A 564,576-nucleotide genomic window follows, 5' to 3' on the forward strand; every position below is an offset into this window, starting at 1 on the left:
TTACAGGTAATATTTGTTCATTTAAGAGGGGAGGGAAAGGTGTGGGGCCAGATTTTGGGGAGGGCCTGTTCAAAGCCTTGCAGTGCTGCAGTGACCTGTGAGGATGCGCCAGCCCCGAGGAAGCCGCCAGCCCAGGTGAAACCAGCCAGAAGTGACTTGTGCCGCGCTCCTCAGAGGGAAGATAAATGCCATCAGTCATCAGCTGTCACAGCTCGTGCCAGGCACATTTTTCTCTCCCTGGTGCTGAGCTGGAAGCACTCTGGAGGCAGCAGGGAAAGCAGGGGGAGGGCGAAGGGGAGCTGAGAATCCTGAACTCCTCCTGTCCCTTGGGTGGCTCTGTCAGTGCTGCTAGAAAAATGTGAGTAAAGCTGGGGGAAACGAGGCGTGGGAGCAGCCCAGGCAGCCAAAGCAGGGAGATAAATGGGTGCAATATAAAATAATAAAAACCCTCTCCAAAAGTTATCCCAGCAAGGTGGGGAGGAAGGAGTGTGCTGGAAAGGGTCAGGGCAAAGGGAGGGGATGTGGAGCTGCTTCTCAGCCAGCTCCCAGGTAGTTTAAAGCTAATGGTGAGGAACAATTCCTGCAAGTCAGTTAATTCCAGTCCCCAGAGGCAAGGAAATCATCTCAGTGCTGGGCTGGGCAGGAGCAGGCAGGGATGGGGATGTTCATCCCAAGAGGCAGGTGTGTTCCCTGGGAGCCAAATTCTGATTTGAGTGAGCCTCCCCTGCCCTGTTGGGAGATAAAATGATGGATCTCCTCTGCCCTGAAACCCTGGTTCTTGCTGCTCTGTGTGCCATGGGAGGGCCAGAGGAGGTGGTGCTCTGCTCAGCTCATTCAGACATTTCCTTGGGGATACCTGGCACCAAAACCTCTTCTGTGCATTTAACAGGACCTTGTCCAGTCTCTCCTGGAGCTCAGGCCACCTCTTGGCACCCTGCAGGAAGTGATTTCTCACTCCAGAATCCTCTGTGCCATGGGAAGTGGTGGAGTCACTATCCCTGGAAGAATTTAAAAGCTGAATGGATGTGGCCCTCACGGACATGGGCTGGTCCTGGAATTGGCAGTGCTGGGGGAATGGTTAGACTTGACCTTGGAGGGCTTTGCCAACCTAAATTACTCAGTAAAGAACCGTTTATCCTTTTCCAACAGCATCCCCAGGGCTCTGCCTGTCCTGGTATTTCTGCTCTCAGTTCACCCCAGGGAGAAAAGCACAAATCCTGCTGAATCCCGGAGGGCTTTGGGTCATGCCGGTAAAACTCCACCACCAAACTCTGCTGGGAACACATAATCCCTTGCTAAGTGAGCTGAGCTCCCCTCACCTCTGGAAAAGCACTCCTGAACTTGCTGTGACCCACAATGTCCTGGGGTAAACCCGGTTTTGGAAATCCTTCCCTGCCTCAGAACTCCTTCTTGGGCTCGTTCTGCTCAATGGCTGAACTGTGCAGTGTCACATTCACATTTTCTGGAAAAATCCCTTGGCCCAGGATTCTTCTCCTGGGAAGCTGAGAAGCCTCAGAGAAAAAGGAAAACAATAATTATCTCATTTGCTTCTCCTGTGTTTTGCTGCTTTGCAATGTGTCTGGAGATTGTTTGAACTGCGCAGAGTCACTGTCATATTTTCTGAAAAATCCCTTCACCCAGGATTTTTCTCCTGGGAAGCTGAGAGGCCTCAGAGAAAAAGGAAAACGACAATTATCTCATTTGCTTCTGTGTTTTGCTGCTTTGCAATGTGTCTGGAGATTGTATACCCAAAGGTGGTTGTTTCATTGGATTCTGGTGTGAATTATTTGGACTTATTGGCCAATCAGGGTCAAGTAGTGTTGGGACTCTTTCCAGAGTTTTCATTATTATCTTTTTAGCATTCTGTAAGTATCCTTTCTGTATTCTTTAGCATAGTTTAGTATAGCATTCTTTAATATAATATAGTATAATAAAATAATGAATTAGCCTTCTGAGAACATGGAGTCAGATCCATCATTCCTTCCTCCCACAAATACAATATCTGGCCTTGACCAAACAAGATGCCATGGGCATCTTCCACCATCCCAGGCTGCTCCAAGCCCTGTCCAACCCAGCCTTGGGCACTTCCAGGGATCCAGGAGCAGCCACAGCTTCTCTGGGCAACCCATCCTCATCCCCCTTGTTCATTTTTCCAATGCCTCAAGCAGAGAACAGGATTTCAGTCAGAATTTGTTGGTAAGCTGATGCTCTGCATGAGCAGGGGGTTTTATTTAAGGAAAGGAAACAAGTGCAAAGGTATGAAATGACCTGAGGATTTTGTCTGAGCGTGACGGGATGGGGCTCTGGTGGCACTGAAGAAAAGAGATAACAAGAGAAAACTTTGACTCTTCAAGATTAATCTTTGCAGAGATTAAATTGAAGCCTTCAGCTTTGAACCATCGATCGCATTTCGCTTCCCTGACAGTTTTGTGGAAGTACAAATTGCAGAGCTTGTGGACAGTACTTTTCAGTACTTTTTTTTTTTTTAGCCATCCAGCAATTGGCTCATTTATGGGTGAGGATCTCCCTAAAGCCAGGCAGAAGGCTGGGATCTGTTGGGATCCCAATGGAACTGGAGCATCTTTGGGGTCCATTCCAACCCAACCATGCGGTGATCCTATGAATTCCAGCCAGGGAAAGGCCACCAACCCATGTGGTGATCCTATGAACTCCAGCCAGGAAAAGCCCAGCAGTGGCACCCAGCCCACCCTTTCCTCCTCCAGGGGTCAGGTTTGAGGGCCAGAGCACTCCTCCTCTCACAGGAACCTGCTGGTGTTTATTTCCATTATATCATATATATATGATATATTTCATTATATGTATGGTATATTACCGATATACCATTATATTTCAATTAAACCCTTCCCCGGGAGCAGGAGACAATATCAAATGGGATCAACTCAGATTTAATAAACAAAAAAATAATAATTTTTAGCAGCTTAAAGCACCTGTTAGGCACAATCCATCCATTTCTGGGCAAAATCCATCCATTTCTGGGCACAATCCACCCACTTCTGCCTGATCCCTGGAGGCCAAAAATTGGTACAGGGTAATGGAGCAGCACGAGTGTGCAAGAGCCTCTGTAGCTGGTGGTGGCCAAGCTCTAGGAATATTTGGGAGGAGCAGGCTGGAAGGGATGTCTCTCCCTGGCTCAGGCCCAAGGGAAGGGGGTTTCAGAGATCACCTTTCTTTTTTCATTTCCATCATATTTGTCCAGAAGGGCTGGGCAGGCAGAGATGGACAAGATAAGGGAGCATTCAGTTAATTCCGCTTTAAACCCAATTCCATTTCCTTTCTAATTAGAGCAGCAGGCGTGTTTTAACAGCTGATTATCTCTCCTGGGCAGTTGTGTGTATTCTTCTTGGCTACCTTCTCAGTTTTTCCAGGCAAAGCTCTGCTGTGATTGTAACATAAATAAAAGGGCAGCAAGGCAGAGCACTTTGGAGAATGCTCTGCCAAGAATCAGGAGCAAGGTTTCCTTTTTCATTCCTGAGGGTGAAAAATGGAAGGTGCTCACCATAGGAAAACATAAACCCTCAGAAGCAGAGCAGAGACCTCAGCAAATTGTTATTACTAAGGACTGCCTGTAACAAAAAACCGCTCTGTGACAGACACTCAACCCTCACAGATGTTCCAGAACTGCTGGATCTCCAACCTGTGCATCCCACAGGGCCCAGAAGAGGCTCTGAGCACCAGCAGCTCCCCTCAAAGCCTCCTTTGGAGCTGGGAGCAGGACACAGGTGAGGGAATTCCAGCCCTGGGGTGGCTGAAGCCTGTTATTGTTTTATTATTATTATCATTATTTTTTTTATTTTAATTTTTTTTGGGGGGGGAAAACCCAGTGCAGAGCTGAGTTTATAATAATCTTATAAATATAACCTTATTTATAATAATAACATTATTATTACATAATATATATGATATAATTAATAAATAATAATAATAATAATAATAATAATAATAATAATAATAATAATAATAATAATAATAATAGTAGTAGTAATAATTTGTTTGGGAAAAAACCCAGTGCAGAGCTGAGTTTATAATAACCTTATATAGATATCATTATTTATAATAATATTATATTATATAATAATAATAATAATAATAATAATAATAATAATAATAATAATAATAATAATAATAATAATAATAATAATATTGGAAAAACCCAGTGCGGAGCTGGGTTATATAACTTTGTATATAATAACCTTATTTATAATAATAATTATATATTTATACATATAAACTTGTTTATATATATAACATTATTTATATATATAAAACCTTATTTATATATAACATGATGATGATGATGATAATGATTCTTCTTCTTACTATTATTATTATTATTATTATTATTATTATTATTATTATTATTATTATTATTATTATTATTATTATTATATTTTATTTTGTTTGGGAAAAAAAATTCCAATCCCTCCCCATCCTTGGGCTGCCTCCACCACCAGCAATGGGCTGGGAATCCCCAAAGTTCCTTTTTCCACCCTTCTTCCATGCTGGCAGCCAATTCCCAGATGTGAGACTGAGTTGGTTTTCCCTTTTCCATGAGCTCACCCTCGTTTCTCTTGGCACTGCCTCTCCCCCTGCCCAAGGGCACACTCCCAGGGGGTGTGTTTTAAAAGGAAAAGGGTTTTTGGCAAAAAAAAAAAAAATTAAAAAAAATAAAAAAGGGGGGGGATGTGCCACGGTTGCAGACACTTCACATTGCCAGGATGGCACTTTAAATATTGCCATCCTCTTCATCACGTCACAGTCACTGATTCCAGGTGAAATTCACGGACACCCATCCCACAATAAACACAAAGTCGCGCGGAGGGAAGAGCAGGAGAACCAAAAGCAGTGTAAACACCAGCACTCCTGACACCGTTTTTCATGTTTTGACTCCCTGAAGTCCTGTGCTGGTGCTTAAATTTCCTGTGCCCCATAAAAGCTCATTAAGCAGTTTCAGGGGTCATCTGGATGGCATTTTGCTGGCTCCAAATGGGATGAGACAGCTCCGAGTTAATAAGTCCGAAAGGACCGCTTATAAAATAAGATGTTGTCACAAGGAGTTGCTAAAATAGCAGGTGAGCTGGCCCATTTGGAGAGCTTAATGGCCCCAGGTTTTAAAAATATCTGTGCTCCATTTCCCCCGACAGATCAGGAGTCTGAGGCAGGTATGGATTTTCCTGCCTGGGTGCTGTAGAATTCCAGCTTTTCATCCCAGGGGAGCTCCCTGTCTGCTCAAAGCCCTCCCACTGCCTTTGCCACTCTGGTTTTGGGAATGGGAGCTGCAGGGATGGGCTGGGATCATCCCCATCCCCATCTGCTGGAATAAATCAGCCAAGGCTCCATTTTCCTCATGCAGAAATTCTTTATCACAAAGCTTGTAGGAAATATCAGAAGGCGCTGTGTTAAACCTAATTGGTCAGCAGTGCAGTGAGACTCAGTTCATTCATATTGTATATGTCTGTAAAATTTTCTCTCCCTAGAAATGTTCACATTTTTCCCTTTTTTGAGTTCCCATGGGACAAACCTCACTGGTTACACAGGTACATTTGTTTTACATCACCCCCAGAATGGATTGTTGTGTTAAACAAACCTCTCATTCTCAAAACAGCTTCACACGGAAAATTGTAAATTGCTTGTTAGCTGCACTTAGAAGAAATGACAGGCCAGCTTTGGCGATTTCAGCAGAGCAAGGCCTGATTTCATATTCTTTTATAAAACTCTTCTTCCTGTCTGTGACATCCATCCAAGAGGTGCTGCCCTGCTCCCTCTTCCCAGGGCTCAAACTCCTGGGGGATAACAAAGCTGCTCCCACCCAGGCCAATATTCTATTTCTTTTTACCTCATGCTATTTGCCAGAACTTCACGCCCAGCACGGAATTTTCCAACTGCCGAGTGAAATTTAGTCAGCAGAGCTTCCATTATTCCCAATTTATTCCTCCACCAGAGAGTTGTGCAGGATGAGGGGCTGGAGAAAGGAAAACACGGCCCAGCAGAAGCCAGCAAACCAAACCCAAGCAGAATTATGATCCACAATTTATCAACCATTACGTGCAGGGGGTTTCGAGTGTATTTATTGCGATCTGACTGCGAGCAGCTCAGAAATCAATTTGGTAAACGTGGAGGGGAAGGGCAGAATGATGGTTTTGTCATCCTTTCCCTGGTAAATAACCACAGACCCTCAGCTTCTGAAGGGTTTGCCATCAGGGAGAGCATTCAGCCCAGGGTGGGTGAAACAATGAAGTCTGAACTTCATGTTCAGACTCAGTGTTTATTATTTCTTATCAGTAAAACAGTCTCACTGCTGTGAGTTCTGCAGCTTTTCATTAGAAGGCACAAAATGGCCAACAATCTCTTGGTAAGAGGTCTTGTAAGACTGAACTATCCAATTAAGAACTGACACCTGGATTATTTTCCCTTTCAACCCAATAACTGATCCCAAAGAGCTGCAATGGGGACTTTTCAGCCCAATTACAAAATGCCACTCAAACCCATGGAGAAGAAGGAGGAAGAAGAAGCATGAAGAACAAACCCAGGATGACACCCTGTGCCCTCCATCTTGCTTCCATCCACAACACACTAAAAATCCCAAAACTTAAATTTCTCACACCTACACTGCTCTCCATAATCTATTTCTCAATTGTGTGGGTTCCAGTCTATCTTGAAGTCTGGGAAATTTTCTCCATGAACGAGGGTCAAAGTCAGTGCTGCCCTGGGGGTCAGTACTGGGTGGGAAGGGGGAATATTCCATATAAATCCAGGAAATGGGTGGGTGCAGACACCCTCCCCAGCGCCCACTCCTCACTCCCAGCTTTGCCAGGAGAGCTCTCCAGAGACACAGCAGAGGTGCCCGTGTGGAAAATCAGGGCATCTGCTCCCAAAGGTTGGATGGCACCAGCTTTTCCATTTCGGTGATATGCAACCATCTGCTGCGCTTCAAGAGGCAGGGTTTCTTCTCCTCCAATTTAGGAAAAAAGTATGAGATTAGATGAGAAGCAGAGGGGAGTTTTGCATCTCTTTAATAATGACCTTTTTCCAGGTTTTTTTTTTTCAGTCGCGCTGGGAAGAAAACTTCTATTTTAAAAGAGAAACTGGGTTTCTCATATGTTCCCATGATTCCTGATGCTGGCACTTTCAATTAATCACTGCAAAGAAGCCACCACGAAAATAGTGATACCAGAACTGAATATCCTCTGGGCAAATGCTGCAAACGCTGCCTGATGAGTTTTAAAAAATGATAAATAAAATCCTTCCTCTCCTTGGCACCTCTCCTCTGGCTCATCTTGTGCAAATCACCTCAGTGAGGAGAATTTCCCAGACTGTGGCTGAGGTTGGTCGGTGGGGCAGATCGAAGCAGCAAGTTCCCAGGTAATTATTTATGTGTGAACTCAGCACCAGGAGATTAAATCTGAGCCTGGGTCCCTTCTCCCTCAGAGCCACCAAGTTTAATCTTGTATTTGTTGGGAATGTCCTGATGAAGGCAGGAATGATGAATTTGACTCTATGTTTTTAGAAGGTTAATTTCTTACTTAATATTACTATATTACATCAAAGAATACTATACTATACTAAAGAATGCAGAAAGGATACTTACTTAATGTTAAAAAGATAATAATGAAAAACTTGTGACTCTTTCCAGAGTCCTGACACAGCTTGGCACTGATTGGTCAATAAGTCAAAACAATTCACATGAAACCAATGAAACAATCACCTGTTGGATAAACAATTTGCAACCACATTCCAAAGCAGCCAAACGAAGAAGAAGCAAATGAGATAATATTGTTTTCCTTTTTCTCTGAGGCCTCTCAGCTTCCCAGGAGAAAATCCTGGGCCAAGAGATTTTTCAGAAAATATGACAGTGACACACTGTAGGAAACTTAGAGGAAAAGAATTCAAACAATTATTATCTCTCTTTTTGTAGCCATTGCTTATAGATATGGTTTGCCAGAGTGTGTTATTGATAAACACCAATAGTGTGAGAGTGTGGTGTTTGCTATTTGGGTCCCCAGGACAAAGGAGAATTGATGAATCTGACTCCATGTTCTCAGAAGGGTTATGTTATGTTATGTTATGTTATGTTATGTTATGTTATGTTATGTTAATCATGCTACACTAAAACTATACTAAAACACAGAGAAAACATACAGACAGAAGGTTTAACAAGATACTAATTAAAAACCCATGACCCTTCCAGAGTCCAACACAGCTGCTGGTGATTGGCCAAAGAGTCAAAACAATTCACATGAAACCAATGAGACAATCACCTGTTGGACAAACAGTCTGCAAACACATTCCGAAGCAGCAAAACACAAGAGAAGCAAATGAGATTATATTGTTTTCCTTTTTCTCTGAGGCTTCTCAGCTTCCCAGGAGCAAAATCCTGGGCCAAGGGATTTTTTAGAAAACGTGACAGTGACACCCAGACATGGCCCAGCCCTTGGATGCAGCATTGTGCAAGGAAATCCCATCCTCCAGGAGCTTCTCTGCCCTCTCCAGGCTGCTCAGCTGCAGGGAGCCCACCTGCAGCAGCTGGGAGGGGGCTGATCTGCAGCGTTTTTTTGTGTTTTTTGCTTGTTTCTGGGTATTTTAGTCCAGTTCAATCAGCTCGCAGGCCTTGCTCCCCTTTCTGACCTTTCATTTCTTGTGCTGATTGTTTGCCATGAAAATTTGTGCCTGAGCCAGGGAGAGAGGCAGTGTGTGAGCCAGCTGGTACCTGAGCTGGGCAGAGCCCCGGGCTGATGCACAGATTATTTTGTGATGATTGGTTTTGATCCAGAGCCATGGAGACGTGAAGGTTTGGCCTTTGCCAGACAGGAGGTATCACTCCCCTTAAAAAAAACCCCACAGCACCAAATCCACAAACTCCACCAAAAAAACCAAATAAGCAATAATTCACGTCTCTGTTCCTGGGTCACGCTTGAAATTAATGAGTGGCTTTGCAAAAATTGGCCACTTTTCCTTTGATTAATACGGTTTGGACTCTTTCTTTGCCCATGGGTGCCCGAGCACAATCAGGTCATGCTTTCAAGCTCTCCCCCAGCCTGGAGAAGACAAGGTTTTGTTTTGCAATGAGATGTTCTGCTCATCCCATGACTTCTGAAGCAAATGCAGTGAGCAAGCTGTGATGAGACTGGTGTGGGTGGGACGTGGATCTCCATCTCTGAGAGGCATGAAACTCCACACCAGCATCCACAGGGATGTAGTGAAGTCATCCCAAAGCATTTCCTGCCTGATGCTGGAGCTAAAGGCCCAAAAAGTGGGAGGCAGCCCCAGGGAGGCTGAAGCAAGGCCCTGATGGGGAGGCAGGGAGGTGAAAGTGGCTCAGAACCCCCAGGTTTGTGTTATGCTGTGGAAGTGGCATTTCTATGAGACCCCACTGAAGAGGGGTGTTTGGGAGGCACCAGGCCAGGGAGGATTTCTTTGTGGGCAAAGGAATATTTATTAAGGGGAATTTGGAAGTTTTCCTTCCCTTGAGGGATGTGTGCATGTAAAAAGGAAAAGCCCCACAAAAGCTGCTGGGGTTTGAGCATCACAACCTTCTTGCCACCGACCTCAGGCCACTGTTCCCTCTCCAGCATTACCCAAATCTCAGCTTGGGATAGGTGCCACTGCTGGCCTTTCCCTTGGCTGGAATTCATAGGGTCACCAAACGGGTTGGGATGGAAGGGACCCTAAAGATGCTCCAGTTCCATTGGGATCCCAACAGATCTCAACATTCTGCCTGGCTTTAGGGAGATCCTTGCCCATAAATGAGCCAATTGCTGGATGGACAGAAAGTCTGGGGGGATTTGGATGCTGTGCTGGCCCCCCCTGCTCCTTCACCCATAGGATCTGTGTGTCTGGTGATGGTGACAGCAAAACAAGAGGGGGAGAAAAAGCAACCCTTGCATAGGAGGGGAAAATAATCCAGCCAAGGGGAAGGAAAAAACCAACCCAACTTGTCCTCTTACAGCATGAAACCCTCCTCCCCTGGACAGAAATAAAAGCCAGAGTGAAATGAAGGTAAATGCCAGAGGTTTAAGCACTGAGTGTGTTTTAAAGGTTACCTTTCAGGGGGTTGGAGAGAGAGCAGCAGAAGGGGAAGGAGCTGGAGCACTTCCCATTGCGAGGGCCACTCCAGCCCTTAATGGATTTTTATATCCCTGTCTGGTTTTGTGACATTATTAAAATTGCTTATTTTTCTTTTCTCTTTTTTATTTTTTCCCCTTTCTTCGTCTGGGGGAAGGGGTCAGGAAGGGGAGCAGGAGGAAAATGGCTGAACATCTGCATGGCTGATTTGGGGCAAAACCAAAGTTTTGGGCAGTTTTTGGGGAGGTGAGGGGGGAGCTGTGTCTAGGTGTGTGCACATGCTGGGACAGAAGGCACAGGGTTTAATTACAGGAGAGGGGAGGTGACATTTCCAGGGCTTACCTGGTGGGGATGGAGAAATGAAGATTTGTTGTCAGCCTGGCAGAGCTCCTTCCCTCATCCTCACCATCAGCTGAGATGGGAAGGGGTCTTAGGGTGAGGGAGATGCCACCATCCTGGAGCTCGTGGAGAGGAGGAAAGGAGGCCTGGGCTGATCTGCTGGGCAGCTTTGATGTGCCATTCACATTCTCTAAAAAATCCCTTCGCCCAGGGTTTTTCTCCTGGGAAGCTGAGAGGCCTCAGAGAAAAGGAAAACAATTCTTATCTCATTTGCTTCTCCTGTGTTGTGCTCATGTGGAATGTGTTTGGAGATTGTTTACCCACAGGTGATTGTTCCATTGGATTCTGCTGTGAGTTGCTTTTACTCAATGACCAATCAGGGCCAAGCTGTGCTGGGACTCTGGAGAGAGTCACGAGTTTTCATTATTATCTTCAGCCTTCTGTCTGTGTCCTTTCTGTATTCTTTAGTATAGTTTACTATAGCATTCTTTAATATAATATAATATCATAAAATAATAAATTAGCCTTCTGAGAACATGGAGTCAGGTTCATCAGGTTCATCCCTGGCCACTCCCTCCATGGAAAAAGCTCCAGCAGAACCCCCTCAGCTCTAATAAAATTAACTGAATCTTTAATCCAAAGTAGGGGTGATTTCTGTTTTTTTTTCTGATTTTTTGAGTTGTGTTTCTGGTTTATTTCGTTTTTTGGTTTTGTTTTCTGTCTTTTTATTTGTTTGTGGTTTTGGGTTTTAGTTTGTGGTTGGGGGGGTTTTCCCCCTTTGTTTGTTGGGTTTTTTCCCCCTTTCTTTGTTTGTTGGGTTTTTCCAGAGTTTTTTAAGAATTATTTCAAGTGATTTTTAAAAATTACTTATTATCTTGTTTCCTTTGCTCTGATTTAACCATAAGTCCCACCTTAAAAATACAGGGGAAAAGCAGCAAGACAAGCAGTTCTTGGGAATATATGGAGCTGACCCAGAAGTCGTGGAGCAACCAAGCAGTGACAGGAGGACTGGAAAGGTATCAGTCTTTTTTTTTGTTTTTGTTTTTTGGGTTTTTGTTTTTTGGGGTTTTGTTTTATTTATTTTTTTTCTGTCTGTTTGGGTTTCTGTTTGGTTTTTTGGGGTTTTTTTTGGCTTTTTTGTGTTTCTTTTTTTTTTGCATCCTCCCTTAAGGAAAGCACCAGCACCTTCTTGGGCTTGTTCATGGGGTGATGGCAAAGGAGGAAGGATGGGCTCTCACAAAGGGGAGAAAACCATTGGTTACCCCCTCCTGAGGTGATCTGCTGTGTGCCAGAGTGTATATTCAGGTTGGGGTTGATTTCTGGGCTTTCTCTACTTGAAAAGACTGTTTATTATTAGAAATCTACAGTTCTGATAGGAACAGTGGTGGATCTAAGACCTGATCGGTCTCAGAGTGGAAACCTCTCACACACAATTGGTGTTTATCAATAACACATTAATTAGCAGCAGAGGAGGGAGGTGGCTCAGAGGGAGTCACAGGGAGCATCCCTGTCCCAGAGCCTGGCCAAAGCTTGGCTTGGAGCAGCCTCTCACAGGTGTCCTTTAACCAGAGGGGACCTCTCTGAATGCCATCAGGTTTGGTGCTGAGCCCTGATTTAAAGGTAATTAAAATTAATTAGGCAGCCTGGCTCCATCAGGTTCCACAGGAGTGGTGGCTGCTCCAGGAGCTCAGGCTGAGAAGGGGTTTTTGAAATCCCTGAGGTGCCCAGAGCAGATGCAGGTTTCAGCCAAGGAGCAGGGCTGGTGATGGGCTGTTTTACTCACTGGGAATGTCCTGATGAAGGTGGAATGATGGATCTGACTCCATGTTCTCAGGAGGCTAATTTATTACTTTATAATACTATATGATATTAAAGAATGCTATATTATACTAAAGAATAGAGAAAGGATACTTACAGAATACTAAAAATCTAATAATGATAACTCCTGATTCTTTCCAGAGTCCTGACACAGCCTGACCCTGATTGGCCAAAGAGTCAAAACAACTCACAGCAGAATCCAATCGAACAATCACCTGTGGGTGAACAATCTCCAAACACATTCCACGTGAGCACAACACAGGAGAAGCAAAATGAGAGAAGAATTGTTTTCCTTTTCTCTGAGGCTTCTCAACTTCCCAGGAGAAAAACCCTGGGCAAAGGGATTTTTCCAGAGAATGTGAATGGCACAATAGGCACTAGAGACCCCTCAGCAACACCCACTGCCCCACAGTCACAAACCCCATTTCAAACCAGGCACCTCCAGCCCCCACAGGGATGTCAGGATCTCCAGAACCCCTCAGTGGCTCTTGCTCTGCTCACCTGCTCAGAATTCCAGCAGCTGCCACCCTCCTAGACTGCTCCCCTGTGCCCATCATGGGGTTGTGGGTGCAAACAGAGACCTCGAGCCCCATCTCAGTGTGTGAGGATGGAAATTAAAACATTAAACAGAGCTGGAGAGGCTCTTTGGACAAGGAGAGGGCAGGAGAGGCTCTGTCACCCTATTTTTTTAAGATTTTCTCAGCCTTCTGATGTTGACATTCTTGTAGTGAACTTTCTCACACGCTTCCTGTAAATAACTCATTGTTTTGCATTCCTTTATGGAGGAGGAGAAATTTGCTGGACTGTTGGTTTGCCCAGTGTCATTGGAGAGGCGGCACTGTCACCCTCCAATCCACTGCCACTTTCGGAAATCTATAAATGTTGGAGTCAGAAAACAAACTTCCCTTTTTTCCTTCACCTTGAGAACAGCGGTGTGCGCTTGTGGTTTTTTGTGCCCTATAGTGACAAAGCTCCTTGGACAAGGAGAGGCTGGAGAAGGTTTTTGGACAAGGAGAGGCTGGAGAAGCTCTTTGGACAAGGAGAGGCTGGAGAAGCTCCTTGGACAAGGAGAGGCTGGAGAAGCTCTTTGGACAAAGAAAAGGGGTGGAGAAGCTCCTTGGACAAGGAGAGGCTGGAGAAGCTCTTTGGACAAGGAGAGGCTGGAGAAGCTCCTTGGACAAGGAGAGGCTGGAGAAGCTCTTTGGACAAAGAAAAGGGCTGGAGAGGTTCCTTGGACAAGGAGAGGCTGGAGAAGCTCTTTGGACAAAGAAAAGGGCTGGAGAGGTGCCTTGGACAAGCACATGGAGGTTCAGGATGAGGGGGGATGATTCACATGGACAGAGGGCAGGGTTAGCTGGGGTCTTTGGGGTCTTCCCACTGAGGGTGGTGGGGAGCTGGCATTGAATCCCCACAGAAGCTGTGGCTGCCCCATCCCTGGAAGTGCTCCAGGCCAGGCTGGATGGCAGCTAGGGTGGTGGAAGGTGTCCCTGCCACGGGAACAAGCTCATCTTCAACAAGTTCATCCTTCCAGCCCATCCACGCCGCGATTCCACGGCCCGGAAGGAGACCAGGAAACGCACCTGGAGGCTCACCACAAACAGGAACGTGCTGGGATGTGTGGCTGGAGACCTCCACCTGTGACCTTCCCCTGTGGGTCCCTGCAGGTGAGGTGCAGGCTGTGCCACGTGTCACTCACCAAAGGATGTCCCCAGCGCTGGGCAGTGACACTCATTGTTAGCAGGGCCGGGCTGAATGGAGAAAAACAAGGGAGATGACACCCAGAGATCAGTAATTCCTCCCCCTCACTCATAACTCTGTCAGCCCTCTCAGCTGCACTGTCAAAATACGTTTGTCACAGAACAGTTCCTGCTCTTCTTTTATTTTCTGTGATTATTATTTTTTCCTTTCTTTCTGACGCTGGCTGAACTCATCCTTTTGGAACAAAACCCAATATTCATTTCCTCTCTGGGCAGTTGATTTTATTATTGGCTCACCTGCTCCAGCAGTTGAAAAGCTATAAGACTGGCTGGGTCTTCAAAATTAAATTCTGCTGGATTTTTTTATTTCTTTTTTTTTTTTTCCTTTTCCCCAGCCTCACGTATTCCATGACTGCACTGGCAGGGAAGTGGAAATGTATTTGGCAAAGGTGTTTTCTGTCTGGGATAGGGATGAGCAAAACAGGAAGCCTGGTTCACTCTAAATCAGCATCTTTGCAAAGGCTCAGCCTGTTCCAGATCTTGCTTGAGCCTTTCCCACCTTTTCCTGGGGATGAAGTGGGGCTGTGGGCAGCCACTGATGATGTTCTGTCGGGAAAAAATGAGGCTAAAAGAGGAAAATGTGGGATACTTTGAGGGTTTTTTGAGGGGAGGAGAGCTCCAGCTCACCTCCAGCTCAGCAGCTGGTGATCTCTTATGATTTAGCTTTCATATTTTTATTTTATATAAATAATTTTTATTTTGGGAAGAGTAATTTTAGATGATTGGCTTTACCACTGCGTGGTTAAAGTTGATGGGTTAAGAAATGTTCATAGTAGGAAAGAGTTGACTTCTGATTGAATTATAACATCTGTATTGTCTCACCCTCCACACGGGACTGAAAATGGAATAAAAGTTTTTAAATATCCAAAAAAACCAAAATCAAATTAATCCCTTTTTAACCTTAAAAATAAAACAACTAAAAACCATTTGTAAAATTTTTATTCCATTTTCAGTCTCACTTGAAGGCTGAATTTTCTCCAAATCTATTTCCCTTGTTGGGGGATTGTCCCCATTTTGGGGTGGGACCCAGGGGAACAGTCCCTTTTTTGGGGGATTGTCCCCATTTTGGGGTGGGACACAGGGGAACAGTCCCTTTTTTGGGGGATTGTCCCCATTGTGGGGTGGGACATGGGGGAACAGTCCCAGTTTGGGGGATTGTCCCTCTTTTGTGATGGGACACAGGGGAACAGAACCTTTTTGGGGATTACCCCATTCTGGGGTGGGACACAGGGGAACAGTCCCTATTTAATAATTTAATAAAATAGCTATATATTTAATTAACTATTTAAAAATTTTAATACATTATAAGTATTTCTTAACTTATTAATTTTTGTTATACTATATTATAAATATTTTTAAACTAATAATTTAAAATCACATCTCATAAATCTTGCTACAATATATTTTTCATAATTTTATTTCTCTAAAATATCTAATCTTGTTTATAAGGTTATTTTTTGCAACTTATTTCTAGTTCTATTCCTCTCTTAATGATATTTTATATTATTCTGTAGTATCTCTAAATCAATATTTCTTATTGTAAAATTTACATACATATATATACTTTTTATATATATATGTATATAAACATATATAAATACATACTAATATATAATATATAATATATAATATATAATATATAATATATAATATATAATATATAATATATAATATATAATATATAATATATAATATATAATGTATAATGTATAATGTATAATATATAATGTATAATATATAATATATAATGTATAATATATAATATATAATATATAATATATAATATATATAATATATGATACGTAATATGTAATATGTAATATATAATATATGATACGTAATGTATAATATACTATTATATAGATAATGATATATATTTATATATACAATATAATATATATATAAGTATAAAAACACATAAATATATAAAAACCTATATAAACATATATATAAATATTTGTTTTTATATATATAAAAGTATATTTACATATATACTTTATGTATAAGTATATACATATTCATATATACATGTATAAAAATTTATATATATATATAAAGTATATATATAAAGAGTATATATATATATATATACACACTTTATATATACATACAAATATACACTTCACATACAAATATTTACTAAATATAAATTTTCTATTAAATTAAAAAATTTTGTTAAATTCTTTACAAATCCATTTCCCCACAAACAAGGGGCCAAGAGCTGAGCTCATTGTTTCCCTGCAGGAAATGGATTTTGCCAAAAACTGGAATTTTTCTGTGCCCTCATGCCATGGAATCTCCATCCTGTCCTGCCTGGAAGTGCCAGCCACGAGGCAGAGCTGGGCTTTTTACTGGAAGGAATATTTTTAGCCTGGCAAGGTTGAAACAAATAAAATAAAGAAGAAGTTTATTCCTTTAGACAGTCGTGCCTTGGTCTGTCACAGCGAGCACAGGGATGGCACCAGCACCATCCCAGATGGATCCAGACCTGGGTCAGGGCTGGACACGTGTTGGGGCAGGAAAATCAATCACAGCTGAAAATGAGAGGAAGGGGAGGTGTGATAAAACCTGGTGGGTGTCAGATGAGCCCCCCTGAACCTGCCCTGAGAGATGTCCCAAATGCCAGGGACAGTGCACCCCTGGATGCTGCCCTGGGAAATGCTGAAGGGGGTGAGCTGAGGGTGCTGGTGATGCTGCCACTGCTCCCCAAAATTCCTCCCTGCGATGGGGAGGGCTCTAAGAGCCAAAATGAGGGATATGGGACTCCAGGGGCTCCCCAAAATGCAGTTTATTACATCCAAGGTGTTACAGCAGCCCAGGGTGCTGGGTGACAGAGCTGTGCCCACAGCTGTCAGCTCCAGCTGCAGGCAGGCCTGGACACCCTTTGGTTTTGGTTCCAATGCATCCTATACTTTTCTTTTGGTTCCAATGCATTATAGACTTTTCTTTTGGTTCCAATGCATTATATACTTTGCTGAGCATCTTAATACAGCAGAACCAATCTATACCTCAACTATTATCTACAGCCTATCATAACTACTATAATTACCATATTCATCTTACTGTTCTCCAATCACTACAAGTTAGTACATCACAGTTTAAGCTAGAAGTTGATTTTTTAGTTTTCTTGCAGTAGAAAATTCTGAGAGCTTTTTTCTACTTGCAACATTTGCTGCCTTGTTTGCCTGTGCTATCTTTCTGCTTGGTAAAAACATCTTCTTGTTTGGGGTGGGTTTATCCTTTGCTCTAAGCCATAAAAACCCCTTCTAACTAACACACCCTTCGCCTCCTTGGTTATCCAGTGAGACTGGTCAGCAATTCTTTTCTTCTATATCAAAACTTGCTTTCATTTCCATTCCTTCATCAGACTCTACATTTAAAAATCTTTCTGCTAAGCATACACATATCTGTGAGACTTTCTTGTCAAACTTTCATCCTTCCCAACTGTAGGTACGGGTGAGGAGGGCCATGCACCCACCCTTCCTCCAGGCTGGCATTTCCCTGTGACCCTCCTGGTAATCCAGGGGCAGGAGGATGAGGAGCAATCTGAGCTGTTATCTCAAGGTCAGCAGACACTAATTACCAGCTGCAATCAAGGAGAGGGCAGGACCAGCCTGGTTACTGGGACTTCAGATGGCTCCTGTGGTGAGCTGGCTCCCAAACCAGCTTGGAACCCAGAGGAGGGGGATAAATCCCAGTGGAGTGAGTGCAACACCTGGGTTTTAGGATGAGGAGGGTGCAGGAGGCCCCGGGGGATGTGGAGGATGGATGGATGTGTGGCTGGCTGGGAAAACCTCTCTGCCTGCACCTCTGCCCTGTCAGGGCACACAAAGTGGGTGCTGCCTTTGTGCTGGTCTGGTATCAAACCCCTGCTGAATAAAGACCCCCAGCCTCCCAAAATCAGCACTCCCAGCCTCCCAAAATCAGCACCTCCAACCTCCCAAAATCAGCACCCCCAGCCTCTCAAAATCAGCACTCCAAGCCTCCCAAAATCAGCACTCCAAACCACCCTACAGAGCCCTTGGCTGTGCTGCCCAAGCCAGGACAGGGACTGGAGATGGGGTGGAGGATGGATCTGAGACCCAGAGAGTGCTGGAGCAGGTGATTGTTTTATTCTTTTTGAGGAAGCAATTGCCATGTGGCACTGCCTGGCTTTACCTGAAGGGTGATTATTTTATTATTTTGGAGGAAGCAATTGCCGTGTGGCACTGCCTGGCTTTACCTGAAGGGTGATTATTTTAGCCTTTTGGGGACAGGAGGATGCAATTGCCATGTGGCACTGCCTGGCTTTACCTGAAAGGTGATTATTTTATTCTTTTGGGAGCAAGAGGAAGAAATTGCCATGTGGCACTGCCTGGCTTTACCTGAAAGGTGATTATTTCATCCTTTTGGGGGCAGGAGGATGCAATTGCCATGTGGCACTGCCTGGCTTTACCTGGAAGGTGATTATTTTATTATTTTGGAGGAAGCAATTGCCATGTGGCACTGCCTGGCTTTACCTGAAAGGTGATTATTTCATCCTTTTGGGGGCAGGAGGATGCAATTGCCATGTGGCACTGCCTGGCCTTACCTGGAGGGTGCAGCTGATGAATAGGAGTGTTTCACTTGCCTCGGGCTGAGCCACAGAAAGCTCAGGAGAGTTTTTTTCCTGAGCTGCTCCATTAACACAAACAGACAGCAACGGGAGCTGCTGACACCGGGGTTAATTAAATCCATCTCTCCATCAATTCTTATTCAGCCATTATCGATGGTCATTAGATCAGCGACAAAGTGACAAGCAAACAGTAATAGACTCATCTTAACCCTTGTGCTGCTGGACGGGGGGGGAGGCGGCTTCCCTGCTCAAATTCTGCTCTCCCTCAGTGCATCCCAGCTGTGTCTGCGTGTCCTCTCAGTGGCCAGGTCACATTCTTCCAGCAAGGAGGAGGAAGGGACACATTCTCCCTGTGTCCCTCTCTGTCCTTCTCCCACAGCTTCACGGCCCAAGAAGGGTTTGGGTTGGAATGGAATTCAGGGATCATCTTGTTCCATCTCCCTGCCATGGGCAGGGACACCTTCCCCTATCCCAGGCTGCTCCAAACCTCGCCTGGAACACTTCCAGGGATTCAGGGGTGGCCACAGCTGCTCAGGGCACCCTGTGCCAGGTTCCTGCACTGTTCCTCAGTGGGTGTGACATGGTGAGATGAAGGCTGAAAGCAGCAAGGTCCCACTGCCACGGCACAGAGAGAGGGTAGCATGCTCTGGGGCACCTGCACCTTAATGTTGGTCCCCCTGGTCACAAAATCCTTTTGGTTACATAACTCCCCTGGTCACAAAGCTGCCCCAAACTGCCAGGCAGAGCAATGGGCTGATGCCACCCTCAGCAGAGACCCACAGAGCTGCTGTGCACACCTGAGCAACCAAACAAACCATGGAATAAAGCCCCAGGGATAACTCCACCTGTGAAAGGACTGAGAAGAAGGAAGAGGGAATATTCAGCTCCCAGAAAAAGGGAATAATCAGCTTCCTCCTTGCAGAAGGCAGAGCTGCTCCCCCCTGCCCCATACCCATGTCCTGCAGGCCCTTCCAGCGCCACTCACACTTTTGCAGCCAGCCTGGTGGGGAAAAGCTGTGGCTGCTGCTGCTCTGCTCCCCGTCCCCCTCTGATTAACAGCTGAAATGAGAACTGAAGGCTGCCCAAGGGCTGCAATACATTTTCACGCTCCCGCCGCTGCAGCCAGCGTGGCAGTGTCCAGCTCCCTTCAAGGTCACCCACAACCTTCAAGTGACTTTCCAGTGCTTGTGTCCTGTGGTTTTAGCTCCTGGAGTGAAGAGATGGCAGTGCTGGCCCACGTGATGACGGGCTGTGAAATGTCAGCAGTAAAATAAACATGTAATTTTGTGCAGGTAAATAACACAAATAGGATTTTTATTTTTTTTTTTTGTCTGCTTGTAAATCATAGAATCGCTGAATGGGTTGGATTGGAAGGGACCTTAAAGATTATCTAATTCCAACACCCTCCCATGGGCAGGGGCACCTTCCACTATCCCAGGGTGCTGCAGAGCCCCATCCAAAATGGCCTTGGACATTTCCAGGTGATGCTTTGTGAAGGCTGGCCTGGAACAGAGACTAGATAGAGTTAAAGAATAAAGCAAGGATTTATTCAAAGGATCTCCTCCATGGATGCACCTTGGGCAGCACAAGAGCCCAGCTAGGGCTACACCCAAGAGGAACCAAAATGGGCACAAAAATGGACACCCCTGGTCATGGGGTCTCTCATTTTTATAAGTTTTGATCCATTTGCACCTTGCAGTTCATTGTCCATTTCCAGCTTTAGCCCAGGCAGTCCCACCCTGCTTGTTTTTCTCTCTCCAGCCCACACTGTTTGTGCTCCTGGGCTGAGATCTGGATCATTTGTCCTTGGTCCCCAGCTGGAGCAGGAATTGTTTTGTCTCCCAGCTCTGTGCACAGAGCTCACCATCCCCTCATGTGAAGCCCAGACCCACGCACTAAAGCAGCACAAAGGTGACAAATATAAAAGCTAAAACCTGATCTGAAAGGGGGAGTAACTGCCCTCCTCAGCACAGCTCCTGGTCCAGGAAAGTGCCTGTGTGTGGTGGGGATCCAGCTGGGATCCCCCTTCTCCAGCTGGGAAAGGGAAAAGTGGCTGGGTGGAGTAGGGACAAACACTGAGCAAAGCCTGAGCTTGTCCCCGCTCTGGGAAGGGACCTTCAACAGTTCAAACCTCACACACATCCCTCCCCAAAAGGGAAATAATTGCCATATTCATTTGTGGAGGGAAATAATTACTTCATTCATGACACAAAGTCAATTTTTGTCCTGAACCAGAGGGAGCCCTGCACTGACAGAGGGAATTTGAAGGAGAGCAAGAATCAGCCTGGCATTTGTATCCTCAATTAAAGGCGAGAAGGAGCCAGCGGTGAGCTGGGGGGATTTTTCTTTCCCCCTCTCCCTCTGTTTTTTTGCACATCAAATTAGATAACAGCTAAAACGTTCTGACTTCTCCAGCTCAGGCTGGGGGGAAAGGAAAGGTCTCCTTTAACTTTATCAGCTGTACTGAAATCAAAAGTTGACTGAGGCAGGAGCTCTTTCCCTCCCTCATTTTGGGGCAACTGCTGGGCAGAGAGGGGCAGCCTGTTGGTCCTTTAGTGGGGCCAGGAGAAGGGCATGTCTGCATGGGTTAATTGATGGCTACTAAATTATATGGGAAAAGAGGCAACTGCAGGTGCTTTTTTGTGTAAATATATGTGTTTTTCCCCATCTGCACCACCATGGTTGAAGGGGTGATCTGTGATAGAAAACTGTCAAAACATTGATGAATATTTCAGGAGGAGCCGCATGCATTGCACAGAGCTTTTCTTAAATCTTTAACCAAATCTTAAATTGTTGGGAGGGTTGTTTAGGAGTTCATTCAGCAGCAGTGGGAGCAGGGAGCCCGAGGGCGTCTGGGCTGTGATATCCTTGTGTGAGGCTCAGCACTTGCCTTGGGATGGGGATGACACCATAGGGAATGTCATGGAATCCTGTAACGGGTTTGGAATCGTGTAATGGATTTGGAATCGTGTCATGGGTTTGGAATCCTGTAATGGGTTTGGAATCATATAATGGCTCAGAAGGGCCCCTCACAGACCGTCCACTTCCAACCCAAATATCCTTGAGGCCCTGCACACAGCGAGCTTTCCCTGCCTCCAAAACCAAGCGCAGAATGTGGAGATCAGCCCTGGCTCCATCTTCCTCCCTGCATCCCTCAGAGCATTCCCAGCCTGTGTTTCTCCTGGGCACTGGCTAAATGCTCTTCCTGACCCTCACACACTTGAGCACAGCCCTCTGAGAAGGTTTGCAAAGCTCTTTTTTCCCCTCCACGTTGACTTTTCAGCACCTGGCTTCAGCAGGGAGCTTGTCCTTGTTGGAGGGATCTCAGCTGGAGCTTTGGGGCCAGGCTGGGAACAGCCAGCCCAATCCATGGGCATTTGCACCATGGGGAAAGCAGGGAGCAGCTCTCAGCCTGGTGAGTGGAAAAGTCCTGCTGGCTGGTAGCTATTCTGAGGGAAGGCATTAATTGAGGACCAGGGGGAAAACAATAAAGCCATGCCCGAAATAGAAGCTGTCAAAACGTCGTTGCTAGGAGTGAAGCCGAGCCCAATTTATGATATTTTCTTCCTGTTGCAGAGCTTCAAAGCAGCTGTAAGGGGGCCCAGGTTTGGGGTTTCTTTGCTCCCACCAAAGCCAAAGTTGCCAAAGCTGTCCCCTGTGCCCAGGGCTGGCGCCGGGCAGGCAGCACCAGCCGGGCACCATCGGGGCTGATGCTTTTCCCTGACATTTAGAAGATGCCTTCAGGGCCCTTTGCATTTGCTGCTCCAAAGATTTGCTTGTTTATTTTGGAAATTAGCAGCCCTCGAGCTTTTTGATTGAGAAAACCTCTAAGAAAAAGGGAGTTTTTTCACATGGAGGGAGGATCGCCTGCAGGACGGAGGATTTGCTTCCACGATAGGGAGAGAGAAGAGGGATTTTTAAGGAGTAGTTTTGATGCTTCACGTACAAAACGAATGGGTGTGTGATTCTGGGAGCAGGACCTCCTGGTGAATCAATCCTGGAATACCAACCTGGGATGGGACCTGGGGAGGACCAGCATCCCAACAGGACTGACTTCTCCCAGCAGCCCCAAGTGGGAGCAGGGTGATTTATGCTTCTCCCACCCCACCTTGCCTCTCCATAAACAGCATTTCAGCTGAAGAAGATGAACACCTCACTGGATGAGCACTAGTAAGGGGACGAAAGGGGGGAAAAAGCCTGCTCTGCCTCCTGGGCTGGGCACGTGTGGTGGCCTGTGAGGGCTGTTGGCGTCAGAGCCCTCCCTGCAGAATCCTTTTGGGTTCTTCCCATGCCATGATTTCCAAGGACCCCTCAGGAAAGCATTCTCCTTCCACCAACATAATCTCACAGCACTTGCCATCTTTTTTTCTCCCCCATGCAGAAAGCTGCAAACCGAGACCCCGAGGCGCACGTGAGGCGCCAAGACAACTCTGGGATCTCTCTTTTAAAGCTATATTTTCCATTTTGCAGTGTTCAAACACCATCTGCTGTTTTGCACGGCGGTGCTTTCACAGGAGGGGAGCGTTTTTAGGTGTAAATTGTTCTTTAAAGTACATATTGACAGTGCTGGAGGCTGAAGAGGCTGGAAAAACCCAACGGGAAGTACCACGGCCCTGGGCTGTAATGGCCACTCTCACTGTGGGGCACTTCATGGTTTGATGGGATAGTGGGAAGGGATGGTTTTCTGTGAGGCACAGGGTGCCCAGAGCAGCTGTGGCTGCCCCTGGATCCCTGGAAGTGCCCAAGGTTGAGTTGGACAGGGCTTGGAGCAGCCTGGGACAGTGGAAGGTGTCCCTGCCCATGGATAGGGGGGTTGGAATGACTCCTTAAAGTCCCTTGTGACCCAAACCTGGTAGGATTCTATGAATCAAGGCCAGCATGACCCCAAAAAGACCCGTTGGGTTTATAATAATGAACTGATAATGCTGCCTGTGATGTGTAACTTTTGGGAGACCCGGGTTATTCAGAGCAACAAGGCTTCATTTCAGAAGGATGCTCCTGATAAAAACAAGGATAATGAGCCCACCCCTCAGCTAATCCTCTGTCTCTCTTTCAAGGCAAGTAAAGCAACAGCAAATAACTGGTGGAGGAACAGTCCCTGATCTGCAGCACTTCAGCCAAATATAGTTCCAACAATTGCAGTGTCCCCTGCTCCGGTGTCCCTGGGACGGAATGGCTGCAGCCCTGCACTGTCCCAGCACTAATTACCTGTCTCATTGCCAGCTATCACCTTATTTATTTCAGGAGCTGTAATTTATGTCGGGCCAAGTGGCCCAATTAGAGCAAGGTCAGGGAGTGGCTCCTGTGGAAAGGTGAGAGCCAGAGCCAGGCAGTGCAGCAGCCTCTGGCCCAGCCTTTCCAGGAGGATCCCAAATCCCTGCATGGCCCAGGCCTGGGCACGCTCCCCAGCCAAGCACAGGGAAGCAAACTTTGATTTTCACACGGGATCTCGATTTTTTTCTCCCATTTCTCTATTTCATCTTCACTTTTTTTTATTTTTTTATTTTTTTCCTCCTGCTGTTCCAGGTTCTTGCTGGCAACAGCAGCAGTTGTGTTTTGACGAGTTAATAAACATCTCCCCCAGGAGCGAGGCAGCTCCAGCATGCTCTGCTCCGCCCGTGTTTCACGTCTTGACTAACAGAGTTTGCCGAGCAAGAGGTGTTTTTCTAATCTGAGCACTCACGTTTCCCACCTCTCCCCGGAGCTGCTGCGCTTCCCTGCTGCTGCTGCCATGCTGCTGTTATCTCCTGGAGGGCATCCCGTGGCTGCAGCCCGCCCTCTCCTTTCTGCCACCCCCAATCCCACGTTATCACTTGGATCCCTGGCCTTGGAGCCGTTTATCAGCCCCGGGAGTTGAGATAACAGGGGTCATCTTGCTCTGGGACCTGTGTGCTCCCATGGCACTGGATTGCCTTCGTCACCAAAACCACCACGAGCTGCTGCTGGGCTCTGCAGGGCTGGCACACCTTGTCCTGCTCCTCCCAAGCACCTCCATCACTCCTCCACCCATAACCTATGGGTTGTGGCAGCCTAGCAGACCAAAATCCAAGATTTCATCATCATTTTCAGACCAGCATGTGAGGAAGGGCGGGGGAACCTGAAGAGGGACGTTGCTCCACATCCTGCTGTTACTGGGCTGCCCCTCAGGGCTGCATCCAGCTGGAGGTGGCTGCTGCCTTCGTGCCTTTTGGCAAGAGGAATCGAGTCCTTGGACGTGGCATGAGGCAGCCCTGGGAAGGTGGAGCGAGACCCATGGAGCCGAATTGCCAGTTCTGACTTGTAGAACATTATTGCTGCTGAATTATGGATGGTTATTGCACCTCCTGGACGATAAATTATTGAGCTGACATGCTGGATGGAGAGTGAGGAGCAGGGGCCCTGCTCATGGCAGGCGGGTCTGGAATGTGATGTCCTCACCAGGAGTGGAGGATGTGTAGTCCCCCTGTCCTTCCTGAGCAAGAGGAAGCTGTTTCCACAGCTTAGCCCTGCTCACCCTGTCTCACCCAGCCAACTGTGAGGGCAGCCCCAGCCACAAATCCCTGGTGAGGGATCCTGAACAATCCCTGTACTGGGACATGGACAGAAACTCCAGGCTCCCCTCTCTGCCTATCCTGCAGCATCATCACGGGCACTTCTGAGCCAATAACCTCTCCTTGCCCTCAGGGGGACGTGGGGCATGGTTTATTCAGCTGATTAGGTGCTATTTATCTCCCAGGCTGTGCTGGTCCAGCAATCCTGGCAAGGTCTGCTGAGCCCTTGTCCGACACGTGCTGCCGGCAGCCTTGGGCTTTAGGGACTCCCTGAGGTGGCTGTTCCATCATGTTTAACAGACCTTGACAGACCCGTGTGCCCCGTGAGTTTGCCTAAATGCTTTCTGGGGGCCACTTAGGCTGCAGGTCTCCATAGCACCCTGTGGCAACGAGTTCCATAATTTAATCGTGGGTGGCGTGGAAAAAGCGCCGTCTTTTGTTTGTCCCTAAATCTGCTGCCTGATAACTTGATTTGGACACTCCTAGTTCCTCTCTTGGAAGAAATGGGGAATTATCACTGCCTCTGCACCTGCTCCACAGCACTGCTGCTTTTATACCGTTCTGCTGTGGCTTTTCTTTCCCTCTCTCCCTTATTCATCCCTCCTGGCAATTTCAAACTCTCCTGCCAGCTCTGCTTCACACAGAGGATGGAGATGGGAAGATCCCTGCTCTGCTTTGTGGCTGTGCTGGTCTCCCTCTTCTCTTCCAGATGCTCAGGAGGCGCCACTGACAGCAGTCGAGGTGCTGGCAGCTCCCTCTGGGGCAAACCCTGCTTTCAGTGGACACCCCCAAGGTGTGTCCTGGTGGTTTGGGGTGCTCGCTCCATCCCCTTGGCTCCCTGTGGACTTGTGGAGCTGATCCCTGTCGCCCTGCTGGTTCCCTGTGGGAGCTGTTCCCAGTCACCCTGCTGGCTCCCTGTGGATGCGTGGAGCTGTCCCCAGCCACCCAGCCCAGCCCCTGCCATGGGAAAGGTTCCTAACGTGGTTTATGTCCACCTTGGGAATCACCATCTCCTAACCAGCCTTTCCTGGCCCCAGAGGAGCAGCTTTCACCTCCACCCTCCTGCAGGACACAGATGCTGTGAAGCACCATCAAGGTGGAGGAGAGGGGTGACAGGAGGGTCCAGGAGGACACGGGGGGTTGGGTTTGTGTCTGCCCCTCCCCATGCCCAGCAGGATTTCCATCTCCTCTCAAGCTGAAGCCAAGGAGACTCTGGGGTGGGGGCAAAGCGAAGCGCTTTCCCTAATCGAATCACACGCCAGCGTCACTTGTAAAGCTCTGCAAAGCAGAAAGGACTTGGGAGCCACTGAACCACAAACTCCTGCTCCCTCCCCGGTGCCTCGTGGAGATCCTGCCTCTCCTCTCCATCTCGTGCCCATGAGCTCAGCCTGGGAGGGGGCCAGGACTCAGAGACCCCCCCTCGTTCCCCACACCAGGTATCCCATGGGCTGGAGGATTTGGGGATATGGAAATGGTGTCTCCACCATCTTGGGGTGTTCATCTTGGGGTGTTCTGCCCTCTCTGGTCATGTCCCTGACAGGGGATGCATGATGTCCTGCTAATCAAGGGGGTCTCCTCCATCCTAAGCTCCTGTGAAGGTGCTGCACCTTCTCCTGAGCCCCCAGGCACGGAATGTGCCTCCCTGTTTGGAGGTGAGGGGCAAGACAGTCCCTTGCCTTCACCTCCCTGCCCTGAGCTTCACCTGGGGAGCCCCAGTGTGGGCTGGGGGAGCCCATGGAGAGGGGGAAGGAAGGGAGGGTGCTGGCTGTTCCACCCTCAGGGAGCATGGGAGGAATTCAGCAGGGAATCACAGAATCATGGGATGGTTTGGGTTGGAAGGGACTCTAAGGATCACCTTGTTCCAAATGGGCAGGGACAGCTTCCACTGGACCAGGTGGCTCCATGCCCTGTCCAGCCTGGCCTTGGACACTTCCAGGAATGGGGCACAGCTTCTCTGGGCACCCTGTGCCACCCTCACAGGGAAGGATTTCTATCTTACATCTCTTCTACATCTCCCCTCTTTCAGTTTCAAATGCTGCCTCCCCTTGATCTGGCCCTGGCAAACTGAGGGGACACACTTAGGTGACCCAGGTGTCCCCCAGCAACAACCTGCCTGTCAAAATACACTGCTCCACCTGTTTTGCAGGAAAACCTGCTCTGTCCTCCTCCCACCCTTTTTCTGTCCTGTGTGGAGAAGTAAATTCCTTGTCCTTTCCAGGCAGCATCCAGGATTTCTCCATGGCAGGAACAGCATCCTTGCAGCAGGTCTGTCAGCAGGAATTTCTGCAGCCTCCTCTGGTGCTCCCAGAGCTCTCAGGTGAGGAAATCGTCGGCAGTAGGGGAAAAAAATGAAATGAACCACGGCTAACTCAGTGTTTACTTCGTGCCTGGTAACAACAAGCTGCCTGTTAAAATCCCCTCTTTACAAACAGCAGAGGGATTTCAGCCTGGCTGCATTCCCAGAGGAGGGAAGAGGATTTCCGTGGGGCAAGAGGAGACGTGGCAGGGTGAGCTGGTGGGGAGGCAGTGCCAGGGCATCGGGGCAGCAGCATCCCAGGGAAATCAGAGCTCTCTGCAAGGCTTTTCCATGCTAGGAAAGCCCTTCCCAGTGCCTTAACTCCATGCTATCAGCAGCTTTGCTGTGCATCCCCTCTTTTTCCCCTGAGTGCTGGTCTTCAGGCGCTCTCTCCTTCCTAATGCCTGATTAGGTAGGCAGGGCTGTTTGTCCCGATAGCACAGCTATGGATAATGCCATGCAAATTGCCTCCAAGACCTCTGAACCCCCAAATAAAATAGCACCTCTGGCTACCCCTGGCTGCAGCCTTTCCCGCTGACCACAGCTGCAAATAACGTCTGAGGGCTTGAAAGAACAAGCTCTTTTAAAAATAATAAATAAAAATTTTTGTCCTTCCCACTGATTGAAATTTTCTTTGTACTGTAAAGATGTCTTGATAAGTTGGTGCCAGCAAGCCCAGCCTCATCCCAGAGGTATTTAGTGAAGAGCAAGGTCTGAAAAGAATCCACAGAGGATGTTCCAGCCCACCCCAGGTCTGCTCTGCCTCCAGAGGAAGTTTGGGTGGGAAAAGGACCCACCCCTCCCATGACGGCGCGGTCAGGGCTGAAGGGCGCCGTGACCTTGCATCCCGAACAAGGGAGTCTTTGTCTCCCCTCCCGACGAAGCTTTGGGAGTTCCCTCTGTTTATTATTCATCTGATTGCCACCTTTTTTAACGCTTTCATGCACCCCCTTCCTCCTGCCTGTGCCTGAGACCCCAGTGTCCGGCCAGGTGAGCTCTCTGCTCAGGTGTGGGATGAGCGGGTCCTGCCGCACCCCTGAGCGGGAGCAGCGCCTCCCTTTGCCTGGAACCCTTTCCGTGTGCCATCCCCTTCCCCTTGAGCCCCTCCGGGCCGGAGCCCGCCCGGTGCAGCTCCTCACACCCCGCTCGGTGCTGGGAGCGGCCCTGCCGCGCCGGGAATCTGAGTGAGTGACACGTTCACGCCTGGCCATTAGAGGGAAAACCGGGGCTAGTGCGTAAACACCTGGGAGGAAAAACAGCCCTTTGCCTTAATGATAGTTTGTCATGTCATATTTTTCTCAAATGGCGCAACGGGGGTAAGTGAACCCTTCATTTGCATGGCTTTAATTCGTATTTTGAATACCAGACTGCCTTAAACGCTGCCCGGTTTAACCCACCCGCTTTCGCTCGTTTTCCACACTCTGCTTCACTTTGAAATTGCCCTCATCTGGCCTGATCCAGCTGGAAAACACCTTTTTGTCCTGCTTTATTTTCCCAGAGCTCTTACCCCCCCAGTGCCAGCACTGCTGGGTGTGCATCAGGTGCATCCCTTCTCCAGGCTTCACTCCCTCGACAGCAACTGGAAATGAGATTTTTAAATTTTTTTTTTCCTGCTCTTCAGCCTTTTCTGGCACGTCCCACTGCCCTGTAAATACCGGCTGAAGTGCAGCCGAGTGTGGGATGCTCGAGGTAGTACTCAAGGCAGCTGCACCACCACTGATGTGCTGGTAGCCTGAGTTCTTCGTGGTTTTTGGGGGTGCCTCTGGCTGAGGGGGAGGGTGGCAGAAGCAGCTTGGGCAGTGGCAGGTCTGATTTTTAAATATACTGTGAGAGGGAGTAGCATCCTTAACCAAAGATCGATCTTTCCTTGTGTAATTGAATTTGACACAATAATTGAATTTGACATGTACATAGAGCCAAGGATCTCTAATTCCTGAGGCTCAGACGATGCCTTGGAAAGGTGAGGAAACCACTGTTCCCATGCATCCACCAGCATCCAAGGATTATTTGGGGATGATCCCATAAATGTGCCTGGTATAGCTTTTTGAGTATCTTTTAGGGTGGCCAAACATCCACTGGCGCACCAACCAAACAGGTGGAAAATGGTTTCTTGGGGGTCGTGTTGGACAAACATAAGATATCCAAACCTGAAGCATTAGCTAAAGTCACCCAAACATTTCTTTTAGGTTGGCTAACTGGCAAGAGCTCGTGACAAGTCCACAAGGTTCTCCAAGGTGGATTTCCATTTTTGGGTGGCAGCTTGCATGCAACACCCTGATGGAGCAGCTTCTGCATCCCGCCAGGGTTTGCACTGCAAGGTGGGTTTCCATTTTTGGGTGGCAGCTTGCATGCAGCACCCCAGCTGAACAGCCCTGCATCCCGCCAGAGTTTGCACTGCAAGGTGGGTTTTTACTTTTGGGTGGCAGCTTGCATGCAGCACCCCAGCTGAACAGCCCTGCATGCCGCCAGGGTTTGCCCTGGCTCTGAAGGCTCGGGGCAGGCTGAGCCCTGGGATCCAGCCCGTGGCTGGAGCAGCTCGCCGAGCCCGTGGAGCTCCGGCGCCAAAGCCGCGGCCGCGGCTGCACCAGGCTGGCAGTGAGGCACAGGCTGTAATTACTGCCAGGGCGCCTTCCCCCGCTGCCCTAGCCCGAGGAGCTGAGCAGCTGCCAGCAATTAAAACTAGTTAGCAGTTCCCAGGATGTTTTAACCATTTCTAGGCGGCCGTGGAGCAGCTCTGGTTGGCACTCTGATGGTGCAGGCTGAGCATGTGCCTTTGCTGAGTTTGAGGGTCTCTCTCTCCCCCAAAAAAGCATTGCTGAGTCCTTTTGGCCTCCCTCCCTTCCTCCACTGAGCCAGGGTGGGGTTTAAATCCATTCTGAGGAGGGACTCAGTGGCTGGAAAATCGCAGCCCCACCAAAGCTGGCAAAGCTGGGAGGTTGTTTGCAATTCTTTACAAGGACGGAGGTTTGGGCATATCATGGAACGGTTTGGGTTGGAAGGGACCTTAAAGATCATTCAGTTGCAAACCCCTGCCATGGGCAGGGACACCTTCCACTATCCCGGGCTGCTCCAAGTCCTGTCCAGCCTGGCTTTGGACACATCCAGGGGAAGCCACAGTTTCTCTGGGCACCCTGTGCTGGGGCCTGCCCACCCTCACAGGGAAAAAATTCCTTCTCACATCTCCTCTAAACCTCTCCTCTTTCAGCTGAACACCATTCCTCTGTCCTTGTACTAGGTGCCCCAGTAAAAAGTCACTCTCTATCCTTTTTATTAGCCCCCCTTAAACCCCAAAGGCCACATATCAAGAAGCAGTTGCAGGATACTTCCCTGAGCGTGTGAATTTCATCTTTTATTACTCGTGTGCGTCTGCATCTGTTATTTTTATGCTCCTGCAGGTACATCCTGCAGCCTGGGTTTTAATGCCCATTTTTTGGGGAGGGGGGGAGGTGAGAAGAGGGGTACGAGAAGGGACTTTTGGAAGGGGTACGGAGAGGGACTTTTTAAAAGAGTGTGTGGTGAAAGACAAAGAGGGATGGCTTCAAACTGAAACAGGGCAGGGTTAGATGGGGGTATTGCAAAGGAACTCTTTGGTGTGAGGGAGGTAAGGCCCTGGCACAGGTTGCCCAGAGAAGCTTGCCCCATCCCTGGAAGTGCCCAAGGCCGGGTTGGACGGGGCTGGGAGGAAGGAGATGATCTGGCAGTGCCTTCCAACCCAGCCCGCTGCCGGCGCTGTGCCAGGAGCGCGGCAGGACGCTGCTCTCACGCAGAATTTACAGAATTTCCGCGGGGGGCTCGGGGGGGTCCCGGCTCGGCTGGCGTAGCGCGGCTCCCCCTGGTGCCCGCCGGCCCCGCTGCACGGCGGCTCCCACCCACCCATCCATCCACCCACGAATCCACCCATTCCCCGGGATGCCTGCGCCGGCCCCGCGCATCCCGGGCTGGGCCGGGCGGGGCGCGGCTGAGCCGGGGCTCCGCTGTCGGCAGAGCCCGCCCCGGGCCCGCCCCGGCCCGCCCCGGCCCGCCCCGCCCGGCGCCGGGCAGCCCGGCAGTGTGGCGAGGCGGGCGGGCAGCGCTCCGCTCCCGGTGCCGCCGCCGATCCCGCCGCCGCCGCCGCCGCCATGCCGCCGCCCTCCCTCCTCCTCCTCCTCCTCTCCTTCTTCCTCCCCGCGCTGCTGCTCCGCCGGGCGCTGGCCGCCGCAGGTAAGGGAGGGCACAACTTTGGGGGGCTCTGCGGTGGGCGCCATCCCCCCTAAAAAGTTCGCTGCGGTTGAGGCGCCCGGCTTTAGGACGCCGAGTTGGTGTTTTTATTTCTTTAATGTAAAGGTGGCGGGGGGATGCTCCAGGGGAGGATGATGCTGGCAGGGGGATGCTCCGGTCCGCGGGGGATGATGCGCTGGGTGGCAGCGCTCCCTGCTTCTCGGGGATGCTCCGCGGGGGATGCGGGGCTGGCAGCGCAACCCGCTCCGGGGGGATGCTCCGCGGGGATACGGGGCTGCTGGCAGCGCAACCCGCTCCGGGGGGATGCTCCGCGGGGATACGGGGCTGCTGGCAGCGCTCCCCGCTCCGGGGGGATGCTCCGCGGGGATACGGGGCTGGCAGCGCTCCCCTCTCCGATGCTCCGCGGGGATACGGGGCTGCTGGCAGCGCTCCCCGCTCCGGGGGGATGCTCCGCGGGGATACGGGGCTGCTGGCAGCGCTCCCCGCTCCGGGGGAGATGCTCCGGGCGATGCGAGCTGCCAGCGCCGCTCCCTGCCCGCCTCACCGTGCCGCTTCCTTATATTTCTCTCTGTCTCTGTGTATATATATATATATATATTTATTTTTCTTGGCAGAAGCAAAACAAACCCAGCCCTGTTTTGTAGTAGCGCCGGCTGTGATTTCCCCGGCAGGTCAAATAAGTAACTATTCAGCCTGGATTTTTTTTATTTTTTTTTTTTACCGATTATTATTATTGTTAAATCTGCATTTTTATAAGCTAAGCGACTGATGGCCGGGCAGCCGAGTGGTCTTTTCCCCATGGCTGTTCAAAGTTTCCTGTGCGCAGCCCAATCTTGTGATTGAGATGCGCTTAAATCCAGCCCTTCCGTTAGCAATCCCTGCCACAGACGAGAAACAGAGGCACGTCTCTCCTGCTGCCCTCTCTCGTTAGGACTCCTGCCATCAAACTCAGCCTTTCCTCCGTATTTTCCCCCCCTACATCCACTCCGCAACTCCTGGACATCCTCGGCACTTTGTCCTTTGTCATCCTCCGGCGGTGGCAGAGCACAGCCGCCCGCGTTTACTCTCCGCGTGTAAAAAGGTGTGCTCGAGTGCAGAGCTCGGAAGGGCAGCCCTGTAAAGTTTGATGGTTTTTCTGGAGGCTGGCAGAGCCCGTGAGCGTGTCGGGCAAGGTCGTTATCCCGCCGGGAATTCGGGATCTGTCGCTGCCCGCAGCTCCCGGCTGCGAGGGTTTGAGGACGCGTCGCGAAGCACAGATCGCTCTTGTTAAGGAGTTGAAAGCGTCTCCTGACGAGCTGATTTTCTAGGAAAATGAACCAAGCCTTCTTTTCTGAAGCGTAATTAAGGTGACGAGGAATTTTTCAGGGAGGGAGTCTAATTAGATTAATATTTTTTCCGCCTCCGCCGCACAAAGATCCAGTGTGTTTCGGCAAATGGGGAACAGGAACGGCACTATTGACTTCTCCAGGGGCCCGGACCTTGCTGCAGCAGCGTCCTCCTGCCAGAAGGAACTCTCTGCCTCGGTGGCAAGGGAGAGGTTTGAGAGCTGGCAGCGGTGCCGTGGGGATGGGCAGCGAGGGACCCGGGGGCTCTGCACAGCACCGGGGTTTTGGGAAGCCTGGATTAGCCGGGCTGGATTAACCAGGCTGCTGTTGCTCAGGGTTTAGCCAAGCTTCCCGTGGATGCTGAGGGGAACTGGGGGGATATCACTGTGTTCGTGCCTGGCTCTGTCCTCTGTGCGAGCCAAGTTCATGCAGGGGTTGAAATAAAACTGGGCAGGAGGGAGGGAGAGAGGGAGGGAGGGAATGGAGAAGGAAAAAAACAAGTTAAACCTGACCCACCTGGCTCAGTTTGAGTCTGGGGAGCTCTCTCAAGGCACCGTGCTGCTAATCTGGCATATGTACGTGTGTGTATAATAAAGTTTTTAGCTGGAGAGCTATAATTAGTGTTTCTCCAGGAGAGTTGTGTAGTGGTGGCATGTGATGGTGCAGAGGAGGGAGCTTAGATGGGTGCTCAGCCCTGGTGATCATCCACTCCCTTCCCCATCCCTGCCTGGCTTTTAGGGAGAGGCAGAATTGTTTTTACCCAGAATTGTTTTCACCCAGAATTGTTTTCACCCAGAAAACAATTTTCTCTTTCAATAACAAAGAATGCACATGTTGTTTGTGCCGGGTTTTGCAGTGTGGGGGTAGAAGTGTGGTTTTGGATGGGAGTTTGAAAGCCAGAAAGCATCTGGTCCACTCATCCATCCCCAGGAGCGCTGCTGGGTGAGAGAACCCAGCTCCCAGCGTGTCCCTGATCCTGGGGCTTTGCCTGCCAGGCTGCTCTGCAGGCTTCATCCTGCTCCTGTGGGTAGGAAAACAATTTGGGGTGAGGATTTGGAGCTTGCTTGAGGGTCTTTCCCGAGGCTGTGGGAGAGCAGCTGAAATCCAGAGGGTGACCCTGGAGGTGGGGACTCAGCTGACAAAGGTGTTTTTGGACAGCTGTCATCCTGCTGAAGGAGCATCCTTCCATCCTTCTGCCCTGCCAGCAGCAGGAGAACACCCAGGGCAGGGGGTGGAGGGGGGACAGCAGCACTGCTGTCCCCCAGCAGCATGGGGACATGGGTGGCAGGAGGCTGCCTGCCTGCTGCTGCCAGCCTGAGCAGATGGCTGGGCAAAAAATAATGCTCCTGGACCTGTTGCCTATCAAATCCTGCCCTTTGGAGGTGGAGGCTTGAGGACAGGGGTGTGTGGAAGGATCTGCTTGGGGTTTTTTATCTCCTGCTCCTTCAGCGGCTTTGTAGTGGAGCCCTCTCTCTCTTCTTTAGAAGCCGGTGCTCTCTGTGTGTGATAGCAGCAGAGGGAAATACTGGAACAACAGCAACAAAAAAGGAGAGAAACGGAAAAAGACTGCTTTGGAGGGGGCAGAATCACTTGGAAATGGTAGTTGTAGGGGGCAGGGAGGAAATCCAGCTTGCATTTACTCTGCTTAGAAAGCAAAAGCTGACCCTGTAAGGAGCTTGGAGGGTTCAGCTGTGTCCTTCATCTCTGTAGGGTCCCCTGGGTCCCTGGGGTGCTGTAGATGCTGATTCCCTTTCCATCCCTGTCCTAGTCCAACAGGAATTATAGATATATAAATATATAAAAACCAGATCTGTATTTTGGGTCAGTTAAGTGAGCCAAATGCTGCAAGGCGCTCTGCTTCCCTTCCATTTCCAGCAGTGGCATCCCCATGGCTTTCTCCCTCCCATTGGGATAATCCTGGCAGCCCTGTGGTGTTTTGGAAGAGTCCTGAGCTGGGCAAAGCCAGGCTGGCTGGCCAGTGCCAGGCCAGGAATGCTGTGAGGTGAGGACAGGGGGCTGTGTGGAGTCTGAGGAGTTCATTACAGCAGATGTTGGTACCCATAAAGCCACAGGTTCCTGCTGTTTCCTATTCATTTGTATCTTCCCAGCTTTAGCGATGCCAATGTGAGTGAAAACATTTCCTGGGAGGGCTGGGGGGCAGATAAATCATCAGCCCCTTCCCTCTGCCCCATTCCTGCCATCCCACCCGAGGGAAGGAGGGATTAACAGGGGTGCAAGGGATGCCTGAGCCTGCAGTGGCTGCCATCAGCTCCTCTGTGGCAGTTGGAGGCCCACCGGCTCCAGTTTTGGTTTTCCATAATCTGCAGAGCTGTAATTTGCTGTAATCAGTTGTATTGTGCAAGCCACCCCTGCCTGTGAGTCAGAGCACGGTGGCACCGAGCTGACACAGCCCTGGCCCTTGGGATGCTGGGCTCTGTGCAGGGCATCTGGGTCTGCTGAACACTTCCAGGAGGCATCGATCTCCTTAAAATATCCCTCCTGGAAGTGTTCAAGGCCAGGTGGGATTGGGTCCTTGTCCAGTGCAAGGTGTCCCTGTCTGTGGCAGTGGGGCTGAAATGAGATGAACTTTAAGGTCCTTCCAACCCAAACCAGTCTGTGACTCCCTTCTGTTCACCCTGGGCTGAGGGGAGCCTGGGTGATCCTTCCCTGGCTCTGCCAGAGCTTAATGAAGCATTGTGTGAGCTGTATCTCCCAAAAACAGAGCCTTTGTGGTGAACCAGCAGCTTCTGAGTGATGTCTCCCCTCACACTAGGCCAGAGCAAATCCTGTGTGACCTGCACCGGCGCTGGGAATTCACCCTGGGCTGAGGGGAGCCTGGGTGATCCCTCATCTTGGGCTGAAGGGAGCCTGGGCAATTCTTCCCTGGCTCTGCTAGAGCTTAAGGAAATGTAATGTGAGGTGTGTATCCAAAAAGCAGAGCCCTTGTGGTTTCCCAGAATCAGTGAACCAGCAGCTTCTGAGTGATGGCTCCCCTCACACTAGGCCAGAGCAAATCCTGTGTGACCTGCACTGGGGCTGGGAATTCACCTTGGGCTGAGGGGGGCCTGGGTGATCCTTCCCTGGCTCTGCCAGAGCTTAATGAAACGTTGTGTGAGCTGTGTATCCAAAAAGCAGAGCCTTTGCGGTGAACCAGCAACTTCCAAGTGATGTCTGCCCTCACATTAGGCCGGAGCAAATCCTGTGTGACCTGCACTGGGGCTGCACTAGGGCTGGGAATGAACAGCTCTGGCTTGGGAGAGGCAGAGAAATCCCAGAAAAAAAGCCCAGAAAGCTGCTCTGATGTCTGGTTTCACACCAAGTAAGAATTTGGCCATCAGTCCCCAGCAGAGAGGGGCTGAAATATAAGAAGAGAAGACACCGAGGCCTCCAAGGATGCTCCAGCCCTGCAGGCAAAGGAAGGAGGCCTGGCACAGCCCATGGGAAGGTGGGAAGCAGAGCTCACACACCAGACAAACACATTTTATTCCTCTCAGGCTGTAGGACACCCTGCCTCTGCTGAGCATGGTGGTGAGGTCCCTCCCCAGGACCTGTTTCAGTGGCAGCCCGGAGGCCTGGCTGGCTGAGCCCCCTCAGGAACCCTCCATGACTTCTCCCTCTCCATCCCTGCAGGCCTGGCTGCATTTTTACTCAGTAAAAATCTCAGTTCGGGAGTGTGGGCTTGCTGTGTTCTTCTCCCTGCACAGAGGGTGATGCTGTTCCTCAGGGTCCCAGCTGGGGTAAATAAATAAAGCATTTCTGCCCTCGGACGGGGCAGCCCAGAGCAAAGCATCCCCAAGGCTGCTGCACCAGGAATCATTTTTGAAGCCTCCTGGTTTTTCGGAGGCCTGACTCACGGCACAGGAATGCGCTGGGCTGGCAGCCCCAGACCTGCTCCTGAGCCAGGGGAAGAGCTGCTGCTGCTGCCGCTGCCGTCTCCTCCTCCTCCTCCTCCGGAGCCCGTTCCCCATCCCAAACCGCTGGGCTGGGCTGGTAGCAACCACGTGTTTGCTGAGCTTGGATTTTTAGGGGATTTTTTTTTTCCATCCCTCTCCTATTTGCCTTTTTTTTTTTTTTTTTTTTTTTTTAAAGGGGCTCAACCTCTTTTTAAAAAATTTTTAAAATTTTTATTGGGCTCAGCACCTCTGCTGAGGGAAAGGCAGAGATCAAACGGCAGCCAGGCTGGGAAAAGCTGGGTGAAGCCACGCTGGAAAACGAGGAAAGGGAAGGGAAGCAGGAATTATTTAGCACGGGGCTTGCTCCAGCGTGTCCTGCACTCTGCCTTTAATCTCCTGCGAGTCCCTCCCTGCCTCAGCCCGGGTCTCCTCTGCTCCCTCCTGCCTGGGCTGGCTTCTTCCACTCTTAGGGAGGCTGATCCCCGTTCCAGAGGGCTCCCCCAGACCCACACAGGTGGGCTGTAGCTTGGTCAGGTGTGTAGTGAAACACCTGAGCTGGTGAGGAACACCTGGGCCTCTTCCTTGACTGGTGTAACTGGGGGGGTGTTGGAGCTGTAAGCTTTAAACCAAACTCCTGATGGCTGGGGGAGTGTCCTGGTCAAGGGACAGTGGTGACAAGTTTGTGTTTCTGCTGGCAGCCCAGTCTTCCTCTGTGGAGAAAGGGAAGAAGGATGAAAGCAAAGCAAGCCCCGTGTCACCACCATGCTCGGCAGAGGCAAGGTGTGCTACAGCCTGAGAGGAATAAAATGTGTTTGTGTGGTGTGTGAGCTCTGCTTCCCACCTTCCCATGGGCTTTGCCAGGCTCCTTCCCCTGCCTGCCTGGCTGGAGCATCCTTGGAGGCCTCAGTGTCCTCTCTTCTTATGTTTCAGGCCCTTTCTGCTGGGGATTGATGGCAAACTGTCACCTGTTTAGTGAAGCATCCCCTTTTCAGCTAATTCCTTGCTGCAATGAGGAGGAATCACCAGGTCCCAAGCCTTGGGAATGGCTGTGAAGCCACGTGGGGCACGAGCATGGGGATGGCAGTGCCACTGGAGGCCCAAAATTGGCCTGTGACCATGGCACTTGTGTTTATCCAAGTGAAATATAAATCAGGAGCTGCATCCCACTGCTTGGTCTGGGTGGATGTGGCTGACACAGTCCCCCAGCATTTAAAAATCAAATGGTTTTGAGCTATTTTTCCTGTTTGGCCTTGCTTGCTGTGTAAGTTCAAGGCAGTGCTGGTGTGTTGTGTTGTTTGTTGTTGCTTTTTATACTCTGGGAGGTGAAGGGCGTGAGTTGAGACACTCACTGCTTATATTATTACTGAAGAGTAGTAATATACAAGTGAGCTGAGCTCTTCTGTCCTGGAATTCAAGGTCTGGGCTGTCCCTTTCTCCAGGGAAGCAAGTCCCTTCAGGAAAGCAAGAAGACCTTATGGATTTGGGGAGCGTTTTGTGTGATACCTGTGCGCACACACACACACTACAGCACAGGTGCCCTCGCTTCTCTCCCCAAGTTATTCCCACATCTTTTGGGAATAGCAAAGGAGGAGGAAAAGGGCTGGTTTGTACCACGAGTGATCCCTTCCCAGCTGGAATCCCCAGGGCTGTGAGCACAGGCTGTCAGCCCAGTTGTGGCAGAGCCAGACACAAAAGTCACATCCCGGCACCTCTCCTGCTTCCGGGGGGTCCTGCCAGCGTGGTTTGCTTCAAGACCCCATGAATAACCTTTGCTCCCCTCCTTCACAAGCCTGCACCCAGTGCGAGAGCTGGGGGATTGTTTCCCTTTGAAAGAGCGTGGAAAATCTCATTTTGGGACGTTTAATGCCTATTAGATCCATCTGCCTCCCTCTTGAATGCAGGGAGAGCCCAGGACATCCAAGATGGGTGGGCTTGGGGGCTCTGTGGGGATGATGTTCAGGATCCCTGCAGGTGCAGGATGGTACAGAATGCTAGGAAGAGGTGTGGGGAGTGGAAAAAAGCTTCTGTGGAGGTACGGAAGTGCTCTTGGAGCTGATGTTGCTGCATGTGACATCATTTTTGGGTGCTTTGTCTTGTGCTAGGGATGAGGTGCAGCATGCCTTGATGTGTTGAGCCAAAGGCTGTGCAGGTAAAACGTGGGTGGGAGATGGGGAGTGCTCCTTCCTGGAAGGCACCCTGGTGCTCCTCACCAGGCATCCCTCCCTGTTGGAGCTGTATGGAGAGAGATGTGGTGGCTCTTCAGTGATAGGAGGTGAGAGCAAGGTTCTGTGCACCCAGACTTTGTCCTGCTGTTGCTTTGTGAGTCTTTCCTTTTATGGGGCTCCTGTCCTCCTCAGGAGCTGCCACTGCCATGGAAGTGACCCCTTTGCCACATGAACAGCATTTAAACGCCTCTACAGGTCCCATTTAGCCACTAAAATGGGGCAGTTTGGGCTGGATGTACTCCTGGGTGTACCTGCCCCTCCTGGGGTGGATGCAGGGTGGAGGGATGGGACACTGCCAGCCAAATCCAGGCTTCCCTGCCGGGTGCCTTGCAGAGGTGTGAGGCTATTAGAAGGGCTGTGTTGCACTGTGCAGCGTGGGAGTTCTCCTTAGGCAGGAGGTTGCAGAGCCCAGGAATTCCTCAGGACACATTCCTGGGAGGAGGGACACGCCTGGGATGCAGCAGTGTCCTCAGAGCTCTCCAGGCTGTGAGGTTCAGGGCACACATGAGGGCATCCACAGCAGTGGCTGAAGGCATGAGGTGAAGACTTGGTTTCACTGACCCTCCAGTGGACTCCCATGGTGTCTGGGAACTGTAATTCCTGCTGACTGCTAGCTGGAGGACTGGAGCAATCGGGATGGAGAATAATCCCATTGCTGACAAGGTGGTGTTCGGTCAAAGCTTGGACTCAGTGATCCTGAAGGTGTTTTTAAACTTCCATGATTCATACCAGGGCTGTGGAGGGTTTAGTGGAGATGGATGAAGCAAAGTTCTTCCACTGGGTTGATGGGCTGTTCTTCCCTCCCATCTTCAGAGGGTCTGGCTTCCCCTTTTGGGGTCTGTGAGCAGGGGCTGCTCTCCCCCATGGGCCGTCCCCATCCCACGCCATCACCCGGCTGCCTTATTGGCTCCATCTGTTTGGGTTGGCTTGGAGAACAGAAGGGAGGGTGTTTTCCAGCAGCCAGAACGTGGTTGCTATTTAAAACAACCAAAAAAAAAAAAAAAAAAAAAGAAAAGAAAGAGAGAGGAAAAAAAATTGCGGTCTGCTGCCTGCTTTTCGTTTCGTCCGTGGAGCCGAGCAAGCGTCCCCACCCTCACCTGGAGGGGCATCTCTGAGGGCTTTGCCGGGCCCTGCAAGCCAGGGCAGTAATTAGTGCTGGTCTCAGGGAGGATCCTGCAATGTGGCCGTGCTCTCTGCCCCGGGGCCGCTGCTGCCTTTGGGGTGGCCGCTGCCCAGGTGTGGGATCCAGCGCCTCCCTCCACCCCTGTTTATCCCAAACAAGGGGTGCAGCCTTTGCCTCCCTGCTGCCACGGCTGGTTTGGCAGTTGCTGGAGGGTGCTATGGTGTTCCTGCACTGGAATATTACTTTTGAAGGTTTTTCTTTCCCCCTTTGACAGATGTGAAATGTAGAGACAGGCTTAAAATGAAAGCATGGCTCCCAGAGTCCAATTACACAGCAATTAGAAGTAATCAGCGGTCTGGGTCGCTGAGCTGGAGAAGGGGTTCATAGAAGGGTTTTCTCTGCCACCTTATCTTGGAGAAGCTTAAATGTCCTGTCTCTTCTGCTGTCTGGGCCCTGGCTGGGGGGCATCTTCACAGAGTGGGTCAAACATTGCTGGAAATCTGAATTAGGCTGGGATTTAGCTGTTCCTAGAGCTCCCAGCTCCTGGCTGGGGCTGTGGCATCCCCACCCTGCTCCCTGGGCTCTCTCCCCCCTGAGTTCCATCCGTCTGTGTTTTGGGGCATTTAGTGACGTGGTGTCACTGCTGGGTGCATATTGTCATTCCTGGGGCCACTCTGGGCTGGAGAGAGGAAGAGGAGGTGGCACTTGGGGCTCCCCTGCCAGCTCCATCCAAGCACGTCCCCCAGGCCTGCAATTCCTGCCATCCTCCCCTGTCTTTAGGAGGAGGTGCTGACTCAGTTGTGGAAGCAGGCTTTCCTGCAGGATGTCTGATTCTCCTGCACATCATTTTGGCTGCTTTTCTGCAGCCAGAGCCTTGCAAGCGCCTCCTTCCGCGCTCCGGCGTCGGCGCTAACGGGATTTGTTACAGGAGAGGGGATTTGGCTGGGGAGCTGCTCGGGTGACTGGGATCCTGAGTGTGATGGAGTGAGGTGTGGGCTGCCAAGGGCTATAAAACTCTTTTCCTCCCCCTTTTCATTCCCTCTTTTTTTTTTTTCATGTGTGTCTCTGCTTTATGGTTTGCTACTGCTGAATGACTCGGTTTGGATTTAAGGACTTAGAGCCTCGTGGCTAATCCCTATCCTGGCTTGTGGATCCTTTGGATACCCCAATATATATAAAATACATATGATATATATGTGTGTGTATATATAAAACAAGGCATCAAGGCACTTATTTCATATTTCTAAAATTTATAAACCAAGATAAAAATGCTGGCTGTGCCCAAAGCTGGAAAAGCAAGATCCAAAAGCCGAGAAGAGGGTTGGGTTTTGCTTGGGCTGAGCAGTGACTAACCAGAGCTGAGCTTTTAAAACAAATGCTTGGGATAAACTGGTTATGCAAACCGGGGCGAATTGGGCAGGTTCCTTTGTAGTTTATAGCAAAACCCCGGGAGTGTGGGGCGTGTTGGGGCCGGTCCTGCCGGGGATGGAAAAACCCACACGCCGGCTTTGCCGATGGGGTCGCAGCCGACGGGGAGGGATCCTCAGGGATAGGGAGCAGGGAAAGCCACGGGTTCAGCTCTGTTCAGCTAAAACCTTGAGTAACACCGGTCCTAAACACAGAGCAGGTCAAAAATAGATGGCTTTTCTGCCTTTTTCAAGTGTGGTTTTTAATATCTGCTCAGAGGAATCCGTGCTGTGCTCGGCTCCGAGGAGCTTTGGGGCTTGCTGGTCCTGTGCTGCTGAAATTCACCAGTTCAGAGGATTTGGGGTTGTTTTTTTGCCTGGGACATGCAGGCGTGCCAGCAATGCTCTGCATGACTTGGGAAGGCTGTCAGGCTCACAGACCACAAGGCTTCTGGTTTCCATCACAGCCGCCGCTGTTTTGGCCAGGGGCATCCTTCCATCCATCCATCCATCCGTCCGTCCGTCCGTCCGTCCGTCCGTCCCACAGCCCTCCCAGGGCTCCTCTCCAGCGCGGTGCTTTGAGGATACTGGGAGCAAGAAGGGGCTACAAGGCCCCTTTGGGTGGATTTTTAACTCCACCCAGCCCCGTGGGCTGGGAGAAGGTGATGCCTGGCTTTTTGGAGAGGCAGGGTAATGCTCCATAAGAATCCCACTTGCTGCTTCCTGCTGGATCAGGCTTCTGGCTCAGCAAACACCAGCTTAGGCTGCCACAGTCATTTTGAGGGGGGAAAGCCTGCCTGCTGGATGGAGCAGAAAATTAGATGAAAACTGCCTAAGAGGAAAATAAAAGATGATTTTTTGTATGCAGGAAGGGGAAAAGAGGAGGTGAAGTTGCTGCTTAAGCCCTCTGAGCACTTCTGGACCTGTTCACCATTCCTGCATCCTAAAGGATGCTGTTTCTGGCTCATGCAGAGGGATGAGGTTGGATGTGGGGCCCTGTGAGAAATGGATTTGTAAAGAATTTTTAAAATTTGATAGAAAGCTTACACAGTCTTGTACATTTGTATGTAAGCATTGAGATAAAGTGTGTTGACTTAGGAAGGTTATGGAATAGAGATGATGTTGTTGAGCGAGGGATTGGATAAGAAATAAGTTTTAATAAGTTTTAAAAATGGCTTTGTAAAAATATGAAACTAAATACTAAATACTAAGCTAAAATATTAAACTGAATACTAAACCAGGACAAACAGATATTTTAGAGAATTAAAATTGTGAAAGATGTGTTGTAGTGGGATGATGTGGGGTAAAAATATAGGTGATTGGTGTTAGAAGTAACAGTGGTGTTAGAAGTAATAGTGGTGTGGTAAAATAAAATCTTAAATAAAATCTTTTAAAACACCTCTCAGCCGCCCCATCTCTGTAAAAGCTGGGAAAACCAACAGGACCCCAGTGGTCCCAGGCTGGCTGGGGAAGGAAAATGTTCCCTTGTCGAGCGAGTTCTTGCTGTGCTGCTCCCCCCTGCCTTTCCCTCTCCCCTGGCTGTGTTTTCCTCAGTATTTATGGCCTGGCTGGGAGGAAGGGGACGCTCCAGCCGGGCTGTTAATGACCCCTGCACGGAACAGCAAAGCCCACTTAGCAGTCTCGGCCGAGGGGTTTTAGTGCAGCCTCTCCCCTTCCCTCGGCGAGGGATGGACGGCAAGGGCTGCCAGCACCATTCCCTGCTCACAGAGAACAAGGGCTGGGGTTTGTGTGCCACGGGGAGGCGGGGGAAGGAGCCTGTGGAAAGTTTAGGGGGGAGAATTCAAACCATATGTTCCGCCCAGGGTCGAGTTGCAGAGCTGAAACCAGCAGGGAAGCCAAAGCAGCCGGAATCCTGCAGCTTGGCTGGGCTTTGCATCGCTGTAGGTGTGGGGGGGATCCAGCATGGCCTGCTCAAGGATGGTTTTATAAAATAAACCCTCCCTAAAAGATGATTTGGGTCCTAGTCCTGGCACTCTGCTGTTCTGTGTGTTTAGCACTGGGGTCTCCAGGGCTGTTTCCAGGCCTTGGGGTTCCTCTAAATAATGCTGGGAAGAAGCTTGTCTGGGTTGTCCTGAGTTCATGGCGTGTACAAGTTTGATGGGAAGTCGAAGGAAGACATTTCTGCCAGAAGGGGAGTGCCTGCAGCTCGTTGGAAAAGCAAGGGTGATGTGCCCTGCACCAAGACTGTCCTTGCGGTCTCTTTCCAGCTACACAGAGGAAAGTCAAAGTGGAAAAAGTTATGTGCAGGCAGCTTGTAGAGTCGTACAGGCATCAGACCTGAGCAATCTGAGCTGGGTGAAAGTGCTTTGAAAAAGAAACCCAGAAGCAGGAGAAGCACCGAGGTCTCTCAGTAAACTTTTTGAGCTGGGAGATCTCTTTTGTTCCCCAGACTAAAGGCATGGAGACAATATCTGATTCCCCAGCCGGCTCCACGGAGCTGTTTGCAACCTGTCAGCTTGGAAACCATCTGCTCACAGCCCGTGGGGACTGTGCTGTATGTGGGACACAGGGGGAGGGAGGCTCTGCCGTGACCCCCGTGGGATCCAGCCCCTCTGCACCACCTTGTCCCCTGCCCCAAGGGGAGCTCCTGTGCCTGAAACGCCAAAAATCCCCATGGATTTATCCTGGGCCTTGCTGGATTATTTTTTGTTGCTTGTTTGTTTGGGAAGGGGGGGAAGTTTCTTTTTTTAGCTTCATTTCCTAAAAAAAACCCCAGACTTTTTTTTTTTTTTCCTTATCTGCTGTGCTGTTTGCATGTCTGCATCCCTCTCCCTCTGACTCAGAAGAAGATGTCTCGTAATTAAGTGCCTGTCTGATTAGGAAATTAGCAATAAAGTTCTTATCTAGCCTGGTTGGCCAGTGAGAGGGATCTATTAATATCCCACTTAAAAAAAAAAAAACCAACCCCAAAACATCAACAGCATAACACTTGCCACCTACTATTGGGGAACACAAATGCCATGTGGGAGGGAGGATTTGGAGCAGCAGATCCATGGGAAACAGGCTTTGCTCTGCTGCTTGGGGGACCACGGTGTATGAGCAGAGATGGGGCACCTGGAAATTAATGAAGGATTGAGGAAAAGGCTGGAAAAACCTTAGGCAAGGTGAGGGAAGCGCTGAAGGCCACTCTCAGGGCATGGCAAGAGGCACTCGTTGGCAGGTGACCTTAATCTGAAGGAAATGATCCTTTGCTAATGATGTTTGAGATGGAAGGGGAAGCAGCAGAGGAGCATCCCACGCCTGGGTCAGCAGGGAGAGGCGGGGAGGCTTCCTTCCAGCTCTGCAAGAAATCACCTGGCATGTGGGATGAGGGGCACTGATGGCAACCGCGGGGCCCAGAGGTTGGAGGAGTTTGGGTTATCACAAGACTTGTGGGCCAGGATTATCCTGCAGCTTTGGCTTTCATGGTTTTGGGGAGCAGCAGTTCCTGGCCCCTCCGAAAATGGAGCACCAAGAGGAGGGATGGCGGGGGGAAGAGCATCCTCCACTGAGGTGGTTTCAGCTGCTCCTGCAGGTGCTCAGGGGGTCCCCAGGGTTTGGTCTGGCTGGTGTTTGTCCCTTGGGCAGTGCCGCAATAAACCTGGCTCTTGCCTCACTGGGTTTGGGACACTCCAGATGCCCAGGAGATGCTGCAATCCGAGAGGAGCTGAACCTGAGGGAGGATGGGTGATGAGAGGAGTCCTTGTCCTGTTGCAGACAATATTGCAGAGTCGCCTGGGTTTTAAAGCACGTTCTTTGCAGAGACAGGCTCTTGATGTAGTGCAGGAGAAGGCTTGGAAAAGCAGGAGGAGGTTCTCAAGGAGCTGGTGGAGATGAGAACCTGGAGCTAGGAAAGCTGAAGTGTGCTTTCTTCCAGCACCAGGATGTTTATTGCAGATAATTCAGAGAGATGGCATCTCTTTTGATTCAAAAAAAAAAAACAAAAAAAAAAAACAAAAAAAAACAACCCTATTTTGAGACTGCTGAGAAAGTGACTGCCCCTTGTGATTTTTCACAGCTGAGATCATTTCTGGCTGAGTGAATCCACTCTGGAGGTTTTAGGCTCGATGTGTATGGGTGAGCTCAGAATCTGAATTTTTATGGGGTGTGGGGTGGGGGTAAATCTCAATCACTTTGGATCAAAAGATGCATCAGTGAAGAGGACTTTCATCCACTTTTGGGGTGAACTGTGATCTGGAGCTGCTGTGCTGTGAGGGAAAACAAGAAACGAGTGTTTGCTGAGAGCACATTAGCAAAAGCTGGAAGGAATTACTCCTCTTTTCAGAAATAGGTAATGCACATCATTTTGGGAGACACTGAATTTCGCCAGTGCTTATTCAGGCCCAGATTCAGTCTGTTCCCTGGACTGCAGACTTTGGGAGAAGAAATGAAGTCCGAGGCAGAGCAGGCTGCCTGTGGGAGGGACTGAGGCTCAGAGCAGGCTTTAATTTCAGCGGTGCAGCAGTGTAATAGTGTTGTTTATAAGCTTCTCTTGCCACATGAAAGCAACGTGGCATTATCCTGCTTGGCCCTAAAAGCAGGGAAGCAGCCAGAAGAGGCCTGATTACAGAGCAGCAGCTCTTTCTTCCCATCACTACAAAAGAATAGACAATAGAAAGCAGGATCCAGTTTTAGCTGCAGTAATGCAATGCCCTCCTTCTGGTGGTCATGTCACATGCTGCCTGAGTAACTCCCAGCCTTGTTTTGCCTGGAAAACCAGCCTTGGAGCGAGGGAGGGAGGCAAGGAGGGAGGAAGCAGTGGCTTGGGCTGGGTGATGCTGGGATCGAGTACCCAGCTGTGGGTGGACCCTGTCTCTGGCCCCCTTTGGGACCTTCAGCATCTGTGGGGACAGCAGTGGAGCTGGTGGGCTGTTGGTTTTTGGGTTTTTGGGTGGTTTAACTGGAGCCTGGGGTGTGCTTGGGAGGCTGAGCCTGAGGCACTGGAATAGGAACTCACAAAATCAGTTTTGTGCTTGCTCGTTGCTCCTGCCATGGGCTTCCCATCCCCGTATGAGGGGGGCTAAGGCATCAAAAACATGGATTTAAATTCTTCTGCCCTCAAGGATAACAAACTTGATGGTTTTAATGCATTTTGGAAGCAGGATGGGGGATGCTTCCAGGTTATTTTGTGTTGCTTGGCTTCCCCAGGTTGGGTGATGTGTGTGGGATTTAGGAGGTGAGTGGGTGGTTGCTAAGGAGAAAGGGGACCCCTCTAAGGCCCGGTTGTCACCCCCAGCATTGCAGGATGTGTGGAGAAAATTCCAGTGCAGATAATTTTTTAAAGTAGCCACAGGTCACAGCTGGCTCACTTTGGGCTCTGGCATTCCCCAAAAAAGCTGGATGGGAAAGCAGTGCAGGGAAAAACCCACAGCAGAAACCTGACAGCTCTTTGTGTCCGGGACAAAGGGCTGGTTTGGAGTTACAGGGAAGAAAAGGAGCTGTGTTTGTGGAGGGAAAGGTGTTGTAAGATGGGTATTGGGACTGGGGGGAGCCAGATGAGGCCAGAATGAGAAAATACATTGTTGAGGATGATTGAGGATGCTGGCCCTGGGGAAATCTTTCACCAGCCTCCTGGTGCTGTGGATGCTGATTTTCCCACTCCTCTGCAGCTTTAAACATGCAGGACACAAACTGTCCCTGGGCACTGGAGTGGCAGGAGGTGAGTGCCCACTGCCAGCATCACAGGTGTGTGCTGGGGATGCCCCCAAGCCCCAGAGCGGCTCCTGCCCCCAGCCTTTGTGGGGTTTTAACCCCATTTCCCCTCCTGACTCAGTCTGCAGTTAGGGGCACCTTTTATTACACCTTTTTTATGCCCAAGACTAATGGTTCAGGCTGAATATGTTATCAGAGCAGTGTCTGATAAGTTTTCTGCCTCGAAGCCCTGGGGAAGTGCTTGTTCAGGGCCACTGCAATAGATTTTCCTCCTCTTTACCAGCTGCCTAAAAACGGTGTGATTTTTTTTTTTTTTTTAACTTGCTCCTTAACTGAGCATTATTACTTTAATCAGTGGGAAGAAAAATGCAGGGCCCAGCCAGTGTTGTCCATAAAGGCTTGCAATGCCTCTTTGTGCTTTCATAAACCCAGAAATGGCTGCTGATAGGGAAGAATGAATCCCTGATTGCTCAGATGGGCTCGGACCCTGTGAGGGAGGTGACAAGGGTGGAGCTGGTGGCTCGATCTTGGCCGTGGAGGTGATTGAGGGTGGCGGTGAAGAGGGTTTGATGTGGATGTGGAGCTGTGGAAGCACCGGGATGTTGTGGAGGGGGATGCAGAGGCCCCAGGTGAAGTCTGGAAGACAGGAGGAGGTCCCACATGGAGTGGGACGCTGAGCATCCATGGAAGCAGCCTCATGTGCATTAATCCAGGAGCTGCCTGCAGCTCCCCTTTCAAGCTGTAATTGCCAGAGCCGGGAGAGTCAATCCATATCTATTTAAAGCACTTCAATAAATAAAGATACTAAATAAAATCACAGTGGCCCTGCACTCTCTCTGAGCTTCTAGGATTTCCCTTTCCCCTCCCCACGTTTGCTTCTTGATGCATCCGGAGGTGAAGGAAGGGAAGGGATGGGAAGGCTCGGGAGTCTTGGCTTGTGTGGCTCACCCACACCTGTCAGCTGAGGGTCTGGAGCCAGACACCAACCTGGACAAATCAGGGAGATTGTGCCACCCAAATGTGGGATCATCACCCCAAATCAGGACCCAAATGAGGCACACATTTCCCCAGGGATGTTTTATTAAAGGCACTTTTCCATGCACAGCAGAGGAGTCCCAGTGGCCGCTGTTTTCTGTGGCAGGGAGGTGACAAGTGGGGAGCTGTCTTTGCAAGTCCTCTGTAATGCTAATGGAAGTGCAGGTTGGCTTTTTGCTGTTGTTGTTTGGGGTTTTTTTATTTCCCCCCTGCCCCTCCCTTGCCGAGGACTAACCAGGGAACACTTGTTGGAGGATAAAATTAAAAAGCCCGTGGTGGTTTATTTTGAGGGCAGTGTGTTTGCTTTCACTTCATGCTGGAGGGAATTGCTCTGCTGCTGTCAGCAAATAAATAAAATAAGAGCTTTGTTTTAAATTAGACTTTCTTCTGGTAGCTAATTAGGCGAGCTGATACCTGCAGTTGCATTACCTAGGCACCGACTGTACCCAGCATATTTGAGGCATATGGCTGCTGTCGGCAGCTTCTAAACTTCATTAGCCCCTCATTATGATTTTTTAAAATATCCCCTTAATTGGCTGCGAATTCCCTGAGGCTCTGATGGCATCAGGACTCCTTCCCTGAGAGGCTCAGGGATGAAGCTGGGGGATGCTGTCCAGCATGGGGCACACTGCGATGCTTCCCAGCCACCGAGGGCAAACTTTTGGGTTCCTAATTGTGAAAATGAACACTCCGAGCTGGTTTTGGGTGTTAAGAACATGCAGGCCTCGTGCAGTGGGGGGAGCTGAGGGAGCGCCAGGCTGGAGCCGCGGCTCCTGTCCCACCTGGAGGGAGCTTGGCTGTGTCTCTGCTCCCCTCCTCGCCGCTGCTGTGGGCTGGCTGGAAGTTCCTGTCGGTCCTGTTGGGGATGGGGATGAGCCCCGGGCAGCTGCAGAGCCGGGGGCTGAGCAGAGCCTGCCTTCCTCCTCCTCAGAGCTGAGCCTGCCGCCCTCATCCTCAGAGGAGCCTGCCTTCCTCCTCCTCAGAGCAAAGCCTGCCTTCCTCCTCCTCAGAGGACCCTGCCTTCCTCCTCCTCAGACCAAAGCCCGCCGCCCTCATCCTCAGAGCAAGAGCCTGCCTTCCTCCTCCTCAGAGCAGAGCCCGGGGCCCTCCTCGCCAGGGAGGAAGGCTCTGGGGTCTCCTCGCCAGGGAGGAAGGCTCTGGGGTCTCCTCGCTAGGGAGGAAGGCTCTGGGGTCTCCTCGCCAGAGAGGAAGGCTCTGGGGTCTCCTAGCCAGGGAGGAAGGCTCTGGGCTCCCATCCCACAGGAGGGACTGCGAGGGTGCCCAGGCTGAGCCCTGAGGGCTCGGGCTGGTTTGGGAGCGGCTCTCAGCTCTCACCCGGCATCTTTTGGGCTGAGATCATCAGGAGTCCATCCCTGAGGGGCTGCCCCTGGCCGGGATGAAGCTGAGCGTTGCTGTCCGGCATGGGGTACACGGTGCGGTGCTTCCCAGCCACCGAGGGCAAACTTTTGGGTGGCTAATTGTGAAATGAGCACTCCGAGCTCTTTTTGGGTGGAGAGGACGGGGCTGTCCCGGCTGTCGCCCCGCGTCCCCCCGGCTCCTGCCTGGGGCATTCCCAGCTGGGCTCCCGGCTCTGTGGGCTAATGAAGCAGAGTCATTATTATCCCCGAGGATAATTACCGGCCCTTGCGCAAGGCGGGGGCGCTTCCGACCCCTCGGGCCTTGCCGGGAGCCGGGGCTGGGCCCTGAGCCCCGCGCACCCCTCAGTGCCCCGGCCCTCCCTGGCTCTGCTCGCTGCGGGCAGGGGCCAGGGGAGGGGGCTCTTCCTCCCCCTCCTCCTCCTCCTCCTGCCCCCATGCCGCATTCCTGCTCGGGAGGAGATAAGGATCCAGTCTGGCGCCGGGGTTTCAATGCGCTCCCTGATTATCGGCAGGCGCCGGGCAGAGCCCCGGGCAGCGATAAGTGGGGAAGGGGAGTGGGGAGGGGGCTGCCCTGCTCTTCCAGCCCACTTAAAAGCCTTTTCCTTTACTTTCTTTCTTTCTTTTTTTTTGGTGTGGTTTTTTTTTTTTTTTTTGCTTGTGCACCCAGGGCTGCTGGGGCCTCACACGCTGCGCTTGTGTGGGGATGGAGGGGGACGAGGGAAAGACGTCCCAAACTCAGCAGCTGGGTTGTCCGAAGGGATTGTAAAGCTTAAAACCATGGGCAGGGACACCTTCCCCTATCCCAGGTGTCTCCAAGCCCTGTCCAGCCTGGCCTTGGACATTTCCAGGGCTCCGGGGGCAGCCACAGCTTCTCTGGGCACCCTGTGCCACGGCCTGCCCACCCTACAGGGAAGCATTTCTCCCTAATATCCAATCTAACCCTGGTCTCTGACAGTCTCCCATTGTCCTGTTCCTCCAGACCCTTGTCCAAAATCTCTCTCCAGCTCTCCTGGAGCCCCTTTAGACACTGGAAGGGGCTCTGAGCTCTCCCTGGAGCCTTCTCCTCTCCGTGTGACCCCCAGCTCTCCCAGCCCGGCTCCTTGCAGAGGTTCTCCAGCCCTTGGAGCATCTCCTTGGCCTCTTCTGGACTGGCTCCAGCAGCTACCAGTCCTCCTTGTGCTGGAGGCCCCAGAGCTGGACACAGCTCTGCAGCTTGGGAAAGCCACCAGAGGTCATTGAGTCTCAGCATTTGGGCACAAAGATGTCACCCCCAAGCACATGGGGATGCTTTCCTCCCCTGGGAGGGGGGGACATGTGTGTCCAACATCACCTGCTGCAGGCACTGTGTCCGTGGGACACTGCCTCTTCTCCTTCCAGATGTTGCATTGCACATCTGGGCCTCCCACGCTCCTCACCAGCCCCCTGCAGCTCTTCAGCCAAGGTCCCTTCTGGGCTTAGGGGCTCAGGGCAGGGTCTTTATCAGCTGGGTGAGCCCTCCACGGGACAAAAGCTCTTATCGTGTCGGTGTCAGGGCTGTGGCATCTCTGTCTGTGTGCAATTAAACCCCATGTGTCTCCTCTCTGCCAAGGAATCTGGAGGCCAGGGAAGAGCCTTATCTTCCTGATGGTGGCTGGAATGCTCTTGCAGCCCAAAGGCATTTGTCTGCTGTGCTAATGCTGGGGATAAAAAAAACCAAAAAAGCAAACTCAACAAACCCAGGGAGTTTTGCTCTCTCTTTTCACTCTTAAGCTTATAAATAACAGTGCAGCATCCTGGGGAAGGGTGGTGGGGTTTGGGGTTTTTTTTTCCTAAAGTTTTTTTCCTCCTCTAAGTGTAACTCTGGGCTGATATCCCAGGAATGTGATCCCTGGTGCTTGTAAAAACCCAGCTTCTGGCCTCCTCCTTCCTTCCCAGCATTAAAGAGCCAGGCCTTGGGGATGAACTGGTGGGATCTCACATCCACTGGGGTACTCCACAACACATGGGGCCTCTGGTTTCCGCTGTGAGCTCTCTGAAGCTTCCTGCATTAATATTTGATGCTTCTCCTCGGGGTGAACATTAACAAGAAGTGAGCACCACCAAAAAAAAAGGTGCTTTTTTTTTGGTTTTAGTGGAGGGGAGAGAGAAAGAAGGAGGGGAGAAAAGCTGAAATGCAATCGTTTTTTATGGCTTTCCGGAAGGGCTTGGATGTGGCTTGGACAGCATCGGGTCAGGAGCAGAAGGAGCAGATAGCCCCAGATCCTCCCTGCCTACTTGCATCTTTCCCTTTCAGGTCGTAAATATAAAACCACTACTTGAAAAACAAAAAGCTCGTTAAGCTGTCAGCGGGCTCCCTCTCGGAGGGTCGTAAATGTGTCTCTGAGCAGTGGCTTTTGTTCCTGTCATGGCTGGGCTCAGGAGCTGGGGCTGCAGGGAGGGAGGGAGGTCCGTGCCCATAGGGCTGCTGCTGTGGGGCTCTGACCCCACCGACATCCCACTGCCATCCCCTTAAGGCTCCCCATCTCTTCTTGGTCTTCCTTGTGGATCTCGAGGTACGAAGGTGCTCCAGTGGGGCAGGATTGTGTGAAAACCGCCAATCGCTTGTTTTTAAAATTTAAAAAGTTTAATAAAATGGTTATAAAAATAATAATATAATTAGAGTAATAATAATTTGGACAATTTGGATTAGGACAATAGGAGACAGCAGAAACAAAGAGCTACAGACAGTCCAGGTACCTCTTTCTGGGCAAAATGAGCCCGAAAAATGCCCCACGTTAACAGAGGATTAACCCTTAAAAGCAGCAGCCTGTTGCGTATTCCTACATCTCATCCATGATGCATAAATTCCATTCAAACACAGGATTCTGTCTGGGCAGTGTCAGCTTCTTCCTCTGAATCCTGACTGAGTCTTCAGGGCTGAGCGAGGTGGGAAGAACTCGATAACGGAGCAATAAATTCTCTTTCTCTGAAAGATTTGGGTGTCCTGTGGCTGCTATCTGGTGCAAGTCTTCTCTTAAAAAAAGTATCTTACATAGCATAGTTTCTATTTTAACATTATGTTATATCCTAAAACTATATGTAACACACTACTTAAGAGAATGAATACAGCATAACTTTCTAATATAACCCATATGATATTCATTCGAATATTTGCGAAAAGCCAATCAGAAAATACGCATTTTTCACAATTGGAAAGATGGGTGCTGCAAACAACTCGATGGGTGAGGGTCTTCAGGAGAAATGGGTGCTGATGTCTGCAGAATGGGGTTTATGTTTGTAGCTTCCAGAACCCAGGCAGTTTGAACTCCTGAGCCCATTGCCTTCTCCTGGGAGGTGCTCTGCACGGGGCAGCCAGGAGAGCTGGTTGCTGTTAGGACTGAACCAAACTCAGGTTGTTCCCATGGTGGGGTTTTCCCTTTGTCCCTAGATGTGCAAAACAGCTTTGGGGATCCCGATGTGGGGACAGAGAGGGAGGAGATGCAGGGCTGGCACCGATGTGACCCCACGAGCGCCAGGAGGCTGCTGGTGGGTGCAGGAGCGATCCGCCCTGGTGTGGGAAGGATACCAGCATTTTAGGGCCTGTTTTGCTTCCAGAGGGGGATTTTCCATGCTGAGAATAAGGACCCTCGTCCCTGTGATCTGGTTGTCATTTAGGGCCCCGGTGTTTCTCCTGCAAGCAGCCACTCCCGCATTAACATCTAATTAGCAGCAGCTTAAAAACCCCCACGCCTGAACTGCCTGAACCGGCAGGAGAAAGAAAAGGGTGAGGAATTAAAGATGCAAAAGACCTGTTAGATCATCTGGTCCTTCCTTTGGGATTGTTCCGGCGTGTTTTGTCCAGTCTTGTTCAAAAAGTCTCCAGGGCCATTACGGCTTCCCTCAGAGGGCTGTTTCATTGTGTACCGAGAGAAACCTTCATAAATGTAAAAGCTTTATACAATTGAGGTAAAAGAAACAGATTGAGTCATTGTATTGTTCTTTGTAATCAGCTTTGCTGTTCATTAATTTCCTCCCCAAAGCCTTATTTAGGCTGGGAATCTGAGAGAAAGAGCACGTGTGAGGGATGGTGGGAACAGGCTGCCTGGCTCTGGTGGGCTCCTGTGCATCACCCCGCTCTCCCTGACAGCCTGGATGTGTTCAGACACCTCCAGGAGCCCTGGCTGCCCCTGGGCTGGCCCAAATTCTGCTGCAGAGACGGGGATAGGTTCATCCTGCAGCGGGGTCTGGCTCTTCTGGGCAGCTCCTGATGCTGGAGCTTTCTCATGTAGCTGGTTTGAGGTGACAGCACACAACAAAGGCTACAGGTGGGCATCAGCTGGTGCAGAAATGAACAGAAAAGAGGAGGCACAACGCTCAGCCTTGTGCTGCAGTGGCTCAGGGCTTTGGGAGCCGTGCCCTTGGCTGCAGGCTGTGCAGTGACACGGCATGGGACACGCAGCATCCCTCTGTGTCCCTGACACATCAGATGCTTTTTGCTGGTGGCGTGTTCTGGGTGAGGCTTCTTTAATTAGGTCTCTCTATCCTTCCGTGTCCCAGTGTGTGTTTGCTTTTTTAACCTTGCCAGCCTGCTGGATAATTTTTTCCTTTAATGTGCCTTGCTTGTTTCCCTTTCCAAACAGTGTCCTTCCTCCTCTGGTATTTCAGGGGAAGGTGTCCCTGCCCTTGGCAGGGGGGTGGAATGAGATGATCTTTAACATCCCTTCCAAGCCAAACTGTTCTGTTATTATTTTCTTTCCTCCCTGTTTTTCTCCCATCCTCATCCCCAATGCTTCCCCAAATCCCTTGCATCGTGTCTGTGCTCTTCCAAGGGGAGGTGCTCCACGCTCAGGCCAGCTGCCAGCATGGCCCAAGTGATGTGTCCTTGTCCTTCCTGTCCTTGTGGGACACCTGGGCCACCAGCAGTGTCCTTGGAGGCCCTCAGCGGTCCCACGTGCAGTAAAAGAGCAGCAGTGCCAGATGTTGTGCAGCCAGCTGCTGCTGCTCCTTCTGCAGCGTGGTCCAGCCTTGGACCAGCTTTAATCCTCGCCATTGGAATGCCCCAAGTGCTGATCCTGGGCTCTGCCAGAGGGAATGGCAGAAGAGGAGTTTTGGGGAGAGTTGAGGGTTGTTTGTTGAGCTGGGGGGATCCCAGCCTGTCTGAGGAGCTGAGGGAAGCTGGCTTGCCAGGAGTTTGGTGCAGCAGTGAAGGATCAGTGGCATTGCTCCAGGTGGCTGTTTGCATTTCCTGCCTGGAAATGCAGCTGCAGTTGCACGGAGGAGACAGAAGTGGTTCCTGCTGTGATCCACATTGCTCCTGAGCGTCACTTCTCTTTCCACCACACCTTCCCTTGCTGTCTAAGGGCTCTGTGGGCTCTCTTGCAGCCCCCTTTCCTTCCCCCAGAGCACCCTGTTGGCCGTGGGCGGGTGCAGAGGGAAGCTGTGGGGAATTCCCAGTGAGGAGAGCCGGGGCTGATCCTGCCGAGCCAGCTCTCCTCGCTCACAGCCGTGCTGGAGCCTTCCCAAACATCAGCCCTGCAGCCTCGCCAGGCTCCCCAGCTCTGGGCATGGGGAGGAACCTTTCTCAGGGCTGGCCTGTGGTGCTCAGAGCCCTGGACCAAAGTGTCCTGAAATTCTCAGGGCATCCTTTATTGCCCAGAGCCTTTCTCAGGGCTGGCCTGTGGTGCTCAGAGCCCTGGAGCAGGGTGTCCTGCACTGCTCAGGCATCCTTTATGCTCAAAGCCCTATTGTAATACCATTTCTGACTCCTTTTTTAACCTGATTCAAGTACAAATACATTTCTTTCAAGTGTTTTCGCTTTCTTTTTTCTTTCTCAGGTGGTCTACACCGCTGTTTCACTCTCTGCATCTGCTTTAGCCCTTAACCCTATTCAAGGGATGTTCTGCAATGCTCAGGGGATGTCCTGAGATGCTCAGAGCCCTTTTTGGGAGGGAGCCCTGCAATATTCAGAGCCCTGGATCAGGGATCAATATTGATCAGCCCTGGATCAATATTCCTTGCACTGTTTAGGGCATCCTTAATTCTCAGAGCCGTTCTTGGAGGTTCCTGTGGTGCTCAGGGGATGCTCAGAGCCCTGGACCAGGGTGTCCTGCGCTGCTCAGGGTATCCTTTATGCTCAAAGCCCTGCTCAGGGGATGTTCTGCAATGCTCAGGGGGTGTCCTGCGATGCTCAAAGCCCTCTTTGGGAGGGAGCCCTGCAATATTCAGAGCCCTGGATCATCTTGCACTGTTCGGGGCACCCTTAATGCTCCGAGCCCTTCTCGGAGGTCCCTGTGGTGCTCAGGGGACGCCCAGAGCCCTGTGCCAGGGTGTCCTGTGCTGCTCGGGGTGTCCATTTCCCCGTTTGGAGCAGAGATTTTTGGGCCCTGCCCTGGCTGGGAGCTGTGGGAGCAGGTACCCGGAGCTGTGCCGGCGCAGCCGGGGCCAGATGTTTCCCAGATGTTACTCACTTCCTGTCTGGCCTCTCCGCATTTAGCTTTTTATGTACTTGTTTGTTTTGGACTACAAACAAAATAAAAAGGGTTTTTATAACCCTGTTCCCGTGGGGCTGTGAGTTCAGGATATAATCTGGAGTCTATTCACTATTGTCTCAGTCCCCCCTTGCCCTCAGTGCCGTCCCTGGGCACGCACAGCCTCACTCAGCCTCACGCTCTGCTTTTGTTAAAATCCTGTTTTTCCCACATGACGTCTTCCCTCCATGGACCATTTTGCCTCATGACCCCTTCCAGCTCCCAGGGAAGCACGGGGAATATCACTGGGCAGCTTGGGATGGGCGCTAGAGGAGGAAACACCACGTTTCTCAGCCCCAGCCTGTACTGTGTTGTTAGGAGGGCTCTGCAGAATACCTGTGGTGACACCCAGCATCCTGCTGGATTGCATTTGTGAGGAATTGTAACCACCTTGCCTGGCTGAGGGTGTTTGGAGAGTGAAACAGCCGTGTAGACCATCTGAAAAAGGAAAAAGAAAGTGAAAACATTTGAGATAATATGTTTGTACTTGAATCAGGTTTAAAAAGGAGTCAGGAATGGTATTACAAAATGGAATTAGGGGTTGGAGGGGGTGAAAAAAATTATCTAAAAGTATTGTTGTGGCATGCCAGGAAGTTCTGGTAATCACTGTGACAAAGCCATGGAGTTTTCCTCTCTGGAAAAGATGAGGATCAGAATCTGTTTGGTGGATGATGCTCTCTTCCTGTCCCCCTGGATCTGGGGGCATCCACTGTAACACCAGCCTGGCTCAAACAAAATGAACCTGGCAGCTTCCCATCCAAATGTGTGTGCTCAGCTCTTTCTGCTCTCCTCACACCTCATTTATTTTTTTTTTCTGCCTGTTGGGGTTAAGGCCCCTTTTCCTCTTTTCTTTCTCCTTCGCTCTTAATTGCCTGTTAAATAATTTAAATATTTAGGACTAAAGGGCTTCAATTATCCATTAATTTACATTAGTAATTTATATATCAGGCTGAATGGACACAGTGTTAGTGTAATGGGTCCCTGTGGGCTGGCAGCAAGGGGGCTGCAGTGCATTTTCCTGGAAGCATGGACGTTTCCTTACCCTCCCAGCCTGGATGTCAGGCGTGTGAGAGGCACCCCTGCTGTGGGGTCTGGGGTCCCATCTCCTTGGGATGGAGGTGTTTGGGTTCCAAAAGAGCATTTTTGGGTTTTTTCCCTGTGCGTGTAGGGAGCTGGGTGTGTTGTGTTTTGGTGGAAGCATGGAATGGTTGGGATTGGAAGGGACCTTCAAGGGATTTTCCAGCCCCCCTGCCACTGTCCCAGGGTGCTCCAAGCCCCATCCAAGTGGCCTGGGACACTTCCAGAGATGGGACAGCCTTGGAGCCCCGTGTCCCCTGGCCAGTGCCAGCTGGCTCTTCCCCCAGGACGGGGATGGGGCAGCATCTTTTTTCCTGTGTTCAGAAAATGTCTGGGGAGGATTTTGGGGTTTCCAAGTGCTTGTACACGTCTGGTTTGAGCCCAACCCAGCAATGGGCTAGCTGGCAGTCCTGGTGACAAGTCGTTGCCAGTGGCATTGCCAGTCCAAGCAGGAATCCTCAGGATCCATCCCTGATGGGCTCAGGAATCAGGGGCAGTGTGAAAAATGCCAGTCACTTGTTTTTAAAATTTTAAAAGTTTAGTAGTAATAAAATGGTTATAAAACTAGCAATATAATTAGAGTAATAATAGTTGGAACAATTGAGATTGGGACAATATGAGACAATAAAAACAGAGTTATTAACAGTCCGGGTACCTTTTCTGGGCAAAATAAGCCCAAAAAAGGAGCCACGTTAACAGAGGATTAACCCTTAATAGCAACAGCCTGTTGCATATTCATACACCTCATCCATGATGCATAAATTCCATTCAAACCCAGCATTCTGTCTGGTCAGTGTCAGCTTCTTCCTCTGAATCCTGACTGAGTCTTCATGGCTGAGCAAGGTGGGAAGAAGTTCATTTCTTCTGATAATGGAGCAATAAATTCTCTTTCTCTGAAAGATTTGGGTGTCCTGTGGATGCTACCTTCCTTAAAGTCCTTTCTTTAAAAAAAAGTACCTTACAGAGCATAGTTTCTATTTTAACATTCTGTTATAACCTAAAACTATATGTAACACGCTACTTAAGAGAATGAATACAGCATAACTTTCTAACACAGCACATATGACATTCATTTGAATATTTGCGAAAAGCCAATCAGAAAATACACATTTTTCACGGGCTGCAGGGCAGGGCAGGAGTAAATGGGAGCCGGGGCTGGCCCGGAGCAGAGGTCGCTCAATGACTCCCATTACCCGCAGCACAGCGCCCGTGGTTAAAGCAATTAGTGCCAATCGTTTATGGAAATGCAGCCGCTGCGGGACAGCCGGGGAAAAAGGACCGGGGCTGGTGGGCTCCGGGATTTTCCCCTCCTTTTTCCATGACGTTCCGTATGGGTGACCCTTTGCCCTTGCTCCCCCGAGAGTTTGTGGATCACCTGGAAGCCCAGGATGCTGTAGAGAGATGCCCAGGTCGCTGTGGTGGGATGCCCGGGATATTATTGTTTGCAACTATCAGTTATTGTTTACAGTTAGTTTCTGAAGCCTCTCAGCTTCTCAAGATAAAAATCTTAGCGAAAAGATTTTCACAAAATATTTCAGTGACACCCAGGATGCTGCACAGGGATGCCCAGTGTGGGGTGTCACTCACTCGGGGTCACTAAATGTGGGTGTGTTTGAGGATCCCCAGTATGAGGGAAGAGATGAGAATCTTGACTCTTATGTTTCAGAAGGCTGATTTATTATTTTATGATACATATTACATTAAAAGAAAATGATATATGAAAACTGTACTAAAAGAAAGAGAGAAAGGAAACATCAGAAAGCTAAAAAAGAGTGATAATAAAAAACTGCTGCAGAGGGATGCCCTGCAGTGTCTCTGCCCTCAGAGGTGCCCCTGAGCCCTGCAGGAGCCATTCCACTGCTGTGCCTGGCACGTCCTGCACCCACCAGAGCCATGCTCAGCGTGTTTGTCACAGAATTCAACATGCCAAACTTCACTTTACTTGGCAGCATTGCGTATTTTGAAGGTCAATTTTTACCAATGCCTTGGGGTCTCAGGGTGTTGGTGTCAATACCGGCAGAGGGAGAGGATGGTGTGGGAGGAAGTGTTGGCTTGTTGCAGCATCAGCAGGGATGCTTCCAGGGGAGTCCCACCCACAGAGGGTGGCACAGACCCCCAAAACTGGGGCATTTCCAGCCTGGTACCCGTGCTGAGACAAAAAGGATGCTTGTGGGAGTTTGGGCCACCCTGGAGTTTAGTTTGGAATGGGTGTGCCAGAGGACAAAAGGAGGAAAGAGAAGCTTGGTGGTGTGGGAGCATGGGCTCTGTCCAGAGAAGAAAAGGTGGAAATTCCCGGTGGTGAGAAAGGAAGAAACCTGTGGCGACACAGGGTCCCGTGGAATTGAAATGCCAGAGAGGGGAGGAGGGTGCCAAACAACACTAGGAAGCTCGTGAAGGCTCCCCACCTCCCTGGAAACGGAGCCTGAGGAGAAAAGGCTTTGTTTTTTGTGGGGTTTTCCTTCCGTGCTCCCCAGAAAAACCCCCAAACCTCATGGTTTTTATCAAAGCACAGCTTTTTTCCTCTGCGTTAAAGCCGGTGTGAGGTGCTGGGAGCCCAGCTGGTTGCGGGGTTTAGAGGGAAAGGAATAAAACTAATCAAGGTAATGGCTGAAATCCTTTTGCCACTGGCTGGACACCTCTCTTTGTGCCACAGAGGGGAAGCCACGATGGGCTTGAGGTACCTGCCCCCATCCCACCTGCTCCTGGCTTCAGGGATCAAATCCTAGCCCAGAAAAGGGGATGGGGAAGCCTTGTCATCTGAGCTAGTCTCACTGGTGCTTTGGGGGCTTATTCTTTAATAAGGATATTGCTGAAAGAGGGGGGAGAGAGAGAAAAATCTTAATATTTGACATTCAGCATCAGCAGGGATTATTTTTTTTTCCTTAAATCTTTTTCTATCCCTGTTTCTCCCCCTCCCCCCATTTTTTCTTTCTATTTTCCCCCGCAGTAAAACGAGAAGGGAAGGAAAGGGCAGAGAAAGGACAACAAAAAGCAAAATATTTCCAGCCTCCATTTGTGGTGACTGTTTTGTTGTTGTTGGGGCTTTTTTTTTTTTTTTTTTATCATGGCAACAAATCTGAAAGATTAAGGGCAACTTTAAAGACTGTTTAATAAAGGGACCTTAATCAGCCTCTCCTGTGATGTTCCTCCCCCAGATGAATTAATGGGGAATTAGAGGCACGGAGTGGACCTTTTCTCTAGTTGTTCTTTTTTGTGATTAAATAATAATATTAATAATAACATGATGATGCAAATGATGTCAGACCAGGGCAGCGTTGCTGGCAGTGCCTCCCTGGGCTGGGCTGAGGGCGGGAGGTGATGCTGGGCCGGCTCCGGTGGCACAGGGAGCCCCGGGAGCTGCAGCAGAGGGATGCTGCTCCCAGCCCACGCCTGCCACCGAGCGAGCTGCGGGAGAAGAGTGGGAAAAGCGTCGGGAAAAGTAGGGCAGCAGCTGGTGAGGGGCTGCAGGGAGAGAGAGGCTGGCTGGAGGCGGCGGGGAGCGTCCTTCCAGCCAGCCTTGGCTTCCCGCGAGGAGAGAGCGGGTGAGAGAAAGACAAAAAGGATGGGTGGAAAAAAAACCCTCCCAAAACCAAACACAACCCTCCCCCCCCAGCTCTCTGTTCCTTTTGTGCTGCTCTTCCCTCCTCTGCTGCCTCAACTTTTTGCTTTACCTCGTTCGGCTTCCTCGGGGTGGGACGTGCTCAGCCACCTCCTGGATTTTGGGACTGAAGTGCCACCACCCAGGAGTACCAAACCTCGTGGGCCACTTTGAGAAGGTCTGTCTGGGCTGTCCCCACCTCAGTGGGGTGCTCAGAGGGTGAAAGCTGCTCCCTCCAGCCCGTGGTCCTGTGGGATGTGCGTGCCCAGGGAGGGATGCCTGGTGGGCAGCAGAGCATCCCTCTCTTCCCAAGGAGCACTGGCAGGTTCACAGCCTTTCCCACTGCTGCTGCTGCTGCTGCTGCTGTTTTAAAGTCACTTTTTGTGCCCAAAGTCGCCTCCAGATTTGCACGTTCAGGAGAAAAAAGCAAACCCACCCATTGCAAAACAGCCTCCTGAAAGTTGCTCTCTCAAGGGGAACGCTGGGGAATTTACATTTTGAAATATGTATGCAATTTGGGTGAAGGGGAAATCGCTCTCTGTCTGCAAAAGCGTGGACTTTCTTTCTCCCAGAGTTAGCATTTTTCCAAACTGCAGTGCTCAGTTGAACGGGAGACTCTTTTTAAAATTATTTTTTTATTTCCTTCTCTGCGTTTTCCAAGGAGAGCTCGCAGCTTCCAGTTGAGTTTGCTGCAGTTTGAAGGATAATTAATAATTCTTTGGACTTTCTGGCGTTAACCAGGGCAACAAGTCCCTGTTTGTTCCGTGTTTTCTTCTCCCTTCTCTCTTTTCTTGTTGAAATGATTATTCTTTTCACAACAGGAGCCCAGCACATGCCGTACATGTGAATAAACAGCGCGTTACCGCCCTCTCCGCTGCTGGGGCTTTCCTTTCATGGGCCAAAGCAAATAAATAAAAAGTTCATATAATTATTATATCCATTAAAAACAACGTTGTAGCTCAGTAAACAGAACAAACCCGACAAGAGGACCGTGACAATGGAATTAAAATAGCACAAAGGGAAGTGTCTGTGCCCGTAACAAGAACCAGCGCTAGATGAAATTTGGAGATAGTTTTCCAACAAAACTGCTTCCCTGAAGGGAATGTATAAAACAGCACAAAAGAAGCCAGCACAATAGAGTGTAACAGGGATTTGCTGCATAATTCCTCCTCCTTTTCTTCTTCCTTTCTTTCTTTTTTTTTTGATTTGAATTCACTCTGTTTTCCGTGGGTATTTACGGGGATCCGCGCGGCTCACGGCGCCGCTAAAAGCAGAAATGAGGAACAATTTACACCAATCTGCCTGTGTCGTGTTGTAAATCCATTTAATGAAAAATGAAGAGATTTTTACCATAAGGGATCTCAGCTGTTTACACTTCTCAGGAGGCTTCTCCTTTGATTATCATAATCATAAAGATAAACAAAAGAGTAGTGGCTCCATAAATACTCCAGTGTAATGCATAACCAACAAGATAAATCTCTCTCTTTCCAGCTCCCAGGATGGGAGGTGCTGCCAGAGCCTGGGTGTTTCTCTCCTTGGGGGATTGGGGATGGTTGGAATTTGGGTTGGACTCTTAGCTGAGGCTGGCAGGAGCACAGGGATGCAGTGGTGGGATGCCAGGATGCTCAGTGGGATGTGTAGGGATGCTGTGGTAGGATGCCCATGATGCTGAGGTTGGATACCCTATGTGAGGTCACCCTGCCTTAGTTTACCTCTCAGGCTGCTTTGCCAAAACCCGACCTGAGGATTTAGCTAAAAAGTCGATATATTTTTATATTTATTTATATAAGTGAGGTAACTTTTGATCAACAAGGCTGTTACATGCAGGAATATCTGTGGGGCTGCCCAGCTCCTCCTGCCCACCCTTTTCTCAGCACAGACTTTGCTTTCTTTTTTCCTTTCCCTGTCCCCATCCAGTCCTGGTTTAATAGAGACATGCAGCCAGGGAGGCCAGCTGCAGGCTCTTCCTTTGGCTGGGAGAGCAGGAATCTGCTTCTTTTCTTTTCTTTCTTTCCAAGGGTGTAATTAGGGCTGGCTGGGTGCACCCCCTCATTACCCAGGCTGGGGAGGAATGCTCTCTAATTATCAAGTTTGCCTGTCGCCGGGCAGGAGGGACAGGAGGGACTTGTAAGCTGCTGGGAAATGCCTGTCTGTCCTGGGAAATGCCTGTCTGTCCGTCCCTCTCGGGCTGGGTGGGCTCTGGGATGGAGGGATGGGGCTGGATGGTGCCAGGTTTGCCACGAAGGGGCTGGAAGAGGGCAGCCAGTGGAGGAAAAGGAGCGAGTTGTCAGGCAGAGATGCTTGGGGGAAAGGTTAAGTGGTTCTTTCCAGGTTTAGTTGTTAATAAGAGTGGTGAGCACGGAGAAGCCAGATGCAGACTGCAGCTGCTTTTCCTGGCTGGTGGGAGCAGGAGGGGATGGGATGCAGCTTTTGGAGGGGCACACAGGTAGAACAACACCTTCTGCACACCCCTGGGCACAGCAGCACCCTGGGGGCTGGGTTTCTGTGCAGCCCCTGCAGAATTACCAAGCTTGGGGACACGAGGGTGGTTACCCCACAAGCACAGCATCCCTGTGACCATGCTCACAGGGGTCTGAGGATGAGGGAAGAGACGAGGATCTGACTCCATGTTTCAGAAGGCTGATTTATTATTTTATGATATATATTACATTAAAACTATACTAAAAGAATAGAAGAAAGGATTTCATCAGAAGGCCAGCTAAGAATAGAATAGCAAGGAATGATAACAAAGGTTTGTGGCTCAGGCTCTCTGTCTGAGCCAGCTGACTGTGATTGGCCATTAATTACAAACAACCACATGAGACCAATCCCAGATGCACCTGTTGCATTCCACAGCAGCAGATAACCATTGTTTGCATTTTGTTCCTGAGGCCTCTCAGCTTCTCAGGAGGAAGAATCCTAAGGAAAGGATTTTCCATAAAAGATGTCTGTGACACATCCTCCTGGGTTTTTCAGCTCAAATTCCAGCCTGGAGGTGGGGTAGACTCATGGGATGTTTTGGGTTGGAAGAGACCTTTAGGGATTGTGGGTTTCCAGCCCTCACCATGGGCAGGGACACCTTCCACCATCCCAGGCTGCTCCAAGCCCATCCAGCCTGGCCTGACACTTGCAGGGATCCAGGGGCAGCCACAGCTTCTCCAGGCAACCTGTTCCACCACCCTCACAAGGAAGAGCAACTTCCAGAAATTTCCTTCCTTTGACTTTGAACCGGATTGAACCCGGGTGCTGGGTGCCACAGGTTTTCCTGAAGGTTCCACACTCAGCTCTGTGGCTTGTGCTGGCAGCTTGGGGCTGTCCCCTCCCGGGAGGGAGAGGTTAATGAGCCACACTGAGTTAATGAGGCCGGGGCTTACATCAGCCAGCTGCAGCCCTGGGGACCTGTTACATTCCCTGCATCTCACACTCAGCACTTCCCAGCCTGTGCCTGAGCAGTCCCAGGCTGCTGCAGGCACAGGGCTTTGTGGGATCTGTGTGAGGAGGCAGCAGGGAGAGAGCTGGATGTGGGTGCCTTCAGATCTCCCTAAGCCGTGCTCAGTTCCAGCCTGCATCTTGGGTTGTCCTCTGTTGGAATTCAGCACATCCCTCTGGCTCTCCTGGAGTGCCAGGAGCCCTGCCGGGGGGCTCAGAGACCCTGGCACAGACACCTGTGACTTTGATTATGACCCATGGAGCAAATTACCAACCGTATATGAAGATCTGAAAGCCGTGACAAATTAAGTAGAATGATAGTGAATTTATCATAGGGTGGAAAAGTAGATTTTGGGGTTTTTGGTATGGGGGTTCAGGGGGCAAGGTGGAGGGATCTGGGTGTGTCCAGCCTTTCTCCTTCTTCTTCTTCTTCTTGGCCTCCATCTTCTGCTGTGATGGTGGCACTCACAGATTGGTTTAGAGTAGAAGCTCAGTGTCTAACATAGGTGACAGGTATTGGGAAGGTATGGTAAATAATGTACACGTAGTTTTTAGTATAAAAAGATAATACTGCCCTGAGGGCAGGCAGAGTGCCTGGACTGTCGTGCTGAGCAGACCTCGGCAGGGCAGGAGAAAGAATTTTACAGATAAGGAACAATAAACAACCTCGAGACCGAGAACTGAAGAGCTCTGACTCCTTCTGCAACTGCTGGGCTGGGAAAAGAGACTTTCTGAAATATCTCGGGGTCACTGTGAGCAGCCAGAGTGCTGAGAGCCCTCCTTTCTCCCTGCTGTGTCTCCAGTGGGATGTGACCCCTGAGAAGGGACTGTGGCTTGGTGTGGCACTGCTCCACCTCATGGAGACGTTGCCTTTGAAGGTGGCACCTGCTCCTGGCACCTCCTCAGAGATGGGGCTGAATGTTTGGGGCCCCCCGTGTGTGTGGGAGGCAGTGCAAGGGTGAGGAGGGGGTGCTTGGGGAAGAGAGGATGGTGTGTGGGGGAGGAGGATGCTCAGGGTGCTTTTAGGAGGGGAAGTTTGGGGGGGGTGTCACCACTTTGGGACAGAAAGCTGTCCCAGTGGCAGCCCATGGGAACAGAACAGGCCTGGACTGGTGATGGCAGCTCCCCCTGAGCTCAGGGATGGGCTGGGATGTGGCAGGGATGCCCTGAGTGAGGCAGGTGTTCTGGAATGGCAGGCAGCCATGCCATGGCTCCAGTGTCACAATGTGCTGGAGTTGAAATGGCAACAGCACTAATCTCTAAATGAGCCTGTTCTCATTCTCCCTGGAGGCAAGGGAGGGGGGATTTGGGGAGGGGGCAGCCCCCTCCAGCCTTCCAGACACCTCCTGGAGCCCAGCTGGTGGCTGGAGCATCCCCTCCATCCCTGTCTCAGGAGCCAGAGCCATTCCCATCCCTGCTGGAGGATTGGGAAGGCACATCACTCCTCCTGTGGCGCTGCAGATAAGCTGTCATGTATTTTTTCATCTCTCCAGCAGGATTTTAACCCACCTGGCAGGTTTAACTCTTCCCTGCCAGGCCTTCCCAGGAGCCCTGAGGCACTCAGGGATGTGGGGAGGCGGGGGCAGAAGGGGTTAAGCATCCACAGCCGCCGAGATTTAGCTGGAGAAACACAGGCATCCCAGCCTAATCCCTGCATCCTTCCATCCTTCCCTGCCTGCCTCGGACCGGCAGGAGGGAGGGGTGGCCCTGGGTGATGGGCAGCCACTAATGCTCCTGTAATCTTCCAAATATTTGGAGGGATAACAATTGCAGGAGAGAGGATTTTAACGCTTTCCTGGGGAGGTTTGCTTGGCCATTGCGGCAGGGGGAGTTGGTTCCCGGGCTTGCAATCCTCAGTGGCACATGGTTGGGGTGATGGAGGGGGTGTTAAGGCTGGATCCCACCCCGGTGCTGCTCCTTTTAGGGGGTCGAGGTGGGTTTGGGGTCGTGGTTCTTGACAAAGTTGCAAAGGCTGGCGGCAAACATCTGCAAATCACCCCCAGGGAACAGATGCTGCAGATAATCCAGCTCAGCCCCGGCAGATTAAAATGTGTGATGAGGGATGGGGAGAGGAAAAGAAGTGCCTGTTCCCCTCCTCCCTTTTCTTCTCCTTGCTCCTACTGCAGGCTTCAGGATTTGCTCCCGTGGGTTGAGCTGGGAGCTGCCCCCTCTTTTTTGTCTCTGCCTGCCCACAAAGAGCTCCAGGCACCCCAGAACACCGTGCCCCAAAGTCGTGTGAGATTGTGGGATGGTGACAGCCTGGGATTTCCAAAAAAAGCCCCCAGAAGAGATCTGGGAAGCAGGCACCCACCTCCAGCAGGAAGGAGGGAAGCCAGCAGATGGGAACCCCCTGCAGACGTCTGCCAGGGAGATGATTACAGGCAGCGGAGCGCACTCTCAAATATTTATTAGTTTGTCACTGCTGGGAGTTTTATTGCTGGTGTGATTGCAGGGCGGGAAATCCCGGCTGTGCAGGGCTCCTTTCCTGCTTTCCCATGCAAAAACATCTCTCCTGCCTGCTGCTCCTGCGGGTCACTGGGCCGCGGTGTCACCCGGGTGGCACCGGAGCCGCGGTGGCCTCTGCGGGCGCTGCAGTCGCACCGCTGGGAAAGTGCCTTTTTCTGGGGTTTGCACTTGTTGCTGGGCACTCAGGGCTCACGGCAGCAGCAGTTGTTCCGCACAAGCAGCGTGTTCCTCCCCCCGGTGTGGATTTTTGGGGGCCCCCATGAGTGCCGGCAGAGGCAGAGGTTTCCCATGCGGCGGGTGGCAGCGGGGATGAAAGGCTGCTGTGATGGCTTGTGATAAATGTGCCCAGCATGCTTCTCCTCCCTTTTCTCATCCACAGTCCCCCTTGTTACCATGCCTTAATTCTTCCCCAGCGTGTTTAAATAGCAGTGAGCGTTTCATGCTGCAGGAAAACGCCCTGCCCAGCTGCAAATGCTTTTTTCCCAGCTAATTTCTGAATGGAAAAGTCACCCTCCCCTTGATTTGCTCCCATCCATGAGTCTGGGGAATCTGTGGGCTTGGGGCTCCATGGCATGGCCCCAGTTGTGAGTCTGCCATGAAGAACCCATCATCCTTTCCTCCTGTTAGAGCTGTTTTTTTGGCCTCACATCTTTCTTGGCCAGAAACAAGAGATCCCTCAGCTGTCGTGAGTGTGCAGGATTTTAACCTTCCCAACATGCTCCTGGCTTAAAAGGTTCAGGTGTTTTGGGTTCAAACCTCAAACCCAGCAGGTTTTTGTAGCCACTAAAAGGAGATGTTGGATCTGGCTGGTGACACCATCCTGTTCCACCTTCATGCCCAAAGTCACTGTGCACAAGTGGAGAAGAACCTTAAAGACTCAACATATATTTGGGCAGAGCCCCTCTTGGAGCAGGGTCTGGATGGGATTTTTGGTACCACCAGGAGTGGTTTTTTCCCTGCTAATGTCCTGAATGGAAAAATCACCCTCCCCCTTGATTTGCTCCCATCCATGAGTCTGGGGAATCTGTGGGCTGGGGGCTCCGTGGCATGGCCCCAGTTGGGAGTCTGCCATGAAGAACCCATCATCTTTTCCTCCTGTCTCCTGTTAGAGCTGCTATTTTGGCCCCAGATCTTTCCTGGAGAGAAACAAAAGATCTCTCAGTTGTCGTGAGTTTGAAGGGTTTTAACCTTCCCAGCATGGTCCTGGCTTAAAAGGTTCAAGTGTTTTGGGTTCAAATCTCAAACCCAGCAGGTTTTTGTAGCCACTAAAGGGAGATGTTGGATCTGGCTGGTGACACCATCCTGTTCCACCTTCCAGTCTCTGTGCCCACCCCACCTTCTTCCCCAAAGTCATTGTGCCCACATGGAGAAGAACCTTAAAGACTCAGCATTAATTTGGGCAGAGCCCCTCTTGGAGCAGGGTCTGGATGGGACTTTTGGTGCCACCAGGAGTGCCTCAGCCCCAAGCATTGTTCTGGGGGCCCAGGTGGCTCCTCTGCAGCCTTCACCCTTCCCGTGCAGACGATCCCAGTGAGTCACAAATCTGGATTTCCATCCCCATCCGGCCGTGACTCATCCCCTCCCAGCTCCCTGCTCCTCTTGGATGACCTGAAGTCTTGTTCAGCATCACCAGAGTGGTGATGAGGTGGGAGAAAACATATCCTTGCTGCTGGCTGTTGGAGAAGGATCTCTCCTCCTGGCCTGTGGGTTTGGATCAGGGCCATGAGCACTTTGGGGTGTCACCTCCATAGGGGAAGATCCTCCCAAAAACTGGCTCTTGAGGATACCTGTGCCCATTGCCAGCTGCCAAGCCCAGGTCTGACTTTGCCACAGGGATGCAGGGAGCCTCATGTCAGGGAGGTTTGCACACAGGCCTGTGAGTGAAGTTTTGTTGGCTGCCTCTGCTGCCAGTTCGATTATCTCCTGCCAGCCCCCTTTGCCAGGGAATTTAGAGCCATGGCATCAAAGCAGTTTTTGAAATTAACCAAAAAAAACAACACACAAACAACAGAACAGCAACTCAGCGGATGAAAAATTGATTGGCAGATTAAAAAAGGGATGCTTTGCTGCTGTGACAGGTGAAAGGCTGCCCAGCAGGAGCAGTGGCCTGAGGTGCTCACAGGGATTTTGTTCCCAAGATTTTGTCAGAAGGGGGGTCACACACCTTGGCATTCCCTGTCTCCCTGCCTGCCACGGGGCCTGGGAAAATCACAGGTCTGCAAATGAGATGGGGAAGGAAATAACCGGCAGCAGAGAGGTGGGGAAGAGCCAGAGAGAGAGAGAAATTAGCCCAGAGTTTAATTCATTGTTTCCAAAAGAGCAGTTAATGGATTATGACAAATGTCCTACCGCTCTCCCTTAGTGCTGTGTTAAATGGAAATGGAAAGTCAATTTTCCTAAATGGATTTTAAACGACTGACCTCGTGCCTTTTTTTTTTTTTTCCCCTCACTGATTTTTGCTCAGGAGGAAGCCTGGTCATCTTGTTCTCTTGGTGCATCTGATTATGTTTTTTTTCTCTTCCTCCACCTCCTCCTCCTCACAGCTTGGGATTCTGATTCTCTCCGTGCAGCACCACTGCTTGCCAAGGGTGATGGAGGGAGTGGGCTCCTTTCTTCTCCCTGCCAGCTCTGGAGATGTTATCGTGGGGCTGGGGATATTTACTGTTCTCCTGCACGCTGCAGTGCCTGGAGTTGAGAATCACAGCTCTGGCTGGGGGAAGAGAGGAGGAGGAAAAGCTCATAACTCCTTTGAGTGTAAAGAAAAGCCTCGAGATGTGACCTGACTGCTAGTGAGATTCCCAGGAACAACAGGTTAAGCAGCAGCATCCCTGTGCACCTGTGTGGGGGTTTTTATTACTCCTGTGGTATTTGGGGTTGATCTTAATGGGCTGGGAACAGGTCTCCTGCAGATGATGCTCAGCTTCAGTCAGAGCATCTTCCAAGCTGCTGCTGGGAATGAGGCACCCTGGAGCTCCCACTCCTAAGGGATAACATTCCTTAGGCACAATAGCACAAGGTTTTTCTCGGCCTGGCCTGAGCAGACACGACCTCCAGTTGTTTTTGCATTTAGATGGCTTTTGAAAGCAAACAAGCAGGGATATGGAGCTCCCCAGGGCACAGCCCCACGTTTTCTGGGATACTGGGAATCCTGGTGGCACCTTTGGGTGATGTTCTCTGGAGGTGCCTGTGCTGGAAGCCATTGCTCCCCTGTTGGGTGATGCTGACATCCAGGTGCTGGCAGGGGGTGAGATCCCAAATGCAGCGCCAGTGAAGGTGTGGATGGCTCAGATTTGTGCTGGGAATATGGTCAGCATTCCCAGGACAAGCCCTGCCAGCATTTTGCTCGGAGCATGCCCATGCATTGCTCAGGGCTGTGAGGAGGAGGTGTGGGCTGGGGGACACCAGCCCCTTTGGAGCCTCTCTGTGTCCCTGTCTCCATCCATAGACCTGGGTTTGTTTTGCTTTTCCCTTGCAGTGTCCTCTAGTGAGATCACCCAGCTTTGGGCCGGGAGTGTGGATGGGGGCCCAGTGCCCAGGTGAAACAGGATTGATCCCGCAGCTCTGGGTTGCTTTCAGAATCACTGGGTTGGAAGAGACCTCCGAGACCGAGTCCAACCCAGCCCCAACCCCTCCACTAAACCATGGCACCCAGTGCCACATCCAGGCTTTGTTAAACACGTCCAGGGATGGTGACTCCACCCTGGGCAGACAATTCCAGTACTTTATCACCCTTTTATCAATTATCCCTAATATCCAACCTATATTTCCCTTGGTGCAGCTTGAGGCTGTGCCCTCCGGTTCTGCCAGCTGCTGCTGTGCCATTTTTGCTTTCCTGCCCCTCCTCGTGCGCTGTAGCCCCCCGTGTGTGTGCCGGGCAGGGAGGGAGCAGCGTGGAGGAGGACCCGGGGCGGCTGCTGAGCTCCGTGTGTGCCAACAGGGCTGGAGTACAGCGAAGTGCTGCCCGAGTCGTTCCCGTCGGCGCCGGCCGAGACGCTGCCGCACTTCCTGCGCGAGCCGCAGGACGCCTACATCGTCAAGAACAAGCCCGTGGAGCTCGTGTGCCGCGCCAACCCCGCCACGCAGATCTACTTCAAGTGCAACGGCGAGTGGGTCAACCAGAACGACCACGTCACCAAGGAGAGCCTGGACGAGGTCACCGGTGAGCAAAGCCACCCTCTGCCCTCCTTGTCCCGCTGCTTTCCGAGCTCTTTCCCCTCTTGGCACATCCATGTTTGTTGAATTTGCAGGTGACCCCAGTGAGAGGAGGAATGAGTGACTCTGACTCCATGTTCTGAGAAGGCTAATTGATCATTTTAAGATACTGTACTATATAAAAGAAATCCTCCAGGCAGGCCATTGGTGAAAGCACCATTCACAGACTTTCCCAGAAAAATCCTGGGAGGCTGTGGAGAAGCTGTGGTCTTGTATTTGCGGGATTCCCAGATGAATGTGACTCCATGTTCTTAGAAGGCTAATTTATTATTTTATGATACTCTAGCTTATAAAAAATACTATTCTAAATAATGCACAAAGGATATAGACAGAAGGCTACAAGGAATGATAATGAAAACTTGTGACTCTTTCCAGAGTTTTGACACAGCTGGATGGTGGCTGGTCATTAAGTCAAAGCAATTCACATGAAACCAACAAAACAATCACCAGTTGGTAAACAATGTCCAAACACATTCCACGTGTGAGCATAACACAGGAGAAGCAAATGAGATAAGAATTGTTTTCCTTTTTCTCTGAGGCTTTTCAGCTTCCCAGGAGAAAAATCCTGGGCCAAGGGATTTTTCAGAAAATATGACTGTGACATGAGAGGTTTTGACTTTAAAACAAATCAGGTCTTAGCTCCACCACTGTTCCTGTAAGAACTGTAGATTTCTAATAATAAAGAGTCTTTTCATGCCTTCTGGATAATAAAGTCAATACTAATCATGACCTGATTGGGAACCTACTACCACACCCCTTCCACAATCAGGCTTGGGGAAGTCACCCTGCCTGTTTTCACTCCTACCCTTGTGCAGGACTTGGGGTTCTTACAAGGGATTTTGAAGGCAGCATGTTTAAATCTGATTAAAAAGAAAAAAAAAAAAAGGGGCTGCTTTTGTACAAAATGCCTAATCAACATGTAGGAGTCATTGCCAGGAGGGGTGGCAAAGGCTGGCAGCTTATGCAGGTTCGCAGAGGGATTAAGTGTTTAATGGGTAATGAGAGCAATTGCAGGTAGGATTTGAAATGCCTGTTGATGGCAAATGAGCTCTTTTCTGCCTCAGAGGAGAAATCAGCCTCTGGCTGCCTGGAAAGGGGTTAGAAGGTGGTTTAGGCATTTTAGGGGGATGTTACTACATGGGGTTGGGCTCTGCAGAGCTGCTCAGTCCATGCCTTGAAACATCCTGGCATGAGAACAAGATATGTGGGGCTGGATATATCATGTAAAGAAGGATATTTGCTAAAATTGGGATGCTTTAGCTCAGCACCCACCTTTTCTGTGCCAGTTTTGGTACCTGGGGCTGCTCAGGAGTAGAGGAAAGCAGTTACATTTCCACTGTAAGATCTGCCCTCTGCTAATCCCTGCACATGTGGCATCCTGAGGGCTTTGAATCAAGGCAGCCTTTTGAACTGCAGTGGTGCTAGGCTTAGAGGAGAGACTTCACCAGCCTGGAGGAGCCACCAGTATTTTGACGGAATCTCCTCTTGTCCCTGTGTTTTTTCCCACCTTGCCCTTCCCTGGTGTCTCTTGCTCTCCACCCTGTAGCAGCCGTGAGCCGGTCTGTGCTGGGGTGCATCCCTGAGCCTGCTCTGGAAAGGGAAGATCCTTTCTTTCCTTTCCTCCTTTCCTCCTTTCCTCAAAAAGGCAGCTTTTTGAGCCTCTCCTCCTCAAGCTGCTTTAGCCATTCATGGGGTGTTTTTGCTCTAGAGGAAAAATATGATGCCCAGACAGGCTGTCCCTTTGCTTCTCTGGAGGCTGACAGGAGCAGGGGACACTGCTTCTCTTTTTTTTGGGTACATCTCCACCTCCCAGCTCTTGCAGAGGCCAGATTTGAAACCCTCGCCCCTGTGAGGCACAGTCAGTGCTGGTCAGTGACCGAGCAGCCTTTGCCAAGGGGTTTTTCATTTATTTATAACATCTGGCCACACTGGGTGCAGCCAAAGGTCTGTGTGCCCCACACGTGGCACTGGAGGATGCTCAGGGGAAGATCACAGAACCAGGACAAGGAGGGAGCAGTGGAGCTGCCCTGTCACCCTGCCAGCTTTCCAGCACTCACCACCAGGCACTCCCAGCTCTGGTGGCAACATCTGAGCAGTGTGGTCCAGCCCTGGGTGTGATTCCCCCCTTGTTAATTTTTCTAATTGTCTTTTCCTCTAAGTTTCCCACAGTGTGGCAGTCATATTTTCTGAAAAAAATCCCTTGGCCCAGGATTTTCTCCTGAGAAGCTGAGAAGCCTCAGAGAAAAGGGAAAACAAATTCTTATCTCATTTGCTTCTCCTGTGTTGTGCTCACATGTGGAATGTGTTTGGAGATTGTTTAATCCAACAGATGGCTGTTAGGACTCATTTCTCTGGAGCATCCTGTGGGATGCCTTAGTGATGTGCAGTGTGGAAAGAAACACCCTATTTCATAGACTTATGGAACGGTTTGGGTTGCAAGAGACCTGAAAGATGATCTAGTCCAACCCCCTGCCATGGGCAAGGACACTCTCCACTAGCCCAGGTCATTCCAAGCTCCATCCAGCCTGGCCTGGAGCACTCCCAGGGATGAGGCATCCACCTGTTGCTGTGGGAATTCACTTGCTTTGGTCCAGCATCTCCCTCTCAGCTTCCAGCCTGCTGTGCGCCTGCGGTCTGGGGAGGAAGCAGCACACACCAACCTCCTTCATCCAGGCTTCAAAGGTGGCGTTGCTGCTGTCAGGGAGTGAACCAGCAGTGCCTGCAGGTGATGTGGTGCATGCTAAAAGCTGCTGCTGTGGGCATCTCTGCCTGGCAGCTTCCCTAAGGAAAAGGGAGCTGGAACCAAAGTGGTTGAAGGTGGTAAAAAAATCTGCATTTGCAGCGCCTGACATTGTTGGGGAAAGCTGCTGGAAAGGGCACAGAGGAGAGCTGGGCACAAAGGCACGGGTTAACATGGCTAGTTTTTAACTGTCCTTGCTTAAAAGCTTGGAAAAAGGGACCTTTAAGAAGAAGAAGGGAAAAAAAAAAAAGGGAACTTTTAAGATGACGTGTCTTGAATGAGCCTGGCTCAGTAATGCTCTGACTGCGTCTGATCCAAAACATTTCATGCGGAAGAAAGCAAAAATAGGCCAAGTCAGAGAGGATCATTCAGCTGGCTGAGGAGGGCTGGGCGGGGAGGGCAGCTCTGTTTGGGTGCCTGGGAGCCCTTAGGAAGTGACTCCTGTGTGCCACAAGCTCTGGCTTCAATTTTGGGAACAGAAGTTGGGCATTTGCAGGATGCTTCCCACCTTTCCAGGGTGCTCATCCCTTCCCAAGATGGATTGGAGCCACATCTGCGTTCTGAATCCTTTTAAAATCCCAAAACTGCTTGGCCCAAAACCTTTGCTTTTGGGGTTTTCTTGTTGTGGTTCTTTCTTTTTCTTTTTTTTTTTTTTTTTTTTTTTGTTCCTCCTGAATAGTGACAAAATAAATTGTATTTCCTTGTCAGCTCTTCTGCAGGAAGGTGGCAGGGAGACAGTAATTGCTCCTCACAGCACTGGGAGTGTAACAAAATTACAGCTGGGGAGCGTGTGGCTCTCGATCACTGAAATTGAGGCCTTTTTAAAATAGAAACTGAAAAAAAAAAATATGGGCAGGTATTGCTTAAAATAAGGAAAAATAAAGCCCAAGTCCCTCCTGCCCTTGGTGGTGATCATTGGTGCTCCTGCAGTGCAGGGGAACATGTCCTGGTTGTGGTGGTGTCACCTTTGCCATGGCCAGGCTGATTTCTTCAAGGTTTTATTTGTCTTGTTATATTTGTATTTGTCTTGTTATATTTGTATTTGCCTTGTTATATTTGTATTTGGCACAGACAGGGGAGGTTTCTCCCCGCAACAAAGCATCCTTCAAACCCTGGTGGGTGGGAAGGGGTGCTTGGATGTTGGGATACTGGGAAGATGTGGGAGGGAGCTGGTGGAGGAGGGTGATGCCCTGAGAAATGGTGAAGAGATTCTGGTCCTGGGGGGAAAAAAGAGGCATTTCCACGTGATCCGTGGCCCTGGCTTCATCCCAAACCATCCTTCAGAGGTAACAGTCACCCTGGTTTGTGAGGTGCCAAGCCCAGAGGAGAAGGCTCCAACCCTCTGTCCTCCAGCTTTGCACACGATTGAGAGACACAATGCGCCGCTGTACAACTCTAGATTCTAGAGAAAATGTGGGAATTCCACTACTAATATCCACAACAGTGGATATTAGGTGCAAACTTCAGAAATTTAAAGGGCCTGATGTAAGAAACCTAGAAAAATCAGTGCATGAGGCATGGAGAGTAAATAGTGATAGAGAGGAAGCATATAAGCAGGATATGAAGAAATTTATGGCAGTAGTAAGGGCAGAGAAAGGAGTAGGAAGACAAAATTGGTGCAACCAGGGAGGTCCATCCGGACTGGGCAAAGATCAATGTGCATTGTGTACAGAGTTTGGGCACTGGAAAAATGAATGTCTCAAATGGAAGAGGGACAAGGGGAAGAAGGATGGTGTCAAAGAGGATTGAAGGGGACCGGGAGATCCTACCCCAGAGAATCCCCTGGTTATAACAATGGGACTGGGGGAAGAAGGAAAGAGGGTGAGATTTTTAGTTGATACACAATCAACATACTCAGTATTGAATAAAACCCTGGTGCCCATAGGAAAGTGTTGGAACTCAGCACATCCCTCTGGGTGTCCAGAGTTGCTGGGACCCCTGTCAGGGGGCTCAGAGACCCTGGCACACAGCCCAGAACGCCTGTGGGTTTGATTGTGACCCGTGGAGCAAATTACCAACCTGAAAGCCACAGAACTTTAAATAGCATAATAATAAGGTTATCACTAGGTGAAAAGGTAGATTTTGGGATTTTTAAAATAGGGGTTTTGGGGACAAGATGGAGGGACTTGGGCGTGTCCAGCCTTTCTTCTTCTTCTTCTCTACCTCCATCTTCTGCTGTGATGTTGGCACTTTGGGATTGGTTTAGAATAGAAGTCTAACATAGGTGATAGGTATTGGAAGTAATTGTAAACATGTTATACATAGTTAGTAGTATAAATAGATAACACCACCCGGGGGGCAGGCAGAGTGCCTCTGTCTGTCCTGCTGAATGGACCTCGGCTGGACAGGAGAAAAATTTTTATAGATAAGATACAACAAACAACTCTGAGACTGAAAACTGAAGAACTCCAACTCATTCTTTGAACACACGGGCCGAAACAGAGCCTTTTCACATATCTCAGGGCTGCAATAAACGGCAAACTCCCGAGAGGAAAGGATTATATTATGGTACAAGGAGCCACTGGCCAATCTGAAAAGGCTTATTTTTGTAAACCCCTTTGGGAAACAATGGGGCAATCACAAATTTTTTTATCTGCCCAATCCTCCAATGGCTCTTTTGGGAAGAGATTTATTAGAGCAACTGCAAGCGACTATTATCTTTAAGAATTGAGGGATTACTGTGGGGTGCTGCCTCAGTTTCCCCGCTCCTGGATGCCGTGTCTCTGTCCCCCTGCAGGGCTGCTGGTGCGGGAGGTGCAGATCGAGGTGTCCCGGCAGCAGGTGGAGGAGCTCTTTGGCCTGGAGGATTACTGGTGCCAGTGCGTGGCTTGGAGCTCGGCCGGCACCACCAAGAGCCGCCGGGCCTACGTCCGCATCGCCTGTAAGTGCTGCCCCAGGCCTCAGGGCTGGGCTTTGGTGTTCCTCACATCCTGGGCTGCTTTAGTGTGTAATTCTGGGCTTCTCATGAGGGGGTGGACACTGGTGCCAGTGCGTGGCCTGGAGCTCGGCTGGCACCACCAAGAGCCGCCGGGCCTACGTCCGCATCGCCTGTAAGTGCTGCCCCAGGCCTCAGGGCTGGGCTTTGGTGTTCCTCACATCCTGGACTGCTTTAGTGTGTAATTCTGGGCTTCTCATGAGGGGGTGGTGAGGTCTCTGCACAGAGCAGGGAGACAAAACAATTGCTGCTCTAGCTGGGCACCAAGGACAAATGATCCAAATCTCAGGCCCAAGAGCACAAACAATGTGGGTTGAAGAGAGAAAAACAAGAAGAATGGGACTTCATAGGCTAAAGATGTAATTGGACAATTAACTCCAATATGCAAATAGAGCAGAACTGATAAAAGTGACCCCCGTGCATTTTGTGGCCATTTTGGTTCATCTTGGCTTCAGCCCTGGCTGGGCTCTTGTGCTGCCCAAGGTAGATATACTGAGGCCTCCTGATAAATCCCTGCTTTATTCTTTAACTCCATTTAGTCTCTGTTCTAGGCCAGCCTTACAAGGCATCACTCCCATCTGCAAATGTCCTCCACTTTCTGATGAGCTTAGGAAGACCCATCCCTGCTGGATGACCCTGGTTTTCTCTCCCCACCCCATCTGTAGCTTTGTTTCTTGGAGTCACCATCCCCACCTGCGAGGCAGTGGCACTAGCTGGCACATTTACCAGGTCCAAACGCCCTTCTCCGCTTTCTGATGAGTTTGGGATGACCCATCCCTGCTGGCTGACCCTGATTTTTTGTCCCCACCCCAGCTGTACCTTTGTGAGAGTCACCATGCCCACTGGCCAGGGTGGTGGCACTAGCAGAGTTAACACTGCAGTGCCCAGCAGCGTGCTCAGCGCTTCCCAGGGTTTTATTATCCTTAATAACCCAATGTTTATTATCTTTAATAACCCAATGGATGGCACCTTGCACGCTCATTGCCTCCGTGTCCTCCCAGTCCCTGCTGTCACATGTCACTGCCCTGAGCTGCTCCTGGGGGTGTCAGCCTGATCAAAGGCCAGTTAGTCAGGCTGGGAACGCCTGAATTTGCTCAATTAGCAGATGAGATGGCAGAGCTACAGGGGACAGCCAGGCTTGCCCGGTCCCAAATGGATTTGGCTATTAGAGGGGTTATAATCCAACATGTTACCCAAAACAGAGTGATGGATCAGCTGTGCTGCTGAAGGGTTATGCTGGGAAAACCACAGACTCAGAGAACCATAGAATCACGGACAGTTTTGGGTTGGAAGGGAGCTTAAAACTGACCTCATTCCAGCCCCATGCCACGGGGAGGGACACCCTCCTCTAGACCAGCTTGCTCCAAACCCCCTCGAGCCTGGCCTTGAACACTTCCGTGGTGTTTTTCGGAGCAGAGGGTTCACACGTGGAGAGAGAGGTTGGGAGCTGTAGCAGAGGACTGCAGCACCATCTAGTGATGCTCCTGCTCCTTCCCAGGCTCTGGAGCAGGACGCTGCTGTGTCCCCCACATCCTGAGGGGCTCTGCTGGGAGGGATGAAGAAACAGTGGATAAGCTGAATTTAGCCCCAAAAGGAAAAGACAGGATGGGGTATAAGCTTGCATGCACATGAAGGAGAAAATGAAATGTATCATCCACCATGTGCTGCCCCAAATCCATCCCGGAAAACATGGTCCTTCAGCTCCTTCCTTCCAGGGCACGTTTTGCCCTGGCTGTCTCTGCCAGAGGGACTTCCTGACCTGAGGGTGCTTGGTGCTGAGGTGCTCACCAAAGTTTGGAGGCTGCCCTGTTCCTGCTGCAGGCTGATAACCCCTGGCTTCTCCTTCCCCTCCCAGACCTACGGAAGAACTTTGATCAGGAGCCTCTGGGCAAGGAGGTGCCACTGGAGCATGAGGTGCTGCTGCAGTGCCGCCCACCCGAGGGGGTCCCACAGGCTGAGGTGAGTGGCTCCTGAAGGTGGGGTGTCCCATCCCATCCCACCCCATCCATCCCACCCCATCCCATCCCACCCCATCCATCCCACCCCATCCCACCCCATCCATCCCACCCCATCCATCCCACCCCATCCCATCCCATCCCATCCCATCCCATCCCATCCCATCCCATCCCATCCCACCCCATCCCAGATGATGTCCTGTCATCTCTCATTCAGCAAAATGGTTTATTTTGGGCAGCACCCTCTCCCATGCTTCCTGAGGTGCCTCAGAGGGAAGATTTGACAAGGAGGCACCCAGGGAGTTGTCTTGATGGGAGCAGTCACCAGTGGGAGCGGAGGGCTGGGAAAATCAGTCCAAATGGGTTTTCCTGCCATGGTAGTGGAGCTTTCCTTGCCCACAGCTCCATCAGCTGCTGGGAGCTGTGTGTTGAAGGGAGCCACAGTGTCTCATCCTTGGCCAAAACACCAGTAACATGCCCCAGTCAGGCCTGGTTTGGCCCAGTTTTCAGGAGAAATAAACCTAGTCAGAGGCAAGATTGTCCACTCAGTGGTTAAAGTGCTGAGGACATCTTTGATCTTGGTCATGGCTTAATCCCCATCCCTTCCTTTCATGCCAGGTGGAGTGGCTGAGGAACGAGGACGTCATCGATCCCAGCCAGGACACCAATTTCCTGATCACCATTGATCACAACCTGATCATCAAGCAGGCCCGGCTGCTGGACACTGCCAACTACACCTGCATGGCCAAGAACATCGTGGCCAAGCGCCGCAGCACCACGGCTGCTGTCATCGTCTACGGTACCGGCCCGCGAGGGGACCGCTGGTGCTGGCTGTGCCCCCAAGCCAGGGGGGACTACGGGCACTTCTAGGAGTGCCAGGAGGGAATTAGTGCATGGTGATAACCAATATCTGCAAAACACGAGCCTCCAAAGGCTTCCAAGGCAGTAAGGAGAGGTTTGAGGTGGAGGGGTGGAGGTGTTTCCGAGCATTTTCAGCTGGGTAGGTGTGACCGTGCTCACAGGGGTCTGAGGATGAGGGAAGAGACGAGGATCTGACTCCATGTTTCAGAAGGCTGATTTAGTATTTTATCATCTATATTACATTAAAACTGCACCAAAAGAATAGAAGAAAGGATTCCATCAGAAGGCTAGCTAAGAATAGAATAGGAAGGAATGATAACAAAGGTTTGTGGCTCAGCTCTCTGTCCGAGCCAGCTGGGCTGTGATTGGCCATTAATTACATGGGCCAGTCAAAGATCTACCTGTTGCATTCCACAACAGCAGATGACCATTGTTTACATTTTGTTCTTGACTCCTGTCAGCTTCTCAGCAGGAAAAATTCTAAGGAAAGGATTTTTCATAAAAGTTGTCTGCGACAGGTGGGAGGGTGGATGGTGGTTGTATCCAGATGGATTGCTCAGACTCTCAAAGCAGCTGGAAAGCTGTATTTGGCTGAACTTTGCTATGAAATCAAAGATCTCCTCAGGGCCAGACACAAAAAATATTTGCCAAGTGGAAAAAGGACCAAAGCACTCTTGAGCATCTCGGGCACGGGGTGGTGACACAAGAGGGAACTTTGTGGTTTGCTGTTCACGAGGCTGAGCTGTAACAGGGGGTCACTGAAGGTACAAGAACTCAAGGCTTAGCTCCAGCCTGAGGCTTAGCTGATGGATTGGGCTCCAGAGCTGACTCTGCCCCTCTCCTCTGCAGTGAATGGTGGCTGGTCCACCTGGTCCGAGTGGTCTCCGTGCAACAACCGCTGTGGCCGGGGCTGGCAGAAGCGCACGCGGACCTGCACCAACCCCGCGCCCCTCAACGGCGGCTCCTTCTGCGATGGGCAGCCCTTCCAGAAAATCACCTGCACCACCCTCTGCCCAGGTGAGCAGGGCTCAGGAACGGCCATGCCCACGCTGCCTGTGCCCCAGGCTGTGGTTGGGATTGTTGGCATTGTTCAGCCTGGACCAGAGAAGGATCTGAGGTGACCTAATTGCAGCCTTCCAGTACCTCAAGGGAACCTACAAGAAACATGGAGGGAGTTTATTTACAGGGGCCTGGAGTGGCAGCACAACAGAGAAAGGCTTCACACTGACAGGATTCAGAATGGCTTCATAGGGGCAGGATTAGATGGGATATTGGGAAGAAATTCTTCCCTGTGAGGGTGGGGAGGCCGTGGCACAGATTGCCCAGAGAAGCTGTGGCTGCCCCTGGATCCTTGGGAGTGCCCAAGGCCAGGTTGAAGGGGGCTTGGAGCACCCTGGGATAGTGGAAGGTGTCCCTGCCAGGGCAGGGGGTTGGAACAAGCTGCTCTTTAGGGGCGCTCCCCAAAGTGGGAAGGTTTTGCTGACCCTGAAGTGGACAGCACGTGGACAGAGTGGAGCAAGTGGTCAGTGGTTCAATGGGGCTTGGAGCAGCCTGAGATGGTGGAAGGTGTCCCTGCCAATGGCAGGGGCTTGGAACAAGCTGGTTTTGAGGAGCACTGGGATAACAGTCCCCAAAGTGGGAAGGTTTTGCTGACCCTGCAGTGGACAGCACGTGGACGGAGTAGAGCAAGTGGTCAGTGGTTCAATGGGGCTTGGAGCAGCCTGAGATGGTGGAAGGTGTCCCTGCCAATGGCAGGGGCTTGGAACAAGCTGGTTTTGAGGAGCACTGGGATAGCACTCCCCAAAGTGGGAAGGTTTTGCTGACCCTGCTGTGTCTGTGCCCACAGTGGATGGTGCCTGGACAGAGTGGAGCAAGTGGTCGGCGTGCAGCACCGAGTGCACCCACTGGCGCAGCCGCGAGTGCGCGGCCCCCGCGCCCCGCAACGGCGGCAAGGACTGCAGCGGGGTGCTGCTGGACTCCAAGAACTGCACTGACGGCCTCTGCCTGCACAGTGAGTACCCAGGAGGGTGCCACAGGGGATGCCACTCTGCCTGTGGCGCTCTGACATTGGCCACGCTTGGTTGGCTGTGCCTCCAAGCTGATGGAGTAGCTGCTGCCACCTGAGTTTTAAGTGGTAACTGAAAACACCTTTAAAAAGGTGCTTTCAAGCATATTTTGCCCCTTCTAGAGTTATTTCTTACCTGGAGGAAGAGATATTGGGGATTTTGGGGGATCTGAATGTGCTGCTGGCATTGAGGCCCCTGTCCCGCCGCTGTAGGTTTGCGGTCTCTGCTGGAATAAAGCTGGTTGTGGGTAGGCAGGGCAACAGGAGGGGTTTCTCAGCCACACCATGAAAACACCTCCCCTGGCTCACTGCTGGGAGTTCTGGAGGCGTTTTTTTGAGAAATAAATCTGTAATGATAATGATGCTGCTACCTGTGAGTGGGCATGCTGCAGGCAGCCAATGCTGCCACCTGCTGCTGTGTGACACCACTGTCCCCTTTACTGCCTGGGCACGGGGATGTCCTTGTCACCATGCTTTTACCTGGGTTTTGGAATGCCCCAGGGAATGATGTTGATTTCCCACACCCCCCACCCTGGGCTGGCTTACCTCTCACTTTCTGTTTCATCTCATCCCCATCATCACCTTCACCTTTTTCTTTTCTAACTTTGTTTTTCCTAACAGATAAAAGAATTCTAAACGAGCCCAAAAGCCACCGTAAGTGCTCATTTCATGGCCATTCTTTTTTTTTGTTTTTGTTTGTTTGTTCCTGTGGTTTTGTTCTGTTGAATTCATGGTAGGGATTCCCTGGCAGCTGGGAGAGGAAAGGGTGGGAAGATGGAACAGCTAAAGCCCACTCTAAAACTCCTGTGGGTTGTCCTGTTAGGATGTGAGGGTTGCTCACAGCTTCATGAACCTGAGCTGCATAAACCCAGCATTTCTGAGACCCTTGGTGCTCAGGTGAAGTTTCCATGAGCTGTGGCCAGGTGTCCTCCAAAGATCTGAGGGCTTCACCTCCATCTCATTCTCTGGCATTGCTCTTGACTTCCTACTCTTAGAAAACACTTTCCATCCTCTTGCCAGCCTTTCCAGCAGGCCCAGGGAGCATCCTTCTACCCATGCCTGAGTCAGCGGTGGGACTGGGGAGCGATGGCGGGTCTTGACGCGCTTTCCTGCTGCCCCTTTTTTCACCTCCGTGTCTTTAATCCCCCTCAGTGCTGGAGGCCACGGGCGATGTGGCCCTGTACGCCGGGCTGGTGGTGGCCATTTTTGTCTTCATCGTGATCCTCATGGCCGTGGGGGTGGTGGTGTACCGGCGGAGACGCCGGGATTTCGACACGGACATCACCGACTCCTCGGCCGCGCTGACCGGGGGCTTCCACCCCGTCAACTTCAAGACATCCCGGCATGGTAAGAGCCATGGAGGTCCTCACCAGCCTTAGGGCCAGCAGAAACAAAGTCACAGGAGAGGGTGGATCCTCACTGGGCTCCCAGTCCTGTTTTCCCAAGGGAATATACTGACTTTTGAAGGCCGAAGTGGAAGTGGTCAGGTGTTGATGGTGGGAATCAGGGCAGCTTGGTCGGGTGCCCCATGGCAGGGGTTTGGAATGAGATGAGAAGGTCCCACCCAACCCAAACCATTCTGGGATGTCTCCTACTCAAGCAGTACTTCTCCATGCCCTTATTTCCACCTCTGTCTTCATCCTGTGTTTGGTGCAGCTGCAGACAAGCCCCAGCTGCTGTACCAGCTTGGTCTGGTGCCCCATGGCTGGGGTTTGGAATGAGATGGTTTTGAAGGTCCCATCCAACCCAAATGATTCTGGGATGTCTCCTACTCAAGCAGTACTTCTCCACACCCTTATTTCCACCTCTGTCTTCATCCCCCACCTGTGTTTGGTGTCCCTGCAGACAACCCCCAGCTGCTGCACCCGTCCATGCAGCCGGACCTGACGGCCAGCGCGGGCGTGTACCGCGGCCCCATGTACGCCCTGCAGGACTCCTCTGACAAGATCCCCATGACCAACTCCCCCCTGCTGGACCCCCTGCCCAGCCTCAAGATCAAGGTCTACAACTCCTCCACCGCCTCCTCCTCCTCGCCGGGGCTGCACGATGGCACAGACCTGCTGGGGGGGGTCCCTGCCACCGGCACCTACCCTGGGGACATGGCCAGGGACGGCCACTTTGCCAACGTGAGGAGCAAAGGCCTGGGCTCCCAGCACCTCCTCAGCCTGCCCCGGGAGCATGGCTACAGTGCCAGTGGCACATTTGGCTACCTGGGAGGAAGGCTCACCGTGCCAGGCACAGGTAAGCTGCTGGCTGGGATTGTGTGGCTGCTGTACCATCATCTTGTCCCTGTGTGAGCAACCCTTTGCTGTGGCTCAGGGAAGGAAGGCAGAAAGCCATTCCCAAGCCAGGCATCTCAGGCTGGAGGTTACAGCCTCCTTGGGCTTGCCTTGGTCTTTCCCTGCCATTTATCCAGGGCCAGCACCTTGCAAAAACCCCCAAAGATTAAGATTTTCCTTCCTAGTGAAGGAAAAGCTTTGGCCTGGCTCATGCCTGCAAGCATGGGACAGCCCAGAGAAGCTGTGCCCCTGGATCCCCAGAAGTGTGAAAGGCCAAGATGGACAAGGCTTGGAGCAGCCTGGCGTAGTGGAAGGTGTCCCTGCCCAAGGCCAGGGTGCTGGATGATCTCTAAGGTCCTTTCCAACCCAAAGCATTCCATGTTTCTGTGACATGGAGGTGTTCCTCTCCATGCTGCCCTGGCTCCCTGCTCTCCTTGTGCTCTCTGGCTGGGGTGGAGGGTGGTTTCTCGCTCACTGCCCGTGGCTGAGCCCCGTGTGTGCCATTGCAGGGGTGAGCCTGCTGGTGCCCCACGGGGCCATCCCCCAGGGGAAGTTCTACGAGATGTACCTGGTGCTCAACAAGGCTGAGACTGCGCTGTAAGTCACCCCGCTGGTCACCCACCCTCCTCGCTGGCCACCACGGAGTTCCCTGTCCAACTGTGTCCCTGTCCCTCCCCAGGCTGCCCTCTGAGGGCACACAGACCGTGCTGAGCCCTGCAGTGAGCTGTGGGCCCACGGGGCTGCTCCTGTGCCGCCCCGTGGTCCTGACCATTCCCCACTGCGCCGACGTCGCCTCCTCAGACTGGATCTACCAGCTGAAAACGCAGTCCCACCAGGGAAACTGGGAGGTAAGGGGGCAACCCAGGCTCTGCAGCCAGCAGAGACCTTGGAGGGCAGGCACAACCCCTTGGATGATGGGCTGACATCCCTCAGCATCCGTCAATCTTGGTGTCTCTGTGTGACCGTGTTCACAGGGGTCCGAGGATGAGGGAAGAGATGAGGCTCTGACTCCATGGTTCAGAAGGCTGATTTATTATTTTATGAAATATATTACATTAAAACTATACTAAAAGAATAGAAGAAAGGATTCCATCAGAAGGCTGGCTAAGAATAGAAAAAGAAAGAATGATAACAAAGGCTCTGTCTCGGACTCTCTGTCCGAGCCAGCTGACTGTGATTGGCCATTAATTACAAATATCTAACATGGGCTAATCAAAGATCTACCTGTTGCATTCCAATTCCACAGCAGCAGATAACCACTGTTTACATTTTGTTCCTGAGGCCTCCCAGCTTCTCAGTAGGAAAAATCTTAAGAAAAAGATTTTTCATAAAAGTTGTCTGCGACATCTCTGTAGGAAGTTGTGACCCTGGATGAGGAGACCCTCAACACTCCCTGCTACTGCCAGCTGGAAGCCAAGTCCTGCCACATTTTGCTGGACCAGCTTGGCACCTATGTCTTTGTGGGGGAGTCCTACTCCAGGTCAGCCATCAAGAGGCTGCAGCTGGCCATCTTTGCTCCCACTGTCTGCACCTCCCTGGAGTACAGCCTCAAGGTCTACTGCTTGGAGGACACGCCAGATGCTCTGAAGGTAAATATCCCCTTCCCAAAGCTGTTTGTGCTGGCAGCAGGATGCTGCCTGGTGCCTCTCAGGGTGGCCTGGCCCTGGGGAGCAGCCAACCTGATGCAACTGCCTGCAAAGTGACCACAGTGAAATAATGAGGTGTTTACTGCTTTGCCTGCCCTTCCTTGTCCTCTCTGAAGGAAACAGGGAGGGTGTTGTGTAGCTCCTCTGCTGGGACCCCTCCTGCAGGCATTACACGAGAGGTTTGGCTGCTGATGGCCAGGTTTTTATAGATCCTGCAGGGATCCATGTCTCTCCCTGCCCTGGAAGGGTTTTTGTGACCATGCTCACAGGGGTTCTTAGATGAGGGAAGAGACGAGGATCTGACTCCATGTTTCAGAAAGCTTGATTTATTATTTTATGACATATATTACATTAAAACTATACTAAAAGAATAGAAGAAAGGATTTCATCAGAAGGCTAGCTAAGAATAGAAAAAGAAAGAATGATAAAGGCTTGTGTCTCGGACAGACAGTCTGAGCCAGCTGACTGTAATTGGCCATTAATTAGAAACAACCACATGAGCCAATCACAGATGCACCTGTTGCATTCCACAGCAGCAGGTAATCATTGTTTACATTTTGTTCCTGAGGCCTCTGAGCTTCTCAGGAGGAAAAATCCTAAGGAGGGATTTTTCATAAAAGATGTCTGCAACAGGTTTTGTGGCATAGATAACATTGAGTGCATCACAGGAAGCTGGAGTTTGGATGCTTTGGCTGCCTGGACCCGCCAGTGCTGGGGCTGTTTGGTTCCCTGTGACTTGTCCAGTGCATCCTGTTGGGATTGATGTGGTGCCTCTAGGTGTGGATGCAGGCAGGGCTCTGGCTCCTGGCTTGCCCTTTTCTCCTAAAGGCTGTTGGTGTGATGAAGGAATGGTGTTAAAAGCAGATAGAGTGGCAGGTCAGGAGTGCCTGAGCCTTGTCTTCTCCAAGGAGTCATTTATGGCTGCTCACATTAGGAAATTCAAGTTTTAGGTGGGGCTGGTGTATGAGATGAGGTGGCAAGTTCTTTTGGGGTGGCAAAAGCTGTTCTCCATGCTGTCTCTTCTTGGCAACTCCTCTCCCCCATCCATCCTGGCTTTGGGCATGGAGCTGGGCGGAGGAGCAGCCCCTGCCCTTCTCGTGGCTCTCACCCTGCGTGTCGTGGTGCCCACAGGAGGTGCTGGAGCTGGAGAGGACCCTGGGAGGGTACCTGCTGGAGGAGCCCAAGCCCCTGCCCTTCAAGGACAGCTACCACAACCTGCGCCTCTCCATCCACGACATCCCGCACGCGCTGTGGAGGAGCAAGCTGCTGGCCAAGTACCAGGTGAGGGCCGGCCTGGGGCAGCTGGGCTGCCGCACTGGGAGCTCCATCTCAGCCAGGCACCGCGGGGCTCTGGGGCTGAGCTGTCCCCCAAAGGGTTAGAGGAGAAAGGGGACTGGTTTCCTGCTCTTTTTGGTGGGATGCTCTCTGTGAGGTCTGTCGCTGGCTGGGGTCTCTGTACAAATAAAAAACTGCTAGGAGTATGCCTTGAGCTGTTTGATTTCCCAGCATCAGCCTCATTACATGGTTATGACAATGGGAAGATGCCAGCAGCTCACATCCCCAGCAGCAGACCAAGAACTTAATGTTACAACTCACTTTATAAGTTTTTTGACCAATCACACAAAGCAAAAGCACATTGACAGTAGTTCTATCCAATCACCATAAACTCATGTATCTTTGGTTAAACAATGCTTGCTTATTTCAAATACAATACCTGCTTGTGAGCCTTAAAACACAGTGCACAGAGCTCCATTATTACACTTAGAACTTTCTAATAATACTAGAAAAGTATATCTAAAGACATTAGAAAGTTCTAGATATACTAGAAAAGTAGATTTAGCTAGATATACTCTTCTGCAGCTTAGGGAGTTATTCTAGACAAGAATATTGGCTATTCTAGACACCTTAATACACAGACCTTACTTTGTCCTTACTTTTCTACTTCTTATATAATTTTCTGCTGACCTCTCTCATGGCTGCTGCTTAGCTCCAATCACAGTTCTGCTTTCTCTGAGGCCTGCCTTCTGCAGCTTTCCCAAACCCCTCTGATTTTATGGATTCCCACAAGGTCCTGCTGTCCCAGCTCACCCCTCACGGGGTGGCTGGAGGAGGTGGGAGCTGCTGGAGCCCCGGCTGAGCCCGTGCTTTGTTGGCCCACAGGAAATCCCCTTCTACCACATCTGGAGCGGCAGCCAGCGAGCCCTGCACTGCACCTTCACCCTGGAGAGGTACAGCCAGGCCTCCACCGAGCTCACCTGCAAGATCTGCGTCCGGCAGGTGGAAGGGGAGGGGCAGATCTTCCAGCTCCACGTCACGCTGGGAGAGGTGAGCAGAGGGGAGGAGGCACCAGGGGACACGCTGGGACATTTGAGCAACATCTCACCCTGTCCTTCCTCTTGCAGCACGGCAGCTCCTCTGACACCCTCCGCTCCCACCACAGCGGCGCCACCACCACCTCCACCTCCACCACCCAGGTGGGACCCTACGCCTTCAAAATCCCCCTCTCCATCCGGCAGAAGATCTGCAACAGCCTGGATGCTCCCAACTCCAGGGGCAACGACTGGAGACTTCTCGCCCAGAAGCTCTCCATGGACCGGTGGGTGTCCCCAGGCTTTGCTGTCCCCAGCTGGGAGGCTTCACTCTGTGCTCCCTGCCAGCTGCAGACATCCAGAGGGGTTGTGTCCTGCTGTATAGGTCCATCCAGAAATGGGAACGTAGCTCTGCATAGTTATATCCATCTCTATCCTTGTGACATGATTTTAAATTTTAAAAGAGGTGAGGTTTAGATGAGATATTGGGAAGGAATTGTTCCCCTGAGGATGGTGAGGCCCTGGCACAGGGTGCCCAGAGAAGCTGTGGCTGCCCCATGCCTGGAAGTGTTCAAATCCAGGTTGGACAGGGCTTGGAGCACCCTGGAAAGGTTGGAACTAGATGATCTTGAAGGTCCCTTCCAAGCTAAACAATTCTGGCATCCATCTGTGCCACAGTCCTGCATCTCCTGTCACTTTGAATGGCCCTTGTTTCTCTGGGAAGATGGCCGTGCCATTCCCACCTGGTTTCACCCCAGGATCTAAGGGAGAAAGGGTCATTTCACCAAAGCAAAGCTTACATTGCTTTTGCATGAATGCCAGCTCTGTCTAAAAACTGCAGACAGTCTCTCCAGGGCTTTGGCATTCACGTTACAGCGTTTCCATCCAAGTCCATGTTCCAAACAGGTTCACTGTGGTGGTGTTCGCAGGGGTCTCAGGAAGAGGGAAGAGATGAGAATCTGACTCTATGTCTTAGAAGGCTCGATTTAGTATTTAATGATATATATTATATTAAAATTATACTAAAAGAATAGAAGAAAGGATTTCATCAGAAGGCTTGAACAGAAAGGTGAAGAATGGAATGTATAACAAAAGCTTGAGAGTCTGAGACAGGTGGACTGTGATTGGCTATTAATTAGAAACAACTATATAACTAATCAAAGATGCACCTGTTGCATTCCACAGCAGCAGATAACCATTGTTTACATTTTGTTCCTGAGGCCTCTCAGCTTCTCAGGAGGAAAAATCCTAAGGAAAGGATTTTCCATAAAACATGTCTGTGACAATCCAGCATCCTCCCTCCTGCCACCTCCAAAGGGGCACCCCAGCAGCCCAACCCTCTCCTGCTTCTCCCTTCCAGGTATCTGAACTACTTTGCCACCAAAGCCAGCCCCACGGGGGTGCTCCTGGACTTGTGGGAAGCCGAGCACCAGGACGACGGCGACCTCAACACCCTGGCCAGTGCCTTAGAGGAGATGGGCAAGAGCGAGATGCTGGTGGTCATGGCCACGGAGGGGGACTGCTGATGCTGCTCCCCACGCCTGGGGGCCAGGAGGATGAAGCAGGGGCTGAGGAAGGGTCCTCCCCCCGTGGCAGGGGGAGGCACATCCGTCCTGAGCGGGGAGGGCACCTCTCCTGCACCACTGTCAGCCTTAGAGACCCATCCTCAGCGTTTACAAGCAATCCAAGTGTTACACAGCATTCCTCCTCCTCCTCCTCCTCTGGCACGGGGAGGAATTAGGGCTTCTCGAGTCAATGGGATGGGGGCTTTCCTTTTCCTTCTTCTTTTTGGGTTCCCTTCCTCCTCCTCCTCCTTTAATAGCATTTCTGCGTGGAAGAGATGAATACAATCCAGGCTTAACTTCTGTCAAAGGCTTCAGGCAGCTTAACGAGGCAAATAGGAAAGAAAAAAAAAGGAAAAAAAAAAGAGTTTCTTAGGAAACGCAAATAATTTATTATCCAGATCTTTGGATGTGTCCTTTTTAAAAAAAATATAGAAAAAAGAAAAAAAAGACAGATTTATAAATCTCTTTTTTTTTTTGGTGTGTGAGAGCAAGAGCGTCGCTGTGGTCGGGGTGGCAGAGAGAGAGATTTCAATGGACACACTTTTGTAGGGAAAAGCGTGTGATCCGCGTTGAGGAAAACATGTTTACATGTCCTGGGACCCCCAGGGAGTCCAGAGGTTGAAGTGCCTCCCCACCCCTCTGCTGCAGGGCTGGCTCAGACCCTTCCCAAGGCTTTTGTCCTTGCAAACTCCCTTTTCCAGTGGGAATGACAGGTCCCACTCCACCTGCAAGGAGGGATGCTGCCCTGGGTTTGGGGTTCAGGGTGGGCAGAGTGCATCCAGATCTGGGTATTTTTAATGAATTCTTCCCTGGCATGGTTTGGGGGAGCTTTTTAGGATGGCTGCGCCTTCATTTACACAGGTTCAGTGCAAACCAAAGATTTCAGTCCTGCACCAAGCTCGGGACTCGAGGCTAAAGGGGGGGATGTAAACCCAGCAGGGTTTTGCAGTGGGCACCCCAAGCCTGGGCTGGGGCTCACAGGGAGGTGATAAACGGGTGTGGAGGGGTCAGGGGAGAGCAGGGGCTGGCAGGCTGGGATGTGGCCACTCCAAACTGCCTCCACTTCAGGTCCCCGCGCTCCTGCCTGGATTTTGATGCAGTATTCCAGCACGGATTCAGGGAGGGATGCTCTGGTATTCCCAAGCTGCCAACCAGGCTGAGCATTTTCACATGAGGGGTGCTCAGGTTTCCATCCCTCACTGCAGCTCCTGTCTTTCCCTGGAACAGGTTTTTTATAACAATGGGGAAGCTGTGGGGTGAGTGGGAAGTAAGCCAGTGGTGGGCAGGAACGAGGTTCCTCACTCAGATACGGTGTTTTGATGAAGGTAAAACATTTAGGTTGCCTGCAGGTAGAAATAGTTGCTCACTGAGTGCTGTATCTTAGAAATTTGTCTGTTAAAAAAATAAATAAAGATAGGAAGGGGGTGGTAAGCTCAGGATTAGGCTAGGTCACACTGCCAGGCTGTGGGTTCTCCGTCAGTGGAAGTATTAGGAGCATGACAGCATGACAGTGGAAGTATTAGCTGGGACAGGACAGCTTTCCTGTGGGCAGCTCCTGAGGCCCTGCTGGAAACCATTGAGCTGCTCCCTGCTTGTCTCAGGGCCCCTGGGGTTCACTTCTTGCTGGGTTTCAAGGCTGTGGGAGGGAAGGGATCTTTTCCCCTTGTGCTGGGTGGGAAAACTGCTGCTGGGAGAGCTCCTGTGCCACGTGAGAAGGGGTTTATCCATCCTTTGGGTTGCATTTGACCAATTCTGAGACCCTCTGAGCTAAGGAAGAAAAAGCAGATTTGGAGAGCAATAAACACTCAGTGGATCAATCCAGCTGCCCGTGGTCTCCAGGGCTCCTTCCTCAGCTCCACGGGGCTCTCTGAGGGATGAGAAGCTCCCTCGGGTCACCTGGGAATCCCTCTGGCTCCCATTCTCTGCTCCGCGGATCACTGTGCCGGGACGCGTGTGTGTCTGTCTGTCCGTCCTGCCCGTGGGTGCCTCTCTCCATCCCTCTCCATCTCTGACCCCCTTCCTTTGGGCAGGCAGCACGCCCTGGCTTGGCTGAAGTGCATCTTTGGGGAGCTGCTCCCCGTTCCTCTGAGCAGCAGCAGGAGCAGGGCAGGGGGACGCAGGGTTTGCCTCCATCTCCATCTCCGTGGGTGCCAGCTCCTCCACACCTCCCAGGGGCTCCTCCAGCCAAGGCATTCCCATGGTCTGGCAGTGTCCATCTCTTGCCCCAAAATGTGTTTTCCGTATTTATATGTCCAGGGGATGGGCCCGGTTGGCGTCTCCTCTAAACCCTCGTCTGTTTGTTCTGTAAACTAAAGAACTGTAAATAAAGTTTAGCATTCCTATTGTAACAAATTAATTTTTATGCAATAAATTATATTTCCTAGTCTAATAATAAAAAAAAAATAAAAACAAAAAAAAAGGAAACCATCTGCTTAATCTGCTTGTCACTCTGCTGTTCATCACTCACCATCCCTGCTGGGTTTGGCCTCTGCAGGGATTGGGGATCCCTCTCTTGTATTTGTGGGGCTCCCAGGTGAAGGAAGGAATGATGCATCTGACTCCATGTTCTTAGAAGGCTAATTTATTATTTTATGATACTATATTATATTAAAGAATACAGAGAGGATACAGACAGAAGGCTAAAAGAAGTCATGAATCTCATGACTCTTTCCAGAGTCTGACACAGCTTGGCCCCAATTGGTCATTAAGTCAAAACAATTCACCTGAAACCAATGAAACAATCACCTGTGGATAAACAATCTCCAAACACATTCCAAAGCAGCAAAACACAGGAGAAGCAAATGAGATAATTATTGTTTTCCTTTTTCTCTGAGGCTTCTCAGCTTCCCAGGAGAAGAATCCCGGTGAAATCCAGAAAATATGATAGTGACAGTGACATATCTGGTCAAAACATTCCCTGTTTGACGTTGCAACCAATAAAAATTAGTCCGTGACATGCCTACAGTTCACATATTGCATGTTTCATATCAATGGCATAATGAACATTTTCATTTTTGTGCTAAAAGCAATGCATGATTTGGGCTAATGTCTGTGTTTTAAGTAGTTCCATGCATTAAAACAAACATCAAAGATGCGCACACTGACCATCCACACTGGCTGGGGGTGAGAGAATGTTTATCTTGATGAAGGCCCAGCAAGGGAACGGAGCCAGGAGGGTTTGCAGGGATGCTCCAGGAGCCCCCTGTCCCTGCTGGGCTCACCCCATTGCCACCAGGAGATGGCATCGCTGTCCATGCTCCGGGCAGGAGCGGGAATTCTGCAAGCAGGGAGGAAAAATGGGGATGGAACTGCTGCCCTGCCAGCACAGCGATGGTAACGTAGCCACAGGAAAATGCCCAGCCCTGCCAGAGTGGCTTTCCTTGTAAAGGGTGTTACAGACAGCCCTGTTCCACCTGTCCCTGCCTTGGGACATCACACCAGGTTGGTCCAACTCGGCCCGATTCCCCCTTTCCTTCTCCTGTTGAAACTCCCAGTTTGCTGACTCCCCTTCCACTCCAACCCCCCAAATCCCTGCAGTGGCACATTGAACTTGGGCCCTGTGAAAAATGCGTATTTTATTATTTACTTTTCACAAACATTCAAATGAATATTATATGTGTTATGTTAGGAAGTTATTCTGTATTCATTTTCTTAAGTAGTGTGTTAAATAGAGTTTTCGTTTGTAACATAATGTTAAAATAGAAACTATGCTATGTGAGATACTTTTTTTTAAAAAGAGAGGAATGAGGTGGTCCCACTAAGATAGCAGCCACAGCCCACACAAATCTTTCAGAAAAAAATAATTTATTGCTCCATTATCGAGTTCTTCCCACCTTGCTCAGCCCTGAAGACTCAGTCAGGATCCAGAGGAAGAAGCTGACACTGCCCAGACAGAATCCTGTGTTTGAATGGAATTTATGCATCATGGATGAGGGGTATGAATATGCAACAGGCTGTTGCTTTTAAGGGTTAATCCTCTGTTAATGTGGCTCCTTTTTCGGGCTTATTTTGCCCAGAAAAGGTACCTGGACTGTCTATAACTCTTTGTTCTTATTGTCTCGTATTCTCTGAAATCCTAATTGTCCAAATTATTAACACTCTAATTATCTTGCTATTTTTATAACTATTTTATTGCAGGTAATTGGGACTGAGGGGGCGTGGCCGAGGGGCGTGGTCAGCCCTGAGGGGGCGTGGCCAGGCAGTGTCTCCCGCCTTTTTCATGCGGGGCGTGACCAAGCCCTATAGGGGCGTGGCCAATCATTCTGGGGGCGTGTCTCTGTGGCTGGTGGGCGTGGCCTTCCCTTCAAAGGCGGGGCGGGGCGGGCCGGAGCCCTGAGGCGGCGGAGGCGGCCGGGCCGGGCGGGACCCCCGTGAGTGTTGCGGTGTCGGGGCCGACCGGAGCGGGGCCGCGTGGGTAGAGCGGGAGGCTGTGGGGAGGGAGGGATGGAGCGGCGCTCCCCGCTGCCGAAATTCCCGATTTGTCCGCAAAATCCTCGGTTTCCGGCATTTCCGCCTCCCCTGCGGTGGGCTCTGAGGGTGCCGCTGCCCCGGGGTGGGGGGCTCTGAGGGTGCCGGTGCCCCGGGCCGGCTCCTGCGGCGTTTTCAGGTGTTCTTCCTGCGCCTGCTGATGATGCCGTGTGTCTCCGTGAGTCATTTGTCACGGCCGGCTGACGTCGAGCTGGGCTGGTGCTGGAGTGGTTTACGAGCGGTTTGCAAGTGCTTTCCGAAAGCCCGGCCGCGTTACTACGAGTTTGCGCCTTGCTCTGCCGAGCCCGACGGCGCTGCGGGTTCGGCAGCTGCCGCTGGGTGTTTTTTGGAGCGTGGCATGAGCTGAGCGAGGTTTCTCACTCCTGCAAGTCCGAGGGTGGACGGGTTAATTATTAATTATGGAATTACGGGCGGTGTGTGCTGAGTCTGTTTCCCCGTGGCTCCCCATCCGTGGCTCGCTCCTCCAGTGTCTGCCTGCCGAGGCCCTGGCAGGGAATGCCCAGAGCGGCTGTGGCTGCCCCTGGATCCCTGGGAGTGCCCAGGGATGTGTTGGGCAGGGCTTGGAGCAGCCTGGGACAGTGGAAGGGCCCTGGTGTGACAGTATCCGTGTCCCAGCCCCGGTGTGACCGTGTCCCCGTCGTGTTTCCCAGCCCTGGTGTGGCAGTATCCGTGTCCCAGCCCCGGTGTGACCGTGTCCCCGTCGTGTTTCCCAGCCCTGGTGTGACCATGTCCCAGCCCCGGTGTGACCGTGTCCCCGTCGTGTTTCCCAGCCCTGGTGTGACAGTATCCGTGTCCCAGCCCCGGTGTGACCGTGTCCCCGTCGTGTTTCCCAGCCCTGGTGTGACCATGTCCCAGCCCCGGTGTGACCGTGTCCCCGTCGTGTTTCCCAGCCCTGGTGTGACAGTATCCGTGTCCCAGCCCCGGTGTGACCGTGTCCCCGTCGTGTTTCCCAGCACGATGTTCCCGGCGGGCAGCAGCCCTGCGCCGGACCAGGAGCCCCTGCTGGAGGAGGCCGTGCGGAGCGGGTACAGCCTGCAGAAGCCCAGGGACCGCTGGCACGGCGCCTACCTGATATTCTTCCTCCTGGGCATCGGCTCCCTCCTGCCCTGGAATTTCTTCATCACGGCCAAGCACTACTGGAGGTACAAGCTGCAGAACTGCTCGGATGAGCCCGGCCCGGCGGGGCAGGCCGCCTCGGACCTGCGGGTGAGTGCTGCTTTGGAGGCAGAAAAACATCACCTGCCCTCCTTCCTAACAGGCTCGTTTTCCTCCTCTGTTTCCCCATAAGGTTAGTGAACATCCTCTAGGGTCTCCCCTGCCCCAGAGGGAAAAGTTTATTTGGTGTTTATTCACAAATAGCCACAGGGAAGATGCTTCAAGTCATCTTGTGATCATGCCTTTTACCTGTATTTGGAGTGGGTTGAAGTAAAGTGATGCTCCTTTCTGGTTTGGGGCTTTTGAGGCATGGTGGCAGCGTGTTTGGAGTTTAGGTGGGGTTAAACACTTCCATGATGACACTTTTCCCCCATCAGAGCTCTGTGTGGGAGGAAGATGTCAGGTTGGCTTTGGGGTTTATTTGAAGGGCTCAGCAGAAAGGGAGAAGAAGTGGGTATGTCCTGTGATGCCAAAAATGAAGGCATATCTCTGAAGGGTGGGAAAACCCAAGGAGGGAGAAGAGTTGCCATTGCAGATGGATCAAAGCCCAGCAAGCAGGAGAGAGGAGTGTGGAACCTGAGCTGGTCCAGGCATGGATTACATTTGCCACCCACCATTGTGCTGCTGCATTGGAAATGTGGTGCAGGGGCTCTGAAGCACTTGCCCAGTTCTCTGCTCACTGCTGGTGTGAGCCCATTTGTGGGAATGAATGACTATTTCCCTGGGATGTACTGTGAGCACACTTCTGCCTGGTGCAAAGCGTTAGAAAGTCACTTTTCCTGCCCAGAAGCAGAAGCAAATTAACTTTTTAAGCAAGTTTCCTCAGGATCCCCAGGATGGTTTGGAGGTTTGCTTTACGTAGGTGGCTAAACAAGCTGCAGTTTTAGCAGCCAGCTTTGTGTTTTGCTTTGTCTTTTCTCTCCTGATTCGTCGTGTGGCCGCAGAGCTTTGAGCCTCCCGCTTGGCTGAGCTGATGCCACAAGCACAGAGATTTAAGTCTCTGCCTATCTGGACCCTCTAGGAGTGATTATTAGATTTCCTGTTGCTTCCAGTGAAGCTCCTGATAGGGAAGAGGAGATGAACGTGCTTGTGAACTGATTAAAAATGATGCCAAGCTGTAAAAAATAATGAGCTGTGCAGAGAAAACCTGCCAAGTGCCTTCACCTGGTTGGATGCGATGAGGCCTCATCTCTGGAGCTGGATAAGTGCAGAAAATGAGAACCTGCTGTGATAGGGGTGGACACGTAGGTCATCCTCCTGTTTGTGGGCATCATTCCTGCAGCAGAAAAATGGGATTGAGCCCCTCGAGGGGAGAGGAGAGGGAGCAGCCACACTTTGATGGTGCACAGCACCATGGCAGCCCCTTCTTTCACCGTTTGCTTTTTTCCTTCTCTATTTGTGTCCCTGATGTCCTGAAACAGCCCAGGGCTATGGGAGGGCAAATCCCAGAATTGCCATTGCCCTGAGCAATTTGCAGCACTGCAAGGTGGACACCTACACCATAACTTGTGTCATATTCAGGATCTGAAATTCATGTCTTTGTTCCCCCTGCAATGTTCTTTACTTTATTTGGGTTTTGGTTTTTTTTCCTGGCAGGACTATTTTGAGAGTTACATCTCCATTGCCTCTACCATACCCTCAGTGCTGTGCCTGATTGGAAACTTCTTGCTTGTCAACAAGTAAGTGTTGCTCTGATTCCAAGTACCCAAGCCACACTTCTCCCTGGCTTTGCTCCTGTCTTCTTTCCAGCTTCCCAGCTCAGGGGGAAACCACAGGGCACCCTGAGCTCAGCCTCCCTGTGCAGCCAAAGTTCCCCTCCTTGAGGTGAAGTGGGAGAAGCACTTTGCTTTACAAGTGCCTGCAGTTGGCCTGAGTAAATAAATTCCTAATGAATTCCTTGGTTAATTGCTTGGAAACAAAAGGTTTTGCCTTTTAAAAATACCTTTATTGTCATCAGGGTTGGCAAAAGCCAGGCTCATCCAGGTAGGAGCAGCACCTTGCCCTGCCCTTACCAGCCCTTGAACTGGGATGAGAAATGGACCAGCTGCTCCTTGTTGAGGCTCCAGCCTCAAACAGCCTCCTGCTTTCATCTGTACCCTTCCTTGTCCCCCATCAAACTGCTGCGTGCTTGCAGGCGTGGCTTTGCATGGCTGACACCCAGATTCCAGCTCCCTCAGCTGCTCCCACCTCTCTTTATCCTCTTTGCCCTTCTGCCGGCACAGGAGCTGCCCCTGTCCCGTGTTTACCCTTCGCCCGTGGCTGGAGGCACAGCAGTGACTCCCTCCCTTGTGCCCAGGGTCGCTGCCAGCGTGCGGATCCTGTCGTCGCTGTTTGTCATGCTGGCTGTGTTCCTGGTGATCACCGTGCTGGTCAAGGTGGACACCTCCACCTGGACCACGCCTTTCTTCGCCCTCACCGTGGGCTGCGTGGCCGTGGTCAGCAGTGCCTCCACCGTCTTCTCCAGCAGCATCTTCGGCCTCAGCAGCTGCTTCCCCATGAGGAACCTGCAGGCCCTGCTCTCAGGTTGGCTGGTCCCGCTGGGATCGTGCTCCTGGACTTTCCCTGCTCGGCTCTGTGGTTTTCTCTCTGGGGGTTTTGTCATGTGGGGGTTTGGTTTAGAAGCTTAACTTTGCCCTAATGATAAAGGGAAGTTGCTGGAGGAGAAACTTGCTCGGTCACATGAGCTTTGGTTTCTGTAAACAGCCATAAAGTGACCCTGGAGTGCTGCTGGGTGCAGGGAGAAAGGAGGGAAGGAGGTGACATCCCCCTGCCCTGCCATTTCCAGCAGCTTTGCCTTGTCTGCTCCTTTCTGATCAGCGTTTCCATGAGTGATGAGGGGCAGCTTGGGAGCCGTGAGTGATGAGCTCCCTGGAGCATTGATAACATTATAAATGTGCTGTGGAATGCTTGACAAACCAAGAGGAGAAGCAGGGGGAAAAATCAGGATGGTGAAATTTTTCCTGGGGCCAAGACAGGAGTGTTTTTAATGAGTTTATTTCCGAGAAGGAAAGCACCACGTCCCTGAGGTGGCATTCCTGCCTCTGGTGCCTTGAATCCCATCTGGGGGAGTGCAGAAGGGAGGCTGATTGTGTGTGCTGGTGGGAAGCCAGGTTTAGGCTTTGGGAAGGTTTGGGCTGTTTGTGCAGGCCTGGGGAGCTGCAGGCCCCGAGCCTGTGTGTGCTGTGCTGCGTTGGAAGGGGTGCAGGAGATGCAGAGGAGCGTGTTTGTGCCCTAGCTGCGGGGCAGTGCTCCCGGGGGAGCCGTGCGTGTCCCAGGAGCAGTTTCTGGGGCGCCCCAGTTGCTGTGTGTCCCTCACCGTGCCCGCTCTGTTGGCACACGCAGGCCAGGCCATGGGCGGCACCGTCAGCGCCGTGGCCTCCGTGATGGACCTGGCAGCGGCGGCCGACGTCACCGACAGCGCCCTGGCCTACTTCCTCACCGCCGACATCTTCATCGTGCTCTGCATCGTGGTGTACCTGCTGCTGCCCCGGCTGGAGTACGCCAGGTGGGTGCCGGCCTGCCGGGGTGCACGGAGGGGTTGCGCTGGGTGGCTGGGGATCCGTGGGACGCTGGCCCTGCTGCTGTCCCTGCCCTGTCCCCGCCGCCGGCCGCGCTTCCCCTTTCACCCAAACCACAGGCCGAAACTGAGCCTCGGCCCAGGGCTGAGCGTCTGCCAGGCTTTCCCAGGGCCCCCCGTGCTGCCGCTCCCAAAATGTGTGGAGTCAGCAGAGAGCCCTCACCCAGGGCCGGCCAGCCAGGAGTGTCCCCACACCCTGTGTGCCACTGGTCTGGTTGGTGCCTGTAGCCCCCAAGGGCCTGCGTGCAGTGGGGTCCCCTCTGTGAACGCTGAGGGTGCAGAGAGATGGGGACAGGGGGTGCTGGGAGTGCAGGGGTCACCTCTCTGTGCGAGGTGGGAGCTGCAGGTGTGGTGGAGTGTGGTGTTTGCCAGGGTCCCCAGCATGAGATGAGAAATCTGGCCCCATGTGCTCAGAAGGCTGATTTATTATTTTATGTACTTATATTAAAGAATACTATACTAAACAAAAAGATACAGACAGAAGGCTTAACAAGAATGAATAATAAAAAGCTCCTGACTGAATCCTCAGTGTGACACAGCTGATGGTGGTTGGTCATTAGTTAACAGCAATTCACATGTTTGGATAAACAATCTCCAGGCCAGGGAACACAGCAGAAGCTGAGGCTCCTCATCTTCCCAGGAGAAGAAATCCAGGCAGTGGGATTTGTCAGAAAATGTGGCAGTGGAGTTGCTGGGTGCAGCAGGCATAGCTGTGTCTCAGCTGCATTCCCCCCTGCTCCCCTGTGTCTCCTCCTGCAGGTATTACCTGAGCAGCCAGAAGGAGAGCCCCTCGCTGGTCACTGTGCCCCCTGACGGCCCCGTGGAGCACCAGGCAGAGCCAGGAGGCACCGGGAGCTCCTCCTCCTCCCTCGCAAGGAGTGCTGGCATCCCCCCGCTCCGCCCCATCCTGCACAAGACCGCCCTCCTCGGCTTCTGCCTCTTCTACGTCTTCTTCATCTCCATCATCATCTTCCCTTCCCTCTCCTCCAACATCGAGTCAGTCAGCAAAGCCTCGGGCAGCCCCTGGAGCACCAAGTACTTCACACCCCTCACCTGTTTCCTGCTGTACAACTTTGCTGACTGGTGCGGCAGGCAGGTCACCGCCTGGATCCAGGTGCCAGGCCCCAAGAGCAAGCTGCTGCCTGCCCTGGTGCTCCTCAGAACCATCTTCCTCCCTCTCTTCATCCTCAGCAACTACCAGCCGCGGGCTCACGTCCGGACCGTGCTGTTCGACAGGGACATCTACCCCGTGCTGTTCACAGCCCTGCTGGGGCTCAGCAACGGCTACCTGGGCACCCTGGTCATGGTCTACGGCCCCAAGATCGTGCCCAGGGAGCTGGCCGAGGCAGCAGGGGTGCTCATGTCCTTCTACCTGGTGCTGGGGCTGGCCCTGGGCTCTGCCTGCGCTGTGCTCGTGGTGCACCTCGTGTAGAGGGGGCAGCCAGGGAGGGGGATGCCCTCAGCTCGTGGGGGTGCTGCTGTTGGGGGTTTGGGGCTTGGAGGCTGCCTGCCTGTCTGGGCAGGGGGTGGCTGCATCCAGGGGGGATGCAGAGGGAAAATCCCTTCTGGGAAGGGGCATCTCCTGTGCTTGGGAAGGTTCTGTCAGACACTGTCACTCCCAGCTGAATGGAGCAGGGACCAAAACAGCCTCATCCTGCCCAGGATGCTCAGGGACACCCTCCCTTACCCGTGTGCCAGTGGTTTTAAACTGAGCCCAGGGCTTCTGGGGCTGCTCTTGGTGCTGCACTCTTCAGCCCCTCAGGGGTTGGTGGTCTCAGGGAGGGCTCACCCCTCACTCAGCTGTGATGGTGGTGTTGAACTAAAAAGGATTTGAGCCCTGGAGCACCTGCTCACAGCTTAGGGAACAAATAGCAGCTGCCCCAGGGATTGGGGCACATTTTTGCACAGATTTCATACAATCATTGCACAAAAATAATTTTTGTATGTATATATAAGGGAAAATGCTCCACTTGGAGTTTTTCTTGCTTTAATTTTTCTGTATAAAATTGAACTGAGGGATCATCTACCTCCTAGCATGGTGCCACTAGTGCTGGGGACTATTCCCTGGGCAAGCTGAGAGGAACATTGTTCCTGCTGTGACTGTGGTGTGACCCCAAGGCAAGTGAAATGCTGAGTGAGCCTAACCTGAGGTTTTTAGGGTGTCTTCAGTCTGCGCTCTCTGTGAAAGCCAGGAGGAGGTAGGAGAGAGGCCCTGGTGTGAGGTTCACAGCAGAAATCTGCCTAATTCCTCTAGACAGGCACCATATGGCCTCCAGATGTTCTCAGAGGGGTGAGCTACTGTGACACCCAAAAATATGGCCCAGCCAAAGACAACTGGCTTTTAAAGCCATTTAAACTCCCATATGCCAGCGCAGCCGGACTCAATCCGATTGCTGTGTGTATTCTCTCAGATGGGCTGGGTTTATGCGCTGGGAGAGGAGAGGTGATCCGCAAGGGTGTGAAGGCAGAGCTTGGCGGTGCAGTGAGGCTCAGGGTGCTGGCTGTGCAAATGGGTTCCCTGGCTTAGGAGCAGGTGCTCCATCCCTGGGTGCTCTCTCAGCGCCTGCTGCGTGTGGGAGAGCAGCCGGATCCATGCTGGCCACTGCCCGAGGGCTGAGGCTGGGGTGCTGGGAGCCCCTCCTGGGGCCAGAGCTCCCATCCCCTCCCTGCTGCTGGAATTACGCAGCGCCTGGTCAAAAAGCCCAGCCCAGCCTGGTGCTGGCAGCCAGAAATTCCCTTTGCGCCCTTTGGTGAGCCTGTCTTCACCCTGTGCATTTCCCCCCAGTCCAAGGAATGATGACATTTGGCTTGGTGTTTTACTGCTTTGCATCTCTGCTCCTCTCTCCTTGTTACAGCCCAAATTCCTCTGCAGGGAGAGCTCAATTGTCTGGTACTGTTGCTAATAAAGAGAATTCCTGGTCCTGTGCAGCTCCTGGTGTCTGGAATGATTTCTCTTGGAGGTGCACTGATGCATGCAGTTCCAGCTTGCAGTTTTCCTTCTGGCCATCCCTCTCTCCCAGCTTGGATTGTGAACTCGAAATCCCTGACAAGGAGCCCTGAGATGACTGCTTGGAGAGCATTCCTGTGGCAGAGGGAGTGAGCAAAAAGGGGATTTATCCTCTGGTTTTGGTGGCGTGCAGCTGAGGAGGGTTAACAAGTGAGGAGGAAAGTCAGTGCAGATGCAAACTGGGTGAGAAGCAGGTCTGGGCATGGGATGCCGTGGTGAGCAGGTGGATGCTGCCAGGCCTCTGGGCCATGAGCTGTGGGTGATGCCCTGCAAAAGGAGAGGGATCACTTGCAGGGGAGTGATGGCAGTGCCTGGGAGGAGCCACGTTCCTGCTCAGCGTGGGCCGTGCCAAGGAGCTCCAGGTGAGGAAACCTTGAGGAGGGAAATGGTGCTGGAGGCTGGAGTGAGGCTGCATCTGGGAGAAAATAAAATCTGGGAGCTGCACCTCGTGCCTGGCTGGGTTGAGTTGTGTCCCTGCCCACGGCAGCAGGGCTTTGGTGCTAGGTGAGCATCCATTCCAACCCAGACTTACCCCCTGATCCTGGGATAAATTGGGATAAATGCATCTTTGACAACAAAAGCAGCCACGGAGCCCAGCTCCAAGGCTTGGAATGGCGCTCTAGCCAGGAGGAACACTGCAGGGATCCACACCTGTGCTGGTGTTTGAGGCTCCTCAGCATGAGGGAGGAGATGGCAATCTGACTCCATGTTTCAAAGGCTGATTTATTATTTTATTATATATTGAAAGAAAATTATATACTAAAGCTATACTAAAGAATAGAAGAAAGGATTTCATCAGAAGGTTAGAAAGGAACGAATAATAAAATCTTGTGACTGACCAGAGAGTCTGACACAGCTGGACCATGACTGGTCATTAATTAAAAACAATCCACAATGGAACCAATCAAAGCTGCACCTGTTGGTGAGCAACCTCCAAACCACATTGCAAGCAATCAGATAATTATTGTTTGCATTTCTTTTCTGAGGTTTCTCAGCTTCTCAGGAGAAAAATCCTGGTGAAAGGATGTTCACAGAACATGACAGTGGCACAAAAGCTGCCTTCCAGTGCTCCAGGAGCTTTGGGAGAGGCAGCTGAGCTCCAGAGACAGACCCCGGCTGGAGCCGAGCTGGCTCCTTGTGTCTCCCTCACCTGCCTAAAAATGCACTCCCAGATTTCGTTTCTGTGATCACCACTGTCCCCTCACCTGTAGCAAACAAATTTATGTGGATGCTGGGACTTTTAAGGTAAAAAGAAGGGAAGTTTAATTTTTCATTCCAACATTTATCGATTTTCAAAAATGCCAGTACGTTGGAGGATAGCAGTGCTGCTTCTCCAATGACACTGGACAAACCAACAGCTCGTCAAATGTTTCTTCTTCCAAAAAAGAATGTAATGCAATAATTATTTACAAAAATGTGCACAAGAGAATTTGTTACAATTTGTTATGCAGCTATAAGTGGCTTTCTCCAAAGCCTTGCCTGGGCTGTTCTCTGTCACCCTGCTTTTTAAGATTTTCTAAGCCTTCTGATGTTTACATTCTTGTAGCAAACTTTCTCACACACTTTCTGTAAATAACTTATTGTTTTGCATTCTTTTATGGAGGAGGATAAATTTGATGGACTGCTGGTTTGTCCAGTGTCATTGGAGATGTTGCAGACATCTTTTATGAAAAATCCTTTCCTTAGGATTTTTTCTCCTGAGAAGTTGAGAGGCCTCAGGAACAAAATGTAAACAATGGTTATGTGGAATGTAACAGGTGCATCTGCGATTGGTCTCATGTGGTTGTTTCTAATTAATGGCCAATCACAGTCAGCTGGCTCGGACTCTCTGTCTGTGATGCAAGCCTTTGTTATCATTCTTTCTTTTTTTAATCTTGGCTAGCCTTCTGATGGAATCCTTTCTTCTATTCTTTTAGTATAGTTGGGCGCTTGAGGCTGAGCTGGTCCTGCCCCTCCACCCTCAGGGGAAAAACACAAACCCTGCCTTTGAAACCTCGCCAGCCAGCTGCAGGCTTGCCCGGCTGCTGTTCTCCTTTTTCCCTGCTTTATGGAGTAATTTGTACTATATTTACACAGCAGTGATAAACAGTTTTTAAAATGGAAGCAAAGAAAAACGCTGCTGGATGAATTGTTACAAAAAAGCCCTGTTTGCCATTCCAGCAGGGGGAAAAAAAAAAGGGGGGATAAAAATCACCGTCCTAGGGACATGCTGTTCATCAGATCTGGGTATTTTTTCCCTTGATTTGTGTGCCTAATGTGAGCAGAAGAAGTCGCAGATGCATGCTGAATTCTGCAGGGAACATATGCATGCATTTAAATCATTTACAGCATTTACTGGTGCAATTGTAAAGCACATTATTTTTCTGCATTTGTAATTAGGCTCCAAACAGATGGTGAAGGACTGTAGCTCCTGATTAGACAGCCTTGTGCTCTGTTGGACGGCGCTGCGAGAACAAGCCGAGATGAGAAACTTTTCCTCCTCGTTCATCGCGCCAGGGCGGGGGAGTGCAGGAGCTCTGGGTGAGAATTCCTGCAGCATTCCTGGGCAGGAGTGGGAGCTGAGAAGGGGCTTTAAAGCAGGAGTGGCTCTGTCGGAGGAGTAACCCCACCTGCATGGCCTGGGGAGAGCTCTCCTCCTCTCCTGGGGGCAGCCTTGAACCTTCAGCAGCACCACGGGCTCCCCAATGGCTCCTCATGATGCCTCAATTGTTAGTTTTTGTATTTTTCAGATTCTGTGCTGCTCTACTGTGTGGGTCTGGGCTTCACATGAGGGGATGGTGAGCTCTGTGCTCAGAGCAGGGAGACAAAACAATTCCTGCTCCAGCTGGGCACCAAGGACAAATGATCCAAATCTCAGCCCAAGAGCACAAACACCGTGGGCTGGAGAGAGAAAAACAAGGATAGCACTTCATGGGCTGGGGCTATAATTGGACAATTAATTCCAATATTCAAATGGAGCAGAACTGATCAAAGTGGGAGACCCCATGCCCAGTCATCCATTTTGGGTTCATTTTGGGTTCGTTTTGTGGCCGTTTTGGTCCATCCTGGGTTCTTTTTGTGACCATTTTGGTTCATCCTGGGTGCAGCCCTGGCTGAGCTCTTGTGCTGCCCAAGGTGCATCCATGGAGGAGATCCTTTGAATAAATCCCTGCTTTATTCTGTAACTCTGTCTTGTTTCTGTTCTAGCTCAGCCTTCCCAAGGCATCACCAGCACTCGCCCTCCTTCCAGCCATCCAGGAGTCCCCCTTGCTCCCGTCACCCCTGTCCCCACCTCACACAGGGGACAATTTATCCCATTCTTCCTGCAGCTTCTTGTTTTCCTGGCCTGCCTCCTGAAATCACAAAGGTGAAATGGGTTAAATGGAAATCACCTGATCAAAATGGGTTAAATGGGAGACAACTGAGGAGCAGAGTGAGGCAGAAGAGGAGCGCGGTGTCAGTGTGAGACCCTGGGGGAGCAGCACAGGATTCCCTTGCCCAAAGTTCCTTTGTGTTTCCTTTGCTGGTCCCCCCCAGGCTGTGGAGAGGAGTGATCACCTTCTCTTGGGCTTTTATCTTGAATTTCACTGTGTTAGCAGCGAGGTTACTGCAGGTCTGAGGCCAGGGCTGGCAGCAGGGAGCTCATCTTGCTCCTGGCACAGCCCCCTGGTGATCCCTGACCCCAAACAGGGCCCAAGCAGCTCCAGGGGCACTGCAGGGAAGGTGGCTGCGAAAAACTCCAATCACTTGGGGGTTTTTAAATTTTAAAAGTTTAATAGTAATAAAAGGGTTATAAAAATAACAATATAATTAGAATAATAGTAATTTGGACAATTTGGGTTAGGACAATACAAGACAATAAAAACAAAGAGTTACAGACAGTCCAGGCACCTCTTTCTGGGCAAAATAAACCTGAAAAAGGAGCAACGTTAATAGAGGATTAACCCTTAAAATCAACAGCCTGTTGCATATTCATACACCTCATCCATGATGCATAAATTCCATTCAAACACAGGATTCTGTCTGGGCAGTGTCAGCTTCTTCCTCTGAATCCTGACTGAGTCTTCAGGGCTGAGCGAGGTGGGAAGAACTCGAAATGGATAATTCCTTTTTTTCTGAAAGATTTGGGTGTCCTGTGGCTGCTGTCTGGTGCGAGTCCTTTCTTTAAAAATAAAGTATCTTACCTGGGATGGTTTCTATTTTAACATTATGTTATAACCTAAAACTGTATTTAACACACTACTTAAAAAATTAATACAGCACAACTTTCTAACACAACACAGATAATATTCACTTGGATATTTGCAAAAAGCCAATCATAAAATACGCGTTTTTCACCGTGGCCCAGCCGAGGCTGCGCTGTGGGTTCTCCGTCCATGGATTCTCTGCGCCTGTAGATGGCACCTTTTCCTCTGCTGAGGAAGAAAGAATGAACCCAACGAGGGGAGGGAGCAATTTCGGAGGGGAAATGTGCTCCAGGTGTGCGGCGTGAGGAGACCCAGGGTGGTCCCACAGGTGTCCCCCCCTCACTGTTGATCCAAATCGCCTGGATCATCGCTGAACCCTCTCCAGGCTCAGTGAAAAGCGCTTCCAGCTGCTCCAAATGGGATTTTTTACCCCCATTATTAACCCAGTGTGGCCCTAACTGGCCCAGCCTGGGGGCTCTCGGTGCCCCTAAGAGGGGACAGCTCCTTCTGGCCCCACCTGGGACAATTCTGCAAGGTCTGGGCTGAAAAGGTGAGCCCAGTTTCTGCCCCTCCTGCCGTCTCCATGAGATCAATTTGAAACCCAGCACTTCTCTATTTCTAAATAAAAAAAAAAGCAGAACAAACCCAGCTGCTCTTTCTGTTCTTTTCTTCTCCAGAGAGAGAACTCCAGCGCTCCCTGAGCTTTGCTTGGCTTTCTCACCAACTTCCTTCACCCAGAAATTCCTAAAAAAACCAGCGTGATCCCAACATTGGCCCTAGAATCCTGTGTGAAATGGACCTGGAAATTAATTTCACACTGGAAAAGCCAGCTCAGTGTCAGCCGCAGCACAGGTGGCGGTGGAAAAGAAAACTCCAGGATGGCTCTAGAAATTAATTCTGTGGCTTGGAACCCAACCCACCCTGCACCTGGAATGCTGTGGGAGAGGGAGGGTGCCCCCCATTCCCCTGGGGCTTGGGGTCTGGGGGGACAAAATCCCCCCAAAAATGGGAGCGGGGGGCGTGGGCTGCTTGTTCCTGAGCACAAAACAGCCCTGCACGTTTACACAGGTCACATTTACTGAAAAATGAAAAGAAAAAAGGGTGGTGGTTTGGGAAAGCACTTCCAGGGACCCTTGTGGGAGACTCCTGTGTGAGGAAATGACCGATGGCACCACATTCCACGGGCTGCTCGACCCTGCAGACCCTGGAGGCCGTGGCAGAACATGCTTGATGGCAAGCAGAGCCAATTCAGTGCCCGAGCAGGGCAGGATTTTGCACATTTCTGTGCTTCACCTGCTTTCCGTGCGATATTTCATGTGTTTAGAGGCAAATGGAGATCCCAGCTCTCAGAGGCAGAGGGAGCTGGATGAGGGAATGCTCCGAGCCTGGGTGGGAAACGAGAGGGGGAGCAGCCCTGCAGAACAATTTCAAGGTTGAGTGAGTGGTGCCAGGAGGCTGCGAAAGGCTCTGCTGAGCTGCTCTGTGCTCACAGGCAGCGTGGACGAGGGATCTGCCTCCAAAATAACCAGGTTTGCCTGTGATGGGGCTGTGCAGAAGGGCTGGGACAGCAGGGAGGGTGTCCCAGCCCTGCAGCTTTGGGTTTGGTGCTAATTGAGATTAACACCACTCACAGAGCATCCCTTTCTTCTGCTGCCCTTTTCCCAGCCCTGAGCCTGTGGAAAGGCACAATTCCCTCAGGCTGGCTCTCAGGGCACCATGGATTGCTCCAGCTGGGGAACAGCAGCTCAGGGAGCTCTCTGAGCCTGCACACTGCCGTGCCTGATTGAAACCAGCCCTGACAGGGACGCGCAGAGCACAAGATACTGAATTCCTGCGGGGTTTGTGAGCCTGGGCACTGAAATCCCCCTCGATGGGAAAGGCTGCAGCCTGTTTTCCATTGGGAATGGGAGCCCAGGACAGGGGGAACTCAGCCTTGTAAAAAACATCCTCAGACCAGTCAGGATGTGAGCAGAAATCCATGGTGTGAAGCCAAGGCACAAGGACCTGCCACAGGAGAGGTGTGCACCTTTCAAAATAAAAATCCTGACCTGAATTCATCAGGAGAGGCCCTGAGTGAGACATCACCTGTGCAAAGTCACAGCAGCTGCAGGCACCCGGGCCTGAGGCACACCTGCAGCCGTGGTTCTGCTTTGGTTCCTCCCTTTTTTTGGGCTTTTTCCCTCGTCTTTAACTCGCTGGCTCTGTGGGGTGAGCATGGCGCGAGGATGGAGAGGGCAAGGAAGGGATGGAGAGGATGAAGCAAGGAAGGGATGGAGAGCCCAGGGGGGACAGGAACCCCCCAGATCAGGGTGCTCAGAGCCCCAGCCAGGTCACACCTGCACCCTTTGCACTCCTGCAGGAGCCTGACCCAGCCCAGGTGTGATGGGAGGGAATCACCTGCCAGCGCCTGAATTGGCTGCAGAGAGCTCACTGCATTCAGCTGTTTGCCAGAAACTGTGGGGTTTAACCCCAAAGCAGCCGTGCCAGGGCTGCCAAGTGCCTGCAGCTGGGCCAGCTTTGGTGCTCCTGGTCCTGCCCCAGCTTCGGGAGCACCAGGAGCAGAGCAGACCTGTGCCCAATTGCAGCCAATCAGCCCCAGAGCTGTGCTGATGGCATAATTAGAAGAATTAAGGCTTAATTACCCCCTCCTGCTGCTGCAAGGGGTATTTGCCTGCTTGTTCTGCAGGAGGTGAGTGCAGGGGAAGGGTCCCAGGCCATGGTAGGGGGGTGGAACGAGCTGATTTTCAATGTCCCATCCAATCCAAACCATTCTGCGATCCCCAGGCAAGGCTCTAGGACGGGCTTTAGCAGCACAAACTGTGCTTATTTAGCATTTTAACCCAAAATGGTTGTGACGGGGTGGTAAAGGTAAAGCTGCCAAAGCCCTGCCAGGAATGTGGATTCACCCCTGGGTGCGAGGCTCGGTGTCACTGCAGGTGCATTTTGTGGCTCTGTCCCTTCCAGGGCGGCAGGAAATGGGGTGAAACGGGGGCGTTTGGCCATTTTCCCCAAAACTGCCGGTGGGGAGGTCTCGGAATGGGGGGACACAGAAGGGCTTGGCGGGGATGGGCAGGTACAGGCTCCGGGGGAGCAGCGGCTGGGCTGGAACCTCCGTCCGTCCGTCCGTCCGTCCGTCCGTCCGTCTGTCCGTGCGTCTCTCCCGGCAGCCGTGCCCGGATCGCTTTCTCCGCGCTCATCCATCATTCATTTCCCCGCTCCGAGCCCTGCCAGCTGCTCCTGCGCACAGGTCAGAGAAACAACAAATATTTAACAACAACAACAACAAAAAAAACCCTTTAAAAAAAAAAACAACAGAGAGAAAACCCCAGCGCGAACGGAACGCGCCGAGGCGGCGGAGTTGAACTTTGCGCGCCCGGGATGAAGTTGGGCTTGGGCAGGCGGGGGCGAGCGGGGATTTTGGGGGGCTGGAGGGGTCGGGAGGGGGACAAGGAGGAGTTTCAGCGGTGCCGAGTTCCCGGTGCCGAATTGGCGGTACCTGGCGAGGGGCGCTGCGCCGCCCGCGTCAGTGCATCCCTCCCCTTCCTCCTCCTCCTCCTCCTCCTCCGCGGCTCACGCAGGGCGCAGGGGGGGCATGGGGGGTCGCCGCTGACAGCACCGGGCTCCGAGACAGCACCGCAGGTAATGCCCCGCCGCTCCTCCTCGGGGTTTGTCCACCCGGGCGGGATGCGGGGGATGCGGGCATCACCCCTGTGTGCGCATCACCCCTGCGCGGGCATCACCCCTTCCCTTCCCTTCCCTTCCCTTCCCTTCCCTTCCCTTCCCGGGGCGCTCCTTGCCGCGTTCCCCCTTCCCGAACCTCCCCGCCGTGCTTTAAACCAAAATAACCTCTCGTAGTGCTCCCATTGCTGTTATTTCGGGCGGGGGTCTCGCCCAGCGCCGCGGTCCCTGCGCCCAGCCCCGGCCGCTTTTCCCCGAAATGCCCGCTGTGACCGAGCGGCCGTGCCCGCTGCCCGGCGCCCAGCCCCGGCTCCCCGCCCGAGCTCGGCACCTGCCGGGAGAGCCGCAAAGTTTCCGGGACGAGCGGGGCTGGAACTTCGTCCCGGCCGTGGGATTCTCAAATCCCCTCCCAGCATCGCGCGGGGATGGGAGGCGAAGCCCTTCCGAGCGCCGAACTTGCCCTGAGCATTTGGAGAAAGCACTTTATTTTATTTTATTTTTCCCCCTCTGATTCTTTACTTGCTGCAACCCTCAAAACCTGCAGTCCTTCTTCTCTTTACATTCCACTCTCTCTCTTTATATTCTCGCCTTCCCCACATCGCCTTTCCCAGCCATCGGCTGGAGGAGAGGGATGCTGGAACGGGACGTTCCCCGCGCTGATGTGCGTTCTCTTTGTCGTTGGATTGCGGTTTTTCCCTTGCTTTTTTCCCTTCCCTTTTCCCTTTTTCCCCCTTTTCTTCCATTTTTTCCCCTTTTTTTCCCCTTGGCAGCGCTGGCTGCTCACACCGAGCCCGGGATCTCCCCGGAGCATCCTGCAGGAGCCCGGGATGCTCCGTGCATGTGGGATGGAGCTGCTGCACTGAAATGCTTTAAATTTAATTTTTTTCTTGGTTTTTTATTGGGGGGGGGGGGTGTGAGCCGGGGATGAAGCATTCCCGAGGGATTTGTGCAAATCCAGCTGGTTGTTTCGGCAGAGTGAGTTTTACCTTCGTGTCTCCTTCCCTGCTGTCCTGGGGAAGGAGGGGAGGAGAAAATCCCTGTGCAGTTCCATTTGCCTTCACCATCCCGTTCCCTCCCTCCCTCCGTCTCCAGCACAAAGCTTTCTTTTTTTTTCTGAAGGACTCGTGAAAAATACAATGTTTAAAGCGCGAGCTGTAAAACGTTATCTTTGTGGGAAACTGTAAAAATTGACGCTGCAGCACCAACAGCTCCATGAGCAACCCAAAACTTCCCTGCTTTCCCCACTGCGCCGTCCTGCCTCTTCCAGTCACACTTCTAATAATGCTGCAGGAAAAATAGGATAATTTTGGGGGGTTTTGTGGCCCAGCACTGACAAAATTCCTGCCTTTGTGCTGGTGTTATCTGACTCCGTTTCAGGGTGTAGAAATGGGGAAAAACTGGCAATTCCAATGGTTAAGACCCAAATTTTGCAGATGTCCTGAATCTTGCCAGGGGTTTGGGCAGGGTGGGCATTTATCCATGGGCTGGATGTTTCACTGTGGGCAGGAGGTGTTTGTCCATGGGCTTCCTCTAGTAAGGCTTTTAATATTGTTGCAGGAATAATAGGGTCATTCTGGGGTTTTTTGTGGCCCAGCACCTACAGCCTTTGTGCTGGTGTCATCTGCCTCCGTTTCAGGGTGTAGAAATGGGGAAAATGGGGAATTCCAATGGTTAAGACCCAAATCTTGCAGATATCCTGGATCCTAACAGGGGTTTGGTAAAGACCAGGGGCTGGGGTGGCATTTGTCCATGGGATTGTTGCTTCAGTGTGGGCAGGAGATGTTTGTTCATGGGCTTCCTACAGTAAAACTTCTAATATTGTTGCAAGAAAAATTGGGTCATTTTGGGGTTTTTGTGGGCCAGCACCTACAACCCTTGTGCTGGTGTTATCCGACTCCGTTTCAGGGTGTAGAAACTGGTAATTCCAATGGTATAGGAATTATTATGGAGTTTTTGTGGCCCAGCACCTACAAAATTCCCGCCTTTGTGCTGGTGTTGTTATCTGACTCCATTTCAGGGTGTAAGTTCTGCATCTGAAATGGAGAAAAAACTGGGAATTCCCATGGTTAGGACCCAAATCTTGCAGATGTCCTGGATCTTGGCAGGGATTTGGTAAAGACCAGGGGCTGGGCATTTATCCATGGGCTTGATGCTTCAGTGTGACAGGAGATGTTTGTTCATGGGTTTCCTCCAGTGAGGAAGGAGAAATTGGCAGGAGAAATAGAGTCATTTTGGGGGTTTTGTGGCCCAGCACCTACAAAATTCCTGCCTTTGTGCTGGTGTTGTTACCTGACTCCATTTCAGGGTGTAGAAATGGGCAGAAACCGGGAATTCCAATGGTTAGGACACAAATCTTGCAGATATCCTGGATCTTGCCAGGGGTTTGGGCAGGGTGGGCATTTATCCATGGGCTTGATGTTTCATCTGGGCAGGAGATGTTTGATCATGGGCTTCCTCCAGTAAAACTTCTAATATTGTTGCAAGAAAAATTGGGTCATTTTGGGGTTTTTGTGGCCCAGCACCTACAAAATTCCTGCCTTTGTGCTGGTGTTGTTACCTGACTGCATTTCAGGGTGTAGAAATGGGCAGAAACTGGGAATTCCAATGGTTAGGACACAAATCTTGCAGATATCCTGCATCTTAGCAGGGGTTTGGGCAGGGTGGGCATTTATCCATGGGCTTGATGTTTCAATGTGGGCAGGAGATGTTTGATCATGGGCTTCCTCCAGTCGGACTTCTAATAATGTGGCAGGAGAAATTGTGTCATTTTGGGGTTTTTGTGGCCCAGCACCTACAAAACTCCTGCCTGTCATCTGACTGATGAAATCCCACAGACGGAGCCCTGGGCTTTGCTGTGTTGATTCCCAGTTTTGGAGCAGCCCAGGAGCCTCTTGGCTCGGTCTCCCTGCCCCATCCCAGCCCTCCTCCTGGCTCAGGAGCTGCTGCTCCAGCTGAAGAGAGGTTTTGTGATGGAAAATGGTTGCTATGATGCCTGTGGTGACTAGCAACCAGTGCTGGAGGCTCCCTTGAGCCAGTGCTGCCCCACTTACAAGGGAAGAAATTGGGAATTCCTGCTTTTCTCTCCCCAAAAGTGAAGTTTCCCTCGCCATGGAGGGGTGGGTGGCAGTGCCTGATGCAGCAGGGAGTGGAGGCTCTCTTCCCAAAGCTCCCAGGGTGTTATTTTAGCATCCCATGGGTGCAGCAGTTGAGTTGGATGCATTATTTGGCTTTTCCTTGGAGATGCCACAGGTGTGGTGGAATGTTTGAGTGCTCCTTATGCAGAGCTGGGGGGGTTATTGGGACTGTCTTGTGTCAGGGGCTTGGAAACCCATGTCATTCCCAAACCCATGTCATTCCCAAACCCATGGCATTCCCAAACCCACGTCATTCTCCGTGTCATGGGACAACCTATGTCATTCATTCCCAAACCCCTGACATTTCCCATGTCATTCCCAAGCCCATGTTCTTTTCCATGGTGTTCCCCCAAGCCCATGTCATTTCCCATGTCATTCCCAAACCCACGGCATTCTCCATTTCATGGGAAAACCCATGGCATTCCCCAACCCATGTCATTTCCCATGTCATGGGACAACTCATGTCATTCATTCCCAAACCCATGGCATTCCCCATGTCATGGGACAACCCATGGCATTCCCCAAACATATGGCATTCCCCAAGTCATTCCCCAAACCCCTGTCATTCCCCCAACCTATGGCATTCCCCATTTCATGGGAAAACCCATGGCATTCCCCATGTCATTCCCAGTGCCATTTCCAAACCCATGTCATTCCCAAACCCATGGCATTCCCATGCCACTCATTCCCAAACCCATGGCATTCCCCATTGCATGGGAAAACTCATGTAATTCCCAAATCCATGTCATTCCCTTGTCATTTCCCAAACCCCTGGCATTCATTTCCAAACCCATGGCATTCTCAAACGCCTGTCATTCCCCATGTCATTCCCAAACCCATGGCATTTCCCATGTCATTCCCCATGGTATTTCCAAGCCCATGTCATTCCCCATGTCATGGGACAACCCATGTCATTATCCATGGCATTTCCCAAACCCATGTCAATCCCAATTTCATGGGAAAACCCATGTCATTTCCATGGCATTCCCAAAACCATGTCATTTCCAGACCCGTGTCATTCCTGGTGTCATTCCCAAACCCATGTCATTCCCCATTTCATGGGAAAACCCATGTTATTCCCAAACGCCCATCATTCCCCATGTCATTTCCAACCCCATGTCATTTCCTCTGTCATTCCTCATGTCATTTCCCAAAGCCATGCCATTCCCAAGCCCATGGAACTCCCCAAACCTCTGTCATTTCCCACTCCATGCCATTCCCCATGCCGTTTCCCAAAGCCATGCCATTCCCAACCCAGCCCAGCCTTCCTGCAAGGACTGGGCAGTTCAAAGCTGGCATTTCCTCCTGGGCCTGGGTTTTTGGTGAAACGATGGCTCAGTGTCATTCTGCAGCTAATCTTTGTTTCCTGTGGGAAAGCAAATGTCTGGAAGCACCAAGCGAAATACTTTAATACTTCCACTCCTGCCCTTGGTTTAAAATGGGAATAAACTGCTGGAAGTGAGGGAAACTTTTGGGTGTTAGGTAAGGAGCAGCCCCAGCTTTTTCCCTAGAGGAAGAAAGGTTTGGGTGCCCCAGCTGGGGAGTGCAGGGCTTTGTGGGGAGAAAACACTCCTGTCTCAAACCTCAGCTTTGGTTTTGGGGTGAAAAAAGGAGAAAAAGGGTTTTCCATGCTCATTTCTCCTGCAAACTCCCTCTCAGGTGGGTGGTGACAGGTGCCAGCAGCTGTGTCCCTTATTCCCTGTGGGAATCCATATTCCCCCTCCCCTGTGCAAGCCAATATCCTGGCCTGTATTTATTTAACAGGGAAATTTTATTTCCTTTCGCCACAGGGAATAGAAAGCAAAAAAAAATAAAAAAAAAATAAAAAAAAAGAAGGGGGCAAATTTTTTCACTGGGAACAAATCTCATTTTCAAGAGTCCTGACAAAATGAGCCATAAAATTACAATATTTCAAAGTGCTTTGTAATTCTAGCGTGGATGGCTCTTCATCATGGAATCTGAAAGCTCAGAAAATATAAAACTCATTAGATTAAAATAAACCACCTACCGCACGGGAGAAAAGCTTATTTATCAATATCAATTTACTTCTGATTACCCTGTTCTGCAATTTGTTATTTTTGGGAATTATGATTTGGGTATGGCTCACGCCAACACGGGGGTGGGAATAAAAAAAAAAAAAAAAATAAAAATCAGGATTAACTTGTAATTTATTTTTTTTTAAATTTTGAATTGTGCTTATTGTAAAACCCTGGCCAAGAGGCAATAATGAGGAGAAAAGGTGAATTTCTAGCAGTGCTGTTTTTGAGGAGCAGAGGGGAAGCAGGAGAGGCTGGTTTTTTGGTGTGAGGGGTGGTGCTAGCCATGTGCTTGGCCAAAGGGGATGCCAGGGGTGGTTTTTTGGGATGTGGGGTGGGTGGTGGTCCTTGCTGGGCCAGCTCCTGGCTGCTCTTCCAGGGTGGCCCCAGTGATGGAGGAAGCCTGGGATGTATTTTATGAAAAATCTTTTTGCTAGGATTTTTTTTTATCCTGAGAAGCTGAGAAGCCTCAGAATTAAAAATCCTAGCGAAAAGATTTTATGTGAAATATGTCCTTGACACAGCCGGGGACATCCCGGTGACACCTCAGGTATCTCCATCCCACCTCCCACATCCAATCCTCCGGGAGGGCACTGCTGTCCCTCTTTGGGACACTTCATTGCAGGAAAAGGGGAGTTTTTGGGGAGGCACCCCCAGTTCTCTCCTGTGGCACTTTGGGAGGTTTGATTTACGCTTCCATTCACGGAGCCAGCGGATGGAATCCCGAGGCTTGAGCAGCTTTGGAAATCATCATTCCTTTGGAAATTCTGAGGCTTGAGCTTTGAAGCCCTGGATTTGTTTGCACTGTGGTGTTCCCTCAGCTTCCCATCTCTGGAGGCTCTGTGAGCAGCTGCCAGCGGAGGGGAAACCTCTGGTTTAACATCAGAGCCTCGGCAGGCAGGAGGAGACAGCACCTGAGCTCCCAGGGACATTGTCATGCTGGGAACTGCACAGAGTGCTTCCTCCAAAGAGCCTCTTTCAGGCACAAGGTGCAATTTAATCTGCTCTTAGTCACAATTTTTTAAGTTCTCCTCAGAGACTCCTGGATCCCGTTCCTCAAATGTGCAATATTCGAGTGAGCCATCTCGAAGAACCAGTGAAGAGCTGCAATATTAATGAAGACAGAGAAAATCAAAATGACATTTCAGGCAATTACTGACATAATGAAGTGACTGACTTGGAATATCCAATATTTAGATTTATCATGGCACTCGAAAGGGGATGCTGTCAGCTGCTTTTATTCCTACATCACATAAATTGTTTCTCCACTGCCCTGGTGCTTCTTAAACACGGGCTGTGAAGCTGGGAAATCATGTTCACGCTCACTTGGGCTGATAGTGGTGCTGCTTGAGAAGAAAGTTAGTGCTTTCCTTTGGCATTCTGGCACTGCAGAAGGCACGGGAGCTCATTTCCATCTCATCCTCTTTGGCTGCAGCACCAAGAGCTTGGGCTCTGCATTCTGGGCTGGGTGCAGGGCTCTGGAACAAAAATGCTGAGGTTTCCTCCTCCCCAAAACCCATTGAAGCAGGGGGAAAATTGAGATGTTTGGTGTTTCTTCTTAATCACAAGAATCCATTCTGCTTTGCTTGGCCAAATGCGAGGATTTAAAGGGCTTGTCAGGATGCCTGGCTCTGGGGAAAGTGGCCATTTTTTCGTTTAGAAACAAACCCAAAATTGGACGTTTGGATGCTCTGCTGACACTGAGCATAAGTCAGCAGCTTATTGTGGGGAGGAGGTTTAAACTCTTCTGCCCTGGCTGTGTTTTCTGGGGTGATGGGCATGATTACACCTGAATGTTTTCTCAGGCTTGCGCTGAGATACCTGAAGGTGCACAAAACACACCACAGCACCGTTTTTCTTGTCTAGGCACGAGACCTCTTCATCCCAGAGAGACTCTCTGTAGCAAAATAGCAGGAGAAATTAGAATTTCAGGCCCTTTCTGCGGTGACAGAGTTGTTAGGAGCTGTCTCCTGTGACACATCCATCAGCAAAAATAAAATAGGTGTAGCTGTGGCTTTGGAGCTCCTTCAGGAGGGTTCCCCTGTGTGGTATTTTTGGGGTCTATATGTTGTATTTTTGGGGTCCCCAGATGAAGGAGGAATTGAGAATTTGACTTTAAGTGCTTAGAAGGCTAATTTATGATTTATATTTATTATTATTTGTTTTATTTATTATATGTACTTACATTAAATAATGTTATACTAAACATTACGTTTAGTCATTGGGCATTGTATTGCATTGGGTGCTGTATTTACAGCAAGAATTGCTAGGAGAAGAAAATTCATCTGTAGTATCAAGGTGGTAATGGTTACGTTGCCTTGGGTTACTGCTTTTGAGAGTATTTTCTAACTCTTTTTAATCACTAATGAATCATGCAATTTTATGATTTCTTTGGAGCATTTATAAGAGCTTAAATCAAAACTAAGGCAATTATTCCACTTCTGTCAATAATATCGCCAAACGCAGTCCTTATGGTAATCCCAAGAAAGACAGTTTACCAGATATCCCATTCTGGTGCTTGATTAAACGGTGCCCCAATGAAGGCAGGAATGATGAATCTGACTCCATGTTCTCAGAAGGCTGATTTATTATTTTATGATACTATATTATATTAAAGAATGCTAAACTAAACTATACTAAAGAATACAGAAAGGATATTTACAGAAAGTTAAAAAGATAATAATGAAAACTCGTGACTCTTTCCAGAGTCCCAGCACAGCTTGGCCGTGATTGGTCAAAGAGTGAAAACAATTCACAGAAACACAATGAAACAATCACCTGTTGGATAAACAATCTCCAAACACATTGCACATGAGCACAACACAGGAGAAGCAAATGAGATCAGGATTGTTTTCCTTTTTCTCCGAGGCTTATCAGCTTCCCAGGAGAAGAATCCTGGGTGAAGGGATTTTTCCAAAAAACATGGCAGTGACACTTGGGGGAGCAGAAAGGGAAGGATGGGGCCTGTCCAGCAGGTGAGCCCTGGTTTCCACGGCCAAGAGGACGTTGGAAGGAGAGCATTGATGTCCCTGTGGCACAGCCTGCACCCTGAGCCTGATGTAGGGACACCAGGTCACGTCTGTCTGTTCTGGGTTTGACGGTGCCTCTCTTGTTCGACAGGAGCCATGAAGCGCCCCGTGGCTGCTGCTGCTGCTGCTGCCCACCTCCTGCCTGCCCTGCTGCTCCTGGAGCTGGTCTCTCCAGGTACGTCTGGGTCTGCTGCTCCCTGCTTGGGGCTGGGTGTGCAGCGTGCAAAGGTGGAACTTGCTGTCTTTGTGGTGTGAAAAATGCCAATCGCTTGGTTTTTTAATTTTAAAAGTTTGATAGTAACTAAATGGTTGAAAAATAGTAATTAATTAGAGTGGTAACAATTTGGACAATTAGGATTTAGGACAATATGAGACAATAAAAACAAAGAGTTATGGACAGTCCAGGCACCTCTTTCTGGGCAAAATAAGCCTGAAAAAGGAGCCACATTAACAGAGGATAAAACCCTTAAAAGCAACAGCTTGTTGCATATTCCTACACCTCATCCATGATGCATAAATTCCATTCAAACACAGGATTCTGTCTGGGCAGTGTCAGCTTCTTCCTCTGAATCCTGACTGAGTCTTCAGGGCTGAGTGAGGTGGGAAGAAGTTAATTTCTTCTGATAACAGAGCAATAAATTCTCTTTCTCTGAGAGATCCGGGTGTCCTGTGACAGCTACCTGGTAGGAGTCCCTCACTCCCTTCTTAAAAAAATATCCCCCATACATAGTTACTATTTTAACATTTTGTTATAACCTAAAACTATATTTAACACACTACTTAAGAGAATTATTACAGCATAACTTTCTAACACAACACATACAATATTCATTTGAATATTTGCAAAAAGCCAGTCATAAAGTACACATTTTTCACAGTGGTCTCCTGGTGGATACATAACCAGAAGCTTGTTAGCTGTGTGGCAGCAGAATATCACTGGCAAGGCTCTCCCCCTGCTTTCAGCAGCAAAATGATGACTTGAACTGTGCTTAAATATGTGCTGGGGAGGGGGAAATAACTCCTGCCCAAGCTGCAAAAGCTCTTTTCTAATTCCAGCTGGGGGAAGGCAGGGTTTTGGGCCAGAAGAGCCTCCACAGGAAGTTTTCCCACTGATGCTCTGGGTCTTTCCTGGCACGGGGAGGGAGCTGGTGGGACAATGGCCTTTTGGTGTAGAAAATGTGCCTTTTGGGGCAGGTTTTGGCACATCACGGGATGCACAGGAGCTGTAAATGTGCAGCAAAGCCCCGTGAAATTTGGGATTGTTACATGACTTGCCTAACCCCCCTGGGTGCTGGTGTGGGGACAGGGTGCCTGTGTGGCTCCTGCTGATAAACAATAGCCAGAGTGTGTCCCTTTGATAGCGCCGTGCCCTTTGGAATAAAGGCTCTTTTTGCCCTCCTTTCCCCTGCTGAAGGCTGGAGATGGCTTGCCCAGATTGGCAGGCTGATGAGGCAGCCAGTGGATGACATTAGCTGTGAGTGACAGGCGCAGTCAATCTCCCTGCGGTGTCGGCTTGGATCAGGGAGAGCCTCACTGGAGCTGCAGCTCCTCTGCAAAGGGAACAAACAAGAGAAAAAGCCAGTCCTTTACCTCCCTGAGAGGTCGCTTGCCACTCTGTCCCGTTGGAAGTGGGGCCTGCCAGCCCAGCTCCCTCCTAGCAGTGACAAACTGCACGGGCTTTGCATGGAGCCAGGGATTTGGGGGCTCTGCAGCTCAGCAGAATTCCAGCTCTTCTCTCCCAAACCCTGCCCAGGGCTTGGGCTGCCATCTCTCTGATAAGGAAGTGTTGGGCCTGGGACAGGGATGAGGGATGGGTGCCCTGCTATCACTGGTCAGGGCTGTGCACAAATCACAAATCTCATTCCATGGTTATGACAATGGGAAGATGCCAACAGCTCACATCCCAGGCAGCAGACCAAGAACTCAATGTTACAACTTACTTTATAAGTTTTTTGGCCAATCACACAGAGCAGAAGCACATTGACAGAATTTATAGCTGTATATATTCTGTATTGACAGTAGTTCTATCCAATCACCATAAGCACGCGTACCTTTGGTTAAACAATGCTTGCTTATTTCAAGCACAATAATACCTGCTTTTAAGCCTTCAAACACAATGCACAGAGCTCCATTATTAAGCTTAGGACTTTCTAATATCTTGTTAGATAAACTTTTCTGTAGCTTAGAGAGTTATTATAGACAAGCGTTAATACACAGTTCTATTTGTGATTTTCTACAATTTACATAATTTTTCTGCTGACCAATCTCATGGCTGCTGCTTGGCTCTAATCACCGTTCTGCTGTCTCTGAGGCTGCCTTTTGCAGATTTCCCAAAACCCTCTGATTTTGTAGATTCTCCCACCCTGCCACACATCCTGGGCACTGCAGGTGACGGAGCAGCTCTTCTGGGGAATTTGGAGGCAACCCCAAAAAGGGAGGAGATGAGAATGTTGACTCCATGTTCTCAGAAGGCTGATGTACTATTTTATTAGATATATTATATTTAAAATGCTATACTAAAGAATAGAAGATAGGACTTCATCAGAAGGCTATCAAAGAAAGGAATGAATAATAAAACCTGTGCCTGCTCACAGCCTCCACACAGGTGGCAGTCATTGGTCATCAAGTAAAAACAATTCACATGCTGGGTAAACAGTTCTCCAGATCACATTCCAAAGCAGCAAAACATGGAGAAGCTGAAGCTGCCCAGGAGAAAAGACCCTAGCGAAAGGATTTTTCAGAAAATCTGTCTGTGGTACGACGCTCTTGCCAGAAGGTTTTCAGAGCTCCTGGTAAAGCCATGGGAAAGTGGAGGCTGGGTGGGTTTGGAGTGTTTGCAGGAAGTTTTGGGACAGGTTTTGGGACAGGTTCAGCTCTGGGGTGGCAGTGGGGTCCCCCTGCTCCTGCCTGCAGGAGATGGGCAGAGATCTCCACCTGTCAAGGCCTCCCTGGAGCCTCCTCCTCTCCAGTTTCCCATCCCAGAGGAGACCCAGCTCTCTCAGCTCTCCATGGCCTCCTCTGGCAATCTGAGAGGGAAATTCCAGCTGTATTCTGGGATTTGCAGCCCAAAGCAGGGTCCTGCCCCCAGACCCTCCCTCAGCAGCCCCCAGGGCCAGGTCTCCCTGTTCCCAGAGCACACAGATCCTGGAAGCCTCCCAGCACCTGCTGCAGCTGGAATTGGGAAGTGCAGCTTATTTTTAGCGTGCTGGTGATATTAAGGAATGTGTTTTGAGACAGAAATGTTTTGCAGAAGCGAGTCCTGTGTGCCAAGGGCTGCTGGGGGTGTTTCAGCTCGTTTTCCCCTCCCAGAGCCTCCTGGCCCCAGTGGCAGGCAGTGACAAGTGTGCTGCCAAGCCCCTGGAGATGCCCTCAGCTCCCAAATAACCCACTTTGTCAGGCTCCTTTCCATTTTCTTTCCAGGTGCTTAACTCCAGAGGCTGGGATTTAAATGTGCCTTTGCAACAGCGCTGCCTGCAGTGCTCTCCCATTTCTCAGGGTGTTTAACCAAGCTGGTGCCTCAGGAAAGAGGGCAGTGCTGAAAATCCCTGTCTCGTCACAGAGGGAGCCCTGGGGGAGCTCAGGCTGCTCCCCCATGTCTCCAGGAGCTGGTTTGGTGGGATGCACACCAGTGTTTGAGAGGTCTCAGGAGCATCTTGGCAGCTGGGCAGGCCGAGGGGCTGCTGAGGTTTGGTGCGTTCTACTTTCCTGGGATGCTGAGCACACCCCACCAAACCTTCCTGGGAAATCACCGAGCGCTTTCCTCTCCCTGCACCTCTCTCCCCGCCGCAGATTCCTCCTGGCTGCCTCTCTCCCTGCCTTTGTCACTCTCCTACGTGCTCTGCACTTGGCCTTGTCCCCTAATGAGGCTGCGGGCCAGGGGCAGGCCCGGAGAGGGAGTGGAGAGGAGCGAGCCCGGTGATTAGAGGTGAAAGGAGGCAATTAGAGGGAAAGGCAGCCCGGGGAAGGAGCACGGGGCTGTGCTGGGGTGCCTGACAAGGCGAAAGGCTCTCAGCTGTGGGAGCAAAGCAAAGCTACTAACTGTGGGCAAAAGCAGTAATTGATGCTCCCGGTCCCTGTGCTGTCGGCTTTCCCCCTCCCCTCTGCCTTTTGGAAAATACCAAATATCCAGAAAGGCTGGTGCAGGAAAGTGGCCCCCATGCCAGTGAGCATTCCCAAGCCCTTCCCAGCCTTGGGAAATGTTGTGGTGTGATGGAATAGCCTGTCTCAGCTATCCCGGTCCCTTCCCCAGGTATGCCAATCACCTCTCACTTCCCCTCCCTTGCCCCTTGCTGAGTGCTGTCTGTCAATCTTGGCATTCCAGAAAGGGCGTTGTGTGATTGGCAAAGTTCAAAAGATGCCTTACACCCCTTGAGGGGCATTGGACCATCCAGGTGTCATTTGCCCCCTGAGACTTCCCTGCTTATCTGGTTGGTGGCTCCCTACTCCTTCCCTGCTCCTCTCCCTGGGAATGGAGCTGTTGCTGCATTCAGAGGCCTGTGGGCCAGAATAAAGCTCTGGATCCAAACCCTCCATCAGAACCGACTCCTTTCCTTCACCATCGCCTTAAAGCTTCTCCACCAAGGGAAACATGAGGAGTGGCCCCTCTTAAGGAAGGAGGCTCCATCCTGACACCACCAGAGCTCCTGCAGGCCTGGCCTTGTCCCAAGGGCCCAGATACAACATCCAGCTGGCCAAAAGTGTCTGTGGGGTGAAACACCACACACCCAGCCAGCCCAAAGTGTCTGTGGGGTGAAACACCACACACCCAGCCAGCCAAAAGTGTCTCTGAGGTGAAACACCACACACCCAGCCAGCCCAAAGTGTCTGTGGGGTGAAACACCACACACCCAGCCAGCCCAAAGTGTCTGTGGGGTGAAAGACCACACATTGCACAGCCAAAAGTGTCTGTGGGGTGAAACACCACACACCCAGCCAGCCAAAAGTGTCTGTGGGGTGAAACACCACACACCCAGCCAGCCAAAAGTGTCTGTGGGGTGAAACACCACACACCCAGCCGGCCAAAAGTGTCTCTGAGGTGAAACCACCACAGCTGCCGCCCTGGGTCAAGCTGCAAAGCCCAGACGAGCCCAGGCACGTTCCATCTGGCTATATTGGTGTTTAATTACAATATAATGGCGCCCAATGTGGGGCAGCTCGATCCTGGGGATGGATCAGTCAGGGAAGAGACCCCTGAGGTGGCACCCTCACTTTTGCTGCAATATCCAGCTGGCCAAAGGTGTCTCTGAGGTGAAACCACCACAGCTGCCGCCCTTGGTCAAGCAGCAAGGCCCAGACCAGCCCAGGCACGTTCCATCCAGCAATATTGGTACTAAATTGGAAATAACTCCTTGTTTCTGTCCTCTTCCCAGGTCAGGGCAATCGCCTGCCCTACTTCATCAACTACTTCTTCGACACCTACCTGCTGATCAACGAGGACACACCTGTGGGTAAGTGGGATGGGTGCTGGCTGCCACCACACCTTGGAAAAGCATGGAAGAGGCATGTTTTTCTTTTGATGGACAGATGGAGCTTTTCTTTCCCTGCTTTCTTTAGCTGGGGATTGGTTTTCAGTAAATGCAGAAATCGACCCTGGCTCTCAGTCCATTAAACTTATGGTCTTCAATCAGGGCTCCTGACTGAACTTTAATGGGGGAGGAATTGATTGGGAGGCTGGGATGGAGCCTCTGGAGGTCCCTTTCCCACCTGCAGCCCAAGCAGCACCTTCCCAAGGGAAGGGCTCTGCACCCATATCCCCTTCAGGGTTGCACTCCTATTTTGTCAGAAAATAGGGAGATTTCCTCCAGCCTTCCTTCCTCCATGAGACATTATGCCAGTCAAGTCATTCTTGGAATTACATTGACAGTTGAATTTCTGTTTGTTTTTTTTTTTTTTAAACTTTGTGTTGCGCCGTGTGCATGTATATAATTGACTCTTAGAATATTGGCACCTTGAGATTTTGTTTCCGGAGGGAAATGTCAGCCTGGGAAGTGTTGACACACACAGTTGTTCCTGTGTTTCCTGCTGTTGGTAGGTGTTTTCTGAGTTAAGCTTTATTAACTTTTAAAAAAAAAAAAAAAGATAGCATCTGGAAACACCTTTCTGATATCCTGAGTGTGAGGAGCAGAACTGTGTGTGGTGCCTGTTTCCTGGGGAAAAAACAAAAATTGTATTTTTTGAGGTCTGTTTGAGCGCCCATGGCTGCCTGCAGCATCCCCTCCCTGCAAAGCAGCAGCTCCCTGCCTGCTGCCTGCCGTGCCAAAAGGGATCTTAAGCAACAATTAAGAGATCATTCCCCCTCTAATCACTTACAAGAGTAAATTAGTCTTGTCAGGAGCTATTAAGACAGAGAGCTCGGAATTCATTAGGCGAGATTGGGCCAAGGGAGCTGCTGGCGCTGCCGCCGGTCCAGGCTGATTAATTTCTCCCAAAACATCATCAATGCCCATCTGTTTCGTTTAGGTCTGGGGAGAGCAATTTTCAGGTGGACTGACCCTGTAGTCAGTTATTTCACCCAGAAGTAATGGGAACACGCACACACACACACGTACAGAGGGAGCTGGAGGTGGGAGCTCTGGGGAGGGAATTGTAGGAGAAGGAGGAGGATGAGGAGGAGGGAAGGGGATTGGTTGGGTTGTGGTGGCATAGGCAAGGCATGGAGAGTCCATTCCAGTTGCCAGCAGCTCTGTCACCCTGTGTTTTACTTGGAAAATGGGAGCACTGTCTGGATGAAACCCCTTGGGAGAAGAGTATGGACGAGAGAGGGACTGTCCATCTCCATCCTGCTGCTGTTTGCCCCAAGCAGAATCATCCCAAGGGCCATTTTGCATAATCCCAGACATTCCTAGAGCTGGGAAGGTGGCCCTGCTGCCACGGGGGTTTGCCAGCAGCTGGGTGTGCCATTCACATTCTCTGGAAAAATCTCTTCACCCAGGGTTTTTCTCTTAGGAAGCTGATAAGCCTCAGAGAAAAATGAAAACAACAATTATCTCATTTGCTTCTCCTGTGTTGTGCTCATGTGGAATGTGTTTGGAGATTGTTTACCCACAGGTGATTGTTTCATTGGATTCTGCTGCGAGTTGTTTTCACTCTTTGGCCAATCAGGGCCAAGCTGTGTCAGGACTCTGGAAAGAGTCACGAGTTTTCATTATTACCTTTTAGCCTTCTATAAGTATCTTTCCTGTATTCTTTAATATAGTATAGAATTCTTTAATACAATATAGTATAATAGAGTAATTAATTAACCTTTTGAGAACATGGAGTCTGATGCATCATTCCTGCCTTCATGACACAGGTGGTCCTGTGTCACTGTGATATTTTATGAAAATCCTTTCACTAGGATTTCTTCCTGAGAAGCTGAGAAGCCCCAGAAAAGAAATGTAAACAATAATTATCTGATGGCTGCAGAATGTGCTCTGGAGATGGTTTACCAACAGGTGCAGCTTTGATTGGTTCCATGTGAATTGTTTCTACTTGATGACCAATCATGGTCCAGCTGTGTCAGATTCTCTGAGTTGGTCACGAGATTTTATTATTCTTTTTTTTCTAGCCTTCTGATGAAATCCTTTCTTCTATTCTTTAGTATATCATTTTCTTTTAATATAATATATATCATAAAATAATAAATCAGCCTTCTGAAACATGGAGTCAAGATTCTCATCTCTTCCCTCGTCCTGGGGACCCTCAAGCTCCACCCCAGCCCTGCATTTGCAGTGGCTGGGAATGGGCAGGCAGCACTCCAGGCTCCTCCTGCTCAGGGTCCCTGCTGCTGCTGCTGCTGCCAAAGGAGCCTCTTCTTAGCATAATGTAATGACTGCAGTCTAATTGCCCAGCAAATGGATTTGCTGTGAGCAGGACAGGAGTGGGGAAATGAAGATGATCCATCATGTCAGCTCCGTAAGTAGCCTTATAACCACCCAGCCTGGACTCAGCCAGGTTCAAGCTCTGAAAGCTTTCATGCCTCGACGCCTCGCAAAATGTGTGACAAAAGAGGCCCTTCAGACGAGGGCAGTTCCACTTCCCTCCATCCTAGCGAGAACATTTTGGAATAATGTTGTCTTAGGAGAGTGGGAAACGCTTCACCCGCTGCACTGGAGGTGATAACATGCACGTGGCCCTGCCCTCAGGCCGTGCTGTGTCGGGGGCACGGTCACCCAGGTGGGGACAGCGTGTCCTGTTGGGTTTGTCAGGGCCCCAGGACAAGGGGAGAGGTGAGAATCTGACTCCATGTTCTCAGGAGGCTGATTTATTATTTTATGCTGTATTATGCTATATTATGCTATGCTATGCTATGCTATGCTATAATATACTGTAACTATAACTAAACTAGATATACTATAACTATATATAAAAACTATATTAAAACTATGCTAAAGAATACAGAGGACTATACTATATTAATAGATAGAATTATTTATATCATATCATATCATATCATATCATATCATATCATATCATAATTACATTACATTATATTATAATTACATTATATTATAATTACATTACATTACATTACACTACATTACATTACATTACATTACATTATGCTATACCATAACTATATACTATAATTATAACTAAACTATATATACCATAACTATATATAAAAGCTGTACTAAAACTATACTAAAGAATACAGAAAGGATACAGACAGAAGTCTTAACAGCAATGATAATGAAAATCTCGTGGCTGACTCCTCAGAGTCCAACACAGCTGATGGTGATTGGTCGTGAAGTAAAAAACAATTCACATGGAACCAATCTAACGTGCACCTGTTGACAAACACTTGCAATCCCAATCCTAACAAAATGAACTTACAAATCCTAACAAAAAGATTGGTTTCGCATGAAACCAATCAAACATGCACCTGTTGGTAAATGATCTCCCGCCACATTCCAAGGCAGCAAAACAGGGAGAAGCAAATGAGATAATATTTCCCTTCCCTTCCCTTCCTTTCCCTTCCCTTCCCTTCCTTTCCCTTCCCTTCCCTTCCCTTCCCTTCCCTTCCCTTCCCTTCCCTTCCCTTCCCTTCCCTTCCCTTCCCTTCCCTTCCCTTCCCTTCCCTTCCCTTCCCTTCCCTTCCCTTCCCTTCCCTTCCCTTCCCTTCCCTTCCCTTCCCTTCCCTTCCCTTCCCTTCCCTTCCCTTCCCTTCCCTTCCCTTCCCTTCCCTTCCCTTCCCTTCCCCTTTTTTCTTTATTTTTATTGGGATTGCAAGTGTTTGAGATGGTATTTTGCATTTAGATTTAGATATTTATTAGTTTTTTATTTACATCACAGTCTCACAAGCTGTGAGTTTACACTATTTTGCTAACAAGCTACAAAACAATTCCTTATCTATCTTTACAAGTTTTTTCTAAGGAAAAACCATTTAATTAAGAAATGACACTTAAATTATTTTTAGTTTAACACAATAACTAATCTCTTAAGCCAATAACTATGTCGTAATTCGGATCTTGTTTAATTACAAAATACTACTCAAGAACTGCTACTCAAAAAGCTACTACTCAAACTCACGAAGAAGGTGAAGAAGAAGAACTAGCTACCACCTTAAAATCTCAATCTTAGCTTTAGATATATTACTATATCCTAAAACTTTAAGTTTTCTACTACGCTTCTATTCAAACTACACACTTATAATTTCAGTTCTGTCAATTTTGGAAGCTTTCTCTACAGCCTCAGGTCAAATGCAGTGTTCTCTTGAGGGTCTTTGAGCACAGAAAATCTGAAATTCTCAGCATGCAGGGTTCCAGCAGCTGCCTCAGCACCAGGAATTGCCCTGGGAGCGCGGAGAAGCCCCAAGTCAGCAGGTGCCGGGTCAGGAGCAGTGACAAAAGCAGTGAGCAGTGCCATGCCCGGTGACCTGGGCTGTGCCTGCTGCTCCCTTTGCCTTCCCTCTGGCTCTCCCAGGAGCCCTGGGCTGTGCTCTCCATCCTGGGGTGCACCGTGCTCAGGGAGATGGATGGATGGATGGATGGATGGCTGACAGGGAATTTCATGGTTGCTCTGGGCAGCTTTTGCTGAGCTGGCAAACGCTGTGGTCAAGGATATTTCTGCGCTAAATTTGAATAGGCAGAGCTGAACCTTGCTCTTTGTAAGATCTACTTGAGGATGGGCTCTCCCTGTGCCCCTGCAGCCCAAGAGGAGGGGAGGACCACTGAGGAGGGGCTGCACTTTGGTGGCCACTAAAGGGTTTAGGTTGGTGTGTGACACCTCGTGCCTGCTGGGACACCATTACTTCACCATTATTTCACAATTATTTCACAAGAAAACCAAATAGGAGCGTGGTGTTCCACAGGCAGGGCGACTCCTCACGTGGATTTGAGGCAGCACATCCCTCTGATATTTGTGGATGATTTAATTTAATTCTCTGTCCTAGGCAAGGACTGGCCTGTGACCATGTTCACAGGGGTCTGAGGATGAGGGAAGAGACGAGGATCTGACTCCATGTTTCAGAAGGCTGATTTATTATTTTATGATATATATTACATTAAAACTATACTAAAAGAATAGAAGAAAGGATTTCATCAGAAAGTTGGCTAAGAATTGAATAGTAAAGAATGATAACAAAGGTTTGTGTGCCGGAGAGACAGTCCGAGCCAGCTGACTGTGATTGGCCATTAATTACAAACAACCACATGAGACCAATCACAGATGCACCTGTTGCATTCCACAGCAGCAGCAGGTAACCACTGTTTGCATTCTGTTCCTGAGGCCTCCCAGCTTCTCAGGAGGAAAAATCCTAAGGAAAGGGTTTTGCATAAAGGATGTCTGCGACACTGGCCCAGAAGGATTTTCATCTCCAGGCTTCCATGCTGCCCTCTGTGCCTGTCCCTTCCAAGGCAATCATCCCTTCCAACGCTGCTGCCTTCTGCACAGGGAGATGCTTTGGCACCCAGGACAGCTCCCTGGGCGTGCTGGGCCACTCAAGCTGCTGCTGGAGATAATGGTTATCAGCGTGGCACCGAGCAGGGGCTCAACCTGCCCGATCCCACAGCTGTGCCCAGGCTCCTCTAGATGCATCACTGGGAGGAAAAAAAGACAAAAAAAAAAGATGCTGGCGCTCTGATCCCTGCCTGCTTCTGGGCTGGTTAAATTGTCTCAGAGCTGGGAGATCCATTGTGAAAAACTCTAAATATTTGTTTTTAGAATTTTAAAAGTTTAACAGTAATAAAGTGGTTATAAAAATAGTAATATAATTAAAGTAATACAAATTTGGACAATTAGAATTCAGGACAATACAAGATAATGAAAACAAAGAGTTATGGATAGTTTGGGTAACTCTTTCGGGGCAAAATAAGCTTGAGAAAGGACCCATGTTAACAGAGCATTGATTCCTAAAAGCAACAGCCTGTTGTATATTCATATACTTCATATATGATGTATAAATTCTGTTCAAACAAAGGATTTTGTTTGGTCAGTGTAAATTTTTTATTTTTAGTCTTAACAGAGTCTTCAGGGCTGAGCGAGGCGGGAAGAATTTGACAAGAGAGCAAAAAATTCTTTTTCTCTGAAAGATTTAGGTGTCCTGAGGCTGCTATCTGGTGCGAGCCCTCTCTTAAAAAAATATCTTAGTATAGTTTCTATTTTAACATTATATAATAGTATAGTTTCTATTTTAACCTTATGTTATAACCTGAAACTGTATTTAAGACACTACTTAAGAAAATGAATTCAGCATAACTTTCAAACATAACACATATAATATTCATTTGAATATTTGTGAAAAGCCAATCATAAGATACACATTTTTCACATCCATGCATGGGGCCGGCTTTGAGTGGATGGCTGTGTCATCTGAGCAGGGCAGGGCCACCAGACCCTGGTGGCTCTTGGTCTGTGGCTGGTGACAGGACCTGGGCACCCGGTGTGTTGGCACTGACACGGGAGCTCTTCAGTGTTTGTCTATCCCCCAATGGCTGTTTGCTGCCTAAAACTGAATTTTCAGGGCTCTTGAGAGCTCTCCAGAGGAGCAGCCTCATTTTTAAGCATGCTGAGGACCCTAATGAGCAGCAATATTTGAGGAGAGCTCAAGGAGGGGATCTCAGCTCTCCCTTTATCTGTCATTTGAAGGCCCACTGATGAAATTACTTGTTGAGCTGTAGAAAGTACAGCATCTTTAGTGAAAACTTAAGGCTGGAAAATTAGTTATTCCCAACATCAGGGAACTTAAGGTTTAAAAAAAAAAAAAGCAAAAAAAAGCCCCCACTCCCACCCAAACCCTTAACCCTGCATCATTAAATTAATCACTTCATCAATCACTTAAACTTTCATATCTGCTTTGCTAATAGGCAGTAACATTAATGCTCGTGTTTGAGAAGGGGAAGAGGGAGAAGGAGGAAAGTATATTTGCAAAATGGACTCATTAACATGCCAGGCTAACCTTGCTCCCCATCAAACCACCCAGAGGTTTGATCTCAGCACCTTTTGAGCCCTGGCACGGGGGCCAAGCCCTTTCCAGGGAGAGGGAGGAAGATGTGGCAGCTGGGTAATGAGGGCTGGGGTGGTTTTTAATGTCTGGGATGGCTTTAGCAGCATTAATTATCTGTGCAGGGCAGGCTGTGCCCTGCTCCTTGTCACTCTGCAATGCCTGGGCTTGGATGCCAGCACTGCCCCAGCTCAGGAAAATCTTCCAGGCTCATTGGAGGCATTAACATGGGTGGCAAAACTGAGAAAGAGCAGTGAGTCAGGCTTAACAAAGGGGGAAAAACACAGGAGGGGGAAAAAAAAGCATGTATGTATGGATAAGTGTGTATATATTCAAGCTAGGAGACATATATATATATATATATATATTTATATATGCAATATATAATTTTATATTTATATATAATATATTTTTATATTTATATATATTTATAGATTTATAGATTTTTTATTTATTTATATAGTTTTATATGTATATTTTATATATATTTATATTATGTATATCTTTATATTATATATTTATATACATTATATATTTATATATTTATATATTTATATATGATATTTATTTTTATATATTTATATATATTTATATTTTTATATATATTATTTATTTATTCGTTTATTAGTTTATTTATTTATTTATTTATTTATTTATTTATTTATTTATTTATTTATTTATGTGTGTGTGTGTGTGTATGTGTGTGTGTGTGTGTGTATCTTTTTGGAGGTATCCTATTAGCTAAGGGTCGTGCCCTGTTCTGGAGGGAAAGACTTGCATTTTGCACACACTCATAATTTTATTTTTGGTGAGGGAGGTGAGCTGTGAAAAATCAGTGGGAAAAAAAGCCCTGGTTGCAAACAGTGGTGAACATGCTTGTGTGTTTTGCCAGATCTGGAACTGGATGTTTTTGGGTGGCGTGAGCTTAAAAAAGAAGGGATAAAACCCTAACCCTAACTCCTCTGCCCTCTGCTTCTAACGCTGGCACATGTGAGATCTCCGCAGTCTGGATCTGCCCCTGGGTCCCTGGCAGTGCCCGAGGCCAGGCTGGAGGGGCTTGGAGCAGCCTGGGACTGTGGAAGGTGTCCCTGTCCATGGCAGGGGGTGGAAAAAGACAATTTTGAAGCTCCCTTTCAACGCTTGAAGTTCCTTTTCCACGACACCCTCAACAACTCTTTTTATAGAATTTTCAGTCTAGTGAAGAAAACTTTCAGTGTCAGCTTCTTCCTCTGAATCCTGACAACATCTTCAGGGCTGAGCAAGGCAGGAAGAAGTTAGGGTTTTTTTGATAAATGAGTAATAAATTCTCCTTCTCTGAAAGATTTAGGTGTCCTGTGACTGCTGTCTCATTCCTCACTTTTTAAAAAAAGTATCCTACATAGCACAGTTTCTATTTTAACATTATGTTACAACCTAAAATTATATTTAACGCACTACTTAAGAAAATTAATACAGCATAACTTTCTAACAGAACACATATAATATTCATTTTAATATTTACCAAATGCCAGTCATAAAATATGCATTTTTCACAGGTGCATTGATGGCTTTTGAATTAACTGTAGCCATCAGGAGGGGGGAAAGGAAGCCTTGTTGGACAACTCTGGAAACATCTGCTCTGTTTGCAGCGCTGGTCAGGGCAGTGAAAAGAGCTCTGTGAGCTCCCTCTCTTAAAGATTTATTAATATTGCTGGGTACACGAGGGGGAAAGATTTCAACCACTTGACATTTAATGGTTAGTAACTCAATTTTATTCCATTCATCTGCATGGCTTTGTCAGGCGCCCGCTCTGGTATTGTATCACAGAGGTTGTCTTGCTGCCTGTGAGCAATTAGGAGGGTGATTTGGTACCTGGATCTGGAGAAACCTCTTTATTTTTCCTTTCTAATTGATTATTAGCTTCGAGGTGAGAGCTGGTGTCGTGGAACATAACATCCTTTCATAAACAGGGATGTGGTGGCTTTGCTCGCTCTGCTGTTTTGGTTTCAAGCAGTCAATTTGAAAAGAAGAGGATGGGGGGGGGAGAGGAAAAGATTTTGAAATGCAGAAAGTCCAAGGGAGATGAACAATTTGGGGTATGGAGAGAAACGAGGAGCATCCTCCCAGGCAGAGATTAATGGTTGTTACTAATGATTTTGGGAAGTAGAGGGGAAGGAATAAGATGTGGCAGAAGACTGTAAAATCAGCACCAGCCCTGCAGAAAAGCCTGACTCTGGAAATGCACCTTTTCCCACACGACAGCAGCATCAAATTAAACACGTCCTGCTGGAAAAAAGCAGCATTTCCCTGCCAAGGAGCTCTGCTGTGTGTGGTGAGGCAAGAAGTGAGGGGAACACAGAGAAAGCACCATCCTGCCTCCACATGTCTGCCAGCAGCTTTCCTAGGGGCATGAAGCGTGGGGAGAAAATAATAATAATAATAATAATAATAATAATAATAATAATAATAATAATAATAATAATAATAATAATAATAATATCAATAATATTAATAATATCAATAATAATAATAATAACTGCCTAATAATAAACTGTAATAATAATAAATTATTTTATTTTATTAATAATAAATAATAATTAAATAATAATTAAAAACCCCAAAAATAATAAAACCACCCCCCCAAAAAGCCCCCCCCAAATAAAACCCAACAAAAAGACCCCCAAAAAACCCCACACCCACAAATAAATCCCACAAAAAACCCCCACAAAACCCCAAAAAACAAACAAACAAACAAACAAACAAACAAACAACAAAAAAACCCCAAACAAAAAACAAAACAAAAACACACACAATAAACCCCCCAAAAAACCAAAAAAAACAAAAATGCCCAAAAAGAACAATCTCCCAGGATTTGCAAGTTGCTCTCTGCCGTGGAAAAACTGTGCTCCCATCAGGTGCAGAGTGAGGAGTGAGGGCTTGCAGAGAGCACCAGCCAGAAGTTGTTGCCTGCCTGCTTTCCCCTGAAAGAGGCAGAAATTGAGGCTCTGTATGGGGGGGGAAAAAATTAAATCCCCAGCTGGTTTCATCACACTGCAACAGGGTGATCTGATGGAGCCATGGACATTGGCAGCATCCTGGAAATTCACATAACAGTGGCAGGAGAGTGAATTTCATTGGGGCTGGAGTGCTCCCACAAGCAGATAAAGGTGGGAAAATGTCTCCTAGGAGAGAGGGGAGGCCTCCATGCATTTTAAACCAGGACCTTGATTTTGCATTCCAAGTTGTAAGTTGGGGTTGTGATTTTTTTTAATTTTTTATTTTGCTGGTCATTTCATCTCAAAAGCCAAAATCGCTGTGCTTGGCGTGGGCACAATTCCACCGTAAAATCAGCTGGAATCCGTTGGAATCCAGCTGGAAACAGCTGGAACCTGGAATCCAGTGGTGGCAATCCCCCCTGCAGCCCCCAGAAGCAGAAGCTCACCCCAGGACCAGCAAATTGTGGGTTTGCTCTTGGTGTATCCAGCGCCCAGCGCTGCTGTCCAGGGAGCTTTCACTGGGATGCTGCTCCCAGGGGTGGAAAATGCTCTCCAAAAGAAGATTTCCTGTCATGGATCTGCACACAGCCTCTTTTGAACAAGGTGCAGGGTCAGCATTTGGGGGTGACAGGTCCTTTGCCAGGCAGGGCTCATCCCTGCTTTCCATGAAACCGTGCGCCAGTGGCCCCAGGTGCTTGGATAATGGCATCCTTAATTGTGCTCTGAAGGAGATTAACTCCTTATCTGGCAGCCTGACATCTTTATTGTTATTAATGCGTGAATAACGCACTGTGCTGGGGGTTTTGTGCACCACTTTGGTAGCAAACATTTTCCTTTTGTGCTCGCTGGTGCCTGGTGCTCTGCCCCAAGGGTGGGGAATCCCAGAGGCCCAGGAATGCTGCCCCTGCTCCTTCCCTTATCAAATGGTCACTCCATTTCATTGCCCTGCAGCTCTTCCTCTTTATTTCTGCTGAGGGTGGAGGTGGTGGGGAGCAATTCCCCTGCTGGCTCTGCAGTTTGTTGGGATGTGGAGGACCTGGGGCCATCAGCCCGGTGGGGATTGGGATTTTGGGGTACAGGCAGGGATGGGGAGGCCTGGGACGCTGTGGGCACGGGTGCAGGTGCCCATGGGGCTGGGGGGGCTCTGGCAGGGGCTGCAGGTGTCCCTTGGAGCTGGTGGGGAAAGGGAAGGAGGGTGGGAGGCAGCTGCAATCTGTCGAGTCCACGAGAAGCAGCTTCCGTGCTGTAACTTGCTATTGAACAGGATAACAAGGTCAATAATGCCTTTGCCTGGGAGAGCTTCAGCCAGCACTTCTATCAAAACCAATATTAATTTTCACTAATTAGGAGCTGCAGCTAATGAGTGTCACAGCTAATTTCCCTCATCCATAACGAGGGAGAGGAGGGGGTCAGAGCCTGCAGATCTGCCTCCTCCCTGCTCCCCCTTTCCTCCTGGCCCAACATGTGTTTGTCACCTGGGTGTTGTGTGCCTGCAGGGACGTGGCAATGTGTGTGTGGAGCACAGGAATGCTTTGGGAAGGCAGGGAAGGGGAGATGCACTGTGCAGCAGGTGTTGGATGCTGCAGCGAGGGGAGGGAAAAAGAGCTTGGAAGGATGTGCAAGGGAGAGAAAAGGATGCCTGTTGTCCTGAAGGAGAAGTTGGAGTGTTTTCTCTTGAAACTTTAATTTCAGAATTTATTGTGCGTTTTGTTATCCCTGTTCCCTTCCAGACCTGTTACCCACTCAGATGGGCCTGGAAGGCACCAAATAGTGAAACAGTGAGTTTGTCACAATCCATAGTCTTGTGACTCACCCTAGAGGGTCTTTCTCTTGCCTTGGACCCTGGGACAAGCTGGACAGGTGTTGGAAATGTTTTTGGGGGGTGAATTTTAGTGTGCAGATACCTTTGGTGCTGTGCAGGTCCTTGTCCCACACAGGTCACAGGCAGGAGCATTGTCACAGACATATTTTATGAAAAAACACTTTTGTTAGGATTTTTTCTCCTGAGAAGCTGAGAAGCCTCAGAGGAACAGAAAAACAAGGATTATCTGCTGCTGTGGGATGCAACAGGTGCATCTGTGATTGGTCCATGTTGGTTGTTTCTAATTAATGGCCAATCACAGTCAGCTGGCTCGGACTCTCTGGCCAGTCACAAGATTTTCTTATCATTCCATTCCTTTCTTTTCCTTGCTAGCCTTCTGATGAAATCCTTCTAGTCTTTGAGTATAGTTTTAATATATAATTTTCTTTTAATATAATATATATCATAAAATAACAAATCAGCCTTCTGAACCACGGAGCCAAGACTCTCATCTCTTCCCTCGTCCTGGGACCCCTGTGAGCACCACCACAGAGCATTCCGTGGATGTTGCCAAGAGAAAGCAAACTCCTGATTTGGAATTATCCCTGTTTGGCTTGTAAACTCGATCTGATGGCTCAGACAAGGGGAGAAAGGGCACAGTGAACATGTGAAACATCTCCGAGACATCTTTATAGTCTGCGCTTTCCAAACAAGCCGGAGCCTCAGAATTATCCACAGGGATTATTGCCTTAAATAAGAATACTCCAGAGAAATCTGTGGGCTGCTGTCAGACAGCCCGTGGTTGGGGAAGGCTGGAATTGACTGAATAAATGATTCACTGGTTCTACTCACTGGTGCTGCCCTGAGTGTAAAGCCCAGGAGCCTTCCCTGTCGGGATTGATCCGTTCCGCGAGCAGCGCGCGCGCCGCCAGCCCGTCCTGATGTGCTGCTGCAAGAGAGCTTTTGCCTCCTCCGGGGCATCTTCCCCGACAGACACCCTCCTCTTTGGGGCGTCGGGGGCCTCGAGAACGGGCTTGGCAGAGGAGAGCCTCTCCTGGAAAGCAGCTGATCCCAGAGCATCCTTTTGGGGCATCCCAAGGTGTGGGCTCGTGGGCCTGGCTCTCATCCCTGCCCATGGTGGGCTGTGCCTCCAGGGTTGTTCTCCAGCTTCCCAGCTCATCCTGCTTTGGGCAGCTTTATTTGATTTTTTTGTCTTTTTATTGTGGGCCTAGAATTGCCATCCAGCCCACAGCAGCTCCTGCAAGGTGTTTTCCCTCTGCCTGCTCCAGGACTCGCTGCGCCCTTAAATGTCTGGAGTTGTTATTCCTCAGCAGCTCCTCCTGTGTCTGTCATCAGCCTCACTGGGGAGGGGAGAATATATAAAAATTAATAATTATTATTTATAATTTATTTATTATAGCATAAATATACATATTTATTATATATAATTATAAATATATTTATATTAATTATATATAATTATGTATATTTATTATATATAATTCTGAATAAATATATATTTATTATATATAATTCCAAATATATTTATATTTATTATATATCATTCTAAATAAATATATATTAATTATTTATAATTCTAAATAAATATATATTTATTATATATCATGCTAAATAAATATATTTATTATTTATAATTCTATTCATTATAGAATATATTATTATATAATAAATAATCATTTTATAATACATTATTATACGATAAATATATATAATATATAACAAATATGTATTATAAAATATATGAAGATTGTAGTTATATATTGTATAATACATTACTATACAATAAATACATATAAATAAATGTTTAAAAATATATAAAATATATACAAAATAGTATATATATTTCTATAGATAGTATATATATTTCTATATATAAATAGATATAAGCATATATATTATATAATGTAAAGATATATGATATTGTATTATATTTTTGGTATATATATATATAAAAATATAATATATATAAATATATATATACATATGAGTTTAGTTATAATATATTTATATAGTTATAGTTATAGTTATAGTTATAGTTATAGTTATAGTTATAGTTATAGTTGTAGTTATAATCTAAATAAACTCATCCCACAGCCATCTCAAAACCTGAAAGAGAAGCAGGGGTTTTGTATGAGAAATACCTGGGGTGATGGAGACCCCCAGGGTCTCTCTTTTCTCCTCTTTTTTTTTTTCTTATGGAAAGAGTCAAACTGGTTCTAAAGCAGATTCTTCATGAGTATCTCATATTGGTAAAGGTATTAAGTTGGTTATGAATTTCTTGCACTTTCACTCCTAGGAAAATCCTTTCCTTATTCCTTTTGCGTTCACTCTTGATTGATAAGGTTTATTATCACTCTTTAATAACCACAGATACAATCTCAGCCCAAATTTGAGGAATTTATGGGAGTTACTAGGCCAGGGAATCTGCATCCTGCCAAGAACAAGGGCTAGAATAAAGGACAACCTTTAAAAAAGGGTTAAAAAAAAAAAAAAAAAAAAAGAAGAATGGCTCTCTTTTAATGGGAAGGAGGAAAAAAAGGTGCATTTCTTGCTGATGGCAGCTCACAAAGCAACATTGCATGGAAGTGATTGTGGAATGAATTTATTTGGCGTTTTTTTTGGACTGGTGGAATGAATTTATTTGGGGTTGGGGTGGTGGAATGAATTTATTTGGGTTTTTTTTTTTTTTTTGAGGTTTTTAGCTGTGTCTCATCCCATGGGGATTGGCAGCCTCTGGGGCCTCTCATCTCTCAGCTGTGATGCACCAAGACTCCTTTAGGGAGATCCATAAAGTCCTTCGGTGGGGCCAAGGGACTGGAAATCAATTTTAGGTGGAAAGAGCAGGGAGGGTTTTCTTCATCCAAGAAATGGTTCAATAACACAGGAAAAGTTCAGCTCTACAAGAGGCTGGATTGGCACGGGAGCTGGAGCTGCTGCTCCAAAGGGGCTGGAAAAAAAATGTATGTGTGTGACATCTGTGCACATGTAGCAGGGAGATGCTGAATTTGGTGGTCAATGCCCATTTCTCCCCCAATCAAGTCTTCACTCTGAGCAATTGAAAGAAAAAAGCCTAAAACTGGGACTCACAGGCTCACTTTCCTCTTCATAAATTTCCACTTTTAGAACAGTCTGTGAAACCTCAGTGATTGCTTTCTTTTTGCTTTCAAACAAGCCAGCAGCTGGGACTGAGCGCGGAGTTCTGTGTTCAGTTTGGATTTTTAGATGTGATTTGCTTTTCCGTGTGACTGAAGGAGGTTTTTTTGAGCACTGGCTGATGTGGACACTGTGTAAGGAGGGGTGTGCAGGCTTTTTTTTTATTTTTAAATGTGATTTGCTTTTCCATATGACTCAGTAAGAATAAAACCCAATCTATTCTGTGAGAAAACAGTTTGCACCTATATTAATAAAAAGCCTATCCAGTGAGAAATAATGGGGAAAAAAAAAGTAAACTTTTGTGATGGTGTTCACAGGGGTTTTTGGTCGAGGGAAGAGATGAGGATCTGACTCCATGTTTCAGAAGGCTGATTTATTATTTTATTATATATATTATATTAAAACTATACAAAAAGAAAGGAAGAAAGGATTTTATCAGAAGGCTGGCTAAGAATAGAATAGGAAGGAATGATAGCAAAGGTTTGTGGCTCAGCTCTCTGTCCGAGCCAGCTGACTGTGACTGGCCATTAATTACAAACACCCAACATGAGCCAATCCCAGATGCACCTGTTGCATTCCACAGCAGCAGATAACCATTGTTTGCATTTTGTTCCTGAGGCCTCCCAGCTTCTCAGGAGGAAAAATCCTAAGGAAAGGATTTTCCATAAAAGATGTCTGTGACAAACGTTATCTAGAAAGAAAAAAATTTAATAAACACGCACACTGAGCACTGCCAATCAATAAACTGTCAGTAATTTGCTGACCTATTAAATTCAAACACAGGTACATTTTAATACCATATAAAAATAAACTGTGTATAATAAAGATTCAGCTACTCTACATGGAGAAACAAGCCTTTGTCCACCTCTATCACAGCACTGGAGCAGCTGTTGAGTGCTTTTTTGGGAAGCTGAGGCAGGCTGGATGCTGTGTGTTCGTGTGAGGATGTGTTTTTGTGCAGGTGCCTCCACAGCCCCTCGGAAGGCTCTTTCCAGAGGCAGACTCCATTCCATCAAAATGCAAAGGCATTCCCACCTGACCACGGTGACCATTTCTGTGGGGTGAGCTGCCAGTTGCCAGCACTCAGAGCGACAGTTGTAGGAGCAATTAGTGAGAAATCCTGGGCCTGAAATATGTTTTTAATAAACCATTCACTGGGTATATTCAAATAACAAATAGATTCCTGCAAAGCCGAGTCTATTTGCAGACGACTCGCAAATGAGAAAGGCTAAATTAATTGAATGCCCCAGCCACTGGGGATAATGGTCCAGCTGTAACAGAGCTCTCCAGATGTTTGTTTGCAGAAGAGTGTGCTTTCATAGGAGAAGAAAAAACACTCGTGGGTGTATTAACTCAGAAACAAGTTTACAGCTGTGCGCTCGCGCGCTCTGCCTCGCTCTGCCGCCAGCCGCTGTGCAGCTCTGCTCCAAGGCTTCCTCCCGCCATAAACAGCCTCTTTATTTCTCACTCATCGTCCTCTTGGCCGTGTTTAGACATCTGTGACGTGCGGAGTGAGGCAGCGGCGCTGTGAGAGCCTCCTGGGCTTCAGCAGGGATCAGCCCTGCCGTGCTCCAGGCTGTGAGTACGGCTGGACCGCGGCTGCTCACACCTCAGGCTGCTGGGCTTGGCTTCTCCCTGGCTTTGGGGTGGGTTTGCTGCACAGGACCAGAGACTGGGAGCTGTATGAGGCTGGTGGGAGCTCACAGGGATGAGTGGGAGAGCCTTGGTCACTGGGTTGGATTTAATTCCATCTAAAGACTGGAGCTTTGCCCCACTTGGCTTTATCAGCGCACTGGAGCCATCAGCTCTCCATCCATTTCCCTGGGCCTTGTTTCGTTCCTGTTTGGCTTCTCCCTGGTTTGGGGTGGGTTTGCTGCACAGGACCAGAGACTGGGAGCTGTGTGAGGCTGGTGGGAGCTCACAGGGATGAGTGGGAGAGCCTTGGGTTAGGTTTAATTCCATCCAAAGACTGGAGCTTTGCCTGGTTTCTCCCAGAGGAGCTTGGCTTTATCAGCACACTGGAGCCACCAGTGCAGCGCTCCCCATCCATTTCCCTTTGTTCATGTTTGGCTTTTCCCTGGTTTTGGGGTGGTTTCTGCACAGGACCAGAGACTGGGAGCTGTATGAGGCTGGTGGGAGCTCTCAGGGATGAGTGGGAGAGCCTTGGGCTAGGTTTAATTCCACCTAAACACTGGAGCTTTGGCTGACTTCTCTGGAAGGAGCTTGTCTTTATCAGCACACTGGGGCCATCAGCTCCCCATCCATTTCCCTGGGCCCTGTTTCGTTCCTGTTTGGCTTCTCCCTGGCTTTGGGGTGGGTTTGCTGCACAGGACCAGAGACTGGGAGCTGTGTGAGGCTGGTGGGAGCTCTCAGGGATGAGTGGGAGAGCCTTGGGCTAGGTTTAATTCCACCTAAACACTGGAGCTTTGCTGACTTCTCTGGACAGAGCTTGGCTTTATCAGCGCACTGGAGCCATCAGCTCCCCATCCATTTCCCTGGGCCCTGTTTTGTTCCTGCTGCTGAGCAGGCCAAGCTGGTAGTGGAGCCCTGTAGCTGAGGCGCTCCATTACTCACAGGGAGGGGACAATGGGACGTGGGGCTGCTCCTCAATGTCTCTGCACGTCGGCCTCATTAATAACCAGCGGCTCCTAAATAGCCTCATTCATCAACAGGCAATTTACTGCGTGCCCTGCCGGGGCTGCAGATAAGCTCCTGCCTCACACAGCACCTGCCAAGGGTCCCCCCACCTCCTCTGTGGCATTTCAGAGGGACAAAGAGGGGGGCATGGGAGGAAATTCTCTGTCTGAGATGTCACCAGGCCCAGGAGCCTGGAGGAGCTGGGTTGATGGGCTGCGGGTGTTTGTCATCTTTGAGGAGAGACTTCTGAGGTCCTCTTGGTTCTCTCAAAGGTTTTGTTGCTTTCATTGTGGCTGCCCCATCTCTGGAAGTGTCCAAGGCAAGGCTGGACAGGGCTTGGAGCAATTTGGGATTGTGGGAGGTGTCCCTGGAACAAAGTGGTCTGTAAGGTCCCTTGCAACTCAAATCCTGCCACGACTCCATGGTGTAAGGAGGAAGATGTAGGGGGATAGAATACAAGAAAATAAAGATAGTGTAGAGAGTAATCTCACCCCTAAGGAGTTGCAGCTGGGAGAATTATCCAAGATCAGGAGCAGGCCTGACTTTAGCAGGCCACAGCTGCAAACAGAGAGAAGAAGAGTCTATAAAAGAGTGGGGTGGGGTTGAGAAGGGAACTGGGGTCAGTTGGCTGCTTTGAGAAGAAAGAGCAGTGCTCTGAGAGCTGCCCATGAGACACACCAAGAAGGTTTGGAACTTTTGAGATAAGGAGACAACACCAAGAAGGCATGAAACTTTTGAGATAAGGAGACAACAGCATGGAACCCCTGCAATAGGATGACAACAGGAGGGGGAAATGTGACCTTTCCAAAACCGTCTGCCTTGTGTTTCTGATTCCTGCCCCGTTGCTCAAGCCCTGCTTTTGCTGCAGCCGTATCTTGGAGATCAGGAGGCACTAACTCAACCCTGGGGAGATAAATCCGGAAGGGATTTCGCTGCATCTCCATTATAACGAGGCAGAATTCATCACCCAGCGCATGTTGTGAAACCTCAGAGAGTTACGGTGACAGCCCAAGGCCGGCTCACTCGTGGAGCTGAGATCTGCAGACAAACCTGACCGCTGGCTCCATTTCCTCTGCCTTGGGGATGTTAGGGAAATCAATCCACCAGCACCACAGGTTTATGTCCAAAAACGAGACAGAGGAGTCCTTTTTTGGCTTTATTCGAATACAGGGAGAGGCCATGGGCATTTCCCTGGGATCTCTCAAATTTTTGGAGGACGTAGCCTCCTTTTTATCCCAATTTTCCGGCTGCATTTCCCTTCTCCCTTTCCCCACTGGCTGAGGCACTTGAGAGGTTCAGACTTCCCAAAACACCTGATCCCAAAGATTCCCCTCTAATGTACAACCCTCCCTTTTAATTTTTAATTCTGATGGAATTTAGGGGGTTTTCTTCCCCATTGTTTCTTTCACCTTTCAATGTCTTAATTTCATTGATCAGCAAACCTAAAGTTTATTTGTAAAAGCAAATCTCTTTTTCCATTTATCAATCAGTGGACCCCTTCCCATTGTTACTTTTCTCTCCCAGTGCTGGTTTTATCTCCCAGCAGGGCTAGTTTTATCTCCCCCAGCTTGCTTGTGAAGGCAAACCCACTATTCCTCTCAGGAACAGTGGATTTGGATGCTGGTACCCCATCCAGCTTTGGAGCCAAACACCCTGTGCTATTTGGGCTGAGCACGGCTGGATTTTTGTTCCCCCGAGCCATTCAGAGAGCAGAGCAGCTGGGCAGGAGCTGTAGCACGAGAGGAGGGTTTGCATTCCCCGTGAGAGTGAGAGCTTTGGGGATGGCTCAGCTTTTGTGAGGCGCAGATGAGATTTCAAACGAGACGTGAATGAACGCAAAGTGGAATTTGCTGACATGTTTGTTTTGTTGCTGGTTTTGGTTTTTTTGCCTCTCTCCCCCATTCACGTTGATCAGCTCCTCAGCTTGACGGGGCTGCTGGTGGAGTTCAGCAGAGGGGCTTTCAGCAGGGCCTGTTCCAATGGGAAAAGGGGTAATGGCTTCAGGATGTAAGAGAGGTGATTTAAATTAAGTTAAGCAAGGATTTTTTGACAGTAGGGCATCTCCATCCCTAGGTGAGGTTGGACAAGGCTCTGAGGAGCCTGCTCTGGTTGAAGATGTCCCCTGGCAGGAGGCTTGGGTCAGAAAGCCTTTAGAGGTCCCCAGGAGCCCCCAGCACCCTGCGAGCTCTCCATTAGCATTGCTGATGTGCCTGCCTTACAATTCCAGGGGTGTCTGACACCCCAGAGGTGTCCAGCAGTCCTTGGGCACCGCAACCTAATGAGCTTTATCTCCCACCTCATAGTAATTGCAGAGCAGCTTCTCTTCTCTAATTAACGCGGAGCTACGTTACCGCGCCTGGCTAAAATGCAAAACCCCGCGCGTGTCGCCTTACTCATAAATCATTTATTTACACCAAAGCAGCAAAGCACCTCATTAAATCCATTTCTGGGGTTCTGCTCTTCTCCCGTTTGCCCTGGTGTGGTGTTTTCTAGAAAGTGAGATGAGGCCAAGGAGAAGCACTGAGCTCAAGGGCTGCATCTGCTGGTCTCTGCCCTCCTGGTTCCTGTGCTCATGAACATTTAGGCCTTCTACCCAACTCCCTCCAAAAATGTTCATTTTTTTAAACTAACTTAGACTTTCTACCCAGCTCCCTCCAAAAACATTCATTTTTTAAACTAACTTTTGGAGGGAGTTGGGTAGAAGGTCTAGGTTAGTTTAAAAAATTAACATTTTTGGAGGGAGTTGGGTAGAAGGTCTAAGTTAGTTTTAAAAGTTTACATTTTTGGAGGGAATTGGGTAGAAGGTGTAGGTTAGTTTAAAAAATGAAGATTTTGGAGGGAGTTGGGTAGAAGGTCTAAGTTAGTTTAAAAAAATGAAGATTTTGGAGGGAGTTGGGTAGAAGGTCTAAACTAGTTTAAAAAAATGACAATTTTTGGGGGGGAATTGGGTAGAAGGTCTAAGTTCATTTAAAAAATGAACATTTAGATGTTCAACCCAGCTCCCTCCAAAAATGTTCATTTTTAAAGCTTACTTAGACCTTCTATCCAATTCCCTCCAAAAGTTAGTTTAAAAAATGAAGATTTTTGGAGGGAGTTGGGTAGAAGGTCTAAGCTAGTTTAAAAAATGGAGATTTTTGGAGGGAATTAGGTAGAAAGTCTAAGTTAGTTTTAAAAGTTAACATTTTTGGAGGGAATTGGATAGAAGGTCTAAATTAGTTTAAGAAAATGAAGATTTTTGGAGGGAGTTGGGTAGAAGATCTAGGTTAGTTTTAAAAATGAAGATTTTTGGAGGGAGTTGGGTAGAAGGTCAAAGTTAATTTTAAAAACGAACATTTAGACCTTCTACCCAACTCCCTCCAAAAATGTTCATTTTTAAAGCTAACTTAGACCTTCTACCCAATTTCCTCCAAAAGTTAGTTTAAAAAATGAAGATTTTTGGAGGGAATTGGATAGAAGGTCTAAGTTAGTTTGAAAAAATGAAGATTTTTGAAGGAGTTGAGAAGAAGACAGGAAGGAACAAAGGCAACGCCCCTTGTTCTTTCTGGGCTGTTCATGGCTCCAGAAGTTAATTAGAAAAGGATATTGTATGGATTTAGGGTTCCAACTTTGTGTCGGATGTGTTAATCAGAGCTGCATTAGCCAGGCTTTCCTGGATTCCTCTGATATTTAGGTTTTTTCCAGGATTCCACAGACATTTAGGGTTTTTCCAGGATTCCCCTGATATTTGGGTTTTTTTCCAGGCTTCCCCTGATATTTGGGTTTTTTTCCAGGATTCCCCCAATATTTAGGTTTTTTTCCAGGATTCCCTCGATATTTGGGGTTTTTCCAGGATTCCCCCAATATCTGGGTTTTTTCCAGGATTCCCTCGATATTTGGGGTTTTTCCAGGATTCCCCCAATATCTGGGTTTTTTCCAGGATTCCCCTGATATTAGGGTTTTTTTCCAGGATTCCCTTGATATTTGGGTTTTTTCCAGGATTCCATTGACATTTGGGATTTTTCCAGGATTCCCCTGATATTTGGGGGTTTTTCCAGGGTTCCCCTGATATTCAGGGTTTTTTCCAGGATTCCCCTGATATTCGGGGTTTTTTCCAGTATTCCCTGATATTTAGGGGTTTTCCAGGATTCCTCTGATATTTTGGGGTTTTTTTCCAGTATTCCTCTGATATTTGGGTTTTTTCCAGGATTCCCCCAATATCTGGGCTTTTTCCAGGATTCCCCTGATATTTGGGGTTTTTTCCAGGATTCCCCCAATATTTAGGTTTTTTTCCAGGATTCCCTCGATATTTGGGGTTTTTCCAGGATTCCCCCAATATCTGGGTTTTTTCCAGGATTCCCCTAATATTTGCATTTTTTTTTTCCAGGATTCCCTTGATATTTGGGTTTTTTTCCAGGATTCTCCTGATATTTGGGTTTTTTTCCAGGATTCCCCTGATATTTGGGTTTTTTCCAAGATTCCCCTGATATTTCGGTTTTTTTCCAGGATTCCCCTGATATTCAGGGTTTTTTCCACGATTCCCCCGATATTTGGGTTTTTTCCAGGATTCCCCTGATATTTGGGGTTTTTTCCAGATTCCCCCAATATTTGGGGTTTTTTCCAGTATTCCCCTGATATTTAGGGGTGTGAACAGGATCCCATCCAGGCTGGAGCTCCTCTCCTTCCCCCTCCTGTTGTGGGCATGAGGAGAGAAGGACAGATATCAATAAAAGTCAATGAGACTTTCTGATAGACCGGCTTCTGCAAGGGAACTTTTTTTTTTTTTTTTTTTTTTTAAAAAGGGGGCAAACAATGGATGGAGGAGAATTTGCATAAAACTCATTAGGAAAAAAGTACAAGTTTCATAAATCTTGTGATAAATTAATGCTATATGGTTCCGAACATGATGTATTAATTTCAGGATCAAACGAATGGGTCTGTGATCATTCTTGGTAATTATGAGGCAACCAGGCAGTTTGGAGAGGAAATTATTTTTAAGGGTTTTTTTTTTTTTTTTAAGAGCTGGAACCCTTTTTTCACCAGAAATACCTTAACAGACCCAAACCCCTCCTTTTACACGGAATTTTACTTCCTTAAATCTTGATTGGAGGCCAGGTGCTCCAATAGTGACAAACTCCCAAATGTCCCAAACGCAGGTTTGGAGATACCACAGTCTCACCCTGGTTTTTTAAGATTTTCTCAGCCTTCTGATATTTGCATTCTTGGACAACTTTCTCACACACTTTATATAAATAACTCATTGCTTTGCATTCTGTTATGGGAGAAGAGAAAATTGATGGGCTGCTGCTTTGTCCAGTGTCATTGGAGAGGTGGCACTGTCACCCTCCAATCCACTGTCACTTTTAGAAATCTATAAATGTTGGAGACAGAAAATAAAAAGTCCCTTTTTACCTTAGAAAAATCAACAAGCCCACGTTGTGCTGTTTCGTGTCTGTGATGGTGTCCACAGGGGTTCTTGGATGAGGGAAGAGACGAGGACCTGACTCCATGTTTCAGAAGGCTGATTTATTATTTTATCATATATATCATAGTAAAACTATACTAAAAGAATGGAAGAACAGATTTCATCAAAAAACAAGCTAAGAATAGAAAAGAAAGGAATGATAACACAGGTCTGTGGCTCAGGCTTCCTGAAGCTTCTCCTCTCCAGGCTGGGCAGCCCCATCTCCCTCAGCTTCTCCATGCCCTGCACAGACCCAGCACCAGCACGAAGCCACGCGTTTAAAAGTGAGTTTGGAGAGCCTGTGTGGTACCCGTGCTGCTTTCACACCTGCTCCAGGTGGGTTTGGAGAGCCTGTGTGGTACCTGTGCTGCTTTCACACCTGCTCCAGGTGGGTTTGGAGAGCCTGTGTGGTACCTGTGCTGCTTTCATACCTGCTCCAGGTGGGTTTGGAGAGCCTGTGTGGTACCCGTGCTGCTTTCACACCTGCTCCAGGTGGGTTTGGAGAGCCTGTGTGGTACCTGTGCTGCTTTCACACCTGCTCCAGGTGGGTTTGGAGAGCCTGTGTGGTACCCGTGCTGCTTTCACACCTGCTCCAGGTGGGTTTGGAGAGCCTGTGTGGTACCTGTGCTGCTTTCACACCTGCTCCAGGTGGGTTTGGAGAGCCTGTGTGGTACCTGTGCTGCTTTCACACCTGCTCCAGGTGGGTTTGGAGAGCCTGTGTGGTACCCGTGCTGCTTTCACACCTGCTCCAGGTGGGTTTGGAGAGCCTGTGTGGTACCTGTGCTGCTTTCACACCTGCTCCAGGTGGGTTTGGAGAGCCTGTGTGGTACCTGTGCTGCTTTCACACCTGCTCCAGGTGGGTTTGGAGAGCCTGTGTGGTACCCGTGCTGCTTTCACACCTGCTCCAGGTGGGTTTGGAGAGCCTGTGTGGTACCTGTGCTGCTTTCACACCTGCTCCAGGTGGGTTTGGAGAGCCTGTGTGGTACCCGTGCTGCTTTCACACCTGCTCCAGGTGGGTTTGGAGAGCCTGTGTGGTACCCGTGCTGCTTTCACACCTGCTCCAGGTGGGTTTGGAGAGCCTGTGTGGTACCTGTGCTGCTTTCATACCTGCTCAAGGTGGGTTTGGAGAGCCTGTGTGGTACCTGTGCTGCTTTCACACCGCCTAAAGGCTGCTGGAGGGCATTTACTCCATGTTAACCATGGACACAGATGTTGATTTTAATGGGGAGGATGGCAGCAGCCAGGGGCTGCATGCACAGCATCTGCCAGGAGAGCCTCTGGAGTGTTTTAATGATAATGTGCAGAGATTTCAGTGTGCCATTGATATTTTTGCGGTTTTCCTCCCCTCATTTGTGTTGTAGGGTTAACCAGAGTGATCAGTCCTGAGCAAACCAGAGGAGCCCTCTGTAAATGGGGATGCTCAGCTCTTCTGTGCTGTGCTCTGCCTGTCTTACACAGCTTTGAAAGCCCTTTTAAACAGCATTAAACACCTCTGAGAGCTGTGGGCAAGGCAGGCAGTGCCTCTCTCTGAGGTTTACCCACTGGCTGTCAGCTCTGCTCACGGATTCTGCCTCCGCTCTGAGTCCCCACTTAAACAACCAAACACGGCAGAGAAATTACAGGCTCTGTCTCAGACCATCTGAGGAGAAACTCTTCTGCTGTGCTTTTCGCTTCCCAGCTTGACAAACTCCCTCAGAAATGGTTTTGACTGCACAGATTTGTTTTCCCTCTTTCCTGTCACCTCTGTGTTTGGCTCCTTTCCCTGCCATACATGACAGCAGCTCGTGGTTCCTGCACCAGCTGGTCCAAGGCTTTTCCCTCACACTATTAGTGAAAAAATCTTTTTTTAAAATTTATTTATTGTGAAAGCCTTTCCTAAGAGGTGCTGGTGTCTGGCAGTGCAGGAATTGGAGAGGAGGAGCTGGTGCTCCCCACCAGCAGCTGGAAGGAGAAAGGTGTAACGCTGAGCTCACATTGAATTTTAGGAGTGGAAACTTCCCTGGCCAAGTCCCTTGGAAAGTTTTGGCTCAAGTGGTGGAGCCCTTTGTGGGAAGGAGGTCAGGGAGGATCTGTTGAGGCTGTGCTTGTGGAATGAGCTACCAGACACCTGCTTTGGGAGAGAGCCTTGGCGTCGGGGGATTTGCAGTTCTGGTTCAGCCAGGGAGTGCAGGAATGGAGGTGGAGGGACCCTGGGGAGACATGATCCTCAAAAAATAAATAAAAAAAAATCCAAAAATTTTTAAAGGTTTAATGAAACCTTATCAAAAATAATACAGAAGACTGAATAGAGAAAATATTACAGTGCTGGGAGCAGAGGATTTTCCCCACCATGTGCTGCTCATCCACACAATGGAGGTTCCACCTTTTAATCCTTTAGACCCTCCCAAAGTTCTGTCCAGTGATGGAATTTTACTTCCTTGAATTTATATAACTATAAATCCACAAAACTTAACATAAATACATAATATTTGCCTTTTAATTGTGAGGCTCAGCCGTGGCATTGCTCATCTGTCACACCTGGAGCCTGCAAGAGATGCGCTGAGCCCTGCTGGGCTTTGGTTGCTCTCCCACACTGGCATTGTCCCCTCCACGTCAGGGTTTTCTGTGCACACTCAGCTCTGGGCTTGTGCCCTGCAGGAAACTGAGGAAGCCTCATTCCAAACGTGGGAGCAGCTCCTGTGACCTCCTGCCTGAAACCAGATTTTACTTTACTTCCTTTTCTTTCCCTCTCATTGCTCAGAGGCTGCTGAGCAGCACAGAAATATTGGCACTTCATCTTTTCTTTTCAAAATCTTGGGGGAAGCATCTCCAGAAGAGCTTTCTATTCCTCCTTTTTAATTTTTTTTTTTTTTTTATATTTTCTGAGAGGTGAAAGGGAAAATGAATTAGAGGCAAAGGAAAGAGAGCAGGTGACAAATGAGAAGAACAGGGCTGGAATTTCAAGATCAAATCCATCAAATCCCCTGTGATGAGGGGCCAGCCTGCTGTGCTGAACTGGGCTGATTGGAGAGGCTGTGCTGGGGTGACTGGGGCAGGAAATGGGAATGGGGCTGGGCTGGCCCATCTCCCTCACAGGGAAAAAAAGGGAGCCCAAAAAAACATACTGTATTTGCAGGGAAGCCCCAGAAAAGGAAGGAATGGTGCATCTGACTCCATGTTCTCAGAAGGCTAATTAATTACTTTACTATAATATATTATACTATACTATATATACTATACAATTATTTTATTACATTATACTATACTATATATACTGTATTATATTATTATTTTATTATACTATACTATACTGTTTATACTATATTATATTATATTATATTATATTATATTATATTATATTATATTATATTATATTATATCAATCTAGATAGAGATATTATATCTATATATATAGATATATATTATGCATACCTATATATAGATCTATATATTATATAGATGTGATATATCTATATTCTATTATACTATTCTACAATACTAAAGAATAAAGATACTGTACTAAAGAATACAGAAAGGATACAGACAGAAGGCTAAAAAAATAATAATAAAACTCGTGACTCTTTCCAGAGTCCTGACACAGCTTGGCACTGATTGGCCAAAGAGTGAAAACAACTCACACTGAAATCCAATGGAGCAATCACCTGTGGGTAAACAATCTCCAAACACATTCCTCATGAGCACAACACAGGAGAAGCAAATGAGACAAGAATTGTTTTCCTTTTCTCTGAGGCTTCTCGCCTTCCCAGGAGAAAAACCCTGGGCGGAGGGATTTTTCCAGAGAATGTGAATGGCACAGAAATGTGTTGGAAGTTTTACTTTTGGAAGTTCAGTGTGGCGGTGCTGAAATGATTTTAAACTGATTTTCTGCTGGGTTAATGAGTTGCTGAGGGGTTGGTTCCCTGTGCCAGCTTGTGGCCTTGGTGGAGAAGCCAAAATGTGGTGGCTGTGCCCACAACAAATGACCCAGAGCTCACTGGGGGAGAAACTGGTTGTTAAAATCAGGATTAAATGTTAAAATCGGGGTTAAAATGCTTTTCATAGTAAAGCAGAGCTGATGCCTCAATTCTTGAGCCCAAAAGCCATTGCAGAAATTCCTATTAACCCCGCATGGCTATGAATCAGCTGTCTCAAAAGAGAAGCTTATTAGGCAATTAATTACAAACCTGCCCCTTGTCTGCCCTCCATGCCAGCCCAGCCCCTTCCTGCTGCCCTGGGTCAGCACCTGCATCTTTCCCTGGGGCTCTGCACTTTCCAGAACCTTCCGGGAGCTCTGGGATCCTTCCAGAGACTGGGTTCGAGTTTGCTTTTTATCCCTTTTCATCCTCCTCTGGAGAGCAGAACCAGCGGAGATGAATTGCTGGGGTGCAGGCCCTGTTCCCACTTTCCTCCTTGGCAAAGTGGAAGGGCAAGAAAAATGTAAGGGAAAAAAATGCAGATGTTCACAGCTGCAACTGCTGAGACCAGGGTTCCTCAATGGGATGCTAAAGTGCCCGCTAAAACAGCCAAACCTAAAAAAAAAATATATATAATAAAACCAGATCAGGAAGGAAACAACAGCAAAAAGGGAAAAAAAAAAAAAAAAGGCTCCTGAGGTCAATCAAAGTTCAACACTTGGAGAAAGAAGAAAATCTGTGTGTGTGCGAGGAAAGAGGGAGAAGTAGCTGTGATTGAGAGAAAGGAGGCACAGGGAGACAAGATAAATTCTGATTATCTGCTGGAATCAAGACACTTAAGTGCCCTGTCTGATTCCTGAGGGGAAACAAATGGAGCCCGTAGCTCTGTGCTGCAGGAAGACCATTTGTCCCTGTTCCCTCAGCCCTTGCTGGGGCTGCAGCACCACCCTGGGCAGGGATGGGAGCTGCTCTCCTTTGGGATGTGCTGCAAGTCCTGCCCAGCCTTCCTGGTGATGGGGGACAACAGGAGAAAATCAATCAATGCAATAAATTGGTGCTGAAGAAATCAATGGGAGGTGACCTGAACAAACTTTGGTCACCGTGGTGGTGGAAGTGGTGAAGCTTTAATACCACACTCCTGAAGTTAGGGGAAAAACTTGGAGCAAAGTGTTTGTGAAGTCTGGTTTCCCATTTCAGGCCTGGGATTCTTCTTGTCTCCTTTTTATTTGTTATTTTTTGATCTGTATTTTGTATATTTGCAATACTTTTTGTTTTCTGAACGAGGTGCTCTGAAGTAGGATGGTGATTTCTGCCTGGCTGGGAGATAAGGGGAAGGGATAAAGAGCTCTTAGGTTTTGGTGCCTCATTTTGTTTAAAATGGGGTTTTTCCCTGCTCACACTGCTTCTGAGCTGTCCCTGTCCAAGCTCGAATGAAGGTTGTTGTTTCTAACAAATCAAAGCACAGAGAAATTGAGGAATCTGTCAGATTTGTTCCTTTTGGAAAGGCCCTGCCCAGGCTTCCTGATGATGGGGGGAAAATAGGAGAAAATCAATAAATGCAATAAATTGGTGCTGAAGAAATCAATGGGAAGTGACCTGAACAAACTTTGGTCGCTGTGGTGGTGGAAGTGGTAAAGCTTTAATACCACACTCCTAAACCTAGGGGGGAAACTTGGAAAAAAACTTGGAGCAAAGCAATTGTGAAGTCTTATTTCAGGCCTGGGTGTCTTCTTGTCTCCTATTTATTTGTTGGTTTTGTATTTTATACATGCCCTGCCTCCTTCTCCAGCTTGTCCTGAATTTAGGAATTCAATTCCCTGGAAGTCGTTGCAGTGCAGAGAGAGAAGAGTTAAATATTAAATTATTGTTAATTTAGTTATTTATTTATTAGTACAACTGGGTTTGCAACTCACAGACCACAAATGCTATTAAAACTGGCACAAGGTTTTTTTTTCCCCCAGTGGTTCATTCTAGCTGCTCCTTTTAAAACAAAACCGCTGCTCCTCCTCCAAACAGGAATTTGGGTTCGGGCACTTGCTCACTGCTCACTATCACATTTTGTCCTCTCCGTGGATGTGCTCGAGATGGCCTGAGTCATCTCGCTCCTCTTAGTCATAGATGAGGCAGTTCAAGCTTTTAGAGCCTTTTTCTTTTAAAGGAAAGGCATTTCTGCTAACTCTTGGAATTTTTTGTCTTCCTCTTGAGTCCAGTCCTGAAGGTCCAAGCAGCTGTAGCTCTGCAGCCTTGGCAGAAGCAGCTTTTTAAAGCCTAAAATCCACTCCTGACTTCCCCAAGAGCCCCGTGGCTCTGCAGAAAGGGTGTGCAACCTCTCCTTGCATGCTTGGAATTAATAAATTTTTCCCAAAAGACTTCAAATTTCCAAGGGCTTCACCTGGCTGCTGGGTCCCCCCTGTTTTGTGTCACCTCAGCTCGTACCAACAGCAATTTTACATCCCACTGTGATGTCCCCAGTGAGGTTGGTGGCCTTGGGACCTGCCAGGCCAGCTCCTCACTCAAAATGTTCTTCACCAATGTCCTAGGGCACTAAATCTTTAATCACAAAGTCACTCAGGGCGAAGGCAAATGCCTCGCAGAAATCTATTATTTCTTCTTTATCTGCCAAAGTTGTACTCTCATCAAAGAATAAAATCAGGTTTGTTTGACAAGCTCTATTTTCCATAAAATCGTGTTGACTGGCATTAATTATGTTCCTATCATTTAATTCTTTATTAATGGAATCTCATATTGGCTTTTTCCATTATTTCAGCAGTGATTGATGTCTCACCAATGGATTGGGAATTGCCCAGCTCTCTCTGCTCTCCAAACCGTGCTGCTGCTTTTTGCCCTCTGCTCTGCTGGAGCTCCCCTCAGTATCCCAGAGGGATGAAATTGAAATTTGGGCATCTCTCCTCCTTGGCCAGGGGATCTGGGGGCATGGTGGCTCACACAGACTGTGCCCCCCATCCTCAAATCCACGTGGCCATGGAGGAATCTCATCCTCATCCCCTCGTCCTCAAATCCACGTGGCCAAGGAGAAATCTCATCTTCATCCTCATCCCCCCCATCCTCAAATCCATGTGGCCATGGAGGAATCTCATCCTCATCCCCTCGTCCTCAAATCCACCTGGCCAAGAAGAAATCTCATCTTCATCCTCATCCCCCCCATCCTCAAATCCATGTGGCCATGGAGGGATCTCATCCTCATCCCCTCCATCCTCAAATCCACGTGGCCAAGGAGAAATCTCATCCCTCCCATCCTCAAATCCACATGGCCAAGGAGAAAGCTCATCCTCATCCCCCCCATCCTCAAAGGGTTCCATCAGAAGGCTGGCTAAGAATAGAATAAAAAAGAATGATAACAAAGGTTTGTGTCTCAGACAGAGAGTCCGAGCCAGCTGACTGTGATTGGCCATTAATTAGAAACAACCTCATGAGACCAATCACAGATCCACCTGTTGCATTCCACAGCAGCCGATAACCAATGTTTACATTTTGTTCCTGAGGCTTCTCAGGGGGAAAAATCTTAAGAGAAAAGATTTTCCATAAAAGATGTCTGCGACCCCTGCCCTCCGGCCAGCTGTGCGTTTTCAGCGTTTCCTCTTCTCTGCCTGGTTTTGCTCACGGTTTCTCTCCTCTCTGTGTCTCCCAGGCTCCTCAGTGGCCCAGCTGCTGGCCAGGGACCTGGACAATGACCCCCTGGTCTATGGGGTGGTCGGGGAGGAGGCCAGCCGCTTCTTCGCCGTGGAGAGCCTCACCGGCGTGGTGTGGCTCAGGCAGCCCCTGGACAGAGAGGTAAAGTGGGCATGAACCACAGAAATGGTGGCTCTGCATCCTCTGTGAGAGCTGGGGTGGGCGCTGCTCCCTGCTGGAGGTGGGGATCTGGCTGTGATCTGTGCTTCTCCAGCTCGGTGGGGACGTGGGCAGTGAACAGCCTGCTCTGGTTTCACCTGACCTGGCGGTTTTCCTGGGTGCTAGAGTAACACCTGTGGGTCTGTCTTGGGTTTTGGTTGTCAATTACTGCCCCCAGATGTGCAGGGTGTCTCTGCTTCAGCCCACAAAACTGAAGAACAACTCAGAGCTATTCAGTTTTCAGTCTTGGAGTTGTTTATTAATTCTTATCCATAGAATCTATATCTCCGAGGTCTGCTCAGCAGGGCAGCCACAGGCACTCTCTGTGTTGTCCTTTTATACTACAAACTACCTATAACATATTTACACTTAATTCCCAATACCCATCACCTGTGTTAGACAGTGAGCTTCTGCTCTAAACCAATCCCAAAGTGCCAGCATCGCAGCAGAAAATGGAGAACAAGAAGAAGAAGGAGAAAGGCTGGACACGCCCAAGTTCCTCCATCTTGTCCCCAAAACCCCCGTACCAAAAATCCTAAAATCTACATTTTCACCCTGTGATCATTTTGTTATTACGCCATTCAAATCTGTGTGACTTTCAGGTCCTCATACACAGTTGGTAACTTGCTCCAGGGGTCACAATCAAACCCACAGGTGTTCTGGGCAGCATGCCAGGGTCTGTGAGCCCCCTGGCAGGGTCCTGGCAACTCTGGACACCCAGAGGGATGTAATGAGTTCCAACAGGTCTGGAAGTAAAGGAATTAATAGGTGCAGGTGGTCTACCAAGGAGCCAGGCTGCTCCCACAGCCAGGGAAATGTGCAGGCTTCCTCTTTAAATCTCTGTGCCAATTAAATCCTTTACTATTTAGAACAGCGTGTCAAGAGATGTGAGGTATCCCTGCTTATTCAATCTCATCAAGACTTTTCATCCTCTTGTGGATTCAGGCTGCTGGATGCTAAATTTGGCAGGATCCTTGCCTCAAAGCTGTTTCACCACCCCTATTTTCAATGGCAGCTTTGGTGTGCAAGGCTGGAATCCCATCCAGGTGCCTGCTTTGCTAAAACCTTGGCCCTTTCTGCTTTCCTGGAGCAAGGAGGAAGCGATAGCAGGAAGACTGGGAAAATACGATGTGATTTGGGCAACGTGCATAATTTCCCCTGTGTTTAGCGCTGCCTTGGCCAGCAGCAGCCTTGGGAAGATCAAACCCATTAACACACCTCTGGTGCTCCCAGTCAGAGCCAGGCAGGCGCTGGCGTGCAGAGGAGCAGGGATGCTCTCGGGCTGGGGCTGGGGGGAAGGCCAAACCCAATTTCACAGTGTTAGGAGCGAGACTTTGGGAAAACAAAGTGCTTTTCTTCACCCCTCTCCCCTCCGCCTCCCCGTGCCAGCAGCGGCCGGCCTGAGCCATAAATCCTCCCTCATCCCAAAGCCTCCTGCTTCCCCACATTTCCCATGCCAGCCTCAGGCCCAGGAGGGTGATTTTAGATTTTAGAGATTTTAGGTGTCTTGTGGGCAGGGAAGGAGCTGGGCAGAGCTTGGACGGGCACGGCTGATCCCTCAAGGTAGATGTGAGACAGTGAAGGCAGAATGGATGCGGGGAAGGTGTAAAGGATGTGCAAACAACAATTTATGGTGGAGGAAGCAGTCAGAGGGAAGGGATGGAGATGGGCACAAAGCTGGGAGCAGAAAACACTGGATGCACGTGCTTAAAAAGTCAGGGGGGGACAAAGCCACCGAGGAGAAGTGGTGGGAAGGGAGAGGTGAATTCTTGTCCTGTGGAGCAGAAAGAAGGGAAAAGGAGCCATAGCAAGGCAGATGATGCAGGGAAGGATGAGCTAGAGAAAAAGAGCAAATGTAGAGAGGCAAAATGAATTTTAAAAGATTTTTTTTTGTACTCCTATGAAGATTAGAAGGAAAACGGATTTCTAGAAAAACGGCAGACCCCGAGGCTAAAGAATTGTGTTAAAATAATTTGAGAGACAGCAGTTGGTACGTGGAAGCTTCCTCTGATTATTTTACTGAGTTTTTAAAATTTAAATGCTCAACAGGTCGTTCCTTATCTCCTGCTTTTCCTTTCTTCCCTGTTGCGCTGTCCCTGGTGCGTGAGGAGGGGGAAAAGAGAAAGCAGGGATGCAGCAGGCTGGGGTGGCACAGGCAGCAGAGTAAAACAAAAATCCATGGTCAAAGAGCCAAGGATTTCTAATTCTTGAGGATCAGATGCTGCCCTGAGAAGTTTTTTGGACCAAACGTTCCAATTCAACGAGGGATTGTTTCCACTGTCAATTCCACCTGGCCTACCATTGGATTGTTTTTTGGCCAAAGGCAACTCTTTCACTGGCACACCAACCAGGCAGGTTGAAAAAGGCTTTTCTGGTTCCGAGTTAGACAAACATATAATATCCAAGTCAGCTGCCTTGGCTAAGGTCACCCAAACATTTGTTTTCGGTTGTTCCACAGGCAATTCTGCACGACAAAAAACAACTAAAATCCACCAATACCAACATACAGCTTGCATTTGCTCCATCTTTTTCATGAGCTAACTTTTGGCAGAATCCTTACATTATATATAAATTTTAAAATTTTGTTCTCCGCAAAAACAATAACCTAGTGGGCAGGTGCCACGTAGATGTGGTGGCCCAATCTTTACATGATCCTTTGGTAAAATAGGAGCAAAATGATTGCTGGTGGGAAGAAAAGGGTCAGGAAGAGAAGGTCTGCCTCCACTGGCAATATCCCCCTGCCCTGATCCCAAAAGTTTGCTCTTTCCCACTTGTTGCTCACCCCAGCATCAGTGACTTGAATAGATCCCTGTTGCAAGGTGTTAATTTAGTTAAAGCAATAAGGAGCAGAGAGAATTGTGTGGGAATTTCATGGAATTTCAGCCAGTCCTCACTACACAGGCTTGTCCCAGGATTCCCAGCTGTGTGATGAGAAAGCAGCAGCAGGATTTAGAGGTCCTCACTGAGACTGAGTTGCATTGCCACGAGTCCTAAATCTAAATCTCGCTGTGTTTTAAGTGCCCAGCTTAAAACAGGGAGCTGATTCCTTAGCCCTGGGGGCATCTCCTGTGCCTGAGGAATTCAGATTCCCCAGCATTCTGTGCCCAGAGCAGGTAATGGCATTCCAGCACCTCTCCTCCTCTGGAAGGTCCTGGAAGCATTTTGCGTGTAATAACATTGGCTGAAAGTCCCCAGCCTGCCACCTGCAGATAAACACTACACCATCTTTAATTATAGCTTTTTTTTTTTTTTCCTTCTCTTTCTCTTTCAGACCAAGTCAGAATTCACAGTTGAATTTTCTGTCAGTGACAGCCAAGGGGTGAGTGTGACTTCTCATTTCATGGTCTGCGGCACGGGCGGAGGGGAGCAGGGGCTGTGGGTCACTCCTGCACCAGGGGAGAGGGCTCACGCCTGGCCCAAAGCCCAAAACCACAGCCACAAGCTGCTTTTTAGGCTCTAAATCCACACCTAAACAGCCTGCTGTTGTCCTCGGGCCCACAGGTGATCAAAGGGACAGTGAACATCCAGGTGGGAGACGTGAACGACAACGCGCCGCAGTTCCACAACCAGCCCTACAGCGTCCGCATCCCAGAGGTAGGAGCATCTCTGCCTGGCTTCTGCCTCTCCCCTCAGGGGCCACTCAGGCTCTGGTTGCCACCACAGAGCTGGCCACCAATGCTCAGGGCTGTCCCCTCGCCCTGGAGTCTCGTGAGGTTGCGGGAGGATGAAACTTCTGGAAGTCACTGCCTGAAAATGGGCAGGAGCAAAGTGTTTGGGGTGTTGGGGGAAGGACGTGGAAGGGGAGGTGTGGTGCTCTGGTGACATCTTCCCCATGGCAAATGGGAAGTTTGGAAATAGGTGTCAGTGAGGATCTGCGTCTTGTTCTCTCCTTGGAGCTGAGGGCATGCTCAACTCTCGTCACAGAGGTGACCTGAGGCAGGACAGAGTGTTTCTCCAAATACCTGAATTCTGGCAGAGTGCTGCCCAAAGGCTGGTCACTTCCCTCAAGAGCTCCTTAGCAGGACTGGTCCCATGTCGTCCTTGGGATAAAATAGGTGGGAAGGGGCTACAGGATAAAATAGGTGGGAAGGGGCCACAGGAGATCATCTGGCCCAAGCTCCTACTGATCCGGTGAGAATTTTCGTGTCAGGTTGGGTTGCTCAGGGCTTTATCCAGCCAAGTGTTGAAATATCCCCTAGAACTGAGTTTCCACGACCTTCTGCTGCTCTCTGTGCTGGCCACTGCAAGGGAGGTGACATCTGCTCATCCATCAGGGACAGCTTCTGCACCTGTGGCTTGACTTGGTTGGGAATTTACAGGTCTGGCGTGAATTTAGGCTTTAAGCTGTGGCTTCTGGTGCCAGGAGGAGAAGGTGAGGATGTTCCATTTTAAACAGGGGGTTTGTAGAGCATTTGGCAGTGGAGGAAACCTCTCTTTGCACCACAGTTCCAGGCAGTTTTTCCCAGACTCTTCCTCATGGCGTGGGTGAGGTCCAGTGCGCGTTGTGTGTGTGTGTGAAATGGAGCAGCTCTGGTAACTGAGAGGTGCAAAAGATTGTGTTACCAGGGTGTGTTTAATATTCCTGCTGCTGCTGACCTGCCGTGCTGGGCTGTGATCCCTCTGCTGCGAGGAGGATGAGGTTTCTTCATTAGAGCTGCTCGTGATGCTCGAGCCGGGAGCTGGAGTCTCATCTTTGCACCAAGTCACCTGAAACCTCCCCGTGAGAGAGAGTGACACCGGGTCAGAGGCATTGCTGCTGCTCTGCAGAGCACCAGGGCTGGGGAAATGACTTGGCAAAACCCCCACCAGGTGCCCCCTGTTGTATTTTCAGGGACCCCCGAAGAGGGAAGGAAATGATGAATCTGACTCCATGTTCTTAGAAGCCTATTATATTATATTATATTATATTATATTATATTATATTATATTATATTATATTATATTATACTATACTATACTAAAGAATATATATATAGTATATATATAGTATATATATATGGTATAGTATATACTATACTATACTATACTAAAGAATACATATATATATAGTATAGTATAGTATAGTATAGTATAGTATAGTATAGTATATACTATACTATACTATACTATACTATACTATACTATACTATACTATACTATACTAAAGAATACAGAAAGGATACAGACAGAAGGCCAAAAAGATAATAATAAAAACTCGTGACTCCTTCCAGAGTTTTCACAGCCTGACCATGACTGGTCATTAAGTCAAAAGCGATTCACATGAAACCAATCAAGCAATCACATGTTGGATAAGCAATGTCCAAGCCGCATTCCAAAGCAGCAAAACACAGGAGAAGCAAAAAAAAGAATTTATTGTTTTCATTTTTCTCTGAGGTTTCTCAGCTTCCCCTGGGAATCAGGGCTGTGTTAAGCACCAATTTTTTACATATCTGGAGTTTCTGTGCCACATCTCTTCTTGCTGATGGCTTCTGTCCTTGATGCCTGAGGTTTTAGCTTTTATATTTTTTCACATTCTGTGCCGCTTTAGTGTGTGGGTCTGGGCTTCACATGAGGGGATGGTGAGCTCTGTGCACAGAGCAGGGAGACAAAACAATTCCTGCTCCAGCTGGGCACCAAGGACAAATGATCCAAATCCCAGGCCCGAGCATAAACAAGGGTGAATTGAAAAGAGAAAAACAAGGATGGGGCTTCATGGGCAAAAGCTGTAATTGGACAATTAACTGCAAGATGCAAATGGACCAGAACTTATAAAAGTGAGAGATTTTTTGACTGGGTGTCCATTTTGTGACCATTTTGGTTCATCTTGGGTGCAGCCCTGGCTGGGCTATTGTGCTGCCCAAGGTGGATCCATTGAGGCCTCCTAATAAATCCCTACTTTATTCTGTAACTCTGTCCATTCTCTGTTCTAGGTCAGCCTTCACAAGGCATCATCCTAGCAGCCAATATTACAAAGCTTGAGTTTTCCCCATTTCCACAATTAACCCATGCCCAGCCTGGGGAGCAGGGAGGACAAAGGTCCTGGTTTGGAATCATGGAATCAGAGTCACAGAATGGTTTGGATTGCAAGGGACCTTAAAGCTCCTCTAGTTCAGCTCCTGCCATGGGCAGGGACACCTTCCACTGGCTGCTCCAGCCTGGCCTTGGGCACTTCCAGGGGTCCAGGGGCAGCCACAGCTCCTCTGGGCACCCTGTGCCTGCCCACCCTCACAGGGAAGCATTTCTTCCCAATATCTAATTAAGACCCCCTCTCTTGCAGTTAGTTGAAGGCCATTCCCCTGTGTCCTATCACTCCAGCCCTCATATGTACAAAATTAGGGCTGGCTGAGGAAAGAGAACTGCAGGCAGGTGATGTGGACAAAAAAATAAATTTAAAAAGAAGAGGCTGAGCCTTTGGGCCATATCCCATGCCGTGCAGGTGAGCTGTGGGTGTGCTGTGCAGGATTTCCAGCACTGCCTGGCTGTTTGGGGTGCAGCAAGCCTGGTGTTCCCCTCGTGCAGCCACCCAGCCCTTGGCCTTGGGAGCTGTGCTCTTCTGGAGGTTGGCCTAATCTAATTACAAGGCAGAGTGTGCCAGCTTCCAGTTTCTGCCCGTGATCTTTAACCAAGGGCACCGAGCAGAGGTAATGAGCCACCAACGCCTTGCTCCGCAGCATCCTGGAGGCACTCCTGTTCTACTGCCAGGGAGAGAGAGCCTTGCCTTGCCAGAGAGCAGGGGATGGGGTCTCACCACCTACAGAGGCCCCTCCAAGGGCTGCAGGTGTGGCAGGTGTCAGCAAGGAACTTTTTCTGAGTGTGGTGGTGCAGCTCTCAAGGAGGAGATGTGCACTTGGCTTTGAGCGCTGAGCACAAGTTTTCCTTGTTGCTCGCCCAGGACTACTCAGAGCTGGAGGTGGCGTGGCATGGAAAAGTGGCGGGGCACCCAGCCGTGGCGAGGAATGACAGGTCAGCCCATGCTGCAAACAGCTTGAGGGAGAGCAGCGAGGGCTCAGGTACCAAAATCCACCTCAGAGCCCAAACTGAAGGGCCTGTGGATAATGAATGAAGAGAGCTGGAGCTCGGAGAAAGAGGAGAGGCTGGTGTGGTTTTCAATAGACTGGCTCTGCGCAGATTTGGCAGCTAATGAGGGTTTTTCTCTTTTTAATTTTGAGATAAATGGATGTATCGATTTGCAGTTGTCGTAGCTAATGGAGCAGCGACCACAGGGCTATTTAAACCTCGCTGCTATTGTGTGCCACTTGGAAAGTCAAAAGAAGAGTGTGCATAAATAAATGGAACATGAAGTAAACTGACCTTTAAAAACAATACTGCCTCTAAATACCCATCCTGGTGCTTTACGTGCTCCGCTCGGTGTGCGAATGGGGATTTATCTGGGCATGGGCTGCAGGGCTGGGATGGAGAGGATGCGCCACAGCGGCTCGACTGCTGGAGTGGCACTGCTCCTGTGTGCTTGCTGCGTGCTGATCTCATGCTGGAATAGCTGCCAGGGGCCAGCAGAGGGATATGGGGATATTTGCTCCAGCCTAATCGTCCGTCCCGTCTGGGCAAGGGCTGCCCATGCTCTGCCGGCCCCAGCGCAGCCAGGCAGGGCAGGGCTGCACACAGATAGGGGAATCCTGCTACAACTGGCAACCTAATTCACCAAGCTGGCCTCGACAGAGCTCATTAAGTTCCCGTGTATTCATTTCAGGCTAATGGCTGTCATGCTGGCTGCTGTTTGATTTGCTGTAATGGACTTTTATGGCGTTCCAGTTTGCGAGGACGTGCGTGCCCGTGGCTGTGCCCCGTGGCGCTGCTGTAGTACATTAGTTAGCTGCTCGTGTGCTTGCTACTCTGACCTTCAGGGTTTGTTCTCCTCTTGCACTTCATCTCCTCGCACTTCATCTCCTGCTCACAGCCTCTACAGGGTTTGTTCTCCTCGCTCTTCATCTCCTGCTCACAGCCTCCTTTCCACCCCCCTCAGGTACCACGTTGCTGGGATCTCAGGGTTTTGGCTTTTAAACAAGGAGAGATCTGTTGCCAAGCCTGTGGCAGGCTGTTGTGGCCATGCCTCAGCTTGTGGCAAGCCCAATCTGTTTTATCTAATCTTTTTTCCGTTTGGCTGCATCTGTAGGGAACACGGAGTTCTTGGATTGTCGTGGTTCATTGCTTTTAGGTGAAGCAAGCAAGCAGAGTGGAGCCAGGCCCCTGTGCTGCCTGGTGTGATGGCGATGTTGGGGTGCACTGTTCCCCCTGGGTGCCTGCTGGGCTTTTTGTCCCAGTCCCATGCAGGAAACCTCCAGGGGTTTCCACACACCTTTGCCTTTAACTCCTGGGGCAGTGGTGGGGTCACCATGCCTGGAGAGGATGTGGCACCTGGGGACACGGTTGGTCAGTGGTGGCCTGGGCAGTGCTGGGGGAATGGTTGGACTCCATCCTAGAGGGCTTTTCCAGCCTAAATTGCACTAACATCAAGTCTAGTACCTCCTTGGGAAAAGCTGTTTTCTCCGGTGAGCCCCCAACATCCAGAGCTTGCTGATCAATTCAAGGCCTTCTCTTGGCCTTGGAGCCTCAGCAGCTGTGGCATGCTGGCAGAAAGGTCATTTAATTGTTGGTTTCTTCGCTGAACGTTCCCTCAGGAGGTTTCCATTGGAGTTTTCTCTCCTTCTGTGCTCTCCCCCACCTCATTCCTTGTGTTGTATTTGTAACAGACTGAGTGATTTATGAAGTGATGTGTGTTACATGTTGAGGTCACTGACCCCCATCCCTGGCAGCATTCAGGGACAGAGTTGGATGGGGCTCTGAGCAGCCTGGTCTAGTGGAAGGTGTCTGTGGCAGGGGGCTGGAGCTGGATGGATTTTAATGTACCTTCCAAGCCAAACCATTCCATGATCCTATGATCTTCCAGCAAAAAGCCTGGCACTGGGCCAGGGACTGCAATTCAGCACCTCAGTCATTCATGAAATCACAGCTGCACCACGAGAGAAGCACCTGTAACTCCACAAGGACGCAGGAATTAGGGCTCTGCTTTCAGATTTGTAACCACAGCCTGCTCTGCCTTGGGACTGTGCTCATCTCCTCCTGAATTCCAGCAGGCAGGGATGTGGGAAAGGAGTTTAAAAGTGGAAAGGGAAGTTTCTGCTCTGCACACAGCAGTGCTGAGGCAGCCACGGCCCAGCTTGCAGGTGTCTTATCTCCTGGGCTTAGCCCTGATTTGCCAATTTATTTTAATTGGGAGGCAGGCGGGCGCTCGCCATCAGCAGCAGTCCCTTCTGCTCGGGGAGCAGCCTTTGGGACTGAGCCTTCACAAGCTGCTGGCCACCATTTCCATCCCTAATATGGGGGTGTAGCTGAAATCGTGGCTTTTATGATGTCTTTTTCTCAATTGTGCAGAAAAGCGCTTAGCGGGGAAGGAGCAGAGGAAGGAGGGGAGCATCACTGCCCCGTCCCATGGCACAGCCTGGAGCCAGACCCTGCTCCACAGCGAGCAGGGGCAGGGAGGAGCACAGAAAGGCCCAAAAGCCCTTGCTGTAATTAAAATTATTATTTTGCTTTAAGGGTAATAATGTCGGTAATTACATCAGTTTCCCTGCCATCCTGCCCGAGTCTTTGGGGGCTCGTATAATTCTATTGCCATGGCTCAGGGCCTGGTGCTGTGCATGCAAACCAGCTGCCACGGGCTGAGCTCCCCCTCAGCTGCATTAGCCAGACCCTCGCATGCTCCCAGACACCTTCTGGGGCTTGCTTTCCTCCCCTCCTTTAAATAAAGAGCCTTTATAGTGGAGGTGATGATAACAGGGCTGATAAGGGAGATAGAGCACATTGCAAAAATGGTCTGTAATCATTGCTGGCTGCTTTCCTTCCTTGTTTCATTGCCTTTTTTTTTTTTTAATTCGCTCTTTGTTTTCCTTCTCTCCTTGTCCTTATGTTTCCATGCGGAGTTTAGAACGGAACAAATAATTTACAGTGAATAACTTCTCCCCCAAACCCAGTCATCCCTTCCTTCCGCTACCTTTGAGCGTGCAAAATTTGCAAGTGCCTTGAACTTCTCCTTGGCAAATTGGGTGCAGCTTTAAAAATTTATTTGTTCGTTGAGAGTTTTTTTTGGTTTTTAAAACTTCCTGGAAAGGCAGAAAGCAGTTTAGTGAGTTATTGAAGCTGTGCTCATTAAGCACTGTTGGACAGAAAAGCTGGGTCTCCTTCCTGGGTGCATCAGGCACTTCCATCTCCCCTCCATCCTGGCATCCCACTGGCGTGCCCAGTGCTGGGGATCTCTCACCTCCACAGCCTCTTGCACAAGTAGAAGTGGGGATTTGAGTGGTGTTGGCTGTAGCAAGAGGGTCTCTGTTGCACAGGTGAAGCGCTTCCCAGACATCCTCAGTTTTAATTGTCTTTATTTCCGCATGCAAGCAAAGCATAAATGGGCTGGGAAGTGCAGGCCCTGCCTTGGGCTCTCCTTCTGGCTTTGGGATGCTGGCAGTGTCTTCAGGCAGGAGCTTGGAAGCACAGCAGGCACCAGCTGTCATCTTCTCCCTGCTTTTTTCCACCAGGACTGGAGAAAAGAATTTCAATGAGACAGACTGCAGTGCATTGAGTAAAACACAGGGCTGGGGCTGAAGGGGTTTGCACAGCTGATGTTGTAGATGTCAGAATCCCAAGATGGTTTGGCTTGGAAGGGCTATTTAAAAGTAATTTCGTCCATCCCCCTGTCATGGGCAAGGACAATTCCCAATATCCCAGGTTGCTCCAAGCCCTGTCCAGCCTGGCCTTGAACGCTCCCAGGGATCCAGGGGCAGCCACAGCTTCTCTGAGCACCTCCTCAGCCTTGTTTTAAATAACTTTATCCTCTGAAGCTGTGCCCAGAGAGGTGCTCAGACCTGGAGCATCCTTCACTCTGAAGGTCACCTGCACGTTTTTGTTGTCACTGCTGTGACACCAGAGGGTCTTGAGTGATGTCCTAGCGAGAGAAAAAGTGTCCCCTGTCCCTTGTGTGGATTCACCAGTGAGCAGCAGACCCTGGTCCTTTAATGCACGTGACCAAGGAGTGAAATGAGAGATGCAACAGAAACTACTGGGGCGGAAAACTCCAAATGGCGTGGAAGTAATGTGTAAAGTGTCCTGGAGATAACAGTCATTTCCACCAGGCACAACTTGGGCTCTTTCTGGAAGGGGACTGCAGCAAACAGGGGGGGCAGCCTGAAAATTAGAAATAGTCATGTGGTTCTGGCCAGTGGAGTGCTGGGCAGGACGAGAGGGACAGGGGAACAAAGCAGATTTTGACCAGAAAGGGAAGGCAGTGTGGGGCAGCAGGTAATTTGGTGCCTCCATGGAGGAGCTGTCATGATGGGAAATTAGGAAATTATCTCGAGGGAGAGGAAGGGAAAGTGTACAGCAGCATCCTCTGAGTGAGGAGAGCACCGGCAAAGAGGGGTGAGGTAACTTGGGTAAATCATTTGTCATTCCTCGTGGGAGAACTGGGAAAAAGGAAAAACATCCTCACTCCCTGAGCTCCATCCTGTGGGTGCTGAGAGCATGGATCTGCTGATTTCAGAGCTCTGCTGGGTCTGCCCCAGCGTCAGGACAGTGTCTGAGCTCAGGGTGGCCAATGCCAGGAGCTGGTGGCTCCTCAGGACCCTGCTGGCAGCAGGTTCCTCAGGCCAGGCACATTCCTCTGGAGCACAGACAGTGGCTGGTGGTGCCACAGCACTTCCCCAGCCTGGCCTGGAAGGTCTCTTTTCCAGGGGACATTCCAGCCCAGCCCTGTCAGTGTAATTACACTTACACATCTGGGCAGCAGATGGCTTCAAGGTCTCTTCCCTGTCCGTGTGCTGCCGGGAGCAGAGGGGTGAGCAGGGGGTGAATGTGACCTGCTGGCAATTAGCTCTGTTTTATCTCCCTTTCCTCTGGTTACCATCTCCTCCCAGAAGCCTGGGATGGAACTGACCTCATGTTCCAGCCGGCCACAGCTGCATCCTCTCCCCTCACACCCCTGATTTGTCTGCCTCCCTCTCCATGCCTCACCTTTGCACTCACCAGCAGGACCCTGCCTGGGTGTAGGAGTGGTTTATAGGTGTGGTTTATAGCAATGGTTTATAGGAATGGTTTATAGGAACAATTTTTAGGAATCGTTTTTTAGGAATGGTTTTTAGGAATGGTTTTTGGGAATGGTTTTTAGGAATGATTTTCGGGAATGGTTTTGAATTTCTTCAGGTGGTGAGTGGCAACCGCTCCATGCCAGGTAGCAAAAACCCCATCACTGAAAATGTATTTAATGTTTTTTGCTCATGTGTTGGTTTATTCTCATTTTTTAGTCACAGCACCTAAATTAAGGGATGATTAAGGTCTTGCTGAAAGGTGCTGTGTGGGACACTCTGGAATTTTAGGGTCCGGGGTCTCCTCTTACATCCCTGTTTTGTTTACCTCCCTCTCCATGCCTCTCCTTTGGACTCACCAGCAGGACCCTGCCTGGATGTAGGAATGGTTTATAGGAATGGTTTATAAGAATGGTTTATAGGAATGGTTTATAGGAATGGTTTATAGGAACAATTTTTAGGATTGGTTTTTAGGAATGGTTTTAAACTTGTTCAGTTGGTGAGCGGCAACTCCTCCAAGCCAGGAAGCAGAAAACCCCATCACTGAAAATGTATTTAACATTTTTTAACTCACATAATCATGCAGTTTGTTGGTTTATACTCATTTTTCAGTCACAGCACCTAAGTTAAGGGATCATTAAGGTCTTGCTGTGTAAGGGACTCTGGAATTTTAGGGTCCAGGCCCTTTTCCCCCTGCAGTACCCAAGCTCAGCAGCAGTTCCATGAGGCGGGCACACATTAGCATCCTCACTCCGTGCAGCATGGGAATGTGAAGCTGCAGCTGGCACAAGAGGCTCTTTTTTTGATAAAAACACCCTTTTTAATTAAGATGGAAATATTTAGGGAAAATGGTGCCATTTTGACAGCAAAGCTGGGGAGAAATAGCATTTCAAAAGAACCATAAAAATCGCTCTTGCAATAGATTCATTCCAATTTCTTCTTGAGAATTGCATTTTGTGTTTTATTAGTTTGTAATGTGTCAGTGACAGTCATGTATAATAAGCTTTCTACTGCTGGTCAAACTTTGTGGTAAAATAATAGACTAAATCAGCCTCTCTATAAGTTTTTTAAATATTTATGTGTGAACTGAACTGTTTGTATCGGTTTCAAACTATTTTCATTACAAATGGAAGGAATTTGATCTAAGTAGAAGTTTCAATCAAAATTAGGGGCCATTACTTAATTTCAAACATTAATTGCTGTGGGAACTTAAAATGTGGGTGATTTATTTTGTTAGTGCAAATAATGGAGAGAGCAGGGAAAGTGAATAGAGGGTTCAAGGCAATTTTTGGTTCCAGGAGGAAAAAAAATGGGGAGCTTTTAGTTTTGGAGATTTGCTTTACGGAAGATGTGTGAAACATACTTATTTGCTTTCCTGAGACAGGATGCAAACCCAGTGGGGGAAAAAGGAGAGGTGGTCACAGCTGTCACTTTGTGTAGGATGATGGTTGCTTGTCCCTCTTTCTGCAGGGAATTGAGCTCATTCTGTGTGGTCAGGGGGGTGTGTTTGGCTGCAGCTCTGAGCTCAGGTGATGGTTACACCAACAACCCCCTTGTTTCCCAGACCTTGCCTTGGCTTCCGTCGTGGTGATGTTGCTTCCTTAGGCTTGTGCTGCAATTGTAAATCAAGCTGGAAGGAGGGGAGGGAGAAGAGGAGGTGTGAGTGAAGTCACCCCCTCCTGCCCAGCCTGTGTGTGATTAACCCCAGTCACCCACACGTGTTTGGAGGCACCTCCTGACCTGGAGCCCAGCTGCTTGTGCCACCAGCACTGCCTTCAAGCTGGTGCTTAAGGAGGAAAAAAGGGAGTTTGTACTGATAAGCTGTATGCTGGTATCCAAGGGATGCTTTTTTAGCAGTTCTCCGTTCATTACCATCAGTGGAAGATGATCTTTCCCTAATTAGTAAATCTTTATTTAAAGGTAAGCTGAGAGCATGGTTTTCTGAGCCGTGGAAAAAGAGAGATCTACCCCTGCTCCATCCCATAACCAGAGCTGGATGAAAACCCTGAGAGGGGAACAATTTTTACTGCCTGTGTGATTTATTTGACCCCAAATTGAAATGATCAATCTCCCTGAACCTGCTGCACCAGTGCTTGGAAAAGCACTTTATTAAAGGTGCAGCCAGATGTGTGTTTGCAGAACCCTCACTCAGCCCCCCATCTCAGGGCTGTGCTGCCCATGCCTGGCCTGTGAGGGGCTGACAGGGAGCTGGCAGGACAGGTGGATGGTTTGTTCTCCTGTTGGGAAGGAGTTTTGCAGAGGCTGTGCCTGCTGGTGTGAGCCCCACAAGGGTGGTGGCCCGGCAAGGCACACGGTTCTTGCAGCCAGCAGGGAAATTTCACCCCATCCTTGCAGCCAGCAGGGAAATGGGTGCTGGGGGGGGAAACCAGGAGCTGTGCAGGTGGGGACACCTCTGCCCTGTGGGACACAGCCATGGCATTGTCTCTGAGCACTCCTGGAAGGTCCTGCTGGGGCTGGGAGAAGCCTGGATCCTTCTCCAGGGACAGGGATCCCCACCAGCCTGGTGTCACAGAGCTTCCCTGCAAGGCTTTCCCGTGGTGACCTCTGTTCCAGGCCCTGTTCCAGGCCTTTTTCTGAGGGCCTGGAGCACAAGACCTGCCCTGTGTGGAGGGCAGTATTTTCAGCAGGTTTGTACCTCCAGAGCGTGTGTTCCATCGCCTATCCCTCATTGCGAGCAGTGACAGGAATCCCCACCAGCCTGGTGTCCCACCATGTCACAGACCTTCATGCAAGGCTTTCCCTTGGCCACCTCCTATCTGAGGGCCTGGAACACAACTCCTGCCCTGTGTGGGGGGCAGTATTTTCAGCAGGTTGGCACCTCCAGAGCGTGTGCTCCATCACCCATCCCTTGTCAGCAGCAGTGACAGGGATCCCCACCAGCCTGGTGTCACAGAGCTTCCCTGCAAGGCTTTCCCTTGGTGACCTCTGTTCCAGGCCCTGTTCCAGGCCTTTTCTTGAAGGCCTGGAACACAACTCCTGCCCTGTGTGTAGGGCAGTATTTTCAGCAGGTTTGCACCTCCAGAGCTCCATCACCCATCCCTTGTCACCAGCAGTGACAGGGATCCCCATCAGCCTGGTGTCACAGAGCTTCCCTGCAAGGCTTTCCCTTGGTGACCTCTGTTCCAGGCCCTGTTCCAGGCCTTTTCCTGAGGGCCTGGAGCACAACTCCTGCCCTGTGTGTGGGGCAGTATTTTCAGCAGGTTGGCACCTGCAGAGCGTGTGCTCCATCACCCATCCCTTGTCACCATCTCCGTGTCCCACCGCGCGCTCGCGTGTCACCCAGGCGGTGTCAGGAGGAGGTCAGCTCTCCTCTCGCAGCCACAAACCTGCTTCTCACCTGGCTGTGGGAAGCAGCGAGAGCTTCACCACCTCCTTCTCTTCTGGCAGCACCTCTGAAACGGTGTCTGCACTGTGCTGGCCCAGAGCTGACACCAAGGAGCCTGATCCTCACATATCTGGTGTTTTGGGCTTGGGAGAGGCAAGCAGAGGCTGGAGGAAGAGCGCAGAGGAGCCACACAAGCGGTAGATGGTGAGGAGAGGAGAAGGCAAGCTCAGGGAGAGCTTTGGGAAAGGCAGGACACGGGGAGAGGAGAGCAGAGCCTCACCTCCATTCTGCACGTTCGAGCTTGAGGCTGGGCTGCGGCAGGCAGGCTTTGTTTGGGAGGGGGGATCTGCTTAAAAAGCCTCAGTGGAGCGTTATGGAATCGGAATGTGAAGGGTAATTGAGCTGAAAGCCATTCTCCTCCCGCAGCCTGCGCGGCAGGAGCCGCTCCAGCACCCCCAGAGCCAGCCTGGAATCCTGCTGGAGCAGCAGGAGTGGGGCTGGGTCACTCAGCACCCAGCTAAAGCAGAGCTGCCCAGGGGAAACCACACCAGGGCTCGGAGTCCCTGTGGTCAAGATGACCCCGAGGTGCTGGAAAGTCTCTTTTCCCAGCCCCGAGGTCAAAGAAGGAGCCAGAACTCTTCTATTCTCATTCTCTAGATTGTTTATTTTCTGTTATCTGTAACATTCTTTTTTCTGACCTGCTGAAATCTGTCCAGCAGGTCGGGTTGAGGCACACTGACACTTCCAGGGCAGTGTTATCTTTTTATACTAAAAACCACCTATACATTATTTACAATAATTTTCCAATACATATCACCTATGTTAGACAGTCTGCTTCTACTCTAAACCAATCCAAAAGTGCCACCATCACCCACAAGACAGAAGTCAAGAAGAAGAAGAAAGAAGAAGGCACCCCCAAATCCCTCCATCTTGGCTTCTGAGCCGCCGTTCTAAAAATGTTAAAATTCTACTTTTCTACCTTGTGACAACCTAACTATCATTCTACTCAAACTCTCGTGGCTTGTAAATTTTCATATGAAGTTGGTAATTTTTTCCATGGGTTAAAATCAAAGGCAAAGGGATGTTGTTTGGTTTTGTGCCAAGGGGCTTGAACCCTCCAGGACAGCCAGAGGGATGTCCTGGGTTCTGACAACTAGGGAGAGATGCAGAGGAAGGTATTTCTTTTTTTACAGAGAGGTAAAGAGGTTTCTGAGCTGCAAATCCTTGGAAATTCTTTTTCACACCCAGTGTCCTTCTGTGGTCACACACCCTTGGCTGTCCCCTTTCCCCACCAAGCAGCCCCTGCTTTCTCCCTCTGGTGCCCAGTAAGAAAATGCCACCCACACCCACAGAGATGCCCCAGAGCACTTGGCTTGGCCCAATGGCTGATTCCAAACGGTCATTTGGAATAATCTGAAGGAGCAGATGAATAAAAACCTTGACAAAAAGAGGAGTGTGTCTGGTCAGAGTGGATGTAATCATTAAACACAAAAGGGAGGTTTCAGTCTCTGTCCCTTGTCTCTCCTGTCCTGGGAGTTTGTGGAAGGGGACAGGGGCTTGGAGAGCTGCTGGTGCAGCCCCAGTTAGAGAAACCCCTCCAGTTTGGACCCCAGCACATCAATGGTGTGAGATGCTGAGCCCAGTTGTGCACCCTGTCCTCTGTTATTGATTGCTGAACAGGCACAGTTAAGTGCCTCTCATTAATATTTGTTTTGGTCTTTTCCCTGAATTCTGATGAGTGCAGGAGATGCTGCTTATCTCTCTCCTGCAGGTTTTCTTTCTAGAGGATTCCTCTGGCTGGTGACAGACCTGGGCTCTGTAGCCCTCAGGATGAGGGATGGGTTGGTGGCTGCCACGAAATCTTGGGAACCCTGCAAAAAGCAAGCAAGGAAGCACAATTAACACAAAATTAAGATGTAAAAACGCTCTGCTCACGTTGTCCAGATGAAATATGGAATTCCAGGCTCAGCTATGTTTGTAAATGTCTTACAAGGGACTCTCTGGGCAAGTAGGTTGTGCTGGCTGAACTTTGAGATGGATGAGCAAGGAGGAATGATGGGATGGGGAGGAGGCAGACAGGGACTGCTGCTTATCCCTGCTCTGATCCTGAGGTTTCAGATTTGGGCGCAGAACCCAAGGATGTTCATAGTTTGGGTTGGAAGGGACCTTCAAGATCGTCTTGTTCATCTCCCCTGCCATGGCAAGGACACCTCCCACTATCCCAGGGTGCTCCCAGCCCCATCCAGCACACCATGGCCATGCGGGCATGAATTGCTGGGTTATGACCAGTTTTTCTCATCAACTCAGACATGAAAGAGGTTTCAGAGACTTGCTTAAATAGGGCAAAGCACTTTCCTTTCTGCCTTGTATAATGCCTTGTTTGTTAGGCTTGACTTAGCTGAGACTGGCCCACCCATAGCCATTGAAATGGTTCTGAGCAGCGGTTTCTGCCTGCTCAGGTTGTGCTCCCAGGCACTTCAGGTGCAGCTCCTGAAATGAAAGATTTCTGGTGTGCCCAAAGGCAGTGAAGAGAGCTGCTTTAATGTGGTTGCTCCTCCAGCTTTTCAGTGGAGAATTGGGTTCAGGCTCTGCTCTGAAGTGATATTAGAGTCCATGGAGCATGAGAAACTGCATTTGTTTGTGGGTTACAAATGAAGACCTGTCAAAAACCTTTTTAGGCAGCGACAGAAGTTTTCTTTTTCATGATACATTTAACTTTTGAAGGCTTTGCCTCCCGAGGAGTCTTAGCTCTTCTCTCTCTCCCTTTCTATGAGCTTGGAAAAAGTTGCTCTTCTCTTTTTTTGTCCTGCCTCCCCATCAGTTTGGTGGAGTGTTGGATCCTCAGGGGTGCTCCTGCTCCTGGAAAATGATATGGCCAGGAATGAAGGGGGTGGCAGCCCTGGGGGAGAGGGGGAATGGGACATGGAGCCCTCAGTGTGGGCAGAGGGCACAGGTTATTCCCATCAATTTGCTGCCGAGAGATGTTCTGCCAAGGATAAATGTGTTTATAGGATTTCTGTCCCTTTGTTGTAAGAAGCAGGACGCCATCCCTGGACACAGGAGGCTGCTGAAGGAGTGTCACATCAGCTCTTCATCACTGGTTTGGTGTTGCAGCCCCGTTCTGAGGTGCAGGTGGTGTGTGAAACACTGCTGCTCCTTGCTGTCTGCTGCAAATCAGCCTCTTAATTCAGTGCAGGCTCCTGACAGGCACTGGGAGGCTTATTTCAGACACCATCCCTGGTCTTGTGTGCTCCCAGATTCTTCCATCTGAGCATCTGGAACATCTGCCTGGCAGTGGGCTTGGAAATGTGATATGAGTGGACACGTAGAGAACAAAAAAGGGTTGTCAGAGCTGATGGCATGGTGGGGTTTTCTGCCTCCCTCCAAAAGCATTTGTGGGGAGGGTGAGCACTTGTCACAAGCAGGATTTTTGTGAGAGCTCAGGAATGTGAGTGTTGTGGTGTTGAGGTGAGAGAGGAGAATCTGATTCTAAGTTTTCAGAAGGCTGATATAATATAATATAATATAATATAATATAATATAATATAATATAATATAATATAATATAATATAATATAATTTATATTTATTATCTTTTTATTTATTATATTTTATTTATTATATTATATTCTAATCCTATACTAAACTATAGAGAAAGGAGCCATCAGAAGGCTACACAAGAATGATTAATAAAAACCTGTGACTCACCAGAGAGTCTGACACAGCTGGATTGGGATTGGTCACTTAGTAAAAACAATTCGCGCGCTGAATTGTTAAACAGTTGTCCAAATCACATTCCAAAGCAGCAAAACAAGGAGAAGCTGAAGCTTCCCAGGAGAAGAAAGCCTGGTGAAGGGGTTTTTCATAAAATGCCATAGTGACTGTGAGCTCTTCCCTGTCCATGCAGGAGGATGGGGGTGTCAGGAAATGGGCTTGATGCAGAGAGGTCTCCTCTGCCTCAGCTCCCTCTGCAGCAGCGTTGTGGGGAGGGCTCACAGGGATTTTCCTCCCATTTGTAGGCACAGGTGGTCTCATGGTGTCAGAAACCCAAAGAGGGTTTCTGTCTGTTTCTGAGGGGCTGAGGAGGAGGAGCAGGAGGGACAGGAGCAAGCAGAAGGAGCCGCGTGGCTTTTGTGAATTTAAATCTGTTTGCAAGGACCAAAGGGCCTCCCTTACAGAGAAGGAGGAGGAACCTGCTCCTGAGTGTTTGGGGGGATTGTAGCAATCTAGCGGGTTTTCCTTGGAGAGGAAGTGGTAGTGCTGACACATGGTGATGGCCTGGAGCTCCCAGACAGTGTGGGACAGGGAGGTTTTAATTAACTCATTCTTCTCACATCCAAAGCTCATTTCTTTCAGTTTACTTATCTGCTCTCCCTCCTCCATTTTCCTTGGGCAAGGGGTGCATCCCTTGGCTCTGGAGCTGGGGGAGCTGCTCCTCTGCCCACCCACCACCGTGGAGGGAGGGTTTAGCACACCCCAAGGCAGCACTTCTGCCCAGCTGCAGCTTGTGGAGGTGCAGGAAGGGTGGCCTGGTGTGCTCTGCTCTGGGCAGCGCAGAGGCAGCCCCAGCTCCTGGTTTCCATCCTCTGAGTACAGCTGCTCATGCCCAGCACCATGGAGCGGTCCCTGCTTCAAACACTGCCCCTTTCCCTGGTTTTTCCCCAAGTTCCTCTGATGCTGATTGCTGAATTACTAGCAGAGTAGCAGGAATATGCCAAGTTTCCAGCTTGGCATGTTCCTGCTGTGTGTCCCTTCCAGTGCTGTGCTCCGACAACGCTTGAGACCCTCAGGGGTCCTGTAGACCACAGACCTGTCCCCACTGCCTCAGAGCCTGCTCCTTGTAGGTCGTGTCACATTCTCTGCCCTAATAAGGAGTGGAAGACACCAAACATTTCCCCTGCATTCTTCCTTGCTGTTTTTTTCCAGCAGGGATTTCTCTCACCAGGCTCGTTGTGCTCCCAGATACATCCATCCAGAGCTGGCACACTGAAAGTGCTTTCATTTAGTACTTCTTTTATCAGGCTTGATTTTCTATTGCTTTTTCCCTTTGGGTGTGCTTGGGGGAATTTATTCTTTTTAACAGGTTTATTCCAGTGTCAGGTATTGGTTCTAAAAGGCTGGGGGGAGGTAGGAGAGGGGGGGCTTTGATTTGTTGCATGGAAAATGCATTTGGCTTCTGTTCCCTTCCTTGAACTGGGAGGGATGGAAAAGAGGAGGAAACTCAAACTTCTGCCTGTTTAGCAGCAGCTTTCTTATCCTGTGTGTCTGTGTCACACTCTCTTGTCTTCCTGTGTCACCAGAGGTTGGCTCCTGCAGGAACCTGATGCAGAGAAGGTGCCAGACTTCTCCTTGAGTGTTTGGAGTGGCACATCCCTAATCCTTGCAGGTGGCCCACAGTTTTCCACCTGCTCAGTGCTGGCTGATGTTACTATTCCTGGTGGAGCTGTGCTGGTGTTCTCGGTTGCAGCAGCACCTGTAGGAATGAGCACTTTCCCTTGTTGTGAAGGTGTGAAGACAGTGATTTTATTCACAGAAAATGCATGAGCTGGTTGAAGTCTCCCTGTTGAGAACCAGGGGAATGGGCACATGGAGACAGGATGATTTTATTATTTTATTGTATTTCTTTTCAGTGCTATTTTCCCTTTATTTTTCCATTATGTTCCACAAGTCTCAAGTTTCTCATAAGCAGAACTAGAAGCAGGGTTTTGGGTTGGTGATTTGGTTAAATCTCTGGGAGGGATTAAATTGAGAAATGCCCCCATACATCTCCCTTGCAGCTGAGGGCAAATTTAACCACTGATTCCAAAGCTTCCGAAAATGGCTTTGTGCGAAAATGAATTTTGGCCTTTCAAAGTTCAAACATTTATCCTGAGCCAGAAATATACACAGATTTGCTCTCTAATTTAATAAAGCCATCCAAATAATATGATTTCTCCCATAACCATCGTTTATGTTTCACAGCAAAATGATAATGAGAAAGTCATTAGAAGTAATAAACAAAACAAAACCCACACAGCAAATCCTTCACCGAGCCTGACGGATGGGAGCAAGAGCAGCATTTGAGTCTTAGGCCACGGAATGTGCAGCTGTTTTGAGGGAGATGTGCTCTTAAAACATTATTTTTATATGCTGCATTCTGATGGGGTTTGGCTGTGCTTGGGGTGGGTGCTGCACCCGTGCCAGGCTGGCATTGCTGCTCTCACCCCTCGGGGCTGGCTGCAATGGGTGATTAACAGGCACCTTTCTTCCCTCCCCTCCAAAACAATTCTCCTCCTTATCCCAGCTTTGCAAGGTGCTTTTGTTTAAATTTCCTGGTTAAGTCTTGAACAGAGCACAGGGAATGTGTTGAGAGTAAGAACTCCATCCAGGTACCAAAAGTGCTCTTTTTTAGCTTTTATTTGTTGCTGGCTGTGCACTTTGGGCTGCAGCCACAGCACTCACTTCTGGGTTATCCTCAGCCAGGTGAATTTTTATTTGACTTCAGTGTTTTGCTCCAGTGGGTGTCTAGATTGGATATTAGGAAAAAAATCTTCACTGAAAAGGTTGTCAGGTTCTGGAATAGCCTGCCCAGGGCAGTGCTGGAGTCACCATGGCAGGAGGGATTCACTGGTGTGGCTGGCAGGGGGCTCTGTGTACAAATCCCCAATGGGACGGGACTGCTGGGAACGGGCCTTGAGCTGTTTGATTTTCCAGCATCACCCTCATTCCATGGTTATGACAATGGGAAGATGCCAGCAGCTCACATCCCAGGTAGCAGACAAAGAACTCAATGTCACAACTCACTTTATAAGTTTTTTGACCAATCACACAAAGCAAAAGCACATTGACAGTAGTTCTATCCAATCACCATAAGCACACCTACCTTTGGTTTAACAATGCTTGCTTATTTCAAATACAACAACTGCTTGTGAGCCTTAAAACACAATGCACAGAGCTCCATTATTAATCTTAGAACTTTCTAATATCTTGCTAGATAAACTTTTCTGCAGCTTAGAGAGTTATTCTAGACAAGCGTTAATACACAGACCATTGTTCTATTTGTCCTTGCTTTTCTACTTTTTCCATAATTTTTCTGCTGACCTATCTCATGGCTGCTGCTTAGCTCTAATCACAATTCTGCTGTCTCTGGGGCCTGCCTTTCGCAGCTTTCCCAAAACCCCCTGATTTTATGGATTCCCACACACTGGCTGTGTGGATGTGGCACTTGGGGACGTGGGTGAGTGGTGGGCTTGGCAGTGCCCAAAATATCCACACTTGTTGCTGCTGGATGTTTATCCATTGCCTCTGATGCAGGCATTGGGGAAGGGACAGGATTTTGGTAACAGCTGTTACCTGGTGGTTTACTGGGGCTGTTGGGCTTCCTTACGGGTGTCATTAACTGTTTTCTCAATTAGAGGACTCCTTTTGTTGATTTTTGAGCTTTCAGAATCACAGCAAAGGTGTGTGGACCCAACACTCACCTTCCCATCACAGACAGGGTGGGATGCTGGAGGAGGTGAGATTTAATAGTGCAGAAAGCTCTGTAAGGTGACAGGAGCAGAGGGGAAGGAGCTTACCCCTGCTGCCTCAATTTCTCAGCTCTTGCTGTCCTCTGCCCCTATCCCTGGGCTTTTCCTTCCTTCCAGATGCCAGAGGAGCTCCAAGGGCTGCCTGTGCCACTCCTGGTGCCATGCCTTCTGAGTTTTTGAGCCTCCTTCCCTGGCCTGAGCCGAGTGCTAGCAAATAACTCCTCCAATTAAGCAAAAAAAAGCTTTTCATTCTTCTTACACTGAAGAGAAAATAAAAATCAATAAAAGAAATTCTGCAGGATGGAGGTTTTTGGAGAGCATGTCTTGCTCTTTTCCTGCTGCAAACCAGGGCATGTAGTACCTTTTTAACTTCCTTTGAAAAACAAATGGTACATCTGAGCTGTCCTTGGGCAAACCCTTGCCTGCTGACATTTCAAAAATTGCTCTTTAAGGTTCCCTCCTTCCTTGTGCTTCTGTCTCCTCCTAAAAGAAAATCCTATTTATGTTTTCACCTTTGAAAAAAAAGGGTTTAAATAAAAAAATAACTGTGCACAGGCTGGAGCTGCATGGGGGGCAGAGAGGAGAGAGCTCTTCTGCTTTTCCTTCCTTTTCCCCAGCCAGATATGCTGTGAGCAATTGCTTCTCCCCTGGGAAAACGAGACTCCCTGGCCTCCTGGCTGCTCTCATCCAGGAGGAACTTTTGTATTTAAACATGCTTAGCACTAAGCTGAACACGAATTCCCCCCAAGCAGCTTCCAAGCTGCCTTTTCAGCAGCCTGCTCCTGGCAGAGTGAGCTGCTGGGTGCGTGAAACCTGGGCAAAGCTGGAATGCCCAGAGGCATCCTTGTTCAAAACGAGCTCCCTGTTCATGTCCGGAGGGCAAATCTCCATCCGGAGGTGCCTGAGTTTGTTTTTTCCAAGAGGCTGAGCCTGAGGATGCTTTGGCAGGTGCATGCTTGACGTGGCAGGGAGAAGCAAAGCGATGCTGCTGTCCTGTGTTGTTGATTTGGCTGCTGGGATGCTGGGCTGTCCCTGGGGAGCAGGCTGGCTGCTGGGGGCAGCCAGCTCTCCTGGGGCTGACAGCTGAGGTCATTGGCCCTTGGGAGGGCTGGAGGAGATCCTGGGGGCTTCCCATGGAGTGAGAGCCTGAATGAGAGATGTGGGACTCCAAGTGCCTCTTCAAAATGCAGTTTATTGTGTACAAGATGTTACAGCAGCCATGGGTCCTGGGTGACAGAGCCACAGCTCCAGTGCAGACAGGCCCGGAGACCCTTTAATTTTGGTTACATTGCATTGTATACTTTTCTTTGCTGAGCATCTTAATACATAAGAACCAGTCTATACCATTACAATCACTTATAGCCTATCATAACCACTATCATTACCATGTTATGGTTAATACTATCCAAGCACATGAGTTAGTATGCTACAGTTTAAGATTAAAGTTGCTTTTTACTTTTCTTGCAGTGGAAAACTCTTAGACCTTTTTTCTATTTGTTTGCCTTTGGTATCTTTCTGTTTTTCCAAGACCTATTTGTGCTTGGTAAAAACATCTTTTTTGTTTGTGGTCAATGTATCCTTTGCTCTAGTCACAAAACCTCCTTGCAACTCAACTTAACCTTTGCTTTCTTAGTTGTCCACTAAGAATGGCTCAGCAATCCTCAATTTTACACATCTATTATTCTTCTATATCAAAACTTGCTTCCATCTCTATTTTGTTCTCAGGTTTCTACATTCAGAGAGCTTTCTGCCAAGCACACATATCTGGGAAACTTTTCTGTCAAACTTTCATCCTTCCCAACACCATGGCTCTATGGAGAGGTGTAAAACAGATTCACTCATCATTTTGGGGGGATGTTGATGGTTCTGTAGGATGGGCCTTGTGTGTGGCTGCAGCGTGGAGGGGTTGAGCAAAGCATGGAAATCGGGGTCCAAAAAGTGCTGGTGGAACATGATTGCAGGGAAATGACAGATGAGGTTTGTTAATGGCTGCAGAGGTGCTTTGGGTAGGTAGAATTGCAGCCCCATGTTTTTCCCTGCAGACTCTTTTTGCTGCCTTTCTGAAGGAAATGCTGAGGGAAATGAATTTGTAGAAATTCCTAAAGCTTGACAGAAAGTTCACATAGTCTGTATTTGTATGTAAACTTTGAGACAAGAAATGTTGACTTAGAAATGTTATAGAATAAGACAGACATTGTTGAGACAGAACTAAAACCAAAATGAACTTGTTGAAAATTCTTAAAGCTTGATAGGAGGCTCACATAGTATGTATTTGTATGTAAACTTTGAGACAAGAAATGTTGACTTAGAAATGTTGTAGAATAAGGCAGACACTGTTGAGATAGAACTAGAACCAAAATGAATTGGTAGAAAATTCTTAAATGCTAGAAGGTTCATATAGTACATATTTCTTTGAGACAAGAAATGTTGACTTAGAAATGTTATAGAATAAGATCTTGTTGAGAGAGAAATAGAACTAGAACCAAGTTTTAAAGGATGGTCTTGTAAATAAGACTGGATACCTTTGGAGAAATATAACCGTGCAAGATGCATTGTAGGAAGATAAATTTGCAGAGGCCCAAATGCCAGAGCCTGCTTTCCCTAAAATCCCTGTCAGGATGTTACCTGGCCCCTTCCAGGGGGCACCAGGGGAAGAGGAGAGCTCCCTTTTCCAAGAGGAAGGCCTCGGGAAGCTGGGGCATGATGGCACGGCCTTGTTTTGCTGCCAGACTTCCCCATCCCTCCCCGAGCATCCCCAGGCTGAAGGAGGCCCTGGCATCCTTCCGAAGGCAATTCTCATTCAGCCAGCAGTGGTTTGGAAATAGTCACTCATCAGGCACTTATGGATCTTTCAAGCACCTTTCTCTCCCTAATAATCCCACCTCTTGGGAGGTATTGATTCTCCTCTGTTGGCTGCCTCTTGGTATTCCACAGTCTGTGTGAGCCCGTGGAAATCGCTGCGCTGTCATTTTCACGCCGCAATTACCTGCTCCTGATTCCTTTCATCCCCAATGCCTTCCCTGAAATCTGAACTCGGCTTTGACAAACCACCCTGGAAGAAAGATGGGGTCAGGGTGTGGGAAGAAGGCTCACACAACAAAAACTCTGGGGAGTGATTGACTCAAAGGTACTCAGCTGGTTTTTGGGGGTGTTTTTTGGACAGCCACACAAGAGAGATGCTGTGGCTTCCCAGCCAGCAAATGTGACTCCATACCTTGCTGTTTTTCTTATGCCAATAAAATAGGAAATTCTTCACCTGGCTTCTGGGCAAAGGATCAGCCTGGAGAGATGAGGGCAGCTGTTTTCTAAGTCATCCTCAGTCCTCTGCTGGGGAATGGGCTCCTTCCAGTACCTGGAGGGGCTTTCGACAGGGGGAAGAGGGAATGGTTTCACTGCCATAGGGCAGGGCTAGATGGGATGGGATGTTGGGAAAAAATTGTTCCCTGTGAGGGTGGTGGGGCCCCAGCACAGGGTGCCCAGAGAAGCTGGGGCTGCCCCATCCCTGGACACCAAAGGGGTTTGGAGCAGCCTGGTCTAGTGGAAGTGTCCCTGCCCATTTCAGGGGCTTGGAATGAGATGGTCTTTAAGGTCCTCTCCAGCCCAAACCTTCGTGGGACTTCTCTCACCCTCCAGAAGGTTGCCCTTTGATTTGGGGTTATTGTCCACCCATCTGAGGACGGGCAGATTTGGGAATTTGTTTCAATCCCATTTTAGGTGATTTTTCTTTTCTTTCTGGGTGAACAGAGGTTGAAGGACAGGATGATTTGCAGCAGTGGGGTTTCCTCCAGCCCTGCCTGCTGTGGCACAGGAGCTGCATCCCCCCAGGAGTGGCACTGAGCCTGGCACCGAGCCTCACCTCCAAACTTGAAGGCATTTTGTTATTAAAGCAGCATGCCTGGGCAGTGAGGGCTCTCACTTGAACAGAATCCCCATTCTAGCAGAGAATAAATTAAAAAGCCAACTGGCCATGGCTGCCTGAGGAGCGCCAGGACCTGAGATAGGGCCAGAAGTCAGATAACAAACAGTGTCCAAAATTGCAGCGCCTGGTGCATGGCGTGAAATTAAAACCTTCCCTGCCTCCTCCTGCATGCTGTAACAAAACAGCTCCTGACACAGTCTGCCAGCACCAGGAGTGAAGAGGAGAATAATTAAATACCTGGGAGGTTTTGCATCTGAGGGAAGGGAAGGGATCAGGCTTTTGTGCCATGGACTTCAGCGGTTTGGAAGCTGGACTTAAGTTGGAAGGGTCAAAACCCCCCAAAAACGAACTGAGCACCTTTGAGACAATCACACCACAGGGAAACTCTCCCCAGAGGTTTTGTTGTGTGAGTCTTCTTCCCACACCCTGACCCCATCTTTTTTCCAGGGTGGTTTGTAAATGCAGAGTTCAGATCTCAGGGAAGGGATTGGGGATGGAAGGAGTCAGGAGTCAGGAGTAGGTGATTGCTGCATGAAAATGACAGCACAGCGATTTCCTCGAGCTCACACAGACTGTGGAATACCAATCTGGGCTGCCTTGCTACCCAGATGGGCAGGAATCTGCCTTTTCCCCCTATTTTGTTGGCTTTTCCTCAGAGTTTGGTGCCCCCACCTTCCCTGTGAGGCTCAGCCCTGGAATGTGCCTGTGTGGCACTGGCTGTTCTCTTTCCATCCCTCAGGAAGGACATTTCCCTGGAGTTACCACCCAGGAGTGATGAAGAGGGCAGCACTTTTTAATCAAAGTTACATTAGGTGAAGCTGATATTATTCACTCTGCTTTATTGCAGCTATTTTTACACGGGGGTTAGAAGTTAATACTACCCAGAGAGCCTGGTTTTTCGCTGGATTCTGGCAAGCTCCAAAATCCATCAGCACATCCAGGCAGGGCAGGAAAGAGCCCAGGCAAAAATAAATTCACTAGATTAACTGGGAGGAAAAAAAAAAAAAAAAAAAAACACAAAAAAACCCAGTTAAAAACCCAAACCTTTTATAAAAACCAGACCCTTCATAATTGAGGGTCTGGTCTGGAAGGGCAAAACCCAGGCAGGACCATCAGCTGCAATCAGCAGAAGGATGAGCTGCTCCAATCAGCACGGGAAGGGGAGCAGGAGCCTGGCAGGAGGGCTGGGAGGGAGGGAGAGATGCAGGGTTGGTTTTTGCCTGCCCTGGCAAATGATCCTGACTCTGTCCTGCTCCTCAGCCACACCACAGGTGATAAGGCTTGGTGTGCTCCTGATGGGGGATGTCAGCACTCAGGAAAAGGCTGGGACTGAAGACAGCGTCTCAAGGGGAATGGTTTCTGCAAGGAAGGTTTTGCCAGGGTTCTGTGGGTTTGGGTCTGTCTGGGTCTGGGATTTTTCCCTCCCAATTTCCTCTAATGCCATGTGAATTCCTTGGACCTGCCAAGGATGCGGGCAGAGCTGGGATCTCCTCTGCTGCTTGCAAGAAGAAAGCTGATTCAAAATGTGGTGAACTGGGGGAGGGAAGGATGGAGTCATCTCTCTGTTTTCTAGAAAAGGACAAAAGTGCAGGTTTTTTCTTTCTCGTTTGCTTTCTCTATCCTTCCCCTTTCCCACCTTGTTCTTGCTCTTTAACACAGGTGTCCCATGCTGGAAGGTGCTGTGTAAGCCTTTTCCTGCTGTATTATCCCTGCAGGAGATGTTGTGGTGAACTTTTAGGACCCCATTGCCTTGGATCTTGTGATGTTCCCAGTTAACATCACAATAACACCAGCCAAGCGCTATTGTCACAAAACACCAGGTCTTTTAAAAAACCACTTAAGATATTTTTAAAATCTGCTTGACATAACTGGTGTCACCAGTAGATTGCTTTGACCCTTCTTCTGGTGTGACTTCCCAGTGTGCTTGGCCAATTCTTTGGGCTGGATTGTAAAGGCTGGTTCCTTTGGCAACATGAGGAGAAATTAGAGGGAAAAATTGTTTGCCTCAACACAGAGGTTATGAGACCTCAGGCAGACACATGCCATTGCAGAAAAAAATGCTTTTTAGAAGTGTTTGCTGCCATCCTTCCCCAAACCATGGTTAGGGGGGAGTTTGAAGGAGAGGTCAGGTTTTCACAGGGGGTTATCAAGTTGATAACCAGTTGAGGACTGGCTTCACGCTGACAGAGAGCAGGTTTGCGATTGATATTAGGAAGAAATTCTTCCCTGTGCTTCTAAATCCCTGAGAAACACCCTGAGCAGGAGGTGAGGAGATTTTCAAGCTGCCAGGGCAGTGGGGACAGCGTGAGGTGCAGAGGGCAGGGCCCAGCTCTGTGAGGGACAGGCCCAGGGCTGCTCCCCTCAGGGTTAAATCCCAGCACAAACACCTGATTTCTAGTGACACTTACCGAAAGCACAGCTTATGGAGAAAACCACAAAATAAAAAATGGAGACAGTGTGGGGGGAAGAGGGCAGGGTCCAGGTCTGTGAGAGATGGGCCAACTCAGTGAGGGACTGGCCCAGGGGTTTAACCCCTGAGGGAAGCAGCCCTGGGCCTGTCCCTGGCTGAGACGGGCCCTGCTCTCTGCACCAAACACCTGATTTCTAGTGACACTTATCAAAAGCACAGCTTATGGAGAAGACCCACAAAATAAAAAATGGAGACAAAGTGAGGTGCAGAGGACAGGGCCTGGCTCAGTGAGGGACAGGCCCAGGGCTGCTCCCCTCAGGGGTTAAATCCCAGCACAAACACCTGATTTCTAGTGACACTTATCAAAAGCACAGCTTATGGAGAAGACCCACAAAATAAATCAGGTTGGACGTGGCTTAGATGCATCATCAAGTTAAAAATAACTTTTCCCCTTTCTCTCTTATTTCCTGAATGTCTCATCCCTGAGCACAACACAAGACACACAGAAACACCAGGAATCTTCACATGGTTTGGGAGGGAAGGCACCTTAAATCTCATCTAATTCCAACTCCTGCCATGGCTATGGATTCCTTCCACCATCCCAGGCTGCTCCAATCCCATCCAGCCTGGCTTTGGACACTTCCAGGGATCCAGGGGCAGCCACAGCTGCTCTGGGCACCTGTGCCAGGGCCTCACCTCCCTCTGGGTAAAAAAATCTTTCTCACATCTAAGCTAAATCTCTCCTCTTTCAGTTTGAAGATGATACTTTTTTAAAAGATGATACTTTTTAAAGATCACGCTTTTTGTCCACATTCGGGAAAAAACTCTCCTTAGGTTTGCTGGCTTCCCTGTCTTTATGAAGTGTCTGATTTGCTCAGCCCAGCTCCTACCTGGGTTTTCCTGCTGTCCAAGGCTGAGTCAGCCTCCAGATATTGTATTTTAAAAGGCTGTTCCCTGTGTGGAAAATGCCAGTCGCTTGTTTTTAAAATTTTAAAAGTTTAATAGTAATAAAATGGTTATAAAAATAGCAATATAATCAGAGTAATAATAATTTGGACAATTATGATTAGGACAACATGAGACAATAAAAACAAAGAGTTACAGACAGCTCGGGTACCTCTTTCTGGGCAAAAAAAGCCCGAAAAAGGAGCCACGTTAACAGAGGACTAACCCTTAAAAACAACAGCCTGTTGCATATTCATACACCTCATCCATGATGCATAAATTCCATTCAAACACAGGATTCTGTCTGGTCAGTGTCAGCTTCTTCCTCTGAATCCTGACAGAGTCTTCAGGGCTGAGCGAGGTGGGAAGAACTTGATAATGGAGCAATAAATTCTCTTTCTCTGAAAGATCCGGGTGTCCTGGGCTGCTGTCTCAGTGCGAGTCCTTTCTTTACAAAAAGTATCTCACATTGCATAGTTTCTATTTTAACATTATGTGATAACCTACAGCTGTATTTAACACACTACTTAAGAGAATGAATACAGCATAACTTTCTAACATAACACAGATAGTATTAATTTTAATATTTCAATAATAAAATATGCATTTTTCCACACCTGCACATCCCACTGTCCCTGGCTGTCTCTGCCCAGGGGCAGTGGGACACAGGGAATTGGGGTGTTGCCTGATGTGGGAGGGTGGTGCCTGTGCCTTGGCTGCGGCAGGAACGCTTCCTGCTGGAGTCTGCAGCCTCAGCACAGCCCAGCCCGATGAGGAGACCCCGGCTGAACCTGTATTGATCCCTTCTCTGTTAATGAAGCCATCCAGGGGAAGACATGGAAGTAGTTTTTGAATCAGCACAGCTGTATGGATTTTGTGTTCACTGCTGTTGAGGGTGGGTACCTGCTCTCAGGCTGCTGCAGAGCTTTCTTTTTGATGCACCTTTGGGACTTACAAATCCCAGATTTCAAAAGGAGTTACGGGGTTTTTTCTTTTGTTTTTTGAGGACACATTACTTTCTCCTCCCATGGTCAGAGGTGGGCTGCTCTGTGCTGAGAAAGGTGCTTTTAGCTTCTCTGCCAGAACAGCAGTAAAATAAATAAATAAGGTAGAAAAGCAGGCCTGGCTAAAATGGGAGCAAGGAAAGGTGATCCTCTTTCCAGGATTACACGTGCTAGATGAGAGGGTCTATTGAAGATTCAAGAGAAGGGGATAGTGAGAAGTGCTGGGATAAGAGGAGATAGCAAGAAGGCAGTGAAGTGACAAAACAAGTCCCAGTTCTTCCAGGCCAGCTTGGTGACCCTCCAAGGTGGCTCAGGACAGCTTGGGGAGGCATGGAGAGGGACATGTGGCTGGATAAGCATCCGTAGATTTCATCTATATATTTGCAGCATGTTGTATAAATGAAGGCAATACCTAATGACTCGTGGCTATTATTTGAAGTGTCCCACTGTTTTACAGATTTATTTGTCATTTCTTGTAGTAACACCGATGATAATGAATTCATTTGTATTAATGGGGGTGTCGTGGACTTCCGTTGATATCCCGCATTAATTAATGTACCATTAAAAGGAAGTGGCACCCAATTAATATCAAGTGGGAGCGGTGCTGCCGGTGTCCTGTCATTAGGGTTTCATTTGTAATGCATTGTTTGAATGCTCTGCCTTAATGGAAGTCATTTGCCATCCAGAGCATCACCCAGTGGGCTGCCATGGGGTGCCAGAAAGTGAAAGTTAGAGGCAACTGCAAAAAAAAAAAACAAAAAGGAAAAAGGATATTAAAAATATTTTAAAAAGCAGGATCTGTCGGGTTTATGGCATAGCCCTCAAGCAGGGATTGGAAAAAGGATTTCTTGTCTCACCCCACACTGAATGCTGGCTGGTAGTAGTGGTAAATCACTCTGGTGGTTTGACTTTGCTACTGAATGTTGATCTTGACGGGTGGGACGGTGGAAAATCCTCCTGGATTCTGTAATCCCCTTGCTTTTGCTTCCCTAACCAAAAGCAGCCACTGCAGGAGTGCAGACCTTGACTGTGGCCACCTGGATGCACCTGCTGCATGCCCACCATCTCCGGGAAGATGAGAGCCAAAGGGGTGCCGGGCCATCTGCCATGGATGCCCTTGCAGAGGGTTTGGAGACTGCTCCAAACGCCCTTTTCCAGCAGGAAAATCACACCAGCAGGAGAAACGAGATGCTGCTGAAGCCGGGGGCTCTCTGACTGACAGGTTTTCGCATTCTTGGCGCTTGTGCCTGACTTTCAAATGTCTCGTTAGACCATCTTGGCTTCCCATCTGCTGTCTCCAAAGCTGGGACTGACCTACCAGCAGCCAAGGAGGGAAGCACAGACTGCCTCCCGGCCCTTGCCCCGGCTCCTTGAAGGCTGGAGATGCAGAATGGCAGAGAAATGTGGCTTTTGTGATGAGATTTGGCTGTGGATGCTGGGTTAGTGAAGTAGTGATTGCATCACCACCCTTTTCTTCTGCTCCCTCCCACAGCAGTGGGAAGCTGCTGGATTTTGTGAGTTGGGTGATCTTTAAGGTCCTTCCCTACCAAACCCCCAAACCATTTTAGGATTCCATGATCCCTCACCTGGTCTTTCCCCTCCAGACCTGTGCTGCAGAAGCCACTGGTGCCACCAGGAGCCCCCAGCTCCTGGGGGTGCTGTGCCATGGATCACCCGCCGTGTTGGCAAGGGCAGGGATATATTTGGTGGGCAGCACGGGATCTCTGGGCTGGAAAAAGCAAGCAGGCTTATCCCACGGGATGCCAGAGCATCTTCTGTTTGTCCTGTGCCTCTGAGTGCCACTGTCCTGCCAGCATGGTGAGTTCCCCCATGGCTGGGTGGTTGTGATGTCCCTTCCTCCTACGTTGGGTTGGGCTGTGGCTGCCGTGAACGAGCGCTCTCAGTTATCCCGCAGCTAATTCCTCTCCAGCTCCTGTAAAGCATCCATCCATTCCAGCTGTGTTTATGGTGTTTTCAAAAGCTCCTCAATTGAATTATAGCTCTGCGGTGGCTGTTTGCCAGTGTCACCCGATAATGAGGGAGGTCACTTAATAGAGATAGCAACAAGAGGTACATATTAATGAGGGCTGATTGAAAGGTGGGGTGGATTTCCACCAAAAAGGAAAAAAAAATTGTAAAAAAGGGAAATTATCAGGTTTTAAAATCAAACTTAGAAATTGGAAATTGCCTGGCTCGGACGAGCAGTAATGCAATTAATAAATGTAATTAAAAGTGCCATTAAGAACGCAGGAATTGGGAGTCTGTGCACATCCGTGTGAGCGTTCTGAGCTGGCACACGAGCGAGGGACCCAGTCTGGCAGCCCGGGATGGAGCACGGGGACAGAACCCAAAACACGGGGCTGGCTTTTTCCTCTCGGCAGGGGCTGGCAGAGGGGCTGTGGCTCTGCTTCTGCAGCTGTTTCCTGCAGCAAGCCACACCTGGGCAGGGATAGGTGACTTAAATCAGCCCAGGATGAGCGAGACGGGGTCCCAGGTGTATCAGGAGCATAGCTGGAATCCGTGTCAGCTCTGTTGCACAGCACCCCTGCCCTCAGCAAGAGGCACCGAGCCCTCCTTGCCTGGAGCGCAGGGATGTGCGAGCCGGCCTTTAGCGAGCGCAAAGCTCCTTCCATCGGCCCCGCTGAGCGCTGGGAGGCAGGGAGAGGGAAAAGCGCCGCCAGCAGCGGCAGCAGGGAATGATTTAGGAGTAATAGGTTGACCCGAGTTGTAAGAGGAGCGCGGAGCAGCCGAGCCTCTCCTGGTGGGAGCGGGGGGAGCAGGAGTGGGGCTGGCCAGGGCTCGGGTTTCTGGGGTTGAGGTGACCCCCGAGGTATTAAAGAGTCTTTTTCCCAGCCCCGTGGCCAAAGAAGAAGTCGAGATTCCTCAGCTCTGCTTCTCAGGGTTTTTTATTTTCTCTCGTCTATAACATTCTTTCTCTGACCTGCTGAGGTCTGTCCAGCAGGTCGGGTTGTGGCACAGTGACTGCCCTTGGAGTGATGTTGGCTTTTTATACTAAGAACTACATATACTTTATTCACAATAATTTTCCAATACCTATCACCAATGTTAGACACTCTGTCTCTACTCTAAACCAATCCAGAAGTGTCACTATCCCAGCAGAAGGTGGAGGACAAGAAGGACAGGACAAACCCAGATTCCCCCATCTTGCCTCTTGGACCGCCATTCTAAAACCCCAAAATTCTACTTTTTCACTCTGTGACAAATCAGCTATCATTCCACTCAAACCCTTGTGGCTTGTAACTCCTCACACAAAGTTGGTAATTGTTTCCATGGGCTAAAATCAAAGGCACAGGTGTTTGTGACTCCGTGCCAAGGTCTCTGAGCCCCCTGCCAGGGTCTGGAATCACCCAGGGCAGCCAGAGCAATGTCCTGGGTCCCGTCAGCGAGGCTGTGCCAGGGAGGAATCAGAGCTGGTGCTGCTGGAGCCCCCGTGGGTGCCCCCCGGCCCGTTTGTGTCGCCTCATCTCACCGACCTTCCGCCAGCTGCTCGGCCAGATTGCTGCCGCTTCCCCACATTTATTTGCATGGCTGCAGCATGCATCGGCATCCTAATCATCCCCACCAGCCTCTCAAAGCCGGGTGACTTTGCCCTGGGAGGTCACATGGAGGTCCTCTACAGAATCACAGGATCACTGGGTTGGAAGAGACCTCCAAGATCATCGAGCCCAACGCAGCCCCAACACCTCAACTAAACCCTGACACTCAGCGCCACATCCAGGCTTTGTTAAACACACCCAGGGATGGTGACTCCACCGCCTCCCCCAGACCATTCCAGTTCTTTATCACTCTTCCAGTGAAATTTTTTTTCCTGATATCCAACCTATATTTCCCTTGGTGCGGCTTGAGTCTGTGTGCTCTGTTTCTGTCAGTGTTGCCTGGAGAAAGAGCCCAGCCCCACCTGAGCACAGCCACCTTTCAGGGAGCTGTAGAGAGTGGTAAGGTCACCTCTGAGTCTCCTTTTCTCCAGCCTAAACACCCCCAGTTGTCTCAGTGGTTCCTCACGTGTGTTCCAAACCCCTCTCCAGCCTCGTTGCCTCCTCTGGATGCACTCCAGCATCTCAATGTCTTTCCTAAGCTACATGGCCAGCCACTGGAGAGGGGTGGCTGGTGTGGTGGGATGAGCCCCAAATGCACCAAAAGAGGTGTTTCTGGTGCCCAGCATTCTTGTCAGAAGGTTGTTGGTGGTTTAAGCCCAGCCAGCAGCTCAAAGCCACGCAGTGCTCGCTCTGGGTGCTGGAAAAGGAATGTCTGGAGAATGAACTCCCAGATCTCCTCTGCTTCATCTCCCACCTTTGCTTCTCTCCCACTCTGACCCTGCTGTAAAAAGTCAGCTCTCCATATTCCCCCTCTCAGCCCTTTGCTCCTGATGTCGGGCCAGTTGGACATGACTGATGGATCCAAGCACATCTAGGCTGTTGGTGGCCCATGGCCCATGAAATGGCTTTGCTGTGGTGGGAAACTCTCCAAGGCCCTGTGCAATCTGCTCCAGAGGGACTTAATGCTGTGGGAGCAGGTGCCATGGGCCTCAGGAAAGAGGATGGAAGCTGGGTTTTCTGCGAACAGCCTTTTTGTTTAGTTAGTCCCGTGGGAAAGGAGAGCCTTTTCACAAGGATCACTTGAGTTGGGAAGGAGCTCTAAGATCACCAACTTGAGGCACTAACCCAGCACTGCCAGGTTACACAGCCATGTCCCCAGGTGCCACCACAGGCACACATCTTTTAAATCCCTCCACCACCTCCTTGGGCAGCCTGGGCCAGTGCTGGACAAACCTTTTGTGCTGGGCTTGCAGGGCCTGGTTTTTGGAAGAACTGACCCAAAACCCCTTACCCTGGCTCCCTGTGCTGTCAGTGGGAAAGAAAGGGTGTTTTCTAAGGACTTATTTTACTTTTATTATCCTCCTCTGATTTTCTTAATAATAAGCTCACTTTCTACTTCTAACTTGAGCCTGTTTTACCCCTGCAGTGTTTTCTTCCAGTCCTTAACTCATGAGCCCTTTGTTTAAATTTTTCTCTCCTCTGCCCAGCTTTGGCAGGGGAGGCTGAGTGAGTGACTTTCGTGGGTGCCTAGTGTTTGGCCAGTGTCAAACCACACCACCTTTCCATGAAGAAAACTTTCCTGCTATTCAATCTAAACCTCCCCTGGCACACCTGGAGAGGAACAATTTGTGGCAGACAAGAGGAGGTGGTGCCCTGACTTTTTCCAGGTGTCCCTCACTTTCAGCTGTGGCCTGGTTGGACACATCATGGAACAGTCTGGGTTGGAAGGGACCATAAATGGCACATAGTTCCAACTCCCTGCTATGGGTAGGGACACTCTCCACTACCCCAGGTTGCTCACATTGTGACCCCAGAGAGGGCATCTCCTCTGGATTGTCATCTACCTTGTATTGGCTGGAGCAGCATCCACCCAAATTTCATTACTGACGCACGTTATAATGTGGGTAACAATATAATGAATATTATAATATTAAAGATATTAAAGACTACCGGTGTGGCCAGAGAGTGAGGTGTAAATATTTTAAAAAATCCCTTTTTGGTAACCTGCTCTTCAGCCTCAATTGCCCTCCTGCAGAGGATGTTGCGTAAGGCTGTGGTGTCCCAGCTGTGGGGGTCAGCAGGGCACATCTGTGTCTGGTGACTCCTGCTGGGGTCACACGGGAGGTGACAGCCCAGGGCAGCTGTTTGTTCTGCTGCTTTGGGCTGGAAACACACCTTCCTGGGAGGATGGCAGAGCTGGGGGGCCCTGCAGCCCCACATTTCCCTTCGCAGAGAAAAGCGAGGCACAATTCTTCCCAAGAATATCTCTGGGTTTCACACTCTCTGAACATCAGAGAAAGGGAAAACACAATTCTATCCATTTGCTGTGCCTGTGTTTGTGTAAAAGGACATACAATATGGAGATTGTATCCCAAAGTGATGGTGTTTTGGTTCCTTGGCACGTCAGGGCCAAGTGTGTGTGTTGGGACTGTTGGATGACAGTCACGAGATTCAGTGCAGTGTGTGCAGGGTTGAGTGCTTGGCAGGTTCAGTTTTAAATGTATAGAACAATATAGTATAATAGAATAATTAATGTACAGAATAGTGTAGTATAGAATCATATAGTATAATAAAATGTAGATGTATAGAATAATATAGTATAATAAAGTAATTAATGTATAGTGTCGTATAGAATAATACAGTATAATAAAATGTAGATGTATAGAATAATATAGTATAATAAAGTAATTAATGTATAGTGTCGTATAGAATAATATAGTATAATAAAATGTAGATGTATAGAATAATAGAGTATAATAAAGTAATTAATTAGCCTTCTGCTCTCCATGGAGTCAGATGCATCATTCTCTCCCCTCACTGGGGCCATCACAGCACTGCTGTAGGGCCCAGCAATGGGACAAGAGGCACCAGGGAAAAATTGATGCACAGCAAGATCCCCCTGAGCGTGGGGAAGAACTGTCCTGGGCAGTCCCTGAGCACAGATTGCCCAGAGAGGGTGTGGAGTGTCCCTGTCTGGGGATATCCCAGAGCCCTGTGGACACAATCCTGTGCTGTGTGCTCTGGAATGTCCCTGCTAGAGCAGGAAGGTGGGAGCAGAACGCTGTAGCCAGACTCATTCTGTGATCCCGTGGTTATTATTTGTGCTTTCTCACATCTGCACTGCTCAGAGAGCAGGAAGGTCTTGGTCTCTCCTCTGCCTCCCCCGGGTGCAGCAACATCCTTCCATGTTTGAACAGGGATTTTAGGGGTTAGTTCCTTATTTTAACACAGACCTGTCCTTGCTGCTGAGGATCCCCTGGAACAGAGCAGCCTCTGTATGATTAAGGAGCTCTTGCATTACTGTTCAGTGTTTCTTATTGGGCCCCCCCAAACTTCTTCCAATATTTTTTTTTTTAACTTTTCTTATTTATTGCAAAATAAGGAAGGCACAAAGGGCCTCACCACTTAGCACCCCAGAGCCCTTTAATTCCTGCTGAGCTGCCAGGTGAAGGAGGGGGTGCTGGAGACAGGTCAGGAGCAGTCCCACCCCTGTTTGCCCTCCTCCTCCTCCCCACCAACAGGCTGCATCTGTCTGCATGTTTATTTTTAATCTCACATCTGCTGGCGTCGTAACAAAGATTTAATGACATGACACAGTTTTGTCACCAGTTCTTTTTTTCTCTAGTGAATGGAGCCTCCATTGCAGGCTGCTGCAGAGAGCTGAAAGCTTTAAAAAATGACAGAATTTGGCCACTCGTGTAGAAAGCTCACCTGTTTGCCACCAGCACCTGTAGGCTGTTGTCTGCCTGGATTAAAAAAAAAAAAAAAAAAAAAAAAAAAGATAGATTTTGTTATTTTTGCCTGTTGGTGAGATAAGCATAACCACAATTAATCTTTGTTAATGAAGAAAAACCATGTAGGATGTGCAGAAGAGCCCTATAAATGATGAAAAAGCAGGAACATGGTCCAGCACAGGGCTTTCCAAAGGCATCTCCCTGGCTGGTGTCCTCTGCTCGGTATTTACCATCAAACATAAGCCCCAGGCTCTTCTGTTTATCCAGATGTTTTGCTTCATTGTTTAGATGATGGGCCACAGCTTCTGAGAAATAAAGATGCCAGCTTCCTGCTGAGGAATATCTCGAGCCTGTTTGACCCAGAAATGGCAAGAGGATTTTAAAGACATACTTTTGATGCTTTTTTTTAAGGCAGATGGCCTAAAATTCCTCTGAGTCCTGACTGCCTGCCTGAGCATGAGCACTGATGAGACCTTTTTACCCTGCAGGACTGTTAACATGGGATGTCTGCACCCTACAGCTGGTTTTGCTGGTTTGGGGGATTTTTTTTTTTTTTTTTTTTTTTTTTTTTTTTTTTTTTTTTTTGCTTTTTGCTGGTTTGGGGGATTTTTTCCCCCTTTTTTTGCTTTTTTTTTTTTTTTTTGCTTTTTGCTGGTTTGGGGTATTTTTTATCCTTTTTTTTTTGCTTTTTTTTTTTTTTTTGCTTTTTGCTGGTTTGGGGAAATTTTTTTTCCTTTATTTTTTGCTTTTTGCTGGTTTGGGGAATTTTTTTTTTTTTTTCGTTTTGTTTTGCTTTTTTTTTTTTGCTTTTTGCTGGTTTGGGGGAATTTTTTTTTTTTTATTTATTTTTGAGCTGTGAAAAAATAAGATGCACTACCCAGAGCACTCCTTATGGGTCTGCATCCTCTCCCCTGTGTGCTGTTGGGAATAAGGGCACGTGTTTGGTAGTGAAATATTCTCACTGAGCTGTGCATTTTGGGCAGAATCAGTGATTTCCCGTAACACTCCTGCTATTGCCTGGAAGCCCTTCTGCTCCCCTCATGAATTCACTGGGGCTGTGCTTCGCTCATGATCCAGCCCTAGGGTCCCTCTCAGCCCCTCAGGTGATGTTGATGTCCATGACAGATTCCCAGGGCCAGATCTTTGTCCAGAGCTCATCCCCTGCTTGTACAGCTCCTGCTGTCCTGGCCAAGGAAGGGAGAAGCTGTAAAGCAAGGATAAAGCCATGGAAGCCACCCTGCAGTGTCTGCAGGGCCTGGAGCTGACAGCACCAAAGCTGGTGACCTCCGTGTCCCCTGAAAGCAGCTTCTCCTTTGCAAGGACGAGGAGATGAAGTCCCTTCAAAGCCTGCTTTGGGGCTATTGTGTGGAGTACAATGCAGGGGAAATCAAGCTCTCCTCTCTCCCGGGCAGCCCAGAGCAGCCCCCTAATCACGGGTGACCAGAGAGGATTTGCATGTTAAAAGCAGTGGCTGGGGGCACTTAAAAAGGAGAGGAAGCACATTCATCAAGGCCAGCTTGATCCTTATGAATATTGTTATTCCCAGGGCAATATAGCCCAGAGCCTTCAGTGCAGCCCTTGCTCTGCCTCTCCCTGTGAATGGTTAATTTGTGGGGCTGTGTGTTGTGACTTTGGTGCCCCAGCTGGTGGCTCTGGGAAGGAAGCTGAGTTGCTGGAGCACCTGGAGTCAGGTGGGGGAACCAGTAATAGGAGGGCTGTGGGATGATCTGAGATGATCCTGGTGGTGATGGCTTGGGGGAACCAAAAGAGAGGCTGGGGAGATGCTCTGCTCTTGTCTGGAAGGTGTTTTAGGAGTGCTCAGAAAGCAAACACCCACCACAGCCACCCATGAAGGGCTTCTTTGTCACTCCCAGCTGACAAAATCCTGGTTCCTGAGCAGATTGAATGCCCAAGCCAGGATTAAGGTGCTGAGTGTGGGGGCACAAAGTCAAGGGTTTACACGGCAGCAGGGCAGGGCTGGGTTAAGCTTCCAGAAAATGAACAGCTGTAAGGCAAAGGGCAGCAAAATTCCAGGACAGATGGGCTGGGGAGGATGTGGTGTCTCCATTGCTAGGAGGCTTTCAGGATGGGAGTGATTTAGGTGGAGCACAGGGGACAGGTTTCTCTTCTGAGGTCCCTTCCAGCTATATCTTTTATGCTTTTGTGACTGCTGATCACCAAAAAACTTGAAGGCGCTTTAAAAAATAATCCTCAGGCCGTGCCCTGTGAGGCTTTCTAGAGCAGCTTGATTTAGAGGAGGGGAAAAAAAAAAGGAAAGGAAATGGAAAACCTAAGTGGGAGCTGCAGCCTTGGCAGAAGCGGCGCTGGTGTAAGGCAAGTGGAATTTTGCTGGAGTCCAAGGTGAGCTTGGGTCCCTGCAATGCCACATGCCTGGATAGAAGGGCAGGGTCATGAGGGATGGGCATGGGATGAGTGTCCTGAGCCTGGATTCATCAGTGGGAGCTGCAGAGTGTGCCCTGGGCTCCCTGCTCTGTTGTACCAAATCCTGCCACCTGCCTTGGGGGCAAACGTCTGCTGGCCTGAGCCTTAACTGGGAAAATTTGGATTCTCTGGTTCTTTGCACTGAGGATTAAGCTGGTTAAATAAGATTCCTGAGTGTGGAGCCCTGATTTCCAATATTTTCTAGTAGAAGTGTTGAGTGGGACAACCTTTGTTTTACTGCAAGCCCTGTGGTTCCCAAAAAAACCTGAAAATGGCTCGGTTTGTTTCGCAGCTTTGGCCAAGGATTTTCTTGGAAACAGTGCCCCATCTTTTAAACTCTGCCTCTCCTCAAGCCTCCTTTCCATCCTCTCAGCACTTCAGGATACTTCTCTGTAAGCTGAGGGCGAATAACTCAATAGGAAAGGAGTTAAGAATAAAACACAGAGACTTGGGAAGAGGTTTTCAGGAATAATCCCTATTATCCCACTTCCAGGTCTCACTTGTGACCTTTGCTGTGTCCCCTTTAGAGGTTTAGCTCCTTGTCAACCCTTTTGATGGTGTCACAGGCAGGGGGACGTGCCCAAGGTGTCGTGATGTGTACCTGGAGCCCCAGCAGAGCCTTTTAGCTGGCAGTCTGTGCTCGTGCCTTTAGGCAGAGACAAGAATATGCATTTTAAGATTTGCATAGGAACATGCAGCTGTTCCACCAAAAATGGATAATTGTTCTCCCCGCTGTGAAGTTAAACAATAAGAAGTGCCAAACTGCACTTGCCATTGCTGATTTTGTGCACTCAGCTGCATATTTTATGCATGTAGATTAGTTCCAGATTTATGACGATGGAACTGTTCATGCCTGCGTTAATCGGGCCAGGTTGTAGTTGCTGTGGAAACTACAACTGACTTTTATGTGAAGTTCCGTGTTGCATTTAACAATTTTTTTTTTTAAATTTTCCCCTTATTTTTTTAAAGCTCTCCTATATTTAATACTTTGTGATGAAAACAGTGAGCGAGTCAGCGTCAAAAATAAAAGCGCCTTTGGGCAAAAAACAAGTTTCAGCAAAGAGAGCAATTTTTCTGGGAAGTTGGGATGTCTGGGGAAAATAAGGGTTTGTGATAGAGTGCCACCTTGACCAGAGCTGTATAACTATTATTATAAGTGTGTAACAACTATTATAGGCCCTGCAATACTGTAATAAAGAATACAGCTATATAACTTATGAATGTCCTGGAAATACAGGGCTGAAGTTGTTGGGTCTCTGGATAACACTCCTGGTGGGAAAAGGAAATTGCTGGGGTGTGTTTGATGTGAAAATGGTGCACAGTGTTGTGGCAGGCACAGGGCCTGCTAGGCCTCCCTGTTGGTCAGTTGTCTAAGATAAGAAATGCCTAGTCATGATAAGTGGACCAAAAGAAGCCCCTCTCCCACCTTTGGACCCTTGTTATCTCTCTGTAAGACCATAGGTCACTTTCCCCTCAACCCTTACTATTGGACTGTTTTTTAAAACCCACATACCCTATAAAATCCCTATTTCTGCCCAGTTTGGCAGAAGAGCTGTCACTGAGACCCTTTGCAGAAGATACCAATAAAGACACCTCTGTGGAACCTCACGCAGCCTTCTCCTCTCTCTCCCTGCGTCTGCCAAAGGCACTTAGCAAGCAAAGACCCAAAATTACAATTGGGCTGAGAATCACTGGGCTATTTTCAGGGTGGTACCCCAGCCTGTTGCTGGGAGCTTCAGTTTTGGAGTAATCCAGCAAAATTTGCTGGATTTTAGAGAAATCCAGCAAAGTTTGCGAGTGGCCGCAAAGGGAGACCATTCTCCATGGGGAAAAAGAAGTCATTTCCCCAGGATCTGGGTATCACATGAGAGGTGGCCTTTAGTGCTCTGAGGGCTTGCGAGGTCCTCCTTGGTGGCAGCATTCGTTTTGGAGAAATCCAGCAAAGTTTGCAAATTTTCAGGGTGATGCCCCAGCGTCGGCCAGTGCGTGCAGCTGCCAATTGAGACCATTTTCCGTGGAAAAGAGAAGTCATTTCCCCAGGGTCTGAGTGCCGGGTTAGAGGTGGCTTTCGGGGCTCCAGAGCCCCAAAAGAGCTGACCTCAAGAGATGAGCTTGTTAAGACTGCCTGAGGTTCTGCAGCCTGCCTGAGGGGCCCAGACAGGTCCTGCTTAACTGGACTTTGCTGTCTGGGACACCCATGGCAGCTGGTTTTGGGGGAGACCCCAAAAACCCCAGAGCTGCATTACAGTGTTACTGAAAAGGAAATTGGTGCTGTGAAATTGCCCTGCTAGCTCAGTCAGTAGAGCATGAAACTCTAAATGTCGGGGCTGGGGGTTTGGGCCTCACGTTGGGCGCCACTAAATGTACTTGTTTTGATTTGGGGTGAACTTTGGAGAGAATTTTTAAAGGGTTTTTTTGGGGGGGAAAGTAGATTTAATTGGGGGTTTTTTTAATTGGTTTGGGAGAAAATATTTTCTTGGAGACAAGTGGGAAAAATTGTTTATTAAATAATAAAATTTAAATAATGTTAAATTATAAAATTTTTGTTGTTTTAAAAGAGATGATAAATAGAGAAATTTTTTTTGGGTTGTAGTTAAGTTTATTTAGTTTTGGGGGATTTTTTTGGTGTTGGAAATGTTATGGTTTAGGTTGGGTTTTGTGGGTTAGAGGTGTGAGTTGTTGGTGGTTTTTTGGGTTTAGTTTGGGGTAGGCTTAAACAAGTCTAAAGAAAAAAGAAAAAAATTACAGTGTCACTGATTTTTATTTTTTTATCTCCAGAACACCCCCGTGGGCACGCCAATTTTCATAGTGAACGCCACGGACCCGGACCAGGGGGCAGGAGGCAGCGTGCTCTACTCCTTCCAACCCCCTTCCGACTTCTTTGCCATCGACAGCGGCCGTGGCATCGTGACGGTGATCCGGGAGCTGGACTACGAAGTCACTCAGGCCTACCAGCTCCAGGTGAACGCCACGGTGAGTCTGACCCTGGCAGCTGCAGGCCTGGAGGGGGTCACTGTATGTGCTGGGAATGCCTGGAGGGGTTTATTGCATTTGCTGGGAATGCCTGGAGGTGTTTATTGCATGTGCTGGGAATGCCTCGACAAAGGCAGGAATGATGAATCTGACTCCATGTTCTCAGAAGGCTAATTTATTAGTTCATCATACTATATTATAGTAAAGAATACTAAACTATACTAAAGAATACAGGAAGGACACTTACTGAATGCTAAAAAGCTAATAATGAAGACTCGTGACTCTTTCCAGAGTCCCAGCACAGCTTGGCCCTGACTGGCCAAAGAGTGAAAACAACTCACACTGAAATCCAATGGAACAATCACTTGTGGGTAAACAATCCCCAAACACATTCCACATGAGCAAAACAGAGGAGAAGCAAATGAGATAAGAATTGTTTTTCTTTTCTCCGAGGCCTCTCAGCTTCCCAGGAGAAAAACCCTGGGCAAAGGGATTTTTTCAGAGAATGTGAATGGCACAGGTGCTGTCTGGGGTTTATGTTGTTGCCCTCTGGCAAATCTGCTTTTGGGCGCATCCAGTATTTTCTGCTTAGCAAGGCGTTGCAGCAGTGCAGTCTCTGGGTGGTTTCAAGTAGCTGTGGGGAATGGCTGCACCTCTCCAACAGCATCTCACATGTGCCAGGGGCTTCTGCAGGAAGGGAAGCAGCTCCTGGGTGATGAAACTCAGTACAGGGCATGTAGACCATTCATAGAATGGTTTGGGTCAGGCACCTTAAAGACCATCCCATTCCAACCCCCTGCCATGGGCAGGGGCACCTTCCTCTAGATCAGGTTGCACCAAGCCCCCTCCAGCCAGCCCTGGAACATTTCCAGGTATGGAACTACATCCACAACTTCCCTGGGCAAGCTGTGCCAGTGTCTCACTACCCTCTGAGTGAAAAATGTCTTTGGTATCCTCCAGACTCATTCCTTGTACACTGTGATTTATTACAAGTGGATTCACCTGTATCAAGAGTTAAAATTCTGGTGGGCAGAGGAGAAGCCAGGGTCTTAATGACTGTCAATGCCATCACACAGGAAAGGGACCTTTGGGATGGGAAATGGTAAATTCATTGCCCAGTGTGGGTGGGTGTTTAGTGCCTGCTGTTCAGCCTGCAGAGAGCTGGAGAATGTCAAGGAGCACACGGGCTGGAGCTCGGGGTGCTGGCTCCTTCCCCACCTCGCACGCAACACAGGAAGGTGAGATTCAGCCCTACAGTACATCTGCCCAGCCCCACGCTCAGGAGAGGGGGGGGAAACCCTCTCTGCCCCCTCCGGGCAGCTGGCTAGAGCTCTTGAAGCATGTGATTTAATCAAGATCATTGTCTTGATGCAGAGCTACAAATGTCAGGAGGACACGGAGGGCTGCGCTTCTCTCTTCACAGCAGCGGGCCTGGACACTCATACACTGCAGGGCAAACATCACAACATTTCAGCCCAAGCCCTGCATGTTCCTGGCTGTGGAACTTGCTCCAGAAACTTGGGTTTTTGTTGTTTGTTTTTCGGCTTTATTATTTTGAAACATATGTTTCTTATTTTAATACTCCAGTACAAAGAGGGCCTCTCTGCTTTTGGCTTCCTTGCCAGTGTCTGTTGCTGACAGAAAATGGAAAATGTGGGGCCAAACACAGTTCCTGATGGAAATGTAACTTTCTTGCAGGATTCTGATTTCCTTAGGGATGCAGTGGTGACAGCTTGGCCCATCCAGTTCTGCCTGGCCCTGTATCCCAGCAAAGATAAAATGGGGGCGTATCTGGTACTTCATGGAATCCCACAATGGTTTGAGTTGGAAGGGGCTGTAAAGCCAGTTCATCCCAACCCCCTGCCATGGGCAGGGACCCCTTCCACTATCTCAGGTTGCTCCAAGCCCTGTCCAGCCTGGCTTTGAAGACTTCCAGGGATGAAGCAGCCCTGGAAGCTGCTGGAAGCAGCCCTGGAAGCTTTTCTGGGCAACCTGTTACTTGCCCAATACACTCCTGGCATCCAGTGCTTTCCAGCTCAGGGAATCCAAGGATTTTAACGCTGTCTCTGGACTGGGCTGGGTGGCAGCTGTGGCAATATCTCCTTGCCTTGGTCAGTGCTAGTGATTCCTAGAAGAAGAGTGATGAGAAACCCCAGGGCAAAGAAATGTGCCGGGAAAGAAATGTGAGAGTTGCACCAGCGTAGCAGGAGCTGGAAAAGCGAATGCATATTTTTGTCTGCCTGATGAACAGTTTGCATGGTCCAGAGTGGGAAATGGGGTGATGGTGGCTTCAGGGTGGCTGCAGGGATTGCTGAGGAGCATAGGTGCAGGGCAGGAGTGGATCCATCCCAGGGATGAAGGCAGCAAGCACAGAAAGAGGCTGGAAAGGACAACAGGAGAGACTGGAAGCATTCTTGTTTTTTCAGTGCTATCTGTGATGCCTGAAACAAAATTTAAGAGGTGAAGGGGAGGGGAAGGAACATTATCTGAAGAAACAAAGGACTTGAACCTGATGGCACTAACAGCAGAGTCAGAATAAACGTCCACCCAGGCCACAGACACTGAGCCCTGCAGGTTAAGAGGATAATGTGCAAGCTCAGTTGTTGAATAGAGTTTAAATTAACATTAATCTTCTGGCAATCAGCCTTTGCCCCTGCTCAGAGCCTAACCCTGCCTTCTTTCTGTTTAAAGCCATTTCCCCTTGTCCTGTCCCTCCATCCCTTGTCCCCAGTCCCTCTCCATCTCTCCTGGAGCCCCTTCAGGCACTGGAAGGGGCTCTGAGGTGTCCCAGAGCCTCCTCTTCAGCTGTGCGAAGGCATCAGCACTGTGGGTATGAGAGAGGCTGCTGGCACCCACCCCTGGCTCTGACCATGCTGAGCCACTTTAGGCTGTGTCTGCATTAGGAAGGAATTTACATTTTGAAGTAGATGTTGAACAGCATTGCTGCATTTTCACTCAAAATGTGATGAAAACTAAATTGGTGTTTGCTTCATTTGAAAGGGCTGATGCTGCAATGAAATGCATATTGTATTTCAGCTTAGAGGGAGGTGCAGTGGACAATAATTCCAGCAGGTAGCTTGAAAAAGAGATGATTACCTCCACTATTCAGAAATCCTGTCCCAGCTACAACCACGAGAGACTTAATGCTGCTGAATAATTCTGTTTTTCTGATGGAAATCCTTTCTCTCCCCTCCCTGCCCCTTCTTTTTTTCCCAAGGACCAAGACAAACACAAGCCTCTGTCTACTCTGGCCAACCTGGCAGTCATCATCACAGACGTGCAGGACATGGACCCCATCTTCATCAACCTGCCCTACAGCACCAACATCTACGAGAACTCGCCTCCGGTAAGGGCCGTGCTCCGTGGGGTTTCCTTCTGAAACACCACAATTCCAGCCAGATCCGAAATATTCAGCCCTTTTTACAGCATCCAGCCTAAGCACAGGGGTTCAGGAAACCTGGACCCCAAATGAAATACTTTCTTGAGGGTTTTTTCCTAAATTCTGCAGAGGCTTTGTGTTGTTGGGAGCAGACAGCCGCCCCATCTCCTCCCCACGGTCTATCTGCATGCCATTTCCAATAGAGGACTTGAAGGAAAAATCTAAACGTTCCTGAAATGAGGCAGTTTTGAAAATGCCAGAATCATCAGCCATTTCAGCACTTTGAGTCTTTTCCCCCAGGTTTTGCCAAATTGGTCCAATCATTTTAGTTCTTCTGAAACTCGGTTTGTCAGCAAACTCGCTGTTTGTGGAAAAACGTCTCCCAGTCCCTGAATACAGCAGGGATGAGGTTGTTTTTTTTCCCCCCCCACAGATGTCAGGGAGCGTGGAGGGCAGCTTGGGCTTTGGGAGATGTTTCTTGAGGGAATCTCATCTGGGACTTTCAATGAGAAATCTGTCTCTTTTATTTTTGGTACTTTCCAGTCAGGATTAAAAGTACACCCTGAAATGCAGCAGAGCAATCCAGCCAGGGAATGGAGACCATTTTGGAGACCCACCACGGGCTTTAATCCAAGCACCAGCCCTCCTCCACAGCATCCACAGCTGTGCATCCCGTCACTTTGTCCACAGGGAAATATTTTTGTGTGTGTGGAAGGGAAAACTTGCCTTAAAATCACAGCATGGTGGGCACCCACACCACATGTGCACCCTGTAACTTGTATGGTGCTCTGGATCCCAAATGCCTGGTGGCTCTGTTCAGAGGGAGAGGGAACTCCAGAGAGCTTCAATTTATGCCTTTTTATCCACTTTGGGGCATGAAGAGTGCTGGATCAATAGGGCTGAGTTGTACTGTCCCAAATCCCACGGTGACACAGCACATTACCTGTCTGCTGGCCCAGAAATGGCCAAAAAACAAGCTTATTCATGGATTATTCACAAAGTAAAAGTTTTGTTGGTATTAAGGAGTATCTCTGGGATGGACAGAGTGAGCTGCAGGGAAATAAAACCCCACAAATTAGATCGCACTTAACTAGGAGGAAAAAAGCTTTAAATGAAATTAGAGGAATGGAAGTGCCATAAGTATTAAAAATCATAGACTGCATCACCTCCATGGAGTGGTCTGGTATCCAGGAAAGGGAACGACTTCCAAATAATCATATATATTAAGGCTGAAGGATCCCTTTGTGTCAATACAGCAGCATGCACCACAGTTATTCCTGGAACACTCGCTGTTTGCAGTCAGGGAAGCAGCAAATTGCCACTGTGCGACGTGACACAGGAAAAGGAGGAAGGAATTCCCACCAGGTGTAGAGATTTTCATTTCTCTTGGCCACGTGCAACATCTCCAAAGGCACTGAGGTATCTGACATGGATAGGTGCCACCAGAGGCATAGTGAAGAGGAAGACTGTGGGAGGTGGGGACTGCTTTGAGTGGTGGCACCCTCTGGTTTGGACCCAAATTCCCAGTTTTTCTGGGAGAAATTCCACTGCTGAAACAAGGGTGTGATTTGCTTTGGCCTGCCTGGCGTTTAACACAGAGTTATTTCATTGGAAAAGACCTCAAAGTTCATCAAGTCCAGCCACTAATTATGTGCATTTTTTGTCTCCCAGTGTAAATCCTCTCATCAGCTGTGCTCTACCCCCTGAGTGGAGCCAGGTGTGGAGCGAATGCCTTGGTGATCAAAATGATGATCACCAGTTTGGGTGGGGAGTAAAAAAACAGGCTTGCAGGTCAAACCAAGAGGCTGTGGTGGTGCATTTTTGGGTGATGTTTACCCTGACATGTGACTCAGCAGGTCAAAATGTGCTCAAGGCGTCTCATCCCAGCCCTAAATCCACGGAGCCGCTGCTCCCCATCTCTCTTCCCTCTTTTTATCTGCGGTGCACAGCATGTCTGTGCTCCCCTATCAATGTATCAGGCAAGAATACCTCATCTAAAGTGTATACATTACCTAATAAAATCCTTCTTATTTGGGATTATTGCATCAAATTTTAATTTCCTCACTCGAGTAACAGCATGTCAGCCAGCCCGTCAGCGGAGAGCCGATAGAAGGTGAAAAGAGTGGATAAACTGCAGCAAATTACCACAAACAGATCTCTATCAGCCCTTTGACTGGAATTGACTGGAATTAAGAAGTGAGAAATGGGATTTTTTTTTGCCGTGGCAGCTTTCTGAAGCGCTCACCCCCCCTCCTCCTCCTCCTCCTGCTGCAACGCTGGGCTGCGCTTCGCCTTTCAAGTCCCTAATCCTGTAAGAGAAGAAGAAGGAAAAGGGGTGGAGGGGCCTGAGAGGGGAGAGGAGTGCAGTTGTAGTTCTTATTTCTCCCAGGCCAGGATCTGGGAGCATAATTGAGAAGCGTTTTGGGCAGGTGCTTATTGTGACACTGAGAAGAAAGCAATTTCTTATCGGGCAGAGGAAGAGAGGACGCAGCAGGGAGAGACTCTGCTGTCCCTGGAGGTGTTGTATCTTCTTTCTTGATGTTGTTTATCATCCCAGCACGGCTCAGGCATCTCTCCCAGGGCACCCAAGCGTGCCTGCAGCTGTGGCAAAGCTCTGAGGCGTGTTTCTCATCCTCAAGAGGGTTTTTGGGTGTCTGTCCTGGCAGCAGCTGGAGGCTGGGTGGCATGGTTGGTGTTGAATGTCCTCAGAATGACCTCAGAAGGCTTTCCCAACCTGAATTATTCCATGTCCTCCAGACAGGCTGGTAGGGGCTGGAGGAATGGCTGGACTGGATGATCTCAGGAGGCTTTTCCAACCTGAATTATTCTGTGATTCTGTGTCCTCCAGACAGGCCGGTATGGCTGGAGGAGAGGGGCCATTTCCCCTCGCGGAGCTGCTGTGGTTCTGATGAGCTCCTGCTTGTCTGCACCCCAGTTCTGCCCCAGCTTCTGCACCTCAGGCAGTGCTGCAGCTTCGCTTTGTGGGTGCAGGAGGAGGATTCCACTCTCCAGGAGACAAGCTGAGGGCTGTGGACGTGTGCTTCATCCCACAGGGAGCCCCGTAAGACCAAGAGTGAGGCCAAACCCCACTGGCACACAGCCCCAAGACCTGCACTTGTGTTCCCTTGCAGTAGAAGGGTACAGATAACGTGTCAAACATCATTAAAACAGTTTTAATTCTTCAGCACCATCCCCCTCCTCCTCAGAAACTCCTTGAGTTGAAGAAATAATGTAGAATCAGTGCTGGTTTTGCCCTAGAGTCTCAATAGCTCCGAGTTAATTCTTTCTTACAATATTTCCAGCCCATCAGTGTGAACACTTTATTAAAAGCTCAGGGTTTTATTAAAAAAGGATTGATTTACCCCTGCCCCTCTTCAAAAAACCCTCAGATTTTGTTTGGATAATGTGCTATTCTTTATTTTCTTTGCCTTTTTTTAAGCATAGGCTTTCCCAGATTATTACTTTTCTAAACCTTCTTCCTCCTCTCCCAGAGGGGAAGAGTTATTCTGTTCTCTCTGTACCCACCAGCCACTGCTGTCTGCAGTGGGCGGGCGAGCTGTGACTTGTTTTAAAAGGAAACTCAGGGATTTTTGGGAGTTTCTGAGAGCTCCAGGGTCTTGCCACAGGTTGTGCCATGTGCCACTTCTTCAGCCCCTTTCCTGGGAGCTCCAGGGCTGCTCCCAAACGCTGTGGTTGCTCAGGAAGGGGATGTCCATCCCCAAGAAGTGGCATCTACCAGACTTGTGGGCACCTGGAAGGAAACCAGGTGGGATGTGAAGGATCTTGCTGTGGTTCCAGGAGCGGCATCGATGGGTGGTAGGGAAGCCAGCACCACTCCAAGGTGTGTTTCTTGGAGGCTGGTGAAACATGGCTCATCCCCAGGAGGTGCTTGTGGAGCAGGAGGCTGCAAGGAGAACGGGGGGAGCCCCAGTGCCAAAACCCAGCAGCAGCATATCATCATCATCATCATCACCATCATCATCACCATCACCATCATCATCATCACCATCACCATCATCATCATCATGACAGACCTGCCGAGGGCAGAGGGTGAAGCTCAGCGTGGTCCCTCACAGCCCTCATTCCTGTGATCAAATCTCTGGACAATTTCTTTCCCGTGGGGATGGGAGATTAAAGATTGAATTGGATTCTGCTGAGTGTGAGGGTGATGTATAATACAGTACAGAATATATAGACTGTATAATATAACACTATTTATATACATATATAGAGAGAGTATATTGATATATAGAGTGTGTATATATATATATATACATACATACAGTACAGTATATATACAGTGTATATATATACAGCATGATACTATTATACTGTAAAATTTATAATTATATATTCTATATAATTATAATATATAGATTCTGTAATATAATACTATTTATATACATATATGTAGAGTATATAGCTATTTATAGAGTATATATATATACATGCAGTACAGTACAGTATATATACAGTATTATACTATTATAATATACAATATATAATTATATTATATATATAATTGTAATTATAGACTGTATAATATAATACTATTTATATACATATATAGAGAGAGTATATAGATATATACACAGTGTATCTATCTACATACAGTACAGTGATTAACCATTTATGCATTTTTTGGGAAGATGATACCCCCCATGCAATGAAACATCATCCGAGGTCAGGTCAGGAAAATACTAAGGAAACATTATAATATACAATATATAATTATATTATATATATAATTGTAATTATAGACTGTATAATATAATACTATTTATATACATATATAGAGAGAGTATATAGATATATACACAGTGTATCTATCTACATACAGTACAGTACAGTATATATACTGTGTATATATACAGCATTATACTATTATACTGTATAATGTATAATTATATATTCTATATAATTATAATACATAGATTGTGTAATATAATACTATTTATATAGAGAGAGAGTATATAGGTATATATAGAGTATGTATCTATATTTATATAAAGTACAGTACAGTTTATACACAGTATATATATACAGTATAATACAATTATACTGTATAATATATAATTATATATGATATATAATTATAATATACAGACTGTATAATATAATACTATTATATACATACAGAGAGTATATAGATATGTAGTGTGTGTATATATATACTATATACATACAGTACAGTATATATACAGTATATATTTACTGTATAATACTATTATACTGTATAATATAATGATATACAGTATAATAATATTATACTGCATAATATATCATTATATATGATACATAATTATACTGTATAATAATATAATACTATTATATACACACTCTCTATATAGCTATATTCTCTCTATACACATATATATACATATATATAGAGAGAGAGAGTATATAAATATATAGAGAATCTGTGTATACATATATAACTATATATAGAGAGAGAATATAGTATTAAAGTATAATACAATAAAATTTATACATTGTAATTTTACATTATAATTTTGCATTGTAATTTTACATTATAATTTAAGCAAAACTATGCTGGGACAGGGCACTCTGAAATGCATCACCCCACACTGAAATGCATCACCCTTTTTTTTTCCCTCCACTTTGCCCTGCCCTCCTTCCCACATGCCCTGTTCTGCTTTCCCACCGGCTCCCTTCCCACTTTGGCAGTGTTTTTTCTCTCTCTGTGTGCTCTTGGGAAGGCACAGTTATTGTCAGTAATTTAGAGGCTCTCTGGGTGGCTGCTGAGCCTCAGCAGCCGAGTGCTGCTCAGAGGCCAGTGACCTGGGATTTACGGCTAACGCTCTCGGTTAATAACATGGATTTACTTAAGGAGTCTGTTGAAATGCCCTCGGAGATCAGGGCACGGGCAGCCTGCCTGGCCCTCAGAGCCTTCTTTATGGCCAGCAGCGGCATCCAGCCCCCGGGGACAGGGATCTGCAAGTCCTGCGAGTCCCTTCTTTCCACCAGTGATGCTTCAGCTTTCCCTCTGGCCTTCAAATGATGGATTGCGGGGCGAGCACGAGGCTGCCGACCCGCTCTGCTCCCTCGTTAGATATGCAAACTCCTCTGCTGACATTTCCTTTGAGGGGAGAGAAAAAAAATGATAAAAAATTTGCTGCTTTCCCCACTGTTAATAAGCCAATGAAAACAAGAACAGCTGAGTTGTAAATTTTTTCACACTACATTAATTACGGGCATGTGCATGTGTTGGTATTCACAGGGGCTCACTGCACTGCGGCGGGGGAAGTTGACTTATGGAGCAGGATATTTTTATTTCAGGAGCTAAACAAGAATTTCGGGTTCCTCCTATGTTGTTCTTGCCAGTTTTGGGGGATTCTTGGCTCTTTCTGCTGGGTTATGGGAACAGTGCAGGATGGAGGATGAGTGGGTAAGCTGGCAGCTGCAGAAGCTCCTGCCTGCGGGTTCTCAGCGTCTGTCCAGCCCTCCTCCTCCTCCTCCTCCTCAAGGGTTTCAATTAAAATCTCTTCAGCTCGCTCAGTTGTGCAGCTGGATGCCGATGGTCAGTGCGAGCAGCCCTTCTTGCCTGGGGTGCCTCATCTGAGGAGCACAGCGGGAGAAGAGGCCAGGCTGAAATTGGGAAGACAATGGCAGAAGGTGGTGGTGAAAGGGAATTGTTCCCTGCTGGTGATGCCCTCAGCATTCCCAGCCACATCCTGGGGTGGGTTAGCAGAGTGGATCAACACCCCGCTCGCACCAGGGTGATGAGTACTGAGCCAGAGCTGCTCCAAGGGCAGGAAGCGGGATTTTCCACGACCTGCCATGTCCCAGGAGAGGTTGTCTGCCAGCAGCCGGCCCAGGGTGAGAGGTGCAGGTCGTTGTGGGAGCCCTGGCAGTGCTGTGACACCTGTCCCCTGTCCCTCCCCAGGGCACCACCGTGAGGATGATCACGGCCGTGGACCAGGACAAGGGACGGCCCCGGGGCATTGGCTACACCATCGTGTCTGGTGAGTCCTGGGGGCGTGGAGGGGACCCAGCAGGGATGGGGGGATGGATAATGGATGGATGGATGGATGGATGGATGGATGGATGGATGGATGGATGATGGATGGATGATGGATGGATGGATGATGGATGGATGGAAGGATGGATGGATGGAAGGATGGATGGATGGATGAGGGATGGATGAGGGATGGATGGATGGATGGATGGATGGATGGATGGATGGATGATGGATGGATGATGGATGGATGGATGGATGGATGGATGGATGGATGATGGATGGATGGATGGATGGATGGATGGATGGATGGATGGATGATGGATGGATGATGGATGGATGATGGATGGATGGATGGATGGATGGATGGATGGATGGATGGATGGATGATGGATGGATGATGGATGGATGGATGGATGATGGATGGATGGATAATGGATGGATGGATAATGGATGGATGGATGGATGGATGGATGGATGGATGGATGGATGGATGGATGGATGGATGATGGATGGATGATGGATGATGGATGGATGGATGGATGGATGGATGGATGGATGGATGGATGGATGGATGATGGATGCATGGTTGGATGGATGGATGGATGGATGATGGATGGATGGATGGATGGATGGATGGATGGATGGATGGATGATGGATGGATGATGGATGATGGATGGATGGATGGATGGATGGATGGATGGATGGATGGATGGATGGATGGATGGATGGTGGATGGATGGATGGATGATGGATGGATGGATAATGGATGGATGGATAATGGATGGATGGATGGATGGATGGATGGATGGATGGATGGATGGATGATGGATGGATGGATGGATGGATGGATGGATGATGGATGGATGGATGATGGATGATGGATGGATGGATGGATGGATGGATGGATGGATGGATGGATGGATGATGGATGGATGATGGATGGATGGATGGATGGATGGATGGATGGATGGATGGATGGATGATGGATGGATGATGGATGGGTGGATGGATGGATGGTGGATGGATGGATGATGGATGGATGGATGATAGATGGATAGATGGATGGATGGATAGATGGATGGATGGATGGATGGATGGATGATGGATGGATGGATGGATGATGGATGGATGGATGATGGATGGATGATGGATGGATGGATGATGGATGGATAGATGGATGGATGGATAGATGGATGGATGGATGGATGGATGGATGATGGATGGATGGATGATGGATGGATGATGGATGGATGGATGGATGGATGGATGGATGGATGGATGGATAATGGATGGATGGATGGATGGATGGATGGATGGATGGATGGATGGATGGATGGACAGGATAACCCTGCTATAAGTCCTTGCACATCCCATCCCTGGGAAATCATGGCATAGAATGGATAGAATGATTTAGGATGGAAGGGACCTTAAAGATGATTGTTCCAACCTTCTCTGCCATGGGTGGGGACACCTTCCACTAGACCAGGTAGCTCCAAGCAAATTTTTCACATTGAAATGACGAGCCACAAACAGCTCAGCTTCACACAGCCCCATGGAGGGGATGTTCTGTTCCAGGAGAGAACAGGACTGAGCATGGACTGAACGGCTCCTGGTGGTTTCTGTGGTGTTTCCCAAAAGTTTCAGAAGATGTGACGTGAGGACTGGGCCCGTGAGGGTGCAGAGCTAGAGGAGGAAGCTTAATTAAGGTGGTGGTGGCTTTCTGCCTTCTGCCAGGCACATGGAGTGAGCCTGCCTTTGCAGTCTGGCTCTGAAGCCTGGCAACCCTTCCTGGTGTGGATGGGTGGATCAATGCTTGGCCCCTTTGGATCCATAGCCTGAGCATCCCTTCTGATGGCAGCAGGGGCAGGGCGGGCTGGGGAGGTGTTTGCAGATAAAACCCTTATGGGAAGGCCAGTTTTGGGGGGCTTGGGCCTGTTTCATTTGAGATGCTTTGAGCTCAGCAATCTCTGCCATAGCCCAGCTGACTTTGGTGCTGCTTTGGTGAGGACAGACAGACTGCTCGGGGTGACGCAGAAGCGAGGCACCAGCTTAGTGGGTGTGGGTTGTAACCCTCTTCCTGGCATCACTTTTTGGGGTTTTTTTCCCCAGCAAGAAACAGCAGCAGTGCTTCCCCTCCCCACCACATGCTCCAGGTGCTGCCCCCACGTGCAGGAATAATTTCCCAGTTTCTTTTCCTTAAAGCACAGCCATTTCAAACCCTCTTTTAATCAGCCTCAAGGGTCAAGGTGATTTCACCCTGACTTTCAAGTCCACTGATCCTGACTGCAAGTATCCAGCCTTTGAAGGTGCGAGGATTATTTATTCCTCTAATTCCCTCTGCAATTTATTCAAGAGATTGTCCCAGATTGTGGGTATCAGCTGGCCAAGGTGCAGCAGGGACTCTCTTCTGGCTCATACAGGTTCTTTTTCACTGGAGACCGGACTGAAACATCAATCTGATTTTGCAGAGGTTGCTGAATTACACTGAGGATAGTAAAATAGCTGTCAGCCTGGCCATCCTGGACGGGCAGTGGGATGGTGGAGGGGGAATCAGGGTGCTCTGGGATCCAGGTGCAACATGGAGAGACCTGCAGGCAGATCACTGCACACAGCCTTGCATCTGCTTGTGTCTGCCAAGAGCTTAACCCCTGTCTGCAGTCCTGTCTGGTGGGGGCAGCTCTCCTACCACAGGACCCAGCTGAACAGATCAAAAGAGTGATTAAACTACTTTGCACTATTTTTTTTTTTCCCCCCAAACATGAGAATTACAAAGTGTTTTCCTAACTGGCCAGGAATCTTTCTCCTGTCATCAGCAGGGTCTCATGGAGAAGGGGTTGGATGGGGATGATCAGATTCTGTGGACAGAGCTGATGTTGCTTTCTGATGTGTGAGAGTCCAGACACAGGACTGGCATCTAATGCGCTTCCAAATTCCTGCTCAGCCAAGGCAAGCCATTTTCTTTTTGGCAGGCAGGTAAAGCCTAATTAATTTCTCATTATCCTCAATCACGATGGTAGAGGTCAGCGAGCAGATTTTTACGCCCGAGCTGGAAAATTTTTATGGCAATTTTGCAGGAAAAAAAAAAAGAAAAAAAGAAAAAAAGCCTAACATATGGGAACGGGGAAGCAAATTAAATTAGAAACCGACCGTAAGCAAAAGTGAAAGTGGCTGGTGGAAGTAGTAATTAAACCTGGCTCTTCAGCTCCCTTCCAGAGGGGAGGTGGCAGTGATGCTGCTCCCATTCCCCTGCAGGGATGCATGATGCCTTTTCCCAGCTCTCAGAGTTTTTGGACACGGGGTTAGCGTGTGGCTGCTCTGCTTTTGCCTGTTGGGCTGGTATGTACGGCAGCAGAGAGCTGAGAAGCCACCTGGCAGTTCATCATACCTTCGGTGTTAATGCCTAAAGCATCGGTGTGATTTGGAGGTGGGGTTTAAAAATTAATTTGGAATTGCTGCTGTCCCGTTCAGCTCCATCCCTCGGGCAGCCACGTCTGGGGATGCACTGCAGCAGCTCTTATTTATACAGCTATCTCCAGCACAAGGTCCTCCCGTGACAGGAACACAATAAAACTAAAAGATTAACCATAACCACATAAAATAAGACTCGAGATCCAGCTTTATGCCGCCAGCTTACAAAGCTGTTAGGGCTGAGATGATGGAGGAGCACTGGTGTGGCTGTGCCACGGCTTTGGCTGCTTGTCCTGCCTGCACTGGGGATCATTTCCATATCTAATAGGGAAAAGCCAGTCAGCTGTTTCTGCCCCTTCCTTCCCCTCAGAGTGTTTTAGCTCCAGGAAAATGAACTTTTTCACTTCACACTTTACAAGGAGCGGGCTCCCTGCCCAATAGCAAAAGGAACCCAAATTGAGACCTCGCAATTCAAGCCCCTGGTGCCAGCAGGCTGGCCAGTGCCAGGGCTCCCATTGCTCCAGAGGGTGTTCCTGCTGCTTTTCCTGTGGCCAGAGCCCTGTGCTAGCCCTCCCTCCCTCCCTCCCCTGCTGCAGTGACAGGCTGGAGACGCTCAGCCACTGAGGTCAGGACTCTGCTTGAAGGACAGATAATTAATCCAGCAAAGTAATCCACAGCTCCTTTTTGGCAGATTTATGGAGATAGCCTCTGTGCCGGGGACTCTGCCTCATCATCTTTCATTTCCCAGGCAAAGGCAGTGACTTGTTGTATAACACGACCTGTTCTAGATAAGGCTTTTCATTTAGGGGAGCTCTCCGGGCTAACCGAGATTGATTTTCCCGGCGGGAACCGGGAGGGCCCTGGCAGTTTTGGGCAGGATCAGCCCTGCAGACGGCACTGTGTTTTCACATTTGCTGCCTCTGCACGCCGCCTGGGGCACGGGGAATCCTCTGGCTCTTTAAGGGAAGGATTTTCAGCGTGAGTTTAACAGCAATTTAATTAATAGGCGGGAGGAGGCTTCAGCCCGCGAGCTCTTCTTAGGAAAACGCATTGACTCACGTGTTGCTGGCTAGCGGTAAACTTTGGGCTTCGTTTATTCCCAGGAGAGCCAGGAGGCTTGGAGCCTCCTGGCAGGAGGGTGTGAAGGTGACCTGTGCTGCTTGGGCAGGCGCTGAGGGGTTAACCCAGGGGACAGGGTGCCACATGTCGCTCCCTGCCTGCCTGACACATCTCAGGTGTGGTGATGGATGGGCAGCGGGAGATTGCACAAGGGCAATCTATGCGTCCTTCCTGGGCCTTGCAGAGTCCTTCAGGGGAGAGGGGAGGGAGCTTTCAGTCAGAGATGGTCCTTAGGGCTGTTCACAAACCCTCAGGGTGGGGTTCTTCCCCCCTCTTCCCAACTGGATTGTTTTATGAGTCTGATGCAGTTTCCAGCAAAGCCTCTCTTCCTTAAGCTGGTGCAGCCCAAGGGAAACATGAATTAAAAATCATCATTTGCACAATGCAACAGAAGTGCGAGGGAAGCTGGAAATAATTGTTCTCCATCTTCTGGATTTCCTGCTAAGGAACAGAATGTCATAGATATACTTTTTATGTATATAATATGTATCTATGAGTAATTAATCAGTGCAGTAGCACTCTCAGAACATATTTCCCGTGCTCTTAACAGAGCCCACTGCCTTCCTTGTGAAAGTGCAGCATGAATCCTTGAGGAAAGGCCAAGTGGCCAAAGAGGTCTCCAAGCCCTCAGCTGCTGACATCCCCCTCCGTAGCTTGACCTGGCTTAATAAAGAAGGCACTTCCCTAAAACCCTTAAACCAGCCATTGGGGAGCACCCTTGGAAATGGGGGCCTGCTTGTTTTGCTATTCCCTGCCTTGCTCCAGTTTTTCCCACATTCTCCTCGCTCGGCGAACTGCCGGGGTGTTGAAGCCCTCATAAATTCCAGCCGCTGGGAGGGCCCTTCCTGTGTGATTTAAAGGCAGCCATCACAGCAGAACATTTCTGGGGGAGGACACGCTGATGGGTGGAAAAGCGCCTGGCGCCGAGTTATCCATCAAAAGCTGTTTGCGAGGGGATGAGACGGCACAAAGCAAAGATGGTGGCTGCGGTCACAGCCCCTCTTCCCTTGGCTCAGTGGCTCCCCATCCTCCCGCAGGCTGCTTTTTGTCATCGTGCTGGCATCTGGCTCTGGCTCCCTGGCAATCCAGGAGTCGTTGGAAAGAGATATGATTGGGATAATGGCTTGCGTGGCAGGTGGTCCCCCAGCAAATGGCCCGCTGTAATTAAAACTATACATTCCCTTTTATGTGCAAACAGGAAACAAAAGCATCTTTTCTCTTTAATTTCTGGGACTTCCTGTTCAGCTTCTTGGGATTTAGTGTGTGTTCGAGGCTGAGCAACCTGGTCTAGTGGAAGGTGTTTGGAATGAGATGATCTCTAAGGTCCTTTCCAACCCAAATCGGTCTGGGATTCAGTGTTCACCACCAGGGGAGAACAATGAACCTGGACCACCTCTGTTAATGTCATGGCTAGCAAAAACAACTGGCTCTGAGATGGTTTTTAATGGAGGAATTCTGGTTCTGAGTTGGTTTTTAATGGAGGGATTCTGGTTCTGAGATGGTGTTTCATGGAGGAATTCTGGTTCTGAAATGGTTTCTCATGGGGGAATTTCAGAAAGCTGTGGATCCTGGAGGTGTGGGGTTTATGTCAAAAAGCCCATTTGAGATGACGTGGGGGAACGATGGTTGTGGTCCAAGGCTCAGAATCCTTTTGTGTGAGGAATTACACTCAGAGCAGAAACTCTGAGGGTTCTGTTCTCCTCCCTGGTGCTCGGCCACAGCTCCCAGTAAATCTGGGAGGGGAATTGCACCTTGGGTGATAAATACCTCCTTTTATTTCCTTGTACTGTACATCCCGTTCTAAAAAAGGGAACCGTGCGAGCATTTGGTGTGAGCTCTGCAAGATCACAGGTTCTGCTGGAATGGACAGACCCTTGGAGAAAGATACTGCAAGGGCCTGTTTGCAGAGCAGGCATGTGAGAGGGAGCGCTGGCACACAGCTTTGGGCTCAGACCTGTTATCCCAGAGAGCTGCATCTCCCCAGAAGAGCAGCAAACCAAGAGGAGAAGGGGACACTGTTTTTGCACAACACCTTGATTTGTAACAGCAAGCTCCGGCTGTAACAACCAGTTTTCCTTTGGGAATGACTTGTTGCCTCTGAATTTAATCACGGGCAAGGCCCCTGCCCTGGCAGTGCTTCCCTGCCTGGGGGCAGCAACTCAAGGTGAAGAGCAGCGAGGTGCTCACGGCAGCTGATGGACTATTTATCTGCTAATAACTGTGTCTGTTGCTGACTCCATGAACCACGTCCAACAGCATCTATTCCTGTGCCCGAGGAGCCCTGACGGAGCACATTTTGATTAATAAATTATCCGGAGCAAGGTGTGTGATGGGTTCCCCTTTCACATCTCGTGAAAGTCACACGCTCCAAGTTCAGCCCTGGCTCCCAACGTGAGCAGCCCAGTTATCCTGCCCTGGGAAAACAGCTGGCCCTGGCTGACAGGTGGCTCTTCACTAGAGCAGGGCAGTGGCTGCATCTCTCCCTTAAAAGGTGCTCAGGGCTAAAGGGGTAGGGAGGAAGGAGGAGATATGGATGGTGTGGTTTTTTCCCCCTTTTTTTCCCCCTTTTTCTTCCCCCCCACCCTCCTTTCTCTGGGTTTGAGCCAGTACTTTTAACAGCCTTTTTAAACTGAGAGCTTGGCTGAGGGCAATTAAACATTATGGCTCTCATCTATAAAACCCCTCGTTATAGCAGCGTTTCTCCAAAATGATGCCTATGCCACCATCCGTTCCTCAATGAGCTTGGAAAAACACTCTGAATGGGCTCCTGTGATCCATCTCAGTGCCCCCAGCCAGCATCCCCCCAGTGCCTGCCTTCCCAGGCCCCTGAATGGCTGCAGTGCATGCAGGAGCTGCTGCTGCCCCTGCACCTGCACGCAGGCAGATGGGTGAGAAACCCCTCCTTCTTGACCCTTGTGTCATAACAAAAAGCTGGGTTTGTAGGTCCTGAGCAAGCCTGTTCTTTGCCAGGTGGGACAAAGAAGTCTGCCAGAAGTAGATTGGTACTGCTGTCCCAGAGTTCTCAATTTTTTCTCATTGTCATTCTCCCCTTTCCCTCTGTCTTTCTGATGTTTAAAACATTTCCCGCCTTGTTTTTCTTCTCTCTCTCCCCCCATTTTGCTGTTCAGCCTTTCCCATCCTTTAATTTCTGCCACATGCCTGCATGTACCTCTGGTCTCTCCAGAGGGAGGAAAGACAAAAATCGGCAAATTTCTCCCCACCTTTTTTTTTTTTTCCCCTTTGTTCTCTGGAAAGTGAAGGCACATGAAGATGATCAGAGAGATTTTGGCAAGGAAAATGTCTCGGGGAAATGGGCATTGTTCAGCAGGGATCACTGGTCAGAGCAGCGAGGAAGTGGTGGTTAGAGAGGTTTTGGGGACACTTCTGTCCCTAAATTTGCTAATCTGCAAAGCCAGACACTTCTTCCCCTAAATTTGCTAATCTGCAAAGCCAGGAACTCTCTGCTAGGAGAAAGGAAGCCCCAGCGGGCCTAGGATGAGTATCTGATGGTGTTGGGGAGGCTGAGCTAGAGAAAAGCCTCTGATGAGCAGCCTGGGATGCCTTTGGGCCCCCAGTTTAGTTGCCCATCCTTCAAAAAGCCACCATGGTCAAATCTGAAACGCATGACCCTTTTTTAGGACGCGGAACACAGCGCTGCGTTTAGTCAAATTCCTCCCCTATTGACCTAATTCCACCGAATTCCATTGTTTCTGCATTTTATTACACTTGATATCAGGCGGAGGTGACCCTGAGGCCCAAACTTTGCCATGGCAACCTGGTGTCCTGGAGCATTGAAATGCCTGGCAGCACGGCCCCATCCATCTCCTGGCACGTCCTTCAAAGCTGGGAGCAGGGGAAGCTTCCCAAGGAGTCAGCCATAAATTACAGCAGGAAGGTGGGAAGCCAGGATGGAAGGAGGGGAGGAGACTGGAGATCTTCATGTTCAGCAGCAAAAGATCAGGGAAAAAACCCACAAGGCCATTGCTAATATTTTAAGTAGCCTGGTGAGCTCGTTGAGCTCAGTGGGGCATTTGGGATGGAGAGAAGGGAGGAGCAAGGACAGGAATGGGGGAATTCTGTCCAGGGGGAAGATAGAATGGGGAGAAAGGTGTCAAGGCACCTGGGGCTCTGGGAGAGAGAGGAGAGGCCCAGGGCAGCTCCTGGATGGGAAGGAGGTGACGGCCAGACCTGGAGGCTTTGGCCATCCCGAGGACGCAGCCCCACATTTCCCTTCACAGAGAAAAGCAAGGCACAATTCTTCCCAAGAATATTCCTGGGATTCACATTCTCTGAACGTGAAAGAAAAAAACAATTACTATCATTTGCTGTGCCTGTGTTTGTGCAAAAGTGAAATGCAATATGGAGATTGTTTAGCCGAAGTGAGAATGTTTTGTTTCGGCCAAGTGTGTGGTGTGTGTGTGTTGGGTGACAGTCACGGGATTCAGAGCAGTGTGTGCAGCATTGAGTGCTTGGCAGGTCCAGTTTTAGATGTATAGAATAACATAGGATAATAAAGTAATTAATTAGCCTTCTGCTATCCATGGAGTCCTCCTCACCACTCCTCCTTCGTCAGGGCCCTCGCAGCATTGCTGTACAAGGAAGGTTGTGATCCAACAGAGGTTGGAAGGGAGCAGGGAGCAGTGTGAGCAAGGCTGAGTGCTTGGCAGGTCCAGTTTTAGATGTATAGAATAATATAGGATAATAAAGTCATTAATTAGCCTTCTGCTATCCACGGAGTCCTCCTCACCACTCCTCCTTCGTCAGGGCCCTCGCAGCGTTGCTGTGGTCACAGCTGTGATCCAACAGAGGTTGGAAGGGAGCAAGGTGGATGCTGAGTGATGGGAAACAACTTTCTGTGGCAGCAGATCTGTCTTGCAGCTCCCTTCCAGGGAAATGACAAATGCTGTGTGTGTTTCGTTCGTGCTGAGATGTATTGAGAAGACAGGATTTATTTTTTACTTCCTTTTGACTGGGATGACTGGAATTTTCCTGCAGGGTTTCCTGGCTCCTGTCTGCGTCGGTTCAGGGGTTTCTGCATGCCTCAGGATGCTGAGGGGAGCTGTGTGGGTGACCATATGCCTGGATATATAACCTGCCTGGGCATCACTAATTCAGCAGCCTGCTCTGCTTTTGTGCCAGGCTGGTGTCGGGTGTCCCAGGCTCCACACACCAACTGCTGGCTTTTGTCTGGCTCACAGGGAGAGCACCTGGAGCTGCCACAGGCATGTTCCCAAGCAGGACATTGTGCTTTTGGTGTCTGCTGGCCATGACACTCGAGCATTATTGCTGGTTGGGGGATCTGTGCAAATCACAAATGGGATGGGACTGCTGTGGAACGTGCCTTGAACTGTTTGATTTTCCAGCATCACCCTCATTCCATGGTTATGACAATGGGAAGATGCCACCAGCTCACATCCCCAGCAGCAGACCAAGAACTTAATGTTACAACTTACTTTATCAGTTTTTTGGCCAATCACACAAAGCAAAAGCACATTGACAGTAGTTCTATCCAACCACCATAAGCACACGTACCTTTGGTTAAACAATGCTTGCTTATTTCAAATACAATACCTGCTTGTGAGCCTTAAAACACAGTGCACAGAGCTCCATTATTAATCTTAGAACTTTCTAATATCTTGCTAGATCAACTTTTCTGTAGCTTAGAGAGTTATTCTAGACAAACGTTAATACACAGACCATTGTTCTATTTGTCCTTGCTTCTCTACTTTTTACACATTTTTTCTGCTGACCTATCTCATGGCTGCTGCTTAGCTCCAATCACAGTTCTGCTGTCTCTGGGGCCTGCCTTCTGCAGCTTTCCCAAAACCCCCTGATTTTGTGGATTCCCACAAAGCATGTTGTCTTAATCCCCTCTGAGTGTCCAATTCCAGAGGAAATTCAAGCTGGGGATGGGATGGGATGGGATGGGATGGGATGGGATGGGATGGGATGGGATGGGATGGGATGGGATGGGATGGGATGGGATGGGATCAATGGGATGGGATCAATGGGATGGGATGGGATGGGATGGGATGGGATGGGATGGGATGGGATGGGATGGGATGGGACGGGACGGGACGGGACGGGACGGGACGGGACGGGACGGGATGGGATGGGATGGGATGGGATGGGATGGGATGGGATGGGATGGGATGGGGTGCTCTGTGGCATCCTGGCTCCTTGCCTGCATGCAGGGACAGGCACAGGAGCCAAATTTTGCTCCAGCAGAGGAAAGCCAGGCAGCTGCAAAAGGTCAACACACATGGCAAGAGCACAAAAGCAGGGCAAGTGCCCACAGTATTTTGCTGATACTTTCACTGGCTTCTAATACACCCAGCTAAGAAATTCCTGAGCTGTGTGAGGCTTCTCTATTACTTGATAGAATTTTTTTCTTTCTTTAAGCTCTGCAGCCTCTCCTTGAGTACATTTGGACTTGTATCCCCCTCAGCACCCTCTGGCAAGCTAAACCACCCCCTGTTTGTGCAGAATTCCTCATGAGCTTGGTCCATCTGTGCCTCCCTGTGTTATCCTGGGCTGATGTCCCATAACCCCTGGATTTTAGGAGAGAGGCCATGCCCACCCCAGGAACACAGTACCCTGCAAATGCGAGTGCTCACTCAGAGGGGAGCAGCTGGATTTGGTCCTGCTTTCAGCTTTGCTGTTGCAGATTTTAATACTTTAAACCCTTTGAAATTCCTCAGCTGCCTCCAGCATTGGCAGCTTTTGGCTGTGGAAGGAGAGCCCCATTTTGAGCCCTGAGCTGGGGCAGGTGAGAGGAGGAGGGCAGTGTTACAGCCATGACATTTCAAAGCACGTTGGAACAGTGTGCCAGGTTCCCGTGTCCATATCTTGGAGTCTGTGTCCTCTTGCTCCCCTCCCTGCTGCCTCCAGCACTGTTTTGTGTGCCAGCTGCTTGTGCTCACATTCCTGTTGTTTTTCTCAGGTAACACCAACAGCATCTTTGCACTGGACTACATCAGTGGAGCCTTGACCCTGAATGGGCCCCTGGACAGGGAAAATCCCTTCTACACCGCCGGGTTCATCCTCACGGTGAAGGTGAGACTGCTCCAGCTGGGGAGCACATGGACGGGGCAGGATGGGGAGGACATCCTGCTGGGGACACCCCCGTAATGCTGCTGCAAACCTGTTCTTTCTCTTGGGCATCCAGAGCCACGATGCGCTGACCAAGCGAGATGTTAAACACGGTCTGTCACCGCAGGACGTGAAATAACACCACACACACACACACACTGCTGCTCTCAAGGTGGAAAGGGGAAGTTTATTTTCTGACTCCAACATTTATAGATTTCTGAAAGTGGCAGTGGGTTGGAGGGTGACAGTGCCACCTCTCCAATGACACTGGGCAAACCAACAGTCCGTCAAATTTCTGCTCCTCCAAAAGAACGCAAAACGATGAGTTATTTACAGAAAGTGTGTGAGAAAGTTCGTTATAATCATGTAAACATCAGAAGGCTTAGAAAAACTTAAAAAATCAGGGCAACAACAGTCACCTTGTCTGGTGGCCCAAAACTTGATGATTGAGGGCATTTTTGCCATCCTACCTGTGGCTGTGCCTGCTGGCGGCATGCAGATACCCCAGGCTTGCACACAGGACCAGATACATGCTCAGGAACCTGAATTGTTCCTACTTTTGCCCGTTTTCCCTCTTTCTCCCCACCATAGCCCTGGATAAACAGGACATTTTGCCTTGTCAGCAGGCAGTGGTGTAACAGGGCATCATCTGTGCCTTCCTGGCACGGGGAGGGAGGGATGCTGGAAGTTGCCTTGTCAAGAAAAGGCAATGGAGCGTGGCTTTCCAGCCCCTCCAGCCCCACCTGAGAGTGACTCCCTGGCTCTGCTCACAGCCCTGTAATTAAAATCAATACCAAGCTGGGCAGCTGGTTGGAAACACGTTTAGAAGTATGGATTCTGCTGGGCCGGGGTGGGGAAAAATCAGCAGCGTAGGGAGGGTCATTGATTGGGAGGGAGGCAGCCAGCACATTGCCTTCTTGTTTTGGCAAGTGTGGTGCTTCCTTGGAGGGGGCAGAGGCACAAGGAATCACCCCTCTAGGTCCCAGACACAGTTCACACCGTGAGGCTTTGTGTGTGTGAGGAGGAGATCTCACCCACCCCTGGTACGGCTTCATTCAGGCTTTTACAGCTTCAAAAATCAAGAGAGGAAAGATTGTCTGGTTTTAATGGGGACAAAAATATCCGTTTCATCTTGGAAAGGTTTGTGGGCCTGAAAACTTGCCCGTTTCCCTGCCTGCATGACAATGGAGTTCCAGCCACGTTCTGTTGCTCTGACAGATTTCCACGTCCTCTCCCCACAAGCCCCGCGTCCTCCCGCAAATGCCAGCTCTGTGCATCCCGCAGCCCCAGCACCCAAAATGTTCCCTGCTGCTCTCATCCTGGAGCACACAGCGAAAATACAGCTGGGCTGCTCCTCGCTGGGATCGGCCTGTTCTGCTGCTGTGTGCAGAAGCAGTGAATAGCAATGAGCCGTGTGGGTCGTGAGAGCGCTGCTTTTCCCTGCCCACAGCACAGCAAGATTATCCAAGGGACAAGAGGAGGGACTCGCCTTGAAAAGGCTGTTCCATGAGTCCTGCTTCTCTGGCATTAAAATCTGCACTCTCTTCTTGGGAAGGCAGAATTAAAGTCCTTCTTGAGACAGAGGTGTGATGTGGACTCATGACTCAGCTCTGTACTTAGGCACGTGTTGCCAAACCTATTTTAAGGTCTAAGTCTTCTTTTCCTCTGGTGCCCTAGTTTTCCATCCCTGTGTTTCTTAGCATACTGAGTGGTTCACTGTCAGCTCTCACATCAGGGATGGCAGAGGAGAGAGCAGGAGTGCTCTTTGCCCTGTTGAGCCTTCCCTTAGTTTGCGAACTGTCCCCTACATCTCACAAAAGACATTTTTTGTGTTTAAACACTTGTGGCAGGGAAATCTCCTGTTGTTGTGCAACTCCAGATCCTGCCAACCTGTTGCAGGAGAACTTGGCCACAGCCATCCTGAGGGAAATGTTAAACCCCTGGGAAGGTTTTTGTGAGACTAAAGCATGAGTGATGGGAAAGCTGGTCTGACATCTCTATGCTTTAATGGAACAGTGGCAGAGCCAATTGGGAATCCTTCCGTGGCAAAGTGGAGGAGGAGAAAGCTGCAAGAGTGTCTCACTGTCTTTGCACTCATTCCTCCTGGAGAGCAAAGGCCGCCCTGTTTTGTGTCCTTGCAGGGCACGGAGCTGAACGACGACCGCACGCCCTCCAACGCCAGCGTCACCACCACCTTCAACATCCTGGTCATCGACGTCAACGACAACGCCCCCGAGTTCAACAGCTCCGAGTACAGCGTGGCCATCACAGAGCTGGCCCAGGTGGGATTCGCCCTGCCCCTCTACATCCAGGTGCAGGACAAGGACGAGGTGAGCTTTCCTCTCCCTCCTCTGTGGGGTAGCACTGGTTGGGTTTCGGGGTGGGCAGGGGAGAGGTCACTGCACGGTCCTGTCCCAACATCCCCTTTTCCATCTCTCACTGCTGCCATTGCTCTGTTTGCCGCGTACCAGAGCCCAGTTTCCCTCCCCAGTGTGCAGGATTGCAGGGCCCCTGAGAGCCAGAAAATAGGATTGTCTGGGAGGCTGATCCCTGCCTGCCTCCTGCCTGTCAGGCACTGCTTTGCCAGTCTGGTTTAGCAAGGCAGGAGTTGTCCTGGGACAGGGAGGACAGGAGCCCCAAGCCAAATCAGGGAGGACGTGGGAGATGCCCCTGGGAGTGGGGAGGACTGGGGTGCCAGTTCATCACTGCAAACAAGGCAGGAGCTTTGGAGCCTTGCTGCTCCCACGTGTCAGTGGAGCTCCCGTTCGTCACGCGCCGATCCGCGCCGTGCTTGAGGCTGCAGCCTCTGCTCCAGCCCTGGGCTCCCAGCCCTCAATTACTCTGATTATTTGGCTTGTGCAGCTCACGTCTGGCTGCTCCCGTGTGCTGGTCCCCCCCAGCCCCGCCACGCTGCCTGCTCCAAAGCAGTGCTGACACCTCATGGTGAGCTGTCCAAAACTCTCGGGGCTGAGCAGGAGGTGAGGGCACAGGGTTTGTCACAATAAATGCCATCATAAACGGGTTGGGCTGGAAGGGACCTGAAAGATCGGCTCCTTCCAACCCCCCTGGCACAGGCAGGGACAGCTTCCACTAGAGAGGTGGCTCAGAGCTCCATCCAGCATCGTGGCAAAGCAACACCTGGATGTGTTCCTGATGCTTCAGGTAATGGGAAACAAAGCATCCCCCCCCGCCCAGCCCCCAAAATCCCGGTGGGTCAGTTAAAATGTGCATCTTTCAAGTTGCCTTTTCTGGCTGAGCAGATGGATTTGCCATTCCCCAGCCCTGGGTGGAGCTCACCCCGTCTCGTCAAGCCACCCAGAAATCCCATTTTTTCCCATCTGAAGTGATTATGACAGAGAACTAATAACTTACTGGTGACATGATGTCACCACGCAGGAGTTATGAGTTCAGCCTGAAGAGGTGCAGATGAGCTATTAAGCAGATAAAGAGACTGTTTTTTCTTGAAAATGTCAATTGCTAATAAAGAAGATATGGATATGACAGATGCTTAGGATAGTTTCTGAATAGAGCTGCTGTCGTGCTTGCTGAGAGATGTCAGCAGATCCATTCTTGAAGGGCATTGTAACACTTCTGTTTGTGCCACCAGGATGAAGGATCTGTCATTATTTCTGGTTAAAAGCTCATTTTACTGGAGTGACTCCCATTCAAGAATTCACTTTTCAGCCTTGCTAATTTTAAAATGGGAGAATAAAAAATAGCCTCGCCTTCCCCATTGCACCAGCAAAAAATACACGCTGTTCTTTTGATGTATTTCTTTCACTTCCTGAGATTTCCCCAAAAGAATTAGCTGAGATTTTCAAAACTGCTGAGAGAGGATCTCTTGTGCTGAGGGAGTCTGAAGGAGTTTTACTGTACACGTCTCCAGAGACCATCATATTAACACAGATTGCTTTGACCGTGGCATTATTTTCACTGATAAGAAGCAGAGGAGAGCTGATTCTTGGAATATCTGGAGGGGGAAAAGTTATAAGAAATTGGTTACCTTTTTTCCCCTGCATTATCCTGTGATGGATCTTCCCTATTTCCTCTCATGGATGCTTGTTAACTGTCAAGGTAGCACTTTGGGGGGGAAAAAAGGGAGAAGATGCCCAGCTTATGAAAAAGATGTGCATGAGATAGAAGTAGGACTGCACCTGCAGGCAGCACTGCTTCCCAGGGAAGTATTTGTGGAGCCCTGAAGACCCACCAAGTTTCAGTGAAACAAACTACAGGAAGGTTCTGTAGCTGCCTGGCAGAGATGTTTTGGATGCTCCAGCGCCCCGTGAGAGCTGTGAGGGGTTTGCAAACCATCTGGATTGGAGGTGGCTGAGGTGGCACCGGGCTCTCTCCTCTCTCTGTGGGTGCAGGGATGCGTTGGCAAGGACCAAGAACTTCAGGCAGGGATGGCACTGAGGACGGGGCTGGCAGGAGCTGCTCTGGCAGCTCTGGCTCCGCGCTGCAAGATGCCACGACTCATTTGTGTGTGAGGGGCAGAGGGAAACCAGGAGAGAGTGGTACACACCTCCGGGGGAAGCAGAGAGAGAAATAAATGAGAGCAGATGGGTTGAGACGTGGGAAATCAGAACCGGAGTCTTTGGGAAGATCGCTTTGCTCGAGTGTGTCTCCTGCCCCCAACCTTATGTCACAGAGTCCTGGGAGATTCCCTTGGCACGTTGGGTTATTTCCTGAGCCCCTCTGGAAAATTCAGGCATCGCTCCTTTAGCCCTCCAGCTTGCTGAGGGAGCAGCCAGGACTGCGCCCCGTGCGGGGGTCCTGTGGGTCTGGGTGGTTTTCCTCCTGTCATTGAGCCTTTGTGGAGCTGGGGAAAGGGCTGTCACATGGGTCTGGCCTTTAACACGCACCGTGTGGGCTGCCAGGGCTGTTAAACAAGGCTTTTCAAAGCCAGGCCCACACAGCCTTTGTTAACCGTGGGGTTTTTGGCCTTTCTTTCTTCTGGTGTGTTTTGCACAAACTGAAATGATGGCTTTTGGACGGAGTCAGATTAAACCATTCAGCAAAGCACTTAAAAATGCATTTCTGAGGCGCACAAGACCACACTTGAAAGCCTGTGCCTGGCTTTCCCTCTGTGCTGTAAGTGCCTTTCTGCAGCTCAGCTGGCATTAACCTCTCAGACAAGGTTCCCAAGCGAGTGTCTCCAAGGAGAAGCCCTTCCTCAGAGCCCAGCCCCTGCAGAACCCCACATTTCACCCCAAACGCAGCCATGGTCTGGGGGCTGTGAGGTGGGATGGGGAGCTCCTCAAGAGGAGCTGAGCCGAGCTGAGGTGGCCCCACAGATGGATTTGGGGTGTTCAGCCAGGTGTGCTGCTTTTCCTTTCTGCATTCTCCAGGATTTACTGAGAGGGAAATGAGTACACAGGGTTTGCACAGGGCTTTTGATTCAGCCTTCTTGAGCAACCTGTCTCGTGGAAGGTGTCCCTGCCCATGGGCTGGAATGAGCTGAGCTCTGTGATCCCTTCCAGCCCAAACCATTCTGGGGTTCTGTGAGCCAAGAAAAAAGCACTATCTGCTGTGCAGCTGAGCTTCTCTCCCTGCCACACAGAGAGCAGACCCTTGAACAGCTTTCCCAAGCCATTCGAGAGCTGCTTAGGAAAATCCATTGAGGCTTCCCCGTGTTCAGGCTGAGCCTGCACTCAACTGGACACCCCCAGGCTGTGGTTGGGTTCTCCTCACTCACATTGTGGTGGTTCAGCAGGATGGCTCACATAAATGCTGTGTGTGAGGCAGAAGATCAAAGCACTGACTTATCTGCTTTTACAGCAAGGGTTGTTTCCAGGCTGAGAACAAGGGCCCTGAGCTCTGGGACAGGTTGGGGTTAACTCAGAGGGCTCATCTGCTGCTGGGCTGGAATTTGGGAGATGTGGATGCTGATTTGGGAAACAGGGTTGTGTCATTTTTGGATATGCTGGTGACTTGGTGCAGTATCACAGGGAGAAGGCAAGGGTTTGGCCATCCAGGAAAAGGAGCAGGGCATCCTTTGGGGCATCCCCCATTTCCTATGGCTCTGAGATCCATGGATTCCTGTTAGGGGAGCAGCATCCTGCTCTGCCAGGGCATGCCAGGGAAACCAGCTCTGCATGGTTGAGTGAAGAGGAACAAAAGGGCAGAAGCTATTCTGTCTATTCTATTCTATTCTATTCTATTCTATTCTATTCTATTCTATTCTATTCTATTCTATTCTATTCTATTCCATTCCATTCCATTCCATTCCATTCCATTCTATTCTATTCTATTCTATTCTATTCTATTCTGCCTATTCTCCTCTGCTGCTGGGCTGGAATTTGGGATACATGGATGCTGATTTGGGTGACATGGGTGTTCTTTTGATATGCTGGTGTTCCATACCTGGTGGCTTGGTGCAGTATCACGGGTAGAAGGCAAGGGTTTGGCCATCCAGGAAAAGGAGCAGGGCATCCTTTGGGGCATCCCCCTGTTTCCATGGATTCCTGTTAAGGGGAGCAGCATCCTGCTCTGCCAGGGCATGCCAGGGAAACCAGCTCTGCATGGTTGAGTGAAGAGGAAGAAAAGGGCAGAAGATATTCTGCCTATTCTATTCTATTCTATTCTATTCTATTCTATTCTATTCTATTCTATTCTATTCTATTCTATTCTATTCCATTCCATTCCATTCCATTCCATTCCATTCTATTCTATTCTATTCTATTCTATTCTATTCTATTCTATTCTATTCTATTCTATTCTATTCCATTCCATTCCATTCCATTCCATTCCATTCCATTCCATTCCATTCTATTCTATTCTATTCTATTCTATTCTATTCTATTCTATTCCATTCCATTCCATTCCATTCCATTCCATTCCATTCCATTCTATTCTATTCTATTCTATTCTATTCTATTCTATTCTATTCTATTCTATTCTATTCTATTCTATTCTATTCTGCCTATTCTCCTCTGCTGCTGGGCTGGAATTTGGGAAACATGGATGCTGATTTGGGAGACATGGGTGTTCTTTTGATATGCTGGTGTTCCATACCTGGTGGCTTGATGCAGTATCACGGGTAGAAGGCAAGGGTTTGGCCATCCAGGAAAAGGAGCAGGGCATCCTTTGGGGCATCCCCCTGTTTCCATGGATTCCTGTTAAGGGGAGCAGCAGCCTGCTCTGCCAGGGCATGCCAGGGAAACCAGCTCTGCATGGTTGAGTGAAGAGGAAGAAAAGGGCAGAAGCTGTCTGAAGCACCGCCACGATGGCCTGACATTTTAAAATCATTTTGAAACAATTCTCTAAAATAAGCATATCGAGGAAGGTAAATGGGGAATTTTAAATAAGGAGAATCTGGGCTGTGGGAATACGCTCCCTTTGTTGCACTGAGCTCCACCAGAGACCCCCACCAGGATATCCTGTGTGCCCATGAGTGTGCAGGTGGCAATATATGATTCATCCAGAGCATATATATGCATATGACAGGCACAAGCACTATAAATATGATCTACATGGCAAGGAACTGTAAAGGGGAATTGACGGCACACGAGTATTCTCTCCCCAAAGTGCCAGCTGCCAGTTCGGGCTGAATTAGATTTCACAGGGGTTTTTGCAATACACGGAATTCACCAGCAAATTACCCTTAAAGAGGGAAAATCAATCATTTGGAGCAGAGATAAGCTGAAGGCGAGGCAGCCTCGGATTGATCCCCGTCTGTGCAGGCGTGTGTGGAATTCAGCAGATAACCTGGGGAGAGCAGGGAAGGAGAAAACTCCTCCATGAGGGAGGGAGCAGGCAAGGGCTGACACTTGGGAGGGACAAAAAGATGGGAGAATAGGGCTGCTAGCTTGGGGAGGGGGATCAGAAGGGCTGGGGAGCTTTTTGCTCCAGGCCTCCTGCACTGCCTGCCAACCCAGTGAGATCCTTAGGGATGCAGGGCACAAATGCCAGTGCCCAGTGAGCTCTCAAAAGGGTTATTGGCACAGGGTGGGAGAGGGGTGCTGGCATCCCAAGCGGGCTGTGCTCTGGGAGAGAGGCAGGCAGCACCCAGAGGGGCTGCTCTGAGTTAAATGCTTTGAAATGGGTGCAGGGAATAACCCCCTCGTGCCCTGTGTTTTCAGAGGGGGGATTAAGTACTGTTTGTGTCTGACCCACTAGAGCCAGGCCTAAGTTATCCTACAAAAAGGCACTAATTGCTTTCAAAAAAACCCCAACTTCTTCTTTCCCCTTGCTTCACCTCCACTCCTGAACTCTCAGCTCTTTCCTTCCTTTGGATTAGAACACAAACAGAATTTGAATGAATTCAGAATGAAGGATATTAAATCCTCCATAGCTTGTTGCAGGTAATAGCCCAGAAAGTGCCTGGAAAGTGACTGGGAGGAAAGCTGGAGTTGCACTGGATTTTGCACTCCGGGAAGGCGGGGCTCTTCATTTTGGAAAAGCAAATTGCACTGAGGGGCCCAAAGGCAAATCTGTACTGAGGCAGCGTGAAAAGGACAAAAGTGAGGATTCCCAGGCTGCTTTTCCCAAGCCTAGCTCACTTTGTGCTGGAAATGATTGCAGGAAATCAGCCTACCCCTGCGCCTCAGGGAATGGTGCTGTTGAGGAAGGGTTGTCTGCTTGTCTAGGGATTTGGCTTATTTTATTTTTTACTCTGTTTTCTTGTTTACCCATTGGTAAGTGATGCTAAACATTTGCTGTGACTGCTGGAAGGTGGAATCGTTCCTGAAGCATTTCTGGGTGTGCTGCCATGAGGAAGGGGCTGAGTGGGAGCGTTAGTGATGGATGAAGCCAGCGGGTGATAGTGGGTGAAAAAGCAGCAGTGGAGACAATGATCCATCCTCAGTCCCAGCTGAAACCGCTGATGCGGCTGCCCCAGCCTCCTGGTGGGAGCAGGGGTTTCCTGAACTCTGCCACGTGAGCGTGGATTGCAAGCTGGGAGAGCAGATTTCTGTCCATGAATCACAGCAGGTGCACGAGCAGGTCCCACCTGGAGTTTCAGATCTCTGGGGTGACAGCTGGACCCACCTGATGGCACCTCTCACCTGAGCTCCTGAGCCCCTCCTGCCTGTGCCCTGGGCTCTCCCCTGCAGTTTCAGAGGGGATTTCAGGCTGCCAACCAGGCCTGTCACAAAATGTCCAGAAATGCTGTGTGGCCAGCCAGGGGTGGCTGTTTTGGAAGCAGGGTTTGGGTGTCAGGTTGGTGTGGCAGCTCCGGTTGCGCGCTCCGAGGAGAACAAAGCCGCGATTACACCCAACTGCGGCTCCAGTTGCCTTTGAGCTGAAACAACCCAAAATTTTGGATCAACCCAAAATTTCCCTCAGTTGTGGTGCTGCCTGGGAGATTTGAGTGCCAGGAAGGAGGCAGTGGGCAGCAGCCTTGAGGCACGGCGAGGGCAGGCCCCGATGGGATGAGAGGAGCTGGAAGACGCGCGGCTGCACCCCGGCGTTGGGAGAGAGCAAACTTCCCTCTTCCAAAACCTGCTTTTTATGGGTCCATTTGTTTCAGAGGGAGACAGGTTTATTGTGGGAGGGTTGCTGAGCTTTGGCAGGCTGCTCCCTAATTTGTGGCTCTAAAGGAAGGCAAGGGGCTCGGTTTGTTTGCAGTGGTGGGGAAAAACTCGAGCGATGTGGGAGCTGGGAGGTCAGGGGGTGGAGAGGGGAATGAGCACATGAAGCAGGTCACTGATAACATCCTCATCCTCACCCTCGGCACTGCGAGGAGATGATGCAGGCTGTGATCACTGCACACCGGGCCCTTTGAGAGCCCGGGGATGCAGCGCTTGTTTTTCCTCTTCCCAACCACGTTTCAAATCTGTTGTTTGCTCTGGGTGGCAGGAGCAGGTAGAAAGGGGTGAGGGAAATGTAAGCAGCTCCCCGTGGCTTCCTCTGGAGTGGGGGGTCCTTGCTGTGAGCCTGGCTTAGCCAGGCCCTTCTGCTGGGCAGCTGATAACAATTTGAATATTCAGATGTGCTTTCAGGCATCCGCAGGGGGCTCGCAAGCTCTGGGAACCAGGAGCAAGGAAAGCAGCATGGGGGCCCAGGCAAAAAAAATAAATAGCTGAATAAATATATAAATGGCAACTCACAGCAGCCCTCCCCAGAGGCAGCTGCATTCCCCTTCTCCAGACCTCACGTGGGGAGACTGAGGCACTGGAGGGGCTGCTAATTAGGGATAGTGGGTATCTGGAGCTGATCTCCTTCCCCAGATAGAGGGGAATTAATCCACCTGGCTCTCTTCCTGCAAATACTTGGATTTCTTTTGATGTTTCAACTTTTATCTCGTGCCTCCAACAAACTCACTCTTCTCTGGCTTCCAAGAAAATCCCTCTCATCTCACTGCCACAAAAGGTGCTCTCGTGTACTGCAGGGAGGGTGCAGGCCCTGGGGGAGATCCTGAGGGCTCCTCAGCAGAGATGGGCAGGAATTCCTCAATGGAGTAGCTTTTTGTCACTGGTGGGAAGTGGGAAATGGCCATTTGTTGTAAACTGACATCCTGAGGGTAGGGCACGAAATTGCCTGGGAAGTAATGCTTCCTTCTGCCATTCTCTCTATCCTCTGCTCCCTCCCTCCCTTCCAGGGGTGTGTCTGGGGTGTTGGGAGCATCCCTCACTTCCTCGTTCAGCACTAAAACAGCTCGTGGAAGGTGCTGATCTACCCTGAGACGCCCCCACTGTCCACCAGCAGAGCACTGCTGTGCTCCCGAGGCACTGGGTGCCCTTGTGTGGTTCTGTGGGTGTCCTCAGGGCTTGCTCCTGCTGTGGGGCTCCCCTGGGAGATGCTCAGTGTGCCCTCAGCTCCATGGATTGCTTGGAGGTGTGCAAGGAGCAGGGCAAGGCAGAGATTCTGCTCATGTCACCCGCTCTCAGCGGTCACACTTAGGCAGCTTTTGCTATTAGTGCCCCTTCGTGCATTTAATTGGCCACTTTTTCTGATAGGAGGGAGGTCATTCAGGGAAAATTGGAAATTCATCTCTGGCAGCTTCTGAGCTTGCTTTTCATGTGCTCTGCTGGGCTGTGCTCTGGGAAGGGGGCTGTGCTCAGAGCAAGGCTCCAAAAGCATCAGTATGTCAGTGACCTCGCTGCTTTGCTGGCTAGATCTTGGGAGAGGAGGAGTTTTCCCAGTTCCCAGTTTGAGCTGCCTTACTGGGAAAAGCCTTCTGTGTGGGAGAGGCACCCAGGATGTGCCCCCAGCCTGGGGCAGTGAAATCCCAGTGTGTGACCCCCTGTGTGGTGTGTGCACCTTCAAAAGGAACTTTCCCTCTGTGTGCTGCGCGGGCTCATCCCAGAGGCGCATTCCCACTCCCATCACGTGCACATGGATTTTGTAAATAGATCTCGGTTTGGAAAGGCAGGAGTCTGCTAAGGAAGGCAGGAGCCTCCCCTGAAATGGAGAATGTAAACCCTCCCCACCCCTCCCAATTGCTATGAATTTTAAATTAAGGGGGCTCTCAGACAAAAATATAGGAGCGGGAAATAACAGTTCTTTAATAGGGAAGAAAAAAAAAGGATAAAATAAACAATGCAGTACAGTAGAACAACACTGACAGAGTCAGAACCCAACCTGACACCCTGTGGGTCAGGCTGTTGGTGGCAGTCCCATTGGAAATGTGGCTCAGCCCTCCTGCAGTGTCAGGGGTGGTTCTGTTGGAGCAGGGGGATCTGTAGAGAAGGATGTATTCTTCCTCTGAAGATCCAGTGGAAGGAGAGGCAGCTGCTGTTCCTCTGGGGAATCCCATGGAGAAAGCCATGCTGGTGTCTCAAAACCTCTGGATTATATGGATTATATCTGGGTAGCAATGCTTGGCTCCTCCCCCTGGATTATATCTGGGTAGCAATGCTTGGCTCCTCCCCCTGGATTGTATCTGGGTAGCAATGCTTGGCTCCTCCCTCTGGATTATATCTGGGTAGCAATGCTTGGCTCCTCCCCCTGGGTGGAGCATCTCCCAATGGGATGTTATAGTTCTTATCAGCCATGCAGTGACATTCAATAGTCTGTTATCAGCAATGTCCCCTCCCAGGGAGGGGTGATTGTGGTCACTCAAAGAGAGAGAGATAAGGCAAGCTGCCCACTTGACAAAGGTAATCTGCCATACAGATGGTAATGGAAAACGTCTTGCATTGCAATCTTCAACAAAATAAAACACCAACCTTGCTCTTTCCTTTCCCAGGGACCCAACAGCGTTTTTGAGGTTTACCTGGTGGGCAACAACTCCAACCACTTCATCATCTCGCCCACCTCCATCCAGGGGAAGGCGGACATCCGTGTGCGCGTGGCGGTGCCGCTGGACTTCGAGACCATTCCCCGCTATGAATTCTCGGTGAGGCTGCACCCCTGGGCTCTGTGGGACAGCCACGGTTTCCAGCATGACCTAAAAATGGCCATTCAACGTCTTCCTCTCTCTTGTCCAGTAGCTGAAGAGGGCATAGGAGAAAGATGGAGCAAATATTTCAGTGGGGACTGTTGCCATAAGGGCAAATGGGGATGGCTTTGGATGGTTGATTTAAATTAGCTGTAAGGAAGGTTTTTTCCGTGGGGTGGTGAAACACTGGAACAGGATACCCAGGGAGGTGGATGTCCCATTGCTGGAAATCCAGGGTCAAGTTGGATGGGTTTTAGTGTAAGATATTCCTGCCCATGGCAGAAGGTTGGGCTAGGTGGCCTTTAAAGATTCCTCCCAACCCAAATCATTCTATCATAATCCCCACTGTGAAACAGTGGAGCACTACAAAAGAGCCAAAAAATCGGAAATTATAATAAAGAAGGAGGTGGGGAAGAGATTGGCTCTGCACTTTCTCTTTCCAACATCCAAAGGCTCAGCTGCAAGAGCTTAAGCAGAGCGGGGCCATAAAAGCTTTTTAGAGCATAAAACTTTGTTTTAAGAGCACCTATCAGGCGCCAAAACCCTCCCCGTCCTCCTGACCCAGCTCTGCTGGTGGCTTGCCTCGAGCTGGCTCAGCTGGTGAGGGAGCTGAGGAGAGCCTTGTTTACTCCACTCAAGAAGGACGGGCAACTCTCCCAAGCTTCCCAGTGTCTCCAACCCCGCCTTCCCATTTTGCCCAGCTCTTTGCCAACGAGAGCGTCCCGGACCACGTCGGCTTCGCGCGGGTGAAAATCAACCTGATCAACGAGAACGACAACCGGCCCGTGTTCAGCAAGGCCCTCTACAACGTCAGCCTCCTGGAGAACACCACCGTGGGCACCACTGTCCTCCAGGTCCACGTGAGTAGGAGCATCCCAGCTCCCTCTGCTGAGTGCCTGTGTTGGCTTTGTGGTGTCCTTCACAAAGGGTGAGCCTGAGAATGGAGCATTAGGAGATGCTGGTGGAGGGGCTTACCTGAAGTCTTCCTGAAAAGCTCTGATAACCAAAATCACTAAAGCCCAACCAAACCAAAACAACCATTTTTAAGGCAACAGTGCATTTGATTTGCCTTGAAGTGTCTGCAGAAAAATGGTTCTCCATGGAAAGTAATTCTAGCTCTGTGATCCCTCCTCTCCGCTTTATTTGCCCCAGAAGTTGGAAGGTTGGTGGGGTGTAGACTTCTCATGGGCTTCTGGAGCAGATGTCCTGACCTTTCCTGTTCTCTGCAAGATGTGTGTGTGTTTCCTGCCACACCAGGAATTCAAAGAGAGAAATGCACTGCATTTCATCTGCAGACCCCCATCCCCAGTGGTCACGGTGGCCCTGGTGTGGCTTTTCTCACTGCCCTCTTTGGAAGCATCATCTTCCTCAACCCAACTGATGTCAGTTGTGCCATTAAGAGGGCAAAGGATGGAAAAGGAGGGGAATGGCTCTGTTTAGCAGAGCATGGTATCACATGGCTGGCAGCAGAACAGAGGCAGGCAAAGGTGTGCTGATAGCAGGGAGCATTTCCATGGGGCTCGTTTCCTCTTCCATGGGTTGGTTGGAATCCTCATGGAGAAGACACATTTCCTGGTGCAAGAGCCACAACAAAACCCTGTGCTGAAATACCACTGGAAAAGGCATCAAAGCTCCTCTGGGATGGGGAATATCACAGCAGGGAGCACCAAACCCCCTGCTACACTTTGGGTGTGCTCCTGCCACTACCATTAGTCGTGAATGAGTTTGTCTGGCTCCCCTTCCAATGCATTTGCTCCAGCTGCCCTCCTGCCCCCTCCTTGCTCCCCTGCTCTCCCCAGGCACAGCCCCTGGTCTCCCATCCATGCAGGAATGCCCACTCAGAGGTTAAAAGCCCGGACAAAAGAGTGGGGGGCGTGTGCCTGTGTGTAAGTGTGTTTACTTTACAAACAGATGGTGTGAAACTGTATAGAGCCCCCGAGCTGTTCCCATCTGACAGTTATTAATATTTCAAGCAGATGTTTAGCTAGTCAGGCCGTCAGACACTAAACAATGAGATTGTTACTGCGTCTCCTCTTTCCCCAGCTAACTTCCAGCTATGCCAGCATTTCAGAGCGAACACAAAATGCCAGGAGTTGAGTCTTCTATGGTAAATCAGAATGGATGCAATTAGCACTGAAATCCAAATTGCCCTCCCAGCTGATCCCAAACTTTTAACAACCCTCATAAAGTACCAGCTCCTCCTGCTGCGGCCGCTTGCCTTAGAGCTGCAGCCCTCTGGTCGCTGCCCAGCTCTCCACCTGTCCCACGTGCTGCAGACAAAAAGCCTGCTTTCCTGGCTAATAAATCCCTCCTCTCCTTTTCTTCCTTCTTTTCCACTTGCTCAGGAATATTCCTGGCTATTCACACACAAGGGTTAGTGTGACCGTGTTCACAAGGGTCTGAGGATGAGGGAAGAGACTGGATCTGACTCCATGTTTCAGAAGGCTGATTGATTATTTTTTGATATATATTACATTAAAACTATACTAAAAGAATAGAAGAAAGGATTTCATCAGAAGGCTAGCTAAGAATAGAAAAAGAAAGAATGATAACAAAGGTTTGTGTGTCAGACAGAGAGTCTGAGCCAGCTGACTGTGATTGGCCATTAATTACAAACAACCACATGAGACCAATCAGAGATACAGCTGTTGCATTCCTCAGCAGCAGATAATCAATGTTTGCATTTTGCTCCTCTCAGCTTCTCAGGAGGAAAAATCCTAAGGAAAGGATTTTTCATAAAAGATGTCTGTGACAGGTTAGAGATGGGGTTTTGGAGAAAGCCTGGCCAGCCACATGCCATGCCCACTTTTTTGGTGGCTGCTGGATGACATCCTCATTAAGGGGGTCTTCTGTTGGCTCCTCTCCTCTTTTTGTGTTCCTTTGTGCAAAAACCTCTCAGTTTGGATAGACAGTGGGGTCCAGGGTGCTAAAAATAAACGAGGTGGCTTGTGTGGTGAAGGAAATGGATGAGCAGGGTTGAAGAGGGGAGTGTGTGGGCTGGGTGAGTGGTTGCTGAAGGGTGGCACGAGGCTCGGTGCCAGCTGCTGTTTGTTTGCCCATCCTCCAGTGAGTGCATCCTGGCTATCCCACCTTGGCTGTGGCTGGGAAAGGAGGGGAAAGGCTCTCCTCAATGCCACCCTCTCCAGGCTGCCCTCAGCGTGGTCAGCTGAAAGGGAAAGGCAGAAGGAAAGAGCAAGCCGACTTCATTTGCTGTGACAAATGGCCATTTGTTTCTGCGGCACTTCAGATCCTCGTGTCAGTGACAGCAGAGAAACATTGCCTGTTACACCTATAAATCAGCTGTAAAACAACCCCAAGTGCAGGCAGCCAGACCTGCAGGGACCCAGAGCTCCCTGCCTCCTTCCCTTTGCCCAGGGAGCAGTGGGATCAGATCCATGGATTCCTGGTCAAACCTCAGCCCCTTCCCTAGCACGGCACAACCTTGTCCAACCTCTAAGACTGTTTGCTCTCTGCTTAGCATTCCCCCCATCTCCCTGTCCATCCATCCATCTGTTTAATTCTGTGCCTGAAAGGCATTTATGGTTTAGGCTCAGGTGGTCATTTGCTTGCACAAGAACATCTGGAGAGGCCAGGCTCCTTGGGAACAGCTCCTGCCCTGCACAGGGAGCTCACAGTGTGCCCAAAGGCAGCTTTCTCTCCTGCCTCCATGCTCTTGGACCTGGGAAAGGGGTCCAGCCTGGAGAAAAGGAGGCTCAGGGGGCTCCTCTGGCTCTGCATAGCTCCTGACAGGAGGGTGCAGCCAGGTGGGGTCGAGCTCTCTTCCCACTTAACCAGTGACAGGACAAGAGGAAACAGCCTCAAGTTGTGCCAGGGGAGGTTTACATTGGATATTAGAAGTTTCCTCAGTGAGAAGGGTGGTCAGGCATTAGAACAGGCTGCCCAGGGAAGTGCTGGAGTCACCATCCTTGGAAGTGTTCAAAGAACACATAAATATTGGCTGTGGGTGCGTGGTGGGCTTGGCAGTGCTGGGTTCGTGGTTGGACTCGATGATCTCAGGGGCCATTTCCAGCCTGAATGATTCCATGACTCTTTACACATGTGATAAGCCCCTTAGGCCACACATTCCTGGTTTTGCAGTGAGGAGGGCTCCTTACTCCAGCCAAAGCTTCCAGGCCACGTAAATCATGGCTGTTTGTGGAGTTACATGTCCATTGCCTGTCTGTGACCACTGAAGGACAAGCAGCCTGTCCAGGGCTCTGCAGTTGTTAGGGGCCTCTCTTAGTGCAAACTTCATTTTTCCCCTACCCTGCTGTGCCAGGAAAAGGCAGCATGGAAAGGCTTGGGGCTCCCACACAGCAGCAAACACCTCCTGAGAAGCAGGAGCAAAGCAGGCAGGTGAGCAGAGCTCATCCTGAAGAGATGGACCAGTTCTGCCCCAGTACCAGCAGATATTGAAATACAATTTTATTTTTTTTTTCTGAAACAACTGGCCATGAAGCCTTTTAATAACATAACAGAAAAGGTCAGGGAAGGAATTTCACACTTCTTGAGCAAGGAGGCAGCCAGCATAACTTCATGCCTTCCAGGAACGAGGCAGAGAGAGCACACACTGCACCCTGGATTAACTGGGGAACTGACACCTCCACCAGGTCCTGCCTGCCTGGTGGCTTTGATGGCTGCTGCCTTTCCGGATAGGATCAGGCTGGAAGGATGGAGCCCTGGAGAGGTGTGGTGAGGTGTGGGGCCTGCTCTGGCAGAGGGTGTGGGGCTCTGGGATGGGACACTCTGGGGATGGACCATGCTGGGGGGATGAATGTGCCCAGCCCATGATCAGAGTGACAGAATGCTTCAGGTTGGCAGGAACCTTAAAGCTCATTTGATTCTGCTGGAGCTCCCCTGAGGAGCTCTTCTGCAGCCTGGCCAGGGGGAGAGCAGGAGGGAGCTTTCAGCTGGCAAGGGTTTTCTGGCTGGAAGAAGCTACATAAACATGGCCTTGCTTCTGAGGTCACCAACAGCCAGCCCAGCTTCCAGTGAGCTCCCTCAGCAGGGAGAGGAGGGGGGAAGTCAGCCCAGCATCCTCTCCTGTCCCTGGGGTGGTGCTTGGATGGGAAAGCTCAGGGAAAGTGTGAGCCTGTGTCACACCAAGCCTGTGGCATCTCGGGGTCCTGCCTCGCTGCAGAGCTGCAGAGCAGAGAGCACAGTGCCCCTCCAAACCTGCCTTTGGACACTGCTGCTTTGCCAGCAGCTGCCAGGGGCCTCCCAGAGCTGTGCTCCAGCTGCTGATGGATTTGCCAGACCTGGAGAATGGGGAAGGGGGCTAAGGCAACCCAGCAGGAGGCAGGAATTAAGGGGCGGGAGATCTCCTTAAGCTCCTCGTACTCCACAGATCTGCGCAGCAAAGTCCTCCTGAAAAGCTCTGATAACCAAAATCATTAAAGCCCAAACAAACCAAGAGTAACTTGTTTTTAACACAACAATGCATTTGATTTGCCTTGAAGTGTCCGGAGAAAAATGGTTCTCCAGGGAAGTGTGGAAAGTAATCCTAGCTCCGTGATCCCTCCTCCCTGCTTTATTTGCCCCGGTCTGGCTTGGCTGCACAGGCTGGGATCGCTGGCTGTGGGCTCCATCAGCTGGCTGCCAAGCAGCACAGAGCTGGGGGGAGCTGCTGGCCCCCTCCCTGCTCTCCTGCTGGAGCCCTGGATGCTGGGAATGTCAGATTTCTGTGCTGACAGGCACTGACCCCCAGGAGAACGCTGCGTCTGATGTGAGGCCGTGGAGAAGCTTCCAGAATGGAATGGCAGAACTGGGATTGTGGGTGTAGAGTTTGGATAGAAGTGTGTGATATCACAGGGTGGAAAACTTAGAGTTTAAGGGTTTAGAATACAGTAATATATATATATATATATATATAAAGGAAGATGGAGGTTTTAGGGCAGAGGCTGGTCCTTCTTCCTCACCTTCTTCTCCATGGGTTTGGGTGGTTTTGTGGAATTGGACAGAAAAGTCCAGGCCAGGGAGGCATGGAGGGGCTTGCAGGGCATGAATTGTCCCCTTGCTCTCCTCCAAGCATCTCCCAGCAGGCATTAGCCCCTGATATTCCTGATCCTCTCCTGCCAGCTCTTCCTGGCTCCAGCCAGGTTAGGCATGGAGCAGATAGACAAGCCACACTTTGGAAACCACATCAGCACCTCTCTGGGATGGTCTGTGTGGCAAACCATGGTTGTGTAGTATGGTTGTAGGATGGTTTGTGTAGTATTTTTCCCAAATCCTTGCTGAGCTCAAGACTTCCTTCTCTGTGGGATATCCTCCTCCCAGATCCCTGTGAGGTTACGTGCTCTGCCTTGCCTTGGTGTCCTCCTAGCCCTGAAACTCCTCTGGCCTGGGCTGGGGCTGGGTTTATCCTGATGACAACCACCCTCAGGGAGTCTGAAATGGATGTGGGGACTTTGCAGAGCTTTAAATACACACACACACACAAACACACACAAACACACAAAATACTTTTGGGCAAGCTGCTGGTGGGCTTTCCTCAGTTATCTTTTGGAGACCCTCAGAAACAGTGTGAGCATCTCCAGCAGACCTCAGATTATAAACTGTGGTGTCCAGTTCAACCAGCAGACATCGATTTCAGCCCAGGAATGATTCTCTGTATCTCCTGATATGTGGCAGGGCAGGTAAAATAAGCACTGTGTTCCCTCGGGGCTTGATAACCTGAACCTCTAAGGCAGTCTTCTGTGTAAAAAACCCCACTGCTTTCCCTGGTTTTTCATGAAATCTGGATTAAAATTTTCAGATTATTTGATGGAAGAGGTGAAGAGATGGTGTCCCTGTGTTTTTGGTAAATGCATTAGCCTGTGTATTCTTATGTATGGGTGTGCATTCAATATATATACACACACATCTGGGTTCACATTCCTGAGTAGTCCCTTCCTCCTGCCCTCTATGGGTTGTCCCCTCCCTGAACATCATCCCCAGCACATCCATTCACCTGGATTCTCCTCTTCCCCCTCCCTGCCACTGCACTTCCTTGGGAGAAGCCTTGTCAGTAGGAACCTAATGAAGTAAATGTGCTAATTAACCTTCCATTACTCTCCTCATTAAATCAACCTTTAATTTGGTTGGCAAAGTACCTCTCCTTTACCACCCAGCTGTCAGTTTTCTTCTGCTGCCTCCATCTCTCTTTAGCCTCCTGTTGGGGATGGGAAAATCAATCCCGGCCTGATTTCCTTTCCCCTCCTTTCCAGCCAGCTGTAAACGCCAGTCAACAAGAAAGCAATAATGTACTTTCCCCACCTTGGCCAGGAGGGTTGCAGACATCAATAAACAGCTATTTAGGATGCAAATCACTTCCCCAATCAGCCATCAGCCCTTGAGTTTGGCAGGGATGGTGCCATGGTCTGTGGGCTCCTGCATCCCCTCATGGTGCCCCCACACCCCACCACGCTGCTTTGCAGCCATCCCAGAGCCACTGTGGGATGCCCAGAGAGCTAAATCCCTCTGGGTTTGTCCCACCTCACGCCCTGATGTGGTGGAATGAGGTTTTGGGGTTCTTCTGGTTCCCTTCAGGACTCACCCCACACTGCATCCTGCCATCCCCGTGGCCAAGGGCCGTATAAAGCAAGGTGGAGGTTTCAGGGCAGAGGCTGGTCCTTCTTCTGTAGGAGTAATAGGGGTAGGACAGTTGGGATGGACAGAGAGCAGAAATCTCTGCAGCCAGGTCAGGAACTTGGGGTTTATTGCAGAGGGCCTGGGTGCAGGGCCCTGCTGGGATTTGGGGTTTATTGCACAGGGCCTGGGTGCAGGGCCCTGCTGGGATTTGGGGTTCATTGCAGAGGGCCTGGGTGCAGGGCCCTGCTGGGATTTGGGGTTTATTGCACAGGGCCTGGGTGCAGGGCCCTGCTGGGATTTGGGGTTTATTGCAGAGGGCCTGGGTGCAGGGCCCTGCTGGGATTTGGGGTTCATTGCAGAGAGCCTGGGTGCAGGGCCCTGCTGGGATTTGGGGTTCATTGCACAGGGCCTGGGTGCAGGGCCCTGCTGGGATTTGGGGTTTATTGCACAGGGCCTGGGTGCAGGGCCCTGCTGGGATTTGGGGTTTATTGCACAGGGCCTGGGTGCAGGGCCCTGCTGGGAGCTGCCACAGCCCAGAGCAGGCCCCAGAGAGAGAAAGAGGGGTAAAGAGAGTGGGAAAGAGGATGAGAGAGCGAGGTTCCCATTACAATACAATAAATCTTCTTCTGGTTATGGAACTTGGGGTTTATTGCAGAGGGCCTGGGTGCAGGGCCCTGCTGGGAGCTGCCAGACACAGCCCAGAGCAGGCCCCAGAGAAGAGAGGGGCAGAGAGTAAAAGCATAAGAGAGTAAAAAGGGTAAGAGAGTAAAAGGGGTAAGAGACAAGAGGTAAGAGAGCGAAGTTCCTGTTACAATACCATAAATCATCTTCTATGTTGAATATTCTGATTCTCATTAGCCAATCTAGTAGAATATACAAATCCTGCAGCATTTCCATACAGCCTGTAAGAATCATTACTTTACCATACTGTGTTACATTTTAAACCCTAAAAACTCCTCTTTGGACCCCTTCTGCCAAGCTGGCAGGGTCTGCTCTGAGCCTTGGGCCTGTCTGCAAGCAGAGGGTGTTGTTCCATCACAAGGGGATCACCTTCAGCCAGCCACACCATTGTTTTCCAGTTGTTCAGTATCTGAGGTATCTCAAAGCTTGCTTTCATTTCAATCTCCCTTATAGTTTCCATATTCTCAAAATCTTTTGCCAGGCAATCATATTTATGAGGCTTTCCTGTTTCATCTTCCCCAACATTCTTTTTCACCTTCTTCTCCATGGGTTTGGGTGGTTTTGTGTAACTGGACAGAAAAGTCCAATTTCCACCATCCCTGTGGCCAAGGGCACTCTCTGTCCCCCAACACCTGTGGAGCTGCTGCTGCCTGTTGTTTCTTGGTGATCTCCAAAGCTTTTCTTTCCCCTTTTTCTTGAAGAATGAATAAATTCAGGGGGGCAGAAACAGTCGGGGAGTAGTGGAGGCTGCAGCTCTGAGGTGCTGGTGGGTGAGGGGCTCACTCTGAGCTCTGCTTCTCTCTCACCTGGTGATGGTGACTTGAGGACCAGCCTCAGGAGAAAACCTACACTGCTCCTAATTTTGGGAAGGTTGCGTGGAATCACATGGAACCAGGACACAGCAGTTGAAGGCAGGGAGTGAGGTGGGGAAATACCTTGCAAATCAGTGGATGGGTAAAAAGGCATCCAGGGATCTTCCATGGGGAATCAGTGTGGGATAACCCATCCCCTGTCCCTTTGGTGGCACCTGGGGTGCTCTCCCAGCATTAGGAACAGAGGTGGTCAGCAGGAGTGCCACCATGAGGGCAGAACCGGGCTTCTCAACCTTTTTAAACTCTGCATCTTGCTCAGAGGGTTGAGTTTGTGTCCTGTTCTGCAGGGAATCTCCTGCCCCACCTGCCTTAGGGGTGCCTTGCGCCTCCTCTGCCTTCTCACATGGGTTATGGAAGCACAGTGTGGGGACACACCAGGAGGACTCCTAGCCCAGCCTCCTCCTTTCCTTCTGCTTTATGTGGGTGGAAAATATCCTGGGGAGTCCTTGCTGCAGAGGAGGAATGGGCATGGACCGGCTGGTGGTAACTGGGGACTGCCAGCCAAATGTCCAGGGCAAGCTGCGTGCTGCAGAGGCTCAGATTTAGATCCTCTCAGTGTGGAGAGGATCTAAGAAAGCAGGAGCACATCCGGAGGGCACTGGTGGGAATATGAAAGCGTGGCTCAGCAGCAGCTCCTGGGGGCTGGAGAGCTCCCAGCTGGACATTTCTGATGTCCTCCAAGCCTGGGCTTTGTCCTTTCCTCCAGCCCTTCTCCCCACCTGTGGCCCACGCAGCTCTCCCTCCCTGTCAGCATCTTAATTGATCTTGTTGTTCTCAGTCCCCCCCTCCCCAGTGCTCCATCTCCAGCTGTGCTTAAACAGAACAAAATCTCTTCCAATTTCCCCGCCGCTTAAAAGAAAATTGAATCCTTTATCTGCAAGAGGAGAGGGAAACTGCAAACACAAGAAAACAGTAAAGAGTTAAATAATCAAAGCAGATGATTCCAAATTGTCTGGAAAGTTAAACATGAATGGCTTGGCTTCTTCCTGCGTGCTCCTTGGGTTTTTACAAGTACAAAAATATGCTTGCACTCCTTGTTCCCATTAAATATTCTTATCAAGCCAGCTCTGTAAATAAAGGGAAGGGGAGGAGGGAGTTACCAGGCATGATTGACAGATCTGAAGCCCTCGTCTTTCTGTCAGGGCCCAGTGCTCTTTGGCTGTGTTTATCTCTTTAATCTAAATATCAATCCGTGAGACCGAAATGGGGTGGAATAGGAATCATGACAGCCCGAGAGCTGAGGGGAGAGAGAGAGAGAGACACGCACTTATTGCAGCTCGTGCAGCCTCTCCCTGTCCTGATGGAGCTGTCAGGAAAAATGCACAGCTAGAGCAGAGGTGGGAAAACAAAACAAAATCACAGCCTGGCCCCTTCCCCATGCCCAACCGAAAAAAAAAGGAAAAACCCAACAATTCAGCCTGTGAGAGGGAAAAGAAAATCAGGGAGCAAATGCAGCCCTGCTCCTGTGCAAATTGCACAACCAGGCAGGCAGCAGGATTCCCCCCATGGCTCCCACCGTTCCCAGTAGGAGATGGGGTTGGTGGTTCTCCTTTGCTGCTGGCTGTGCCTGGTGCTTTGGGATGTGGCTGAGAGTTCAAGGCAGAGGCTTTCCCAAGGTGATGCTCTTTGCCACGTGAACACCCTGGCCTCACACCTCCCTCCCAGCACTCCCTTTGGGGCCATCGCTGCCCTCACCTTGATCCATCCTCTCCCAGACTCCTCGTGCTTTTAGAGGAGAGTTCCTGTGGAGCCAACACTCCTGGGGTTTTAATCTGATTTCAAAGCTGCCCTCAGTCTCTCCCAAAGCATCCGAGGCTGTGATTCCTCGAGCTCCCATGGGAATCAGTGTGCAGGGGCTGCTGTTAGCTGAGTGACACTGTGACACAGGCAGTGCCACCCCTGCACAGATGACCTTGAGGTGCCCCTGGTGCTGCTGACATGCTGAGATTGGTGTGTGAAGAAGAGGGTGGTTCTCCTGAACTGGGCATTTGGAACCATTAGATGTGCAAATCACTTGGGTTTTGCCATTCCCTTTCTCCAGGCTGGAATGCCATGTGTTCATGTCCCATCTCATGGCAAGGACCTGTCCAGCCCATCCCTCCTCTTTTGTTTTTAGCCCCCCTGTGCCTGCTGGGCTCTCACCTGGGCGAGGTGCAGCTGCAGATGGTGGTGGCGTGATCGGCTTCCCAGAGCCTTGCAAACACTTTAGTGATCATTGAGAATTTATATTTCCTCCACCAGACTCTGACCTTAATTTCTTCCATTTTTCTGGGCTGTAAAATTCATTAGAGACCCAACAGCGAGGTGATTGAGATGTCAGGCCAGGCAGTTGTGGGGTTATTTAATCGCTGAGATGTGCCACTTGCCATTTAGGTGCACAACAGGAGAATATGAAATCAATGCGGTTCATTAGCGGAGAACTTGCACCCAGCTCCAGTAAAACCCGTGGACATTCAAATGGTCTTGGGTGTCACCAGTGGAAACCCAGGCTGGGAGAGGCTGTTTATCTCACTTTTGGGCCATCTTCTGTCACCTGGTGCTTTAAAGCCCAGTCTCCAGCCATTCCAGTAAATCACTGCCCGCTAAATCACGGCTGCCCAGGCAAGTGTTAACCTCGCCTGTGTGGAGCTGGTGTTGCAGGGGCTGCTGTTATAAAACACAATCAGGAAGGCTCTTGTTTTCCCTGGTGGCTGGCAGGAGAGGTGGGGAAAGGCTCTGCCATTCCCAGGGGGGTTGATTGGCTATTTTTTCCCCCCTGTGCGGGTTCAGCGCAGCCCTCCGGGGTCATTAGCGCCGATTGAGCTGCTGGCCCTGGGCAGGCCTTGGAGCTGCTGGGGGAGCAGTGGCAGCCCCGAATTGCCTTGATTCCCCACTCCCTCCTTCCCAGCTAATCACTGGAGCCACTGGGCTCCAGAGCCAGCCAGCCACCGGCTCTGATTGCCACCTCCCACCGGGCAGCCTCTCTGTAAAAGCCAGGCAGAGAGCACGGCCGGGCCAGGCAATGCTGACAAAAGAGCTGTTTCCCCACTGAAGTCATTCCATAATAACTTTAAGTAGGTTTTCCATTGGTTTTCCATTCAGCTTTCGCAGCCCGGTGATTGCATCTCACGAAAGCCCCTGGCCTTTCACATTTGTCTCCTGCGAATCACAAATCAAATCCCAATCCCAGTGGCTATCAGCAGGTAGCTGTAACTCCCCTGGGACCTGAGCTTGCCTCGAGGAAGGGATGTTTGGATGGCTGCCTACTTAATACATGCAGGTTTTGGTGGCTCCAAAAATCAGCCGGATGCCAGGGCATGGCTTCCCACCCTGAAATTCCTGTACCACAGTCTGAGCAGCCCGTGGCTGCAACTACATCTTTCCTAGAAAACCAAAAAACCCCACGAAAAACTAGGAAGCAGATAGGAATCCTCCTTCTGTTTGCTTTCCCAAGCCACAGGCATCTTGCTGGAGCAGGCAGGGACGAGGCTCTGCCCGGTCACTCCAGCAGCCTGACAGCTTTTTGACGTCCTGTAATTGCTTTCCTGCCACAACTCTTTTAAGCAGAGAGCTCCTGGCCAAAGCAATTTGTTCCCCATCAATTTTTATTTCCCGCTTTGTGCATGTGAGGGAGGGAAAACAAAGAGGGCGAAGGAGAACAAACAGAGCTGGGGCCTGCTCTGGTGGGGAAGGTGGGAAGGGTTTGGCTCTTCAGCCATGGCAGCCCTCATCATCATTCCAACGAGCTCTGCTCAACCAACTTCCAGCTGCTCATCCCTGTCTGGCACTTTTGGGAGAAGGACTGCCATCCATGGGGTTTCATGGAGGAGTTTTGGCTCTTTAGCCAGGCAGAACATGGCAGCCCTGATCATCATTCCAATGAGCTCTGCTCAACCAACTTCCAGCTGCTCATCCCTGTCTGGCAGTTTTGGGAGAAGGACTGCCATCCCAGGGGTTCCAAGGGGGAGTTTTGGCTCTTCAGCAGGACGTGGCAGCCCTGATCATCATTCCAACGCGCTCTGCTCAACCAACTTCCAGCTGCTCATCCCTGTCTGGCCGATTTGGGAGGAGGAGGACTGCTGTCCCAGGGTCTCTGTGGGGTATCTGAGCCACCTCAAAGGCTCTCCTTGGTTCTTTGAGCCCGTGCTGGCTGCTCCTGCCCTGCTCCCTGAAGCTGCTGCTGCTGTGAGCGGAGTTAATCTGCGGCAGTTTAAGGAGTCGTTGAGTGGGTCTGGCGGATGATGAATGTCTAAACCATTACCGGGTGAAGCTCCGTGGAGCTGTTTAAAACTGAATTCTCCCATGTAAATTTCTGCTCCATCAATCCTGATGACATGTCAAACATTGCTATTGTTTCCTGAACAAATTGGACGACATGCCCTTTCCTGCAGATTTGCCCACGAGAGCAGAACCAGCTCCTCGCTTTTGTCTCCTGCTCTGCTGGCCTTGCCCGTGGCTGGGAAGGGTGGATGTGATGGCCCTTGGTGGGACAACACATCCCGAATATTTGTGCCTGGGGGATGCAGATGGACAGAGAGCCAGGCCATGGGTATTTTTGTGTGATATTTTCGTGTGATATTTTTGTGTGATTTGTGTGCCGGGTGCTCACACCATGCTGCAGCTCAGTAAATTAATCCTTTGGGTTATCCAGGCTCCCTCTTCTTGCCACTCTCCCGGAGTTTAGCTGCACAAATGTGGGATTTTTTTTTTATTTTTTTTTTTTTTTAGAAATGGTCTGCGCTGGTGACAGCTCATAAAAGTACAGATGTGGACCTGCGTTTTCCTCCTGCCCTTTTGCAGGCTCCAGTGGGCAAATCCTGCTTTAATATTCCGGGCAGGAGAGGAGAGCCGTAAAAGCCATTTGATTGCTTCTCCAGGTGGAACCCCGAGAAACTTCCAGCCAGATGCCTTCCCTCCCCGGGCTGTGGGGATGGATGCTTGCGTGCTGGGGGGGAAAACGAGTCAGTGATTGGGAAAAGCCGCGGGAAAACAGCTGGCACCCTGGGATTGCTGACAGCTCGCTGGGGTTTGGGGTGCTCTGCAGGCGTGTGCTCCCTCACAGCCCTCAAAGGGAGTGTGTGTTGCCTCCCCGGCGGCTTGAGCAGCTGAGCAACCTTTTTTTTTTTACCCTTAGAGGGGAAAAAGCTTGGTAATGCAGAAACAGGTGAAGATCCCAAATTAAATATGCTGAGAGTGCGTGGTTTGGCTTTTTTTTTAGCATGTTCCCTTTCACGCTCAACTAACCTGCACCATTGCCCAGCATTATCTGCACGATGCGCAGTTGCCAGGAAAGCCATCCAGGCAGCCTCACCTTCCACCTCCCCGGTGTAAGTCAGGGACATTAATTATGCTGGCTGCTGAGGCGCTGAATGGGGCAGAGCCAGGCTGCCCATCCTGCTGGCTCCTCAGCACAGGGGCTTTTTGCCTCACTGGCACTTTTGATGTCATCACAGCTTGTGGTCCAGCCACCCTCTCCCCAGGGCTCCCATTCCCTCCTTGCTAACCTTCTTTTAACCTTCCTCCTTCCCTATCTTTTCTTTTTTTTTGTTTTTTTTTCCCCTCGTCAGAAGAAAATTACACTTTCCCAGTGTTGTCTGTCACTGCAATAAGCACTTAGGAGTGCAATTGTGTGGGGCCAAATGAAGGGAATTCGTTTTGCCCGTGCTTTCGGGGACTGTCAGACCCCCTGTAAATCATTATCTCATCACCAGCCCATCCAGGTGCATGGAAAATGCTTTTCTGGGCTCTGCCACTTAGGAATGAATGGAACTGAGGGATTCACAGCAGTTGTGGGCACAGAAGTAATGGATAGGAAAAAATCCTGGCTGGAGAATGAGGGCTGGCAATGCTGAGGGTGCTGGAAAAGCTCAAGGATTTTGGGGAGAGAGGACCCAAAAAGGGGCTGGAAGCAGATGTTAGGTTGGGGATTAACCCCAGAATGAGTTGGCTGAAGGATGCTGGTGTGGGCAGATGACAGGGTGACCCCCCTTGTCTCCAAGTGTTTCCACATGGAAGAGTTTGCACGCTCTGCCTGGGATGGAGCACCTCCATGGATGTCTGTGGGAATCTACAAAATTAGAGGGTTTTGGGAAAGTCTCTCATTTTGTCCCCCAGGAGTGGGTGCTGCTCTCTCTCTGGGCATCTCTCCAGGCAGATTTCCACAGATTTGTTCCATTTTACCCAACACAATTCCAATGCCCACGGAAATGAAATCGCATCGCAGTACTAGAGAGGAAAATCAGCAGAATCAGTAGGTCTGGATCCTCCAGAGCACCCTTCAGCTGTCACCAAGCAGCAGGAGTGCACTTCTCAGCCTGGGAAAGTGTTTGGGGAGGAAAACTTAAATAATAATAAAGGTTTTCCTGCCTTGTGCTCTCTGTCAGCCCGTGGTGTGGCAGGGGAGCAGCACATGGGGTAATGCTGTGCTCAAGCTCCTGCTCTGCTGCCAAGGGTAATCAAGGCCAGGGATAAATCAGGAAGGTTTCAGGAACAGGCTGTATTCCAAGCCACTCCTAAAATACAGCCTTTTCCTGGTATCTGGACATAAAATGTGTCTTTGACCCTGCTTCCTCACGGACCTGTTGGTCTCGAAGTAATCCAGACAGGACTCAATTTAGAAAATATACTGGGGAAGGAAAAGGATATTTTGGGGATTGCATTCAGCTTTCCTCACCTAAAAATAAAATTTTCTGCTCCTTTTTCCTGCTGCCACTCATGCATATTTTACAAGTTCATTAGAGCAAAGGCTTTGAAACACAAATAAATCTTGCTTTGCTCATCCAGAGCTGACACAGTGAGTTGTGAACACCTTCCCCAGAAGGTGCTGGTCATTTAGCCGTGACTAGCCTGCTCCAGCTCCAGCATCTGCCGTGGAGTAGATGCATCCCACAGCATCCCAAGCCACTCCATCCGTGGGAATGCAGCAGATTGCACCCCCAGAAGGGCTGTCCTTGCGGAAAGCAAGACCAAAATCACTATTCCTTGCTTTTCCAGGGCTGTGTTTTTACCTGGGGGGCCATTCTGGAGCGCAATAGGTTTTTATTCCTCTACTCTTGTCCTGGTTTGACACCCACAAAAGCCACTCACCTTCCTGTGCTATAGCTGGGCAGAGGAGAGAAAAATAAAATCAACAAAGGTTTCATGAGTTAAGGACTGGGAGAAAATACTGCAAGGGCAGGTACAAAGTGAGTTTATTATTAGCAAAATCACAGGAGGATAATAAGAAGCAAAATAAACCCTTAAAAAACACCTTTTCTTCCCTCCTTCCCACTGACAGAGCAGGGACAGGGTGTGGGGGCTTGGGTCAGTCCATCACCAAAGGTTTTCTTCTGCTTGGCTCAGGGAGAGGAGTCCTTCCCCTATGAGATCATGGCGTCCCTCCTATGGCAGAGGCGTGTCCAATGCAGCATTTCCATAAATACCTTCATTTATTAATTGCATTTTATGCTTTCCAGGCAACTGACAACGACGTGGGCTCATATGGGAAAGTCAGTTATTTCTTCAGCGATGACCCTGACCGGTGAGTGGGACTGACTGGCAGGAGTGTGATCCTCCAAAAATCCCCTTCTCACCCCACATTAAGGGCAAATAAAGGCACTGGTTATGTCCTACCTGTGAGATGCCCAGTGGTGTGCTGTCTCCCAGAGGTGTGAGCTCAGCATGTTTCATTGCTTTGCTAAGGTGGGACCTGTGGGCACCACCAGCGCTGCCTGAGACCAGTAAATGGTTTAGCAGTGAGCTGTCAGCCCTGGAGCAACAGCTGTGGTGGAAAGCTGGGCAGCACACATGGGCTGCCCAGCAGAACAGATCTGGGGGCCTCTGCACCCCTTTTCTCTGTCTGTGGGGCAGCACTGAGGGTTGCTCACTGCTCAGCTGTGTGGAGGTGCTCTGGGACCTAACCTCCCACAGAAAAACGAACAAAGAACTTCACTCTGTCAGGCTGCTGCCTCTCCATCTCGTGGGAATCTACAAAATCAGAGGGTTTGGGGAAAGCTGCAAAATGCAGGCCCCAATGACAGTAGAACAGTGATTAGAGCTAAGCAGCAGCCATGAGATTGGTCAGCAGAAAAACTTAAATTATAGAAAAGCAAGGACAAATAGAACAATGGTCTGTGTATTAACGCTTGTTTAGAATAACTCTCTAAGCTGCAGAAAAGTTGATCTAGCAAGATATTAGAAAGTTCTAAGCTTAATAATGGTGCTCTGTGCATTGTGTTTTAAGGCTCACAAGCAGGTATTGTATTTGAAATAAGCAAGCATTGCTTAACCAAAGGTACATGTGCTTATGGTGATTGGATAGAACTACTGTCAATATAGAATACTATACGGATATAAATACTGTCAGTGTGCTTTTGCTTTGTGTGATTGGTCAAGAAGCTTATGAAGTGAGTTGTAACATTGAGTTCTTGGTCTGCTGCCTGGGATGTGAGCTGGTGGCATCTTCCCATTGTCATAACCATGAATGAGGCTGATGCTGGACAATCAAACAGCTCAAGGCACATTCCCAGCAGTCCCAGCCCGTTAGTGGTCTGTAAATAGCCCCCTGCCGGCTATACACCTCTCCAGTGTGTGGTCAGCAAGGCTTTTTGCCCTTCCTTTGCTGTCGCCCAGCTTCTCCCTGGACAAGGACACGGGTGTGATCGTGCTGACGGCGCGGCTGGACTTTGAGAGCACGCAGCGCTACACGCTGACCGTCATCGCGCGCGACGGCGGCGGCGAGGAGACCACGGGCCGCGTCAGGATCAACGTGCTGGACGTCAACGACAACGTGCCCACCTTCCAGAAGGAGGCCTACCTGGGCGCCCTGCGGGAGAACGAGCCCTCTGTCAGCCAGGTGGTCCGGCTCCGGGTGAGGCACTGCCGCGGCTCCGCTGCTTGGGACGGGCAGCAGGGACACAGCAGTGGGTTAGAATCACGGGCAGCAGGGACACAGCAGTGGGTTAGAATCACAGCAGGGTTTGGGTTGCAGGGGAGCTTAGAGCCCAAACAGTTCCAACCCCCTGCCATGGCCAGGAGCATCCTACACTGCACCAGGTAGCTCCTAGTCTCATTCAGCCTGGCCTTGGACATGTCGAGGGATGGGGCAGCCACATCGTCTCTGTGCCAAGGCCTCACCACCCTCACAGGGGTGAAATTTTACCTGATATCTAATCTAAACCTACCTCTGTTAGTTTAAAATGATCAGTGCCTGTGATGGCTTTAACAGACACCTTCCAAAGCAGGTCCCCACAACCAGTTTCCTTCTTGCATGAGAGAAGCAGGTGAGAAGAGGCTGGTTTACAGATCCCCTCAGGGCCCCTGATGGGCACAGCTGCCTCCATCACATTTCCAGCCTGCACCTCCCATCCCCTCATCTCTGCCATGTATTCCCATGTGTTCCCTCTGCTCACACCGTAGGCATCTGATGAGGACTCCCCTCCAAACAACCAGATCTCCTACAGCATCGTGCATGCGTCTGCCTTCCGCGAGTACTTCGACATCACGGTGTCGGAAGGGTACGGAGGTAGGTGCTGGTCCTGGCGCCCCAGGGGCACCCTGAGCCTGCCCCACCCTGCTGCCCTGAACCCCCACACTGTGCATCCTTGCAGTGATCAGCGTGAACCACCCCCTGGACTACGAGCAGCTGGCCAACGGGGTCATCCACCTGACGGTGATGGCCAAGGACGCCGGCAACCCGCCGCTCAACAGCACCGTGCCCGTCACCATCGAGGTGTTTGTAAGTGCATCCCCCTCGTGCTCTCCCTGCTATTGCCCCATGGCAGTGCTATTGACTCATCAACAACCCATCGAGGCTGCCCCACCCCGTGGAGAGTGTGTGCATTCCTGTTACACGTGTCTCATGCCACAGCGAACCACGGGGTGAGGAGCAGTGTGGAAATCCCTCTGGAGGAGGCGTTTCTGCTGGCAGGCTCCGAGCACAGCAGCGTTCCTCGGAAAGATCAGATCAGATCAGCGTGTCACTTTGAGGCACATTGTGGTTTGAGGGTGTCTGCAGGGAGGTGTCAGTGATGGAGACAGTTTGCTTGATAACGTGTCACTCTCGCAGCTGTGGGAGCTCTGCCAGGCAGCGTCACTCTGGGGAGGGGAAGGACATAAAGCCAGCGATGCTGTAAGACGGGAATGAAGTCCCATGAGCGTGCTCTCCCTCAGATCCCTCACCGTGCTCGAGAGAGGGGGAACAAGGCAGTGCCCAGGGAGTTAGTGGTGGTTAAATACATCCTTCCCACACTGGGCTCTCGACAGCATAAACACCTCTTTTTCAAGACCACACTTCAGTGGGTCATCTCCCCGGGTTGGGCCTGTACGCTGGCAGGGTTTAAGTAGCTGTCACTTTTCCCGCTCTCCACCAAAGGGAATTTCTCTCAGCTGGAAAAAGAAAAGAAATAAAAGCCAAAAACTAGGAAGAAAATGAGGGGGAAGTGTTTTGTGATGGCACTTGAGGAACAAGAGCTGCGAGAAGGCGGAACCAGAGCGAGTGGGGAGGGAGGCGATTTTTTTTCATCCTTTGGTTGTTGGTTTTTAATAAAGAAGTCAAACTCGCCTTGTAGATTTCCCATTAGGGGACAATACGCTTTTGTGGAGGAGCCGCCGAGTCAGAACTAATAGCGCGCGTGGCGCCAGGATCCCAGGAAATGGCGCTGCTAATAAGTTTCTGCCTCACTCCCTGCCACTGGCACCCTCCTCAGGGTGATGAGCCGGCGGCTCTCGGCGTGCCTGTGCCTGCAGGAGAGGGGCTGAGTGCTTGGGGTGAGCATCAGCCCCTCTCAGCATCCTTGGAGATGGCCTGGAGTGATGGGACAAGGGGGATCAGCTTCACACTGGAGCAGAGGAGAGGTTTGGGTTGGATATTGGGAGGAAATTCTCCCCTGTGAGAGTGGGGAGGCCCTGGCACAGAGGAGCTGTGGCTGTCTGGTCCCTGGTAGTGCCCAAGGCCAGGCTGGATGGGGCTGGGAGCAACCTGGGACAGCGGAAGGTGTCCCTGCTATGCCAGGGGGTGGGAACTGAGTTTTAGTCTGAGCTTTAGTGTCCCTTCCAACCCAATGCATTCTCAGATTCTACGATACAGTGGCTGTCTGAGCGTGAGGTTGCAGGGAGAACAGGAAGCTGGTTTTGGCTGGTGGGGTGGATATTGTCCTCTCTGGCAGTGGAAGAGTGCTGTGTGCTGTCTGCCGTCGCTGCAGGTGCCTTGGGGAGCCTTGCACCTCCCGCGGCTGAAGTGGGAAATGTCCTTCTCCAGCAGAAGGCAGGTGCAGGCCAGCTCTGGCCAGATGGAGAGCCAGCCAGAAGCAAACCCTGCCTCCTTGGGACTGGGCTTGCCGGGCCGTGGCCTTGCTGAGCATGGCCTGATGATCTCAGGAACATTAATGACACCACACAGCATCTGCCCTGGCTCCTGTCCACCCAGCTGGAGCCCCAGCTCAGCCCCATCCAGCTGCACTCAGCCTCTCCACTGCCTTTAACCTGCCCAGACCTCCTGGATGAGCCCCACTGATCCCTGGAAAGAGGAGGAGGAGGAGGGATGGTGAGGACATCACCAGGACAGGCAACAAGCTCCTCATTACCCTCAGAGGAGGCGCCAGCAAAGCTGAGTGACTCAAAGGCTGATTAAAGACCACCTGCTTGCAGACACTAAAGCAGGGGTTGGCAATTTAATTGCAGCACGATGGGCATCGTTGGCATGTGAAATTGCCTCAAATCTCAGGTTGGGTGGCAGCAGGAGCAGCTGAACCTGCAGGTCCATCCGTGGTCTCCAGGTAGAAATCAGTCTCCAGGGCAGCTCCAGGGAAGTGGAGAGGTCCAAACAGTGTTTTAATGTCCTGGCCTCACCTTGAGATGCAGCCACCCAGGAGGGTGGATCCCCACACCAGGCTCTTGCAGCTGCTTGACCATTTTGCCTTTTTCCCAACCAGCCTCTCGACCTTCTCTTTGCTTCAGGATGAAAACGACAATCCCCCCACGTTCAGCAAGCCCTCCTACGTGATAACCGTCATGGAGGATATTATGGCAGGTACACAGTACACCCCTGCTCCTTCTCTGGGCTCCCAGGAGGGCCCTGAACGGGGTGGGAGATGCCTTTTGGGGAGGCAAAGTCTCATAGCTGCGGGGCCTGGGGGTTTGGCAGCTTTGTGCATGTGCAGGAGAAGGGACCCCTTGTCTGGGTGGCTGCAGGAGCAGTGTGGGGCAGTTCTGGCTCATGGCAGCCCTCATTTCTGCCTCCCCCAGGAGCCACAGTGCTGTTTCTCAATGCCACGGACATGGACCGGTCCCGGGAGTACGGGCAGGAGTCAATCATCTACTCCCTGGAGGGCTCCTCGCATTTCCGCATCAACGCTCGCTCAGGTGAGCGCTGCACCTGCTCTGCCCTTTCCTCTCAGTTCCCTCCTTCACCCCCACCTGTCACTGACATCTTCTAGGGAAAACCCTTTCCTTAGGATCTTTCCTCCTGACAAGCTGAGAGGCCTCACGAACAAAATGTAAACAATGGTTATCTGCTGCTGTGGAATGCAACAGGTGCATCTGTGATTGGCTCATGTGGTTGTTTCTAATCAATGGCCAATCACAGTCAGCTGGCTCAGGCTCTCTGTCTGACATACAAGCCTTTGTTATCATTCTTTCCTATTCTATTCTCAGCTAGCCTTCTGATGAAATCCTTTCTTCTATTCTTTTCGTATAGTTTTAATATAATATATATGGTAAAATAATAAATCAAGCCTTCTGAAACATGGAGTCAGATCCTCTTCCCTCATCCTCAGACCCCTGTGAGCACGGTCACACCCACCCTTCCCTCCTCTCCCTCAGTCAGCCTGCTTAGGAGTCCCACAATTTGAGGGATTCACCAGATTTCAGGCACCTCCATTTGCTCAGTCACCCTGAGAGCTTCAGCAGAGGCATCTGTGCAAACTCAGCTCCTCAGCCTGAGGAAAGGCTTGGCTGGGAAGGTTCCTGTTAGATCAGGAGCTTCCAAGCTCCATCTATTTGGATCCAAAAAAAAGGGCCCATTTGTGGACTATCCTGACCTTGGTTTTGACTGCTTCTCCTTTAACCTTGTCATCTCCTGTGGCTGCAGGGGAAATCACCACAACCTCTCTGCTGGACCGGGAGGCCAAATCCGAGTACATCCTCATTGTGCGGGCAGTGGATGGAGGCGTGGGGCACCACCAGAAGACAGGCATTGCAATGGTGAGTGGGGGAAGAATTCCCATCTCCCTGAGGCGCTGGTGCCCACCTGGGGCTGTGGAGAGCTGCAGTGTTTCATTTTTGCTGCGGGAAGAGCACACAATGGTTCCTGCCCTCCGTGCCACCCCTGCTGCGGCTCCCAAAATGACTGTCCAAGTGGTGCAGACCTTGAAATCAGCTTGCTTTCCTGGAAAACCACTCACACAGGAGGCACTTGACTTCCCAGAGCCTGTGGATGTGGTAATGAGTCCTATTTCACCTGCACAACTCTCCCTTTGTTCGGCTCCCTTTGTTCCTCTCCAGAAGGGGCTCACTCGGAGAGCCTGCAGCTACACGTGATTATTCCTTGGTCTGTTCACATGGATCCAGGGTTCCCAGCCAGTCTGGGAAGGTCCTGGTGGAGCTGCACATTGAAGCCCTGTGCTTCGCCTTGCCCTTCTCAGGCCCCAGGGAACCCCATTGTTGGCCAAGCCAACAGGGAATACCCGGACATCAAAAGCCAAGGGTCCAGCCTTGATGACCTTAAAGCTCTTTTCCAGCCTTAGCTATTCCATGATTCTCTCTCTCACTGCTCATGGCATCACATTTCTTTGGGCACTTCATTCATTTGGATGCTCCTGCTCGTTTGGGTTGCAGGAGGATGTCCCACACAACACAGAGGGATTGTGCTGAGGAATGGTCCTACAATAATTGTCCATCAGGAGGTCTGTGGCAGCAGGCTGGAAGCTCCCTATGGAACCTCCCGGAGACATGTGATGGCCTTGGCTGGGCACCAGCACTGAGTGTGGAGTGCTGAGATCTCCTCTGGGGCTCCAGATGGGATTGTGTTCTCCTAACAGCCTTGTTAAAAGGCAAAAAAAGGGGGAGAAAGGTGCCTAAAAAATAAAAGAGTATTAAAACTCAGTGAGACTAGGGCAGCAGAATAAATCTTCTGCTGGGATATACACCTGGCACACAAAATAATAATTTTTGACCAGGAATAAAAGTCCATTCAGGGGCCTTGCAATGTCCCCAGGTGATGTAAATCGCACGAGCTGCCTGGAGTAGGATGTATCAGGAATCTTCCCCGTGGGTAAAGGATCCACCGTGGTGCTTTGGCTTGTCCCTGGAGGCTGTGGCGTCCAGAGTGGCCTCTTCTGCCACGGGGTGGCACCAGCAGCTCAGCCTGGTGTGACAGCGGGACGCAGAGGAGTGGGAGCACGGGGGATCCCAGGAAAAGCTCCACCAGCACCTGCTGAGGGGTGGATGCTGCCCTGGAGCTGCAGCCCTTTCCCTCAGACACCTGTGGAGAAATGAGTGCTGTGGGGAGGTGAGAGACCCCCAGGCAGCCAGACGCATCCCACAGGCTCGCTGCTGTCACTGGGATGCCATTTGTCACAGGGAAAATGAAGGCAGGCAACACTTCAGGGCACCATCCTCGCCCCTGCTCTTGTCTTCACACCTCCCACCCCCTGTGTACTGTACCCTCTTCTGATTTCTCATTTATTCTGGGGTTTTTTCTGTTGCTTTTTACCAGCCACTCAGATTTTTCCTTCCTTTCCTGCCACATTCCCACTGCATCCTCTCTCCCACTGATTTTCATCCCCCTTCCAGTGAAGGAGCTGTTTGAAGACACACCTTGTGCCCTGTGGTTGTTCTTAACCGTGATCAATACAAACAAAACCCAGCTCAGCTCTGCCCAAGGGCTGCAAAATTGCAGGATGTTGATTTTTTTTTTTGCAGGTTTTCCCTCCAGAGGGTGAACACAGCATCACAAAACCATAGAGTAATTCAGGAAAAAGGTCTCTAAGAGGATCAGGTCCAGCCTGCACTAACCCATGTCCCCAAGTGCCTGAGGGATGGTGACCCTGCCACAGCCAGAAACACATGTTGGGCACATCCAGGGGACACTCCATGCCTCAGGAACCCGTGCCTCCTGCAGCAGCTGTGCTTCCTTGCTCTCCCACAGGTGAACATCACGCTGCTGGACATCAATGACAACTACCCCACCTGGAAGGACGAGCCATACTTCATCAACCTGGTGGAAATGACGCCCCCCAACTCGGATGTCACCACGGTATGTGCCAGACAGGGTGATGGGTTGGTTTGGGGACACCACCAAACCAGTGCCACCAGTGTCACCTTCAGTCCAGCACCATCTTTAATTCCATTTAAAACCTTACTCCTGAGCCTCCTCCCCGCTGCTGACCATCCCCTGTGTTTCTTCTCTCTCCCCTGGGATTTTTTTTTTCCCCTCTCCAAATTGTGTGGATTTTGGCCAAATCCTCCTTTCCTTAGCCTCGCCTGCAACCTCCTTCAAGGACCTCTCTGAGAGACTTTGATTTACAGCCTTTCAAGTCCCTCTGGTGAAATAAAAGAGGAGAAGAGGGGGAGGCTTCTATTCCATCACACTGAGAGAAAAATGACGGGAACAAAATGGAAAATAAATGAGGGAAAAGTGAAGAGAATCCACAAAATCATATAAGAAGGAAGGCTGCGAAAAGGAAAAAAAAAAAAAAAAAAGGATTTTTTTGTAGGGGGAGAAGGGTCTGGCAGTGCTGCTTGAGCCAGAGCACAGTGGTTTTCTCTCCTTCAGCCCTGCTGCTCAGTGCCAGCTTGAAGTCATCTTGCCTTTGACAACCCAATTAGTTGCTGGGAAAATAATTATTTTGTCACCGATCCGATGTAAATTCAGCTGCAGGATGAGCAGCAGGAGCTGGGGAAGTTATGAGGGCAGTGAAATTGGGGTGTTTGTTAATGTAAATGTCCCCTGTAATTAGAAAGGTCACAGGGAGAGCAATAAAGCATAAAATATCTGGTGTGGAGGAGAACTCCACCAAGGAATTATTCCCGATGTGGCAGCACAAGTTCCTCAGCGTGCCTCTTTGTCCCATTTATTTTATTTTTCCAAAGGGTCCTCGTTTTTCAGCTGGTTTTATTCCAAAGGAGGAAAACTCCAGTTTGATTGCTGCGCTTTTGTATCTTGTCATGCCATCACCTCCTGTGCTCACAGGCCAATTTTGGGGACATTTAACACCACAGCAGAGGTCTCGAGGGTGCAAAATCCCTGCAAATGTCACAAAAACACAGGGCTGGATGGAGGATGGGTTCCTTTGTGCTGCTGGTGCAGGGACAGCAGCAAACCTCCGTGGGGAGTGAATTCCCAGCGCTCTCCTGTAATTTTGTGCTGCTCCCCCACGGCAGGTGGTGGCTGTGGACCCAGACCTGGGGGAGAACGGCACGGTGGTGTACAGCATCCGGCCTCCCAACAAGTTCTACACCATCAACAGCACCACGGGCAAGATCCGCACCTCGGGCGTGCTGCTGGACAGGGAGAACCCCAACGCCCAGGAGGCGCAGCTGATGCGCAGGATCGTGGTGTCTGTCACCGACTGTAAGCCTCCATCCCACCCTGGGTGTGCTCACTGCTCAGCTGAACCTGCCTGGCTTGGTTTGGAAAGGCAGGAGTCTGCTAAGGAAGGCAGGAGCCTCCCCTGAAATGGAGAATGTAAACCCTCTCCACCCCTCCCAATTGCTATGAATTTTAAATTAAGGGGCTCTCAGGCAAAAAATATGGGAGCAGGAAATAACAGTTCTTTAATAGGGAAAAAGAAAAAAAAAGGATAAAATAAACAATGCAGAACAACACTGCCAGAGTCAGAACCCAACCTGACACCCTGTGGGTCAGGGTGTTGGTGGCAGTCCCATTGGAAATGTGGCTGCAGCCCTCCTGCAGTGTCAGGGGTGGTTCTGTTGGAGCAGGGATCCTGTAGAGAAGGATGTATTCTTCCTCTGAAGATCCAGTGGAAGGACAGGCAGCTGCTGTTCCTCTGGGGAATCCCATGGAGAAACCATGCTGGTGTCTCAAAACCTCTGGATTATATCTGGGTAGCAATGCTTGGCTCCTCCCTCTGGATTGTATCTGGGTAGCAATGCTTGGCTCCTCCCCCTGGATTATATCTGGGTAGCAATGCTTGGCTCCTCCCCCTGGATTATATCTGGGTAGCAATGCTTGGCTCCTCCCCCTGGGCGGAGCATCTCCCAATGGGATGTTATAGTTCTTATCAGCCATGCAGTGACATTCAATTGTCTGTTATCAGCAATGTCCCCTCCCAGGGAGGAGTGGGTGTGGTCACTCAAAGAGAGAGATAAGGCAAGCTGCCCACTTGACAAAAGACAACTGCCACACAGCTGGTAATTGAAAACATCTTGCATTGCAACCTTCAACACTTCCCCAGCCTGATTTTGCCCTTATGGCAAAGTGTCTTCTGTTTTCTTCTCTCCTGCTTTGAACGCGAGTGTTTCTGAGGTGAAAAAAATGGGAGTAGCTTTAAGCCTGCTGCTAAAACAAGCTCAGAATGCGAGTGAGTAATTCATGTAGCAGCCCTGAGAAAGAGCCTGAGAGGCAGGAACTCTCCCTCCCCCTCAGCCCTGCTCCATTGGCATCCCAGAAAATCAATTGAGCAGGTGAGGGAAGCAGAGCTGATGGGTTTTTCTCTGGAAATATTGCCATGGGGAAACTTTTCATAGGAAGAAAGATAGATATACAATGATAATCCTTTCTTTTCAGGACAAAAGGGAATGGTTTTAAACCAAAAGAGGGGAGATGGAGATTAGATGTTAGGAGGAAATTCTTTACTGAGAAGGTGGTGGAACAGGCTGCCCAGAGAAGCTGTGTCTGCTCTAACCCTGAAAGTGTCCCAGGACAGATTGGAAGGGGCTTGGGGCAACCTGAGATAGTGGAAGATGTCCCAGAGGGTTGGAATTGGATTATCTGTAAGGTCCCTTCCGACCCAAACCATTCTGGAATTCTAATTGTCCGTTGGTGGCAGAACACCCATGACAAACCAGGGCCATCCCCCCATCCTGCACTGCTGTCTGCATAGTGAGTGAGAGCTTATTTTTAGGGGAAAGGGGTGGAAGCAGCTCAAGTGTTAACCTTGAGACCCCATTCCTGGCCTCCACAGGTGGGAGGCCACCCCTGAGAGCCACCAGCAGTGCCACAGTTTTTGTCAACCTGCTGGACCTGAACGACAACGACCCCACTTTCCAAAACCTGCCCTTTGTTGCTGAGATCGCCGAGGGGCTCCCCGCGGGCACCTCTGTCTTCCAGGTGAGCATGCTGCCATTCCTCACGCTGGGAGCTGCTGCCATGGCTTCTGCAGGCTGGCAATGCATCCTCTCCTCTCTCTGCACCTTCTCCATCTCCTCTGTCCTCTCCATCTCCTTCTCTTTGCCATATTCTAACAGTGGAACAGGGGGGATGCAGAAGGTGAACGTGTCCAGGTGAGCGTGTCCCACTGCTGCCATTCCTCATGCTGGGAGCTGCTGCCATGGCTTCTGCAGGCTGGCAATGCATCCTCTCCCTTCTCTGCATCTTCTCCATCTCCTCTGTCCTCTCCATCTCCTTCTCTTTGCCATCCCTAACAGTGGAACAAGGGGATTGCAGATAGGGTTGTGCATCTTTACTCCATGGGCTTACTCCTGGTAGGGAGGATCCTCCAAGGCCATTTCATCCCTGCATACCCAGGGCCAAAGGCACTTGGGATTTCTGTACCACGGCTTCCATGGCCAGGAGATGATGATCAGGGTGCTCTCCTGTAGGAATGTGCCCTCCTGTTGATGGAGTGACAAAAGGAAACAAGCCCAGAAGTTTCTCTCCTTGGTTAAATGAAACGACACCTCATAGGACCTGGGGGGCTTCACTCAAACTTAAGGATGGCCAATTGGACAGAAGCCAAAAAGTCCCACCTAGGCAATTTACTAGAAAAGAAGAGAACAAAGAAACCAATCACTTTTGTGAGGTGTTTTACCAAGAGCAAGAACCTCTTGCACCTAAGTCGCTTTTTCTCTGTAAGGAGTTCATTGTTTTGGCTTTTATTAAAACCTTTTTGTTTCCAGCGCTGCCACAGAAAATCCTGCTAATTTTATGCCTTCTAAGGTAGCTGAGCTGTCATAAGACCTCCAAGAGCTGACGAGACGCTCCTGTTTCCCTGTCCCCACCAGGTGGTGGCCATCGACCTGGACGAGGGCCCCAACGGGCAGGTGTCGTACCGCATGCAGGTGGGCATGCCCCGCATGGATTTCCTCATCAACAGCACCAGCGGGCTGGTCACCTCCATGGCCGTGCTGGACAGGGAGAGGATCCCCGAGTACCTGCTCAGGGTGGTGGCCAGCGACGCCGGCACGCCCGCCAAGAGCTCCACCAGCACCCTCACTGTCAAAGGTGGGCGCAGCGAGAGCGCGCCGTGGTGGCAAACGTCCCTGGGGGAAATGCAGGTTCTGCAGGAGACTCAGAAAAACCTCCCTGGGGGAAATGCAGGTTCTGCAGAAGACTCACTGAGGCCCATGTGTGAAAAACACCAATCACTTGTTGGTTTTTTTTTTTTTAATTTTAAAAGTTTTATGATAATAAAATGGTTATAAAAATAGCAATATAATTAAATTTGGACAATTGGGATGAGGACAATATGAGGTAATAAAAACAAAGAGTTACAGACAGTCCAGGTACCTTTTCTGGGCAAAATAAGTCCGAAAAAGGACACCCGTTAACAAAGGATTAACCCTTAAAAGCAACAGCCTGTTGCATATTCCTACACCTCATCCATGGTGCATAAATTCTATTCAAACACAGGATTCTGTCTGGGCACTGTCAGCTTCTTCCTCTGAATCCTGACTGAGTCTTCAGGGCTGAGCAAGGTGGGAAGAAGTTCATTTCTCCTGATAATGGAGCAATAAATTCTCTTTCTCTGAAAGATCCAGGTGTCCTGTGGCTGCTGTCTGGTGCAAGTGCCTCATTCCTTATACAGCAGTACTAATCAATACAACAAAATACATATAATAAATATGTATATATATATATATATATATATATATATATATATATGCATAGAGCCATATAATATGCACTTTTCACAGCCTGGAAACAGGGTCAGGTCTGGCTTTGTGCATAGGGATGGCTCCATCCCCACAGGCTCCATGTCTGCTATCAACACACTGCAGAGATGGGGAAAACATGGTGTTTCTGGCAGGGCCCCCAAATTATCTTTTTTTTTTTCTCCATTCCCCCATCCCCAGTGTTGCTTTTCTCTTTTGGTTCAGCATGTGATTCCCATCAGCTGCGTGCCTGGACAGCCCACGCAATCCCAGCTCAGAGCTGGAGCCTTATTGCAAGGCCTGCCTTTAATTTAGTGCCTTGCTGTTTGCTGGCTCCGTGGAAGCCTGGTGCTGAAAAAGGATAAGCGTCATCTGGAAATAAACTGACCCTGCACTGTCCTCAGGCCCGAGTTTGGGAAAGAAGCTCCAGGTCCCTGCCATGCCCCAGGAAATGCTGAGCTTATATTTAAGCCCCAGATTTTCCTTTGAACGGGGATGGAAACGGGCTTGGTGAAAATAGTGACTTGAATTTCAGTGATGCAATGGGTTTTTGGGCTGTGAGGAGGGTGATCTGTGTGTACCAGGGGCAACCAAACAGAGCCCACAGCCACTCTGCAGGCCCCCCAGTGCCCCAGTGGCAGGGAGGGTCAGGCAGAGCATCCCTGGGATGCTGAGAGGAGCATTGGGAGCCCAGCCTGGCGTCCGCAGCACGGGCAGCACACTCAGCTCTGCTCTCCCTTTGCAGTCCTGGATGTGAATGACGAGGACCCCACCTTCTTCCCTGCTGTCTACAACGTGTCCCTGCCCGAGGACGTGGCCCGCGATTTCAAAGTGGTGCGGCTCAACTGCACGGACGCCGACATCGGGCTCAACGCCGAGCTCAGCTACTTCATCACAGGTGGGAGCGCCGTGCCACGAGGGGAGCTGGGCTCGCAGCAGGGCACAGGCTGCCCCAGACCTCGGCCGGGGTGCTCCGCGCTCCGGCTCTGCCTTTGCCAGCCCCTCAATCCTTGTCCGGCATCGCCCTCTGCTGAACAGCCCCGCTCGGCTCCCGGCCACGCTGACCACCCTGCTGACCCTGGAAAAGCATCAGCATGGGCAGGGCACGGCTAGGGAGCGAGGCCTGGGGGGGCTTCCATCGGTGTTTATGGTTGGGAGGCGTAAACGGAATTTTGGGGCATTTTTGGGCAGGTGGGGTTGGTGGGCTGCAGCGCCCGGCTTGCCCCACGGCTGCAGCACCTGCAGCAGGAGGCTGGGGAATCCCCTGGCCACGGTTTGACTTGCAAACTGCACACCGAGCCCTCAGGAAGAGGGCAAAAACAGAAGTGCCACCAGAGAGCCACTTTTCCCACAGTAGCAGCCTGCTGTTCCGTGTCCAGCCCCTCTGGCCTCTCCTCTGCAGGTGAATCGGGGTGTGCTGTCCCACAGGTACCACAGCTCACGTGCACAGTCACCCCAATTGCCTCAAGGCACTCAGGAAATGACCCAGCTTTCCCTACAGCCCTTGGATTGTTCCTGTGCTGTGAGGCAAAGTGCTCTGCCAGGGACAAGGCACCAAACCATCCTTGCACAGCTGGGCTGACCCCGTGCCCAGGCCACAGAACCCAAGGAAATGGCCTCAAGTTGCACCAGGGAAGGTTCAGATTAGATATCAGGAGAAATTTCTTCACTGAAAGGGTATCCAGGCGTTGGGACAGGCTGTCCAAGGAAGTAGTGGATGTTTCTGGATCCCTGGAGGTGTTAAAGGTCAGGTTGGACAGGGCTTGGAGCAGCCTGGTCTAGGAGGCGTCCCTGCCCACGGTGAGGTGTTGGAACAAAATTATCTCTAAGGTCCCTCGCAACCCAGCCCATTCCAAGTTTCCATTCTGCTTGTGCTTTGCTCCAGGTCCCTCTCAGCCCAACCCAGCCCATTCCATGTTTCTGTTCTGCTTGTGCTTTGCTGCAGGTGGGAACCAGGACGGCAAATTCAGCGTCGGCTTCAGGGATGGGGTGGTGAGGACGGTCGTGAGTCTGGACAGGGAGACCGTGGCATCCTACACGCTGATCCTGGAGGCCATTGGTAAGGATTTCCCAGGGATCCCACTGCCACACAGCCACAGGTGGTGGCCATGCACGTGTGGAGCTCCCTTGCAGGTGTGTCAGAGGGGCAGCAACCTCTGAAGGAGCTCTCCAAACCGGAGCCTGTGCCTGGTGCTAACACTGCACGTGTGAATTAATGTGTCCCACTTCCATCATGACTTTTGCAGAGGGTCTATTGCCCTCTCAGGTTTTCCCAGCCCCAGGGCTCTCCCTTTCACCTGGGAAGGCAGGCCCCCTGTTCCTGGGAGGCTCCACACTGTCCAGGGCATCCCTCTGCCCAAAAATGCCAACTCCACAGCATCGTTCCGCTCCTGCCATGCCAGCCCCTGGCTCTGGGGCTGCTGATTAACCCTGAGCCACCTGGCACGGGCAGAGGGTCCCCGTGCCAAACTCAGCTTGGCTGTCATCCCCAGAGCTCTATAATGATGTGCCTGTTCACAGATGACTTGGATGTCCCTTTGGAGAGGAGAAGTGAGTGTCCTGGACAGAAATTGTTGGGGGCACAGCACTGTTGGGGGCTGCAGCAGGGATGCTGCACTGCCTGGGCGCACAGGACTGGATCCCAAGGGGCAAAGGGTCTGCTGTGCCCCTCCCATGGGGATCACACTGCCTGTGCTTTCCCAGATCCCACAGGCTCCCAGCTGGAGGGTTTAGCACTCCTGCAGATCAGGCATGTTGAAAAATCCAACCCCAATCCATGCTGCCCCGTGCCTCATTCTTCCTGGCAAACCCAACAGCCGTGCTGCCATGTCCTTGCCTACTGAACATCAACCCCTCCTGGTGCTCCTTGGCTGTGAGCTGAGCTGCAGCTGTGGAAAATTCACCAGGCTGCCTCCACCTCCCAAATCCCTGGCTCCAGCAGTCCCTTCACTTGGTGCATGGAGCTGCAAATCCTCTCTAATGATCAGTTGCATTTCTGGCCTCACTGGGCTCCATGGCAGAGCTTGGGGGTGGCTTGGCTTTTCCTTTTTCTTGCAGAACAGCACGGTGGCTTTGCAAAATAGAAAGGGGGAGGAAAAAAAACCTAAAAACCCATGTGGGATTTAAAAGCTGCGAAAAGATGAAATGTTTTAGTTTGGAAATCTCGATCCTGTTATTTCAGCAGCCTTGGGCTGAGCACCTCCTGTGCACGGAGGAGGTGGCTGAACCTCCCTCCCTCCCTCCCTCCCTCCCTCCTTCCCCTTTGTGTCCCTGCAGACAACGGCCCCACCGGGAACCGGCGCACCGGCACCGCCACCGTGTACGTGACCGTGCTGGATGTCAACGACAACAGGCCCATCTTCCTGCAGAGCAGCTATGAAGTCAGCGTCCCCGAGGACATCCCAGCGGCCAGCAGCATCGTGCAGGCACGTGCCTCTTCCCCCGGGACCCCGGGCTGGGAGCTGGGGGTGCCCCACTCACCGTGCCCCACTGGAAGCACAGGGCAGGGGTTTTCCCTCCCTGTCTGTCCCCTCGGGCAGGGCGAGATGTGTTCTGGCTCATCCACTCCTCTGCCAGCCCAGGCTGCGAGTGCCGGGGAGCAGGCAGCAAAGAGCAAGGGGAAATTAAGGAGCTCACCCCATTTCTGCAGGGGGTGAGAGGAGAAGAGCCAAGCTCTGTGCTGGCGAGGCCACTTTGGCTACACCCCTGCTTTCTCCCTCCTCCCAGGCAGAGATCTCCATGGGGAGGGAGCAGAGTGCCTGCAAAGAGATGCTCAGAGAGGGGGGGAAACCCTCAGAGAGGGAAAGAAGCATTTGGACTTTGCTTTCATGTTTGTGGCTCTTTTAAGGGAGCGGTGGGCAGAGCTGAATGGCTCAGTGAGCACGGGATGAATGCGGGCATTCACAGCATCCCTTCAAACCCGCGGCTCTTCTGGAGCAGGCACCAAAGGCTCTTTGCAGAGGGCCCTGGGAAGGCTCCTGCTGCCTTCAATACCTCTGCAGGCACGGGCAAAGGGACAGCTTTGTCCCTGGCTGTGTGAGTCACCGGCAGAGAAGAAAGGAGCCTTTTGCCTCCTGCCACAAAAGGTTTGCTGGGAGCCCTGTGTCTGCTCCAGGCAGCAATGCCCAAGGGATTCTGTGGCTCCTCAGCACCTGCTCTGCCATGGCAAGGTGTACCTGATGCTCTGGCATCAGCAATCCCAGGATGGAGGTGTGTCCCTGCACAGGAACCCTAAAACTGAGCTGGTTTGGCAAATTGGAGGGAGGGAACTTGAGTCTGACTGGCAGCAAAGTGCCTGTTCTTAGAACCCGCCTCCCAAAAGAGGGGGATGCCCTTGGAAGTCCATAGCAAAAGTGGGGGAAGTTGTTTTTCCACAGAACAGCATGGAAGAGAAACAGAAATGAGCCATCTCCCAGCTTCAGTTTAATTTGCACCTTCAGCACGAACCATTTGTACAGAAGGTCTCTCCCTTCAGTGCATCCCCACATCCCCAGGGCAGCAGGAGAGAGTTTCTCAATGCTTCCCCATCCCTTTCTCCCAAAACCAGGCAGAGCAGGGCCAGAGAGGAGGAATAGGAACACATTGACCACAGCAACCCAGAGCTCACTCAGCATGGAGGGGGGTGACAGGGACCAGGCAGCACATGGGGGCACGAGCATCCCTCCACCTGCTCCAGAGGATAACTCCACTGGGAATTGCTTTCTGTGGAGCAGGCTTGCCCTGGGCTGCCTCTCTTCAGGCAGCCAGGTTGCTCCCAGTCTCTTGCAGGCTGTTTGTTCAGGTGCAGCACAACTTGCACAATTGTGTTGGTTTGGAAAGACGGGAGTCTGCTAAGGAAGGCAGGAGACTCCCCTGAAATGGAGAATGTAAACCCTCCCCACCCCTCCCAATTGCTATGAATTTTAAATTAAGGGGCTCTCAGGCAAAAATATGGGAGCAGGAAATAACAGTTCTTTAATAGGGAAAGGGAAAAAAAAAAGATAAAATAACCAATGCAGTACACTAGAACAACACTGGCAGAGTCAGAACCCAACCTGACACCCTGTGGGTCAGGGTGTTGGTGGCAGTCCCATTGGAAATGTGGCTCAGCCCTCCTGCAGTGTCAGGGGTGGTTCTGCTGGAGCAGGGGGATCTGTAGAGAAGGATGTATTCTTCCTCTGAAGATCCAGTGGAAGGAGAGGCAGCTGCTGTTCCTCTGAGGAATCCCATGGAGAAAGCCATGCTGGTGTCTCAAAACCTCTGGATTATATCTGGGTAGCAATGCTTGGCTCCTCCCCCTGGATTATATCTGGGTAGCAATGCTTGGCTCCTCCCCCTGGGCGGAGCATCTCCCAATGGGATGTTATAGTTCTTATCAGCCATGCAGTGACATTCAATAGTCTGTTATCAGCAATGTCCCCTCCCTAGGGAAGTGTGATTGTGGTCACTCAGAGACAGAGATAAGTCAAGCTGCCCACTTGACAAAGGTAATCTGCCATACAGATGGTAATGGAAAACATCTTGCATTGCAATCTTCAACGACGTTTCCCAAAAGAAATGAAGCAGCAGGATTTTTTTGGACTGCCCGGTGGTAACTGTGTGTGGGTGTAGTTTGGATGCCTCCACCTTCCCTGGCAGGAAGCAGTAACCTGGAAAGCATTTGGGTACCTGACATTGCAAAATCTCCTGTCACAGAGCCTGGAAATGAGCTGCTCAGAGGTTCTCTACTCAGGATGCTTGAGAAGGGAGCCAAAGCTTGGGAAGGAGGAGCAGGGCATGATCACATTTTGGTGGACTCCATGATGTCCCCGTCCTGGCTGCTGGAGAAGCTCCTGGGACAGGCCAGGGTGCTCTGAAACGCCCTCTGGCTCCTCCTGAAGCTGCTGATGGAGCCCCTCAGGGAGCCCAGGCGCTTCCAGAGCCTCAGCTGGGGCTGGCTGGCATCCACGGCCTGCTGGGGCAGCCACTCGTGGGGACCCCAGGGGGAGCGGCCCAGCGCCCGAAGGTGGCAGAGGGTGACAAGGGTCAGCAGGGTGGCCAGCACCAGGAAGATGCAGACGAGCCCCACGATGGTGGGCAGCCAGTCTGTGCCCTCCGGGGAGCTGGCACTGGGTGGCACCGGCTCCAGGAGCCCAAGGACAGGTGGGGTGGGAGAGGTCCCGTTGCCAGAGCTCATCTTCCCTGCAAGGTGACACAGAGAGGCGATTAGCACGTGGCAGATGGACAGACAGCCACCCTCTGGTTAAACTGATGGGTTCTTGTCATGCCAAGATGTCCAGGATTGTCCCAGCCATGTTTTCAGTGGCACAGGGGGGACAGGGGTAGTCCATCCCACACTTGCAAAGCACCACCCTGAACTGAAGTGCAAAACCACCTGGAAAAGAAATCCACCAATATTTCTGGCCTCTGGGAGGAGACTTCCAGGGAGCACACACACACTGCATGAAGATTTTCTAGAAGAGATAAATATCTATGTACCACAGAAAGCTCAAAATCCTCCCCCCAGGCTGCTGAGGTTTGGTTCTCCTCTGTTCCCCAGAAATGCAGGTTTGTGGAATTGGCTGTCATTTGGGGGTTTTGTGATTATACTTCCAAAGAAATTGGACAGTTGGTTGAGCCTGTGCCCTGATAAGTCCCCATCAAGCTGTGGTATGTGCAAAATCCAATGGTTCAGGGCCAGGACTGTGCCTGGAAAATGGGAAATGCAGAATCCAATGTGTCAGAGCCAGGTCTGTGCCTGGAAAATGGGAAATCCAAAATCCAGTGGGTCAGAGCCAGGTCTGTGCCTGGAAAATGGGAAATGGAGAAACCAATGGGTCAGGGCCAGGTCTGTGCCTGGAAAATGGGAAATGCAGAAACCAATGGGTCAGGGGCAGGTCTGTGCCTGGCAAATGGGAAATGCAGAAACCAATGGGTCAGGGGCAGGTCTGTGCCTGGAAAATGGGAAATGCAGAATCCAATGGGTCAGGGCCAGGTCTGTGCCTGGAAAATGGGAAATGCAGAATCCAATGGGTCAGGGCCTGGTCTGTGCGTTGAAAATGGGAAATGCAGAATCCAATGGGTCAGGGCCAGGTCTGTGCCTGGAAAATGGGAAATGCAGGATCCAATGGGTCAGGGCCAGGTCTGTGCGTTGAAAATGGGAAATGCAGAATCCAATGGGTCAGGGCCAGGACTATGCCTGGAAAATGGGAAATGCAGAATCCAGTGGGTCAGGGCCAAGTCTGTGCCTGGCAAATGGGAAATGCAAAATCCAGTGGGTCAGAGCCAGGTCTGTGCCTGGAAAATGGGAAATGGAGAAACCAATGGGTCAGGGCCAGGTCTGTGCCTGGAAAATGGGAAATGCAGAAACCAATGGGTCAGAGCCAGGTCTGTGCCTGGAAAATGGGAAATGCAGAAACCAATGGGGCAAGGCCAGGTCTGTGCCGGGAAAATGGGAAATGCAGAATCCAATGGGTCAGGGCCAGGACTATGCCTGGAAAATGGGAAATGCAGAATCCAATGGGTCAGAGCCAGGACTATGCCTGGAAAATGGGAAATGCAGAATCCAATGGGTCAGAGTCAGGTCTGTGCCTGGAAAATGGGAAATGCAGAATCCAATGGGTCAGGGCCAGGTCTGTCCCTGGAAAATGGGAAATGCAGAAACAAATGGGTCAGGGCCAGGTCAGTGCCTGGAAAATGGGAAATGCAGAAACCAATGGGTCAGAGCCAGGTCTGTGCCTGGAAAATGGGAAATGCAGAAACCAATGGGGCAAGGCCAGGTCTGTGCCTGGAAAATGGGAAATGCGGAAAACAATGGGTCAGAGCCAGGTCTGTGCCTGGAAAATGGGAAATGCAAAATCCAATGGGTCAGGGCCAGGTCTGTGCCTGGAAAATGGGAAATGCAGAATCCAATGGGTCAGAGCCAGGTCTGTGCCTGGAAAATGGGAAATGCAGAATCCAATGGGTCAGAGCCAGGTCTGTCCCTGGAAAATGGGAAATGCAGAATCCAATGGGTCAGAGCCAGGTCTGTCCCTGGAAAATGGGAAATGCAGAATCCAATGGGTCAGGACCAGGACTGTGCCTGGAAAATGGGAAAAGCAGAATCCAATGGGTCAGAGCCAGGTCTGTGCCTGGAAAAGGGGAAATGCAGAATCCAATGGGTCAGAGCCAGGTCTGTGCCTGGAAAATGGGAATTGCAGAAACCAATGGGTCAGGGTCAGGTCTGTGCCTGGAAAATGGGAAATGCAGAATCCAATGGGTCAGAGCCAGGTCTGTGCCTGGAAAATGGGAAATGCAGAAACCAATGGGTCAGGGCCAGGTCTGTGCCTGGAAAATGGGAAATGCAGAATCCAATGGGTCAGGGTTTGAGAGGGTGAATCCCTGTGTGTGTTGCAGGCAGTCCCAGGGATGGAGCTCTGCTCACCTCCTCCACAATGGTCTTTTCACCTCTCCTCACCCCAAATGTATTTTTTTTGTCCATAACCAGCCCTGTTCCTTCCCCTCAGCTTTGGGAACAGAGCAGCACTGCCAAGGTCCCCCTGCTGCAGGGACAGCTCCTCTGTGCTGCCAAGGCAGGGCTGCAGGGTGTCCCACTCCACAGGCAGCCTCAGTCAGGGTTTCCAGGGCTACCTTCAAGCTGCCATTTACCCAAATGCATGTGGTGACCTTGCATTGTTCCTGGAGAGCCAGCCTGGAGGCGTGGGCAATTCCTTCAGGCTCTTTCATTCCTTCGGGCTGGGTTTGCTCTCCTGCTCATGGCTGCAGAGTTTGTCTTTTAAATTCACTTGACAGCGTTCCATAGAAACCCTTCAGGAGGGATCACACTGGTGTTTTCCCAGGCTTTTTCTGGGAAAAACCACAAAAAAAAACCATGCCATGGTTCTCTCCTTATACCCAGCCCAGCTGGCAGAGCTCTCATGGCATTGCCCCTTCCCAGCATCACTGTCCCACCCAAGCTCCATATTCTTCACCCTGCTGGGTTAAAAGGGATTTTCCTGCCCTGGAAATCCTGCCCAGGGGTTCATCCCTCCCTGATCAGCTCCAAATGTGGCACATCCCCGTGAGCACGAGGCAGATGAGGATCAGAGGGGAAAAAAGAGAAATTGCAAAAGGTAAAATGCCCCCAAGAAAGGTGGAAAGGTAGGAAAAAGGAATGATTCTCATGCCTGAGCAGCAGAGCAGGTTCTTCTGCCCAGCACTGCTCCCTGGCCTGGCCCTGCTGCCTGGTTTGGCAGTTTTTCCATCTGCTCTCCCTCCCTTTCCTCAAAGTCCTGCAAAGAAAAGCCTGTTCTCAGGCACAGCTCCCATGAAAAGCAGCTCTCATTCCCTTCCCCAGCTTGCCTAGCAACACTTTTCCTGGAGCTCCCCAGCTTTTCCCAGTGCCCTGAATATTTCCACGGGCTGGCAGGAGGAGGTGATGCTGGGCAGGACCAGCCTGACCCTCCTGATTCTGTTCCCAGGGTGTGAGTGATGCTGCTCCCCATCAGCCCTGCTGGTACAGCTGCATCCCCAGGACCTTCTCCCTCTCCCATCACCAGGGCTGGGAAGGGAGCAAGGATGCCTGACCCCATTTCCACCCCAAATTTTGCCTTCTGCACCCATTTCCAGCGTTTTCCCCAGGAGCAGGGATGCCTGACCCCATTCCCACCCCAAACTTTGCATCCCCACCCATTTTCAGCTCTTTCTTTGAAGGAGGGATGCCTGACCCCAAGCCCATCCCAAATTTTCCAATCCCACCCATTTTCAGCTCTTTCCCCATAAGGAGGGATGCCTGACTCCATGTTCACCCCAAACTTTGCATCCCCACCCATTTTCAGTGCTTTCCTCAGGAGGAGGGATGCCTGGCCCCATGCTCACCCCAAACTTGCATCCCCACCCATTTTCAGATCTTTCCCCAGAAGGAGGGATGCCCAACCCCATTCCTACCTCAGACTTTGCATCCCCACCCATTTTCAGCTCTTTCCCCAGGACAAGAGGTGCCTAACCTCGTGCCCACACCAAATTTTCCATCCCCACCCATTTTCAGTGCTTTCCTCGGGAGCAGGGATGCCTGACTCCATGCTCACCCCAAACTTTGCATCCCCACCCATTTCCAGCTCTTTCCCCAGGAGGAGGGATGCCTGATCCCATTTCCACCCCAAACTTTGCATCCCCACCCATTTCCAGCGCTTTCCCCAGGATAAAGTGGTTCATTTCACCTCTTTCCCCAGAAGGAGGGACGCCTGACCCCATTCCCACCCCGAATTTTCCATTCCCACCCATTTTCAGTGCTTTCCTCAGGAGGAGGGATGCCTGGCCCCATGCCCACCCCAAACTTGCATCCCCACCCATTTTCAGATCTTTCCCCAGAAGGAGGGATGCCTGACCCCAAGCCCATCCCAAATTTTCCATTCCCACCCATTTTCAGCTCTTTCCCCATAAGGAGGGATGCCCAACCCCATTCCTACCCCAAACTTTGCATCCCCACCCATTTTCAGCTCTTTCCCCGGGAGGAGGGATGCCTGATCCCATTTCCACCCCAAACTTTGCATCCCCACCCATTTCCAGCGCTTTCCCCAGGATAAAGTGGTTCATTTCACCTCTTTCCCCATAAGGAGGGATGCCTGACTCCATGCTCACCCCAAACTTTGCATCCTCACCCATTTTCAGTGCTTTCCCCATAAGGAGGGATGCCTGACTCCATGCTCACCCCAAACTTTGCATCCTCACCCATTTTCAGTGCTTTCCCCATAAGGAGGGATGCCTGGCCCCAAGCCCACCCCAAACTTTGCATCCCCACCCATTTCCAGCTCTTTCCTCAGAAGGAGGGATGCCCAACCCCATTCCTACCCCAAACTTTGCATCCCCACGCATTTTCAGCTCTTTCCCCAGGAGGAGGGATGCCTGACCCCATTCCCACCCCAAACTTTGCATCCCCACCCATTTCCAGCGCTTTCCCCGGGATAAAGTGGTTCATTTCACCTCTTTCCCCAGAAGGAGGGATGCCCGACCCCATTCCCACCCCGAATTTTCCATCGCCACCCATCTCCAGCTCTTTTCCAGGGCATGATCTCCGCAGCCAGGGGTCTGTCTCAGCCCTGGGGGTGGCCTAGGGAGCCGGCAGCGCTTTGCCGCGGGGATTTGCGCTCCCTACCTCTCAGCAGCGCTGCCTCCCGCGCTCCGGTGCCTCGCCGCCTCTCCCACCGCGCTCCGCCGCTGCCAGCCCCCTCCTCCCGCTGGGGAGGGTGGGACAGAGGTGGCAGCCGGCGGGGGACAGCCTGAGCCGGCCGAGCCAGGGCGCTGCAGTGCCCCGCAGCTGTGTCCTGATGGGGTCGAGCCCCCCGGGATGCATCTCCTCGGGATTTGTCCCTGTAGGATGAGTGAATTGTGCAGTCGCGGGGTGAGCCTCCCCTCCTCATGCCTGCCCCTCATTTTCCCAGAAAATCGACTTTTTTTCCCATTGTTTTATTGCCCCTCCTCATCCGTTTGTGTCACCTTTCCCCCCAGGGCTGCGACAGGCTGGCTGTGCCCTGCAGCAGAGGGATAAAACAGGCTGGAGCTCAGCTTGGCTGCACCAGGTGCTTTCCACCTTTAGCACCACAGAAAAGAGCTTTTCTCCCACTGCCTGCCCTGCTGTGCCACTGTTTTCCCAAGTTTGGGGCAGTTTGTTAAAGTGCCACCTTTCCTTTGGGACCTCAGCAGGTCAAAGCAGCAGCAGCCAAGATTTCCTCAGGCTGCATCCCATCCCATCCCATCCCATTGATCCCATCCCATCCCATTGATCCCATCCCATTGATCCCATCCCATCCCACTGATCCCATCCCATCCCATCCCATCCCATTGATCCCATCCCATCCCATCCCATCCCATCCCATCCCATCCCATCCCATCCCATTGATCCCATCCCATCCCATTGATCCCATCCCATCCCATCCCATTGATCCCATCCCATTGATCCCATCCCATCCCATCCCATTGATCCCATTCTATCCCATCCCATCCCATCCCATTGATCCCATCCCACCCCATTGATCCCATCCCATCCCATCCCATCCCATCCCATCCCATCTTATCCCATTGATCCCATCCCATCCCATCCCATCCCATTGATCCCATCCCATCCCATCCCATCCCATCTCATCCCATCCCATTGATCCCATCCCATCCCATCCCATCCCATCCCATCCCATCCCATCCCATCCCATCCCATCCCATCCCATCCCATTGATCCCATCCCATCCCACCCCATCTATCCCATCCCATCCCATCCCATCCCATCCCATCCCATCCCATCCCATCCCATCCCATCCCATCCCATCCCATCCCATCCCATCCCATCCCATTGATCCCATTGATCCCATCCCATCCCATCCCATCCCATCCCATCCCATCCCATCCCATCCCATTGATCCCATCCCATCCCATCCCATCCCATCCCATCCCATTGATCCCATCCCATCCCATCCCATCCCATTGATCCCATCCCATCCCATCCCATCCCATCCCATCCCATCCCATCCCATCCCATCCCATCCCATCCCATTGATCCTATCCCATTGATCCCATCCCATCCCATCCCATCTCATCCCATGGTTTTTCATGTGTGTGAAAAACGCCAATCACTTGTTTTTAAATTTTTAAAAGCCTAATAGTAATAAAATGTTATAAAAATAGTAATACAATCTTAGAGTAATAATAATTTGGACAAATTCAATTAGGACAATATGAGACAATAAAGACAAAGAGTTACAGACAGTCCAGGTACCTTTTCTGGGCAGCCCGAGCCCCAGAAAGGACCCACGCTAACAAAGGATTAACCCTTAAAAGCAGCAGCCTGTTGCATATTCCTACACCTCATACATGGTGCATAAATTCCATTCAAACACAGGATTCTGTCTGGGCAGTGTCAGCTTCTTCCTCTGAATCTTAACAGTGCCTTCGAGGCAGGAAGAAGTTCGTTTCTCCTGATAAGAGGGCAATAAATTCTCTTTCTCTGAAAGATTCAGGTGTCCCGGGGCTGCTATCTCACTGCAAGTCCTTTCTTTAAAAAAAGTATCCTACATAGCACAATTTCTATTTTAACATTTTTTATAACCTAAAACAGTATTTAACACACTGCTTAAGAGAACTAATACAGCATTACTTTCTAACACAACACATATAATATTCATTTTAATGTTTGCAAAAAGCCAATCATAAAATACATGCATTTTTCACAACGTGTGGACACAGGGATGAGAAATCCGGATAGAGGTCAGTATTTTCCAAGTTTTCTGCTGACACAGGGGGAAGGGAGCAAGAGCAGTTCAAGGTACCTCAAAACCACATTTCAGAGGAGCATCTCTGACTCCTGCAAGCTGTGAGGGGCTGGGGGTGAATGTCCTCACTGTTCCCCCTGCATGTGCATCCTTTGCAGCAACCCTTCCTCTTCCCTGCATAAATCTGGGAGCAAACCTTCCTGGGAAAAAGAAACTGCTGGGTAGCATTGTGGCAATAGGCAGAAGATGCCTGGCAGAGGGAAGCAGGGAGAGAATGAAGGCTCAGGCATTCCCTGCATCCTCGCCCTGGTGATTTGTGAGCAGCCACACTGTGGCTGAGCTGTGGGTGCTCTGTGGGGAGTGGGTTTTGCCAAGAAAAGATGCAGGGGCTCGGTGCCAGCTGGGCTGGCAGCCCTGGCCCTGCTGGTCACTGCCAGGCCCCGCTTCCCAGCTGCTGGCTGGGGTTTGGTGAGGGCACTGCAGTCTGGTTCAGTGACACCAGAGGGGAGCCCTGCCTTGGTTTTCCCAGGGCGAATGGCAGAGCCGGTCCCTGCCGTGCACCAGAGCCTGGGGCTGCTCCCCCCTGCTCAGGGGCTCACAGGGACGCTCAGGGCTGGCTGCTTTCACATTTCCTTTGGCAGCTTTTCTGTGTGCTGCCGCTTGGGTGACTCTCCGGGATGCCGTGGGCTGCGTGCCCACCAGGCACAGGAGCAGCTGATCCCAGCCAGGCTCCATCCCTGGTGGCAGCACCACTGGGACAAGCATTGGGATGCAGGGTAGGATTGAGGGAGGCTCCTCCTCCAGCACACAGACCCATGGGATTTGTGGGGTGGTCCTGAGGCTCAGCTCCCACCTCAATCCAGCAGCCAGGGGCTCCTGAGCCCACTGTCCCTGCTGCCCAGTGCTGAGGGCAGAGTAACTTAACTTTGCTCTGTATTTGGTAAGCTCCCCAGCTCGGGTGGAGGAGAAGGATGTCCAGCTTTGGCAGGGTAGGAGGACTTGTCCCAGTCCAGAATTCTCTGCCCTTGACCTCTACTCCTCTGCTTTTCTCCGGCAGGTGAAAGCCACGGACGCGGACGAAGGCATTAACGGGAGAGTGTGGTACAGGATTGTCAAGGGTGAGTCCAGGTGCCCCTTTCTGCATCAGGGAGTTTGTCTACCCAGCCTCAGGAGGCTGAGCTCGCCATCCTTTTGCACTTTGGAGCCCACAGAACCATTTCTCCCAGCCCTAAGCAAAATTCAGCTTTAGGGCTCATTGCTGGACAATGATTTTTCATGGATGGACAGCTAGATAGAATCCTAAAATCACAGAATGGTTTGGGTGGGAAGGGACCTTAAAGTTCACCTCATTCCAGCCCCCTGCCATGGGCAGGGACACCTTCCACTACCCCAGTGTGCTCCATGGCCTTGGACACTTCCAGGCATGGAGCGGCCAAACTCCTCTGGGCAGCCTGTGCCAGGGCCTCACCACCCTCACAGGGAAGGATATCATTCCAATATCCCATCTTTCCCTGCCCTCTTTCAGTCTGAAGCCATTGCCATGGTCCTGTCACTCCAGGCCCTTGTCCCAGGTCCCTCTCCAGCCCTTTTGGAGCCTCTTTAGGCACTGGAAGGGGCTCAAAGGTCTCCCCAGAGAACAGCAGAACAGCTTTCCCAGCCTGCATCCAGAGCACAGCTGCTCCAGCCCCCAGAGCATCTTTGTGGCCTCCTATGGGCTCACTCCAACACACCCACATTTTTCTTATTTGATGCCATTCTCTAGCTCCTCCTGGCCTGACCCAGGGCCAAACACTGATGCAGCTGAATCTGATGTAACCAGAGGTGATGGGGCTGAAGTTTTGCTCGATAATCTCCCTCCAAAGAGGCTCCCAGAGAGGGCTCAGTGTGTCCCCAGGACGGGTGTGGGCACAGTGGGCAACATCCCTCTCGTTTTTTCCCCATTTCCAGGAAACGAGCACAACCACTTCCGCATCAACCCCAGCACGGGGCTGGTGATGCGGGGCGTGCGGCACCTGGACAGGGAGCAGAACTCCTCCCACGTGCTGGAGGTGGAGGCCTACAACACGGAGCAGGGGCCCATGAGGAGCTCCGTGCGGGTGAGGAGCTCACAGCCGATTGCGCAAAACGCTCGCGAGCTTGGTCCTTCCCAGCAGCTGGACAGGAAATTAGAAAGATCTGGCGTGGGAAGTCTCTGGGGGCTGCTCGTGGCTAGAGAAGAGGTTGTTGGTGGGGGGTTGTTTGATTTTTCTTTTTTCCTGTGGTGTTTTGGTGCTGTTACACTGCTGAGGCGTGCGGCAGTCGCTCGGAGCGAGTCCTGCTTGCTCAGCGAGATGCGGCTCTGCTGCTGGGAAGAAAAGCTGAGCCTCGGCCTGCTGAAAACCCTGTGTCCTGGCCAGGCACCATTTAAACAATCCAGAACCCAGTGGTGACAGTTGTCAGCTGCAGCACAGCCGCTTCCCACAGCTCCCACAAGCCCAGCCCTCCATCTATTCTTAGACCGAGTGCTGGGGTGGGCTCTGGATGAGTGTGAGGTGCCCCCAGTGCCAGCAGCAAGCAGAAAACCAGGAGAAAGAAATGTGTTCCCTGGGGAAACAGCACTGAATTTGGAGCAAAAATTTCCCAGCGAGTCTCTCTGTTGCGAGGTCTTCAGGGGTTTGATCAGGGGATCCCAGAGGATGGAGGAATTGATGTACCCAGGGTGCCTCCTCCCCAGCAGGGAAAGGCTGACTCACTCTGACCCACAGGGTCTGAAGGTTTAAATCAGATTTAAACATCACAGGCTTAAATTTGTGATGTTAAACCCTTTATGTTCATTCTCCATCCCATGGTGTTTGTAGAAGAGGTGTCTTGGTTTGGAAAGACAGGTGCCTGCTAAGGAAGGCAGGAGCCTCCCCTGAAATGGAAAATGTAAACCCTCCCCACCCTTCCCAATTGCTATGAATTTTAAATTAAGGGGCTCTCAGGCAAAAAATATGGGAGCAGGAAATAACAGTTCTTTAATAGAGAAAGGAAAAAAAAGGATAAAATAAGCAATGCAGAACAACACTGAAAGAGCCAAAAGCCAACCTGACACCCTGTGGGTCAGGGTGTTGGTGGCAGTCCCATTGGAAATGTGGCTCAGCCCTCCTGCAGTGTCAGGGGTGGTTCTGTTGGAGCAGGGGGATCTGTAGAGAAGGATGGATTCTTCCTCTGAAGATCCACTGGAAGGAGAGACAGCTGCTGTTCCTCTGGGGAATCCCGTGGAGAAAGCCGTGCTGGTGTCTCAAAACCTCTGGATTGTATCTGGGCAGCAATGCTTGGCTCCTCCCCCTGGATTATATCTGGGTACAAATGCTTGGCTCCTCCCTCTGGATTATATCTGGGTAGCAATGCTTGGCTCCTCCCCCTGGATTATATCTGGGTAGCAATGCTTGGCACCTCCCCCTGGATTATATCTGGGTAGCAATGCTTGGCTCCTCCCTCTGGATTATATCTGGGTAGCAATGCTTGGCTCCTCCCCCTGGATTATATCTGGGTAGCAATGCTTGGCTCCTCCCTCTGGGCGGAGCATCTCCCAATGGGTTGTTATAGCTCTTATCAGTCATGCAGTGACATTCAATAGCTGTTATCAGGGAGGTGTGATTGTAGTCACTCAAAGAGAGAGATAAGGCAAACTGCCCACTTGACAAAGGTAATCTGCCATACAGATGGGAATTGAAAACATCTTGCATTGCAATTTTCAACAAGAGGTTATCACAGGATCATGGAATGGGTTGAGTGGGAAGGGACCATCAATCCCCCCTACTTCCAACCCCTCTACCATTGTCAGGTTCACCTCCACTAGCCCAGGTTGCTCTGAGCCATGTCCAGCCTGGCTTTGAACACTGAAATGTTTCTCTGTGATGTTAAACCCTTTGTGCTCACTCTCTATCCTGTGGTGTTTGTAGAAGAGGTTATCACAGGATCATGGAATGAGTTGAGTTGCAATCTCTTCTGCCATTGTCAGGGACACCTCCACTGGCCCAGGCTGCTCTGAGCCCTGTCCAGCCTGGCTTTGAGCACCGAAACGTTTCTCCGTGAGCACCATGAAGGGTTGATTCCCCAGTCTCACCCAGTTCACGTGTGGTTTCTCCGGGGCTCCCCAGGTGATCGTGTACGTGGAGGACGTCAACGACGAGGTGCCGGTGTTCACGCAGCGCCAGTACAGCCGCCTGGGGCTGCGGGAGACGGCGGGGATCGGCACCTCCGTGGCCGTGGTGCGCGCCACCGACCGGGACACAGGTGGGAAACGCCCAGTGTGGGGAGGGCAGTGAGATATCAGCCACTGCACAGATCCTTATAGCCCCGCAGAGCTGGCTTTGCCCCCGAGCAAGGCAGCATGGGCTGGATAGCTCAGGACACTCCTGGGGACAGAGTATTCAAATCCTGTTTTTGCAGAGTGTGGGAATCCACAAAATCAGAGGGTTTTGGGAAAGCTGCAAAAGGCAGGCCTCAGAGACAGCAGAACAGTGATTAGAGCTAAACAGCAGCTATGAGATTGGTCAGCAGAAAAATTATTTAAACTGTAGAAAAGCAAGGACAAATACAATGGTCTGTGTATTAATGCTTGTCTAGAATAACTCTCTAAGCTACAGAAAAGTTTATCCAGCAAGATATTAGAAAGTTCTAAGCTTCATAATGGAGCTCTGTGCACTGTGTTTTAAGGCTCACAAGCAGGTATTTTATTTGAAATAAGCAAGCATTGTTTAACCAAAGGTACGTGTGCTTATGGTGGTTGGATAGAACTACTGTCAATGTGCTTTGGCTTTGTGTGACTGGCCAAAAAACTTATAAAGTGAATTGTAACATTAAGTTCTTGGTCTGCTGCCTGGGATGTGAGCTGGTGGCATCTTCCCATTGTCATAACCAGTTAATAAGGGTGATGCTGGAAAATCAAACAGCTCAAGGCACGTTCCACAGCAGCCCCGTCCTGTTTGTGATTTGTAAATAGCCCCCGGCCGGCAACAAGTGTCCGAATACCCAGGCCACTCATAGCCGTGGCTACCTTAAGCAAGCTTAGTGGATATCAGCTCTTTAGTGATTATCAGCTCTTAGGATTCCCAGATCTTTGCTTGCTTGCTAAGGTGCCTGGTGGGCTAGAAGGAGAAAGAGATGACAGAGAAGAAGAAATCATCCTGGGGGTTCCACAGCAATGGTTTATTGAGGGGATCTGAGAAGGGTTCCAGCGATGGCTGTTCTTCTGCTGAATGGGCTAAAACAGCCCATTTTTATAGGGTACAGAGGGATCCAAACTTGTCCAGTAGTAGGGGTTAAAGGAAAGTGGCCTATGGGGTTACAGAGATAAGCTAGGGTCCGAGAGGCAGAAGACAGGAGCTTATTTTGCTATCTCATCATGTCTCAGCAATTCCTGCCTTTAAGTGTCAGCCCTCCACGGAGCCCTAGCCAATTCCATAGAGTCTGCTACAGATCCTGGCTTGGCTGGGCTGAAATCCCGTGGGATGGGCTCTGCTGGGACGAGGCATCAGTGGTGTTGCCTCCTGGGGGTGCTTGGTGCAGCCAGCGCCGCCAGCTCCTGCTCCCTCCCCAGGGCCCGGGGGCCTGGTGAGCTACAGGATCGTGTCGGGCGCCGAGGGGAAGTTCGAGATCGACGAGAGCACGGGGCTCATCACCACCATCGACTACCTGGACTACGAGACCAAAACCAGCTACCTGATGAACGTCTCTGCCACGGACCAGGCGCCGCCCCACAACCAGGGCTTCTGCAGCGTGTACGTCAGCCTGCTGAACGAGCTGGACGAGGCCGTGCAGTTCTCCAACAGCAGCTACGAGGCCGTGATCATGGAGAACATCCCGCTGGGCTCCGAGGTGCTCCGCGTCCAGGCACGCTCCATCGACAACCTCAACCAGATCACCTACAAGTTCGACCCCAACACCAACCCCCAGGCGCTCTCCCTCTTCAAAATCAATGGGATCACGGTGAGCAGCCACAGCACAGCCCCTCCCGGCCTGTTTGGGCACGGTGAGCTTTGGGTTTGGTGACCAAAACCAAAGCTGCTGCTCATGCTCGGCAGGGAGTCATCACGGTCAAAGGCCAGGTGGACCGGGAGAAAGGGGATTTCTACACCTTGACAGTGGTGGCTGATGATGGAGGACCAAAGATTGACTCCACAGTGGTGAGTGGCTTCTCCCAGTTTCCCTACCATCCCCTGTCCTCCTCAGACCACCTCCCTCTCCCAGGACAGCCTGTTTTAGCTGAGCTTTCTGCTCCAGCTCCCAGAGCCCAGAAACCCTGCTAAAACAGTTTTGAAGAGGTAAAATTAGGGACATTTAAATATCCACAGCGGTTTTTGTTTCAGAGGGTTATATTTAACAGTTTCACAGGCAGCCAAGCAGGGGGTGATTTGCATTTCTCTGCCGGCTGCAGGGCCAGCCCATGGGTGCTTACAGCTCTGCTCTCCACACAGCACCTTGTCTGAACCTCTCCCGGGGTGAGGGGCAGATGTGCCAGCCTCAGCTAGGAAAAAACAAAGGGATGCCCCAACACTGGAGCCTCCAAATCGCTGCAGAGGAGTACCCATGACCCCTGGCACTGCTGTGGTAGGATGCAGGGCTAACCCACACTTCCTCATCCCTCGCTAACTCCTCGCTGTTTGTGTTCTCTGTTTTTCCCTCTTCTTTCCTCCAACAGAAGGTAAGCCTGCTGGAGACCAGAATCGCTGCCAGGGCGCACACTGAGCTGCAAGGAGGGACGGGGGTGGATGTCCCAGCAGCACCAGCCCCTCTGCCACCCCCAGGACGCGGGGCAGCCCCGTGAGCCCCTCTGCTGCTGCCCAGCAGGATCCCTGATCGGGCTCCCTGATCCGGCGCTCGGCACAGCAGCTGCCGGATCTGCTGCAGCGGCTGAACGAGCTCTCCCTGCGCCTGGCTCTGTGTTGTGAATCCAGCAGCAACAATGAGTGAATCACCCCAGGGCTCGCAGCTCTCTCCCCAGCTTCCTCCCGGGATGTTGTCGCACTCAGCCCGGCCGCACCTGGGAGCTTGGGGCACCCATAAATAAATCCCCGGGAACAGAGAGGCTCTTCCTCTCTCATCTCTGTGCTGCCCTGCAGCGCTTGGATTGCAAACTCGATGAGAGCATTTCCTCTGCCTAACTGTGGCCAAGGTCCCCTTCAAGCATCTCGTGCTCATGTGCCCTTGTCCAGGAGGGAGCTCAGGTCTCTCCACACCCAGCTTGCCCTGGCTGAGTTAAACACACTCAGCTCTGCCTTCTTTGTGCCTGTTGAGCTTTAGAGCAAATCCTGCCTGACCCTGCTGCTGTGAGCATGGATGAAATCACTGCTAGTGAAAAATTTAGCAGGAAAGAGTCACCCTGCAGCAGCCCAAGCTGCTCTGTTCCTGGCTATTTGGAGGATAAACACCAGAGGGTGGGCAGGGGTCTGGCTCCTGTCCATGCCCTGAGCCCCGTGCCCCCTCACAGGTGACCATCACAGTCCTGGATGAGAATGACAACAGCCCCCAGTTCGACATCACCTCTGACTCGTCTGTCAGCGTGGCTGAGGACATTGCCGTGGGCAAGAGGGTGGCCCTGGTGCTGGCCCGAGACCCAGATGCAGGCAGCAATGGCCAGGTAGGGAGGGAGACACTTGGATGATGCTCTTAGACGTGTGGGGTTTTCCTGTGCAGGGCCAGGAGTTGTTCTCAATGATCCCTTCCAGCTTCTGTGAGGCTGTGTGTGGTGTTTCACTGACACAGAAATGCCCCTGCCAGCACCCTGCCAACCCCTTCCCTCTGCATCCCTGTGAGAGCAAACTCTGGCCATTAATGCCAGGTTTTGGGGGTGTTGTGCAGTAAGTGCCAAGACTCCAACAGTATTAAGGATATTGCCGTGTTATCTATTTAATTCATGTTCAGAGCAGGTTGAACAGAATTTCTGTTTTGATTTTCCCCATAATGGGACTATCCAAAAAGGCAAGGCAGCAGGAGAGGCAAAGCATTGTCCTTGGGCTGTCTGGGGCAAAGAGCTCTGTGGGACCAGTGTCAAAAGGAGCCCTGCAATCTGAAAACCAGCTGTGGCCTGTCCCACTGTGGGGACCAGCAGCAAAGCCCTTGGCAGGCCGAGCAGGAAGCTCTCTGACATTTGTTATTTTCATTACCCTGCAGACGAGCATTAATGAGGTCCCATCACCCTTAATAACAGAAATTGCTGGCAGCATGGGAGCTGCCAGGGGGTTGGCCCTGTTTGCTTTGGGGTGGCTGCAATAACCCAGCACACCTGTGGGTCCCACTACATGGGACCTTTTCAAAAGCTGGGGGGATGCTGGATTTACTTTTGCAGGGTCTCCTTCCCCTTCCTCCTCCTCAGCATCACCCTGCCTGCCCTGGTTTTGTTTCCCTGTGGTGATTCCAGGTGACTTTCTCTCTGGCGTCGGGGAATATCGGCCGTGCTTTCGAGATCCGCACCACCAACGGCACCTACGGCGAGGTGTTCGTGGCGCGGCCGCTGGACCGGGAGCTGCTGGACCACTACACCCTACGGGTCAGCACCAAACCACCCCTCACCCTGTGCTCTGAGCACCGAGGCTGCTTGCTTGGAGCTGTCAGCTTCAAAACAGCCCTTTCTCCCCTCGGAAATCCACCCCTGACTGCAGATCCAAGCGTCCGACGGCGGCGTTCCCCCGCGGAGGAAGGAGCACGTTCTGCGGGTGAACATCCTGGATGTCAATGACAACCCCCCTGTCATCGACAGCCCCTTCGGCTACAACGTCAGCGTGAGCGAGGTGAGCACACAGCTCCTCCCCTTCCACCCTCCCAGGGGCAGCTCTGACCACAAGGCAGGTGGGGACAGCGCAGTGTCCCTTGCAAGCATCACCTGGGGTCATTTAAGGCTTGGTGACCCCATGCAAACCTCAACTTTGGCCATTTGATGGTTGGTGTCCCCTTGCAAACCTCACCTTGGGTCATTTAAGGGTTGTTGATCCCATCCAAACCTCATCTTTGTCCATTTGATGGTTGGCAGCCCCTTGCAAACCTCACCTTGGGTCATTTAACGGTAGTTGATCCCATGCAAACCTCATCTTTGGCCATTTGATGGTTGGCATCCTCTTGCAAACCTCACCTTGGGTCGGGTTGTTGACCCCATGCAAAGCTCATCTTTGGCCATTTGATGGTTGGTGTCCCCTTGCAAACCTCACCTTGGGTCGGGTTGTTGACCCCATGCAAACCTCATCTTTGGCCATTTGATGGTTGGTGTCCCCTTGCAAACCTCACCTTGGGTCATTTAAGCGTTAGTGGCCCATGCAAACCTCATCTTTGGTCATCTGATGGTTGGCATCCCCATGCAAATGTCACCTTGGGTCGTTTAAAGGTTTTTGACCCCTTGCCATCCCCACCATGGGTGTTATAAGGGCTGGTGACCCCTTGGAAGCCCTCACTGGTGATGTCCTCCTCGTTTTGGGTGAGGAAAAAGCTCTGTGAGCAACTGAAGCCCCTGAGGCTGCAGGGAGCAGCCGGAAGGAGAAGTGGCCACACGCCCATGGAAATGCCACCAAAGTGACACAAGAGACGGTGCTGTGCAGAATAAGAATGGCTTTCAGGAAGCAGCTTAGCAAGGGCCAGATAATTAAGCAATAAAACACAATCAGGCATGAGAAAAGACAACTTATTTCCTGACAGTTTAATTCCTGGACTGAGGCAGGGGGGAAATCTCAATTTGGTGATGAAAAATGAAATATGAGTAATAGCCAGTGCCACTTAGCTGTGAGGAACTGCTGCTCGTGATTTATAGCTTAGCATTAAGGATATTGCCCTGTTAAGGTTTTCTTATCTATTTAATACATGTTCATAGCAGGTTGAAGAACAGAATTTCTGTTTTGATTTTCCCCATAATGGGACTATCCAAAAATAATTAGCTGAGCTCTGGGTCCATTACACGGCCTTCACCTCTGCTCACACTGCGGGTTTTATGCTCTTCCAGGCTGTGTGAGACTAGATAAGACCCAATGTGCAGCTTTCTGCTGAGCTGCCGGGTGTTGGGGCAGTGAGTTTGGAGCCTCAAGCACATCAGTGCCCTCTCTATATTAGAATTACATTATTAATTAATACTGGAATTTACCAATATAGCAGGCGGGACGTGGCTTGGCTTGCCCGGCCTCGCTGCTGAAACAAATAGCGGCACTGTGGTGTTTCACCCCAGAGACTCTTTTTGCTGGCTGGGTGTGTGGTGTTTCACCCCAGAGACTCTTTTTGCTGGCTGGGTGTGTGGTGTTTCACCCCAGAGACTCTTTTTGTTGGCTGGGTGTGTGGTGTTTCACCCCACAGACACTTAGGGCTGGCTGGGTGCTGCAGCTGGGCACGTGGGGACAAGTCCAGGCTGCAGGAGCTCTGGTGGTGCTGGGATGGAGCTTCCCCCCATAACAGTGTTATGGCACTTTCCCCCATAACAGCTTTCCCCCATAACTCCTCAGGTTTCCCTCTGTGGAGAAGCTTTAAGGCAATGGTGAAGGAAAGGAGTCGGTACTGTTGGAGGGTTTGGATCCAGAGCTTTATTCTGGCCCACAGGCCTCTGAATCCAGAGCAGAAGCAATCCAGAACTCCCTGACCCCATGGCTGCTGTTCCTTTTACCAGGGGGAGAGGGGGTGGGAAGGGGTAGGGAGCCACCGACCAGGTACAGGAGAGGAGGTCTCAAGGGACAAAGGACTCAAAAGAGCTGGGAGAGGACTGGGAAGTCCTCACTTGGGAGTGGTGATCTGGGATGCCCAGGACAGCAAGGGAGCAGGGAAGACTGGCCAAGAGGAATCTCTTGGGAGCTGGAAATTTGGGAACAAAAGGCCCAATGCCCCCCAGGGGTAGAGGGCATCCTTTGAATCGGCCAATCACTCAACGCCCTTCCTAGAATTCCAGGATTGACAGTGCTGGTAGGGGCCAGGGTGTGGAAAGGAGGGATGACTGACACACCTGGGAGGGAACAATCAGGGGAGGAACGCAGGGTTCTGAGGCAAACCATGAACTCGCACCGTGGCAAATGAGGCGTTCTATCCGCGACGAGGCCGGTGGGGTTTACGCGGCGTTATCCCCGCAGAACGTGGGCGGCGGCACGGCCGTGGCCCAGGTGCGCGCCACCGACCGCGACGCCGGCCTCAACAGCGTCCTCTCCTACTACATCACGCGCGGCAACGAGGACCTGACCTTCCGCATGGACCGCGTCACCGGCGAGATCGCCACGCGGCCCTCGCCGCCCGACCGCGAGCGCCAGAGCTCCTACTGCCTCGTGGTCACCGTGGAGGACGAGGGCACGCCCTCCCTGTCGGTGAGACGCCAAAACGGGCTCTGGGGCAGGACGGGCTGGGCAGCGCCGGGGGAGCGAGCTGGGCAAAGAGTGTGGGGCAGGGAAGGGGGGAGAAAAGGCACAGGGTGTGGTGTTCTAAGGACTGGAGCGAGATTGGCATCAAGTGTGGGGTGTGAAAGGGGAGAAAAGGCACAGGGTGTGATGTTTGGGGACTGGAGTGAGTTTAGCACTTAGTTTGGGGTGTGAAACGGGGGAAAAGGCAGAAGGTGTGGTATTTCAGGGACTGGAGTGAGTTTGGCACTTAGTTTGGGGCATAAAAGGGAAGAAAAGGCACAGGGTGGGATGTTCTAGGGACTGCAGTGAGCTTGGCACTCTGTGGGATGTGAAAGGGGAGAAAAGGCACAGCGTGTGGTGTTTTGGGGACTGGAGTGAGTTTAGCATTGAGTACGGGATGTGAAACGGGGGAAAAGGCACAGGGTGTGATGTTTTGGGGACTGGAGTGAGTTTAGCACTTAGTTTGGGGTGTGAGAGGGGAGAAAAGGCCCAGGGTGTGATGTTTGGGGACTGGAGTGAGTTTAGCATTGAGTATGGGGTGTGAAACGGGGGGAAAAGGCACAGGGTGTGATGTTTTGGGGACTGGAGCCAGCTTGGCATCAAGTGTGGCACGTGAAAGGGGAGAAAAGGCCCAGGGTGTTGTGTTTGGGGACTGGAGTGAGATTGGCACTTAGTTTGGGGTGTGAAAGGGGAGAAAAGGCACAGGGTGTGATGTTTTGGGGACTGGAGTGAGTTTAGCACTTAGTTTGGGGTGTGAAAGGGGAGAAAAGGCACAGGGTGTGGTGTTTCAGAGACTGGAGTGAGCTTGGCATCGAGTGTGGCACGTGAAAGGGGAGAAAAGGCACAGGGTGGGAGGTTTCAGGGACTGGAGTGAGCTTGGCATTGAGTGTGGAGTGTGAAAGGGGTGTGATGTTTGGGGACTGGAGCAAGCTTGGCACTCAGTTTGGGGTGTGAAAGGGGAGAAAAGGCACAGGGTGTGATGTTTTGGGGACTGGAGCGAGCTTGGCATCAAGTGTGGCATGTGAAAGGGGAGAAAAGGCACAGGGTGGGATGTTCTAGGGACTGGAGTGAGCTTGGCATCAAGTGTGGCGTGTGAAAGGGGAGAGAAGGAACAGGGTGTGGTGTTCTGGGGACTCAGGGCCCAAACCTGCTGTGCACAGATTTGGTTTTGTCTCCTTTGATGCTTAGTTGTGCAGGACCTTCCCTCACAGTCGTTCAGCAGGCCTCATCTCCATCTCCAAACGCAAAAAGTGTGAGCATCCCTGTGGGGAGGTGTGCTGGAGTGTCTGGAGCAGCAGCCCAGCCTCAGCTCCATTCCCCATTGCTGTGCACGTCTGCTGAGGGCCTTGGGAATGAGAAGAGCTCTGGTGATTTTGATGAGGGCCTGGAGTGCCAGGACAAGGGGGAATGGATTCAGACTGAGAGGGGGATGATATGAGACCCCACCCATCATCCCATGGTCTGGGGAAGTGACTGTTTTGCTTGGGTCCCTGTTTGTGCCTCTGAGGATGGCTCAAAAAGTCAAAAGAGCAAACACCATGCTGGGCATTTTCCAGCACTGAGTCCCTTCCAACCCCAGGTCTCTGTGGAGAGGTGAGTGAGCACCCGCGGGCACAAATGGTGAGAGGAGCTGACGCCTCGTGTGACACTCTGCCATCCTTCCTGTCCCCACCTCCACCTGCTATCTCTCACCATCTCTGCTCTGCCTACAGAGCTGTGCCTGCAGAGCCCTGCTCTACATTCTGATGAATCAGGTGGCAGCCAGCAGTGCAAACTGTGGCTGTGATTCTCACCTCAGGCTTTGCACTCTCAGCTCCTCCCTCCCGCTTGGTTCGCACTCCAGCCTCTGCACCACCCTCTTTTCCATGAGTTGCACTGTCACTGAGGCTCAAACCCAGCTAAGTCACTTCCCCAGAGAGAGAGAGGGCTGTGCTGTGGCTGCAGCACACCGTGCCACCAGCTCCTCCGTGTCCCTGTCACCGAGGATGCGGGACACTGCTCCTGGAGTGCTGAGCTGGCAAATCCCATTGCCACGGCAATGGCTGCTCCCCTTGCCGGTGCCAGCAGGGACAAGTGGCACAGCTCATCCCTCCCTGCTGCCCAGGCACTGTCCCCACAGGCTCTGCTGTGTGCCCCCCGTGTCACGAGCACACGTTCTGCCAGCAGCAGCAATCCAAAGCCAGCCACACAAAGTGCCCAGTGACCCAATTCCTGAGTGGGGAGAGGAGTTGTGGCTCCTCTCAGGGCTCAGGGACACTCAGCTCTTGTCAAAGGCGTGTTGCTGGGTGCCTGCTGGCCTCATGCCTGCCTGGGGAAACGATGTCTGTCAGGGCCTTGCTGCCTGCCAGAAACTGGGGCTTTCACAGGGCGCTCCAGGCTGGTGCAACAATGCACAAAAGGGGGTGATTGTCTGTGATTTGTACATCCATCCGCCCATCCATCCAAGGTTTGGCCTTGTCTGCGTGGGAGAGGCAGAGGAGACAGAGCTGGGAGAGGACTGGGAAGTCCTCACTTGGGAGAGGTGATCTGGGATGCCCAGATCATTGTTTGTAATTTGTACATCCATCCATCCATCCATCCATCCATCCATCCATCCATCCATCCATCCATCCATCCATCCACCCAAAGTTTGGCCTTGTCTGCGTGGGAGAGGCAGAGGAGACAGAGCTGGGAGAGGACTGGGAAGTCCTCACTTGGAAATCGTGATCTGGGATGCCCAGGACAGCAAGGGAGCAGGGAAGACTGGCCAAGAGGAATCTCTTGGGAGCTGGAAATGTGGGAACAAAAGGATAAAATATTTTCATTTAAAAAAGCATTGCGGGAGGAAAAACACCTTCGCAAGCTGGTGAGCTGCAGCTGGAAGGTGTGTGGGAATTGCAGGAGCCACCTGGGCTCTGTCTGACCCTGGGGCACCTCCCCAAGGGCTGGCCCTGCCCCAGAGTGGTCAGGATGCTTCCTGCAGGAAAATCTCTGCCCAAGGAAGGTGCAGCAGCCCTGAGCACTGGGACAGGATCCTGTGGCACCCACAGCCCCAGGCACTACAAGGCAGGGTGGATCCTCACTGCCCAGAAGTTGTCTTGCAGCTGGGTCACCTTTACCATGAGCACGTGTGTCATCTTCTCCATGGAACTGGGGGCTGAGGTGGAGGACCAGCACCCCTGTGCCAGGACTCTTGCTCCAGCATGCATGGAAGCCTGGGAAGCTGTTTCTCCTCTCTCCCAGAAACTTTAGTTTTCCTTCTGGAGGGAAATCTGATGCCACTCAGTGCCGCAACATGCCCCACCAGAGCCTCTGGCAGAGCTCAGCTCAGCCTGCAGCACCAGGGATCCCAAAAAAGGGGGTTCCTGCCACACAGAGCCAAACCTGTTTCCAGCAAAGCTCGGTTCTGTCATCAGGCAGTGCATTCCTTGGGGAGCACAGCCACTTGGAGAGGGTTGCAAAGCCGTTAGGACCTGCAGGCAGGCAAAACCCCGGCGTGATTCCAGCTGGAGCTGCTGAGACAGGGAGAAGGAACTGCTGGAGGCAGCAGCCAGCTGCTGGATTGCCCTGCAGAGCCAGGAAGGGGCTGAGCTGTGGGTGGCAGTGAAGCACAAGCCCGAGCTCAGGAACTTCCATCCATGGTACATGGGGGTGTGGGTGCTGGTTTCTCCTTCATCCCTGAACCCCTCTGTGGGTTCTCCTTCATCCCTGAACCATGTGGGTGCTGTCTCCTTCATCCCTGAACCACCCTGTGGGTGCTGGTTTCTCCTTCATCCCTGAACCCCTCCGTGGGTTCTCCTTCCTCCCTGAACCATTTGGGTGCTATCTCCTTCATCCCTGAACCACCCTGTGGGTGCTGGCTTCTCCTTCATCCTTGAACCCATCTGTGGGCTCTCCTTCATCCCTGAACCACCTTCTGGGTGCTGGCTTCTTCATCCCTGAACCATCCTGTGGGTGCTGGCTTCTCCTTCATCCTTCAACTACCTTGTGGGTTCTCCTTCATCCGTGAACCACCCTGAGGGTGCTGGCTACTCCTTCATTCCTTATCCACCTCGTGGGTGCTGGCTTCTCCTTCATCCTTGAACCCGTCTGTGGGCTCTCCTTCATCCCTGAACCATGTGGGTGCTGGCTTCTCCTTTATCCCTCAACCACCTTGTGGGTGCCAGCTCCTCCTTCATCCTTGAATCACTTTGTGGCTTCTCCTTCATTCCTTATCCACCTCGTGGGTGCTGGCTTCTCCTTCATCCCTGAACCACCTCGTGGGTGCTTCTGCTGAAGCAATGCTGGGCTAATCAAATCGTGCAGACACTGCTTCTTCCAGCCCCACAGTGTGGAAATTTGTGTGCTGTCAGGGATGCTCAGCCCGGCCACACTGCCTGGTGCAACTGTTGCTCAGGTCTGACTCTGTTTTGCTATGAGTAATGTTTATGTTTGTCTTGTGGCCAGTTTTTTACTCACCTAACATCAAAAAGGGAAACAAAAGGAAAAAAGAAAAAACCAAACAAAAGCAAACACTCTGAGTAACAGTGTCTGCCACAAGGTTTGATATCATCACCAGGGCTGAGTCACGCTGGAGCCGTAGTTTCTTTTGGATAATCAGTGCCAGATGTTGTTGTTCAGATGCTGCTGTGCTCACCCACGTGCCCCAGAGAATCACAGAGTCCTCTCTGGCTGCTCTGGCCCTGCTGGCCCCAGGAGAGCAAGGGGAAGCCATCCACAGCATTTCCCACTGTGTCCCCATCTCTCCACCTCTCCACAGGGGCTCTCCTCACAGGAATATCCTGCAACACCCTCCAGATGAACTTCCTAACTGACAGCCTTTAGGAAAAAAACAGAAAAGAAAAAAAGAAACCAAATGAAAACCATAAACATCCTTTTTTTCCTTTTAATCAGCACTGATAATGAAACAAACAGAAAGATAAATTGCCCTGATCCCAAGCCAAGGATAAAAGTGCAGCAGAAATAAGGCTCCTCCCAACATGTGTTCTGCTGAAAGGCAGCAGCATCACAAGTCCATGGCCGTTTCAAAAGGCTGGTGAGGAAAGAGGGCTCTGGTGGCAGCAGGGAGCCTCTCCCCTTCCTGTTTTGCAAAGAAAAAGGTAGTACAAGGTTGGCTGGTGATCCTGTTTTGTTCCATGCTGAATAAAGTATTTTACCATCCACTCGCAGAGAGGATGTTCAGTCAAGGATCCAGAAATGTGTTGATGTTGCAGAGCTGAGAGCCTGGCAATAAGTTAATCCTCAGGGAAGTCTGCAGGTGCAGGACATCCTCCCATCCCCACATCCTCAATTTCCAGCTAGTCTGTAGAATGTGGGCAGTACAGAGCACTTCTCCATGGAAACAGGTAGTTAAAAATCAAAATCTGAGAGCGAGAGAGGTTCACTTCCAGTCCCAGGGCAGTGGCAGGGTGGGAGGCAAGGGCAGGGATCCTGCACACAGCTTCATTTCTTAAGGCACTCCTGGGGCTGTTGTCTGGGTGAGCATGGCCTGCTCTGCAGGATGTGGTTTCCTCCGGGCTCCTCAGGCTTTCAAGGAATTTGGTGAGTCAGGAACAGGATCTGGAAAAGGCAGAGCAGGGGTGTTAGTCCAGCTCGCAGCTGAGGGGATATCATTCCAGGAAGTGAGCAAACTCTGGTTTTGTGTGGAAAACAGAGGGCTTAGGTCCCTCCCATCTTTCAAGCCACCAAGTTTTTGATGTCACCAGCTGTAGGATGATGGGGGTAGGACAGTCAGGACGGACGGAGACCAGAGATCTCTGCAGCCAGGTTGTGGAATTTGGGGTTTATTGCAAAGGGCCTGGGTGCAGGGCCCTGCTGGGATTTGGGGTTCATTGCAAAGAGCCTGGGTGCAGGGCCCTGCTGGGATTTGGGGTTTATTGCACAGGGCCTGGGTGCAGGGCCCTGCTGGGATTTGGGGTTTATTGCAGAGGGCCTGGGTGCAGGGCCCTGCTGGGATTTGGGGTTTATTGCAGAGGGCCTGGGTGCAGGGCCCTGCTGGGATTTGGGGTTTATTGCACAGGGCCTGGGTGCAGGGCCCTGCTGGGATTTGGGGTTTATTGGAGAGGGCCTGGGTGCAGGGCCCTGCTGGGATTTGGGGTTTATTGCACAGGGCCTGGGTGCAGGGCCCTGCTGGGATTTGGGGTTTATTGCACAGGGCCTGGGTGCAGGGCCCTGCTGGGAGCTGCCAGACACAGCTCAGAGCAGGCCCCAGAGAGAGAAAGAGGGGTAAAGAGAGTGGGAAAGAGGATGAGAGAGCGAGGCTCCCGTTACAATACAATAAATCTTCTTCTGGTTATGGAACTTGGGGTTTATTGCAGAGGGCCTGGGTGCAGGGCTGTGCTGGGATTTGGGGTTTATTGCAAAGGGCCTGGGTGCAGGGCCCTGCTGGGATTTGGGGTTTATTGCACAGGGCCTGGGTGCAGGGCCCTGCTGGGAGTGCCAGACACAGCCCAGAGCAGGCCCCAGAGAAGAGAGGGGCAGAGAGGATGAGAAGGTGAGAGAGTAACAGGAAAGAGAGTAAAAGGGGTAAGAGAATAAACGGGGTAAGAGGCAGGAGCTAAGAGAGCAAAGTTCCCATTACAATCCAATAAATCACCTTCTGTGTAGAATATTCTGATTCTCACTAACCAATCTAGTACAAGATACAAATCCTATAGCATTTCCATACAGCCTATAAGAATCACTACATTACCACACTGTGCTACATTTTAAACCCTAAAAACTCCTCTTTGGGCCCCTTCTGCCAAGCTGTAGGGTCTGGTCTGAGCCTTGGGCCTGTCTGCAAGCAGAGGGTGTTGTTCCATCAGAAGGGGATCACCTTCAGCTGGCCACACCATTGTTTTCGCGTTGTTCAGTAACTGAGGTATCACAAAGCTTGCCTTCATTTCAATCTCCCTTACAGTTCCCACATTCTCAAAATCTTTTGCCAGACAATCATATTTACAAGGCTTCCCTGTTCCATCTCCCCAACAACCAACACCAATTTCCCGGCTGATATCCAACCCCCGCTTTCCCCTTCCCTCCCCAGCCTCTCGGAGGCGCCGAGCCCTGCCGGCACTCACCCAGCGTGGGGAAGAAGCAGTCCCCGGGCCCGGGCGGGGACAGGGGCGTGCTGGGCTCCGACAGCAGGTGCCGGCCGGACTCGGAGGGCAGCCTGCCGGCCGCGTAGTGCAGCGGGGCCCGGGCCCGGGGCTCCGCGCTGCCCGCCGGGCCCGCCTCGAACACCGGGTTCTCGATGCCCTGCGCCCTGCTGAGGGACACACAGGCGTTGGCGTCCTTGTTTCGGCTCGGTTTTTGTATCCCCGGGGGGCAAATACAGCTTTTTTTTGGCTGAGCGTTGGGAACAGGCAAGCAGGGCAGGGAGCAGGTTCAGGTGGTGGGGTCTCGGCTGAGAGAGCAAATGGGGAGCCCAGGGCAGGGTGAAAGCTCAGCCCAAGTGGTTTCAGGCAATGGCATCTCAGCTGAGAGCAAACAAGGAGCTCAGTTCAGGGGGGAAAGTGGCATCTCATCTGAGAGCAAATAGGGAACCCAGTTCAGGGGGGAAAGTTCAGCCCCAATGGTTTCAAGGCAGTGAAATCTCAGTTGAGAGCAAATGGAGAGCCCAGGGCAGGGGAAAAGTGATTTCAGGTCATGGCATCTCAGCTGAGAGCAAACAGGGAGCCCAATTCTGGGGGGAAAGCTCAGCCAAGTGGTTTCAGGCAGTGGGATCTCAGTTAAGAACAAATAGGGAGCCCAGAGCAGAGGGAAAGCTCAGCCCAAGTGGTTTCAGGCTGTGGGAGCGCAGAGAAAACGGGGAGCCCAGTGCAGGGAGGAAACTCAGCCCAAGTAGTTTCAGGCTGTGGCATCTCAGAGAAAATGGGGAGCCCAGGGCAGGGGTAAAGTGATTTCAGGTCGTGGCATCTCAGCTGAGAGCAAACGGGGAGCCCAATTCAGGGGGGAAAGTTCAGCCCCAATGGTTTCAGGCAGTGAAATCTCAGTTGAGAGCAAATGGAGAGCCCAGGGCAGGGGAAAAGTGATTTCAGGTCATGGCATCTCAGCTGAGAGCAAACGGGGAGCCCAATTCTGGGGGGAAAGCTCAGCCAAGTGGTTTCAGGCTGTGGGATCTCAGTTAAGAACAAATAGGGAGCCCAATTCAGGGGGGAAAGCTCAGCCCAAGTGGTTTCAGGCTGTGGCATCTCAGAGAAAACGGGGAGCCCAGGGCAGGGGTAAAGTGATTTCAGGTCATGGCATCTCAGCTGAGAGCAAACAGGGAGCCCAGAGCAGGGGGAAAGCTCAGCCCAAGTGGTTTCAGATCTTCCTGGGGTGCAGGGAGAGGCAGGCCCTTGAAAAAGGGAAGGAGGCACCTTCCACATGGACAGAAGGAAGAGAAACAGTGATTTCCCAGAAAGGGAAAGGACTCGGGGCGGGGTGACGCCAGCAGCCCTTCCATTCTGCTGGGCTGGGGATTTGTGCCAGATCCAAGGGGCGGGAGGAGAGGACAAGCCCTGAACAGGGTCTGGGATGCAGGCTGCACGGGGTGTGAGGAGCTGGGAGCTCCTGGGTTCCTTACCTATCCATCCTGACAAGCTCGTGGGCACCTGCCAAAGGCAAAATGTGTGGGGTGAGTGCTGGCAGCACAGGGCCCAGCATCAGGCCCGGACCCACTGCCAGGGCTGGGCTCTGGTGTCTTATCCCCCTCCAATTCCTCCTCTCCCTTTGCATTCCTCCCTCCCTCACCTGCTTCTTTAGCCCTAAAACCTCCTCCTCTGCACCCCTGCCCTCTCCCACTTGTCCACTCCCCAGATGGACACCCCAGGCTCCAAGGAAGGGGAAGGGACACTCCAGCAGTGGGGTGAAGCGAGGTGCAGCTGCAGCCCAGCCCCATTTGTGCCCAGGTGCACTCAGCACCCACCTGGGGCTCTGCAAACACCACCTGGCACCTGGCTGCCCCTGTTTGGCTGGGCAGCACCGGGTCAGGCATTCCCTCCTTCCCACAGCCCCCGTTACTGGGCTCTGCCTGGCTGAGATGCTCAAGTTTTGGCCCAAACTGTGCCAAAGAAAGGTGCTGGGTGGGAATAACCTGGTCCAGGACACCTGAGAGACAAACCCCCCTGGATTTTGCCTGCCCTCTGGGGTGAGGCAGCATCCAGGTGATGCTCTGCAGATGGAGGTGGGAGCCAAAGGGGCGGCTGCGGGGTGTGGCTGTGCAAAGCACAGTTCCCGTTCTGGTGGCTGGCACTGCTGGCACTGTGCCCTCCTGCTGCTGCACAAACCACTTCTCCAAAGGGCTCCTCGGAGCCCCACAGCCCCCACCGAGCTGGGGGAGGAAAACCACAGGGCCCCTCTTGCCCAAGGGTGATGAAATGGCTCTGCCAGTTAAAGGTGGTGCCCCTTTCCGCTTCATTTCTGAAATCCTGGGGAGCCAGGCAGGGGCAGGGGCTCTGCCTCAGCACAGCCAGGGCTGGGGCGGCACAGGGGACACCTGTGCTGTGGCCACAGACATGCCAGGGCCTTTCTAAAGGGGAAGGTGAGAAAAAGTGCAGATAATGCTCTTCAGTCACTTAGGAGGCAAAGCTTCTGTTTCGGGCGTGCAGTGGAGGGAGGGATGAGAACATGAGACGGCTCTCACTGTGGGTGTGGGGGAAGAGCTCAGCAGGGATCATCCTCACAGTGTCAGAGCCTCCAGCACGCTGCTGGTGTCCCCTCCTGTCCCACAGCAGCCTGCAGGAATGCCTGGTGCTTCCCAGGAGAGCTCCAGGAGAATCCTGGCAGGGCACCTCACACCACATCCATGGGACCTGGTCCCAGTGGAGCACACCCCAGCCGGCCCAGGAGGGGAGGGTGGGCCCTGGCACGTACGTCTGCTGCTGGCAGCTTGTCTCTGCTTGTAGATGAGGAGCAGGATGAGGGGCAGGCAGAGGATGCCCACGATGCAGGCGCCCGTGGCCAGCGCGGCCGCCGTGATGTCTGCAACACAAGAGCAGAGATCAGCCCGACCATCCGCCTTCCCTCCCTTGGGTTCCCCAGGCCAAAATCACAGATTGTTTAGGATTGAAGAGACCTTAAAGAGCATGAAATCCAGCACAGGGCAGCCCTGTGTTGCCTCAGAGCTGAGGCAGTGTGGTCCCACACCAGCAGGATGCTCTGCCAGCTGTGGCGATAAGCTCTGAAGCATCCTGTCAGAACCCCAGCCAAACCCCTTCGTTGCTGCGGGACATCCCAAGGTTTTTGATCTTCTAGGAGAGAAACCTGATAAAGGCTCCCAGCAGCTTTGGGGCACTGACTCTGAGCCAGTGCCAGCCTCAAAGTGCTCAGGCATCAAAGGGCTTGTCACCCTCTGCGAATGAATGTGCCCCTGAGAATGCCACCCCCAGGGGCTCCCCGAAAGCCTGGCAGCCTGCAGGCACATCTGTGGCCATCGAGGTCCTTGTGGGATGGCTTGTGTGAGGCTGAGGGCTGCTTAAACCAGGGGCAGGTTCAGTTCCTCTCCTGTGCATCCCTGTGAGGAAGCAGCTTCTTTCCCTGTGTGCCTGTGTTTTAGGAGGGGACATTTTTCTCTTTTTTCCTGACAGGGCAGGGTGTCCCAACACTTGAGACTGAAGGTTAGGGACAGGAAAGCACAGCTCATGGGGAGCAGGAGCTGCTTGCCTTGTCTGGGCATGCTGCAAAATCATTTTAGCCCATTCTGCCCATTTAGGAGCCAGCAAAGGGGGACAGGCAGAGCGACACAACTGCACAGTGAAGTGGGGGCATCTCCATGTCCAGACACAGCTCTGGGGGAGCCCCGTGCTGTCTGAGCACTCAAGCAAGGTTTGGGTTTCCCCTGCTCAGGCAGAGGTGGCCCAGGCTCGGGGTGCAGCAGGAGGCTCCTGCAACTCTTTGCCTTTCTGTCCCTTCCCGTGTGCTTGGGGCAGCAGCCACTAAACCCCTGCTGCGGGAGGGGGCTCAGGGGCTTTAAAACAACAGGACAGTTGTTCTAAACATGCACTCCCTGTTGGAACAGCACTGGAAAGAACCCTCCCAACCCCGGGGTGTAAGGCTGCGTGTGGGCACTGATCCCTAGGGAATGCTTGGGCCAGGATGGCCAGCAGAGAGGGGTTTTGCCCTTTACCTTTGCCGGTGGCAGTGTGAAATGTGCAGTTTTGAAGGCCTCCTTTGCCTGCAGAAGAGAACAGAGAAGCTCAGGATTCGCTCCGGTCCCACAGGACTCCCGACCTGCTGGCTTGTCCTTGCCTTTTCTGCCTGGTATTGAGAAGATCATCCCAGAGCAGCCCAAAGCAGGAGTTTAATCCTGAAAAGTGTTCCCTGAGATCCCTGCTGCCAGACCCCCTTTGTCCAAGGCAACAGGGCCCATCCCTGACCGTGCAGACAATATTTAATTTTTTTTTTTTTAGTCTAAAAGAAAAGCTAACACTGCAAATCAAGGCCAGGAGATGCCTTCCCCTCCCTCCTGCCTCTCCCACTGGGCTGCTGTCCCAAGGTTATCTGTGAGCCCTCAGCCTGGCTTGCACCACCAGCCAGCTCCTTTCAAGCTGAGCCTTGTTCTCCTCTCTGCCAGAAGGAGGTTGAAGATCACTGAAACTATGTACCATGGATTTTACTGCATTCCAGCCTCTCCAGTTATCAAGATTTTTTCCTTTTTTTTTTTTAAATGTTTCACTGCTTGAGAGTGAAACCTTCAACTTTGACTTCTGGAACTGCACCCAGAAGTGCCCTGCACTTCCAGCATCAGCGCAGCTGCCTCCCCATCCCCAGTGCTGCATCCCCCACCTGGCACTGTGCCCTGGCAGGGCTGGCAGGGCAGCCTCACCTCTCTGGATCTGCAGTTCCATGAAGCCATGAGCCACCTGCAGAGTGCAGGGCTTGCCACGATCTTCCCATGCCCAGAACTTCATCCCCCACCAGCCTTTTCCCTGGCAGGGCTTTCAGGGCAGCCTTACCCCTCCAGATCTGCAGCTCCACGAAGCCATGGGCCACCTGCAGGGTGTGGGGCTCACCACGACCTCCCCATCCCCATTGCTGCATCCCCCATACCCTTTCCCTGTCAGGACAGCCTCACCTCTCTGGACCTGCAGCTCCACGAAGCCGTGGGCCACCTGCAGGGTGTGGGGCTTGCCGTGCCCTTCCCTGCTGACCTCCACGGCGTAGCAGCAGTAATTGCCGCTGTCCTGCGGCGTCACGTTGGTCACCACGATGTGGAAGGCGCCGTGGTGGTCAAGGACGAGCTCCACGCCGCGGTGGCCGCTCGGCCTGCCCGGGGAGGAGGCTTTCTGGGAGGCGTTGTGGTGCCTGGCCAGGTCGTGGTGCAGCTCCCTGTCGGTGACGTTGCGGACGTGGCGCTTGTCGGAGCAGCCCTGGTCACCCGTGCTGCTGAAGTACCAGGTCTTGTAGAGCAGGTCGTGCCGCTCGGCCAGGGCGCCGCTGACACGGCAGCTCAGGGTCACGTTCTGGCCCTCGGGGCACACGCACAGCGAGTACGGGGTGCTGATCAGGAACGCTGCTGCTCCTCCTGCCAACGACAAGGTACCGCATCAGAGCCTGCGCTTACCCTGGGTTTTGCGGTGCTGAAATGGCTCCCAAGGCATTGAAAAGTCTTTTTCCCACCCCTGTGACCAAAGAAGTCGAGGTTCCTCAGCTCTGCTTTTCAGGGTTGTTTATTTTCTCTCATCTATCACATTCTTTCTCTGACCTGCTGAGATCTGTCCAGCAGGTCGGTTCGCGGCACGCCCTTTGGATGGTGTTAGTTTTTATACTAAAAACCATGTGTGCTTCATTCACAAAAATTTTCCAATACCCATCACCTATGTTAGACAGTCTGTCTCTACTCTAAACCAATCCAGAAGTGCCACCATCATAGCAGAAAGTGGAGGCAAACAAAAAGAAGAAGAAAGACAGGACACACCCAGATTCCTCCATCTTGCGTCTTGAACCCTCCATTCGAACCCCAAAAACTGAACCCTCTTGAACCCCCATTCTAACCCCAAAAATTGAACCCCCATTCTAACCCCAAAAATTGAACCCCCATTCTAACCCCAAAAACTGAACCCTCTTGAACCCCCACTCTAACCCCAAAAATTGAACCCCCATTCTAACCCCAAAAACTGAACCCTCTTGAACCCCCATTCTAACCCCAAAAATTGAACCCTCTTGAACCCCCATTCTAACTCAAAAAATTGAACCCTCTTGAACCCCCCATTCTAACCCTAAAAATTGAACCCTCTTGAACCCCCATTCTAACCCCAGAAACTGAACCCTCTTGAACCCCCATTCTAACCCCAAAAATTGAACCCTCTTGAACCCCCATTCTAACTCAAAAAATTGAACCCTCTTGAACCCCCCATTCTAACCCTAAAAATTGAACCCTCTTGAACCCCCATTCTAACCCCAGAAACTGAACCCTCTTGAACCCCCATTCTAACCCCAAAAATTGAACCCTCTTGAACCCCCATTATAACCCCAAACACTGAACCCTCTTGAACCCCCATTCTAACCCCAAAAATTGACCTTCTTGAATCCCCATTCTAACCCCAGAAATTGAACCCCAAAAATTCTACTTTTTCACCCTGTGATGAATTCACTATCATTCCACTCAAACCCTTGAGGCTTGTAACTCCTCACACAAAGTTGGTAATTGTTTCCATGGGCTAAAATCAAAGGCACAGGTGTCTTTGACTCCGTGCCAAGGTCTCTGAGCCTCTTACCAGGGTCTCCATTCACCCAGGGCAGCCAGAGCAATGTCCTGGGTTCTGATAGTAGCACAACTTTTTGTAGCAAAACTGGCCAAAAAAGCACTGCAAACCCACCACCGATGCTGGCAAAGGGTGGGGAGGCCCTGGCAGGGTTTGCCCACAAGTGCTGTGGCTGTCCCATCCCTAGAAGTGCCCAAGGCCAGTTTGGATGGTGCTCTGAACAACCTGGGATAGGGGAAGATGTGGAAACTGCACGATCTTTAACTCCCTTCTAGCCCAAACCTTGCAGGATTTTGTAGTGGGGCTGGGAGCACAACTTCACCCTAGAAATGAACTCTGCATGAGAGAAATGCTTTAAACAGGGTTTAGCACCTGCAGCAGGGAGGCAGGAGCTCCCTGGGGCCAGCAGAGGTGTGGGGCAGGGAGGCAGAGGAGGAGCAAGGCAGCGGGGTTATGGCTTGTGAGGGAGGAAACACCGGCACAGCTGGGCCAGCTGCAGAAAAATAACAAACAGGAGCGAAAACAAACAGAAAAGTGCTAGGAGGAGCAGTGCCCCTCCCTCTGCCCCAGATGAGGCGGGGAGCAGGTCCCACCCTCCTTGTTTCTCAGCCCCCAGGGAGGAAAAGGGGGAACCGGCTGATGCTGACAGCCAGGAGCTGCTGGGAAATGGAAACGATTTTCAGAAAGAAATTCTGGGATGTGGGCAGAAGGCGTGGCAGCAGAGTGGGAGCAGCAGGCACTGCTGGTCTTTCCCCAGCACGTGGGTGGAGGGTTCTGCTGGGTGAGGGGAGCTGTGCTTGAGGGCATGGAAAAGTGCAAAGCCAGGAGAGGTTTTGCTGCTCCTGCCACTCCCTCACGTTTGCAGGAGCGCTAACATCACTTTGAAAGCAGGAGGAAAAGCAGATTCTGGGTTTATTTACTTCAAATTACAGTAGAAAAGAGATTTCTGGGGCTGGTTTGCAGCGGAGAAGATGCTGCAAGGACGAGATGTTTCTCTTTTATTTTGGTAACATCCTGTTGTGCCACGTTTTGCTTTGAGGTTTCTCGCTTGCTATATCGAGGGCGTCAGTAGTCACAGGCTGGGTGTGACGAGCCAGCCAGCCCAGGGCTCCCACTGCTGGGCCACCCAGAGAGCACTGTGTCACCAGACGAAACCAAAATCGTGCCTCCCACCGCTGGTGGTTACCTGTGACTCTCGGGGGATGCTGCAGGAGCGGCCGCTGAGTCGCTGCCCGAGGATGCTCTGCAGGGATGCTCTGCAGGGATGCTCTGCAGGGACAGGGAGGCTTTGGCAGGGGATCAGCCCCATTGCATCCCTGCTCTGGAGCCCCCAGAGGCAGGGCTGCTGTGACCTTTGCCTGACCACGCTGGGTAATTGCTTCCTGCTCCCCACAGCACGCGCAGGGCACGGCCTGGAGCTGCTCTGCGCTGAGGTTTGTGCGGCCTGAGCTCAGCGCTGCCTCTTTCAGTCTCGTTTTCAGGCCCTGACTTCTCCTTCTGCTGGGCTGCTGCTGGGCCCACGGTGCACAGCCAGGCTGGAGGGGTTCTGAGCACAAAAGGCGCTTCAGATGTGCTCCTGATACCTGCTGCAAGGGGAAGTGCCCCATTCACATCGGGGCTCTCCTGGGAGCCGCAGGAAGGGAAGCCAGGGCTCTATTGCAGGAAGCCACACTTCCAACACCTTCCAAAAGTGCCTGCAGGAGCCTTTTGTTTTCCACACAACCCCTCGGATGAAGGAGGGCTCATCCTTGTATGTTTTGTGAGGCTCTGCCTTGCTGAGCCATCCAGCCTCCACCTCCAGGGCTTGATGGGAACCGTCTGGATGGAAAGTCAGCTCAGCCCACGCTTTCGGGGAGGGGCAGAGGTTACCATGTGTGCAACCCTCAGCATTGCAGGCTCCCCTTCCTTCTCCTCAGCGGGGGAAGGCTCTCAGAGCCCTGCAGTGGAGGGGAAAGCAGCTGGCAAGGCACAGTGCAGCCCAGAGCAGGGCCAGGGCACTTGGTGCTCCCTCCCCAAGAGGCACCGAGGCTTCAAACACGCGCTGGATGCCAGATGGAGCCCAGAGGAGATGTCTTCTGGTGGTGTCTTTATGCCAAAGCCCACAGATCCCTAATCTCCTGGGCTTCTTCCATGCCCAGAGCCCAGGCCTGGCTCCTTCCACACCCCTGCCAAGCCGTTCCCTTTGAAGTCAGAGGCTGAGCTGAGAGCTGTTGTCTTGTCACCATCTGGTAAAGGCAGAGGGGGTCTCAAGCAGGTGCCAGGAGCGTCCCTTTTCCTCCTTGGCTCCTCAGTAACTTTGCCTGCAGCCAGTGGTGTTGTGTTGGTGGGGCACAGAGCCCAGTGCAGTGCTGGCATCACTCTCCTGACACCTGGGAACTCTGCTTTCAGACAAAAGGGAAACACAAAAAGTGCAGAAACCGGTGCTGCTTGGCTGACCAGCAGCTCAAATAAATCAGGATTTTATTCTGGGTCAGCGACCAAAAGCCTCTCCTGGCTGCTTCTCCCATGTTTGGTCCCTGGCCCTGGCAAGCAGGTGTTTGAGCTGCCCTCCTGTGCTTGGCAGAAGGGATTTCCACTCTTTTCCTGATCCTGCAGGGATCAGGGCATGGAGCCTTTGGAGGGGCTCACCTGCTGCAGAGGAGAGACAGAGATGGGGCAAGGAGCTCTGCTTGCTTTGCTTCCTCCTCTGGGAGTTCTCGTAGCAGGCTCACATCAAAGTGCCCGGAGCCCCATCATCACTGTGCTGTGACTGTGCCTCACAGTTATCAGCCGGGTGAGATGCGCAGAAATACCTCGAGCACGAAGGAAAGAGGAGACAAAAACACTTGCTGGAGATGCCTGAGACGTGCTAACAGCCCCCATCTCCTGCACCCCAGGGGCCAAATGGCTTCCCAGCAGTGGGGTTTCCACCAACAGGGTTCCCAGCAGAGGGGTTCCCATCATCCAGGCAGGGAAGGGAGCAGCCTCGGGGGTACTGCCTTGCTCCTCTTCCAGCACACCCCTGGCTCAGGGACAGCGCTTGGGATGTGATTTTGGGAAGCCCAGCTCAGCTGCCGTGCTGTAGGGGAAGAGGAGCCACTTCCCCATCCACCTTGCTGCCAGCATCCCCAGGCTGGATGTCTCCAAGGGCCGCTTCTCCATCAATCCCTGCTAAAATTAGCCAGGGGCTCGGGAAGTTTTGGGTCTGCGCAAAGCTCAGTTCCTCTGGCACCAGCCTCGCGCCGAGCATCAGCATCCCAGCTCGTTGCACTGCAGAAGGCCTGAAGTTCAGTCCCAGCGCCCCAGATGCATAAATGAAATCATCCAAATCCCCGTGGACATGCTGGGAATTGCTCCCTGACGGCTCGGATGAGAAGCAAAACGTGGTCCAGTCCACAGCAGCCTTGCTGTCACACAGGAGAGGAGAAGGCACCTCTGGCCCCATTGGGGCACCTTTGGGGATCTTTTCCCGGAGAAACCGTGGCGGCAGCCGCTCTGTCCCGGGAGGGAGGGTGAAGCCAAGCCCGATGCTCACCCCCGCCTGCGCAGGGCCGGGAGGAGGGACCACGCTCCTTCCCAGCTTCCCTCTCCGAGCCTCCGTCCAGGGTGGGACCGCGTTGTTAACGCCACCGGCCCCGCTGCCTGCCTGGCCCGGAGCCCCGCACGGAGCGCTGCTCTGCCGGGGCTGCTGCGGGCTCAGGCGCGAAGCATCCCCCTCCCGCAGCATCCATGCCGCTGAGAGCAGCCAGCGGGCCGGGGAACGCTGCTCTGCGGGCTCAGGCGTGAAGCATTCCCCTCCCGCAGCATCCATGCCGCTGAGAGCAGCCGGGGGGCTGGGGAACGCTGCTCTGCGGGCTCAGGAGTAGAGCATCCCCCTCCCGCAGCATCCATCCCGCTGAGAGCAGCCAGCGGGCTGGGGAACGCTCCCAGCCCCGGGAATCGCTCACTCCGGGCCAGGACAGCTCGGTGGCCCCGGCTGCCCACCCGGCGGCATCCTCAGAGAGGGTATCCCAGCCCCGCGGGCACAAATCCCCTCTCTCTCTCTCTCTCTCTCTCGAGAAAAGACCTCTTCAGCTCCCCCTGCGCTGCTGGAGGGGTCTCTTCTCACCGTGGGACCCCCCCGTGCCAGGGAAAAGTGAGGGAACGGAGCGGCTTTTCCAGCCCGAGAGGCTGGCGGGGACAGGGGGCTGCTTGCCTTCCACGCATGTTAGATCAAAGCAGAGGAAGAAAGCGAAAAACACTCTCAGAGTTTTAGAGCAGCAGCTCCCCTGCAGCCCCTTCACCCCAGCGCCGTGTGAAAGGCTGGCTCGATCCCGCACGCACCAAAACCATGGGGGGAGAGAGCGAATAATGCCCCGAGCACTCGGGATTGCTCGTGGCGGAGCGCAGCCCCGGAGGGGAGAGTTTCTGCGGGCACGGGGGAGAGCGAAGCGAGCCGGGCTTACCGTGGCAGGCGAGCAGGCAGAGCGCAGCCAGGAGCAGCCCGGGCCGGGGGCGCGCCGTGCCCATGGCGCAGGGGTGGCCGGGCTGGGGCGGCCTCGGCAGAGCCCCCGCACGCTCCGAGCAGCCCCGCAGCCGCAGCCGGACTGGGACACACAGGAAATTTCATCGCGGTTCGCAGCGCAGCGCTGCCGAGAAGGGCGAGCACCCCCCGGAGGTGAGAGGCTGCAGGGAGCGCCCGGGGTGGGGATGCCTTCGGAGCCCTCCTCCTCCTCGTGAAGGGTGCCTCGGCTGCGTTCCTCCCCTTACAGCCTCACTCAGAGCGGTTTTGGGGTGCTAAGGAGGGTGCTCGCCGTGCCAAGGGACTTGCGGGTGATGGTCTCCGTCCCTCTTCCCAGAAGGAGCTGATTCCTTGGGCCGGCTTGTAACTTTGCTCTCAATTACTGTTTGTGCCTTGTTTGTGAGGATTGAGGAGGCAGAACCTCCTGGGATGGATCCCTGCAGTCCTGGGATGAACGGGCAGCAGGTACAGGGAGGGGTTACTCGGAGCAGTGCCCACTTGGAAAAGGAAACGGAGCTTTCCCAAAAAAACAATGGGAGCAAAGCCCCATCTTCCCCCTCCTACAGCCCGTTTGCACTTTGCCCTGAAAGACCAAAGCAGCCCCGTGCTCTGACACATAACTCCTCCTGGAGCTGCTCTCCAAATTCCAAAGGCATCAACAAAGCCTCTGGCTGCAGCTGAGAGCTGCCTCATTTCCAGTCAGCTTTCCCTGGAAAGTGAAGCCCAGAGAACTTGGAGTTGTGCAACCCGCAGGAAACTTTGCTGCCCGCCTGCTCTGAATCTGGAGTGTGCAGGGAAGTAGAAAAGTACCTAATTACGGTGTGGCATTGCGGTTTTTACAGCGAACACGGCTCTGATGCTCCTGCCAAAAACGTAACCCTTGGCTGGCTGGGAGAAATTTGTTGCTGGGGGAAGGTGTGGGCATGAAGCCCAGACACGCCAAGGAAATGGTTTATTGTTCCAAGCCCCCCGCTCTGTGCAATAAACAATAAACACCAGCCCATCCCAGGTGGGGTGACACCCCTGTGAGACAGACAGGACATCCAGGTGCCTGTGCAGGGCCAGGGACCACTGGAAGAGGCTCTGATCCAGCCGAGCCTGGCCAGCAGTGAGGTTGTGGTCAGCAGGGAGGTGGTGGGACTGTGATGGTGTCCACAGGGGTCTCAGGTTGAGGGAAGAGATGAGGATCTGGCTCCGTGTTTCAGAAGGCTGATTTATTATTTTATGATATATATTACATTAAAACTACACTAAAAGAATAGAAGAAAGGATTTCATCAGAAGGCTAGCTAAGAATAGAATAGGAAGGAATGATAACAAAGGCTCTGACTTGGACTCTGTCTGAGCCAGCTGACTGTGATTGGCCATTAATTACAAACACCCAACACGGGCCAATCCCAGATGCACCTGTTGCATTCCACAGCAGCAGATAACCATTGTTTACATTTTGTTTCTGAGGCCTCCCAGCTTCTCAGGAGGAAAAATCCTAAGGAAAGGATTTTTCATAAAAGATGTCTCCGACAGGGGCCATGGGTGGTCAGTCCAGTGGTCCCAGATGCTCGGTTTTGTTCCTCCCCTGAGCTGTGGCAGCATCATCTCTGGGATTTGTGTCCCACAGAGCACTTTGCTTGGGAACGAGGGTGTGATTTAATCTCTGATTTAATCTCTGATTTATCTCTGTACGCAGCCATCACCTGCAAGCGCATCTGAAGACACGGCTCATTTCACTTGGAGCCCTGAATGCTTTCTGTGTCTCTTGGCAGTGTTGAGCCATTGTTGGTCACTGACCTTGACAGATCCAGCCTTGACTGCCCAGCAAATGCCTCCACAGTGCTTACCACGGTGTCCCGTGTCCCACAGGCCACCACCACGGTGTACGTCACCATCCTGGACGAGAACGACAACGCTCCCGCCTTCCGGCAGCAGCTCTACGAGGTGACCCTGGACGAGGGCCCCTCCAGCCTCAACGCCAGCCTGGTCACCGTGCAGGCCCTGGACCAGGACGAGGGACCCAACGGCACGGTGGCCTACGCCATCACCGAGGGCAACATCTTGGGTGCCTTCCACATCGACAACGCCACGGTCAGTGCGGCCGCCGGCCCCGCTGCGCGCGCGTCCCCGCGCCTGTCCCTTCACGCCCTGTCCTTGCAGGGCGAGATCCGCACGGTCAAGGAGCTGGACTACGAGATCAGCCACGGGCGCTACACCCTGGTGGTCACCGCCACCGACCAGTGCCCCATCGTCTCGCGCCGGCTGACGTCCACAGCCACGGTGAGGAGCTGGCGGGGGGCTTGCGACACCCCGGCCTCTCCGGGGTCAGGGAGTTCCCACTTGGAGAGCAGTTTCACATCTCCTTCCCAGTGGCCACCGGTTGCTTCAGCCAGATGTGGCCGGTTTGCCCAGTTGCTGTCGCCTTGCTCTCCCTCAAGGGTGTTTCAAAACAGGGTCATGCACAAGAGGTGTTTCTGGGTTTGTTAACCTGGTTATTTGGTCCTGCAAGGGCGCAAAGAAACTCCTGGAGCTCCTCCTCCTATGTTTTCTTGAAATGTCCTCTTGGTCCTTGAAGGGACGGCAGGAAGTGAAGCATTGCTATAACATTAATTTCAGCTTCATCTTTATCTCTTCTTGCTATTTATGTGCTTTGAAAATTCCCTTTTCCCTTGTAAGGAGGTTATTTAAAGCCTCTAGTCATTTTTATGTTGCTTTTCTCTGTAGCTCTGTTTTCCCTGGGCCATGGTGACCTGAACTCAGTGCGCTGCTCAAAGACTGGGGAGGGCAGGCGAGCAGCTCCAAAGCAAATATTTTGCAGGAATAGAGTGCACCGATTGTTTTTGTGACCAAAACCAAAATTTGACAAATTCTACAGCATGCCCAGATTGATTTGGTGGTCAGCAGGTGGCAGGGATGGGTTAAACCTTCTGTCTTGATTGCCATGGACCGTTGTACCTCACCCTGATATTGAGCCACAGGTTTTGTAATCCCCCAAGAGGAGATAAATTCTTGTGTGTGAAGGGAAAAAAAAAAAAAAAAAGAAAAACTAAAGGGGAGGTACCGGTGTAGGAAATTTTTATGGATAAAATCTGTCCACACAAGCCTGGCAGTGGGAGTCCGTGCTTGGACAAAGGGAAAGCCTTCACATTTGGGCATCTGATGGTGCTGGGGATGGCTTCCTGGCCCAGGACAGAGCCAGTGTTTAACTGCAGGCAGCGAAGGCACAGCAGCCATGCACTGCAGGCGAGGGCAGATCTTCCCCTGCACTTGGCTCAAGCAGAGACACGAACTTGGAAACCCCTTCAGCAACAAGCACCAAAGCCAGGAAGGATGGAAACACCCTCCCTCCACTGCTCCAGGAGTTTGTGCCAGCAGTGTATGAAAACACAGCTTTTAGGAGGAGGTTTAGGGATTATTTGAGATCCCCAGTGATGGGACCCTGATAAGGCATGACAGTGTTTGTTTTCTCCACTGCTAGGAAACGGAGAAGAATCTTGGATGTACTCTCTATAAAGATTAGATTTAATCAGCAACAAATGCCCATCTGGTGGGTTTCACTGTTCTTCAACCAGGAGGTCAGAAAACTCCTCATTTCCAGTGCCTTTCTCATAACCACCTGTGCCACCAGTGGTGGTGGCTTTGTTGGGACAAGGATGCAACCGGTCAGTTTTTTAAAGTTTGCCCAGCATTAGGAATTAAGTATTTGTTGGAGGCAGAGGAGTGAGCCAGTGTGCAGCTGGCCGCAGAGATCGCGTGTCTCCAGACTCATCTCTGTGGTTTTGTCCTCCTTGGACATTGATGTGGGGGACATTGGGCTTTTGGGTTGAGTTCCCCCATGGCGTGTGGCCCAGAGGTTTGGCAGTGTGCAGCTGGAGCCCTGCAGTGTGCGTGTAGGGCGGGCACGATCAGGAATAACCGAGTTTGACTCTCTGAGCGGTGAGCTGGATGTCTGGTGCGCCCAGAAAACCAGAAATACAGGAGGTGTTGTGCCTTCCACAGCTTCCCATGCCCGTGGCCAGCAGGGTGCTCTTCCCTTCCCCTCCACCCTCTCCTCTCACAACCCTCGTGCCTCTGCCCGTGGCCGCAGGTGCTGGTGAACCTCAATGACATCAACGACAACTGTCCCACCTTCCCGCGGCCCTACGAGGGGCCCTTCGATGTCACCGAGGGCCAGCCCGGCCCTCGTGTCTGGACTTTCCTGGCCCACGACGGCGACTCGGGGCCCAGCGGACAAGTGGAATACAGCATCATCGCCGGGGACCCCCTGGGTGAGTGGGCACACACGCACGGGGTGTCCCCTGTCCCCCTGGCTGCCCCATGGAGGAGCCTGGCTCGCAGGAGCGCGGGGAGGAAGCGCTTCAGAAACGCCATCCTCCCTCCCGGCTCGGCCTGTCGACACCAGGAAATCCTGTTTGAGCAACAGGAAACTTAACCTGTTCGTGCCCGGGCAGGGGGTGCCTGGGGCTGGTGGAGGGAAGGGGGAAAACTGCTGAGCAATAAAGGCAAAAAGAAGTTATAAAGGCCATTAAAAAAAAAGTGCAAAAACTGAGCCTTGTCCCCAAGTCCCTGTGGGGTTTGCAGGGTGTTGGGGGACTGAGTTGCTCTCCAGCACTCACAGCTCCACCAGCACCATGGTGCAGATGGCAGAGGAGCTGGGGGCATCCCTAACCATGGAGACATCTGGATGTCCCTTGGTGAAGGGAGTGGTGACTGCTCCAGAGAATCTGGAAGGCAGAATCTGGAAGCCCAAAGCTTTTCCACAACAAGCAGGACAAGGCCTTTGGCTCGTGGAGGGTCAGTGCTGTGGAGGTCCAGTGCTGGGATGGCCCACCCTGCTCTGGCCATCCCAGGGCACAGAGGGGCTGTTGGCATTTTCAGAAAGGCCCAGAAAATGGGGACAGGCTCCTCTTGTTTGGCCATTCCCCCCATCCCCTGCTCCTGGTGCTACCTGGGGTGCACCCCGCACAGTCCCCGGGTGTCAATCCTCCTGTACCTGCAGTAACGGGGCATGGGCTTGTCCCCAAACCTGCCGTGCTGCCCCAGCTCCCAGACAAGCCCCTCCTTGGGGAGCCAAAGCCCGGTGAGAGCCACGGCCCCGCTGTCTCCGGCAGGGGAATTTGTCATCTCGCCGGTGGAAGGAGAGCTGCGGGTGCGGAAGGACGCCGAGCTGGACCGCGAGAACATCCCCTTCTACAACCTCACCATCGCCGCCCGCGACCGGGGCGTGCCTCCCCTCAGCTCCACCGTGAGTCCCCACGCTGGCACGGGGGGCTCTGAGCTGTCCCCATGCTTAGATCCTTCCCTTTTGGTCTCTGGCTTCATTCTCCTCCACTCCACCTCCTTCTTTGTGTCCAGAGGCCTCTCCATCCTGGGCCTCTTGCCTGGAGAGTGCAAGAAAAGGATGGGCGGCCTGGAAAGGCGTGCCACATGCCTGCCCTGCTCCTCTCCCTGGCAGATGGTGGTGGGTGTCCGCGTGCTGGACATCAACGACAACGACCCCGTGCTGCTGAACCTGCCCATGAACATCACGCTGAGCGAGAGCGCCGCCGTCTCCAGCTTCGTCACCCGCGTGCTCGCCCACGACGCCGACCAGGGCCCCAACGCGCTGCTGACCTTCGACATAACAGCGGGGAACACGGAGAATGCCTTCTACATCAACAGCACCGTACGGCCCGGGAGGGGGTGGGATGCTGGGATGAGGGGGTGGGATGCTGGGATAATGGGGGTGGGAACCCAGCTGTGCGGTCTGGCATCCTTGTTCTGGCAGGAAATGCCCTAGGGGAAGCATTCCTTGCATCCCACTGGTGTTTTCTCCCTTGTTAGAGTGGCATTGTGGTGTTTTGTCCCTTGTTTTCCCCGGCAGAGTGGCATTGTGGTGTTTTCTCCCTTGTTAGAATGGCATTGCGGTGTTTTCTCCCTTGTTTTCCCCAGCAGAGTGGCATTGTGGCGTTTTCTCCTTTGTTTCCCCAGTAGAGTGGCATTGTGGTGTTTTTTCCCTTGTTTACCCTGGCAGTGTGGCATTGTTTGGTTTCCTCCCTTGTTTTCCCTGGCAGAGTGGCATTGTGGTGTTTTCTCCCTTGTTTTTCCCAGCAGAGTGGCATTGTGGTGCTTTGTCCCTTGTTTTCCCCACTAAAGTGACATTTTGTGGTGTTTTGTCCCTTGTTTTCCCTGGCAGAGTGGCACTGTGGTGTTTTCTCCCTTGTTTTTCCTGGTAGAGTGGCATTATGGTGTTTTCCCCACTAAAGTGGCATTGTGGTGTTTTCTCCCTTGTTTCTCCCGGCAGAGTGGCACTGTGGTGCCACTAAAGTGACATTGTGGTGTTTCCTCCGTTGTTTTCCCCACTAAAGTGACATTGTGGTGTTTCCTCCATTGTTTCTTCTGGCAGAGCGGCATTGTGGTGCCACTAAAGTGACATTGTGGTGTTTCCTCCATTGTTTTCCCCGCTGAAGTGACATTGTGGTGTTTTCTCCCTTGTTTTTCCTGGTAGAGTGACGTTGTGGTGTTTTCCCCACTAAAGTGACATTGTGGTGTTTTCTCCCTTGTTTTTCCTGGTAGAGTGGCATTATGGTGTTTTCCCCACTAAAGTGGCATTGTGGTGTTTTCTCCCTTGTTTCTCCTGGCAGAGTGGCACTGTGGTGCCACTAAAGTGACATTGTGGTGTTTCCTCCGTTGTTTTCCCCACTAAAGTGACATTGTGGTGTTTCCTCCATTGTTTCTTCTGGCAGAGCGGCATTGTGGTGCCACTAAAGTGACATTGTGGTGTTTCCTCCATTGTTTTCCCCGCTGAAGTGACATTGTGGTGTTTTCTCCCTTGTTTTTCCTGGTAGAGTGGCGTTGTGGTGTTTTCCCCACTAAAGTGACATTGTGGTGCTTCCTCCCTTGTTTTCCCCACTAAAGTGACATTTTGTGGTGTTTCCTCCCTCGTTTCCCCGGCAGAGTGGCGTGGTGTACGTGAACCGCCCGCTGGACAGGGAGCGGGTGGCCGAGTACAGGCTGACGGTGACGGTGAAGGACAACCCCGAGAACATCCGCAATGCCAGGCGGGTAATTACGGACACTGCCGGGGCCTCCGGCGGGGCAGGGCGGGGAAAATGGCCAAAACCAAGCACTGCCTTTACCCACGGTGCTTCTGATAGCAGCCCCATCGCCAGAGAGCGTCTGGGGATCACAGGGAGGGGGCTACAACCCCATTCCCGGCAGGGAACAGGAGCAGTGGGATCTAGGGCGAGTCCAAAGTCATTTGTTGACTCCATGCAACAGCAGATGTCACGGAAGGTGGGACAGTGTTGGGCTGGAGAGCTGGACAACCACAATGATAGTGGAGCATCCTTTGACTGCCCCAGAGGGGGAAGGTGGGCTCAAGGAAAGGACACTGTGGTCATCGCCCTCTTGTCCCAACTTTCCTTTAGGATTTCGACCTGCTGGTCATTTCCATAGCGGATGAGAACGACAACCGCCCCCTCTTCACCCAGAGCTCCTACCAGGCTGAGGTGATGGAGAACTCGCCCCCTGGTAGGTCTCTCTTCACTCCCTTATGTGGCTCCTGGAGACTCCCTTCAGGACTGGATGAGGGGAGATGTCTCCCTGCCGTGGTGGAGGAGAAAGGATGATGGGCAGGGCAGGGCTGCAGCTCACTGGGACAGGGATGCTGAGTTTGAGGAGCTTGTGCCTTGATGAGCCTTGAGGAGACCACAGCTTTGGTTCATGCTGCATGTGGAAACCTTTCCTGGCATAAAATGGGCACCATTTGGGATTTGCTCAGCTGCAGCAGGTGCCCGTGGGATGAGCAGAGCCCTGGGGGCAGAGTTGAGGGCACACATCTGCCCTATGCCCTGAAGAGGATGGGCTGCCATCTCTCCATCAGCTGGAACTGCCTTGCTCCAGGGGTTAGAGATTTTTAAAGAGCTCAGCCTGTCCAGATGGACGTTTCCCAGACAAAGAGCTAGAAACACTATTCTTACTATTTTGTGTTGCCTTCCTGCCATTTAAATTGCTCCCTGCTCCAAGACTTCAGGTATCCTGTCCCACCCTTGAGAAACATCTCAAGCAAAGGGTTTGGGTGCCTCCAGGCGACACTCTTGGTGGTAGGGCGCTGCTGCCACCCCTCTGATGGATGTGTCTGTCTGTTTGCTTTTAGCTGGATGTCCCACCACCTCTCCTGGGCCTCGCGAGTCGGTCTGCAAGGCTGCAGCAGCCACCCCCCAGTGCCTCACACCCCTTGAGGCCCGGCTCTGTCACCTCCTCCATCCATTCATTGCTGTCCCTCATGTGTCACCGGGGTGGGAGGGGGACAGGGGGGCCCTCCAGGGGACTGCCACCCTCCCTAATGCTTTTGTCATCTCGTCCAGGGACTCCTGTCACAATGCTCAATGGCCCCATCCTAGCTCTGGATGCTGACCAGGGCAGCAATGCCGTGGTGACCTACGAGCTCCTGAAGGCATCCCCGGACCTCTTTGTTATCAACAACAGGACAGGTGAGGTGGCTCAGCTGGTCTGTCCCCAGCCCAGGGCCACCAGGTCTCCATGTGGTCTGCCACCAGGCTTTTCCCCTTTTTCTCCAGGTGTGGTTTCGGTGAAGCCTGGTGGTGTGATCGACCGAGAGGCTTTGCTGGACCCTCACCTGGAATTCACACTGATGGCTCGTGATGTGGGGGGGCTGAACAGCACGGCCAGCCTGGCAGTGACCGTCCTGGATGACAATGACAACCGCCCTGTCTTCCAGCCAGCATCCATCACGGTGCGGCTGTTGGAGAACAGCCCTCCAGGTCAGCACTGGATGTCAGGGTGGGAAACGGGGTGACCCGCGTGTCCCCTTGGGACTGTGAAAATCCTGCTCCCAGTGACACCATTGGCCAGGATGAGGTCAAAATCTGGGAACTGAGGCTGCCTATGTCTCTTGATGGTATTTGCCTTGGGACCAAGGGCTTGTTGCTGCTGCCCTCCGACCCTCTCTTGAGAGGGCTGTGTCCCACCTTTCCAGGCTTCTCCGTCCTCCAGGTGACAGCCACGGACGCTGACAGTGGCCTCAACCAACAGCTGGACTACCGCATTGAGGGTGGTGGCCAGGACAGGTTCCTGATCGATGCCAGCACGGGGGTGATCCGCGTGGCCAACATCACCATCGACCGCGAGGAGCGCGACGCCTACCGCCTGGTGGTGGTGGCCGTGGATCAGGGCACGCCGCCGCTGTCGGGCACGGCCACCGTCAGCATCCTCATCGACGACGTCAACGACTGCCGGCCCGAGTTCATCAACCCCATCCAGAGCGTCAGCATCCCCGAGTCTGCTCCCCCGGGCACCGTGGTGGCCGAGGTGACGGCCATCGACAGGGACCTGCACCCCCGCCTGGAGTACTACCTGCTGGGCATCGTGGCCCGCGACGACACGGACGCGCTGGTGCCCGACCAGCAGGGAGCCTTCACGGTGGATTTCAGGACAGGTAGGAGAGCGGGAAGGGAGGAGTGGGCAGTGTGGACCCCTCTCCTCGTTTCTGCTTCTACTTCTTCTTCTTCTCTGCCTGGAGGTAGGTGTCCAAGGTACGGGGCGGTGGTGCTCCTCTCCTGCCTCCCCACTGTCTCACCCTTCTCTTTCCTGTCTAACTGACTTAACTTTGCTTTCTTTTCCTGCTCTCAGTTTTGTCTCTGTGTCTGTGCTCATTCCTGTCTCCGTGCCACCGTGGTCTCCTCCATCTCACCCATCTCCACCGGCAGAGTTGGCCTCCGTTGCGGGCCGGGGGCTGCTCAGCCTTGGCAGACTGCACCCAAGCCCCCTCCCTGGGGGAGCAAGGGCCACTCCAGGGCAGGTGGTGGGCTCCTTTGGGGAAGGAGGGCCAGGAGCTCCTCACATCTCTTTTGGAAGCACAAAGCTGATCAAGACAGAAAAATTACCTTGTTGGAAAAGATACAGGACAAAGTTGTTAAAGATGCTGAGCTCAGGTGGATGGGGTTGTGCAGGGGAGCAGCAACAGCTGCTCCCAAACCACTTTTAGATACACAACAAGAACCACCTGAGGCTGTGTGGAACAGACAGGTAGGAAGGACATGGAGAGCAGGGGGAGAACAGTTGTCTCTTCCTGTAGCTCTCGAGTGTTTTCCTCATTCACCCTTTGGAGGGACAGGAGAACAAGCATGGTGCAGGATGCAGCGGTGGGCTGGTACTCACCCCCCTGCCCAGGCAGGGGCACAGGCACAGCCTGAGACATCCATCTTTTTGGGGTTCCCAGGAGCTGTGAAGATCAAAACTCCCCTCAACCGTGAACTAGTGGCCACCTACGAGGTCACCATCTCTGTCCATGACAACGCCAGCGAAGTCATCGACCGCTCGGTCAGCGTGCCCAATGGTAAGGGAGGGCACAGGGACTGGCACAGCCTTCCTAGGCATCAGTGAAGCTTCTGGATAACCAGCAGCTCTCCCACCTTCCTCTCCATCCTGACCAGCAGCATTTCCAGTGGGACCAGTCCCGTCAGGTTCAGGTTCTCCCCTGAGGACTCCTTTAGAGAATGTCCCAGAAATCCCAGGGCTGCAGTGGGTGTGGGAAGGACTTTGTGCCCATAACCTTACCATGGGAGGAAAGGACTGTGTGCCCATAATCTTATAATGGGAGGAAAGGACTGTGTGCCCATAACCCTTCCATGGGAGACACTCATCTCTTCATTACCATTCCTATGGTATCTCGCCACCCCACTGTGGGTAAATTCAGGCTCATGTGAGAAGACACAAAGCTCAGGAGCAGGTGTCCCACTGCAGCATAGGAGCACCCATAGCGTGCTCAGGGCATAGTGGCTTTGGGGCATACTAATTTTTTCTTGATGAACCAGCACCTGCTGGCTCTCCTGGACTTTCACATTTGTGCCTTTACAACCCTCCTTCAACCCAACCTTCCTTCCCTTCTCTTTCTCATTGGTTCTTCTCTTCTCTCCCTCTGTGGTCTCCGCCATGGCCACAGCCAAGCTGACAGTCAACGTCTTGGACGTCAATGACAACACGCCCCGCTTCCGCCCCTTCGGGGTCACCTACTTCACTGAGCGGATCCTGGAGGGAGCCACGCAGGGCACCACACTCATCTCCATCTCAGCAGTGGACCCAGACAAAGGTGCCAATGGGCAGATCACCTACGAGCTGCTGAACCTCTCTCCGGAAGGTTACGCCTGTCTGGAAGACCCTTCGGCAGGTTGGTGGCCTGGGGACGTGGGACTCTGGGGCAGGTGGGTGATCTGGGTCAGGTTTCTCATTCCGGGGTCTGCCATCCTCTAGGGAAGGTTGTGGCCAACAGGACGGTGGACTATGAGGAGGTGCAGTGGCTGAACTTCACCGTCCGTGCCTCCGACAACGGCTCTCCCCGCAGATCCGCTGAGATCCCCGTGTACCTGCAGATCGTGGACATCAATGACAACAACCCTGTTTTCAGCCAACCCTCCTACCAGGTGAGCACTCCTGTCAAACTGGGGGTGTGTTGGGCCGGTGAGGACAGGCACAGAGCTGGGGGTTCTCCAGGGACACCTTCTCTTCCCTCTGCCTGTGCTTGAGCCGTTTGGAGAAAATGGCCAATGCTGGCACGTGCTTTGTGCTTTGTGCCAACACCTTGCTGGGAGTCTGGCTGTGCCCAGTTGTCTTGGTTTGGAAAGACAGGAGTCTGCTGAGGAAGGCAGGAGCCTCCCCTGAAATGGAGAATGTAAACCCTCCCCAGCCCTCCCAATTGCTATGAATTTTAAATTAAGGGGCTCTCAGGCAAAAAATATGGGAGCAGGAAATAACAGTTCTTTAATAGGGAAGGAAAATAAAAAGGATAAAATAAACAATGCAGAACAACACTGAAAGAGCCAGAACCCAACCTGACACCCTGTGGGTCAGGGTGTTGGTGGCAGTCCCATTGGAAATGTGGCTCAGCCCTCCTGCAGTGTCAGGGGTGGTTCTGTTGGAGCAGGGGGATCTGTAGAGAAGGATGTATTCTTCCTCTGAAGATCCAGGGGAAGGAGAGGCAGCTGCTGTTCCTCTGGGGAATCCCATGGAGAAAGCCATGCTGCTGTCTCAAAAACCTCTGGATTATATCTGGGTAGCAATGCTTGGCTCCTCCCCCTGGATTATATCTGGGTAGCAATGCTTGGCTCCTCCCCCTGGATTATATCTGGGTAGCAATGCTTGGCTCCTCCCTCTGGATTATATCTGGGTAGGAATGCATGGCTCCTCCCCCTGGATTATATCTGGGTAGCAATGCTTGGCTCCTCCCTCTGGATTATATCTGGGTAGCAATGCTTGGCTCCTCCCCCTGGATTATATCTGGGTAGCAATGCTTGGCTCCTCCCCCTGGATTATATCTGGGTAGCAATGCTTGGCTCCTCCCCCTGGGCGGAGCATCTCCCAATGGGATGTTATAGTTCTTATCAGCCACGCAGTGACATTCAATAGTCTGTTATCAGCAATGTCCCCTCCTGAGGGAGGTGTGATTGTGGTCACTCAAAGAGAGAGATAAGGCAAGCTGCCCACTTGACAAAGGTAATCTGCCATACAGATGGTAATGGAAAACATCTTGCATTGCACTCTGGAGCACCAGTGCTGGGTGCCAGCTGTGCCAGCTGTGCCCTCGGTTGCTGCCCGCTGCGACAGCAGGGGCTGAGCCAGTCCTGCCTTGCTGCCTCTGTTGCAGAAAGCTGTGTTTGAGGACGTGCCCTTGGGCACGGTCATCCTGAGCGTCACGGCCACCGATGCGGATTCCGGGCAGTTCGCTCTCATCCAGTACAGCCTGAGCGACGGAGAGGGCAAGTTTGGGATAAATCCCAACACGGTAAGGAGCCAACCGAGGCTGGAACAGAGCAGGGGAAGGGAGGGGAGGCTGAAATGGTCCCAGCTTGTGCCTTGCTCCCACACCTCACCTTGTGCCCCTTCTTGAGTACCAGCTCTGCCAGACGAGGTCCACCTGAAGGTCTCTGTGTGCTGCAGGGTGACATCTACATCCTGTCAGCCCTGGACCGGGAAAAGAAGGATCACTACACGCTGACAGCCGTGGCCAGGGACAACCCTGGGGATGTCTCCAGCAACCGTCGGGAGAACTCTGTGCAGGTAGGGCTCTCCTCCTCCTCCCGTCACCCCTTGGGTGCTGGCCACCAGCAAGAAGGTGTTAAAGCCCCACCTTTCCTCCCAGGGGCTGGACTGGGGGGAATTGGGCAGAAGGAAGAGCGGGTGACGCCGGGAGCCGTGGGGTGGATGCTGCAGGGCACTCTGTGCTGCGGGGACAGCACGTCGGCAGGAGGGGCAGGCGAGGGTGACACTATTGTCTGCAGTGCTGTGGCATGAATGGCTGCCCCAGCCACGGCAGCCCCCATTGTTGGAGGCAGGAATTCAGCTGGTGGAGTTAAACAAATAGCAGGAAGGGCACCTCTCTGCAGCAGCAGAGCTGCAGGTCACAGCAGGGGTACGGCCCCAGGGGCTGCCCAGCCTTCCCCAGCCTCACACCAGCCGGCTGTGCTTTGCCAAAGGTGCTGATCACGGTGCTGGACATCAACGACGTCAGGCCCCAGTTCAGCAAGAGCCAGTTCAGCACCAGCGTGTACGAGAATGAGCCGGCAGGGACATCAGTGATCACCATGAGTGCCACCGACCTGGACGAGGGGGACAACGGCGTGGTGACCTACAGCATCGAGGGTCCTGGAGCAGGTGGGTGCTGGGGCAGGGGCTCTTCCCAGGGAGGAGGGTTATGAGGAGGAAGGAGTCATGGGCACCAAGCCCACACCCCATCTCCTGTGGCTGCTCTGGACTCCTGGGAGCGATACTGAAAGCATGGAGCTTTCTCCATTTGTCTGCAGTTTCCAGTTCTCATCTCATGGTGTGGGATGTTAGGACTTTGCCTGCCTTTGTCCTACAGCCAGCCTTGGCTTATGCTCTTGTCTTCCTCACCCCAGCAGAACTTTCTGTTAGACCCAGTGTGTCTTGGAGCAGACTCACTGCCTGCTTCAGGTGAAGGCTTTGAGGGGCAAAGAGGTGTGGGTGGATAGTGATAGTGCCTGAAATCCAGGATATCTGCACACTGAGAAATTGCAGAAATCAGCCAAAAGCTCCACTGTGCCAGCCTGGGCAGGGGTGAAGCACAGACGGGGCTGACCAGGGAGCAGGTCCCAGAGATAAGGATGTGGCAATGGGCTGGCATGCTCTGAAAGCCCTGAGACCACCCACACCCCTGGCCTGCTGTGGGGGTGCATTCCAGCTGGTTATACCCATTTCCAGTCACCATTTATCTGGTGCAAAGCATCCCGAGCCAGAGGTGTGGGGCTTTTCTCTCTCCCCAGAGGCTTTCAAGATCAATAAGGACTCCGGGCTGGTCACATCCCGGCGGCGCCTGCAGTCCTACGAGAGGTTCAACCTGACTGTGGTGGCCACGGACAAGGGGCATCCCCCTCTCTGGGGCACCACCATGCTGCACATCGAGGTCATCGACATCAACGACAACCGCCCCGTCTTCGTGCGCCCGCCCAACGGCACCATCCTGCACATCAAGGAGGTGAATCCCTTGGGAAGGAGCAGGGCCATGGCATGTTGGGAGTGAGTTCAGGGGCTCTCCTGCCCGTAACAGCAAAATCCAAACTCCATCTCCGCTGGGGATGCAACCAGACCTTGATTTAGGATGTGGCAAGAGGGTTTGGGTCATGGGGGTGGACGTTCCAAAACGTGTGAGCAGGGTGGTGGGGCGGATTTGGGGAACAGAAACCCCAGCAGCACTGGGAATTAGTAAACAGCCGGTGCGTGCAGACCGTGTTTATAAACATGGGCTGGAAATGCTGACACTGGAGATGCTTCTGCTTTCTGGGAAGCCAGGCTTGACTCAGCCAGTCCCCAGTGCACGTCTCAGCCAGTCCCCAGCCACCAGCCCAGAGGGGATCATGGCTCTGTGTTGCCATCCCCCTGCTGGGTTTCGGGTGGGGGGAGCTTGCTGACCTCCAAACCAAGGGATTTTGGACCAAGGGGGCCTGGAGGGGCAGGGGGAGCAGGGGGTTTGCATGCAGTGCCAAGGCTGAAGGGCTGTTGTGGTGGTGTGAGGTCCCCAGGATGAGGTGAGAGATGAGAATTTGACTCCATGTTCCCAGAAGGCTGATTTATTATATGATATGATATGATATGATATGATATGATATGATATGATATGATATGATATGATATTAATGATATACTAAAACTATTCTAAAGAAAGAGAAAGGATACATCAGAAGGCTAAACAAGAATGATAGTGAAAGCTCGTGACTGACTCCTCAGAGTCTGACACAGCTGATGGCGACTGCTCATTAATTAAAAACAATTCACATGGAACCAATCAAAGATGCACCTGTTAGTAAACGATCTCCACATTCCCAAGCAATCGGATAGTTATGTTTTCATTCTTTTCTGAGGCCTCTTAGTTTCTCAGGAGAAAATCCTGGGCAAAGAGGGTTTTCCAGAAAATGCCATGGTGACAGGCTGTGTGTGTGCACGCAGGAGATCCCCCTGCGGTCCAATGTCTACGAGGTGTATGCCACGGACAAAGACGAGGGTCTCAACGGAGAGGTGCTCTACAGCCTGCTGAAGACAGGGGCAGGGAACAAGGACTGGGAGTATTTCACCATCGACTCGGTCAGCGGGCTGATCCAGACAGCCATGCGGCTGGACAGGGAGCAGCAGGCAGTGTACAACGTGAGCCAGCCAGGCCCTGGGGCCGTGGGTCCCTGCGGGGCTGGTGGGATGCACGGGATGTGGTGGGGATGATGACACGGTGGTGGAGGTGTCACACCTTAGCAGGAACTGGGTGGTTATCAAGTGTCTTAGCGGGGTTGCATCCTGGTGGGCCAGCACCCAATTCCCTGTTAAGTCCCCCCAAAATTCTCCAGCATCCAGCTGTCCTCTCTCTGTCCCTGCCTCAGTGATGTCTCCCAGCCTGGTTTTGCCCAGGACAGCCCTTTTGCCTCTCTCCCCAGCTGATCATCGTGGCCTCCGACCAGGGCCAGCCACCCTACGAGACCATGCAGCCCCTGCAGGTAGAGCTCGATGACATCGATGACAATGAACCCATCTTCCTCAGGCCACCTGTAAGGCACCAGAGCAAAGGGGGTGGGACGCAGGGGATGCAGGGGATGCAGGGCATGCAGGGGATGCAGGGGGTGCAGGGGATGCAGGGGTGGGGATGCCAGTGATCACGTGTGATGGAGCGTGCACACCTGGGCGTCGCCATGGTGGGGAGCACCGGTGGGATTTGTCTGCTTTGGTTTAAAACAACCCCAACATTTAATTTAAGTGCTCATGACGTTCCTTTCCCTGGGGTCTCTGGCAGAGGGACAGTCCCCAGTTCCAGGCGCTCTCTGTCCCTGAGCACTCGCCGCCAGGCACCGTGGTGGGGAATGTCACCGGCGCGGTGGACGCGGATGAGGGCTCCAACGCCATCGTCTACTACTTCATAGCAGGTGGGTGTGGAGATGGCAGCTCTGTGTCCCTCCCCACACACTCCCCTCACTCTCCCAGGATTTCCATCCTCTCCTTTCTGCCCCTCTGCCCTGCTCGACGGGCGAGGTGGCGTTTTGGAAGAGGACTGACTGGGGATGCCTTTCTGCACACAGCTGGGAACGAGGAGAGCAACTTCCAGCTGAGCCGGGAGGGGAAGCTGAAGGTCCTGCGGGACCTGGACCGGGAGAAGGAGCCATACCACTCCATCATCGTCAAGGCATCCAGCCAGAGGAACTGGGCTCCTCCCCGGGGCCAGCAGGCAGCCAGGGCCCAGTTCTGGGACCTCAGCGAGGACCTGACCCTGCAGGAGGTGCGGATCTTCCTGGATGACATCAATGACCAGGCCCCCCAGTTCACCAAGTCAGAGTACACGGCGGGTAAGAGGTGCCAGGGGCTGGGGGGCACCTGGAGCCAGAGGTAATCCAGGAAAATCCAGCAGGGTAAAGGGGCAGTGAGAGCCAGCCTGGCCCCAGGTCCCTTTCCCATCTCTCCCTCAAAGGGGTTGCCACCGATGCCAAGGTGGGGTCGGAGCTGATCCGAGTGCTGGCAGTGGACGCCGACGTGGGCAACAACAGCCTGGTCCTGTACCACATCCTGGGCATCCGCTACATCAAGCAGCACTCCAACGACTCCGAGGAGGTGGCCAACATCTTCAGCATTGGTGGGTGCCCAGCCTGCTGCAGGAGCATGGGGCCTTGGGCAGAGGCATCCCTGTGGCCAAAGGTGTCCCTGTGGCTGGGGTCACTGATCCCATGTGACCGTGTTCACAGGGGTCTGAGGGTGAGGGAAGAGACGTGGACCTGACTCCATGTTTCTGAAGGCTTGATTTATTATTTTATGATATATATTATATTAAAATTATACTAAAAGAATAGAAGAAAGGATTTCATCAGAAGGCTAGCTAAGAATAGAAAAGGAAAGAATGATAACAAAGGCTTTGTCTCGGACAGAGAGCCCGAGCCAGCTGACTGTGATTGGCCATTAATTAGAAACAACCACATGACACCAATCACAGATGCACCTGTTGCGTTCCACAGCAGCAGCAGATAACCATTGTTTGCATTTTGTTCCTGAGGCCTCCCAGCTTCTCAGGAGAAAAAATCCTAAGGAAAGGATTTTCCATAGAAGATGTCCAATCCCAGATGCCCCTGTTGCATTCCACAGCAGCAGATAACCATTGTTTGCATTTTGTTCCTGAGGCCTCTCAGCTTCTCAGGAGAAAAAATCCTAAGGAGAGGATTTTCCATAACAGATGTCTGTGACAATCCCGGGCTTGTCACCATTCATTCCACAGGAACCCTTGATGGCATCCTGCGAACCTTCGACCTCTTCACTGCCTACAACCCCGGCTACTTTGTGGTGGACATTATGGCCTCTGACCTGGTGGGCCACAACGACACGGCCATCGTGGGGATTTACATCCTGCGGGACGACCAGCGGGTCAAGATCATCATCAACGAGATCCCTGACAGGGTCAGGCAGTTCGAGGAGGAGTTCATCAGCCTGCTCTCCAACATCACCGGCGCCATCGTCAACACGGATGATGTGCAGGTAACCATCCACCTTGGAGCTTGCTTTGGGGGGTAGATGATCTTCCACATGCTGTTTGGGAGGTCTCCTTCGAGGGAGTCCTGCCTGGATGACCACAGACACCCCTGAGCTCTGAAGGTGATGGAAACATCCCAGGTTGGAGTGTACTGTGGGGGTCCAGATGATGCTTGAGGGTGTCCTGCCACATGAGCACACCTCGAGGATGCTCGGGAGGAGACTCCTGTCCCACCCTGCAGGCCTCGCTTTCTCTCTCCAGTTCCACGTTGACAAGAAGGGCCGGGTGAACTTTGCCCAGACGGAGCTGCTGATCCACGTGGTGAACAGGGAGACCAACCGCATCCTGGACGTGGAGCGGTACATCCCCCGTCCCCCCGCCCGGCCTGGCTCCCCGGGCACCCCGCGTCACGTCAGGGGGCCCAAGCAACCCTTCTCTTCCCAGGGTCATTCAGATGATAGACGAGAACAAGGAGCAGCTGAGGAATCTCTTCAGGAACTACAACGTGCTGGACGTGCAGCCTGCCATCACTGCCCGGGCGCCCGACGACCTCTCGGCTCTGCAGGTGCGGGTCCAGCTGGGCTGGGAGGGGCTGCCCACAGCCCTCTGGGGGAGGTGTCCCTTCCCACGGGCACTGCTCAGTGCTGGAGAGCTGTTCCACCCGGATAACATGGGGCATGTGGCCCCTGGAGGTTCCCCCACGCCTCTGTCTCTCCTAGATGGCAATCATCGTGCTGGCTGTCCTGCTCTTCCTGGCTGCCATGCTCTTCATCCTCATGAACTGGTACTACCGGACAGTGTGAGTGACCCCTGGGCTCTGCCCAGCCCCTGCCATGTCCCCTTAGACCAGGGGGACCAGCGTGGCTTCTCCTGGGCCTGGAAATGCCAGCAAGCAAAGGAGGGCGTCAGCTTCCTCCAAAATGCATGGTTTTAATGGTGTTAGTACATCTCCCCTCAAAGCTCCCCTGCCTTATTTAACATTTATTATTGATTGCACACCCTGTTATGAAGGGTTATTGCAAATCTGTGTGTCCTCCTCCTTTCCAGCATCTTCCTTACTTTCTACCCCAACCGGCTGTGTTTCTTTTGCAGGCACAAAAGGAAACTGAAAGCCATCGTGGCTGGCTCCACTGGTGAGCAGTGTTTGGGGTGTCCCAGCTGCATGGCAGAGTGGGGTGTCACAGGGACACATGGGGGACAGCATGGGCTGTATATCAGAGGTGATCCTGCCCAGCAAGGTGTCATGCTGGGAGGCTTTTCTCAGCATCAAGCTCTGTTTTACTTGCCACACCCCACCGTGTTTCTCACTGCCTTTTTGGTTCCTCTTTATCCCTCCCCTGACAAGGAAGTGTCACCCCACGGTTTGCTGCCCTGTAACTCTCACCCCTGCCTGTTGCAGGGAACAGAGGCTTCATGGACATCATGGACATGCCAAACACCAACAAGTACTCCTTTGATGGGTGAGTGCCACCTCCTGGGGCTGGAGGCTGCTCCCAAGAGAGGCATGCCTGTGTTTTGGAGCCAGGAGGTGGAGACACGATGTCTGCTCTGCCCTGCGTGGTGCATTACTGATCCTGGGACACGCGCTCGCTCTGAGAGCTTCATAAGCTAAAAAATATTATTATTTCTTCTGTGGCTCCATCTCTGCCAATCCTGGCCAGGTTTGGGGTAAGCAGAGATAGTGGGCAGGGTTTGACACACATCTGGATCCAGAGCAGCCAAATTCATACCTGCACAGGGCAGGAGGAGGCAGTGCAGCCTCAGCACCAGGCTCGGGACGGGGTTAGGGATAATGTTAACGTTCAGGAACACACAATTACCAGAATGATTATGTGCAGGTGCTTTTAGTGAAGAGCTCTGGGCGTCAGGGGTACAAACCCAAATCTGACCCCGACATGGGTTCGGGATGAGCATGTTTTTATATTCTATCGTTATATAACTTTCATGTTAATTATTAAACTTATATTGTTCTGTTGTATACATAGATTTCATCCAAGCATAGGCCCCTCGTGGTCCCCCTCAAACTTCTAACATAGCTCCTCAGGATTCTTCTTACGATTAGACAATAATTATATTTAATTACTAAACAATCATCACATCTAACAATTATATCATTTATCACATACTTCCTTACGCAGGTGCAATTTCACATGACCCGGCAAACACAAAGCCTAACATTTTCAGCGTCCATTTTTAACATTTTTCCAGGGCCCCACTAAGTCTAGTTTCTTTCTCATTCCCCGGAATTTCATGATCTTAAAGCCTTTTACTGTTGATGACGCAGGGCCAACCCGGTGTGGCTGGACCCCTTCTGCAGGAACATGGAGCTGGCGGCGCAGGCGGAGCGCGAGGACGACCTGCCGGAGAACCTGAGCGAGATCACGGACCTGTGGAACAGCCCGGCGCGCACCCACGTGAGACCCGGCCCCGCCGCGGGACCCCTCGGTGCCCTGGGTGCCGCCGCGCTGAGCCCCGCGTGTCCCCGCAGGGCACCTTCGGCCGGGAGCCCTCGGCCGCCAAGCCCGAGGATGACCGCTACCTGCGCGCCGCCATCCAGGAGTACGACAACATCGCCAAGCTGGGGCAGATCATGCGGGAGGGACCCATCAAGGTGAGCGTTCGGGGTGTCCTGCGCCCAGGAGTCCCCTCTGCACCTTCCAGGTTCTCCGCGCCGCAGGCTGGTGCCGCTCCAAAACGCGCTGGGACGAGGCCGGGCTCCCTCCGAGCGAGCCGCCCGCCCCGGATAACGCACGGTCTCTCCCCCCGGCCAGGGCACGCTCCTGAAGGTGGTGCTGGATGATTACATGCGCCTGAAAAAGCTCTTTGCCCAGCGGATGGTACATAAGGCCACCGCCAGCCAGGGCGACCGCTCCTCGGTCTCGGAGGTAGAAGGGTGTGCGTGGCTCTGGGGACAGGCTTGCCGTGCCCTCTGGGATGCAGTGTGTCCTCCTGGCCCCGCAGGCGCTGGTCGCTGTCACCAGCGCTGCCCCCACTCTCTGCTCGGTCAAAACAAGCCAGATAGTGGTTTTCCACTGGTTCCCACTGCTGCTTTTTCACTGGTTTTCCAGGATGCTGGTTCCCCACAGTGGTTTCCTCTGATCAGCACACACCACCTTCTCCCTCGGTCTCTCCGAGCCCAGGAGAGGACGCCCCTCTTTGCAGACTGGGCTCTGTCCATCAGCTCCCATTTCTGCCGAGGCTGGCCAAAGCTGTGGGGGATCATCTTCCCTTCCTCCTGCTTCTCTGGTTTTTGCCTCAAAAACACAGGGTTCTGAGGCAAAAATGCTGGGATGGAGAGTGTTGGTGCAGAAGGGCTGGTTTGGGGAGAAGAAATTCCTCCTGTGGCCTTCTACCCTTCATGGGGGTGCAAAAGGAGGGGAGAAGAGAGCAGAGGACAGCAGTGGGGTGGGAGATGCCTTTCAGCCCTTCTGCCCTCCTCTATCCATGCCCCTATTCCCCTTCAGCCCCATCCAGCCTTCCTTCATCTTCTTTCCCTGTCTGCCTCCTGTCCTTCCACTTTCATACAAGCCCAGATTCCAACCCAGGTCCAAACTCCTTCTTGGCCACTCTGGGGGCAGCTGGTGCCTGAGCTGGGGCATCTGCCCGGGGATGGAGCAGTGCCTGAGCTGGGGCATCTGCCCAGGGACGGAGCAGTGCCCAAAGTGGGGCATCTGCCCAGGGATGGAGCAGTGCCCAAAGTGGGGCATCTGCCCGGGGATGGAGCAGTGCCTGAGCTGGGACATCTGCCCAGGGATGGAGCAGTGCCCAAAGTGGGGCATCTGCCCAGGGATGGAGCAGTGCCTGAGCTGGGGCATCTGCCCGGGGATGGAGCAGTGCCTGAGCTGGGGCATCTGCCCAGGGATGGAGCAGTGCCTGAGCTGGGGCATCTGCCCAAGGATGGAGCAGTGCCCAAAGTGGGGCATCTGCCCGGGGATGGAGCAGTGCCCAAAGTGGGGCATCTGCCCAGGGATGGGGCAGTGCCCAAAGTGGGGCATCTGCCCGGGGATGGGGCAGTGCCCAAAGTGGGGCATCTGCCCAGGGATGGAGCAGTGCCCAAAGTTGGGCATCTGCCCAGGGATGGAGCAGTGCCTGAGCTGGGGCATCTGCCCAAGGATGGAGCAGTGCCTGGGCTGGGGCATCTGCCCAAGGATGGAGAGACCCATCTGGAGGTCATCTCCTGGTGGTCCCCATCACCGTGCTCTGAGGGTGCTTCACAAGAGGAGGGCCCTTCCCTCCGGGAAGCCGGGAGCTGCCCTGGTGATTCTCCCTCCGTCGCGGCTCTCTTGCAGCTGATCCAGAAGGAGCTGGAGGACGAGGAGGAGGAGCGCAGCCCCAGCCAGGGCAGCCTGCGCTTCCGGCACAAGCAGCCGGTGGAGCTCAAGGGTCCGGACGGCATCCACGTCGTGCACGGCAGCACGGGCACCCTGCTCGCCTCCGACCTCAACAGCCTGCCCGAGGACGACCAGAAGGTGCTGGGCCGCTCGCTGGAGACTCTGAGCGCCGACTGCGGGGGCTACAGCGACCACAACGCGCGCACCGAGTCGGCCAAGTCCACGCCCTTGCACAAGATGCGGGAGGTGATCATGGAGAGCCCTCTGGAGATCACCGAGTTATGACGAGCGCTGCTCTGCTCCTCCAGGCCAGCCGGGGATGAAGCCCAGAGCAGGGGGCCGTGCTGGGGGCCAGGGCGGTGCTCGGCCCCCGCTCCTCCCGCAGGAGTCCGGGCTGGCCGGTGCGCATCGCTCCTTGGAGAGCTTGGCCCCGGCAGGGGGCTCTCAGGACCGGAATGCTTTTACTCGCCTGTCATTTATCCATGAAACCATTAAATTTTTTTTATTTTTCTTATTAAAAAAAAAAAAAAAGGTTTTTTTTTCTAAAAAAAAAAAAGGGGGAGAAAAGAAAAGCTAAATGAATCTGATGAGTCCAGACTGGACAGGGGGGAGGAAGGTGCAGTGAGGATGCAGATGATGTGCTGCCGCAGCATCCCCGGGCCCAGGCTGGGGACAAGCAGCTGTCACACCTCGACCACGAGCATGGGGAGGGCCAGGGAAGCGTGGGGAGAGACCAAATCCTTTTGGCATTAACGTCACCTTTCCAGTAAGGAAAGACCCAAAAAATTAAAAAGAAAAAAAAAAAACCCCAACCCAAAGACATTCCTCCATTTTGCTGGCTTTACCAAAACTTGTTGCAATGTCGAAAAACAGAGAGAGGCTAACTGGGGCTTCTGGATGTCGAGTGCTCGTGCGTGTCTTTTGTTGCCCTTTTCTTTCCCCTTCTCTCTTGCATTTGGGTTTGTTTGTTCGGGGGTTTGTTTCCAGTCGTGACCTTGTGGAGAGTTTCGGGCACGGTCTGTTACGGGACTCAGAAATACACTGTCTATGGCTTTGGGTAACCTGTCTGTCGTCCTTCCTGCCCACATCCATCAGGCCCAAACCCCCTTTGGGAACTGAATTCCCTCTTTTAACTCACCCCTCAATCCATCATCTGCACGGGACGCCGCCCTGGGTGTTGCTGCACCTTGGGTTTTGGGGGAAGCATTAAATGTTCTCCCGCACGCCCACTGCAGCCCTCAGCACGAGGAGGAAGGACACAACCAGCCAGGCTCACAGGAAGAGTTTATTTGTGGTGGGATGCTCCCATGCACGCCCAGGATGAGGCAGTGCAGGCATCCCCCCAACATCCCCCCCAGCACCCCACTGCCCTCACCCCACGGCCGGGGCAGCGCAGGGCTCCCAGCAGGGATGGGGGTGCCACAGGAAATCCTGGCACCCAAACTCATTCATTTTATGTTCAGGTGAGGCTGCTGCCAGCCAGCAGTGAGGGGCCAGCGCTTGGGCAGCAGAACCCAGCCCAGCCCGCGGGGACAGATCCACGTTGCAGGATCTGGGCCATACAAGTGGCTCAGGGTGGGATGGAGAGAGGGAGAAGGGATCGGGGAATGGAGACAGAGGTGGGAATAGAGCTTGGGGATTTTGCAGTGGCCCTGAGAGATGTCAAGGCTGAATCCCTAGTGCTGAAAATATCAACGAGTCCCTTAACCTGATTTGGAAATCCAAGCCCCAGGAGTGGAAGAGGAAGCGGCCGAGGTTCCCCGCAGCCCCGCCGGCGCGGCGAGGCCCGGTGGCTCCTGCCATTGCCGTCTGTGAGCGCGGGCACGTCCCGGGGAAGGGAGCCAGGGTCCCCAGACACACGGCAGAGCAAGTCCAGCCAGCTGGGGAGAGGGCTCCTAGTTCCACACGTGGCGCCGGCAGTGCGCGACGGCCTGCGGAGGGACGGGGATGGGATGGCAATGGGGTACAGGGACGGTGGCACGGCACCCTGGGACACGGGGACAGCCAGCACGGCACCCTGGGACACGGGCAGGGGACACAGCTGGCACTTACATTGCACTCCACCGCCGTGGCCATGTTCTTGCACCAGTACTGCGGGCCCCAGACGCAGGGCGCCGAGCCCAGGAGATCCTCCTTGCCTGAGTCACAGGCTCTGATTTTCTGCATTGCGAAGGAAAAGGGTGGGAGGGAGAGGAAGGAAACCCCCATGAGCAGCCTCTGACCCTCTGGGACAAAGGAGGCCCATCTTGGCTGCCCCAGGGGTGAGGGCACTTACAGTGCAGACAAAGGTGGGGTCCATCATCTGCACGAAGAGCCGCACGGCCGCCGGCTCGTACTGCAACACCATCGCCTGGCACTGGGGGGGACAGAGGGGTGAGCCTGGCAGGGGGCTCAGGGAGGTTTGGCTGGCTTGGTCGTGCCCCCTCAGCTCACCTTGCTGGTCAGCGGCATGGGCAGCATGGCACAGCCCTTCTCCAGCACCTCGCCCAGCTCCTCCAGCGTCTCGTTCTTGAGCAGCTCGTTGTCCAAGTAGGTGATGACGATCTGGCAGACGTTGCAGAAGGCACCGGCGCTCACCGCCAGCTGCTCCAGGGATTCGGCCCCTGCAGGACACGGCCGTGAGCACCCAGAGGAGGGCACGGCCCCCTGCCCGGGCTCGGGGCGCCAGCTCACCGTGCCGGGTGTCCCCGAGGCGGGGGCAGCAGTGCACCAGCGCGCACACGGCCGCGGGGTCGGTGGCCTGCAGCAGCATGGTCACCACGGCCTTGCCGTAGGAGTTGACGAAGTCCTTGCACTGCCCGATGACGCCGTGCGGCAGCATGTAGCACACCTTCTCCATGTCGTCCACCAGCTGCTCCTGCCGGCACAAGGCAGAAGAGGGGGAGCTCCTCGCTGCCCCTTGGCCCCCGTGCCAGCCCCCAGTGCTGGGACTCACCTCCGTCACGTTGTTCTCCAGCAGGCTCTCCACTGTCTTCACGGTGAACTGGCACACGTCGCACAGCGGAGTGCTCCCCACCCTGTCCTGGGGGGACAAAGGGGTGGGATGCATGCTGAGCCCCCCCAGTGCCACAGACATGTGGCTGAAAAACCCTTTCCTTGGGATTTTTCCTCCTGAGAAGCTGGGAGGCCTCAGGAACAAAATGTAAACAATGGTTATCTGCTGCTGTGGAATGCAACAGCTGCATCTGGGATTGGCTCATGTGGTTGTTTCTAATTAATGGCCAATCACAGTCAGCTGGCTCGGGCTCTCTGTCCAAGACCAAAGCTTTTGTTATCATTCTTTCTTTTTCTATTCTTAGCCAGCCTTCTGATGAAATCCTTTCTTCTAATCTTTTAGTATAGTTTTAATAGAATATAAATCATAAAATCATAAATCGAGCCTTCTGAAATATGGAGTCAGATCCTCATCTCTTCCCTCATCCTCAGACCCCTGCGAACACCGTCACACCCCAGAGCCGCCCTCATCCTGTCCCACCATCACCCCCCATGTATGACATTCCTCAAGTAGGGCATTCCCCACGTAAGGCATCCCCCACCTCAGATAAACAGAGGCGCTTGAGGGAATAAAACCCAAAATCAGGTTCCTCCTTTGGGGCGTTTGGATTCCAAGGAGCCCAGCGGCATGGAGGGGGTCCCCACTCACCCCCAGCAGGCTCAGGAGCTGCATCAGCCTCTCGGTGAGCAGCGTGTGCAGGGGCAGCGCCGAGCTGGAGGCGCAGAGTCCCAGCTGGCCACACAGCTCTGACGGGTCCTGGGGAGAGAGACACATCCCAAATCAGGGGGGCTTTGGCCCCTGGGAAGGGAATTTCAGCACATCGGGGCACGGATCTCACTTACCTCAGCCTGCTGCCGGTGCAGCGGCCAGAAAACGGCAAGAAATAAACGAAAACAAAATGCAATTGCAGCAGTTGCAAGGCAGAGAGGAGGGAGAAAAAAAATTAATATTTTGTAGGAATATTAAGCAGTGAGTTTAACAGAAAAAAGAGATAATTTGCTGATGATGGTCGCCGGGTACCAGCTGGCACCCAGAGACCCCTGGCACTCCGGGGAGCCGTCAGCCTCTTACCAGGTAGTGCAGGAGCTGGGCAGCCGTGTCCGTGTACTCAGCCAGGGAGCGCTGGCACTGCGGGAGGAGGCACATGTTCCTTATATATTCTTCATATTTTAATATATATATTCTTAATATATAAACTGCATATACTTTATATTAAAAATGTATAAATTTATATAGTAATAATATATACTTATATATTATTACATATATTATATTTATATTTTATACAAAATATATTTATAAATATAATATGTATATATAATATATGTATTATATATATTTATATATATTCTTATATATATAAGAATACTCATATATATAAGAATATTATATATATTCTTTATATATTCTTAATAAAGAATATATATTTTTATATATTCTTAATAAAGCGTGATTTTAAGGTATCAACTGTATTAACTATATATATAGCTATATATATATATAATATGTAGAATAAAAAACAATTTTCTCCGAGAAGAAAAAAGTTTTTTGTTCTGCGTGTTCTTTACATATTCTTAATAAAGTTTATATATTCTTAATATATAAACGTTATATATTTTTTCTATTTATTTATATATATTCATATATATATACGAATATTCTTATGTATATAAATTAATATTATATATATAAGAATATATATTCCTACATATTCTTAAAAGAATATATATTTTTATATATTCTATAATAAAGCATGATTTTAAGTTATTAACTCTATTAGCCACATGTATAGCATGCAGAATAAGAAACACTTTTTTCCCAGAAGAAAAAAGGTTTTATTCTGCACGTTCTTTATATATTGTTAATAAAGTTTATATAGTCTTTATATATAAACTTTATATGTTTGACATATATATAAATATATTTGTATCTTTTTTTATATATATTTTTATACATATAAGAATATTCTTATATATATATTATATATATAATATATATTCTTATATATATTTTATATATATTCAATATATTATATATATTCTTATATATATTCTTATATGTTTGTGTAAGAATATTCTTATATATATAAGAATATATATCTTTATATATTCTTAATATATAAACTTTATATTTTATATATATAAATATATTTATATATTTATATGTTTATATATAAATTTTTATATATTTATGTCTTATATATAGTAATATTCTCATATATATAAGAATTTTATATATATGAATATATATTCTTTATATATTCTTAATAAAGAATATATATTTTTATATATTCTTAATAAAGCGTTATTTTAAGTTATCAACTGTATTAACTACATATATAACTATATATGTAAACCTGTTGAACAAAAAACTTTTTTTTTCAAGTTTTTTATTCTGCATGTGCTTTATATATTCTTGATAAAGTTTATATATTCTTAATATATAAACTTTATATATATATATATATGTTCTTATCTATATAAGAATATTATTATATATATAAGAATATATATTCTTTAAATATTCTTAATAAAGAATACATATATATTCATATATTGATATATAAATATATATATTTATATATCTAAATATATATTATAAAGATTATATATAAGAATATATATATTTTTATATTTTCATATATTCTTAATAAAATGTGATTTTAACTTATTGCCTGTAATAACTACATATAAAACTATATATATATAACATGCAGAATAAAAAACTTTTTTTTTCCAACAAGAGCAAAGTTTTTTATTCTGCGTGTTTTCCAGCTTATATCTTCTTAACAAAGCATGATCTTGAGCCAGTAACTACATCACAATAACTTATTATATTCATTGGTGCAAAGCCAATATAGTTGGTAATAGTTTTACAGAAATTTAATAAGGCCACATATACACATCTAGTTATGCATGTAGTCTAGGTTATAAAAATTTCCATGCATTTTATCTAATCTGTTTCTGTGCTGACAGCCTTGTCTTCTTCCTTGCTATGGATGCTTGAAAATCACCATTGTTATTTTTTCCACTAGCTCAACTTTGCTTGCAGCCCAGCTGTCAGCCCCTCCTTAGGACAGGGCATGGAGCAGCCTGGCAGAGCGGGATGTGTCCGTGCCCACGGTGCCCAATCCCAGTGTCATGGTGCCCAATCCCAGTGTCATTCCCTGCTGGGCTCACCTGCCGTGCCCACGGTGCCCAATCCCGGTGTCATTCCCTGCTGGGCTCACCTGCAGTGCCCACCATGCCCCATCCTGGTGTAATTCCCTGCTGGGCTCACCTGCCGTGCCCACGGTGCCCCATCCCAGTGTCATTCCCAGCTGGTGCCCATGGTGCCCCATCCCAGTGTAATTCCCTGCTGGGCTCACCTGCAGTGCCCACGGTGCCCCATCCTGGTGTAATTCCCTGCTGGGCTCACCTGCAGTGCCCACGGTGCCCCATCCTGGTGTAATTCCCAGCTGGGCTCACCTGCCGTGCCCACGGTGCCCCATCCCGGGGTAATTCCCTGCTGGGCTCACCTGCCGTGCCCACGGTGCCCCATCCCGGTGTAATTCCCTGCTGGGCTCACCTGCCGTGCCCACGGTGCCCAATCCCGGTGTCATTCCCTGCTGGGCTCACCTGCCGTGCCCATGGTGCCCCATCCTGGTGTAATTCCCTGCTGGGCTCACTTGCCGTGCCCACGGTGCCCCATCCCAGTGTCATTCCCAGCTGGTGCCCATGGTGCCCCATCCCAGTGTAATTCCCTGCTGGGCTCACCTGCAGTGCCCACGGTGCCCCATCCTGGTGTAATTCCCTGCTGGGCTCACCTGCCGTGCCCACGGTGCCCCATCCCAGTGTCATTCCCAGCTGGTGCCCATGGTGCCCCATCCCAGTGTAATTCCCTGCTGGGCTCACCTGCAGTGCCCACGGTGCCCCATCCTGGTGTAATTCCCTGCTGGGCTCACCTGCAGTGCCCACGGTGCCCCATCCTGGTGTAATTCCCAGCTGGGCTCACCTGCCGTGCCCACGGTGCCCCATCCCGGGGTAATTCCCTGCTGGGCTCACCTGCCGTGCCCACGGTGCCCCATCCCGGGGTAATTCCCTGCTGGGCTCACCTGCCGTGCCCACGGTGCCCAATCCCGGGGTAATTCCCTGCCAAGCTCACCTGCCATGCCCACCATGCCCCATCCTGGTGTAATTCCCAGCTGGGCTCACCTGCAGTGCCCACGGTGCCCCATCCCGGGGTAATTCCCTGCTGGGCTCACCTGCCGTGCCCACGGTGCCCAATCCCGGGGTAATTCCCTGCCAAGCTCACCTGCCATGCCCACCATGCCCCATCCTGGTGTCATTCCCTGCTGGGCTCACCTGCCGTGCCCACGGTGCCCAATCCCGGTGTAATTCCCTGCTGGGCTCACCTGCCATGCCCACCATGCCCCATCCCAGTGTAATTCCCTGCTGGGCTCACCTGCCATGCCCACCATGCCCCATCCTGGTGTCATTCCCTGCTGGGCTCACCTGCCGTGCCCACGGTGCCCAATCCTGGTGTCATTCCCTGCTGGGCTCACCTGCCGTGCCCACGGTGCCCAATCCCGGTGTCATTCCCTGCTGGGCTCACCTGTCGTGCCCATGGTATCCCGTCCTGGTGTCATTCCCTGCTGGGCTCACCTGCAGTGCCCACGGTGCCCCATCCTGGTGTAATTCCCTGCTGGGCTCACCTGCCGTGCCCACGGTGCCCAATCCCGGTGTCATTCCCTGCTGGGCTCACCTGTCGTGCCCATGGTATCCCGTCCTGGTGTCATTCCCTGCTGGGCTCACCTGCAGTGCCCACGGTGCCCCATCCTGGTGTAATTCCCTGCTGGGCTCACCTGCCGTGCCCACGGTGCCCTCCCGGTCCAATCCTGGTGTCATTCCCAGCTGGTGCTCACCTGCCGTGCCCACAGTGCCCGCCCGGCCCAATCCCCCAGTGTCATTCCCTGCTGGGCTCACCTGCCGTGCCCACAGTGCCCGCCCGGCCCAATCCCCCAGTGTAATTCCCTGCTGGGCTCACCTGCAGTGCCAGGACGGGTGGCAGGGCCTGGCACAGCCGCTTGGCGTGTGCCACCAGCGCCCAGCTGAAGGCAGAGTCGGTGCCCAGCGCCTCGCGCACGGCCCTGGCCAGCTGCAGGCAGTCCCCGCACACCGCCTCCATCTCCTGCGGGGTGACAGGCACAGGGACACCTTGTTGAGGAGTGACAAATCTCTCCTCTGTCCCCTCAAGAAGGAAAGAAGCCCAGAAGTTTCTCTCCTCAATCAGGTAAGAAGCCACCTCATGGGACCTGGGGGACTTCACCTCAAACTTAAGGAGAGCCAATTGGACAGGAGCCAAAAAATCCCACCTGGGCAATTTGCTAGAAAAAGAAGAGAGCACAGAAACTAATGGCTTTTGTGAGGTGTTTTACCAGGAGCAAGAACCTCTCATACCTGGCTCGGTTTTTCTCTGTAAGGAGTTTGTTATTTTGCCTTTTATTAAAACGTTTTTGTTTCCAGACAGGTTTTAATAAAAGGCGAAATAACAAACTCCTTACCGAGAAAATTCAGCCACCCTGCTGATTTTAAGCCTCCAAAGGCAGCTGAGTTACCTTGGGTGTGAAACAGATCTCCAGGAGCTTGTGAGACCTGGCTTGAGGAGGCAACTATCACTGTACCCCACGAAATAAAACCAATCCCCCCACGCCCAACCTGCATTTGCAGGGCTGGCATTTAAACACTGGCTGCAGTTTGGGGCAGCACTCTGACCAGCACCTCTCATTTCCCTCCTGCATCCTGAAATATCCCCCCAAACTGGCAACAGTGCCAGCCAGAATCGTTTCAGCGCTGCAGAAATTTCAGGGGCTTTCTCTAATTGTTGTTTTAGGGGCTTTTCTCTAATTGTTGTTTTTAGGGGCTTTCTCTAATTGTTGTTAAGTAGGTGATACTTGAAAGGGGATTCTCATCCCTGAGCAGCGTTAGAATGCTGGCACCAAGTGTCCAGAGAGGCCGTGGCTGCACCATTCCTGGGAGTGTCCAAGGCCAGCCTGGAGCAGCCTGGACACGTTCCCTGCCCATGGCAGGGGTTTGGGACGAGATGATCCGCAAGGTCTCTTCCCACCCAAACCATTCCAGGGTCCCACGAGCAGCACCAGCCCTGCCTGTGCGCGGTACCTGGGCCTCGCCGTGCGGCACATCCTGGGGATGGAGCAGCAGGGGCACGTTGGCCATGAAGGGGGCAATGAGGTCAGCAAAGTCCTGGCTGGGGCCCGTGGCAGCTGCTGGGGGCTGCTGGAACCTCGGCGTGCCCGTGGTGGCTCCGTCCCGGCGCTGGCACAGCCGGATGGTCCCACACACCACCTTGGGCTCCGACTGCGGAGCAGAGGGTGGGATGGGATGAGGCTTGGGCTGCACCTTCTCCATCACACCCAGCCCCCCCCGCCCCCATCCAGGGTCAGTTCCTGTGGGAATCCACAAAATCAGAGGGTTTTGGGAAAGCCGCAGAACTGTGATTGGAGCTAAGCAGCGGCCACGACATTGGTCAGCAGAAAAATTATTTAAACTGTAGAAAAGCACAAATGGAACAATGGTCTGTGTATTAACGCTTGTCTAGAATAACTCCCTAAGCTACAGAAAAGTTTATCTAGCAAGATATTAGGAAGTCCTAAGCTTAATAATGGAGCTCTGTGCGTTGTGTTTTAAGGCTCACAAGCAGGTGAGCCTTTATTAAAAATAAGCAAGCATTGTTTAACCAAAGGTACATGTGCTTATGGTGGTTGGATAGAACTACTGTCAATGTGCTTTTGCTTTGTGCGATTGGCCTAAAAACTTTTAAAGTGAGTTGTAACATTGAGTTCTGTGTCTGCTGCCTGGGATGTGAGCTGCTGGATGCTTCCCATTGTCATAACCACATAATGAGGCTGATGTTGGAAAATCAAACAGCTCAAGGCACGTTCCACAGCAGCCCCGTCCTGTTTGGGAGTTGTACACAGCCCCGACTGATGATAATTTCCCTCTCCATCTCGTGCTTCAGATGGTTTGTCCCAGCCCCCAGGAGCATCCTTTGCTCTGCAAGCCCCCAGGACATCCCAAACTGTGGAAAAACCCAAACCTGGGGCTCCCCCTGCCCTACCAGCACTTGCTTGCCCAGCTGGACAAGGACGAGGATGCCCGTGTCCACCATCCTCTTGCACTTGACAGACCAGTCCTGGAAGGGCAGGTACTGGCATCTCTTATCCAAGAACAGCCTCAGCTTCTCCTGGGACACAAAGAGAGAGGTCAGGGCCTCAGTGGGGTTGGAGGGGAGGAGCACCAGCCCCACTGTCCCTTCCCACTGAGACCCACCTCCGTGCGGTTGTCCTGCAGGATCTTGCCCACCACAGACACTGCCACCTGGCACAGGTGACAGGGGATCCCCTTCTGCCGAGAGAGAGGGGACACGTCAGGATGCTGCCACAGCACCCAAACCCTCTCCAGATCCCAATCCTCCACCCCAAAACCACCCCGGGGCACCCACTGGCTTCTGCCATTTGCTCTGCAGACACATGTAGCCACATTTCTCTTCTCAGGGAAAAGCAAGGCACGATTCTTCCCAAGAATATCTCTGGGTTTCACATTCTTCTGAACATCAGAGAAAGGGAAAACACAATTCTAACCATTTGCTGTGCCTGTGTTTGTGCAAAAGGAGAATGCAATATGGAGATTGTATCCCAAAGTGATGGTGTTTTGGTTCCTTGGCACTTCAGAGCCAAGTGTGTGTGTTGGGACTGTTGGATGACAGTCACGAGATTCAGGGCAGTGTGTGCAGGGTTGAGTGCTTGGCAGGTTCAGTTTTAGATGTATAGAATAATATAGTATAATAGAATAATTAATGTATAGAGTAGTGTCGTATAGAATAATACAGTATGATAAAATGTAGATGTATAGAATAATACAGTATAATAAATAATTAATGTATAGTGTCGTATAGAATAATATAGTGTAACAAAATGTAGATGTATAGAATAATATCGTATAATAAAATAATTAATGTATAGAGTAGTGTCATATAGAATAATATAGTATCATAAAATGTAGATGTATAGAATAATACAGTATAATAAATCAGCCTTCTGCTCTCCATGGAGTCAGATGCATCACTCTCTCCCCTGGTCGGGGCCATCACAGCACTGCTGCAGACATGCATGCTGGGGTGGGCAGGCTGGGATTCTCTTTCCATCTCCGTGTTTGGGGCAGATGGGCACCTCTCCCACAGCCCTCCACATTCCCTGCTCCCAGCCCTGGTCCCACACATCCCCTGCTCCCATGCCAGTTACCCCCAGAGCCCGGTCCCACACATCCCCTGCTCCCAGCCCCGGTCCCACACATCCCCCGTTCCCATCCCGGTTACCCCCAGAGCCCGGTCCCACGCCGTGAGCCGGCACAGCTCCAGCGCCCCGCACTTGGCCGCGGTGGCCGCGTCCCGGCACCAATCCTCCGGCCGCTCGCTGCACTCGTGGAGGGGGCTGGCCCCGGCTGTGGAGGGGGAGAGAGCACTGTCAGCCCTCAGGGCACCATCATTTAATTTATAAATGATTTTTTAAGGTCAGTTGTTCCAGTGTTAAAGATTGCAATGCAAGATGTTTTCCATTACCATCTGTATGGCAGATTACCTTTGTCAAGTGGGCAGCTTGCCTTATCTCTCTCTCTGAGTGACCACAATCACACGTCCCTCAGGAGGGGACATTGCTGATAACAGACTACTGAATGTCACTGCATGGCTGATAAGAACTATAACATCCCATTGGGAGATGCTCCGCCCAGGGGGAGGAGCCAAGCATTGCTACCCAGATATAATCCAGGGGGAGGAGCCAAGCATTGCTACCCAGATATAATCCAGGGGGAGGAGCCAAGCATTGCTACCCAGATATAATCCAGGGGGAGGAGCCAAGCATTGCTGCCCAGATATAATCCAGAGGGAGGAGCCAAGCATTGCTACCCAGATATAATCCAGGGGGAGGAGCCAAGCATTGCTACCCAGATATAAACCAGAGGGAGGAGCCAAGCATTGCTACCCAGATATAATCCAGGGGGAGGAGCCAAGCATTGCTACCCAGATATAATCCAGAGGGAGGAGCCAAGCATTGCTGCCCAGATATAATCCAGAGGGAGGAGCCAAGCATTGCTGCCCAGATATAAACCAGAGGGAGGAGCCAAGCATTGCTACCCAGATATAATCCAGAGGGAGGAGCCAAGCATTGCTACCCAGATATAATCCAGGGGGAGGAGCCAAGCATTGCTGCCCAGATATAATCCAGAGGGAGGAGCCAAGCATTGCTACCCAGATATAATCCAGGGGGAGGAGCCAAGCATTGCTACCCAGATATAATCCAGGGGGAGGAGCCAAGCATTGCTACCCAGATATAATCCAGGGGGAGGAGCCAAGCATTGCTACCCAGATATAATCCAGGGGGAGGAGCCAAGCATTGCTATCCAGATATAATCCAGAGGGAGGAGCCAAGCATTGCTACCCAGATATAATCCAGAGGTTTTTGAGACACCAGCACGGCTTTCTCCATGGGATTCCCCAGAGGAACAGCAGCTGCCTCTCCTTCCCCTGGATCTTCAGAGGAAGAATACATCCTTCTCTACAGATCCCCCTGCTCCAACAGAACCACCCCTGACACTGCAGGAGGGCTGAGCCACATTTCCAATGGGACTGCCACCAACACCCTGACCCACAGGGTGTCAGGTTGGGTTCTGACTCTGTCAGTGTTGTTCTAGTGTACTGAATTGTTTATTTTATCTTTTTTTTTTTCCTTCCCTATTAAACAACTGTTATTTCCTGCTCCCATATTTTTGCCTGAGAGCCCCTTAATTTAAAATTCATAGCAATTGGGAGGGGTGGGGAGGGTTTACATTCTCCATTTCAGGGGAGGCTCCTGCCTTCCTTAGCACACTCCCGTCTTTCCAAACCAAGACAGCCAGGCTGCCAGCTTTTCCAATGGGATGTCTGTCACAGGGTCAGAAGCAAAGGGAATTTGGGGCTCATCCTCAGCCTCTCAGCACCCTCTGACACTCTGAGGAGGCGGCTGCTGATAAAAGCAGCAATAAATCTTGCAAAACGGGCAAACCCGGGGCGCCGGCGCTCAGCCCCGCACGGCAGCCCGATAGTCACGCCACGGCTCCCGGCAACGATTGAGCAACCCCACTTTTGGTGGGGTTCCTTTGGTTTGATTTCCTCCCCACGACAGCATTTTCTGCTGGCTGTAAATGCTCGGCGTGGCGCAAGAGCAGCGCTCTAATTGTCACCTTGGTGTGTCAGGGCTCATCCTGCACGGGGCGAGGGTTTGTTTGCACCGGGAACTGTGCCCACCCAGGATGCGGCTGGGGAGAAGGCACAAGCCAAGCCCTTCACAGCCTTGCCTTGGCCAGGAGCTGCTCCGGGAATTTGGGGGCGGAGGGACAGACAGACAGACCCTGCTTGCAGAGCTTTAAGCAAAGCACAACCCTCCCTGCTCCAAGCATTTGCATCCAGCTTTAATCCCCCAGCCCTGTCTGCGATTTTGCACAGCAGGAATAAAGCCAAAGGCAGAAGCTGCTCCTTCCACCCAACCCTGGTTTCTCCCCAAAAGCCACTTTCCCTGCATGCTAGATTTTGGCAATGCCTCCAGCTCATCCATGAAACAGCAGCGTGAGGTGCCCACCCTGCAAAGTCCCGGGGCTGGGGGTTGTGGGGAGAGGAGTCCAAGCCCCCCACACCATTCCCACTGCCCCAGAAGCTGTTTCAGCCCCGATTTCCCCATCGGGGCAGGCGGGCCCCGGGGCAGGGCGAGTCCCCCCGGGTTCCCAGGCTTCCCACACACCCGTGCCGCGCTTGCCCCATCAGCTCAGAGGGATATATTTATGTTTTTCAGCCCAGCATCAGGGCAAACAGGAATGGCAAGTCAGCGGAGGCATTAAGGGGCAGCACCAAAACCAAGGAGGCGGGAGACACAGCAACCCCACAGCTTTTTTCTGAGCTGGTCCTCCCTCAGCATCTCTCACGGAGCTGTGTTGGAGCCTGGCGCCCGCAGTGAGGTCGGGAGGGTCTAACAGACACGGGTGGTTTGGTCCTGCACTTTCCTGGCTCGCAGAGATCCTCAGCTCAGCACTTGCTGCTCACCCTGCTCGAGCTGAAGGTCAAGCAGCAAGTTCTGGGCCACAAAGTAATTAGGGCTAATCAAAACACCCAGCAGCTGAGAGCAGGGGGAGCTTCCCCGGGTGGAAAGCACTGCCACGGGGCAAGCAACCGGGGCAGCAGGTGTCCCGTGAGCTCTCCTGCACGTCCCAAAGCCCTGCTGGAGCCTCCTCATCCTGCCAGGCGCACGGGCACAGCGTTATTAAATGATGCCGTTTTGGGCAAAAGAGCAAGGCAGGGATGCTCCAGTTCCAGGTCAGGCACAAGTGCCCGGCCCGGGGGATGGGGTGGGCTTTGCTCAGGGGGGATCCAGCTCCGAGCCCCAGCCGTGGCAGGGCTGTGCCGGCATTCCTGGGAGCCCCGGAGCGCCCCGGCCGAGCCGGCAGAGCCTGGCGAGCCGGTTGTGATGTAAACGCCGGGGGTGGGTGGCAGCGTGGGCCCCGGCGCCCCAATTCCCGGCCTGGCGCACGCCCCTGTTGCACCAAGAGCCATAAATTCGCTTTTCCCAGCTGGCAAACCCCTCTGTCTCCCCGAGGCTCGTAGGTCCCCGAGCCCCGGCGGCTCCCGGGCGGGCGGCACCGCGGGGCTCGGACGTGCCGAGCGCGGGTGAACTTTCCTGCTCCGCCTGTCGCCGGCTGGAACAGCCAGACACGTCCCCCCCGGCCGGGTCATGTGTGTGCACCCACAAACCCGGGCACGTCACGCTGGGGGAGCCCAGTGAGCCAAGCCTGGGGTAACCGGGGTGCGAGGGGGTTTGCTTGCCGCAGCAGGGCTCACCAATTCCGGGGGAGATTCCCGCAGGAGGCAGCGATCTGCCCTCAAGCAAGGAGCAGGGGTTGGGAGCAGGCCTTCCCCAGCCTGGGCAGGGGAGGGATGACTAAGGACGGCAGCAGAGGTTTGCCTGCAGGGGGGTTCGCTCACGGACACCCGAGTGCCGACGCTGGGAGGGCTCCTGAGGTGAGCAGAGAATATCACCCCATCGCCCTTCCCAAAGCGCAGCAAGCCAACAGCCGCTGTTGCCATCCTGCATCCTGTTCCTGCCTCCTGCATCTCCTGTGAGGACCCTCAGGACGAGGGCAGCTCCACGGTCACACTGCTGTGACAGCCAAGTGGCTTCCCCAGCTCACACAGCGGCAGCCAGGCCCCAAACCAAGGGCACAGAGAGAGCAGCCCCTCTCTCTCCCCACTCTGTCACAGCTTCCCTCCTTCCACATCCCAGCACACCACCAGCGGTGCCTGAATCCCAGGGAAGGGAGGGAACAACCCCCTTTTGCCCTGAGATCACCCTCAAAGGCAGAAGTTCCAGCTCTCACCTCCAGGTGGGCAGCACAGGCAGCCACCTGGTGCCACCTTCCCCAGCGCTCCTCTGCCCAACTCCAGCACCAGAGGAAGCGCATTATGGAGCTTAGACACCAAAGCTGGCAGCAGTTTTGGGATTCAGCGGGGTTTTCTGGGCTGTCCACATCCTACCTACCTCCAGGCCTGGCCTTACCTTGGTAGGAGCCCAGGCACAGAGAAAGGATCAGCACCAAGCCACTCCATTTGCTCCCCATGCCGTTCCTAAGAGTCCTCAGTGGCTGGTTCCTCTCCTGTGCTGCTCCCAGACTGAGGAATCTTGGATGGGCTGGGAGAAGCAGTGAGAATCCACACCTACGCAGGGCAATTACCACACCCCTCACTTTATGCCTTGATTATAAAATCATCACCAGGGAGGCAGGGAGGGAGGGACCAGAGGCAGGCAGGTACTCCCAGCAGGTCAGAAGCAGCTGCTCAGCGCTAACCTGGCTGCAGAGGGTGGGCACACACGGGGAGAACTGCCCCGGGGCCACGTGACAGCACCTTTGAATGACACTTTTATGCTTTATTTCTCTGCCTTTGACTGACATTTTTACATTTTATTTGGAGCCGAGCAGGGAATGAGGACACAGGGGAAGCCACATTGAGCGCGAGTCAGCAGGCAAGGCCGGTATCAAGAGTCCCTCTGCGAGGCAGGATTGCAACACGGGGCTCTTGCCTCACACCAGGCGTTGTGTTTGTCCAGGGAAAGGAGGCAGCAATCCCAGGCAAGCCTCTTCCACCTGCAGAACAAAGGCTTGATGGGACACGCAGCATAATGGGAACTGAATCCATTCAGCCCCAGATTCCTTGGGATGGGCCTTCTCCTGGCCCTGCAGCCAAGGGGAACCTCAACAAGAAACTCTGCCACGGAGAAAAATGAAACACGGCAACTTATCGGTTTACAGAAGTTTTTATTGTTCATTAAGGAAGCTTTTGTGCAAAAAAACCAAAAAAAAGACCAAAAAAAAGAAAAAAAAATCAAGACCATGTTCTTTAGAAAGCAACTGCACAGTGTCCCCCCAGCATGACTCAAGCAGGTCGGGTGCCACAGTCCACAGGAAGGGAGAAAACTAAAGGGACTCCTAGCAGCAGCAGCAGCACAGGACTTCCCCTGGCTCACCTTGCCCAGCATGAATCCTACTAAAACCCCAGGAAAATAAAACCTTCCCACGCCCCTGCCAGGCTGTCAGTGCAGCCCCACCTCCCCCAGGAAAGACCCACACCATCCAGGTTAAAACACCAAATGCCACACTCCGTGCCCTGGTGTCACACAGCCTGTCCCTCCAGGGCAGCACTGCCCGAGGGACAGAGCCCATCTGCCATCTGCTCCATCTGGGATACACCACCAAACCACTGCACAAGCCTGCCAGGACAGAAAGCTGTAGGTATTTAATGTCTTTAGGGGAAATTTTCCTCTTTTTTTCCTCTTCTATAAAGCCATGAGTGCTTCAGCGTTCAGGAGACAGGGGAGAACAACCTCTGTTGCCATCTGCCAGCACTGCCCAGGCTTCTACTATGCACACAGATCAACTAAAGACCTGCAGTCCAGTGGTTTTCCAATGACAAATACTCTACTTGCTGCTACAGCATTGTTACTGGAGCTCCTGCACGCCCCACACACCACAGGAACAGCAGGAGTTACCAGAATCTTTCTGAACAGGGCTGGAATTTTCAAAGCTCCACATCTGCCCAGCTGCTCCTTCCCAAAGGTCTGCTCAGAGCTACCTCAGTGCCCCTGCTCTGGGGATTTACCTGATCAGAAATGCACACCCAATGCAAGGTCTGCCCCAAGCAGCACAAGCAGGATCCTCACCCCAAAGCCTGCCATGCTCCCAGGGTAGCAAGCCTGCCTTGAAGGCTTTTTTTGGGGATTTTAGGCCATTTCAGCGGAATTTCAGAGAGGTGTGAAAGGCAGGCTGTCAAGTGTGCCAGCAGAGCTTTAAATGTCTCCTCTAGTGCTCCTAGCACCTGCCATCTGTGCTTGCTGCATTTCACAGCAGGAATGGGAGCTCTGGGTAACAATCCATACCTGCAGTTACTCAGCAGGGCGTCAGGGACAGTGGGTGGGCAGCAGTGGGAGGTGCCCCCAGGCCTCACAGCACCTCTCAAGCTTTAGATGACTGAAATATGGTGTGAGAGGAAAAGCAGAGCAGGGAACAAACAGGTTACAATGAAACCCGTTTTTCCACAGATTCCACCCTCGGTGCTGAGCTCCCTCTGACATGCTCCCAGCTCCTGCTGGCTTGATCCTCCTCCATCTGCCAGTGCCAGCTCATGCTACCTCCTCAGCACCCAGCTGGCTGCCTGTGGGAAGCTCCAAGACCAAGCAGGATTGAGCAACCAGGATAAGGAAAAAGGGAGTCATGCCTCAGGTACACCAGCATGCTTCAGGAAACTGACATCCCACGGGACTGGGCTTGGCAGCAGAACACCCGTGCTGGGGCTGAGCAGCCCAAGGAAATCAGAAGGATGTGATCAAAGGCTGGGGGAGGGCTTTCCTTAGCTAGAACAACGCCACGAGCCACAAGCGTGGTCACTCAAATGCAAAAGGCTGATCATTCAAATGCATCTTTTTAATTACCAGTGACTTGGAAAGGTAGCAGGGCACACAAAGCCCACTCCTCTGCATCTGCAGAGCTTTGAAAATTCCAGCCAAAAGGATTCCCAGATTCAACATTATCCCTTAGAGTTCCCATACACAGAAAATAAACATTCCAGCCAGATGTTAAAAATGCAAAGCACGTAAAACCTTCCCAATGCTGCCTACAGAAAGACATTTGAAAGTTTAGCTGCTATCTTGCTCTTTTTTTAAAAAATTAAAAGATAAGAGCCTTGTCTCATTTCACAATCTCTGTCATTCTTCCCAGCACATAAACACTTCAGCCTACCAATTAAAAAAAAAAAAAATCTACAACACACTGACTATTTTTAGGAGCATAATGGGTTAAACTGTACAATCAGAAGTATCTTTGTTAAGTCAACAATGAAAATCTGATCCTTCAACAGCAGCACTGCTACAGAAGAGTTACAACAAAGGAACTTGAAGGTCAAATTGTTAATGAGGCAGAGAGGAGGGACAGGTGAGATACAGCTCTCTGCCAACCTCGGCCCACATTTCCTAAGAGCCATGGCAAACTTTCAGAACTGGAAATTCTTCTTTTAGTTCCACACATGACGTTTGCAGTGATCAACAGCCTAAAGGGGGAGAAATAGCTGATATTAGTGGAAAAAAGCCAGTTTGCAAACGAGCAGTTCAACACCTCATCCTGAGCCAAGATCTTGGGAGCAAATCTGTTTTTCTTAAAGTAAGGGATTTCAAAGAGGACTAGAATAAATAACATCCTGAGCCTCAGCAGCCAGGAAGGAGCTTTAGGAAAGAAGGCTGATGACCCTTAGCCATTAAGGCCTGGCACAAAAAGCAACACTGGAAGCCAACTTTTAGAGCCTGCTGAGAGATTGTGACATGGTCTGCTGGCTGCAGGAACACTGACTAAATATAAAGCTGACACTGTACCTTACTATAGATTCTGAAATACTGGCAGACAGGTGTGGGACACAAAAAGGAGAATAAAGTCAGCTTTGAGAAAGCTAAGAGCTATGAAACACCCTCTAATCAAACTAGTACCCTTTTGAACTGGAGTTCATCCACTTTGAAGTAGAGTAGAAGCCAAAACTGGCTCAGAAGGAAGCTGGAGGCACAAGGCAGCTTTACTTACATTGCACTGAGCAGCAGTGTCCATGTTCTTACACCAGTAGCCTGGACCCCAGACACAGGCATCATTCCCCAGGAGAGGCTCTTTAGCTGACTCACACACTCCAAGTTTCTGGGAAAAGAGCAGCAGCACAGTCAGCACCTTCCCAAGTGCACCACGAGATGTCCAGTCCAGCCTCATGGCTGAGCTTGCACCTGAGGGAGTGTGGAAGCTGCCCTGAGGCAGCTGCAGCAGCTCCCACTGAGCTCACACCTGCAGCTGAACCAGCAGCCAGGCAACGTGAGCCAGGGCAGGGCTCAGTTACGGAACTCCTTCGTATCAAGTTTGGAAAAACAGATCTTCTGGAGGGGGACCTTTCTCAGGAAATGTCACTTGGAGGGCACATCCCAGCCTGTCACTGAACCCCAGCAGTGGATAACTCCTGGCAGTCTGTCCTGCTGCCTTTCTGCTGCTGGGCTGGCAGTCACACAGCTGGCCATTCAGGCAGCCCCAGCCCTTGCACAAGGGGCCTGCTCCAAGCATTCAGCGTGCTGATTTTGATTCCAGCAGAGTTTCAGCTTGCTGGGCACTGAAAGGCACCCAGGACTGTATCAGAGCCTGCCCTCAATAAAACCAAACTCAATACTCACAGTGCAAACAAAAGTGGGATCCATCACCTCTGCCAAGAGTTGCACAACCACGGGTTCATACTGCTCCACAAACTGCACACACTGTAACAAAACACAGGGTGAGAGATTCTCCTGTGGAGCCCCTGAAAGCAGAGGAATGTGTGGGCTGCAGCAGGCAGGCCTGTGTGCCACCCCAACACCACACTCCACAAGGGTAAAGCAGAGGCCTGAGCTCTGCACAGGAGTCAGGCACTAATCACACAACTACAGCATTGTTTCTGCCAGCTCATACCTGCCTGCAGACACACTGTGAGGAGATAAAGGGTCACAAGGAAAAGAACCAAACAGGACAGGCTCTGGGAAAAGAACCAAGCAGAGGAAGCTTTGACTGCAAAGCTTCATCTCTGATCGTGGAGATCACGCCTGTCTCAAGAGGGAAGCACACAGAACCAGCTGGAGACAAACTCCCTGAGCAGGACAGCAGCAAGGACTCCCAGGCACTGGGACTCGAGTTATTCCCTCAGACAAGGCTGCAGCAGGAGCACAGGCTGCCAGAACAGCCTCTCTCCCTCTAGTGGAGAGCTGGCTCCAGAGCTGGGGAAGATGCTGCTGCTCTCAGCAGAGACAAACAGCACCAATTAATAAACCAACCACAGCTATTAAACAGCCTCACAGCAGGAAGAGCTGTTCCACAGCTGCTTTAAGCCTCTACTCTATCCCCAGTAAACTCACAAGCAGTTGCCACTTGCTGACACTCAGCAGCCACCTAATAAGATTTTCAGGTAAATCTTGATATCAGTGGTGTAACAGGTGTCCCACTGGAATTACACCAGCCTACCTTCAATTACTTCATTAATCCCCTGAGCAGGATCAGTGTTGAGAAAAAAAAAAAAAACCTTCAAGTGTTCCCAGCCACTGTTCTCAGAGGATTTCCAGGCAAACCTTTCCTGACTGCAAATTAGTGCAACAATCCAGGCAGTCAATTCAGAGCCTTAAAGCAGGCATCTATTCAAGGGCCTGCCAACTCCAAGGATGGGAACTGAGCAAAGCTAATCCCCTGCACCCCAAACTCCTCCCAGCCTTCAGCAGAGAATGCTGTTACAAAAACCAGCAAGAGAAGTGCTCTCTAGTTTTCCCAAACACTCTGCAAGATGTCCCTGCCTATGGCAAGGGGGTGGAATTAGACAGATTTAAGGTCCTTTCCAACCCAAAGCATCCCAGGATTCTGTGTTTCATCCTTCTGCTCATCTCCATCTGCCCTGCCCTGACTGGAAGGCAGGCTGCCACACAGCAAGGTCATTCAACTGCCCCAGATCAAGCCTTTGCTCCCTTTTTTTGTTTGCTCTACTGGACAGGAGAAGCTGCTGTGCGTTGATGCTAATTAGTACAGGGAAAAACCTGAGAAGGATCAGGTTGCTGGACACAAGCCAGTTCCAGCTGCACCTGTGGACAGTTTGTCTCCAGCCAGAGACAAGGCATTTGGCCAAACACAGAGACCTCTGTGAGGAGTACCTGGACATTTATAGCAGAAGCAGAGACACTTGAGAGACGGACCTAAAATTAGCATATAGACAAAATGTCAGATGAAACACTCAGAAAATGAGGTTGAGCTTAACTGTCAGTGTTAGGACCAATGTATACACCAAGACCATGGCACAAACGCCTTACCTGCTCACTGACAGACTCTGGCAGGAAGTGACAGACTTTTTCCAGCAAAGCTTCAATTTCAGCTGTCGTGGCATTCTTCTCTAGCTCTTTGTCTGCATAAGCCACCACCATCTTGCAGATATCACAGAAGCCACCTGCAGGTTTCACCACAACTGAGAAGGGAAATAAAAAACCAAAGCAAACATCAGTGCTTGGGTAAAGAGAAAGAAGGAGGCAGTATCAGCAGTGTCCTCAAAAGAGATCTCATCACAGGTGAAGCAGCTCATTTTGAACACCACAGACCCCTCCTCACCCACCTGGCTGCTGGGGGAGCTTGCTGGCTGCACAGCATTTCAGCATGGCACACACAGCTTCAGGATTTGTTGCCTCCAAGAGCATGTCAATCACAGCCTGGCCATAGACCTCGATGAAGTCCTTGCACTGGTCCTTGACACTGCCCGGGAACAGGCGGCACACCACCTCCATCTCATGCACAATCTCCTCCTGAGGCACAGGCCAGGGGGACAAAACGAGGGACAGAGGTCTGACTCAGTTTACAAGCACACCTCTTGTGTCCCACCCAGCACAGAAATGTTGCTGTAGTGAAAACAGGCAATAGAAGTGATTTTCCTTCCCCCTTCAGTGCAGCCCTGTCCCAGCCAAAGCTGGAAGGGTACAATGCCCACCCCTCACACACCTCTGTCTTGTTGCTCTCCAAGAGGCCAGTCACTTCCTTCACCATCGTCTCACAGATTTCACACAAGGAAAAAGTCTTCTCCTTCTCTTGAACTGTGGCCTTCTGAGAACACAGAAGAAGAAATACACACACAATAAATCAGCACTGCACCACATTTGACAGGGACAACTCCTAACAGCATTTACCTAGCTGCTCACTTTGGGCTGTATTCAAAAGGTCACACAGAACCCAAAACCAGCCTCAAAGGACTCAGTAAAAAGCCTGTCTGAATGAACAGGCATTTTTTATGACTAATTTTAAGACTACAGCCCCAGGCTGTACAAAGAGTTGAACTCCGCAGACACAAAGCAATAAACAATCCCACAGAGACAGAAGTCAAGGGAAATATATAGTGGTTTTTAAAATACATTAATGGAGGACAACACTTCCTAGAATTGAGAGCACCCTCCTGTTTGCAAAAATACCCCTTGGAGAAGCCAAGGTGCTTCTTCAAACTCAGAGCTTCAGCATTCTGACTCTGATCCCTCACCTGCACATGCAGAGTGCTGCCCCATCTTTAAAAGGGATCACAGCATTACTCCAAACAAAGAGCAAAACTCAAACTGAAAATTTACATTTAAGGTGTCATTCAGAACTGCTGGAACAAGAGTTCTCCTTTCAGTCCTAAAGCATTACCTTGTTGCTCTGGTTCAGTGCAGGCTCTGCTGTTCAAACAAATCAATCAGCTTTCCTACTTCACAAATCAGCATCAGAAACAAGAAAAGGCCAGGAATTTATATGCAGGGAAACTTAGACTATTCTGTGCATGAAAGCTCATCTTTTTCACCTGGTTTGTCACACTAAAGCAAAAAGGAAAGGAAAGCACAGTACAAAAAGCCCATCTTACCTCCACAATTTCCATTTTCACCTCATGAACCACCTGAGCGGGCACCAGAGGCTGAAGGGGAACAGACTTCACAGAAGGACAGAACCCAACCATGGCACAAATGTCCTTGGGTTGCTGGAAAGAGATGTGGAAGCAATTTTTAAAGACTAGAAGTCTCTGCCCTTTCTACAGAGCCTGTGAGCAGGCACAGAGAGCAAAATTTTGATAGGCTCCAACACAAAGTTTCATGACTACTTCTACTTCAAGTATTGCCAAAGCATTTGGTAAGGTTATAGGCAGGACAGCTACTGGATGGAATTTAGCAGTTCCTGTTAAAGAGGAAGAGGTTAAAAACCCCATTTAAAAAAAAAAAAAACCATGAGCCCACACTTTGCAAGCCCTTCAAAAGGAGTTGACTTAAGAGCTACCAACACCAGAACAAGCCACCAGCAGCATCACATCAGAGCTGCATCCACAAAGCTGCTCCCCAGCTTCAAGTAATCACAGGAAAGGCCAATTATCCTGACTTCAGAGTTCACCCAGAAGCTGAGAGAAATGCCTAGAAGAACCTCTTTCCTCATCCACAAGCTACCTTCTTTAAAGCTGCCAGAAACATCATGTTCTGCAAACAGAAACAATTTCTCTCATTACTGAACACAGCCTACAAGAAACAAAAGTTGAGCTTGTTAAAACCCAAGGCCAACCATTTGTACTGCAACAATTGAACTTGCAGTGTTCTCACAGTAAGAGAAAACAGCAAACAGGAACCAAGTCTGTAAAAAGGTTTCCTTTCTCAAAGAAATACTCTCTTCATGCATTTCTTTTTTGGAACATACATTACTAAATGCACAAAGAAATGCCAGACATGAGGCAAACTGCTCTGAGGAGGACACCCAAAATGAGATAGGCTGTACAGAGTGAGACACAGATCTTGCATCTTCTCACCTAAAGCTAGAAAAAGACACCCTTGGTCCTCCAGGTAGTTAGAAGATCACATCTCACCCTGCTCCAAGCTTCCTACAGCAGAGGCTTATCCCAGAGTTAATATTAACACATCATGCCACAATCTCATGCACAGGCAGAAGCAGCACCTCAGAGTCACTGTGCTGCTTCAGACCAGGCAGCACCTTTAAGTCAAGCCCTTTGGTTCATGCACTGTAAAAAGCAGTTCCAGGTATTAATGTTACAGCAACACCCACATACACACAGGTTCCCTCACAGAGGGGTGACAGACACAAGGTCCCACGGGACAGCTTCAATTAAAAGCCCAAATTGCTCTAGGAAGCTTTCACCTTTTCAGTTTGTATACTTCAAACATCTATACCATTGTCCTAGATTTAAAGGTTAACCAAGGAAAGAGCTGGGGACAGCTTTGCTCAAGCCCTTTGGAGCCCAGAGTTTAAACCAGCAGCTGCCAGGAGCCACTGGCATGCTTGTTCCACATCTATCCTTCTTGTGTAGGAGGGAGGATATTTTCTGCTCTACTGACCAAAGCATAGTCAAGTTGAGATCTTGGTAGCACAAAGTGGTATCTGGAGCTGAAGTAGGAGTGATGCACTGGAGGAAGCCTTTAGTCTCTGTTTTAATCACATAAATATCCCTTGTATCTGCCAGCACTGAGCACAGTCACACCAAGTGTACAGCTAAGAGAGCCAGAAGTGAACTACAAGGCCTTTAAGAGCAAAGGGTGAACTACAAGCAGGCTATCACCACAGGCAAGTTGCTCACCTACCTGATCCTTCTGTTGGCAGGGGAGATTGGAGACAGAGGAAGAAAGGAGAAATTGAAGATAACAGTTAAGAGAAAAAAACACATCAAGCACTTGGAACTGCATATATTCTTTGCACAAAGACAATGGAATATGACACAGTCCCCACCCCAAAGATCCTCAGCTCCAGCAACTCGCATTTAATTGCACAGTGCTAACCAGCATTATTCATCTGCAGTTATGAAGGCATCCTGGGCAAGACTACCTCCAGAGAGTCTGGCCAACACTCAGATGCACACAAGGTGTGGTCATATCCCAATTTCAGCCATTAACAACACACTGCATTGCAATGCTGAGAATGAGAAACTAAGTGCTGTTGGAGCAAACATTGACTTCCCCCTCAAATGTTTAAGAATAGGATGAGCTTCTAAGAGCCTGTGGCAACTGGAAACAAGGAAAGGCCACTATGTTGCCCAATTCAGATTCAAGTCAGCCAGGTATTCACCTGTAGCTTGTTCTGTCACCTGTGGCATCCACAGGCTGCACTCAGGAAAGGCTTAGCCATGTTTTTTGAAGTCCCTCAGCTCTCTGGACAAAGAGGTTATTAATTAATGAAACTAATTTTGCAATACTGTGACAAAGCCAACTCTTATGTCCTTAACACAGTATTTGGGGGAGGGGGAAAATGGTGTAAGCACAGGACTGAGATTAAAGAATATAAAGGAACATGTGTAATGTATCTTCATATTTCAAAGGATTAGAGTGCCTTTTGCACTGCAAAAGTGATTATAAAATGGAAGGAAATGTGCTAAAGAAAGCATCCTGAAACTGAAATTGCTATCGAAAAAACACAAAGTTCAAAGCATTAACACCAAGACTTAGAGAGCAAGGGCCCTCCCCAAAGTTTTACTGCACTGCACGTTTCCTGTTTCCAAGGAAGTTAGCTACACAAGCCAGAAAAATGAACTGAGAGCAAATACTGCACTCTGCTGATCTTACCATGTGCATCATCATCTGGATGGCCAGGTCAGAATACTCAGAGATGTAGCTCTTGCACTGCAGAAAGTGGGAAGAGAAAGCCTCATGACTACCAAACCGCTTGTGCTGTAGAGTCCATCTAGAATTTTCTAATACATCTCAAGGTATTAATTTACCTGCTCTACTGCATAACAACAGGTCTTTTAGAGCTTGGCCCAAATACAAGATGGTATTTCAGGTTACAAAACTGCTGCACAGGTAGCTGCTTAACCTTTTCTCTTCCTCCCAGGACAAAAAGGCCCAGCCCCTATTGATACAACCCCATTACCCACCCAGACTATGTTTGTGGAAAAGGCTAGAAGCAATCTGGAGTCCTTCTCCTGCTCCCCAGTCCCACACACCCCACCTAACTTTCCTGACCACAAAGTTTACAATTTCAGTGGCGGTATTGTTACACTGCGTTAACACATGCTGCAGAATCTCCTCTGTGATACTAAATAGAGAATATGATCGGGGGATTAAGGCACTGAACAAACTGTTTTATGTTTGCTTGCAGGACCAGAATTTTCCAGTCAAAAGGGACAGTTTACCATATCAGACATGCCAGGTCCCAAACGGTCACACTCCTCCTTGGCATGAGCAACCAAGGATTTCACAAAAGAGGAGTTTGTCTTCACAGCCTCCTGAACATCAGTGACCAGCTGAATGCAATCCTGGCACACATCCCCACTGGCCTGGACAAAGAGAGAAAGGAAACTCAAGCTGACACAACTTCACATGACATGTTTCAGAAGCTCCTGTTACTACCAAGTTTCACAAACCATTCTGAGCTATGTACAAACCTTAATAAATACTCTGGAGAACACTTTGAAGCCTCAGCTAGTAGGGAGACAGACAAGCCACTGCTGTGTGTGCAGCAGCCACTAGATGGAGATTAGGTACCTACTTGGCTCCAAAGCCAAGATAATAGTTAAGATACCCAATCTTCAAATCTTTTGGTTTTGTTACAGACCACAGAGGGGAAGTTTCTAAATCTGGCATTGATCTTACCTGCTCCACCCACAGCAGCTTGCTCTCAGCCCACTCACTGCTCAACTCCCACACCCTGGCTTGCTGTCAACACTCAGCCTGTGCACCAAGTTCATTGCCACATCTATTCCCCTTTGTCACCTATTTGTTCTTTTCCAATCCAGTCTGTCACCCTTACATTCAGAGACAAATGCATCCCCTGAGGGGCACAGCTAGCAGGTTGCTCACCATATGGGAAGAGCTGTTCTTCCTGTGAACCTTTGAACCCAAGCTTTCTCTCAGAAGAAATTTTGTTTCCAGCAAAATCTGCTTGATTATCACAGTCCTGGATGGCAACAGCACAGCACAAGACTTGCCTCTGCAGACTGCAGAACTTAATCCAAGATTATACAAATGGTCCACACTAGAACAGCCCTCAGTCCTAGGCTTACCTTAGGCTTCTGCTTGGGCTTCTCCTCCTGAGGGTAGAGGAGAAGAGGCACGTTAGCCATGAACGGGGATGCCAGCTCAGAGAAATCCAGCTCTGGGATCTTGTTGGTCTGCAGCTGCTTCTGGAGCTTCATTGAGGCAAGGTGCTTCTGCAGGGAGTGGCACAGAGCAAGGGCACTGCACACGACCTCGGGTTTGTCCTGGGGGAGACAAGATACACACACAAAGCTCCAAACTGATGTCACTTTTAAAGTTCAGAGTAGAGAGCCATTCAGCTGAAACATGGTAAGACAGGGAAATTGTTTCATAGCAAGGAAGGAGTCTTCAAACTAACAGTGCCAGTGATCCACAAAGGATTCATATGCACAATCCGAGGCAGAAGAGAAATTCTGGCATCAAGGGGAGCACAACTTTTAAGACCAACAGCTGAAAATTGTTATCTACTTACAAGCTCCTCCTTGAGCATATCCATGATTACTGGTAGGTAGGAATCCACAATTTCTTTGCACTCAGAGACGAGGCCTGGGTCAGGAAGAAACTCGCAGGTCTTTTCCAGGTAGGAGCGGATCTCATCCTATCAAAGATGAGGTGAGCAGAGATGGATTATATCTCTCTCTCAAATGCTCCTTCCATTCCCAGAATGCACAATACAAAGCCTGAAACAAGCTCCTCAGACCCAGGTAGATCCAGGTGGCAACAAGCAGAACTAGAATGAGTTCTACACTACAGAGACACATTTTCCCCAGTTCTGGAGCTTCGATGGGACCCTGCCACAGCACAAACATGTCACACTGCTCGTGTGGCCCGCACAGCCCAGCCCTGCCACAACAGAACATTTACCATTAAGAGGAGAAAGTGAACTTCTGGGCTCATGGGACAGTGACTTGCTTATACAAAGTACCCACAGTCTGACAAAAGAAAAAGGGAAGCAGTGCCCACAAACCAAAACAAAGGGCAGCTGTTGTAACCACCCACTGCTGGAGACTGCAGTACCCCACCTTCTAATATTGGTGCCCCACTGGTACAAGAACAGCTTTATTAAGTATCTACGGTCAATCAGGGATGTGTTAAGGCATGGGAGGCTCTAGAATTTGCTAATTTCTAAACCAGCAGAGGCTGTTTAAAAGCCCTTCCACATGCACTCCAGTCCCTTTCAACATCTGCTGCTTATGCTAGGAAAACACCACAGATTATTCTTCCACCCCCTCACCACGAGACCTTGAAACCAAACAGTGTTTTGGGATGAGGAGAAAAGGAGCTTTGCTTACCTCAGTGCCATTATCCTTTATGATTTTGCCAGCAACTGTCACAAGCTCCTTACACAAGTCACAGGGAATACTGCTCTGGAGAGAGAGGCAGAGAGTTACTTGGAGAAAGAATTGAGTGCCTCTAAGAGCAGAGTGTGAACAACAGCACAAACAGCAAACATTGCATCTGGAATTAAGGAAGAAAGGTGAGGCCAGGGTGGGGAGAGGTATTTTTAAACAGAGTGAGGCTATTTCAGGCATGTCCAGCTACAGTTTCGTCAGTAAACCAATGCTGGATGAAAGCTGGCATGCTAGCACTTGTTCATTTCACCTCCTCCCAGTCCCTTGAAATACAAAGTTGATTGCCCCAAGACACCTTTACCTTTTACCTTTTCCTTCAGAGTTCACACTTGCTAGAAATCTCAGAACATTTCAGGCTGCTTCAACCATTGCAGCTGTACTCTGACATTCCTCCCTTCCCCTGCTTTTCCTGAAACTGAAGTATCTCTGCACAGATATAGCCAATGTGGACTGAATGCATCTGTAAGTAAAACACCTTTTTCTCCCCTAGGAAACTGTGAAACAATACCCAAACTACAGCTGCATCTAGTAAGGTAATGAGAAAATGATGTGTGTATGCACTGCATGATAGGTGGCAATGTAAGAACTTAGCAGACAGCGATCTGCAGATGGACATTCCACTCAACGGGAAGATGAAGGGGCCACATTAATCAAATCCATTATCTATTGGAAAAATGTACTCAGTTCAAGTAATTCTCCCATCTCCATAGAGGTCATGTAGCTGCTGCCTCAGTAACAATCTAGTAGAGTGTGCTGCAGTGAATGAAATGTCATTTTAGGGACACCTTGGAGACAGCAGGGCCATGCATTACAAGATACAGGCTTGAACTGCTCCTGAGAACCTTGTACTCCCCAGCACCACTGCACTGAGTGCCTTGCCTGGGAAGCCTGCTGCATATTCCAAAGCTGCATTTCAGTCATCTGCAAGCTCAGGCAGCTGCTTTCCACTGTGCCTGGTTGGTATTTCCAAGCCTTTCTTTAAACTTGCAAAAGTTAAAGAATATGTATGGGGCATCAAGGGGTGTTACTAAATGTAACATTTGCACTATTATTTTCTGTCATGCCTTCCATAATTTAGCATATGGTGCACCTTTCAGGGAATTTTAACCTTTGAGAAAGACCAAAACAAACACACAGCCTTTTCATAATAATTGCTCAAGTTCAGAAAAGACTCCTCTGAATGAGGAGTCAGTAATAATGCAGAGGAACAAGTGAAATCCACTAGCTCCATTCCATACATTGCTGGGTGGTTGTGCAACAGGTCACGGGAGAAGTCAGCAGACAAGTTGTGCAAGGCAGAGCAGTGAAAAGCAACCTCCATCCAGCACCCAAATTAAGGCGCAGCAAGCTCAGCAGAGCCTGATGCAGCACTTAGCTCCCATCAGAGACTGGGGAAGCCTCCCTGAGCCCAGGTGGGGCTGGGGGCTCTCGGAGGCCGGCACTTACCACGGCAGGCTTGCTCCAGACGTTCTGCTGGCAGTGTTTGAGCGCCCCGCACTGCGACGCCGTGCGAATGCTCTGGCACCACACCTCGGGCCCCTTGGCACACTCCTTCTGCCACAGCACAGGGCTGGCCACGGCTGCCGGAGAGAGCAAACTCAGTCAGCCTTCCCAGGGGCCTCAGTAACCACCTCTTTATTCACTGCAATCCAGAAACTTCTGGCCTGTCCCAAAACCAGGTTACAGAATCAGAGAAAAAAACAAACTGGAAAAGGTGTAAAGGTTGAACTTCCCGAGCCTCAGCACCTCAGGAGTCTGCTCCCCCATCATCCACCTTTGTAAAAAAATATTAAAATCCCAAAATACCAAACCTCACTTTGCTTAGCACACAAGAACTACCAGATGATTTGAAACACCAAAGCTGCTCATTACAGAAATTTACCCTACATACAGCTATGTCACAGACATCTTTTATGAAAAATCCTTTCCTTAGGATTTTTCCTCCTGAGAAGCTGGGAGGCCTCAGGAACAAAATGTACACATTGATTATCTGCTGCTGTGGAATGCAACAGGTGCTTCTGGGAATGGTGTCATGTGGTTGTTTCTAATTAATGGCCAATCACAGTCAGCTGGCTTGGGCTCTCTGTCCGAGACACAAACCTCTGTTATCATTCTTTCTGATTCTATTCTTAGCTAGCCTTCTGATGAAATCCTTTCTTCTATTCTTTTAGTATAGTTTCAATATAATATATATCATCAAATAATAAATCAAGCCTTCTGAAACACGGAGTCAGATCCTCGTCTCTTCCCTCATCCTCAGACCCCTGTGAACACGGTCACACAAAACCTCACTTTGCTTAGCACACAAGAACCACCAGATTAATTAAATCAGAAAAGCTGCTCATTACGGAAATTACCCTACAGACAGCTGATTCCCAAAGCTGCAAGCTCCCTGCTCTCCTGCCCTACTGGCACTTCAGCTCCGAGCCAGCCTGTGATTGCTGCCTGCATTCCTCCTCCCACATGAAGCATCCTGTTCTCACACAGCCAGCGAGAGAGGGAGGACAGATTCGAGATTAGGAGCCACAACAATGCACACACTGCATGCAAGACTGAAGAGCAGGTACAGACCAAAACACTGACCATAAACAGAAAGCTTGAAGAATGTTCTTAAGGAATGTTCTAGCATACTTTTGAAACCCACTAAATCTATTTAGACTTCCTTTTTTCTCTCTTGGTTAGGTCTTCAACTGCATACAGAAAAATCTGTGGGGGTGAAAAATGTACCAGTCCTTTTTTGGACGTTCCATCCCATGTGGGACTGCCATGCAAACTACAGAGCTTTCAAGTAAGATCCAGAATATCTTCTCAGGACAGTGTTGGTGAAGAAATGTAAAGTATCTGCACTGTGAGCAATCAGTAGGACGAGTGAATCAAATGCATGTTTCCACTGACTTCCCAAGCTTTCAATTTTTTTAATTGTGCTGTCTGGACCTGTTTGCACTTTACAACTTCTCCCAGTGTCTAAATCCATCCTATGTGTCAGTAAGTTTGCTCAGGAGACAATGCCCCACATTGCAGTAACCAATCAAGAGATGACTCCTAAAATCCTACAGGAGGCAGCCTCCAAAGAAATCCACCACACTAGTCCAAGCCTACAAGGCACTGCTGCCAAACTTCACAGAAACAAAAAAAAAAAACACAAAATAAAACAAAACATAAACCCAACCTGCTCACACCTATTAGCTGGACAGGTGTTGCCTCTACATCAATGCTGTTTGCACTTCACAAAACCCTGTAAAATTGCTCTGTCAGCCACGAGGCAGGAGTTCAGGCGTTCCATTCCTATGAAGCTTGTGGCGATGTTACAGCAGATGAACAATCACTTTCCCATTTCTCATGCCTTGCTGTGGGCCATTAGAGGATCGATTTCAAGCTGAATCACCAGTGCATCTACAAGGTACACGGGCATCACTCACCAAACAGCCAGATAAACACTGCTTTATAGGTGGCACTCTGCAGCCTGCTCAGCTGTTGATTTATAAAGCCTGTTTGCACTGGGCTTCAGAGGAATGACCCATTTATTTTAAGAAAAACGTGCTTTGCACGCCTGATTTTTGTCACACAAGAGCTTGAAGCCTGTCACCGTCTCTCCCAGTAAAAAGCTTCATTGCATATTATCCTTGAGCAGGGAGAGTGCAGCAGTAAGGCTTCAAAGCCCCCAATAATGTATGGTTAGCAAAATATTTACAGCCTATTCCAAACTCCAGCATTATTGATCTGCAAGCCCTAAGAATAGTTAATTTTCAAAGCCAGAGTGGCCAGCCAAAGAGCTGTCAGCTCTGGCAGGGTGACAATAAACAAGAATACACTTGGTTGAGGGAAAGTTATTCTTCCCTTTCAGATCCTGGCACTGAACAGTGGTGGGAAGGCTCTGGAAGGCAGAGTCAGGCTCTGAATGAAGTCAGTCAAGAGCTGGAGTTTAAACAGTGGAATCAAGGATTCCCAACTTTTAACCTATGCCTTTATCAAAAGACAATTACTCCTCCTCCATTGAAGCACACTGTAAACTACAAAACTGAGCTATACAACTCCCAGAACAGTCCTTCCAAGCAGTCTCTCCAACTCCTGATTTAGGAGAGTGTTTTAAAGGCAAATGGAGGCATTCACGCTGTAACTTGCCTTGCTTGATCAGGCTCTTAGTGAGCTTTCAGGGTTTGTTTGATTATTTTGAGATCCTGTCACTGCATGACTTTTCAGATCTGAACCAGCTTCAGCACAACGCCCTGCTCCTTCTTCCTCACAGCCTCAACAATAGATCACTATTAAGTGATTGACAAAAATACCATGTTTCAGAATTATTTTCAGCTATCAGCTTCGCTGGCCGTGTGTCAAGACAACTCTAAATTTTAATGTTTTCAGCACAGATCTTTCCAGTCAGGCAGTGAGTAAGCAGTTTTGTTTGTTAAGGCCGCACATGGCTGGCACATTTCAGAGCAGCTACAGAACAAAGATAACACACACTCATCGTGGCTTCCTTTCTGACACCTCCCACAGTGACTTCAAACGTAGTTAAATTCTTACAAGTTTGTTCTGTACTCTGGGAAATTTGTTTGAAGTATCGTATCTAATATGAAAGGATACACCTCCATTGCAACAGTATCCACCTTCCCTTTCTGAATATCCTGGGAAAAACAGAAAGCTAAAAAACTCTGGATTTATTCAGATCCTGCAGGTTCGGAAAAGAATAACTGGAAAATCTCTACTGTTTTAGCTTGCTCTCCTATTACACTATAAAAAGAATTTTCCCTCGTACATTAACTTATATTACAACAAAAGTAAACATGCCAGTGAAGTGTGTTAAGACCTTGTGCTGTCTCAGAATAAATAGTTTTAACTCTCCTCTCCAAACAGCCTTTGCTACAAAAAGAGAAACACCTTAACAGGGTATTTCACATCCCCAGAGTAAACAAATAAAGATAAACCCAAGGGAATTACCTGCATTGTTATCTTTGGCATCTCTCTATTTCATATATTGTTCTTTACCTAAAGTCATCCATTTTTAATGGATTTCTCCTTTCTCTGTAGATCAGCTCTCAACAATCACATATCATGCTCACCCTATTTCCTCAAGTTCTTGAGGAACAAGTTCACTGTTTTTAGAGCACCAAACAAGTTTATCTGTGAAGGCCAATGTGTTCCTTTACTCGTCCTCCTCACTGGTTTCTCCCTGCCTGAAGCACTTCAGATGTGGCTCCTTCAACAGAAGAAAAAAGAGTCTTTGCTTTACCAAGTTTGCTGTAACACGCAGACACAAATTGGGGAAGCAGAGGGGATGGCTCCCTCAGAAAATATCACCTTTTCCACTTGGCTTACAGAGCCCTGTGTGTGCAAGCACAGCCCAGCTCTTCACCCAGGAAACAGGAAGCTAAAAGGAAGGAAGCGTGTAATGGCTGGATTACCATTCTGCAAGGACAGCCACAGGAAAACTGCCAGGCAATTACCTGTCTTGGAAAACACCTCCCCTTCCCTCAGGCACTTGTGTCTCACTCTCCTTCCACAGAGAGCCAGTCTGGATTTTGTCCCCCAGATTCTCAGAAAAACACCTTAAGAAATCCCCTCCAAGGCTGCACTGAAGCTACAAATGACACTTAAAATTTAACACCTTATATAAGGAAAAGGGATTCTGAGGGGCCAGACCAGACTCCCTAAAGAGCCAAAGGAAGAACCACCCAGAACACAAAGAAATTCAACCTGAACACTCCAGCCTCCTCCAAACCCAACTGCTAGAAAAACCCTTGGTTACAGACAAATTAACCTGTAATTTGGAAAAAAAAAAAAAAAGAAACCCAAGGAAAGTGCTCAGCTGCTGTTCAACTCAATGGATTGAAGTCAAATGTGAAGATCATTTAGTTTGCTGTCAACTCTCTTGCTTTTTGTGTGTCCAGTAGGTACTAACCTATTCATCAGGAAGGCTGTCATTCCCAGGCTGTCCTACTTTCAATGCTAAAAAGCATTAAAAATTCATTATCTCCCAGAGACACCACAGAGCAAGCAAAGGCATCAGCCTGTGCCATCTTGCTCTGCCAGTTACTGACTTTTCCTCATGTCCTTTGCCACTAGCAGAAACAAAGTGTGTTCAAGCTAAAGAAGTCAAGAGGGATCAACTTCTCTTCACCAAAGTTTACAAAGTGCCAAGAAGTGAAGGAGGAGTGACCCCAACCTGAAGTTATCTGAAAGGCTCAATATTCCACAGCTTCTGTGGTCAGTTAATGAGAAAAACTTCAAAAGTTGTAACCACATCACACACCAGTGACTCTTGAAGGGCCTCTGAGGCAGTAAAGTGACCATAACATTTGAGGGATTACAGGCAATTTGAAGAAAAAGTGGAAGAATGCTGTTACCAGCATTCCAGTTACAAATATCCTGTCCAATACCTACTGAGGGAAAACTAAACTTGAAACATTTCTAACTAGCACAAAGGGCAATAAAAGAGCTTGGAGCTAACACCACAAGCAGGCTCTTCCTCAAAGCTGGGAACTCAATTCTCATTTTGGCACACCGCCTCTGCCTCAGGTGTTCCTAGGTGTACTCTTCCCTAGAAGAGAAGCAGTGTGTGTGGGTACAAGCAATCACAATGAAATTAAAGAGAGCAGAGAACTGGATGAGCTGGGACAGTAAAAGCACCTCTACTGGCCCAGAAAATTGTCCCAGGTAACTGCAAAGGCTGCAAAAGAGTAATTTCCAAGTTGGCCAGGTGCTGCTTGAGATTTTCCTGCAGCAGAACCAGAAGATTCTGGACATAAGTGGATGTTCCAGGGCACCTGGTAGTCATCAGGAGTAAGTGGCCCCATACACTATGCTAAGATAATTCCCAAAAAGTTATGAGCAGCATTTTTCCCTGCAGCAGATGCCTGTAAAAATACTCTAAAATGTTTGGGGCATACTTGTGGTCCATCTCCATTCTTTCTGGGTTTGTTCTGAGGGTGTTTTTTTTTGGGGGGGGGGATGCAGGACACAGATTTCATGGGAGTCTCTGCAGCAATCCTGTATTTATCATTCCTTTTCCACTAGACAAATATATCCACGGCACAAAGACTGGGAAAATCTGCTGTCAGGCATCTGAAACCAAACATTGCCTCATGACCAAACACAGAGAAGCAGTGCCCTGAAATACACACACGCACTTCAATGTAGCCTTTTTAACTGCAACAGGAACTCTGACACTTTAGCAGCAGCAAACAAATCGCATTTAAAAGCTGCTCCATTAAAAAAAAAGCAATCAGGAAAAACAAAGAAAGAAAAAACAAAGTCTCTTTTCATGTCAGAGTTCTAAGGCCCCAAGCTGCTTTGAAGAATGAGATGAACAGGAGATACTGGAACAAACCCCAGGAACAGATACAGAACCAAGATGTGCCTGCATTTTACAGCAGAAAAGCCTTCCCTGAAATAGCTCAGCTGCCATCAGGTGACACATCCAGCGCTGCTGACAAGCCCCATCTCCCCAGCTCCTCCCTCCATCCCCTCGGTGCTGGGGGCTGCAGAAAGGCTGCCCGGGGCTGGCTCGGCTCCCCAGACACAGCCAACAGCCCTTTCTATTTATACCTGCCCGGCAAGCAGGCGGGGCACGGATTGTGCAAGGGCAGGTTTGCACAGGGCACATGACCGCTGCGCTATCAGGGCGACAGCCTGACCGTGCCTCGGAGCCAGCTACTCCTCCAGGAAAACACTGGCTTTATTTGTGTATTATCACAGCAGCATTTGGGTCAGGAAAACACCTCCAAGATCACCGAGCCCAAGCTGTGACCAATCGCCACGCTGCCATCCAGACCAGAGCTGACATTTCCTGAACACCTCCGGGGCAGCCCTTTCTGAGAAGGAATTTCTCCTGATTCCCAACCTGGACTGACCCTCCAGACCCTTCCCTGGGCAGCCCTTTCTGAGAAGGAATTTCTCCTGATTCCCAACCTGGACTGACCCTCCAGACCCTTCCCGGGGCAGCCCTTTCTGAGAAGGAATTTCTCCTGATTCCCAACCTGGACTGACCCTCCAGACCCCTCCTCAGCTTCATTCCCTTCTCTGGATGTGCCCCAGCACCTCAGTGTCCTTCCCGCAGTGGGCACAAGACACCTTCCCCTCTTCTCCTAATTTAAAATCTGCACCACTGGGCTGCTTTTTTTTTTTTTTTTTTTTTTTTTTTTTTTGTTAGAAACCACATTCACAGCAGAACAAGCCTGCAAACTACAGAGCAGCCCAGTTACCTGCTTCATCCATATCCTCAAGAAAATTTCAAGCCAGGCTAATTCAGCTCACAAATTTCCTGCCCCCCCATACAATCTGACCAGCGTTTCCTAGAGGAATTACACATTAACTTGGATCTGCCTTCCTTACAAGGTTTTAAGTCTACTATTTTAGGGGAGGAGGGACGTGGAAAAAAATCATATCCTCCAAGTTTTTACTTTCCACTCCCAGCTTAACTTTTAATTTAGCAAAAAGGGTAGGGGAGGAAATGCTCAAAGAGAAACTGAGTCCTGCTTTAAGAGCACACCCTGCCTGGCCTCAAAGACAAGAAACAATCAGAGTGCACATCAGTAGTCCGGAGATGCCAGGACCTGTACACCCTGCTTTAATGCCTCCCTTCAAGGGAAGATGCACAGAGGCCCTGTAAGTAGGTCAACCAAAAACCCTCACGGCCCGCCAGGCAGCCAAGCAACTCCATTAGGATCTGACATGGGTGGCTGGATGTTTGCACAGCTGATCAGCCAGCTGGGCAGACAGAACGGTGTTTGCAGCAAAATCTTCGGGGAAATCTGCACGGCAGGTGAGGCAATGGGCGCCCAGAGCCCTGGTGAGAAAAGACAGCTGTTTATTTGTGTAAAAACAGTGGCTTCTGAGGACAAACAGGCCTGACTGGTCTGCTGCTGCCCTCAGCTGCATGACATGCCTTTGGCAGGTAGGCCAAGCCAACCCTCACTGCTGAACTGGTTTCTCATTACAATTTCCCTGCGCACACTAATGGGAAAGCTGGTGGGTACTTCAAGGTGAAGCCTTTTCACTTTCAGAGCCCAAGAAACTGCAATGGTTTCAGCCACCTGGAAGCAGTCCCAGAAGGAGTGGCAGGTGATGGCAGCTAATTCAGCGCGGGGCAGACTCGGAGGACACTGTGAAAGCACATGAACACACAGAGGGAAAGCTGAGAATTGCTCTCTTGCTTCCTGCCTGAAAATTCTGAGGTAACCCATTAAACTGTCCACATATCAGCATATTAAATATTATCAGTATATCTAGGGGAAAGTGTCCCTTGTCCTAGGCAGAGGGTTGGAACTAAATGACCTTTAAGGTCCCTTGCAAACCAGGCCATCCTACGATTTTATAACATTACAACTACAATAAAGGACAAAACTCATGTACAATCATGAAAAATTTTACAGGATTATTTACTGTACTGTGCCAGCTGGTTACTCCTACGGCCTTTAAACAGCCAGTTGGGCTTCTTTTTTTTTTTTACTTTTGAAATGGTGCAGGTTAAGCTCGTGAGCAAATAAGCTTTAATATTAAATGGTCTAATTTAGAAGAAAATTCTGCAAGTAAAAGTGGACATCACTGCATAAATCCTTACATTTTGGGCTTTCTAGCTAGTGCATCCCACAGCCTAAAGGCGTATTATTGCTCCCCAGACTATGAATCATTTCTGTCAAGCTTCTGCAATGTTGTAACCTCGAATCCTACAGCTAAAGGGAGACCATAATCCATCCCCCGTCACTTTCACCCTCAGCAACAACAGGTAACGAGACGGCGAGCAGCAACACCAGCGGAATTTTCCATGGGGAGCAGGAGATCCCAACGCAGAAACAGCACAGCCAAGGCAGCCTCCCGCCATCCGCAAGAGGATTAGCAGCCATCTATCCCCGAAGCGGCGGAGATAAACAGCGCTGCTGGCAGGGAGACAACAAAATCCCTCCCGATGTCCCCAGCAGCCTGGGCTCTGTGGGACGAGGGGGCACAACCAGAGCGCTTCCATGGGGAAAGCATTTATTTCCCCACCAGCAGCGGGAACGGCCGGATCCTCACGGGGACTCCCCCCTCTCCCTGCCCTGGGGCTAATTTTGGGCGACTCTGCCCCCTCCAAACACAGTTTTTCCATCACAGCCACCCCGAAGGCGCCCTAGAAACCCGCACTGCCCTCACGCTTCCTCATCGCGGCTCCCTTATAAACAGCCTGAGGACCGGCCTTCGCCCCTCGTCCCGAGCACGCTGGGCGCCCTCCCCGAGCCCACCGAGGCTCAGCTGGATGGGGAAGGGGCTCGGCAGGCGGAGGGCAGCGCTTACCCGCGGCCAGGAGCCCGAGGAGGCTGAGCAGCCCGAGGATCAGCGGCCGCGCCATCGCTTCCCCCTCCGCGCTCGTCTGCAATGCGGCGCCCCCGGCACCGCCCGCGCCCGCCCTTATATAGGGGCGGGGCGCGCACGCGCCCGCGCTGCCCCGCCCCCCGCGCACGCGCAGTGGCGGGACCGGGGGGCGTGAGGGGCCGGGGCCGCTGAGGGAACGGAAAATGGCGGCCGCGAGTTTGTGTTCGGCGGTCGGAGCTGCGCCTCCCCAAGCCCCCTGCGGCCCCCGCCACTGCCAACAGCGGTGTCTCGCCGGGAAGAAATAAAGGCTTCAAGGCGATTTTCACCTCTGCTGCCCTGAGGCAGTGGGAGTCCCAAAGGCGGGAGTTCCCCCCACAGACCAGCCAGGCTGGCAGCGCCTGATTGAGGCACGCACCAACATGGAGACACAGAGTTAAGGGGTTGGAATGCACCTTTTCCGATCCAATACCATGCACTTCCCACTGTCTCCCGCCTGGCTTTGAACAGCTCCATGATCGTGCATCCACAACCCTCCCTGTGCCAGCGTGTGCCAGTGCCTCAACCCCCTCCCAGTAATAAACGTTTCCTCCTGATATCCAACCTAAATTATCTCTCCTTCAAATTGTACCACTGCTGGCGAAGAATCTCTCTCCTGCTTCCCTGTGGCCTCTGTGAAAAATTTTTGCAAATATTAAAATGAATATTATATGTGTTGTGTTAGAAAGTAATGCTGTATTAATTTCCTTAAGTAGTGTGTTACATATAGTTTTAGGTTATAACAAAATGTTAAAATCACCTTACATAGCACAGTTTCTATTTTAACATTTTTTTATAACCTAAAACTATATCTAACACGCTACTTAAGAGAATTAATACAGCATTACTTTCTAACACAACACATACAAAATTCATTTTGATTTTTGTGAAAAGCCAATCAGAAAATACGCGTTTTTCACACACTGATGCAGCTAACTGAAAAAACAAACTAACCCAGAAGAAAAAGAAAAAAAACAAGCATTGTTTTCCTGACTGGATCAGCAAACTGAACCAGCTCAGCTTCCCACAAACTTCTCCCATCTAAGGAGCTTGGTGTGTGCCCAGCTCACCTGTGGGCACCTTCCAGGTGCTGCCCTTCATCTGAGGACACACATTTTTACCTCATTAGGGCCTTACCTACATGTTCATTTTTCAGGTCTCACACTTGTGTATAATATTTAAGGTTTACTCGCAGCACAGGGGTCAGGAGGAAGTGGATCTGTTCTGTTTCACTTTTTCCTGCTAACACACATTTCTCCTTTCCTTATAAGACCCTTTTAAAAGGCCAGCTAAGGAGCCCCAGTTCCCATGATTTTCTTCACAAACCACATCAGGGGAACTTGATGCTTGCACGGAGCCTTTGCCCCTCCACAGGAGTTTCTTTTGAAGCCTCCAGAGTCTCTGCTATCACACCATCAGGTTCTGGGGCAATTCCCAAACTGGAGCCGGGTGCACCCAGACTGAATCACCGGGGCAGAAAGCCACCCCCAATTTTGGCCAGACTAAACAAGCAACCTTTACCCAGGCTCTAAAGCCACCCTGCCCAGGCAGGGCTCAGTGTGCTGCCCTTATCTCAGGAGTGCACACAAAGTGTTGACGAGGCACCTCCACCTTCCAACCAGCAGCCAGCTCCTAACCTGGGAAAACACAGGCCAAAAAAAAAGGAGCTTTGTGAAGGATATTTAACAGGAGGTTAAGTAAGACTGTCTGGAACAGGAGAGCTGTTTCAGCAGGCAGGGTGTTTTTCTTCTGGGAGCTGAAGGACAGGGGGAAGGAAGGAAGGAAGGAGTAGCTTGGAGCCAGCAGGTTCTACCCCCAGTCTTTCAGCATTTCAGGCTAGCCCAGGTTTTCCTGGAGATTTGCCAATTCCCATTGATTTGGGACTCTTTTTTTTTTTCCCCCTCTCTCAATATCTGGCATTGACAAATTGTCTCCATGACACAGCTTTCCTGGTCTTGCCATACCGCCTGCTAGTTTCCTCATTTAAAAATGGAATTAATAAAGTGGCATCAAGAGTTCAAGCAGCAGCTGGCTACTGTGAACGTTTGGAGGAGAGGGAAACTCCAAAGGATATCTCAGCCTGTTGGGACCAGATGTGACACTGGCACTGAGGGCACGAGCTGCAGCCACTGTCTGCCTTCCACCTTCTGCTTTTGCTGAGATTTGGGGTTTTCCTGCAGATAAACCTCCCAGATAAGGCTTCTCAGGAGGGATCATTGCCCGCAGTGCCACACAGCTGAGTCACTTGGCTGCAGCTGAGGAGAAGCAGGCCTTGCCCAGCCCAAACTCGGTTTTCAGCCCCATTTTCTGGGAGCCATGTGCTCGGAGTGGAGAAAGCGAGCAGGAGGAGCCAAGCCAAGCGAGGGGCTTTGCTGCACGCGTGACTCACTTGGCAGCTGCCTCCCTACCGACCAGTCGGGCTGGGCCAGCACCAGGGCTGGTTCTGATGCTCGCTTTTGTCTCGCCTACAGCACACAAATTCCTTCCACGCCACCCCGTTCTGTGCTTTGCACAAGTGGGGCACGTGAGGAATCCCTGTTTGGCAATCCCTGGAGGCCAGCCAGAGGCCCCTGCAGGCTCTGCTTTTGCAGCCACGCCAGCTCTGCAGGAGGAGTGTTCTCTTTGCAAAGAAAAATAACCCAAAACAAGCCAAATAACTAAAGAGAGGCATTTTCCACAGAAAGGCCTGCCTTTCAGACTCTCTTGCATTTCCACTCAGGCTGCAGCAGGAGGAGGAGAGGAAGCAAAGCCAGCCACAAATTACAGCCTGTCAGCCTCACGCAGAGCCTTGAGCACGTTTGAAGTGATTCCCCAGAGGGTTTGGCTGGTGGGTCCTGCTGGAGCGGAGACAGACACCCCCACACAGCCACCCTTCCTCACCGCTGGGCTGCAGAGAAGCAGCTCCTGCTCTGACACTCTGCCCAGAGCACGTTCCAGTGGGATGGCAGCGCTGCAGCTCAGCAACGCAGGATGACAAGAGAAGCAGTGTGTGTGGGTACAAGCAATCACAATAGAATTAAAGACAGCAGAGAACTGGATGAGCTGGGACAGTAAAAGCACCTCTGCTGGCCCAGAAAATCGTCCCAGGTAACTGCAAAGGTTGCAAGAGAGTAATTTCCAAGTTGGCCAGGTGCTGCCTGCTGAAATAGCTCTCCTACCTGCAGCAGCCAGGGCATGCAGGACTGACCCACTCCTCCTGGCACACACACACAAAACCAAAAAAACCATCCCTGACCCACAGAAACAGATGATTCTTGGCTGGATCAGAGTTGCCAGAAAAGCAGATGATTCCTCCCAAATACAAGGGAATCAACAGTGCAGCACCAGCTCATCAATGTTTTAAAGGACATGCACCAAAATGCAGAATTCTGCTCCCATTGTGTCATCTTGTCAGGGTCATAAGCAGTAAGATTGCAGCCAGGTAAATCTCTGCCACAACCTTTGAAGCAGGGTTTCTTTTTATAAATGCAAAGTAATATGTTTCTCTAAATCCTGTTTAACCCAACCCCCCAAAAAATTTAGAACCATACATCTATGTTATCCAGGAAGAAAACAAACAAAATCATAAATAATAATGTAATACATTTTAAAATGTATTTCAATATACATATATAAAACAAAAAAATCTAGAAAACAGATGCCTGAGCTCCTTTCATTAGGTCCCTGCTTTGCAGGTTTTTGAGGATTACACTTAGAAGCTTTTCTATTTTACACTTAGAGCTTTTTCAGCAGTGGAGGTCATTGCCATCCAGTGTTTTCCATCTGCTGCGACTCACTTGGGCTCACACAGAAGTGATTAGAAAATCATGGGACTCCAGGAGCTGCGGCTTTAAGGAAAAGCACAAAGAATCACAGATTCTGCAGGAAAAATCAGAGTTGGCAGAGAACAGCTACAAAGGCTGCTGTGAGGAACTGGGCTGATGAATCACACACACCACCCCAACTTTCTTCACACAGCTTCATCCTCTGTTGAAATACTTGCTTTCTCTTCCCTTATTACCCAAAGCAAAAAGGAAGGCACTAAATATTGAGGAAGAAGGTACAAAACCAAAGAGTGTGGACTGGAAAAAAAAGCCCAAGTAAGCCGTCCTCAAAATGGAAATCCAAAACCTTGGATGAGCTAAGAGAAAAGGAATAGAACAGGAAGATCATGCAGTTTAATATCTTAATAAACAGCCTGATAAGCCAGGCAGGGATTGCCCCTTTCCTGCTCACTGGATTCTGAGCTATTGCAAGGTTTTCATTTCTTTTTGTAGGTCACAAAAAGCCCCAGGCAGCAGCTCCTCACGTGTGATCTCACCTCAGCACACTCACAGGGGCAGGCTGAGGATTTCAGTGAATTTGCAGCAGCAGCAGCAGCCAGTCACTGTGGCCAGAAGTGGCACGGGTTGGGATTAATCAAAGTCACACGGGGGGAAGTGGCAAGTGCAGCTGCTGTGGCTCCCACCACGAGGTTTTTCTTCATCCTATTCGTCAGCGAATGCAACCCACACCCAGAGTCGTGGGCATCTGAGCAGCTGCCCTCTGCCCTGTTGTACAAAAGGGTAAAAATACAGCCAGAGACTCAATGTCTCTCTTGCACTGTCCCAGCTGAGCCTGGCAGTTTAACAGTTTGGAGCAATGGCCCAGAGCGGTGTCCGTCCCTTGCCTGCTCCAAGTCTGGCAGCATCCCACAGCAAACTCCCTGAGCCTCTTCCAGGGTTCCTTCACCTTCCAGTTCCATAAAGCAAAGGCATGTTTCCCTCCAGGGGGAAATGCACCAGGATTGTGGCACCAGGAGGGCGAACAGCTGCGATTCAATGCCTTTGGATTTCATAAGAGGAATCCCTCCTCCTTTCCTGCGTGCTTCCCACTGCTCACCCAACAGCAGCTGGGGAAACCTTGGAGCGTCTCCTCAAAACAGGAAGCAGAGATGCTTTATGAATTCCATGGGCAGTGCTGACTAATGAAGCATTGGCAGCCTGGTTTTCCACGGCAGTCACAGTTTCCACGATTATCACCTCATATGTGTGTTTCCACCTGCTCTTCACAGAAAAAAAAAAAAAAAAATCAATACAAGCTTATTTTCACCCTCAGTTTGTTAATCTTGGCCCTAAGAAAGTTAGCACCAGGTACCCACACAAGCTGAGCTACTGCCAGGAAATAGCTGGAGCAAAACTCACCATTCTGCTGAGCTGTGTTTGCCATGGTGAACGTCAGAGAGGAACAAAACCCTCCTTATCCTTCCCCAGGGAAGGGCAGAGAGGCGTAGGAGTCAGCATTCAACCTTGGCCACTGCACCCAGTCAGCTGCAGAACAAAAGCTGAGCCCATGGAAGACAGGGGAGGAGAAACAAGGCATAAAAACCCCACAGTGTCTAGAGCAGCAAATGGTATTCCTGGCTTAACACACTGGGTCACACCCAGCACTTGTGGAGGGACAAAAACCAGCCCAAGGCACCTACCCCAACCCTGCTGAGAAATAACCATCCCCAAATCCCTCACTGGGCCACTGCAACTGCCTTTAAAACTTCCCCTCAGGCTGTGATTCCCCTGCTCAGCTGCAGCTGGTCTCTGTCTGTGCTCCTTCAGTGGGACAGGGTCCAGAACCAGTTCTGTCCCTGCTAGCCCATCTGCAAATGAGACTTAATTAACCCCAAGAGATGTGGAAATTGGTTTTTCTATAAGAATGAGGATTATCAGGTTTGTGCTGCTCCCTTTCACAGGAAAGCTTAGAAAGCAAACAGGTTTGTGTGACAGGAGCAGGAAGACACATGGAATTTGCTGTGATTTCTAGTAAAAGTGTCTGGTTCCAGTGGCAGCAGTGGCTCCTCCTGCAGCTGTCCACACCAAGCAGGAGATCTTGGTGGGCTCATCCTGTCCAGCTGCAGGGCTTGGCTGGCCCCAGTGAGCTCCCCAGGCTTCTGGGCAGATGCTGCTTCTCTGTCCCTTATCTGCTCAGGTGCTTTGTTTCGGATCCCTTTTATTTGGAAAGGCCCTTCTCTGTTATGAGCAAGGCTCCAAAGGTCCTGGTGTCCTCATTGTGTGCAAAGCAGGGAGGATTTGGTTATCACCAAGCCAGAAAGGTGATAGAATCCAGACAGAATCCAGCAGAACTGCTGCTGGAAAGGGTTTTCCCTGCCACCCATCACCCCCTGGCCTCGTGCTCCTGCTGTCTCCCTGCCCAGGCCTAGATGTTGTCAGCTCCTGATCCAGCCACGTCAGGAGGATCCAGCTCTAAACTCCCCCTGCAAAGGAAAGGCAATAAAAGATAAGATTGCAGGCTCACTTTACTGCAGGTCTCACAAAGGGAGGCACGGGGAACATGTGGCAGGGACAGAAAGAGAGCACAGATGGTCCTTCCCCTGCATGAGGTGGATTTCAGCACCCCACAGAATGGCAGGGCAACAAAAAAGATGAGAAACAAATATCCCATTGGAGTGAAAAACGCCGGTCACTTGTTTTTAAAATTTTAAAAGTTTAATAGTAATAAAAATGGTTATAAAAATAGTAATACAATTAGAGTAATAACAATTTGGGCAATTTGAATAGTCCAAATTATTATTACTCTATTGTGTTATTACTCTACCTTTTTCCGGGCAGCACGAGCCCAAAAAAGGCCCCACATTAACAGAGGATTAACCCTTAAAAACAACAGCCTGTTGCATATTCATACACCTCATACATGATGCATAAATTCCATTCAAACACAGGATTCTGTCTGGTCATCCTCATCTTCTTCCTTCTAATCCTGACAGCGCCTTCGAGGCGGGAAGAAGTTCATTTCTTCTGATAAGAGGGCAGTAAATTCTTTTTCTCTGAAAGATTTAGATGTCCCGTGGCTGCTATCTCACTACTTTCTTTTAAAAAAGTATCCTACATAGCATAGTTTCTATTTTAACATGTTTTATAACCTAAAACTCTATTTAACACACTACTTAAGAGAATTAGTACAGCATTACTTTCTAACACCAGACATATAATATTCACTTTAATATTTGTGAAAAGCCAATCATAAAATACATGCATTTTTCACAATTAGGGCAAGGAAATCAGAATTCCCCTGCATTAGGTGGATTTCAGCACCCCATGGAATGGTAGGGCAACAAAAAGATGGGATACAAATAACAAATTAGGGCTAGGAAATAAGCTGTAATAAGGGGGTTGGCCAGATGGGGAGTTTCCATGTGTGTAGAGAGCAGGGATGTCACCGTGACATTTTCTGAAAAATCCCTTTGCCAGGATTTCTTCTCCTGGCAAGATGAGAAGCCTCAGCTTCTCCATGTTTTGCTCCTCTGGAATGTGATTTGGACAATTGTTTACCCAGCATGTGAATTGCTTTAACTTAATGACCAATCCCAGTCCAGCTGTGTCAGGATCTGGTCTGTCACAGGTTTTTATTATTCATTCTTTTCTAGCCTTCTGATGGCTCCTTTCTCTTTCTTTAGTATAGTTTTAGCATATAATGTCATATCATATCATATAGCAATAAATCAGCCTTCTGAGGACTTGGAGTCAATTCTCATCCCTCACCTCGTCCTGGGGGCCCTCCCAGCACAGGGAGACAGGGATTTTAGCCAGCTGAGGATGCTGCTGACCTTGCTGAGATGCTGACAGCCACATGAGGGCATTTTTTCACTGCAGGGCTGCTCCAGGGCCAGTGACACTGGTACAGATGCTCTTGCAGCCTGCGTGTGATCCCCCTCCCTTCTCACTTGCCTTTTTTCCTCCGTGACAGAAGCTTCAAACAGCAAACCAGAAAGCACAAGGCTTCCTGCTCACCTGGGGGAGCCGCAGACTGGCCTTGCTGGGATGGGGGACATCAGAGCCTTTTCCTACTGGTGTCACTGCTTTAAGGCTTGCCAGCCTCTCTTCTCGACAGAAATCCCCCTGGCTCAGCTGCTCTCATCGTGTCAAAAGTGAATTTTTTTGCGTTGCAGGTTTGGAAAGCGTTTGCAATGATTAAAAATAAACCAACTTCTTTATTTCGCCCTCAGCAGTTTTAGAGAAGTGGAATTGAAAAAGGAACAGAAAATGAGGTGCGGGGTCATTTGAAGATTGTGCACGTGTTTGTGGGGGGCTGAAGGAGGCAGCGAGGGTGGGGTGAGTGGGGCTCAGTGCAAAACACTTCTCTAAAACTGCTGAGGGCTCCAGGGAGAGGAACTGTGAAAAATGTGTGTATTTCATGATTGGCTTTTCGAAAATATTCGAATGAATATTATATGTGTTATGTTAGAAAGCAATGCTGTTTTAATTTTCTTAAGTACTGTGTTAAATAGAGTTTTAGGTTATAAAAATTGTTAAAATAGAAACTATGCTATGTAAGATGGTTTGTTTAAAAGAAAGGACTTGCAGCGAGACAGCAGCCACAGGACACCTGAATCTTTCAGAGAAAGGGAATTTATTGCCTTCTTTTCAGAAGAAATGAACTTCTTCCTGCCTCGAAGGCGCTGTTAGGATTAGAGGGAAAAAGTTGATGAAGACCAGACAGAATCCTGTGTTTGAATGGAATTTATGCACCATGTATGAAGTGTATGACTATGCAACGGGCTGTTGTTCTTAAAGGTCAATCCTTTGTTAACGGGGGTCCTTTTTCGGGCTTGTGCTGCCCAGAAAGAGGTACCCAGACTGTCTGTAACTCTTTGTTTTTATTGTCTCATATTGTCCTAATTCAATTTGTCCAAATTGTTATTACCCTAATTGCGTTACTGTTTTTATAACTATTTCATCGCTATTAAACCTTTAAAAATTTTAAAAGCAGGGGATTGGCGTTTTTCACAGGAACCCCTCCCAAAGCCGGGGCTCCGGTAAGGGCTGCCGAGGTTATGCTGGCACCGGCTGGCACCGGGGGCAGGGGCGGTCGGCAGGTGGCAGCAGGAGCGCGGGGCTCCGAAAGTGTTTAATCATTCGTACAAACATAAAAACAAGCCAAGAAAACAAACCCCGAGAACTCAACCAAGCGAGCGAGCAAACAAACCCCAAAACCAACCAAACAAAACAACCGGAAAACAAACAAACAAAAAAACCCCAAGCAAACAAAAAAAAAAAAAAAAACCCTAGAAGAGTTCCAGCTCTCGGCTCTGCATTCCACAGGAAAAGCAGGGCAGCCTTGGCACACAGGATGGAAGCTCCCTGGTGAGGTTTGTGTGGGAAGGTTTGGGAGGAAAAGTCCAAGGACAGGTAGATGAGTGATTTTAAATGGCATTCGGCCCTTTGAGGATAATTAGGATTTTCACACTGTCACCCTCCTGGTACCAGCCCATGGCCAGGGAGTCTTTAGTGAAAATGCATTTCTTTAGTGAAAATGCATTTCTTTAGTGAAAATGCTTTTCTTGGGAAGGCCTGCTGCAGGTTATGGGAAACTGGAGCCCCCACCCTTCAGAGGGTGGGGGAAATTGCTGGCAATTGTTCCATTTCCTTTGGGAAAAGGAAAAGAGGAGGAATTGTAAAGTCTTCTGCCAATGCATTGCGTCCTTTGGGGTTTTCTATTCTCACACTCAGCATCCACATGGGGCAGTTTGTTTTGAAGAAGCTTTGGAGACTCAAAAAGGTGCAGAAATAGCAATGCTTTATTATGCCAAAGGAAAGTACAAGTTAGCCTGCTCCCTGAAGATCAGGAGATTTGCTTTTAACTCCTGCCAGCTCAAAGGGCTTTAGATAATACAGTGGGCAAAATAGATTTAATGGTTGGAACTAGGTGATCTTTTAGGTTTTTTCCAACCTAAACCAATCTGCAACTCCCTGATATCTCCCTGCATTTATTTTGCATGATTTTCCACTTTCTGCTCCCAGCAGATGAAGCCTCTGGTGTTTAACAAAGGTGGAAGTGGTTTGGGACATGGATCAGTCCTGCTGCTCATTGAGTGAGATGTTTTTCAAACTGAAAAGACAATATTGTGCAATAATCTGTGATGAAGACTGAGTTCCCTGGAAATTAACTCACATTTAGCCCTCACAAGTTCACTTTGTCCTCTACAGATTAGCCCAGATTTTACAATCAAAAGAACCCTCTGACTACCTCTGTCTTATCTCCAAAATGTTCATTCTTTCCCCAACAGATTGCCTACATTTTACCACTAAAAAAGACCCTGCTGATTACCTCTAAATTATTGCAAAAAATGTAATTCTGCCCCCTACAGATCATCTCAGATCTTACCCCCGAAATATTCACTGTGCCTTACAGATCGCCTAAAGTTTTATAGATGAAATTTTTCCTACCTGTTGATTACCTCATTTTTACCTCAAATCATTCTCTTCCCTGCAGACTAACTCGAATTTCCACAACATTTTGTCTCCTACAGTTTAAGTAGATTTTACCACCCAAAACCCAACTGATTGCCTCTATTTTATACCCAAATTGTTGAAGCAGCTCCTGCGAGATGGGACAATGCCAGTGATAAAAACGAGATGCTGCGCTGGTGCTGACAGAGGGAAAATCCTCTGGAGGTTTTTTAAATTGTAGCCCGACCTGGTCACTGCCACATCACCAACTTGACCCGAGGGTGTAAAAGCAGCAGCAGCTGCTTGGTTTAACCAGCTGGTTATTCCCCAAAAAGCCAGAGCATCCTGGTTGCTACAGAGACATGGGAAGGAAGGAAGGAAGGAAGGAAGGAAGGAAGGAAGGAAGGAAGGAAGGAAGGAAGGAAGGAAGGAAGGAAGGAAGGAAGGAAGGAAGGAAGGAAGGAAGGAAGGAAGGAAGGAAGGAAGGAAGGAAGGAAGGAAGGAAGGAAGGAAGGGAGGAAGGGAGGAAGGGAGGAAGGGAGGAAGGGAGGAAGGGAGGAAGGGAGGAAGGGAGGAAGGGAGGAAGGGAGGAAGGGAGGAAGGAAGGCCATGAGCATCACAGCCAGGCTTTCCTGCCTTGCTCTTTGCATACCAGCTGCTGGCGCTCTCCATGCAAACCCATCCCCATCACCTTGGCTCACAGGAAGCCACTGAGGAGCGATGAACAGCATTGATGATCACACTTCAATGCCAAGAAAACTTGCATTTTGTTGTCTGTGCCACATGCGTAGCAGAAAAACTATGCCAGGAATGTGGAAGAAGGCTGAAAGTTTTTGTGGGGACTGGTTTTTTGGATCTCTCTCTGCTTGCAGAGCCAGATGTCTTTCAGCTCCTCGGTGTCTAACATTGCAGAGCTCTGAGGGAGCTGGGTGAATTTGTGCATTCATTCAGCCAAAACAGCCATTTCTGTATGGTTTGGTGCTCCAGACCCTGAGCCTGCCCTGCAGGGACAGTGACAGCGGTGTCCCCAGTGCTCCTGGGCTGCTCCCAGTGGGATGCTCTCACTGCCTGCCCTCTTGGAGCACAGGGATGTGACCCCAGCAGCACAGCACAGCACAGCACAGCACGGTGGGACCGACCCTCCACAGCTCCTGTGTGGGGACAAAGTGGAGTTTGGGGAGAAAGGTGCTGCTCTTGAAGCCAGTTTTGGCTGAGGAGAACAAAGAGGAACCTTGCCACGAGGTGGTCACAGAGACGGAGCCAGGTTCCTCACATGACGGGGTGGTGAGAGCTGGGGCGGGAGAGGTTTGGAGCGGATGGAAGAAGAAACAATTTCTCCAGTACGGCAGTGAGCAAAGAGAGGTCGTACCGGCTCCATCCTTGGAGGTTTGCAGGATGAAGCCCTGACCGCCGCAGTGTGACCCTGCTTTGGGCAGGACGCCCAAAGCCCAAATCGGGAGGGGACTCCCCCTGGCCCAGACGGGACAATGTCGCGGGGTGTCTGCGGGCTGCCAGGGCCCCGCTTCGCCCCTTTCCCCACCCGGGCGGCGATCCCGAGGCGGGGCCCGCAGCTGCCGGGGGATACAGCGGGGGCTCGGCCCGGGGACCCTGCCCGGCCCCGCTCCCCCCGCCGCCGCCCCGGCTGGGAGGAAGGAAGGAAGGAGGGAGGGAGGGAGGGAGGGAAGAGGGGAGGGAGGGAATCAGGGAGGGAGGGAGGGAGGATGACAGCGCCGTGAAGAAAAGCAGGGGACCCGCTGCTCTCTCTCCTCCCGCACGGCAGGACCGGGCTCGCTCGCTCGCCGCCGGGTACGTGCAGCGGGGTCGGGCCGGAGCGCAGCGGGGCCGGGCCGGGCGCGGCGGGCAGCGAGAGCCCCGGGGCGGGGGAGGATGGCGGCGGGCTCGGCTCTCTCCCGGCACGGCCGGCGGGACTTGCGGGAAGTTGGGCGTGCAGGAGGGGCCGCGGCCCCGAGCTCGGCCCGGGCCGGGCAGGGCGGCGGGGCGGGCGGGGATCGCGGGGCTCGGCGGCCGCATCCCCCCGCGGGGCGGCCCCGGCTGCGCCGGCTCCTTTGTGCGCCCTCCGGCCTCGGCCGCTCCTTTGTCTCGGTGCGGGGCCCCGCGGGCCGCTCCCGCAGCGGGGCAGCGCCGGCCGAGCCTCCCTTCCTCCCCTCATCCCAGCCCCATGCCAGCTCCCCGCTGCCCACTGTGCTCCCGGCACATGACTGCTCAGCGGGTCTCGCCGTGCCTTTCTTTCGGGGAAAAAAAATCAATGGAACGGGATCCACTGCAGCGCCGAGCCTCCGTCCGGAGCGGAGCGCGTCTGGGGCGGCAGAAGGAGACTTTGGGAAAAGGAGAGTTTCTCACAACCATCCCGGAGTTGCATCATCCGTCCTGTCAGCCCCGAGCAGGGAGCGCTGGAAAGTTGTTCTCACCCTTTCCCCTGCTGTCCCGGAGCCAGCGGGGCACGCTGGCCGTGGGCCGGCACCCGGGAGCCGGGGACATTTCTGCGGGGCTGGGGCTGTGACACGGGCCCTGGATGGCTCGGGGTACCTGGGGAAAGGCAGAGTCCGCCCTCGTTGCTGCCGGGCGCTCAGCAGCTGCTCCCGGCCGCGCTGGGCAGAGCTGCCCACGCCCCGCTGCCTCTGCACCGAGCCTGCCTTGGTGCCTGAGTAAAGCGTCTCCTTTTCCACAGCCAACGATTTACAGCCCTGCACCAGGACAGGCATTTAACTCTGCGATTTTTCCACATCTGCCATGTTGCTTCAGCTCGATTCCACACCCCCAGTCTCCCCGTGCTGACTCGAGCTCAGGTCACTGTCCCCTCGCCAGCATCTCCTGCCACCAGTCCCCTCTGCATCCCTGGAGCGCTGCAGGCGCCTGGCCGGGGCTGGCAGGGCAGCGGAGGCGGGCACAGGGAGCGCCGTGTCCCTGCTCCTGGGGTGGGTCTGGCCGAGGAGCTTCCGTGGGGCAGCGAGGGCAGGAGCGTGGGGCGGTGGGAGGGCTCCGCGCCCCAAAGAAAGGGCTCATTGAAGCGGGGTCGGGCATCTGCGGTTCCCGGCGTGGCCGGGGGCCTCGGGCACGCACAGCGGCCGGCATTGTGCCCCCGGCGCCGAGCGAACCTCCTCCCTCCCACCCTCCTGGTGGTCTGCTCTGCTCTGCAGCCCCCCTCGCTGCCCAGCACTTCGGCGCCTTCAGCTGCTCACCTTTGCTGCAGGTGGTGCTGCAAACCCCAGCCCGGCCGTGCCTGTGTTTGCCGGCGGGTTGGACTCAAGGCTGAAGGTGTTTTACCTGGATCCTGGTCCAGATCCACTCCAGAGGCTGCTCCCTGCCTGGCAGATGCAGTGTTCTATCCCCACACCCAGCACTGATGTCTCTGAGGCTGCTCCCTGCCTGGCAGATGCAGTGTTTTGCCCCCACACCCAGCACTGGTGTCTCTGAGCCCCAAGGGGTTTAGCAGGGGCAGGAGCAGCAGCTCTCCTCTCTGCTGGGTCAGGAGAAAACTCTTGGTGTGTCTTTGGACACCACCAAGGTGAGGGAGAGAAAAGGGCACTCTGTCCTGGCCATGGAGCCTGTGCTGGCGCTGTCACCAGCATCACTGTGCTCTCAGCAGCCTCTGCGCCCCTTCTGCACAGTGGGACACGAGCACAGCTCACCTGGGTCACCAGAGAGCAGGTGGGACAGGGAAGAGTGGACAGGACCTCATGCACTGGAGTTTGAGAGCTCGTGCAATGAAAACAAAGTTGTTCCAGTGGTGCCTGTTTGTACCAACCCTGTTCCTGCTGCTGCTCCTGAGTGTAACCTCTGAGTCAGAAGGACTTTCCATTCCCAACTTTCTCCTCCAACGGGCAGTTTGCAGGCTTCAATTTGATGAGGATTGTAACTATTCTCAGCAACTTTATAAACACTGTAGGAGATGACTTTTTTCCCCTCTCTTTTTTTTAGCTTGACTAGACATGTTTTTAACCCAGGAATACCTGCCTGGACAGGCTCCTCAGCTGTGCTGCAGGGCAAACCGAAGCAGCGCTGTGCTCGTGCCATGCCTTGGAGGACAGCCAGGACCAGGATGAAAATTGCTGGGAGATGAAAGCAAAGTGGGAAGCTCTGGTGGCACGTTTCCCAAGGCCAGCCTGGGGAGGAAGCTGGGAGCGGAAATAGTTGAAAGAGTAAATACAGACAGGTTTTTTTTTCCCAGGTTGCAGACAAAGAGCGGCACGGAGAGCAGATAAGCCCGTGCTCCTTATCTCTTTGTTGTTCCACCCCTGTGTTTTGCTGATCCAGTGTCTGATGGAGTCTGATGAAGCAAAGGGCTGTGGAGGGAATTACTCAGAGCAGCAGCAGCAGCAGCTCCAGGGGCAGCGAGCTCAGCTGCAGGTCACTGTGGGCTTCCATGGAGGGATGGATGGGAGTGGATGGGGGCAGGATGGTCGGAAGTATCCCAGGAACTCTTGCACGTGGGTGTTTCATTGCCTGTCTGTGCCCTGAGCTCAGTTGTTGCCTGTTGAGTCACCAGGGGAAAATGTGACTCCATCCAGTCTCAGCCCCAGCTGGCTGCCCCTGGCAGCCACAGGCATCTTTCCTTTCTGCATCTCACCTGGTGGGGGCTCAGGGCAGCCAGAGATGGGGATGGAGAGCCCCAAGGCTTTGTGTAAGACCTTCCCTTTCCCAAAACAGAGCTGAAAGCCCTGCTCTGCTCTGCCAGTCGGTCCTGTGGAATGCCCTGCAGGAGGGTGACAGAGCATCCCTTCCCTCCTTCCTCCCACAGGGTCTCTGCTCCTCTCACCCCTCCTGCACCACCACTGGGAGCATCCATCCCACGAACCAACATGCTCCAGTGGACTGGAATGGTTTGGTGTCTCCATTACTGTCCAAGTCCTTCCCTCTTGCTGTGGCAAGGTTCAGTTAACTTGCTGGTAGTGATGGATCCCACCTGGGCAGATTTGCATGGCAACAAAATCCCCAACGTCGCGTAAAAAAAGCTCCTTTTCTGAGAAATCCATAAATCTCTGCAATGGGAATCACCGCCGTCCCTGCTGAACTGAAAAGCACTTCCAGCCTGAGGGGAGCAGCATCTGAGCTGTGGGTGCTGCCTTCCCCAGCATCTCAGCTTAGCATTCCTGGAAATTATCCTGCTTTGCTTTGGGACGTGGAGAGCAAGATGCGGCTGCCTGCCATCTCCAGGGGTGATGTCCATCTGTCTGTCTGCTCACACAGGTGCATTTCCAGGGGCAGACGCTGGCAGGGCACCCTGGGGCGGCAGCAGCAGCATCCCAGTGGCTCTCCTGCTCCATCCCATGGCAGCAGAGCCCTGGAGGGGGGCGTGCAGGGACACAGAGCCCCTCTGTTCCCCTCACAAAGGGGCGCTTGTGGCTGGCCCGGAGCCCCAGCAGGGCTGAGCCACGGGGCCCCAGCGAGGAAGAGCTTCAGGCTGAGCTTTAGGCTGAGCTTTAGGCTGAGCCAGGCAGCCTCCCCAGGTCACCCTCGTGTCCCCAGCCCCTGAGCTCAGCCCTGACAGGGCGCCGCGGGTCGCAGGAGGGATTTGCAGCCAGTTGTTTGTTTAATGAACGGTGTCTGCCCCGGGGCTGTGAATGAGGGTGGTGCCGGCGCTGCCGGACACGGATCTCTGTGTCAGCCCTGTGAGTGATTCCTGCTCTGGGGCTCATTTGCGGTCAGGCAGCTGGGGGCATTACAGGGCGAGAACCAAGGGCTGGCTTTGCCCGTGGGTTTGTCTGAGGAAGGGCTGATGGCGTCCCCTGTGCGAGGGGACTGTCCCCAGCCCCAGGCCAGGGCAGGGACGCAGATCACCGCCCCCTGGGATGCCACCACACGCCCAGCACTTTGTGCACTTGATTTTTTTCTCTCGGTTGCCCAAACACTCGGACAAATGCTGTCATCGAGGGGGCACGACCGAGGAGGGGGGATGTGAGGGGTGGCTGCTGAAAGGCACCTGCCCTGGCTGCTGGCCTGTCCCCCAGGAGCGGTGTGATGACAAACTAAACTAACAGGGCTGTTAAAAACACACACACACACACACACGAGCACGCACACACACGTGTGCCGGGGATCTCGGTGCTGCTTGCTGAAAGGGGGCACCACTGCGGGAGGGCTCCGGGGCTGCCAGGGCTCCCCAGAGCCCCTGCATCCCACTAAATCCTGAGTTTCCTGGGTGCGTGGGTGTGGATGTCTCTTTTTAGAAGGTTTTGCTGGAAAGGAGATGGCTGGAAGCCAAGCCCCGGGAGCTGAGTGCTTTGCTCAAGCTGGGAAATTCCTGGTCCTCGCACGGAGAGGACTGGGAATCTGACAGGCTGGGGGCTGCCCTGGCCACGAGACACATCCCACCCCTCCTGCCCACGGTCCCTCCTTCCCAGCCGGAGGGGCATTCAGCGAGCAACGCTAAAAAATGCACATTTTGGCCTAAGAAATGCACATTTTGGCCTAAAAATGCACATTTTGGCCGAGCACGATGCGGAAGAGGCTGCGACGTGATGCAATGCCTGGCAGGGCTTCCTCACTCCACACTCTGATGGAGCTGCAGATGCCAAGGCTTGGCCAGGGCATCCCCCCTCCAGCAAACCCCGGGTCCCCCCAAAGGATGGGGCTCTGCCTGGCTCCCCTCCTTCACCCCAAAAGCAGGGCTGGGATGGGCTGCCCCCTGTGGAGCCCAGCCAAGGCTAAATAGACTTTCCCCGAGTCACTGAAAGTCTGGCCAAGAAAGCGGGACAGGCAAACAGCGTCACCCAGGGCAGGTGGCAGGTGCCAACGAGGCCTAGGGGTGCAAATCTGCACACTGGGGACCTGCCCCAGAGCCTGAAACAGCGGCTGTGACCCCCAAATCTCCAGCTGGGGGGTGGGTTTGGTGCCACTCAGAGCATTTCCAGCAACGCCCTGATTTGGGCGCTGAAGGAGACGCTGGGGGGGCGGGATTTTTCTGCCAAGCCTCCTGGCTTTGCATCCCACACCAAGCAGCTGCACCATCATTTGGGTTTTTTTTTTTCTTCTTCCCTTTTTTGGCAAAAGCCTCCCCCGGAGCATTCTACTCCCCAAGGGGGACTGGCAGCAGCAGCAGCGTTTTCCGGCCCGCCGTCGTTCCTGAAAACTCTCTGGGTTTCATTTTCGAGGCTCAGCAGCTGCTGCTGCCATGCTGGGGGGAGGCGGAAGCTGCTCAGCCCCACGCTGGGGCCCTGCAGTGGAGCCTCCAGGCCTCCCTTTTCCAGAGGTCGGGAGCCACAACGTGCAGAAGATGCGGATGATCCAGGGGCTCCCTCGCTGGCAGCAGCAGGTTTTTGCCAGCGGGAAGCAGGCAGCTGTCGGGTGGCAGGGATTGGGTTTCAGGGTGGGCAGGGGGAGCTGGTGGGAGCGTGGGAAGGGATCCTGTCGGGCAGATATATTTTGGGAAGGAGGAGGAGCAGCCGATGGGGCATTCAGGCAGCTGCTCCTCATCCGGGGGTGGGGTGGAGCAGCAGGGAGGAGCTTCCACTTTTTTACCACTCTTGTCCAGCCTTTGTCAGCCTCTGACCCTCGCCATGCTGAGCCTTCTTCTCCCCACAGGCAGGGCTGGCCCAGGACACCTTCCCGGCGTGCCGGAGGGAGCTGTGCGCGCTGCCCATGGAGATCCGACGCGCTTTGCCCCAGGACGCCCGGGAGCTGCTGCACTGCTTGAAGATGAAGAGCAAGTACGCCATCCTGCTGGTCTTCGTCATCAGCCTCGTCATCATCGAGAAGGAGAACAACTTCATCTCCAGGTAGGCAGTGGGCATCTGAGCCACGCCGAGGTGTGCAGCCCCTCTCCCCCAGTCCTGAGCTCCCATGCAGAGGAGCCCCCCAAGTCCCCTGGTGGGATGCAGGGCGGTGCTGCTGTCCTCCAGGCTGGGCTGGCTCTCCCCACAGGGTGTCGGACAGGCTGAAGCAGTCCCCGCAGGCTCTGGCAGAGGCCAACAGCACGGAGCTCAGCCCAGCAGCAGCCAAGAACGGCTCGCTGGCCTCGCTGCAGGAGCTGGACGCTGCCTTCTCCCAGCTGAGGTCCCACCTGTACAACATCACCCTGCAGCTGGCAGGTGACCCCGGGGACCCCGGGCCGCGGCGGCACGTCCTGCTGATGGCCACCACCCGCACTGGCTCCTCCTTCGTCGGCGAGTTCTTCAACCAGCAGGGCAGCATCTTCTACCTCTTTGAGCCCCTCTGGCACGTCGAGAAGACGGTGAACTTCCTGCCGGGGGGAGCCAGCGCGGTGGGCTCGGCCTTGGTTTACCGAGACGTGCTCAAGCAGCTCCTCCTCTGCGACCTCTACATCCTAGAGAACTTCATCTCCCCGGTTCCCGAGGGCCACCTGACGCCCTTCTTGTTCCGGCGGGGCTCCAGCCACTCGCTGTGCGAGGAGCCCGTCTGCACGCCCAGCACCAAGAAGGTCTTTGAGAAGTACTACTGCAAGAACCGCCGCTGCGGCCCCCTCAACATCACGCTGGCGGCCGAGGCGTGCCGGCGCAAGCAGCACGTGGCGCTCAAGACGGTGCGCATCCGGCAGCTGGAGTTCCTGCAGCCGCTGGTGGAGGACCCCCGGCTGGACCTGCGCATCATCCAGCTGGTGCGCGACCCCCGCGCCGTCCTGGCCTCGCGCATGGTGGCCTTCTCGGGCAAGTACGAGACCTGGAAGAAGTGGGCGTCGGAAGGGGAGGCCCCGCTGCGCGAGGAGGAGGTGCAGCGGCTGCGGGGCAACTGCGAGAGCATCCGCGTGTCGGCGGAGCTGGGGCTGCGGCGGCCGCGCTGGCTGCGGGGCCGCTACATGCTGGTGCGCTACGAGGACGTGGCGCGGGCGCCGCTGCAGAAGGCGCGGGAGATGTTCCGCTTCGCCGGGCTGCCGCTCACCCGCCAGGTGGAGGAGTGGATCGGCAGGAACACGCAGGCTCCCCCCGACGGCAACGGCGTCTACTCCACGTGCAAGAACTCCTCGGAGCAGTTCGACAAGTGGCGCTTTGGCATGCCCTTCAAGCTGGCGCAGGTGGTGCAGGACGCCTGCGGCCCGGCCATGCGGCTCTTTGGCTACAAGCTGGCCGGCAGCCCCGCGGCGCTGGCCAACCGCTCCTTCAGCCTGCTGGAGGAGGCACAGCCCGCCTGGGTCACGTAGCAGGACAGGGTCGCGGTGGCGGGGCGGAACGAGGGGCGGCGGCCGTGCTCCCGGCCGGTCCGGAGGCGACCTGGGGGTCCCTGCTCCCAAAAATGCTCCGGGTGGCAGCCCCAGGAGCCGGAGCGTCTTGGCAGAGCTGGCCCCAGGGTCCTGCAGAGCCTGAATTGCTCAGTTTCTCCGGGAATGGGGAAATGGTGAGGGTGAGGGGAGGTGGGGTCGGCAGCAGGGCCGCCTGCCCAGCTCGGGAGCTGCACTGAGGAGGAGGAGGGTGATGGCAAGCACAGGGGGACAGGACCAAGCACCTCTGCCTTGCCACCCCCCATTGCCAGCTGGGACGGGGCAAGGACAAAATCCCTGTGGTGTCAGCAAGCGCCCAGAGACCTTCTTGGTTTAGTGCCTTCATTCACCAGCAGAGACTGGAAACTGCCCACAGAGCCCTGGATGGCGCTTGGGCTACGACAAAATGAGGTGACTATGGTTTGGTGCTCTTCAAACTTGGTTTTGGAGGTTTGGGTTTATTTCTTTTTTTCCCTGTGTATTTGCATACCGGGTGAATTTATTTATTTATTATAATGTGAAAAGGAGGGGGCAGCTGGTGAAGGAGCTAAGCCCAAAAATCAGAGCAGCACAAGGTGCCACAAAGGGAGATACCCAGAACAGAGCAGAACAGAGGTCACTTTTTAGCTGGAGACCACCACGTGTCCTTCTGTATGATCTCGGGAGAGCCCCGGACGCTGACTGGCTGTAACCCTCCCAGCCCCCGTGTGGCAGCGACTGCAAACTCCTGAGGGGGTGCTGAAAGACGGCCAGACTTATCTGATCAAAAACAAAGCCACAGCACAGAGTCCCCCGTCTCCTCAGTATTTGTGGGTGTCCCCTGCCCAGGGGAGCCCCAAAAACAAGTGCTAACAGCACCGATGGGTGGCCATACCCGGTAGAGGCCCAGGGAGTTCCAGGGTGTTTGCCGTTTGCAGATGTTGACCCAGCGCCAAGCTGCTCCCTCCAATTCACATTTCATGAATTAAAATGCCTATTTTTAGCCCTCTTTGTATCTCATTCTTTTTCTCCCCCAGATATTTTGGGTAATGGCAGCCACCTGAGGGAGAAGTGAAACATTTTGGTGGAGAGTGGCTTGCCAGCGAGCCCTGAGGGGTGCCTGCAGCCGCACGTCCCCTTCTCCCCAACTAGAGCTGTTGGCCAAAAGCAAAAATAAATAAATGAAAGGAGGCGGCAGCCGGCCACAGCTGGGCTGAGCTTTGCCGGCCGGGAGGAACGTGCTGGGGCTCCGGAGCAGGGCTGGGCTGGGCTGAGCTCACAAAAGCCGCGTTTTTGACCCAAGAGGGAGAACAGAGGCGGCATTGAGGAGCGCGGGGCCGGCCGGCGGGGAGCGCAGCACCGGAGCCCCGGGCAGCCATCCATCCACCCGGGGAGCTTTTCCGAGCAGGGCAGGGCAGCACCAGGCTTCAAGGTGTGATTTCAGAGCGCTCGGTGCCAGCTGGATGGGGAGAGGACACAAAAGTGTCCACAAAAGTGGAGATTTTTGGCATACCCTCATCGCTGACGGGCGATGGAGAGCGCCAGCCTCCTCCCCGCCTCACACGCAGCTCTCAGCATCACAAGCAGCCCCGGGGCTGCTGAGTGAATCGGGTTTTGTTTGGAGGCTTCCTGCTGGGAAAGCAGCAGGGTCACGGAGGGCAGATGGATATTCCGCAGCTGCGCGCTGGGAAAAGCCCACAGAGCTCAGCCAGCATCAGGGGGAACGCGCTTGGTCCTGTAAATGCCTCTGGGAAAGCACCATTGGGTTGGCTTTTGCAGACAAAATCATTTTAGGGTAATTGTCTGTGAAACAGCAGGAGGGGTACCCACCCAGCTACTGAGCTGCCACAGCCGAAGAGGGGACATTGGAGAGTGGCCAGCGTCCCCCTCCCATCCCACCGTGGGTGATGGTGCTTGGGGGCTCGGAGAGCGGGTCCAGGGGGAAAGGACAGTCAAATCCAGGAGCATGGAAAACAAGTGGTGAGGGAAGCAGGAGCTGGGCTGAGCCAAGGCCAGAGAACAGAACAGACAAGAACAGATAAGAACAGGTAAGAACAGATAGACTGGGTTGGAAGAGAGCTCCAAGATCGAGTGCAACCCAGCCCCAACACCTCAACTAAACCAGTGCCACATCCAGTCTTTTTTTAAACATACCCAGGGATGGTGACTCCACCATCTTCCTGGTCACACCATTCCAGAACTTTATCACTTTTTCTGTAAAAACCTTTTTCCTAATATCCAACCTATATTTCCCTTGGTGCGGCTGGAGTCTGTGTGCTCTGTTTCTGTCAGTGCTGCCTGAGAAAGAGCCCGGCCCCACCTGAGCACAGGCACCTTTCAGGGAGCTGTAGAGAGTGGTAAGGTCACCTCTGAGTCTCCTTTTCTCCAGCCCAAACACCCCCAGTTGTCTCAGTGGTTCCTCACTTGTGTTCGCAGCCCCTCTCCAGCCTCATTGCCTCCTCTGGATGTGCTCAAGCATCCCAAGGTCCATCCCAAACTGAGGGGCCAGAACTGGACACAGCACTTGAGGCGTGGCCTCAGCAGTGCCAGGTACAGGGGAAGAATGGAAGAATGGAAGAATGGAAGAATGGAAGAATGGAAGAATGCCCTCGCTGCTCCTGCTGGCCACACCATTCTGGAGGGGATGGTGACTGCCGCCCGTTTTTACCTGCGCTGTCTGCGCCCCTCTGCTCCAGCCCTCACCGCCAGCCAAGCATAAGCAATTGTTCCTGGCCGCCCTCCAGCTTCCCGTCAGAACCGTCACAGGACAGGGAGAAAACATGAAAACATGCTCCCGAAGCATGCAGATTTCCACGGGGCTAATTGCTGCCATTAAACCCCCGGCTCCAGGCGCATCGGGAAGCCGCAGGGGACGCGGCTCCTCCGAGGCTGGAGCGGCTGAACTGCCCCTGAGCTGCTGGGGAGCTTTGTGCCCCCTCACAAAGAGGGGCCTCCTGCTCAGCCTGCTCTGCCTCAGCCTTGCCCGGCTCTTTGGACGATTTGGGAGGGAAGGCACGGATTGGGAAAGTCATAGTAAGAGACTGCCTTAGAGCAAGGACATACCTGCATCCAGACACACCATGCAGGAAGGCCACAACAGGAGCTGCAATGGATGCAGCCTCACCCTTTCTCACAGACAACAGTGCCAAAAAACCCACAAAAAAAACAAACAATCCTCTTTTCAAAAGATCTAAGCTTTCTGAAATAAAGCAGTACTAAAGCTTGGTTTAAAATATGGAAATAAGACAAACCTCACCTGCAGCTGTACTGCCTCCAGGCTCACCTCTCAGCCTGCTGCAGCTGTGCTTTGGGGGGAATTTGGGAACATCAGGGTGATGCTAATTAGCACCAGAGAGACCTTTTCCACAAGCCCAGACCAGTGAGGGGACATGTGTCCCGTGGGACAGGGCCACCAGCCACAGCTGCTGCTCCTTGGGGCCACTGCAGGTGATGTAGCGCCGGTGACAGCTTTAACAAATAATGGATGTCCTGTTCCCCTCTCAGTGGGATCTTTCTGGGAAATGATTCCCTCTCACTGGTCTAATCTGGAGTTGACTTTGGACAGCAGGTACATCCTGCTGCTTCTCTGCTTCCCTCTCAGAGCTGCCTGGGCCCATGCCCTGGCATGGCTGGGCTTGCCTTGGAGAGGCACTGCTTGAGGCAGAAGCTCTTGGTAAGCCAAGTAAGGGAGCGGTGAAGTCTCTGAAATGCCACCTTAGATGCCCTGCAGTTTAACACCCAGGTGGCCCTGCTGGGCCATGAAGCCAAGGCACCAGGCAGGTCCACAGAAATCCACAAAAAGGCCTTTTTCCAGCCTGACATGAGGTTTCTCCCAAACAGCAGGAGTGGTGGCTGCTGTGCTGGCTGTGCTGACCTCCCATAGCCTTCTCCTCACTTGTTGCAGCTCCATTTAATGGGATAGGATGAGCTAATCCCCCGTCTCCTCACAGCCCTGTGAGGCTGGATTTCTGCACAGGGGCTGGAGCCAAGGAAATCCATCACACCAGCAATGCCCTCACCAACCCTCACAGGCTTCTGCTGGAGGCCAAATCAACCCTTCCCTTCCCTCCATCGTGGGGCTTGGAGTGGTCCTTGCAGGGAGCTGGTGCGTGGCTCCAGCTGCACCATCCAAACACCAGGTCAGAGGGGAGATCCATGGGCCAGTGAGGGGCCACAAGGGCTGCAGCACGTGTGGACCTTTCAGCACTAAATGACAACCTTGTTTTCTGTTGTGTTTTTCTAAGAGACTGCACGCCTGACCAGACTGCATTTCTTGGTCTGCATCCCATATTTATCCTGTAATTACACCTTTGGACAAAGGCTGTCTGTCTGTGAGGCCCATTTTTTTCAGGACACAGTTTTATTCTATGCTCTGCTTTCACTGTAATGAAATCTGGGGGGCAAGGGGAAGAAAACTCCCGACATCAGGAGTGAAAGCTGTTCTTTCTCAAAAGCTGCTTCAAGAGCAAAGGAGCATGCACAAGCCTTCTCCTTTTTCCCAAAGAAACCCCAGCCACTGACATCCTTTATGCTTCTCTGCCACCCCACAGGGATTAATACCACAAACCATGTTATCCCATAAAAGAGAGTTGCCACCACACTGTCAGTCTCTGGGCTGTGTTGGAGAAGCCAGAGAATTTCCAAGGAGGTCCCTGAAATCCTCAGAGCCAGGCAGCTGACATGAATAAAGCTGATAAAGTTTCTCGTTGGCACCTGCCTGGATCACATCACAAAAAGGGATGAATTCCCACAAAATGGCATTCCTGTAAAATTCCCAGCGTCTGCTACATGCTTGGCTCTGGAGGGGTAGGAAAGATCAGCATGGCACAAAACCCAAAGGCAGGAGCTGTCTGAGCTGGGGTTTCCTCCAAGGGGAAGGACTTGCTTGCTCCCTGCTCACCCCATGCCAGGGGCTGACATGAGCCTGGCCACGCCATCTCCCCAAAAGCTGCCTTGGGTTGAGCCCAGATTTGTAGGTGGTGATGGCATCACAGCACTCTGAGCCTGGCCACCCCCATTTCCCCAAAAGCTGCCTTGGGTTGAGCCCAGATTTGTAGGTGGTGATGGCATCACAGCACCCTGAGCCTGGCCACCCCCATTTCCCCAAAAGCTGCCTTGGGTTGAGGCCAGATTTGTAGGGGTGATGGCACCCCAGCCCCCTGAGCCTGGCAAACTCATCCTGCTGTATTGGGCAGGAAAAGAGGAGCTGGGCAGCACCTTGGCACAGAGCACGCTGTGATCCCAGCAAAAAAGAGAACAGCTTTGTGCAACCCCATCCTGGGGTGGGATGGAGGGAGATCCCAGCTCCCCATGGCTCTTCTCATGGACACAAAGACCATTTCATTGCAGAGACTCTTGCATTTCACCCTTGGGGTTTTCCCACCCTTTTCTGGCTGGGATCTGTGACCAATTTATGGGCTGGCATGTACAGAGATGCTGCCTATAAATACACATCACTGGTGCAGCCTGACCAAAACAGGGTGATTTTGGCGCTGCTATCCATGGGAAGCAGCTTGTCTCCTCAAGGCACTGAAAAACTGAAAATGAAAAATGAGGTTTGTCAGGGAGAGAATAAATGTAAGTGGAACCTTGTTGATTTCTGCTAAAAGTAGATTTTTATGTGTAAGGCATAAAATAGCCGGTGTTGATGTTTTAAAAGCAGCCAGGAACTGTCTGAATTGGTTTTTCCAGGTGATTCCTTGCCCTGAACAGACACAATTCGGCTTGGCTGAAGCAGAGCTCCCTGAGGCACGGGGGGCAGCCAGCTCACCCAGGCAAAATGGGGAGCTGTGGGGCAGGGATGGACCAGGCAGTTTGTTCAGAGCAATCCCTCACCCCTGGGAGACTCAAAACCCTCCTTTCCCTGCAGCAAAGCCCCCAGGGGCACAGCCAGGGAGCTGCAGCCGCCCTGGTGCCACTGGGGCTGTCACAGGACGCTGTGCAGGACACGTCTGTGGGCAGAGGGAACGTGGTGTGTGAGGCTGCTGATACAGGAGAGGTTTGGGGCTTTGCAGAGATGGCTGTGAGCCAGAAAGGGTTTCCCGCAGCTCAGGCTTGGCAGGGGAGGAGGATGGGCCCTTCAGCCTGGCCCAGGTGGAGAGCTGCTCCCTAGAGGAGGGTGAAGGGAGGAATGTTATCCCTCTTCCAGGTTATTGCAAAGTCAGGGAGGCCAAACTGCCCTGATGGACAGGGAGGGCAGGACAAAGAGGCAGAGGCTCACAGGGATTTGGGCCAGTGCAGAGCAGGGGCACCTGTGGCATCCTAAAGTCTCCCCACACAGCACTGTTCTACCCATCCATGGATTAACCACCCCCAGAGGGATGTCTCAGCTCTGGATGATGGATTACACCTGGTGAGAAGAGGACTCACAGACAGGCACATTTCCCCATGCTGCCTGTCTCAGAGTGGCAAACTGGGGCAAGACCATCTCCCAGAGCCCCTTCCCTGCGCCTTCTCCCCCTGCCATCCTGCAGGGAGCATTTGGTCCTTGGGGCAGCTGTGAGGAAAAGTCCAGGGAGCCTGAAACAGGACAGGACAGGGCAATCCCTGCCCCACCAACCACCAGCGGGAGAAAAAGCCTCTCTCTCTGAGGCTGCTGAACTTTCCAGCACCTGTGTGCACCCAGCTGGAGAAGTATCATCCAAACATCCCGCCTGCCAAACCTGAGCCCCGACCTGCACACTGAGTGCTCCCACTGGCCTCAGCTTTGGGCATTCTGAGTTCCTTCCTGCTTGCCTGGAGTTGGGAGTGAGGTTTCCACAAAGGCCCCTTTTACCCTCCCTGTTTGCTTTGGGCACTCTTTTTGCCAGTGACATTTTCTTGCTTGTTGGTGCATCTCCAACTCACTGGCCCAGAAGATTTTTCCTCATTTTTTTGAAAGGCCGCCCTGATGTTCTGTTATCCTACTGGGTTCACCTGAAGGTAGCCCTCGTGTACACCTGGAGGGGGAAAACATCAGGTGACAGGGGAAATTTACAGAGCACTGCTGGAGCAATGGATTGCTCCCAGCAGTGGATATGTGCTGTAAAATACAGGAAAATTCCTTTAATGAAAAGCCCAAAACTGCCTCTGGAAAAGACACAGCTGGGCACAAAGGTGCAGAGGAAAGGGGACAGGAAAGCAGACTTTGGGAAGTGGCAACTCATCCTCAGCATCCTCATCTGCTAGGAATGGGCCTTTGATCCAGCTCTGCTCTGGGAAGATGAAACCACAAGAAAGTTATGCAGGGAAGGAGAACCCTGCCCCAACCAGGATGGTTTCACACACAAGGGGTGCCAAGCAAGCCTGACCATGTAATTTTACAGAAGAGTTTAAACCCCAGGTTTAAATTGCAGAGTTCATCCCTTTAGAAATGGAGGTGGGTTTGGTTTTTCACAATTTTTGCACTCAAGTGTGCTTTCCCAAAACCAGCCATTGCCAGGCTCTTCCAGCAGCCTCCTCACACAGGTACCATGCCAGTTCCAGGAGGAAAGACACCGGCAGACCTGGAGCACTGCTGCCCTGGGGGTATGCCTGTGTACCCCACCTGTCTGCAGCCTCCCTTCAGCGAGCTGTAGAGAGCAATGAGGTCACCTCTGAGCCTCCTCTTCTCCGGGCTGAACAGCCCCGGCTCCTTCAAACGTTCCTCGCAGGGTTTGTGTCCCCGCGGCCGAGCTGGCTGCACCTTCTGGCGGCAATCCTGAGTCCAGGCCCTGCTTTTCCCGGAAAATTCCTTCTCGTCGGCCCCCCCCGAGGCTGGAGGGTGTTGTGCTGGGAGGGAGTTTCGGCACCTCTGAGGAGCAGGGCGGGGGCAGGGAGTGTGGGAGCAGCTCTGCCAGCTCACAGCACACAGCAGTGTGTGCAGCAGCTATTTTTATCCATTTTTATCCATAGGGCCAGCAGCTATATTTATCCAGAATGCCACAGGAGCTGAACATCTTCGGGGCAGCTTCTGTGCTGGGGAAGAACACGATCTGGATGTCCTTTAGAAAATAAATGGAACTGCCCGTTTCCTGCACCCCGTACTCCCCTTCTCCTGAGCCCTTTGCCACCTCCTCAGCCCTTCCCTCTTTAAGTTCCACTGTCTCCACCGTGCTGATGTCCCTGCCCGTGGTGGGAAGGTCAGAACCAGATGGCCTCTAAGGTCTCATCCTACCCAAACCTTTCACAGATTTTGTGATCTTCTCTCCTGCACAGCCATGTCTGGGCTCCCTTTCCTGCTCCACTCAGAGCAGATACATGTTTTCTGTGTTTAAGTTGAACATCAGGAGCAATTTCCTTACAGTTAGGGTGATTAGACATTGGAATGAACTGCCCAGAGAAGTGGTGGATTCACCATTCCTGGAGGTGTTTAAGGAAAGACTGAGTGCCTGGTCTGGTTAACATGGTGCTGGTTTGCTCATAGGTTGGATTCGATGATCTCAGAGTTATTTTCCTAATTGTTTCTGTAATTATGTAATCTTAATTTCTCTCTCCAAAAGATTGTTTCTTCCGGTGGAGTGGGCCATTCTCCATCTCCCAGCCTTGTGAAGTTCAGAGCAGAGCCCTCAGTGTGTAAAACCCTGAGTCCCTTCTCGTGGGGGATGCAGGCGGGGGGGCTTAGGGCAGGTGAAGCGCTCTGCGCTCGGGACACGCTGCTTGCCTGGCAGGAACCATTCCCTGCCCGTGGCTCTCCTGCCTGCCGGGCCCTGCCAGCCCCGGGCTCCGGGCCCCGCAATCCCCGGCCTCAGGGCTCTGACAGCTCCGGTCTCAGGGCTCTGCCAGCCCCGGGCTCCGGGCCCCGCAAGCTCCGGCCTCAGGGCTCTGACAGCCCCGGGTGCCGGGACACGCAATCCCCGGCCTCAGGGCTCTGACAGCCCCGGGTGCCGGGCCCTGCAATCCCCGGCCTCAGGGCCCTGCCAGCTCCGGGCTCCGGGCCCCGCAAGCCCCGGCCTCAGGGCCCTGCCAGCTCGGGCCTCAGGGCTCTGCCAGCTCCGGGCTCCGGGCCCCGCAATCTCCGGCCTCAGGGCCCTGCCAGCCCCGGGCTCCGGGCCCCGCAAGCCCCGGCCTCAGGGCTCTGCCAGCCCCGGGTGCCGGGCTTAAGGCTCTGCAAGCCCCGGCCTCAGGGCCCTGCCAGCCCCGAGCTCCGGGCCCCGCAAGCCCCGGCCTCAGGGCTCTGCCAGCTCCGGGCTCCGGGCCCTGCCAGCCCCGGGCTCCGGGCCCCGCAATCCCCGGCCTCAGGCCTCTGCCCCAGCCCCAGGTGCCCGGCTCAGGGCACCGCCAGCCCCGAGTGCCCGGCTTAGGGCTCTCCAAGCCCCGGCTGCCGGGCCCCGCCAGCCCTGGCCTCACGGCTCAGGGCTCTGCAAGCCGTGGGTGCCGGGCTCAGCCAGCCCCGGGTGCCGGGCTCAGCCAGCCCCGGGTGCCGGGCTCAGGGCTCTGCCAGCCGGGGGTACCGGGCTCATAGCTCTGCCAGCTCCCCGGCTCAGCGCCCAGAGCCCGGCTCCGCCCGCGGCCCCGCCCGGGGAGGCCGAGCCGGCCCGGCCCGGCCCCCTTGCCTGCCCCGCCGGAGCCGCGCTGGCCATGGGCGCCCGCCTGTCCCTGGACGAGTCCGTGCGGGTCGTGGTGGTCGGGGGCGGCTTCGGAGGGACGGCGGCCGCCAGCCTGCTCCAGTCCTGGGCCGTCCCCTTCGTGCTGGTGGACGTGAGAGATGCTTTCCACCACAACGTGGCCGCGCTCCGGGCCGCCGTGGAGAGCGGTAAGGGCTCGGGCAGCCCCCCTGTCCCACCGGCACCTGCGCAGGGACGCGGGGAGCGGCAGGGAACGCGGGCTCGCACCGCCTCCTCCGCCCTGCGATGGTGAAAGAGCTGATGTTTTCCATCTGGAAAACAAATGCTTGGCACCGGGAGGACCCACAGCCCGTCTGTGGTTAAGCTAATTGCACATCAGCTGGGAAAACTGACTAAAAACTGCTCAGACCATCTCTCTTCCTCCCTGCCCTTCCTCTCCCCATCCCCCTTTATTTTATTTTTTATTTCAAGAGTTTAGAAGGTGACTAAGCTAAAAGCAAGAGCTGCTGGAAGGGGTGAGTCAATCGCTTTGTGTCCCTGGCCCTTGAAATGTGGAGCAGTGAGGCCCTGGATGATAAAACCCTGCAGAGAGGTGCTCAGGCTTGTCTGGGCCCTCCCCATTAGTCCAGTCACTGGGGAATTCAGGGATAAAGTAACACGTTCGAGGCTGGAACAAGCATCAAAACGACAGCAAAGTTTGCTCTGAGAGGCAGATTGCATGAAAAAAGCCTCTGACACTGAGCCAGAAACTGCCAGGACCACAGAAACAGTAATTGGTGAACCAGTACAGGAGATATGAGGAGCAGACACAAAGCAATCTAGCCAAGAGTATCATCTGATCTGAGGCCAAGTCCTGAAGCTCCTTGCTGGGCAGAGATAACACCCAGCAGAAGCTCAACCCACAGTCCCAGATATTTGCCATGCCTTTGTCTGAGCAAGGACAGCATGATGGGAGAAGAGAAGAGGGGGTGGTTAGCATCCAGAGAAGGAGAGCTCTCCCATTGTCTCCTCTTCCCACAGGCTTTGCCAAGAAGACTTTCATCTCCTACTCGGTCACCTTTGGGGACAGCTTCCGACAAGGCAAGGTGGTGGCCATAGACCCCGAGAGGCAGCAAGTGGTGCTCAGTGATGGTGAGGTGAGTGTTGCAATGCCCTGGCTGCCTCACGGGGTCACCTGCTAGTGCGGGCAGCCAGCCCTCAGCAGGGCGTGTTCCATCCTCCTGCACAACTTGGCATCTTTTCCTGCACAGCCCCATCCCTTCCAGCTGAGCTAAGTGGCCTTCAGCTGTGCTGGGATGTGGGTGTGCAGTAAATACCCAACCCCTTCTCCTGCTCAGCTGAGCTTTTATTATTAGAGCTGGATTTAGAGCTCAACAATTAAACCTGGGGCTCAGATCCTTATTTAACTGCAGGAAGAGCCAAGAGCAGCAGCATCAATCACACTTTTCAGCCAGAGCATCTCACCTCTGTTCAGGAGAGAAGTTATTCTCTGGAACCAGCTGTGAGTGTCCACGATAAATACCAGGTTATTACCTGTAAATCTGGGGTAATTTCTTTAAAGCTCTCAACTCACCTGAATGGTGCTTAGCTCAGACCTTGAGGAACAGTTACTTGGTGTGACCTGGCCTGTGCCTCTTCCTAAAGTCACTTCCTGACAGTGACAAGTACTTGCCTGGTTACCAGCAAGGGATGGAGATGAGGGAATGAGTGACTAACACCTAGGAGGCCAGCACTGCGTTCTAGGCTCTGTTTTTAAGAGGTCTAATATCCCATTCTACCTTCTGCCCTGCCAGGAGCTTCACTACTCCCATCTCATTCTTGCAACAGGCAGTGATGGGCCATTCCCTGGGAAGTTCAACCAAGTCATTGGCATGGAAAGTGCCATCCAGACCTATGAGGACATGGTGAAAGAGGTGAGGAATCCACTCTTAGGAAATGCTGCCTGCCTTTGTTTGGCCTCCCTGTCCCAGATACCACTGTGGCCATCTGGAGCCACCTGTGTCTAAGAGAAAGGGAACAGGGAGCAGCCAGGACAAGGAGCTCATCCTGGCTTCTCCAGCAGAAGGGGAAACCTGAAAGGGGTAGGCAGGAAGAGAGCACAGGGCACTCTTCTGTTGTTGCCTCTTCATGGGCTAAGAGGTTTATTGCTGTTGGGCCTGTGCTGTGTCCCAGAATGTTCATGGAGTGACTGAAGGTGTCTGCTTCCTGCCCTTTGCAGTTCTCTTGTAACACAAATTTTCTCTTGAAGGTTGAGAAATCTCAGCGCATCCTGGTGGTGGGAGGTGGTGCTGCTGGAGTGGAGATGGCTGCCGAGATCAAAACAGAGTACCCAGACAAAGAGGTGGGAACATCTCCATCACAATTAATTGCATCCTGCTTCTGCTACTGTTCTGTGGTGCTGCTGCTGCTGGAGGCACCTGAGATGACTGCACACCTGGTTGCTGAGCCTGTAGCCAGCCACCAGCCAGGACTGTGGCACTGGGTGCCCCTTCCTGCCTTGTTCTTGCAGGGATCAGTTAGGGTGGAGGGAGGCGAGCTGTAGCTGCTCCCACCTTGCACACGTGAGTCCTGTTCTGTTCCCGTGTCCCCATTTGCTGTTTTGTCCCCAACAGGTCACTCTCATTCACTCAAAAACTGCACTGGCTGACGTGGAGCTGCTGCCCAGTGTCCGTCAGGTGGTGAAAGAGATTCTCCTCAGGAAAGGAGTCCAGCTGCTGTTAGGTATGTCCTTAACAATGCCTCTGAACACCTACAGGCTGCTCTTCCTTTAGCCAAAGCATCTCCTGATGTCCTCTTTCTGACTTTTTTTGGTTACACATGGCTCCCCTGAATTCCTGTTCCTCTGGGTTAGCTGGAAACCACAGCCTGGCAAAGGTTTGTGACCCAGGGCTCTCTGTTGCAACAGGTGAAAAGGTCAGCGACATAGAAAACCTCAGGCCAAACCAGTTCCAGAAGGACATGGTAGTGAGGACAGAGAGGGGCACTGAGGTGGTTGTTGACATGGTGGTGCTGTGCACAGGGATAAAGATTAACTCTTCTGCATATGCTGCTGCATTTGGTAAGTGGAAAAACCCAAACCATGGCATGGGGAGAAGCAGCAGTTCTTCAGCGTGTGGTGCCTGAAGGGTGTGAGGTGGGGAACGGACTGTGTACAACCTGCAGGGGTGATTCCACCCAAATATCAAAGGGTGCCTTGCATGAGACTGCAGTGATTAACCACAGCAAGGCAAAAAGCACCCTGACACATAGAAAAGAGGGTGAAAAACAATCCCTCGCTTTGTGTCAATTACATCTGCAGCATTTTGGGGTCTCAGGCCACAAGAAGCAACACAGAGCTGCTTCTAAAAACCTCTGTTTGGCAAAACAGGTGACAAAATGGCAAGTAATGGTGCTTTGAGAGTTAACAAGCACCTCCAGGTGGAAGGCTACAAGAACATCTATGCCATTGGGGACTGTGCAGATCTCAAGGAGCCCAAGATGGCCTACCATGCTGGGCTCCATGCCAACATCGCAGTGACAAATATCATCAACAGCCTGACACAGAAGCCTCTCAAAACCTATGAGCCAGGTAAGGTCAGGGAGGTCAGCTGCAAGGAACAGCTGTCCCAACTCTCATGAGACTCTGAACTCCCTGAATTCACTCTGAAGGAACTCAAAACTGGGGTAATATCAGCTTATAGCTCAGCTTCACATTAGTCCTTGCCAAAGACACAGTGTAGATATTAATTACCTGTGTCAGTCTGCCACACAATGTGTTCTTTCTTCACTTATGTCTTGATACTGGTGGGAGTCTGCTATTCATGAAACTTATTTTCTTTTCTTAAAATTGCTCACTGTCCAATTAAATCTCAGGAGCAAGATGACTTCCCTTTTCCTTCTTTCTACCTTAAACTACAGTAAACACACAAACTGAACAATCTGGTCTCAAAAATCTAGCTGGGTAATGGGCACTGATATAAACTTACCAGAACTATGCTGAATGCTGTTCCACATGGGTGCAGGGGAGCTGGACACAACAGTTGTTTTACACCTCTACATGTCCTTTGCAGGATCACCAACATTCCTGCTCTCCATGGGCAGGAATGATGGTGTGGGCCAGGGTCTTGATAAATCTACTGGTGGGAGTCTGCTACTCATGAAACTTCTTTTCTTTTCTTAAAATTGCTCATTGTCCAATTAAATGTCAGGAGCAAGATGACTCCCTTTTCCTTCTTTCTCCCTTAAACTACAACAAACACAAAGTGAACAATCTGGTCTCAAAAATCTAGCTGGGTAATGGGCCTTCTTCTTCATGAGCTTAGCAGAACTATGCTGAGTGCTGTTCCCTGTGGATGCAGGGGAGCTGTTTTACACCTCTAGCTCTCCTTTGCAGGGTCACTGACATTCCTGCTGTCCATGGGCAGGGATGATGGTGTGGGCCAGGTGAATGGTTACTATGTGGGACGGCTCCTGGTGACCATTGCCAAGAGCAGGGATCTGTTTGTGTCCAAGAGCTGGAAGAACATGGGGCAGACAATGCCCTCCTGAGAGGAACAATCCAGCAAGGAGAACAGCAGCTGGAACAGGGTGAGGGTGCACTTCTATTGCTTGGACTGGCTGATATTGTCCTCTGCAGCACTTCCTCAGGCCATCTGTCACTGTGACACATAAAAGGGGTGCCTGCCTTGCTGTGAAGGGGAAGGAGGCACTTCCCAAATGAGCTGCACAGAAGTTCCCATGATAAAAACCAGGGAAGAAATGTTTCTTTTACTCCCCCTGCTGAGAGAGCTCTGGGCAATAAGCTTGGCTTACCTTGATTTGTAACAATAAACACTGTGCTTTTCAGAATCTCTGTGGTTTGTTTGTTATGTAGGTTGGGTTTTTTTTCCCCTGGCTTTGTCTATTCTTGCTCTTCTAAGAAGGACCTGATTCTTACAGATCTGGCATCTGCTCTGCAGCTTGCAGGGAGAATGGCTCACGGTGCTGCCAGGGTAATGCTTGTGTAAAACCTGGAAGGGGATATTGGAAGCCTGGAATTCAACAGAATATAATTCAGCTTTGTGTCAAAATCTCCTCAGCAGCTTTGATTACATCACTTATAGCACCAAACTTCAGCCAGAAAAGCTGCTGGTTGTGATATGGCAAGCACTGAATTAGCAGATGCTGCTGCCTTTTCTTTCTTCTCTTTTCCTTTTTTTTTTTTCTTTTTAGGGTGAGAAATCCCCAGAGCAAAATTAGGGTTTATAATAATAACCACACTTGACACATCTTTTTCTTTTTTTCTTATAAAACAAACAAAATCACCATGAAATATTCTCAGTAATTACAGAGGTTATTGTGAGTTAAAAGCAAAACAGAAGCTCCTCATGCATCACTTCTAAAACCCTTTTCACCTCTCTGTGGGCTGAAGGCAGGAGTTTACAATCTACCCTCAAGGGAGGGGAAAAAGGAGCAGGACATTTTTAAGAGCTTTCTTGAAAGTGGCATGTGTGTGTGAAGAAATCATCACTACAAATCTAAAATGAGGTTACTCTTTAAAAACCTCTAAACTAAAGTAACAAAGGACACTAAACTCCTGAAGCCAGATGATGATAACTCAATTGCTTAAGGTGATAAAAATGGCATGAAGAAATCGGACTAAACCCCTCTCATCTCTAATCACAGCTCTCCATCAAGTCACAGCACGTCACACTACTACCACTCCCCCTCATCGTCACATTGAAAAAATAAAACCCACCTCTAATGCTTTGAATGCTACTCAAGTTTGTTGAAAAATAAAGTTTCATTTGGCTGCCGTTGCTACTTCGTGTCCAGCTTGGCCATTTCTTGCACGTAGATGCCAATGCTCTCACTGTCGAAGAGCAGAAAGTAAATGTTCTTCAGGGAGGAAGAGCTGCTGCCATCAAAGTGGCTGGAAATGGCTCTGAGGGTCACCTGGGCTGCTGTCTGCTTTGGGAAGCAGTTTCTGTGTGGTCAGGGAGAAAAGAGAGCAGGTGAGTGTGGGGCAGGGATGCTGAGAGGAGCCAGCCAGGGCTCCTCCAGTGCCACTTGCAGTTTGGCAAACCCCAAGGATTTGATAACAATATTCACCTGCTGCTGAATTCATTTCCTTAATTTCTGTTTTCATCTGCTTCTACTTCTTATAACCAAATTTTTTATTTACAAATTTTTATTCATGCTTATTTTTATTTTAATTTTTTTATTTATAATAATTTAATTTTTTTTAGCTTGCCCTTTTGCCTTGCAGGCTAAAAATTTCCAAGGATGATTATTTTTTTTTAACTGAGAACTAAAAACAAACCAAACCCAAAACATCACCTACTTAGCTGACTTCCTCTCTCTGTCTTTAAAATACTTTGCTTGGGATTCCTGTGAAAATAATTAAAATTACAACTCCAAGCCATATTTAGGTTGAGATGCATTCATTCACTCCTCTTGATGGTAATATTCTCTAACCTACAATCATATTTATATTGAAAACCATCAAAAAGATCTGGCACAACTGAAGTATCCCAATGGTACATCAGTTACTGTGAACAGTCCATAAGATGGGACAGAGGAAAATGGAGATTCACATAACTGATATAGTATAATTCTTAATCTACCCACAAAACCAGCATTTCGGGTGCAGACATGGAGATAGAGTAAAATGACAGAAAAACCAGAAAGTCCTATTTGAAAATCTGCCTTTGTTCAGGAAATTTTGAGGTACTTGGATAAATGAAGTGTAAACCAGCAGCACCTGGTCAGTCTCTCTATTTCTGTTAGGAGGAGTAATTGTAAGAGCAACAGAGTAAAATGGAACAAAGCAGCAGAAGGATCTGCACTAAGACTAATGGTCCAAGAATGGATTATTCTTATTTTTGCTCTTAGAAGACATGAAGTCTAGAAGTTATGTCTATTGGCATTAAAAGCTATAGTAAATTTTTATATTAAAGACTGTTAAAGTAATGTATCACATTTTGCTTCCACTGAAAACCATAAACAAAAAGATCTGTATATTAAAAAATGACTAAAAATTGCACTGCCCCTCTATTTAATCTTTTGTCCTGATCCATAAAGTTATATTTTTCTGTGAAAAGTATCTGTATAAAAATGGCATTTTCACCTCGTGTGTACTCAGTGATGTGTGGTGATTTCACTGATTAAATGCAGTTTTACTTTCATTTTATTCACTGTCAGGCCAACACTAGAGGACTGTACTATGTACTCTACTCTTTGGGCACTACTACCAAAATCAATAGATACATTTCTATTTCTATTTCTATTTCATTCTATTCTATTCTATTCTATTCTATTCTATTCTATTCTATTCTATTCTATTCTATTCTATTCTATTCACAAATAAATATAAGCACGTGAAGTCACACAAAATAACTACTGCAGTTAGCAGTAAGATCTCTTGTCATCAGAGATCAACAAACTGTTGATTTTTAAAGTAATTTGAAAGAAAAAAAGAAAAAACTTCAGATTTCTTAGTCGAGCACATTCTACTTGCTAGTTATTAAGAAAGAAATGTGTGGCTTCACACTTGGTTTAATGGTTCACACTTTTGAAAGCAGACCTACATTTGAGAAACAGATTTTCTTTTCTTCTGAAAGGTTTTGTGTGACAAGTCTTTGCAATATCTGTTATCAGGAGGGCTTAATGAACACCCCACATCCACGTGGCTCAGGTGGCATCACTGTAACCTGCCTGCAGAATTATGCTGCTATAATCTCATTAGTACAAATGTGTGTTTAATAAGACTCCCCACAGCAAAATGAAGGGACACAAAACCCGAGGTGGTGCAGAGGAATGCAAATGACTGCCTGGCAATAGAAAACACAGCAAGCCCACTCAGCTCTCCTGTGGGCTGGCTAATTTCCCTTTACAAAGGCTCTCTGGCAGTTTCCTGCAAACACTGCACTTCAGTGCATTCCTCTGGAGCAGCTCTGGGTCACATGGACCAGCAGAGGCCGGCTCACAGAGCAGAGGGCACCTCTGTGTCACTGCAGCAGCTCTGACAGCCCGTTCCACCTCTGCTCCCCACACAGGGATTCCTACCTGCCACTGGGAAACGGGGGGAAAGCCACAGACTTCAACTTCTTGTCTTCTGCAGCTGTTAAGCAGTTCTTGACAGTCTCCTCGAGCTGCTCCTCACACTTGTCCGAGCCCCACTGTGGGATGTGACAGTGGATGACAAACTTTGCTGCTAGGCCGCTAGACTGAGTGAGTGCAGCTAACACAAATGAAAACATAACGTTTAGTTTGGAACAGAAACCGCCCTGCAACGACCTCTCAACCCAAAGTAACTTCTTAATTACCTCACCTCTCCAAAGAAATGCATTTGGGATTAAAATACACCACAGGGGCTCACTTGCAATAATAACCTGTCTCACCATTCCTTCTGTGATCAATTGTTACTTCTTTGGAGACCAAAGAACCCAGGGCTCATTTGGTTAGCACACAGCTACTCAATAATGGCTTTTAGCTCTCTCATTCAGCATGGCCTCTGGGTTTGTTTTATGCAAAGCACAAAAACCTTGCCCTAAACACAGTGTTTCTGCAGAGCTGTCACTGAGTGCTTTGTACAAACATCCTCCATCATCATCATCATCATCATCCCACCATCTTTACAATTCCAGAGAGCTGAGGATTAATATGTAGACTCACTTTACAGCTGGGTAATTTCAGACAAGGACATGAAAATCAAAGTTGTTTGTTGAAAGTCCCCACCAGTTATGTCCAATTAGGAGTCTCAGATTGATTTTTAAGAAAGTGTAAGATTTCTCCAGGAGCTGCAGAGCTTACAGCATGGCATCAGTTTACTTTTGTTGCAATTTGTCACCATCAGCACTACTGGAAGTCTGGGTGTCTAGGTAATCTCAGGTTAAACACTCTGAAATCAGCTGTGCAGGATGGAATTAGCCCAAGGATGAAAATCCTGGATCTATTCACTTGTTCTCCTTCACAGAGGGATTGTGTTGCAGGCATAGAGGAATTCTGTGCTACTTAAATTTTAACCAGCTGTCTTAATGGTATAAAAGGAGTTCTTGTCTTAATAGTATAAAAGGAATCTATCTTCTAGTTAGGTAGTGATGCTGACAGAGAAAAGTAGTTTACTTTGATTTTACGGCGTATTAGTTTGATTTGATATGAAAGTCAAGCAAATTATCTTCTATAAAAATTTCTCTATCATTTCAGATGATAAAACTAGGCTACTCAATTAGGAATTTTCCCAAACTATTTAAAGCAATTTTTTTAATATAGAGATACTAAGCCAAATAAGGCATATTGTAACTTTTCTCCATCTGTGTTCCAGACACCTTCAATTGGTTTAATCTGTCCACAAGGGAAGCACAATCTGAGGTCCCAAACTATTCCCTGCTGCAAATGTGTTAACCCTTGAAGGGAGCTCCTCTAATAAAGCAGCTGCAGTTCCAAAAAACGTGCCAGTTCTGCAGATCATATCACTTCTTCATTTCTGCCCAAAGTAAAGCAATTATGTGGGTTATATACATTCATCTAATATGCATAAAGAAGAATAATTTATGAAGCATCACTATTTTTTCCTATGCCTAATTTTTCCTCAGCCTGTATGTTAGGCTGAGAGCTGTTTCTGATTCTCACTAAGGCTGCACTAAAAACAGGGCAGAAAAGATGGCACAAGATTTCCTTAAATTTTGGACTCCCATGGACAGAAATTGTCTCAGACAAATTGATCAGTCTCAAGACAGAATGTACACAGCCCACAGGTGTCCTATTCTTCCTTTTTTTCCCCTCTCAGCATCAGCTTTGAAGAAACATTTACATCACAAAGACACATAACAACAGGAACAGATCACAACGTCCAGAGAAAAGAACATATAAAACGAGCCATGTCCAAAAGAGAGCAGAGAATCCTTCTCACCTTCAGCAACTTCCAAAGGTCCTTGGGATTTGCGAAGCTCTTTCACTGTTTCCAAGAACTCTTTGCCTCCAGCCTTTTCCAGCGCCTTGCCTGCAGGGACACAGAGCAAAAGGCCTTGGCTTCGGAGTATCGGTGTGGAAAAACAAGTCCACATTATTTAAAAAACACTGTACACACACCATCCTGGCTCCCTCTATCAGCAGCAGCTGATTTTTATGTTTACCACTCTGCTTAGACACAGATAAAGTTTACTTTTTATGGTTTTAAAGAGCCTTGTATGCTGTTATTGGAAATTACTTTAATATAAGTATCTGTAAGAATGCTCTTTACTCTGACTCAGGGCTAAAATAATGTGGAGTGGGACTTTCAGGACTCAGGATTTCAGCCTCCAAAATGAACCCAACGTCCAAACCCTACTACTTACTGAAACAAACATAGCTGGGATGCCAGTGAAGGTCTTGATGACTAAAAAACAATGACCCAAAGCTTGCTACTAGATTCTGTGCCCCCTATGGGACTGGCTGAACAGCTTTTTACCTCCCTCCTGCTTAAATTTCCATATTGGTAATAACAGTATTTCCTTATTTTGCACGAGCAGTATAAGGCTTTGTACATGAGTATTTCTAAATTATGTAACATCCTACAATGAAAGTTATAGTTAGAAGTGTTAATAACATATAATTTTGCAATGCAATTTTCAAATGCAAATGTAAAAACAAGCCAATAACCACCTCAATAATAATTATTTACATCTTTGCTGCTCATGTGCTTCAACAAATTATCTGTGTTTTGCTTGTCATTAAAAGCAGACAAATCAGTGATTAGCCTGTTGTACCTAGTCAGACCCAGCCTGATTTTCAGAAGCTGTAAGTGATATTTTATGGCCTGGGGTAGATTGGGATGAAACAGGAGGGCATCTCAGCAGGCAGCCAGTAGACCAGCTCCTGTTCCAGCTCTAGATGTGGTATTTTCTGCATGTACAGAGCCTCACCTATTTCCTCCTTGAGGTCTATTTCAGCAGTTGTAGGGTGAACAATTCCTTCTACTTTCATGGAGCCAATATGGCTGATGTCACTCTGTGTCAGAGAAAGCTGAAAAATAACAATGAGAGGGGAGGAACAAATAAATAGTAACCCCAGTGCAAAATCATTTCATACCAAAAAGTTGAAGTGAAAGAAGGCTGGATTCAGTCTTTCACAGACCAGCTATTTTATTCTGTTCAGTATGTGTGATTCTGACTTTTAGCTTTTAATGAATTAATTTGCACACCACTCAGATTATTTGGTGATATGCCCACAACTTGGAAGCCTGCTTCAGAGGAAGTTATTGCTAGAAAACAAATGTTCTAACATCATAATTTGAAGGGGAAAAGGCTGATTTTGGAAATGCTTTGGTTTAAGAGAAAAGCATCCTTCCCTTCATGCTAATCTGTTTTTGTTCTTTGTTACCTTCTGTCCTGGCACAAGGCTCTTGGAGGACAAGATAGTGAAACCATCCCCAGGTCCATCTTCAGTTGTTGAATTTGAAGCTCCTTCTTTTTCATTGTCCTTTTGTTTGTTCTATTTGATGGGAGAAAAAAAAAAGCAAGACTTCTCAAAGGAAACAAAATAATCACCACCTAGCATTATTCAGTAATGGAGAGAGCTAATAACTTACTACAAATCTTATCTTCTCAGATCAATACATTACTCATAGCCTTGTAATCCCCTAAGGTTATGTAACAACAGAGGTCTGCACTGTTTATATAATGCTAAATCAGTGGTTCATCTGAGGCTTTACATGTTTTTGTAGTCACATTCAGAGGCAGGGCACCCACATCCATCTGTACATTTACTGACAATTAAGGTTGTATTTACATGGGTGGGCATGTGTTAGTTTATTTTTGTTGCTAACAGAGCAGAACCTCATATTAAATCAAACTTAGTCACTTAGTAACCCAGTCAAATGCTCCAGTTTGAAGAAAAAACAACTTTCTGGTCTGAAAAACAAATGTTTAAGTCTCAGTTATTAAGTGATAAAGCCTTCCTATAGCTTAGTTTCAGGAGCAGCACACCTACCAGTCCTAGAGGGCTAAAGGAACATCTCCTCACACCTCTCAATAGTTGCTTTAAGGTTTGTCAAGGAGCTACCACCTCCTAACAATCCAAACTCTGCATGTGCACAATTCAAAGTGAGGTGGTAGCTGAGATCAATGCACAGAGGCATTCAATTAAACATCCCATTAAGCAACTCTGTTGTCTTTTTAAAGGCTGTTTCTGCATATTATCACCTATAGAACTGTCCTAAAACTTTGAAAAATATGCTTAATTCAAGTTTTAAAAGTTTAAGTCAAAGCTTGATATCATCTAACTCTACCCAATGAAAAGCTCAGCATGCTCTGGAATGACAAACCAAGAGCACGGATCTGGGTTACTGCTTTACCAAATTAATCCATTTTGGATAGTGATAGAAGATGGGAAAGTGCAGTGGTCAAGTTCTGATTGATTTATTCTTATTTTAAAGCTCACTAACAACAGCACAGCTAAGAACACATGAAACAAAGAGCTTGTCACAATGACATTGAAGTTCCATGTCAAATTCTCTGGACAGTGAAAAATCTTTAACAGCAACCCAGTAACTGAGCAAGGTTGAAGGGATGACATCTCTCTGGTAGAAAATGTTTTACAACACAGCTTCCTCTGTTTTAAAAGGGTTCACTGCCACAGAGTTAGAGATCTACACAATTATTAAGAGATTATTGCAGAGGGTGACACAGAATCTGTACCTGTCCTGTTCTCACCTTTTTGGACGTCCGGGCCTTGGTAGACTTTGCCTTCTTCCCACTCTTTTTGTTCACCATGGATTTCCTCCCCTTCTTCTCAGGAGCAGGGGAAAGGATGGTTTCAGTTTTGCCTTTGGCACCCCTTTTCTTGGCTAGAAGCTCAGGCTGAATTCTGGGCAGGACACCTCCACTTGCAATAGTCACACCTTTGAGCAGCTGCAAGGACAAGCAGTGCATGGAAGCAAATTACAGATCCTCTCAGTCTGCACCACCAAAAACAATCAGGGAGAAAATCCACAATAACAAGGAACTTGGCAAGCAAAGTCAGCCAGCACATCCTGGAGAATTCTGTTCCTGTACCATCATTCCTACCCCTTCCTAGTGCAAACCTGTTCTTGGTGACCCACAAGCAGTGAATCAGGGGAAAAGAAGAAGAGTGTGTGGGGTACTTCAAAAAAGGACGGCACCACAGCCCTGCTCAGAAGAGGGCTGGATGCAGAACTCTTTGGCAGGGAAACAAGCAGTGAAAGCAAGGAAAAGCTCCAAGGACCTGCTTTGCAGAGGCAAACAACAGGAATGGGCTGTGATACCATGGAGAGGACAAAGTCTGGCTAATTCCTAAGAGACAACACTGGATCTGGATCCCAGTTCACAGGGCACTGACCAGAAACACAGAGCTGGGAAGGGCTGGTAGTGTTAGCACACTTTCTCTTCTGGCCTGTTTTGAATTTTTACTCCACTTGACTGGAAACAGAGCCCCATGACTTCATGGGCAGCACATTTTCATTATTTAAAGCAGTCATACTAAGTGCAGGAGTATCCAAAGTGTGAATGACATCATCCATCTTCATACAGAGGAGACCCTCTGATGCTGACTGAACCTTTTCAGCAGCCCTGAATAGCACAGTCTGCAGCCCATGCTGTGATCTCTGTCCTCACTCAACAAGTTTAGCACAAGTGATCCCACAAGTGATCCCAGGAGTCAGAGCACTGAAAACCACAGTTTGGGCAAACAGACAGGGAGGCAGCAAGAGCAGAGAGCGAGCCAGATCCCTACCCAACACAGGCCTCACAGCCAGTATAATAGAAAACACACATTTCTACAGCTTTTGGGAAAAGATCTTGCACATTTTCTTTAAGTACTGACTGTCCCTGAGGGAAAAGTGAAGCATCAAGACTGCTTGTTTCAACAGGACTCATAGGCTAAGAAGAACCAAAGTTTATGCCCATAAGATTTAAGATGAGGTATCTCAGAACCATAATTTTTGTTTCCTTTTATTTAAGAGGGCACAATCTTCTGCTCCAGTAACTGCAATCTCATTCTTGCCTCAGACTAAGCTGTTCCTAACCTTCCCTGGTAGCAGCTTCACCCAAGCACACAACTCCTGCACCAAAATGCAAACAGGCACCTGATTCAGCTCCTCATCATTTGCAACTGCCAGGAGGATGTGTCTGGGGGCAATCCTTCCTTTCTTGTTGTCCCGTGCTGCGTTTCCTGCCAGCTCCAGGATTTCAGCTGTAACACATCAAGATAAAAACCAGTAACAAAAATGCAGCTTAGGTACATGCTGCATACACAGTTTACACTGCTTCTCAATATCCATTCACCTTCTCAGGGATGTTTCCAGATTTATATAATGAAGGGTTCTCACTAGGGCAAGGCAGAAACCAAACCCCACTCAATATATCAGCACATTTAGATAAATTCATTTGTCCTTCCTAATTCCCTAAAGGAGAAAACATGCTAAGCTTGGTTCACATAATTTCTTTTAACTCTCTTTCAAAAAGGCAAAAAAAGCCCCTAAAAATGTACCTCAGCAGCCCAAAATGTATCAGCAGCCCTGTGACAACAGAACAGTCAGGCATGCAGTGAAACCCCCAACCTGGAACAGACAGCTCTGACAAACAGCAAGGATTCTCAGGACCAGGGAAGATGAAGACTGAGGTGCATTTGAAGAAATACTTGGAAAGCCAACACACCAGCCAGGCACTGCTGGAATTTCAGTGCCCTGCTGAAAACCTGTGAGAAGCTTCATTTCAGAACAAGATATGAAAGGTTTGATCCAGATGCAAGCAGAGACAACATGAGAGCTTCAATGCATGAAATATTGATAGAAGGGTCCTTCTACATCTCTGGGTACAGGAGGTCACTTCAAAGGTAGTTTCTCTACCTACCAGTTAGAGAAATAGTAACATTTATACTGTAGCCAAAGTCACTGAGCTTTTCCTAATTATTACAGAAATACAGACACATCTTCCTGAGCTTATCTGGACTGTAGCAATCAGTATAATTCATTAGCTTACATAGTTTGGCCTCTACTCAGAAGTTATTTCTCATATAAGAACTCTACTGAAACACTGAGAAGGAAGGAGAAAGGATTTTTTCCTTCCAATTACTCCTAAAAATCATATCCACATTTTTTTTTCATTTTAAAAGTATACAGTGTCCCTGTCTTCTGGGTTTGTGTTTGTCAGTAACAGGAATATGAAAATTACAGCAAATCAGTGTCCTGTTAGTAACTTATTGATGTCTTAATGATATCTTACTCCTTTTTACAGACTACATTAAAACTATATTATAAAAAGAAGGATTTTCAGGAAAAATCTAGTGGAAATGTACATAATGTTTGGCTAAAATCCAAATGATTTCAACATGGTGCTTAGCTCTGGCTCATGGGGAAAATACAAGCTTTCAATTCTACTCAGAATAACAAAAGTACAAACTTGTCTTCCAGTTTTCACTGCTACACAGCACACATATTTAACTGAATGTTGGAAATGTAAAAGCCTTTTTAAAAAACTATATGCATATTCACAGTGAATTGTAAAAGTTAGGGCAGGAACCTCTCAGCCCTAGCATCTCCTAGTGTGTCCTGGATTTTAAAGGAGGAAACTGCAAAGAGATCCCACATAGCCCAGCTGTATTCACCCCCATGGAGGTGCCAGACCCTCTGCCAGCAGAGCTAACACAGCAGCAGACAGCAGGAACAGATCCCATCATTGTGCACACCAGCAGAGAGCAAGAAAAGAGACCCAGGCTCCTCCAGTGGAGTTTGCAGGTGTGTGCTGACAGCAGAGGAAAATTGCATCAGGGAGAAAAACATAAACCCAAAAACCAGCAGATACTTACCTGTGTGGGAACTGAAGCTCTTTCAGGTGTGCCAACAACGGGCACATCCTGCTACCTGTGTGCTCACCCCAGTGCCCCAGGTTTGGGTCCTTTGGCCAGCAGCATCCTGATGGTGCACTCTTAGTCCTCTGCCTAATTTAAGAGCAAAAAAGGCAGAACACTCAAACGCCAGCCAGCCATCCATCCCAGGCCACTGGGAAGAAGGGAATCCGAGGCAGAGGTGATGTATGGCAGATTGTGGAATATGTACATGACTTACCTAAGGATGCCAAACATCTGCATAGTAAATCATTGCCTTACCTCCTTCTAGTGAAGGTTTTTATGCATATTTTTTTCTAATGGTGGAGGCAGAGGCTCATAATCTTAAGAATATAAAATTTACAAAATACAATATCAAAACTGGAGGCTTCAGTTATCACATGCTCTGCTAACAATAACAGATCCCTAAAGAAACTGCTTCACATTTCAAGTAGAAACTTCTTAACAGCTGAGGTTACCTAAATTCTAAAAATACTATTCTGAGAATATAGGTCCTATAATACCTATATAAATAGGTATTATAGAATATAATAGGAATATAGATTATAGGAAAGTAGAATATAGGGTCTATATTCTAGCTCTCTTGGAACTGAGCATCTTGATGTTTTCAGCCCTAAATTGGTTTTACTTTGTGCTCTAAGCACAGGTATTAAGAATTAGATTGAAATCTCAAATACTACTGCTTCCTGCAAGAGTCAAAATCCACAAAGATGCCTCCACATCTGAAGTTTAACTTCAAATCCAGACACCTTCAGAAGCACATAACTCTCTTCCAGCAGAGACAAGCTGCAGCCAAGCTATGACCTGAATGGGATTACCTCTAGTGACCCTGTGACATACAGGAAAAAGAGGTTTCTTTAGCTGATGGATCAGCAGATTTGAAATGTCTGGGAACTAAAGCATGCTAGCCATGCCAAAGGGTGTAGGAAGCTGGACTGCTAAGAAAGGTCTGTGAGAATTACTGATAGAAAACTGAAAAGATTTCATACAGGTTGTCTTGTTTTCCACTTCCCCTTCAGGAGAAATTCTGTCAGCTCCTGTTACACTACCACATCAAATCTACCAGCAATACCTCTACTCTGCAATAATCTACTGATGATGGAGTCCTTGTCCTCCATTTCCAGGTGGAAAGGTGTGTGCTGGATTTGTCTCTGCATGGCAGATGAGCACAAGAGGCAGAAGAGTGTTCCAGGTGGTTCCTGAGAAGGAGGAAGCCTTTGCTGGTGGTGTGTTCTGCCCTAATTCAGAGAGGATGGCTTTCCATTGAGATGTCCCACAAGTTCCTTTGAACATGACTTGTGCTTCCTCATCAAGGGGCTTCTGTGTTCTCTGCCTGCTTTTTGGGAAGATGCCCTGTGGGACATATGCAGTTGATGTTTGATTTAGGTGGTTGTGCCTGCAGTCAGCTCTGTGAACACTCAGAGCTTGAGTCTGTTGCAAAACCCATCAATCACATGGGACTCAGGCCAAGTTTGCAGAGAATTTTAACTCTGAAGCCAGTGGAATTCTCAGCAAACACAACCTTCTGGATAGGAATTAAGCTGCAATTTTACAATATGATTTTCAAGCCTAAAATGTAAAACAGCATTGATAGATTACAAAGAAAGGTTTAGAACAGTGAGGAGATCTTCACACTGTACCTCTTCCTGAGATTCCACCACCATTGCTGGCATTTTAATGATGGGATTGATCAGGCAAAGTGCAGATTTGGGGGTGATAATGGCTGTGAGGTGCTGCCATGACCAACCTTGCTTACAAAGGGAACAGCCAGGGCTCTGGTATCTCTGTGACACAGAACACATACCAAAGGCAAAGAGCAGTCCCAACTCCCTAAACTGGGAGCAAGGGTGCTCCAGATGTTTATGCAGCCTCTGGATGATGCCAGCCCTGAGGCTCAGTGCTCTGGGCCAGCAGCAGTGACCAGCAGGACTGGCCACTCACAGGGATCTGCTGCTCCATGCCAGCCCTGCAGGACTGCAGGCACTCAGGTGGTTCTGGTTCTGTTTGACCCTTCCAGCCTCATCCACCTTGCTCCTATCCCAGCCATGACTTGCTTCCCCACATCCCAATCTCCTTTTCCTGCCAATCCACACCAAGATTTCTATCTCAGCACCTTTCCTGTCACCATTTTTCCTGTCTACTCTGGCTCAATATTTCTGCCCAGGTTCTTCATTACCAGCACTCATTCCATCACCTTGGCCTATTTCCTATTTTTTCACCTTGCTCTCCAGCTTCCTGGCAGGATATCTGGACACTCCTCACCATTTATTTGCCTACTGGTCATCAGTCCAGCTCTCCCCAGTAGCCAGACCTCTCCCTACCCTGTCTCTAACATCAATATTTTTCTTCCATAACCACTGCCTCCCCACAATGTTATGATTTGGGAGCTGAGAGGGGCTGGAACATGTTCAGTGAGGACCAAATCTTCAGGGATTTTAGCTGGTAAAGTCAAAGAAGTCTCAGCTGAGCATGAGCAACCTATGTTTTATCAAAGTTAGAGCCTGGCCAGAGAAAGCACATTTCTCTGAGGTAGCACAGACCCCAATCTCCTTTTGTAAAGCATTAAATCTCTGCTCAAACACAGAGAAGCACTCAGGGGTTTAGAGGAGAAGTTTTCAGGAATGTTTTAACTTAAAAAAAAAAATATGTTCAACCTGCTTCTGTTCTGTTTCAGTCCCATACTGCCACTCTCCCAGATTTAGCCTGAAGCAGCTCCCCTGCATGCAGCCTTTCATCCTGAGGAGCCACCATTTCACACCTGCAGGTCCAGGAGAAAAGAATGCCATTTGTAATAGAAAGATCAGATAATGATAAGAAAATGTAGCTGTTTGATATATCATACCCCCTTTGACAACATCCTTGGAAAAACCTATCTTGTTTCCAGAGACTTCCCAAAACCAAAGACTTTATACCCCTGTAATATTAGCAATAACTAGATCAGCACGATTAGATGCTGTAGATGCTGCAACACTTTTTTTTTTTTTTAACTGAACTCTCCACCTTTGTAATATTTCCAAACAATTCCCTGGACAGTGCACAGCAACTTTGGTTTGGAAAGCGCACAATCCAGCAGCAATAAATGTTTTCTCAGAAACATTACTCCATTCTATCACAATATATACAGGAGTTCTCTGCTGAACCAAGCAGCTGAAAATAGCATTCCCTTACAATTTATGTGGGCTCCCAGCCTACACCTTTAGCAACCTTCTTGCCTGGTTGACTACACATTCTTTTTTTCCTAAAGCAAATTGTAGGCCCACACATAATCTGCTCATATCAGATTAACGATTGAAATTAAACTGCACTTACAACCCAGGAGCAGAGCCAAGAATTTCACTGCTCTAGTTCAGGTAATAGGCAAACAGTGCTGACCACAAGTCAGTCTGCAGCACTGAAATGTTGCACATTCCAGATGTGCTGCTGACAATTTATTACTGCACCTTGTAAAAATTGCCACAGCTCAGAACAAGCATCTCCAAATGTTTATCCTAGAAATATCTCCCTGTGGAGTAGGAGAAGAAGAAAAGTATTTCTCTGCAGACAGAAGGTCAGCAGAGTCACAATGCATCACATTATGTTATAAAAGTTATTGTGATTTCTTCAACACAAGCAATACTTTGTCACTCCAGCTCCAGAAGTAGCCTCAGCGGAAAAACAAATACAATTGATTCTCATCTGGAATGTACTGCCACAAACATGGACATTTTTGCAATCTACTATTGGGCTTTATGATAAATTTAATTTTAATAATGAAATTGTGAAATTGGTGAAATTAATTAGTGAGCTCTCAGATTTTCTCCACACCCTTGAAAGAAAATAATGCTTTTATTGTCTGGCAGTGAGAACAAGCTTCACATGTGAAAAAGACAGCAGTGTTTACATAAAATCTGTTGCATGGACAACCAGGCTCCATGCAAGCTTCTTCATGCCACCCTGGCAATAAACTACACTGCTGAAACACAACTCACTCAGCTGATTCCATCCAGGCTGTGACTCTCACAGATTCTCCAATGCACCTCAGTCTTGATCTGTAACCCCTGAGTGACCTGGACCCTGAATTCCAACCATTTGCTGAAGTGCCATTTTCCATAATTAAACCAGGAACTCAGCAGGTATGATCAAAACCCACTCTGAAATATTTCTGTACAGAATCACAGTGTATTGTATCACCATGGGACACCTGCCCCTTCCTCAAAGTTCAATTTCAGAAAGGCAGGAAAAAGAAAACTCAGGGTGTGTGGGAAGATTTAAACCCTAGAACACTATCTTTGTACACTTAGGCAAAGCAAAAGGGTTTTTAAAATTAAATTTTAATTTTAATTTTAATTAAACCCCCCACCTTTATATTTCACAACACTTTGACACTCTCTTGCAAGGAGAAATGCAGCCAGCAAAACAGTTTTCTCACTTAAAAAGCACAGAAGCAGTACAAGGTGGGTTTGCTTTTTTTTCTCCTATTATTCACATTTAGGTGTACCAAAAAACCTAATTAATACCATTTTTCAGTAGGACAAAAACTACACAAAAGTGACTCCTCGCTCTGCAAAATAATACAAAAGAAGTCTCCAGCTAGTGACCAAGCATGGTGCCTCTAAAGGAGAGAATTTCCACGCTGAGCCTCTCTCTCTCAGAGAACAAATGAACCTCCTTAGAGTTTTCAGCAGATCCTGATTTCCAGGAGTGCTCACATCCCATCCCATCCCATGGGTGGTTCCTGTGTGAGGAGCACAGCCAGGAGCAGGCTCTTGCTTTACCTGCCAGGTACTCCATGACTGTACAAAACTACACAGAAGTGACTCCTCACTCTGCAAAACAAAAATAACACTCCCAAGCAGTGACCAAGCATGCTCACTAAAGGAGAGAATCTCCACCTTAAGCTTCCCCACGAAAGAAACGAACCTCAGAGTTTTCAACAAACCCTGATTTCCAGGGTCCCAGCCCCTGGCTAAGCCTGGCTCCTGTGAGCGAGCAGCCGTGCAGGAGCAGGCTTTCCTTTACCTGCCAGGTACTCAATGACAGCAGCCATGTAGACGGGCGCGCCCACGCCGATGCGGTACTTGTAGGTGCCTTTCTTCAGGTAGCGCATCATCCTGCCCACGGGGAAGATCACCCCGGCCCTGCTCGAGCGCGACAGCTTGGACATCTTCTTCTTCCCGCTGCGCCCCGACATCCTGCAGCCTGCTGCTTCTCAGTGTGCTGCTGCTCCTCGGTGCCCTGCTCCGAATCTGGGGGCTGCAAGAGAAACCCAAGAGGGCTGGTGAGAAATAACAGGGCGGTGTGGCCAGCAGGAGCAGGGAGGGCGTTCTGCCCCTGTACTGGTGAGGCCACACCTGGAGTGCTGCGTCCAGTTCTGGCCCCTCAGTTTGGGAAGGATGCTCAAACGCGAGGCTGGCGAGGGGCTGGGCACACAAACCCTGTGAGGAGCCTTTGAAGGAGCTGGGGCTGTTCAGCCTGGAGAAGAGGAGGCTCAGAGGTGACCTCATTGCTCTCTACACCTTCCTGAAGGGAGGCTGCAGACAGGTGGGGTCGGTCTCTGACAGAACCAGAGGACACAGCCTGCAGCTACATCAGGGAAGGTTTAGGATGGATATCAGGAAGAAATTTTTCACCAAAAGAACAGTAAAGTACTGGAATGCTCTTCCCAGGGAGGTGGCAGAATCACCATCTCTGGGTGTGTTTAAAAAAAGCCTGGACATGGCACTTGGTGCTATAGTCTGGTTGAGGTATTAGGGCATAGGTTGGATTTGATGATCTTACAGGTCTCTCCCAACCTCATGATTCTGTCATTCTGTGATCTTCATGCATTGCTGCTGTTCCAGAAGAAAAATCCAAACCTGCCCTCCACACCTGTTAAAGTGGAGGCATTGCTCATTAAAAGCAGGATTGGCACAGTGATATTTTCTGAAAAATCCTCTTTGCCCAGGATTTTCTCCTGGGAAGCTGAGAAGCCTCAGAGAGGAATGAAAACAATAATTATCTGATTGCTGCTCCTGTGTTTGCTGCTTTGGAATGTGGCCTTGGACATTGTTTACCAACAGGTGAATGCTTGATTGGTTCCATGTGAATTGTTTTAATTCAATGACCAACCACAGCCACTTGTGTTGGAATCTCTGAGTCTGTCACACTCTCTCATTTTATCATCATTTTTGTTAAGTCGTCTGTCTGTATCCTTTCTCTTTCTTTAGTATAGTTTTAGTATGGCATGATATGATATATGATATGATATGATATGATATGATATGATATGATATGATATGATATGATATGATATGATATGATATGATATGATAATAAATCAGCCTTCTGAGAACATGGAGTCAGATTCTCACCTCGTCCTGGGGACCCTCACAAACACCACACAGGATAATTGGAATATTTGCTATAACTTTGCTTTTGAATTGCACTCTCAGTGTAGCAATACCAGCAGCAAAGCAAACAAACCTTGTTTTCTCCTTATTTTTCTGGCAACCACAAGATTAGGGATAAACACAGAACAAACCTCTGCCACTCCGCTCCACTCCAAAGCTTGCATGTGGTCACAATTACACCTCCAGTTCTCACTCTCAGACAAATAATGTTTGGGAAAGCTTTAACTCTGTTTACAAAACTTGGTTTTAACTCCATTTTGATAGCTGCCCCGGAGGCATAATTATGAGCCTGGTTACTCCTCAGAAGCAAACACAGAGCAGGTCTGCCAGAGATGGTATTTCTGCCAAGGAAAGCACAGCTACCTCACTGCCAGCACCCATTCACCTCCGTGAAACAAGGAAACACAACAAGGGAGACACTTTGGAAAGTGAATCAAGGTGATACAGCTAAATTTTATAATAATATTTTCATTTATGATATCAAAGGTATAAAATCAGCAGAGAGCTGTAAAACCTTGGCATGTCCTTGTGTATCAGCCAGACAATTATTTCTTTCTATGAGCAATGTATCATGTGGGCATGATGAGAAAATTTGGGAAAGATGAAACCTATCAGACACAGACATGTCAAAATTGGCATTGCTCATCATCCCACTCTGAATTGCCTGCCAGCTGCCAGCTTGGAACCACAGAGTTCCAAGGGAAGGTGAAAAGAAGTGGGGAGGCATGATCTGGTCTTTAGAGATGCTGTGAAGGTGCAGAGCAGGTGTTCCCTACAGCAGTGACTGTGACAGAAGCTGTGAAGGTGCAGAGCAGGTGTTCCCTAAGCAGTGACCCTGACAGAAGCTGTGAAGGTGCAGAGCAGGTGTTCCCTACAGCAGTGACTGTGACAGAAGCTGTGAAGGTGCAGAGCAGGTGTTCCCTACAGCAGTGACCCTGACAGAAGCTGTGAAGGTGCAGAGCAGGTGTTCCCTACAGCAGTGACTGTGACAGAAGCTGTGAAGGTGCAGAGCAGGTGTTCCCTACAGCAGTGACCCTGACAGAAGCTGTGAAGGTGCAGAGCAGGTGTTCCCTAAGCAGTGACTGACAGAAGCTGTGAAGGTGCAGAGCAGGTGTTCCCTAAGCAGTGACCCTGACAGAAGCTGTGAAGGTGCAGAGCAGGTGTTCCCTACAGCAGTGACTGTGACAGAAGCTGTGAAGGTGCAGAGCAGGTGTTCCCTAAGCAGTGACTGTGACAGAAGCTGTGAAGGTGCAGAGCAGGTGTTCCCTACAGCAGTGACCCTGACAGAAGCTGTGAAGGTGCAGAGCAGGTGTTCCCTAAGCAGTGACCCTGACAGAAGCTGTGAAGGTGCAGAGCAGGTGTTCCCTACAGCAGTGACCCTGACAGAAGCTGTGAAGGTGCAGAGCAGGTGTTCCCTAAGCAGTGACCCTGACAGAAGCTGTGAAGGTGCAGAGCAGGTGTTCCCTACAGCAGTGACTGTGACAGAAGCTGTGAAGGTGCAGAGCAGGTGTTCCCTAAGCAGTGACCCTTACAGAAGCTGTGAAGGTGCAGAGCAGGTGTTCCCTAAGCAGTGACCCTGACAGAAGCTGTGAAGGTGCAGAGCAGGTGTTCCCTAAGCAGTGACTGTGACAGAAGCTGTGAAGGTGCAGAGCAGGTGTTCCCTAAGCAGTGACTGTGACAGAAGCTGTGAAGGTGCAGAGCAGGTGTTCCCTACAGCAGTGACTTTACAGAAGCTGTGAAGGTGCAGAGCAGGTGTTCCCTAAGCAGTGACCCTGACAGAAGCTGTGAAGGTGCAGAGCAGGTGTTCCCTAAGCAGTGACCCTGACAGAAGCTGTGAAGGTGCAGAGCAGGTGTTCCCTACAGCAGTGACTGTGACAGAAGCTGTGAAGGTGCAGAGCAGGTGTTCCCTAAGCAGTGACTGTGACAGAAGGTGTGAAGGTGCAGAGCAGGTGTTCCCTAAGCAGTGACTGTGACAGAAGCTGTGAAGGTGCAGAGCAGGTGTTCCCTAAGCAGTGACTGTGACAGAAGCTGTGAAGGTGCAGAGCAGGTGTTCCCTACAGCAGTGACTGTGACAGAAGCTGTGAAGGTGCAGAGCAGGTGTTCCCTACAGCAGTGACCCTTACAGAGGCTGTGAAGGTGCAGAGCAGGTGTTCCCTAAGCAGTGACTGTGACAGAAGCTGTGAAGGTGCAGAGCAGGTGTTCCATACAGCAGTGACCCTTACAGAAGCTGTGAAGGTGCAGAGCAGGTGTTCCCTAAGCAGTGACCCTGACAGAAGCTGTGAAGGTGCAGAGCAGGTGTTCCCTAAGCAGTGACCCTGACAGAAGCTGTGAAGGTGCAGAGCAGGTGTTCCATACAGCAGTGACTGTGACAGAAGCTGTGAAGGTGCAGAGCAGGTGTTCCCTAAGCAGTGACTGTGACAGAAGCTGTGAAGGTGCAGAGCAGGTGTTCCCTAAGCAGTGACCCTTACAGAAGCTGTGCAGCAGATGAGAGAGCAGCACTGGGCTTGGTCACACAGCGAGGCAGCAGAATCCTCAGCAGGACAACTTCAGAACAATCTGAGAATGAATGTCACAAATCCAGCAGCACTCCATCTGCCTCAGGGCTGGAGGCTGGACCTGCCCATCTTCCTTCCTTAATGAAACTTGCAATTTGTGACAAACCCTTTGTGAACTTTTAATTTCATAATAGCAACAGCCCTTAAAACACGTCCTTTTCAGTTTGTAACAACTGACATCCAAATAACAAACCTAGGCCGGGAATTGGGCTTCTAGCCATCAGAGGAGCCAATTTCTGGGACAGCCTTCTCTTCAGAGCAACAATAACTCTTTCTGAAGTGGAACTTAATAAATGTGCGCAGTAGGGTACAAACAGGTTCCTGCAATGCTGGCAGCACAGCTGCATCACCCAAGTGTTCAGGCCAGCACTGAACCCCTGCAGAGAGCCATGCTGAAAGAATACACTACCTGTATCAAAATTATATTAAGCTAACCTCTCATATATTCCTTTCTATAGAAACAATCCCAGTGGAAAAAGGCAAACATCAAGGGATTGGATCCACAGAAAATACCATTGTTACACTTGATCTCCACGGTAGAAAATCAAAACATTTGTATACAACTAACCGCACTGCTCTGGGCCATGCTGCTGCATTACATAAATTTATGTTTAATTGCTGCATTATAGAAATTAATGTTTAATTACTCACTTTTGGCTCATCCTTCTGCTGCTATCACTGAACTTTCCACCCCTGCCTACTCCTTTATTTTCCCTTTCTCTCTCACAGGAAGCCCTCTGCCATTATTTACTCCCCTGCTGCCAAGCCAGCTCTTGGAATCCCAAAATATTTTCCAAATGCACTGAGGGTTACATTTGCAGAATGCTGCGAGAGCCTAAATACAAGATGCTTCAAAACTCCGCTAACACTGTCTCTGCTTTGCAACTTACATGGAGCAGGGTGCACTGAGGAGCAATAAACACAGCAGTGTGCTCTTGTCTTGTTTTGACTCCTACAGGAGGCACTTTTGGGTAGAAAGCCAAGCTCTGGCATAGTCACAACAGGATCTGGACAAAGAAACATGCAGAGAAAACGCCTGTGGACCTGGACAAAGAAATCCCATAGACAGGGATCTGGTTTTCTTGCAGGAAGAGGCACGTGAGCTCACCCCTCCATACTCACCTGACCTGCAACCAACAGGTAAAGGGCTACAAGCTGAGCACTGCTGCCCTAATTGTTCTTTGCTGAGGACACAGCCAAGCCTCAAGGCCTTATCAGTTGAAAAGTCTACCCACACTTGTTCCCTCTCTGCCAGCTGATTCATCATCTCTATGTTTCTCCTCATGAAGCACAGCCTCCGTTTAAAAATAAACCTGTGCCACTCGTGCTAAGTCCATGCTCACTGGGCTCCAAGGGCTGTGTCCATATCAGCCTCCATTTAAAAATAAACCTGTGCCACTCGTGCTAAGTCCATCCTCACTGGGCTCCAAGGGCTGTGTCTGTACCTGCCTGCCTGCCATCAGGCTTGGGCAACTGGAAGCAATTCTTTTCCCTGCCCCTTAATTGGTCACAGCACACCCCACTCTGCCATGATTCCAACATCCCTGTGTTGCTATGGGGGATTGAGGAGCTACAGCATCTCACAGGGCTCTCTACAACATGACTGCGAGCAGGGCTTTCCTCTGTTGGGTTTTACCTTCTTCAGAGCCCAAGGCAGCCAGTGACATTTCCCTTCTGCCTCCTGGGAAAATACCTAAGAGTCCAGCTTCCACCGTCCCAGGGTGCTCCAAGCGCCATCCAACCTGGACTGGGACACTTCCAGGGATCCAGGGCAGCCACAGCTTCTCTGGGCACCTGTGCCAGGACCTCACCACCTTCACAGGGAAGAACTAAGGGAATCCTTCATAACATCTGACACACATCTCTCCTTTTTTGAGATTTAAATCATACCCCCTCGCCCTGTCACTACCCGCCTGGACATGGCACTTGGTGCTATGGTTGAGGTTTTAGGACATAGGTTGGACTCGATGATCTTAGAGGTCTCTTCCAACCTCATTATTCCGTGGTTCTGTGACTTCCAAACACCGAGAGAACTCGGACTCAGCAGCCAAATGCTAAAAGAAAGGACATTCAGGACTATCCACGCAGCTGCACTCCCCTCATCTCCAGCAGAAGATCTATTAGAACAGTAAAGAGTTGACAAGAAATCCACAGACATACCTTAGATCCAGCTTAGGCTGCACACTCACTTATAAAGGAAATATTTGTGAAGAATAACGCGGAAGACCTGAAGCAGCGGCTCGTTCTCTGACCGAATTGCTAAGGCCATAGCGCTGTTCAGGGGGCAGGTGGGGTTTCTCCACAACCGCCCACACCGAGCGCGTCCCCCGCGAAAGCTTCCAGGGCACCCCCAACCCCGGGGGTCCCTGCTGAGGCAGCTCCCACTCACAAACAACATCGGGCCACCCCTGCGGGGCCGGGAGGACGGACCCCGAGAGGACGGGCCTGGTCCGGCCCCACAGGGAGCCTTTGGAGCCGCTGCGAGCAGCCGGGCCCGGGCACCCCGCGCTCGGCCCCGCAGCCGCCCCGAGCCCCCTCACGGCCCGCCCGGCCCGCGCCGCCGCCCCGCCCCGCGCACGCCTCGCCGTTGCCCGGACACCGCCGCCCCGCCCACTCTCCCCGCTGACTGGCCGCTGCGGCAGCCCGGGCCGGGCAGAGAGAGCGGTGATTGGCTGAGAGCCTCTTGATCGACAGGAGAGGGGCGGGGGCAGCAGCCGGGCCGCGCAGGCGTCCCGAGGCGCAGTGCAGTGTGTGTGTGTGGGGGGGTGTGGCCGCCGGCTTTCCCGCGCAAACGCTCCCCCCTGACGCCCCCCCTCACACCGCCCTCAGCCAGCGCCGCCGCCGCCGCGGGGGCTTCGCCCGCTGCCCGCCGAGGGGCGGCTGTGGCGGCCGCCGCACGGCCCCGGAACGGGAAGCGCTGCGGCGGCCGAGCGGAGGCAGCGAGCGAGGAAGAACCGCCCCCTCCCCCCAGACACCGCTCAGCCGGGGCCGGCCCCGCGCGCGCCGCCGTTACCGCCTCGCGCCCCCCCTCCCTTTATGGCCGCCCCTCACCCGCCCCCCTCACGCCCTTTCCCCTCACGGCCTCGGCCATGGCCGGGCCCTCCCGGGGAACGGCAGCGGCGCCGGGAAGAGGAGGAAGAGGAGGAGGAGGAGGTGGGTCGTGCGGCCGAGGAGAGAGGGAAGGAGAGGAGCAGGGCCTCGCCGCCCCCCCGGAACCCCCGCGCCGCCGCTCCCCTCACCTGCCGGCGCCCGCCGCCGCCGCCTCCTCCTTCTTGTCTTCCCTTCCTCTTTTTCCTCCCCCTCTTTTCCTCCTCTCCTTGCCCCCCCTCCCCTTTCCTCCCCCTTTCCCTTTTGGGCTCCCCCCGCCCTCGCTCCGCCTCAGCCGCTCTCCCCGTATTGTATGTTTCAATGGCGATGGCGGCTGCTGCTGAGGGGGGCGGCAGGGGTTTCCTCCCGCTCGGCACATACCGCCTCTAGGAGGAGTCACTGCAGCCCGGGCCCGCTACAACCCCCCTCCCCTGGCTGCCGCCCTCCTCGGCCGGGCCCCAGGGCTGCGGTGGGGGCAGGAGCCCCCTCCCCGCCCAGCACAGAAAGGGCCCCCCCGACCCCAGTCCCTGTGGGCTTGTGGTAGCCGGGAGCATAAAGGCAGAAAGCCTTGCCATCCTTTCCCGGGGTGGAGGAGTTCGGGGATGGAGAGGTTTCAAGGCAATCCCTGATGGGGTTAAAGCCCGAGGAGCGCCTGGTTTTTGTTAGAGAGGGCCACCCATCGCTCTGTGCCTTTGGCAGGGCGGCCTGTGCGCCTCGCTATGGTGCTCTAACCCAAATATTGCAGCATCCCCAAGTGGGCTTGGAACGGCCCTAACAAAGAGTGCCGGCAGCTCTTTGTGTTGTCTTGCCTTGGAGCGTTCTGGGCGCTCCCAGGCTTTGCAACTCGTCCGTGAGGGCTGCAAAGTTCCCTTCCGAATGGAAGCTGAGGGTTTTTCTTTCCTTCCCTGCAGCCGCACGGATTGAAGAGCTCGAGCTCCAAGAGACGCAATAAGCGATTGTGCTTTGAGTCTTGGCAGCGCCAAATCCGTGAGCAGAGGCTGGTGCAAACAGCAGAGTGCAGGGCTACACCTCTTTGACTCCTCTCAGGTATATTTCTAAATCCAACTGGCTTTGTATCATGGTTCCTATACAAATACTTTGTTGCGCTGGTTTTGCTATAAAGACATTTGGGTGCTACTGTAGTGCACTAGGAGATACATTATTAACACAGGCCACTCCTGCTTGCTTGCAGGGTTACTTTAGGAGGGTGTCTGGGAACAACAGAGAGAAAGAACCATTCATGCATTCAGCATTCTCTTTGCCACTGTAAAAAATCATAAAAGATGCACTTGAGCTTGGTTTTGGCTCTGCCAAAGTAAGCAATTTTATGTCTGCACAGGATGGGATTGGGTGGGTCAAAAAGCAATGGAATATTTCCCCAGGTTATGTTAATTGTGGATCACACCATCTCATGAAGAAAGAGGGCCTGAGCTCAGGACCTGCGTTTTCCTGTGACCTTGGGAAAGCAGTTCCCTTTACACAGCTGTGTTTTGACTGTTGTTAAAATGGAAATAAAGATACCTTTTCTCTTTTCAAGCATTGAGTAAGAGCCTCAATGCATTGGTGTGGATTAATTCTTTGGGGTCTGTTCTCTTCCTCACTGCTTTTTGAAAACAAGGTCAAGATGCCTTGAGACCATAGGAGATAAAACTCATGTATGAATTTGACTTATTTTGCATGTAAGAGGAAGCCTTACCTTGATCTTGCCCACTGAGAGCTGGAATTTATCAAAGGAAGAAGATATCTGTAGGCTTGTCAGTGTATTGAACCATATTGGGAGGGTAGGAGGAAACTCAAGAAGGTTTTCAAGCACTAAGCATAAAAATTAATGACAATGTAAAACTCATGTGAAAAGGAAGAAAAGCATTTACATTTTTTTATTACCAGATACAAATAACTGTATCCAAAAACACTTACAGTCATGCATGTGGTACGTGGCTTTGTAATTTAAAATAATTTGAGATGAGGCAAAATAAGCATCCCAAGTTTTTGAAAACATTCCCAGTTTGTTAGAGTTTAACATCAAATAGTTGCTGTGTGATAAGAACACAAGCATGTGGGAAGTCTTTCAAGGAAAAAAAAATTGTCTTTGTGTGAGGCAAACTTTCAACATTAGGAGAACTCCCTCTGTTTATAACAACTTTTTTTTGTTTATAAACAACATTCTCCTGAAGGAAGCAGGAGTGCTGGAGAAGTGCGAGAGAGGACATTGAACATTTTCACAGTGTAACACTTTTTAAGTCTGTCATAGATGTCTGAGTTTTAATAACAGTTTTTGTGCTGTGATTTTTAATAGTCTCACACCATAAACTCATATTCCACTCTTTATTTCTCCAGTGGATACAGCCTATCCTTAACCTAAATATGAAATATAAACCTTAATATCCTAAACCTCATACAGTATTGCATGGATATTTTATGTTTCAAATATTTCTGGAAAATTTGGGGTCACTTGGTGACACAATAAAGAATTTTTGAGTAGAGAAGATCTGAGCAAGGCAACAGTGGAGCAGTTACTGGGTGTGAATTGTTGTGCAGTAACAGCACCCTTGGAACCAGCTGGTTTTTAGAGCAGGTAAGAGACTTCTGATCACAGCACCTGTATGTTCCAGCCATTTAGATAGAGCTATTCAAGGAAGAATTGTTCCTAACACACATTTGTGCCATTCAGATGGAGCTCTTTGGGAAGGAACTGTTCCTAACCCTCATTTGTGCCATTCAGATGGAGCTGTGCAAGGAGGAATTGTTCCTAACATTGATTTGTGCCATTTAGATGGAGCTGTGCAAGCAGGAACTGTTCCTAACTCTTGTTTGTGCCATTTAGATGGAGCTGTGCAAGGAGGGACTGTTCCTAACCCTCATTTGTGCCATTTAGATGGAGCTGTGCAAGGAGGAACTGTTCCTAACCCTCATTTGTGCCATTTAGATGGAGCTGTGCAAGGAGAAACTATTGCTAACCCTCATTTGTGCCATTCAGATGGAGCTGTGCAAGGAAGAACTGTTCCTAACTCTTGTTTGTGCCATTTAGATGGAGCTGTGCAAGGAAGAACTGTTCCTAACCCTCATTTGTGCCATTTAGATGGAGCTCTTCGGGAAGGAACTGTTCCTAACCCTCATTTGTGCCATTTAGATGGAGCTCTTCGGGAAGGAACTGTTCCTAACTCTTGTTTCTGCCATTTAGATGGAGCTGTGCAAGGAGGAACTATTACTAACCCTCATTTGTGCCATTTAGATGGAGCTGTGCAAGGAGGAACTGTTGCTAACCCTCATTTGTGCCATTCAGATGGAAATGTTCCAGGAGGAACTGTTGCTAACCCTCATTTGTGCCCTTTAGATGGAGTTATTTAAGGGAGAACTGTCCTAGCCCTCATTTGTGCCGTGTTGGAGTCAAGCAGAGCTTTCCCCACTCAGCAGGAGCAGGGCCTGCCCTCTCTAGGTTGTGCAAAGACCATCCGCCTGTTGCCTTTCAAGCACAAATACAATCTGTCACTTTGTCAAAATAAACAACACATCTCCCTGATCATTTCTAGCCGCCTGCCTGCCTGCCTCCCCAGCTATGGGGGAGCAGCCTGTTTATGGCACTCTCATTTTGGGGCAGAAGCTGTTACAGCTCAAACATTGCAATGAATATTTCATAGCTGCAGAACCCAGAGAAAGGGCTCTGCTCTCACTGGGGCTGGCAGGCATTCAGGGCCATCCTGGCAGCACAGAAATGCCAAGTACTCCAAAAGCACCATTTTATGTGTGTATATAATCCAGGGAACTTGATCAAATCAGTGTAAGCACTGCCCTGACATTAGGATAACCTGTGTGTCTATACAATGGTCATAGTGAACACCTGTAACAACCAAGTTCTGCAACTAATCTATATATCTATAATGAAAATAATTATTTTTTCCATTTTTAGCCATTTTTAATCCCTTCCTCCATCTTTCATATTGCTTATGTGCTTGTTATGCCAGGAGATTGGGTACAATGGGCTAAAGAAGCCAGAAACCCTACATCTTAACTTTCTGGAGAACTCTCTTTTAATAGTGCTTTCTTAAATTAGCCCATCCCACGTACTTCAGAGTTTAAAGTCTTTGTGTGTGTCAGATTCTGACACGTTGTTTAACGTGGGCTGATTAGCTGCAGTCACAGGTTAGCTAAAGTGTGTAAGCAAGGGGAAAGGTCTTTCTTCCACAAACACCAACTGATTCTAAAAGTGAAATGTAGTTTATTAGCTTAGCAAAATATCAAAGATGTCTTTTCATCCTTTAAAAGGAGGTTTGAATCCTTTTTACTTATCCCTAAATGCAGCTAAGATTATGTCTTAATTATTCCTTAACCATGTAAGTAAAAATACCAATTGAATGTTTAATCTCAATCAACATAATTTTTTTTTTTTTTTTTTTTTTTTTTGTCTAATGGAGATTTACAAACCTTTCTTTCAGAGGAATACATGGTAGGATCCCTCTCCACAACTCAGAAAGAGTAGCCAGAAGGTGAGAGGGAAAATAGTGGGAATCATGAGCATAGAATGGCTTCTCCAAAGAATTAGAGCAGGTCAAGACCTCTAGCTAAGGAAACTGAGGGTGGCTTGAGAAAGGACTCTCTGATGCTCTTGGCTTGGTGCTCTGTGCTTCCCAAGGATTGCAATTTTTACATTAACTACTAAAATACCTATTTCAGTCTCTGAGTTAGAGGAAAGCTGGATGGATAAAACCATCCATTTGTGAGTGATGCTTTTGGCCACAGATTAGTGTGGTAACCATGCTAAAAGGCAGAAAAGCCTCTATCCCTGTGCATTTCTTTAAGAAAACTACTTGCAACAATGTGCATTTACTATAGCCCAGCTTTCTGGTGCAGAAGTGACACATTCCTTGCCGGGGACTCCTGATGTGATGATCTGGGTTTGGCATTTGCAGAACTCTGTGCACTGTTTGAGCACTGAGTCACTCAACTCCAGATCCCTCCAGATCTGCGCTGAACAGATCACACTTCCCACTTGTCACCGGCTGCAAAGGGATCTTGGATCTGATTGATCACTCCTGTGCTGATAAGGATGTCTGTCCCTGTGCTGTTACACCCTCTGCTGTCCTTTGGAGCAGTGACACCTTTCCTTTCTCCTCTGGTGACACAGACAAGCTCATTTTCTCCCTGGCTCAGACCATTAAGCTCAAAGTTCTTTTCAGAGCAGCTTCACAGGTAAGGACAGCACAGCCTTGCTTGTTTGTCTGCTTTCATAATTGTTCCTGAGTTTGATTTAAAACAAATTTACCTCATTAGCTGTTTTTTCCTGCTAACTGCATAGCCCTAAAGGAAAAAAAATCTCAGCTGTGTCCAAGCCAACCTTTGGGTCTGAACCTTTGGTTTGTCTGAGGCAGGACAGAGCAAGCCTCCAGAACATTTATTTATTAAGCAAGTGCAAGATTTCACTGCTCTCCCAGGGCAGAGCAATACATACCCAGGAACCATCACTTTATTAACAAGAGTGACCTTGAAGCCTTAAGGAAAAATAAAAACCAAAGTTTCAAACACAGACTCCATTCCCAGTTGGATCATCAAAACATGTTTTCCTATATAACTTTATGCATCATTCACTGTTAAACACCCACATTCTTGAGGATTCTGCCTCACTCCAAGCTCACTGTCTGTACCCAGAGGAGGTCAGGAGTGAAGCACACTAATTTTATAGTGGTAACAGTCTTTTTGAGGTTTCTCTCCTAAATCCATGGACATTTCCCACCAGTTCCACAGTTCCCGGCCTGCCTGGCAAACAGCAGATGGCGTGGTTGCCTCAGCACAGGAACCTAAAACCACCCCAAAGGGGAAGTGAATTCACCTGTAAGTGAATTTATGGGCTGTGATTTGCATGTGGTGTCATTTACAAAAGACACAAACCATGTGCAGGTAAACAGGCATTTTTATAAAAGGAGAAGAGAGTATGTACATCGTAGGGAACAAATGCAGACTGTACTGGAATAGCTACCTATGTATGTATTTAAGTTATAAATTAAAATGGAAACCTCACTAAAACATTGACACAAAGGAGTAAAGCTTCAACACAAGGCACGGGGAGTTCATCACATTCCTCTTGGAAAACAACAGGATGACACTTTAAATGTGATGTCACACTACAACCACCCCCCAGGCAGAGATATTTTTCACAACCTCCTGCCTGGCTTTTTAGCCCACTTTTAGTTATCCAAAAACCCATTTCCCAGACAAAGTTCCTCCTAAAATCTCACATATTTGTTCTCCTAATGTAGATAATTAATATAAATACCATACTAAGGTAAGGTATTCAAAACAGTAATAATACAGCTTTGCATAGCAGTTGTTATCACAATATAAACCAGCACCTCTGATAATATCAGCACTGGCTTCTTTATCTGATGAATGTGTACTCGGTGATTAAAGATAACATTCTCATCTTTTACAAGAAGAAAGAAATACTTTGAAGGTGCTACATTTAAGCAACACTCTACTTTTACAAAACTCAGCTTTATTTACTACTGAGGAGCGGATTCAGGGAGTTCTTTAAGTGTATTTCTGGTTTCCAGGACAGGGATGGTTTAATAGAAATCACTGGATTAATTAATGGAATCAGGAAATGTAACTGAAACTCAGCTCTTGTTCTGACAAAAATTCATAACTTATTTTTCACTCATAGAGATGGAAATAATTTACCTGAATCCCTTTCCTTGTCCATGTTGAGTGCTTAGTCCTTTAGTGTCTTTTTAATCTTATATCACACTGAGAAAAGATTTGCTTAAAAACCTAATAGTGGAAAAATATTTATAAATAAACACCAAATAATTACAATATTTCAATTCCATTATGATCAGTATAACTCCTCATGGCACAGCTGTCTCTGCTTTTGTAAAATACTGCTAGGAATGGTCAACATGGAATTCAGAATTCCCAGGATTAAAAACCAAACAAATCAGCACTATTGTATTAACAAGAAAAAAGTGAAAAAGAAAAGTCAAATGCTCATTTTGGCTGAAGAAGCTCCTACTGAGGTTGAAAAGCTTGTGGGAAAGAACATCCCTTTGCTCTCTTCATTCTAGCATGGAATTACTAAGCATGGAATTTCGTGGAAGTCCAAAAAATTCCAAGTAGCTAAACTATGTCAAAAGGAGTTGAAATAATGTCTTTGAAACAGCACAATGACAGTAAAAATTACGGCTAACACAAAAGTATACACAACACATACACGAATCAATGCCAACTAACATTGGATATTCAATATACAGGCCGAAAAGCTCAGTGTGGAAAAAAAAAGTGTACAAAATGTATTCAGATTTAAACATCTCAATCAATCAGTGTCTGTAAGAGAAACACAGAAACAATGCCCTGTCAAGTCTACTCACAATTCATCACTTTGCTACAGCTGCAATAAATATTCTACATCCTGTGCCATCAAAGGGGGAAAATCTCTCTTGTAAAATACAAGGAAAGCAGATATGTAAGGACACAGTTGCTTCAGAAATCATTCTCCTGCAGGTCAATCATGTTTGTCTGGTGTTGGCTGATGAGCAGATCTTGGACAGAAAGTGTCCCAGTGCCAAAGGATTTGGTGTCCAAGTGACACAAAGATGAGAAACAGCAGTGCCAATGACACAAGCACTCCAGGTGTGGGACAGGCCATCAGGGCCGTGTTTCCTGTAGCTCTGTGGATCTGAATGCCAAAGGGGATATCAATGGGACTTTCTGGAGGAGCTGAATCACCTGGATGGGGGACGGCAGAGCATCGAGAGAAACCCCACAGCCACTGGTGATGGAAGCGTGGAGAGCCCGTGACATGCACAGGCTGTCCCCATGAACCAGGAGCTCCCTCCCGCTGCTGCCCTGCTCAGCCTCTGGAGCTGCATCTCTAAAGCCCGAGAGTGCCGTGGGCTCAGGCTGTGTCTCCTGCATCGGGGACAGTCTCGTGGGGTGGGCTCAGGCTGTCCCTCCCTGCCCCGGGGAGGGTCTCAGCCCTCTTGGGATGGGGCTGAACACAACAATGAACGTTCTGCCTCAGTTTGCCCTTCTTTAAACGTAACGCTGAGTGAGAACAAGGAACAGCAGAGCCAAGGGAGTGCGAATGGGACAGGTCATCAATGAATGCTGAAGGACCAGGCTTGGAGGAGCCTGCTTACGGTGGCCTGCACAGCCTTGCTGCCGAGTGTCTCCCTCTCCTTTTCACTGACATCACCCAGACAAGACTGTGGAATTCACAGAGCAAACATTCTTCTTTTGGAAGGTTCAAAAAAAGGGTGAAAGTGCTCGGTCTGTGGCACTGCTGGTGGGCTGCAACATCAGGGTAAAAGCAAATCTTTGCAGGAGAGCAAAAGGGACGATTTACTGAAGCAACGTTTTGAAACATTACTGTGAAAAAACAATGGAATTATCACAAAATGGAATTTCACACTCCCAGCAAACCCCCACTGGAGACAAGAGACTGACAAACAGCATAGCATGGAAAGCAATAGTGTAAGTTGCACTCCACAAGCTCCACCATCAGTCCTCTCGTACCTGCCATTACTATCTAACTTCCTAAACTTTTAAACAGTAGTTCAACAAACTCATGTTTTGCAGGAAAAACAAAAGTTTAGCACGTTTTTCTTGAAAAAAAAACCCTGCAATATTCTAACTCAATTTAAAAAACAACAAACAAAATTGTAAGAAAGCTACAAAACTACACTGCCCTGCTGCCTTTTAAACAGTAAAAGCTTTACAGTCAACTCTAAAATAAATCACAAACATCTAAAACCTTAATTCATGTTTTGTCACGATGTTCTCATCAGATAAAATGTTTACCAAAGCAGGCCTACAAGGAGGGAGGGAGGACAGCAGGAAGGGTAGATAACAGCAGGGAGTAGAAAATGATCCAAACGTGACCAACTGAGATTTTCTGCAAATGCACAAAAGAAAGCAGTTCTTTTGTCTGGATCAGACATCTGGAAGATACAGGGACAGAAAGAGGGGAAGGGAAGAAAAAACCCAAAGTGTAAAAGAAGGGGAGACCTTCATCCAGCAAAGCATTTGCACATAGGCTCAGGGTGAGGCCCAGCCTAAAGCTAAGTGTGAACCCGAGTGTGCTGCTGGATTCAGAGGAGGGAAAACAACAGCAAACAGACAGCAATACTTGAGCAGGTACCCTCCAAGAACTTGCCACCTTCAAACAAACGTTTTCCTCATTTAATTTTTCAGCTCTTTCTAGCCAAACCTGCTATTCCAGGCTGTGGAAGGTTTTGCTGAAGAGGACAGAGCGACTCTTGCCAGACTTCACTGCTTTCAGACAGACCACCGAAGGTGGGAGGAGACCATTTCCACGCGGCTGGTCCCTAACATAGCCCTTTGGATCTTTGTAAATGTCAATGAAGCGTTGTGGAGGGAGCCTTTTGTCTGGGAGAGGTCACTGGCACCTGGTCCCTAGGTGTGGCCTTTGGGGATGTGTTTATCCCCACAAAAACGCGTTTGCCGACAGAAAGCACCTTTTCACTACTGAACTTGGGGAGAAAAAACAAGACAGGAATGTCCTTAGGACATTTTGGGTGAGGAACTTCTATGCACTTATTCCAAAAGCCCATTAAAAATATACCTAAAAGAAAACACAAGAAAACAGAATAGAGCAAACCATTTGCCCCCAAAAATCATTAACAAAAAGTAAAAGTAACATTATCAAACTATATATATATAACGGTTTTCATTAAAAAAATAAGGAAAAATGCACACCCTACCGCCTGCAGTTCTGGTCAGGTTCTCCCTCCACCCACCCCAAAAAGTAAAAATCAAAAAAAAAAAAAAAATACAAATAAAATAAACTAATGTTTCCTCCAGCCTGGTTCTCAACTGAAACAACTTCTTTCCCCACTACTCTATTTCCTGAACACAGCTGTTAGAAACCTCATTACAAAAAAAAAATCTGCAATTCTTCAGATGAACACGAAAGCAGGACTTTTCCCCCAGTCTTGCAAACCTGGACTTATTTTAACAGTAGACTTTCTGTGCGTTGGAGAGAGGAGATGGGTGTCAGGTACAGGGGTCCTTATCAGAAGATCAGAATGATTCCACTCGTGCTGACAAAGAGTGCTTGAATCTGGGATTGCTCTGGGTTAATGGCATCCCTTTGAGCTGGAACTCAGCACTTTCTCCCTAGCTGTAATGTGAATTGCTTAGCACTTGGATCTGTCTAATGATTGAGATAATATCACTCATTAGCTCTAATAACAATGGCCCTGGCTCACCCAAGTATTTCAACATGCAAATGGCATCCTTTAGGCCAGCAGGGAATCACTCCCTCCAAGTTAAATACCTGGTTTAGTTCTTGGCCAAACGGGATTCCCAATGCACTCAGCAAAGGAGAGATGTTTTGTCAAGTTCAAAAGATGGGCACTTATTTTAAATTCGTTTTTTTTAAAAAATAAATTGCAAGAGCTGTGGTGGAAAGATACTCGAGCTTACATGCTAACCTTCAGCAGTGGGGGCTGAGTAAAGGATGCCAGGTTTGCATGGCAGCTGGCAGAAAGTATCCAGGTTTGTATATTCTGCCCTTCAGGCTGGGAAACATCCTCTGAACCCCTCAGCACTTTGCCAAATCGTTATTGCCCTTTAGCGAACATATTAAAACATGTAACAGTGGAACTGAACCTTTGTAATCCTTCTTTTCCATCTGGATGTGCATCTGTGGAGATGCACCCACAAAAGGGCCTTTATGGGCCAGCAGAAAACATTTCTGGAGGGCTCCAGCCAAAGTACATCCAGAGGGTGCAGTGGAGACCAAAGCACAAGTACAGCAAGTAAAGGAATTAGTCAGTAAAACCAGACTTTCTCCACACTCCATATTTTTCTCTTCTTGACAACGTATTTCATGCCTTCAGAATCCAGTATGGTTTTAGAAAACCCAAACAAACCAATGTCATTTCCTTATAATTAAATGGGAGAAGAAAGTTTGTGATGAAAAGGTTAAAGATGGAATCATCAATGACACAGGTGGAAGTTTGTCACCTGGTAACCAGAAATGGTAGCAAAAAGTGTTATCACATCCTCTCTGAGCAGCACTCTGAACTGAACACAGTTCTGGGGTTTCTCTGCTCTTCTAAAGAGAAATCTTCAAGAATGATTTCTTTCTTGGATCAAAGGATCCCCTCCCAGAAATATTGTCTATGTCTTGCACTCATTTATGCAGCTGCTTCTGGAAAATGAGCCTAATCCTTCATCTGAAGAGTCTGACCACAATAGTAGAGTGAAGTGAAAATGACCAAAGAAAAATAAAATAAATGGTGCCATTCTCAACCCCTGCCACTGGCCTCTGGGAGAAACCAGAAAGCAAAGCAGAAAGTGCTGGCACGCCGAGCTCCTGCAGGCCCAGCATCTGGGCACACATTCCTGGTGCCCTGCTGAGGAACTCTTCCCAAGCTCCAGGGAGGCAACTTGAAAACATCTCCAGCAAATCTTCAGGAAGGTCCTCCTTCTCCTTTCCCTCTGCTGCCATTTCCCAAGCTTCTGCACCCTCAGACTCACTTTCTGGCTATCAGCCAAGGAGTTTGACCCTTGAAGTGGCAGACAAAAGGTTTCACGTGAAAACAGACAGGTAGAATTGACAGGAACCCACAGCAACAGCAGCCTGCTTACAGGTTTTAGTAGGGACAGAGCCTGAAACAAATTGCCCCACTCAGGGTGGTACAAACCCAGCTGCCCTGCTTGGGTTTCTTTTGGCATGTAAGGGGCTTAGGGGTCTGGTAAGAGCTGCAGGTCAGTGCAGCGCCACTGATTTGAGCTCTCTTGTCTATCCCCAGGGGCTGCTGAGATTGTATCAGTACTGGGGCTGTGGAACAGCAATCCAAAATGGTTATCTGGTACTTCAGTTAAGATCCCAGGCTATGATCTGCCACAGCCACAGGGAACATTTGTCACCATTTCCCCAACCTTTAAATGAGTGGGTGCCTTACACGTTTTCCCCGTGGTAGGTAAGTCTTTGCTGACCTAAGTCAGGTACTATCAAGAGTTCAGGCAATTTCAATTCAAGCTCCCTTACACCTCCCTCTTTCTCACAAATAGAGCAGTCAAAAAACAGCCCAAGAAATAAAACAGGTGCAGCATCACCCTGAGAGTCCTTAACCTTTCAGGAGCTGTGTCAGGACAAGGTGGGAGATGTGCACTTGCTCTGCTCTTGGATCAGATAAAAACAACCAACAGCAATCCCATGCAGTGCAATCACAAAACCCAGCTACACAAAAACCATGCTATGCAGACCAAAGGGAACAGGAAGCATTGGCAGCTTCTCCTAGGGATCTCTGTATTTTTAAGGATTAAGAATAGCCGGATTTGTAAAGGGACTGAAGCATTCAGACATCCTACCATCAAGATCAAGATCAGAGCAGGAACTCGCTGCTGCTCTAACCTTGCAAACCCAAAGCACAAGAGCTACACCTGGCTGGGTCTTTAGTAACTGCTTTAACAGGTGTGCAATTAAAACACAATTGGCCCATTAGCTGTTCCAATTAGTTTCACAGCTGCAAAGCCTTTGAACAGGGAGCTGGGGCTTATATTAACAACATCTATTACTGAGAAAGAAACCAGAGAGAATCCCTCAGTGCTCTGTGGTCCATTTTCTTTCTGTGCCGTTTCAGCTGCAGCACACCAAGCATCTCATGAAAACATCATGCATGGAAACGTTTCATCCCAAGGACAATGTTGGCTTGAGAACAAATAGTTGTAAATACCATGAATTAGTTTAGGTCGAAAGTTGCAAGGAGTTTCCTAACTGCGAGGGCACTGGAGTCGGAACAGCCTGCAGGGCAAGGAGGGAAAGGACACAGGGCAGTGGAAAACTCCCTGTTTTCAGATGAAATTCAGTAAATTTCTGAAAGGCCGAGTGACAGATGGATTGCAGCAGTCAGAGGCTGGGCTGGGATCCTTGGGCAGGCCCCAGCAGCCCTTTCCCTGGGTACAAGGGAACTACCTCCCTTACTCTGTCACTTTATTATGATGGTGCTAAAAGGCTGCTTGGAATCCTCTGGGAAATTACCTGATAACAGTTTGTGAAGAGATGAACAGGTGAATAGAGGGAGCAGGACTTGAGTGGATCAGTCTCGCTAATAAATCACCACTTGTGCTTCTCCTTTGGGATCATTAAACACTGGCAGCTTCCCCTGAGACTCCTGCACTGCCTTTTTCCCCTCTCTGAAGGGCAAGGCAAGTGGAGGTGTTTTAGGGAACAGATTTAGGCTCCCACCTTTCCCCTCACACCCTAAGCAAAGCACACTGTTATGCTCACTTTAGCCTGGTAGTATTTTCCTCTCTGCGTAGTTTAGACTTGAGACATCAACACAGGTAGGTCAGGAAGGATAATTAAGATGTGCATATGCAAATGAAAATTACACACTCTGCAAATTTGCATGCGACATTTGGTTAACATTTTAAAAAGCCACATGGATTGATTTTACAAACATTTGTTAGGATATCAAGGTGTGCTGCGTTATGCTTAATTTGAAATAAGGCTTTAATTAAGCTGTTTGAAAGCCTACAATTTAGAAAGGGATGAGAATTTCCTGCCAACCAGGGCTCCTTATCATCAGGGTTATTCCAGATCATGGGAGGATAATTGTAAATCATGGTGTCTCTACATTCCCAGTGCACAGGACCACTAGGAGGTTTTTCAGCAACACTTTAATTCATCACAACAGAAGTGTTAATATTTCACTTTAATAAAAAATACATAATATTTTGAAATATTCTTGAATTATCCAGCTTGAAAAATGAAAATGACCTTTAAATCTATACAGGGCAGTTCCTTTGGGCACTTTAAATGCAATAATTTATTAAAGTTCCTATATTCATCATGTGTGCACAAATATCATGTAAATATTACAGCTGTACTCCATGACAAAACAAGCGTAATGCAGACATAGAATCATACAGAGAACTGACAAATGGGGAAAAAGGGAGATCTAGTATTTTCTGTACAAAAAATATGCCACTTTTTGATAATTTGTAAAAATGCATAACTTCTGGCATTTCAGAGAAGAACACCGTATAAAAATAAATATTCTATGTACAGTAACACACACAGGTCAGTCCAGGGTTAGAATCATCACTGCAAAAGAAAACATAAACAAGTGTTAGTGACAGCTCACAGGGCAAGGACACTGTTAGGGAAGCTGGCTCTGGGCTCTCCAGGAGGAAAAGCAGCTCTGATGGATCTCATCAAGGATCCTTTTCCACCTTTCCTGCAGGGGGGCCAGACCCTGGGGAGTGCAGGGGGGGTCTGAGAGAACCCAGCAGGAAATTTCATCTTTGTGCAAGGATTAGAGCACTTTGGGGCAGGCAGCTCAAAGGCCACAGGTACAGTTCTTTCCTTATAGCCTACAGAGCTGAGCTGTGATATTTAAATAAGGAGGAGTTTTGGTTGCCACTTTTCTGGGATACAGTCCTGGAAATCCCAGCCATGCATCCACACCTCCTCTGCCCTTAGGCATATCATTGAAAACGTTAGCAGGACCCGTGGCACTGCCAACTCAGCACAGCAGCATTTCCAAATTACCTTATTCCAGCAGCCTTGAACTGGAAGGCCATCTTCTCCCTGTGGAAAAGATGGATGAAACAGGAGTTTAGGACACAGAAAGTAGCACAGAGATGGAAAGGACAGCATGTGTTAACTGTTACTGCAACAAACAGTTTGAACCTGGGCTGGAGGAATAGTCTGAGAGATATTCCTCATCCTTCAGATGACCCAGACTTCTGGCTGGCACAAGCAGTGCAGCCTGAAGCAGGGGCTGGGGTGAAGAGGGGAGATGCCTGCAGGCTGTGCAAGGGACTTATGGACCCGAGAACCACCCTCCCCTAAGAAAGGAGTCCAGCCAGCCTTCCTTGAAGGAAGAAGACAAGGAACATAGGAGGTCCAACCCAGCCAGATAAACAGGAAAGTGAGAGGGGGCTGCTCTGTGTCCTCAGGCTTGGCTCTGCAACACTGAGGTTGAAAGCCAATCCCAGAGTCAGCCCTAACCTCAGACACTGAGGAGGGTCTAGAAAAAAATCTCCATTTCCTTCCTGCCCTGTTAAAGGGTTTGCTTTGTCATGTGAGACACTGCCCAGTTATCCCCTCTTGCCTCTGGGCAGATCCTGCTCCAGGGAAATTAGGGCAGCCCCTCTGCTGGTTCAGGATGTCTCAGCTGACTCCCTGAAAAGGGACTTTGGCTTCAAAAACATCAATGGCATTTCTGTGGAAATCCCCTGGCACTTCTGCACCCTTGATGTCTTGGGCTCCATGGCTGGGAAATGCTTTTGTAGATTACTGCCATCATTTCAACCCTGTGCAGCCCTCTTTGATGGGCTAGGTATGACACCAGTGCTAAGGTGCTCTGGAGCAGCAGACAGAGTCAGGTGTCTGACACAAGAAGTCAAATTCTCGTGCTGTATGCACATGGCAGACTCATGGTCTATAACTTTTCCCCAGGAAACCAAAAAAAAAATACAAACAGAAAAGCAAATGCACAGTAATATATTGAGAAATGAACTATTTGCTGGAGATGCACTTCCAGGGGGCTGATGTACTGACTGCCATGATGTTATAACAATATTGCTTTTCAAATGCATTTTTTGGACTTTGGTCTCCTTGTACTGTTTCCTCCCTTTGCCCCAACTACGTGGAAATACAGAATTCCAACTTATTTACGGGTAAATGGTGGTGTTCCCATTGGTACACTGGTGGTGACAGGAATGGCTGGTGCAGTGCATGGCAGGAGGAGATGGGAGTTAGGTGCATGAAGGAATGGGAGGCCAGGGAGTCACAGCTCAGGGATCAAAGGAACACCAGGCTCACAAGGAAGTGTTTGTTGCGGGCCAATGTGCCGAGAATGGAAACGTGAGGTGCTTGTTAGTACCAAGGATCTCCTTCCACACATCTCACGTGTGCCAAGAGTCAGTTCACAGCCTCCATGAGCTGCACACATGGATGTGTCAGCTGGATGCCAAGCTTTTAACCTAGTTGGATCAAAAAACATGCTTATTCACGTTCCCAAGCTAGCTTGCATGCCAGAACACCATGTATAAAAAATAACAGCATCCATACTTCATCAGATTTTCTGGCAAGTTTCCCTTAATGAAAATAGGTATGAAAAGAAGTGTGAGTTCTAATATGGCCATGTGGGGTGAATCCTCACTGGGAGCAGTGACAAAACCAGAAATGTCACCTGCCAGGGCACTGGTGGAATCCTTGCACCTGTGAAATTAGGTGCCTTACTCAGCCAGAAGTTACTCCACAGAAACCTGGCTGTGATCACTGGGACACAAAGCACATGGCTCTGTGGTCTTCCTCCTTGGAGCACTGTTCTGGCCAGGGATGGTTTCACCTGGGGCACTGGCACAAGCTTCTACTACCCAGAATTTACAGAGCAGCAACTGAGACTGTGAGTGGTCACTGTCCCAAAGAGGCAATAGCACTCAAAGGAGGGAGCACTGGAAGGGAAATTATATTAGCTCTTCACAAAGCTCAAATAACAAAGGCTTTTAATGGCAATTTCACGGTGCTTTTTTTTTCCCCTCAAGCAACTAGGAAAATCTTTTAAACTAAATGTGGCTTTTTGCTTTGGGATGCATTTTCCCAGCTAGTTGAACTAACAAATCCCATCCCTTGCAGATGGCTTCAAACCTCCTTAAGTGAGCATAAGGCTTGGAAAGACCATCCTCCAGCAAACCTTGTCATGCCAAACAGGGCTGGATGGGCAGGGGAGTAAAAGTTTCTTTGTATTATGGAGATGCTGAAACTCTCTCAGAGAGCAAAACATCACCTGAATGCTGCATCTCCAGAAAACTCAGAGAAAATGAATAAATTTATTGGGATACTAAGAAATCAGTTGGGGTTAAGTGTTTCTGAATACTTTTGTCCTACAACAGTTGGGCTAGATCAGGCACTAATACAATAATAATTTTATTACTTGAATAAGATGGATTTTAGGAAACAGGCAATTCTAAATTCAAGTGTTTTGGATGCTATGGGTACAATTTAGACTTTTGGGGAGAGTCATAAATAGGAATGATCCAGCAGGGAAGTTAAGTGTCCCTATTAATATGTTTCACATGGGCTTACTAATGGGATAACTATTCTTTTCAGTCATCTTCATGTACGGGGTGACTGAGGTCATCCAGAACCATGTCAGGCTGTGCTCAACACACACAAGCCATTAAAAACAGAGTTAATGAAGGACACAAGCACTGCAGCTCCTTGTGAGGAAGCCAAGCCAGTGTAGAGCTGGGTCTGCATACACTGGTTTATTGTCAAAGGGAAGGCAAAGGAAGAAGTGAAGCTGTTGTAAATAAAACCACATTCCAACTCTATTTCCCTCATGCCACAAAGTGCTGCTGACAGCTGTTGGGGATCAGAATGAAGGGAAGGGCCTGGTTCTGACAGCAGCAATGAGAGGGAGGGAGTCTGGAGACAGGTAAGGAAGGAACTGCCAGTGTTTCCAGGGCATGCAGCTGTTTGGGGGATCAGAAATAGCAGCAAGAGGCCAAAAGCAAACGAGCATGCAGGAAAGGGAAGGTACACCATACCAATGGGCATGGGGCATCCAGGCCGTCCAGCCCAGGTAACCCCGGCTCACCCTTCTCGCCTTTAAAACCTCGCAGACCCTGTTCATGAAATCAACCACTATCGTTATTTCAGTCAGTGCCAGGCAGCTCCACGCCCCAGGAGGAGAGGCTGAGTGCCTGCTGGGCCTGGCACAGACGGGGCACTCAGCTGCACACCCACACTGAGCCCTGTCTGCACGCTGGGCTGTGCAGCAGCAGCAGTTTCTGTCATCTGTGAGCCACGAGATGCTTCTCTGAGAGGGTGGGAACGGTGTTTCCTCCATTCCAAAATCAGCCATTCCTCCAGCCCTCACTGAGAAACCCAGCAGCTGGATTGCTAAAAGAATGATGCCCAAGTACCCCTGGAATCTGTGGCACTGCTAGCAGATTTCTGGCAGTGTTTGCTGCAGCATATGAATTTAGATTAAAATGTACACATATTCCTGTATTTATTTACTTGTCTAGACTTACAGCCAATCTGTTTTGACAGAAACATCCCTTTTAGGGTAACTGAGACTTGTTTTCGCTCTGGGTAGTGCAGCTCAAGTGCCCTGTGTGCTCTCAGGCCATCACATCAGCTGGCTGCTATTCCAAGGCAAGGAACCAGCATTGCAGTTTTGCTGTCAGGTAGCTTTGATCCCATGGAGCATCTCCAGAGAAGAGCTGGAACCAGCAGCAAGGGAGACAGGGCTGTATCCACAGTGGAGAGAGCCCTGAGCTCCCAGCACATGGCACACCCACGTACCCAAACCTTTGTCTGGAAGAGGAAGGAACATAACCATGGTCACTCAGCAGCCTGATCCCTCGGAGGATCACTTGGTCCCACAGGCTGTGGTGGGAACCCAGCTGGGCTTATCCAAATGTTGTACTTTTGCAAGACCATTATTTGTGTTATGATTTCCTTCTGTCTTCCCCATCAACACATCTTAAAACAATACATTTGATGAAACAGGACATACCAACGGACAGGGTGCATCTAATCCAGGTGCTCCTTGGTCTCCCTTATCCCCTTTAGACCCTCTAGAGCCTTTCTTGCCCCTCTCCCCCTGTAAATAATAGTTTAGTCCGAGAAAAAAAGAATACACAAAAGCTTTAGGATCATCCATTTCAAACAAATGTCAGCAATAGTTTAAAAAAGGATAAACATTTAGGAAACATTTTTAAAATCAATTTCCCTCTGAGATGCGAAGATCAATGTTTGGAGCTGCATAAACACTGTGGCTGTGGCTGCAGTCCCACATGGCCAGGGCTCAGCACCAAAGGGATCCTCACACCACTTCCCAGGGCTTCCCACACATCACAGAGGGCACCTTGGATGGGAAAACGGGATGGAAACCACCCCTCTGGCCAGTATTGTGCCACATTATCTCCATTTCCAGCTGCCTGGGAAGGTCCCTCTTGCACTGGGATAGCACTGGGAGGCTTCTGTACCCCTCTGAATTCCCATTCTGACAGAAAGTCCCCCTCAGGGAACCATAAGCCAGGGAATGAAGGAAGAGCTCAGCTCTGAGTCTGCACAGTCTGGCTGTCCTTTGGGATGCTCTGAGTAGTGCTCTCCCAAAAAACCTCTTAGACCAGGGAGCAGTCCTAGGCAGCACAGCCACAGGTCCCTGATCCTTAACTGGCAGCACAAGGCAGGGCATAGGGTGGCATTTGCCAGTTACATCCACACCAAATCCTGCTGTGTAACAGGAAATTCTCAAAGCTGCTGAGCATCCAACAGGGGAAGGGGCTGCTGCACAGGGAACTGAGCTTAGGGTCCTCGTGTTAAAGGAATTAAGGGATAAAATCAGACAGCACAGGCTGCTGCTTCTTTAAAAAATAGTGTTAAACCCAAAGCTGGCAAGAGAAATGGATGGGAGATGAGAGGAAATGAGGAGAAGTCACCCAGAACCAAGCACTGGAATGGAGAGGATAATCCAGGAAAAATGCAGCATGGGTTGCTCTGGAGGAAGGAACCAGGAAGAAAGGTGGAAGAGGAGGAAGGGATAAAGGGGACAAAGGTGGACCTGTAGGAGCAAGGAAGATGCACAAACACACACAAGCCCCCACAGCATTAAAATAACAGCAGGACAAGTTCAGGGCTCACACTTTTTCAGCTGGCTTTCTCAAAATGCTGGCTGTCCCCACTGCCATTAGTGCCACAGCCCAGGCACAGCCATGCTATCTCCTGCTTCAAGAGAGAGCAGCAGGAGCATTTCTGGGATTTAAAAAGCGTGGAGGAAAAGAGAGGCTTTTGGCAAACTGGGACTTCAGAGTAGGGGAAATCCCTGTACAAAGGCTCAGTGGCAAAGGGGGTTCTCTCTAGGGCCCCCTAAGATATTGCACTTGCCCATTCACACTCCTGAATCTCACTTTGCCTCATTGCAGTGAGGCAGAGTGCAGTCATGCCAGCAGAACTCCCCACTCGTGCTTCCCAGCTCATCCCCTACAAGGAGCTGCAATTTCTCCCAGTTCTCACTTGCTGTTATGCCAGAGCTCAGAGAAATCCCATTCATGAAAGAGCCTTCTTTTAACTAAGGCACTCAGTTGAAAAACCAACTGAAAAAGTCTAGGAATTAAAAATGACAGATTTTAGAAGAAGCCACACACGCAAAACAAAAGTGAAGTGAAAGTTAAGAAGCAAAGCCAGAAATGCAATGATTAAAAAAGGGGAGAACTTTGGTGCTTCCATGACACTTGAACCTTTCTCCCCTAGTTTAAGATGCCAGTTGGCTTAGTGCTGTCCAGAACTGTCCTTTCTGTGCAGAGTAAGGTCAGAAACCCATTGCAGACAGAGGACAGAGAACACTCACTACACATCAAAAGCAAATCTATATAATGAAATCATCACATGGGCACATGCACTATAAAAAATTACACCTCCAGGTAAATTTAGATGGTGTCAGAGCCTTATGAATAAAAGGTGTGGCTACATACACTTGTACTGTACTGAACCTCTTGACATTTATACAATTGTAATATTACAGACTCAAATGCAAAAGTAATTTATATTTCTAAATCTAAATAATATCCAACCACAGCTCTTAAATGTTTTTATCAAAAAGATCCAGATTCAAGGACTTAATAGGCAAGAAAACCTGATGAAAAAGAAGGAGCTTCTCAACAGACACTTAGCAATGTTTATCTTTCCACAACGCTGGTGGTACAATGGGAAAGGTGCCATTCCTGTCACTGAGTTTGACCCAGCTCTGCACCACCACATCAGGACAATGCCTGAGGAGACTTCAGGCCTGATTCTTCAAGAGAAGCAAATTTAATTTATCTTTTCAAAATTTCCATCTTTCAAATTCTCTGCAGGATTGTTTGCTGGAAGACAACCTTCTTTTTCATGCTTCAGGGACAATTTAGAAGTACTGAAATAAGATTTGCTGGCTGCACCTCAGCTGATTCTCCCAGGAATCCCTATTATTCATCAGGAACTAGGTAAGCAGGATTTCCTAAGGCACACCATGCTGGCCTAACCAAGTCCTGTGCTTCAGTCAGAACAGAGGTGTGACCACAAGGAGCACATCAGAAAATCCCTCCTAGAGCCTTCAGCGAGGTGTAGCCCAATGTTCCAGGTGATGGAATGAGCTACAGGTCTCACACCTGAAGCACAGGTGTGCAAAGGGACTGGGGTGAAGGTGTGGCACACAAACCATGCTGGTGCCAGGGGAGTTCACTGGGCTGTCACTGAGTACAGCTGTTAGCAATGAAACACAAAGTGTGCTGGGAACTTACCCGGACTCCCTTGTCACCAGGTAGACCTTGTAAACCCTGAAATGCAGCAACACAGAAAGAAACATTTCAAAACAAGCAGATTTCACTATGTTCCCACTAAAGAGATGAATGTGTGCTCAGGATTTTGGGGGTTTTTCCATTTGGTGCAATGGCTATGTCAAAAATAAACACAATAAACACAATTTTTCCAACAGGCAACCTCCCCTTCACCTTCATCAGACCATGCAGGTGGTAACATCACCACTGCCTACCCCATGGACTCTTCAGATAAGAAACAAATTAGTTATGAGCATGCAACAAACTTCCTTTTGTGTTAAACAACAAAGCCGCTCCACGACTGCATGAGACCACAGCACCAACCCCATTTTGCCAAAAGCAATCCCAGACAGTGGAATTAACATCACTGAAGGCAGCTTTTGTCCCTTTTGCAGTGACAACACAGGGGTCTCTCAGACAGGAGCCAGACACCCAGGCTGTGAAAGGTAAAGGAGCTGCTCAAAAGCAGCATTTTGGACTGAGAGACACATCCTGGGAGTCCCACACAGCCTCTTTAGGTAGTTCAAGGACCAAGGTGAATTTACAATTTCAGCCTCCTCCACATCACTCTGAGTCTGCTCTGAAGCTCCTCAGCTTTTTCTGTCACTCCCATAGTGAACACAATCCTGTAACCTGAGTTACAGCTAACAGAGCTGTGGCTGCAAACACTGTGTCACAGAACATCTTCAGCTGTCAAGCACAGCAAGGAAACAGGTCCAGGAGGTAAATCCCAAGGATTTCCATACTTACAGGAAGCCCTGCTGGCCCCATTGGTCCTGCAACTCCAGGGTCTCCTTTACTGCCCTGAAATGCATACAAAAGAGCAGAAACTGTTCACATTCCTATTTAGTACAAACAGGCAGCAGAGCACCATAGAAGAAAAAGCAAAGGATGCACTTCAAAGCACCTGAAAACCCCCAAGGATGAGATACTGAAGCACCAAAGAGGCCCAGCTGAGGCTCTTGTATGAGCAAGGAGAGGGCAATTCCAGCTCTGGAAAAGCCTGGAGCTCCTCTATCCCCCAGAGCTGTGGTATCTTCAGAGCAGTTCTAGAACAGTTGTCAGTTCTGAACAAAACTCACCCTTTCTCCTTTTGGTCCTGCTGGTCCCGAAGCCCCAATTGGTCCTGGAATACCCTGCAGTTGTAGGAAGGAAAACACATCAGTACACTTTTATTTCAGGCCTCCTTAAAGCCAAGAGACACTGCTGCTCCCTTAGGAAAAGCACAGGCTGGTGGAGGAAGGCACCTAGCAGCACTACAGCTTTCAGCTGGCAAGGCAACTTGAGGAACATGGGAACTGCTGTGTTGGATCACAGCAGCACCACTTCCAGAGCCTCGTTTGTACTTCTGAAGCTCTCTCCTGACAATTATTTCAGCAGGGATAAATAAAGGGATACTTTCGAGGCACACTGCCTGACTTCTAGGAAGAACCAAGGAGAAAACTTCCCAAGAGGGAGAGTCTTTTTCTAAAAGCCTTAAAGCAAAGGGTCTTGCACTTTTTAATGTCAGTCTGCAATGCTTAGTCACTAAAGGAACCCCTCTGATGAGAGCAGGACAGCTCACATGGATCAGGAGAGCTCTCCAGAGAAGTCCAGATCCACAGAACACAAGCTGAGGAGTAGCTCATGCAGCACACAACTTCAGTGTGGCAGAGAGAAAAACCAGGCTCTCCTTAGATCCATGCAATTGTGGAAATCTTAACTGCCTTCATTTATGCATCATTTCCTGCTAAGGAATACACTGAAATCTCTCCTGCACATCTATAAAATTGTATGTACAGTTTCCCCAAACAAGTGACTCTAGAAGCTGCCACTCAGATTCCCTTCAGCAGTCAGAGCAGCTGAAATTATTCCCAGCTACACTGAGGAGGAGAAATTGCTTTTTGTTTTTAAATAGCCAAATGGATTGTACACGGGTGATCTGTGATTTCCCAAGAGGGATTAAAAATATTTGGCTGTTATTTAACAGCTGTTACCCAAGAATAGCTGAGTGGTTTGCAGAACCAGGTTGGCATTACTTAGAATCATAGAATGGTTTAGATTGGAAGGGGCCTTGAAGATCAGCTTGTTCCAACCCCCTTCCATGGGCAGGGACACCTTCCACTATCTCAGCCTGCTCCAAGCCTTGTCCAGCCTGGCCTTGAACACTTCCAGGGGAGAGGCAGCCACAGCTTCTCTGGGCAACCTGTGCCAGGGCCTCACAGTAAAGAACTTTTTCCTCCTATCCAACCTAAACCCACTGAATCTTGCATTTTGAAGCCATTCCCCCTTGTGCTGCGACTACAGTTGCTGATGATGAGTCCCTCTCCCATCTCCTGGAGAATGACACGTTGGAGCATCATGGAATCATGCAGAGGTTTCATTCCTCTTGCTCCTGAGACAGAGTGGAACAAGCAGGCTGTGATCCCAGCACCCAGACCGGTAGCATCAAAGACAACAAGTGTGTGATATCACTCCTCATTTAAAGTTTAACCCCCTCCCAAGCCTGCTTTGGTAAAAATAAGATTATTGCTGGTATAAACAAGACTTGGGTGGAAGACACAACACGAGTGACGACAGTGGGGAGGACAAACGTGGGGTAACAGAGAAGTGGAACTCACCGCTGGTCCAGGCCTGCCGTCTAAACCTGAAGCACCCTGGACAGGCAGGGAGGGGTCACAGAAACCAGGCACAGGAGAGGGGAGAGGGTGAGGGGAAACAAGAGGTGAGTCAAGCAGTGACTTGAGACAAACGTATGCTTGCAATTAACAAAAATCAAGGACAAGTGATGGCACTTACAAGCAAACCAACAAAAACATAGAAACACTGAATACATATAATGTCGACCTGCAACTTTCGGATCCTCTTAAATTTCCCTCACTCAATGCCACCAGGAAACCTCCTAGGGAAGCAGCTGTTCTATGACAGGTGGTGAAAAGAAAATGTGACAGTGGAGCTGGAATCTGCATTGCCTTTGTGGCAGGCTGGGCAACACAGGTGAGACACAAGGCTCAGAGGCCACTGCTCACCAAGGCATTTACAGGCACTGCAGAACCATCAGCTGTTCAAGCTGCTACCAAGAACCCCGGGGCTTGTGGTGCCCACAGGTCAGCTGCAGGCTTGCTCCACTGCACAGGCAGTTGCTTGGGGGCTTATGAAACAGGTGGCTCATCTCCCTGTGTCACCAGTGCAGAGTTACACCAGCCTGTCAGATCAAGTGGCCCCTTGCTGTCTGCTCAGCTCCTGCCCTGAACCTCCTCATCCACAAGGCCTGACTGTGGTTCTGCCAAGGCCCATCAAGCCCAGTGGCTTGGAGGGAAACTGGGGTAGGATAAAAGCACCAAATCCTGAGTTTTCCTCCACTTGAGCATTACAAGCTCCTCACCCTGTCGGCCAAGGCTACTGCAGATAATCAGGACTGGAATTCCAGCATGATGTCAAGCCCCAAGTCAGAGAAAAAGGCAGCAGATCCAGCTTCAGGATTTTACAGCCTGGAATATTTCAGAACCTGCTTGGCACTGCATTTGGTTTGACAGGCTGAAGATACACTGGATCAGGCATGGAAAGCCTTATGGAGAGAGCTCAGTGCCTCTGACGAAGGATACAAGTTCCACAGTATTTGGTCTTAGGAGCTGCGCTGCCTGGTTGGCCAGCCAATATTGCTGATCCCAACAAAACACTCCTGAGAGGATCCTTCTGAGCCAGCATTCCCACCTCCACAGCTCAGGGAGAGGGATGGGAAAAGCCAAGGACCCCCATGGGGCTCGCTGCTGTAGGAGAAGCAGCTAGGGCATTCCCTGCCCCAAGGATGAGATGTTGGGGTAATTGCTGGGCTGATTCTGCTTGGGCTGTCACCAGGATCTCCTTCTCCTGTCTGGATACCCCACAGGCCTGAGGGAAAATAACCATTTGCACAGAAAACTTCCATTGGCATGTCTCAGGGGACTGGGTTCTGCCTCCTCACTGCTTCACTGAGGCACAATCCCTGGCCCGTGAGCCTTCCAAAAGCATCCCTCCCTTCCTCCCACTGCTCTGCCTGGAGCCCCAGGGAATGGGCTCAGGCTGGGCTCATCTGGGAGCCTGGGGTCAGAGGGGATTCATCCAGGCTCTAGAAGGGAACCACTGCTCTGCACAACTAAAGGAGGAAAACATTTCACAAACACAGACACACATCTCAGCCAAAGTCAGGGACAAGGGATCTGGGTGGTTGAACACAGGACAACAAGCACATGAGATGCACTCTGCAGTGTTTGCACATTTGGGGAAGGTCTACAGTGCCACCAGTGCTTTTTATGATGAGAGAACCTGGGGGCTGGTGGAGCAACTGGGTAGGACTAAATCACCACCAACTCACCATCAGGTTTGTATCTACAGCTCCTGCAACTTCTCTACAATACCCTGTGCCCCAAAGTCTCTCGCTAAGCCAAGCAGTGCTCTAACACCAGGGTTAGAACTGAGCTCACACACAGCAGGACAGGCTGGGCCAGGGGGAGCACTGATCCCATGGCAGAAGGGACAGGAATGCTCCAGCTATCAAACAAGTTGCACTAAGAACCACCATGCTGTGTACAAAGCTGAGCCCAGGACACAAATGGCTGGGGAAGGTTTTTCTCTTTCCACATCTCTGACTTATGTTTCTCATCTTGCCCTGAAGTGCACAGAGCCTCCAGGAAGGCTACTGCTGGATTCTCCCAGTCCTGCCAGAAGCAGGAGGAAATAAAGTGATCACTCATCTATTCAGCACATCTAGAAGCTGAAGGCTCAGCACAGAAACTGCAGCTTTGGGTTTAAAAAGCAAAGGCACAGTTATTTATAGACCATCTCTTTCTCTGACTGCACACAGCAAATCCCCACGTGCCTCTGCTATTGAGGGATCCTTTTGCAGCTGCCTTTGGTTTGGCTCCCAAAGTGCTGCTTGCTCCCTGGATACTCACGGGTAATCCCAGCGGCCCTCGGTCTCCTTTTTCACCCTGGGCACCCTTCTCTCCTTTCACTCCATCAATCCCTGCTTCCCCCTAAAGGAAGGATGGAGCAGAAAATAAACCCCCAGAACAGCACTTACATAACAAACATTCCTCCCCTCAGAGAGCCCTGGGAACACGGGAGGCAGCAGAGCAATGCTTCAGCCCAGTCCCCAGCCTAACCTGAAGAAAAGCACTGTCATTCAAATTACCCCTGTGTGAGCACTGCTTTAACTCAGTGGCAACGAGAGGAGACTCAGGCCCTGAGATAAAGATGTTCACAGCAGAGCTGAGCTCACTCTGGTGCTGCTCTCCCTGCTGTTGTTGCTGTATATATATATTTAAAAATAAATAACCAGAGTTATCTGATACAGTGGGTTTACATTTTAAGACGTGGATCCACGGGAAGTGAATGACAGGTGTCTACAAGCCTTGAAAAATCACACAGAAATAATTTTTGGAGAGACTTTTGTAAATGCTAAGCCATCAGTTTCAACATTTCAGAAAAAAACAATTTCAGCATTTTTTTCCCAGCTGTATATTTTAAATTCTCTATTATAAACTATAAAGCAATATTAAACATAATATTCATTTTAGTAAATTCAAAATGTACCCAACACTTTTTCCCTCCTCATTGCTGTTCACAAGGCTTTTTAAAACACACCCATCCCTTTTAGTGCCCAAACAATGCTGGTGGCCAAATATTAAGAGTAATTAAACTTAAGATACTTTGCACATTTTCCAATCTTTGCCCAGAACATCACCAGAAATATGCAGCTCTCCTTGAACATTTCCATTCCCCTATTTTTTGAGTAGGAAACAGTTTTACAGCGAGCAAGCCAATGGTCCAGGCTGAGCATTTAGATGGAGATCAGAAAGATTGTCACCACCAAGGGTGGTGAAGTTCTCAAGTGCTTTACAGCAGAATGCACAGGGTAATTTTAAGACTAATTTTTAGCTAGAGCTCAGTTCCTTGGGACTGTGTGGCAAAGTACAGACCTCCACCCTCCACACAAGATTTCAAATGTGTTCTCGTGGGCACAATTCCACAGACCAGTGAATTCCCACTCCTCTGGGTGAAAACTGGAGGGAATGACCATTTTTCTGGGTCCTGTGAGAGCTGCTCATCCATTTCTTTCAAGAAAATATCCAGAAGGATTTATCCTCTTACCAAGATGGAAGAAAAGTACCACCTGAACTACAAAGATGTTACTGAAGGGAATTCTAGCAGCTGGGACAACAGCAGTGTGTGTAATAGTTTGTACCCTTACCTTGGGTCCTGGGACACCCTGAAGACCCTGGATTTGGGAGGAGAGACAAGATGTAAGCAATGTTTCAGGATGTTTTCAAGCTCCAGGAATCCCAGTGGAGCATGCAGTGCAGAGGTGTTGCTCTGTGGGGCAGGAGCCCCCAGCCCAAAGCCTCCTTGTCTGTGTCAGGGCACTTCATGTCCTGCTCCATCTCCACCCCGAGCCTCTTGCCAAGCACGGCCTGGCAGGGGGCCAGCTGTGCTGCTAAGGCAATTTCTGCAGTTGATCCCTTTAATCCCATCCATCCCATCCCTCTGCTGTCCTCCCTTTCATCTCCAGCTAACAAACCCTTCTTTCTTTGCCCTCCCAGCCCTGACCTACCCTGGGGGTGCCTTTGGAAGTGATCCCAGGCATGTTCCCATTTCAGTGGAGTGGTTCTGGCTGTCTCCACACAGAACCCTCCCCAGCCACTGCCTGCTCTAATCCCATTCCCATTCCCTTGCTCCTCAGGTGAATGACTCAAACTTACTGGAGGTCCTGGAGGGCCCTGGGGGCCAGGGGGCCCAGATACCTGGAGAGCAAAGCAAGAGAAGTCACTATCAGTGTGCTGCCCAAGGGGCAAAGTGGGGCTGCTCAGAGTGGGGAAAGCTGGATTCCCCCCAAGGACTGTGTTAGAAGCAGCAGCAATCCAGGGCTGAGTGGCTGGGAAGCAGCAGCAGCACTCAGGGGAGGGTTATGCAAAGGTTGCCAGTCTTTAAGAGCAGGGAAAGCAGTGAGGTTTTTTCCAAAGAAAGGTCCACTTCTACTACTCTACCACCATTTCTACAAAGAGGCATAGGATCGTCAGTGTCATATTTTCTGAAAAATCCCCTTGCCCAGGATTCTTCTCCTGGGAAGCTGAGAAGCCTCAGGGGAAAAAAAGAAAACAATAATGATCTCATTTGCTTCTCCTGAGTTTTGCTGCTTTGGAATGTGGTCTGGAGACTGGTCATTAAGTTAAAACAATTCACATGCTGGATAAACAATCACAGTCAGGCTGTGTCAGGACTCTGAGAAGAGTCACTATTATCTTTTTAGCCTTCTGTCTGTATCCTTTCTCTATTCCTTAATATAGTTTAGTATAGCATTCTTTAATATAATATAGATCATAAAATAATAAATTAGCCTTCTAAAAACATAAAGTCAGATATATTTTTCCTCCCCATGATGGGGGACCCCAAAAATACCACACAGGGACAAAAAGCAAAGGACATTAAAGAAGCAGTCTGGCCCCACACGTGTCAATAGCCTGTGGGACTCCTTGCTGCAGGGCACTCCAAAGCCAGGGGTGAGTCTGAGGGAAGAACAGGCAAATTCAAGAACACCTTTCTCTATTCTTTAGTATAGCTTTAGAAGGTCATTCTTTAATATAAGTACATAAAATAATAATTTACCTTCTAAAAACATAGAGTCAAATTCATCATTTCCTCCTCTGTCCTAGGAACCCCAAAAATGCCACATCCTTGCTCTCCTGGATTCCCTTTGTGTCTGTGCTCCCTCTTTTCTCCCTGCACAGAGCCCATCAGCACTGGCTGTGCTCTGGAGCTCCACTGGAGCTGCCTGTGCAGGCTCAGCATATATATTTATATATAAATATATATATACAGCACTTCTCCCAGGAGAAGTGGGAACAGACCCTGGGTCTGACATTCCCTGGGTGCTGCTGGAGTCTGAGGGACATCCTGTGACCCCAGACACAGGGGAGGGCTCTGAGCTTCCCAGGACACTCAGCACCTTGGGAAATGAGCCCTCGTGTGCTGCTCTGTGCTATTTTCTCTTTACCAAAGGAAGAGCAGCCTTCTCTTTTCCATTCTTACTGTCAGTCCTGGAAGTCCAATGGGCCCTGGCAATCCTGATGGTCCTGGCATCCCTTGGTCACCTTGTTCTCCCTTCTCTCCAGTGGGGCCATCTAGACCCTACAGATCAAGAAAGACTTGGGGAGTTTTGCACAGCTAAGTCAGGCAGACACATAACACATCAGCATAAGAGCCAAGACTGGCTCTGGTCATCCCAAGAGTACCCTGAAAACCTTGGGCATCCCCTGGGTATCCAGGGAAATGCAGGACTTCACCAGCATTGAAAACAGAGGGGCAAAGGGCTGAACATCCTGCTGTCACTGCACCAGCCCCCAGGGTGGGGATGGGGTGCTGCTTTCCTGCCTCCAGGCTCTGCTCAGGGCTGTGCACTTTGCTGGATTCCATGCCAGCAACCACTCCACACAGCCAGCTGTTGGGGCAGCAGGAGTTTCATCCTGGCAAGGCCATGGAGAGGCAGGAAATCATTGCACAAACCACCCTGAGCAGTGCTGGAGACACAGGAGTGGGACAGGCTGGAGCTGGGATAGACTGGAGCTGGGACACACTGGAGCTGGGACACACTGGAGCTGGGACACACTGGAGCTGGGACACACTGGAGCTGGGACAGACTGGAGCTGGGACAGACTGGAGCTGGGACAGACTGGAGCTGGGACACACTGCAGCTGGGACAGACTGGAGCTGGGACAGACTGGAGCTGGGACAGACTGCAGCTGGGACAGACTGGAGCTGGGACAGACTGGAGCTGGGATACACTGGAGCTGGGACACACTGGAGCTGGGACACACTGGAGCTGGGACAGACTGGAGCTGGGACAGACTGGAACTGGGACAGACTGGAGCTGGGACACACTGGAGAGGGGACAGACTGGAGAGGGGACAGACTGGAGCTGGGACACACTGGAGCTGAGGACACAGGAGCTGGGGACACAGGAGCTGGGACACACTGGAGCTGGGACAGACTGGAGCTGGGACACACTGCAGCTGGGATAGACTGGAGCTGGGACAGACTGGAGCTGGGACACACTGGAGCTGGGACACACTGGAGCAGGGACACACTGGAGCAGGGACACACTGGAGCAGGGACACACTGCAGCTGGGCACCGTGCCCCAGTGAGTGGCTGGGTTCTGAGGGTTGCTGCCCTCCCAGAGGGGTGTGCTGGTGCCTCCTCTCACTCACACTCACCCTGCTCACTCCCAGCAGCAGCTCGGTGCCAGCGAGGCAGCAGGCAGGCAGCTGAGCAGGGCACACAGCACACGTGCCAGGAATGCAGCATCTCCTGCCCTGGGGCCCTTGCCCCAGCAGCACCCAGCCTGCAGGAGCCCTGGGTGGCAGCTGGGTGGCAGCAGGCCCAGAGAGGCTCTGGTTCACTCACCGGTGGCCCCGCTTGTCCTGGCTCTCCCCTGTCACCCTTCTCTCCTCTGCCCCCGGCGGGGCCTGGCTCTCCCTTCATGCCAGCAGCTCCATCCTTCCCTGGCAGCCCCTGGGGCCCAGGGGGGCCCGTTTCTCCAGGCTTGCCACGCGGGCCCTGAATGAAATTCACACAACAAACAACTTCCAGACGGAGCAAGGCTCAGAGCCTCCTTTATGGGCTCATCCCTTCCCTCCCAGCTACACCCTTGGGACACAGGACAAAGCAGCACTGCCATGACAAATGCTAGGACACTGACAAACCATTAATGCTCCTTCTGTGAAGCAAAATCCTCTTTTTCCTCGTGGGAAAAGCAACAGTGTGGTGTCAGTGCCAGAGATAACCCAGGTAAGAGCTTTGTGCCTTACCTTTTCTCCATCGTGGCCTGGAGGACCTGGCAAGCCAATTTCACCCTGAAACACAGAATTGTTACTTTGGCACTTGGAAAGCAGCTATTCTGACTCCTTTTGTGGGGCACTGGCATCAAAAAGGGCAGGCGTTGCAGAAATAGCCTGCATGGACTACTCACGGGGAAAAAAAAAAGCATGAAAAATCCAAATGTTTTCCCATAATCACCAAAAATAAAGCATGGAAATCCCTGGGGTTTTCTGCAGTCATAGAATTAAAAAAAAAAAAAAAAAAAAAAAAAACCACCAAAACAAAAACCAAACCAAACAAAAAAACCCCCAAGAAACACAACAAAACAATAACAAAAAAAAAAACCAAAAACACACACACACAAAAAATAAAACATGGAAAGCCCTGTTGAAACATTCCATTATGTGACTGCCTGATCATTTTGATCATGTTCCCCATCTTGTTGATCCTGAGTGCCAGATCACAGCCCCAGTGCAGTCATGCAGCCCCCAGCCAACACAACCCCACAGCCTGGTTCCCACAAGCTGCTTCCTGAAGGGGAGGGCGAGGAGAAAGGATCCTTCATCTTTCAGATTAGGCGTTATCATTGTGGGAAAAGAGATTTTCAGGATGTTACTGTGTGTGAGGAGGAGTGGCAGAGGACAGCAGGACAGTCTGATGGTGCTGGGCAGGAAATATTGGAGCACTGGGAAGAGCTGGGGTGGGAATTCTGCCTGGGCCACTCCTGTGTTTCCCTGCAAGAGCTGAACTGGGACAATACCTTCTGTCCTGGTGGCCCTGGAGGCCCAGCCACACCTGGACGTCCTGGGGGTCCCTAGATAAAGAAAAAAAAACATTTCCATATTTGTATTTTTGTGGTTTGAAACCAAATACCCCTCCTAAGTTTAAGGAATATTCCAAGGGATTCCTCAAATCCTGTTTTGCTGGGAAGATGAGCAATGGGGAGCCCTGAGAGCTGCTCTTCCCTGCTCCCTCTGAGCAGCATGTATGACCTCCTGAAGCAGAGATGAAAGCCCTGATCAGAATCCAAGTGCCAGGATCAGAAGGCAAGAGGAGCTCTTCTTTCAGCTGTCAGCTGCCCCAGCTTTAGCTCCCAACTGCACTTAAGTTGTCAGGCCATCTGCTTAGGATGGACATATGGCTGCTTGTGTCAAAGCCCACAGCATGGACAGGAACTCACCATCAAGGCCAAAGTTCGTATTTCCTAGGAAAAAAAAAGTGAAAAAAAATTAAAAAATAAAATAGCCATTGCAAAACTTAGGCTTTTTCCTGGAGTTGGCTTGTTCTCCACTAATGTAACAGTGGCCCAAATGAGTAAGGAGCTTACAAAATTAAGAAGAGGGAAAAAAAACCCAAAAGCAACCCAAACTAAAACTCCCTTCAAGTCCCACAGAGCTGTAATTCTACAATTTCTCCATTTTCCCAGTGGAGTCCAGGCCAGCCCAGGCACTCCATGCTCCCATTCCTTGTGAGGAAGCTTTGGTGACTTTATTCAGCACCCACGCCAAGCTCTGGGCACTCCCAGGGCACTGATGTGACCTCTCTGCCCCCCAGTGTCACTGCACCAGCCCAGCCACTGTGGCATCCACATCCTCTGGAAAAACCCCTTTGCTCTTGGGAAGCTGAGAAGCCTTTGAGAAAAAGGAAAACAATTCTTATCTCATTTGCTTCTCCTGTGTTGTGCTCATGTGGAATGTGTTTGGACATTGTTCACCCACAGGTGATTGTTTGTCTGGATTTCAGTGTGAGTTGTTTTCACTCTTTGGCCAATTGGGGCCAAGCTGTGCTGGGACTCTGGAAAGAGCCACAGGTTTTCATTATTTTTAGCACTTTGTATCTTTTCTGTATTCTTTAGCATAGTACAGTATTTTTTAATATAATATAGTATCATAAAATAATAAATTAGCCTTCTGAGAACATGGAGTCAGATTCATCACTCTTTCTTGCCACGAGGGTCCTTGCAAATACAACACAGCCAGAGAACAGGAATTCCCCAAAACACTGCAGGCAGTGAGCTTTGGGATCAAGGGGCACAGCCAGAGCTTCCCTTTGCTGCTGCTGAGGAAGCAGATCTGCTCTGTTCCCTGTCTGCATCCCTTGGGAAACAGCAGAGCATCCAGCAGACACCTCACAGGACAGGAGGGAGCTGCTCACCTGCAGAGCTTCACTGATGTTCCCATCATAGTCCATCATTTCATCCTTCCCAGGCTCTCCTTTGGGGCCCTGCAAAACACCAGTCTTCAGCCAGGGGCTGGCACTGCCCTTCCCTGTGGCTCCCTCTGAAAAAGGGGGCTCAGAGGGGGCCATCTCACCAGTGCCCAGCTTTTCATTTATTAAAGAAAGCCCCTGCAGTGCAGGAGATTGCACAGAATTGCAGCCAGCTCAGCTCACCGTGTCACACCATCAAAGCTGGCAGTCTGGGAAGAGGTGAAGCTGAGGCCAGAACCCAGGAAGGGGATTGTTTGGCCAGCTGTTAGATGTGTGCATGCATCCACCCTCTTGCTGCCCTTTTCTGGCAGCTCAAGGGCCTGAGTCCAGACTGGGATGTCCAAACACACCTCCTCCTATGGATGAGCCACCCTGACATGGTCTGGGAAAACGTTTTCCTCTAATGTATGGCTGAGGGTGTGGAGTGGAGAAAGAGCCCACCTCAGACTTAGCCACTGCCCATCTGTGAGTACTCTTGGTGACAGCAAACCCAATCTGGGCTGTCAGCGAGGTCCCACTGCCCTCAGAGCCCTCTGAAGGGCCACAACTCTGTCAGTGAAGGAACACCTACCCTTGGGCCCATGGGTCCCTGGTCTCCTGGTGAGCCACGTTCCCCCTGAAACAGGAAAGTCACAGTTTTAGCAAAGCTTCACTTTCTTGAACTGCAGAAATCACACTCTACTGGTTCTCTGAAACAGTCTGGGCTAGACAGCTTCATTTAAAATTCTCCTTCTCAGCTAAGTTTGGTGCACACAGGAACAAATGAGGAGCTCCTGCAGCTGGGAGCCCAGAACTGGGCTGTGCAGAGGCACTCCTCACCTTTTCTCCCTGTGATCCTGCAGCACCAGGCTGACCAACGTCACCAGCTTCTCCCTGGCAGGGAGAGAGGAGAGGCATGGGGTTGTGTTGTGTTCAGAGGGTGCAACTCCCCTGCTGGCTTTGCATTTCCAGGAGGGAGAGCTGCAGAGCTGCACCAGCCAGCCAAGCACCCCTCCTGGGCTCCCTTCTCCTCAGACAGCCCACATCTCCTGCCACCACTGCCCACCAGGCACCCTTCTGTTCCACCCAGGGCACAGGGACTGCTCACACTGGCTTCTCACAGAGGTTTTTGAGCACAAGAAGGGTACTTTTCCTTCCAAAACCAGTTCACAAACTCTCTCACCTGCAGCACACAGAACAACAGTACAGGAACACTCTGCAGAACCTGGTATCCTCCAGCAGGTGATCAGAGGTGGGCACACATGAACACAACCTTTGCTCCTTCCCACACACCTTGTGCTGGGCACAGTCCCTCACAACCCAGCCCTGTGAAGGAAAAACCACTCACCTTTGGTCCAGGGGGTCCAGGCAGACCTGGAGGGCCAGGCTCTCCTTTAGCTCCCACCAAGGCATTCTCAGCAATTCCCTTCTCTCCCTGTTGGCAAAGAAGAACAAGCCACGTGTCTCAGCTCAGATTCTGCACCTCTGTAAGTTCATTTGCTAAAACACTGGCTCAGAGAGACACAGCCAGGACAAGATCCATCAGCTGGGCTCCTGAGAGCCCAGAGAGCAGCAGCTGGCCAGGAACCAGGACAGCAGGTCCTGCTGAGGGTCCTTGTGGAGCCCTGCCAGCAGCCAGGGCCACACTCATCCCTTTGGCTGCACCAGGCTCCCGTGCACAGCCCTTATCCCCCAGCCTCCCCCTGAACACTGCTCTGCTGAGGAAACCGAGCTGATTAAACCACCTGATGGATGATGGTTCTTTTGGAATGCTCCCTCTGGAGCTGTAGCCACCAGCCCTGCACACCATGTCCTTTGCACAGAGCAGGTAACAAGGCAGCAACAGGAGAGCTTTGCCATTCCACCCTCATCCCTTCCTGAAACGGCCACTGGCATTCACTGCACTGCCCCCTTTCCCAAAGGAAAAGCACCCAGTGCCAGTCTGGTTGGAAAGGTGTGATGTGCTCCTGGAAATCTCAGAGCTCAGGGGAAAAGCCAGCTCAGAGCTGAGCTTCATGTGACCTGCCCTGGGTCTGTCTGAGCACAGCAGTGCAGCTCCTCATCATCCACGGATCTTGGAGCAGGAGGGAGGCTGAAATGCCTCCTTACATCTGGGGTCATGGTTTTAGAGGGGGACTACTGGAACATGATTCCGTGGTCCTGCTCCCAGGACCACAACCTCCCCCTCTCTGCATTCCTGCAAAAAGGCACCTTTTGTGAGCCTGCCTCACACCCTGGCATTCAGCTGAGCAGTGCAGGACACGCTGCCACAGCCAGCTAAGAATGTGTGAAATGCACAGGAGGGAGGGAGGAAAACAGGTGAGGGTGGCCCCATCAAAAAAAAAAACAAAAAAAAAAACCCACCAAAAACAAACAAGCAAAAAGCCTCAAAAACCACACAAAAAACCCCCCCAAAAAACAAAAACAAAACAAAAAAAAAAACGACAAAAAAGCCCACCAAAAACAGACAAACAAAAAAAAACCCCAAAAACACACAAAAACCCCCAAAAAACAAACAAACAAACAAACAAACAAACAAACAAAAACAACCCCCCCAAAACACACCAAACAAAACCCACAAAAAAATCAATAAAAACCACACAAATCCCCCCCCCCCAAAAAAAAAGGAAACAAAAACACACACAAAAAAATAAAACCAACCCAAAACCAAACATATAAACAAAAAACCCTAAAATTCAGGACAAAGACAAACCTTTGGGCCAGGAAGTCCAGGAATTCCAGGGTCACCAGCTCGTCCCTTCTCACCCTGTTGGCAAAACAGACATGGTCAGGGCTGGCTCTGCAGGCTCCCCATCCTGGAGGAGCAGCAGAAAGCTGATCTGCTCCTGGTTTCACACCCTCTTTCCCTTCCCCAGGGATTTCATTTTGGGCACAGACCTTGAGCAGGACCAGCTCAAGACATCACACGTTTTTGCCCAACCTTTTGACTATTTCTGCGCATCACTGTCCTTTCTTTTCAAAAGAAGGTGAACGAGAAAGGGATCCCATGCATCTTCCTTACCCCTCTGGTCTGCTGAACGCTTTTCCCCGTCCCTTCTCCTGCAGAGGCTCTCCCTGATCCATCTGCCCACAGAAGCTGTTGCCCAGGGTGCATTTAGCTGGAGAGCAGGGCTTTCTCCATGCCCTGCTCCTGTTCCCCTGCTCCAACCCCCAGCAGTGCAGCACCCCAGCTGGCAGCCAAGCCCTGGGACACACACTGGCCGTGGAAGCAGTGAGGACAGGGCGGGCAGAACGGCAAAGGCAGCAGCTGATGGTGCAAGGTGATGCCTGCAGAGCTGCAGGCTGGGCTGGGTGAGGCACCAGGGAGGATGCCAGGGACACAGAGCAATGGAGAGCATCCAGCACTCCCTTGGTGAAGTGGCTTTGCTCACACCTGGGCCGTATTTTCCACACTGGAGCTCAGTTACTGGTCAGTGTGTTGAAGTTAAGTTCTCCTCAGACCATTCCACCCAGCTGCTAACCCCACAGCTTCCAGGCACACTGTCCTGTCTGGGAGCCTGCATTTTGCCAGGACAGAGAGAGACACTGGAGGTTTCTGCTACCCTGAAGAGATGTTTCAATGCATGCCCAGGGAAAGGTGTGTTCTCAGCCCCTATCCCACAGCTGCAAGACTCAAAACTTGCACAGATTCTACAGAACAAATGAAACCCTCTCTGCCCCCACAGGTGGCCTGCAGAGGCTGTGCTGCTCATCAGAGCTCAAGGGCACTCATCTGACATGCAGGGGACTTGCACCAATGCTCCAGGAACAGACATGCACTGGTGCCTCCCTGGAAAATAATCTACCAGGAGCAATATTTTTGTCAGGCAATTCTAGAGTGCAGTGACCCCTTTCTGCAAGGTAATTTGCCTTCCAGCCACTTGTAAGACCCCCCTCACCCAGCCTGCTTTCCCCTCCAGAGCATGCACATAGCTAAATTAATGCTTCTCTCTCTGGAAAGCAGGAAAACATTTTCAACACCTCATACCCATGGAAAAGGTTTGGCATTGAAGCTTTTTGTAAAAATATAATTCTTAATCCTGTCCCAGGGCTCTGTGACTCCCTGATTCTGCCTTGGTACCCCACTTTTCATTCAAGGTCTGTTTTGAATTCACATGTCCATAAGAACTGAAAACATGCTGTGCTGCCAGAACTAGGGTGCAAAGCAGTGGCTTTATGAGGAAGGAGGTCAGGTTACTGGATCCCTGTTCAGGCTGTTTCAGTGCCTTTATGAGGAAGCAGGTCAGGTTACTGGATCCCTGTTCAGGCTGTTTCAGTGGATCTCTTGGGGAAGGAGGTCAGGTTACTGGATCCCTGTTCAGGCTGTTTCAGTGCCTTTATGAGGAAGGAGGGCAGGTTACTGGATCCCTGTTCAGGCTGTTCCAGTGGATCTCCTAAGGAAGGAGGTCAGGTTACTGGATCCCTGTTCAGGCTGTTCCAGTGGATCTCTTGAGGAAGGAGGTCAGGTTACTGGATCCCTGTTCAGGCTGTTTCAGTGGATTTATGGGGAAGCAGGTCAGGTTACTGGATCCCTGTTCAGGCTGTTATTTCTGGCGTCAGGAGAAGGGGCCCTGTCCTCAATCGTTCCTGGAATAAGGCTGCACCCCAGGCATTTCATGCTGCCCTGGGACGTCAGGGCACACAGGAGCACACAACACACCCTTCAGCAGGGAGGCAGAGCCAGCACAGTACACACGAGCCCCTGCAAGCCCCCCCGTGCAGGAGCACAGCACTGCCAGGACAGCCAGCCCAAACACACAGTGTCCTACCCGCTGCCCCCTCTTCCCTGGCACACCTGGGGGGCCCATCCTGCCTGGCACTCCAGAATCTCCCTTGGGGGGAAGAAAAGAGACAGAGAACGTGGTGTTACACGGCTGTCACACGCTGTAACATAACCCAGCCTGCCCCACACAACAGGAGGAGGCAGCTGCTCTGGGATGGGGCAGTGCTGAATGTTTAGGCAGCCCCAAGGAGGGGAGAGATGAGTGAATGTGACTCCATGTTCCTAGAAGGCTAAGATATTACATATGTTACTATACTATATTAAAGAATACTATACTAAAGAATAGAGAAGGGATACAGACAGAAGGCTACAAAGAATGATAAAGAAAACTCGTGACTCTTCCTCCTGACACAGCCTGACAGTGATTGGTCATTAAGCCAAAACAATTCACATGGAACCAATCAAACCACCACCTGTTGGTAAACAATGTCCAAGCCACGTTCCAAAGCAGCAAACACAGGGGAAGCAATCAGATAATTATTGTTTTCATTCCTCTCTGAGGGCTTCTCAGCTTCCCAGGAGAAGAATCCTGGGGAAGGGATTTTTCAGCAAATGTGACAGTGACAGGGCAGTGGTGCCCCATGCTGCCCTGGGAACTCACAGCAGGTCACTCCACACTGCCACAGGAGGGGACAGCCCTCTGCAGGGACATGGGAAGGCTCTGGGGCACACAAGGGGGACAAGGGAAGGGGCAGAGGGAACCTGCTTCCCAAGCAAAGTGTGCTCTGTGTCTCTTGTGGAGTAGAGAGGAAAGGAGGAAGGCAGCTGGAAGGTATTCCCATGGACACAGATGTTGCTCTGATTTTTTAAGATTTTCTAAGCCCTCTGATGTTTACATTCTTACATTTCTCACACACTTTCTGTAAATAACTTATTGTTTGCATTCTTTTATAAAAGAAGAAATACTTGTTGGACTGTTGGTTTGTCCAGTGTCCGAATCCACTGTCACTTTTAGAAATCTATAAATGATAAAGTCAAAAAATAAAGTCCTCCTTTTTCCCCTTGAGAACAGCAGTGTGTTCATTTTGTGTTATTTCATGTCCTGGAGTGACACACAGACATGAGCAGGAGTATGTAAATGCTTGCAGCATGGTCCCTCTCTCACTGGGTATCACTGTATGCTGCTCCCAACTTGCTCAGAGTGGCAGGGCCTGGATTTGGGCACTGGGATGTACACAGACATTCCTCAGCCCCCTCAGCTGCTCGGGGATGGGAAAACACACAAAACCAGCCCGAAGTGCAGGCTCAGCACTGCAAAACCCCCTGAGAGTACCTTTTCTCCTGGAGTCCCAGGCTCGCCCTGGTGAGAAAGAGACAAGGAAACAGAGTCACAAACCAGCAGGAGAGAGTACAAATCCTCCTGGAGCCACCAGGGTGGGGAAAAGAACATTCATCTATGGGGGCCTTGAGCTGGTAAGGAAGGGCACAAGAGTGCTTCAATTGCCAATTTTTGTGCCTGGAACCTCTTTTATCTTCATTAGCCAGCTCCCAGGCTGCCATAGGAAACCACCAAACCTCAGAGTCACAGATTCCACCCAGCAGGTGTTTAGCAGACAGAGCAGAGCAAGAGGAGACCCGTGTGCTGGCACAGAGGAACAGGCACTCCCCGCTCTGTCTGCACAGCAGACGAGCAAGGCTGCGGTGCAGCCGGGGCGGGCTGTGCTGACCCGAGCCCACCGGCCCCGGGGGAGGCTGCACGCAGGTCTGGCACCTGTGCCAAGGGAGGCAGTTCTGATACTGCCCATCAGCGGGAGCTCTCCGACCATTCTCCAGCGCTCTCCCAGCCCAGCCCAGCCCAGCCGAGGCGCTGCAGCCCAGAACTGACCTTCATCCCGGCGGCCGCCAGCCCCGGAGCGCCCTGGCAGAGAGAGCAGACAGAGACAGCGACACCTTGTTTGAAAGCAGTCGGACACAGGTTTTTTAAAGCAAAACATATCAGTCAGGTGAAAGTAAAAAGGCAAAACTGCGCATCTTCTCCTTGGCACGGCTCAGAAGCGATGCTGTGACCCCACACAGCACACGTCCTCACTCCCTGAGCAGCTGCTCACCCACGGCAGGGCCTCTGGGCTCCGACAGCTCCTCCAAGGGCAGGCACCACGAGCACCACCCAGAGCAACACATCTCCACCCCCACCTGCCCTGGGCTCAGTCCTGCAAGTGAAGCAAAGGCCAGCAAGCAGAACAGTGTCAAATGACTGAGGAACGCAAAGACAGACCAAGGAGCAAACCCCCTCCTCAATGAGGCTTGAGCCCAGACACCTCAGCTCAAGCATCCTGAGAAAGGCTGGCTCGTACCCCAGAGCCTTGGCCTGGCTATTCCCCCTCACGGAGGAAAAACCCTGCAGTGAAGTGTTTCCAGGAGAGCTCTGAAGCCAGACACCTTAGGGGGAAAACCAGACTTGCATCACTGCAATTCAGGTGTCATTGAGTCACTCTGCAGTGCACAGCAAGCCCCCACCAAGGGACTGCGGAGTGTCCCTGCCCTGCCATCCAGACAGGGGGCTCAGGAGGCAGCTGCTCCCACAGGGACTGTCACACTGCCCTCAACAGCACTGATGCAGAGAGCAGGTTGTCCCTGCCAACCATCCTCTCGGAAATCTCTGTATCCCCTGTGTTAGCATTAGTCAGCTCCTGGTTAGAACAGGTCCAGTTAACAAGGCAAACGTGAGGGGTAACTAAGGAGGGGGGAGGGAGAGAAGTTGGTGTTAGAGACTGGGAAATGTGAGGGGGTGGGCTGTAGCACATGAGGCAGTGCAGAGCACTGGGAGCCAAGTTCAAAGTGAAAAAAGCTTGGAAAAGTTCAAACAAGGAGGAGTGGGGAGCCAGAGAGCAGCAGGATCATACCTCTCAGCTTTCTGAAACAGAAATCGGGGACAAAAGCTAAAAAACACAAGGACAGAAGATGGAGATCAGGGATTCTATGCAATAAATGGGGTAAAAGCATTCCAGACTGTCTCGGGGTCAGTAGGTTTTAGCCAATACAGGCTGGAGCCATGAAAGGGATAACGTGCAGTGAGTGCCTTTGGTTAGGCCTTTGCAGAGCCTTGGGATGCCTGTCCCTCATGTCTCAGCCTTCAAACAGCAGTGACTGCAGACCATGTTATTTTCTAGCATTTACCCTCAAACTGCAATGCACAGACATGCAGGGCTGTCACACACTGACCCTGATTCACTGCTGGGCAGCCCTGCTCATGCCAGCTGGGCTGGCACACACCTGCAGTGCTCCCCTGGCACAATTCCCAAAATGCCAATTCCCTACAAACACCACAACTGGCTGCTCTCACCGGGTAAAGCATTAAATCCTGATGTTGCAAGTCAGCACCAGACTGGGCATGCCATTTGCTCTGTAAACACATCTTCCCCCACCTCTGCCTTCGTGAATTAGGCCCTGCATTTTGCAATTTAGAAGCATGAATAATTCAGCTGAGGACAGTCACTGGCTCACAGACACACACACACACACAATGCCTGAGCATCAGGGGTGCTAGGGGTGAGGTCAGGCAGACAAGCATCACTCCCCTGGGCACAAGGTACCTTAGAGCCATGTCTTCCTGGCAGCCCTGGCATGCCTCTCTCCCCCTGGAAGCAGAGCAAGACACACAGAGAAAGACAGCAAGAGACAGCAGATGAGTCCTCCCGGGGCACAGGTGGTGACAAACCCTCCTGAGTGAGGCGAGGCACTGCCTCACCCACTGACTGCCCCAGCTGGGGCCATTTCCCTCAATCCCTCTCAATCCTTACAGCAGGACTGACCCCACTGCAGTGCCACAGCCTCCCACACCCCAGCCTGCAGTGACCCTGGCATGAACCAATCTATTGGGAGAGACACAGAACCCTTGTGCTGTTAGCCTGAATTTTGCCTGCTGATAACTGGAAAACAAACCATCTTCAGGCAATGTGCATACTGCTCCTGTAATTTTCTTCTGCGTGTTTATTTCTTGCTCGGAAGGGCTATTTAGCAGGGATATATATATATCTATATATATCTATATCTACTTTTTTAAAAAATAGCTTTTTGTAATCACAGCATCCTGTGAACTACATTTTGTAAAACACTTTCCAATATCACAATATCCATGACCCAGTGCGGGCACCTCCCGCCCTACACTGCCCTATTTTCAGCAGTAAGGAAAGTAAAGCAATAATCAGGCGTACTTTGCACTGGAGAATGTGGATTGGTCTCTCTCCTCCCCAACCATGCTCCCTGCCTTTTTTCAGTGAGACCCAGCAGGGCAGACTGACATTTTCTGCTGGGAGACACCCAGCCTGCTTGCAGAGACCATCCCCACAGGGCAGCCCAGCCTGTGACAGCCAGTTCCCCTTCCCAGAGACTCTCCTGGAAGAACTGCCTGCCTGAGGAGCTGCTTGATTCCTTCAGCTCAGAGCTGGTTGAATGAACAAGGGCTCTGTGTGACACCAGGAAACTTCTTCAGGCCAGAGATGTTCTTCACTGCCAGCCAAAGCAGTGATATTCCATGCAAAATTGGCCACCACAGCTAACCTAGGAATCATGGTGCTTGTCCAGGGCTCCTCAAGGCAAAGGGAAAGTAAAATCTAGCCTAGGTAAGTGGATCCAAAGTTGGAAGACTTAAATGTCTTCCAGAGTCCCAATTAATCCTCCTAGGTGGGAGGACAACAGAAAGAAGCAATTTCCAAAGACAACAAATGCACGTGCTGCTGTTGGATGCTCAGGAGCTGAGTGAGGTCTGGCTGCTGATTTAAGAACGTGTCTGCACCTCCCTTTCAACTCCTCTGAGCAAAAAGAAAGGAAGTCAGGAGAAAAGTGACCTTGACAGTAACAAATGATAGTCTGTGTGTGAAAGAAGCTGCTGCTCTGGGGCTGCAGAGGTGCCCTTTTGGAGATTTAGTAATCCCAAAAAGCACAGTGGGTTTCACCTCTGCTCTTCCTGAAGGGGGTGTGCAGGACATGAATAAAGGGCCAATAGCAAGACTGTGTGTGCAAGGCGGCCCCAAGTCAGGGAAGGCTCTCACCCTCTGCATGACCCTGAGACATGATTGGAGCCTTCCCCTTTGCCAGAACCCACATGAAGAGCTGGCCAGTGATGGTACAAGGCCATGAGCAAAGCAGGTGCTCCATGCCAGCAGTGAAACACGGGAGTTTCAGCAAGGACAAAACACAGCTTCTCCTTTCAGCCTTTTCCCCCTCTCAGGCAACACTCTGAGTTCAGCCCTTCAGTTCAGTTTAATGGAAGACCTGCTGTTGCGAGAGCAGCAAGCTCCAAGCCCTCAAAATAATCAGTTCTGGGTGCAATTCCACCTTCATTCACACTGGCACAAACAGGAGCAATGCCTCTGCGCTTGATGGAATTACACTGATGGGGAGATGTGTTGGGGAAGATGGAACAAGAAAGCCTTACAAACATGATTGCCTGGAAAAAGATTTTGAGAATATGGAAGCTATAAGTGAGACTGAAATGAAGGCAAGCTTTGAGATACCTCAGTTACTGAACAACTGGAAAACAATGGTGTGGCCAGCTGAAGGTGATCCCCTTCTGATGGAACAACACCCTCTGCTTGCAGACAGGCCCAAGGGTCAGAGCAGACCCTGCCAGCTTGGCAGAAGGGGCCCAAAGAGGAGTTTTTAGGGTTTAAAATGTAACACAGTATGGTAATGTAGTGATTCTTATAGGCTGTATGGAAATGCTGTAGGATTTGTATCTTGTACTAGATTGGTTAGTGAGAATCAGAATATTCAACACAGAAGAAGATTTATGGTATTGTAACAGGAACTTCACTCTCTTAGCTCTTGCCTTTTACTCTCTTACCGTTTTTACTCTCTTATGCTTTTCTCTCTGCCCCTCTCTCCTCTCAGTCCTGCTCCAGCTGTGGCAGCTCCCAGCAGGGCCCTGCACCCAGGCCCTTTGCAATGAACCCCAAATCCCAGCAGGGCCCTGCACCCAGGCCCTGTGCAATAAACCCCAAATCCCAGCAGGGCCCTGCACCCAGGCCCTGTGCAATAAACCCCAAATCCCAGCAGGGCCCTGCACCCAGGCCCTGTGCAATAAACCCCAAATCCCAGCAGGGCCCTGCACCCAGGCCCTCTGCAATAAACCCCAAATCCCAGCAGGGCCCTGCCCCCAGGCCCTGTGCAATAAACCCCAAACCCCAGCAGGGCCCTGCACCCAGGCCCTGTGCAATAAACCCCAAATCCCAGCAGGGCCCTGCCCCAGGCCCTTTGCAATAAACCCCAATTTCCTGACCTGGCTGCAGAGACCTCTGCTCTCCATCCATCCTGACCATCCTACCCCCAGCACTCTTACAGAGATGGACACAGGGAACTACATGCACTGCAGTATTCCTGAGAAGGTGTTTTCATGCAGGAAGACAATCCCTGCTGCTCCATCCAGCTATGAACCCAGAGGCTGCATTCCCAAAGAACATTTCTTTAAACTCCAAGTAATGTATCCTTGGTAAGCTCTGAAGAGGCCTTTTCTCTCTTCAAACAGCAATCCACCCAGATGGAAAAGATCTAGAAAGTGTATGTGCTGCAGGATAAATAAGCTGCATGCCACACACTAAATACTCGAAATGAACGTGTCACAGTTAATGCCTTCCCAAATATTACAGGACCAGTCTTTCCTCAGGATGTGTAAGATGTATGGCATGACACAGTGTGCTCTGACTGCCATGAACACTTGCCAATGTTGTAATGTTTTAAGCACAGCCTACATTGAGTAATATACTTGAAATATATGGGTACAGTAAATTTCAGTCAAATAGATAACATCTGGGCAGAGACCGTATGAGCCTGTAAAAGTGTCCAGAAACAGACAGAAGAGCCGGTGCCAAACCTCAGCCTGAATGGTGGAGTTGGAGTGGATTTGATGCGTCAGCTAACCAGATTTTATGAGGAAACCCCAACCTAGCCCATCAAATAGGGAGATGTAACAAATCACCAGCAAGCTTCATAGCCAGAGAAATGCCTTTGGTGAGAATGGAATTCCACTGAAGGGATGAAGGCAGCCTGAGCCGGGAGTGCCTGCCTGTGGCTCATCAGAGCACAGATGTGGACTCCATCAAACACCACACCGAGCTGCCTTGCCCCCAGCTCCCCTCACAACCCATCAGCCCAAGCAGCAGCCTCTCCCAGGTGATCTGCTGTGAGTTAGGAAAATGTATTTGTCATGCCTACCTTGATGCCAGCATCCCCTTTTTCACCCTGCCAAGAAAAGGAGAGAGAAAGGGGGGAAACAGAGAGGGACAGTGAGCACAAAGGGCAACCAAGCAAGCAGTAGCAGCAAGAGATGAAGCAGCCAGAAGAGGGGCGTGATAAATGCAGCCCCAGCACTCCAGGTCTCCTCACAGCAGCACGGGACCAGTGCAGCACTGGCTGCAGCCCTCCCTCCCCTCCCAGGGAGTGCAAAGGCAGCTTAGGTCCTTGGAGGGCAGGCTGGAGGTTACCCATACCTACACTCTTCTTTTACATGATAAGGGTGCAGAAACCATTGGAACATCTCATGGTCCAGAGCACCCTCATTTTCACAGCCCTGGTGCAAAGCCTCTGAAGGCCGGGTCGGTTTTATCCCTTAATGGGGGATTGTGTAATTCCTGGTTCAGGACAGCATGGAATCCCCTTGGCCAACAAGGGCCCAGATTCTTCACACAGGAGCAACTGTTCCTGTCTACATGGTTCATCCCAGGCTCTAGAGAGCTGTCTCCAGCCGCTGGCCTTTGACATCCCTTTAGGACAGGCTTGTGCCCCTTATGTGCCCCTCTGACTCGAGTTCAAGGGTTACCTTGGGGCCAGAGGCTCCAGGGAGGCCACGGGCACCGGGCAGGCCTGCCTCACCCGCCTCACCCTGACGGAGAGAACAAAGAGAGCAGTGGAAGCAGCAAGCACAGCAGCAAGGGAAGGAGCTGTGGGTTGCAGGAAGGCCAGCAGAGGTGTGAGAGGCATGTCCCACACTGAGGGGTCCCACACACACCAACCCACCCCTGGGTCTCTGGGAGAAGAGCAGATATTCAGCGCATGAAATGCACGGAGTGAAGGGAGCACCAAATCTGAATTAACAACTTTCCTCAACATTCCACCTTCTTTTCCCTTCCCGTTAGGATCTGGTGCCCTACATTGATCCATTCCTCCCAGCTTTCCCAGGAAAGCCTTGGGCTCACTCTGGCAGCCCAGGGCAGGCTCCTGGCTCGGCAGAGATGGAGTCAGAGGAGGTGTTCCATGTGAGAGGAGCTGCTGGGAGCTCACTGCCCAGAGCCACCCTCCCTGTGCACACAGGGCTCCTGATGGAAAACCTTGGGCTCGCTGGGAAAAGGGGCAATAAATTGTGTCTGTCTGCAGGAGTGGGCTGTGGTCTGCAGGGGCTGTAATTTCCACTTCCTGACATAAGAAAAACTTCTCAGTTTATACAGAGCTAATTAAAAAGCTCTCAGCCCTTGCCCTTCTGCTTGCAGAGCACCCATAAAGCAACGTGGAGATAACAGGGGACACAGGGCTCCTTCCTGCTGGGAACATTCACCTTCCCCTTCTCCAGCTGACATCTCTTTAGCAGGATCTCTCCACTCCCTCTCTCCTGTTTGATCTCCCTTTGTGTCCTTCTCTTCCTGTCTCTTCATTACACCCTCTGGGCTCACAGCCCTGCTGTTAATCAGCTGCTGCTGAAGGCACTTGGGCATTGCCAGCTTCTGCCTTTTAACCCGGAGCAGTACTGACTCTTTGCTGTATCCCAGAGAGCAACAGCCAGGGATTTGGCCCTTTTCAGCCTCCCATATGGGCTTGGATGCATAAGAAAGGCATTCCAGCCTGGAAGTGGGTGTACAGAGGCACACACACACACACACACACACACACAAACACACACAGGGAGATATTTGTTCCATAGTTTCTGGAGAGTTAAAGACAAAAATCTCTGGGCCCAGGCTCTCTTTACACAGGTGCCAGCAGGGAACCTGTGGGACTGATGCAAGCCCAGCAGGAGCAGAGCTCCACAGGAGGCTCCAGCATGGTCCACAGATTTTCAGCCACGATTCCAGAAAGCGTCAGTGCACTTAATTCATTTAACAACACTGGAGCTGCCCTCCTTACCTTTCTGCCAGGGTATCCCTGAATGCCAGCATCTCCCTGCAAAAGGCAAAAAAGGAATGGAGGCTTGGCCTGAGAGGGACAAATCTCTGTTCTTTTCCCTGGGGTATTGTTTGGATGGGAGAGCCCTCCACAGGGAAAATCTGCCCTTTGCTCACAGTGATTCCAGTGAGCTCCTGTCCCTTCAGACCCATGGGTCAGCATTGCTGCACTGGGCTGAGCTCTGGCAGGAAAGGCCTGGCACACAGCTAACACGTGTCAGCCCTGTGCCCCAACTCCATGGCTCCTATCTCCTCACCCTGGCCACATATCTCAGATAAAAACAAATTATGTTGGGTGGCTGCAGCTGAAAAACAACAACAGCCACCCCCTCCCTTGCACTTTGGCAAGTGAATAAATGGGAAAGCGTGGCAGAGTTAACAATAGCATTGCAAAATCCATTCCTGAAGCACTGGGAAATGCTTTGAGAATGGAAGAAGCCAATAAAGCTGTGTGTGGCAAACAGTTTTGCAAGCTGGGCTGATGAGGCGTGCCTGGCTCAGCGGAGAGGCAGCTCAGACGCGTCGCCTGCACAAAACCCCTGAGTCAGCACAGGGGCTGGGCCCCAGAGGCACTGCTGAGCTGGGTCACAAATCCTCTCAGCCCTTTGATGTAACCTCTTTTACCCCTCCTCCATCCATCAAATGGATCTGTACTGTCAGGAGAGCCCATCTCTGCTCATCATCTTTCTGCACCTCTAAGTGAGGTGAGATGTCTCACCTTTGGTCCAGGAGGCCCAGGTAAGCCCTGTGGATAAAATCAAAACAGACACTGGGGTTGGAAAGTGTGACATTACATGGACAGCAGGGTGATGGGGGGATGCTGGCTGGTTCGATTCCAAACACCCCTTTAGAGATTTGCACTGCTGAGCTCAAACATCCCCAGTCTGTTCTTCATGTAGGTATCTTAGTGCATACACTCAAATAAACTTATGCCCACAGTGCTCCATCCCCCCAGGTTTGTTCTTGCTCAGTTTGAAGACTAAAAAGCTGCTTTGCCTTATGCATTATGCTCCAGAATATTTTCTGTTTCTCTGGCTTGCTTGGGGAACTTGTTCCCAGCCACTGCAGCTCTGGAGTAAATCAAGCATTTGCAGCTTCCTCTGGCAAGCTAAACAGAGAGAATGCATTAACAAACAAACCACTTGTGTCTCTAAATGAGAAATACCCAAACAATTTACCTGATATGAACCATGAAGCATACCACACATACGTGTGTGTAAATATAAATAAACAAACTATCTTTGCAGGAGCTGCCTGTAAGCAGGCAGGGAAGGAAAACTGCTCTAGATATGCTCTGATGCCTCTGCCACCTGCTTTGGCAATTCAGGTGTTTAGCCATCCTGTCCTTGGCTCCCCAGAGAGAGATGAGGATCTCTCAGAAAGAATTGAGGGTGCTGACCCCTGTATTGTGTGTGGAGAGGTGCATTTCCCTCCGGGGATGAGACTTGCTTTTCCTGCTAGCAGGCCTTGTGAAAACTGCTGGAGATGGAAGCTCCTTTAACTCCCAGTGGCTGCAGAGCCAGAGTGGCACGTTGGCCCCTGCAGCTCCCAGGAACAGAGCTGGACTCTGGTACCCACCTTTCCATCTCTGCCAGGCTTCCCAGGTTCTCCTGCTCTGCCCTGTGGCAAGAGAGAGGCACATTAGCAGCACTTTCTGTCCCCTGCCGTTCAGCACTGGTTTTGTTTCATAAGGGTGGTTCTGCTCCCACCCTCCTCAGCTGCTTGCTAGGACAGGGACAGGACTTCAAAGGGGTGGCAGGGAGCAGACAATTACACCCCACTGTTACTTCCTCCCCGGGGCCATCTGCAGGGCTGAGGAGGAGGAGGAAATGAGCCTGGTGTCACCCCCTGTGTGTTCAGATAGCAGCAGTGCCCAGGTCCCATCCCTGCCTTCCCTCTCCTTCCCCGGAACCTCTTCCTGTCCCCACATCCACATTCTCTGCAAGCCTCCTGTCTGGCTATCTCAGCTTCACCAGCAGCAACACAGGCCAGAGGAAGCAGCCTGTGCCCGAGGGGATGGGGGAGCAGAAGCATTTCAGTTTTGCTAAGGACTTACAGGGGGTCCAACTGGCCCAGGACGTCCCGGGATTCCTTCAGGTCCAGCTGGTCCAGGGGGCCCTGGTGGGCCAGGGGGCCCCGGGGGCCCTTGGATCCCTGCCTGTCCTTGTTCACCCTGCAGTTTGTAAAACAAGAGTTACAGCAGGCACAGCAAACCCTTCACACCACCACCCCAAGGGCCCAGGCAGCCCAGCCTGACTGAAGCAGAGGAGACAGAAGCAAGTGCCAGGTTTCTGACAGGAGAGGTTTCCAAGAGCCATGAGAGCCCTGCTGAGGACACTGGGCTGCCTGGGAAGCAGGAGCCAGCACCCAAAGGTTTGCAAAGACATCTGAGGTGACCAGCTCAGAGCTCCCTTCTAGAGAGATCTAGTGATGACAGAGCAGCCCAAAGAGACCTTTTTCTTCATTGAGCCAGCCAAGTAAAATTTATGTGTCAAAGACCAACATCTCTTGAGTCTCTGAGGAGGCTTTCCAAAGCACTTGACAGTCACATGTGAAGCAAAGCCTCCTGTGACAACACTGGCACTTCCAGGCAGAGCCACCTCAGCCAGTTTTTTCCCCCATCCTATATTTGTTGGACAACAATCCCTCCGTTTTGCCGAGGACCAAAAGTAGAAATGCCACAAACCCCAAAAAAAATAACACGATCATCATGGCATTCCTGGAGGCCAGCCAAGGCAGCCCATGGACACCAGGCAGAGCCTGTTTCTCTGGGATTTAACAGGGCAGTGCCTGCTGAGCCACCTGCCCCTCTGAGCTCTGCGAGGGGGAGCTGCTGGAGCCAGCTCCTCCCCAGGCCCCCAGCGCCCCTCGGTGCCTGTGGCTCATGCCTCAGCAATGTCATCTGGGGCTGCACGTGGCACCAGGCGGCACGGAGGAGACAGTGGGCTGGAAGCAGCACGTTTGAATACCAGACTGCTGATCTAGAATTGATGAATCCGGCTCCTAGGGCGCTGTGGCACCCGTGCCAAGCTGTTCACTCTCTAGGCTCACCTCCCTAGATAAAACATGAGAGCCTACTGCTAGTGATCCCATTCAAATCTGAAAGACTTCCCTTGGTGGGTCCATGGGAAGCTAGAACCCAAACATGGCTGTTTCTCAGTTAAAAATCAGTGGGTGTGCAGTCGGGTCTCTGCTGCATTTATCCTCTCTCCAGCCTTACACACTGGAGGAAAATGCACGAAATCTGTCCCCTGCGTTCCTACCAAATGCGCTGTTTATCCTGGCTGCCTTCAGTGAAACATGCAGATACAGGGATGTTTGCTTTATTTAGAATGATAAATGAAAGTAATAAGCTGCAAATTTCATCCTTTCTGCCATCAGCTCTATTTAAAAGAAAATTTCCAGCGCGTGGGCCAGGCTCACGAGAAGCTGGGTCATGTGTGGAGCAACAGCCCTTTCCTTTGCTGTGCCTCACTGCCCAACCCTCAGCCCACGCTGGGAAGCCTGCAGGGCCAGGCAGGAGGGGTGCCCCTGCTTCTCCCCACTTTCAAAGGGGATCTTCATTCATCCCGTGGCCCTTGCAAGGGAATGCAGGTTCTTTCCTAAGCTTCCTTATCCTCCACACTCAGTGCCGTTCAACTGTAAATGGTCTCATAGCTTTTAAATATGGAAGGTAATTTGGATCTAATGAAGATGCTGGGAGGACACTGGAATGTATTTCTAGATTTCCTCTTGCCTTGCCCTCCCATTCCACCTTCAAAGACTTCCCTCCCACTGCATCTTATATCACCCCCAGCATGGGTGCACCATGGGAAGGCAAAGGGGGCTTTGCCCATCTCACTTTGGCTCTCTCTCTATTCCCACCTCAGCTACTCTCTGCCAGCCCAGTCCATGCTCCAAATTTAGGGCACTAAAGTGCAGCATGGCTCTGGAACAGAGGGCTGGTCGGAGAGACGGCAGAGCAGGAGCCCTGCCCCAGCACAGGGAGCGGCTGCACGGAGCTCACTCACCCCAAGGCCCGTTTTCATCACCCTCACTCTGCTGTCCTGGGCACTGCAGGCTTTGTTTAGGCAAGTGCCCGTCCTTGCAGATCCCTAAACACACCAAGCGTTATCACCACATCATTATAGCCTCATTAATGTGTTCAGCACAAAAGGACCCCCACAGAGCTAAACGGACAGTAAGTGGGAGATCAGGTGTCATTTTCCTCAGTTGTCATTCTATATTTTTAGCTGTCGACTGGAACTATTTTTCAGTTCTTTTAAACACCAGCCTGCACCCCAGCAACACAATGCTTGCTCAGCCTCCTCACAGAGGAGCCCACTCACTCAGGCCCACGCTCAGCTAAGCCTTGGGCAAAGCACTCCTGCCGATGTGCTCAGAGCTAGCAGCAGGATTTTCCTCTCTAACATCCATTCTGCAGCCTCACTGTTTTCCTTACTACTCACAGGCTGGGCTCCTGGAATTGCCTGGTGCTGGCAGATCTGCAGGAGCAGACCCCACCCTGTTGCTTTTAGAGAATGAATACAGCAAAGGCAAAACGGATCATGGCAAAAACTCCGGTGAAGTTTTCCTCTGAGGACAGAGGGAATTTGCAGCCCTGGCTGACGACAGGATGCAGGGCAGCTATTCAAGTTTCCCACTTCATCCTGGAGAGGAACTTCAGCTTTCAAAGCCTTCCCAAGAGGTCAGTCCTTGGCCTGGCTCTCCAGACTGTCACTTTGAAGGGCAAACAGCGCAATCCGTGGGGCTCTGTGTGGTGTGAGTGCTGAATCGATAGAAACCGAGCTGAAACCACGGCCTCACGTGCTCAGGATCCATCCAGAGCTGGACAAGGACCAGGCACCTCATGGTAAAGCCTCTTGCATCCTGCAGTAGTTCCCTGCTGGCATCCGACTGTCTAGACAGGCAGCAGGGTGACAAAACCCAGGCACTCAATAAAGAGTGCCCAGCACACTTCAGCGGGGTAACTGCAGCAGTTTGTCCACGCGGGAAAGCTAATCCCAGCTGATGGAATGAGGGAGCATAAAGTGGGCTCATTAAAAGCCACATGAACTCTGACTATGGACACTCTTATTCACTATTCATATGTCCGTAATTCACTTTATGAATTCATTCCCAAAATAAACTAAACATGAATTATGGCCCTGGAAACCAAAATAAATGTGTTTACGCAAAGATTTAATGCAATTTAATGAAACCATTCTAAGAGCTTATTTAAACACATTTCCCCAAGTGCCTCAGACTAGACTAGCCCTTAGAAGAAGCGTTTGCCTATTCATTCATCTCAGTTAAATTTCACAGACATTAGATGAATTTCAGCAAGAGGCTTCCAACCTCTTCTGGAGATTGAATATGCAGGAACTGACTCCTTAAGGGAGGAGGCTGCTTGTCGACAGCCCCAAGAAAAGCTTCATGGCCCATTTCTTTTAGTCCAAAAATCTGCCTTCACCGCATTTCTTTTTAGCAACATTATCACATCAAAGGTTTCCTCCGCTTTCAAGGAAGTCCCTCAGCTCTGCCTGAAACTCTTGGAAAGCCCTCTGCAGGGGAAGAAAGACAGGTAGCAAGCTGATGAATTGCAAGCGCTGGGATAAGCTCAGAAACAGGCAACAAGGAGGAGAAGTCTACCTGGAAAGTGCGTCTCTTTATGACCGGAGGTGGAGCCAGCCGCACTGAATTGAGGAGAGGCAGCAGCTGAAGAAGATCAAACCAGAAGGTCACAGGGCAAAGGAGGCCATGAGGGCATGGAGAGTCACAGAGCAGCCAGGACAGAGACCAGAGAAGGGGGGAACAGAGAGACTGCCGTGAAAATGAAGCCTGGCAGGAGAGCGGCGTGGGGCGGGTACCTGCTGGCACACCTCTGAGCTCCTGGTGCTGCTCACAGGGGCACAGCCTGGCAGCTCTGGGGTGCCCACTCAATACCATCCCACTGCACAGAGCTCTCACAGCTCCCTCTGCCTGGAAACAGCCAGGGGATCTCTGACTCAGCTCTGCTGATCTCCTTGGGAAGTGCTCACTGCAAGGCATCCCTCGCTGGCTCTGCTGGGGCGTCCAGCAACGGGACTGTTTCTCTTAACTTATCATCATCATCAGCAGAGTTGGGGCATCTATCAGAATTACAATTTTCTCCAGGTTTTCCAAGTGCAGTTTTCCAGCTCTCTTACAGGAAACCCAGTGTATCTCCGGGTATCACCCTTCCTCCAGGTGTGGAAGGGAGCAGAGAAAGGCTGGCTGGGGTCAGCACAGAAGTCCTGGCTTGGTTCACTTAACTTGGCACACACAACCACCATGGCCAAGGGACAGGACCAGGCCTGGGAGCTGGACACCTAAGTAGGGCATTGCCCTGGCAGCCTGTGCTTTGTTTTTCCTTGCTCAACAGTATCATCACCTTCTGACTGCTTATAGCCAGGAATGCTGCCTCAGGGCACAAAGCTGACCCGGACACACAGAAATCAAATGCACTAAAGCTCAGGAGCATTTGTTCATCCTCTTGCTGTATCCAGTTTCCACTTGCATGCACGCTGCTGTCACCCTGGCACCCACCAGTCGGCTCCAGGCCCAGGAATGCTGCCCTGGCCTGATCCACTTTCCTGTTCCTATCAGTTTTCCATTGAAGCTGCTCTTGATTTACATAGGGAGAGGTGAGAGAGCCTTTCTGTGCTTGGGCACAAAAACATGCCCGTGTGTGACATTTCCCCACGTGAGCTGTGCACTCAGACCCCAGAGGTGTGCCCACAGGTGTCCCACCACAGAAACCATACACTTCCAAGGAGCACATTTATTCCCTTTAGACATTGTACTTCATGTGTGCAGTTAAAGCAAGGATCCAGTCCTGATGCAAAGAGAAGCAGTAACCCAATTTTGCAGCATCATGATTAGGTGGTTGTGCTCAAATGCACTGATCCAGACAGCCACAAGCTCTCACTCCAAAAGCAGTGCTGCTGGAAATTCAGCAGGGCTCATTTTACCCAAAGGCAAACCTCCCCTTTCTAAAAGACAGTGCAGGAGGCCCCTTAGCTCAGGAGAGCCAGCTAAGCAGGCTTTGCCTGGCTGCTTAAGTGCTGAAGGGTATCTGAAATATCATACAGCTTACAGGGGAGCTGAGGGAGGATGCTGGAAAGGATAAGGAGGAAAATGGAGAGAACCAGTCCTGAAAACAGGCAAGACAAGACCCTGCAATGGATTCAGGTGAGAAGAAACCTGAAGGCACTTCCACCTAGCTCCTGCCCTGCCCCCTCTGTGTTCCAATGGGAAGTTTTTTCAGAAGGCAGCGTGCAATATTGGATCTGTAACCTCGAGCATCAGAACTGGATCCCCTGAGAGTGCTACCCACAAACCTTCAGCGTAAGGATCTGGTTAGAGCGCAGGGCTGCGAGTGTGGTACTTAGGTACTCCTGGGGACAGGGAACACACACCAGACAAACAGGGTCAGTCAGAGACACAAACAGCATTTCTGAGAGCCAGACAGCATGGCTTTCATGGTTTCCCTGAGTGGCACTGGCAGCAGCCTGAGGGGCCCTCTCACCCTGAATGGGCAGCACCCATGCATGGGCTCATCCCTCATAGCAGTGCAGGCCACACAGACTCATGCAGGCAAAAAAATAGGAATCTACAAGAGCCAAGGCACATATCCTAACCTTGTATTTCCTTCCTAAGAAAACAAATATGAAACCAAACTGAAACAACATCCCTGGTTTGTCAGGATGCTGGTTTTCGTTTCCTCACCCAGAACATCTGACAAAGAGCCTTATCAAACAGAAAAGCAAGAATTAATTGCAGTTCTGTCAGCAGTGTCGCATTTTTGCAACAAGGCCCATCCTCATTTTCATTCAGGGAGGAAGAAAGAGAACTGCACCTTCTGCTGGCTGGTCTGTGCCTCTGGCTCCATGAACTTGCGGGTCAGGACAGCCTGTCCTTGGGTTGATCTGAGGACAGTCACCCTTCCCGTGAGCGTGTCTCAGCCATGAACAACTCATGGGCTTTTTATCCTGCTGGGCTTGGGGCCTCATGAGACCACGAGAGGCAAGGGAACGCTGCCAGGATATGAGGCTTTGCACCACCCTTTTCCTGCAGCTCACCAGCCACCCTACAACCCTGACCCACCAAACCAGCAGTGCCTCTGCCCCCAGGCTATTCACACCAGCTCCCTTCCCAGTGCTGCTCTGGGTCCTGCCACTGCTCTTCACCTTGAGCACTGGGACACTCAGAGCCACGGGCTGTAACAGGAACTCGGGACACTGCTGGGTGACCAGTGTCGTTGGCTTGTTTTTAACATAACAATCGAGTGAGCTGCTCGCTAAATAAACACAGCTGAGCGGCTGTTACTGCACGGACTGGCACCTCCCCGCAGCCCCTGGTCCCTTGCTGCCAGCCCAGCTCTCTCTGCAGTGCCTCTGCTGCTCCAACCCTGCTCCCTCCGGGCCAGGGCCCAGAGCCCAGCTGATTATCCACAGGCCCATCAAAAATAAACAGAAAGCTCTTAAGCTTGTCTCCCTGTACACCCAGATTACAAATTCCAGCCACTTCATATGATGTCGTTCCAATGCATTTCCAGTGGATTTTCAGCACTCTGGTTGTTTTTAGAACTGGTTAAATCCCCTCCAGCCCCATGATGTTCTCTCTCCACTCTTGGCTGCAGCACTTGCTGGCCAGGCCAAGATGAAGGAGCAGGTGGGGCAACATCCTGGCTTTCATTAAACAGTTGCTGCCATCAACCCTCCCACTCAGGCAGATTTTCCACCAGCATGGGGACCAGCATGGGGACCAGCTCACTGGGGAGCTGACAGAGCACCATGGCCAGGGTCACCCTCAGGCAGGGAGCGTTCTCCTTGTCTCTGTGCAGGGATGACACCAGCAGAGGGAGAAGAAAAAGGGAGGAATGATGATGGAGTTTTCCCCAGGTCTTCAAGGAAGACAGCATGGAGCCAGTGCAGCAGCTCAAGGCGTGAGTGGGTGACCTCTGCTCCTCCAGAACCCCCAGGTTTCACTGGGCTTTGGGCTGAGGACGTGGATCCTCCCCTCTCCAGCACAGAGCACAGAGCACGGGAGGGTCTCCAGGAAGCAGAACTGACAGCAGCTCTCCAGGGGTCAGCTCTGGTGGGCAGGAACACAGACCGGGGAGCCAACATCCCTCCTGGAAAACCTTATCTGCTGCTTTTCTGCGAAACGAAACGCATCCATCAGCCCAGCACTGCCCCGGGGGCCGGATGACGCATCTTGTTAATGGAACGATCCCTACCTCCGACAAAAAGCCACTCAGACCAAGGAGGATTAACATGCAGGAAGGCACGGGACAGAGGATAATAACGCTAATGACTTACCCTGTGCGGGTACTCTGCACACTGACCCTGCGAAAGAAGGGGATTAAAAAGGAAAGAGTTGAAACCACAAACAGAGGCGACCAAAATAGGCACGCGGGGTCAGAGCCAGACGGTGCAAATCATTGTGACTCTATCACACTCAGTGCAGCCATGCCAATTTGCACCCGATAAGCACCCTGCCTCCCGTCCCATCCCCTGAGCCCTCTGCTCTTGGTACTCCTCACTCACAGTCACATCGAGCAGCACCAAGTCCCTTCCTCACTTTTAACTAGGCCCTCATTGAAATTACCTTCTCTCCTTTTTGTCCTGGGGGTCCCTGGAAGAGAAAAGGGATCAAAAAAGGCTTCAGTAAATGAAGGAGTTCAGAGAATGCAAGGGGAGAGGGATTCAGGGGAGAGATACTTACAGGCTGTCCCCTGGGACCTGCAGCACCCTTTAAAGAAACACAGAATTTAACAGGGCATGATTTGCCATTTACAGTGACAAAAAGACAGAGTGTGGAGTAGGTGAAAAACTGAGCTTTCAAAAACAATTGTGAAGAAAATTCCCAAGAGAGATTCGGGTTCGCTTTGTTACTCTGGAGGAGTGAAAAATGCACACATGCTCCGGCTGCGCCACAGGGGGGGGAAATTAAAAGGAGAGGGGGAAAAATCATGGGGAAAACACACCCTTATTGTTCCCAGGACCTCAGCTGACAGCATCTCCTCAGCCACGCTCTGCGATGGAACCAGAGGCAGCCAGGACTGAAGCCTGAGCTGGGATTGTGCAACAGGGGAGTGAGGAGGGGGATCTCCAACATGTGCTTGCCAGAGGGCTACAGTGACACGCGGGCTCAAAAAGCAGAATTACAGAATGAGCTGAAGAAAACATTCAACACTTCAGCGAGCGAAGGTGACTACAGGGCCTCCCTCTTGACACACTCGTATTTGGGATTTCATTATCAGAGATGTCAAGAGGAACAAGACAGCATTTGGGCTTCCATAAAGCGCAGTCTGAGTTTATCATTTTCCACCAAAAGCATTTTAGTATGATGCACATATGAAACAGAGCTTCAAGAGGGTGTGTGGTGGGGGAACCACACTTAATACAAAAAACATGCTTTTTTTGGTTGTTGTTAGATAAGTTGAAAGCTGCCAGATGGGTTTTCAGAAATCTTTCCATCAACTTTTACTTGTCCTATGAGGCCAACCACAAAAAATGTCAGCTCCCAGAATATATTTAAAGAACATAATTGCTAAGTGCAAGGAAAACACATCCCAAGCCTAACTAGAGAGTTGCTGTTGTGACATGACGAATGTGCTAGCCATAATGCAAAAATTACAGACATGCATCCCAGCCCTGCTATTATGAAGTTACAGAATTAGGGATGCAGCCAGTGCATCAGCTGAGGTAAGATTGCTACCCTGCCCCTGAGCTTGTTTCCAGCTGAGGCACAACATCATTGCAAACCAACCCATCACCCACACACAAACAGATGCATTTTTACCATCTCTCCCTTCTGTCCAGGATGCCCCTGCAAAAGAGAGGAAACACACGTCAGCTTTGGCCTCTGCAGACTCTAGGTGATGTTGATTTAACAGCTTCTGCTGAGGGAAGTGTGTGTCCCCAGAGCAGAACAAGAAAGGGGCTGCCACATCGAGGAGTGTGGTGGGGAGCCTGGCTGCATGGCTGCTGCATGGAGCTATGGGTTTCATGCCCACTGGGTTCATGGAGAAGGAGCTCATTTGTGCCCACCTCTGAAGGATGGGAATAACTTGGGTTTCTACTGCAAATCTCTAAGGACAGCATGGAGGTCTCACAGAGGTCTTCAGGATCCTTCCCTCCTCTACTGCAGCTTTTTGGTACAGCAGCTGTTGGCTGAGGCAGAGGGCTGATACCTCAGGGACCTGCTCTGCCTGATTCTGGTGGGAGTGCTTGCTAAGGCTTTCCCCACAGCAGCCACACTGCTGCACCCATGAACTCCCAGTTTGCAGATTTACCTAGAAAGGAACAGGCCATACTCTGCCTTCCTTCATCTCCCGACTCCTGCATCTCCCCCAAGGCATCTGTGGCATCCTGCTGCCTGCCAACCTCCTCGTTTTGTTTTAATCCCTGCATGTGCATGGCATTGCAAAACAATCCCCTTCAAACACAGGGTGTAACACCCAGGTTCCAGCCCAGGGGGACCAGCAGGAGGCAGGGCAGAAGCCTGCAGAGTTCTCTGCTTACCGGTTTGCCATCCAAGCCAATAGGGCCCTGAAATAAAAGAGGAAAAATGATGAGAAATGCTTTCCCCAGCATCTTGTACATCATGTCCATGTGCCCCAGGAAGCACTGTGTGCCACAGGACTGCGTGGGCTGGGGTGATGTGAGGTCCCTGGCCCACTGAAAACCAGCCCAGATTTCAAACTGCTTCAGCAGGGACCTGCAATGCTGGACACAGGAACAGAAACAAGGAGGGATTCACAGGCAATCTGCAAAAATAAATCTCAGAACTTAAAATTTTACAGTGTTGGGTAAACCAGTTGAACATCGGCAGTTTTCTCAGGACTTTGATTGAAAAGGGCACCCGCCTTTGGGGGAAGAGGAATTTTTGCAAGTGACAGAATAATAAAAGTGTCTCAGGGAAGAGGTGACACACAGCTCAGCCCATGCTGAAGGTACTGTTTGATGAGAAACAGGCTCCACAGGGGTTGTTTTCCTTGTTTGGGATAGGGGTGTTTCTTAGGATGATTTTCTTTTACTCAACAGATCTGGCTTTAACTTTGTTATTTTAACACTTGGGGATTTTTTAAAATTAATTTCCTTTCAGAGTTGTGTGGTTTGGTTTAGTAGGGGTTTTTGTATTTTTTTTTTTTCTCCCTAAGTATTGTTTAAAAGAAGAAAAAAAAAAAAGTAGCAGAAAAACAAATGAAGAAAAAACTGCTTTTTCCAGTGATATCAGATCAGGTCACTGGTTTCAGGAAGGAATGATGAGCTACAGCAAGCACTTAGGAGGCTTCCTAGTAGTACCACACATCCGTACCTCATAAATTCAGAGCTGCACTTACCGGGAATCCAGGAAAACCTCTTGTTCCAGGCTGTCCCTGGGAAGGATGAAACAGAGACAGCACTTTAGAGGAACTCAAATGAATTTTGATGGATCCTAAGTCCTCTCTACAGAGCCTTTCCTCCAGCCTCTGACCAATTATCCTACGACTCTCTGAAGAGATACCCAACTCCCCTCCAAGGGGAAAGTGTCTTGGGAAGGAGGGGAAATCTCTCATCCCCACTCCAATTTGTACAGGGCCAAGAAAAGGCTGGAGCAGCTCCAGTTTGGATTGCAGGCAGTTTCCTTTAAGTTTCTACATTAATTAAATGGGTGTCCCTAGCCCATATGTTAGGCTTTTGGAGTATATTCCAGAGGCTGAGCTCATTTTATGGCAGTTCTTGCTGCCATAAACCTGAGATGTTTAATGCAGGGTGCTGTTCTGTGCAAGACAAGCCCTGCAGGTCACTGGTGTCTAAATACAACCATCCCTCTCCTCCTCCAGCCCTCATCTTATATCTCAGCTCATTCATTTTGCTCAGAAATAATTCTGGAGGTGATTTTTTCCCTCTTCTGTTTCTTTTATTTTTATTTTTATCCTCTGAGAGCTAAGACAAAAAGGAGAGTTGGGCTGTGTGATGAGAGGAACATGAGCACCACAGCTTTTCCCCCTGCCCTTTCCTGGCTAGCTAGCTGTGGCTACCAGTTTGGGATCAGGTACAGCAAACACTGGCTTGGGATGTGTTTGGCAGCTTCTTCATCCCCTACTTAAAAACACCAATAAAAGAGAAAATGTGCTGGCTGTTAATTTTTCACGGTTCTTCAATTTTTGGGGCTTGTGACATCCCAGGTCACAGCTACTGTAGCTTTGCTGGTATCCCAAGAAAGATACCACTTCATTTCAGGATTTTCCAATCTGTTTAAAAAAGAAAAAGGTCAGGAAGCATATGGTCCCTCTGGCCCAGACTTCAGCAGATCTTGCAGCAGTCTCACGTGGACAGAAGCAGCCGGATGAGGTAAATCCTGTGCCACGCTCGTCAGCTGACCACTGTGGCATCCTGCCTGCCCTGAAAGCTGGGCTGGCATGCCAAAAGGCCCAGCTTCCTTATGTCTTCTCTCATTCTGGGGAAAAAAAATGCTGTCTTCAGCAATTTGAGCTACCATGAGTGGACGGCTGGAGTTTCCCAGGATAGAGCTGGGCATAAACAGGGTCTCTGCCTTAAGCTAGAGTGATCCCATGTGATGCTGAGGGAAGGGAAGGGCAAGGAAGAAATGGGGCTGCTGGGCTGTGAGGCTGAGGTTTGCCACAGTGAAGCAATAACAATCCTTTGGGAGACCTCAGAGTTGCACTGATAGGGAAAACCTTCACCTTCAGGTAACATCTCCTCTGTCTGCAGAGAGACAGACTCATTGAGGGTTTGTCCCTGCAGAGGATGGGCCCAAACAGCCTCTTTGCAGGGTCTGAGGGATGCCCCCAGCACAGAATCCCTCACATCACAGTCAGGAGTTCTGGTTTGCTGTGCAATGCTAGCAGGACCTAATCACATTTGCACCATTTCTTTAGTTCTGCAAAGTTGAACTTGGTCAGCTTTGCTCTTCAAGATACACACAAAACCACCTGGCCCCGTTGGCCAGTGACCAGGAGGGAAGATAGGCTATAAATTAAAGGATCTGTCCACTGCTGGCTTCTGAAAAGGCAAGAAGCGAGAAGATCCTAGCCAGAATTCTGGTTCCCTGTTGGACACCTCCCTGACAAAAAGTGCTAAAAAAAGAATTAGGGAGAAAACCTGGAAATGGTGCAATTTGGCTTCCTCTGCAGACTACAGACTGCTGCTTCTCTCCCCTTGGAGGACAGCAGGATGATTTGCACGGTATCACGCCAAGACAACAGTTCAGCAGCGAGCCATTCCAAGAGACTGTTTTTGTTGGGTGGCTGGTTTTCCCTGTCTCCTTTTTAAAATGTTGACTGTATGAAGTATGTAATCCTGGGAGCTGCCAGATCATGGAGACCGTCTGTTTCTGCCACTGTCGGTGCGCTGTCCCTCTCTGGCCAGGAGCTCAGCAGCTCTGAGCTCCGGCAAAAACTTCAACCTCCAAACAGAAATCTGGAAACTATTTGTCATCCCACATCTTTCCCAGTGGCCCCTTGGCCAGGGTTTCCGTGTTTGTCCTCGGTGCTCAGCCATCCTTCTGACCTATCACCAGCTCCCCAGGAAACGGGATCATCTTCGCAGTAGGCTTTGCAGGGGGAAAGTGTGGAGCTGGGCTGCTCCTGGCACCTCAGGGCTTTGACTGGTGCAGGCAAAACCCCATTTTAGACACCTTTTGCCACCTAATTTGTCTGCTGCTTTAAAGACCCAACGTGTTCTGCACTTTCCCAAACAGCAGCAAAGCAGACAAAATTGTCCTGCAGGCCAAGCACGTGTCCTTCAATAAAACTGTCTGCTCTGCAGGACCTACAAGGACAGGACCTGATGGCTTCTCCCTCTGATCACTATAATTACCCTGTTCAGAACCAGAGCTTGTGAGAAACAGCAAAAACAACAGGGCACTTACCCTCCAAAATCTGCTGTTTGTGCAGCAGGGTGGTCTTGCTCAGAGCTTGGCTTGAGAGACTTGCCAGCCCCTGTTCTTTGCCTGGACACGTGGCCAGGGACCATCTGCCAGGCATAAAACCCTTGGGGAGACCCATTTGGGTCCTGGGCTTTGGTTCTGTCGCTTCCCAAACTGCAGCATCCCCGGCAGGTGGGCCTGGGGACCAGCAAAGCTGGTTTTCATTAGAAACACTTGTCATGGGGCTTTTGGGAAGTTAATTGGAAGGCCAGATGTAGCCAAGTGTTTGCACTGCCTGGGTCCGTCTCACTTGACCTCGCTGTGAAACAAAGGCTGCCAGCAGCCCATCCTCTCTGCAGGTCAAGGACGGTGCTCTTCACAGGTTAATCACAATCGGAAGCGCCCACTGGGAGGGAGAGAATTGAATCTCCAGGTCTTTTTTCATGGAAATCTCCGGTGGAGGCTGTGCAGGGATGGAGTGGAGAGCTCTGGCTGCACCCACACAAAAGCAGAGGCTTGATGGCCGAGCCACAGTGCAAGAAGCATCCAGCATTTAGGGCACACAAACACTCCAACCCTTCACCTGGGTCTTTTTTTATGACCCCGTCCTCGCAAAAAGTTTTGTCTGGCTGACTCGTTGCACCTTGTAGAGACACTTTTACTGGAAGAGGGTGCAAAATCCTGCCTTTTCTCAGCCAGATAAGCAGTGACCATGCTGACAAAGAGCTTCCAAGATTTTGGGTACATGACAAGGATCTCTGAACCACGCTTTGTCTTTGTGAGCCCCCCAGTCACTGGCTTAGCTCTGATCCTGCCCATCAGTAAAATCAGGGGGCTTGGTCCCTGCTGATTAAACCAAAGGCTGAAATCAGCCAGGCAAAGGGCAAATTTTCTCCAAAAGTGATATCAGCCCTGTTACACAAAGGAAATACACTTCTTCCTTTTAAATGCAGGACTCTGGTTTCCTTGCCAAGGGAAGGCTTCCTCATTTGTCCTGGAACATGAGCTATAATTTCATTATATATAGTATATAATAGCAGTATAAAACCAAGGCTGGCTCAGCATGGGAACCACATTATACAGGGTCTTTGCTCCTTCCAGCTGATGCTGAGTCTTAATGCCCCTCCTAAGGCTTTCCCAGTAACTTGCCCACATCCTGCATCAGACAAAAATAGAGAGAAAAGTCACTTACGGGTGGGCCACGGGGCCCGATGATGGACATGCCAGCTTCTCCTGGAGCACCCTGCAGAGAGACAAAGCAGAGGAAAGGGGTGAAAACAGGAGAGGGAAGACAAAGACAACTATATTCCTGTCAAGAATGGGGTTAAATGTGGGTGCCTTAGGTGTGAGATCTTCAGGGCTCATGGGGCAGCTGCTGTTCTGGCCTCCCCCAGCTCCTGCCTGACACTTTGGGAAAAAAGATGTTCTTGAGAGCTGCTCAGATGTGCCAGAAAATGGAAGCTGCACAGCAAGGAGAAGTATAAACACATAAAACACTTTCTGGCAAAACAGATGTTCTGCCCCATTGCAAGTGTGAAAGATGGCCTGAAACCCTTTCAGTTTCCTTCCTGTGAGTTCCAGGAGGGTTGTGTCCTGCAGAAGAAAGAAAAAGAGGGATGTGCTGGGCTCCAGGGAAAGGGGAGCTGCAGGCAGCTCCTTTGGTTACTCCAGAAATGCCTCTCTTGTGTACTTCTCAAACTCAATAGAGATGTGGATGAAAACAAAGCAAAGTGCTTGCTGGAAAAGGAAACAGCTGCCTCTCCAACTCCCAGCCACCCACAGCGTGTGATGGGCAGGACGTGTCACTCCCTTTGGAAACATGATGTATTCCTGAGAGGCAGCTCCAGAAGTGCCCAGGGCTGAGGAGCTTTGGGACAGAGCATCCCATAAACCAAGCAGCCTGCAAGAAAGCAAAGCACTCTGAAAAACAAAGCTATGGACTGCCAAAGACTGAGCCCTCTCAGGGAGGCCTTTGGGGCAGCAGGGGCAATTAGGAGGGATTTTTTTCCACTGTTTGTTTGTATCTATCTGCTGTCCCTTCATGGAAACTTTGGCCAGAAACAAATGCAACGATATGCAGAGAAAAAAGCAGAATGGCTTCAGGTGGGAAATTCTGGTCTCTTGGATGTTGGTTGGCTCCAATGAGCAAACAGTGAACACAAGGATGAACAATCTCTATCCTACTTTCCCCCTTCCTTGTTGTGTTTTTCTCTCTATTATAAATAGGAGCAAATGGGTCTGGTATGGTACTGCATAGATGACCTTCCTTGTCAGGTAAATATCCATAACCTTTCTTAATTTCTACACATTGTTATTCAGTTATTCACAAATCCCAAACACCTCCATTTCCCTGCTCTCCCAGGTGGGACGTACTCACAGCTCTGGGGAAAATACACTAACACTGAAATGCCAAAAACGGGCCAGCAGCAGGACCACTTTGTAAAACTCACTGCACAGCAAACAGCCTGTGAGGTGGTGTCCCACAGACCATCAGCTTTCTTCAGGAGGAAGAGGGCCCACCATGTCAGAAATAGGAGTGTGCCATGCCACTTTTACTCCTTGCTCCCACCTGCACCAGGGATCAGGCTAACCTGGGAGGCAGAGGGGAGCTGCAGGTTGGCTGGGGCAAGCAGAGCTGCCAGAGGGGGAGAAAGTCAATGGTTAAAATCCAGGAAGCCTTGAAGGAAGCCCTGCATGTGCCCACTGGCTCTTAGGCTGTTAGTAAATTGTCATAAACAAGAAACACAGCATCTCTGGAGGCTGAGTGGCCTGGAAGGAATTTGGGAAATATACTTGCACTGACACGGAAGATGGGGCAGCCCAAAGCTGGCTGCAGTGGCCGTGACTGTGACAGGGGAGTTGGGCTGGCCCTAGAGGAGGACAGTTTGGGGGTGCTAGAGGCTACAGGGAGCTGACTCACCTTCTCTCCAGATTGCCCCTTTAGTCCCTGGGTCAGTGGCAGCCGTCACAGCCACATGCAAGAGGGTGCAGGGAAGAGAGAGAGAGAGAGGAGAGAGACACAAACACAGGCGTCAGCGGCAAAGGCACGCTCTGCCCCCCACAACCCTGGCTATGGGGCTGGCACCAGCAGGGAGGCCTCACTCCTGCCCCAGTCCCCGTCCCCATCCTCACCACGGGATGCCTGAGCAAGGAGCAGCTCCACAATCCAGCACTCAGCCAGGCAGGGCACGGCCCCCTTTGCTCAGGGCAGCTGCCAGTGGCAAGCAGGGGTGCGTGTTAGGAAACCCGGGGTTAGCAAGCCCAGCTGGTGCACCAGGTGGCAGCAGGAGACACCCAGACAGGGGGATGCTGAACCAGAGCAGGGCTGGATAGGACTGCAGGTGAAATGGAAACACCTCCCCAGCATGTAGGTGGCTTGCAGGGCTGGTCACCCTGCTGAGAGCAGGGGAGCCCCTCAGGTGTGGGGCTCAGAGAGAGTAGTTTGGCTCAAACTGACAAGGATTATCCTGAAAGCCACCCCCAGATCCTGGGGGCTGGAAGAGAATGGCAAGGATAAGGCACAGAAAAGAGGGTTTGACTTACCGGCCGCCCAGGGATTCCCATCGCACCTTTGTCCCCCTGGCAATTAAAGCAAAAATCAGAGGGAATTGGTGACTGGTCAAAAGCAAGGTTATAAAACAGCACAACTGAACTAAGCCACAGCAGCAGCTTCACACCGTGGTGCAATTGTCCAGGGATTTTGAGAGGGAGAAAGTTGAAGAGTAAAATGCGTTTGCGTGTGCCTGAACCTGTCCTTAGAATGTGTGAGGCACCAGTTCATTTCCACATATGACAAACCCACTCATCTCACAACAGAAATTACATACAGCAATTTAGGCAGCAAAAGGAGGACAGGAGTCTCCAGTCAAACAAAGTACTATCCCTATTTCCAGCACCTCATAAAATCCAGGTCCTGGGAACTGGCTTCCTGCAGTGGCCAACTGTCACATTTTTCTCTTTCTTGACCAAAGTCATCTGGGTGTTAGCTATTTATTTATAGAGTTATCACTTTAAAACACAATTCTTTTAGACTTAAAAACACTGTCCTGTCCAGAAGCAAGAGAAAAATGTGAGAACACAAGCTGACACAGGAAAAAGCATGTCTGGAAGAAGACATATGAGCAGCTGTTTTCAGTGTCCTCTACCCCTCTGAGATACTTCCCAGTGCATTGTCAGCATGTGAGTGATCCTAACAGTGGTTTTGGGAATGACTTTGGGTCAGGTGACACTGGACAGAGCCTCGTAAACACATGGACATAGCACCAGTGACAATTTTCTTCACCCACTTACCTACAAGGCAGTTGGCTGCCTCTTACAGCTAAATTGTACTATGCAATTACCAAAAAAAAAAAAAAAAAAATTACCCCCTCTGCATTCCTGGTCACCAAAACTGAAGGCTGTGCAGATCTGGAAGATAGCAGCTCATTGCTAAAGGATCTTGATGATTATGGCTTCAGCAGTCATGTAGCTTTTACTCTATATTTTGCAAAAATGACGTGATAATAATCCCTCGGTTCTGTTTCCAGCGACGTTTGGGGTTTCCTTATGTAAAACAGAACGTTCCTGCCCCTGGCTGGCTGTGTCTGTAGACACAAACCTGGTTTTCTGGTTTCTGCAGCTGGAGACACCAGCCCCATCGGTGCCACCTCTCGATGCCTCCCCACACGTTCAGTGCCAGCGCGTGTGAACAGGATCTGAGATCTCTGGGAGGGGAAGGCACTTAGCTCTGTTTGTCCTTCTGGGTGTACACAAAGGCTGTGTATCCCAAACTCAAACATCATTGCTTGGGACCAAACCATTCCCTGGTGGAAGCTCAGTCATTTCCCTCTGCAGAGCTGGGGGGGCTGTTTGGTATGGGGGGGGCATTCCTTTCCAATGCAGCTTATGTTGTGATAAACTGAAGAGCCACGTACACTTTGCAAAAGCACCTCTTTCAGATGGATGAAACCCTGAACAGCTGCTTGATTTCAAGTTTTGTTGAGGATATATTATGGGAAACTGCTTTCTTCTACGGTTTTAGGTGGGTTCTCAGTCCTGCTGATATTTGCCTATCACTGTGCCAGCAGTGAGTGGAGCTCCTGGTGTCAGCATCTGGCACTTTGTGGCTGCTGGAAAACAAAATACTGAGCTTTCCTCTGCTTTTAGTCCCTTAAATGCTGCTTTCCTCCAGAGCCGAGCCCAGGCTGATTTCCCTGGTGGCTTTTGAGGTGAAAGCTGAATTTGCTCTTCTGTCTCTGCTGTGGCTGGTGCTGGAGCAGGAAGGGCCCAGGGTCGGGGCTGAGCTGTGTCAGGTCCCCTGTGAGTACCTGGAGTGGTACATGACGGCACCGTGTCTGGAATGTGGCTACAGCACAGGGGGAGCTCCCTCTAGGACAGCAAATAAATGCCAGATGTTTATAAGGAAAGGTTGCCTGTGACAGACAGCCAGGAAAGAGCACTTGGGGGTGGGTGATACCGTGTAGGTTGGTTATAAAGTCATGAAAAGCTGCCCGAAGCTCCCACATCAGAGTTAAAAGAGCATGAAAGGCAAGCAGCAGCCCCTGTCCTGAGCCAGGGGAGAGCCAGCAGCACAGTTTGCATTTCCTGCACTGGGAAACTGCCTCTTATGGCTCGTGCAGGCTCCAGGTGAGCCACAGCCCGGAGAGCAGGGAACCATCACCAGAAAATCACACTGCTGTAATTCCAAAGCTCCTTCCTCAGCCATGACTAACCCAGATGCAGATACTGTTATTATGGATTTTTGCATTTGTCTCAAGGTGACTTAGGCCTTCTAAATCCTACTGCAACGAGCAAATCCCATCAGTGAGAACACTGAACACTTTGCCTCTTCAACCAGACCCTCAAAGGCATCTCCAAAAGTAGTGTTTCCCACTCATAGGAGGGTTCACAAGGATCATGCTACCCTTTAAGTTTGGACCTACAAAGCTCCTGTGGTCTCTACTCTGTATGGGCCGTGTCCTGATCGCAATATCCTATTCTATGTCCCATTTTTTATGCAAGTCTACTTTCTACCACCTTAGGAATGCTGGGGGCCTCCTGACCAAAGTACTGTCAGACAGAAAGAATGAGGGGATGAAACACAAATAATGAAGTATTTACCAGGAGCTGTGGCCTTTCTGTGAGGCCCTGGAACAAAATACACTGAAACAGCAAAAGCCAGCCTCAAACTCCAAAAGGAGGGCTTGATAAAGACATGGAATCACATGGAAGTGTTTAGGAAACAGAATGGTTAAAAAAACTCTCCACAGCTCCTTGACCATCAGCTCTGATTGCTTCGGTTTCCTAATCTCCTGCTTGTGAAGTTCTCTCTCCTTTTGGCACGACTCTACCCACAGCTCTCCGCACGAGCTCTGAAGGTATCTGCAAGTCCACGGAGAACGAGCTAATTACAGGGCTTTGACTTTCTTCCTTAGTTTCCATCTGCTAAATATTATTTTTTCATGTATGGAATTGCTGCAGTTGCCACAGAAATGTTGCATGATCAGAAATGGGAGAGAAAATGTCCGTGAGAGGATCATTGGCTTCGGATGTGGTCCAGACAGCAAAAGGACTATTGCAGGATTTCATCACTTCCTTCCTTCACCCCTTTTAGTCCCAATCTCATCAAATATCTTACATGACTGCGGGTTGCCCTTGTCTTCACCAAAGCCCTCACCAACTTCAGGAATAAGGGTGGAAGTGTACATTGGGCAAGAGAAGAACATGAAGTTCCCTTTTGCTGCTCTGGTGGTGCTCATCCATTTCCCTGGCTCTTGTCCTTGCTGTCCTAGGCTGCAAGCAGGGCTCAGTGCATTTCTAACGAGTATTTCTGCCCATCTCCACACCCAAGCCAACACCTGCACTGGGAGCTAAGCCCTGCCACACAGTGTGTTGTCTCTTCTGCAAGCTGGGAAACAAAAATGGGAGAGAGATGTGGGGTGGTCATTGCTTTGGGGTCACTATCCAGAACAGTGTATATGACAACCAGCCAGGAAGGAGCTCAGGTTGCTGCTCATAAAACCATTTCCATTTCAATCAGGAGAAATACACAGGGGTGGGGGAATACTTCCTATGGTGACATGTAGAACTCACTTGGCTTTCCAGAGGTGAACTTTTGCTCACAGTGACTGAGCAAAAGAGCACAGTGATTTCACCTGCCAGCTGATCAGAAACCCAAGAGGTCCTGAATGAGATGAGGGTCTTTACTAGTCCAAGACAAATTCCACTTTGGCTGAGAGCACTCAGTCTGCCCAGCTTCCTCTTGTTATTTCCATTGGCTGTAGCATTCTCACAGCCTGTCCTAGAAGTCTGCTTGCAGAGACAGGTTCAGGGGTCGCAGTAAGCCAGGATACAGTAGCATATAATGTCAGCACTCCTCTGGTGGTCCCCTGTGCTTCTGCCAGGCTTCAATCTCTCATTACAATATTAGGTTTCCACCCTTATTGCTGCAGAGGAAGCCTGGAGTGTGTGTCTTCCTCACCCCACAAAGGCACTGACTGCTCTCTAGAAGACATCTGTGTTGATCTGGTGATTTCTCTCTAATTTCTCACAGCAACAACAGAAATGCCAACACCACTGCCAATTTTGTGCCCACCTCAATTCTTTAGTGCCAACGTATGGGCTGCCCAGGCTGGATGGCAGGGACTGCCATTGAGGGACTCCAGTTTGGAGCTGCCTGCAGGGGCGTGCTCTGGTCCCAAAAAGCCACAGCTAATGCTGGAACAGCCAGCCCTGAGAGCCCCTGGGATGAGCTATCGCTGAGGTTTTGTGTGGATCAGCCCTTCCAGCTGTGAAATGCTTTCAGACCTTTTGGCCTAGAAGGTGCAACTTTTTGGAAGACTGCTGTCATTAAATAGGTCTGCGCTCGTATATCTGTGGGAGTTGAGTCTATAGCATTTCAGCCTGATGAAAGGGCAAAGAAAATAGGCTGTGCAGCAACTACCACTCAGGACGTCATCTGCAAACTGTTTAAGACATTTTTGCGTGAACAGACAAAAGATGACTACCGTATGTGTAACTTCTCATGTTCCTCCACAGAAACCCTGAATAGTCCCTCTATTGTACAGGAATATAAACCATTTCCTCTGGAAGGACCCTGCTATGAGACAATGCAGCGTTTCTTTATAATCCTGAGAGATATCAATACATGGCTTCAGTCCTTGTGCTGCTGCTTCTGGTTCACTGTGGGTCTGGTAATAGCTGCAAGAAAATTTCTGCAATAACCTAGCTATTTTCCTGAAGCCTAAATTGTCTGTGCTGAGGTTTTACATTAGCTAACATTTGAAAAGGAAGCTGTCAACACAATTTTTCCTCTGAAATTGATCGTTGCGCAGCTACACTTGAAGGCCCAGCAGCTCAGCCAGCCCGGGTGAGTAGCAGGGAACAAGTCCCTGCAGCTCAGCTCAGCTCAGCTCCTGCCATGTGTTTGTGATCTGTCTTTCCCTTTTCTGCAAGCCCATCTCGCTCAGCACGTGGCATCCCGCGCATGTGAGGCGCACACAGCCGGTTCCCCCAGGGGCCAGCTGCTAACACACAGACCCCTGCACCACGTGCATCTGCCCTGTCCCTGTCCCTGTCCCTGCTGAGCCACAGCCAGCAGCAATCCCACCCCAACCCAGTCCTGAGCTCCCCCAGTACTTGCTGCTTGGGATATGCCAGGGCTGCAAAGGTGGCTGCCACACCACAGACAGCAGGCTGCAAGCTCATGATGCCCCCAGACTCCATGTCAAAGCTTCTAAAACCACAGAAGTTTGGTACTTACAGGTGGACCTGGAAGAGAGAAGAAAAATAAGCAATAATTAATTTTTTAATGTAATAAATCCTCACAAGAAGAGCTAGAAAAAAACATTGCACCATCTTTTGGGCTTTGTCCTCAGGCTGCTCCCATTTGCTGATGCACTTTCACCAGCTCCCTGCTTGTTCATTAAGGTATCCCCACAATAACCACCACGAGTGCAGGGCAGCCTCTGACAGCCCTGTCAGAGCCCTGTCTTGAGAAGGCCATGCAAGTCAGGCTCTTGACACTGTCCAGCTCAGTTTTGGTCCTCCAGCACACATGAGAGAGGGGAACCTGTTATTTATATGATTCCTCCTCACATGCTGCCCACCCATGGGGGCTGAGAAAGCTGAAATTGAGGAGGCAAGAGCCCCTTTGCTGCTACAATTCCGACCCATTTCTCACCAGAACTGGTGATCTTGTGAAGGTGTGAAATGATTAATGAGGAAACTGCAGCTATTAAAGATATCAGGTACCTTTTCTCTTTAATACAAGCAAATTTTCCCCTTTTGCCTCTCATCCCCTCAAAGCCAACCTGCCCTCTCAGAAGAAATTCCCTCAAATCCTTTGGGTTTCTTTTACTTTGGAAATCTTTTTTGGAACCTGCCAGTGTGGAGCACTGCATACAGAATGGTTGTACAATATACATCAGGGCTTAAACAGCACATTTCTTTCATCAGCTCCCAGAAAATTCCTCAAAATCCTGACAGATATTGTGTGTGTGCGGAAAGAAACCCCCGGACTCACCATTTTGTGGTTTCCTCTCTGTGGGAGAAGCAAGACACACCATACAACTGTCAGGGGTTTCTACATTTTCCGTACTTTATGGAGGTTGTGTTTTCTCCGTCTTTCCCTCGCACAGAGTGCCAAGAAGCGAGGCTGAGCAGTAAAGCAGGCGAGCTGACAGATAGCAGCAGCCTCCTCCGTGCACGGCAGGCGGGTGTCACCGCCAGCACCTGCACAACAGCCCTCATCCTGGAAATGCCCCTGCCTCAAAGGCCACTAAAGAAACTTGCATGAGCAAACACTTTCCACGTTGGAAATCTCTCACTCGGTGTGGCTCTCTCATACCAGGTTTGGTGACCTGAAACTGCCCTGTCAGATGCCACTGTTAGACACGGCTTTCATTGTAGTTCATCAGAAGAGGTTACCTCTAGATAAAGTAACTTTTGGTTAAAATACAAAGAATAACAACCACCTCCATGATGGCTGACAGAGCTAAAGTCAACACTCCACAACTCAAAACAACTCCAATCAAATTTAGGACAGGAGCTCAGGGGCAATCCAGATTTGGCTGGCCTGGTGCTCATGCTGAGGTCGCTGTCCCACTTGCTACACCAAGCCTAAACAACAAAAGGGTTTCTGATCAGACAGCTCATTTAGGAGGGCAAGGTCACACTGATGCTGGAATCCTAATTTATGCCAGACTGGGAGAAAAGAAAGGAAAAATAAAAGAGAGAGTTTTCTGAGTCTGGCTTGGATCACAATAAAGTTCTGTGAGAGAACTGTTTTGGAGAGATTTTGTTTCAGACTGAGTGCCCTGACACAAGGTCAATGCTTATAGCTTGCCAATACACGGACTTTATTTCCATTAGCAACACTTCAGGCCCTTAATAACCCACCTACCTGTCTGCATGCACTTGGGGCTCTCATGGATGGCATGAACCAAACTGCTGAGCTGATATTAAAAGAAAAACTTAAGGACATGCAAACCCTGAGCCATGCCTGTCCTTCCAGCAGAAGCATAACCAGCCAGCAGCACAGCCTGTAATGGCATTGCCATACCACTGAGAGCAAACACAAGCTCTTGTTTGCTGCAGAAGCTCCCTCCACAGAGCAGAGTAAATCAGCAATGCCAGAGCTCTGGGCCACACACCCCACACAGATCAAAGGCAGGAGGAACAGCGGAGGCCCATCTCTGCTATGTGCCCCCTGTAAAATTAATGGTTATGTGAAGGGGACTGCACAGGCTTGTGTAAACACTCATCAGTGAGCTGCAGGGACACAGCCTTGGCTGCAATAAGTCAATGGGGAGACACCGTCCAGGGACTGGGCTTCAAATGCCGGGATCGTCCGTGTGACCCAGGAGAAAGCAAAGCCCTCAGACAGAGTCATTTCCAAAAGCAACATCATCTTGCATGGGCTGGAGGAGGAGAAGGAGGAGGAGGAGGAGGAGGAGGAAAGATGTCCCAAAGACAGCAGGAAGGGAGGAGGTGCTGCTGGATTAGCTGTTGCAAAGCATAGGGGGTTTTACGAAGCAGACTAAAGCTTCATCAAAATGCTTTGGTCGTATTCTGTCACAGTGATAAATGACAAGGCGGAGCAGAGGTTCTCAAGTGGCTCAGTCCTTAATACAAGTAGTAAATTAATGCATATTAGAGGAAAGAGTGGATGGATAAAAGTGGATGGAGATGCTTGAGCCTCTACTCTCAACAACTCCAACATCAGCAGTGCAGTGAGCTCAGTCCTGGCCAAAGCTCTGGCAGAGCTGCTCTGTCCCAGGCAGGCACGCTGACAACCCAGCAAGCCAAGGGAACAAACCCACAAGTTGACCAGGCTGCGTGGGACCCTTTACAGAAGCCATTTGAACTGCAACAGAGTCACCACACCACCACTGCACGTGGTCCCTGTGTCACACATCTCTTGCAGGCCCAGCCAGTTTGGGGCAACCGTGTGCAACCAGGCCCGCTCGCCCCCACGTGGGCCAGCTCTTGGTGGTGAACTCCAAAGAGCTGCAGAAACAAAGTACAACAAACTGCGAGGGCTGTTTACGCAGCTGCAGGGCTGCTGGAGCAGCAGGGGATGCAGGAGGGGACGGGGAAAGCGTGTCAGGAGTGGGCGAGTGGGAGGAAGCAGTGGTCCCCTGCAAAGAGGAGACCTCCAGAGCACCTTTGAAACGGAACATTGAGAAAACAAAGAGTTCTTGTGGGGGTACCCAAGGTCCCTCCAGACATATGGCCTCTGGAAATTAGCACCATCTGCACTGTCCCTTCTCAGCTGCTCTGGTTTTTAGAAAGAAAACTTCCTAAAGACGCTCTGCCTTTCCATAGCCCAAGTGAGCAAATCAGCAGGCACCTAACAGAAACACACAGAAACACCACACCTGTGGTGAGCTGCAAGGCCATGTCACAGAGATCAATCACTTGATCTTCCCCATGTTCAACCAGCAACTGATCACAACAGAGCTGCAATGGTTCCTTTCCTCTCAGCCACTATCAGAGATAAAATGCCACCCTCCATGCTGTAGCCCTGCTGGCCTCAGAAAAGGAGAGGCTTCGTTTTGTAGGCCAGTCAAATTTATCCTAACCTGGAAAGTCTCGTGTTCCAGACTACCAAATGCTAAAAGCTGGACGTAGAGGAGCAGGTTTGGTGAGAAGCCTTCTGCTGATGACAGAGATATTCTCCAGCTTGAGACAGCAGTGTTCTCTGGACAGAGAGGATCATTGAAATGATCCCATCCACTTACGGGCATTTCCTGACGTCTGGAAAAGTGTCCATTCTCAAACGGTTCCCAAATGCTGTTGCTTATTTTTTCCCTCTAATTTCTTGGATTCAGGCAGCACAGTGTCTGCAATGTGTCTATCTTCCAGCCTGCTCCAAGAGCTCACATACAAGGGGTTTGTTTTTTTTCCCTCCTGTATAGCATACATGAGAAAAGGAGGAGAAGGAGGGAACACGAAGACATTACTGCTGGTTACTTGGGTCGTCCTCACTACACACTCTGGCAGCAGCAAAGATGTAAACATGTAATCCATCCCTGTGAGGAAATCCAGCCATTTCACAGACCCAGAAGCCAGCCTTAGGGAGTTAGGGAGATACAGTTACTTCCTGACATTCGGGGCTATGTTAATTGATAACAAGATAGCTGTGGCCAGGCAATTAGTTATGAAATGCTGATTGAAACGCCAGCAGCCTGAGCATGACCCTACCCAGGGTGGCACGAAGCCCCTCATTCATGGCTCCATGGACATTCAGTGCAGACTGACCCCATTTCAGAGCAGGCACACCCCAGCTGGGTGCATGGAGCACAAACAATGGGTTTGGCCTATTTTAAACACAGACCATGCTGCAGTTTTCTCACAACAGATCCAGAGTGCTCATATTCTTCTATTCTTCCCTACCTCCATCAGGGGACAAGTTATACAAGTGGAAGCAGAGGGAACATTAACTCAGAGAACTTCAAAAGAAAAGGCAAAAAATGCCATGTGCCTTGCTATAATTCATTATTATTACCTGTAGGTAGAATTAAAGACAAAAAAATATTGAAAATAATAAGAAAAAATTTAAAAACTGACTACCCAAAGAACAACCTCCAGTAATTTTGCTTCAGGTTTTGTCAGCAGCGGCAGACAATCCGTGTGGATAACTCACTCCAGAGAGCAGAAGGCCCTTGCAAAAGCCAGGCTCCTCCATCCCTAAAGCATTCCCTTCTAGCCTACACCCTTGCAGAGTGGCAAGAGGTTCTTCAAAGGATTGCAGAAATGCTGGACAGTGAAAGGACCATCGGGATTTCACTGCCAAAAAATCTGACCAACGCTAAGCCGAGGCACCAGGTCATGCCAGTCATTCAAGCTGGCCCCCAAAATCAAACCCATGACATCACTGGGAGTCTGCAGTTAATAGCAGCAGCTGTTGAGGATAAAAGTCACTGCTCAGGCACTCTGAGCATCCCAGCATCACCACCACCAGCCCAAGCCAAGCAGAACGCCACAAGCACAGCACCAAAAAAAGTCCAAAGGATGCTGCTATGACCAAGGTAGACATCAAGGTGAATCCTCACAGAAAAATTAACATGATTAAGCATTAGTCTCAAAAATAAAAGAGGGTGTCTGATAGTGGAGTTTAATCACAGATCCCAAGTGCATCTCCAAACATCTCTGCTTGTTTCAAAACAAGGACAACAGGAGCCAGTCAGCCTCCAGAGCCAAAAGAATCTAATGAGGGTAAGTGGGGCCTTCGGCACAACCACAGCCAGCCCGTTAGGCAAATTAAAGTGCTCAACAATAGACAAGCAAAAAATATTCTGACAAACATTTGGGAGACCCCCTTGCAAAAACAAAGGGCAGGAAAGGGTCAAGAGCAGATGGCCCACACAATGCTGGCTGCACCCAGGACAAAGAGAGCACCTCTGGCACTGCCAGGGGAGAGATGGTGGGATGGCCAACGCTGGGCAGCACAATGCTCCTTTTGGGCAGGCATCCACGGGTCAGCAAGCTCCTCCCAAGCAGCAAACAATCACATTTGTCCCTGCCATGCTGAAGCACTTAGCACCACAGAAAGCAGAGAAATCCGGGCTGGGAAGGACTCCCGGGGTCAGCTCACCCAGTGGGTTTCATACTTGGAGGCCCCCCCAAGGTTTCCCAGTAGTGGTGCAGACCCCTGGATGGTAAATGGAAACCTTATGGTGGCAGGCTCATTGCACTCCAGCACCTTCTGCCAGAGAGCCCCCAGGCTCCAGCAAGCCACCAGCCCAAAACCGCTGCTCTCGACTGTCCCCCTTTCTCTTCCCCTTCTGCCTCCCCTGAGCAAACCAAACAGACATTAAAGGATTCCTGTGAAATGAGAGTGACACGAAACTGAGGAGGGAACAGCTTCAAAGCAACCAAAGGAATAAGAAGTCTGTACCTAGCCCATTTGGGCAAATATTTCTCTAACCTGCTGCTGTCCTCTGGGGATAGCGACACCACATGCTTCCCTAGTGATCCAGTCCAGGCAATACCCAAGCCCTGATTCATAAGGCCATATTTATTATCTTTCTTAGAGACTACCCAAAATTTCCAGTGTTGTTGTTTAAGTCAGTCAATGACCTCTGATGCACAGCAAATTCAAAGAAGAGACTTTTTTATTTCTCTCCTTTTTGCGGTTACCTCATGTATTTGATGTCTGCAGTCCCGTTCCTCAGTCTTCTCTTCTCTTTAGACTAAACAAAACCTAATTCTTCCAGTCTCTCCACAGAGGCCATGTTTTCTGGACCTCTGGTTGCCCTCGTTGCTCCCCCTCCGTGGCTTTGTTGCCTCTTGAAATGTAACTCTCAAACAGCAACCGCCTCTCCAGCTCAGCGCATGAGTCAATGGCAGGTGACTTGGTGAAGGCACAAGACATGGTGTCTATTTACCTTATCCACAGGGTCTTACTCACAGAGGGAAAATGAGTTCCTCCCTGTCACCACCTCTGCCTTGCCCTTATGTTCTGACATGTCACTTGTTCTCCGTGAGCCTCGAGGGCTCTCTTCTTTAAGAAGCTGATGTCCTCACTGTGGGGTGCGACTGGCACTCATGTTCCAGTGAGGAGGAAGGTCTCTGCTCACTCACTTCAGCCGAATTTCCCTGGTGTCCTTGACAGTCCCACCCCACCCTAGGCTCTCAGATTTTCATCCTGCACACCCATTCATTTTAAATCCTTTCAGCTTCACTTTCCTCCTATCTTGAATTTCACCTTGCTGAGGACTTCCCGATTTTCTTTAGCTGATCTCTTCCTGTGGCTCCTTTGCACCGGGACAACTTCAACAGTTTCTCTGTCAGGCTGCTGAGTTTTCTCAGCTTCTTCCCCAGCTCCTGCTCTCCAGGGGCACTACCCCACCAATTCCCCAGCTTCTTCTGGCGTTTTTGAAATCCACCTCAAACACCTGAGCACAGAAGCACCTCCCAACTCTTAGTCTGAAGATGCACATGCCAATTCAATAAGGTACCAAAATTCTATCCTTTGCCAGATGTTCGGTAATCTCTGGAACTCCCACCCTACGTCCCCTAACACGTCCTCTTCCATGCCAGGAATAAGAAGGTGGCATCCGAGAGCTCTGGAGAGATCCAATCCAGTTTGAAAGTCACAGCTGGTTGTTCAAGAGGAATCTCTGGTTTCTGCACTGAGGAGCTGACTTCTTTAGCACTCAGCCAGGCCCTGCACAAGCCCTATTCCTCTGAGAGTTGCAGAATTAGGAAGGAACCACAAGGAAAAAATGGCCAAAGTAAATCATGGCTGGGCAAGGCAAAAACCAAAATCCATGGCATTTTTACTTCCTGCTGAAAATTACAATCTCCCTCATAATGTGGTTGTCTGGGAAAAGTAGAAAGTTGGACCTTACTACAGCTAATAATTATTTGAATGAATTCCCTGCTCGTGCACTTCAAATGCAAACTGCACACTTTATTCATTTGACAAATTGCATAATTAATTTTAATCCTATATAATTTTTGCAATTAGCAGCTGATTTTAATAACTAGCGCACTGTTACTTTTTTCTCCCCCTTAAGTTTTGTTATTCTTCTCTCTTTTCCATCTGCTAACTCTTTTCTTCTTCCTTCCTCCTTCCAAAATACTTCGCAACTTTTATAACAGCAAATTCTGTCACCTACCCAGGGACGAACAAAAGACCATTGTGTTCAATTTATCTTTTAATAGACTCCTTCCTCAAATACCTCACGGACTGCCAGTACTCCCTTCCAGACCCTGTCTCACACCCTTTTGAGTTATGAAAATGTTTGGGAGGGTCTTTCCTTTAGCCCAGACATTTTTCCACCCCAGATGATTGATAGCTCCCAGTTACCACTAATTACCCTATCAGCAGTTGGACACGAGCCTAGCCACAGTGCTCTTCCTCCAGAGGCCAGCAATGCATCCCTGCCACTAGTTATCCTCTTCTTCAAGGATGGAACAAACTGACTAATTAGAGACACCATAAATTCTTCCTTCAGGCTCTTCCTGATGCGTCGCCTTGTTTCCAAACAGAGCATGTGGAGGAGAGTGGGGCCGATGCTAGTCCTTTCAAAAGGAAAAATGTGATGGGGTTTACGAGCCTAAGTGGGTTTGTTCAGCGTGTTTTATGGAGCAGAAGAGGAGAGTGTTCATTCAGCCAACTCTAGCTGGTGCTCTTTAGCACATCCCAAGCTGGAGAGGTTGGCTTGGCTCCCCCATGCCCAGCGGGAGCCAGGCTGGGGCAGCATGCACATATGGAGACAACCTGCCCTGGCTTACAGGGATAAAGGACTCGGGCTGGCCTTACCTAGAATGAACTGTGCGTGCAGATCCCTCCCCTGCTGCCTCCAGTGCCAGCAGCAGATGCACAGCACACACTGTGGAGAGAGCCATCCAAGCAGAAAGGCAAAGAAGGAACCCCTGCTGCTTCCCGCCGAGCGTGGGCTGGAAGGCACCTGTGTGCTCCCATCCTCCCAACGTGGCAAATTTGACTCAGTTAAGTTTGCTGAATTCTGTCAGGACCTCCATCTTGTTTGAGAGGGCAAGATGTTTTCTTATTTAGGCATACAGGTGGTTATTTTTTAAGGTAGTGAGAGATGCCATTATAATCTCAAAAAGAAAAGAGAACACAAAGAAAATGGACAAGAGATACTTTCCCTTCTCCCCAGAGCAGAGAAAAAATTACTTGGAGGAAAACCAAGCAAGTTTAGACATCAGTTACTCTGAAGCTCTTCCTGCCAGACAAAAGGAAAGACCCTGAGGGCACGAGGGCAAAAGGGCATTACATTCAGAGAGAAGTTTCTCCAAAGTACATGGGCTGTGTGGTACACCTGGTAAAAAAAAAAGGTTGAGGCTCCTCAGCCACTGCTAAAGAGGCAAATTCTATCAAAACAGGAAACCCTCACTGTTCTAGAAAAGAAGAGAGCAAAGAGGAGGAACGAGAACGAAGGTCTGCAACAGCTTGCTGCATGGGAAAGGCACGTAGAAAAACCCATGTGGAGGAGGGAGGGATGCTGAATGCATGCCAAACCACACGGCACATGCCCCACGCCAGCCCTCCAGCCAAAGTCACATTTTTGTAGCTTCCCTTCCTAAAGGGCCTGAGAGCCACTGTCCCAGCAAACTCCAGGACCCTGCCTATTAAGATACAGCTTAGTGCAATAGCAGAGGATGGGGATCTATCCAGGATGGCTTTAGAATTCAGACACAGAAATATTCACAACCACACCTGACAAGCCCCATCTCCACCTGCTTCCCCAGAAAATAAGCATTTTCCATCAGCACTCAGGTCATCCATAACCAAGAGATCACCACACACATGAATTGGGGGCAAACCAATCAACACAAGGCTACACCTTTCAGAAAAACACACACTTATTTTCCCCTCTCCTCTCCTGTGTTTAAACCCAGATGAAATCACACTGCACAGGGAGGCTCACAATAACACCCTTGTTCCCTGGGTTTCAGAGGGGTCAGAGGCAGGTACACTGCTCCCTGTTGAGCAGAGGGCTGACCCGGGGCTCCCTCACTGTGGCCAGGGCAGTGCCACAGACCTGTAAGCTCTGTGGGTGCTTTTGGGGTTTCAACTCCTCTGCCATGTGTGTGGCACTTGTATGTCTGAGAGCCTAATGGGAAGTTAATCTGTAGGCAAGGACTGCCATTTTGGGAGACATAACTACTGCCTCTTTGCTGCCAAAATTGCTCTAATAAGGAGCTAATATTTAAAACCTAAACAAAAAAAGGATTAAAAAACATCCTAGCCCATTGTGTTCTTCAGCTCCGTTAGGGACGAGGCCAACACACAACTCCCAGCAGCTGCTGTTGCCTCCAGCAACATCTCCTCCCTGGGACAGCAGCAGCAGATGACAGAGGAGAAGGACAAGAAAAGAGCAGCCACCAGGATCTGGCTGCATCCACCCAGTGCCACATTCCAGCACCAGGTTCAGCCTCTGGAGGAGCCCTCCCCAGAGGTCCTCTACCTGCTGCTCCTGAGCTGCCCAGCAAGGGTAGCCTGGCGTGGATGGGACAGCTGGGTGGTCCCCAGCGAGGCGGACACGCTGCCCGGAGCAACACCAAATCATAATAAACAAGTCCCTCACAGCACAAAGCTCTGTCAGTTCAGATTCCAGTTCAGCTGATATAATCTTCATTTTCTCTTTGAAAGAAAGGAAAAAAAGAAAAGCAGAAAGCAGGAAAACAGACATCCTAAGGGAGAGGAGTGAGGCAAGCGATGGATTGATACTGCCCGTGTGAGCCTCAGCCCCCCATGTGCTGTTAATCAGCTGCCCCCCCGGGGAATACACTGATTTAATTACTGCCTGCTTGCACAGCCCGGCTGCAATGCTGCTCACCCAAGACATTGCACGAGGAAGAAACAGGCACTGAGCCTCAGCAGCCAGCTAGAGCAGGATGGGCAAGCAGAACAGGAATCATCTCAGCTCTGGTTTGGGGAGAGAAGGGTTGAATTGGTCCAGGGAACCCATGCAAGCGGGCTGCCACCCAATCCATTATGTGCAAGAGGTAGACACCACGGAAGGGCACAGCACTGCCCCAGCAGAGCCCTGGGCACTGCAGAGGGCATGGATGCATCAGGCTGTCACCTTCCTCCTATCTGATACACAGCCTTGTTTTGAGGGGAAAACCAAAGACACACAGCTGGCAACAAGGGGGTTTCCAGACTGGTAAGGGGAGAAACAGCCATGTGCAGTAAAGGGCAGATGCCCAGCTACCAGGCGTCATGACACAGCCCACTCGGCTCACCAGGAGCATGGCACAGACCCCACACGTGAGCACATCCCTCCAAGCCCTCTGACTGTCACACTGCTGGCATTCTGCAGTGTTCATCTGGGATGCTGGAGCATCACTCGAATGCAAAGACGTATTTTCCAGGGCTTCTGCTGCACAATGCACTCGTAATGTCAAAGAGGCCGTGCGGAGAGGGACACAGACCTGGTACAGCTCCTGGAAGGGGAGAGCTGCATCAAGTGCATCCACCCTCAAATTGACTCATTGGACAGTCACTTGGAAGGGGCTTCAGCCCAAGGAGTGGGTTGCTGCTGTCCCACCTGGGAGGTTTAATGATTAATAATTAATGGCCGTGCGCTCGCCTGCGAAGGCCAGCACAAAAAGCGTCGCTGCGTCTTTAACAGCTGCCAGCGATGGGAAACTCATTGGAGTGTGCGTTCGGAGGGGAAGAAGGTTAAGATGATTAACTGGTGCTAACAAGTTTAGGATGTGGAAGAAGTATTTTCTTGGACGTCCATCAAAGAGAGGATTGAATGTTCCCCGGCGGAGGGGGGGCGGTATATGTTTAACAGATGAGGTTTCTGCCTCCCAAGGCCCGCCCAGCCCCGCATGATGCAACCTCTGCCTTTTAAAGGCTGACTCTGCCCCTGTTCCACCAGCGTACCTGCGGCCCCAGCCTGGCACAGCGGCTGAAAGGCGATCCGGGGGAAGGAAAGCCGCCCCTCCCCTCTTCCTGTTGATCTGCGTCCTGGGACACCCTCGGGCACCGGCGGATCAGCCCGGTCCCTGCTCCCCATAGGGCAAAGGTGTGGGCAGATGCCCGGAAAAGCCAACAGGGAATCGGGTATCACCACACTGAAAGCAGAAACCTTGGAGAGGACGGCTCCTCACGGGCCTCTGCATCCCACAGGCACACCAAACCGAGCCATGCTGCCACTGGCCGGGCCACCAACCCACTTTTTGTGGACCTCATGGCAGCACCTACCACCGGCACCGAAGCGACGTCCCCTGGCAAGGAGCTTCGGCCGGAGCCGCCTGGCGCCTGCAGCACGTCCCTGGGCCCCGGCCGGGTATTTCCAGCGCTGCTCGGCGGCTGGCGGGCGCCCACGCCTCGCTCGTGCCCCGCCGTGGAGCCTCACCCTCATTCCTCGGCCGCCGCAGAGCTGCCAGCATGGGCAGCACACGCGAGGCCCGCGGCGCGGGGCCCGGACGCGCGTCACGGCTGACGCAAACCAGGCCGGCCATGTGCGCTCGGCCCGGGCCTGCGGAACAGCCTCGGCCCCGGTAGCACGCTCCGTGCTCGCAATCAGAGCCGTCGCACACAGTAGCAGCGCAGTGTGCTCTCTGGGCTCGCTCAGCCAGCTGGGATGGGTTTGCCTTGCTTTGTCAAGGGCTGATTTATGCCCATATGTACCATACACACTGTAAGCGCAGGCACGCAATGGTGTAAACACTCCCACCGAACATCTGTACGCAAAGCCGTCAAACATGCAGAAGCTCCCTCAACACGCGCCACGGTGCCCCACAGGCAACCTGCCGGGCCCCAGTCTGCACGTGGGGTGCCGTGTCCCACTGGAGTGTTACTGGGACATGGACAGTAAAGGTCACATCGAGATCACTGCCTGATCAAAATCAGCACAGCCACAACGCTTTTCTCCTGCCCCAATCTGTGCTTGGCCGGAGCACTTCACGGCAGGCATCTGCTCCAAAATCTCTTCCCCGTGTCTCTCTCTGCACCATGCCTTTGCCTGAGAGATAGGTTAGTTTATCCCTGGTTTTGCATGGGAAACTGTCTCAAACAGCCAAGGGCTAGGATACAACACTTGGGCCACAATATACAAACACAATGTTAAACTTAATGCTTGTGTCACCAGGACTAAAGCACACCTGAATATAAATGTTCACCTGTTTGCACCTTCCAGCAGAACTCAGCCTCCACAGCAATTCCATGTCTTTGGAGGAAATTCCTCCCACCTTCCATCCAGTTCAAAATTTTAAATAAGCCAAAAATAAAGAGTTTAAAATAAGACATATGAAAGACAGAGAGGGGAGCCCTGGGATGTACAGGAAGCAGGCCTGAACATGGCAAGGGGGAATTATCTGAACAAAGAGATGGTTGTAAACAAACAGGCCGCCCTCTTTCAGAGCACCACTGTTCCAGGGCACCTTCCCTTTTCAAGGCTTTGGCTGTTTCTAAGCATATTTTGGATAAAGAGGGAAAGGCCAATGTGTTTGCCATGCTAACTCTATTGCATGGTAGCACCACAGGGATGCTTGAGCCCTCCAACCATTTTGAAGCATGCTCACAAATGTATTAATGGCTTACACAAGCCCTCCTAGTCTGCACTCAGGCAACAACTGCAGCTTAATTAAAATCAATTAAATACTCCTTAATAAAGCCAGTTTAAATCCCGAAAGCAGACTAAGCCGGATGAGTTGATGCTTAGAGGTTTAAGGAACATCCTTTCTCCCTCTTCCTGTCCCTCAGCCATGGATGTGGCAACAGACAGGTGACAAACGCCAAGGTTGGGGTGACTCCTCAAGCCGCTCCAGTTAAGAGCACAGCAGCCTACATGTTCAGAGAAAGATAGTTAAGTGACCAAACAAACTATTTGTTTGGTTTTTTCCTGAATTGTTCATCCCCATTTATTCACGACTGCTCACAGAATCCATGGAATTCATTGTGTGGTTTGCATCTTCAAAACAAATGGAACAACAGTATGTCTAAACCAAACAAACCCCAACCCAAAATACAGCCAGCAGCCCAGGGCGCATGAGCAACTTTCCAGGCTGAAGTGTGTATATACTCTGGAGGGCCCAAAAATGTGGATGGGGGAATACATTTAAATTTCAAGGAATAACAGAATTCCCATGGAAAAAAGGAGGGTAGTATTTAAGGAACGATTATACTGCAATTTCTCTTCCAGATGGGCTAGGGGGTGGTGTGGCAGAGAACCCCATTTTGTGACATGGCAATGTGCTGCTGGATGCCCATCACAGCAGCCCAGGCACTGCTCCCTCCACATCCCAGCTCTCTGCTCAGCCCTGCCACGAGGGCTTAGTCCTTCCAGGGGAAAACACAATTCAGAGAGCCCAGAGCTTCTGGCAAGGAGCAGCTGCTTGAGACACAAGTCCTCTTTTCCAATTTCTTCCTCAGCGCTTGTCAAAAAGCTGCGCTGAGGCACTTCCAAAGCGGAAAAGACCTTCTGCACAGTCAGCACAGAGAGCCACGCTGCCTTACTGTCCTCAAAAGGGGTGAAACACAAAACCAGAGCGTTTCAGCCAGTTCAATGCACCTCCTGACAGCAAGGCCGCAGGGCCAAGGGTGTTCCATTGCACCCTCCCACCTCATCCTCCTCGTGGCTCTGAGCCAGGGCCACTGACACGGCTTGTGGCTGCTGGTGCTTAAATAGCTGGAGTTGACCTTTCCACACCCTCACCCCACACCAGGGATCCCAAACACTCCTTCACCTCTCAGGGCCCACCAGTGTGTTCATGTTTTTAATCTCATGGGAGCCCTGGAGCAGCATTAAGACGCTGGCACGGGTTGCCCAGAGAGGCTGGGGCTGCCCCATCCCTGGAAGTGTTCTAGGCAGATTGGACAGGTCTTAGAGCAAAACTGAAGGTGTCCCTGTCTGTGGCAGAGGAGAGGAACTAGATAATCTTTTAAGGTCCCTTCCATCCCAAACCTCTCTGTGATTCTGTGATCTGTCCAAGCAGCCCCAGCAAGCTGAAAAAGGATCGCATTAAACATGACAGTGAGAAAACAGAAAAGCCATGAAAACAACCTGGCAAGAGATGGAGCAGGGATGTGGGGAGAAGGCAGGACTTGGGCACTTGTCCCCCTTTTTGGCTAATCTCCACAGAGATGTCTGGGGAGAAGATGCAAATCCCAAGTTAGAAACGTGGATGCATCCACTTGGATGGAACATCCTGCCTGTCTGCTGCAGGGCCAGTGCTCAGCCCACGCTGCCCAGGAGTCTCCCCCTGCTCCAGCCATCCCCACCAACCCCTCATCTGCTGCCTTTCCCAGCATTTTTCCTTCCTCTGCACCTCTCTGTGGGGACAGGCACAGGTTGGGGTGTGGGAAATGCACTTCCCATCTGCTGGCCCCGCTGGCTGTGGGTGTCACATCCTGGGTGACACTGCAGCCCTACACTGCTTCTTGCTGGCCTCATCCAGCAGCAGCCAGTGTGTCTGGACAGCACAGGATGGGCGTAGCCAAGGAGGAAAGCAGAATGGCTGGACTGAGTGTGTGCACCAAGGGGCACACATCCCCTGGGTGCAACTGGGGCCGTGGCTGCACCTTGGCTCCTGCAAGCTTCCCTGCAGGAAGGGGAACAGTAGGGAAGCTCGTTCCCCTTCTTGGGGAAGTCTGAGTTGCAGTATCTGCTGCTGGTATTTCTGCAAAGTCAGCTGCAGCTGAAGAGTGGCCCAGCAGCCTTCTCTGTGCCCCACGGTGGGGCAGATAGGAAACGTGGGTGAAATTTTGTATGAGAAGAAAGGCCCAGGGGACATTCCTTTGCAAAGCCTCAAAGACATTCCAGAGAAAAGCTCAGCTCCTGGCCACTGCCAAAATTCTTGCAGCTGCCCCACAGCATCCCCCAAGCCCCTGTAACAACAGAAGGTACGCTGGTTTGTGGCAGGGCTGTGCACCCTTCCTCTGCCTGCCAGTGCAGTGCCTGGGAGCTGCCTCCTCCTGCAGCCCGGGTCTCTCCCCTGCCCCCGAGGGCTGCCACAGGGAGGGATGGAAAAGCCATTCAGCATCCCTCGGAGCTGCTTCCCTGCTTGCATGGCCGACCGCCTCCGGCACCGCAGGCTCCCAACCTGACCAAGGGGAAACCAGACCAAAACAAGCACTGTGGAGGCAGAGGGAAGGCAGCCAGCCCTTTTTTGCTTTTTTTTTTTTTTTAAAGGGATATTGAAGACCAGAGCAGAGAGCCAGCACAGTGAAAAACAGCCACGTGGGGACTGTGAAAATCAGAGCTGAGGAGAGGAAGATGGGAAAGGTCTAATAAAGAGAGTCACAATATACAAAATACACAAGCGCCCACCTCCGCCAGGAAAGCTGTGGGAAGGGATTGTGGTGTAATCCCTGGCTGCTCGAGCCTGCCCAGGCAGACACAGTCTGGATCTGCAACTGGATCAGGATTAGACCAGGAAAGCTTAGGTTTTTTGCCCTGTCAACCTGAAACAAAATGCTTTCCCCTTGCAGCATTTTTTTACTACATAGAGGAAATTAAGGGAGGTCAGTTGGCTGTAAGAGGATCCTCCAGCCTCAGGTAGCTCCTGACCACATCCACACACCATATGGAAAAGCATCTGCTCAGTCCCAGAAAAATTCCCCAAGTCACATCCAGGCATTCAACAACCTCAGAGCAAAACAAGTGTGAGCTCCCTGCCCACACTTGGCCCCAGCCCCAGCTCAGGGTCTGGGGTTGGAGAACAGCTGGGTGCACTCATTGCTGCCATGGAGGTTTCTCTTCTCCAACCTGTACAGAGCTGTCCCAGATCTGTCTAGCAGTAAGTGGGGACAGAATGAATGACAGAGGTTATCTATTGAAGGGAACAAAGTCATTAATTACCCAGATAGGTTATGTTAAACTTGAGGGCTGTGTCCTCCCCACCAAGACACTGCTGGAGAAGCCCACTGTGACCTCCAAACTCAAAAAACACAATGCCAAGGAGCAACATCTCGCAGGTAGTCACACCCAGCCCAAGAGATCTGAAGTAGCTGCTCCCCAGTCAAATGAAGCTTGTATTTCCTTATCATTTGCTGTAAATACAGCTGTGCTGTTTTCCTGACCATGTTATTTCTAGAACCCTTATCACAACGCTCTCAGATAGCCACAGCACCGTCACACACTTCACAATCTTCTTTTTCTCCTATTCCCAGCTTTCCCAAACCATGTCTGTTCACAATCCCATCTGTTCAGAAGCTCTTCCATGGCAATGGGCGACACCGCCCTGGACCTCCACATCCGCACGGAACGGGTCAGCAAATGAACTTGTCTTCCTTTTCCCCTTCTGTGCCATGCAGGGACCTGACTCCCCGCCAGGGATAAACTCAAATGTCACTTCTGATAAACATTTATTTTGCTGAGGAGCATGGTGTGTTTATAGGCAGTGAGAGGCAGCGGGCATGCGCCAAGTCTTGCGACATCCTGATGCTTCTGAATACCTTGGTCTCCCGCAAAAGTCATCTTGTCTGGTCCTTGGGGCGTTTTAAACACCAGGGGAAAAATGCAGGGAGGAAAAGGACTCCCAAGGCCTTGTGCTGGAAGAGAGACCACGCTGAAACGTTTGCATTGCACCAGCCTGGAGACCAAAGGGAAACACCCTGGAGCAAAGGGTCTGAGAGGGGACAACTGCTGGCTAAAGGTGCCTTGGTTTCTGCACTGCTCCAAGGCAATCAAAACCTCACCTGCCTCAACATCAGCTTCAGACCATGGCTTCACTTCCCTCAGCAGATTAGCTGATGGGTGGGGGAGAATTTTATATACAGTTTCTGTATCCATAAAATATTTGACAAAGACAAGCAAGTTGGACAGGTAAAAAGGAAGCCTCAGTCTTTAGGAGACATTTATTATTATTATTATTGTCCTCCTAAATCAAAGCTGTTACTCAGCAATACTATGAGCTTAATGGAATGAATGGGCACCTAAGATTTATGAGAAATCCAGCAGAGATTGCTGCCAAAGCTTCCCAAGGGATGTGGGTATCTGTAACCAAGTGTTATGATCTCAACGCTGAAATACCTGGGCATTTCATCTACCACACAAGTGGTGTAGGAGTGACATTCACATGGCCTCAGAAAGGAGCTAATATCTTTTTTCTCTGCTCTGCACTCAAGTTCAAAGTTTCCTTCTTCAAGCTGGCTCAGAAACACCAGGAGGACATTCACTCCTGTGGTTTTATGGCATTTATTTGTCAAGCCCAGGAAAGAACTTAAAAATGCAGGAGGGCTGTGATTTGTGTTCCCATTGAAGGGAAAATGTTGGTATTTAAAATCAGTTTAACTCAGTTTTGATCTGTTCTTTCGAGAAACGATACTTAGAAAACATTTTATTTGTACCATCTTTTAAATTTAAACCAAAACTGCTCCTGTTGTTTATTTCTGGGACTAAAAAGAAAGTCCAACAGTCCTGATCTGGACTACTCAAATCAGGCTTTTTCCAATGTTCTACAGTTCTGGATCCTGGATTTTAGTTTTTTTCCACCACAAACCTGTAGAGCTTTAACTCTTGCTTTTACAGGCTGCTGTGCTGCAAATTCATTTTACTCTGGCAAGTGACTATGTGTGTACAAGCCTAAATACAACGATTTTTGAGACCTTACCTACAGCAAAACAACTCCTTTGTAATTTTATCCACCCTTATCCCAGTCGTTGGCCACATTTAAATACCCTTTGTTAAGCACACTGCCAGATACTGTCACACTGGACATGAAGGAGAGCCAAAGGGGAAACAACTGAAAATGGAAATGCTACTTTCATGTGCTCATCCAGACATAACCTTCCCTGCCACCTTCTTGGCAAAACGAGTTTCAGTCACCCAGTTTGCACATACAGATTCAAATTCTCCCAGAACTTCAGCTTTGGATGTGAGTGGTAGCTGGCACTTCTCTGTTTTTTTCTAGTCAAATGCATCAAAAGACAATGAGGAAGGCTGAGTGATTCATACTCGTGGAATGAAATGCCATTCACAAACGTTTTTTCCATAGCAATTTGTCACTTATTGTATTGAAACCACTTCAGAAGATGTGTCTCAAAGAGCCTTTTGATATTAACATGATTAAAACCATCATGCAATTAGGCAATCCCATAATATTTCTGTATGTTATATGAGTGGGACCTCAAGTGACCACTTCATTCAAGCCCCTCATAAATGGCTGCTTCTGGCACAAAGCTGTTAATCCTGCAACATGCCTCGGATAGTTGTAGAACACCAAGGAATTCAAATCTTCTCACCCTAGAGGCATTTTGGCTCACCAAAATTCAGCTTTGGTGCTGGATCTAGCCTACATGTCTCACACCTTCCAAAATCAGGCAAGAAAGATGCACTTCCCAAGAGCCTCTCTGCACAATTCAACATTGCTATCTAAAATCAGTGGGAACACTGGCCCTCCAGATGTGTCCTTCTCTTTTGGACATCCATCTGGATCTCTATCCCTTTTCCTGTTGTCCCTGTCAGATGTTGGCACCAGACTTGTTGCCCACATCTCCACATCAGTTTCCTGTATTTGAGCCAACTGTTCTGCAAGTACATGCAACTTTGCATTCACACAGGAGACTGCATTGAAAAACCCTTCAATGAGACCTAAAGCCAGGAAGGTTTTTGTCACTTTGCACAGTGCCAGCTGTCCCAGAGCCCTACCTGCCGGGCAGTTGCATCGCTGGTGTGTGTCTCGGACTTCTCGATGTCTTGGCAAGTGGAACTTTAACTTCTGCCAAAGAGAGGAAAAACAGAAAAAGGATTAGTTTATACCATTGAAACCAAAGCCTCAGATTCTCGAAAAAATGGAACTGGGAGGGGATGCTGCCCAAGTAGAGATGGGAGAGACAGGGCAGAGCAGTTTGGGAATGAAGAAAGGCAATAAAGTTCATAGCCCTTAACTAGAAATGCGGGGTTTGATTGAAAGCAGGCTGAGGGAGTTTCGCAATGGCCTCCAAATGTGGTCCCCCTGACAGGCATTACAAAACCAAGAGCCAGCAGTGGCAAATAAATTGGTGATTGTGTCCTTGTGACAAAGCCACATTTCTCACAAGACCCACTCAGTGGGCAGAAAAATGAAGATCTGAAGCAGGTCCTCTTCCACCCTGCAGCACATTCCTGATGATCCTGGAGACACCTGGATGACAGAAGGGTCCCACTGCAAGACTGTGGCTGAAGATGAACTGAGAAAACATCAACAGCATCCTCTGAAATCTTCAGACTCTGTGAAAATTAATTTTTCCCCCAAAGGGCGAAACACAACAAAACCTATCAAGAGCTTCCACAAGGTGGAATTTTGTCAGAATGTTGATTTCATATATGAGTTTGGATTATCTAATGGTGCCAGCATGCCAGTCTCCTGCTCTCTGGGCCCATCTGTGCATCTCTTGAAGGGCAAATAAAGTCCACCTGAGGTCACTGCATCTTCCCTCACTGGGAACATCAACAAAATTAACCCATGTCCTGAGAAAAATGTGCTTCAGGGGCAGCATCCTCACCACCCCTCACAGACTTTATAAAATAGCTGTAATTAGTGAAGAAAATGCAAATCAATCCAAATAGGTTATTCATTAATGCCTGCAAACCACACTTGGTTAATGATTTGAGACCACTGAGTTGCTGGGGTTCCTAAGCTCTGGAATCACTCTCTCTTCCCTCCTAACTTCCCATCCCCATTGAGCCTTCATATTTTTTTAACTACTTCACAAGTGGGCCAGTATTTCAAAAGAAATAGCCTTATGTAGGACACAACAGAAGCCTGTGCCCAAGATCATATAGAAATTGCTTTATTTTCTCAAGTAATTGAGTAATTGTTCCTGCAAGAAGACATCAGCTTGGGGAAAAACTCTTTTAGAGAGGATAAAAGTAAATCAACTTGTTTCTGCCTGGGATGAAGGAAGGCAGAACTGGCTGGAGTATTTCCATTTTTCACTTTGAAAGGATTGGCTTCTTCACTGCAAGTCAAAAGAGCAATGGTTGCTGTGACTGACTAGAAATTAAATCTTTTCACAGCTTTATTTTGCATGGTAGATTGAAATGTTTTGATAGCAAGTTGAATTGATAGCAGGGTGAGGAGAGGATTGTAGGCAAGGAAAACTGCCAGTTCCCATAGAGCATTTCATTGGTGTTTACCTTCTCAGTTAAAAGCACAGATATTCTGTGAATTTCTGCATTTGGGCACGTTCCCGTCCTGCTGCCAGTCCAGATGGCACAGCTCTGCTCTGGCTCCTGACTGCTAGTGGTCAAACATAACATGGGCACAAGCAGGAGAGCAGAGCCTTCCTTTGGATACTCACACTGCTGTGTGGACACACACAGCCCCATTCCCACCCACACATGTGCCAACATCTCCAAAACATCTCCAACACCAGACTGCCACATCTGGGTGGTGCTGCCATGTTGGAATCAGGCTCAGACAAGGAAGGGATGATGGTTTGCAGTGGCAGGAGCAGAAAGCCATTTCCTGGCCAACAAGGGTCCAAACACCCTGCATGCAGCAGGGGCCTTTAGAGGACACAAATCTGCAAGGAAACATGGAACAGATCCCTGCCCCACCAAGGCCAGAGGTACTGGAGGGGCTGTAAGGGGGAATGGCTGAGGTAGGCTGTGCCTAAGAAGCCTTGGCTGGGTTGCTGTGCAGGCTTACAAAGAGAGGAGCAGCACAACTGGACAGGGAAGTGATGACCCAGCAGGACTGGAGCATGACTGGGAACGGAACAGGGCTGATAACATTTCCCTGGGGCTTTATCTGCAGGGTCAAGGCAGTGGAAAGACCTGGGACAACTGAAATAGCCTTCTCAAGGACAGGGGCCCCTGGGGAGGGAGGTGCTGGTGCTGCTGGGCAGGCTGGAGCACAGCCCTGTGCACCACGAGCATGCAGCCATCACTCCCTCACCAGCATTTGGGCATTCTCCCCATCCCTTGTGTCCCCCTCAAGCCCAAGAGCTCTGCACACCATGAGCATGCAGCCATCACTCCCTCACCAGCCTTTGGGCATTCTCCCCATCCCTCGTGTCCCCCTCAAGCCCAAGAGCTCTGCACATCCCTGGGGACAGCAGTGGTGCCATGGGACTGCTCCCCTTTAGTGGGAGGCAAAACCTACCAGGGATTTAGGAGTGCCTGGTGTTCGTTCTCCTGCACAGTCTATTGAACAAACACTGCCACAGAAAAAATCCTTGGCTCTTGGAGACCTCAATTCAACTTTGGGTGGAGATGGGAAAACAAAACAAACCCCCCAGCCTTTTCTGCTTCCCTCGTTTTCACTGTGCAAAATATCGCCTGGTCCAACACAAGAAGCTGGCTTTGTTCAGGAGAGCAAACCAAATGTACTTCCCTCCAAAAATGTCATTTCCAAGAGAAAACTTTCATTCCCAGGCAATAGAAAAGCATTCAATTTTAGGGCAAGGTTGGCTTCTGTAACCAAAATTTAAAAAGAGGATCGGCTCTGGGAATCTAGCGTTTGCAATCTCCTTCTTGGGATCTGGGGGATTTTCTTCACCCGGGGGATACCTGGAGCATGTAACATCAAGAGCAGCAACAGGCTGCCTTCCAGAAAGGCTGAAAACACTTCCCATGGAGGGGATTGCTTTGTCAGCAGAGCCTGCTCTGTCTGTCACGTTATCCAGTGACATAACAGCTGCATCTTCCCCTACAGCAGGGCAAGTGGCTGAAAGAAGCCTTTGCCAGCACAGGAGCCACAGCTGACCAGCCCTGCCTGCAGCCCTGAGGATTCAGGAGCCATGGCACACTGCTGAGTGAGAGGAAAGGGAAAATCCCTTCTGCAAGAGGGCAGGGCCAGGAGGGTCACGCTGAAACACCTGCTGGGAATGGGCACTGAAGCCAGCACGGGCTTTTCCCGTGGGTTTGGTTAACCCACCACAAGTGTGACAGGACAGGGCTGACAGCGGCGGACAGAGCAGCCACAGCGAGGCCACTTCTGACAGTAAAGTGTCATCAGGCTGTGGTCTCCTAAACCTTGCAGTGCCTGTCGATTTCGGATGGCACTTGAGATTAGGTGAGAGGGAGGGCACTCCTTCAAAGGGGGCAGATTAATAGCTCTTTAGCATTCCCAGTTGTTTGCAGTCACCCGGGGAGGTGAAATCATTTCCCACCACTATCTCCAACAGCGAAGAGAAACACATTTTAAATAGATAATCTATTACAACCATCAGGAGGATTTCAGGGGTGGGTGGTTTTGTTAACTCTTTTTGTTTTACCTCCAATTTCCCCGTTTTTTCTTAAAGGCCCAGATCATGTGGCACAAAGCAAAAGAGAGCAGCGAGTCCTCCCAGATGGAGCAAAAAGCTTGGCAATAACACCACCTAGGTACAGGGATTGCAAGCAGCTGAAAGGAAATGGAACTCAGCTACCAGAGAAACTGAAAGAATAAAACATTGATTGTGGGGCAAAGAATCACACATACACATTTCTATCTCTACAAACACACAAATTCTGGGATTTCTTTTTCCCAGCAACAGCACTGAATCCATCCCGTTCTCCACCCTGATGAGTTTCTGGCAAGTGAAATAGCACCTAGTGTTACCCAGCATGGGTAAAACCTTGTTTTCTTCTTTGGAAAGCTCTGCCTCTCTTGCAAATGCCAGTAGTGAGTTTATCTGTGCTCCTTGTATGATTTTACGATGTCTCATAAATGCAGAGGAATTCGAATTCCTACATGGAGTTAAAGTTCTCCCTGTACTACCTGCTTCTGGCCCATTCTGCGCAGATGTTTTTACAAGAAAACCTAGTCAATTTACGTCTGGTAGGAAATTCCCTGGTGGCACTCGCCTACACCAGGCAGAGGTTTACACAGTAGCACATGAAGCACTGGTCAGGCTGCTTCTGGGAAAGCCTCTGCCGCCCTCTCCTCACTCCTCCTGAGCTGAGATGGAAACTCTGCCACAGGCAGCCACCAGTGCTTGAAAACCAGGCTCTGAGATGGAGAAAACATCCCCACCAGCTGCCTTAAAATTAACATCTTAAGCAAACCACCCCGGCTCCTCTCCCTGCCACTTTGCTTTATTTTTGCATGTCTAGAAGAAAGGCCTCTAAGAGGACTTTGGCAATTTGCACTTTGCCATCTGTACGGTGTCCCCTGCAGAGCCTTGGGAACACCCAGGGCACACCTGGGCACACTCATGGCCCAGACTGGAGGGCATTACACACTCCAGCTCAGGGCAGTACAGGTTTGGAGCACAACCTCAGAGCCCCTCTATCAGCCCTCAGAGATTTTACTTATTCACATCCCTCCAGCTCATCTTCACAGCCACCGGAGCTAGAAGTGTGCTGTGCCTTCCCTCCCACCTCTGATCAGCTTTTTCTAAAGCTGGGGTTCCTTTAAAGCATTGCTGGTTTATTTTGTGATGGATTCACCGAGCTGGCAGCTGTGAAACCCATTAAGGTTGAAACACCAGGAAACGATGAGGATGTGGCAATGAGAGGGTCTGAGCAGGGGGAGATGAATTTCCCACTTCCATGTCCATCACAGCAAACCCATCTGCAGCCCCTCTCCCCCACTCATGGCCAGTGTGACTTATTTTGCTTTCCTTAATTTTTTTCTCCCATCCTTTCCCTGTTCCCTTTACCTACCTTGTTTTCCTCCATCCTTGCCCCCTCAGTCAGTCCTGGGCCCCACTTCAGACATAATGAAAAGAGGACCAGAAGGATTTTTCTTTCCTTTTCGTGGCACCCCACCATCTGTCACCAGCAGCCCTTGCCCTGGACCTCGAGCTGCCTGGTCCATGCCAGTGCCTGGTCCATGCCAGTGGCTGGTCCATGCCAGTGCCTGGTCCATGCCAGTGCCTGTGCTGAGCGTGCAGCTCTGAGGTTCAGATGCTTGGCACAAGTGGGGCAGCACAGCTGGCAAGGGCGTCCTCCCTGGGGGACAGAGCCTGCCTCCCCCAGGGCATCAGACCTGCACAGGTGTAAAGGGAGGGGAGGCGTGGGCCAGGCATCCTTCCTCCTCCGCAGCCTCCAGCACTTTCTTCCAAGCTCTTTTTGAAGCTGAAGCTCCAGGATGGAGCTGGTGGCACTGGTGGCACTCAGGAGCAAGTGCTGGCCCCTCACGCTGTAGTTGCTGTCCTACAGCTGCTCCCCACACGGGCTGCAGTGGGGACCGTGGGCACGCCCAGGAGCACGGGAGGGGCCGCTCAGCAAAGCGGGGTGCTGCGGGGCACACGGGCATCACGAGACCCCCATTTCCTCGCTAAGCCGAGCTATAAAAAGGTGTAAAGGTGTCGCTGCCAGCAGGACACGGGGCCATCCGGCCCCAGGCACCATTCCCGGGAGGCACTTCTCCAATCTCCATAGAGATAAACTTCAACTTCCCAGCAGACTCATGCCAGCAGCAACAGAGGGAATGCTGCACCAGGGAAGGAGTCCCTGCATGAGAGCGCAGCCACAGGGCACAGATCCAGTCACTCACAATGCTTCTGCCTCCCCAAGCCCCTTTTTAAAGTAGGATATTGCCCCATGGACCCTGTGTTTCCCTTATTCCTCATCCAAAGAGGCAGCTCCAAATCGTATCCTTCAGCTCCGGCAGTGTTTGCTAGCTCCAGGTTCACAGCTTTTGGCTGCACAGCCCAGCAGATCCAGGGACTGCTCTCACAAGACCCATAAACAGAAGCTGAGCCTGTCAGCTGTAGGTTTGAACTCCTCACCACAGACTTTCACTGCTCCTAGAAAGCAGGAGGGGCTCCAGGTCACCCCAGGTGCCAGGCAGCACTGCCCAAGGCAGGTCCCAGTAGTCAGCACTCTGATACGCCATTCCTCACCTCATCCGGCAACAGCAGCCCAAAAGAGATTTTTTTCAGCTGCAAACAGTTTTTGGGCCAGCCCCAGGGATCTCTCCAGCATGACTCAAGCCAAAGCCAGAGCAAACAGAGAAAAGGAGAGGTGGGTGGAAATGGCTGCAGCCCTGAATTTCACCCCCAAGCCTCTCCTGGAGCTGAGCGAACAGGTCAGTGGGGACCTGCCTGGAGAGTTCAGAGACATGAGCCACCATCTGCTCCCTGACACACGTCAACAGCACTTCAAAGCCCAACAAGGCAAGGAATACTCATCGCAGCCAGAGCAGAGGAACACAGACAGCCCCCAGCAGCATCAACACAGCAAAGTAAAAGGTGTCAGCACCAATAATCTGTGCTTTTGGCCTCTCTTTAGGGATCTGCTGAAACCAGTGGCAGCATTCCCCCATCACCAGAGGAGAGCCCACAGTGTCCAGTGGAGTTTGGATGGCACTCAAGTGAGTATAGCACAGCCATATGCTCTGCATTGATGCCCTGGCAGTACCAGAAACCATCCTGGCAACACCAGTGTGTGTCATTTGTCTGAGCCAGGAGCTGTGGAAGGGGTCAGGGCTGGTACAGCAGCAATACCAGCCCATCACAACATTGGTGTGCTTGCAATTACCTCTTCCCATAGCCATGCTGGCTGTGACATGCCTTGCCTGTCCCCCTTGCAGGGCTCAAACCCAGGCTGAATGCCCAGGTTTAACCTCTAATTCTAACTCTTTCAGCATGCAAGACTCCTGAAGAGAAGGGCTGGGGGGGGTTTGCCTCCCCAGCAGGGTAAGGGATGAGGTTTTCCTCTTTGCAAAGTGCAGGCTTCAGCTACAGCATGGGCTGAGAGGAGAGAAGTAAAGTCCAAGCAAGTTTGAGAGGTGGGAGGGACCTGAAGGAACAGGGAATTCAACCCAGCAGCAGCATCACTCCTGCAGAGATACACTTTTAAGGAAGGGGGGGAAATGGGTAATAACGTGCCTGTGCAAGCATGCATATGCCTACACCTATACTACTACAACCTATACATGCAGAACGAAAGCACACTGACCTCATTGAGCAGTTGGTCAACTCTTCCCAAAATAGCCGTCTCCATTTGGTCTGCCGAGAGCCAGGCAGGGAGCTGTGTGGGTCTGTCGGCTTCCAAGTGGGACACGCGGGACTGCAGCTCGGAGGTCCGAAAGTACAGCAGGAGGCTGAGCACCAGAGAGAGCAGGGACACGCCGGGCAGCCCCGAGCCCAGCAGCAGGGGGAGGCGGCAGCACCGCTCCCCATCGCCGCTCCTCGGGGGAGCCACACACCCCCTGTCAAAAGCTGCTTCGTCGACGCCTTTCCAGCTCTTCTCCTCCAACATTCCCTCCCTGTCCTGAGAAACGATAAATAAATAAATAGAATAAATACAGCTTCGCTCCTACTCCGAGACGCGCAATCCAGAAGGCATAAGAAAAAGAACGTCGGAGGGAATCCCAGCGCCAGCAGATCACAAGTGACAGCAATAATGACAAAAGTGGATGGAGGGGGGGTGTCTTTAAAAAATAAAAACAAACCACACACACATAAAAGGGGTGCAGAAAAAAGGGATCCAACTGCAGCAAAGAGTGCGAAGGGGGAAAAAAATAATCTGATCGAGATTTTTTTTTTTTCCCTCCTGTATTTCAGTCTTTTGGTTCGCTGGTAAATTTTTGATTCTTTCTAAGCTGTCAGTTTCAGTTCCTTCGCAGACCGGCCAGGAGCTCGCACATGAAAGTCCCCATTAGAGAGAGGTAATTCTCAGCTGCTCCGGCGACGCTGTGCTCTGGCCGATCGCGGCTCCCCTGTAACATGACACACTCCCTCCGAACTACGGGGCTGGGATGAGCGAGCTGCGCGGCTTCCCAAAGTAACCTCCTCTGCTCGCCCTCTCTCTCCACCTCTCCCTTGCCGCATGATTTATTTATTTATGCAAAGCGCCAGGGTGGGATCGGGCGGTGGGACGCCCCTGTCCCGCTCGGTCCCCAAACCACCTCTCCGCCGCCAGCCCTTCCCTTTGAAGTGACTCTCGCCGAGGTTATTTATAGTGGCAGGAAAGCGACTGTAAAGCAGAGGCTGGGCTCACACCAGCCCGCGTCTTCCTTTCCTCCAGGCAGCCGGGAGCGCTTTATGGGATGGCACAAAGGGGCTGCGGCGTCCCCCGCGCAGATCCCGGGGCAGCCCCCGGGCACCGGCACTGCGGGATTTGGACCCCGGTATTTTGAGGAGAGCAGCCAGGCAGGGCGAGAAGCAGAGGGAAACATCTGGAAACAAGAGCCGGCAGCCGAGGGCTCTGCAAGGAACAAGCGAAGGGCAGCAGGGAGAAACGCCCCAGGCAGGCAGGCAGGCTGCAGTGCAAGGGGGGAACATCTGGGGCCTGACTTGGGGGTACAACATGCCAAGGGTGCTCAGAGGAACCAATCTGCTGAGGCCCTCTAGTGAAGCAGAACTTCCCATCATCTGCGTGTCCCACCAGGCGCAGGGCACCAGACAGACAGACAGACAGACATACAGACGATCCTCTTTGGCAGGGAGCAGTCTCCCCAAAACGTGCCGTAGGGCAGCTCCGAGCCATGCGCCTGGGAAACAAAGCCTCCTTCTGTTTTCAGCAGCAAGGGAGGGCCACCTCTCCCAGTTTTTCTGAGCATAACATACAATATTTTATCCTCCAGTGTGACATGCAGGCTCTGCTGAGCCCCTGCCTGTCTGTCTGTCCGTTCTTTCATCCTCTCCTTGAGCACGCTCGGCAGTGAAGCAGCACAGAGCTCACCGTGGTGCACAGTCATTAAAAGCCAGGCAGCAAATTGGTCTCTTAAAATCTGGCTCCCTTGTGGCTCTTCTGCTGTCATTTACACGTTTTAAATGAAGATTTTGCGTGCAGTCTGTGCTGGAAATGAACTGGCAGAGAAAACTCATATTCATCTCTGGCCTGGTCTCTGTTTCAGGGCGCTGGAAGAGCCAGACCCTCTGGGAGCAGGTTAACGCAAGCACGAGCTGTTTCTGCACCAGACAAACCCTCAGAGGGCCCGGTAGCACACAGCCCCAATTCTTTGGATGGCCTCATGCCTTTCACAGCCACTCACTTCCCAAAATGGGGTTTGAGCGTCTGCGAGGCAGGAAATCCTTTCTTTATTTCTTTTAGTGGGGTTTCTTGTCATCTCACTGCTCAAATTTGCGTTGCTGTTCCGGCACGCAGGGAAAACACCCCTCTGATGGCTGCAGCCTTTCAACAGTTTTTCATATGAGCGGGGCAGAGATGTGTAACCCACAGACCCGGCACACAAAGGGTGTCTGTTCGTTCAGGAGGTGTAGCCACCCTGGTCTCCTACACCCTGTGTTTGCAGCCTACTTCTTTACAAAAGGAAAAGAAGTCTTTGAGGCCCTGGCTCCATGGGAGTTACCCAAGATACCACCTGCAATCACAGCAAATAAGTAGACAGAGGGAAATGAAAGGGAGATGCCTAGAGGCTGATGCGACAGTGTTTGAGAAGCAGAGATCTTCCCAGGAAAATACCAGTTAGCAGATGACGCTGAGTGTCCTAGAGAGTGCTGCAGTACATTACCTTGAGACTGGGGTTGAACTAGTGATGACTGCAGCTACCTGCCTGTGTTATACAAAGTTTCACCTGAGGCTGTCTGTCTCTCCCCACTTTATACCAACCTAAGCACTGAAATCACAAAACCCACCCTCTAAGCTAAGTATGGAAATCTGCTGGGTGTCTGCATCTCTTTCCCCCCACTGGCTGGGGACAGCTCTCTGCCCTTCTGCACTGTTTTTTGATACAGATCCTGCAGTGCAGACACGAGCATCGCCGGAATGGCTCTGTAAGTGCCTTTTCCTGCCTCCCCCCAGCCCCTCTCCAGCTGATCAGCTCATTTGGAGGGTATGTCATAGCTGCTGCAGGCTGGGGAGCTGCACCCACACGGGTTTCACGCAGGAGCCTTAGCTGCAGATGTGCAGGAGGGTAACTTTTCTATCCATGAGATACTACGGAGCCCTGTCATCCCATGCCAATAGAGATGGACTAATTTAGCCCCAAACCTGAGCCAAGTGTGCATGTCGAGTCTGCAGCACTGCTCAACCAAAAAGCTGCCTCCAGAGACAGGCCTGGCATGTGGAATCATCTCAGCACTCCTTGGGTTGAGCACAGCCCACACTCCAGCTCTCTCAGTGCTATGAGAAGAGGTGAGCGCTGGCCTCAAACCAGTCCTCCTGCAAGTTCCTGACTCTCAAAGTCAGTGGAGTAGAAACAAATACTCACTTGCAATCAGGAGTGATTTCACTGACTCAGAAAGCCCTGCATATGCTGAGCTTGACGCTGTATCCCTCTTTCCTCGGGGAGGTTGATGATATTCCCTACAAGGACAGGAACCACACACTTCCATCGCTTCCAACACTCTTCCAGGGTGTTTAAGGACCTCAGCACAAACATATTAAGAATTGGACCAAACACAACTCACATATAATTTCCCAAAGCAGCTAAAACTCCTCTGTACAGTGAAAAAGTTTCACATCTGGCCCATGGCACTGGGTCAATTGATCAGTTACAAGCAGGTGTGGCAAGATTCCAGCTTGGTCAGTCTCGAGCTGGCACAGGCACTTTGTCCTTCTCAGGGACACGTGTATGTGGGCAAAGCATCCCACAGAGCTTGCCCAGCACTGCTCTGCAACAGACACACAGAGCTCACAATATGTGGGGATTCCTCACATGGCACAATGTGCTCTCATTGCCATAGACCATAAACCCTCTTTGACCCAAGGCAGGTGCTGTGGGCATGAACCACTCCATGCCAATGGATAGACCTGGGCATGGATGAGGTTTTTGCTTCTATGAGCACAGTTCAAGCCAGCCAGGTATCTACAACAGGCCTTCACCTGTAAAGGGATAGATAACAGCAGCAGGCTTTGCTCACCTTCCATCACTTAAAGACAACCTTCCATTAAAAAACAGTCTCCTTCCTGTCACTAACTGGAAGTTGAAGCCAGCTGCCTGGAGATGCCATGTGCTCGGCCCTGCCACTAATCTTCCCCTTTTCAGACCATTTACCAGGGAGAAAATCCCCACCCCAGTTCTCTCTCTGTTCCTCTGCTTTCCCCCTGCCCCCCGCAGGAAACACGGGGGGCTCGGTGTGCTGGAAGCAGCCATTAACCAGCAGCCGACATCTCCAGCTATTGTAAATACATTAACTCAAGGCCTTTCCCTGCATTTATTAGGCTCGAGAACAACATCTGGAAACAGATGTTTTCTGAGCAGAGAAGAGAGGAGGAAGGAGGGTAACAAAACAAGGGGGTGGGAAGGACTCTTGCAAGTGGAAGTACATGGTCTGCAGACCATCCCTGTGCAAAATGCTGCTCAGATGGAGCACTGCAAGGGGCTGAGGCAGCACAGCCACATCCCTCCGAGGCAAGGCAGCGAGAGTGGAACATCTCAGGGGGGCTGCCTGACAGAAACAGCAAGGGGGGAAGAGAAAAACTCACAGCAGCTTGCAGGGCCCTTGTGAGGAAAGGCCAGCACACACTCACACAAATGGGACACCAGGGCAGAGAGATTTAGGGGGTTTTTCCTTTCCTGGTCCTGGACCTTCCCAGTCCCCAGCTGCTCTATATCCCAGAGGCTGTAGTGGGACAGTGTCACCTCCAGAACAGTTTGGCAGCATCTGCCACTGTGCAGGCAAGTCTAGGGCTCCCAGAGTATCCTGTGTGTCCCAAGCAGCCTGTTCTCAAAAGGCAAGCAGAGTGGAAACCTCCCATGCCAGGGACTCTGAAGGACCAAGGGGTCCTGCTCTGATGTGGAGTCTTGATGTCATGGCTCAAATTTAGACAAGTTTTAGAAAATTACACAGTGTTAACTGGGGACAAAAAGCAAGCATGCACATGCATACTTAAAAATATATCTCATGGCAGTATTGTGAAACTCCATTCTCAACTAGACACACTTTGGCTTAGGTACCAGAGGTGTCTAAGGTACAATAGAGGTCTGAGATCAAAGCTTCCCAGCATTTCTTTTGTGGGAAATGCAGTTTTACACATACACATACCCTCTCTTTGTATTAAAATAAAACTAAAGCCAACAAACAACTCCAAAAACTAAAACAGAAAAAAACCAAAACCCTATAACAAGTATTTTGTCATCTTTAACCTCAGGTTCACAATGGGTATCTCCACACCCTTGTCTCTCTGAGATGCAGTTACACATACTTTGCAAGCAAGGTCAGGAATATTGAGTATTACCTACCTAATTTGGTATTTGTTTATAGCAAGCATTAAGTGGCCTATGGAGCAGAACAATTCCCGCCCGAGGAGCTGCTCTAACCCATTGTGGAGTTATAGAATAAAGACACATTTGATCCTTTGGGAAAAGGGTTATGAAAATACATGGAAAAAATATACTGTCCATGCATAGTAATATCATGGCTGTTTTCAATCACTTGGTCGCCTACAAAACAAAGGGGCTCACTGCACAATATGAACTCCTAGCACTGGCAGCAGCAAAGGAAGCAAGCAAGAAGCAAAGTTAGCAGTATCTGGTTAGGCTTTTATATTTTCACAACCCTAAAATGCCTGAGCTGGTTGTTGCCTCCCTCCCAGCCAGGCCGAAGGGGCTTTGTGCAGCTGCAGTGCTGGGAACCTGTCCCCAAGCTGTGTGAGCACAGCCAGGCAGAGCTGAGCCACGGCCAGGGCGGGAGCACAGGCTGTGTCAGAGCTTCCAGGAGAGCGTGGAGCAAGCGCAGGTTGTGCACGGTCTGGGGCCACCCCGCCTCTCACACACCCCGCAGAGGGAAGGCTCTGCTGGAGCAATGCAGGGGACAGCAAGTGGTGGACTCACAGTTAAACTGCCCACGCTTGTCCTTGTGTTTCCAACTAACCTCTCACCTTTTGTTCAGATGATGAGGGAAACGGCTCTGGGCAAACCAGGCTCTGCGCCCTTCTTCATGGAGGAACTTTTTTCTCACAGCAGAAGCCCTGCACGGCCAAGAAGCATTTCACAGGAAGAAGTCTGATTTCTTTGCAGCAGTTGTTTGGTTTTTTGTTTGTTGCTGGGCTTTTGCTTTCTTGTTTGGAGCTGATTTTTAATTTTCGGTGCCAGTGGAGTCTGCAGAGATGGTCATCTCTGCTAGGCTGTTTTTTACTGTTATCTTGGTTCCTGCAGAGCCTGGGTGGGAAAGAGAAGTTAAATTAAGAACAACATTGCTACAAATAAGACAAGAAAAAGCCTCCATCCCTGTGGCACTACTCCCTGCAAGGCTAAGAATTCCCACAGCAGCCTGTGGGAGATGGGTTTTGCTCATGACAGAGCTGTGCCTACACTGGGAGAGCTGCTTTGGAAATTCTTTGTTTTGGTGAACCTGGGAAATCCCTGGTGCAGAGCACTGCTGCAGGCTCTCAGCACAGCTGGAGCAGTACAAAGCTTTAGCTGTAGCAAGGAGGCTCTTGGACTGAACACTCAAAATCTTCTCATCCAGGTGGAAAAATAAAGGTGAGATTTTCATGCATGAAATCATCAGGGCACAACATTCTCCATCTCAAGGCTGGGGCTCGGAGGAAAAGCTCCTCTGTTCCCAACAGCAACTCCCTCGGCCCCTTGCTGAGCAGAAAACCTCCCTCTATTAAAACCAATCTCAGGCACTGTATGCTCAGTTAGTTACTTGGACACCGTGGTGATCCCCACAGCGCCTTGGCACACGTGGGGCTGATAAGCCAGAGCACCGATCTGCATTTAGATTTACCATTAAACAGTTTAGTGAAAAGCTACTGCTGAGTGCCTTCAGCCTCACTGCACAGCAGGGCTGTTCCATCCACCCAAAGCCCACCCTGCTCCAGCCTCCCCCTCACCTCTGCCAGGCAGAGGGCTCCTGGCAATCCTACACTACCTATTTCCACGCACATCACTAAGGAAACCCTTTCTCTTCAGCTTTGGCAGGTGCAGACCAGGCTCAAGCTGCCACCAAAGCCAGGACAACCAGTCCATACATATGTAGGGGGAAAACCCTATGGGGTGAGCCAGAAACCCCAAAATCTTGGGTCCAGCCCAGGGCCAGCCAGGTGCCACATGCATGGGGGAGGGAGGCAGAGCTGTGTCACAGCTCTCTCTAAAAAAACCAAACCCTGCAGTGCCAGGGCAGGTGAGGATCCCTGCACAAGCAGCCGGGATGAACCCACAGCAGCTTTGTATGAACTTTGAAGTTAAGGAATCAGAGCTGGGAGGAGTGGGAAACCCAGGCTAAGTGACAACTGCACTGGGGGAAGCAAAAGTAATGAAGCAAGGCTCCCCCAGAAGACTGATTGTTTGGGAATCCAGAAGAGAAGGAGAATGGATGTAGCAAGCTCAGGAAATTGAAAACAACTTTAGGTGAATACTTCCTCTCATTCCAACTCTTGGTCTTTTATCAAAGCTGATTCAGACCCTGACAGCAGTGTGCAGGCAGCTCTGCTCCACCGTAATGCAAAAGACAGGCCCAGAGGATGAGAGGTGAGTGCCTAATGGAGCGGAGTCGGGTTCAATTTCCCTGGAAATTCCTCCAGAGGAAAGCCTGGAGACAAGGAGCACTGCTAATGTCCCTCACTGCTCCCCTGTGCAGGGCAGAGCCCTCACTCCTGCCCTCTGCCCCCCAGGGGTCACTCCTGCACACAGTTAACACTGTGTAATTTCTAAATATTGTCTAAATTTGAGCCATGACGTCAAGACTCCACATCAGAGCAGGACCCCTTGGTCCTTCAGAGTCCCTGGCATGGGAGGTTTCCACTCTGCTTGCCTTTTGAGAACAGGCTGCTTGGGACACACACAGGGCTGTGGGAGCCCTAGACCTTGCCCACACACTGGCTCAGTGGCAGATGCTGCCAAACTGTTCTGGAGGTGACACTGTCCCACTACAGCCTCTGGGATACAGAGCAGCTGAGGACTGGGAAGGTGCAGGACCAGGAAAGGAAAACCCCCCTAAATCTCTCTGCCCTGGTGTCCCATTTGTGTGAGTGTGTGCTGGCCTTTCCTCACAAGGGCCCTGCAAGCTGCTGTGAGTTTTTCTGTCCCCCCCTTGCTGTTTCTGTCAGTGTGAGGGAGAGGCAAGCAAGGTGGAGCAGGAAGGGAGTGAGCCTGGGAGCAGGTGGATGGTGTCCAAGAGCAGCATGGCTCCACGGCAGAGTTTTCCCTCCCACCACCGCTGCTTTCATAGCACCTGATGCAAATCCTCCCTGGCAGGGTAATTACCCTGCTTTATTCAAAGCAGCTCCACCAGTAAACCTTCAGCCGTCTACAGTCTCTTCCAGCTTGTTGGGTTTTTAGCCGCCACTGGGGGCTCTGCCTCCTTTTAGCAGCATCACAGGGGGACTGTGCAAAGATGCATTTCTATCCCAAAGGCAAGACCAGTTCACACGGTGGCTGCAGTATTCCAGGATGTGGCATCTCCATCATGCCCAAAGGGCATGTCTGAAGCTGAGTGCCAACAAACTTGTCTTAAGAGACAGTGTCCAATCCTTCTCCTTTGAGGACTCATTAAAGTCAATGGAAAAAAAGGCTCTTTTTAGCTTCCTTATTCTTTGCCACTTAGGTCCCGTGCCAGCTCAGCATGAGTTTAGTCACTCTAGATTTATGCCAGTCCAGAAAAAGGGAATCTGTTGTTACAGGCCCCAGTGGGTCATCCCACTACCAAACTCACTGTCCACATGGCTGAGCCAAGCACTCCTTTTTTACCTCAGCCATCTGAAACCTCCTCTTGATGCCCTGCAACATTCTTCCTCTTTCTCCTCAATAAATCAGTGCCGTCCACTTCACGTGCATGCTTTGTACCTTCTTCAAGTTTGAGAGGCCTGTTGATGATTATGAACAGCAGGAAGTAAAGCACAGATAATTACTAGACCAGTACTAAGTAGTAAACAGACCCTTGCAGTGGCCCTTGAAGGACACCAGTCTCAAATGGTGGTTCGCTTCCTTCAAGCTCAAAAAATATTTTTCTTTAATTTGGCCAGATGCTGTTACCAATACAGTGATTAAAATAAACTTCTCTGCTTTAAGAGGAGAGGAGACAGCATGGAACCCCTTGTGAGCAGGGACTGCTGCCTACCACACACCTTGCAAATCACAGAATCATTTAGGTTGGAAAAGACATCCAAGAATATGGAGTGTAACCTTTGTCCAATCACGTCTTTGCCAACAAAACCACAGCACCAAGGGACACACTCAGTCATTCCTTGAAAACCTCCAGGAATGGTGCCTCCACCACCTCCCTGGGCAGCCCCCTTCCAGTGATTGGAAACCCTGTAGGTGAAGAAATTCTGTCTCAAGTGCCCATCCTGCCTGTGTCAATGGATTTTGCAGTGGATCAGGGCAAACCCACCACAACCCATGTTTATCACAGAGGTCTGCCTTTCCTGAGGGCTCTGATATGTGCTGGTGAGGAAGGAGCTGGTGCCCCAGCAGTGGGGAACAGTGCTTGGCCCTGCACACAACTGTCCCTGCATATTTGGAGCACGGGGGTTTAGCGCAGGGGCTGAAATATCACGCCTATCAGTAGGGCCCTGTGGACAGAAAATAGCAGAGGATCTGGTGGCAGTTTCCTTTCAAGACATACAGGAATAGCAGCACACATCTCTGCTGGATCATGTGGACTGAATTCCTCAGCTGAACTCCTTTGGCTTTGAATTCTACAAACCAGTTTTTCCCTCCTTGGCTTGTTTGTTGTTTCAGGACCACTAAACTAGCAAGAATGGTTTACATTATATAACCACCCTGTCCTTATTGCATTTCGAGGAGGAGACTCTGACAAAAAGCCAGATCTAATTTGTTCTTTAAATTGGCTTCTAGGCCAGACAGTCATGCCTTCCAGATGGAAAATCCGATTGCACTCACCAGCAAACATCCCAGCACACTCGGGTCCCAAACCAGCTCTGTCCAAAGCATACTCTGGCATGCAATTCAATTTTTTACACCCTATGAGCAGCTAATGGTCACTTCAGTCCCTGGTGAGGCAGCATGGCTTTTTGTCACCTGTAGCAGTTCAGCTGTCAGCTCTGCCCTGCTGTCCTGTTATTTTTCCTAGAAGCCTATCTGACAGCTGCAGCAGCTTTATAACTGCCAGACTCAGAACTGGGAAAGTCCTTCCAGGTTGTCTTTTCCAAGGGTGACTCTCTCCCTTAGGCTTGGTCAACCTGTTTAACACTGCCCCAACATCAAACACAGTTTTAAGAACACAAACGCCATGCTGCCTTTGGATTTGGATTCTCAGGTCTCCTGCCAGGACAGAATCAGGGATCCGTTCAAGGCTGGCTCAGGTTACAGCCAGTGGCACGCTGTGCATGGGACACCAGCACTGCTGACAGCCACAAGGTGTTAAAATCCTGCAGTGACAGCAGCCAGCCTGAGCTGCTATTTCCTTTGTGAGGCACCGCTGAGGCAAGGTGGCAAGGGCCTTGAGCAGCCCCCAGACGTGGCTGGGAGCAGGACCTGAGCTGCACTGCTCCGCACGTCCAGTGGGGAGCTGGTGGGAGCAGCAGCCCAGGCTGAGACACAAACTGCATCCCACAGGCAGGAGCAATCCAGGGGCTGAGCACTTGCAGGGAAACAGCAGGGGAAGTGCCCACTGTCTGCAGCAGAGACAGGCGTCATCTGCATAAGAGGGTGGCCTCACATAGACAGTCTGTGGCTTTCTCTCAGTCACTGTGGCATTTTTTGTCCTTTAAGCGTTTTTGTTGCAAGGCACATATAATTCTAGGGCTGATATATATAATATATATCACACATAATTCACATGGCCTGATGGATAGACACCTTGGTGTTTTTTCCACCTCTGCCACTCTGTTGCTTGGTGGCCTTTGGTGATCAATGAATGCTTTTCATTCTTGGAGTGTTCCTCCCTTTCCTCCTCAGGGAAACAAGGCCACTCTGAGCTGCCTTAAGATAAACTGCTGACAAGGGTCAAAGAAAGAAATAAATGAATGAACAGTCAGTAACAAGGAGTTTCAAGGCAAAGTTTGATTACTTTGCGAGTCCTGAATCTCATGGTGCCCACGAAGGCATCCTCCTCCAGGCCTGGAGAGGTTCCTGTCGACCAGGACATCACTCAAAAACCTGTCTATGTTCAGCTCACACCTCCAGGGCACGTGTGCCATGTGTCATCCAGGGAAAGGCAGTGAGAGGGGCTGAGGGTGACCTGAGAAGCCCTCAGGGACACCAGTGAGTAAGCCTCCCTCACTCTCAACGCTTTGAAGCTGATAGAAGAACAACCATTCCATTGCAATGACTCTGTGCCCTTCCCCAGCTCCTCCATGTTTTCAGGGGCTCTGTCAGCCTGGCAGCATGCATGGCACCAACATTATCTCTTTGGGAAGAGGTTAGGAACAAGCTTTCTTGGGGCCATCATTCTGGACAGCCAGAGCTTGCAAAGCAGGCCAGAGCATTGCCAGTCGTCCTGTGGATGGGCAGGGTCACTCCTGAAAGCTTTAGTGAAGGCCCACACTGCAGCTGAGCGGCTGCACTCACTGCATTACACCAGGACACGACCACAGTGGCTGGCTGCAAAGGGAGGCTCAGCCAGGCACGTTTGCTGTGGGGCAGAGCCAAGGTGTTGAGCAACACCCAGCACGGACAGGCACATCTGCTGCCAGGTGTCCCTGACACAACCTAAGGGTGCCCACGCATCTCCCGAGCCCCCACCTCCCAGAACCTCTTGCAGGGACACACATTTAGCAAGCAAGTGTAAACCACCATCAAATCTGAGTGGCTGCACTTCACAGCCACTTCAGCTCAGGCCCAAACAACTGCACGGAGTCCACACTTGCAAAGACAGAGCCGGTGTGTGGCTGGAAAGGAACAGTTTGTTTTGGTTTCACTTCCCTGCCCACACCTCTCTGAAACTGCCCTCTGTTTGCCTGGGATATTTGCAGGCATGCAATGTTTTCCTGGCTGACTTCACGAGGGACACTGTGGTCCTAACAGGCTCTGCCTTTGACTCCTGTGCTGCTGCGGCCAAGTCCTTGGATTCCTCTGTGGAGTAAATCAAATAATGTGTGCAGAAGCAGATGTGAAAAAAATAACATATGCAGAAGAACTGACATGTTAAACTATAAGCAATAACTGCAGGTGTGCAAGAGAGCTCCAGGGCTGATGCTCATTGCTCCATTGGATAAAAAAAAAAAAATTAAAAGTCTGGAGGACCAGGCAGCTACACAGTAGGACCCAAGTCAAATTCAGACAATTTTCCCCAAAAACTGGCATTTTGCAAAGTATGGAGACTGCAACACCAAACACTCTCAGGCTGCAAACTGTTCCCACCAGGCCCTGTCCCCTTTGATGCTCCCCTTGCACGGGACTGGGAGGCCCAGCAGCAGGGACTTATGAGAACTGGTTTCTGAAAATAAGGAAAACAAGTTTCCTGAGGGAAAACAAAACTCAGGCTTGTTTCACTTTGAAGCCTTGTTTGTTTGCTGCCTTTGGAAAAAAATGAAGGAAAATAGCGATGGCTTCGATGAAAAGGAAAGCCCAAATGCAGAAAGAAAGAATGAAAAATTAAATATTGTTTTTTGACAAAATCATATTGCCTGGCTGCACTGCTGTGTCTATGTCAGACACAGCTCAGAATAAATGAGAGTCCTCACAACCATTGCTGGCAAGAGCCACTAAGAATTCCACTGAAAATGGCCACTCTGGACCTCTCACCACCTCTATTCACATAAATTCTGTGCAGTTTCCAGGAATGGTATAGCCCCAACAGCAGGTATATTTATCAATCTGTTAATGGCAAGCTCTTGCCGAGCACACGCCAGGGTCACCAGCTCCCTCTTCTTGCTCTGCCTCCACCTAGACAGAGCCCACTTTGCAGGTTTTTCCTCTCCCACCCCACCGTGCCAAGGAGCACCTGCTGGGGCTCAAAGCCTCCTTCCACCAGGGAATCAATTTCCTAAGGACTCCCATCTGGCAGATTTCTTGGGGCTACACTTCCAAAGAACCATGCAAGGGTTGTTGTGGGGGAGCAGTGCTGGAAAGTGCATGGAATAACAGAACAAACCCTAGAATGATTCAGAGTGGAAGGGACCTTAAAGATCAGCTCGTTCCAGCGCCCTCTCATGAGCAGGGACACCTTCCACTGGATGAGGTTCTCCAAGCTCTGTCCAGCTTGGCTTTGACCACTTCCAGGGATGGGGCAGCCACAGATGCTCTGGACAACCTGCGCCTCATCCCCCTCTTCAATTTGAAGCCAGACACTAAGCAGTTAAGTATTTTTTCTGTGTGAGCAGCAAATCAGTCCATCAAGCTGCTCCCTCATGCTCCCAGCCTCACGAGGACAAAACCACAATGAATGATCCAAAGAAGTAGTCCTCAACATCCCCTTTTAGCCCTAAGCCAACTAATCTGCACATTCACAAACTATACGCAATTCTACAATATACCAGAGGGAGGGATACCTTTCCTGGCAGAGCTGTGTCTCAGTTTACATCACAATTGCCATAAAATCATGTTATCTGCATTTAACTTTGCACAAATCTATCAAATCTATCCTATAGTCAAAACTGATTGTCTCACAAAATACACGTTATCAGTTTCAAGTGCCAAAGCAACTTTTCTTGCTCCATGCTTAGACAAAACACCTTCTTGCCTCAGAAAATGAGCACATTACAGGGTTTCTTACATGATAAGAGAAACCTGTGTTGTCATCACAGCATCTAGTACTCTGAAACTGAAAACCCATCCAAATACTTCCCTTGAAATGAGAAAATGGAACTTAAAAGCTGTATGTGGACCCAGCAGTGGGGTCCGCAGGGCCTGAGCCGACCCCTCAGACCTCAGGGTCTTCCACTTTAACCCACAGCCATACAGATGAAATTCACATTTCTAGACTAGTTTTCCACCTTCTCCTCGCATAAATGATGTGACCCAAACCCAGGTTGTGTCGGGTTGGAGGTGCCCAGCTGTCACCCAGAGAGTCACTCACATGCCCCATCACGGCATCTCCTCAGGTGGGACGGGGTAGGACCCCCACCTTCTCCTCATCCCCCTAGTCCCCTCTAGGCTGTTCATCACTTTTTCCCCCCCTCATTTCTATTTGCCAGCATTTTCCCCGTCCTTACCTCACTCTGCCCAAGGTGTCACACCAGCGGGTCTGAGGGGCTGGGCTGAGGCGGCTGAGCCGCCAGAACCGGCTGGAACCGGCTGTACCTCGGGCAGTTCCCGCCTTCCTTCAGAGATCTCTCTGCCCTGCCATCATTGCCGGGCATTCCCGCCTGCCCTCACAGACCCCCTCAGCCTCACCGCCATCATTGCCGGGCATTCCCGCCTGCCCTCTCAGACCCCCTCAGCCCCACTGCCATCATTGCCGGGCATTCCCGCCTGCCCTCTCAGACCCCCTCAGCCCCATTGCCATCATTGCCGGGCATTCCCGCCTGCCCTCACAGACCCCCTCAGCCCCACTGCCATCATTACCGGGCATTCCCGCCTGCCATCACAGACCCCCTCAGCCCCATTGCCATCATTGCCGGGCATTCCCGCCTGCCCTCACAGACCCCCTCAGCCCCACTGCCATCATTGCCGGGCATTCCCGCCTGCCCTCACAGACCCCCTCAGCCCCACTGCCATCATTGCCGGGCATTCCCGCCTGTCCTCACAGACCCCCTCAGCCCCACTGCCATCCCCAGCCGTTCCTGCCTGTCCTCACAGAGCCCCTCAGCCCTACCATCACCCCCGGGCATTCCTGCCTGTCCTCACAGACCCCCTCAGCCCCACCGCCATCCCTGCCTGTCCTCACAGACACCCCTCAGCCCCACTGGGCATTCCTGCCTGTCCTCACAGACCCCTCAGCCCCACCGCCATCATCGGGCATTCCTGCCTGTCCTCATAGACCCCTCAGCCCCACCGCCATCATCGGGCATTCCTGCCTGTCCTCATAGACCCTGCAGCTCCACTGCCAAACCTGGATATTCCTACCTGTCCTCACAGACCCCCCTCAGCCCCACCATCATCCCTGGGCATTCCTGCCTGTCCTCACAGACCCTCTCAGCCCTACCATCATCCCTGGGCATTCCTGCCTGTCCTCACAGCCCTCCTCAGCCCCAGTGCCATCCCCAGGCAGTTCCTGCCTCCCCTCCGAGATCCCTCATCCCCAGTGCCATCCCTGGGCAGAGGGCACCTGCTCAGCCTCGGTGGTTTGGATACCTGGGATAAACGTGCCTGTGCTCAAGGAGCCTCCTGTTCCTCACAGGGACCACTGAGTTCTTCCCTTCAGCTGCCATCTCTGGGGGTCTCGCCCTGTGCACAGATGCATCGCCATGTTCAACACACCCCTCTCCCCACCTCAACCCAAGTTTCACAAAATGACACTAATTACATTATAAACACTGCCCTTCCTTCCCCCCCACCACCACCTCCATGTGTTTTCACTTCAGCTAAACAGCAGAAATATTTCCTGGCAGCTGTCTTCAATTGAGGGCAGGGAGGGAGGTGAGCTGGTGGGGAGGAGACCTGTGGAAGGGACACACTCTTAAAGCCTCTTCAGAAGGAAGAAAAAAAAAAAAAAAAAAAAAAGGGAAAGGGAGAAGGAAAGGCGTCATTGCTCAGTCATGATGTCAGTAATGCTGAGGACAGCCATGGGGAAAGCAGGCAGTGAATACCAGCCCCATTACCTCAGGCTCTGATGGCAAAGCCTGTGCATCCATCCACCCTGCACATGCAGCTGCACCAAGCAGGGTCCCCATGGCTGGGTTCAGAGGATCTTCACAAGAGGCAGAGAAGCTTTTCAAAAACCTGTCTGGAATAGGAACCCACTGACAAATTCCCCAACTGCAAGAAACTGTACAATGGCAAAGATGGTTTGCTGTCTTAGGGGTGAGGGGGTGCTTTCACACACTGCTTCCCAAGCCCTGGAAACCTGAAGTGCCCCTGAAATGCCTCTTCCCAACTGGCAATCTCCTGCAGGAGGTGTGCAGAACCTGCTGGCAGCAGGGGTAGAAAGTGATGCTACCTTGGCTTTATTCACAGTTGCAAGCTGAAGATCAGGACTAGAAAAATCAAGGATTACAAGGCAGAGGATCATGATCCAAACTTGCTCCCTATCAAGGAGCACTTGGAGCTGGATAGAAACTCTACAGCTCCTCTTCGGGGACAAGGGCCCATGGCATCACATTCCTGTGCAGAACTGTCCTGCACCACAAGAGCAACACGGTGAAGTATCACTTGTAAGCGGGCAATTTCACCTCACCCCCATTCTCCCCATGCACACATAGTGCTTCTTTTCCTGCAGTACACGAGGTTCTCTTCAATATTACAACACTTCCAGCTGATTCACTTGTACTTTTTTTCATAACCTTGCTGAGACACATGAAAAATAAATAAATAAACAACGCAGTGCAAAGCTGTTTTAACTTCCTGGCTTCCCTTCTTCTTTCTATAATCCCAGTTTTTCTAGGACCTTGTACCAGAAACTGACATTTATTTGCAGTTGAAACACACTCCTGCTTGTCCCAGCCCCTATGTTGAAGCAGCCATTTCCAGAAGGAAAAGTAGCCATTTCCAGAAGGAAAGTCCAGTAATTAACAACCATCAGAACTCTGGTGGCTAATCACTCTGCATGAGTTATATTTCTACTTGCATTTTCAGACAGCACCATCCCTCCTCTATTGATCCCCTCATCCATAAAAGCCAGATCCCAACCAGCCCTTTCCAGGCCACTCCAGCCTTTATTTTGCTGCACCACAGGCTTGAAGGGTAAATATCCCATGCAGGTTTCATCATGCCAGAAAAACCAAAACATCTCAACTGGGCACTTGCTTCACTTCAACATCCTGCAGAAACCCCCAAATGCCCACAAAAAATGGGCAGACACAGCCAGCCACATTCAATACTCAGAGCTCTACCTGGATGGGAACATCCAAACAATCCTAATTTTACAACATCCTCTTTACCTTTCATCTCATGCTACACCCACAGTGGGAGAAGCTGAGCCCCACCTTGCCACACAAGCTCTTCCCCTCAGTCCTTACAACAATCAGCCTGCAATCAGGAAGGTTCCTCTTGCTGCCACGCTTCCTGGTGGTCCCAATTAATCCCATGGAGTCAGAGCACAGCACGTAATCGGGAGCTCGCCCGCACAGTCGGCAACTGGAAGCCCCAGACACGCTGTATTTATCTGTAAATCAAAGTGAAGCTAAGCAGCTCCCTGGCCCTGACACCGTTGGTGTGTCTCCCAGAACATTTTACAAATTGCTTCTATGACATGCTCCGTGTCTCTCCACGTTGGACAACATGTTTACTCAAGGGTTTCTTCCGAAAAAACGCCAAGGACAGCCTGTTGGGACCAGAATAAATTCAAGAGGATATGCTGTCCTGTTTTATTTTTTACCCATCAGCAGCTATTGTGCTGTTTAAAGAACTCAGAAGAGTTTTGTTACTGGAAAGCTTTTCAACACTTTGATTTCTACTTTTTTTATCCTTCTTTTCTCTGCAAAATTCCACTTGCAACCCCCCCCTCCCCTTTTTTTTTCTGGGTGATTATGCTAAAACTTCTGCTCAAAGGCTTTTGTCCACATTTTGCCCTCAGATATGCACATTTAACTGCCAGTGAAATTAGTGGCTTGTTTGCATGCGAATTGGAGGAAGGAATTTGGCTCCATCGGCAACATTTTCTGAGTGGTCACAGAGTGCAATGCACACCAAATTTTTGGACCCCTGCTTCAGACACCACAGCCAAGAGGCAGCTAAATTCCCAGACCACCTCAAGTGGCGTACCAAAACCTTCACACTGGTGAGCGGTGCAGGAAACACACTGAGGCCTTGGCACTGGAGGGGCTGTGACATATCCCCGTGGAATGCCAGCATGGGAGCCAGATGCTGGTTTTGCTCTCCAGGACTTCACTGCTCTTCTGGTCACAACCCAGCTCAGCAGGTAGGGAAGTTGGTGCTACACATTAAAAACATGCAGTACCCACACATTGAGGATCTCCCTGAGGTTCTTGGTGGGCTCGTGAGCGATTCCCCTCATGCAGGAGCAGCTCCCTCGCTCTCCCACTGGCTGCAGAGGGAGACGAGTGTCTCCATGCGCTGCCTGGAGTTATTTCACCAGACATCCACAGGCTCAGATGTCACATCCCATCAGATACCCCCCACAAAGGCAGAGTGGAAGGAGGTTTGCTTTCATCCTTCCTGGCATCTGGAAATGTAACAGCCGCTCTTCGATCATCTGCTCCTCTTCAGGCTCATACCTTCCATGTGTGGAGGCAGAAAAAAGGACCTCAGGGGTGGCTCCTGCAGTTGACCCCAGCAGGAAGAGCGGGTCACAGAAAGGCTGTTTTGAGGACTGTGGCAGACTCAGGTAACAACTCAACTGACTTTGTGCCCAAAAGTCAGACAAGACCAAGCTCAGGCCTTTCCCACAGACATATGCGCATTTAAATGTGAGCACACGCACACATTTAAATACATACAGGCAAACATAAAATTAACATCCCTCAGCCCTTATTGGTTCTAGTGGAAAGGAATTAGCACGCAAGCCAGCCTTGTGCTGGGAGCCTGGTGTGACCAAGCCATTTTGGGGAGGCTTGGCTCCTTTCCTCTGGCTGTGCCAGCCTGGTGCTCTTCATGGACAAATCTGCCATTACATGGAAACTGGGACAGAGGAAGCAGCGCTGTGCACGGCCGGTCCCCTTGTTTTTTGGTTAGTGGCAATGAATGGTAATGAATTCCAAGATGGGTGGAGGGTGGAAAAATGAACCAGCCCAGCCTTAATCCCTTTTGTTTGCTCAGCTAACAGCATAATCTCCAAATGCCCACAGACAGCTCTTCAGAAGAAGGAGGATAAAGAGCAGAGGATGTAACATGCGCGACACATTTCCAGTCCAAAGGCCTTCCTGGTACTTCTGTCTGTCTGTGTTCCAAACCACTCCATGCTGAGATGGTGTTTTCTCCCCTGGGTATCTCTGACCCAGGGTGCAGCCAACATACTTTTCAAACTTGATTTTTCCCTTTCTTGGGTTTTAGGAAACACCCTAAAACACACCCTGAAATGGGCTGTTTGTAGAGATGTCCCAGGTTAGCTGTTGAACAGAAGACAAATAAGGCATTTCCAGTCTACAGAACTGAATCCTGATTTTTGTCTATAGGATTTCTTAGCACCTCTGGACCAGCACCTTCTTCCAGGAGTATGCAAATGACTCAGTTGTTGAAGCTGCTAAATCTTTCAGTCATTCAGTTGATTTTCTCAGCCTTTATCCTGCAGTTCGTGTTCTGCAGCAGTCCCACTGACCTCCATGAACAAACACTCCTTGCCATCAACAAGAGCATCAGAAGGTGACTTTGTAGGAACACACAGGACTTGCAGACCCATTGGGATAGTGCAGTGCTTTCAGACCTTCTGCCCCAACAGTGCTCACAAACAAACTGCAACAGCTTCACCTTGATTTTAGACCTGAAATAGAAATATTTCTATTCCTCAGAAGGCTCTCTACCTCAGTAAATGTGAGGGGGTTTTTTTGGACTGAACTTGTCCTCTGGCATCCAAGTAGTCCCAGTGGATCTGAACCAAAAGAAACTTCAATAAACTGCTCAGGTAAAAGATCAGAAATAATTGCCCCCAAAGGAAGGACCTCTCCAGTGTCACAGCTACACAACACAGTGATAAAACTGAGTAAAACTGGTCTCGGTCTCTGTTGACTCCTGAGATCTGGATGGATTTTGTTGCCATCACTTTGAACTGAAGGACACAAAAGACCTCATTTAGTCTTACTTCTTCGTTCCCTGCCATAAAAGCCAGGAAATGCAGTAATATGGCATTTCCAGTGCCATTTCATTCACTTTGTGCCTGAATTATTTTTATTTCCCAAGGCAAATGGAGAAGCGTGAGACAAGCGTCCGTCCTTAATTCCAAATTTCCTGCCATTGCCCAATTTAAACCATAGATTCAACGTTGTTAGGACATTTTCTTCTATATGTGTCGTACTATTGATGTTAACCACTTACTGTTTATTTCCTACAGCAGCTGGGAACATGGAAACATGTACTGAAAGGACTGAGTCACCTCCCTGTTGTCTCATGCTAGCCTTGCACGGCTCAGTAAGGTCATTTTTGACTCCAAATTCAGGAGCCCCTCGTTGTGGCCGAACACAGACCTTCAAAGAGAAGGAACAAGTAGCAAGGAGCCCTGCCAAAACAGGGAAGGCCAAACAAACAGCGAGCAGGGGCGGACAGTGGACCTTAAATCCCACTGAATGCAAAGCAGATAGTGCTGAAGGAAAGGGATCTCCCGCTCGTCTGTCTGGTGGTCAGAGCAGCCAGGATTCCAGCTCTTTGTGGAGAACAAGGGCTGGCAGGGATGGAGGAGAGCCTTTATTTCCTCCTCAGTTTACACCACTGGCTGGAGCCGAGCCCCCAGCAGCAGCCCCTGGCACCAGCCTCAGGACCCCTCCATGGACTCAGCTTGGGTTAATGACATCCATCTTCCCTGGGAGCAAGGGATTTGTTGTGGAAACCCTGCCAAAAGAGCCTGACTTTGGCTTCTCTTCCCAAACATTTGTGGAAAGGCTGCAAAGCATCTGCTAGGGCCCGAAGCTGAAGATAAGCCAAAGGCAAGCAAGGATAGATGTCCCATTAGGATTATAATTCCTGCCAGAGATGTGATGCAGCATCAGATCCCGGGTCTCCTGGGTAGGGATGGATAGAGGATCTGCTTCTTCCTTCCCTCCTTTTTCCAAAATCTTCCTCCAGAAAAGTAAAATCTGGAAAGGCTAAATCTAGGGGGTCCACAGGCACCAGGGGTGAGAGCTCAATGGTTCCTTGCTGCCCACTACACTTTTGCACATCTCCCTTGGTAAGGAGAGGTAAGCAAAGGTGCAAGGAAAACATAATTAAGCTCCTATTTTTTTAGGGAAATAAAGGAAAAACAAAGATGGAGGATATGAGACTGCCAGCAGGAAACCAGGTCTTGGCAAAGTGAGGTGTAATGAACAGAAAACACCAGTCCGTAAGGCTCTCCGCAGGGGATGCTCACAACTGTAATGGAGCCATCAAGAAATTATTGTTTTCCTTACAGTAACACCTCAAGCTCAATTTACAACAAAGGAGAGAGAGCTGTAAAAGAGTTGGAAGTCTCTTCACCCGCTGCAGCTTCCCAGGGACTGCATGAGGCCAGTTCAATTTGCACCTTTTATCACCCCCGCCTGTGTTTCACTTGTTTGCAGGAACCCTCACCCCTAGGCAATGAAACCAAAATTACTGCAGAAAGCAGAGCAAAGAAACTGCTTGCTTGGAATCCAAAGGGGCTTTACTGAGGTGAGAGCTGCCAAAAAGCACTGCTGGACCACTCTGCCCCAAGCACCCAAAAGCCCTGATCTCACTGGTGCCCCTCACACAACATTGGAGCAGTACAAAATGAGCTCCCCATTACCTCGAGTGCCTTCCCATCCATGCATTTCCTCCAACCTCTACTTGAAAGCCCCAGCCCAACAGGAACCTGGAGGCTGAACCCTAACCCTTTAAAAAAATACAATTTTCCCCACATTTTAGGGAGCCACAGCTGCTCAGCACCCAGCAGCACCGTGCCTGTTTTAGGCTCAGCCCAAAACACAGGAAGCTGACCTGCTCTACTTGGTTTTTTAGCTTGCAAGCTTTTCCCCCAGCTTGGCTGTTTGCTCTTGTCATGGAAGTACGGACCAGCCCTCCAAATTACAGCCTGTTGTAGGGCCCAGCTGCTAACCAAGACTCTCTCAAAACTTTTTCCATCATTTGTCTTCTCCATTCCTGGGAATTGGGGTCCACAGGGCTCCCTGCCTCTCTCCCAGTGCAGCACTGCTGAGGATGTGAATGGCCTCCAGGAGCTGGTGCACTCATCAGCCAGGACACACAGCACCTGCATGCAAAGGCAGCAGCAGGGGAAATAAAGCTTTCTGCCAGGGGCGTTGATCAGGGTGCATTTTTAGGGGCCTAACTGTGTTAATGATCCACAAGCAGCCAGAAGCAATCCCCAGCTTGCTCCAAAATGCCAAAGGCATTTTTGCCCATCATCTGCAGGGTTCTGTACCGGCAAGAAATTAGCAATACAGGCAGCCCTGCTTCTGCGGGCTGATAATTGCTGTGAGCTGATAAAGTGCAGCTCTTCAGGCTGCTGTGACCTGCCAAGCACCCCTTCCCTGACCCAGAACTCCTCTCCCACTCAGCTTTGCTTTCAGGAAAAATTAGGCTGAGTTTCAAGCAAACCTGGGCTGAGCTTCAAGTGAGCCTGAGCCAACTCCTAATTTATGCAGTCAGTGCATTGTTTGGGGTCAAAACCACAAGACACATAAAGGCTTTGCCTCATTTCTGCTCCAACCTGCGAGCACATCTGAGACTGCAATTCTCAGCCAGCAGTGCTCTGGACCACAGCACAGTGCAGGGGCAAAAGGCAGCAGGGCTCAGAGGCCAGGCTGGAGCAAAGGGTTAATGCACGGGGTGCCAAGTCCAGCCCAGGCAGTTATTTCAGCATTTCCCTCCAAAGTGATGAATTCTCAAAAAAACCCAAACCTCACTGCAGGGCAAGATGCTGTTACTCTTGATTAGGCAGAGGTGCACCTTAATCAGTAACCCTTTACCTGAGAGGGCACTGCACAAAAGGTGAAGTCAGAAACAGGCTTGTGAAAGAGGCAGAGGGGCTGGGGGTCACCCCCAGTTAGCAGGGTGTAGGAAAATGCTTTTTTATTTAAGGATACTCCAGAGACTGGCTGCATTTTACAGACACCGGGGTATCAGAGGGGTTATCATACGTGTCTGTTACACTGACGATACTTAGCTTTGCCCCTTTTGAAACATGAAAACTGACTCCTGTCCTGGTCACTTCTTGCAGGGCAAGACAGAAGAGACTTGCAGTGGAAAACAAGGGCCAGAAAAGCCACTGAGTCACTTCCACAGCTGCACATCCAGAGCCCCTCTGCTCCCTACCCTGACTTAGACTACTTGCACCACATCAGTGCTGCCAGAAAGGCAGCTCCAAGTGCAGGAGAAGGTCTCCTGCCTCATAGCAGATCTGCCAGGTGAACTGAAGAGCAAAAGGTCAGACTTGCTCCTTTTAAGACCTCTATTCAACTCCTGTAAAATTCACAGAGAAAGATTTGGCACCATAAAACCCCAGACCACCTTAAATTAGCAAAAGGAAATGGTAAATTAAAGCAGTATCAGGGCACTAAGGTAGGATACCCCCATTCTCATAAATTTTAGCAACAGCACAGCTGGAAAAATTGGTCAAGCTTCACCAGGAACCTCAGTTCCATAGAAAAATCCCCACATATCTGTGGCATATTGGTGTGACATACAAAATACATTCAAGCCATCATTTCACAGCATCAGCACAAGAGGCAAACCACTGTGTGCAAACAAGGGGTCTGTAACTGCTTTCACAGCAAACACTGGCCTGGAAGTGGCACCAAAAAGGTGTCATGGAGGTTTCCATCTCAGTGGAGGAGGACAAAGGAGAACAGCTCTTCTCCTCTGAGAATTTTGCTCATTTCTATGAGAAAGTTTAGTCTTGCTGGGAGGTTGCATTTATATTGTGGCTGAAGGGCTGCTCCAAACTGGAGACCAGTAAGTTAAACAATCTCCCCAGCTTGTCTTTGTGCTGCAAATATGTTCCACAGTGCTTCAACAGTTTGGGCAACAGTGGGGCTGTGTGTCATGTATTATTTCTGTCCATCTGGAAGAAGCATTAACCACAAATAAGCAAATTTGCTTGTTTTCTACTGCAAAGAAAGAAGAGCCTTGCCAGAGCAATGCTCACTTCCCCCAGTGACAGATGTTTTGGGTATGCTGGGGTACCAACAGGCTGCATGTAAACCAAGAGTCACCCTCCTCCACCCTGAGAAACTGCCAAGTTTTATGGGCTGAGATGCTGAAAAACTAGAAAGAGAGGGAAGAAAAAAAAGATATTTTTTAAAACTGACCTTTTCCTATGAGTCAAGTTTAGTTTTTCCCTGGGTTTCTGACCTGGTGTCCCTGTGGGGCGAAGCTTTCCCAGTGGGTCTCCACTCCCCCTTGCCCTGCCAGTTTTTGCAGCTTGCAGACGAGGTAGAAGGAGCTGGCCAGGATGGCTGCCTGGTTGAGGATGGAGGCACAAAAGCAGAGCCCCCTGTGGACCATCTGAACTGGTGCTTGGGGGGGAAAAAAAGCCAAATCAGGGGATTGCAAACTTCAAGTGCCAGCCCCACACTCCCTGTATCCATACACACTTTTCCTCCCCCACCTTCTCATACACATACAGGCCACTGCTTTCCGTCCTCCAACCTCCCACATGAGCCACGGGGACAAAATGAAATCAATAAATAACTACTGTTAGCTCCTGCATTTTCAAAGTGGCACTCGGGGATTTGAGTACATGCAACTTTCATTAACCTCATTTAGTGTCAAAAGCGTAACACCTTGGCCACTGCCCTGCTAACGCTGAGACTTTGCTGCAAGCCACTGCTGCTGGCAAGCCCCTGCTGTTTCTTTGCCCAGACCAAGGCTGAGGTTTGGGTTTGCTTTTGGCTTTTTTATTGCTTTGCTTGGGGTTTTTGGATTGTTATTTTTTTTGTTTGGGTTTTTTTTTTTTTTTTTCAAAGAGGAGCAGTTGATGTCCTGAATTTCTCATTCTCCCATTATTGTTTTTGATTGCTGACATTATTCAGAGGTGATCTGAGATCCAAGGCCATCGCATCCCCATATGTCAAGGTTTCAGCAGCAGGCTGACAAAGTGCTCTGTGCTCTACTGCTAACTTACATCTGCTTGGAAGGGACACCCAGACAGTCTCATTTCTTGTAGAAGGTGCCCCAAAGTTGTGTGGGCTGGGAGCTCCTTGCTCAGATATGGCATTTGTCATTCCTTTTACAAACAACCCTTGCTTTACAGCAGGTAAAAACCAAGGGCTCACTTGCTGCAGGCATTACTGCAGCCTGAGAGCAGAGGATTTCTGATTTCTGCGTTTTTCCAGCCTTGATAGGCAAGGGGTGGAATCAGCAAATTAAAGCAATCACAGTGTTCCTTGTCTTTACCCTGAGTGGCACTGAGCAGCTCTCCAAACCACACCTCAGTAGCACATTACATTTACACCCTGATCAGCCCAGACCTTTGACTGTGTATTTTTAGAGAAGCTCTAGAAAATACGTCAATTGTCTTCCTTTTTGGGAAGAAAAAAATATCCTTTCCAAGAAGACTAGTTTCTAATCAGGTCTGGCTGCAGAAGAAAAGATCCTTCCACAGGAAACAGCCATCAGAAAGGTTTCCAAAATGTTCAGCAGCAAGTTTGGGAGGCAGGTGAATTGTTCATAGAATCCTAGGATGGTTTGGGTTGGAAGGTACCTTAACAATCATTGTGTTCCAAAGCCCTGCCACAGGCAGGGACACCTTCCACTAAACCACATTGCTCCACCTGGCCTTGAAAAGTTCCAGGAACGTGGTATCCACAACTTCTCTCATCAACTTGCACAAGTGCCTCACTGTAAATAATTTATTTCTAATATCTAACCTAAATCTACTTTCCTTCAGCTTAAAGCCATTCATTCCCCCTTGTCCAGGGAATTGTTGCAAGGTTTTCCTTTCTACTCATTTTCTCTTCTTATCTACTAGAAAGCAGACAAGAAAAATAGAGAAAACGTTAATTTCTCTAAAATTGCAAAACAAAACCAAACATTTGTAAGAAAAATGGCAAAGAAAGAAACATGGATATGTAAATTTCATGTAACTGAAAACGCTACTTCAGGTAAAGATACTTCCATAAGTTCATTCCCATGGAAAAAAACCCCAAACATAAAACATTTGTAACACTTTTGTCAGAATGTTTTTAAACAAATGCCTTTTGTTTAAAGAAATTCAGCTGCATCTCGAGCAGTTTAGCACATGTAAAGAAAGTGTGCAGGCTGTTGGCAAAGTTATTTCTCTGTCAGAGCAGTTGCAAGGATTTCTTATTAAAGAGAGCAGCTCTGAGCTCTTTTCCTCTCCCTCAGCATCACCAGTGTGGATGATGAATCCATGAGCTTGGTCAGTGGAAAAAGCTTCATTATTCTATACATTAGCTAAAAAAAAACTACACAGAGGCTGGTTTTGCTCAGTGAACGACTTGTTTTCAGCTGCACTTAAGCAAAGCTTTCGGGTCGTGTCTGGAGATGAGTGAACAAACCCCCAAAATCTGTATTTGTACACACGGATGCTCTTCCATACACCTGGTGATAACAGAACAGGGCCATCCAGGCAGAGCCACTGGCACAGGGAGATACACGCTGTTGTACACAGCTGTGGAGCAGTGAAATTTATGAAACCCTTTACTACGTCCTCAGACATCTGGCTTAGCCTCTCCGGTGTCTGATACAAGTTGTACTCACACAGTGTTCCCCTCAAGCACATGGAAAGATTGTGCTTTTTTTAACCTTTTTATAAGGTCACCCATTTTGTTCAAACCCTGAGAGAAGTGAGAAGCCTTGGGGTTTTCTCCCTCCCTGCCCTTAGCTCAGGCTGAAGCCAGCCAGTGTGGGGAAGACACATCAGATGCATGGAAGTGCTGCCATCATAACTCACTTCATTTCTGCAATAAGCTGACCAAACCCATCACCAGACAGAACTGTGTGTAAATACTGAGTCTCTGCTCGGTTCTGCACCTACACCTGGTTGCAGAGGGGTACAAATTCAGCAGCAAACCCTACCTGGGCTGCAGGAGCACACACCTCTCTCACCATCAGCCTTCCCCTCGCATAGCACGGGATCTGCCAGCCTAAAAATAGGCAGCCCTTCGACAGCTGATCCCCACACAAAGGGCCCTCCGTGTCCCAGGAATTCCACATGGCTGACAGGCAGGGGAGCAGCCCTGCTTTGTGCCCCAAATACCGCTGTCAGTCTGTCTGTCCCTGCCCAGCACCGCAGCATCCCCACAGCTGAGCTCGCCGCAAGCCCCAGCAGCCCCGCACGCCCCCGCAGATGCCTCTCCCTGAGAAAGCCAGCATGGATTTACACCAGCACATAAAAACCTGGGCTCTTCTCATCCTCACAGCCTGGGCTGATTTGCCACAGAAGAGGTCCTTCTGCTCCTTTTCCTTCTTCAGCCTAAATCTGTTCATTGTAGCCTTTATGGTGGTGCTTTACAGCATCCACACAAACTGCTCAGGGCAGGACATGCTCATCACAGGAGCCAAAGCCTGCCAAGTCTGACAGCAAGCTAGGAGACAAAGCCAGACCCCAAACAGCACAAAGCTGCCTGAAAGGCATCAAAATTATGCCACAGGTAAAGATATGGCAGTTTTGAAAATGGCCAGCAAGCTTGGAAAGGACCTGCTGCCTGCTGGTGTGCCACTCTGGGTATTTTAAATACCCTTGGAGTGCCAGTGCTGCTATGGCAAATCATTGCAACACCTCATCAAAGCCAAAGCATCGTTAGGTTGGTGGTTTTGTTCCTACCCTGAGAGCAGGTAGGAAAAGGAGCATGTGCAGACTGCAGCACAGCCCAGGCAGAGAGGGAAACAGGGAGGAAAAGCCTCGGTGAGGCTGCCCAGAATGACCATGGGCAGGAGGACAAGGCAGGACCCCACAGAGAGCCCTTTATCCAAGAGCAGTGGATAAGGCTGGATAAGCCCTCGACCTGGGGCAGCACATGGCAGGTACCACCCTAAATTACAAGGGATAGAGCTGAGACAAGCAGGACACCTTTTTAGGACAGCAAGAGCCTTGTGTAGGAGCTGTCTGGGCAGGCAAGGCTCCGGCTGGGGGGTCCATCCCAGTGCCACCTGCCATGGCCAGTCAGCACCGCAGAGCGAGCCCACTGCACACAGACACAGCTCCATGGCAGGCTGATAAATGCCTTATCTTGTCATTCCATTATCCGTGTGCACTTAAAGCCTGGAGCAGATTTCACTGGCTCCCAGCTGCGCTGCCCCGCTCGCGCCTGCCAGGCTGGGCAGCAGAAAGGTGCGAGAGCTGCTCTGACACCAAATCTCTTTGTTGTCTATTTATACCCTGCCCTCTGGAAGCAGCTCGCTGGCGGCTGTCACTTGGTGTCTTATCTCCCCTCGCTTTGCAAACTGTCTCCTGGCAGCCCTCAGCACCCCTGCCACCGCCTGGGAGGCTGCTCCCTTCCCACTCACTGGGGTTTTGTTAAAAATGTGATCATCACAAGGCACTGTTTGGTTAAAAGGCAGGGCTCCGCTCTTCTTTGCCAAAGATCCCAAGATCCAAACCCTTGCCTTCATCTCGTTCTTGGCATTAGAAGTTGATGCCTCCTGCTACAAAAGTCACTCTGATTTTTTAAGATTTTCTAAGCCTTCTGATGTTTACATTCTTGTAACAAACTTTCTCACACACTTTCTGTAAATAACTTATTGTTTTGCATTCTTTTATGGAAGAAGAGAAATTTGACAGACTGTTGGTTTGTCCAGTGTCATTGGAGAGGTGGCACTGTCACCCTCCAATCCACTGTCACTTTTGGAAATCTATAAATGTTGGAGTCAGAAAATAAACTTCCCTTTTCCACCTTGAGAGCAGCAGTGTGTGCACTCGTGTTGTTTCGTGTCCTATAGTGACAGTTACCTAAGGCAGGGCACTAAATAAAATTCATCACAGTGAACTCCAGCCATGCCTGTTTGCATAGCCTTAGATCTCAAAGCCCTTTTAAAAGAATTTCTGTATCATTATTCCCATTTTATAAAAGGCAGACAACCAGAGGCACAACAGAATCAAATGACTGCACATGTACACTCAGAAGCCACAATCCCAAAGCCTTTGAGCTTGTAAGGCATCAAGAGGAGCAGGTCAGCAGTGACTGACCCATGGATCCACAGAGCACCCACCTCCCTTCACTATCAGCACTTGAGGCCCATTCTGTTCACATCTGCAGGGACTTCCAAAGAAACCAAACCACCTTCACCAGCCATGACACAGTATTTGACTTGGCCCAGAGAAATTTCCCATTAAACCATCTCTCGTGGCACAATCTCCCTCCCAGAGGAGGCCCCGAGTGGCACTGGGGCCCAGCACCACCCAGGGATGTGTCCCAGGGAAGGACCGTGGTGTACCCTGCTGGGAACACCCCCAGCCCCTTTGTTAATCCCCATTTTCCCCAGCTCAGGCAGCAGACAGGCGTCCAGGCACCAGGACTGACAGACAGGGGCGTTTATGAGCGGCCCGTGTCTCTGCACCCCAGGGAGCCTCCAGCTGTCTCTGGAGCTGCCTGCAAAGCCACAAGGGCAGAAAGTGTCAGCTGGGGCTGGGGGAGCCCTCCCTGCCCGGCTCCTGTTGCACAGTCAGCTGGGGATGGAGGAGGATGAGGAGGGCAGCCATGGGAAGCAGCCAGGCTGTTGGTTCCTGCTGGTCGTGGAAGAGTAAAATAGCCAGAACAGGGAGGGAGTAGGAGCAAAGGGTGCTGTGGGCCAGGTGAAAGGAGGCAATGGGGTGCCAGGATGAGTGATCCCACCACAGCAGCAGGGACACACACAGGAGGGGTGACCATGCCCAGGAGCAGAGAACCATCACAGAAAGGCCAGGGCTGGCAGGGACCTTAAATATCATCTGGTTCCACTCCCCAGCCATGGGCAGGGACACCTTCCACCAGATGAGCTCACAGCCCCCTCCAACCTGACCTTGAACACTTCCAGGATGGGCCATTCTCAGTTTGTCTGGGCAACACGGGCCAGTCCCTCACACTCTCACAGGGAGGAATTTCTTTCTGACATCTCATTTAAATCTCTCCTTGCTTGGTTTGAAAATGTTCCTCCTTCTTCTACCACTATTAAAAGTCACTCTCTCTTTTTATAAGTACTGAAAGGCAGCACTGAGCATCACTGGGGACAGGCTTGCACCTGAGCATCCTCTTCCTTTCACCCAGCCCGGCCTTCTCTCCGGGCTGTTCATTCATGCTGCCTGTCCTCAGGAGCAGGCTGGAAATGCGCTCCCAGCTCCGAAAAGCTGCTGCCATCTCCTGGAAAGAGGCTCCATCCCTGGAGAGCGGCAGGAGCGCCCTGGGAGCGCCAGGACACACGGCAGGCAGGAAACAGCACAAGATGATGCTCTCACAGCAGGCATCAAGGCCCCAGCACCCCCAGAAGGCTGGGGGGGAAAACACTGTGCTCCCTGGGTCTCCTTCCCTCTGCAAAATAGAACTGCCCAAAATACAACCCACCCCTTCCACAGCTCCACACTGACATAACTGGCAGTCCCAGAAGCCTCTCTCCGGTGCTGATATGCATTTTCATAAACACATCTGGCAAACAGTCCCCTAAAAAGGAAAAAATCTGAGCCATCTCTCCCTGATGCTGATAGAGCAAGGAGTTGGGATTGCCTTCCCCGAAGAGCAAGGCACAGCTGATGGCCCCACAGCGGGCTGCTGGTGCCCAGGAGCTCTGAGCTGGCCCCAGGAAACGTCACTGCAGTATTTATATCCTTTTATTACACTTTAAACCACCGGGGAGAAACAGGTGCAGAGCTGTCTGTGAAAGAGTGGCCAGCAAGTACCCCCCACCAAGCCCTGAGCTGTTATATACACCAGGACAGACACACACACAAGGGAGGACAGAGCTGCACCTTTTAAATCACTGCCGAGTGCCAAAGTCATGGATGAAACCAGTCCAGGAGAAGGACCCACAGTAAAGAGCTGATGGGTAGATTAAACACAATTAATCTGGCAAGGACAGCCCATGCAGCAGTTCAGAGGGGTCACAGTCAGCTGGAGATACCCACAAGTGCCTGAGGGAATCTTTTCTGGCTTCTTCAACAAATAAATTACTGCTGCCCTTCCAGTACCAGTCCAGGAGTGCAGTCTCAGGGGGATCTGCTGTCTCACAGATGCCCAGAACAGGCTGGAAAGGCCATTTGTGGTGTGCACAGGGCTTGGGCTGTACCTCTTACCCTGTTTCCCAGCCAGCAGTCCAATGGTCAATCTGTCATTCCTCTGCAGAGAGGCTGGGATGTCTCCTTGAGGATAAAACAACTCTTCTGGACACACACCAGGCTCTGCCCATTTGAGAGCCTCTGAAACCTACCCACCTTCTTCCTTAGAAGGAGAATGGTTGGCACATTTCCTTGAGGAACCTCCAAGGAAAAATCCTTTTCCAAACCAGAGTGGAGCCACAGCAGCCTCCAGGGAACCAGAACAGAAGCATGGCCCAGGATGGGAACATTATTGCCCTCACCCCAGGCAGGGTGCCACCATCTAACCTGAAATAAACCTGACCCAGACCCTCCCAAGGCAAAATTCAGGGACAACTGGAAGACACCAGCAGTTTTTTAGCCTGAAGTCAGCTGAAACAAAAGTCAAGTGCCCTCACTGAGCAGATCAGCAGTGCCACAATTTGGGTTGTGTTTGGGGACACCTCCCAGACCTGTCCAGCCAAAAACACATCAAGGGAGAGCACCAGGTGATACCTTCAGGGTCACAGCTGGCTGGCCAGCACTCACTTTTCCTTAACAAGGATGAAGGGTGGGTTTAGGATTAACAGTGTAACAGCCCAGTGCTCCAGCCTGCCTGGCCTGGAGCAGCAGTGAGCTGGGCAGCAGAGCTCAGTGGAAGCACCTGGATTCAGCTTGTCTGCTTTTCACAGGAAGGACACAGGAAGCCTTGGACTAATGGATCCAGCATTAATACTTCACTGCTAGAAACCAAAGCCGAGTTTAGCTTTGAAACCCAGCTTTTATGGGTATAGACATTACCCAGTGCTGCCCCACACTGCATTACTGCAGAGCAGGATAAATCCAGGTGCCACTGTGACAACTACTGCACTGAAAACGAGCCCTTTTCCTTCCCTTTCTTCCCAGGCAGGGGAGATCAATGTCAGAGTCCCCTGCAGCCGAGCACCTCATAAATCTCCCCTCTGGAAGCAGGGCAGCCCCCCTGAGGGTGCAGGGATAAAGCAGGTATTGTTCAGCCAGACCCAGGTACGCCGCAGGGAGCGTCTGCACCGAAACCCAAACGCGAGTGCCGTGGGCCAGGCTGCTGGGACAGCCAGCCCTGACAAAGGGCTGCACTTTCCTCCCAGCCAGGCTCCAGGGGATTGTGCTTCCGAGCCTCACGTGGCTTCAGAACAGCCATGCACTTGGGAATGGCTGAAATGGAAATCCCAAGATCAAGTTTGCCTCCTCCGCTCTCCTCCTGCACGTGTGGTGGGGGGGTATCTGCTGCTGGACAAAGCTGGGAGGTTCCATTTCCCCCAGTACCATCCCCAGCAGGACAGAGCAAAGCTTTCACAGCCCACCTACCAGCATCCTCCTCCTTGGCTTCAAGGCAAAGCTCAGGGCACCTTTCCACCCCAACAGCCTGGGTTTGCAGATCTATCCAACATCTGGCTCGGCAAGGGGAGACCCCATCCTCTGTGTCACTGCCATGGGGAAACCACTTCCTCTCCCTCCACACACCTCCCCTGGGGAACCAAAGGTCAGGGGAACAGAGGGAAATTTATGGGCTTCCCCTCCTAAAAGACTTCTCCAGATGGGTCTCCAATGGTGGATTTTTTTTCCAGGTGAAGGGAGAGAGGAGGAGGGAAGGAGAGGTGGGGAGATGGGTAAGGCCAAGACCACAGGTCAGTCACACTTTTCTCCTCACAGCGAGCACGTAGGGCAGAAGGACCAGCGAGGGATCAGGCTGCTATTCCCTCTCAAGCTGCGATGGCAGCAGAAGATGTCAGGCTCAACAGCATGCACAAAGCCAGCCCAGGCTCTGCACTCCCAGCTCACACCCAAATCCCCATCACAGCAGTTGGAGTTGCCCCCTGGAAAATCCCCTTGTGCACACAGCACTGCTTTGGTGGTTTGAAGCACCAGCCCGCGCTGGGAAGCAGCAGTGTTTTAGTTGCACAGAGGCACTGCACCCTGCAACACCCTGCCTGTATTCCAGCCAGACCTGCAAGCACCAGCCTCGCCAAAGCCGCTGGCAGCAGGGCCAGGGGTGACATTATTTCAGTGCCCTGCTCTCCATAGCTGTCACCTGCGGGCAGCCAGCACAGCAGGGCTACAGGCATCGCCCAGCCTGCCCGGATTGCCTGTCAGGAAGAGGAAATGCCACGCATTTTCCAGCCGCTTGTCCGTGTGCCAGGTCTGAGTGCCACCCCTAAAAATACCCCCGGGAGGGAGAGATGTCACCGGCCGCTCATTCACTCACTGCAGCCGCACGCTCCTGCTCAGATGGGGCAGCTGAGAGAGCCCAGCCTGGGCTCCTGCTCCTCCCCACACGGGTCACACGGTGACAGCCCAGCATCACCCACCACAAGGCAGCAGCAGAGCCACGGGAACACATCACACTGGCGGGAGCCCACATCCCAGGAGCGGCTCTCAGCACCTGTGGGGCACGCCAGGGATTTCAACCTGTGCTCCTGCAGCACTCCTGTCTGACCATGGGCAGCCCTGCATTGCTTTAGCCCAAAACATTCTGATCCCTCTGGCAGAAGACACCAGGCACCTTGAGGGCTTCCCAAAAAACACTCCTCAGGAGAGATGGGGCAGTGACACCCACACAGCATCAACATCCAGCCACAAAAAGCATTCCTCAGCTCCAGACATGTGCACCCAGCAGGCCTGAAGCTATGTCGCGGACACCTTTTATGAAAAGTCCTTTCTTTAGGACTTTTCCTCCTGAGAAACTCAGAGGCCTTAGGAACAGAATGTAAACAATGATTATCTGCCGCTGTGGAATGCAACAGGTGCATCTGGGATTGGTCTCATGTGGCTGTTTCTAATTAATGGCTAATCACAGTCAGCTGGCTCAGACTCTCTGTCCAAGACACAAGCTTTTATCATCATTCCATTCCTTTTCTATTCTTAGCTTAGCTAGCCTTCTGAGGAAATCCTTTCTTCTATTCTTTTAGTATAGTTTTAATATAATATATATCATAAAATAATAAATCAGCCTTCTGAAACATGGAGTCAGATCCTCATCTCTTCCCTCATCCTAAAACCCTGTGAACACGGTCACAAAGCAGCTCTCCTGATTTTTGGGGTTTTTTTAACTGAACAGGGCCTTATTTCCTGTTCTGACTTATCCAGGAGAAATCAGGATGAAACCATGCAAGTCACTAAGAATTGCCTTCTTGTTTTCAGCTGCTTTCATGCCCCTAACAGGAAGAGATGGCTGGGACAGTTCAGGGAGGCATTACACACCTGGGCTGAGCTGGGTGTCACCCCCCTGCAGCCTGAGCTGTTCCTCTGGGACATTTGCACCTCTAAAAATCTACCACAATCCAGAGCTATCACACTGCTGGCACAGAGCAGGCAGGGCTCAGCAGTGTCTCTTACCTCCCCTCCAAAAAGATCCCTGCAGCTGGTGGTACCCACATAATTCTGCTGACATCAGTCTGAAACGAGGGAGAGCTTTGCCATTTGCTGTTGAAGCAGTGCCACCCTCTCACCCCAGCACCTCACAGAACAAGGTGCAAAGGGCACCCACACACAGCCAGATGGACAAAACACCTTGGGAGCCTTCCCAGGGCCAAGAAAGGCAACAGCTGCAGCTCAGCAGCCACTCTGCAAAGGCAGCAGAGCCCACCTCTACCCAGGATATAGCACAGGCAAAACTTTGCTGCCCAATTAATATAGAGAATTTAAGAGTTTAAACTTAAAGAGCTTAAATACCAGGCTGGCTAAGCAAGACTCCACAGTAATTATTTAGAGCAAAAAAATGCACTTTTTTCTGTGCAGCACATTCCTGTCACCTCTCTGAAGCCACCTCAAGCCCTGCTTGAATGCGTGGACTGTGCAGGCCCACCTGATGGCTGTGAGCATCCCAGGACAAAAGGCTCCTGTGAGGGTGAAGCGGGTGTCCAGGGAGTGCAGAGGCCACCAGGGGCACATCAGCAGCTGCCCCAGATCCAAAGGGATGCAGCAGCACCATGGGGAAAATTGATGATGATGAGGAAAGTGCACCAGGCTGCGTGCTGGCCCCGCAGATTGATGGCCTCTGCAACAAACCCCACATAATGGCCAAGTTCAGGCTGCACTGGCCGGGAGCTGAAAGGCAACAGCCATAAATAAACTGGGAAAAAGGGGGAAGACAGAAAGCTGGCAGGGATAAATAAATACTCATGCTGCAGCAGGGCTGGGGGCAGGCACAGGAGCAGCAGCAGAATGGGATGCAGCCCACACTGGGATGGAGGTGCTGCCTCAGATGTGGCTGTTTTGGGGTGAAATTTCCCCATTTGATAACACCGAGGTGTTTCCTCCCCAAACCATCTTTTCGCTCAAAACCAAAGCCAAGTGGGGATAGGGAGGGCAGGGGTGCCACATGTCCTCCCCCCAAAATATAGTGCAGGGAGATAAAAGTAACCAAAGGTGCTTGGGACAAGGGATTTTAGGGTTATAGTCCCACTATTGCCTGTGGAAACCCAGGGCACTGGGAATATTTCTCTGTCTGCTCTGGGGTGCCATGACCCTCAGGGGAACACTGAGCTTGACCCTCATTCATAGAGAAAGTTTCCTAAACTCCAGCTCCAGAATAGATTAGAATCCACTAAGTGTGAAGTAGATTGTAGAGAGCAGTGTAGGTGTATCACTTAGGAGGGAAATTTGGGATTTTTAGTATGTTGGGGATGGAAGCAAGATTGAGGGCACAGGGTGTCATCCTGGGTTTCTTCTTCATGCTTCTTCTCCTTCTTTGGGTGGCATTTTGTAACTGGGTGGGAAAGTCCACATTGCAGGCTTTTAGGGATCAGTTAAAAAGGGAGGTAATCTAGGTATCAGTTCTTAATTGGATAGTTTAGCTTTAAAACACCTTGTACCAAGAGATTGTTGGCCATTTTTGTGGTGCTTTTCCAGTGTGCTGAGCCTGGTGTGGGCAACGTGCAAAACCCTAGGTAAGATAACAATAAACAAGAACCTGAAGACTGAAAAAATCCAGTGTGTCTGTGTTTCCTGACACAAGACCATCTGGGATGGCCCAACAAGAGTCCCAGAAGTCGGGGAATCGGCAACAGAGACCCCAACAACTACCAAAACTCCAATTTAGTCTGAGGTTTCCAAGACCTGGGCACCTCAGCAAGTGTCTCCCTGCCTGACCTGGCCAGCTGGGCTTTCCTCACCACCTTCCTCAGTGACAGCATCAACCTCAGACTGTTCCCCTTTCACTACTGCCCAACAACCAAGAGGGGAGATGGAGGGGGAGCGGAGATGGAGCTTCCCTCATTGTCCCCCATCTGCTTCATTCAGGACAGTTCCTCTGCCCCGGTGTAAATAAACCCTTTGCATTTTGTTGCTGTCTTGTCTCTCTTTTGCCGTTTTTGTCAGGAAAAGCCTTGCCCCGAGGGCGCTGTGATTTACGGCTGCCCCAACAAACGGCAGAGCTGGGAGCCTTGCAGGAGCTGCTCCCTGGCAGCCTGCCTGCACAAACACACTAAAAGTCAGCCCTGGCGTGGGCACTTGAGGAATTGGTGTCCGTACAAAGATGCATTAAATACGGGGAGAAAGACGGCGGGTTTTACAACGGAGGTTTGAAAGGTTTCTCCGGGCTGTTTAACATATGGTGCCTCTTCCCTGCACCTGCCCCTGGCCAGAGCTGCTCCTGCATTCCTGTCCCGAATGCCGCTCGAGTCGCTGTCCCCAGTGTGGCGGGGCTGGGCCTGCCTGCGAGGTGAGGGTTTGCACATCCATGTGCTAACTGGTCATTTTGCCCCAGCCCTCTTCAGCAGATGGGCTTTGCTGGTAGTGGATATACCATAGAGCAGCCCTGCTCAGCCAGGCAAGGTTCTCCGCTTGCTAGCAAAAATATATAATTTTTAAACAATTTTTTTTAATATATAACACCGACAAACTTTTATATATATAAATTTTAATGCATAATTTATCCTAATTTATTTTTTATTTAATTTTATTTAATACATGATTTAATATATTTTAATTTCTTTTTTCTATTTTTATTTAATTTTATTTACTTTAATACATAAAGTATTTTAATATATTTTAATTTTAATATATTTTAATTTCTTTTTATTTTCATTTAATTTTATTTACTTTGTTTAAAGCATATTTTAATATATTTTAATTTATTTTTTATTTTCATTTAATTTATTAATCTTATTTTAATTAATTTAATTATTTTTGTTTTAATTTATTTTTATTTAATTTATTAATTTATTCATCTTATTTAATTTATATTTAAATATATTTTAAACTATATTTTAAATTTAAATATTTTAAATTTAAATATTTTTATTTTTTATATTTTAATAATATTTTTTAATGCAATAAGCAGAGATTAAATGTTTTCAAAGTCCATAAATCAAACATTTTGCTCATGAAATCCTCACAACCAGCTCAGCCACAGGGGAGCGCCGACCCAGGGTACCCTGATGGGGAGAACTATCAGGAAAGCAGAGACACAGTGGCAAAAATAACAATGTTTAAAAACTCTCAACATTTCCTCAGTGGCTGCCAGGAGCTCCTCAGTCCTGCCTGTGTTTGGCTGGACCCTCGCTGCCTTCAGGCCAGCCCTGCATCCCACGCAGCCCCACTGCTCTGTTATTGCCATTTGCTCAAATCCCAGGTGCTGCATTAGAGAGGAATACTTTGCATATGCGTTGTCTGTATGTTTTTAAAGTTAATTCCTCCTCTGCCCCCTTCTGCTCAACAGATTTGTGCAGCAACACTGCAGAAAGCAGCCAGGAGAGACACACTCAGCCTTGCAAAGCATGGCCAGGCAATGTTCCCTGCCTGATGCCAAAGTTCCAAAAAACCAAAAAAACAGAATATAGAAAAATACCATTACCTAAAAGTTTAAAAATGAAGTAAAATAAACACCCCACGGGGCTCTCAATTGCACAAAACATTTTTCTCATGCAAACCCATTGCCATATATGCACTGTCTGGGGTGTGGCCGTGCATACATGGGAATGGATTTGTTTTTGGAAGCAGAGGTGGATGGGGAAGCTCTGGAAAGGCAGTTATAAGAACCAATGTGCTGTAAATCTCCTGAATTAAGTGGGACATCATAAGCTATGGTAATTTAGCAGCTTAAGAACCATCATGCTGAGCAGCTGCCATGATGTTACCTTAATTTACCTCCAGGTTCTGCCTCCAAAGCAGAGCTCCTCACCCGTCAGGCAACACCCACTGGAAATTGAAGGAAAAGTTGGAAATCTCTCCTGGCTATTTATGCAGATGGCAGGGAATGGATAAAAGAACCACTTCCCCCCCCCAACTCCCTGAGCCAGGCCAGCAGAGACAGAGCCTGGACCTTGTGTCCTCACCACAGCCTGCAGTGGGACGAGGAAGGTTGTCCTAAGATGAAAAATTTAATGAGGAATTTGTGCTTTATTTGCTATCTGTTAGAAATGGGAAATCTTTTCTGTTAATTGAGCTGTTTTCTTCATCTCTTCTACAACCTAATTGTCTTGCTGGGAAATATCTTCTGTTAATAGGCTATTGAGTATCACTGCATGACTGATAGAATTACATCATCTTACTGGGAGATGCTCTACTCAGGGGGAGGAGCTAAGCATTTTTATTTAGATATAATCTGAGATTTAGAGCACTAAAACAGCCTTTTCCTGCTAGATTTCCAAAAGAGCAGCTGTCTTCTTTACTAGGTTTCCAGAAAAAGACTAAACTTATCTACATTACTACCAGACTTTAAGAGGAGAACTGTACCCTTCTACAAAGTTACTACTTCAACAGAACTAAATCTGTCGCTCTAAGAACACTACAGCCACTATTTAATTAGACTGCTACTAACACCTAACAGGGTGTCAGGTCATATTTTGACTCTGTTAGTAGATTTTTTTTTTTTTTGTACTATTACATTTGTATTTTTAATTTTCCTATTAAAGAACTGTTATTCCTACTCTCATATCTTTACCTGAGAATCCCTTAATTTAAAAACTATAACAATTCAAAAAGAGGAGGTTTGCATTTTCCATATCAAGGCAGGCTCCTACCTTCCTCAGCAGAGACCTGGCTTTTCAAACCAAGACAAAGATGCAGCCAAACACTCCCAACACCACTGACCCCACCTTTCCCACAAACACATCTGCTGGATGAAACCCTCACCATGATGAGCTTTCCCCACCCAGCCTCTTCCTACCAAGAAGCTGTTTCTCCATCAGGTACCAACAATCCAGGAAGGGCTGTGCATCTCCAAAGCAGCCAGGGTGCAGGGCATGAGGACCCTGTGAAATAAACTCCAGTGTGGCAGCTGGCCTTACCTGCATGGAGCTGCATGGAGCAGGAGCTCAGCTCTGTCCCCAAATTCGCACCCTCCTACCCCTGGAGGAGGAAGGAAAACCTCAGCCCCCCCAGATTGGGCTTAAATAGAGCCAGACCATGGGTGTGAGTAGGCTCCAGGTGAGGCTGCTCAGGGTCATTATGATGCCTCAGGTTTAGCTTTTGTATGTTTCACATTCTGTGCTGCTCTACTGTGTGGGTCTGGGCTTCACATTAAGGGATGGTGAGCTCTGTGCACAGAGCAGGGGGACAAAACAATTCCTGCTCCAGCTGGGCAGCAAGGACAAATGACCCAAATCTCAGGCTCAAGAGCATAAACAAAAACAAGCAGGGTGGGACTGCATGGGCTGGAGCTGGAATTGGACAATGAACTGCAAGGTGCAAATGGAGCAGAACTGATCAAAGTGAGAGACCCCGTGGTTGTGCATTTTGGGACCATTTTGGTTCATCTTGGGTGCAGCCCTGGCTGGGCTCTCGTGCTGCCCAAGGTGCATCCATGGAGGAGATCCTTTGAATAAATCCCTGCTTTATTCTGTAACTCTGTCTGGTCTCTGTTCTAGGCCAGCCTTCCCAAGCCGTCATTAATGCCAATTAATTCCCTCAAGGCCTGACAGAACCAATATCTCTCCCAGGGGTCCTGCCCCTGCTGGGGCTCATCCCTGGGGGTCTCACAGACCTGTCTGTCCCCAGGCTGTGTTTAGATCTGTGACACCAATCCACCTTGCACTGTTCCACTGTGCCCTGGTTAATCCTACCCCAGCCCCTCTGGATCCATGCAGGATTAGTGCTCACAGACTTCCTTTGCCCATCCCCAAAGCAAAGCCCAAAGTCACCCTTGCTCTGCAGAGCCTGCCATGCTCTCTGGGCAGGGCTCAGGGCAAAAAGCTTCTTTATTTGCCCTGCCAGGCCTTACAGAGCTCAGCTCGGGCATGAGCCCAGCCCTGCAGCACAGGGAAATGTTGGGAAGGATGAAAGTTTGACAAGAAAGTCTCACAGATATGTGTATGCTTAGCAGAAAGATTTTTAAATGTAGAGTCTCATGAAGGAATAGAGATGGAAGCAAGTTTTGATATAAAAGAAATGAATTGCTGACCAGTCTCACTGGATAACCAAGGAGGCAAAGTGTGTGTTAGTTAGAAGGGGTTTTTATGGCTTAGAGCAAAGGATAAACCCACCCCAAACAAGAAGATGTTTGTACCAAGCAGAAAGATAGCACAGGCAAACAAGGCAGCAAATGTGGCAAGTAGAAAAAAGCTCTCAGAATTTTCCACTGCAAGAAAACTAAAATACAACTTCTAGCTTAAACTGTGATGTACTGACTTTTAGTGACTGGAGAACAGTAACATGAATATGGTAATTATAGTAGTTATGATAGGCTATAGATAATAGTTAAGGGATAGATTGGTTCTACTGCGTTAAGATGCTCAGCAAAGAAAAGTCTACAATGCATTGGAACCAAAAGAAAAGTCTATAATGCACTGTAACCAAAAGAAAAGGGTGTCCAGGCCTGCCTGCAGCTGGAGCTGACAGCTGTGGGCACAGCTCTGTCACCCAGCACCCTGGGCTGCTGTAACACCTTGGATGTAATAAACTGCATTTTGGAGAGCCACCTGGCGTAGGAAGGACATTCTGTGCTGTTCTTGTGAGCCTGCAAAGGCTTCCTGATGATAAGGAAAGCCCCATATCTGTCCTGAGGAAGACACTGAGGTTGTCACCACGGAGATGTGATGAAGGAGAGAAAGTTAAGAGATACGGACTCTAGCTGGCTCACAGAGTAACGTGGCTCCCTGATCACCCGCTGAGAACTTTGTTTCTTCCCTATAACCACAGGGCAGTGAGTGTGTCTATTAAGTGAATGTAAATACCTTGAAAGAGTATAAAACCAACACATTGCTATAACAAATCTCTCTTGCACCCTTCTGATGGAGTCATGGTGCTTTGTGCTGTGTCGTGCTCTATAACCACAGCCTGGAGTCCTGATCCCTCATTTGGGCTCTGACAGGGAATGCTCTGGCTGTGCTTCTGGCTGCAGTGAGCCATGGCACCATCCCCTGGGTGCCAGCTGGGTCTGGGACATGCCAGCATCACCAAATCCACCTCTGACAAAGCCAGGTCTGTTTCCTGCCAGCCCCGGTGCCAGCCAGGTGTGGCACATGCCAGCATCGTCAAAGGCACCTCTGCAGCCAGCCAGGGCTGGGACAACTCTGACGCCTCTTGTTGGGGAAGATGAAACAGGAAAGCCTTAGAAATATGATTGCCTGGCAAAAGATTTTGAGAATATGGAAACTGTAAGCGAGACTGAAATGAAAGCAAGCTTTGAGACACCTCAGTTACTGAACAACTGGAAAACAATGGTGTGGCCGGCTGAAGGTGATCCCCTTTTGATGGAACAACACCCTCTGCTTGCAGACAGGCCCAAGGCTCAGAGCAGACCCTACAGCTTGGCAGAAGGGGCCCAAAGAGGAGTTTTTAGGGTTTAAAATGTAGCACAGTGTGGTAATGTAATGATTCTTATAGGCTGTATGGAAATGCTGTAGGATTTGTATCTTGTACTAGATTGGTTAGTGAGAATCAGAATATTCTACACAGAAGATTTATTGTATTGTAATGGGAACCTCACTCTCTTACCCTTTTACTCTCTTACCTTTTTTACTCCCTTATGCTCTTACCCTCTTACTCTCTTAACTCTCTCATCCTCTCTGCCCCTGTCTTCTCTGGGGCCTGCTCTGGGCTGTGGCTGGCAGCTCCCAGCAGGGCCCTGCACCCAGGCCCTCTGCAATAAACCCCAAGTTCCACAACCAGAAGAAGATTTATTGTATTGTAACAGGAACCTCGCTCTCTCATCCTCTTTCCCACTCTCTTTACCCTTCTTTCTCTCTCTGGGGCCTGCTCTGAGCTGTGTCTGGCACCTCCCAGCAGGGCCCTGCACCCAGGCCCTGTGCAATGAACCCCAAATCCCAGCAGGGCCCTGCACCCAGGCCCTGTGCAATGAACCCCAAATCCCAGCAGGGCCCTGCACCCAGGCCCTGTGCAATAAACCCCAAATCCCAGCAGGGCCCTGCACCCAGGCCCTGTGCAATAAACCCCAAATCCCAGCAGGGCCCTGCACCCAGGCCCTGTGCAATAAACCCCAAATCCCAGCAGGGCCCTGCACCCAGGCCCTGTGCAATAAACCCCAAATCCCAGCAGGGCCCTGCACCCAGGCCCTCTGCAATAAACCCCAAATCCCAGCAGGGCCCTGCACCCAGGCCCTGTGCAATAAACGCCAAATCCCAGCAGGGCCCTGCACCCAGGCCCTGTGCAATAAACCCCAAATCCCACAACCTGGCTGCAGAGATCTCTCATCTCCATCCATCCCAACCATCCCATCCCCTTAGCTCTCACAACCTGTGACAGAGCCGGGTCTGTCCCTCCCCTCCCCAGTGGTGCCCCAGGCCCTGCCCAGGCCGCGGCTCCGCCGTCAATGGGTCCCTGTTCAGAACCCAGGGTTTTATTGGCCCCTCCAGCCCCTCCGATTCCCAGAAACTCTAAAAAGAGAGTTTGATTTCCAGGGTTTTTTCTCAGGGAGTTAGAATCCCTTTCGTCATCGCACACGGCAGAGCGGGGCTGGAGAAAGAGGGAGGGAAATTAAAGTAATTGGGGGGAATTACTGGAATGTGCAAGGCCCCTCCAGACACATCCCTGGCACGGGAAAGCAGCTTCAGTCCCATCTCCCTGCGGCAGGAAAAGCTCTGGCTGTCCATAAGCATTTCCCAGCCTTTTGGGGACACAGAGAAGCCCCTGTGCACAGACCCAAGGCAGAGGTGAGATGGGAGCCCTTAGCAGAGGCTTGGGACAGGCTGCCATGGGCTGCTTGCCCCCAAAACCCAGCTCACTGCCTTGTCAGAGCCTTTATAAACCCCCAGACTCACACAGAGCAGGGGCATGGCCACTTAGCCCAGCTGAAAAAACCTTTTCAGCTGAAAAATAAGAAAAAAGTACTGAGGAATGTTGACTGGAGTTGATGAAGTCATTAAAGCCATGTAAAGAGTAATAGTGTTGAGAAAGGGCCCTGTAACTTCTATTTTGATACAAATATTAAAGCAAAAGTACATTGCTGTGCATTAGTGGTTGAAGTACACCCAGCAGGTTGTTCTGAGAGCTTGTGCAGTTTGGCTCTGGAGAGATGAGGCTTTTTTTTGAAACTAAATTTTTTTAAATCTTATCTGTACATATCTGTGTATATATATATATATATATATATGTGTGTATGCCCACACCAAAGCCAGGAGAGGGGACAAGTATTGCCAGGGCTCAAACTCAGGCCACAGGAGGCAAAACTGGCCAGTGCTATAAGAAATGCACATTTTCCCCCCTCAGACCAGGTTTCTCCACACACTATTAGCAGATCTTGTTTCTGCCTGGGCCAGGCTGCTTGGGAATGGTGCAAATGCAAAAATTGAGCAGTTTGATGAAAAAATAAATAACTGCTAAATATTTAGATGAAGAAATATTTAGGGAGCTGCAAACCTCCCCAAAGTCTCACTCAGTCACTCTAGCATCGAGTCTGGCCAGAACAGCCATGCCATGGCACGGACCTTCAGGCCAGGAAATGCTCTAAATCAGGCTTCTCCCTGCAGTGTCCTGGGCTGCTTCCTGAGCTATTGTTGGCTTTTTTCACCCTCCTGACGTAGTGTCCTGCAGCTCTTCGGGGGCTCCCAGCGTGTGCCAAGAACCCTCTGGCTGTGACGCACCACGTTTTGGGTGGCAGCAGCCACTCCTTCCTCAGGGAGCTGGAAGCCAGGGCTGTGAACTGTCTGGAGCTGTCTGCAAAGCAGAGCCCATTGCACTGCTCCAAAGTGTAAGCCATCCCCTGAGTTTTCCTGGATTTGGTCAAATAAAGATAGGGAAGGAAAAAAATAAAATAAAAGCGAGCCACACCTTTCCTCAGCCTGGTTCCCAGGCAATAAAAATATCTTGGAGCAGGAGCCCTGGCTTCACAGCTTGGCCAGTGACACAATCCTGCTGTGAGCCAAGGCAGCAGGGAGCTCACCTACACCCCTTGGCTTTGCTTGGCCATAGGGGGGGATTTTGGGGATCCCAGTTCCCAGGCAGCACCAGCAGAAGTGATTTGAGTGAGGAAATAATTGGCCTTCCCTTCCCAATGCTCCCACAGACCTCCTTCTCCTTCTCCTTCTCCTTCTCCTTCTCCTTCTCCTTCTCCTTCTCCTTCTCCTTCTCCTTCTCCTTCTCCTTCTCCTTCTCCTTCTCCTTCTCCTTCTCCTTCTCCTTCTCCTTCTCCTTCTCCTTCTCCTTCTCCTTCTCCTTCTCCTCCTCCTCCTCCTCCTCCTCCTCCTCCTCCTCCTCCTCCTCCTCCTCCTCCTCCTCCTTCTCCTTCTCTTTCTCCTTCTCCTTCTCCTCCTCCTCCTCCTCCTCCTCCTCCTCCTCCTCCTCCTCCTCCTCCTCCTCCTCCTCCTTCTCCTTCTCTTTCTCCTTCTCCTTCTCCTCCTCCTCCCTGTCCATGGCCTGCCCTGCAAAATCCCAAATCGCTTTTGGGGACCATTCACCCAGGGGTACATTTTTCCAAGTGTCTCTCCAAATACATATACCAGCAGCAGAGAGGAGGGGAGAGCAAGAAAGAAATCCATTTTGTGACTATCTGTCTGCTTGCAGATCATTAATTCTCCCTGGGGAACCCCAGAGCTCCTTCATCTGCTTTTTGCTGAGTTCAGGTCGGAGGTTTTGGGGTGCAAGTGTGGTTCAGGGAAAGGCAGAGGCGCTCTGGGCTTTAGCAGATCGCTGAGGAGGGATTTGGGCAGGCCACAGGAAAGCTCTTTTCCCGGCTGGGAGGCATCCAGTGAGGACAGAAACAATCCTGGCTGCTGCAGGCTTTTAGACAAGCAAGAATAGATGTTTACTCGCAGGAAAGCGAGGAACGGAAAAAGTTATCAACGCCATTGTTTGCCACAAATAATTTCACCTTCTCTAGTCATACGTGAATTTTAAAAAAGCTCTTCTCTTGCTTGTTTAACATGTCATACCGGGGTAATTGTGCAGCCCCTAGGTGGGTGTGCTCAGCCCCGAGGGCTCGGCTGGAGCTCGCCCCGGCTCTGTTCCCATCCCCTCCGCATCCCTCCCGTGCTCCTGTGCCCCGGACCTGGCATCGGGTTTTAGCCAGCAGCTGCCCCTCTGCGGCTGCCTTTGGGGGCTGCCAGCTCCGTGATGCCGTCTGTGGAACCCTTCCACAGCCCGGAGTGTGAGGAATTTGCCGGTGCTCAGCTCAGGAGCCATCCCTGACACGCAGACATCATCTGCTCTGTTTGTACAGCACCGAAAAAACAGGAGAGCTAAAGCTTAAAGCATCGCCTTCCCCTGATTGCAGCGGGGTTTGGGGGTTCACGAGCGAGCTTAGGCAATGTCAGAGCAACAGGGGACCGAAAACCTGCCCAAAATTCTGTTCTTGAGGCGGAAATTGCGGTCTGTCCGTCTCTGAGGCATGCTGCTCCTGGGGAATGGCGTGAACCGCAGCTCCCTGCCTTTCCATCGGCACCTCGTGGAGGGCTCCCTGCTCTCCTGCCAGGACCCAGCATCGCCTTTCCCTGCCCCTCGGAGCCCCCAGGACCCATGGCTCCCTGGAAAAGGCGGCGTGCCCAAAGCCCAGTGTGCCCAGAGCCCGGCGTGCCCAAAGCCCGGCGTGCCCAAAGCCCAGTGTGCCCAAAGCCCAGCGTGCCCAGAGCCCAGTGTGCCCAAAGCCCAGCATGCCCAAAGCCCAGCGTGCCCAAAGCCCAGCATGCCCAAAGCCCAGCATGCCCAAAGCCCGGCGTGCCCAAAGCCCAGTGTGCCCAAAGCCCAGCATGCCCAAAGCCCGGTGTGCCCAAAGCCCGGTGTGCCCAAAGCCCGGCGTGCCCAAAGCCCGGCGTGCCCAAAGCCCTGAGTGCCCAAAGCCCGGCGTGCCCAAAGCCTAGCGTGCCCAAAGCCCAGTGTGCCCAGAGCCCAGCATGCCCAAAGCCCAGTGTGCCCAGAGCCCAGTGTGCCCAAAGCCCGGCGTTCCCAGAGCCCGGTGTGCCCAAAGCCCGGCGTGCCCAAAGCCCAGCATGCCCAAAGCCCGGTGTGCCCAGAGCCCGGTGTGCCCAAAGCCCGGTGTGCCCAGAGCCCAGTGTGCCCAGAGCCCAGTGTGCCCAAAGCCCAGTGTGCCCAAAGCCC

The 564,576-nt window shown here is 50.3% G+C and overlaps 11 protein-coding genes and 1 long non-coding RNA gene across 17 annotated transcripts; 6 read left to right on the forward strand and 6 right to left on the reverse strand.

The window, feature by feature from the left end:
- The first annotated feature begins 31,506 nt into the window (after positions 1 to 31,506).
- UNC5B (unc-5 netrin receptor B) lies at positions 31,507 to 91,666 on the forward strand. 2 transcript variants are annotated; one of them, XM_058028902.1, is made up of 17 exons: positions 31,507 to 31,614; positions 70,663 to 70,884; positions 76,415 to 76,558; positions 78,468 to 78,571; positions 79,186 to 79,366; positions 80,278 to 80,445; positions 81,275 to 81,439; positions 82,115 to 82,147; positions 82,646 to 82,840; positions 83,339 to 83,734; positions 84,282 to 84,369; positions 84,452 to 84,620; positions 85,128 to 85,361; positions 86,550 to 86,699; positions 87,579 to 87,743; positions 87,821 to 88,014; positions 89,088 to 91,666. In XM_058028902.1, the coding sequence occupies exons 1-17, from the start codon at positions 31,533 to 31,535 to the stop codon at positions 89,251 to 89,253; spliced, it is 2,856 nt and encodes a 951-aa protein (XP_057884885.1). In that variant the 5' UTR covers positions 31,507 to 31,532; the 3' UTR covers positions 89,254 to 91,666. The 2 variants fall into 2 exon arrangements, with proteins under 2 accessions (XP_057884885.1, XP_057884886.1); XM_058028903.1 differs by lacking the exon at positions 82,115 to 82,147.
- Positions 91,667 to 93,630: 1,964 nt separating this feature from the next.
- On the forward strand, positions 93,631 to 99,981 carry SLC29A3 (solute carrier family 29 member 3). Its single transcript, XM_058029219.1, has 6 exons — positions 93,631 to 93,662; positions 94,734 to 94,986; positions 96,532 to 96,614; positions 97,232 to 97,458; positions 98,278 to 98,440; positions 99,272 to 99,981. The coding sequence occupies exons 2-6, from the start codon at positions 94,738 to 94,740 to the stop codon at positions 99,942 to 99,944; spliced, it is 1,395 nt and encodes a 464-aa protein (XP_057885202.1). The 5' UTR covers positions 93,631 to 93,662; positions 94,734 to 94,737; the 3' UTR covers positions 99,945 to 99,981.
- A 9,283-nt stretch (positions 99,982 to 109,264) lies between these two features.
- CDH23 (cadherin related 23) lies at positions 109,265 to 327,080 on the forward strand. The gene is made up of 65 exons (XM_058029323.1): positions 109,265 to 109,324; positions 117,654 to 117,737; positions 122,932 to 123,009; positions 153,553 to 153,695; positions 157,024 to 157,071; positions 157,254 to 157,346; positions 197,464 to 197,658; positions 200,876 to 201,004; positions 207,945 to 208,023; positions 219,491 to 219,603; positions 221,781 to 221,969; positions 231,770 to 231,919; positions 232,663 to 232,821; positions 248,517 to 248,581; positions 249,673 to 249,910; positions 250,459 to 250,564; positions 250,650 to 250,777; positions 252,997 to 253,069; positions 253,285 to 253,401; positions 254,129 to 254,241; positions 256,187 to 256,294; positions 257,422 to 257,611; positions 259,185 to 259,330; positions 260,224 to 260,443; positions 261,839 to 261,991; positions 263,039 to 263,152; positions 264,370 to 264,518; positions 275,344 to 275,404; positions 276,234 to 276,382; positions 278,411 to 278,546; positions 279,853 to 280,241; positions 280,337 to 280,438; positions 280,954 to 280,956; positions 281,743 to 281,892; positions 282,673 to 282,801; positions 282,914 to 283,042; positions 285,344 to 285,571; positions 305,590 to 305,811; positions 305,881 to 306,000; positions 307,808 to 307,988; positions 308,832 to 308,965; positions 309,176 to 309,385; positions 310,657 to 310,764; positions 311,130 to 311,232; positions 313,943 to 314,059; positions 314,666 to 314,890; positions 314,974 to 315,143; positions 316,364 to 316,501; positions 316,657 to 316,776; positions 317,193 to 317,370; positions 318,000 to 318,211; positions 319,180 to 319,374; positions 319,656 to 319,766; positions 320,009 to 320,138; positions 320,292 to 320,555; positions 320,678 to 320,839; positions 321,473 to 321,729; positions 321,986 to 322,083; positions 322,169 to 322,289; positions 322,444 to 322,523; positions 322,817 to 322,857; positions 323,124 to 323,184; positions 324,009 to 324,138; positions 324,213 to 324,335; positions 326,014 to 327,080. The coding sequence occupies exons 2-65, from the start codon at positions 117,659 to 117,661 to the stop codon at positions 326,338 to 326,340; spliced, it is 9,189 nt and encodes a 3,062-aa protein (XP_057885306.1). The 5' UTR covers positions 109,265 to 109,324; positions 117,654 to 117,658; the 3' UTR covers positions 326,341 to 327,080.
- C8H10orf105 (chromosome 8 C10orf105 homolog) lies at positions 266,362 to 272,324 on the reverse strand. The gene is made up of 2 exons (XM_058029322.1): positions 272,183 to 272,324; positions 266,362 to 267,252 (listed from the first exon to the last, which is right to left on the reverse strand). The coding sequence occupies exon 2, from the start codon at positions 267,245 to 267,247 to the stop codon at positions 266,852 to 266,854; it is 396 nt and encodes a 131-aa protein (XP_057885305.1). The 5' UTR covers positions 267,248 to 267,252; positions 272,183 to 272,324; the 3' UTR covers positions 266,362 to 266,851.
- Positions 290,459 to 303,786, reverse strand: VSIR (V-set immunoregulatory receptor). Of its 2 annotated transcripts, none has more exons than XM_058029321.1 (7): positions 303,675 to 303,786; positions 297,621 to 298,070; positions 296,673 to 296,720; positions 295,421 to 295,528; positions 294,132 to 294,159; positions 292,645 to 292,829; positions 290,459 to 291,142 (listed from the first exon to the last, which is right to left on the reverse strand). In XM_058029321.1, exons 1-7 carry the CDS (start codon positions 303,736 to 303,738, stop codon positions 291,105 to 291,107), a joined length of 921 nt encoding a protein of 306 aa, XP_057885304.1. In that variant the 5' UTR covers positions 303,739 to 303,786; the 3' UTR covers positions 290,459 to 291,104. The 2 variants fall into 2 exon arrangements, with proteins under 2 accessions (XP_057885304.1, XP_057885303.1); XM_058029320.1 differs by having other exon boundaries at positions 292,645 to 292,832.
- Positions 327,081 to 327,950: 870 nt separating the features above from the next.
- LOC131086453 (prosaposin-like) lies at positions 327,951 to 341,745 on the reverse strand. The gene is made up of 15 exons (XM_058029472.1): positions 341,685 to 341,745; positions 337,424 to 337,548; positions 336,379 to 336,453; positions 336,167 to 336,292; positions 335,209 to 335,406; positions 334,076 to 334,219; positions 330,122 to 330,178; positions 329,893 to 329,901; positions 329,699 to 329,806; positions 328,991 to 329,077; positions 328,729 to 328,912; positions 328,489 to 328,658; positions 328,331 to 328,411; positions 328,108 to 328,215; positions 327,951 to 327,986 (listed from the first exon to the last, which is right to left on the reverse strand). The coding sequence occupies exons 1-15, from the start codon at positions 341,743 to 341,745 to the stop codon at positions 327,951 to 327,953; spliced, it is 1,569 nt and encodes a 522-aa protein (XP_057885455.1).
- A 679-nt stretch (positions 341,746 to 342,424) lies between these two features.
- Positions 342,425 to 365,332, reverse strand: LOC131086294 (prosaposin-like). Its single transcript, XM_058029241.1, is given in 17 exon segments — positions 342,425 to 344,725; positions 345,247 to 345,354; positions 345,873 to 345,953; positions 347,520 to 347,671; positions 347,816 to 348,002; positions 348,196 to 348,297; positions 349,082 to 349,195; positions 351,768 to 351,824; positions 352,337 to 352,480; positions 353,207 to 353,404; positions 353,653 to 353,778; positions 354,473 to 354,547; positions 355,979 to 356,112; positions 364,802 to 364,933; positions 364,936 to 364,990; positions 364,993 to 365,217; positions 365,303 to 365,332. Coding segments are annotated over 17 exon segments (1,956 nt in total). The 3' UTR covers positions 342,425 to 344,689.
- An 11,454-nt stretch (positions 365,333 to 376,786) lies between these two features.
- Positions 376,787 to 384,826, forward strand: CHST3 (carbohydrate sulfotransferase 3). Of its 2 annotated transcripts, none has more exons than XM_058029222.1 (3): positions 376,787 to 376,860; positions 382,597 to 382,790; positions 382,936 to 384,826. In XM_058029222.1, the coding sequence occupies exons 2-3, from the start codon at positions 382,654 to 382,656 to the stop codon at positions 384,167 to 384,169; spliced, it is 1,371 nt and encodes a 456-aa protein (XP_057885205.1). In that variant the 5' UTR covers positions 376,787 to 376,860; positions 382,597 to 382,653; the 3' UTR covers positions 384,170 to 384,826. The 2 variants fall into 2 exon arrangements, with proteins under 2 accessions (XP_057885205.1, XP_057885204.1); XM_058029221.1 differs by lacking the exon at positions 376,787 to 376,860 and adding an exon at positions 382,107 to 382,327.
- Positions 384,827 to 393,729: 8,903 nt separating this feature from the next.
- On the forward strand, positions 393,730 to 398,550 carry AIFM2 (apoptosis inducing factor mitochondria associated 2). The gene is made up of 8 exons (XM_058029227.1): positions 393,730 to 393,917; positions 394,750 to 394,865; positions 395,523 to 395,642; positions 395,978 to 396,070; positions 396,342 to 396,450; positions 396,635 to 396,787; positions 397,097 to 397,297; positions 398,102 to 398,550. Exons 1-8 carry the CDS (start codon positions 393,743 to 393,745, stop codon positions 398,254 to 398,256), a joined length of 1,122 nt encoding a protein of 373 aa, XP_057885210.1. The 5' UTR covers positions 393,730 to 393,742; the 3' UTR covers positions 398,257 to 398,550.
- Positions 398,551 to 398,975: 425 nt separating this feature from the next.
- On the reverse strand, positions 398,976 to 421,775 carry LOC131086233 (core histone macro-H2A.2). 3 transcript variants are annotated; one of them, XM_058029150.1, is made up of 9 exons: positions 421,693 to 421,775; positions 414,529 to 414,762; positions 407,771 to 407,877; positions 406,380 to 406,577; positions 405,049 to 405,159; positions 404,592 to 404,691; positions 403,601 to 403,690; positions 401,755 to 401,929; positions 398,976 to 399,673 (listed from the first exon to the last, which is right to left on the reverse strand). In XM_058029150.1, the coding sequence occupies exons 2-9, from the start codon at positions 414,698 to 414,700 to the stop codon at positions 399,508 to 399,510; spliced, it is 1,119 nt and encodes a 372-aa protein (XP_057885133.1). In that variant the 5' UTR covers positions 414,701 to 414,762; positions 421,693 to 421,775; the 3' UTR covers positions 398,976 to 399,507. The 3 variants fall into 3 exon arrangements, with proteins under 3 accessions (XP_057885133.1, XP_057885134.1, XP_057885135.1); XM_058029151.1 differs by lacking the exon at positions 421,693 to 421,775 and adding an exon at positions 420,614 to 420,952; XM_058029152.1 differs by lacking the exon at positions 421,693 to 421,775 and adding an exon at positions 419,344 to 419,460.
- LOC131086234 (uncharacterized) lies at positions 421,403 to 423,073 on the forward strand. Its single transcript, XR_009114729.1, has 3 exons — positions 421,403 to 421,606; positions 422,452 to 422,587; positions 422,923 to 423,073. It is a non-coding gene; the product is annotated as an uncharacterized LOC131086234 (long non-coding RNA).
- Positions 423,074 to 435,288: 12,215 nt separating this feature from the next.
- COL13A1 (collagen type XIII alpha 1 chain) lies at positions 435,289 to 518,912 on the reverse strand. Its single transcript, XM_058029146.1, has 45 exons — positions 518,354 to 518,912; positions 511,187 to 511,256; positions 492,361 to 492,368; positions 489,720 to 489,746; positions 487,164 to 487,199; positions 486,541 to 486,567; positions 484,813 to 484,863; positions 481,090 to 481,125; positions 480,269 to 480,295; positions 479,547 to 479,573; positions 478,467 to 478,493; positions 478,350 to 478,376; positions 478,061 to 478,087; positions 474,369 to 474,434; positions 470,794 to 470,910; positions 470,316 to 470,357; positions 469,456 to 469,482; positions 468,700 to 468,735; positions 467,402 to 467,464; positions 466,798 to 466,824; positions 463,179 to 463,223; positions 461,471 to 461,503; positions 460,919 to 460,945; positions 459,632 to 459,694; positions 457,576 to 457,629; positions 456,211 to 456,297; positions 455,703 to 455,756; positions 455,455 to 455,499; positions 454,830 to 454,898; positions 453,856 to 453,879; positions 453,436 to 453,489; positions 452,666 to 452,710; positions 452,262 to 452,414; positions 450,890 to 450,988; positions 449,563 to 449,604; positions 449,055 to 449,081; positions 447,757 to 447,837; positions 445,444 to 445,479; positions 443,926 to 443,979; positions 443,594 to 443,647; positions 442,808 to 442,843; positions 440,044 to 440,130; positions 439,067 to 439,144; positions 436,059 to 436,097; positions 435,289 to 435,611 (listed from the first exon to the last, which is right to left on the reverse strand). The coding sequence occupies exons 1-45, from the start codon at positions 518,654 to 518,656 to the stop codon at positions 435,609 to 435,611; spliced, it is 2,460 nt and encodes an 819-aa protein (XP_057885129.1). The 5' UTR covers positions 518,657 to 518,912; the 3' UTR covers positions 435,289 to 435,608.
- Between the last annotated feature and the right edge of the window lie 45,664 nt (positions 518,913 to 564,576).

This window comes from Melospiza georgiana, chromosome 8 (genome assembly GCF_028018845.1).
Source record: "Melospiza georgiana isolate bMelGeo1 chromosome 8, bMelGeo1.pri, whole genome shotgun sequence".
Taxonomy (NCBI): Eukaryota; Metazoa; Chordata; class Aves; order Passeriformes; family Passerellidae; genus Melospiza; species Melospiza georgiana.

What these genes read in the sequence shown, in the direction of transcription:
- VSIR (XM_058029320.1), bottom strand. Translation starts at nt 303,738, where the DNA reads ATGGGCACGGCGCGCCCCCGGCCCGGGCTGCTCCTGGCTGCGCTCTGC. An exon ending in TCACACTGCCACCGGCAAAG is followed by an intron (nt 295,529 to 296,672) that starts GTAAAGGGCAAA and finishes CTTGTGTTGCAG; the next exon opens with ACATCACGGCGGCCGCGCTG. An exon ending in ACAAGCTGCCAGCAGCAGAC is followed by an intron (nt 294,160 to 295,420) that starts GTACGTGCCAGG and finishes TGCCTTTGGCAG; the next exon opens with GTGCCCACGAGCTTGTCAGG.
- AIFM2 (XM_058029227.1), top strand. Translation starts at nt 393,743, where the DNA reads ATGGGCGCCCGCCTGTCCCTGGACGAGTCCGTGCGGGTCGTGGTGGTC. An exon ending in ATGAGGACATGGTGAAAGAG is followed by an intron (nt 395,643 to 395,977) that starts GTGAGGAATCCA and finishes TTTCTCTTGAAG; the next exon opens with GTTGAGAAATCTCAGCGCAT. An exon ending in TGCATATGCTGCTGCATTTG is followed by an intron (nt 396,788 to 397,096) that starts GTAAGTGGAAAA and finishes TTGGCAAAACAG; the next exon opens with GTGACAAAATGGCAAGTAAT.
- C8H10orf105 (XM_058029322.1), bottom strand. Translation starts at nt 267,247, where the DNA reads ATGAGCTCTGGCAACGGGACCTCTCCCACCCCACCTGTCCTTGGGCTC.
- CHST3 (XM_058029221.1), top strand. Translation starts at nt 382,187, where the DNA reads ATGCTGGGGGGAGGCGGAAGCTGCTCAGCCCCACGCTGGGGCCCTGCA. An exon ending in TCCCTCGCTGGCAGCAGCAG is followed by an intron (nt 382,328 to 382,596) that starts GTTTTTGCCAGC and finishes TTCTCCCCACAG; the next exon opens with GCAGGGCTGGCCCAGGACAC. An exon ending in GAGAACAACTTCATCTCCAG is followed by an intron (nt 382,791 to 382,935) that starts GTAGGCAGTGGG and finishes CTCTCCCCACAG; the next exon opens with GGTGTCGGACAGGCTGAAGC.
- UNC5B (XM_058028902.1), top strand. Translation starts at nt 31,533, where the DNA reads ATGCCGCCGCCCTCCCTCCTCCTCCTCCTCCTCTCCTTCTTCCTCCCC. An exon ending in GCTCACCGTGCCAGGCACAG is followed by an intron (nt 83,735 to 84,281) that starts GTAAGCTGCTGG and finishes GTGCCATTGCAG; the next exon opens with GGGTGAGCCTGCTGGTGCCC. An exon ending in ACACGCCAGATGCTCTGAAG is followed by an intron (nt 85,362 to 86,549) that starts GTAAATATCCCC and finishes TGGTGCCCACAG; the next exon opens with GAGGTGCTGGAGCTGGAGAG.
- COL13A1 (XM_058029146.1), bottom strand. Translation starts at nt 518,656, where the DNA reads ATGTTGGAGGAGAAGAGCTGGAAAGGCGTCGACGAAGCAGCTTTTGAC. An exon ending in GAGGTTTTCCTGGATTCCCG is followed by an intron (nt 480,296 to 481,089) that starts GTAAGTGCAGCT and finishes CTTTTATTTCAG; the next exon opens with GGCCCTATTGGCTTGGATGG. An exon ending in CTGGGACTCCAGGAGAAAAG is followed by an intron (nt 459,695 to 460,918) that starts GTACTCTCAGGG and finishes CTTCCCCCCAAG; the next exon opens with GGAGATTCTGGAGTGCCAGG.
- LOC131086453 (XM_058029472.1), bottom strand. Translation starts at nt 341,745, where the DNA reads ATGGGGAGCAAATGGAGTGGCTTGGTGCTGATCCTTTCTCTGTGCCTG. An exon ending in CGTGGGACCGGGCTCTGGGG is followed by an intron (nt 336,454 to 337,423) that starts GTAACCGGGATG and finishes CTCTCTCGGCAG; the next exon opens with AAGGGGATCCCCTGTCACCT. An exon ending in TGCCGCACGGCGAGGCCCAG is followed by an intron (nt 334,220 to 335,208) that starts GTACCGCGCACA and finishes GTCACCCCGCAG; the next exon opens with GAGATGGAGGCGGTGTGCGG.
- LOC131086233 (XM_058029150.1), bottom strand. Translation starts at nt 414,700, where the DNA reads ATGTCGGGGCGCAGCGGGAAGAAGAAGATGTCCAAGCTGTCGCGCTCG. An exon ending in ATGATGAGGAGCTGAATCAG is followed by an intron (nt 406,578 to 407,770) that starts GTGCCTGTTTGC and finishes TTGTCCTTGCAG; the next exon opens with CTGCTCAAAGGTGTGACTAT. An exon ending in ACCTTTGGAAGTTGCTGAAG is followed by an intron (nt 401,930 to 403,600) that starts GTGAGAAGGATT and finishes CATTTGTGTTAG; the next exon opens with CTGCACTCACTCAGTCTAGC.
- SLC29A3 (XM_058029219.1), top strand. Translation starts at nt 94,738, where the DNA reads ATGTTCCCGGCGGGCAGCAGCCCTGCGCCGGACCAGGAGCCCCTGCTG. An exon ending in AGGCCGCCTCGGACCTGCGG is followed by an intron (nt 94,987 to 96,531) that starts GTGAGTGCTGCT and finishes TTTTCCTGGCAG; the next exon opens with GACTATTTTGAGAGTTACAT. An exon ending in CCCCGGCTGGAGTACGCCAG is followed by an intron (nt 98,441 to 99,271) that starts GTGGGTGCCGGC and finishes CTCCTCCTGCAG; the next exon opens with GTATTACCTGAGCAGCCAGA.
- CDH23 (XM_058029323.1), top strand. Translation starts at nt 117,659, where the DNA reads ATGAAGCGCCCCGTGGCTGCTGCTGCTGCTGCTGCCCACCTCCTGCCT. An exon ending in TCAAAATCAATGGGATCACG is followed by an intron (nt 280,242 to 280,336) that starts GTGAGCAGCCAC and finishes CATGCTCGGCAG; the next exon opens with GGAGTCATCACGGTCAAAGG. An exon ending in AGGGCACGCCCTCCCTGTCG is followed by an intron (nt 285,572 to 305,589) that starts GTGAGACGCCAA and finishes CGTGTCCCACAG; the next exon opens with GCCACCACCACGGTGTACGT.